The sequence below is a fragment of the Archocentrus centrarchus genome, chromosome 15 (assembly GCF_007364275.1).
Source record: "Archocentrus centrarchus isolate MPI-CPG fArcCen1 chromosome 15, fArcCen1, whole genome shotgun sequence".
Lineage (NCBI taxonomy): Eukaryota > Metazoa > Chordata > Actinopteri > Cichliformes > Cichlidae > Archocentrus > Archocentrus centrarchus.
Window position 1 is genome coordinate 25,888,587 of NC_044360.1, and position 549,416 is coordinate 26,438,002.

At 40.8% G+C, this 549,416-nt stretch overlaps 8 protein-coding genes across 13 annotated transcripts; 3 read left to right on the forward strand and 5 right to left on the reverse strand.

The window, feature by feature from the left end:
* Positions 1 to 3,933: 3,933 nt before the first annotated feature.
* Positions 3,934 to 8,411, forward strand: znf518a (zinc finger protein 518A). The gene is made up of 3 exons (XM_030747502.1): positions 3,934 to 4,021; positions 4,834 to 7,020; positions 7,114 to 8,411. The coding sequence occupies exons 2-3, from the start codon at positions 4,848 to 4,850 to the stop codon at positions 7,794 to 7,796; spliced, it is 2,856 nt and encodes a 951-aa protein (XP_030603362.1). The 5' UTR covers positions 3,934 to 4,021; positions 4,834 to 4,847; the 3' UTR covers positions 7,797 to 8,411.
* A 767-nt stretch (positions 8,412 to 9,178) lies between these two features.
* On the reverse strand, positions 9,179 to 18,852 carry blnk (B cell linker). Of its 2 annotated transcripts, XM_030747374.1 has the most exons (22): positions 18,716 to 18,852; positions 18,242 to 18,307; positions 17,664 to 17,710; positions 16,813 to 16,856; positions 16,626 to 16,737; positions 16,243 to 16,334; positions 16,083 to 16,146; positions 15,860 to 15,922; positions 14,488 to 14,513; positions 14,364 to 14,392; positions 13,825 to 13,881; positions 13,665 to 13,692; positions 13,529 to 13,580; positions 13,315 to 13,363; positions 13,194 to 13,221; positions 13,002 to 13,032; positions 12,491 to 12,566; positions 12,372 to 12,400; positions 12,208 to 12,263; positions 12,042 to 12,125; positions 11,798 to 11,953; positions 9,179 to 10,338 (listed from the first exon to the last, which is right to left on the reverse strand). In XM_030747374.1, exons 1-22 carry the CDS (start codon positions 18,766 to 18,768, stop codon positions 10,222 to 10,224), a joined length of 1,359 nt encoding a protein of 452 aa, XP_030603234.1. In that variant the 5' UTR covers positions 18,769 to 18,852; the 3' UTR covers positions 9,179 to 10,221. The 2 variants fall into 2 exon arrangements, with proteins under 2 accessions (XP_030603234.1, XP_030603236.1); XM_030747376.1 differs by lacking the exon at positions 9,179 to 10,338 and having other exon boundaries at positions 11,804 to 11,953; positions 12,022 to 12,125.
* A 15,717-nt stretch (positions 18,853 to 34,569) lies between these two features.
* On the forward strand, positions 34,570 to 127,937 carry dntt (deoxynucleotidyltransferase, terminal). 2 transcript variants are annotated; one of them, XM_030748538.1, is made up of 11 exons: positions 34,570 to 34,763; positions 41,976 to 42,150; positions 44,690 to 44,800; positions 61,943 to 62,113; positions 66,749 to 66,820; positions 67,021 to 67,144; positions 69,819 to 69,951; positions 78,822 to 78,924; positions 91,722 to 91,970; positions 92,713 to 92,796; positions 127,633 to 127,937. In XM_030748538.1, the coding sequence occupies exons 1-11, from the start codon at positions 34,570 to 34,572 to the stop codon at positions 127,717 to 127,719; spliced, it is 1,503 nt and encodes a 500-aa protein (XP_030604398.1). In that variant the 3' UTR covers positions 127,720 to 127,937. The 2 variants fall into 2 exon arrangements, with proteins under 2 accessions (XP_030604398.1, XP_030604399.1); XM_030748539.1 differs by having other exon boundaries at positions 92,716 to 92,796.
* A 56,340-nt stretch (positions 127,938 to 184,277) lies between these two features.
* hs3st1l1 (heparan sulfate (glucosamine) 3-O-sulfotransferase 1-like1) lies at positions 184,278 to 209,762 on the forward strand. 4 transcript variants are annotated; one of them, XM_030748243.1, is made up of 3 exons: positions 184,278 to 184,590; positions 191,674 to 191,845; positions 208,341 to 209,762. In XM_030748243.1, the coding sequence occupies exon 3, from the start codon at positions 208,519 to 208,521 to the stop codon at positions 209,458 to 209,460; it is 942 nt and encodes a 313-aa protein (XP_030604103.1). In that variant the 5' UTR covers positions 184,278 to 184,590; positions 191,674 to 191,845; positions 208,341 to 208,518; the 3' UTR covers positions 209,461 to 209,762. The 4 variants fall into 4 exon arrangements, with proteins under 4 accessions (XP_030604103.1, XP_030604102.1, XP_030604104.1 ...); XM_030748242.1 differs by lacking the exon at positions 191,674 to 191,845 and adding an exon at positions 201,048 to 201,117; XM_030748244.1 differs by lacking the exon at positions 191,674 to 191,845.
* Positions 209,763 to 240,290: 30,528 nt separating this feature from the next.
* vent (ventral expressed homeobox) lies at positions 240,291 to 241,230 on the reverse strand. Its single transcript, XM_030748653.1, has 3 exons — positions 241,077 to 241,230; positions 240,767 to 240,966; positions 240,291 to 240,542 (listed from the first exon to the last, which is right to left on the reverse strand). The coding sequence occupies exons 1-3, from the start codon at positions 241,228 to 241,230 to the stop codon at positions 240,291 to 240,293; spliced, it is 606 nt and encodes a 201-aa protein (XP_030604513.1).
* Positions 241,231 to 242,686: 1,456 nt separating this feature from the next.
* vox (ventral homeobox) lies at positions 242,687 to 243,844 on the reverse strand. Its single transcript, XM_030748833.1, has 3 exons — positions 243,384 to 243,844; positions 243,060 to 243,295; positions 242,687 to 242,938 (listed from the first exon to the last, which is right to left on the reverse strand). Exons 1-3 carry the CDS (start codon positions 243,670 to 243,672, stop codon positions 242,687 to 242,689), a joined length of 777 nt encoding a protein of 258 aa, XP_030604693.1. The 5' UTR covers positions 243,673 to 243,844.
* A 2,690-nt stretch (positions 243,845 to 246,534) lies between these two features.
* kndc1 (kinase non-catalytic C-lobe domain containing 1) lies at positions 246,535 to 285,565 on the reverse strand. The gene is made up of 31 exons (XM_030748834.1): positions 285,352 to 285,565; positions 280,766 to 280,964; positions 277,549 to 277,607; positions 274,561 to 274,707; positions 273,297 to 273,414; positions 273,066 to 273,202; positions 270,689 to 271,288; positions 269,574 to 269,688; positions 269,295 to 269,366; positions 269,125 to 269,186; positions 268,852 to 269,010; positions 266,620 to 266,697; positions 266,378 to 266,465; positions 265,925 to 266,117; positions 264,240 to 264,943; positions 262,947 to 263,085; positions 260,950 to 261,209; positions 259,531 to 259,892; positions 258,546 to 258,639; positions 258,356 to 258,453; positions 258,077 to 258,261; positions 255,611 to 255,721; positions 255,310 to 255,457; positions 254,956 to 255,114; positions 254,615 to 254,821; positions 254,406 to 254,488; positions 252,670 to 252,823; positions 251,709 to 251,831; positions 251,292 to 251,351; positions 250,687 to 250,844; positions 246,535 to 249,292 (listed from the first exon to the last, which is right to left on the reverse strand). Exons 1-31 carry the CDS (start codon positions 285,448 to 285,450, stop codon positions 249,064 to 249,066), a joined length of 5,400 nt encoding a protein of 1,799 aa, XP_030604694.1. The 5' UTR covers positions 285,451 to 285,565; the 3' UTR covers positions 246,535 to 249,063.
* Positions 285,566 to 310,346: 24,781 nt separating this feature from the next.
* On the reverse strand, positions 310,347 to 476,151 carry adgra1b (adhesion G protein-coupled receptor A1b). The gene is made up of 19 exons (XM_030748152.1): positions 475,750 to 476,151; positions 457,861 to 457,932; positions 443,095 to 443,166; positions 440,462 to 440,533; positions 440,209 to 440,280; positions 439,665 to 439,828; positions 431,160 to 431,373; positions 420,517 to 420,681; positions 417,003 to 417,222; positions 416,396 to 416,545; positions 414,462 to 414,623; positions 413,894 to 414,127; positions 361,690 to 361,900; positions 361,016 to 361,224; positions 335,766 to 335,893; positions 329,523 to 329,646; positions 321,512 to 321,657; positions 312,590 to 312,685; positions 310,347 to 312,216 (listed from the first exon to the last, which is right to left on the reverse strand). The coding sequence occupies exons 1-19, from the start codon at positions 475,965 to 475,967 to the stop codon at positions 310,803 to 310,805; spliced, it is 4,143 nt and encodes a 1,380-aa protein (XP_030604012.1). The 5' UTR covers positions 475,968 to 476,151; the 3' UTR covers positions 310,347 to 310,802.
* Positions 476,152 to 549,416: the final 73,265 nt, after the last annotated feature.

The following is a 549,416-nucleotide window of genomic DNA, read 5'->3' on the forward strand; positions in this document are numbered from 1 at the left end:
CTGTGGATGTCGGGCCCTCATACCATCCTCATGGAGTGGGTTTCTAACCGTTTGTGCAGACACATGCACTTTTGCACACAGAAGTTTGATTTACTTGGAGTTATATTGTGTTGTTTAAGTGTTCCCTTTATTTTTTTGAGCAGTGTATTTGCAGGTTTTTCATAATCTTTTCATACTGTTGCAAACATCTCACTCTCTATAATTTGTGAATCTCTGCGCTTCTGCACTGATATGTCATTAAAATGGCAGTAAAACCCGTCACGATCGCACACTCGTGTCTCCAACCCGGCGTCTTCGGCCAAAATGACACCAAAGCAGAGCTTGCTTCAGCAGATGTGTATGATGTCACTATTGGCATGTGGGTGCTGTTCGTGAGGGTGAGAACGGAGAGTACAATGGGTCCATATGGGGGCCCTGCATGATTCTGTTTAAACAAACTTAATAAAAGCAACAGAAGCCACTCAACAAATGAAGGGACAAAAAAAAGAAAAAAAAGGGAGGCAGAGAAAAAAAGCAAGACAGTTGTGAGTGGAGGAGATAGCCTAATAGTGATTAAATATAATGTGAAATAACTAAATGCTGCTAATGTATCCTGAACTGTGAGGAGAGACACTTGAATAACGTAACTTCCACTAATAGTAGTCCAGTGCATCCAGCTCTGTGGGCTGTGGAGTGACTGAATCGAGCACGTGCAGCAGAGAGTCAGAGTGGTGATGAACGCCGGTTGGGGGGGGCCTCCTGTAACTTTTTGCCTAGGGCACCAACAGACTCTAAAATTACGACTGCTTAATACCAGGCCATATGTCAATCAACAGTATCCCATGCTGTCACCTCAATTGCTTGCCTCTAAGTTGAGAGAGCCCACTCACTTTATGTCACCAGCATCTTTTTTTGCTCACAGTGGCTTGAATCTGCCGAATGCCCTTTGCTTTCTGAGGTCTCGAACTGCCTGCAGTGTGGATGCAAATTAAAAATAATATATATGATTAACTGCTTAATCTTTTCTATTTAACTGATTTCAAGATATAATTTCACTAATGACAGACAATAGGAGTAAAAGAATAAGAGTACCCCTGCGTTGCTTTATTCTTGCATCTTATATTAGTTTTAGCGTACCCCTGTCTGTTGTGTTTACCCTGTTTCCTCGCAGTAGCGCTGACCCAACTTCACCAGGGTGTTAGTTTTTAGACCAGATGATGCCGGTTTGTTCCTTTCTCTCATGAAAGTGAAAATGTCAAATGAAAGTAAAAACTTAAATAGTGAGCAAATCCACCGATGCAGCACCTTCAATGAATGAAACATGGTGCAAATCTGGAAAAAGCAACAACTGAATCCCTGTGTGTCTGCGTACACACCTGTGGTAACACATCTGAATCTGAACCTTTTCTTTGTTGCTACATTTACCCAACTCAGTTTGACCTACGCCCAGGTGACTCTGATCACCTCCTAACATTTACAGTAGAGGGACAGGATCGATATTTTTTTTGTATTTTTTTTAAATAAGCATTGTGTGCAGGCAACGTAATTCAGTCATTTTTGTAATGCAACTCCAAAATGGGTCAGTTTGTCCCTGAGGCACAGCACCATTTAATTTAACCCAAATAGGTTAAAGTGACATCAGCTCCCAGATCTCTTCAAGAGCAAAGGGACTTGTATATAATGCACTTTTCCAGGTTTTCCAGGCTAGCGGGAGAACCCATTTTAGCGATGATGCCGAGGGGAAATTGATTTTATATATGTAGATGAGTGCATTTGGGCAGCAATGCAGATTTTAGCTGGGGCCACAGAGCAATGTTGACTATTTTGAGCCACCAATGCCGGGAGCAAGATTTATCAGGTGACTCGGGAAGATCAAAGTAGTGTCGACCCCCCTGTGGCTCCCCAGGGGCTGTGATAATGATGCCGGTATGACTGACTGTGCCACACCCAGGCAATCAGTCTCAAATCTTCTCCTGTAAAAAACTGGAATAGTAACTTATAGACAGCCTTTTAAAGGTTAGCACTAACATCACGTAACATGAGCTTTTTTTTGTACTCTCTGGAGCACACCAAGTACAAATTCTACTATAAATATATCACGCTGCTTCCATGTTGCGCTTAAATAATGAAAAGAGCACTCAGGGTGCGTGGCTGCATGCAGGGGGTGAGTCTCACAAAGAGGATTGGTAATGTGAGCCACTCTGTGGTAGATGCTGCTGAGATGGTGGGAAGTCTTCTTTATAATGGATTGAAACTGTTTGTCAGGGGGAACAAATGGTGTCCTGGGAAGAGGGGTGCCTGTAGCCATTTTTTCAGGTTTTCTTCTTCTCTGTTGTGTCATGCAGCTCCTGGTTGGAGTGCAGCTGACAGCTATTGTCCTGCTCAGTAGTGTGACCGAGCCACTGCCGACGCTTTCAAAAAGCACATGGAGAGAAATGGCAGAGGAATGTAAACAATCTTTAAGTTATTGATCCTGTTCCCAGGTCTTCCCGGCATTGGTGGCTCAAAATAGCCAACGCTCCTCTGTAGCCCCAGCTAAACTCCACATTGCTGCCCAAATGCACTTTTACATTCTGTTAAGGGGGGGCATCATTCTGATGCTAAACATCTCGGCAGTCTTTTTAATCTGAAAGTGATTTCTGTCTAAGTAAAAGCTGAGCTTATCTTAGTTTTGTTGTTTTTTTTTTTTAGATCTTTCAATCCACACGATCTACGACACGCCACCTAATTCCAAAGGAAGAACGACACAGTTCACAAAGTTCCATGGATCGAGTCATGTAGGCAGTTTATAAAGTGTGAGTAGGTTCAACTCCTGAAGAGTCAGCACACTGTCCTGCACTCTCTGACTTAAAAGGTCAGCCAGTAAAAGATGGCACACTAATTTGTACCTACATTATATCACATATTAAATCCCCATTGTGATTACATGCTGTTAAAGAGTCTTATTAAAGATCACTGAAAGGTCACAAGTGTGAATGAATCTACAGCCTATCAAGCAGATACAATAAAGTCACGTTTGCCCCACTCAGGCCCAGCGGCCACATTTTATAGCTGTTATTGAACTATGAGGAGCCATTCACTGTGGATTAAATTTGTGAAGCTCTGCAGACTCTGAGGGCATAGCAGGCATAGTAGATGCAACCTGAACTTTCACTTCGTCAGTGTTTTCCAACATAATGGACTTTACATTGCGTGCTGTACTTGCCCAGAATAACATCAAGAAACATCTCCTACCTGCTTTAGTCGGAGAAAGGTCATCTCCAGTTCACAAGGGTCTGCTGATTAAATACCACAGGGTTTTATTTTGTATACAAAATCAATTCTCGAGATTATACTTACATTTTATAATATACTCTTTTTCTTTCAGTCACTGTTATTATGTATAAAACATAAATTTTAGGATCAAGACACATGGGTAATAGGAGCCTGTAACCACCAGCATGATTTAATAGGAATAATCAAAAAATTAAAAAACAGTTCTGATACCTGGAACAGAGACTGTGTAAGGTTGGGGGCGTGTCCAGAGGGAGACACGGGGTGGGATCAGAAACAGTTGCAACATGATTGGCCATCCATGTTGCCATTGGATTGCATGTTGCAAAGCTTATATTTACATATAAACATATTGTATGAGCGCTGATAATAACATTTATGACTATTTCAGTGAAACAGCTTACCGTCATACAATATGGGAACTGTGGGCTTAGTTTTCTGACTGAAGCAGCGGCCATGAGTTAATGTTATTATTTATTTTTTGCTGATAAAACAAATAGGTGTTTTCATATGCGCCTTCTTATATTTACACTATTTTGGGGGGTTGATAGTTTTCTGCTAGCAGAAGTAAATTATTAAAATAACGCTACATGGCCGCACTGAGAGCTGTTTTCCCATTAATGAGCTCGGTGTCTGTGCACAGCTGCAGGCCTGGGACAGCACGGAGGCACCCGGCTAAAGGCTAAAAGGAGCTCAGGGGCTGTAATCCCCGGATGAAACCATCATGGCTGCCACTCGCTGAGCTGTCAAGCTCTCCACAAAAGAAAAGGTAAAAAAAAAAAAAAAAAAAAAAAAGAAAGAAAAATCCCGAGACAACTACTTAACCAGCTACAGCTTTATTAATGATTTATTTCTCCGGGCGGGTCTTTGTGCAGTAAGAAGTCGATGCAAGATTTAAAAAAAAAAAACGGGTGCGGGTGTAACTTTGTTGGCACGCTTTGTATCCCTGAAGTTATTCCGTCTTTGTAAGCCCTTGTGCGTCACGTTAATTCAAATCAGTTAAACGCTGGCTCGGTTTTAACAGTTAGCTTAGGCACCGAGTAAAAACACGCGTGTTTATGCGAAAGCAAAGGCGCTCAGATGCTACGGTTTGATCGTAACTTTATTCCCGAGGCGGTCGTTGGCTCGCTACAAAGCGAGTCTTATCACTTTGTTGTGGTCAAGTCAAACTGCACAATGGCCGCGCAGTACCCCCCCCCCCCCCGTTTAATCTGCTGAAAAGTGCTTGCTCAGTCTGTTCTTGTTTATGTGCATTACTTATTATTTCGGAGGGGAGAATGTTTTTAGTTGCATAGCTTAGCATAGCACACATATGCAGGATTAATGCAGCGCATGAAAGTTCAAAAATGGAGCAGGTGGGTTTAAGTGTGTTTCCAGCAGCTGGCGGTCGTTAAGAGTTTATTATTATTATTTTTTGTGCCGCATATGTGATAAATTTCCATCCACGCATACGCAATTTGAAGCATGCCCAGCAACAGGTGGACTTGTATCAAATCAGGATGCAGAGCAGGACCGTGAATGCAGCCTGAACGCCTAATGTGAAACAAAAAGCAAATGCCTTGTGTTTTTCTGCACTTTCAGAAATCTGGAAAACAATGGATTCGGTGGGCATCTGCGCAGCCACATGCACGGGAGATAATAAACAATGTACCAGCATTAAGAACAGAGACCGCCGTAAACAGCTCCACCTCAGGAAGAATGCCGTTCAGCCCCTAGCTATGCAAAGTGAAGATAAGCGTGGTCCAACAAAGATAGCAGAGGAGTGGGAGCAGAGCACAGTGTGGCCTTCATCAAAGAAGCCCTCACAGGAACCACCACAAAGTCAGCACGGGACAAATGACAGTGGAAATGCGCTCAGGTTTACATGCTCTCAATGCAGTGACAATTTGGAATATGTTCCCAAAGACTTAATGAGACACTTTGAGGAAAAACACGGAGGGATCGCCCCAGTTTTTTCCTGTCATGAATGCAATTTTAGTACACACGAGTTCTCCTACCTTCAGGTCCATCTGTTAAGCCACAAGGACACTTTTTCTAGTTGCAGCATGTGTAATGACAACGTTAAACGCACATGGCCTGAATTATGTGCACACCTGACTGCGTATCACTGCCCAGATGGCAAATACTCATGTGAAATGTGCCAGAAATTCTCCACAGGTGATGTTAGAGTATTTTTAGAACACATGTACATACATAATTTGGACCCGGAAGGAGCTGATAATCTTTCGCTGCACACAAAGGACACGAATCAGTTGTTAACCACTCAAAGTTTACATTGTCATCACAGTGGCTTTGAGGCATCTCAGAAGTGGTTGATAGCTAAGCGCATTAAAACTGCCCACGTGTGCCAGAATGGTAACCAGAAGAAAAAAAGGAAGGACGTTGACACAATCCCCAATATGAAGCCCAGAACAAGAAGTGCAGTTAGGGAAATGTGCTGGCTGACACAGGACTGTCTTTCTCTGCCAGGGAAAGAATTCTTGGATAAATACTGCCATCTGTCAGATCCACAAACAACACTAGAGGAGACTCAACAGTTTCTGATGAAATCTGTCGCAGGAGAAACCGGTGACCAGAAATGGACCAAAGCTCTTAAAACTGTTCTGTCGAGCATCCCGCAGGATATGAACCTTCTCCCCAAGCCAGAGGACAGCATCGTGTCGTCTGATCTTACTGTCCTGACACTGAAGAACAAGATAACAGTAGCTCAGAATGGGGCCGCCTATGGCAAAAGGTTGAAAATGGTGGCAGCATCGGATAAGGAAGACGTTTGTTCTGAAAGTGCTGGTGTTGATGCTCAGAGTGTTGTCGACCAAAATGGATGTCAGTCGATGTCGAATGAGTGTGCACCTTGTCCACAGGCTGAGAACAATCTACGCAATGACATCTCAGCGTCAGCCCAGAGCGAGCTGTCAGAGCGCGCTCACATGCAGGAAAACAGAGAAAATCAGGAACTAAAGGCTGTTCAGGAACCCGAGGAACATATGAAAAAGCTGCAGGGGCCTGTTTATGGTGATGGCATTCATGCTTCCAGTGATCTGAAGTTGACAAAGGAGATTGAAGAGCAAACGCCTGTGTATAAAGCCATGCCAAAGAACAAGAGGAAATGTCGACGCCGTAAAAGAAAGACCAGGTTTAAAAAAGCAGATGAAAGATCACCGGAACTGTCCTTAAAGATAGTGTTGAAGAAGAATCCTGTGAAGGACAAGCAGTGGGTGTCACAAACTTCTTTGTCTCCATCAGACGGCAGTGTGATACATGACCATCATGGACTGCAATATCCAGCAATGGAGGAGACGGTACAGATTCTCCAAAATGTGTGCCCAGTGGAAGCACACCAGATGAAATTGACAAAAGGTTCTGAGGCTGACCTCCACGACCAGTTTGAAGCCACTGATTCAATTCTGCAGTCAAAGCCAAGAGAAGACTTCACCCCAGGTTGCACTGCAAAGCCAACAAGGTCTAAAAATATGACTGCAAACATGCCAGATGTACACGAAGGCTTGCTTCCGGGACATCAAGAACTGCAGGATGGCACAGAGAAATCCCAGCACTTCATGGAAGTTGATAAGAGCAGTTCAGCCTGCCAGATGAGTCCGTCAGTGACTGAAGTAAAGATTCACCCCGAGAATGTACGGCGCGAAACGTCACAGAGTGGCAGTCTCTGCCCTGTGTCGGGTGATGAGATGAGTTCGGTTGGTGATGGAGTAACTCCTCAAAGCGGCAGCCAGTCTTCCTCTATTTCCCAACCGGTTATTCCAACACAAAGTAAGATTAGAAGTTATAGTTTAAATACATACATAGTGTTTGAAGTTTTAATTTGAACTATTTTAAGTGTTTTTTTACTTTTTTATTTTACAGATGAGAGAGAAGAAGTTTCCAGCTGTGGCCCCTCTGCAGAGCAGAGTGACCGGAATGTTGAAGGAATGAAATTCGGAGAAGTTCCTGTAGACTTCTGCCCAGATATCCTTGGTAGCAGCCATTTACCTGCTGGAAAAGCCATCGAAGAAGAGCCCTCATCACCCTCCGGCTGTCGGTGGCGGCCTGTCCCAAAAAACCTGGAGAGGACCCTGAAGTTGATAGCCTTAAATCCCTCTCAACTGGTAAAGCGTCCTGCGGGAGAACAGCCTGTTGTGGTGCTAAATCATCCTGATGCTGACATCCCCGAGGTGGCCAGGATCATGGAGGTTGTGAATAGGTACAGAGGAGATGTGAGGAAGGTCATACTGTCACGCAGGACTCTGAACGCGCTCTCAGCTTTGAGCGGCGAGCTTCCCAGGACCAACGACCCAACAGATGGCCGAGCGGAACCTGCGCGGAACAGTAAAAACTCAGTACAGGAGAGATTCTCTTTGAAGTTCAGACTTCGTAGGCTGAGCAGGAAAAAGTACGAAATGGTGGGCGCAGTCTCTCCCAGCAGAGATGTTGTGACGAAGTTTCGCTGCTGGTTTTGCGGCAGGGTCTTCACCAGCCAGGAAATGTGGATGGCCCACCGGCAGCGGCACCTGATAGAGTGGAATAGGCCAAACTGTGAAAACTCTTAAATGTCGTGCACACTGGATTAAAAAAAAAAAAAAAGTAACTAAAATATTCTGGAAAAAGGAGAATTTGCAATATGAGAAAGCAATAATGGAAACTGTTTTAATTTTCAAGTCTTAAATGTTGTTTTTGTTAAGAATCAAGTCGCGCTTCCTGGAGGGTTCACATTCTCAGGGTATTTTTTACCTATCGTTTCTCTCCCAGTCTGAGTAGCTTGATGCACCTCTTTGTAGAATAGTGATTATTTGTAAAGCCACGAGGATGCGGCGTAGATAAATTTTGTTTTGTTTTTGTTTGTCTACACAATAGCTTTATTTAAGGTGACTTTGTACACTGTCGTATGGAATCTTTATAGAACACTGTAATATGTATATTTGCCATACCATCTGTTTTATGGATCAGTTTATGTACGGGTAGGCTATACAGTGTGGTAGCTGTAATATTTATGTTTTTGGAATGGGTCACAGAGACCCACAAGTTACTCAGATAAACCAAAACTGTGTGTTTAAACAGAAAAAAAAAACCCAATAAGCTGTTTTATTCAACATTTATTTATGATACTTAGTTTAGCCTTTATGAGCTTCCTAAATGCTTTTTGTTTTTTCAGGCCATTAGTAAAATCAGTGTATTTGCATGCATATATATATATATATATATATATATATATATATATATATATATATATATATATATATATATATATATATATATATATAAACTCCAAATTATGTTCAAATATAATAACTGTAAGAGAATATTTTGATGTGTTCGTTCATGCAGTGGGAGCTGATACTCTGAGGATTCATTTAAAAACATCCCTGTGTTGTGTCATGTCAGTGACAAAGTAAGTGCTTAAGAAATCTGGATTTTGAAACTTTGAGAGGTGTTTGATGATCTGATCATGATTATATGTATATTTTTTGGGTCCTCAGTGGTTTTCCTCTGTTTTGACTTGAAATAATGATAACCTTATCTTTTGATTGCACTATGAAAGCAGGATTTATATTTCCCGTTACCTCACCTTATCAGGCCGAAGCCTATGACAATCTCAACCGGTGTCCTACTGCGGCTCAACATTTCCTCGTGCAGCCGGAATCCCTCAGTATTCACAGAGAGAAGTGTGGCTGCTGTCTGTGTGTGTGTGCGTGATGGTCGCGGACCATTGGACGGATGTATATAAATTGTGCATGAATCTCTTGTTTCTTAAGTGTGAAAAATTCTTCAGTTTAGCTTGGAAGATTTATAATTGTACATAGTCCTGCTAGAGGTACAGTATGCAATATAACCTGAGAATTTTCACCAAGTGCCTGGGAATTATTTTTATGCAACAAATGTACATGAGTGTGATAGCATTACATGCTGAAGAGAGAATAAATGGGACACTTAGTTAGTTCCTGGTGGCATTTTGTTGTGACTGAAGGTATGAGTTGAGATATACCACACGAGAAAAGTTTTATTAAACCAAACACACATCAATGTATAAATTGCTCCCTGAAGTATTGCTGTCATAAACCAACTGTCCGCCTGCTTCCTTCTGCTTACAGCAAAGCTGTCTCATTCCTTGATTCATTTTACTACACTGTTTACTGAGCATTAAAATAAAATAAAAAAAACATAATATAACACGAGTTTCAAAGTCTTCAGAGTCTGTGCTACTTCAGCCCTGCATGGCGAGCAGTCCTGCTGACAGTCAACCATTGACGGAGGAGAAAAAGCATCAGATAATGGGGCTGTTGCTCCTGCACAATATCCTACCCCCAGATTAAAAGTTAGGATGTGTTTGAACTTATGCTGTGTGGCTCACATGGTTACAGAAATCCCACTGTGTGCTCCTATGGCTTATTGTGAACCTGATTGGTTCGTCCTGTAGAACAGACTCCAGCTGTAGACACTGTTTAAAGTAAGGACACATCACTGATGATTTTAGCAGCTCATAAAATCTCATCTTTGTTGTGGACAACAGAAGCAGGAATGCTGATCAGATACTTTGTAGTCAGTTTGCCCAAACTGTATACATAAAATTATATGTGGTGTACATTGTCAGACCACTTCCCACCACAGTTTGTAAGCTAAGCTTATTTGTATTGATACTGCATTAGGCCGAAAGGCAAAAAAAAACTGGAATATGGTGGAAGTCAGTCCATTACCAATGTAGCATTGTGTTGTCATATCACTCCCCAGGGTAGCAACTGAAATAGTCCTTTGTCTAACACGATGGAAGCTCCCATGTTGGCGAGGTTCTCTTACACACCTCCATCCAGCGACTCCCATTCTTTTTTTTTGAAACAATCTGGACTCAGGCGTGTTTCCCACCTGCGTTTTAAGTGACAGAGCAACAACCCCAGTGACCTCTGCAAGTCTGACAGTAAACACAGTGGATCGAGGTGCTCATCTCCAGTCACACCGATGTTTTGAATCCCTGAGGGTCATCTAGGGCTTCACAGGGTAGCACAGCTTGGCGGCGTCCTTGGCATTGCTCTGACTGTCAATCAGCACCAGGGGGTTTCTCTGGTGGTTCTCAATGATGTGGGAGACGCTGCTGAAGTGCTGCATGAAAAAAAAAAAAAAAAAAAAAGGATGATGGTGAGTTAGACTAAAGAAAAATGTTTGCAGAATTATGATGGTGCAATTTTATGCCTGTCCACCACTCTGGAGGCCCATGTATCAGGACCGGGTCATGTCTTTACTGAAATGCACGTCAACAATATTTTTTGAAGGCTGTGTTTGAGTGTGGCATATTTTACAGAGAGACCGCTTGGAGTTAGTTGTGGTTCATTCCAGTATTACTGTGTCACTGTTAGAAGTCTGTTTCTCTTTAACAGTTTTGATCAAGTGGAAGTAAAAAGGTAAGTTTTTGCTGGAGGTTTTTCAAATCTCATGCTGGCCTGGTGATGAGCACCGGGAGACCTTTTGGATTTCTAATAATCTTAGAGCCCAAGATTATTCGTTTTGGCCTTAGTCTTGCGGCACTATTACTTAACGAGTCACAGGGTGACTTTTTAGGTGAAGAAAAAAAGCACATGGGTTGAAGTTTTCTTTTTAAAACATAATAAAGTATCTCTAGTGTGTCTATAGAACCATAAAATATGAGTAAAGACCACAGCCCACATTTCATTACTCTCCTCATAGACTTGAATTATAAACTACAGTCTTTGCAGTCTGCCATTTTAATGATTTTATTTAATGCTACTTATATTCTGGGGCCATATATTTATATATTTTTTGTTGTTTCTTTACTGAGTGAGTAATAATTATCAATAAAACCAACTACCTCATTTCATAATACTACCCATTAAACTGGAAAACCATATTGGTATATTTAGGTCAAAAATGGAATAATTTCCCCCAGTATTCACACAAAAGGCCATGAGGGATCACGAGCCAGCGCACGTCCAGTGCCGGTCCTGAGACCAGTGGAAATTGGAGAGTTTGATCAGGAAGGATATCCAGCTCTAAATTGTGCCACATCAACTATGCACATCCATCCACATGGGAAAAGGGAACAGCTGAAAGTACCTAATGACTAACTTCCCCTTTCTTTCTCTCAGTGATTCTATACTCACAATAGTCCAACTGTTTCACTCCTAAAATATGGACTAAGGATGAAAAAACTTCCCAATTTATTTCTTTAAAAACATGAAATTGGAATTAAACAACACATTTCCACATGTGACATTATAAAAAGTACAAGTTTAAATAAAAATATTATTCTTATTCTTACTGTATTGGTACTGTGCATGCTTTGCCATCTATGCCGGAAATTCCATCCTATTTAGAATTTCTAAAATTTGGGATAAATAAAGCATAAAGTATATCTTATCTTTATTTGCTGTACCAAGCAGGGTAGTAAATAATATTTATTGTAGTATTTTCTGCACTATAGTGCTACCGATTCAGAGTTGGCCACTTTGAGTGTCAAAATTCTGACAAACTGCAGCCTAGGCAGGCATAAAAGGGCTCTTATTACAGTATATATACACTTCCTCTCTCAAAGACACGTATTTACCTCTTCCCCTTTCTTCTCTCTTCCCAGAGCATACTGCTGGATGCTTGGTATATAGCGGATTGGGATGTTGTACACTCTGCCATTGTAAAACACCACTAATGTATACGGCTGCTGTGCGTCATGACCGGAGCTCTTTCTCACCATAAATGCTCCGTCCTGAAGCAGAGAAAGCTCACAGTTACACCCGGATCACAAAAACAACAGTCCCCCCCCCCATCTCTTACCTCAGCAATGGAAGCCTTACTTTATTCAAGCGAAACAAGGCATCATCAGCAGTTTTTCGGTCGCACGAGCTGGCATACCAGGGTTTCCTATAGATGTCTGAATCCTGAAATAAAGTTAGTGGAGATCAGAAACACTTTTAAATATGAATATTTTCTTTTGCTCTTGTTACCAATGTATTTTTGTACCTTATCTTGATCTGTTGAGTCATTTTCAGTGGAAAAACTTGCTCTCTCATGAGGCTCTGAGAAAACAAGCATTAAGAAGTTGTGTCACTTCACGTTTAAGTACAACATTCCTGCGCACATGGCTGCCGGACTTGCTGCGAGGCACAAGAGGGAGCCGTACTTACTCTGGGAGGTAAACTGTGGAAGGGGAATTCTGCAAGAGACAGCCCACAGACAGAGCAGACGTCAGTAAATGCACAGTACAGAGCTGTGATTAAAGACAGAGTAAAGCTGCATTTCTTACTTTGGTCGCTGAAAGTCGAGTGTAAAAGATTTTGGAGGAGGTTTCTGTTCAGTGTGAGCCAAAGGCAGCGTCTTGCCTTGAAAAATATAGACATGCTGAAATTAGCCTGTTTACTATTTAGGTATAATTATAAGATACAGACAACTTCCAGCAATCAGCAGCCCATATAAATAGGTCTATAAGCAGTGTCAGATCTTAAACTGTATATCTTTAACCTCTGCTGTATCTGCTTGTCTCCATTCCCTTATAACTGGAATAGATTTAATGTAAAAATAAATAAATCTGTGAAATCGACTGCAACTCATCTCCTCTCTCACTCTTGTGTACTGTATGTGCTGCTTGTGTACTTCTGCAATTAAGTGATAATAGGAACACGAGTGGAATCCACAGAGGAAATGAGATGTGTGCACACAATTATAGAAGCAGATTGCACTAATTGGCTGATTGTCCAGTGTTTATTAAAGGCTCAGTCAGGTGTGCCTAATAACGCACGTTAATTAAAAACACTTACTGTCAAAGTCCCTTGGTTTTAAATCTGGCCTCTGGAACACAAGTCACAGTTAGTCTTTTTCTTTAAGTGTGTAATGTTGACAGACATCAGTGCATCATGTGAAAAAGTGGACATTTAGTCAGGAAAAATAAATGAGATACTTAGAATATTTTGGCATTGTGTGCATTATTTTCATTTAAAACAAACTCCTACCGGTCCTACAGGTGGTTTCGGTGACCTCCTGTGGAAAACAATGAAAGGATCCCTCATCCTTGTTCTTAGAGGTCATAGCTTTATGTTTCACTGAAATACTGTTAATGTAAGTGATGCTTACTCTCTGGGTAAAGGTTTAGGTAGACGTGGAGCACGACTCAGCCCAGGACCTAGAACAACATACACAAAGCAGTCATGTGACTGTATTACTGATACGCTATACGGAAGGCTTTGATGAGTAGTCACATATTGCCAAGCTGTTTCACGTGAACCCTACCACAGCAATACACAGTAATGGCCTTTTTGAACAAACTGTAGTTTGAATTAATACTCACTATCATCTGGATCGCAAACTTCATATTCATCTCCATCTGTGGGCTCCTGGACCTGCAAAGTCACAATACCAATTCACCTGTATCCTTCTAAATGTGCAGTATCTTGAACTTGTCTGACAAATTTGTGATCACTTACAGGAGTGGGAGATTTCCTCATGTTCACCCTAAAAACAAAACAAAACAAAACAAAATAAAACAAAACAAAAAAACCCAACAACAAAATGTCATGATACATGAAGCATTTGAAAAAAATCTAAGTAATTGTCAGGCCCTGATGTGAGTCTTGTCAGTCCTACCTGGGGCTGGGCTTTGGTGGTAAAGATGATGACTGTTTTGCTGGCGTTGGACAGAGTCTACAAGAGAATGCTGGGAAATTAATAATAGTTGCAGTCTGCAGTCAAAATCATTTCTAAATGCTGCTATTTATTTTACAGTAGTGATTGAGGAAGTACTCAGATACTTTACTCAAGTAAAAGTATCAATATAAATGGAAAAATGGAAATTAATGCTCTGTAAGAAAAAGTACAAATGTATGTATAGAGTTAAATTCAGTATGAACAAATAATTGCAGAGGATAGAAGAAAAAAGCATTACTGATGTTTAATCACTTGTTGCAACATTAAATGTTAAAGGCTATTAAATGTATCAATTCAATATCAAGTACTGAATAAGTCAAACTGTTAAATAAATGCAACAATATAAAAACTACCATCTAAGTACCTCAGTACTGCACTTATGTACAATACTTGAGTAAATTTACTAAGTTACATTCCAGCACTGATATTGTAAATCTATCCACACGAATGAATGTAACTCTGGAAAGTATCAAACTGACCTGCTCGCTGGATGAGCTGGAGAGTTGTCCTGTAAGGATGGCATAAAAATGCAACCAATGTTAAGTTCCAAGGATACATGTATCGCGTAAAATACACACAACTGGTTTTACACAAGCAGCCTACCTCTTTGTCAGGAACTTCATAAAAATCTGAAAAATAACCAGAGCTTGAATTAGACATGCAGCAGAACCACAAAAGCCTCCTAATGGTGCTGGACTGCATCTGCCCCTCCGGGGCACTTCTTGTATATTTTCACTAACTGGTTTTGACTACCCCTCATTTTGCATGGATGATAACCTGTTAATACAAGACAGACAACAGAATCTCTGTTTCCATCCTTATTTTATTTAAATATGGCTGTTTTGCTGAGGCTGGCAAAGGTTGAGTGTGACACAAACCAGAAACTGAGGCTGTTAGTAAGTGAGTGTTTACAGACAAATCGTCTTCTTACGTGCAAACCACGAGTTACTGCAGCAATCTGCCGGCAACCAAATTATAATAGCTTACCATCTCATAGCCCAATAAAGGAGATGTGGAAATCGCTTTAGTTTGTCAGCAAGCAAAATGAAGTCATTGAATATGTAGCATTAATATGTTGTTTGTATTCTAGCAGTTGCAATTCCAGTAGTGTAAAAGAGATTTAGCAGCAGATTGTAATCAAATATAAAAGCACCAAATGAATACATTCCAGTGACAATGCAACACACGGTTTGCACTGCTGCAACTTCACAGCTGGGCTTCATTTATTATGTTAGTCAGGTGCAGCTTAAAAGCTCGCGCATGTAAAATGTATTGCTGAGGATATACGTTGCACTTAAAATATGCTGGAAAATGTGGCACTTCCAGGGGATTTTAAACTGAAAATCCAGAATGACCATGCACTGTAAACCCAGATAAGTTGAATCCACTTAAAAAAAACAAGATAACTCCTTGCCTTAAATTTTTTTAAGTAATGAAGCTGAATAAGTGCAGTGGACTATGTTCAATGTACTTGAGGCCCTTTTGGAATGGAGTGAGAGGGGGGCTGGATCTCCTAGGTGTCATTCTAGCTGTGAGGCAGCACTGTTAGCCACCACACCACCGTGCTGCTGCTCATTAAGCTAGTCTTTTAAAACCAGTATAAACTAGATTTTTAGCGGGTGCAAAACCTGATGATATTAAGTTGTTTGAACTCAAACACATAATTACAAGAAGATAGACCATCAAAAAGTACAGTCTACTTAGAATTAATAAGTAATGTTGCCAAATGACAGATGTTTAAGTAATACAAGCTCAGCTTACTCAGCATTAACAAGTAATGTTCAATACTATGCAATTTTAAGTAATATGAACTCAATATTTTTAAGTCAAATCAAAATCTGGGTTTACAGTGTGGTGATTTAGCCAGGTAAAAAACAGATCCACCTTTGTGACATAGAAAACTCTGACTTTAAGCTCAACATAACTCGCTAACCCAGTGATCTTACTTCATAATGCACTCATGTGTTTTACACACCTGGACTGGGGGTCCGCTCTGGCAACTTGGGAAGGTTCCTTCCAGCTTTGTTCCTGCTGTGCACTGGTTATGAAGACAGGCACAGAAAGGATTATCCTTTTAGTTTTGTTCTTCACTAATTGTATGTTTTTTTTTTCTCCCTGGCTTAATCCAAACTGGTGTTTTGACTCAACACGTTACAATGGCCAGATCTTTCTTCTCTATATTCAGACTTGTAGCTTACTGGCAGGAGGATTCTCTGAAGGCTCTACATAGTTGTCATCACCATCTGGATTTATGTAGTCTTCCTAAAAAGCAACAAAGGCAACATCCCCAAATTCATTGAAAGATATTTCAAAATATGTGATGAAACGTAAATGTGTAACAAATCAAAGTGGCTTTACTTCATCACTTCCTGCATTTGTGGGTTCAGGGGGCAGCTCTTTAAACTTGGCTGGTCTGAAGGGCTTCTTGGGCGGTCGGCTGGGCGGGCTGTCTAAAAAGGAGAAACAGAACCAGAAAAAGGGGACATCATTTGCATGAAGCACAGCTCTGAGGTCTTTTGTGTATTGTGGCTTGACAGTGTGTTCATAACAGTTGTGCAGGAAGGGAGGGATGACTGCAAAGGAGTGACTTTCAAGGCTATAGAAACTGTGTGAAAAGGACTCAACATTGCATAAATATTCAGAAGCCTTATTAGGAGAATTAACAAAAAAGAGGATGCATACTTATAGTGACAAAAAAAAGTAAGCTTAATTAAAACTAACAAGGTCAGATGACTACTGACCAATATACTCCCCCCTTGGGAAGGAAGCAGCGGGTGTTTTGGTGAAGACTCTGTGGCTTGGAGGAGGCTCGTAGCTGTCATTATCACGCGGGTCCTCATATGTGTCATTGTCCTGAGAAAAACATGCTTTTAATGTTTCACATGAATACAAAAGATTGGTTTAAAAAGAACATTTTTCCCAACTTACATAATCACTGTCTGACAACTGGTCATCGCTTTCCCTGTGCTCATCTGTAAACACAGAAGTTTGAAGGCATTTTTAGAACAAAGAGGGAAAAAGGAGAACTAAATGTGTAACGGCGAGCTTCGCAATGGTTGCTTTTTAATAAAAACGGTGAAAGCCGGCAATAATTGAAACTGAGCGGGTGTCGGAGCACATTCTCTAATTTTAGAATTTTTCAGTTGTGGAGCCGCTGAAGCATGTCTCCTCACCTCTTGAACTGTTGACTAATTTTTCCACCATGCAACGATTACTATGTTTCATTTAATTAAACGTAGAGTTCCTCAAGATGACATGTGGAAACAATCTGAGGTGTTTCAGTTGTAGTTTCTTTAAATGTAATGTGGGAAAATGAACTTAAAGAGAGCAAAATGGTGAGCTTTTGTCTCAATAATTCAAATTTTATCTTTAGGTATGCCCTTTTTTGGTAAAAGAGCTGATGAGATTATTTCATATAAAGCTAGCAGGTATCAGCAAAGTGGAACTTCTCTGGAATTTAAAAATGCCAGATTTGTGTGTCCACAGTTAAAAATAACCATCACTGTATGTGTGCAAATTGAGCCCTTTAAAAGTTTCCATTTCTATAGTAGAATGCGGCCCCCACGCTGTGCAAAAAACAAAAAACTGTGTTTCAAGATCAGCAGAAGTCAATATGAAGGTTTCACTCTCAATGTGATGAGACAGGAAGGTATCTTTCAAAGATCTGTCTCTTCAATGTCACTTAGGAATGTCTTCATGCTCAGCAGAAACTGCAGTGACCACTAACTCTTTCAGTGTCCTGCTTCATGTGGAACCGCTACCAATGACTCAGCCCTTACCTCTGTAGTCTCTCGCAGGTACGGTGGGCACTGGTTTGTTTGTCAGCCTGTCGTACACAGACAAACACTGACATTAGCAGCAGTCATACAACAGCTCAGCAGTCAAATTAAGAGGAATCTCAAATATTAAAGCAGAATTGTTTGACCACTTAAACTTGAGTTAATGTGTGTGCGGAACAACGACATGCACAGGTGCAGTTAGCAGGCTTCTGTAGACATGTGGCTCGAGTTGAATAAATGGCCTTCATGTGTCGGTTTCTATCCTTGTACGTCTTCAGGGGACTCATTTCAGGAAAGGAAAGTGAGAGAGCTGCCATCTGTTTTAGCTATTTTTGTTTTATGTCTCTTTTTCCAACGGTTGTGAAAGAGGAATCGGCATTCTGCACTGATGCATGTACACAAACCACATGAGTTTTTTTTTTTTTTTTTGGCTTTTAAAATCACCAGACTTTGTTTTTTTTAATTCTCCCCAAACGTAACAGGACAGATAAATTGAAAGTGGTATATTTGAATGGTGTGATTTTTCCCATGCAGAGAATCAACGTGTATTTCAAAACTTTAAATTTTAGGAGACCGACCTTTTTAGTTTATTCAGGAAGCTGCCGTCATTTTTCTTGATATCCTGAACAATCTTCTGAAGCTGCCTGGAAAACACACGATTTGCCAAAACAGAAACAAGTCATAAATGAATGCAGTTGCACACGTACATGTAATCTGTGCTATTTTTCAGCTTAGAAAGGTACTTTCTAATGAAGTATAAGTTCCTCTTTATGGTTTTTTGAATTTTCTGTAACACTTTCCAAATAAGGTTTAGATGCATTTTACATACATTTTAATATTTCTAGTCTTACAAAAATCTGCAGTGGATTTTAGAGCATATTGCCAAGCCAAAAACATGAAACAAAACAAAACAAAATCAAAAATGAAAGAAATCATAGCTTTGTTTACCTTTTCAAAGTGCCAAATATACTTATTGCTCAGTGGATAAAAGAGAAAAAAACTAAACAAATCAAATGTTCACAGAAAAGTTACAACAAAACCCAACTTCTTACCGGATCTTTGCTGTGGCAGGAGCAGCAAGTTTACCTAATGTATCCATGTTCATGTTTGAGCCAAAAGTTTACATTTTCAGGCCACATTCCTGTCATGAAGTGAGTGTTGGTGCCGGATTGCGTGCAGAATTGTAAATGACCCCTGCCTTTGTTTAGTCACAGCCTTATCATACAGGGGAGGGAATTTGTTCTAGCCGCCTCTGTCAGACAAATAACTTCTCTTTTCCACTCCCCTCACACACATGCACACACGCGCGCACGCACAAACACACACACACACACTCAAAAATAGGTTTCAGTGACTGCACTTTCAGCAGCCCTCTTACATCACATTTGCCCTGACCCTCTTCAATTTTGCCATTCAAGACGATGCCATTTTAGCAATTTCAGATAACACAAAACATGTCAAATTTCTAGAAAAGGACTTCAAGTTATGAGTATATTACATGACAACTTGAACAAGGTTACTCAGAACATGCCACAATTTCTGCAGTAATGAGGTCATTAGTAGTTTTATTATTGGATGCTCAGTTTCACCAAAAACAAAAAAATGTATTTTTAAGTAATGAATCTTTGTTGATGTACATTTAACTTCAGCTTTTAGCTTTGAAACTGGTCTCTGTGTAAAGCCATGCCTGTTGTGTCACAGAAAGTACCGTGTTGTAATCCTGCTCTACAAAGAAGGGGAAAAAAAATAAAAAATCAAGTGTGCAGCTTCTCCTGTTGCGGGGGAGGAAAGTTGATTTGCTACAACATGTGTGTGATCACCATGGGGATTTTTTTTTTTTTCTAAAGAAATGTCTGCTCTGAGTAATCACACTCAAAGGAAGAGTTAATGTAAGGAATCTGTGCATGAAGCAAATCTCCTGTTCCACCACATCTGAAAGCTGATCTATTGGATTCAGAACTGGCGACTGTGGAGCAAGGTTATAATAGTTTGGGATTTTACATTATATGTATGCAACCTGCATTATGTACAGTACCAGTCAAAAGTTTGGACACACTCTTCTATTCAAATGAATGGTTACAACCTTGTGGTTGTGTGTCGGTGTTTTATCCCCTCCTTCCTTTGCTCTTTGTCGTCAGTTTTTTTCTGTTTTGCTTCACTTTCTTCATTCCCTCAGGTCCATTCCGATAATTCCAGCAGTCTCCCTCCAGGAATTTGCTGACATTTGTGAGTCCTTATATTGATGCTATTATTATTATTCCTGATTGTTATTCTCTCACTGATAAATTCAAAAACTGTGGCGAAAAGTAGCCAGAAATACACGGGAGGACTCGACTGTGCTGAACAGGTTAATCACAATTGTTGCGGGCTGCGTGGGCCCGACGTGTAGTTACATTTCTTGAGAAGTCCATGTCAGGTTACATCATAGGTTACTGTGTAAGTTCAGAAGGGTTTTCTGTAGCCTCCTTGTGCACTCTCCTCAGGTGGACTTTGAGGTTGATGCGATTTTTTCCACTTGGGTGTTTCACACATTTTGTCATCATCCACAACAAGACACTCGCGTCTATCTGTCTCGCTGTCGTACTCAGAGAAACCCAAAATGGCACTCTGCCACTTTCTCCCAACACACACACACACGCACAGTAAGGTGCCGTATGGCGCTCTCAGCTAAAACTGCTAGATTGGAAAAAAAATGATTCCATATTAATCCACAAGGCTTTTAAATAAACTGACAAACATGGAAATGAAGGGCATTTTATCTATAATTTAAGTTCATTTTAGTTAGTTTTGCAAACACAATACAGTTTCAGTGTAGCCCCAAAGTGTGCCATGAAAATATCATATCACCATTACACCACCAGCAGCCTAAACCCTTGATACAACAAAAATTCCTTCACACTAAATTCTGACCCTACCATCTGAATGTCAAAAGTGAAACTGAGACTCATCAGACCAGGTGATATTTTTGCAATCTTCTACTGTCTGAGCCTCAGTTTCCTGTTCTTACTGATAGGAGGGACAACCGGTGTGGTCTTCTGCTACTCTAGCCCATCTGCTTCAAGGTTCAACAGCTGTGCATCATCCAGAGATGCTGTTCTGCACAACTTGCTTGTAGCGACTGGATAACTGAGTTACTGTTGCCTTCCTGTCAGCTCAAAGCAGTGTGGCGTCTGTGACCTCTGGCATCAAGAAGGCATTTTCACCAAGAGAACTCTGGATATTTTCTCTTTTTTCAAACCATTCTCTGTAAACCCTAGAGATAATCATATGGAAAAATCCTAACAGACCAGCAGTTTGTGAAATAAAACCAAAGTCACTTAAAGCACCTTTCTTCCCCATTCATGCTTGGTTTGAACGGTTTCTAGGAAATTGGGAAAAAGTTATAAAAATATGTGCAAACATAGATGGAAATACAGTACATAAGGCAAAAACAGAGGTTGCACAATTCTAATGAGCTTGAAAGTCAGAATTTTGAATCAGCACCTTCATTCTTCAGCCTGAACTCTCTGAGGCAGCTTTCTTGTATTTTCATTAAGCAGTCTTCAGGAATAGTTCTCCAGGCTTCTTGAAGGACATTCAAAGCTCTTCTTTGGATGCTGGCTGCCTTTTGTTCTCTGTCAGGATGATCCCAAACTGCTTCAATAATGTTGAGGTCTGGTCTCTGGGGAGGCCAGTCCATGACTGGTAGTGCTGCATTGTGTGTTTTTCTATCCAGGTATGCAGTGTGACTGGGATCATTACCAGACACATTTCAGAATGTTCTGTACGGTGAATCAAAATCTGACCGTACTTTTCTGTGTTCATAATTCCATGAATTTTGACAAGATCTCCAACAACCATGACAGAGCCTCCACCATGTTTTACAGGTGGCTTTAGACACTCACTGTTGTGCCTCTCTACTGGCCTCCTCCTTAGATATTAATGACACTTTGAACCTAGAATTAAAAATTTGGATTCATCACTTCATAAGCCTTCTAAAGCCCCTGAATTCGGGTCCAGTTCTTGTGTAATTTGGCTTATCTCAGCCTGTTTCCCTTCCTTAAGAATGGGTTGTTGACAGTCACCCTTCCACTGAGAGCATTTCTGATGAGGCTTTGGTGGACAGACTGCACACCATGTTGACATATGCCAAGTATTTTGGCTAATAGCTCTTTGGGAATCACCTTGTTGGTGCAAAAATGCTATTTTATGTCTGACAAACTGTGTTTTCTTTGTCGTTTTTTATATATTCAACTAAAGAAAGAGAGCAAATTATATATTTTTGTGACAGGCTGCTAGTAACAAAGTTCCTAAAGATACAATTTAAAATAGGTTCTTTGCTAAGTTGTGTGTTTTGTGTAGACGCAACACTGGTTCACCTCTTGAGTTAGGTTAGTTAGTTAATGGTGTCTATTTATATGACACACAGAAGAACATACCATACAAACAAGAATATGCACATGCAGAATATACACATGCAGCCACATGTGCAGGTGCAGTCAGGCACACAAACTTCCCTAAACACATCTGTGCACATACACAAATCCAACGCAAATCAGCCGTATGCAAGCACAGACACCTGTAAACACACACATACATAATGTAATTTCATTTCTGCCCCTTCTTTTGTTTTCACTTGAAGATTTTATTATAATCAGCAGGTCTTGTGCAGTCACCCTCGCTTGGAATTGATTCTACTGGTCAGTTCTGATGAATTGTAGCCTCGGTTTCCTGTACTCACTGGCAGGAGTGGCAACTTCTGGTCTTCTGCAAGTGTAGCCCATCTGCTTCAAGGTTCAGTGTCTTATGCATTCATGACACTCTCCTACATACCTTGGTTGTAATGACCTCTGACATTATGAATTTATTTACACCCAGAAAACTGCTGCTCACTGGATAGTTTATCTTTTTCAGACCATTCTCTGTAAACCCTAGAGATGTTTAGTGTGGGAAAATCCCAATAAATCATCAGTTTGTGAAATACTCAGGACCGCCCATCTGGCACCAACAACCATGCCACATTCAAAGTCACTGAAGTCACCTTTCCTCCTCATTCTCTGTTTGGATGCCAGCAGGTCATCGTGCCAACATTTACATACCTAAATGCATTGAGCTGCTGCCGTGTGATTGGCTGATTAGACATTTGGGTTAATGAGCAAGTGAACAGGTCTACCTAATGAAATGGCCAGCGAGTGTATAAGAAGATCAGGAATAATAATATTAAAAAAAATGATTATAACACTTTGTTATGTACTTTTATTCTGAAATGTTTTGTATCTTTGGACATTAGGATCAGTCAGTCTGTGGTTTGGTTTGTCAAACTGCAGCAACAACAAAAGAAATAAATGAAAGCAAGATCTGAGGGATGGAGACAGGGCGAGAAGAAAGGAGGATATGATTGAGGGGTATGATGACAGAGGGATGAGGGTGTTACTTACGGCTGGTGGATGAGACTAAACTTGCTCATGTCACTTTCGCTCAGGTTCTGAAAGAACACGAGATAAACCAACTGTTAAAAAAAAAAGTGACAGGATGGGAGGAAAATAAGAGAGCACAGAGATCACAGATCACTGTGATTCCTCGCAGCACAGATGATACTGCGAGGACCTCGCCTTTACTGGAGCAGAAGAGATGGGAATGCATTACCTCATTGGTAACAAAAGATGGCAGCATCTCACTTAGAGCCTTTTCAGAAGCACATGTGCTCAAAACTAAAGCTCTGGTTCAGTCACAGTCAGATACATTAACACCTTAAAATGATTCTATCTGAGCATTGTTGGTAAGATACTGTAGCAATTCCACGGGGAGGCTGTGGGCTGAGTGTCTTGCTTAGGGCCTCACTTATCTAGTAACACAACAAAAACATATTTTTTATTAGAGGAGTGTTTTTCTAGTAATTAATACTAAACTAAAGGTGGTTTACAAAAACAATGATAGCAAATCATTTTTAAACCAACATCAAATGAATGTTGCCCGTGTTCCTTTTAGCAAACAAAACTTGTTAACGTTCAGGTTTGGCTTGCTCGCCTCACTACAAGCAAACCACAACCATATTATCATATTACCCAATTTTCTAAATTATCCAACATAAAAAAAAAAAGGAGAAAAAATAGCCAACTGCCAAAAAAAAAAGCGTTACAATTTTCTGTTGTATTCTAGTGTCTGTGTTGCAGTAAGGCATTTGTGATTTGTAAATGAAAGGAAAATGATTACCATAAAATATGCAACAAATCCCGCTAAATTATGTATTCCCCTCTTCATTCATAATTCATTGCTCCAGGTCATTACTTGCTCTGTCTCCCTTCTGTTTTAAATTTGCTGTAATGCAGCGAAGATCCATGACAACAAATGTTTGGGAAAGTTGTAAATTTAAGTTTGTGAGATGTCACGTGAAGAAACAGACGGAGGCTTGCCATAACAGGTTGTAATATGAAGTGTGACGTAATTTAAGATAAGAATAATGTATGGATGGTCACTGTGGAATCTGTGTAATGATGTGCTGTTAAGATGATTTAACAGTAACTGTTTATATGAGAAATTTCCACAGGGAGGGGCGGGGAGTTAGTAATGCAGCTCACACTACCTTGATGTGTGTGTTTTGGTTCAACAAAAAGATGCATTACCTCTAGGAATAAGCCCACAGCATGGCGGAAGCCCTTTAAGACAGCTTGGGATTTAATCATTTGTAAATTTGAGAGTTAGATCACTTAATATGAAAGACTTCACCTCCTTCAAAGTACTGAACCTTGCCCTCACAGATACACACTTGATCATCACACCGACTTACAAGAAGAAGAAGAAAACCATCTGTATAAAATCGGACTTAGCCTTTTGACACTGAATGAAATATCAAATAGAACCCCCCCCCTTCCCCCCCGGTGGATACTCATACACTGCTCACACAGTGAATTATTTATGGGAGTGTCTGTGCTTGTTCAAATGAGACACAACAGCTCTACAAGCTGCAGCCATTCCTTATTTTTTTTCCCCAATGGACCTGGACCTGAAACCACCTTCAGTCACACTGAGATGCTTTACATTACACAATTAGCAAAAGTGATTTTTAACTTTGACGATGCTAGTAGTAGCATTAGCGAGATCTGAAATTGCTTCCCTGATCAGTCATTCATGTCTTTTCATACAATAAACCATAAATAGTGAGTAGGAAATGTCAAACGTCCGATTGTCAGCGAATCAGAAGAAAGATGGCTCAAAGGGAGGTGAAAGGGTGCTAAAACTGGCAAAAAGGGGGAGGAGGGACTGAGAGACTGCACCAGGTGTCGTGGTCCCGGTCCTTAAATTCTTTAATTAATTAGTTCGATTCTTAATTCACTTATTATTTTTTTTATTCATCTTCACAAATTTCCTTATTATTTTGAGTCTTTAGTTCCAGCTTCTAAGCACCAGGACCAACTTCTAAAGGTGTTTCAGCCGCGGGATCGGGGGCACCACCAGTGCAGAGCTTGCTCAGGAATGACGGCAGGCAGGTGTGAATGCATCTGCATGCGCAGTGAGGCAAAGACTTTTGGAAGATGGCCTGGTGTCAAGAAGGGCAGCAAAGAAGCGACGTCTCCCCAGGAAAAACATCAAGGAGAGAATGATAACCTGTAAAAACTAGAGGGATTGGATTGCTGAGGACTGGGGTAAAGTCATTTTCTCTGATGAAGCCCCTTTCCAATTGTTTGGGATGTCTGGAAAAATGATTATCTGGAGAAGAAAAGGTGAGTGTCACCATCAGTCCTGTGTCATGCCAACAGTAAAGCATCCTGAGACCATTCATGTGTGGGGTTGTTTCTCATTCAAGGGAGTGGGCTTACTCACAGTTTTGCCTAAGAACACAGCCTGAATAAAGACTGGCTCCAAAACATCCTCCAAGAGCAACTTCTCAAAAGTTTGGTGAAGAACAGCATGATGGAGCATAAGCATAAGGCAAAAGTGAATTTGGGTTCATGGCCAGGATCCCCAAACTCCCCATCGAGAACTTGTAATCAATCCTCAAGAGGCAGATTGATAAACAAACCCCACAAATTCCAAGCATTGATTATGCAAGAATGGTTCACTATCACTCAGGATTTGGCCCAGAAGTTGATCGACAGCATGCCAAGGCGAATCGCAGAGGTCTCAAAAAGGAAGAGCCAACACTGCAAATACTGACTCTTTGCATAAACTTAATGTAACTGTCAATAAGAGCCTTTGAAGTGTATGAAATGCTTGTCATTATATTTCAGTACACCATAGAAACATCTGACAAAAAGATCTGAAGCAGCAAACTTGGTGAAAACTAATACTTGTGTCATTCTTAAACCTTTTGGCCTTTTGGTTATTTAAATCAAAACTACTTTAGCAGAGTCCAGGAATAAGAATGTGGAGGTGGAAATAAGCACATTAAACAAACAAAATATTGCAGTGGAAAGTATTCACTGCGTCAGTGTGAAATCTCAGTTTCACCCCAAACCAGGTGCATTGATGGCCACTATTCTTGTTTCTCTTCATGAGTGGTTTGCTGTTGGAGTGGCAAACAGCAAGGGCAGGGTTTGACGCACCGAACATTTGTTAATACTTCTTGTTGAAATGAGTTTCATTTCACGATAGAGAGAACAGCTTCGCAGTTACATGGCCACAAAATTACCCTAGGTTCTTTCACAGCAGCTGCACAAGGTCTCATGACTGTCATTAGGTGAGAGACTTTCCACATGTTCACAAATCTACACTGAATGTAGACAAGCTAATTCTGGTTTAAGGTGTTTTTCCTCTGACTTTCCTCTGTTATCCATTACAAGGCAGCTGTGTCAAAATTTAAATTAGATCCAGTGAGGCTAAAGCATTATTGCATACTACTCTGAGATATATTATTGCAGACTGCCACCATAGATTTTTTTTTAACACCAACAGCAAAGCAAATATATACATAGGCTGCACACATACAGTCACTGGCCACTTCATTAGGTACACCCAGTGAAAAACACCTGTTGAATCTGTGCCATTAGGAATTAGGAATTTCTTCCATTAGGAAGTTCTGGATGAAAAACGGAGTCTAACCCTTTACTAGCAAGGTGTACCTAATAAAGTGGTTAGTAAATGTATATGTGCTGTGTGTTCTATAGGAAGCACCCACATGGGGAAGCATATGCTGTTCTTTTCCAGGGGGCCTTTTGTTTGTAATGTCAACGTGATACACAGAAACTGAAAGTGGCTTCCCCGCATAGCCACCACACACAGGCAGCGTTACAGAGATGGAAGCTGACAGTTCTTTTGATCTTCTGCTTCTACGTATCGCTTTTAACCTGTCTACCTGTGTGAGCGAACGTGGCATCAAAAAGACAGACATTACCTTTATCTACGCTGTGCCGACTGTCTGTCATTCCTATCCATACTGTATTATACAGCCATCCGGCGCTCAGACAGAATAAGACTGTGCTTTTTTTCCCCCTGCCTTTCATTCTTACCACTAAATTGTGAAGACACACTGTGGGTGCGATGTGAATAAGATGCATTCGAGCCGCTGGTGGTGATGTTGTCATATGAGAGCAGTTTAGATCTGTGTTGCCTGCTTGCTTTTTTTTTTTTTTTATGGATTTTATGACCTTTGCTCCATCCACTGTACATCACATGAATATGTAAAGTAAGCTAAAGGCAAATGCTCAGCAGAAGCATGCTTGCTGGATGACATTCAGATACCAAAGTACAGACCCTCTCTGCCCTTGGACACATGCTGAGCTCCTGATGAGTCAAAAATAACTTATTACAAATGTTTCTTCCTCCTTCTCTGCTGCATTTCTAGCTCAATATAAAGAACTGTAGCAGAGGCAAATGATACCTTTAAAGATCCAGAGTGGTTTAACTCATACAGAAACATTTTCCTTTTATTAATAATTTGTTTCTCAGTGACATATGTGGAGTTTTTTATTTTAAGACTACAGTTGTTTCAGTTGCATACTGTGATGTCATAAACTCCTGCTTGTACATACATGCCATCAAATGTGATTTTAGGTGAACACAGGCAAACTGAGCCCCTTCAGATAATACAGACCAACTACAGACGAGCTGGTTTTGTTTCACTGTGCAGAAGCACACTGATGATTCAGCCGCTAAATCATTAAAGCAGTTGCTCTTGTAAAGTAAAGGAACTGACATTACGCTGCCAGAGGCAATTTCAAGATGTTTGTCAAAAATAGAAGAGGAACTGGATAGTTACAATGAGCAGCAACAGTCATAGCAGAAAAAAGTAAAGAGCACCATCTGCTGGATTTCATCAATCGAAAATCTAAATAGAACTTTATGCACTCTATGGTTCATGAACACCAAAAATACGATGTCATAACTCTTCCATAAGCTTCCAGATCAGAAAGGTGAAGCCTTTGCTGAAATCCCTTAAACCTGGTTTCTTTCTAATGGCCAGCGGGGGTGGGGGACTCTGGTTGCATAAAGCAGACTTGCACAGACGTCTCTGGGAAAATAATTCCACTGTTGACTTAAACTGTGGCTTCAGAAAACAGCTTCCTGGCTGGACTGTAGCCTCATTTATGAGTTTAAAATCTCCTTGAATACAGTATGATTATTTTGTAATTTATGGCTCCCATTAGAGTCAAAAAGGACAATAATGAAAGATATGCTTTAGGATGGACCTACCCTGGCCTGTGATTATCAAGTGTATAAGAGTGCCCAGATTTCTCACTCAAGGTCAAGATCCTTGCTCATCACATCCCATTTCACTGTGACAGCCAGTGTGTTCAAAGACTTCATGGACCAGTGGGTGACAGCACAGTAGCCCATCATTTATATACAATCTAATGGTCTGGCACAGAAGTACATTGAGTGAAATGCTAACATCAGCTTGCTAATGTATCAACAGTAACATTGCTAACAAGCAAATATTATTGGGAGCATTTGGTTGGAGGAAGAGCACAGGAAAAGCACAAATATCTGTACTATAAAGTGGCAGAACATATAACATAAATTATACATACAGTCTATGGTCTGTACAAATTGCTTACATATAACACTTAATAGCTAAAAATGCAAACCTGTTGGTGCAGCAAAATATAAAGTCAGGAGATCAACAAAGTTCTCTATCGACAATGAATACTCGCTGCAAATTTCATGGCGGTGCATCCAGTAGTTCCTGAGCTATTCTGCTCTGAACCGCAAATGTCAACGTTCTCCTGCGGCACTGAGAAAAAGTTAGAGGATCACAAAAGTCGGTATGATTCAGCCTCCGAGGACACTGAATAGCGACGGTAAATTTCACTCAAAAGGCAATCCATCGAGAAGTTGGTTAAGGATTTTAGTTTATAGATCAAAATCCGTTGCCTTCCCTTGAGCCGCACTAAAAATACTGGCTAAAAAAAAATCAAATAGAGCAAACAAAAGGCCACACAGCTTGAAGTTTGACTGGGAGAATGTCTGTCAAACTCTGCAACCTTGAAGCTAGTTAAACTAAAAAGCTGTGCAGCCATTCAATAAAAGCACGAGTTTACTTAAGCGTAATAGAGCTCTCGGTGCACTGGCTGGATCCGTAGCCAGGAGATCTATCAATCAATACACATACTGTATGTATATGTATATTTCAGATCTGTGCTGTTAACTTGCACATCAAAGCCTCTGCTTTGAAATATTAATCAATATGACTGATAAAAATCCACATTGAGCATCTTTTGGGGGGAGAGATGACATGCAGGCCGAGTATTTCAGTGATGCAATATCCCGCCTACAGTGGAATTGGCTCAGGGTCATTGAATAATGAATAGGGAAAATAGGCCGTTGCTCTAATTTAAAGAGTGACAAGAAGTGTGTAAGCGTCCACTTAAAAGATGCATATGAATGAAAGCTTCTCCGGGCTTGCCAGTGTGTGGGAGGTTTTACTGAAGTATTATAAAGATCCACTAAAAACACTAAATATTAGGGAGTTATAAACCCTCACTTCAGTTATTTGCTGCATAAAATCCTCTTTAAACAGCGTTCCCTCTCATGACTGAAGCAGATTTAGAGATACTTACTTAAGTAAGTGGGGATTACAGCTTTATTAGCCATGAGACTCATTTCACACTTCTTACTCTCTCTCGAACAGGGCGCTCAGCAGCGCTCATTTTGGCAGCCCGCTCCTCAGAAACAGGAGAAGAGCCTCAGATTGTGTGCACACAGTGTGGATACTGGAGACAATGAGAGTGATACCAAAGCAGAAGTTACAACAGATACGCTGACTTCCATATTTGGAGGGTCACAGTTTACACAATGAGCCACCATGGGAAGTAATGCAAGCAAGTTTAGTCATGTTTCATATCCTGTAATTGCTCCTGTTTTTCAGTTTGAAACGTGTGCCTTCAAATTCATAGTAATGTGTGTTCTCCAGTCAAGTCAAAGAGCAGTGGTTTAACAGAAAAAAAAGATGTCTGCAATCACATCGGACTTTAAAAGTAACCAAAAGAGTCAAAGAGTTGCAAATAAACCTAACTCAGCTGTGTTTTTTTTTTTTTCTGGCAAAATGGCATAAATAGCTCAGGGAAATGTAATTATTCTGCTGCTATTAACACCACAATCACAATTACAGCAATTGCTCGTGAGGATTTATCCATTTGAGTTGGAATAACAAACTCACAACCCTGATTTGATCCTGAATGGATTCATGGATTATGTAACTGTGTGTGTGTGTGTTTGTGTGTGTGAGAACAATTTCTGGATTATTCAGGTACAAATGAGAAAAACTCACCAGAAGTCTCTGCCCATTAATTTTCAGTCTGTTTACGGTGGCAGCACATTCTTGCATATTATGCTGAGGACAGTAAACATATTGATTTGTTTTTGTTGCTATTTAAGCACACTTATTAAAACTCCAAAAATATTTAGCTTCCAGTCATCCAGTGGGCTGATCTTACTTTAACACTTGAGCTGTATATGTGCATTATACAGAGACAACATTAACATTACACATGACCCACAGAATGAACTATCGAATTTTTAAATGGCGACAAAACACGAGCAGCTCTCCCATTTGTGGTGCACTCACCTTGCACAGTAAGAAGGCTACTTTAGCCTGGTCCCACCCCTCGCACTCCTCTCTGGACGGCAGGTTCATTTCTGTCTCAACAGGAAACCTCTGAGTGTGAGTGTGCTTTTGGAAGTACAGTAATAGACTGACCTGTCACGCACCGCAGCTCCAGCACAGCATCAGCAGGGAGAAGTACACACAGGGAGGTCACCTCATTAAAACCAATGCACGTTTCCCGTTTCTCTCTCTCCCTTCTTCACCCATAAGTGGTGGTGCGATTCATGTTTTCTTACATTTTTTAAATTGTCCCATATAATGCAACGAGCCATCAACAAAGGGGAAGCAGGGACTTCCTCAAAGTCATTCTATATAAATACTAAGGAAACAAAAATTTCATAATGGTGGATCTTGATTTTTCACCCTCGCACAGACCTGCTTCATTTACTGTCAAGCAAAGCATGTAATCTACTCTGCATTTATTTTTATTTCAGGGTGCGATCTTATTTCACTCACAGATCGCCAAACTTCAGATATAGCAACACTCAGCTTGAACTTCAGCTCCCCACAGGGATGAGTCCCCTACTGTACACGCTCTACACACACGACCGCAGCCCCACCCACCCAAACAACTCCATCGTGAAGTTTGTGGATGACACAACAGAGGTTGGGATCATCGCTGGGGGAGATGAGTGTGCATACAGGAAAGAGGTGAAAAAAGTGACATCATAATGTAGCACTAACAACCTGGTCGGTCCTCAACGCCACAGAAACTAAAGGGATAACAGCGGACTTCAGGAGAAGCAGATCTGACCCTCAGCCCATTTACATCAACAGGGGCTGTGTGGAGAGGGTCTCTGACTGACAAATTTCTGGGCCTGCACCTGGAGGATGACCTAATCTGGAAAACCAACACCACTGCGCTGATCAAGAAGGCACAGCAGCGGCTCCGTTTCCTGAGGATCCTAAAAAACAACAACCTAGCCAAGGAGCTGCAGGTGTCTTTCTACAGATGCTCTGTTGGGAGCGTTCTGGCGTACTGCAGCCCAGTGTGGTTTGCCAGCTGCACTGCTCAGGAAAAGAAAGCGCTCCAGAAGGGTCATCAACACAGCACAGAAGATCGTCGGTTGTGCTCTCCTCTCCTTAGAGGACCTGTACAGATCCCGCTGCCACAGTAGAGCCCGGAGCATCCTGAGGGACACATCTCACCTAACGCATCACCTGTTCTGACTGCTAACTGCAGAGGACAATAAAAGCTAAAACAAACAGACTGAAAAACAGCACATATCCCAGGGCTGTTGCAATAATAAATAATAAACAATAAATGGAGGGTATATGCCTCTCTTTACTAATCTGTGCAATAACTCAAGCAAGCCTTATATATATATATAGCTTACTTTACATATATGGCTTGGAGCTTGGAGATAATAATTTTCTCCTTTGCTGTCAGGGCTGCAACAAAACAGATATGGACAGGGAGAGCTGTGTATGACTGTGAAACTGCATGCTGATTGGCTAATGCCTTGTGGTTGACATCTTGTTACCCAATAAACATGCGGTCTAGCAGAGATAATCCTCCATTTTGAAACATGCTTTGACCAAGATGTACAAAATAGACAGAGAACAGCATTCACAGAGGTCAGGGCAGAAAGGTGTTTCTCACCAGAAGTGTTTTTGCAGCAACAGCCCATCTGGCGACCTTCAGATAAAACGCCGCTTTAAGGCACTTCTGCTTTGACTTTATTTTTCTGACCCAGAAGCTACATCCAACACGAACCTTCAGGCTGGACCTGGCAGTTTTTCACACATTATGGAAACCGAGACAGAAAAACTATGTTGTCAAGGTTTTCATTTTTGCAGGTGTTTCATCTAAAAGAAAAAAAAGCAAACTATGTGGATATAATTTCACACTTTTAACCCCTCATCGCACATTCATAAGAATGGGTGAGTGTGTCCAAACTTTGGACTGGTACTGATGTAGCTGACAAATCTTCAGCGACTTGTGTGATGCTGTCACGTCAACATGGTCCAAAATCTCTGAGGAATGTTTCCAGCACCTCGTTGAAACTCTGCCATAAAGAATGAAGGCAATTCTGAAGGCGGACGGAGGTTCAACTCAGTTCAAGCAAGGTGTAACTAGCAAAGCGGCCAGTGAGTGTGTTATCAGCAAATGCAATTAAAGTATAAAGCAGAAGTTGCCCACCTTTGCCCACCGATTCAAATGGTCAATTCATATACACGGGCTACTTTTTTTCTTACAACTTGTATCTCTTTTGATTTCAGTATTCTTCAAGCAAGTAAGTGAAATTCTTTTCACTTACTTCCAGGGCTGTTTGACTATTTTTTTGCTCTTGTAGTGGTCTATTATAGTTTAACAAGTTAAAAACCAAAACACAACTCTTAAAATGTTATTACTTTTAAATTACACACGACATAGATGTCTTTTTAAAATCTTCTAGCCCCACGCATCAAGGAACAAAAAATATCAAGATTTAACTGTCACTTTGTTCTTTCTAAACTGAACTGAATATGTACGATAATTGTAATTATCAGACAATTTTCTCATTCCCCCCACGGAGTTACTGAAGTCAGGTGGAGGGAACTTAGATTCATTGCTCTTGCAATGATTGCTGCTGGCAGTGTGAGAGCCATTTGTCTTAGTGATGTTAGAATTTCATTGGTCTCACTTTGGATGGGGGCCAGCACCCTCATATACAACTGACTGATTGGGATAGTGAAAAATAGGCAAACAATTAGTCACGTCTGCACCGTGACACCCGTTAACCCCCAGAACTCCGTGGTAATGAGATCTGTGTAATAATTTCTGTCCAGCAGACAGAAACAAGGTGTGCTTATTAAAGTGACGAAATGAACAGAGGCTATGGTAATTAGATGTAGAATAAAGGCCTGTAATGATTTCATCACCTTTGCCTAAATCAACAAATCATTCCTGTTTGGTCTACTGAAGCAGATCCATTATTGCAGATAATTACAGCAAAGACCCGAAGAAACCTCCTCTTTTACATTCCTGACCGCAGTAGCACAGGAATCATAGCAACAGGAGACAATGGCTCATGCTGTAATTATCTCTTTGGAAACAAAAGGAATAGATGAGTTCAGCTGATTAAATCTATTTTCAGTTTGCATTCCTGTCCCATCCATATGCAGTGATATTCCCCGGATAAATGCTCCTAATCATCTTACTTTGCGTATAAAGTACCTGTATGTGTGCAAAGGCCGTGCATGAGCTTGTGGGCCCTCTGGGGAAATGCCCACAAAGGCTTTCATTTTTAGGCAGTAAGCTAATTAAAGCGGCAGAGCAGATGGTGCAGACTTGGTCCGGACATAATGAGACGGTGAGTGGCGAGACGAACTGGACATGGCAGGACAGCTGTGAGGGGTTTGTGAGGTGACCAGAATTCGGGCATCTCCCAGGAGTGAAGCTTCGTTCCAGCCAAGAGGAGCAGAATTTCAAGTCCATGAAAACTTTCTGAGCAGCTTTTTGAGAAGCCACTGGATCAGTAATTGTTTGCTTCCTCCAAACGTGTGTTTGCTGTAGAAATTTTACTGGAAGTGAGTAAATACTATGCCAGCACAGTATTTTTTTTTTTTAATATCTTTTGTGTCTCCTCTCACATCCTCAATCATTCGATCTTGGCAGGTGGTTTTTGGTAAACACCAAATCCTCAGCACCTGTTGCCAGAGGCTTTTCCTGTCTGCCAACTCTTACCAACTCTGCTCCCACTGTTTGGGTAATTGAAGCAAAAAAAAAAAAAAAGAGAGAGAGAGAGAGAGAAAACAACAAAACAACTGTGCCATTACCAAAGTAGGTGTTTTTTTTTTTCTTTTGGAAGTTAAGCGGCACACAACAACACTAACACAAGCTCACAAAAGCAGCAATTCCTAGAGGTCCAGAAATACTTTGGAAAGCTCATCTCAAAGGAGATGTTCCACAGTCCTATTGTGCCGCATGCGAGGAAGAGGTCAAGGCCAGCCGAAGCAAGCGCTCCCAAGCGGGAAGAGGTGAAGTTTGAGGATGTCAGACTGTACCTGGTGGAGAGGAAAATGGGCCGCAGCAGGAGAAGCTTTCTGACCGAGCTGGCCAGGTCAAAGGGCTTTATTGTGGAAGACGTCCTCAGGTTGGGAAAAAAAAAAAAAAAAAAGCTTGCCATTTTTGTCATTCTCAGACTTGGCGGGGCTCGCCACCTAAAAGCTTTTCTCAATGTGAAGCTCTAAAGAGCTATAATGTAAAGGGGTACAGTATTATTTTCTGGGTTTGTATTTCCTGGAACCGGGCAGAATGGTTTGGTTGACTTTTAAGGCCTCTAGTGTAACCCTAGTAAGGCTCAGGACTAAAGAATTAAGTCATGTCCATGCCTAAAAAAAATGATTGTAGTCTGAAAAAACTAAAAAAACAAAGAAGCAATGATTGTCTGCACACAAAATCTTTGTGGACTGACATTGAGGTGCAGAAAAGACTGATCTGGTTGGAAAAAACATGCCAGGACATTACTGAAAAGACCATTTTTTATGTTACTTTTTGGCACTTTCCTACAAACCTCTTCCCTTTTTCTAGAAGCTATGCCCAATTAGCTAAATAGAGAGCCACTATTGTCTCATGAATAGTTAATTAAAAAGGGTTAGGGCATCCATCCTGCCTCCTCTTCACCTTAGTGGATTTTCCCCCAGAGCCATTACTCACAGCTCCACACATAAACACGTTAAAAGAAAGGGAAGAAATTGGCTAAACCAGCTGCAGCTTGTTGGCAGCAAGAGAACTACAAACAATAGAAGAAAGGTAACAGAGCACACACAAAACTTTTTAATGAGTTTGGTGAAAGTTTTTTTTTTTTTTTTGCTAAGTCGCACTTAAGAAGAGATGTTTTGTGAGCTTGTTCTTTGGGATGATGATTCATCTACTGCACGGTAATTACGGAAGCAGCATGCCTCCATCGTTTTTTCTGTCTCTAATTGAAAGTATCTTTTTAAAGTCCCAAACTATGAGCACAGCAGAAGTCCTCTGCTTGACACCAGAGATGCTTTAGAGTCAGGTTTCTTTGTTATTATTTTAAAAGTCGACTTTGCTATCAGGGCTGGGCGTTAAAGCTCAGATTTTGAGCATTTCTGGTGAGCTGGTGTTTTTGTTTTGCTTTGTTTTCATGTAAAGTGAAGACAGCTTTTTTTTTTTTTTCTTTTCTAAGTTAACATTAGATCAAGGTTGAAAAATGGTTGGAGTTGAGCCTATGATTTAGGTTATATGTGCTGGGTTTAGGCAAAGTGTCCCCATGAGTACACTATAACCAGTGTAAGAGTCTGTGTGCGTTTGTGTGTGAGACACAGAGAGAGAGAGAGTGTTTAAATGCGTGTCTAAGTGGGCCTGCCAGCCGCACACCAGCTTGGCCATGGCAGCATTCCCAGAAACACAGCTTGAGCGCTCCTACGGTTACACTTGGCTTGATACAATTGTTTGAAACCAACGACAGGAAGTAGAGCGTGCCCGCCTCAAACTGACATTAATTCTGCAGGCTGACAAAACTGCTATCAGCTGCAGTTTGATAGCAACACCTCACGTGTCTACTGTTACACACGTTATAGGCAGACTGCTTTTGAGCATATGGTCAGATGCGCTGTGTGCTTTCCTCCGGGCATAAAGGAACATGCTTGTATGCACCCACCCACCCACCCACCCACACACACACACACACACACACACACACACACAAAATCACATGACACACAAACACACAAGTCTCCCTTTTTATGAATTTCAAGTCTCATGCGCGTGAACATGGATCCAAATATCGACATGTTTGTCCTGGGTGACTGATGAGCTGCATTACATGCTGTTTCACAAATGGTAGTAACACACACACACACACACACACACACACACACACACACACACACACACACACACACACACACACACACACACACACAGTTAGGTCTGGATATAACTGTACTCACATCAGTGGCAGAGAATTAAAAATACTTTATTCATTATGCCATCAAAGAGGTTGCTCATGTAAAATTTTCAAGATCTTTTTGAACCCTTGTAAGGTGTGTGAAATGTACCTTGGAAGTCATCAGCTACAGCTTTGCACATTTGTTTCCAGTTTTGCCCTCCCCCAATATTTTTTTTAAAAAGTTGTTGATCATTTGGAGTGATGATTGCACTCTGAGCTAAATCAGTTGCAGGGATGCCCTGCTGTGATTGGTTGTTACATTACTGGCCACTCTGCTGTGGATGGTTATCATATTGTTAGCCGTATCTGACAAACCAGCAGAGGTAGACAAGGCAAAGAGCCTCAAACAACTGTCACTGCTTGAAAAGTATTATAAAAAAATATCTTCCTCTTATAGCTTCCCCTCAACATGTGCATTTCCTACATTTAAAGGTTGATACCATTCTCAAGGGGTCAGGGCCCCACATGGAATACACTGATCTAATCTATAATACTTACAACATTTCATAGCTCCAACTTTTTAAATGGGGATTTTATAAAAGTGATGCTTTTCCTTTTAGTAATGGTGACAGTTTAGATGTTTGGACTTTTGGTTGAACAAATAAAACACTGTAATGGTGTCATGATGAGCTCAGAGACTATTTTTTGATTTTATTACAGATGGGTCCTTTTAGGTGTTTATAGAGTCCTGCACTGTAACCATACCTCTGTGCATTCAGCTGTGGTTGAAAAATCACAGTTTTTTAAAAAACTTATACGGGCTACTTATCAACAAAAGACTTTGATAAAACTCTCAATGAGCAAATGAACCAAGTCCACAACTACTCTTTTTATCACATGTATTTTGTCATTATGATAAACTACACTGTACTATTTGCAGTGATCATGTATCTCTGTTAAGATGGTAGAGCAGTCGTAAAAGGGAAACAAAACCTCACCATGGTGTAAAAATCTATTCTGGACATTCACAGTCTTTGATTAGCTTGTTGGTTTTCACTTTTAGAAAGGACAGAAGGAAGTTGCTGACAGGAACTGGGCAGAGCGATGACTCAAGAGACTTCTCTGTATCAAAGCCCATTGACTTTAGCCTGTCCTTGTGTCTGGGCTCAGAGTCCCACTGATTCAGGGAAGTACAATCTGGTTCTGGGCTTGCTTTCTTGCTCATTTGCATGTCAGTCTGTCATTTTACATTCTGCTCAGCTACATATCAAGATAAGGATCCAAATTTTAGGTCTATGTAAACATAGTTTGAAGAAAAGAGTTTATTTTTCCCCAAAAATGTTCAATCTAGGTCCAAACAGGCAACTCAAATCCCTGTGATTTTGGAGAGAAAGCAACCCAAGAGCCAAATCTCGATTACTATGGTTAGACAGCAATTCATGTTAAGCTTTTGGAGATCATAGTTTCGCCCCTCAAAAGTGTCTGTTTGAGAAGCTCTTTCATCACATTTGTGCTGAGGATAAGGAGGATTTTTCTTCTAAAACGCTGACAGTCAGTGGCCAGAAAGTTGAGCAGATAGAGAATTAGTTTTGCCAGTGATTTAGCCAATTAGGCCCCAGCCTGAGCTCTGCTGGGACCTCCCATGAGGAGTCTTTCCACTGATTTACCCATGCTAAGAGAGAGGAAAAGGAGGAGCATGCTGAATGTGATTATGCACAGCTGGGCAGCCTGATTGGGTCTGGTTGTTAGATTCTGAGGAAGGAAGCACAGGGGAGGAGGCCACAGTAAAAAGCCTGTTGAGATGGTCTCAGCGGAGAAGCACTGGTTGAACGAGTTCAGCTATCAAACGATCGAAGGAGGCGCTGGGGGTCCTTGGTGATTGTTGTTTACCCAGTGTCGATCCCCCAACTGCACAAGTTAGACTGCAATGCTGACATCTGAGCTGCATTTCAAAAGCTTCCCTTGCACCCTTTGCTCTTTGTAAAAGCTGCTGAGACCAAGACAGGAACATTTTTAAAAAAAAAGTCAAGCAGTGAAGGAAAACCTTCGATCAAACAAGATGAAGGCATCCTGTGAAAAAAATCCTCCTAATCCATAAATACTCTCAGAAAGGTCCCGAGTCAATCAGGTTTGAGATTTGCTTTTGTGATTTTTTTTTTTGTCTTTGGTTAGAAAAAGGTTGGGAAATGTTTTCTTGCACTTCTCAGAAATTAACTTGATGACAGATGGAAGTTGTGGGACTGGTTAATTGTCAAATTTGATAAAACTACACCCACACTCTCTTGATGTAGCAAATTAGCACAGCTGATTGCTCGCTCACACTATCACCAGATTTGGCAATAAGTTCCTTAGAACATATAACATGATTTAAGAAGTGGACACACGTGAAACTAGAAATGTAACTAAAGATGGCTGCCACAGTACTGTTTTGTCTGTTACTCGTATTTGAATTTTGGTCAACATGGTAAAAAAAACCCAAAAAAAACCCTCAATAATAATCAACTGAATGTTAATATCTACCAGCTGTATATACATTTGACTAACTTTATGCAAATTATCTAATTTGCATATGTGCATAATCAAGCTTGTGGGACACAATGGTTCAGCTGTAGGGTATTCTGATTTGTTCCATGTGAACACTAAATATCATTATGAGCATTAGGTCATAATTTTTTTTTCATGTAGATATTTCTGACAACAAATAAATAAACAAATAGACACACACAGCGAGGACACATGCATTTGTGTTATGGTGGCCTTCCAGTGGCTCGATCGTGTTTATGGCTGAAGGTCACAGGGCAGCTTTCATTGTGTTTTTCTTTCAGGTACCAAACATCAACATAACACAAATAATAGGGTTAAATTTTAGGATATGTCATGTGTTTTAGTGACTTTTGTTGGAAGATTATTAGTTTGTGGAAACGGTGGACAATTTTACCCACAATGTAGAGGGCCGGATGGATACTTATTAAATGTTGTTTGTCCTGGTAGATGGGCATGTTCTTTCTAGCCATTAAGTTTTGGATTTAAAACAGGATAAATAAGATGATTGTACTAATTCATGTTTACCCAGCGGCATGGATCAATATAAAAAATGACTCATAGATTTTCTATTCTGCTTTAGAATAAAACTACTGTGTAATAGACCTTTTTTCTTTGTCTTTGTCTTCACTCTAACCTGTTTTCCTGCAGTGTCATCAAAATGTATATGCAGCCAGCTGCAAATGAGCTTTGGAATTATCTGTTGTTGAAATTTTTTTCTTGCTGTATTCACACTGACTTGAATTTTTTCAATTAAGATAAAGAATATTGTTCGCTGAATATAGAACCTTTACATCATCATCCACATTTTGATGTATGCAAATGAGCTCATTAAATATTCATTTGCATGGAATGTACAGAAATGTAATAAATATGTAATCAAAGGGGTTTGTGTTAAAATAAAGAGTTTCAGAAGTTTCAAGGCAGAAGTGTTGATGGTTCAGGATTTTCCTGTTTTTTCCCTACATTTCCGCACCTTATGGCAGCCAATTTGAACATGAGGTGTCATGCCCACTCATTATGCATATTTCATGTGTGTTCACCCCTAAATTTATTAAGCTTTACCTAAAGTTTTTCCATGCCAACTTTCATGCTTTCTTCACAATCTGAGCAATCGGTCCATTTTTTGGACCTGCACTATAGAGTAAAACTAGAACATAGGAATGAACCTTCTTGTGACCAGGGAATATTGGTAGTTGCCTGGTGATGGCTTTGAATGTTTTCAGTTTCCGTGACAATTAGTTGCAGTGACCAGTTTGACTGCAAGGAAATTGGACAGGTCACCTGGTGGGAGGCAACCCGTCTCCAGACAATCATGGTTTAACTTGGACACACTGCAATCAGTCTCAGACAGATTGGAAAAGTTTGTGAATAATTGCCATCTAATTTATTGCCAACATATTGCAATCAATCTGAGTCACTCTGCACTGATGAGTGCAACTCGTGTGTGTCTCTTTGCAATAGGGTACTTGATCCACTGGCTGACAGCTGGTTGCATTTTGGTTATATTCCTATATAAAAGCAAAAGTATTTAATGTAAATTCCTATTTAAAGGGAATTTCTGTGTATGTAGATGGCAACAGATTTGTGATTTTTGCCAATTTATCACTTATTCACAAACAGATTGGATGCAATTACCAACTTGACCCCATTCAGTTGCAGAGTGATAGCAGAAGGACTCCATCTTGTTGTTTTATCAGCAAACTGACTTTGAAGATAGAAGCTGACTGCGAGTGGTTGCAGACCCGGTCCCCATAAGTCATATTATATTTGACTTATCAGAGCCATCACTTCATTAATCTGCGGAGGTGGAGCTTAGCAAATGAGTGAGGGTAAAGTGATGATACACTAACAACTTTTAGGGAAGGAGAAGAAACTCACCGCAACAAAATGGCAGACAACAAGAGGAAGGTAAACACCAAACTCACTCATCCATGTCTTTATGGACCTGCTTTGTGCACTGGTGTGCAGTCATGTTGGAACAGGAAGGGACCATCCCCAAACTGTTCCCACAAAGTTGGGAGCATGAAATTGTCCAAAATGTCTTGGCTTTACATTGTGCTTGATGATGCAAGGCTTGGATGCAGCTGCACAGCCATGGAAACCCATTCCATGAAGCTCTCTACACACTGTTCTTGAGCTAATCTGAAGCCCACATGAAGTTTGAAGGTCTGTAGTGATTGAATCTGCAGAAAGTTGGAGACCTCTGCGCACTATATGCCTCAGCATCCACTGACCCGACTCTGTGATTTCATGTGGCCTACCACTTCATGACTGAGTTGCTGTTGTTCCCATTCATTTCCACTTTGTTATGATCCCACTAACAGCTGACTGTGGAATATTTAGTAACAAGAATATTTCACGACTGGACTTGTTGCACAGGTGGCATCCTATCACGGTACCACGCTGGAATTCATTGAGCTCCTGTGAGCGACTCATTGTTTCACTAATGTTTGTAGCAGCAGTCTGCATGTCTTTGCATGCTTTTGTGACTGTCACACAGTCATAAAAGCATCCTCCTGAGGAAAAAAATGGATAACGACTGTTAATTTACAGTCAACAATCAGCAGTTAATTATTTGTACACTTAGTTTTTGGTTGAGTTTTACTTCACTGTGACCTTTGGTTGCTTAGTTTTGACACTGGTTCTCCTCAGCTCTGTTTCAAATGTTAGTTTTGGTTTCATGGTGCTTCACGCTCACAGCTGTCACTGCGCCATTCTGTGCCACTCTTGGCAAAGTTGGAAACTCACTGTATATTTTAGATTTACGCTCACACTTCAAATTTGTGAAATGAGAATATGTCTGTTCTCTGTGCAAGAATTTTATTGTATAGATTCCTTTGTTTGCTATCAAGAATTTGCTAAACTTGCGCTGAAACTGCTCTTTTTTCACTTCCTCCACAGCGATGCGGTCACTCACGTGGTGTCGGAGGATAGCCCGGCATCATCTGTTTGGGCGTGGCTGAAAGGACGGCATCTGAAGAATCTACCTGTCATGCACGTGTTGGACATCAGCTGGTTCACTGACAGCATGAGAGAGGGGAAACCTGTTGCTGTGGAGACTAGACACCTTATTCAGGTTTGTGTGTCACAAATCAGAGAGAACAGATACATAAATGGTTAGCACTGGATAGCACTAGATGGCACTACAAACAAAACAGGAAATGATCATTTGGGGAAAAACAACCATGTAACACTTTTTTTTTTTTCTAAAATGAAAGACATCTATATTGTAAGGGTATACATTGTATGTATTGCATCTAGGTTTTCCTGCCACTGCAAATCTATAATGTCAACCCCCTCACAGGGAGCTCTTATAAAAAGGACACATCTAACTCTCCCTCTGTCTCTGCTCATATTACTGCACTTCACCTCACTGATAGCGAGAGAAACATCCTCCATATTGCGTGGGAGTGTCAAATGAACCCATCAGCTGGATGTCAGGGCTCAGAGCAGCCCACTAACAGAGACACATACACATGTTCACAGACACACATATTTTCCCCTGTGAATGGCACTATGAGAGCTTGGCAGCATATGGATCCAAAATAAAGAAATATGCTGTCTTCTTTTCCTTCCACCCTGCAGAAAAAAACCCCCAAAAAACAGTCAGGTTCTGCCGGTATGCCAGGCCCCATCTATGCTTCCTCCTAACAGCCTGCAATGGCCTTAATGGTCACGATGAAATCTGCTGTGTTTGTGCCTCCACGTGAGATACTGCAGTTGCGATGTCTCCTCAGGGGCCACGTAAGTGTGGCACATCAATGGCATGATTCTTGTCGGCTGCGTCATTAGGAGACGAGGCTAATGATGCCATGCTGACATTTATTGACCCATCTCCCCAGGTAACCACAAGGCCCGTTCCTCTGCTTGTTTTGCGATGCAGCTCGTCTCTGAAGCAAACGAGTTAACGCACGGTGGCATTTATGTGCACGGTGCTTCCAGTAGATTGTTTTTTATGAGTGATAAATCCATTTAAGGAGCTACCATGAGGAGATAAAATATTCCCCAAACAGGCTACTTCTTGGGCACATTTGCCTGCGGCTCCTCATGATAGTCTGGAGATGCAATGTGTTTTGCTATCATAAATATTCCACAGCAAGTCAGGGAGGAATTTTAAGTATTAAACCCATTGAAATGTAATATTTTCTATTACTTCCTGGCTTGCAGAGAAGCTGTTTAGTGTGTTTGAGTGGAGATGTGATAAGATGTAAGAATATCTTGCTTCAAAGGAACAAAAATGGAAGGGAGTTTGCATCTGGCTTGTGAACGTGTGGGCTGAGGATGATGTTTGTGGATTCGTGAATAAGCAAAGGGGCAAGCGGTTTTCCCTTAACAGGTAGAACCTCAGTAACCTTTGCCCTGCTCGTCGGATCAAGAGGATTTTATTAACTCACCTGAGTGCCATCCTCTGACTGTGCGACAGGCATTAACGTGGAGGGAGGAGCAGGCCTAGAAGTGTCTCTGTGCTTTAGAGCATAGAGGTTCTGCAATTCTTGCTGTACCTTTTCATCTCAGCAGATGGTGTGTGAAGAAATGAGACCCCAGTGTGTAGACTGCACACATTAGTTTAGTTACTTCTAAGCCATACAGCAAAGGTGGAGAGGACACTGGAGAGAAAGCCAGGAGGGGATACGCTGCCTCTGAGATCAGTGTATGAGCTTTAGCTTCCGCACAGTTATAGGCCTGTATAATAACCGAGCCCAGATGGGGAAAACCAACCTCTGCATGCTGATGCATAGATGCGTTTTTGTCTCCACGGACCCACAATCCCATATTGGATTAAGCAAACTGCAGCTGAGGTGGAAAAATGATGAAGAACACCCGTGTTGTATTTAGAAGGAAAACAGTTAGAGAGTTTTACTTTTGATTGGCAGAAAATTTGCGCCGTGAAATATATTCAAAGTTATTCAATTTTTTCTTTTTTTTTGTGAAGAACAGGAAAGGCTCCTGGCAGAGAATAAATGATGAACATTTTTTGAATCCCTTAGTGGTTGATTCAGCCCAGCAGTGTGAGAGGTACTACCTCTTTTCATTATCTATTTGAGACACCACTGTTCCTCCTGCAGCATCGGTCCCAGTCAACACCGTGTGGTGACGATCTCTCCATCTTTCTCTTCCTCCTCTTCCTCCCCTCTCTGTGTCACTCTCCTGCCAAATCCACGGGGAATTTTATGGACACAATGTTCCCTTTTTGTGATGTCTAATTGTCTGCGAGAATATTAATATTACATTGGTAATCCTTTTGACACATATATTACAAATGGGAAACCATTTCTTATAGAATGAAAAGGCAATTTACAGGAGGCAAATTGGATGATGGCAAGCAGATTTGTAATGCCACGGGTTAGGTAGCGTAATGGATTTGGATGCCACCAGACTGTGAGATGAGTGTCATTAGCCTGTTGCCCTGGAGACACACAGTCATAAAAATAACTTCTCCAAGGCAAATGGCTACGTTTTTATGTAATTCAATTTGAACTCTTGGCTCTGTACTCGTCGGGAATAGCCTTACACACATTTACACATTTAGCCTGTCAACAATTTGGGCTCAGAAATTAACGCAATTTATGACTGTATGTTTATGGTCATGATTCTCTGGTTATTTTTGCACACAGGACACCTTGCCTGCATTGCCGGAAGGCACAACACCCACACCCGTGTCCACAGTGTCTCAATATGCCTGCCAGAGACGGACCACCACACAGAACAATAACCAGATTTTCACGGTAAGAAAATGCTCCAGCCTCACTCTGAACCACATTTTCACATGTTTAGCCACCAGAGGCTGTCGCCCTTACTTTGCAATGTAAAAAGCTCCCTAATCTGTTCTGCTTTAATTGGATGGCTGGCTTGCTTCACTCACGGGCGCTCTGACACAACTCTTCCCAAAATACATTAACCTGCAAATGAGTAGCATCTGCAGCTGCGGCACGTTTGAGGTGCAACAGCTGACATGCCTACGATCCCTGGCACGGAGGCTGGCACGGACACGCCCTGAGGCGCTGCGCTACGCTGAAACGGGCAGCGGACGTGACACTCCTCACAAGCAATGATGGATCTGTCCCTTCGCCATCTGGCGGGGCGGGTGAGGAGGGAGGGATGGAGGGGTGGGTAAAGCGGGCTGCTGAAGAAGGGTTCGCTCAGGTTCCCCCCACAGAATGGCAAAGTAGTTAATTGGCTTAAGCGTTGATTAGTGTGAAAGAATGGAGGGGAAATGATGTTGCAGCAATAACAGCAATTTACACTAAATTGCCAAAAGGCAATGCCAACAAATGGTCAATGGATTTACCAACCCAGGAATAAACCATTGCATTGTGAGTCCTGCTGTGTCCAGTTCCAAAAATGTGAAGCTTTGATGCTCTACTCTATTCTCTACTTTTTTTTTTTTATCATTGTGGAACACATTTGGGTTTCTGACGCTTACATAGAGAAAACAAACAATGAAAGGAGCTCACGTTGGGGTCTTGTAACTTTTGATTGACATTTTTCAGCATTTCCTGACATTTTGTACATGTGGGCTAAACAAGTAATCTAAAAATAATTTACCATGGACTAAATGTTAATTGCTTCTAAATTTAATAGCGCCGCTGTGACCTGAAGGAACTTAAAAGAAGAAATGGAGGATGTATGGAGAAACACATCATTAGTTGTTTCCCCTTTTCTTTTTGTGCACTGCCACAGAAGCATGTTCTTGTAACTAAATCTGTCTCTGATGGTGAGTTTGGAGGTTTCAGATGTGCAACTTTACTGTAAACCGAGTGGCTATGTGTGTGTGTGAGTGTGTGTGTTTATGCAGGACTGTGGAGACCTACTGATGAGTTTCCATAAGACCTATTAAGCACAGCTTACAGAGGGCCTGTGGGGCATTTGTTCCATAATGACTCTTCACTTCCCACTGATGGCAAATGTACATAATAGATGCACACACATGTACGAAACCCACACTCACACACACACACACACACCCACACACACACACACACACACACACACACACACACACACACACACACACACACACACACACACACACACACACACGTGTTTGTCCACATGGACAAGCAGGTACAGATGTGCACACCCACCTGGGTCTCACCTCAGGAGAGCTGCTGTTCAAATTCCTATCCCCCCATTTCTTTCCACAGCATTAACTTCATAATTGGCAATCCCACTCAATTTCCCCATCCCAGTGATTAACTCATTATCTCTGCATAAGGCCACATCAAAGCAGAATTTCTGATTAGAGGGAAAGGTTCTAGCTGTGGCCCTGAGAGAACCACAGGTAAAACTCTTCACAGTTTTACAGAATTGTTTTAATTGTCAGACAGAAATAAAAACTATGTTGCCCTGTGACTAGAAAACAAGTCCCTGTTTAGAAATAAGAAAGAGCCAATCACCTGTAGTGCAGCAGTGCTATTGAGCCACGTTGCTGGCTGCCTGATTTCAAGGGACGGTAATGATGTGAATACACATCTAATGAAAAAGCTTTAGAGTATGTGAATTAATACTAATACTGTCTGTGGTAACAACTATATTTACACAGTTTAGGCTTAAAGTTAAGCCAAAGAAAGGTGACACCCCCTAACAGCATTTGCTACAGTTAACATGGTGAGTTATACAAAGTTAGGAAAAAGGCCAGCCTTTGAGGACTTACTTTAATAACTGATTTGTTGCCTGCTTTTTGAGCAGCTTTTCCAATTCTCAGTGAGCAATCCAAGCTAATACTGGCTCATCTTACTGTGGCTTGCGCCTCGACTCTGCAGCCTTCATGATATTTTCTGTATAAGTAATAATAATATATCAAGGACATTTGTTCAAATTGGTCTAGCTGACTCGTTTGGAAACATTGTCATAGCAGGGATATCATGAATAAATAAATAATGTTGCAAACACATCTAATGAAAGAGTATGTGAATTAATACTACTTAATACTAATACTGTCTGTGGTAACAACAGTATGAGTATTAGTAGTAGTAGCAGTAGTAAGAGAAGTAGTAGTATAGTAGTAGTAGTATTAGTAAGTCACCATCAAGTGGTAGTGAAACTTGAAAAAGTCCGATGTGAAACGGAGCACAGTTGCCTTCAAAGTAAAAGTTCTGCCTTGTTGCTGAAACCAACACATTTGAAAAGGTGCACCTTCTATTTTGATGACGAATGGTCTCTATTTCCACTTAATGCTGCACTCTTCACAGTTTTCCTATCACTTAGTGAGTAGTTGCCGAGTGTTTTCAGGCAAGTTGGGTGTCTTCCATACAAACTACAGGTGACTGTGTCAATCTACTAGCAACCAAAGCAATTATGAGGAAGTTTCCGGTGCAGCACTGTATGCATCTTTGTTACCAATTTCAACTAGCAACCTTAGGGGTTGTTGAGGGAATACTAATACTTTTCTAGTGATCAGCTGTTACCAGGGAGTTGCAAACTGGTCTCCATGCCTATGTGACTGGTGCCTAAGGAAAATTATGAAACTGTTATGAAGAAAAATTAATCAGTTAATATAACTCTGCCAGTTCTGAGAATCAGAGGTATTAGTAACTTAAGATGTACAGATCTGCACAGTGGCATTTGCTGTTTGTCAGTCTTGGCATTAAATCTTCTATGTTGCATTGATGGAAAGTGGCCAAATATAGATCAGTGCTCCTCCTCCACGAATGTTTTCAATAACAAGTGCTTGAAAAGTTCATTCTTACTCTTTAGCGAGTTAGATGTCAGCTGGCAGCACTGTGTTGTCAAATAGTCTCAGAGGAGAAGCTTGTGCAAAGGCAGGGAGAATTTGTAACACTAAAGCTTTTGTAATGTTTCTTACAAAAGTTCATATGCAGCAAAGCTACAGAATAAAATCAGATAATCAAATGCTATATTTTTATATATCTGTTTATATAAAGTGGCCGGCAAGGTGATGCAGCAGTTAGCATTGCAAGAAGCCAAGAAGGTCACAGCGAGAAGGTCCTGGGTTTGACTCCAGCCTGGGGCTTTCCTGTGTAGAGTTTGCATGGGGTTAGGGGATTCTAAATTGATGTAGGTGTGAATTTGAGCCTGAATGGTTGTCTGTCTCTGTGTATGTTGGCCCTGCGGCAGATTGGTGACCTGTACCCCATCTCTTGCCCTGTGACAGCTGGGAATGGCTCCTGTGACCTTGAACTGGATTTATATAAAGCTGACAGTTATTGTACATTTTTGTCTTACTCCTTTCAGGCTGCTCATCTGGCTCGGGAATACAGTGGCAGTCCAGTATGTGTTTGGTACTTACACTGCTGTGTGCCACAACTAGCCGATGCTACTGTCACCTAGCAACCACAACCATGATTCCTTGTAACCAAAAATAAAAGTGAAAGAAAGCCTCTACCAGTCAAGCATTTGCATGACTCTCAAAATCTGATCTTCACTATGGCACTTTGTCAATTATCCAGAAGCTTTGCATATTACATAAAATATCTAAACATACCCAGACTTAATTCTTTTTTACTGCTGTTCCCTCTCAAGGATGTCTCCTTGTACAAGTCTCCACCACTTCCAGTGCTGGTGTTATTTTCACATTGTTCCTGGAGGTCATGCACTGAAGACTGTTACATACCTTAGACTTGTGCAAACATCAACTTTTCAAACTGAGCCGAACTTTGTGAGGATCCTAACTGGTTATAGGAGCTGGGCGGGATTGACCTATTAATAGGATGAGGGGAGTGAAGAAGGTGGAGTGCTGCCCAGTGAGAAGACCTTGAAGTGGAGACTGACCAAATTTAAATCAGTTATTGCTGTTATCTTTATCGCTAGATTTGATGATGTTGATGATAACACCTAGTAGTTTTTTAGGTTATGGAATGCAGTATGAATATCTGATTATACTAGAATATCTGTGCCCATTTATATGAAACTCGCTTGATTTACGTGTCACCAGAACTTTTACAAACCAGATTATATATCTTTTTTAGAAAAAAATAATTCATATAAAAGACAGCTATAAATTATTGCTGTTTATTTAACAAATATATTTATTTGTAGTTGCCTGTATCTGACACCATCTCCAACAAGCTCTGGTCTCTAATTTTACCAGCTCCAAAAAATAAAGCTAACAATGAGTGGATTGATTGCAGAATATCTGCGTGGTTGTTTCTACAATGTTTCTAAGACTTCTACATTCCTCTCCTGATGCATGCTTCCCTAAGAAGGATTTTTCCTTTACACAGTCACTGAAAAGCAGTGAGTACATTTTTCTCCACAAAGCAGCCAAAATAAATCCTTTGATGGATTTGGTTCATTAAGGACGGAAAGACATATCATTATTTAACCTCCATAATGAAAACCAATTATAAAGTCAATTATTCACTGGATATGCAAAATGTTCCAAAAGCCCAGAAGTGTAATTTTGTGACATCATCCCACTGTAAAGTAGAGACATACAGAGTATAATGACCCAAACAGGACCGGACACCAACTCACATCTTCAGTAGGCCGCACTGTCATACACTTGTGAAGACCTGGACACAATCACAAAACGCATGAATAAAAGTTCAGGATGTTTATTGTTGTATTAACAAAGAAAGCAGTTATTATGAGTGGGTCTCCCACGTGTGGCATGGCGGGGGTGGGGGTGGGGCAGGTAATTGGCCTCTCTTGGTGGGTCTGGCTCCTCTAAAACTCAGTTTCCAGCCTCTCTTTCTCTCTGAAACAGCTGCTTTTCTTCCCAGCAGTGGGCATCTAAACGCAGAGAGTGCAGGTAGGTCCAAAGTCACAATTTCCACAGTAGTATTCATGATAGCAAGGAGCTGAATTACCGCATACAGTGCAATGATCCAGCATTGAATGGGGAAAAGCCTCCATCTAAAGTAGGTCAGTTGTAATGAGCCCAACTGCAATCAGGTGCATAATCAGCAATGCTTTGCAGGTGTGATGCCAAAGGGAAGCCAGGTGAACTCTGTCCCTTAAATCCACAAGCAGGCTCACACACGCACACACACTCTCTCTCCCTCTTTTGTCTAAAGAAGGAGAGAGAGATAGCAAAAAGAAGAGCGATAGACAGAAATGGGCAAATCAGCCAGGAAGAGCAGAGAACCATGTGGCTGGCAACCGCACCTTCTCACCTGGACAGTAGTTGGGACCAGGGACCCAGTGGATAGGCTTGGGTGTATGGCTTCATGTTTTGGGCCCCTTTTGGGCTCGTAAGTGATATTGAAATTGAAATGAGCAACGAACATGGCCCACCTGGCTTGGCGTGTGTTGAGACATTTAGCAGACTCTTAAGCCAAGTTCTTGTGATTGGTCCACATCACAAACGGTTGCTGTGAATCAGTGCCTCCACTCCTCAAGTGTTATTTTCATGCCCATAGCTCCCGGTCACCCACAGCATATTTCTGTTCAGCAATTGAAAGATGGCACGAGAAAAGGGCACGAGGATGCTTCGTGTCATTATATCTCTGAGAGAGTATGGCCCCTTTACCAGTGTCTGAAGCATCGACCTCAATGATGAATTGTTTGGAGGTGTCGGGCTGGACCAGGACTGGGGCAGAGACAAACATGCACTTGAGTTCATCAAAGGCCTGTTGAGCCACAGGGGCCCAGTGGAAGACAACCTTGGGAGAGGTAAGACTGGTTAAATCGCATGATCAGGTATTCAAAATGGCCAGCTGTGTGTTGAATGCTGCCTTTGACTCATCTCAGAGGTCCAGTTTGTGAAGATGTTGGTGCCCTGGAGTAACTCAAAAAAGGAGGGTATTTATTCTTAACAGTAATTTGATTCAAATCCTGGATAATCTATGCAGGGGCGCAGTGTCTTGTTCTTCTCAATGAAGAAAAATTCTGCTCCCACTGGCGAAGAAGAAGGGTGGATGATCTCTGCGGCCAGAGAGTCCTGAACATACTTCTCCATGGCTTTTGCGTTCTGGCTTGGAGTGGCTGTAAAGATGGCTGGTTGACAGAGGGTGCCTGGAAGGTGGTCAATGGTGTAGTCGTGGGGCTAAAGAATAAAGAAAGTGCCCGATCCTTGCGGCACATTTCTTCCAAATCATGGTATTCACGTCGTACCATAGACAAGTCCGAAGCCAATATGCTCTCCTGTGGTGAGGATTCACCGGGCAGATGAGCAGACTGCAAACAAACTTCATGAGAAAGGGAAGTCCACCCTGTGATTCTTTTCTTGGCCCAGTCAGTTGAGGGATTATGTTGCTGAACTCAGGGATAGCCGAGCACAAGTGGAGTCTCTGGAGCATAATAGATATAGAAACATAATGTACTCACAGTGGTTTCCTGAAAGGATCAGGTGAACATGGGTTGTCTGGTGAGTGATCTAGGTGAAAATTCAGCATCTATTCAGCGCAGTTACATGGAGGACCTTTGGGAGAGTTTCCAGGGTGAGGTTTAGCTGTTCAGCAAATCCCTGGTTCCCAGCGCACTGCCCCTCAAACGGTTGACCAACAGTCCAGTCTTTATCCCATCCAATGAGTATGAGAGAGATTTTTGTGGGAACACTAATGAACATTGTGTGAGAAGCCCTCAACATTTCTCCCACTCACTGGAAAAAAATCTTGGGTGCCAGCAGGTGAGTCTCCATCCTTTCCCGGGGTGGTGATGGAAGCGCAGTGGCTGGGGGCTGTGGGAGATTGGCTGGCGCTGGACCAGGCATTGGCTTTGGGCAGAATTGCTTCAGCATACCTTTTGTGTCAGTGATTTCTAGGAGGAGGTGAAGCGCTTTGTTGTGCTCCCCCAGGAGTGCTTCCTGACTGGATAACACTTTCCAAACAGGATCTGATGTGACCGTTGCTGGCCAGATTGTTCTATCATGCACTTGTGAAAACCTGGACACCATCGCAGAATGCAGGACTAAATGTTCAGGACTAGGGGACCATGACACAACACAAAAGCAAAACTAGATGTTTTGTCATTGGGAAGCAGTTTCCCCTTGACTATATGCTTACTATCCTTATGTCTGGTATCCAGTTCTATATAATAAATTAATTATCGTAATGAAGCAGTAACCTCAAGGGATCAAAAAACCAAGCACAGCGCTGAAAACAGCAGGTGCTTGGAGGGAGTGATTATTTCAGTCTGGCTCCAATAGAAAGCCGGTCCCCATAGACTAGATGTTAAAATGCCCAATTTTACAGTGGAAACAAACATTTTCACCACAAACGTGGTTTTAGTCTCAAAAGCTACCTCAAAATTTTATTACAACTGTAGGGGTTATTTTTTTAAAGCCTTTTTTTTTTTTTTTTTTTTTTTAAATCAGTTACAGTTAAACTAATAAAGTTATACATTATTGGGTTTGTGGGCACCTTGACTGATTAGTGTAGGCAAGTGTAGCCAGCAAGTGTTCGGTGACAGCTCAGCTAATTGTAGTCACTGAACTGGACCTCTAAACTTTATGTGTTGTGTTGGTGCGTTTTATCTGATAAAAAAATATAGATTGCTAAATAGATAAATATATAAATATCCAGCAATCTATATTTATCTATCAGATATCTGATAGATAAATATAGATTACTGGAGAATTAATTGCACTAGCAGACCATTAAAGAAGTCTTTGCTCTGGTTTTGTGAATGGAAGCTTAGTATTTTGTTTGTATTTATTACTTAGCACAAATTAGCAGTTATCTGGGGCTGTGACATGCACCTATACAGTTTGCTAACCAAGCTTTCTGGGATTGATAACACTATGTTCTTTCAGTCATTGTGTCAATTGCCATCTTTTATGTACAGTCTATGGCTGTAATGAGCTTCTTTGGCTTCTCGAAACATGGCTGCAACAATAAGATTGCTGAATTGTTGAACATTTTTAGATTGCATGACTACTGTGCAGATGTGTCAGAGCCACTACATGATTGGCTGATATGTTTCTACTGTTGACTGGCAATTTTGGGTGGGGTCAACCAGCATTTTGGCGTTATGGAATAGGTCATCCAATTCAGGAATCTTGGAGTGTCATATCACCTCCTTATATATATATCAGTAGTAAAATATGGATAGAAAACCACAAGAACATGTTGCACTTTTAGATTAGTTAAAGAAACTGACAATTTTAATCCTAGCTTCTGTGAGAGGGTGGGATTGATTTTTTTTTTTTTTATCTAGTTGTCTACAAAAAAAGCATTTGCTAAAATGTCAAGCTATTCCTTATGACTACTGCAGCACATGATGGGGCATGCTAAGGGTACAAAATCTGGATTTGTCTAAACAACTCCCTTTTCCAATAAAAACCCTTGCTTTTAGTAATAATCCTCAAACAATAAAACAGAAGAAAGTTGATTATATTTCACTGTTACACATACACTTTTTTTTTCCTAATTTGACCAAACCATTTTCTTTTGTTTTGCAAGAATACAATGTGGTAAAGCAAATAATCAACACCCAGGGACTTTAAATGATGTGCTTTGTGCTTACAACTCTATATATAGAGGTATCCATTAGACAAACAAAGGAAGTGTGGAAAAACCTGCAGTGATTTCAGGAAGGAGGGATGGAGAGGAATATCCGGAAGAGCAGGATGTGGTGTGAAGGAGGAGGAAGCAGTAGTTCAGAGTGGTGTAACAATCACGAAGAGAGGATGAGCATCGTCCCAGCAACAGCACCCCAGTGAGGTGTCAATCACATGCTGGCAGCAAGCAGCCCTTCATTCCACAGTCATGCACTATTGATTTATTCATCCTTACTCTCTTTTTATCTCTCACCATCACACTTCTTTTTACTCCTGCATTACTTCTGCATGCCCTTTTCTTATGTCTAACACCACCCTAGCCACCTACCCATTCTTGTTGTGCTTTCTCCCACTCCTGTTGTCTTACTGTGACTGGGAAATTCACGCCTTATTTATGCACATAAGTCAAGTTTACAGCCTCTCTTTTTTCTGTCTGCTCAGCTTCCAGTTTTCTGCTGTCATATGTTAACGATAAGCCGGATGTAGACTTGTGTTTTGTGTGATTGATGTGCAGCTTTAGATGTTTTTTATATGATGGCAACACACATGCATGCGCATATACTGTATACGCCAATCAGCCAGTTCTGTGCAGGTCCCCCTTGTGCCATCTGTTGCTGCATGGACATGGGACCTCTGGGATCGCCTGTGGTGTCTAGCACTGGGAATTTGACAACAGATTTTTTGGGTTATGTGTGTAGTAGGGTCTGCCCTGTGTTGATCACATCCCTCGGATACTTGATTGAATCGGGATATAGGGAATTTGGAGGCCGTATCAACACCTTGGGCTCTTTTTCGTGTTCCGGCTGCTGTTCCTGAGCAGTTTTTGTGATGTATGGGGTGCATTTGGTCGCTGTTGTTAAAGAGTAAAGTTGCCATTTAATGCTGTGGTTGACTGGTGTATAACCTCAAGCAGATATATACTGGCAAACACAGGGGAAGAAATAGCTAATAAGAGAAAGAGAGAAAGCTAAACATCTTGACTTCTTTCCCTTGCAGTAAAAGACCTCAAGTGTGTTGTTAACATTGACATGTCACAGATGAGGAGACGATTGGAGGGGATACTGGAGCACTGAACCTTAAATGCATCACATTGAATACATCCTTTACCCAACTTACAGAGGAAACAAAAGGCTCAGAAAGGAACAGAACTGAAGCAAACAATGGGGCCATGTCTGTGTTTGGTTTAATCAAATGCCTTAAACATCTCTTTCATGCCATCCTTAAAAAGTAAATTCTTTTTTATTCATTGTAAGAACCGTAAAACTTTAAAGTCGCATAAGAAAAAAAAAAAAAAAGAGATCCAGGCATGTGCCCACTACTTATTCATTAGATATGGGACAGATAAAAATCCATCTCTTAGATGCTAATCGTGTTAAAACTCTACTCAGTGGGTTCTCTGACCTCCTTTCATGGTGCCTTTTTGAGCATGCAGTGAGGCGGGCTGCTGTGCGAACATGACTTGCAGGCATGTCCATGATATCCAGTGGTGGGGGGTAAATCGGCGTGCTATATCAACGTCCCTGCACACCAAGTCCCCCTACCAGTCTTAACTCCTCATTAATTAGATGAACGCATATGCAGGATGGATTTTTGAGCCTGCAGCGCCGATTCCACACAGCTGCTTCGACAACATGACAGTTGACAGACCGGAGGCGAGGCCACGCGTACGTGTTTATATGTGTGTGTGTTTTTGTGTGCGCTTGTGTGTATAGCAGATTAAAATTATATTTTTCCACAGGTGAGACAATTGTATGAGCTATCTGAATATTGTATTTGTTTTCATTTTTTCAGTCAGTACAGAAACTTTCTTCAAATCTAATAATACATTTTCTTTGGGTATGAAGAAATATAACAACATTTTTAGGAGTTTGTGAGGAACTTGCAGCAATTAATACACTTGGTCTCGTAAGTATTTGGACAGTGGTGTAGTTTTTTTAAATTTCCCTCTACACAACATCACTATCTTTGTGATCATTCACTTTATTTCTCTTTTGTGGTCTTTCAGGCCATTTTTCTGTTGCTGAGCTGGATATTACATTCCTTCTTTTTAAGAAAATACCACATTGTCGAGTTGGCCACTGCTAAAGTTTTTGCTATCTCTTTAGTTTTTATGAGGGCCTCGTTTGCTTACATCAACATCACTTTGGACCTCATATTGAGAATTCTAGTGAATAGTTACCAAATGCAAGTTCAACACTTTTTATCAGCTTAATTTGTCTTGAAACAACAAAGGAACCGGACTGTGGTTCTGTTAAAGCCCTTAAGCTGATATGATGGTGTACAGAGGCAAAATGACCAAAAAAAAAAAAAACTCCTTGAGGGAAATATTTGGCTCTTTTTTGTTTAATGCTGCCACGTCTCAATCGCTAATGAAAATATCTATAGATGCAATATTTTTCTCTAAGAAAAGTACACCCTTGGCCTCACAAGGTAACATTTCCTGCTTTTCATCCACAGTTTTTCTGATAGCCTTGAGAAATCTTTAATGTAAAATTCCTGCAGTTGCAAGGTGTTTGAGTGCATTCTTTCAAACCTGCCTACATTTCAATCACAAAAAAATCTTTGATTCATCTCTGCCTTGGACAATCTGAAGTTTACCCAGTGGTTTTTATATTGAGTCAGGTTCTGGGAGCCTCAGACCACTGGTCCAAGCACATCTACGCAGACTGCTTGCAACACGTCCTGCTCACTAAACACTTGCACAACACCAGTGTGCCCTTTCACCTATCCAATAACAAGCTTGCTTTTCCAATTTGTCACATGCTGTGAGGAGAACCCAGCTGTGTGTGTGTGTTTGTGTGCTGTAAATGGTCATTCCCTTTCCATGTGCTGCAGTAAACGGGTCAGTGCGTCTCCTGGGTGAGCTGGGCTAAACTCTGTTGCTCACTGACCTGGTGCTGCATGTCTGCACAGAACTGCGGGTGATGCATTGACCTCAGAAAGCGGCTCGACTAGAGGACAGGAAATGAACGTCTACCCAGAGCTCTGATAACACTGAACTGCATTAAAGTTCAGGTCTAGAATTTAAAATTCCTCACTTTTCAATCTGTCCTTGGGGGAGGACTGGTAGGCTATATGGTATTAAAGTGGCATCAGCTTTTATTATTATCCTTAAACATTATTGATTCATGCACCACATAAATGGCACTGTCACAACACATTAGAGTTAAAGTAATATGAAACACTAACCTAAAGTAACCTAGTTAATAGCTTCTCATTAATGCTGAATTGAATAATGTGATATGAAAAGATTATTTCAAGTGCATACAATCAGAACAACATCTTTCATTAGTGTCTGCACTACACAGTTCTTCACAGCACTCTGAAGCATTGTTGGCAGTGCTCAGGCCAGTACAAATGAAGACTCCAAAGCAGGCAGATGCATTGTTTTGATTACCTAAGATGCACATCAGATGGATGGGTGAGAAATTATAAAAAAGCAGGCGTAAAGAATGGCTTAAAAAACAAAAAAGCAAATTTAGTGAGTAAAATGCGCTCCTGCTCTCCTGCTGTTGCCAAGTGAACGGCATCATAAGAATCTTTGGTGTAAACCAGTATGTTACTAATATAACAAATCCAAATGGCTGCTTTGAACAAGGCTTGCCACATTATAAATATTGGGCCAAAGTCTAGTAAAAAGGAAAACAAAGAAAGTTTTTGGAACTTCGTTGACCAATCCAGGAATATACATCAGCAAAGGTCTCTCACACACAAGGTCTTGAATAATCAGACCCCATCTTATCTTAATGACCTCATAGTACTGTATCACCCCAATAGAGCAGTGTGCTCTCAGACTGCTGGCTTACTTGTGGTTCCTAGGATACTTAAGAGCATTATGGGAGGCAGAGCCTTCAGCTTTCAGGCTCCTCTTCTGTGGAACCAGCTCCCAGCTTGGATTCAGGAGACAGACACCCTCTCTATTTTTAAGATTAGGCTTAAAACTTTCCTTTTTGACAAAGCTTATAGTTCGGGCTTTTGTTACACTGCAATAGGCCTAGGTTGCAGTGAGTGTTTCTTCTTCACTCATCTCTTTTTACTCTCTGTGTTTATACCCCACTCTGCATTTAATCATTAGATATTATTAATCTCTGGCTCTATTCCACAGTGTGTCCTTTGTCCTGTCTTCCTCCCCTCACGCCAAACCAGTCGCGGCAGATGGCTGCCCCTCCCTGAGCCTGGTTCTGCTGGAGGCTTCTTCCTGTTAAAAGGGAGTTTTTCCTTCCCACTGTTGCCAAGTGCTTGCTCACACGGGCTTGTGTGATTGTTGGGTTTTCTCTGTATTATTGTAGGGTCTTTACCTTACAATATAAAGCTCCTTGAGGCGACTGCTTGTTGTGATTTGGCGCTATATAAATAAAATTGAAATGAATTAAATCGAAAGGTCTTGTTGAATAATTTGAACAATGTTATCTTCCCCAAGCACTTTCAAACATTTGACTTGATGCCGGCTGAATGCGATTATTTCTCAATCTCGCTCGTTTTGTACAGTAATTGGTGTTAACAATGATTGCTGGATTTAAACTTCCTTCTGAAGCTTCAGTCTTCACACGAATGTGTGAGGCACTTGGAGATAAATTAATTCAAAGCTATCTGTCCAAAAGTGTGCTGCTTTAATTACGTATAACTAGTCCTTTTCAAGCAAAACTATTTCATAACAAATTTAATAGAGCACTTCAAATTCACGCAGTGTGCATCAGTTCATTCAAGTCGTTCTGTTTTGCCCTTTGTACAGGTCGTTAGAAATGCATGCTTTTTTATGCAGGAAGCATATTTAAGTTTTGCATTGCTGTCGATAAATAGAAATTGACTTCACAGACACAATACTCAACATCAAGCCACAGCATTTGAATTAACAAGATAGATTGACTGAGCAAAGAATTGTTTTTGGAGGTATAAACAGTGAAAATGGAGTGACAAAGTACAGGGCTGAGTTAAAATAAACAAAAAACAAAACAAAACAAAAAACAAGGCAATTATCACATTTCCGTCATTTAGGCGCACATGCTTTGGGGTTTTGGCAAGAAGAATACTCAAAGGGTTTCCATGCAGCAACACATTTCTATTTTGTATCTTCTGCTTCTATAAATTAGTTAACAGTGATAATTGTATGAAATAATGTTTCCATGGCATTTTAGGCGTACTACATGCTGCCTTTTTCGGCAGCTTGAGATGTATTGTTAAGATTTATACCTGACACCAGATTTTCCTTGTTCCTTTAATAAACCTGGCTTATTTTTTGGAAAAGGGTTGCATATTTGAGAATTAAAAAAAAAAGGTAATTCACATGCAGAATTCTGTGAGTCACAAACCCAACCCTGCTGCTCTTTACTTCTCACTGCACCAACCTGCTCTGTCTGAGTCATTTGACATGTTTTGTCATAACCCACACAACAACATGACTTGTTTAGTTAATGAACGACTGCAATAATGATGACGATCCAACTTTCCCGTGGTGACATGTTTTCCTCCACTTGGTTCCGCTACAGTAGCTCACCACTTCAAACTGTGAAGCGGTCCAGCTGAACATGGTGCCAAATGTTCTGCTGCGTGCCAATATTCTCCAATATTAGAAAGTGTGACACTGAAGTTCTTTTTTTTTTTTCTGTCCCCCATTCTCTTAAAGTTAATTAAAGGCTTAAATCTTAAGTGTGAAGGATGTAGGAAAATCAACAGTATATTTTTCCTTTTCTTACCAGGGGAGAGTTTCTGAGAGATTGGATAAAGAGAAATAAGAATGGCTACTTGGGATTTAGCAATGATCGTACCACCATGTGGCCATTTATTAATCACTTTCTAAACTCTTGAGCTAAGGCGTCTTGGAAAGAGTTTGACCAACTTGAGCATGTTGAAAAATGTAGATGGGCAATTTGGATGGTAAGTAGCTCAGAGTTTGAAGAAGCAGAGAAATCTCTCAAAGGTCACCTTTTAGGGCTGTGTGTTTGAGTAAGGGGTGTTTGCATGAGTTAAATGCAAAAGCATAATTTCTCCACTTTTTATAAATTTGATTTATAAAGAGTTTGGTGCACCAGACCCTTCAACACTAAAGAGAAAACCCCAACAATCCGATCATCCCCTATGAGCAGCACTTGGTGACAGTGTGAATCAAAAACTCCCTTTTTAACAGGAAGAGACCAGCAGAACCAGGCTCAACGAGTGTGAGCCATCTGAAGGGTTGGGGGGGTGAGGGGAAAGCAAAGAGAGACTATGGGGGAGACTTGCAGGAGTGGCATATAAACACACGAGGATTTGAAAGAGGGGAGTGGAGGGGAAGTGCTCGGTTCATGATGGGGAGTCCCAAAAGCATAATTAAGGGAGCGTTGAGGGTCATCTCATCCAGCCCTAACTGTCAGATTTATCAAAAAGGGACGTTTTAAGCCTAATCTTAGAGAGGGTGTAGGGCTGGTTCCACAGGAGAGGGGCCTGATGCTGTAACCAAAGGCTGCTCCTCCCATTCTACTTTTAAAAACTGTAGGAACCCCAACTGCAGTCTGTTGGGATAATATGATGATCTGAGGTCTTCCTGATAGGATGGGGAATGATCATTTGTATGTGCGGAGAAAGATTTCACATTTAATTATGGGTTTTACTTTATTCAAAGTAGAATGGAATATCAGTCAAACCTTTTCTTGCTCTCCGAGGTCTAAGTCATCATCAGTGAGGATCTCATCCTAAGAACCCTAGCTCTGTCTTGGAGACCAGCAAAAAGGACTTTACTAAAAAAGTAGCTTGAAATCATAGGCTTAGTGTGATGTGTTACTGGTGATGACCAGGCTCGCATGACATCATTCACACACAGGAATTCTGGAAAAGAGACACTTTGGGCAGCAGACAGATGAACTGGTTCATGGCGCTTTGTGTTCGTGCTGGAATAAGATGAGAGTGGATGGTCTTTGGATAGCTTTGGAGGTGGGCTCTAGGCTGCTCATCTGATCAGAAATCACAAAAAGAACAAGTGTTCACTTCTATTCATTCACTGACACAGTTGATTTAGATTTTGAAACCAGCCCCAGATTTCAGACTCATGCAAATATTAAATCCAGTCTTTATTAAGCCGTGTTACTGATTATGCCTTAATATTTAACAATAATGTTTGCAAATATCTGGTAGTCACCTAAAATATTCTTAAAAACTGAATTCTTGACTGTACTGTGCAATTATAACACACATCAATATTCCATATCATCTATCATCAATGTGACCAGCTTAAGTTCTGCTTTGAAAAACATTTTAATATTTTTTTTTGTATTTAAATACTTACTTCTGAACAAATGTAGCCTCTGCAATGATACGCTTTGATTAATATCTTTATGACTGTAGCAAAATGACAAAGACATTCCTAATGAAGTGGCCACTGAGGGTATTTTACTTTTATAAAATCACGTAGGGCAGTAAATAACTACTTTTGTCATAAGGTAATTTGGCATTTTGCTTGATAAAGCAATAAATTGTTGATAAAATGTTGATTAAAAAGTCACAAATGCTTGACATGGAGCGGTTTTGGTTCTGTATAATTAAGGGTCCAAAACTGAACCGTGCTGAGTTTCTGCAGTACAGAAAAAAGCAAAGTGGCAAATTATCGCATTTGAGTGTTGTTGTTCTTAAACAGTCACCTGATTTTTTAAAAATAGCTTTTAATAGTCTGTAAAGTGGATATTGCAACCTTTAGCATTTACAGTATATTTACCCATCATTTACACACATGCCTGTATTCTTTTTCTTCAGAGCTTTTTGAGAAAATTCATCAGCATTGTTCCTTATGTCTGGGAACAATGCTGATGAGTAACAGGGGCAAAAAAACAGCACAATCAGCTGAAAAACTAACACTCAAATACTCATACTCATAGTCCTTTGATGAGCTCAGTTTTTAAAAATAAAACAATTAATGCAGATTCAAACCAGCAGCTTTTGAATTCAAATTTAGAGGTTTGGAATGGGGGAAGATTCATTCTGACTTTCATTCCAGGGTCCAAAAATCCTGCCTTTGTAAAGAGAAAGTCCATGTCTAGCCCCATGGGAGCCTGTTGTAAACAAGTGGAAAATAACAGGCTCCTGTCTGGTGTTTGCCAGCCTCTAATGTCTCTGTCCAGTCATCCAGAAGAAAAACAACATGCAGCAGGTCCTACTGTACAGGGACAGTGACAGGGACAGGAGCAGAGACACAGAGTACTGATGGAGGATGGAGGGAGGAAACCTCTCTCTGTCTGGTTTCCTTCTACAGGTCAATGCATCTCACATGCGATTGCATGCCTGACATATTTTTACTCGGCCTCTCTTTTTCTTCTCAGTTTTCTCTTACTTTATTGAAACTGGCAAACCATGCAACAAGTACACAATTTTCGTTCTAAACTGCGTACTGTGTTATGCTTATTGATCTACGTCCTTCCGGTGTAAATAAGATTTTTTTTCCCCATATTATCTACTCTTAATTATTCCTTCTCCTGCCTTTGCCTACTTCTCTCTGTAGGATGCATTTGAAGTGCTGGCAGAGAGCCATGAATTCAATGAGATGGAAGGTCCATGCCTGGCCTTCAGGAGGGCTGCCTCTGTGCTGAAGAGTCTGCCTTGGCCAGTGCAGTGTTTGCGGGCCACCGACGACCTGCCCTGCCTGGGGGAACACTCTAACTTTGTCATAGAGGTAAGGCCCGGGCCCAGGTTTGGCCCAGAAAATGCTTAATCCACAGTGCTGTGGATGTCTTTTTACTGTATTTTGGGTCTGGTACCATTAAATAGCATTTAAATACTAAATACAAAGGAATGTCTAATGCAGTGAAAAACGAAATTCTTGCCACCATTTTATCATTTTCTGAAGCTGGCCCTCAAACTCTAAAATCAGTAAAGCGTTCAGTTTAGATTTGCAAACCATAAATGATGCAACAAGTGACAGAATTAACTGACTTCAGCATAAAATACTGACACTAACTGATCCTTTGCTAATGTGCAGCCCCAATTCCAGTGAAGTTGGGACATTGTGTAAAACATAAATTAAAACAGAATACGGTGATTTGCAAATCCTTTTCAACCTATATTCAATTGAATATACTACAAAGACAAGATATTTGATGCTCAAATGGATAAACTAAAGGACACAATCTCCATAATTTCCAAACACAATTTGAAATGTGGACTCATCAGACTGCAGGACACTTTTCCACTTTGCGTCAGTCCATCTCAGATGAGCTTGGGCTCAGAGAAGCTGGCGGCGTTTCTGGGTGTCGTTGATACATGACTTTCGCTTTGCATGGTTGAGTTTTAACTTGCGCTTGTAGATGGAGCGACAAACCGTGTTCACTGACAGTGGTTTTCTGAAGTGTTCCTGAGCCCATGTGATAATAGCCGTTACAGAATGATGTTGGTTTTTAATGCAGTGCTGCCTGAGGGATCGAAGGTCACAGGCATTCAGTGTTGGTTTCCGGCCTTGCTGTTTACATGCAGAGATTTCTCCAGATTCTCTGAATCTTTTGATGATATTATGGACTGTAGATGATGAAATCCCTAAATTCCTTGCAATTGTACATTGAGAAACATTGTTCTTAAACTGTTGGACGACAAAGTGGTGAACCTCGCCCCATCCTTGCACGTGAACGACCAAGCCCTTTGGGGATGCTCCCTTTATGCCCATGACAGTCACCTGTTTCCAATTAACCTGTTCACCTGTAGAATGTTCCAAACAGGTGTTTTTTGAGCATTCCTCAACTGTCCCAGTCTTTTGTTGCCCCTGTCCCAACTCTTTTGGAATGTGTTGCAGGCCTCAAATTCAAAATGAGTGAATATTTGCAAAAAACAAAGTTTATCGTTTGAACATTAAATATCTTTGTACTGTATTCAATTGAAAATAGGTTGAAAAGGATTTGCAAATCATCATATTCTGTTTTTATTTGTGTTTTACACAATGTCCCAGCTTCATTGGAATTAGGGTTGTATCAATAAAAACCATTTTATACACATGATTTTTAGTGTACCACCACAGAACAGCTAAACCTTCTCAGTAAATGACAGCACCTAACTGAGTAGCACACAGGCAATGATGTTAGTGCCTTGAATTAATTTGCTTCATGTAGGATCTGTTATCAGGTTTTCATCAAGAAATATCCTAAATGGCAAGAAAAAAACACCAGTTTACTGTGGTGAACAAGACCGTGACCAACCCTTTATTTGCCCAATGGACTGTTTACATATTGGCAACATCCCCACAGACCTGCAGGTCGGGGCTGATCATAGTTAGGCTCTAGCATTTGAATTGTATAACACACATGCGATCACTAAGTCCTTGCATGGTGGCTGTAAAATTAGGAACATAACACACTGAGAGTGAAGCAATATGGGACTTACTAATGATCAGTGATCAGGACCCATATAATAAATCATCATCTTTATTGATGTGCACTTAGAAATTGTTTCAGAAAAATTTTCTTTCTCCAGTCTGAGTAGATAAAATATCACATTCAGCCTTTTGTAGGAAGATACTTTTTGTTAAGAAAAGGCTTTAAAAAAAAAAAAGTCTTGAGCCACCAAGATGTCATTTCTTTGTATTTTGCTAGAACAATGGGAAACAGGTGCAGACATTTACTGAAATGTGCAAGCATTCATGGAAAAACAGTACATAAGGCCAAAAACAGAGCTTGTACAATCCTAATGAGCTTGGCAGTGATTCGATGTGAACACCTTTATTCTTAACCACAGCCTGAACTCTCTGAGGCAGCTTTCTTGTCATTTCTTTCAGCAGTCTTCATGGTTCTCCAGGCTTCTTGAAGGACATTTAAAGCTCTTCTTTGGATGTTGCTGCCTTTTGTTCTTTTCTCTGTCAAGATGATCCCACACTGCTTCAGTAATGTTGCTCTGGGGAAGCCAGTCCATGACTGATAGCGTTCCATCTACTGTTCTTCTGTTCAGGTACTGTATGCTGAAAACAGTCAATTGATCAGCTGAAGGGCCAGATGCATCTCTGTGGTGCTGTATCAGGTCTTTGCTGGATTTTTTCCCCCTCTATTTCTTAAGGATATGACTTTCAGATACTGTTCATCTGCTTTATGTATTTTTCAGGCATACAGTACCACTTCTTCTTTTGGCCTCCACTTGTTCGGTCTCTTCAGTCTTTTTTCTTTTTTGAGGACACACCATGCCAAGTTTTCAGCTCTTTGGGAATCACTTCAAAAACAAGGCGATTTCATGCCTGTCAAACTGTCTTGTATTTGGCATTTTTTTGTAGATCTAAAGAAATGAGGGGAAATGAGGGCTCAAGACTTTTGCACAGTACTGTATATTATTACAGTTTTATTCTTTTGTCGGTATAATGTCAGTGAGATCAGATTTCATTATTGTGGACATTGCAGGAACACTGTTCTGGCTGTGAACAAAGAATCCCCGCCCACCACCTGTCCAAACCTTGTGCTCGTGAGGGGCAGCCAATGAGAAAAAAAGGAACTTAAAGGATGATGAAAGGGAGTTAAAATGGCTTGTTGAAAGGCTGTACCAAAACTCAGTGAGGATTAATAAGGAGTGTGAATCACACAAAGCATCTTCAGTGGAGTTCAAGAATAAAAATATGGATTTGGGAATGAATATAATAGGCCCGCTTTAAATAGGGTTCTGTCAGGAGGCACTGATGTAACAGATGTAGTTTAAATAGACCAGCTCAACTGTATATGAGGTATTTCATTACTTAGAACTGTTTTATTCTGTGTTAGCAAGAAGAATGTGGCTGAATCATCTGCACACATAAGCCTTCTGGAGGAGATGGAATTTCATCTTGCAGAACACATTTGCCGTAAAGTACTGGAGGTTAAAAAAAAATTCAATGCTGAGTTCAATCTTCCAGAAATGTATTAAAGAAAGAGTAGACTGACATATGAACAAAACTTGCCACACACTTGCAGCACACGCTGATAGGTATCAGACAAATATATTTTGTCTCTGAGAGAAAAAAAAAAAAAAGTCTTATTGGCTCACTTCATCTCCTCATCTAGAGTCGAACTCAGGGCAGAAATCATGGCAGGTTGTCAGGAAAAGTGCAGATGTTTGCTTGGAGAGAAAGCCAGGTCCCTGTAGGATAACAAGGTGAGCTCAGCAATCCGACTCTCTCTGACACGCTAAACCCAACATACACGCTGCGTGTCTCAGAGCACGTTTCCAAATCTGTCAAATCTGTCAGCACGAGGCACATTCATTAAACAAAATAACATAAATGTCCCGAGGAGACCAAATTAGACTGCCTGTAAATGACCTCTCCCTCTTGTTGTTCTTGCACAATTCAGACGCGCGCCCGGCACTTGGTTTTTCTCTCTCTGGGCTGTCTCTTTGAACAGTTTTGCCGCTCAAAACAAGAAAATGACATGACACAAAAAACAAAGTGAAACCAAACAGAGTAAAAACCAAACGCTTGATGTGCCTGTGAACATCGGAGCGACACTCTGTCAGCAACGACTGAACTGCTCACTGTTGACTGAACATCCAAAGTGGGGGAAAAGATATAAACCTACTGACATGAAAGTCTGGGAGCACTGAGGCAGAGTTAGGGATGAATAGTCAGTATATGTGTTTGCTCTATATGTGTGTGTGTGTGTGTGTGAGAGAGAGAGAGGAGCTGTGCATGTGAAGAAGTGTGTCTTTCCTGGAGCAGGGAGTGTGTTGAAGCATTATCCTTGCGTTTGAGGTTGGCCTTAGCTGGAGGCTTGAAAAGCAGAGGTGGACGGGTGGATGCATCACTGAGCAGTGAAGGCTGCTTAAAACTGCATTGTACTCACAGTGTGGATGTTAGGTTCACTGGTTCACTGATACAGGCTGTCATCCATTCATGCACAAGCTTAAAATGCACACAGATACTTATCCCAAAACAGAAACATACAGGCTCATTTCCCCGTGGAAGATGGTCGGTATTAACCAGATAGCTGCTGCCTGATTTTTTTATGCCTTCGCATAATGAAGACAGTTAAAATGTGACCAGCAAATTAGTGGCACACTGCTGAGAGAGGCAGACAATTAAATGGAGAACAAAAGCTGTTTCAGAACAAACAATAACATCACCTTGGGGTTTTTATGATTGCCATAAAACTGATATTAATCCCAGGTTTCGCAACAACAAAGCTGCTATTTCTTCAAAAGAAAAGAAATGGAAATAAGGACACCTGATTTAAGTGGATACTTTTTCAAATGAGCTGCAATTTGGGGCCTATTTGTTAAGAGCCGCGGGAAGAGAACCCAGGGGAAAACATGCCGACGCTGACACAGGCATCGCTTTCCCCCCAATAATATCATCTGCTTTTATGTTTTGCAGGAGATCCTTCAATATGGCCGTTCGTTTGAAGTCGAGAAAATACTCTCTGATGAAAGGTATCAAACGCTAAAGGTCAGTGGATGAATAACAACTCAGTCGGTGGTTTGCTTTCTCCATTCTGGAGCTTTTAACTGGCTGTGAAAATGATTCGCATTTGCTCTCTCTTAAGGACACGCAGCTCTTCAAAACTTTGAATGCTTACCTCTTCTGAGGAGAGCCTGTCATTTCAGAGCATGTCTTCTTGATTACATACTTACCTCGTTTCCTGCCAGCTGTTCACAAGTGTGTTTGGGGTTGGACCTAAGACAGCCGAGAAGTGGTACCGCAGAGGGCTGCGCTCATTCAGCGACGTTCTGGCGGAGCCCGACATTCATCTAAACCGGATGCAACAAAGTGGTACATCAACATCTCACCATCTTCGCTCTGCCACTTCACAAATTATAGAGGGAAAAATTCAACTCGAGCTTGCTTCCAAAAGAGACTCAAAGACTTAATTGTAAAATCCCTTTGGGCAGGGGTGGGGGGTGTTTTTTTTTTTTTAAACTCCCAAAGGATGTGAGCCTCTAGTGGTAATGTGTTTTCTCTACAGTGAGATATGACCAGCAGGGAGCTTACTGTAAAAAAACACAATGTTAGAGGCTGCAGAGGATTTTTTTTTTTTTAAAACAAAATCAATGAGTAGTGACTGTGAAGGGAGGGCATGCTGCAGAATTCTCATCAGTCAGCGCAGCAGAGCGGGCCATCAAAGCAAAGGCCACAAAAGGTTGCTAACTCACAGCGGGAGAGTTATGATTAGTTTGAAATATAAAGGATGCATTCTGGGTCGTTGTTTTTTTTTTTTTGTGGACTCATCCTTTATTACTTTGTGATATTACTGAGATTAATGCACTGGAATGAAGCTTCTGGGATGGTGCCCAAACAACAGTTAATTTGCTGCTAAAAGGCTAAAACAAAACTTTATTTTTAGCCATTCTAGAAAGATGCTGTGGTTAAAGGGTGATAGACTTCATGATTATCCACTCGCACTTTGTTAGAGGATGAATCTGAATGTTTCACAGCTCCTGTGAAATACTTCATGGATAGGCACAGCAGTTCTGTCCTGATATTCATAAAACCCAGATGATGTGTTCAAATAAGTTTAATGAACATCTGGCATTTTTGGTCTTCAGTGAAATATCTTGACAACTACTTCACGTGTCACCATAAAATTTAGCACACACCGTATCCTCCCAGCATTTATCCTGTCCACTAGTTTGGCTTTGGAGGGAAATTATAGCCAACAGGAAATCATGTATTACTGAGATGAACGACTCTTTTACACCACTTAAAAATCAGCAAGCATGCAGCTGGGAGACACTGCTCCATCGCGCCGCTCACTTGCAATTTACAACAATGCATTTATGGCGCACAGGCGTGTGATGTTGTGAGGCTTTGCTGTGCTCTTCAAATGATGAGCCATCTCATTTATGACAACAAAAATGATTGGGTGGAAGGGCTGAAACAGATGCAGCATCCAGGTTTTCCCAAAAGGCGATAACATGTACTTATTCAACTGCTGCTGCTACTAAGTGCTATGAAATGTGCAAATTATCAGATACTTTTGGTAGCAGTGATCACACAGGTCCCCTGGTAATCTAATCTCTTGTGAATAATAGCCCTTTTTAAAGATCTCATCAGTGTTTACCACTATGACCATTTTTGTGGTATCATGCTTGCATTTGCCAATTAACATATAAAGTACAGGTTTGTGGCCTTATGTGGATTTCACTTTATCCCGATGTCGTTCCCCTGATATTTACTTTTATGATGTGCCATAACCTGCCATTAATCTTAAACTCATTGTTTATTTTGTCAGAGGACTTTCCGACTATGAAATACAGATTTGATTGATGTTTCCCTCACGAGTGGGAGTTGAGGTCGCCGGAGGCTGATGAGCATGTCATTAATTTTCACGGTCATAAACCACTCAGTGCTCAGTGTAAAGTTTAAAACGATGACTTGATGAAAAGTAAGGACATCGCTGAGGTTCAAATACCTGCATCAAATGTAACAATCCAGAGAGGCGTGCCTAAAATCCTCAAATGTCAACCTGTTGGTGGTGCTAAATGGAAAGTTTGTTTAGGCTTCATGCTTAAGAAATCATAAACAGGCAAAATCAAATGTGCTGGCATATTTCAAACCATGCCTCTTGCATGGTTTTGCTTTAAAAATGGGAAAGAAACAGAAGGAAGTTTAGAATAAACATTTGTGAGAAAGCTGAGTGAGAAATATGAAGAAATATACAGAGACAGACGCACCCAGGCATGCAGATAGCATCAGCTTTAGACAGTGACATATATCTCTCAGTGCTCACATGGTTATAGAAAATACTGATATGCAGCTTTTCATTTGTCTGCATCATTTGTCTGCTTCTTCTGCTGCTCGGGGTGCAGCTGGATGCACATACTGCAGCACTACATGAGGTGGTAATTCAAAACACTGTATTGCACCGCTCGCAGGTTTCCATTCACTTTGAAACGCCGTCCTATAATGCATTATTCTGACAGACACCTTCATCAAACTGGTCATAATCGATCACTTGGAACACTGTGGTGTCGACTGCGTGCAGAGAAATGCTGTGAGTCTTTGACGTGGAAAATTTGTCTGAACCCTGAACCCTCCACTGTATTTGGTAAATCTTAAAAGAGCAGAAACATGAATAATCCCATTTAATTTACCTCATCATAGACAGAAATAGCATTAGAGAATTTTCTGATTAATTGTCAGGAAAGCTGTTCTTCACTGAAATAAAAAGATAATCAATGCTTTTTAACGCAGCACAAAGAAACAGGAGAACACAAATCAATGAGATACCCATCAAACCACGAATTATAATTTTGCACCATTTCTACATTTTGCTGTTTTGTGTCTGCAGCAGGCGGACACCAGCAGTCATCTTCTATCAGCCAGCAGAACGTATCCCATTTTTGCCTTACCTTTAATTCACTCTGACTCACCACTTCCCCAGAGCAAATGGCTATGATTGATGGCTGGCTTCCAGACTAATAACCACGTGGTCTTTTCCCTGCAGGTTTTCTGCATTATGGAGACATCTCCAGGGCTGTCAGTAAAGCAGAGGCCCGGGCCCTGGGGAACATTATTGACGAAGCTGTCCATGCGATCACACCGGACGCCATACTCGCACTGACAGGTGGCTTTCGCAGGTACAAGACTTGTCTCCTCCTTTCAGTGTTGATATTTGTAGATGAAATAGAACAGCACTTTCTATCTTTTCTTTTCCCCTCATTATTGTTCTATCCATATTACACACAGGGAGACATTAGGAAAGTCTCAAGAGGTCTGCTTGATTCCCAGGTGGATATTATTACTAATATTATTATTGTATGATATCAGATTAAAGAAGTCACAGAGTGAATGTCTGGGTAGAAGCATTAGAGCCGTTGGTGTCTAATTGCATCTCACAGTTTTCAAGAGTTCTTTGATAAAATAGATTAATTTGACATTTACTGCTGCAGAATATTTCCCATCTCGTGCTTTCGTTTTTCGCAGCAAAATAAAAAAGTAGGTAACGGCGGGCTGATAACAATTTTGCCTTTACATTAAGATGCTAAAGTGCATTACATTTGTCTGTCTCAATGTGCATAGTGAGTGCTCTTGGAAAGCTACCTGCTGAGTGCAACTATTTGCTCACAGCCGGCGCCTCCCTCTGTCGGCACCTCTTTGTGGTGCTATTTTTTTTTATGTGCAGTGCTTTGTGGCTTGGTAAGTGTGGAGCACTCCGCTCTGTGGTGTTGTAAAAATCCAGCCATAACCAGTGGCGTGTGAGGTAAATAATTCAAAAGCAGTCTGGCAGTAAGGACAGGCGCTTGCCTCTCAACAGGGGTGACAGAGCTGCTGCAGCTTAGCTGATGGTCTTTAATAGTGTCTGGGCTGCAAACATTACATGTTACCAGAGTTATTACCTTTCCCTAAAAACCGTATTAAAGTTTCCCTTTTCTCTATTTGCTGTTTTCTGCTTGTCAAAGTTTGGTACAAAATTACTATACACTAACTTTTATAATAGGAAAAAGTCACTTTAACTAATGGACCAGTATTGTGGCATCATCTCATATTTGTCACTTGTAGCCAAAACAGTGAGCCATTACGGCTTTGTTCTCGCTCCAAACTCAATACAGTTTGTAATATACAGCACTGGTTTACATACTCATCTTTAAAGCATACCGGTTTTGCAGCAAATGCACAAGAAATCAACATATTTGCAGCACCTGATGCCGACTCCAGAATGACGCCGTTGTTCAGACAAAAAGAGAGTGTAGTGTTTTTGCCTGAAATTTGTTTTTTTTTTTTTTTACCTGAAGCTGTTTGATTTCCCTCGCTGTGAGCATTTTCTTTGAGCATTGCATTGTGGAAAAATCAACAGCAAACTCAAAAATCTTTTAGTAGGCTATAAAGACATCCCTGCATAGGCTTTAAGATGAGTGTTGAGGCTCTGTGCACAAAATATAGTTTATTTGCAGTTCTTGTAGATTAATCGCTGGTGCAACAAGAAAACAGGTAACACTCAACCAAAGTTCAGTTCAGTTCATTTCAATCTTATTTAAATCACAAAAAGGCGCTTTATATTGTAAGGTAAAGACCCTACAACAATAATAATAACACACACAAAGGAGCCTTTATCAAATAAATAATTTGATAAAAACAAAGCAGTGGCCAAACTTTGCAGCCACTCATGGTGGGCATGAATGCCATGGTAATTTGGTAATTAGATTTTTTTTTTCCAACTGTTCTTTTTGCAGGGTGGAATGATTGTACAGCATACATCTCTAATTACTTTAAAAAACAAGAATTGGGTGCACAAGTTTGAATTTATTTTGAATTTTCTCTGATCCACACACGTGGTCAAAATTATACACAAATTATGCAGGCTGAAATATACACATACACCCCAATTAATGTTTGGTTAAATGTCCGTTAGCAAGTTGCACCAAGACCAGCTACTCTGTCTGGATATTTGACCACTCTTCTTGGCAGAATTGGTGGAGTTAATTTAAAAAAGTTGGTTTCCTTGCATAGATCCAGTTTTTAAGCATAGTCCACAAATTTTCTATAGGGTTGAGGTCAGGGCTTTGGGAAGGCCATTCCAGAAGCTTAATGTTAGCCCGCTTTATCCATTCCAAAACCAGATTTGAGGTGTGTGAGCTGACGAATTTGGGGCTATTGTTTCCTCTTCATTATTCTAAACACTTCTAACCACTACCAGCATCACTTACAGCAAACCAGCCGAGAGCATGATGCCATCATCGCCATGCTTGACAGTTGAAGCAGCGTTCTTAGGTTTGAAAGTCTCACCTTTACTCCTCCAAACATACCTCTTGTAATTGTGGCCAAAATGAAATGGCTCCATTATGCATCTGGAATGGTCTTCCTAAAGCCATTATGCTGTACATTTCTGCTTACATAAATCATAGTACTCATAACACCAATGGTCAGACTCATTATATTTCTATCACCTGTGGAAAAATAATAGAAATATGACTATATACATTCACTGGACACTTTATTAGGTATACCTTGTTAGTTGTGGGTTTGAACCCTCTTTTGCCTTCAAAATTGCCTTAATTCTTCAACAGTGCATCACCAATAATGATCTAAACCTCAGAGGGTTAAAGTTAGCTTGTGAATCTGACTTCATCTTATGTTTTTTTTATTTTTATAGGAAAATGGCATCATTTCTCTCCTCAAAAGTTGCATGTTCTTGCTTTAACGCCTCTGCAGTGGTATAGATGTGTAAATGGGATCGATTCCCAGATGTCCTTTGTAAAGTCGGTGTGAAACAGCACAAGAAAAAAAAAAACTCTAATCTTCAAATGGATAAATGACAGCTGGAATGATGTCTGATTATGTAAATAACTGCTCAAGGGGGAAATGCGGTAAGAGAGCCGAGGAAGGTGATTAGAGCATCATGGATAGTTAACATCAAGAATGAAGGGGAGGAACAGCTCAAGATTTATGGGCCAGAAGTCTGCTGCAAAGTGTAAAGGGGCCTGCAAGAGAGCCTTTATAGCTTCAAACTCTGGGAGATGAAACACACATTTACTTCACCACGTATGTGGTGCAGAATTTGGAGAGAGAGACCTAATTGGAATCATGCGGTGCTATAATTGAAGAATGTTAACTTGTGCATTATCAGTAAGCAAGTAAGTAATTTACCTTTATCTTGCTGAAAGGATGATTCTCCAGACATGGTTTAAACCCGGTAGGAGGCAATATAAGGCCTATTACACCAAAATAGTTCATATGCTTTCTAAGATGCCAGCAGTACCACTAATAATCCACTTACTCTCTCCACAGTGACATATTTGAAAATGTTCCCTTCTAAAGTCCTGTCAAAGCTCGATTTAATTACGTATAATTTTGATCCTGGTGTAGAGTCTCTTATTAGCTTCATCTTTCTAACTGATACCCCTTGTCAAAAATGGAAATATCCATAGCCTATATACCTCCTTAAACAGATATACCCAGCTCTGGGAAATCTTTCATCTCAGGATAAGATACACAAAAAGATACCACGACTCGCAAAAGTTTCACAGAATAACTCGAATAAACTCGAGCTGTCATCCACTTCAGAGGGAAACAGCGTGGCGAGGATTTGTTGATGCCACTGACACTAGCCTCATTGAAAGGACAGCTGTGGAAGGCGGGTGACAAGTCTTAAAGCGGTTTTGTTGGGGGGGAGGATTAAAAATAGATTACACTTGAAAATACAGCTTCTACCACAACTGTGTGTGAAGGCTCACGCAGTGTCAGCGGAACACTGTATTTATTTCAGTATGAGGCTGGCAAGTCCCTACCGAGGGCCTTATTTAACATCAAATTGTCTGGAATATGACTCAAAGTGACACTGATGAGGGGGCCAGTGGTGTCTTCTCTCAAATCCTCAAACAGGCGTTGAGTCCCACTGCACAGTTTGCCTTGAACAACAGCTGAGATAAGTATTCCTTATCAGCTCGGTTCAGGGTGTCATGATTTTAAAACAAAACTCATTATCAGCTCGCGGGAGGAAAGAGCAAAACAAGCCATCTGGTCACGAAGTACAGGCCACACCTAACTGCTTTTTCTTGTTCTTATTTTGTATCTTCCTGATTATCGCTTCGCTTTGCTGTGTTAGCAAGAAATTCAGATAGGAAAGGTGATAGGAGGGGAAAATGATGCATAGTCACAAACAAAGCTCTTACTTTTTGGTGACCTAAGTGCTGCTGAACTTTCCCTGCAGACGCCTGTATTCTGTAAAAAATTTCCTGCAGCAGCCTAACACTTTATAGATCTGCATTATTCATGCGTGTCGCCTTGTCGTTCATAGTCTTTGTGCAGAAACGGTTAATAATTTAGCATTTTCCCTCACGCAATAAAAGACTAGATGGCCTAAATTCAACCCAGGTGTTTGCAGATGTACAGCTCTGCTCTGTGTCGCATGCAATTAAAAAAAACAAAACAAAACAAAAACATCAAGTCTGCGACTCTGCATATTTATCTGCCTATCAGAGCTTGTGTTTTCACCCAAATCCTCACATCCATATATCCCACTGAGCAGGAGTGGATGCCTAATGCTAAATAGAAGCAGTGTTCTGAAGTTGCACCATTAAAGGCGGAGATGAAGACAAACCCCTGGTATACTGGAAGAATGTGCCTGACATGCTGTCGTCTGCCTTTCCGCTGACTGCCGTTGAATTATCTGCACTGACCTGACACATACTGATGCTCAAATGGGAAGGAACTGAAAAGCGTAAATGCCACTTCCCCTCAAATAACCACCAATACCCGTGTTATCCCCTTGCACACACGCAGACAACCACTCTTTGACAAGATTTTAAGCTCTGATAGGAGGTAAACCCAATTTATGCTGATGATCTCTGTCTCTTTCCCGCTTTGGTTTCTTTGCTATTCACGGCACACTCTTATGCAGTGAGGCAAGTGAGTTTTGCCTGCACAGCAGAGACTAACAGTGAGATTCTCTTAACAACTTAACGCACTGTACAAGCTGGAAGTGTTGTGGAATCTCAGCTTTGCCAATTAAAGCTGAGTGTTGGGAGGTTTCGAAGGAAAGTTGCTCATTCAGCAGATGGAAATCTGTGATGCATTCTCAAGTAGCAGTGTCCTAACATTCAACTCATTAAAGAAGTGCCAACTCTTCACATCAAGGCCTACATATATACTGCTGAGTACAAAAACAAGTGTTAAAGTGAGTTCCCGCACAGCTTAAAATATTTTAGAGGAATGAAAAATAATAAAACACCCGCAATGCAAATGAAAAAAGTGTCACTAAAGACACATCTGCAGAGCGAACCTGTAAACCAGGTACTCATTCTGTTAATGCCACAGGGGAACATGCTGCCTACCACTAATGCTAACCATTAACATTATCATGCCTTCTGGAGCTCTAATGGCTGTTTTCTATTGCTTCCTTGCTCCCTGAATTAGCCACAGTGACCTTTGAAGCGTTCCCACAAGCCATTCACAGCCTCTGTCCTTTTCTTCACTCTCGCTGCTGTCGAGCAGCGGCACAGAGAGATCAAACACAGAGCCTCGCGGCTGCAGAGGCTTCAGTGGAGCCATATCGCCTCCAACATTCATTGTCACTTTGCTTTGTTGTTTGCGGTGACACTGGTGCTGACGTGTGTAGGATTTTGCCTGTTGGTTTTTTCAAAGGGTCTTGTGTGTGTCTGTGTGTGTGTGTGTGTGGGTAATGATCAGTTTGAAATAATGCCTGGCCTTCTGACAGGCATTGGTCCAAGCTGAGGTGGCAATGAACTTGAGCATGGCAGGGAGTGTTATCTGAGGGGCAACTTCAGCACTGGTGATTTGTGTTTTCTGTGTCTTTGTGTCTGCACTGCTTTCATGACTGATGGAAAAACCTGTCATATGTGGCAAGCTACTATAATCACAAGACATCCACAGTTTCTTTTCATCATTCCATCTGCTGTTTCGAGTCATCCTGCAACCTGTGTCAGCATGCTGTACGCGAAAGGCAGGAAAACTTCTAGGACAGGTGGGCCAGTCCTTCACAGGCTTTCCATGCAAACCCATCTGCAGTCATATGTACACTCCTGAGCAGGTCATCATTTTTCTTGAAGCCATAATTTTATTATTATTTGCCTTGAATGCCAATGAGCACACCAAACTATTCTCAGAGCATCATTACTAGCCAATGCATATAAGTCATTGAGAATTTTATAGGAAATCTTGAAGTAGTGAATATGTTTCTATGAATATGACTGTAAGCACAGATACTGCTCGTGGTGTAAGGCACACGTGGGTGTGTCCAACTGCCTTTGTGATTGTGTTGACTGGAAATGCATAAGAAACCCTGGCACAGCACGGGCTGATCGTAACTGGCTGGAGGATGATGAATATCTTGCTCGTAGGAGGAATACATTATCAGCAGGTGGAACTGGAGAGGACCTCAGTCACAGCCACTAAATTGATCTCCTCTCATGATCTTCAAAGCACAGATATACAAATATAAAGCTCCTTTCTAGGACAGTCAGTGTTTGCTGATTCATTTCAGGAAACACTGGAATTCCCATCATTATTTTTGTTTTGTTTTGAAAGTTAAATAATAATGAATAGATATTATTAAATGTAAATATTAGTGAACTGTTACAATAAATCCCAGTGTCAGTGGGTCAGAAGCTAGTGTGGATTACTTGTGCTGGTCCCATGCCCCGGGTAAATGGGTGGGTTACATCAGGAAGGGCATCTGGTGTAAAATCTCTGCCAAATCAAATATCATCACCCTCTTAAAATAATGGCCTAAGTCATTTTTTAAATCATATATTCATCATTATTTTAATCATCATACTTTCTATATTTGGTTCGGTTTTTTGTCTTTTCTGAAAAACCTGAAAAAAATGACTCAGGCGGTTATTTTAAAAGGGTGACGATATACAGAGCTGTTCGCTGTTGATGATTCATATGTTGGATATTGTGTTTTGTTGAATGTACATATATGTCAGTTGTACTTTATTTTTTTTTTTTCTTTTAAATGTTTGAAATAAACTTATCTTTCTATCTATCCATATTCTGTGCAGAAATATAGTACAAACACCATCCTGCCACATTATAAAAACCACTTACAGATGAATAACATTGATCATCCAGTTATAATGCAAGGTTCTGCTGGGAAGCTCTGGCTCTGGGCGTTCATTCTGAGATTGATGCCTATCACCAACATAAATACTGTTGCAGACCAACACATTCCCCCCAAATCCATTGTAAAAATGCTTAAAGTTTATTGCATTATTAGGGGCCGTGGCTGCTGTGAGTAGGTAATTTTTCTTTTTTTTTTGCTCATGAAAATTTGATTGGAATTTAATATTACAGAGAGTTATTGCTGCACCTTTCTGACCAAAACAAACAAATAAATAATAATAATATAGGGATGACCAAAATGCTAAAACTCAAGGCTTGAAAACAGTAGTCAACAGACCAGTGGGTTGTGTGATAGTGACTTTGTCCATGCTTGCTGTCAAACACTAACTAGCTCGTTAACCGCTGCTGGCCGCACAGACTGTAGATGGTGGATGTAGCCACTGTGACATCACCCTTTGGTTAGTGAAGACCTGATGTGAAACCTCAAGATCAGTGTGTTTGTGGTTGATGTGTAGTGATGCACACTTGTAGTCTAAGGACCTGTCAGCCACGTGGTGAAGCATGCCCTACTTTAGTCTCCTTTTTAACTCTGTCATGTTGTATTCAGTAAGACTTAAGCCATAAATAAGCGATTGAGACTATAAACTCAGAGCACGAGGGAGCCGGTTTCCAATAGACCTCTACACAACCAGCAGTGGTTTTTAGCAATCACAGGAGACACCCCCTGCTGTTTAGGACATTTTCACATTAGATTTTCACACACAGGAGCTACATCCAGTATATAGCTAGCAGTCGGTAATTGGGACTGTAATTTCCAAAAAATATCCACAGGTCCCATTTGCACTATCAAGCTCTGTGCTAGAACTATCTAAAAACCATGTGTATTCTGAGGAAGCCATCAATGAAATCTGAATAAAAGCAGTATGTTCAAAGTGTACACAAGGTGAGTAGTGATGCCACCATCCCAGCGCTTCCCTGGGTCCACACGTTTAAATCTGGTCACTCAGTCAGTCTGACAGCTCTTACTGTTTGATCAGGCTGCCTCAGTATGGTTGGGTGTGACAAATTTACACAGAGTGAAACATACTTATTTGACATTCAAAATAAGGTTTTGATAAACAAATGATTTGACGCTGTTCTACAGAAGAGGCACTCCTGTAGCAAGATGATTTACTGTGAGTGGAGTGCATGGGGATAAATTACAGAAAGTCTACAATAGATTTCTGGATATTTCTTTCTTTTCCTCTAATTAGTTTGAATAATTTGCCGCTGTGCCGGATAGGCTTCTAATATAATCACTGCAGAGAAGAGTATAATAATTTATTTTTTAAAAGAGAAAAGTTGGGTAGAGGGAGGAAAAAAAAACTACATTTACTCCTCTAATTAAATAATGGGGATGCTTTTGCTTTTCTCGCTCCTCTGCTGAGGTGCCTATGGATTCAGTGAGCTGATGCCAGACAGAAGCTTTGATATGCCCTTTGTGTACATATCTCCTCTGCCCGTACAGCGGTTCTGTGCAGAGCTTTTTTTCTTCTGCCAGATAATCACTTGATAATCACTCAGTACTGCAACAACTCTTATGTGCAATTGTGCTGACAGAGTAAATGCATTGTGTAAGCCTATTCAGGGCCCATATGGGTCTGCTTTATGACACTGATCCAAGTAGAAAATGATGATTCTCATAAAAGTTAAGGCTCTGACAGCTGAGGCAACAAAAAGGGTTTTACACTTAACTGCTGAAGAGAAAAAAAATGACTTGTTTGAATAATGAAAAAAGCCAGTGCCATTAGCTTGGCCTGTGCTTTTAATAGCACCGTCTGCCACCTTCCCTCTTCATCAGTTAAACGCTGTGACTAAAAGATAATTCATTTCATTATTTCCAGGACACAGTGAGTGGGTAACTGTGCTATGCCTTTATCTCCAGGGGGAAAGAGTTCGGCCATGATGTAGACTTTATCGTGACCACGCCACAGCTGGGGAAGGAGGAGTGTCTTCTCACCGGCACTATTGATAGACTGAAACAGCAAGTAAGTATGTTGTTTGTTTCTTTCTTAACGCATAGTATTATAGTGAGTTATATTAAATGTATTTTGGAACAGCTGCTGAATCCTGGATGAACATATTATAAAGTAAAAAAAAAATACAAAAGCACAATTTTGTGAACTATATAGTAGACAAAACAAAGCAATGCATAATATCTTTCTTGAAACCTGTGCTTTTGGAGTGCCTGTGTGTTCAATTTTAACAAGTGGGAGTTCAGAGCAATGCTTGAACACTGCTTTGCATTTGATGTTAAATCTCTGAAGCTAGTTTAGCTGTCCATCTGTGTTTCTATATCCTGCATTCACGTCTAATGTGTCTCATGGCTTATTGCATGTGTAAACAAACCAAACTTACATCCTGGCCCACGGCGACCCAGCAAGCTCAAACCACTGCAACATGACGAAGGACATGCAAATACACTGATTGCACAGTGCAGGCACAGCTCTGAGGAAAGAAAATCAGCCGAAACAGAAATTCCTGAGGAAATACAGTAAGGTGCTAGCAATTGTACAAACAACAAGGTAAATGTTTCCAGAGCAGCACCAAAACAGTCATAGACACAGCTCAGATGAATGCTTGTTGTTGCTGCATGCTGGGTAATAGTGCCAGTTATCTGTCAGAGGTGTGGAAAATGGGAGAATGTGAAAGCATTTTGTTTGTTTTCTTATTCTGGTGGCGTGAGTCATATGTCATTGCAGATTTCTGCAGCTATGCCTATATTAGGTCTAAACCTAGACTTCCCAGATGATTCATAGCTCAATCGAAGTTTTACATTCACATGACTGCTAACTTGTTCTTCATTGCGGACGAGTCACGCTATAGGGTCAAGAGAATAAGGATCTAGCCAGGCCTAGAGACTGGTCCGCAACCATCAGGCAACCACTGGTCACAAGGGAAAATGTGTATTCCCTGAATCGTTGGTGAGCTGTTGCTAGAGGTTGATGGCAGTTGCTGTGAAATCAGTTGCTTAGGGCCTAATCACACAGGCCTAAAGACTGGTCAGTGATCTCCTGGCAACCATCATCCGCCAGGCAAAAATGTGCATTCCCCGACCAACTGGTAAAAACCTCCTTTGCTATGGCTGCTAGCAGCTTTCTGCAGGTGACCGTAGTAGCTTGGAGGATGCTGACTTGTCCGCAAACGCTCGTAAACTACTCCAATAGTGAAACTGTAAAAAGTTTGACACTAACCAGAAGCAGAGACTAACGCTTTTACTTAGAAGATGAATGTTTCCTGTTTTCGTGGCTGTATCACGTCCAGTATGTGCAGGTGACATCATGCGAAAAACCTCTATAGGCAAAGTGATCAGTAATAACTAGCATTTGTATCTATTGCACGTGTATCCTTGGTCAGGACTGATTGATGTCATATGTTGATGCATACAGTATGTGCACTGTACATTACCCACATATTTTCCTCACCATAACCAATTAGCTTTAATGATGAAATCTAACCACATAATTACCAGAATATTTAGCCAAAAAGCAACAAAGCAACTGTTCTGAAAGCAACTACATAACAGCTAATCCCATCAGACTATTTGAATTGGCAGGTTAATAATAAGCAAAATTCTAAAAAGATCAACATGTTAGCTCATTCTCCAGCACCATGCAAACACATCCAGGATTTTTAGTGCCACTTGATGATGGATTTGACTGTAATCTGTGCTTTTTGCAGCTGGTTTTATTATTTGTGTTTTGCCTATAGCATGGGCTTTCTCCAACCTGCAGTGTGATTAGCCCTCAAGGCTATAACAGTGCTGTCTGTTCTCCTTTAAAAAACGAAGAGGTGTGCTGAGAGTACACCTAAACATAAATGTACCAAATAATGCAGCCATGTTCAACTTGACAGCACATCGCTAAATTAAAAAGAGATGTACCACAAAATCTAGGTCTTATGTTGAGAATAAAATATGTTTCTCACCCAACAATTTGCACACTCCTAAAGCTTTGTTAAAAAGGAAGTTTATTAAATTTTAATTGTGCAAGTTATTAAAACTTCTTTTAATTTCCTCATCAGGCCTTGAAGGCTACCCAACAGGGTGTAGTATTTCCCTTTGCTATATTATTGCTCAAAGGTTTGGGGCTCCTTATTAACGCTGTTGTTCTTGAAAGGAAAGTACATTTGTTTTCATCTAAATTAATATGAAACTGAGCCAGAATTCTGTAAATAACAACAAATCATTACTGGAATCACTAATCATTTCAGAATAATTTAATAGGATATTTACAAAAGTGAAAAAAAAGCCAGTTCTTAGCATCCTTTGTTCCTACATTGCATTGTGTTACCTACTGCTACAGCACCTCTATTTGATAATGTTGATAAAGCATATGCAAATTAGCTAGTCATTTAAGAAGGCCATCAGCCTTTGAGGTGTTGACTATTATCTGAACTTGTCAGAGTATTCTTCTTCTTCTAAAACAAAAAAGTCTTTCCATGGAGAAATTCATGTTTGCATACAATGATGTGTACCCCATACACAGACTTGCAGTGTAGCTATCATGAAACTGCCCAAACTAGAGACTAATATACTTCTCTTACTCAGCTGCGCACAACATTCTTCCCATTCCTCTCTCTGTTGTGGTTAGGGAGGGTTTGTGTTGTTCTGTAGAGACAGAAACACAACACTGTAGTGCTTTAGTCTTTTAGAATTTTAATAGAAGCACCAATAAAAATAACTGAATCATTTGCAACATTTTTGATCAGCTTCATACATTACATATGCTCACTGTCCACTTGGCTAGTACCAGGTAGTACCTTTAGCCTTCAGAATTGCTTTCATTCTTCATGACACAGATTTTGGTCATTTTGGTCCAGGTTGATGTGATGCTATCACGTCAACCTGGACCATGGATGTTCGGCAGAACAGCAGCAGTTTCTGAAATACTCAGACCAGCCCGGATGGCGCCAGCAGCCATTTCACATTCAAAGTCACTTCAGTCACCTTTTCTCCTCATTCTGATGCTCAGTTTGTACTTCAGAACTTCATCTTGCCTAAGAGCACTGAATTGCTACCATGTGATTGGCTGATTAGATATTTCCATTAATGAGCATTTGAACAGGTTTACCAAACAAAACTGTAGGTGAGTGTGTCACATGTCATAAGCAGAAAACACCAAAATACACAGAAGCTTACCATGTGCTGACATAGGAGTTTGATCTGTGTCTTTTCCAGGTTTCTAATCCAGTTTTCAGAGGTAATAAACTTGAACAGTAGAGAAAATGTGCATACATGCATATGCATATTATGGGATAACATATGTAACTAATTGCACTCTTTTTGTATTGAAAAACCTCCTGAATTCATAAGCCACTCTTCCATTCATTGCCACTGTAAGCTATTGTAAGGTTTTCAGCATGTTTTAATAATAAATTACTGAAAGGAGTTGGCCAATTTCCCATGATTCAGAGCTGTGTCCTTGGAAATACAGCTCTTTTTTTTTGTGAAAATTTGAGAGAAAGGAGTTCTTTAGTTGCCTGCAGTGGAACGAGATTTGGAAAAGGTGAGTGATTGTAGGTAAAAAAAAAAAAAAATAGAGTACAATTTAGCAGTTACATTAAGAACTACTTTTAGGACTTTCAAGGACCACGGGCAGCATTGGACACCCCGTTGTGGAAAATGGGTCTTTTAATGGAAAGTGGGCAGAAAATGAGAAGTGGGTGAGAGGGGAGGAGAAGGAGTGACAAAGAAACAGATGGTGACTGATTCATGAGTGAGAACGTGAGTGTGAGGAGCGTGAAAAAAATGTGCGAGAAAGAGATAAAACCCAGAGAGAGACAATATTAATGGCAGACTATGTTTACATAAACATAATAATTTAATTATTGGCTGTACTCAAATGGTGACAATTATTTGCTGCTAACATCATGATAATGTGACAAATATCAATGGGTTCCAGAAGTGTTCTACTTAAACGTGGTGCATAAAAGACATTTGCAATTATATTAAACTGAGGTGTTAAGCACAACTGTTGAAATAAATATCCAGGGTGTTTAAATTATAGATAGTCGTGTGCAGGATTATACCGACCTCCTCCAGCTTTCAACTTTTTATTGCGTGCATCCATAGGAGCGTTCTCTGGGAGGAGGAAATGAATAAAGCAGCCCAAGTAATTCACTGTCTACTAGTTCAGTTAGGCACTTGCTGAATAGATTGGATGCATAGTTAGATAACTCTGGCAAGGAGGAATAGAATTCAAATATGACTGGAAACTATTGCTTTTCATCCATGAATAATGGCCTCGTGATTTGTGATCATTGAAGAGCAGCAGGCTTTAAAGCCGTAGTTCCTAACTTTCTCTTGTGGTCTAGTTTGAAAACCCGAAAAATGTCACAATGCCAAGTCACACATAAGATTTTCACCAACTTAACAGTCTTGAAGAAACTATCAACAAAAGAAGACTTTTTTAAATATATGATTAACATTAACAACTTCTCCCACATCGCTCCTCACGGTGCCAATGTGACCAGATTATTTTAAAACACCTGACTGGATGAGGCCGGTATGAGCAGGTGTTATTCCTCACTGATCTAGCAGATGTAACACATACTGTATGTCCCTGTAAAGCATGTGGGATCCTGAAGCTCTCGTGAATGTAAGCTTATCTGTGGCTCCCTCTTGTTTTAATGTTGGTTTCCATCACTCTTTTTCTTTTGTTGGGTAGAGTTTCCATATTTACTGTCCACTGTTTGACTTAGATGGGGGAAAGTTACCGATTAAACCAAAGCCCTGTTCTCTTGCTGCTGCAAAGTTCTTCTTTTGGAGCCAGAAGTTATCTTCCTTGGGGAAGAGGGTGAAATTGTAAGTAATCAGTAAAGGCCAGGGAACTTGGTTTGCAAGCTGTATTTATAAACTGATACACTGATGCAATTTTTTTTTTAAGTAGTCTTGAGCGATAGTTTTACTTTGGACACTGGTGGCTTTTTCACTCGCTTTCAGTCCAGTCCCTTAGCAGACCGTGTTCATTTTTTTTCTTCATTAAGCCACTGCACACTGACCTATGAATCATTCAAGGATTAAAAGGGCATCGAACTCAAGGGATGAACTACTGTTGTGTCTTCAGATAACTTAGCAACAAACCAGTTTTAAATTGTGTCTTTAGGTACTTTGTCATTTGCAACCTGTTGCAAAAACACATCATTTGTTCCCATTTCTTTAATTGAATGCCAAAGATAACACAGTTTGACAGGCAGAAAATAGTTTTTCTGCACCAACAAGGTTATTCACAAAGAGCTATTAGTCAAAAACTTGGCATATCTCAGCATTGTGTGCAGTGTGTGCTCAAAAAAATGAGGAAACTGGACAAGTGGAGGACAAAAAAAGAAGTGGCAGGGCTAAGAAAAACTACCTACGGCAGATGAACAGTAGTATCTACAGCCATCTGTGAGGGCTGGATTGGTGTTGGCGATGTTGTCAAAACTGATGGAACTATGAACGCAGAAAAATATCAGATATTGACCCACCGTGTAATACCATCTGCAAAGCATCTCACTGGCAACAGCTTCATTTTTCAGCATGACAATGGCCCCAAACACACTTCCAATGCAGTAAAAGTATACACAGTGGAAACACTATCATAGATTGGCCTCCCCAGAGCTCAGCATTACTGAAGCAGTGTGGGATCATCTTGACAGAGAACAGAGCAAAAGGCAGCCAACATCCAAAGAAGAGCTTTAAATGTCCTTCAAGAAGCCTGGAGAACTGTTCCTGAAGACTACTGAAAGAAATGACAAGAAAGCTGCCTCAGAGAGTTAGAATTGCACAAACTCTATTTTTGCCTTATATACCGGTATATATGCCTTATTATCCTTGCACATGTTCCAATAAGTCACTGCACCTGTTTCCTATTTTCCAAGCAAAACATAAAGAAATAAGGGCTGGCTCAAGACTTTTGCACAGCACTGCATGTGCTAAAATGCTCTAAAAGGTACCAAACCCGGTGAAAAGATCCAGTTCAGTGGCTTGAATTAGTGGAAGTAAACTCCAGCAGATTGCCCATGAAAGCACCAAGAAAATATTCCCTACTAGTGGGACTAAATGGCATTCCAGTCATTACGCCTGCCTTCAGAGCAGCTTGGTAAAAAGTTCCTATATAATTGCCAGCAGATACCTCACCACTGAGCAGGATGACACATGCAACAGAACAACCTGGTCTGTAAAAGGCCATTAAAGACAGTATCTGTTATATAAAAATGTACAGTACAAAAAGATGTGGATGTGGAAGGACTTTTCTTTGTCAACACTGTCTTGGACTTTATGTAAATGCATAGTTGAAGAGGGTCATAAAAGGAGGAAAGTATTTGATAAAGAGCAGAATCACACTGTCTAGTCTAGCTACCGGCTTCTTTTTGACATCACTGGATTTAAAAATAAACCCTTCCATCCCTCCAACCCTCCTCCATCCCCACCTCCGCATCCCTGCGCTCCTTCAGAGGTCCATCCTGGCGATAATTACCTCCTACTTATTGCATGTTATCGCAGGGAGCTCTCACCACTTGCAGCCACTTACTGTAAATCCACTATAGGTAGAGGGAGTGAGGTGAAGGCGTGAAAGGATGTGTGAATGTACAGGGATAGGGAGGCAGAATGGATGTGAGACAGTGAATTAGGCAGGTAGGGCAGGTGTTAAAAAAGGCTTTAGAAAGCTAAGAAGGGACAGCGTGATAAGACCGGAAGCTTTCTTCACAGCAGGGTGGGCAGAATAGGGATGGAAAGGGGGCCGTCTGGAGGGATGAGGACACAAGAGACAGTGATTAAGTGGAGGTAGCAGAGGTTGACTCTAAGTCGTGTAACCTTGTCATCTGCAATCGAGCCCCTGGGGGCCGACATGTCTTCACTCAGGCCTAATATCATAGGCAGCCCCTGGAACTCACCCCGTCCCCCCTTCATCCAGCACCCCTCTATAGCCTGAAGGGAGTTAAAAATACATCTATCTCCAAATGTCCTTGTAAAAAGGGGTTCATCATTTTTTCCTCTCCCCCCTCTTTTACTGCTGAAATTCTGAAAGCATAACTTGGGGGCAGAAGCAAGGTCAGCCACCAGCTTCTGTGGCAGACAGATGAGATTCAGCTTGGCCCCGGCAACAGCAGCGAAGAGACGGAGAGGACCGTGCTTCATCCTCCGTCCATCTATCATCTGTCTCTAAATACTGTTCAAGCATTGCTTTCTAAAGGCTGAGGTCTGTATGCATTGCAATCATTATGATGCCATTCATCTTAGGCTTTATTGTTCTGCGTTTGGTCAGCATGGCTGGTAATTGGAGAGTTTTCCCTGTGGCTGAATACGGGATTCAGACAGAGATGCCCATATGGCTGAGGTTATTCAGCAGTCACAGAGGCTTAGTCACTTTGAGATCTAAATAAAATCTGAGCAGTAATGACTACTCTGACTGGCACTGAGAGGACACACAGGCAGGCAGACGCATAAACTGCTGTACTTTAATTTCATGAATCAGTTTCTTTCATTCTGCTGAGGCTCTGTATCAAAGTCAAAGTGCAGTTCAGATGGTGCTGGCTAGCACGCTAATCTGCAACTTGAAGGCTCGTTTTGATGTCTCTTTTTGTGAGTCAGAAAGAATGCGAGATGAGATCAGGGTGTCCCTGATAACGATGCACCCATCCTCTGGATGCAGGTGGCTTTTCTGTGTCCACTCATCATAATCCAAAGAAAGTACCTTGAGTAAATCATCAAATAGGGATTAAAAAAGAAAGAAAGAAACCACTCAACCTTCTGATCACACGTTCAAAAGTCATGTTCACATGACTCTTTTTTCCCCCGAATGCTCAGAGGCAAAAGCTTTGGGGGGAAAGATTATCTCCTTGCTGTCCTCCTCTGTAATTCCCTCTGTAAACAGTTCTGGTGGAATAAGCTTACTCTCAGATGCTCGCTGACACTACCTGCTGTGTAGGAGATGATTACAGAGCGCTATTGGGCTAAACAGCCCCCGGCGATGCTGAGACGGGGAACTTCATGACATCCTGTTTTTATGTTGGATTTGTGAGTGTCTGTGTCAGGCTGAAAGGGAGAGACGGGGAAATCAGCGCTGCTGTACTATACTGTACTGTATGTGTGTAGGCAGGAGGGCCGCACATTCATCCAGTGAAGGGCATCTGCATTCAGGTACTTAATGGTCTGTGCAACTGTCACCGTAGCTAATTAATACTTTTCTCTGAAGGCATCAATGTGATTCAAGACCGAAAGAAATCCTTTTTCAGGAGGGGTCGGAACAAGTGACCTACATTTGCAGCCTCCTGTATCAGATGTGCAGCAGACGTTCTCCCACAGCTCGTCTCAAGTGTGGCTCAGGGGGATTTTAATTTCAGATTAGTCAGTATTTAAGTGCTTTTATGCTGTCATTCTGCCCTCATTATCCAAGTGAGAACTGTCACTGCCTGTAGCTAAGCTATTACTGAATGCAAAGGGAACTTTCCTCTCCGTCCCTTTTATCAGAAGGTGAATGGTTATCTGTAATTGCAGAGGGAGAGCGGTCCAGGGGTGCCGCAGCAGGTGAAATCCCAAATTTTTGCCCGTAGTTGCACAGCAAATGAGCCCACTCCTGAAGATAATTAGAGGGAAAGTGTGAAGGAGCCTGGCTATTTCTTTGAGATCTGCTACCCGGTGTGTCATCACCTTAGATTTCTTACCACCCTCTATCTCGGCGCCCCGTGGGAAGCGCTGTCCTCCTCTGATAACTTGTGCCGTTCCGAGGCCAGGCAGGACTGTTTAGTAATGGCTATTCAGGGTATGCTGACAAGGTGTTTAATGTTTCGTGATTAACCTCAGTCATCAGCTGGACAGGCAGAGTGGCTGCTCACTGCACTCTCTTCCCCAATTATTGCTCTTTAAGGGGAGTGAAGCAAATTTATGGCCAGTGAGAGGAGAGTAGTATCCCAACAATTACTCTGGGCGCTGGAATTAAATTGACAATTTGTAATCTTAATCGCCTTAATGCTGCTACACCCAGGGAGAAGCAAAATCAGCCAGGGCAAGGCCCCGGGAAATCAATTCATGGACTATCTGTCTTTTGCTTCACTTTCTTCCTACTATCTACTCGTTTTTCTCTAACTCTCTCGCACTCCCTCCATTTCACTCTTTTCGACTCTTATGGCTTTGTTTCTCATCAGTGACCCTCTCTCCTCTCTCTTCAACACACTGACATCTTACTTGGCAGAGATTTTCATTATCTAAAGAGTGGAACCATTTACCAGGGAATGGGCTTCAACCATCTACTATGGCTGACTGAAAGCTTGTTTCTCTGTTGGGTCGTACACTCATCCATTCCCTCTTTTTTTTTAGCACTCCAGACTCAAATCAGATCCATGACAAGGCTGAAGACAGGCTCACACACTGGTCCATGTTCTTTTACTGGTATCCAAAGCCCTGCTGATGAAGCCTGTGTTCACATTTATGACTTACTTTTTAAAGCTTTACTTTAGTCTCAGTTTAACCACTGGACATGTTTCATTTCTGTAATTATTTTATACAGTGTAAGTTCTAATTAATCCATGTGAATATTTAAAAACCCTTAAAAGGGATTTTCCTGTAAAGCAGGAAGACTTCTGATAGACAGATTAAACACAGAACTAAAAAAATGCACAGGTTTGGTGGTGATGCAGTGTTTCATTTAAGAATATTTTGTTTCTTTTAACAATGACAGGGTTCCAAGGTTTTGTCTTATGGCAGGTTATACAGGTTTAGAGCAGACATGCACAGGAACAGACTAAATAAGTTCTGCTTCTGCTCAACATCTGATGGTGACACTCCATCAATAATGTGACGAGGATTTACTCTTTCATCAGTAGGAGACTTAGATGTTACCTAGAGAACTGATGGACAAGAACATGTGACCTGGTGCAGGTGTTCAGGATTCATGGGGTTTTCTTTAAGGGTGCCACTATATAAAGTTTCCATTGCAAATTAGAAATTTATTATTAAATGTTCCAGTGTAATGTTCATGAGGATTTGCATTATCTTGAAGTCCATAGATGTATAAAAAGGGTAATCCATTAAATTCTAACCATGGGACTGAAGAACTTTGTTTTGGAAAGTCCAATTTGGCCCTTGGTTGCTATTTGATCAGGTCTAAAAACATGCTGTTGGCTCTGTGAGACGGGGCCTCAGCACAAATTTTGAAACTAGATGGTAATCTTGCTACTTTAACATGCTCACAGTAAAAAAAAAAAAAAAAAAAAATGTTAGCACGGGGCTGTTTATTTAGTGGGTGTAAAGATCACACTCTTCGTTAAGCTTGCTAATTAGCACCAAACACAGTAAGACTAAGGCTGATGCCAGTGTCACTGGTTTTACAGTTTCTGAAGAGAAATTACAATTAACTCCTAACTTATGTTGACATCAGAAAATCCCCGAGGCATTTATATTTAATTTGGGTGAGTCGTGAATGACTGTATCAGTTTTCATGGCAATCATCCAGTAAATCTCAACACCGTTTGCTCAAAACCATAAATGCCAACTATGGGTGCACTAGAGACAAGGGCACTTTCTATTAGATTATATAAAGCAGACATACTTAAATCATAGATAATAATTGAATGTTAAGCTATAAGTTTCAGGTAATGAACTCTTTTCTCTTGTTCACTGCTGTCTTGATGTCAGAGTAAAACTAATGTGCCATGGCAGTTTTAAATCTTTGCATTGCTGGCTATAAACTGTGTTTTTATAACCTTAAACCAACATGAAACACAAAGGCATACCACTTTTAATGGCATTTTCTGTGTCATCTCAACACATTTTCAGCATTTTGCACGTCATTTCAGGTGGTTTTGTGCTTTGCTCCCCATTCCTCATCTTGGTTAAAGAAAGAAAACAATATTAATGGACTTTGAACTACAGATATTAGTTGGATAAGTAAAGACTTTATTCGGTGATGGTGCAGGAGAGATTACTTATAATTCCTCCTATGAGGATCTTGTATGTTTCAGCCAAATGTTTTGGTGACTCGGACAATAGTTGTTGATAATTCTTTCTGCACAGAAATTTTAGACTGCTCAGTTGACACACTGCCATTAACAAAGCAATTCATCGTCAATTCATGATCCATCACAGCTCACAGGTTATTTCCCATAAAATGACAAACAGACCTTGATTGCAGCTTGGGTGAAGACCCAATAGGTGATCATTGTGTGTGAGTTTCACTAAAATCTAACCAATATTGTGGGAGAACTAGTAATTCCTGTGAATAGTGGATGGATGGAGGCCTTGCCATGCCGTAAGCTCATCAGTTTTTTTTTGTCCGGATGAGCTAAAAACATCAGTCGTTATGAATACAAACCTTTGTTTACTGGCCATCAGCTTATCACATGGTATCATCTCTATTCTTTGCCACTTGCACATGAAATTTACCTCAAGCATGAGAATACAGCAATTTGTCATCCAAAGAAAAATGAACTCGTTCCTCAGCTATTACCTTGACTCAGTCTTTTTCAATACCCCCAGGCCTGTATCTAAGCAGCCTTTTATGAAGAATCTGGCTTTAAAATAAGTTGCAGCGTTCATGGAAAGCAATACCTTTGTGTTAGAATTTCATTCAGGTTTCAGAGAGAACTACTTCACTCAGCCTACATGTGCTGAGATTTTAAGTGATCTTTTGATAATGTCAGAGGCACACTGGTGCTCTATGGTGCAGGTAATGCGTCAAAATCAAGTGTTTGGTCACAAATGAACCAAAAGTTTTCATTAGTTTGCATACGCAGGGCTATTTGTGGAGGAATGTATTGAAACCTTTAAGCTAAAGGCTCAAAGACAGGGACACAGTTATTGTCCTTGTCTGCCTTGATGTCAATGCTGCACTGATAATATTCAGCTAAATCTTCCAATTAAATATTTTAACAAAATGTATTAACAAATACTGAAACATTTTTAGACAAAAATGTGAAAGCCTGGATATTATAAAACTCTTCAGCTTATCTACATTAACAGAGAAGTTTGCCTAAGAAAAAAAAAATATGTTGGTTATTAAGAAAAAAAAAAACATTTCACCATGAATTGAAGCATTTCACTTTAATTGAGCTTTTTGATCCAGGTTTAAACACCGTGCAGGATTCCAGTAATTGAGTCTTTTTAAAATACAAATTATAAAATTTGATAGCTCCTGCCAGTCAGTGGAACACATAATAATGGAGGCTTTTATGTCAATGTGTCTTAATTACTGCAATGCTGACAAGATATTACTCTGGTCTGCAAGAAAATGGCTTTGGATTAGGACTAAAGAGGCACAATAGCACGAATGTTAAACTCTTCTGTCACTCTCAGAGTGTTAAATGGTTACATGTGAAGGACAATTTAGATTTATTTCAGCCTGGGGTGGCCAAATGTGGCCATTGTGGTTCTATAGGTCATACTAATTTTGCTTTTTGCAAAACATTTGAGATTTCTGGATGAAATGAACCAGAATTATCCTGACCAGCACCTTACTCGGGATAATACTTTAGTATTTTTAACCTCCAGCGAGCCTGCACTGTGTGCAAGCTATCCAGGTCCTCTTTTTGGTTGCTCTGAAGTCTGGGCCAGAGATGAAAGGGGGCTGGATATTTACTGTGAGGGCCCCGGGGTGTTCACTTGAGAAAGATAAACTGGCTGTCCTCTTTCCAGCATCTGCTCAAAACCAGTGTTGCATGCTTTTTTACATAATCTCTACATTTAATTCCTGGTGTTATAGCTATTATAGATAACATTTTATAGACTGTTGTGTATCTTGGACAAGCAGATTAAAAACATAACCATGCATAAAGACCAGTGCACGCATTCTACTTTTATTTTCATCAGGGCATTCTTCTCTACTGCGATTACCAGGCCTCTACTTTTGATGAGTTGAAGCTTCCCAGCCACAGGTTTGAGGCCATGGACCACTTTGCAAAGTGCTTCCTGATCCTGCGGCTGGAGGACAGCCAAGTAGAGGAAGGTCTCCAAAGTGCCAAGGAAGACAGCAGGGGCTGGAGGGCTGTACGTGTGGACTTAGTATCGCCACCTGTGGATCGTTACGCCTTTGCTCTCCTTGGCTGGACCGGCTCCAGGGTAAGAAGGATTATAGGAAATGAATGAAAGTGAGGGAGCTGCAGGAAGAATTTGTGAGCAGAAGAAATTTACCAGTAGTTATTCAGTGTCACGGTCAATTCTTACTTGTGCCAAGGCCATGTAGTAAAATATTTCTTGGACAAAAGAGCAGCACCAAGTCAAAGGAAGACCTTGATTGACAAACAGGGAGTTCATTTTGAAACTGGTTCTAAGGAGAAATAATGTACTTTTAAGACCCAGAGTTCTCAAACTTTTGGGGTCAAGGATCCCTCACAGGATTGCCTCATAATCATGGTGGACTAACTGAAATATTTCTCCATGCTCACCAGCATGCTGGCTGCCTAGTTAGTGTAGCTGAGAGAACTGATTTCATGATAGATTGATGTAATGTGCAATAAATGATATAAGTTTCTTTTGGCCTTCTTTATATGCATGTTTTAATCAAGTTTATACATAAAGGTTTTTGAGAACCCTTTGGGCTATGGGACACCCAGGAGTACCAGAACCCCACTTTGGAACCACTGTTTTGGCATTCAAAGCCAAGTGTACATAATGAAAATAAGATTTCATATCAGCAAAGTCTCATATCCTGAAACCATCTTGCTAATAACAATAATAAAAAGGGATAGAAGTCCTCTAGGAATACAAAATGCATTTAGACATCACTGTTTCCTTTTAAAGTCATACAGCTGACAAGGAAAATAGGTATTTAATTTCAGACTATTGATTCTTCCTTCCGCAGCAGTTCGAGAGAGACCTGAGGAGGTTTGCTCGAATGGAGCGGCGAATGCTGCTGGACAATCATTCCTTGTATGACAAAACAAAGGTACTGTGCTTTAATGAATCATTTCAGCTGCATCATCAATAGTTTCTCATGAACTGTTTTATATTAATCAGTCTGAAAAATAATCACTTGACAAATAACTTTAGAAGTTCAAAAATTTCTAATTGCTCTTTTAAAATCTAGTTAATGTTGTAAAAGGGTCTTTTTAAAAAAATTCATATTAACTCAAATTGTTTCTTAAAATCTAATTATGTAGTTTTGTTGTGTAGACATAACCAAATATCTACTGAAAGTAAAAGTAATAATCCATATACAGCATGTTGTTGCATGAGTCACCGGCTCATTCTGTTTAGGTTGTCCATCAATCCATCGTTTACTTGCAATACTACAGACTTTGTTGTGTTTTCACAGAAGAGTTCTCAAATAAGGGGGATATTCTCTGATTTGCCTTTTGCAGATTTAGTTTAACAATTTCTTTAAAGTTTATAAAGTTTTCCTGTTAGTGTGGATTTTCAAATTATTGCCATTTCAGTTTGTGGGGATGGCAACAGTACTTTGGGATTTAGGAAGCTTATACAAATTTAATTTTGCACTAAGTTTTTGCTCAAGCCATTTTGAAGTGGTCAACTGGATAATCCAACACCCAGCGTTTGCCTTTTGGTGTCCTGTGCGGGCGAGTGGCTGTTTATCATAAGAAAGTGTCTGTAAACGCATCCGTGGGTCACTGAAAAGTCTTAAATTCATTTCTGGGAAAAATTAAGACGTTAACACTCCCAAAAAGAATAACCACTAAATCTTGAATCCAGATATCAGGTCAAGAGATCCGTGTTTCCTTCCCTCTGCATTTAAAAGTCTTTGTAAAGAATAGTTAGAGTGGGGGACATATTGGCACACAAGACTGTGCTTTTCACAGTCATCGTGCAACGTTGGTGACTCCAGTGGATCAGTGGGAGAAAAGAAGATAAATCACTAAGCTATTTTTTCTGATTATTTATTTTGTTCCTTAGTTTGACAGCTAAATCCTGTATAACAATAATTATTATTGCTAAAATTAAAATTCTACACAAATATTTCTTATAATTAAGATAGCCAATAATGAGGAGTCCAGTCTTCTCCCAGACAAAAACTGAAATCATGGAAACCACAATGAAAATGAGTATTTATTTCAGTAAAGTCCTGATGTGCTGTGGGGCTTATGAACAATAGCTGCGTACTATTAAAAGTTGTTGTCCAAACAGGATGAAACGTAAAATTAAAGCTAAAATAAAATTACAAGTTCTTTTTTTTTAAATAAAATAAATAAATAAATAAAATTACAAGTTCAAACACAAATGCTAAATCTAAGCCAATGCAACGTATTACATCACTGTGGTGTAGCAAAGTCTTAGTTGGTTAAACCCATTTTTCACTGAAATATTATCCTTGAACTCTTGATATCCTTTGTTGCCCCATTTTTAATTGTGCTCACAAGGCTTTCTACAATAGATCCATTTAAATCAGATAACTGGGCTCGTTCAGACTATGCTGATGGCACACGCACCCGCAACATCCATGAACTGCAAATTTAACGAGACGACAACCACAAACTGCTTGTCTGTAAGCTGTTTGCAAATTAATGCTACAGTGACTTATTTACTAAACACAAAGCCAGTGTTATATTATTTTTTTTTTCTCTGTATTCTTTATTTTCTTTGCTTTTCCCACATCTCAGCTGTTTGACACAGATGGCTATCCTCCCTGAGTCAGGTTCCCCCGGTGCCCTGTTTTTGTGAACTGGTGCTTTATAGGAAAAACTGTCATTGAAAAATATCACATTACTGTATAATATTATGTATTGTCTTTGAAGATACAAACAAGGCTAACAATGTGATAATTTATAAATACAGACCAAGCCAGAATGAGAATCATATGTTTTCATTCGGGTAAGCGTTTTCATTAGAAATGTGCAGAGCTTTGTTCTAAACATTCAGGCTGAGGACTCCTTGAAGAAGTACAGGACAGAGGCAAAGCTTTGGTGCTGCACCCACAGCTTTGAGCCAACCACCTGTGCTAGTTGTGCCTTTGTTCTGCAAACGTCTCCCCTTGGCATTCCAAAGAAATTAACACGTCTAGCAACAACTATCACAGCCACATCAGTTGTGAAGTAAGACATGATTTTTTTTTTCATTTTTTTTTTGGTGGTGGTGGTGGGGGGGTGTTAATTGTCTACTGTAAACCTTAGAAAATCAGTTTAGATGATTTATTTATATAAACCTACACATACGCTCACTGGACACTTCACTGGGTACACGTTGCTAGCACAGTGTCGGGCCCTCTTTTGCCTTCACAACTGCCTTAATTCTTCATGGCGCAGATTTAGCAAGATGCTGTAAAGTTCATAGTTCCTGCAGATGTTTTGGCGGCACATCAATGATGTGAATGTCCCGTTCCACCACATCCCAAAGGTGCTCTGTTGGATTGAGATCTGGTGACTGTGGAGGCCATTTGAGTACAGAGAACTCACTGTCATGTTCAGCAAACCAGTTTGACAGGCTTTGAGCTTTGTGACATGGCACGTTATCCTGCTGGAAGCAGCCATCAAAAGATGGGTGCACTGTGGCAATTAAGGGATGGACATGGTCAGCAACAATACTCAGATAGGCTGTGGCATTTAAATGATGCTCAGCTGGTGCTAAGGGGAACAAAATGTGCCAAGAAAATATCCCCCACACCACCACCACCACCAGCTGCCTGAACTGCAGCTTTCTTGTTCTTTACACCAAATTCTGACCCTACCATCTGGATGCCACAGCAGAAATCGTGACTCATCAGGCAATGTTTTTCCAGTCTTCTGTTGTCCAGTTTTGGTGAGCCTGTGCAAACTGCAGGCTCAGTTTCCTGTTTGAAACGGATAGGAGTTTCACTTGGTATGAAACTTCTACTTCAGTGCTCAGACTGAACTTTAACAGGTTTTTTGGACCATGTCTAACTAGGCTACGCTACCACATTTAGGCTGATTAGATAAATTTTGTAAAAAAAATAAAACTGAAATTCCAAAAATGCTGTGAAAAATATAAAAACAAAAGATCTAATAACACCATACTTCATTCCCAATAGAACATAGAAAACATATAAAATGTTTAAATCGAGAAAATGTACGATTTTAAGAAACAAAAAGGGTCAGTTTTTGAATTTGATGGCAGCAACAAAAGTTGGGACAGGGCAATGTTTACTACTGTGTAGCATCTCCTCTTATTGTAACAATAGTCTATAAACCTCGGTGAACTGAGGAGAGCAGCTGCTGGACTTTTGGGAGAGGAATGGTGGCCCATTCATGTCTGAGAGAGGATTCTAGCTCTTCAGCAGTTGCAGCTCTTTGTCGTATTTATCGTTTCATGATGCGCCAAATATTTTGAAGTGGCGAAAGGTCTGTACTGCCAGCAGGCCAGTTCAACACTTCGACTCTTGTACTATGAAGGCATACTGCAGTATGTAGTTTAACATTGTCTTGCTGAAATATGCAAGACCTTTCCTGAAAAAGACATTGTCTTTTTCAACTGTGTTCAGAGACAGTGATTTCTGGAAGTGTTGCTGAGCCCATGCACCGATTTCCATGACAGAATCATTATGGTTTCTAATGCATTAATGCTTTAAGTCCTGAGGGTTGGAAGATTGCGGGCAACCAATATTGATTTTCAACCTTGTCCCTTGTACACAGAGATTTCTCCAGATTCTTTGACTCTTTTGATGATATTATGTGCTGTAGATGAAGTGATATTCACAGCTTTTTTATGCTTAGAAACATTATTCTGTAGCTGCTCCCTAATTTGTAGAAGCAGCTTTTTGCAGATTGGTGAGCTTCTGTCCACCTTTACTTCTGAGAAAGGCTGCCTGTCGAAGATGCTCTTTATACACCCAATCGTGTAACTGACCTGCTGCTAATTAGTCTAATTAGCTGCTCTTCCAGCTGTTTACATTTTCAGCCTTTTGTTGTCCCCATCGCACCTTCTTTGAGACATGCTGCTGCCATCAAATCCAAAAGGAACTAATGCTTTTCTTAAAATGGTTCATTTTCTCAGTTCAACCATTTAATGTTTTTTCTATGCTCTATTGTGAATAAAAATACGTGTTTACAAATCTCTGCATTGGCATTGCACATTTACTATTTAATATTGACATGTTAATTGCAATTGTCAAAAAATACAATTGGAAAGAACGGGGAAATCTCTATAGCTCCAGCATTGTTTCTACCATGAGCCATAATTGGTGTGGCTGCCTGTAATGGATCTTTGTTGTGTTGAACCCACTTTATTATTTCAAGAGTCGGCTGCTCTGCCAGTGTAATGAACACTTCTTCATCCTGTTTGCTAACATCAGCAAAGATGTGCTGTGCCTGAAGCCTGGATGTGCTTTGGTGGAAAAAGAGTTCATCGCGGCAGTTTGTGTACACAGCCTTTGTTTAATCTAAACTTCCATTTGGAAGCACTTTAAAATAAAAAATCAAAGTGATCAAAAGTCTGATCTACATGAACATCAACACCCGAGCTTTCCGAGCAGAACGCTGCACTGTAATGAGGTGATGTTACAACGTTATTCACCTCACTGATCAATGATTTATTTACTTTTTTTTTTTTTATGCTGATCAGTGTAGATTACGGCTGTTGTGTTGAACTGCCACAGCAAAGGAAGCTCAAAGTTATTTTGTGTAATAAGTGTTTTTCTCTCTGAGCGAGAAGAAAGTTGAAACAAGACGGAGAACAACATTTTTAATTATAGCGCAGTGCTTCGTGGGAGGTGGGCAGAGTTTGGCAGAGCTTGATGCAGCGCTGTGCTCCATCTCCATCACACACACATGAACAAATGAGTGCACTGTATATATGAGTTCATCAACGCAAGTTGAGCGAGCAAAATATATCTTAATGTTTCAGTGTACGAAAGCAAAACCTTGTTAAAGTAAAGGTAATTGCATTTGGGAGCACAGGGTTCATTTACACATTTCCAAATTAAATAAACAACATTTTACCTTGCACAGTCGTATGTAGGTGCACAATAAAGAGGGGAAGCTTATTCACAGCATAACCTATGCATTTTAATAACCAATTAACTCTTTTCTTGCCTACAGTTGTGTATCTAATTAGAATTTGCTTAGTAACAACTTTTCTTTATTGTAACTTTGTACCTAATTGGCTTTAGAAAGGATAGAAGAGGGCAGTAGGTGTATTTCATCTTGTAGCTGAATGTCTCATGTGGTGGTAGTAATAGTGATGATAAGATAGGCTGTCATAATTAGTAACCTGTGAAAAAATTAGACCTTCCATCCTGGCATGCGAGATTTATTTAATCCATGCAGAGATGTCATTTTCCACATGTGAAAATTGGCTTTGACAACTAGCTTGATGAGATGTGAGGCAGGGAGTGGTGACATACAGCTCAGCTGTATTAGTATTTTCCAGGCAAAGAGTAACAAGTGAGGGTGTCTGAATATAATCAGGATATATGCTAAGTGAAGACCAACCTAAAATGACTTTCTGCCTTTAACCCTGTTAACCCAAATCATATGCATGCTGTATACCAGCAGGAAATGCCCAACTTCAGCTTTATTTATTCACACAAAACTGCTGATTTACAGCTACAGCTCAGCCTGAGTTGCACTCCTAAAAAGTACAAGTGCCTCAGTGTAATCTTAAAAAAGATTGACACGACTCTTCAGCTGAAGGACTCAATTATTCAGCAGGGAAAAGTTTATGGTACTGACAAGACGACAACAAAAATTCCAGGGAACCATCAATCTTCATGACAGGCATCTTCGAAGCTCATGTTTATCCTATCCTTGCTACTATTCATTGCATCCTGTAAGGCACCCGCGGCTCATTTCCAATGCATAGGGGAGACAGGCAAGCCGTTTGAGTTGTGAGTCGAGCGGGACAAGGGTGTAAGGCGTATCAGCGGGCAGATCGACAGGGAAGACACCCTGTCACCGCAATGTCCCGTCAGCTGCTCCCTGGGGACAGAGGTCAAAGTCCCCAAGATCACTGGGTGGCAGCTTCCTGACAGATAATATACGCATCCAGCCAACTCAGATGGTGTTTATTTAAATGCAAGGGCAGAACCAGGCTTGCTGACAGTGCAGCCATCCGTGCGCTGGGGTGGACAGGGGGAAATCACACACACACACACGCGTGCGCACACACACACGCACACACACACACACACACACACACACACACACACACACACACACACACACACACACACACACACACACACACACACACACACACACACCACAGATATTCTTGGAAAAACTTGCATGTGTCTTTTGGGGTTTGATTTGCTAAGAAGGTGTGTTACACACAATACAGAGAAGGAGAGAGGTGACAAAATGCATCCACAAGCCAACAGAAGACCATCAACCTGTTGAGGCTTTAAAAGTGCAGTGAAAACAGGCCAAACACATACTCCATCACTAAAGGAGACCGTAGTTTCAAGGTCAGCAGAAAGCTTAACAGGGTACATTTGGACAGAACTGTACAACAGCGTAACACATTTTTCATTCCGCGCTCCACATCACGGCTGTAATTAACATAATGAAGATCAATTAACTGTCTCGTGTCTTTCCTGTCACTGCCTTCACACAATGCTGACTGTTCCCTGTGTTCACTCTTGCTTCGCCTTAACCAGGAGAGGAAGAGTGTCCCCGTTTTTTGTCCACGCTTTTATTGTTAATTGGTTCGACGTATGGCTGAGGACAGAGCGGTAATAACACTTTCATCTTTTTCTTGTCCCTCCTAATTGGCCAGCAGATTTGGAGAGTTTCTGCACTGCCGGTGTGACTGGTGTCAAAGAAACAGGGGAGCAATGAGGACTGATGTCTGATTAAAAGGGGAGACATCCACGCTAAGGACCAAAGGCGGTCATTTAGAGGACTTTAATCTTGTGGGCTTCAGAGTGGCTCTCAATAGAGGCAAGCTGGTCTCTGTCTTATTATAAAATGCTTAAAAAAAAGATTAGAGGGTGATGCTCAAACTAATGATCTCTTCCCAATTAAGACCAAGCTCAAGGGGAATCCTTGCAACTGTCTCAGTCACTTAGGGTTCTTGTACACTGCATATGTTTCCAGCTTCAAACATTTACCATAATACAGTTTTATTACACAGGTAAAAATGATGCCATTTTAATACAGGCGACACCCAAGCAATCTCAGCACAATGGCTAAAAGTGAATGCCGTGATCCAGAGTAGGAACATTATCCAAACCAATAACAAGAAATAACAGAACAGCACAAGGCTTTATTGGTTTAAGGAGATGGATGTTGACAGCTGGAGCTCCTCACGGTCATAAAGGCCTCACATATAACACAAGAGACCAAGCTACGGGCTGCATTGTAAAGAAGGGCCGAGTAGCACCTTTCACTGCTTCTTTAAAGAAACATAGCCTCTACTGAGATGTTAAGCTACATTTTCCCTTTTTAAAAAAAATCTTCTGAACTGGCAGCTTGACAGTTTTCCAAACATTTGGACCCTTCTTTTCCAGACAGTCCAAGGAAATAAAGAGCCCTAAGACAGAACTAATCAGTGTTTCCATCACACAATATCTGAGGAACTGTCGAGATTGTGCAGCTCGAGAGAGGGAGAGGCCATTTTCACACACAGTGACAGAGTTGTCATGTTGTTGTTGTTTTTTTGTGGTTTTCTGTAACTCGTTGTGACATAACAGTACAGAAGTGGAGAGAGCCTCAAAACGCGCTGGTCTCCTAAATAACAAGGCATGTGTGTTGTGAGTGGTTTATGGTTATTTTGGCTTAAATAATTATATATTTTTTTAAAAATCAGGGTGTTTCTGTTGATTTTGAGCCAGTCAGAATATGACAAACATTACTTGGATCCAGTTTGTTTTACTAGGCAGAAAAAGCACTTTAAAGACGTCTTCATGGGTTTTGGGAAGGAGTGCTGGTAATTTTTCACTCAGCAAATTTTGAATGCACTGACATAATGCAGCCTTTTAAGCGGATATTGTGATCTAACCTGTAAGCAAACAGTTGCTTATTTCCTTATCTAGCAAACACTGAACAATATTATCATTTATTTAGAGTTTTGTGTCATGTTACCCTTATTTGGCACTGCTTATATGTTTTACCTTTACCTTCCCCTGATGGAAAAGCTATCTTTCAATGCTTTGTTCCTTTTTACCAGTTTGGTACTAACTTCTGATTTGCTTCTGTAGTGTGTTTGTAGAGCATTTTTGTCAAAGAGAGATTTGTAGAAATATGCTGAAGTTGTGTTGCCTACTGGTTAAAAAGACACTATAAAGCTTGGCAGGGGTGAATGAGACCTGCAGGTTGCAGCCCCGTTTCAGTCCCTCAAACAAACTGGGTGCTCGCACTTGCTTATTGTGTTAATGAATACTGCATGAATATAGACCAGAAGGTCTTTACCTCCACAGACGTTGTGACACAGTGTGTCTGTGAACTTGCATGAGCAATTCGAGGACGTGCAAATTGAAACTCCTGAATGAAATTCAGCTATCATTACAATACGCACAAGTGCGGCTTGTAATGTGGGCGTGTGTCATCATGGCTGTTGTATACCTACTGTACCAAAATGAATTCACTGGCAGGTGTCTATATGTCTGTCTGCCTGTGGACAGATTAGTGTCGCAACAAGACACGATACAGTCATGAAACTTTAAGATTCCACATTTTTGTTATGTTTGTTATCTATTTGTATTTCACCATGTGGTGTTCCATATGATGCATCTTTGTTTTCTTATTCAAATATAACATTTTCATATAACAAGGTGATTTTTTTCTTTCTGGGAACTCATTGGTGCTGCTGCTGCTGCTGTGATTCCACTGCGAAATGATCTTTAGTTTATGTCATATTTCACATCTTTGCTGTTCCTACTGTAAGCTGTCAACAGTGATCTCAGATCTTTGGCTGTCTGGTTTCCTTAGAAATGTCCCTAACGTGGAAAAGGCCCATTTTTCCAATAAAGAAGCAGCCAAGTCAGTTGAGTTTTCTAGTAATTGGTCAGTGTGAAGGGAAATGGACAAAACACAGGAAATCTTTGGCACCCCGATGTGATCGATATGACTGCACCGCCACTGTCAAGTTTGGGTTGCGACACCCTGCTAGCAACAACTGACATCTAGTCGTCCTCTGAAAATACTCTGCTGACTTGTACTGCCACAGGCACTTACACCCAGCATCAGTTCCTCACCACCACAGTTGAATTTTAACCGAGGTGCAAGTCTGAGGTTTGGGGAGGGAAGTGTGTGTGTGTGTTTGTGTGTGTGTGTGTGTGTGTGTGTGTCCTCTGCTGTAAGTCTGAAGGTTTGTGATAATTAATATGTGTAGTGGGTTTGATGAATGAGGACAGGTGGAGGATTTCATCATGCCTAGACAGACTGACTCCCTCCCTGGGCAGGAGGGATCTATGACCCTGCCCAACACCTCAAAAAAAACCCTCGCCCCTCTGTGTGTAGCAGGATCTACCCTTGAAATTCACTGAGTGAGCATGCGTGTGTGTTGCAAATGTTCAGCGGTGCGGCTCAGGTGTTCCCAGTCTCCAAACCAAAGCACACCTGTTAAAAATATGCTCATGTAACTCAAACTCATTGTCATTCGTCCTGCCTTTTTGTGCATACTTTCGCATGTGCTCTCGAAGTGTGGTATATACTGCGAGTGCGTGTGTGTGTCTGTATGCGTCTTTCTCAGAGGGTAATTACTCTATGTCATGTGTGGAGTGTGATTAATGAGGTTCTGGTCAAAAGGCTGTGAGCATAGATGTCCTGGCTTTGGTCCTGAAGCACAGATACTGATATGAGAGGGCCATTCATATTCTCTTTCTACCTGACATCCAGCGGCTCTATAACACACTCCAGCGTACAGTAGGCCCAGACTAACCCAGTGTGAAGCAAAAAGAAAAGACTGTGCCTAGTAGACATATTTCCTCCTACAATGGGATCATTTTACTCCAATATCAGAATTAAACATTTAAGAAAGCCCCATGCCTGCAAGTGCATAATTAAAGGAGCACATTTAAGTTTCATTTTTTGGGTGTATTTAAGTGGTATTACATGCAAAAATGAAAATTTAAGCTATAGCTCCACAAACTCAATTGTATGTTTTCTATTTTTTTTTCAGCCTGCGCTGAGAGCTGCACAGAGACATACATGCTATGCAAATTCCCAGATTAGCAAAGGCCATTCTATTAAAGGAATGAAAGAAATGCTCTAATTACAAAAACAATCCACCTGCACTGACTTTAAAAGGACTCCACGAACAACTTCTTTGCAGCTGTAATGTAATTGCAAATATAGCATTAACTTTGACCTCCAGGAGAGCCTTCATTCTTCAAAAGACCTGAAGGAAACATAAAACATTCAAATGGATTTATTTTGGTTGTACCATTATTGGATTCCTGAAGGTCCATAAGAAAGTGCTTTTTAAAAATGGTTTGTATGCATAAATGAAAATATTTCAGCAGGTAGCTCTCCTGATTCTTCTTGACAAATACAAAATGTTTAAAAGTGATGATAAATTCTACATGGTTCTGTTTTCCGCTGCATGCTTTCTTTTGCCACCGGGGTGAGGGCAGAATTTAATATGAAGCTCACTGTCAAATTACAATATCTTGGATGTAGAGTGCTCCCAGCTCTTTCAACTGCCCCTCCCAACCTCCTCCACCCTGTGAGCAGTAGATGAGTGGACAATAACAGGGCAATTGCACTGGGCTTTGGGGAGCTGTGGTTTTGAAAGCTCCCCTGGCCGGATGGCTGACGCTCACAGGCGATGTTTGCAGTGAGAACGGGGAGCTGCCTGGAAGGAGGCCCCTTTTCATGAGCAGAGAAAGGGGGAGTAGAGGTTTAATTTAGCGATGGTGAACTCTCAGGGCAGCACACGGTGTAATACACACACACTTACTTGAACGTGCTTTGTGACAGACAATTGAGCCGAGGAGCGGGGAGGTCTTTGTCCTCTAAAAATCCCGCTGGCAGGTGAACAGAGTTGGGAAACTTGGCGTTTATAAAGGGAGTCGTTTGTGGAGTGAGTGGCGGGAGGTGGGGGTTGGCGGGATGAGCTGTTCTCTTACTCTACACATTTGCAAATGTTTCTTCTCGACCTTGGTGGCACTTCTGTTTTTATGAATTTTAATTAACAGAGGTAGATGAATAGACCTGATAGCTGCTGTTGAAAGATGAGAAATACATTGTGATGTTTTTTTTTTTTAATCAAGGTCAGATGTTCATCAAGTTCATCCACTACCTCATGTTCAGCTATTAGCTTTAAACCCTGGTTTGCATAGATATATTGGTGTAAAGCACAATTCTCTTACTCTTGACGACAGACAAAATAGGTTCACGATGTAGACAAAGAAGATACTTCGGAGAGGGCAGTAAACCTGGGGTTCAGAACCAAACATTCACATACTAATTTGCACATATACAGGCCTCTTTCTCAGGTTATAGGAGAGTATAATGTGGCACCATTCACAGGACTCCTTGCACTTACAGACTCATGCTGACCTAGCCACCGACTCATCTTGCTTGCATTTTCACTTCAAACCTTTAGTTTACAATCTAATCCAATGCAGTTTATAACAGCTCAAAAAATCTTTAATTATTCATCTTCACTGTCCACATTTTAAAGGACTGTAGCAAAAGAAAACGTGTCCTTATAGTATTCATACCATACAGTAGTACACAGGTGAGGAGGCAGAGTGCAGGTAAGGGAGTGAGAAGAGAAGGATTTTTTTTTTTTCCGTTTGTCTTGGTATTAACAATATGTAACATTTCATGAAGCACACAAAGAGGATTACAGGTTGCATTATAGTCACTGTTTATTATTGCTGTGGAAGTACAGTATACCAGAAACATTATTCTAGTAATTGCTACACTGGGTGCTCTATTTTCAGATACAGAAATTGATTTAATTTTATTTTCTTCTTCCCTTTATTTTACTTCGGGGTTTGGGGATGGTCTGTTTTGTTATAAGCTGTGTGCGGTTTGCTTGTGGTTTATTTTGCAGTCACGATTGGATTTTGCTTTCATTTACTTTTAACCCTTATTCAGCCACACAAAGTGACAAAGAACTCAGAGCTACAGATTATCAGAGTCAGACATAAAGGGCAGATAAAAGTGTGAGCATTTATATCTTGTAAGAATCTTTTAAGAAAACCTGGACAAGGCTAAACAATTATTTCTAAAGATCTAATTAGGGAGTTTACCAAGAACCCAACAATCACTATAACGGAACCTCAGAAGTCCTGTATGGACTCTGAGAGCACCCAAAAACTGAACCATTTTGGCAGAACTCTAAATACTAAGTCCACTGAACAGAAAAAAAAACAACTGCTCTTCTTACTGTATGTCTAAATACTTGTTTACTGAAACATAGCGATTTTCATGTTATGCGGGTGCTTCTCAGTGGTTTGGACAGGCAGGCTGGTCAAAACTGAAGCAGAGTTGAAAGCAGCCAAATATAAAGAGGACCTTGAAGAAAACCTGCCCCAGAGTTTCGGGAGCAGAGAATAGTGTAAGAATTTACCTTCAAATTAGTCAAAAATGACCCTGGAGTGGATTCCAATCTCTCTTGACTGTCCTTTAGTTCACAGATGATTCCCATCTAATTAGAAAGAGGTGGAGAGAATATGCCTGGAAGAAAAAAACTATTTCCAAAGAGGCTTTTACAAAGGAGAATGTAAAGTGTCAGGACCAGACGCACTTCCAGCAGAAAAAAAGGAGACAATCCTGCATCAGAGACGTTCTTCTGGAAGTACTCCCATTCAGTTTTGAGCAAAGGGTTCTGCCTGGGTAGAGTGTGCTGGAGGCAGACAATCCACTTACACATTGTGAACTGACTCGACTATTATCTGTGACAAGTTTTATACCAGCCTTGATTTCAAAAATATCAGTAAAAATCTTTGTCACGGGAATAATGCCAAAATGACCAGAAGCATCTTCATCATGGGTGGAGTAGTCATCACTGTAGGTACAACCACTGCAGAATGTCATCGCTGTGAGAATCAATGTCATCGCTGCACGGAGAAACATATTTTGGAAAAATGTACCAAGTCACTTTTCTTAAAATGGCTGATTGTCATCTGTGGAACCAACGAGAAATACTCTTTGTTGTGACAGCTCTGCCCACAAAAAAAAAAAAAATTGGGCAGTTCTAAAAAAAAAAAAGCCGGCATACAGCATGAAGACATCTTGCAGCTGAGGAGAGCTGGATGAGGAATAGCTTCTTAAGCAGGGATCAGACTTCAGGATTTAAAAAGTTTCAACATATCTCGTATTTACAGGCCGTCTGCTGCAGATTTCTCTCATAAAACCTTGTCTTACGCTCCAAGAGAAGCTCCCACCTATACTGGGGAGATAAGAGCAGGAAATGACAGATTACAAGATGCATTCGGATTTGTAAATAGGATTTGGAAAATTGGACCATCCCAAATATTGCACACATGTGCAACTTTGCAGTGTGTGGTGACAAACTGAAAACAAGCATGGAGCTCCTGTGGAAACATTTCTTTGGTCATAAATTTTTATTAAGAAAGTGAGTCAAGAACTTACATACATATATAGCTTTTCTTTCCATAGCTGTCTTTTCTTTTTAATATTACTCTTAACATTTGTTGTTTTTGATACTAGGGTCACTGATATATATATTTATGTATATAGTGCTTATGTATATGTGTATAGTTTTTTGCTATTTTATTTTATTCTATTGAATTTTAGTTTTTAGTTTTTAGTTTAGTTATTTGTTCTTACTCATCCTTTTCATTTTTTCTCTGTATTGAGCTGCTGTAATGCACAAATTTCCCCGTCGTGGGATCATTAAAGTTTTATCTTATCTTATCTTATCTTAAAATGTTGTTTTACTATGTCTTAAGGCAAAATGTTGAATTATTCCCAATGGCCACAAAAAACCTGCGGTTATTGGTAAGATGTTATGAAATGTAAAAACAGTTAAAGATTTGTGCTCTTAAAAGAGACCCACAGGCCAGTCACTGCATGGAGATAAAATTGATTTGTTTTGTAAAGTATTTCACAAGAAAGTTAGCAAGTTACCATAAGACACCAATTGACCTCTACTAGCTGTGATCCATACTGCCCTGCATGTACTGCAGAAGGTGCAGAGAGCCTTGTAAATTCTGAACAGTTGCTCTGCTGAACATCCTGTGTGATCACACAATTGTTTTTCATTTTTTTCTGCAACATATTCTGTAAAACAACAAGAAAAATCATTATAGCTGATGTGGGACAATATCAGCTGATTGGTTGACCAATTTATACATTAAGCTCTAACCAAAAGAGTGGGAAGCAGGTTTCACTGGATACATTTTCATGTATGCAGATGATACCCTAACTTTTCCACTAGCATAACCACAGGGTTTGTATTTATGGATTATTCATGTCCACCTCTTTTTTAATGTTACTAACTTTGATACAAGGCCATCTTTAGGTAAAAATGTTATAGTAGTTTGATTTATGAACAAATACCTACAAAACTGACATTCCCATCAGCCACACAACAATATAGTGCTAATGTTCATATGGTAAAATGTTTACATGCTAAGATGAGAAAGTGATAGATGCATGCATCAGCATTCACAGATTCTACCTACTACTAAAGAAAGGATGACTGCAACTGGATTGTATGTACCCGGGAGGTCTGAGTGTCACAAAACTGTAGAGTTGCTTGGGTTCCTCGTGGTGGTATTTGCAAAATCCTGCTTTTGTGGCTGGCTGCCCTTGGAAGATGGATGTGGTAGATGAATCCAGTGGCTTAGGTTATAAGAAGTAAGATAACATCACAGTGCAGTTGTAGGATGTAATAGTCAGTTTGACCTGGCCACCATACTCCTCTGATGTTAGTGCTAGTGCACAACCGAAAATGAAATTAAAGGAAGCAAGTGGAAAATAGCATATACCCATCAAATGTGATGTTGGCATCATCATTTTTTTTAAAACTAGGTCCTTTTATGAGAGAGATCAGGTAGTGGTATATTTAAGGTATATTTCAGTATGGAGCAGGTTTCTTCTTCGCTGGATGTTGAGTGCTTACATCCTTACATTTCACACCTGTCAGAATGGTAGGACTTGCTTACATGTTCACTGTTATGGTACCTCTCATAGCTACATCTGTCAGATTTTCTGTTTCAAAAAGAAAATTAACAGTCATCAAGGGCAAATTTGACTGTTAAACAAAGTGCTCCTTTCTTTGTGTTTTTATGGTGCAGCTTTTAATTTTCAAATGCCACTTTCTTGTTGTCACCACCCAGCCTTTTCACCTGCCATGCACTGTGCGCAAAATACAATGGAGATGGAATAAAGACAACAGCAAATACCATCAGATTGTTCGTGTTTAACTATGTCCAGATCCATGTAGTATTTCCATGTAGTAAACAGCATATTTGTGTAATTGTCTTTTGTCTACTTTAGCTGTAGTTGGTAAAAGAGAGAGGAGGCAACTCTTTTTACTTTTGCCTTCATTTTCATACAATCCTTAAACACATCAGAAAGCTCTTGGTTTGATCATTTATTGCTGCACTTTGCCTGGCTTCTTATCTTTGATTGATATTCGTTTGCTTCCAGTCTGTGTCCAGGCATTGTAATTAGGATTTCCACTAAAAGGCTCGAATGTCTCTGTCGATCCTCTGACCATGTTAATGCCTTACTCGCACAACAGGTCTGAGTGTCTCCTTGCATTTATTCTGATTAATAACACTGCTCTTCTCTAAGGGAACTGCCACTCAGCATTACAAAGACTGGGGTTTGCTGGTTTGCTATAAAAGCCCAGCACATATTTCCAATTTTTTTTTCTCTGACAGTCAAAAAGGGTTCAAGGAATTTTTCATTTCAGGGATTTACTTTGATCACGCCAGTTTGGATGTTTTCTCTGGCAAGTCCCTGAGTTGGTCTTGAAAGGTTTTGACTGTAGTGGAATGATTGCAGACACTTAAATCAGGGTGGATTCAGGATGGATTATACAGCGGCAGCATTCAGTTAGTGTAATGTGAAGGTGTTACATTGATGTCTAATTTCATTCCAAATATTTTCTGACCAATCCATAGACATACACATTTGAGGTTTTCTGAGAAATATAACACAAAACCTAAAGCAAGTTTGTCCTGTGATGTTTATTATATTTGAAGCACATGCAGTGTGCATATATGTAGAGTTGAATTTGGATTTCTTAGCCAATCTTAACTAGTATTTCCGCTTGCCCACCTCAGGAGCTGTGAAATAAAAATCAGTTTTGTCTACATTCTCATTGCGAAAGGTCTTCTTTTGACCTCCTTCCCCTTGAACAAGATGCCTGTTTTCTCCAGCCACTAAATTAATGACACCCTAATGAAAAGTGAACAATGCAAATATGGACATTCATTTCAGGATACATTGGCCATTTGATTGGGTCGTTCCACACAGAGGTCAGGGAAACAATTAAGGGACTTTAATGGGATGGACTGGGGAGTGTGAAGTGGGATGGCTGCAGTAATAATGGTGCACACTGATGGAGTAAGCCTGGTGGTGCAGAGCCAGTTAAAAAGTAGTCCACAAGTATTTAGTTTTATCTGTTTTTATACTCACATTACTGATGATAGTTTTAAATATTTAGATATTTTTGCACATTTTGTTTCATATGTATTTTGGCATTTTGTTAAAGCAGATGAGCAAAGAAAAAAAAAGACCTGAAACAGTGATCCTGTGGTGCCTTGGGCACAGCAGAGCTCTGAACTAAATTCTAACAGGTTGACAATATTAATACACTGATATAGAGCAGGAAAAAAATGTTACAGTGTTCTTCAGCTTAAGTTAGCAATCTAACACTAAATAATGAGTATATGATACAAAGCATAGCTGATGCTGAAGTGAATATAATAAGTTTTGATCCTAAATGGGTCAAAGAAATGTTGTGACATTTCCTTCCAAATAAGTGTTGAACCCAAGTTGAGCACCAGATGAAAAATGAACTGTGGATCCCAGAGAATGAAAAGTAGTTAGTGTTTGCACATCAGAAATAAGGAATAAGGCCTTTGGTTAACAAAAGTTACAAACATTTTCACATTGTTAAACAATATATAATATGTAAGTAAATACCCCACTGATGACTGTCTCAGAGAAACAGCTTAACTAAATGAGAAGTGACAAAAGTTGTCAGGGATGTTCAACATCATCACACTGAAGCTCTTGAGCCTACTGATGGAAACACTGCAGTCATGCTGTGCACGGCGGGAAGAACAAAACTGGCCAGCCTGCATGTGTCATGAATCTGAAGGTGATTTGGGGTGCAAACTCATTTTTTGTGTAGATTAGGAAGGTTTCTGCACAAAATTTAGTGAATGAGGCCTAAAGTCCTTTGCACAGACGAGACCAAACAGAGCCATGTTTGGTGAAAACTAACCGCGGCTATTCGGCACAATCGCCTCATACCAACTTTCAAGCACGGCGATGGAGGGGTGATGATTTGAGCTCCTTTTGCAGCCACAGGATCTGGGCACCATACAGTCAGCTGTGTGGCATATATGGGGAAACCCGTCAAAAAATTATTACAGTGTGGCAAAAAGTCATGGAGAAACATATTACCGAACATAATGACGCAAGCCACTATGAGTTTCATGTTAGCAGTGAATTTGTAGCAGTACAGCACTTGTTATAAAGGGTAAAACAATGCTGAATCCCACTTTCTGCTGATGGAGTGCTTCTAACTGCTTCTTGACAAACAGTTCATGCTTTGGTCCTCTGCTCCACTTCATCATTTTCTGTAGATGGAGGAGAATTTGTTTATGTCTAACACCTGCAGTTTTTCTGGGGCATATAGGGCAAATCTACAGCACTGTGAGGAAGGGGAACATTCTTCAAAAAACACATAGAAAAAAAAAAAAGCTGTAATTTTGGATTCATGTGGACAGCTTTCAGAGGCTGGCATTTGATGTTATAACAGTTAATATTAAAAATTGCTACAGGAAAGGCAAACAGCAATGACAATAAAACAAGGGGCGAAAAAGGGAAGAGTGACACATGAGAAGAAGGACAGAGACAGGGCAGTGCTGTTGCCATTCCCACAGACTGTAGTCCCTAACAAGGCTGTATCAGCAGGATGGTCATCTAATCAGCCTTCACAGTAGGACAACTACATCAGTTAGCATCACTGATAAATCATATTGACAGCTACTGCCTGACAGAAGGGGGTAATGATAGAGGAGGGAATGTGGAACTGTTGAAAAATAGACTGAAATTAAGGGGAATTAGGGGTGAAAAGAGTGATGGACACATTTAGAGGAAAGAACATTTCTAAAAGAAGAGAAGTACATTCAGGATAATTGCATGAATATTATCTGTTCACTTAGTGTACTTTAATTTTACTACCTCTCTCCCCCCTGTCACCACACCAGTGTACATCTGCCTCCACTTCTCCAGCCTCCAATCCACCCACACAGTGCCTGTTACCAGCACTTAATTGGTGGAAAAAAGGATGGGAAGTATTTATAGATTCTATTGAGGCTGTGTTTTGCATCACTAAAAAAAAAAAAAAAAAAAAAGAAGGAAAAAAAAGAAAAAAAAGAAATTCAATAGAAGGCTATTATCCCTGAATCCTGTAACCTGTAATCTATTTTGCTGGAATTACACAAAGAGAAGAAATGAGTCGGTCTGTGAACTTGGAAGATGGAACAAGGGGCCAAAAAAGAGAAAATAATGAGAGATACGGCCGATCCAGGATGTGCTGGCTCACTCAAGAGACAGATCCTTGTTCATTATTGATGAAAGTGAATGGCAGAAGGTTTCAGAAAGGCCTGGTGTTGGGCCTTGTCTGCTTGTCATCTAACATTAATTGACACAGCCCTTGCGGTGGTGCAGGCACCCGTCCATCCGGGCTCTCGTTTCAGTTTACCCAATGATTTATTTACAGGGACACTTGAGTGAATTGTCATTGGGATGCTCCAGCCTTATCTTGCGGTTTTTGTGTAGCCATGGTCTCTAAAAAACATGAGCATTCGCCTCAGAATATCATCATCTGAACATGTACAGTACCAACATATTTTTATTTTTACAGAAAACTTTTTAATGAATTGCAATTATCACTAAATGAGCGGAGCAGTGGAGCTCCCTGCTAGTGGCTGAGTTACTGTCAGCGCCAGTCCCTTCTTGAAACGCACTCCGACAGCATCTAATCGTGTCAGCTTCAGTCCAAATGAGCACCACAGTTGTAACCTTGTAACATATATGCATTACGTCCAGTCTGGATGCATAACTCAAATTAATAGGCAGGCTCTCACGTGTGTCTCCCCAGCATCTGGACTTGCTCAGCTCACTAAAAGGTGCAATTCTGCTTTATGCAGCAAGAAAATGAGAAAAAAAGAGAAAAATTATAACTCTGAGACACCTGCTGCCAGTCTCTCTCTCTCTCTCATGGTCCCACTTGTAGTTTATCGCATAACTGCAGTATCACATGCAGTATCATTTTAAGTATAGCATGAATGTTTCCAAATAAGAGAATTGCGCACATTCACTTATGTGTCACAACAGTGGTAACACAACATATGATAGAAGTAAAAATTTACTCATTACATATAGGATGAATTCTTTAAAGATTAAAGGAATTATCAGTATATTGCCATGTAAGCAAACTCTGATCGTGTTCTGATTTACTGTTGAATATTGCATATAGTACAATATTACTCAGGTACCAAAGGTAAATCTAAATTGTGAATGTTAATATAAAAGTGATCTATATCTGAATAACAGCATGTTATGTATTCCATGTCTGAAAAGGGCTTTACTTTCAGCAGACCATCAAAGAAGCAATAGCACCAGGTGACTGTGGAGCTATTTAGTGTTTGTGGGGGACCTAGTTAGTTAATTGTATATGTTATGTGCTGTAATTGTCCTGGAGTCAGGTCTACTGTAAGGAGTGAAGCCAAAAAATTCAAATGAGTTGAACTTTGACCCTGTTGCTGTTGTTGTAATTAGCAGGACAAATTTAAAGAGACTTAATCGTTGCTGTGTGAAATATCATCTGCTGAGCCTGTCTTGTGTTCTAGTTAGTTGTTGTTGTAGCCTGGATCTTCACAAAAACACTTTTCCCTGTTAGTGCAAACTGTTATTTGTCAATAAGGTTTCTTCTACAGATCTCACACTTCACTACAAAGTGGGTCTACAGATTTTTGATTATAACCTAGTGCAGGGGTGGGCAAACTATGGATCGTGAGCCATACCCGGCTCATTGGTCTTTTTAATCTGGCCCGCTGAAGATTGGTACAGACTTGCCCAAATCAAATCATATCATAATTATGACTGATGTTGAGGATTCTGAGAATTGCTACAACAAAACTAACTCCAGATTTTGATGCATCTGCAAAAACAACACTGTTCCCACTAAAAGTAAATATAAGTATTAACACTGTAATGCCTTTTTTAAAATGTTTGATATGTATGCATCTGATGCTGGCCCGGCTTGTCTGTCAAATTTCAAAAAGTCAGTGTGGTCCCAGCCCATCCCTGGGCTAGTGTCAACAGGTCATTAGAGTTTAGTTCAGATTAACTTAGCCTGTTTGATTTCGGTTGTAGTATTCATTATTTTCCCCATTGAGGCAGAAATTAGCCCCATTTAAGACTTGCAAACAAACTTGGATGAGACATATATAAGATGATATTTATGCTTATACATGTTTTCAAACAGTATGCCTGTTTTACAAGAAACAAAGGTTTCAAGGGTGACTGAATGGTTTTGCACATCTGGTTAACGTTTCCTGTCTGATAAAGCAGCACATTGCTTAAGCTTTCCTGTGGAAATCATTTGGAACTGTCACCTGCTCTGAGATGTTACTTCCTGATGGGTCTAGTTTTGTAAAGAAAAAAAATGCAACAGGTTAAATGTTCTGGCATTATAGGTTGGGACATGTTTGGGTGCCAGTGCATGGAGTAAAGTGCACTGAATGGTAAAATTGCTAAGCTTTAAAGAACGAGACCAAACGACATAGAAAAAAAAAAAGGAAACATTTCATGTAAAAAAAACTGTTGCCAGTTGATGTCGTACTGTGATGATTCAGCCTGTACCAAGTTCATAATAGGTTATTTAGGAGCTATTCTGGGCACTGTTTGTTGATCAGAGTCCTCCTGCTCAGAGGTGATACATTTTCCATGTTCAGAACCAACAGTTGGCTTGTTTAGACAAAATAAGGGAGGGCAAAGCAGAATGAGAAGCTCCAGTTCCTCCAGGGCTCTATTTTCGTAATGTTGCAGGCACATAGGCTGTTGCAACAGATTTTTTTTTGTCACCTTTTGGCCACAGTGACACTGTATTGGAAGCAGGGTGTGATGAGGAGGAATACATTAATACAGCTTTGACGTGACAAATAAGATCCTTTACTTTCATTCCCTTTAAAAAGAAGTCTGCTTTGATCAGTCGCACAGTGGCAATTTTGTGATGGCGCAAAACTCCACCACAAAAGATTCACTGCCATAAACGACTCTCCCAATGGGACTCTGAAGTACATATATGGTACTTTAAATCAAACCGCTGTCAGAGGAGATAACATATTTGGCTACGTGTTCTTAGATCCCAAGAGAAGAGCAGGAAACTGTTCAGTGATGTGGATGAAGAAGAATGGGTTGAAAGTCTATTAACTTTGGATGATGAAGCACTGTAGAATTAAACATGCTGTTTATTAGAATAACTTGATATGCAGACTGCTCAGTAAAGCCATGCAAATAATACAGAATGGCTGCATTCTCTTTCATAAAACTCTGATTCTCTGTAAGTGCACAATCCAAGGTCCTGACACCAAAATTACCCTACACTACGTGATTATCACTGACACACAATATTGCACACCTTTGACTCTCCAATGGCACATTCACCATCACAGTGATTTTCCAAAATGCAAAATGAGTTCTATTAACAAAAATACAGCTATGGGCATCTGGGAAAACATAGCAGTTCATTGTTACACAAACACAACACTGTGTGTGCTCATGTTTGATTCATTTGGGCTCACCGCATCCAGAATCAGGCTCTTGGGTTAATCATAGTGAATAACTGCCCAATATCCAACAGCTGAATTTTGTAGTTTTTAACTCTCAAAATTCACATATACAGTGATAAAACATTTATGTTTTTGTCTGACCTTCAGAGGCTAGATGTAAAAAGGCTGTTTATTAAACCATGCTGATGATACTGGCATCCTCGCAGTCGATGATTTCTTGCACCGCAGCTAGAATGAGGTTTTGTTTCAGTATAAGGGTGCAAGTTTGGAGTGTGTTAATAGTAGTATATTAGTAGCATATGCAGTACTGTGCAAAATTCTTAACCCACCTCTCATTTCTTTTTATTTTACTAGTAAAATGGGAAATATTTGATTTATTTGAAACATGTCCAAACATATATAAGGTACATAAAGCAAAAGCAGAGTTTGTACAATTCTAATGAGCTTTATTCCTCAGCACAGCCTGAACGCTCTGAGGCAGCTTTCTTCTCATTTCTTTAAGCAGTCTTCAGGAATAGTTCTCAAAGCTTCTTGAAGGACATTTAAAGCTCTTCTTTGGATATTGGCTGCCTTTTGTTCTGTTCACTGTCAGGAATGATGAGGTCCGAGCTCTGGGGAGGCCAATGTGTATGTTTTTCCATCCAGGTATGCTTTTACTGCATTGGCAGTGTGTTTGGGATCATGGTCATTCTGAAAAATGAAACTGTTGCTAACTTTTTCCAGATGGCATTGCATGGTGGATCAAAATCTGATGGTACATTTGTGCGTTCATAATTCCATCAATTTTGACATGTTCCCCAACACCACTGGCTGACATGCAGCCCCAAACCATGACAGAGCCTCCACCAAGTTTTACAGATGACACTCACTGTTGTACCTCTCTCCTGACCTCCTTTACACATACTGACATGCTGACCATGTCCATCCTTTTGTCACCATGGTGTACCCTGCTTCCAGCAGGATAACACACCATATCACAAAGCTCAAATCATCTCAAACTGGTTTCGTGAACATGACAGTGGGTTTCCTGCACGCAAATGGCCTCCACAGTCAATAACTCTCTATGCTAGCTTCTAGTACTAGCAAGGTGTACCCAATAAAGTGGCCAGTGAGTGTATATCAATAATACATACTATAAGCAAAGAGAGCTGATTTTATTATAAAGTGCATCTGCAAAACTGGGATTGGGTATCGAGTAGTTTCCATGGCTAACCTAACCTTCCGTGTTTATACACCATTCCATATTTTTTGCCTTTTTCAATGTTGTGCCCCATGAAATGACTCATAAGCTCTCAACTCACATCAGTGAGAAAACGTGTCATAAAAACATTCCAAAGGAAGCTCATATTTTGCTAATGTGCTGTTTCTAATTGACCAGAATGAGAGGGGTGCTGACTCAGCAGCATCAGATCACACTGTCTGTAGCAGGAAGAAAATTGATCACGCTAAACCTGCCCCTCTTCAACAAACCAATTAATTATTTATGGGCTTCAGTGGAGCAGAGAAAGTTAATTTATTGTTATCATTAGAAGAGGTTTCTGTTTGGGTCCACATGAGGATGAGTCGAGCTACAGTTACAGGCTCCGCAATTTAGAGAGAAGTTTGTACACTTGTGGCAGAAAGCTCCTGCACTCCACCAGATAACTGCAAAGAGATGGACTTCAGATAAATGGTTATCGAGCAAATGGAAATTAAATGCATGGCAGTAAATATCCATCAACATTCAAGTGCATAAATTGTATTAAAGTACTATTACATGGCCTGTGTCTTTTTTTTTTTTGTGGTTTTTTTTTTGAGAAAAAAAATATTTGAAATGTGTTTTATACACTATTTAAAAATGTGGTTTGGCTTTGTTGGGTTTAGCTGTGCATTTTCAATGCCTATCAACCTGCAACTGGTTAAATACTGGTTCAGAAGAGAAGAAAGACATACTAAAATAGAAAAACAAGGTACTGCATATTCTGAACATAGGAGTCAAGCTTATCGCTCAGCTAGTCAGCCCAGTCTCCCTCCCCAGGGATGCTTGAGTAAGACCCCCTTGGCACCCCTGGCAGCTTTTGTGAACTGGCCTCTTTAATGCTAAAGCTTTTCCCTGACCTAACTAGATAGTTATGCCATCTATACTCAAGATCTCAGTCACACAGGCCTAAATGCCAGTCGGTGACCCCCCGGCAACCGCTGGTCACCTGGGAAAAAAAGTGTTTTTCCTGACTGGTTGATGAGGTTTCTGGCTGCTGCTAGCAGATTGCCACAGTCGCCCACAGTTTTTATGGAACTACTCGCAGAGCAGTAGTGAAACTTGAAAAAGTGCTATGCAAACTGGAAATCAAGAATGTTCATCTTCCAAGTGAAAGTTGTGGCTTACCATTGTGACAAACATATTTCACAAGGTGCAACTTTTACTTTGAAGGTGAAGGTTTCTGTTTCCAGCTCACAATTTCACTACCACACAGTGGTGACTGTGGCAGTCTTCTAGGGCCCAAAGCAATTGTAAGGAGGTTTTTGGGCTCAGGCCCATATACCACCCAGCGACTTCCAGCAACCTCCTCCAGTCAGGAGAAACACATTTTTCACTGGTTGTCAGGCTTAGCCAGTCTCTAGACCAGCCAAACACAACACTGACATAATGGAATATGTGTTATGGATTTAACACGTTATGGATTTAACATGTTAAATCCATAACACATAATCCATTATGTTAGCATATTAATTTATAATTAATATGCTAACTGTTGCTTGGAAAAACAAATGAATCTCTGTGACCACATATGCTCCCTCTCTGCAGCTAAGCAAATCTGACTGTGGTTGTCAAGGTTCAAATTTTTGTTGTTGTTTTTTGTCGTTATCTTACTCTCCTTTTTATTCCCATTAGTTCTGCTTCCAGCTTCTGTTCTGATTCCCGAGGTTTCTACCTCTCAGTTAGTCAAATCCCTCACCCCAGTATATACACACCCCTGCTTCCCGTGTCACTTGCCAGATTGTCTTTGAACAGTCCGGTGTTTACTTGTGTTCCCAGTCATTTTTTTGTTTGTACTATGTTCATAGCTTTTGTATGTTTTTGGATTTTTGCCTTCTTGCCTGCCCTTTGCCGGTACTAGTCTGAATTTGTTTTTACTTTTTCCTGTTTCTGGTGTCCATTGCATATTATATTTTTACATAGTACACCTGTGATCACATTACATAAATATTCAGTCATTTTTCCTACAAGCTAAAGACAAATATTTGCAAAACTGTTATGACATTTGCTGAAGTACTGAAGTATCTGCAGTATATTAAATGCCTGGTTGTAAGTAGGAGGATAAATATGCAGGTTTTATAACTCACTGATGTTATAGAAATAATGCCAGCTGAATGCTGGTTGTGAATCCTGTCAAGTCCTGGAGAACCTTCATAATTTTATGCTGTAATTGTTTCTCGCTCACCACAAATCTTCACGCTTGTTTTGCTTTAGGTTATTATCAGTCTCCCTCTCAGCTTTCTTTGCCTCCTCCAACAGCAGGGATCGTTTTCTTTCAATAGTTACTCCAGTTCCTCATACAGCCTCCATACAGCGACCTGTGCACAGCTACCAAGGAAATCAAAAGACATTGTCCTCTTCCTGTTTTTGGCTATGCAATTAAGTTTTCCAGGGGGTTTTGTTTCTGCTGGCAGACAGAACTGTGTAATGAAAGCAAGGCTTATAGAGAACCTGTCTAGAGGCAGACGGTGTTATTTCATAGCCATGCAATCAACATTTACTTTATGATAGGTTAAAGCAAAAAAAAAAAAAAATTGCCACTTCAAACTGTTAAAGCTCCAAATGACCACTTAGTTTTCTCAGTTAGAGTGAAAAAGCTTCCAGTCATCTTAAAATGTGAGGACTGACGTTACACCGCTTCATACATACAATATATCAGCTCATGTGGAGCTTCCTGCATGCAGGCACTCAAGAACTTTTGAAGGATGTTTTAAACCACAAATAAAAATGGGCAGACATTAAATGTGCCAAGGCTAACGTTGTGCAAAAAAATTGTTATAAATTGTCATTGCTACATCCTTTAATCAGTGGCAACATGGGCAAATGGAAATATAATTTTTGAGGTGTCAGACTGCTGCTGCTTTGGAAACAGTATCAGTACACAGGGAAAAAAAAAAGGAAGATATTTCTAACACTTCTCTCAGACTCTTTGTTGTGTCTTTTCATTGCCTTTGGGCAGCCTAATCAACTAAATAACTTTGATTTGCAAATGTTTACTCCTCCACGGGAGCAGAGAGCCATAACACCAGGGATGTCGAGTGAGAGTCCCATTGTTTCTGATTAGGAATTTATTATTTTCTACCCGTCTGCTTCTCTGCCCAGTGCACGAGCTGATTAGCAAGCCGGGGAAGGATGGGCAATGATGATAACACTAAACTCAATAGCTGTTTTATAGGCAGCGGTGCTTTATGACGCTTGCACTAATTGCTGGTGTGATTAGTGAGGTGTCTGTGCCCTCTTTGGTTGCTCAGGCTGTCCTGTGCACCGAGCTCTTGCAGACCGGAGCACAGGGGAAGTGTGGGTGTGCGAATCGTTGCGGGAGGAAGACACAGGAGCATAATCGACTTCCCTCTTTTTCTGCCCCTGTCAGCCCTTTCCCTTGCGCTGCAATAAAGACAAATTAACTTAGAGGCAATCAGAGGATTTTTTTTTTTTTCTTGATCTCTTGGCAATAAAGTAATCTATTTCTAACTGTCAGAGAGAAAACGAAGGCTTAAGTAATAAAAAAAAAAAAAAAGAGTGAAAACATTAGTTGATCTGATAATTTTAAATCTATGTGGGGGTAAAACCCTTCTCCTTCCTTTCTGCCTCTGAGTGTGCTTTCTCTGATAAAAGTGTACTTTGTATGCTTTATATAAAGGCTGATGTCCTCACACATAAAATACTTCACTCTGGTCCTTTCACCATTAAAGCCATGAAACTTCAACATGGTGAAACTGATGCTTTTGAAAGCTTTGTCCAGGTCTGCTATTCAGTCTGACCTCCACAGTTGTGTTCTTGATACGTGGCCATCGCTCCTGTGGCTGAGCAGTCAGTACAGCACTCTTCGAGTTTTGTTCAGATACATTTCCCCTACTAAAGGGCTCATACAATGTAGGTGAATTTGCATAGATTTCAGGTCGTGTTTGCATACTTATCTGCATGACCTTTAGCACGATTCTCCTCTTTTTTTCAAAGGTATCTCTCTGCCTATGAAAGGAGTGTTATGTAAGATCATTTTCCACATATTATATTGTTATTTATGGCTTACATTTTTAATCCTAATAGTTGACATTGCCAGACTGAACACTGGGTGCAATCATCAACACCTTCACTATAAAACATTTTATGTCTGCATTGAATGAAACTGTAAAACACTGACATGATAAGTGTTTGGTTTGAAAGCCACTGTTTGTTTACACCCTATTTACACATTTAGCTATCATATGATCAAATTTATTTGGATGCATCTCTCTGGGACTCTGGGACTAATACATGCCCAACATCTGTTTTTTCTCCCAGAACTTGTTGGATTTTTTTTCTTTGTATTTCTTTAGTGCTGTGAATACAGCAAATGCTGCTTCCTGCAGATCAAACTGAGCTTAAATAAATGAAGAAACTAAAATATGTTGGTAAGTTTTCTGTGAGCTCAAATAAGCTAAAGCTGAAAAGAAACTGGAAGTTAAGTAATCAAAGCTTTAGTTTTACAGGCAGCAACTGTAGTACTGTGTGACAGCTCTTGCAGGACCTACTATATGTTGAGCTGCAACATGTTTTATTTCTGTATCCCAAGAAATTTGTTGCCACACAGGACACAATAACACGGGTTCTTGCAGCACTTTAATGGTACACAAAGATAAAAAGAGTAAAACACACAAAAAAGGAAATGCACAAAAAACAGAAAAAAAAAAAAAAAAAAAAAAAAACTACAGCAGTGGGTCTGGCTACACACAGAAACAAACAAAGGAACAAATTAATGGCAAATTAAAACCACCAAATAAGAAAATGCCTATAGGTACTTAGATTTCACAGCCGATTGCTAAATTCACATTTGGACACTCTGGAGACTGCTCACTTAGCGTCTTGCTACACATCTGAGGACACGGTGGTCTTTAGCCTGTTTGGGATCATTGTCACACTGAAAAACGAAGGCGTTGCCAATCAGATGCTCTCCAGATGGTGTCGGGTGGTAGATCAAAATCTAAAAGGTATTCTTCAGCATTTGTAATTCCATAAACTTTAACAAGATCACCAACACCACTGGCTGAAATGGGAGATCATGAAAGAGCCTCCACCATGTTTTACAGATGGCTATAAATGCTCACTGTTGCAGCTGTCTCCTGACCTCCTCCAAAAGTTTCTAATTTGGATTCATCACAGTGTCATACACTCTACTGTGGCAGGCAGGTTTAGGACCTCAGTGCAGGACTTGAGACAGGACTGAACATAAAGCAGGACTTACAGAGATGGACAGGAGCCAGGAGAACAAACCAGGAATTTTACTTGAACAGTGACAAATACAAACAGGGGCATGCACACAGTGAACGAGAAACCAGTGACTACAAACAGCACAACAGAAGTAGGGGAAACACAGGCGCAATCAGGGAAATAGAACACACCAGGGAGCACAGCTGAACATAATCTAACAAGACAAAGGAAGCAAAACTGAAAACAAGGCAGATGAGACTAAAGCTAACAAAGCAAAACAGGAAGTGACAAATGGAAACCCAGACTAAGACACATGAACTTGATTCGGAGGAACAAGACAGACCTGGGGACACAAAGAAGCAGGCAAACAAGACAGAAGCACCAGGGAGTCAGGAAATATAACCAGTCACCATGAAGGTAACTAAACCCGAAGATTATAACAACCTGGGAACCACCGTAAAGAAACATTACAAAAACCCTGAGTCCTAGACCCAGGGACCATGACAATAAGACCTGTTTTCGGTCCACAAAAGTACAGATATTTGTCACTTAAGTTGAAGTACAGATACTCGTGTTAACAAATACTCTGGTAGAAGTAGTGATTCAGCGTCAACTACTCAAGTAGAAGTGTAATTCTAATGAGTATACTCAACATGAAGAAATAAAAAAATTCCTATTTACCTTTGCCTACACTGTATATAGGTGGCTTTGTCTCCACACATAAACAGAAAAATTAATATAGTCAAGGGTTAAAGTGGGATGTGGCAGGTTATTAGACTGGTTGTAGTGGTGCATTGTGGGAAAAGGAATGTGTGTGTGTTTACAGGTTGTGATCAGCTGAGCTGTGCTGCTGCTCTACGTTTTATTGCTCTTTGCAGATTTAACCAAATTCAGCACAATATAAGCAGATACTACACAAGCTAGGCTAATTTCCCATACCAGATAGTTTAAAGGTGGAATAAAGTGAGTGAGTCTAATCATCACCTTAAATTCAAATTCATGTTTGCTGTCCTTGATGTAACTGAACATTGATCATAAACACGACAGCTTCTCTGCACCAGTCCACCATAGTGTATTACTGTAAACTTCACCACAGTATAGCAAACTTACCAGTGTAGCCTGCACTAAACTACCCTGTATTTTGACCCAACCTTTCATACTTCAAAATTTTTTTTTTTCAGGATGCTTCACAATATGAAAAACACCCATAACTTCTGCAACACATCAAATACAGGTCCATTAGCATATAATAAAAAATATCTCTCATAATCCTCCCCTGTCCTTTTTCTTCCATTTTTCTCTATCGCTCATTCTTTTCGCTCCTTTGGAAATACAGCAGCTGTACCTTTAGCTAGCAGGCACACTGTATAACAACTGCACACACACACACACACACACACACACACACACACACACACACACACACACACACACACACACACACACACACACAGTTTGAGTGTTTGCAGATATTTTTTGAGTTGCTTGGAAAATTTGATTTGAAATTATCTGTCATTTTAAAAAACATTGCTCTCCTCCTCTTCTGTAGGGCTAGCTAAAGCTAGAGGCTGAAGTACTGTAACCACAACATATTAACATTTGCACCTTGATGGCCATCCCGATCATTCTGGCCCACTTTTACTCCTGAGCTTCGTACAATAAATGATGCATAAATGATATATTCTCTGCCTCTTTCATCTCTGCACCTTTTATGTCAGTCATGTGCAATAAGCCCTAGTAATGGATACACCACTATGATTGTATTTTATGTGTTATTATTTCCCTCCATTTAGGTTCATATCAGTTTGATATTGATAATGACTTTCCCGAAATGTCTTAAACCTAAAGCATCAAGTCTGTTGTGAAAATAAAGCTGCAAAGTTGTCAGAAAATTGAATAAATACTCAATTCAATTCAATTCAATTCAATTCAATTCAATTCAATTCAATTCAATTTTTAAAGCACCAAATCACAACAAACAGTTGCCTCAAGGTGCTTTGTATTGTAAAGTAAAAACCATACAATTATTATAGACAAAACTCCACAGTCAGAACGACCCCTCCTATGAAGAAACACTTGGTGACAGTGGGAAGGTAGACCTCCCTTTTAACAGGAAGAAACCCCAGGCAGAACCAGGCTCAGGGAGCATCTGCCACAACTGTTTGGGAGTGAGAGGAGGAAGACGGGACAAAATGCATGCTGTGGAAGAGAGTCAGAGATTAATAATAACTAATGACTAAATGATGAGTGCTGTATAAAAACATAGAGCGTGAAAAGAGGTGAGTGTCGATGAAACACTAGGTGCATCATACTAAAGAACAGAAACCTGAAAATTCTACTTAAGCACAGTAACCATGCATTTTTTACTTTTTTACTTCCCACCTCTGTTTCAAAGCAAACAAAGAGCATATGCAATTGCATTGACTTCATGAGATAAAGTTAGTGGCTATTCCTAAATTTGAGTATTTTACTGTTGGTATGTTGTGGATGTGGAGATTATTAATTTTTCTGTGCTGAAACTATTGTGCCAGTTTGGGGTGATATTGAGCTTCCTCCATGTTTTTGTCCTTTGGATGGTGCTTTGCTGGCGGGGTAGGTGTGAACAGCTATCCAAGTTTTCCCTCTCTTCTCTTTTCCCCCCCCCCCCCCCCCCCCCCCCCTTGATGTGTCAGTCGAGTCAGGCTGGAGTAGGGCAGGCAGCCATATCCATCAGCTCCATCCATCAAGCAGTGGGACGGGTGGCAGAGAAGGGGCAGATGTTTTGCAGGAACCGATATGCTCTCACATCCACTAGGGATGTCATTACGTGGCGGACAGAGAAACATGTAGCTGATTAGCGCCTTATTAAGTCAAGGACACTGGCTCACTGTAACATACACCGGTGCCATTTTGGCTTGTGGAGCTGATGGTTTGCCAGTCACTGACAACATGAGTGCCTCAGACAGATAACCTCTCTTTTTAATTAACTGTTTCTCTGTTCTTTAACTCTAAGCTCCTTTTTATCCATCAAAAAGCTCTGGAATAAAGCTTGCCATTTCAAGTATAGTTTCCCTTTTCTTGCTTAAATGGAAGAACTCAGAGGTACATAAGGTTTGTGGATTTATCTCTCAGAGAACCACACTGTGTTGTGGTAAGTAAATAAAGCAACATCTCCCTGAGGGAATGTAAGGATTGTAGGAACTGAGAAAAGTGGACAGTGCAGCGGACAGAGGGATTTAGCCCTGATCCAGGACAATGGCTAAATTGGTGATGCTGAGAATCTCATCTGTGCCCAGTGTTTTCTCCTTTAGTTGGATCTCTTGAGTTGTCCTGTGGTTCCTTTGAACAATAAACCCTGCCATGTGTTGTTAGAAATATGTATTTACTTCAAATCACTTTGGCTTGGCTCAGCATTCTCCTTTGTTCTTTCTTTTTCTTCCTCCTGCCTGTGCTTTTTATCAGCTGTATGTTTAATACACTATAGCTTTCCACATCATAAACTGCAGCATGGGTGTCTGCATTTCATGTGTTTTGAGTGGTTAGAGCAATAAATGGGCTCAGGGTTATGAGAACAGTGAAAAATACAGGCAGTGGTGGACCAGTTAATGGGCCTCAGGATGGTTTTACTCAAATGTAATACTGTTTCACCAACAGCACACTTTTATTTGTGAAAGGGAGATAATATTTCTTTGGACATTGCTGTTTAAATGTACTGTGCAAGAGAAAAATTGAGTGTTACAGAAAGAACTAACCTCAGATATTCATCAGATTTTAGAAAGCACAATAGATTATTGAATGTGGACTTGTTTTGCCCATTATTTCTACCATCCCCACGGTACTGCAACATCAAGACCAGCAAGACAGGGAACTAAAGATGTCAGAGCATGATAGATGATCCAACTTGACCAACATGCAACTGGCAAACAATTACTGTTGGGTGTAGCGCATTCCAAACTAGCACGTTACAGTAATCATGTTGCATTTTTAGTAACGTAGTAACTTAACGAATTACTGTGCTACATTTACATAGTAATCACCTTACAGTTACACTTTATGTCATTCCTTGTATTACAAAGGTTCTTCAGTTATCTGCAAGCCAGGTAGATAGAAAGCTGAGTGTACGCCAACTATGGGGATCACTTTGGAGTCTCTTTGTGTTTGGCTTTGTGTTCCTACACTAAAAGACACTAAAAGAAAGCTTGTATGTGTCATCGTTAGGAAAGAGATTTATGTTGGTATGTTGGACTGTAGCTTAAGGTTTATATTGTTGACTGGTAATTATGTGACAATGTATTTCACGTGAAAGTAGAATACCGAGTGGTGTAACAAATTACCCTCTCCAGGCTGTAATGAAGTAATGCACTGCTTTACTTTTTTTTTTTTTTTTTTTTTTTAGAAAAGTAACAAGTAATAATGCAATACTTTACTTCTTTCCATAACCTGACCCCAACACTATTCATAACACATTTGGGCTTTTCAAACATTCTCATAGCTACAATGTCCTCCACAATGAAAATTCAATTAAAAAACACTCCTTGTAAGACCAGATCTTCTCTTGCACATGTATCAAGGGTTCAAGGAACAACTGGAGCAGTGACAATAGGTGCATTTGAAGCTCTAAGCCCCACACAGAAAGAGTGAATCAGCAGATTCCAGGCAAAACATTAGAAATCTCGTTCTATTAAAAAAAAAAAAAAAAAAAAAAGACAAGTGCACACAAGTGCAGTCCTAAGAACAGCTGAGATACTGCACAGAATCGTCAAAGTCCCAGGCCTCCTAGGAGGAAAGCCTGAGGAATACAAACATACCACCATAAACCTACATTCATGCACTCATTCTGATGAAGAGAGTCTGGTTGTGTAGAAGCCTATGACACAGCTCCCTTGTCTGTGACCTCAGTGAACACTTTCCTGATGAGTTGATGGTCTTGTTATTAATTTCAAGTGTTGTTGAATACATGGCTAATTTTGTAAATTATGGTCCCAGTTAGAGTCAAAAAGGCAGATAAACCTATCAATGTGAAGTTCCCCATGGTGTCTTAGTTACACAGGCTCAGCACCATGTAGCAACCACATGTCATGAGAGAAAAATGTGTATACCCAGACTGGGAAAAAAGCCCCATTTATGCAGGCATAGAGACTTGTCAGTGATCTCCTGCTAACGACTGGTTGTTAGGGAAAAATATGTATTCCTCAAGTGGTTGGAGAGGGGTTGCTGGAAGTTGCTGGCAGTCGCTGGCATGAAATTGGTCGCAAAGAAGGTGTTGCACTGAAAACTTTGTTGCAATTACTTTGGTCACTAGCAGGTTGCTGCGGTCGCCAGTAGTTTGCATGTAACACCCCACCTTCAAAGGAAAACGTGTACCTTTTAAAATATGTTGTTTAGTAAGGCACGTTTATTTCCTCCATTTCTGTTTTCCATCACAGTGTAGTTTCACTACAGCTCACAGAGTAAATGGCAAGTATTCATATACAAGTTGGCATCCATGGAAACTACATGTGACTGCGACTGAAGCTACCACTTCCCGAAATTTATTCTGTAGATCAGTGCAAAGTGAAAACACATTATGCATTTTGTTTTAGTGCATTATTCGACAGTCTGGTGAAAATGAATAAAGGGATCACAGTTTTCAAGAGTTTTCCAATGTGCTCGCCTTCACTTTTACTTGCTAATAGAGTGAGTAAGGTGATCTGCTTAAACTGCTTGTTTCATTTCTTGTTGGACTTTGCTGCATAGCACAGCATTCTCATTTACTTTGTACAATTTAACCATGCCTGATAGAGATAATGGCCAAACTGCAAGCTGAAAAAGTACACCCAAACATGTCATTTGCATTTTAAATAACAAGCCATTATATAGAAAGATGTGCCTTGAAGTGTTTTTTTCTTCTCCTGGCTTCCTGCTTGCTGCTCTCAGTTATCTCTGCCTTTGGCTGGCTGTGGGAGCTGACATGCTCTTGATTTTTCCACCATCTTTCAGCAACGTGTCAGGTCCAGTTTAGTACTTGAGGGCAGGATGTGTCAGAATCACAGCCCCCTCTCTCTCCAGGCTGTCTCGCTCCCAAGGTGAGTCAGGCCTCGTCACCACTCCTATAAAGACATAACCCATCACATGGTGCTGGTAGACAGCCAGTAGTTAATAGCCCTGTTGTGATATGCCAGGGAAAATACCCATCTGCTAAAGAGAGCAATCACTTAGAGCAAGGTTAGAGTTTTTATGGGTTTAGGAGGGAGGTGGATGCTCAAATGTAAATCTGCACAATCACAGCATGTCTGAGCCTCGGCACAAAGTAGGCAAATAAAACCTTAAATCGAAAGACAGCTTGCGGTGGAGATATGATTTGAAATACAAGCACGGTCGAGGCTGCAAGTGCATAACATGAACATTTTGTGGAATAGTGAAACCTCAAGTTGAGAATCCATGGATCTGCACTGGTGACTTAGAGACAAATTCCTGCATATTTCTGCACAAGTCACTGACTTTGTGTTTGCTTGTCCTCTCTCTAGAAAGAGTTCCTGGCAGCTACAACTGAAAAGGACATCTTTGCCCATCTGGGTCTCGAGTACATCGAGCCTTGGCAGAGAAATGCGTAGGCCTCAGCTCCTCCCTGGCTGGATGATACCCTATGCATACATCAGTGTTTATCCCATCTGCTTGCCGTTATGTGGCTCTCCTGTGATTCACTTTCCAACAGCTTTTGATTTCCATACACTTTTGTGTTGTTGTTGCCAATATTGTTATTGTCTAGATTACATGCCGATGTGTGATTCATAATTCTGCTTATTCACTATTGTCTGTCAGCAAATAAATATTCTCCCATACCATTCACAGTCTCTATGTCTCCAAGTGTTGTAATCATAGGCAGGACAAAAAGACTAATCAGTCAGCATGAATCGCCTGGGGTGCCTGTGAGGTGCAGGAGAAAGGGAGTCTAAAAGGAACACAGCAGTAAGGGGGTGACCACTGAGAGAAAGGGAGGGTGAAGGAGATGACAGGAAACGATGAGAAAAGTGAGGGGGAAGGCAGCTCTTTGTCGAGCAAAATGTTGTAATCACCCTCCTCCTGGCAGGAAAGTGCGCAATGTGAAGCTGAGCCAGGTCTTTAGGGAATTGAGAGGCGGGTAATGAGCTTCAGATAGAAGAGCGTTCCGAGTCGCCATTTAGCCTCCATTTAAGCCTGTGTCCACTGGAGATCATTTAGCTGGCATTCCCCTATCCAAAGACCAGTAGTCTCTGCTCTTTGTTCCTAAATGAATCCACTTCCCCAGATGCTTGGCTGAAATTAGAGGCAATCAGCTATACCGGGAAATCAGGAAGAATTCAGGTGGAAGGTAAACGAGTCCGCTAAACACATGGATGGAGCTTGGCTGCCAAGGCGACTGTCTCCACTGCATCCATTATCTTATTGCTTTGACTGTGCTTATGTTTTATGTATGGTGGTTGTTTATCAGGATTTGTGTCCTCTTTTCAGGACAGTGATCCACTAATGAAGAAACTTTATTGATCCCTGTGGGCTATCTGATTTGCTCTTCTAGTGATGGTACGACCTGCCCTGCTGTTCACACCCCAACCCACTTTCCTCTTGATGCTCAGCCCCTGGTTTAGATGAGACAGATGAGAGCAAAGCATTCTAGTGAATCACCCTATTTAAAGATTTTAAGTAGAACAGTCCGGTACTTTGAGGACTCGACCCAGGCTTCCCCCTCCCCTTTTACTTTCTCCCTCTTGGTCTCTGTCTTTCTCTCCCGCTGTGCTGCTCTTTCAACCTTGCTGACACTAAACAAACTTTAAAGCTTCTCAATTGCAGTGTTAGCCAGATAGAACAAGCTCCAGTACCTGGATCTCCAGGTTATCTAATGTTTTCTTTTTTAAAATGAAGGAGAATTTTTTTTTCCCCACCAAAATTGTCTCTAAATTTCTCTAGAGTAAAATAAAATCAAGCTGACCCCAATAAATGTACATTTATTCAGCTCTCTTTTTCCTAATTGTTTTCCAAGTGCAAATTGGATGTTCTTCTAGTTTCACATTAAAAATTCAGAAGTGTAAAGGGATTAAAAGGCTGTGGTTCTCCATTTAAAATTTCACACATTGTTGTTGTGGTTTTAGAAGACCTTAAACTGTTTGCAAAACTGAAAAGCAAAGATTTGAGTACAGCATAGTAATGCTGCGTGCTCTTAAGTCCTCAAATTAATTTCCCATGGAGCAATATGAGTTTTGATCAAAAGTTTCTCAACTCCTCATAAACAATCAAGAGCTATACACAATCCACCCTTCATTTCTTTTTGTGCATATGGACCACTACCTGTGCTTCTACTACATTCGTATTGCTCACTGCTTGAAACTTTAGTGGTCCTAAGATTTCTGTCAAACTACACTAACTTTATGTTCAAGATTATCTCTGATAATGAGAGCTCAATATCCAGCTATGGCTTAAAGACCAAACAGCCGTTGTAAGAGAAAGAGCCAACAATGTCCAAGCCCAGAGGCTGCACATCATGTGATAAGAGCAACCGTGAGGAAGTTGTTTCTTATTGAGATGTGCATAATTTTACACAGTAAATTTGTCCCCAGAAATGATTGCAAAGTTCTACCTGAGGGAGAACTTTGCAATCAATGGTACACTGGCGTGCAACATTGTGCAACCTCTCACATTATTTTGACCACTCAAACACAAACAGTGTTCACCACCCAACCGAAAAGCCTGATTTGGTCCTCTGCATTTTCCTATTCCTCCAAAATGAAAATTACATAGCAGCTTCTTTGAAAGAAGCATGTGAAGAGACTATGTTAAGGGGTAGCTCAGCCAGTTAACCAATTTAAATTAGGTATGATCTTTGTTAGTTTTTTGATTAGGCACTTGATCAGGCAATACTGCAGGTAGTTGTGAGTGCCTAAGAATACACTAATTATGCTCAAGCCAGCCAGCCATCTACCTAGGTACTGCAGCCTCCCAGCTTTCATATGGTGAGAGGCTGGGTACACACTGGACAGGTCACCAATCTGTCGTAGGGCTAACACAGAATGATGGATAGCCATTAATGCTCACCTTCACCTAACCCCATGCATTTCTTAGGACTGTGGGAAGAAGCCAGAGTACCCCGATAAAACGAATCTCCATAAAGGCAAATTGGGTTTGGAATGAAGAGGCTCCTGAATTGTCCATAATAATATTAGCAATCACAGCTTTGCTAAGAGAATGTTTTGTAATCAAATATTTATCATCTTTGTCATCAGTATACAGTATTGTGTAGCAAAAAAAAATCTTTTAAACCTCTCATGAGCACATCATCGGTTGAGATTTTGTTGTATGGGATTTTATTTTGTGGACGTTATTTATATGATAAACTAGTAACAACTTGTTTGAAAAATGTAAATTATCATTTTAACAGGAAAATCCTGGCATCTGTAGCTGGACCAACACTGAACAAGCACAGCCAGGTGACTGACAGGTTTTTCATGAACTCTGATATCAGGGACATTTCTGACCATAAGTCTTTGAGTTGATTATGCAAGTGGAAGTTTTAGGATGGCTAACAGATTAGCTACAAGGAATTATTAAACTGCGTTCCTCAAATTAGCAAACAAACAAACAAATTCACAAAGTAACAGAGGAGTGTTCTGACATCTTGTATTAACTCATTACTGTCCAAATTTCAGTATTACCCAGAAAGATTGATTTTGCAAAGGTCCAACCCTAAAACTTCAGATCTAACTAATTTGTTTATTCATCACTTTCAGCCAATCACATGGGGCCATTTTCTATGCAAATTGTCGCCTTTGGCTCCTCGCTGTCTGGCAAACACTGACTTTTTTTTTTTTTTTTTTTTTGCATGCTTGATGTCTGAGGTCTGACTGGGATGACAGATGTGTGAATAAATGAAAAATTGCTTGCTGGAATTTGCATAAAAGTGCTTGATTTGCTGACAAAAATGTATTTTGCCATCCAATCGGTTTTCATTTCCACCTATGCAATCATTTCCATTCCCCAGTTTTCTCTCAGTGACATTCCAGCTCCAAACACCTTCAATCATTTCCATCTGACACCCATTCTTTTAAGACGAGCAGATCCATCAGGGCATAGGAGCTTTGTATTGACGTTTTGATGGTATATGCCAGCCAGGTCTCATTCATTTGCTGCATTGCAGCCTAACTTCTAACTTTTTTAACTAGCATGTGCCCTGTGATACATTCATGGATGGATTACTGAATGGGCAGACTCTTTGAGAGAGACAAAGAATGAATTACAACAGTCCAAAAAACATCAGCAAAGAGACTCAATGTTTGAAAGAAAAGTAAGAAATAAATACATAAGAACTACAAAGAGCTGCAGAATGACCAAAAAAAAAAAAAAAAAGGCTAAAACTGCAAGTTTGTTTTTAAGTCCTATTCTCATATGTAAGTTATCATGTTGGTAATTTTTTTTTTTTTGTAGCAAGTTTTTTTTGTTCTGGTTTATTCCTGCTTTCAGCGTGTTTTAGGATCTCGCCTTTGTGCTTCCTCCTTGCAATTATTGTTTGGTTCAGCAGCTGCCTTCAAGTGCTTGAATTAAAAATTTGGATTTTAGATCGTACGCTACCTCTGCTGTCCTGCGTTTGGGTCCCACTCACTGAAATAGTCGCAATTATTTTACTGCCACATGCAGAGGCAGCCAGCAGTGCTGTAGTGACACCTGTAGTGACAGTGATGATCACAGGGATGCAAGATGACTCAGGACAAAATTACCTCAAAGACCAAAAACAATTCTAAATATGAATTTTGCGACTTTCAGTCTGGGTGTCTTCCTCCTTTGGAGGAGGGGTAGTGGGCCTTCTGCTTATTCATGTCTCATAATTCATCTATGGATACATTACAATGTAAATTGACATAGGGTCATTCTACAGCTCTACCAATTTGTCACTGCATATATGATGAGATTGGCTGTGAGAGCTGATGATATTGGAGCACCTTGCATGGATGGGGAGTCCTCAAAGATTAATGGGTGACTCTTTGAAGAGGACACATGTACCCAGGGGAACATACATCAGCCATAAAGCTTCCCTGGAGACGGTCTTGAGATAGAATATGAAGTGCCACTCTTGTCTCAGTTACATTACAAAAGGTCACCATGTGTAAGTGTGTGCGTCTTGTGCGAATAATCGTGTGGACGCATTCCTTGAGGTGAGAGCAAGCATCTGTGGATGAAATGCCAAAAACAAAGAGAACGAGCTGTTTGATTATTGTCCAAAGCCTTAATGCAGCAAAGAATATCAGTTTTCATCACAGTTTGAGCGACTGGCACAGCTATCCTTTCATGTCGGGCATCCAGCAACTGGAAAGGAGAGGAACAAAATAGATCAGGACCAGACACTGATAATGTCTGAGCTGAGCTCCTTCAGCCAACTTTCTTTTGTATTGTATCAGAAGACAGTGATTTATTGGCTGTGCTGTAGGGGCTTGAATGCAAGTGTTGGGGCCAGTCAAAACCAATGGGGGAAGGTGACAGAATAAGGACACTGTGCATCCTTGCCTCGCAAGGCCTGTCACAACGTCAAATTAGCCGATGCACTGCTGTGGCTGGCTCTGAAAAACCCACAAAACAAAGCAAAGCAAAACAAAGCAAAACAAAACAAAAAAAAGCAAAACAAAGCAAAACAAAGAGCACCGATACATCTGCATTTAATAGGTATTAGAAAGGCTTAAAGTCTTCCTGTCATTGTAATAAACATTTCTATATTAAGCTAATACCTTGGCGTGAAGACAGAATCAAACTGTATTTGAATTTCTACCAAGTTTCTGTAAAAAATGAACAATTTTAATTTGCCTTAGAAAACCAGAACTGAAATTGAAGACGTGGGTGATCAGCAGAGATGCTTACATTGGATTCTTTGGGATAATTTCCTTGCAAAGGCAAACCTTCCATTGGTGTCACAGTGACTTTCCGACTCCTCCAGGCTGAAAAATCACAGAGAGCATGAGAGAAATCAGGCACTCACTCACAAGAAACTTTAATTTGAGGTGACCCGCTCCCTTCATGATAAATGACCTAGATCCTTGATTTCTGGGAGGGCGGATGGATTCAGAGAGTGTGTGTCCTCCTCCACAGGTGGTAGAGGAATGGGAGGAGAAGAGGAGGAGATTAGCCATCTGCTGCAACATGTCACCACACTCCACTCTTTCCTGTGCTTTCTGCTTTGTGGCAAACAGGCGTGGGAGAGAATCTCATCTGCTTGTCTTCCTATGCATATGCATAAGTGTGTGTGCATGTGCAGGCAGCTCGCCTTACAGTGAATGAAAGTCTATCTTAATGTTTGTCTACATCTGCATGTGTTTATTCATGCGAATATAAATCTGTCCACGTGTCAGCCTGTCTCTCTGTATAACACATGCTCGTTGCTTTTGTCTGTGTTGTAAGGATCGTTGATGTATAATCTCTGCAAGGTTGCATCTGTCACTGACTGAGAGCAACTTTTTGCTAAAATAATTTAATAATTCTCTTTGCAATTCCACAAAATGGAACTATAATTATCTATATCATATGTACAAATGGAGTAGAATTATCCTGTGTTAGAAACTGATGACATGAAGTTTAATTATAGCCTTATTTAAAGATGCAAATACATTATATACACATTAAAGTCCAAATAAAGAAGTGATAAATGCACGTTTGAAACTGAATCATACTGGTTTTGCTTGGGCCCAGAAGTCCACTGAATTGAGTGGACTGATTGGTTTGGCATTGCGGTGTGAATCAGCGATACCTCAGTTAAAGAATTAATTGTCAAGTAACTGCTGTGGGAAGACTAATGATCAGTCGATGAGCACCACTGATGGGACTAACACTGTCAACCTGTTTTTAAATTACTGCCAAAAGGAAATGTCCAGAGCTGAAAAATGAAGCCACTGCAGAAGTGCCAAAAACCGCAGTTCCTCTAATGGCCACGTGGAGTTGGCTCCACAAGTGAATCAATCCCCACGTCGTGGGTGACTCATGATAAAATGTCCAAGTTTACAGAATTCAAAAGCATCCATACAGTCTGATACAGAAAATGGTTTTGGCTTCTGGATACCGGAGTAAGGAGCACGACTGCTTGACTGAAGCAATGTGGCTTAAAGTGTGGGTGGGACACACATGTCCAAAAAGTTTGTGCTCCAGTTTTGGTGAGCGGAATTCTATTATTTTTGGAGTTCGTCTGTGCATTGCACTCATAGTTTGTGGAGAAGGCATGTTAGCCAGGCTTGCCAGCATTTGCTGATAACTCATCATTTCATCCTCCAAATATGGTCAATTCAGGCTCTAACTGAATGACTAACAAGGTGGTGGCCATTGATTGACATTCCAAAATGTTTGACCCAAAACAGGTGGGTGACATTGGAACAGTTACATCATGATAGGCATGTTCATTTTTTACATACAGTCTATAAACATACTCAGTTACTGCCACTGTGACATTTTAAATGGGCTCAGCTCATTTATTTCCAGCTCCCCTGAGCTATGGCTGCTGCACAACAAAAGGAAAACCATGCTGGACTGTTTTCACTTGACTCTGCTACACTTTTGCACCCGATATACTGGCATTTTTACAGTGTCAACATAAGATGACATCAGATTCATGAGGATATATTGGCTTATTTATTGGTTTGGGTAAATCAAATCTTCCCTCATGCAAATCAGCCAGCGTTTCAGACTGAAGATCGAAATGGAGTGTTAAAAACAAATACTCTTTCTATACACAGCATATGGTGTGAAATCACAATGTGCCCTGCACATACTGGAATTCTTTGCCTTGCAGCGTTTGCTCCACTGCTGTCAGCCCTATTAAAGGCTACCTGCCAATGTGATTGAAAGGTTTGGAAGGAAAAAAAAAATCACCCCCATTTTGGTGGGTGGTGGATGCCGAGCTTACAAGCTTACAGGAAGCTGAGGTGAAGTGTGTGTGTGTGTGTGTGTGTGTAGATAATTTGATCTACTGTACCTGTAATAGAAGCACACAAGGCTGCTTACAGTAAACTTTTAGGTGTGCCTGTACCACTGATGATGGCACCAAATGTTAGTGGAATGGAGAGATGGTTGAAACTGTTCACCAGTAGTACTGGATCATCTCAGCTGATCCTCAGCTCTGCAACTGCCTCATCTTCATCTTATTATTCTTAGAAAGTTAAATTTAGAACATGTAAATTCTGGGACTGGGGGAAGATGCATTTTCAGCTGCTTCTTCAGGTGTGTTTAGCACTTTTTAAAGCCTGTCTCTTTTGAAACTGAAGTGCAACAATTAACTGCTGGTGCGACCCTATATAAGCATGACAACTCAGAGAGAGAAATTAATATATACATATGTTTGTGATAACTGCATCATCCTGTGTGGATTTAAAACATTCATGAAACTTAAAAATGTCAATGTAAATAATGTAACAGCACATGATATGTAGGTACACTACACAGTCTGCTAGACTTCATCTTTACAACAAACTGGGCACCAATTTAAAAAATGAGTGAAAATAATAAGGCTCATTTAAAATATGAAACAAGGTCCACTCGCTAAACTCAAACCTGGCATAACTGTGCTGCACTTTCTGCAAGTCAGACATTTTGCATGTTGCTGCTGATTGAACAAAAGTAATCATATTTTTAATATTCTGGACTGGAATAATGTGGGTGGAGGTGAATATAGTAAATTTCTATATATGTCTCTGTGTGCAAGCACGCTGTATGTGCATGTGTATGTAATATTTAATGGGTGTGAGCTTCTTATCACTTTCTTTGTCTTTGTTCTTTCTGTGTGTGTGTGTGTGTGTGTGTGTGCACGTTCTGCGGTCAGTCTGTTCATCTTTCAGCTATTTCTGACCCCTCTCCCTCTGTGCTGAGTCCCAGTCTCTCCCGTTGCTCTTCCTGCTATTCCAGATGGACCTGCTTCCATATCAGGCTGCTAATGAGGCGGCGCTCTTCATTCTGCAGCTCTTTGAATGGAGGGCCAACCATTTAACCCCGCCCAGCTGCCCTCATGACCCCCATGTATTTTTAGGCTTCACCTCATTTCATGCTGAATAAACACCTATGTCTGGCCACCCTCGAGGGCCACGCCACATGCCTTTGTGTCGGATTGAGCAAAGAATGAAATCATAAAGCTTTGCGCAACAGCCGGTCTTGTGACGCAGCCCGACAAAAGTCTGGTAAATATGATCTTTGGCCCTCTTGGATACGAAAACACTTTTCTCCAATGTAAAAATATGCAACGTCTAGAGTTTTGTTTTCTCCCTCTTGCATTTCAGCTTTGTAAATGTTAAAGTTTCATACTGAGCAGTTGAAGAACTCTTTCTTTTCTCCATCGAGCCAATAAAAGGCGGACACCATCCTCACAAAAAAAGAAGTGGTTGGTCTAAGGCTTAAAAGAATACTTCACCAATTTTACACAGCAGAGCTGTAACACTGATGTAACACTGTAACACCGCCGGCGTTACACTTTCTTCTTCTGCCATTACACACATGAACTCAGACAGTTTGATCAGACTTTTAAGTGTGTAATCTAGTAGTGGCTAACATAGCCTCAGGCCTCTTGCCTTTAGCAGAGATAAGGCGCAGGCTACGATGATCTGGAAAGCTCTCTTCTGTTTAATTCCACACACTCAGATCTTTTCCATTTTAAAACTTGTCTTCAGACCCAACAAATGCTAAGTGACATTGCTTGAGGATATAGCAGACTCCATGAAGCTCCCTCTGGATGCACAAAAGACTTTTTAGAACTTTTTTCTTTCATATGAAGTAGAAAACATACTTCTGTGTGTAAAACTGGTTGAGTACCCCTTTAAATATGCTAGACTGAAACAGGACCTATTATGCTTTTCTTTATTTTGTGTCATATATACTGTTACAATGGTGGATGCTCATATTAAACATTTTCAAAGTTTCTGATGAGGTCATAGTTTGCACAGGTAATCCCTCTGAGCCAAAAGCTCAGGCTCCAGACTGCTCTAAATGCTCCCTTTCATAAATTTTTTTTTTTTTTTTTTCTATTTTGGGCTCTATATGATGTCTTTGAGAGCAGAAATCCATAAGCCCCATGATCATCTGAGGCACACAGCTCTGGCTGTGAGCGCAGAAGCCCCACCTACCCGCTGTTCAAATCTTCAGTTGGCAAGAGGCTGTCAGTCATCAGAAAGCTGGCCTAAAGGGAGATAGAAGGGTTCTGAAACAGCTTTTTTCAGACAGTGGATGAATTGAGGGTCTGCCGAAAGGCCCGGTAAAAGATAAATAAGCATTATTTTAATCTGAATCATTCAACGCCACCAGTAGTGTCCAAGAAAATATAAATATGGATTTGAAAATGGGGCAGCAAGGTGGTGCACTGTTGCCTCAGAGCAAGAAGGTCCTGGGTTCGAACCCACCATCTGTCCGGGGGGCAACCCAAATCCAGTTAGCTTAGCTTTGCAAAAACAGACTGGGAACAGGAGAAAACAGCTGGCCTGGGTCCTGTTTCAAGACATATGCATTGTGCAAGATGTGACCTTCAACCTTATTTCATTTTAATTTCAACAGACTATGTTTGAGCATGGAAAAGGACTGCAGAACTCACTAATTGCAAGCAGCAGCCATTAATCAGGCATGTGCTGGCATCATTTGCAATCTTGCAAATGGTTTTTATGAAAGATGCCCCTGGTTCAAGATGGTGTGTCCTTAACCACCTCAGGAAGACTCCAAAATTTCTGCTCTCTGCCCAAAAATGGTCCCATAAACCTCAGATTCAACTATATCTTCATCTGCTCACACTTCAAGTTTAGTATGGACAAAAATACACAAAACAAAACTAACAAAAGAAAAAAAAAATTACATAATTTGTTAATGAGATTTTAAGTGCGCTGCAAGGCAAAGGATGGCTCAGTGAAATTTAAGAGTGGTATCAATCTTACCATATAAGTCATCTGTAAACCCAAACTTCCAAAGAATTCCTCCACAGTAGACGGAGGAAACCAGATAATTGAACATTAGTTCAAGTAGACATGTGATGTGATCTTTTTTCATAAGCACTCATTGTGTCAATCTCGTTGATTGCTGCCTGTTTAATGGAGTATAAGAGAAGATGGATGCTATCAGTGGGTGAATCCCAAGGCATCTTTAATTGTCAGTCTGGCACAAAATGAGTCCCCGTCCTAATTTATCTGGCTTAATTTATCAACACACTGCCTTTGCATTCACATGGGAGCCGTTGCAACCATTGAATCTGTTTCAGCCTCCACACTACTTTTAATGCAAACCTTTCCTGAGCTTTGTTGAGACCTTTTTACATCTGCCACGTCCTACACTCAGTGCTGATCACAAAGTAAACTATTATATTGTCCATTGACTTCAAAAACGCAGATCTGAGGCATGCTGACGAGGTGCAATCAAACGGGAAGACCGACAGGGATCAGACAGCCACCTCCAATCAGTCTCCTACTCACAATTTACTTCATTCCTTCTTTCTATCTCATTTTCTTCCTTAGCTGAGTCTCCCTCTCATCTTACACCTGCTACCGATTAACACAGCAGCCAGAGCAGATGAAATTTTGCCTGATGGTGAGCTGTAATGGTATCTTTGAAGGATTGCTGAATCTCTGACTTTTCAAGAGGACGCAGTGAACATTTTTCTAATCAGTGTTTATCTTTTCAGCCCACCCCCATAAAAAACAATCTGAGTGAGATTAACAAAGTAAATGGTATGTTCTGAATGACTAAATATTTCTTCTTGCACTGTCGCCTTTTTAAAATCAGCATGGCATTCAGGGGGTCAACACACCCCAAGACTGTGAAATAGGAATAACCATTTACACTTTTGTGCACGACTTGATCTTATAGTCTCATCCAGGGTGATAATGAACACTCAGAGAAAACCACTAATACCGCTCTTGTCCAACTGCTTTAGAATAAGACAAGAGTATGAAAAAGTATGAAAGGAATTGAATCTGGAGTAACTTTTATTTGTCTTTATTTTGAGTAAAGATGATCATTTGCATTATAATTGTTAAAACTTTGGTTTTACACATGTAAATAAAGGTGAATAAAGTTAAATCAAAGTTTAATCCATAATGGTAAAATATGTTATTTGTACATTGATATTAAATATGAATAAATAAAACTAACTGTTGGAAGTTGGAAAAAGTGATAGTAATATAATAATGTGATATCAATTCTATTAACATGGTAATCATAAAATAGATCTATTCTGACCTATATATTTAATTAATGTTTACAAAAATTACACTGATCAGGCATAACATTATGACCACCTGCCTAATATTGTGTTGGTTCCCCTTTTGCTGCCAAACCATCCCTGACCCGTTGAGGCATGCACCTTAAGGTGTGCTGTGGTATCTGCACCAAGATATTAGCAACAGGTCCTTTAAGTTCTGTAAGTTGTGTCGTGGGGCCTCCATTGATCGGTCCAGGACATCCCACAGATGCTCGATTGGATTGAGATCTGGGGAATTTGGAGGCCAAGTCAACACCTCAATCTCATTGTTGTGCTTCTCAAACTATTCCTGAACCACTTTTGCATTGTGGCAGGGAGCATTATCCTTAGGTAGGTGTCAAAGTAACATCCACATTGATAGGAGGACCCAAGGTTTCCCAGCAGAATATTGCCCAAAGCATCAAACTGGCTCCAAAAAACGTAATTCATCAGACCAGACCACCTTCTTCCATTGCTCTGTGGTCCAGTTCTGATAACTGGTGCCTATTGTTGGAACCTTTGACAGGTGACAGGGGTCAGTTTAGGCACCCTGACTGGTCTTCAGCTATGCAGCTCCATACACAACAAAATGTGATGCATAATGTATTCTGACACCTTTCTTTCAGAACCAGCATTAGCGACAGCAGCTCGTCTGTTGGACTGGACCACATGGCCAGCCTTTGCTCCCCATGTGCATCAGTGAGCTTTGGCCACCCATGGCATTGTTGCTGGTTCACTATTGTTCCTTCCTTGGACCATTTTTGATGGATACGGACCACTGCAGACCGGGAGCACCCCACAAGAGCTGCAGATTTGGAGATGCTCTCACCCAGTCATCGAGCCATCACAATTTGGCCCAAATCAAACTCATTCAAATCCTTATGGTTGCCCATTTTTCCTGCTTCTAACACATGAACTTTGAGGACAAAGTGTTCACTTGCTCCCTGATATATCCCACCCACTAACAGGTGCAATGATGAAGAGATAATCAGTGTTATTCACTTCACCAGTCAGTGGTCATAATGCTATGCTTGATTAGTGTATGAAATAAGCAAAAGATCATTCCCATAATAAGAAATGGAGACAAACACTACATGTCCTGTATTTTTGCTACTGAAACAGTTGGAAATCTTCAATATTTTAAATAATTTAAGTGCACTGTTGCAATTGTTTGTCAGTTATATAGAAAACAACATTTATTTATTTTGGGGAACTCTAGATGAAAGTGAAAGAGTTTTTAAAGTTCATCAAAAATTAACAAAGAAGCAAAAATAAATGCAATAATTTTACTGCAAAAAAAAAAAAAAAATCATGCATATTATTAAGCTGCTGGAAATTAAGGATGGGTACTAGGCACACAATTTGCTGTTTTTTTTTTTTTTTTTATCCAAAGGTATGAAAGTCCATGATTTGTTTTATTACACAATATTGCAAAAAATAATGTTAAGACCAAAATCAAAGTGATTTTCTTTTTCCCCCCAACACATTTAATAAGATTGGAAATGTTCGCATAAAAAAAATTGGAATGGATTTAAATTAGATCTATTTTAATTGTTAGGGTTAAATTATGGAAAACTAGTAAACTGAAAAAAAAAAAATTAATTTGCTTTTTGGCTTTCAAAAGAAGCTTCATGAGGGTTAGTTGTAATACAGATAAGCATTCAGCTTTTCCTAAGCCTATTCAGTCTCTACGTAATGCATAGATGGTAGGATGTGTTTACTATTTATGCTATCATACTTATCATATTATATGTAATGACTGAAGAAACTAAGCATTCTAACTCAAAGATTTCTGAGAGGCAGAATTCACACTGTAGCTGAATAAATGAGACTGATCCATGTCCTCCCTCATGATGCCTGCCAGTTGGTGTGAGGCTCTTCTGAAATACCATCCTTGGTCTGTGCCAAACATGTCACTGTGGCCAAACAACTCTAACCTTTATTCATCTGTCCAAAGCACATTATTCCAGATGGCCAGTTCTTTGCCTATATGCTTGCTGAAAAACTGTGATGTGCTGCTCTAATGTTCTTTTTGATCAGCAAAGGCTTTTCTCTGCCAAGAATCTCAGGCAGGTCATTTCTGATGTGTGTACAGGGGTGGGGTGGGGGGTGCGCATTTGTTTTAGTAATTTAAGTGAAGTTACCCTTTAACTTTACCATTTAAGGACAGGGCAGCTACAGTCGTTTTATTCTATCCATTATATTCACTTTCTGATAACCTCTGTGTTTAGATGAAAGCAGGATTTATAAAAATGGAAATAAAATAAGCACAAAGTGTAACAATAGAGTCGACCTGAAAATAAGAACATAGCAGAAAATAATTGTCCCAGGATCAAAGTAGCCAAAAATACCACCAACAGATTTGGATCTTATTTTAGGCATTTTAGAAAACCATCATCTGCTGACCACAGACCTCTGAGTGGTTTGTTGCCTGTGAATTAGGTAGTAATATAATTTTTTTCATTTGATTTGGTATTGAAATAGAAGGAGTAAAGTACCACAGTGCTACATCTGATTAAGATGAATGCATGACATACTTTTCAAAAAATCTGCCTGAGATAAAGTGTAAATTTTTTGATACACTGTATTTAAGTGACTCAGTATTAAGGGCCAGCAGGATTACCATAGCAACATAATTAAAGGCATACAGTCAATGCATGGTAAATATTTTATGATGAATCCTTGATTTTGTTTGGAATTTCTTGACAGAGCTGCTAAAAGATTTCTGAACAGAAAGTCAGATTATTAAAATATTATTGTAAAGAAGATCCTGAGTTCAGTCTAACAGTACAATGAAACTGATGCATATGCATACACTCAAAAGCTGATATTCAAGTAAAAGCTGAACAAAGTGAATGAATAAACAAAGTCTGTTTGCTATCAAACGTTGAGGGGAGGTATGATTAAAATTCTCCATTTTTACACCACAAATTCCATCAGCATGGGGCTTCTTTTAAAAAAAATATGTTTTTAAAATTAAAAATATGTTTTATGGCAGATGTTTTAAATTAAGAGCTTACCAATGAGAGTTTATATATATATATATATATATATATATATATATATATATATATATATATATATATATATATATATATATATATATATATATATATATATATATATATATATATATATATATATATACTTTTCATTTGAAAATGGTAGAGGTAGAGGAAACACATTATTTAGTAATTTGTGCATGAAGAGTATACAGTTTTTCAACACTCAATGTAAAGATTCAGTCACTGTGGGAGACTTATTTATTTATTTATTTTTTGTATTTTGTCTTTAACTATGAGTGAAAGCAATAAAAATATTGTCAAAATTTTTCCCAGTGGCATTGGTTTCTTTTACAAAGGGCCACTATGGTTTTCCTGACTCCTATCAATCATTGTAAGTGTCAACTATGCTTTCAACATTATATGGGCCCTTGACTGTAGGTCTGCAGGCTACACGCGACAGCTGGAGGTAATTCACTTTGCTTCGTTTTGCTTGCTGTTAACAGCTCATGGGATGATAACGGAAGCGCAAAGAGCTTTAATCATATTCTCTGCCTTCAAGAGAAATATTGCTTTTTCTCACAGTTTATTGAGTGAATAGGGGAGGGGTGTGTGTGTATGTGTGTGTGTGTGTGTATATGAGACCGAGCAAAAGGGATCGGCGGGGTGGAGGGCTGTGTGTGTCTGTGGCTGGTAGGTGTCATGGGTGGCTGGGGGACATGTATCATCGATCTGCTACTCTGGGCTTCCTGTACACTGGATGGCATTAAAATGATCCATGGCCTCTTTCCCAGGCTAATACCAGTGATATTGAGATATCAGACCTCTGTTTCCTGTCCCTGGGAATGGGGGTACACACCCACACCAGCAGAGCTCACACAGAAAAAAACACACAAGACAAGAAAGGAGAGTTCTTCCTCTGGAGCTGAGGTGATAATCTAATAGGGACATTTGTTTTTGTCCCCTGCTTGCTCCTCGCCTCTTTGCCTCCTCTCTTCCTTTCAAGCTCTGAAAACAAAAGCTTTCGTCGAGGGGGCCCGCTGCTGCTACTGCCTATGTGGTGAATAAATAACAGCGGCACAACAGAAAAACAAGTGTAACACGCACCATCTGGCCCGCCACCGGTGTCTGCCTCAGTCACAGAGATAGACTGGAGTGGCGAATGGAGGGGGAGGAGGTGGGGATTAGATGATCAGAATGGCATCTCCTCCTCACCTCGAGAGGGATGTCACATGGATTCCAGAAAGGAATGTTCTGTTTTAACCTCCTTAAAAATAACACAAAAGCCCGATTTTCTTTTTCCAGCTGCAAAATGTGCCTCATATAGCTGAATTTAACATATAGTAGAGGGTTTATCTGAAGGTGCAGTGTGCATTATCTACCATATGTATAATCACTTCTGGCTACAAATCAAATGACTCATTATAAATCTGTCCACAAGCAGGATGTGGGCTGGAAGCGAGCTGCCCACATACAGTAGAATTTTGCTCATCAAGCTCTATGAAAGAATTAGCTGTGTAGATTTCCAACATTTTGGGCAGAAAATAGCAGCTGTTGTTGTGTGTGTGTGTGTGTGTGTGTGTGTGTGCATGTGTTTTTCTTGCTATATCTGTTTCTACTCCATCAAGTTAAAACGTCTACAAAAGGTAGTGGCTCGCTGGCCCCCCTGTGATTGTCCTCTAATTCATTTCTCTCATATGAGCATGATACTTTTTCATCACTTCCATGAATCCCGATCGATTCTTCGAGCATGTTCCATTACCAAGAATTACTCATCCATTGATGGGCGAGAAGGGATATTAATCAATGTAACCTTTGAAACTAACAACCTTGTTATTCTTTGAAAGCCAAACAAAATGAGAATTTGGCTGTGGTTGGGGCTCATTATTAAGAGCGGAGGAGAGCAGGCGTTATACATTGCTATTGATCATGTGTGAAGACAAGCCTACACAGTCAATACCCTCAGGCAATGAAATACGGTCTTTTTTTTTTATGACTGCATCCTGCAGAGAAAGGCAGTCTTTCTTTGTAATATGTGCTGTGTGAGAGCTGCAGCATCAGTGTGCCCCTTTATCAGATGTACACAGTTGTGGGAACATTTGATCAGCGCTTCAGAGGTACGTTTTCTTTGAGTTTGAGGTGTTGCTGCTTTTCTGTGCATTCTATTTTCCGGCTTCGTTCTTTTTTTCCAACCTGAAAGTCAGATCTCAAGTCTCTAAATGGACTGTATTCATCACACACTATAGGGTTTTTATTCAATACAAGCTCTCTCTTCCACTTATTCACTCACTCTCGCACAGCAATGCCACTGACCAGTGCTGGCCTCCAGTGTTGGGTGTAACGCGTTACTGTAATCACGTTCAGTCCCGTCGCCAGATCTCACTCTTAAGGGGGGGCTTATGAAATCCAACAGGGGGGGCACCACTATTATTAGCTTGATTAGTGATCTGGCTTGGGTGGGCGGGCCAGGGCGGGCCCAAGCGTATCAGTGGGCGGGCACGGCCCCCCAGGGCCCGCCCATAGCGACGGGTCTGATCACGTTACATTTTTTAATGTAAAAGGTTCTTCAGATATCTGCACGGTGAGCAGATAGAACATTTTTTTCTTTTTGCACACCAGCGCCACAGTCAGCTGATTTTGGTTCATGTGCAAGGAGGAAAACAATTGTGGAGCGTTCCACAACGTTTAAGAAGTGGCAATATGGACATTACTTTTATTTTTTATTGCACAAAAACACAAGAGCATGATGGGTAACTGCAAACTGCATCCAGGATAGAAGGAAGCTGAGTGAATGCCAACCCCAATCTTTTCTTTTTCTGGGGTGGAATTAAGTAACATAATGCATTACTTTTAAGAAAAGTAACATATAATCTACAGTACATTACTTTTTTTTTTTTAGTAACAACCCCAACACTGCTGGCCTCACTATTAGAAGCTCAATGCCAATTCAGTGTTAATATTACAATAAAATATTGATTTTATTCTCTCTAAAGAGATCATTTATGACAGCACTTATTTTTGTACCGGGGTCTTGATAATAATGATAGTTACTTCAGAATGAAAACCCACCAGAAGAGCTATATTGTTAAAGCTACAACCTGCAGTGCTACTCCTTTTGCCACTTGGAGCACTGCTACACCTCCATCAGTTATTTGGTCGGCTACACGTTGAATTTTTCAGTACGTACAGTCACAGCAGCACAGCGCTCAGCGAGAAATGTTCTGGTTCTTTTTTCACTGACCTCCTTTGTGCACTTCTCCAGCCAGCGGCTGAAACTCTGTCAGGTACATTAACAGCAGGTAAGCCTTCAGTTGGTTGAAGCTTTGTCAAGCCAACCTGTGACAGCTGAAGGGTCATCATCATTATGTTCCTCTTCATCAGTGTAGATGGAGGTGAAAGAGATGTTTCCTTCCTGCTGATGCCACCTTTGGTGAGATGAGTGTCTCACCAAAGGTGGCATCAGAGAGTGAGGAATGACAAGAAATGACTGAGTGAAAGAATAAGCACAAAAATCAATAATCAGTCAGCACCTGAACATTTTATCTAATAACTCGCTCTCCTTTCTATTCAAGTAAAAATGTCTGCAAGCACAAAAAACCCCACAGAGCTGTCCTCTTTATGTCCTCTTTGGTGTGTCAGAAATACTTCACTGTTCATACACACATCAGCGATTCCTCACACTGTAAGGACTCTTCCAGAATGGCAGATTTCAGTGAAATACAAGTGTGTGCATGTGGATGAAAGATCAACATACACAGAAAAAATGTCTTTTTTTACAACAAAGTCTTAGAGCGTTACTTTTTCATTAAGAAGCTGATAAACTTTATCTCCTCCTTATGTGTTTGCACATATGGGTACAGCTGCATTTCATGTATATTTAAAACACCCACTTCCTGACTTACAGATGTATTAAATTCAATTTCGCGTCCGCAGTATGACCACCTACCACCACCAGGTCATACAGACCGCTGAACTTGGTTGATTGCCTCTCTGAGGCAGGAATCCAGTCCCAGCCTGGTACTCTTCAGGCATCTAAAGAAAAGCAGAGAATATTTGAGATGCTTTCCCCATTTAAAAAAAAAATGGCAGGAATTGTGGCCAAGTGGTGATTTGTTTTGCTTAATTTAGCGCAGGACAAATTTGTGTGCCTTAAGTGTCTGTGTGTATGATCAGGGTGGAAATTTGAACTGAATTTGAACCATCAGTGATGCTAAATTAAATCCAAGGATATCAGAAGATCACTGCTGTGAACTAAACTCACCAGAGTTTATTCTGCCTCTTGTCCCAGTATGAGCTGGGATACTCATAAATGGTCTGCACTTAGATAGTGCCTTTTAACCAAAGCTTTACACACCTAACACTGAGAGCAACTTGGGCTATTTTTCCCAAATATTGATGTACATCCAGCAGGTTAGGATGGACAACAGTAGTTCTAGGTAATACTGGCACCACTGAGGGAATAGTAGACTGCTGAGGTACATAGTGACCAGAATAGCATACATAGACTACATACCTATTGCCTCTAAGATAGGAAGACCCAGAATAACATCAGGAAGAATCAGTACTTACAGTAGAATTAATTTCTGCAAAGTTTTACATATTAATGATTGTTGTTGGCATCATATCAGATCATCCACAGAAGACAAAGAGTAGCTGAAGCAAGAATATAAATCCACAAACAAATCGGGATCCAACAGGCTGGAGCTTTGATGGTTGAGCCACGTTTGACTCTTAAACGCTGGACTGTCTGGTTTACCAACATGATACGGTTGGTGTAGGAGCAGAATACGAATGAATTTATTTGTGTATTAGGTATCACGCATCACAGGGTAATTGGTGGTCATGACTATATATGGTTGGAGCTTTCTTTGTTTGGTCAGGTGTTCCAGCTATGAGAGTTACAGGTGTGGATGCTTCAAGTGTTTTTGGAAGCATGTACAAGTTTAATGGACACTGATGAGTTTGGATGAGTGTTCAACCGGCAAGGATGACTCAGTCTCTGATTCATCAGACACCGGTCATCCTGGTGCAGCACCTCAGTGGCTTGAAGCATTGGCTTAGCCTCTATAGTTGGGTTTAATATTTGTGTGAATGATGCCAGCAGTCTTCAGAGTAGCTGCAGGGACAGGAAGAAATAGAGACTGACTTTTATTGTCCATGTACTGGTGGACCACTCCCATCTATGTACACTGCTCGAAACATTAAAGGAACACTTTAAAATCAGAGAATCGCATCAAGTCAATTAAACTTCTGGGATATTGATCTGGTCAGTTTGTTATGATGCTGTTCCTGTTTCATTTAGTCTTTGTCGCTTGTGTTTTGTGTTCAATTTTCCTCTGTCTTCTTTTCCCTGACTGGTTTCAGCCATGTACCCTGGTGTTTGTCATTTCCCTAACTATCCTAGTGTGTATTTAAACCCTGAGCTTTCCCTGTGTTCTCTGTCATGCTGTCCCTCATCCCCTCATAAGTAGTGTGCCAGAAGGTTTGCTGTGTCTCCCAGCACAGTCTCAAGCACATGGAGGAGATTCCAGGAGACAGGCAGTTATTCTGTGAGAGCTGGACAGGGCCATAGAAGGTCCTTAACTCATCAGCAGGACTGGTATCTGCTCCTTTGTGCAAGGAGGAGCCGGATGAGCACTGCCAGAGCTACAAAATGACCTTCAGCAGGCCACTGGTGTGGATGTGTCTGACCAAACAATCAGAAACAGACTTCATGAGGGAGCCTGACTGCCCAATGCCTTCTAGTGGACCCTGTGCTCACTGTCCAGCATCCGTGTATCCTGACTGGAATTTGCCATAGAATACCATGACTGGCAGGTCCACCAGTGGCACCCTGTGTTTCTCACAGATGAGAACAGGTTCACCCTGATGTGAAAGGGTCTGAAGAACGTTATAGTCCCTCATTTAGCATGACTGGTTTGGTGGTGGGTCACTGATAGTCTGGGGAGGCATTTCAAGGATGAAATCCTTGCATCCATTATCAGACCCTATGCTGGTGCAGTGGGTCCTGGGTTACTCTTGGTGCAGGACAATGCCCGGCCTCATGTGGCCAGAGTATGCAGACATTATCATTGACTGGCCCCCATGCTAGCCTGACCTAAACCCAATAGAACACCTCCGGGACATTATGTTTCGGTCCGGGTTGCACCTCAGACTGTCCAGGAGCTCAGTGATACCCTGGTTCAAATCTGAGAGGAGATCCCTCAGGACACTATTCATTGTCTCATGAGGAGCCCCGACATTGTCAGGCACGCATGCATACAAACACATGGGGGCCACACAAACTATTGAGTACCATTTGGAGTTGTGGACTAGCCTGCTGCATCATTTTTTTCACTTTGATTTTCAGGGTGTTTCTAAATTCAGCCTCTGTAGGCTGATAATTTTCATTTGCATCAAACGATGTGGCATCCTTTCATTGCTAACTCATTGCATAGTCCATATCAGTGTAGATATCCAGCACGATTTTTTTCCCATTGGATCTGATGTGTTTTCAAGATGTTCTTTTAATTTTTTTTGAGTAGACATTGTTTGGTGTTCAAATCCACATACCTGCTCGGTCAAGGGTTTTATCTCTTGAAGAGAGAATGGTTAGCAACATTATTTCTTTAGCAGTGTGTATAAATTCATGTCTAGCATTTCAGTTGCTCTTTGTGTTGGAAGTCCTCAAAGAACCAAACATCTTGACAGGATCAAGGACATGGGTCTTTTCCAGCACAACCAGCTGGAGTGAGAATGACAGCGTTTTCCTTTTTTTAAAAAAAAAACAACAACAAAAAACCAAAACTTTAGCTTTATTGACTTTGTTAAACACGAATCTACATGCTATTTATTATCTCCTGGGCAGCACATCCCAGAGTTGGATCTCTGTATCATGAAAAGAAAACATGTTAAATCAAAAGTGGTATCATGTAACATAACATGGAATATGAATAGTATGATTAGCACGCTGCGTCTGGCACATTTCTGGCACTTTTCACCTTTTAAAGTGTTACATGAAGGAACATAGGGTAAGAAACGGAGTGCAGGGTGTAATTATTCACAAATACATGGTGTGAAATAACGCAGCAAGAGCTAAAACCACATAATAATAAAATAAGTTAATTGATGTGTTATTTCACGCTGTGTATTTGTGAATAATTAAACCCTAGATTCTGTCCTTCTACACTATTGCATGATGTCATCCACATAACAGAGCTCACATCAAGTGAAACACAGATGACCACAGGGCCCTTAAATGAGCCGTATTCAGAAGTGCTTACCAGATTACTCACACGCATAAATATGAATGCAAAACCCATCTCAAAATACATTATTAATACTTTATGTAGTTTTAATCATACAAAGTCTCAGAGTGGTTAAATGGTTAAACATTTATCTTGAGCCTAGAAGTTGTTGTTGCCTGATCAGCAGCTTGAGTCAGTTTCTGTTTCTGCCTGTTTGTTTTTTTTCTTCATTTCTGTGTATTTTTTTTCAAATAAGTTTGAGCAATTATTACCTGCTTTAAACTATAAGAAGGGTAATATGAGAAGCAGAGTGCACTGATAGCTCCTGTAAAGGTTACAGTTTACTGTGCAGAAGCTTGGTGTCTAACTTTTCACATTTAAATTTAAACCAAATAAAGCTATGCTTTAGCAAATTTAATAATACATTATAGAAATAAAATATATTAGTATAATTTAAAAATATGCATCATTTCTTGTAAAGGATGTACTATTGACTCGTACAAGAAGGTGCAGGTTTATAAACCCTTTATTCCTGCATTTATCACCCTAAATATCACACATATGCCACCTAAATATTAAAGGGAGTCTAATTGGTCGTGTGCTGCTGACTCTAATGTTATAAAAGTCAGTTATGGTGTCAATCAGACACATTTTCAGTTCTAGTTCCCATCAAGTCTGTAAGATCAAGCCAGCACACAAACATAATGAGACTTTCTTGACAGTTAGTATTTGCTATAATAGAACAGTACAGAATAAAAGGAAATGATTTTGCAGCTTTAAATTGCCCTAGCAATAGAAAGCCACATACAATTATACAAAACAATTGGATCTTCTTTATGCTTAGCTTTTTCGCTCCCCTTGTAAATATCCTCCTCATTCCTGTTCATCTCCTCCAAATTCTACAGCTAATGATGCATTTGTAGAGCAGCAGCATCAAAGGCTCATCTCCTCCGTATATCTGCTAATCAGCGTCTTTACGAGGTAAAATCAGGAGATGCTGAAACCAGCAGGACTTCTTCATTTTTCTGCCTCTGATATCTGGCAGGATTTGACACGGTACTTAGATTCTAGCTAACATAAATATTAATGAGTTCACAGGCATGTTGGGAAGAGTAGTAGTTGTATGTAATGATAATGTTGATCTGAGGGGATATAATCACTATGCACTGTATACAGTGGGTTGACAATAAATAAAGATGGAATGGGTTTATGGTGAGGGGGACGGGTCTCATGTTGCAGAATATAAATAAACACCATTCAAGCAAAACATTATGACCACTGACTGGTGAAGTGAATAACACTGATTATGTCTTCATCATGGCACCTGTTAGTGGGTGGGATATGTTATGGAGCAAGTGGGCATTTTGTCCTCAAAGTTGATGTGTTAGAAGCAGGAAAAATGGGCAAGCATTATTGGAAGAAGGCAACCCGGCGGAGGCAGCGTGATGCTTTGGGCAATGTTCTTCCTGCCATCCATGTAGCATTGTATAAGCTTTTTAATATCATTCTTCAATGTAGCAGACAGACAGCAATTATCTTTTTTTTTTATTATTATTTCCTAATGAACTTACTAATGATAAAACTTTAGATAAGATGATCTAACTCTTTTAAAGGTCATTCAGCTGGTTGGTTGATTGTTGTTTTTTTAAATCTTGGAAAATAAAATGATATTTCATGACCGGTGACCGAGGTCAGAAGTTAATGGGCAGTGAGGGCAGGCTCAAAAAAATGCCCATAAAATTAAAACAAGGCAAGAAATGCTTCAGTAATTAGGAGTAACTATTTCTGCATGGCATCCCTGCTGAGGTTCTCTTTTTAAATGGAGTTGTTAAATATTCACAAATGAGCGTGACCTCTGACCTCGCTGGGCCACTTAGGTGAATTGTGGAAATTTATGACTGATAGAGCTTTTAGACTGCTCTGTGGCTGCAAATGGGGCAGAAATAACTGTAGGACTGTAGAAATCATCTATCTGAGTAACATATTTGAAACTTCTAGAACATCACATTTGTTTGCCAACATAAACAGCAAAGATATTAATAAAATACTCTCAAAATGAAAAGGTAAAAAATTACTTTCTTACCTAGACGCCTGTAATAGATTAGCACCCTCATCACATCATGACTCAATCACTGGCTGTGAGAGACCTTTCACAGATAATGCTGGCAATCTGAGCAGCAGAGATAATCACGCCAGTTATTTAGCGGGAATATAAGATGACACAGATGAATCGTGCCTGTTACTTATGGGGTTAAAACAACCTAAGATTTATTTTCCACAGAGTGGAAAAATCAATTTACATCATCTGAGTTGCTGCCGTCTGATTCCTTTGAGGATGCATGTATCCAATTAATACTGCTGTAGCGTTTGTGCTAATGAATGACAGATTTATGATTCGCATGCATTAATCAAATACCACAGGAATATCTGCACACATACACCGCTGGTGCAATGCATTAAAAAAAAAGAAAAAAAAGACAAAACAGAGCAATTATGACATCTCAGGAATTCACGCGTGTACGGTTGAGGCCAATGAGAGGTAGATCGGTGGGAAAAATGATGACTAGTTGCATCAGGGGGACGGCGTAAGACATAACCTTACACATGGAGTGTTTGCTCTCTCAAACTCATAATCTTCAGTAAACAGTGTAAAGTCAGAAAGCCAAATATTTATCACTTCTACCCCTCTGTCTCTGGTCCTCCTCGACTGCACACCGCTGTGTATAAACAAGCTCTCATATTACCAGGGAAAACTGTCGATAAAGTTTGATAACGTGTCGCTTCATAATCTGGATCTAATAATCTACCACCCCCGTAGCACAGAATAGAATAAAAGTATGGAATTGCCTTTTTCCTCCCAGTGTCTCAGGATTACTCTAATTGTCCTGCAGTGCAGAGCTGTAATGCTCAGTGGGGATGGGACTCCAATTTAGCATCTGCTGTTCTGATCATGTTTTGTCTTGTCCAGCGATTCAGGCAACAAGGCGTCCTGTCCTGCCCACATCTCATCTTGTACTTGCATTTGCATCCTAAAGCTCTACTCCGCTCTTGCATTTTATTTTTCATATGCAAATGGCTGTAGCCCACTGTGTTTGCCAATCTGCTGATATGGTGCCTAATATAAGTATATATATGCATATATAAAAAACAAACAAACAATGCTGCTTCTGTGCCAATTAACAGCTGATAAAACAAGACGCCCGACTCACTTTGAATCAGCTCTGACTGCAGCACTCAGCATGCATAAACTCAGGGGCGATTCTGGGTTGACTTTGTCGTATTAGGTGGAGGTGAAAATACATCAATCATGATCTGTTTGTCAGTTACATAACCGGATAGCTGCTGAGAATGTATTAGGCTCAGAGATAACTAGCAGTAAAACAGGGAGTTTCAGGTTTTCTTCTACACATGCGGCATGACAGCTCTTGTAAACGGCCACAGGAAAGGACAGCGTGGGGTTAGAAATCAACCTTTGCCTATTATTTATTTATTTATTTAATTTTGCCTGGGAAGTTTTGAGTGAAGTGTAATTGCTGCATGAGCCAAGAATAACAGCCTTCAGTTCTGTCGCACTGCATAGAGCTAAAAACTGTAATCAGATCAAATTATTTAGAATTTCAGTGCACCACTATCTTTCATGGTCAGCATATTGAAAGTACAGGTGTTGCCTGAATATGTAAGACCACCAGATTAGGCCCGCACCATAGCACAAATACTAAAAAGCACAACTGACTGTTGAACAGACATGCAACTAATCAGAGCAACAGAACAGGTGACACAGTACTCGGGGACAGAGAAACCTAAAAAACTTTCAGCACTACAACCTGAAAAACACTGAAAGGGGACCTGTATGCAAAGACCAGGTAAAAGTTCTCTGTTTTTCCTCAAGGACAAAAACACACACACAAAGTCAATCCAGCTAGGCAGATACAACCAGATGGAACAGGCTGAGACAAAAACTATTAAAGGCATTACGGTCGGGCACACGGGACGTCTAACACGAGGAAACCAATACTGGAAAGCTAAGTTCATGACAAAGATAATCTGGCAGAGGACAAGGGGAACACACACACACAGGGCTTATATACACAGAGGAGGGGAGCCACTTAGACACAGGTGCAGCACATTAGGGCAGGTAATCACACAGGCAGGGAGCGCAGGAGGGCAGGAAGTGGAGGACCTGAAATGAGAAACAAGGGTGAGTACAAATACAAAACAGCAAATAACAGAAATAATACAGAAGAATACAAAACATTATGGGTCCTGACAGGTTTACACATTCAGTTCAGTAGTGTTAGTCATCAACCAAACCTGCCCCGTGTTAGATAAATGGGTGTAACTGGTTTGGCACACAGAAGGCTGAGTAGAAGTGTGTTTAAACAGGAGAGGAGCTAATGACGCATGAGCTCTCAGATTGTCAGGTACATCCCATTCATCCCATCCCATTCTCTGACCGACTGCAATATCCACATGAAATGCATAAATATCCCCTGTGCTTCTCAAGCCTCTGCAGTTCACTGAATTCTGGTCCAAAAATGTATTTTCAGCATCATTGGAAAAAGAAAAAAATGTGATACGATTAGAGGATTAACCACCATCCTCACCATTAATACCATTAGTGCTAATACATAAAAATACATTTTATGTATGACTGAACAAGTTTCAGAGATCCCTAACACAACAAACTCATCTTTGTGCAGTTCATGTACAGTAAAAGCCGTGTTTTTGTAAAGGTGCAAAGCACTTTCTTTTTTCCCCTTCAATATGTTCAAATATGCTCATTTTGTGTGACTTTACATTTCCCAAAATCTCAGCAACAGAGGAAGAGACGCCAGAGAGGATATTGTCACCAGCTCAGTTTCCTCTGTGGAGTTTTTAAAGAAATATGTATTCTTTAGAAAATAGGGTCAGATAAAGAAAATACATAAGGTACAAATAAAGTAAGATTTCCAACCACTACATGAAACTCTGACAATTTTACACATTTTTGCGATGGCAGAAAAACTTAATTTCCTGTTTTCTGTTATGCTGTTCATGCACAACTCGAACAGTGGAAAACAAACAGACTTATGCAACTGTTAATGTAGCCAAGATTGTTTATTGGAATTTTGTTATATGGCTCTATGCGTCATCAGTACATTACCGTGCGAAACAAAATATCCCATTGCAGATACAAGATAAAGAGAACTGAGACCACAGAGGAAGAGATCCATGCAAAAGATACAAGCCCATAAACATGCCTGTGTGATGGCATTTTATTACATTTTTATAAACCTGATCACCAAGTGAATCTGTTTTATTGACTGAAATAAGAAGAATGACTATAATTCTATTGCAGCAGACACACTGCCTCCCAGAAGAGATACCAATAAACAACGCCAGCCTCTTCAGAACCGCTTCACACGGTTTATCTGATATAAATGCGTGACAGGAAGGCCTTTCCAACAGCCATTGCCTATTATGACTTTAATTCAACAGCAGTTTGCAATTTAAGTGGGGGTAATTACATCTTTGTCTCTCAATTTGACCGGCATTAAGCTGTCCACACTATTTGTTGGGCCTCTTCTGGGCCTCTTAGTGACACATAAAATTAAGGTGAGAAAATGGAAAGTAATGGAATTTTCACTAACAAGAATATCTGTTTACTGCAGTACATTCTGTGGCAAGCATTGTGAGATTAAATAGCTTCAAACCTCTTAAAAGTCCCCTGCCTGCTTTGACTTCATCTTGATCAAACTGCTGTCCAGAGTCATTAAAATTTCTCAAGTAGCTCTTTTCCTTCAGAGAATAATAAAAATAAAGTGAAAAAATAATAGGCCTAAGGAATATTAAGTTCCATTTTAATATGCTTTACCACACAGACTCATTCAGTACTATGTACATTTGGGTTCTGATGTGCAACTTTGTCAGATGTTTAAAGATATTAAAGATTTCAAATCTGTTCGCAGTTTGCAGGGCGATAGCTACTGCGCCATCAAATGTGCAATTTGATGAGGATGACAAGCAGAAAAAGGCACAGACTAGATTTGAGACACTGGGTCAACGTTCTTTTTAGGAAAAACCCTGCTGCCAATTGCAGTTTGAGCAGATGGTCCACTACCATACAGAAGGAGTGACTTCCCAAAGGAAATGACCCAATATTTGGCAACAATCTCAGATGTCACGTTGAACTGGACTGTATTTCCTCAGGTAATTTTCACTGGATATCATATAGCAGGTTGAGTGGACAGAATTTTTACTGGTGAGGGCATTAGCAGTCCATAAAAATTACTGTCATGGCAGATTCAGACGGGACTCAAATTGCCGACATGCTCTGGTAATGATTACATCACCTCTACCTCTACTTGCTAAAATGAATGCTGTCCAAATAGACCTGCATCAAATGAAGACTTTCTGGGAATCACTGGGTGGATAGTGATAGAGGAAGGATTTCAACTTAGATTTAAAAAAAAAAAACCTCTATTGATTTCCATTAGCTGTAACAGATGGTATGTAATGATGCTATTATTAAACATTAGCTTAACGTTGCACACAGTGAATAAAGATAAGTATGTCTCTGGATCTCATTACTTCCCACCACATTCAAACAGCTTCTGGGATACATTTAATCTGCTGATTTCATGATGTGCACATTCTGTTAAAGCACCACTTCCATTAATCAAGAGGTAATTTTGGTTCTTTTCATTCAACTTTATTTCCATGATGCCTTTTTTTTAAAAGAGTGGAGACCAGTAAAATCTTTAAAAACAAAATGCAAAAACTGTGACCCTATGATTGTAGAAACAATGCAGTGGACTGGTAAACGATGATGTCACACATGTGTCATGGTGCTGACTCATAATAACTCTCCAAACTTCTGATCTAAATCTAATATCACCTAGGATGTTCATTTTCAGGCTGCTTGGTCCTATGAGAGTGTTGATATAGAAGTATAGAGAAGATCAGAAAGAGCTTCACTGTGTCTTTGAAGAGCTGGATAAAGCACATGATAGGGTGCCAAGAAAGGTACTGTGGAACCACATGAGGAAGTCAGGAGTGGCAATGTAGGATGTGAGGGTGGTGCCGGACATGTATGAGGACAGCGAGACAGTGGTGAGGTGTCCTGCAAGAGTGACAGATGGGTTCAAGGTGGAAGTCGGATTACATCAGTGATCGGCTCTGAGCCCCTTCTTGTTTGCAATGGTGATGGACAGACTGACAGATGAGGTCAGGCAGGAGCCTCCGTGGACAATGATGTCTGCAGATGACAGTGTGATCTGTAGTGAAAGGAGGGAGCAGGTGGAAGAGAGCCTGAAGAAGTGGAGGTATGCTCTGGAGAGAAGAGGAATGAAAGTCATTAGAAGCAAGTGCGTGCATGTGTGTAAATGAAAGGAAGGTAGGTGTAACCATGGAGAGGCTAGGAGACAGATAGTGAAGGTAGATGAGTTTAAATACCTGGGGTCACGGACAGTGCACAGGAGAGGTGACGAAGAGAGTACAGGCAGGGCAGAATGGGTGGAGACAAGTGTCAGGGCTGATTTGTGACACAAATATAGCAGTGAGAGTGAAAGGGAAAGTTTACAAGATGGTAGAGATACCTGCTATCATGTACTGTGTAGTTTGGAGTTGATGGCACTAACAAAACAACAAGAGGCCGAGCTGGAGCTGGCAGAGCTGAAGATGCTAAGATTTTCACCAGGATGGACAAGATTAGAAAAGAGTACATCAGAGGGACAGCTCAGGATGAGCAGTTTGGAGACAAAGTTAGAGAGGCAGGCTGAGATGGTTTGGACATGTGGAGAGGAGGGACAGTGGCTATATCTTCCTGAATATTGGATGGAGCTGTCAGGCAGAAGGAAAAGAGGAAGACCACAGATATGATTCATAGTTATAATGAAGGAGGACATGCAGAGGGCTGCTGTGACAGGAGGATGCAAGGAATAGGACAGATGATATGGCGACCGCTAAAAGGATCAGATGAAAGAAAGAAAACTTAAAGTCCAGTTATGGCAATAACAAAATCTACTCTTATATTCAGAATATAGAAATCATTTTGTTATAATTTGTCATTTAAATTTTAGATTACAGGGTTGTTGTTTTTTTTTTTCATGCTTTTTCATGTAGAAAAGTAGCCAATATGTGGCTTATAAAAGATGCCCTTTTACAATAAACATGCCTTTAATAAATCAATAAAGATGGTTATAAGGTCTCCTTACATTTTTGTATGCTTTAAAATAAAGACTCAATCTATTAAATCTAACAAATAACACTACAATTTTTTTTGAAAAACAATTCTAGTGTATTATAAATTTAGCTCTGCATTTAACACCAAACATCAATGATATAAAATATTATTTTAAAATGCTAGGAAAGAACTCAGTCTTCTATTAGAGACCACATTGTGCTTTCACTGGTTAGTTGCCAAGAGTCAAAGTGTTTGAATCCTGTAGCAGAACGCTGAACGTGAAAAAGAGCATGCAAACTCAGCAAACTCTCCCTAAAGGTAATAAAAAAAGATTTCTCAAGGGTAATGGCTGAAATTAGCTCATCACTGTAGTAAAAGAAGGGGCTCACATTATTGGGCCTATCTCCACTTTCTGCCTAATGTAGTGTGGAAAAGGCTCATGCAAATGCAGAGTAAATCCAGTTACAGGCACAGAGGCTTCATCCCTCGGATTCCCTACTTACTGCTGCCTGTATAGAATGAGAAGAAGGATTGTTGTGTTTATTCTGCTGCTGCATTGAATGCGTGTTTCCCAGCACGGGGTAAATAGATTACAAAATTGCTTAATATCTAAAACACTTGGGCATGGTTTGCTTCTCTGTGTGATTTACCCTTGTGCCATCTTTACAGAGCTTGTCAGGGACAAACACAAGCTTAACCTGTAGGAAATTAGTCTCAGTGAGGATTTATTGATACCGCTTTGATGGAAATATTCTTCTCTGAGGGTATCAAAGATTGTTTTCAGGATTTACTGAAAGCCTTTTCCACTGTGTATCAACAGAAACTGAGCAAAATTATTCCTGAATCTTTTTACATTCTTCAGATTTTTACACTTCTTAAAGGAGGAAAGATAAACAGTGTTGGAATTAAAGATGTGTTTTGCTCGCATCCTCCGGCTTGTGATCCTAGGACCACTCCCTATCACCACACACTCACACTCATGCACTGATCATAACACTAGTATCTTCAGTCTGCCTGTCTTGTTTGGCATTCTGCTTTAGTCCTTTTGCAGGCAAGGATTTGGACCTTGATTGACTAGGAATCCTCCATCGTCTCCAATCATTAAATACATCAATAAATCTTCAAAATGACTTCAAATTAATTTATTACTTGCTCACACCTATAAATATGCTTTAACCACATCCCTGTCATTATGTAGGTGCCCATATGTTCTGTGAATGCATACAGTAGGAAGAGCGTCGTATGCATTGATAATCCTACTGAGGAAGTCGTGTTCATGTAGTGTTTCTATTTTTTCTCTGCAGGGACATCATAGATTTGAGTGCATGCAGTTGCAAGACTGTCAGAGTCAGACTACTCACAGCAGGAAAAAAAACACCATCAATATATTCACCTGCTAAATAATCAGCACAGACATAGTTTTGAAGAAAAAAAAAACATGTGTGGTGTCATTACATGTGACTGACAGCGGTCTAGTGCATCATCAGATTCTGATTTCGATGAAGGTAAATGTTGATTGATGTAAATCAATGAGAAGAGCACAGAGATGAACACCAACAAGTATAAAAATTTCTCTTGAAATAACTTGTGCTAGCCTGGCAGCTTAATGAAGAGAAGCTGGTAGGCAAAATAAAATAGAAAAATGATAAAGTATGGATGTAATTTTCTATCAGATGTGGTCAAGTAAAATTTTCAATATTTCTTTAAATTAAAGATAGACACTGATTAGATAGACACACAAACACTGATTATGTTTAATTTTTTCTTTCTTTCTTTCTTTCTTTCTTTCTTTCTTTCTTTCTTTCTTTCTTTCTTTCTTTCTTTCTTTCTTTCTTTCTTTCTTTCTTTCTCTTTCTTTCAATAGTTATTGTTGGTTTCTTCATTTCAAGGTTGTAGAAAATTCTTGTTTTGTCAATGTGCAATAATATGGTCTGAAAGTGATAGCTGGAAATCATTAATTTCTTAAATGCAGGAGTCTGAACCAGAACAAGCAGAGTATGAAACTAGATCATGTGCAATAAAATTTAAATGAGCAGTTATTAAGCAAATATAAAAACTAATAGCACAAGGAGGGATCTGTGTGGCACACCATTATTGGTGCAAAGACACTGAATTCCTCTAAAAAAGGGACACAAAGAACCAATAAAATGCAGGATCATCATCGAGATCTAGACTGTTTTTTATAATTAAGCTTAAAGGTCTCAAACACTTTTGAGAATTTGTGGCTTACAGTAGAAAAATATGAAAATATGTCATCATGACCATTCTTATTTTAATACCAAACAGCTGGAAACCAAAACTATACAGGTGGCAGATCCCAAAATACAACAGGACCACCTTTGACCACAACATACATTTCTCTAATTGTCATTTTCACCAAAGAACATAGTTCATCCTTGTACTTTTTTTTTTTTTGGGTTGCACCTGAAAAAAGATGGAGGAAAAGAAAACTGGCTGCTTGAAAGTCTGCTTGAAGCAAGTTAGTCATTACCTGCAGCACCTCTTGCTGCACAGGAACTTTAATATTGCACTCTGTCAACACAGTGTTGATCTTCAGGTGACACATTGCCAAAGTTCCACAGGCAAGTTGAAATGCTGCACAAATAAAACTTACTAGAGTTGGATTTTATTGTGTGATTATTCTTTTGGCCACATTCAAGCCCCCCCCCCCCCCCCCCCCCCCCCCCCCCCCCCCCACCATGAGATAAAACTGTGTTTGGGACGAGTGTAAACTTTTTTTTATGTGACTCTTTGAAAAAAGCAGAATTAATCAAAGCACAATGTTGTGACAGTTCTAACTCTGATCTACTGGCTTGTCACACAGCACAGAAATGAAGAATTGTTAGAGATTTTAATCTGACTGACATTAACTCGATCACGGGACATTTTTTTAAGCACTGGAAGGGGCACAAAAATAAGCTGCTGTAGTCTTCTCTATTACATCCACAGTTGAAGCAACCACATTTTAAAACCGTTAACCACTGAGGCTTTGCCAACCATATATTTTCTTTTCAAGAAATGCCTAAAATAGAAAACAGGGAGAGTAGTAGATTTTTAACTTGGTCCCATCATGGATTCACTCTGCCCATCTGTGTCTGGGAGACGATCCCAATCCCAGCCTTCTTTTCACCAAATAAGAGGACCATTCATTTTTAATGGAAGCTTTTCAAAGAGCAGAAGAGGGCTGTTCTGTCATCACCCCCTTCTCCGTTTTCAAAGCCAGGCCAGGGAGAAATGAAGAATATGAATAAATTAACTGCAGGATTTTTTATTTTCCAGGGTAGAGCAAAATTGTGGAGTTGAATGCATTGCATTGACCTCTTCTGTGTTTTGGAGCAAGCCAGGCTTGCACAGAGCTATAGATGGCCAGGTGGTGGGTACAAAAGAAGATGTGAGGAAATATGCCTATCAGAATGAGCTGTATTATGTTGTACAATAACAGTAATTAATCCACAAGATTGAACAGCTCAGAGACTTTAACAGCATCCGTGCTTCAGTGAAGGTGTCTCACAGACTGTAATTCACCCTGCAGGTATGTTGGCGATCATAGATAATGCTGACTCCCACCAAACAAAACCAAGCCTTCTCTAAATTTGTTGTTTTGAATTGAAACATAAAATTTTGGTTTATAATTTCATTTGAATTCAATATATTATGACAGAGTATTTTTGTGTTATTTTTAGTATATATATATGTTTAATATGTGTGATATTTGCACATATTGTAGGCAACAGTGACCCACAACCTCAGGTAGAGCAGAGATCTGGGAAATAACTTGTTTTACCAGCTAGCACATATTCTAATTCACCCCCTCCATTAGCTATATCTAGATGCATGCAAAATATTTCAGGTACTCAGTAGTCATCAAAAATGAGGAAATCGAAGTATTTACAACCAACATACTTTGCTTCAAAATGCAAAGTATGTTGGTTGAGACAACCCAGTCGTGTTACATCAAAGTGCAGTCAAAGTGAATCACAGAGGAGCTACAGTTAAAATAAATACAAAAACATGTTTTTTTTAAAAAGTCAAACTTACTCAGCCAAAGCACTAACACTGAAATCTAATTGAGTCAATCAATCAGTATGCTTTCCCACTCAGAAGCTATTTCCACATGTACATTTCCTCCAGTTCAACATCTCCACTGCATGCACTACATGTCCAAAAGTACTGGGCCACCTACACATTATACCTACAGGAGCTGCTTGGCCATAGAAAACCCATGCCATGAATCTACCAGTGCACATTTTTTGTCCTGATGTTAATTCCAGAGGAGGTTTGGAACTCTTGGGAATTACTGAGTTGGTGACTTTTACGGACTATGAGCTTTAGCATTTGGCGACGTGATCTGCCACTCTGTGGTTGTGGTTCCTAAGCACTTCCACTTTGCAATAAGACCACTTACATTGATTGATACGTTAATTGTAGAATATCTAGGAAGGAAGAAATTTCACAAATGGTGCGGTGCTATTACAATACCACATTCAGTGACCTCTTTAGAACAAATGTTTGTAAAGGCAGACTGTACACCTGTGTCAATGAGACTGAAAACACAAAATTCAAGAGATGTGGCCCAATACTTCTGTTCATAGTATTTTTAAGGGTCATGGGCCATTAGGTGCATACCAGGGTATGCACTTTGTTGGCTCACAAGTCCATTGTATCACCTATTATGCTAGCATTAAATTGTGCAAATTGTCCTGTCAGGACTAAGGCCCCCCCCCATGACCTTGGATGAATCAGTAAGAAGATGGACGGACAGACGGATGGATGGATGGATGATGCCAGGAATGCTGACATGGTTTTTATTAAATGTAAACTAGCCATACACATGTGGAAATTAATTTTTATTCCAAGGCATGCAAACAGTAAATTTCTGTATTTCTATATTTTCACTCTGATACAGATCAGATCAGACCTCATGACACAAATGTTCATGATTCAAACACAAATCATGTTTGTCATTCCAGAAGAAAGGACAAGCCCTTCCTGTAGCTGTCACACCCGTGACTCAGGCTGCCCAGTGGCTTCAAAAACATAGTTTGTCCTTGGTTATTCTTGCTTCATGGAAAGACAATATATGCACACAAGCTTTTAGGGAATCTATTGTCATTTAGAATGTCTCAGACATGAATTATTCAGCACTTCACTCACATAAGTGAAAAAATCATTTCACTTATCTGGGTGAAGTTATGTAAAATTCTGAGTGATGTAAAAGTTTATATCTAGAAAAACAAGAAGGATAATATGGGATTATACCATTTATCTGACTTGCAGGCACTGTGAGACTCCTAATTGGAAAGAAACACATTTCACAGACAACTTTTATTTTTTTAAAGCATTAAATCCAAGTTTGTTAAGGTAAAGTTTGTTAATATTACAGTATGTGCTGAGCATGATGGTCATTTGTACACATAATATCTGGTTACACTATGTGGAGTAAATACACAGAATATGCCTGGAATCTGGACCATCTATCTGTAACATTCCTGGAGGTCAAACTGTCAGATTTGGTGTACTGGGTGCCTCTATGATGTTGGCAAGAGAGGCTTGTTTTTCTAAATAAAAGATGAGTTTTTGTTTTTTTTTTTTTCCCCCAAATGCATTCACAGTGAATGCTGATTTTAATGTTCAGGGCAATTAAACTGGTCTCTGATGCTTTAGTTACAAGTGTGTGTATTCTGTTAAGTGACATGAGCCCGAGTGGAAGAAACTACTATTTTAGCTCTTATAATAGTTTAAACCTCAAAGAAGTGAACCAATTGATTCTACTGGATATTATGTTCTAAGTAAAAGTTGTGTAAACACTTTAGCCCTGGGATCCAAAAAAATAAATAAAAATAAAAAAGTTTCCTTATAATTACAAGAAAGCATCAATAATGAAAAAATGAAAAACCATATGGAAGCAGCAAAGTGGGAAACCACAGACTGGTAAACTCCATTGCAGTTCTGGCTAGCAGAGGTGTTTATCCCACAGTGATTTATGTTAATATTGGGCTAAATGGCCTGTGAATCCAACATTAAGTTTTGGTTCACTGGAAGATCTATGTGTAACACTGCTTAAGCCTGCAGATGGCCCAAGCTGATCAGACACCCAGACAGGTGGGTGAGACCCTCTTTAATTGATAATTCCATTGTTCCTACTTAGTCAGGCATGGATCCGTAATATCACTGGAGAAAGCATTGGCAACGGATATGCTACAATTCACAAAGCATAAAAGAAACAACACTTTACATCATTGTGATGTATAGGTCTACATGGTGGAGATGAACTCAGCTCTGATTATACTTCACTATGGAGTAATATCTCATTAGGCACCTTAATCTTTTCATAATGGTTCATTTTGCGGTGCTATAAGAAATGAAAGCTATTCCATGTGAGAAGTTGCCCAAGTACTAAAGATTTGATCCAGCAGTGTGTACTACTTTCTCTGCAGAAAGACACAAAGCTCCAAGCAGGACAGAAAGAGGACTGGGATGCTCTAGTGCACAACTTAGCAAGGTAACAGGTAGAGAAACAGACAACTCACAAGACAATGACAACAGCAGATAACTGATAGTACACATTTATCTTCACTGAACGTACACTATGTAGACAAAACCAGTGGGGCACCTACACACTGCACCTACAGGAGCTGCTCAGTCATGGAAACACACGCCCTGAAGCTCCTGGTGCAGTTTTTGTGCTGATGTTAATGCCAGAGGAGGTTTGGAGCGCTGCAGCTACTGACTGGCAACAATAAAACCACTTACAGTTGATTGTGGAACAGCTAGTAGGGAAGAGATTTTCCTAAACTGGCTTGTTGCAACAGTGGCATCCTGTTACAGTACCACACCCAAATTCAGTGATCTTTTTGGATTGACCCATTCTTTCACAAATGTTTGTAAAGGGAAATGGGAGGTGTGCACATAACTGCATAAAGGCTTCAGTGGTTTTGACATTTTCTTGTATGGAATTTCTTTCATTTCTTAAGACAAAAATACTTTGATGAGTTTTTGAGAAAGTTCTTATTTGTGTGTGTGTGCGTGTGTGTGTGTGTGGAGGGGGGGGGGGGGGGGGGGGGGGGGGGTGATGGCTTTCAACAAATAAAGCTTGTATGCAATGCAATGGGACACTGGAACACAGGAATGATTGCTTAAAATTGGCCTTTTTATGACTGTGTTGACATTCCATTAAAAATCCTAAGCAACTTATGATTGAATGGTTTGATTAATCGTTAACTGTTATTGAAATTTCTGATTGTTCTCATGATGTATTCAATAAAAAGATGTTTTCTTTCAAAACCAAAGGCACTTCTTAGCAAGCCCAATCTTTAGAGCAGCAGTGTATATCTGAGTTATTTTGCACTGTCTATTAGTGTATATGTCAAAATATTAGTTTTTTTATATGGCATATATTATTAGTCTATATCACAAAATACATTATCCAAAGACTAATATTTACAAAGGCATATCATTTATACAATTCAGAGTAGTCTTCCTACATTTTTCTTCAGGGGCAGCATAAACAGATGATATTCCTGCTGGTGATGATACGTGCAATATTTACAGTGGCCAATATTTGAATAAGGACAGCATATGTGTATATATCAGTCAAACCAAATGGTTTGGAAAACATCCGAGGAGCGGCACATAATTTATTAAACACACGCAATGTCTTTTTTTTTCTTTCATCATAGCAGCCCCAGATGCATGAAATGTGGACCAGCTGAGATTGCAGAGCAAAGTGGCTCTCTGAAGGGCTAGGAGACTATTTAGCCCAGTTGAGCTGGCAGCCCACAAATTATTCAGGGATGAATGCCGAGGCGCATTCACACGTTGGTGTCACGTAGAGTTCACAACCTAGCTGCTCTGCACAGGTGGACTCTGAAACCCCCACAGATAGCCTGAGGGGCTATTGGCACCTGTTAATTTGAATTTGACTGTGTGGGTGTTTGCATGAGTAGCATCACATCGTTTGCGGTCAGTGTGTACAGGCTTTCGAATCTTTGCTGTTTGAATAAGCCTTTTGTTCAAGAGTGCATCAGAAGGTATGCGGTGTACAACGCATTTGCTTACATTTCTTTCACACATTGACCGTAGTCAGATTTTGGTTAAAGGACACATAGATAAGTTTTTAATCAAATAAACATGTCAGTCTTACATTTTGTCCTTAATGTTTTCATGACATCAAGCCCCAGTTTTGAACCAACAGCAAAGGGCTGTCTGACAATAGCCAATTCATATACAGCATTTACATTCAACAAATTGCTAAATTATTGCACATTACTATTTGTGTACAATACATTGTTTTAACAAACACCTAAAAAATTTCAACAGTGGCTTTTATTATTAACCAGGCACAGGAAATGGAATGTACTGGGTTTCTATTAAAGGCTGAACTTGTAAGTATTATAAAAAAAACAAACAACAACAACAAAAAAACGCCTTTCAACAGCTTACAGGTGAAGCATTGTAACACCTTGTTATTACAGTGTTTTATTTTAGGCCTTAAGGGAGAAAAAGATTATTCTCATGCTATTCAGTGCGCTAACCTCCAATTTATAGTGTGGGTAAAATTCAATGTGCCCTGAAAACATGCACTGTTGAATATTAAAGTAGTAATAATACTACCCTTGTGAATCACTTCCCAGGACACTTACCTGTGGTTGCAGGATTAAAATTCCTCTCCACAAACCCCTACAACCATGATCTGCTGTAGGGCACGAGCTGAATGGTTTTTTGATGTTAGGCACCAAAATGCCAGATACACCGAATGAGGAACTTGATCTTTTTTTTTTTTTTTTTTTTTCTTTTTTGCATATGTCATCCACATTTTTCTTCTGTTATTACTATTAGCCACTTTCCCCTAGAGTCTCACAAGCATTGTGTTAGAAAATAAGTAATATCGCAGAATCATATGAATGTACATAAATTATATTTTCATGTGATCTGTTCCTGGTCAGCTTACGTCACATTCTCCCATTTTCTTCTTCTTTACATATTCATTGCGTCCTTTTTCATCGCCCCTGGTGTCTGAAGAAGCGCACTGAGCTTGAAACATGTTTCTATCCTATCTGCATGATTGCTACATCCTCTTTGATGTCCTTCCTCATGCTTAAGGCGAGCATTTCTGTGGCTGTATTAGAAGCATTCTTTGAAAAGGAAACTGCAACAACAACAATAGTATTAATATTAATATTGTTTGACACAGGCACCATAATGACTGTGTTTTTGACATTAGAAAAAAATTAATTGCCCAACTTCTTTGCGCAGTGAATGACAAGTCACACCACTTTTTAATCAAAGAATCCCAATTGCTAAAAATGAATGAAGGCTTAAGCATGCACTAATTATTTTCTGTAACTTCATTACAGTGTTTCTTTGTTAAGTTCCCCGTTAATTAATGACGTGATAAGCTTGGGGAAGTTATATTAAACATGATTTCTTTTTTTTTTTCATTGATTCAAAGTTTTATCTGTGTGGAACTTGGCTTCAGCCAAACATGGGAAGAGCCGTGTATGGAAGTATTTTTAATGCATGGATTGGAGGGAAGTGAAGAAACTGCTGCATGCTGTGTTTTTGCTAATGTGAAAAATTGCATGATTACAAGAGGAATAAGTTGAAGGAAAGAGAAAAGCAGTTGACTGATGAAGGGTTTTGAGTCTAATTTTAGTAATAAACACACTGCTGATTTAGCTGAGTCAAGAGCACTTACAGTTACACAACAGGGCGGAAACGGATTTATTTCTTTTTCGGAGTTGAGGGAACAATCGCTTTCTAATCAAGTGGATTATAAAGTGTGGGAGTCGGTTTTGTGGGAAATGAGACTCACATGACAATCAGTTTTTCAGCAGCCACAAAACAACTGGAAAATTCCAGCTGTCCTCTCAACTTGATTTACTACAGTCCATGCACATTTTCTCCAATCACATAACTTTGTGACACACTTGCTGGGGTGCTGTGAATATGTAAGAACAGAACATCATGGCACATCATGCCATCATTGGTGCAAATGATTTACATCTTATATTTAAATGAACATAGTGCAAAACAACACATTAAATGATGAAATTGAGACATTTTGAAATTTGATTAAAGTCATGGTGGGGCCATGTTTACCCCTGTGTTGCATCACCTCGACTTTTTGCAACACACTGAGTAGCTGGGAACTGAGGAGAACAATTGCTGTGGTTTTAAAATGCCTCCCATTCTTTCTTCATACAGAATTATTATTAGTTTTTTGGGGGTTTTTTTGTATTTCATTTTGGTCATTTGTGCCGCTTTGTAGTCAGTAGTTGCTGTGCAGCTTTGAAATTAAAGAAAGTGGCAGATTCTCATCATAAAATACTGATAAATATCAAGAATGAAATAAACACATTCAGGATGCCTCTCGTTTTATCTGCTCTTTTAATTGAGCTGCGGTGACTTTTCAATTACAAATGCCAACCCGGGTGTTAGTTCCTGTGTTTGCAAGTTCATCAGGGTCTGCTTGGGTCTGACTTTTGTCTTCAGACACTGAACACATCTGTGACTTTACATTATAATGTTCCATCTATACATGCACCCCTCAAGTGTACTTCAAAGAAGTGTAAGAGGAATGAATACTTCACTGTGGTATCGTCAGCTGTCTGTGCCTATGACCACAACAGAGTACAATCCCCACCTAACTGTCACTTTTAGCATGCAGGCCTTTTCAGTAAAGAAGGGTTGTGTTGTGCAGAGAGGCAAGCCAATCAACACCCAAAAAAGAGGCCCCTGCTGGTCATTCTCAGTGCTACAATAACGCCTGCAAAACCCTTTAAACTTCCAGTAAAGGTACTTTAAAGTGCAACAGCACTGACCTGCTTAGGGAGCTATGTAAAGTGCACCCCTTCTTACAATTCAACAAGGGTAAAGCTTCAATAATCATCATTACCAATATTATAGACTGGCATATTTAACACACAGTCATTTCTTCTCTGTACCCAGTCTGTGCTGATCAGAACTACACTCAACCTTGATGAAGATGGAGTTTACACTGGTAGGTTCAATAAACGCTTTTGAACTCTGAGTGCCAAATAACCCACAGAGACACATAACAGCCAAAGTCTCAACAGGCTTTAAAGAAAGCTGTGCAGGGATTTTTATTTTTCAGACTGGGGAAATAGCTGATCAAACTACTGTAAACAACAAAGATTGGAAGGTTTGCAGGGTATGAAGTGCTTTCTTAAGCTGTTAGCACAGGATGGGTTCGATCGTAACAGATCAGCTGACTGAAGCTGTATTTGTTTCGAGTTCCCCTGCCGAGATGATATGTAACCAAAACTGTTTACAAGCTAATTACGAGACATTTTATCTTAAATCACTGCTATTTCAGTCACGATCATGCACAACACAAAAATGTCACCGTTTATTGTTTCAGATTCACAGACATGTATTAGACTGTGTATTTTTTTTTTTATTGACAGTAGATGTACTGTTTGCATATCACTGCTGGACAAAGAAAAAAAAAGGGGAATTAACTGTTTGTAGTTAATACAAAATTATTAAAGAAGAAAGAATTATCCTAGACGTTGTTGATTTCTTGATTTTTTTTTTATAGCTTCACAACAATTTTTGTTTTTTATGAAAGGTCTTAACAACCATTGAATCAAATTAATAGCTATCCATGGTATCTAAAGAGTGGATCCCAGTGTAACATTAGAAACCCCTTGAATTGTTATTAAATGATTGGTCTGATGGTAAACATGCTACCACAACCCGCTTGTCATATTGAAAAAGTCAGCGTGCTGATGTTGCTTGATTTTTACATTATCCTGCACTATCATGTGTTTCTAGTCTTAAAGCACTTCTGTGGCTAGTTCTCAAAGAAAAAGTTGTGGGATGCAGGGAAGAGAAGCAGCTCAGAGCTTCCAGTACAAAGCTCTAAGATATTAGTCAAGTCTAACAAAAGTTTTGGAGGTTAGTCAAGAAACTTAAGTCAAAAGTTGATAGACTTTATAGGGAAAAGAAGTCTTCAAAGAATAAATAAATACATCCTGTGAGCAGGCCAGTCAAGAAGCTTTCCCACATTCCTTCATGCCTTCACTGACTTTCTGTTCAGTGTTATTTTGATCTTCACTAGTATAACCTATAGACCCTAAAGGATGCACTTGGCACACAGACAAGCTCTAACTCCCTGAGGCTCAGCTGCCATCAGTGTATCTGAAATATGCTACGCTGCATAAAAAAGTTGAGAAAAGAAACAAAACAAAAACCAAATCTTACAGCGAATAAAAAGCTATCACACTCAGTACTTTTGCTTTGCCTGAGGATACAAATAACTTCAAAGATCTGTCAAAAAAAAAAAAAAAGAAGCAAAGACGTGATCCCCCCGCCCCCCCCTTCCCTCCTAAATGTACTACCCTACCTCTTTTTTGAGCCTCTTTTATTTCCAGGGATGAGGGCAGAGCTGAATGCAGGACAAAGCTATCATGTTTGATGATTATAGAAGCAATCAAAGTTAGTGTCGATAGCTCCCAGCTCCCAAATTGAGAACAATTTGACTGCAAAAGACAAGAAAAGAAAAGTTAACTTGGGGCAAAGCTATACTATCAATATGACTTAACTTTGCATTTCTCTGGCAATCCTGGCCTTCCAGCAGCCAGAATAATTAGGATATTGTATGCATAGGACAAATCCATCAAAGGCTTCTGCACTGTATGTGTGCATTTGCATTATGTGTTGTGCATTGTGTTGTCAAATTACGGGCCAGAGAGTGAATTATAGACCCAATGAAATGAGTGATGAATGTACAACCGGTCCATCTGCACAAGTCAATACTTTCCCATAATCACAACTTTACTGAATCTACTGTGAGCCATCAACACAGTTGTTTGCTGAGCCTTAAAAGCAAATAAATATGCAAACACATCATATCCAGAAAGAAGCCTTTACATAGCATTAAATATTTAGACGCTCTGCATAAAATAGTTATACACTATGTAAATAAAAGACAGACGCGCACACATGCATACACATGCAATGGGCTACACTCTCATTTCCAACTTCTCTGCACTAGATTTCTCCACCAGGTCTTTTATTTGTGCATTTGGGCCTTTTTATCCGCTCACCCACTTTAGTTTCCTTCATCTGTGCCATTTGTGATCTGCGGCAGCTGACATCATGTTTATCATTATTAATGCAGAAAACTTTTATGGGCGTCAAACTTCAAACCGGCTTCTAATCAAATGAAAACGACAGTGCTGTCATTGTTATCAAAATGTCACAATGTACAGCATTAGCTCTCTTTAATGATGATCTTTCCTTTTAAATAGCACACTTGATTCCTTATTCTTTTCTTACGCTGTAAACATATGACATCTTTCAGGGCTGACTCATTTATTATTAATTTGCTTTCCTTAACATTGAATTTTCTCTGCAAATTTACACTTTTTCCTCCTGATTGCAAAAATAGCTGTTTAAATGTCATCATGTAATGAAATAATGAAACAAATCTAAGCAATGAAGCCTGGCTGGCTTTAAGGAGGATGTACTCTGCCCTACTGAGTGCTTGGCAACAACAGTGGAAAACCCAAAAAAAGGTATTATAGACTCGGTAGGGAATGAGTCTTCTGGAAGGCTCTTACATCAATTAATTGCCAATTAGCTTGTAATAAACCTTAGTGAGTTGAAAGCAGAGAAGATATTGTGCTAAGGATAATATGTCTCTGACAGGTCCCTGCAACCTGTCAATCAAACTGATCCACAAAATCAACCTTTCTGTTAATTTGGAATTTTGTTATCATGATGAAAGTGCTTCTGAAATGCAAATGTTTTGTTGTTTTGTTTTGTTTTGCAATTCCACTATTACTTTGGCAGTAAGCATTTCCAGCACTACTATGTGCTTTTCTTAACATGCTTCTCCCCTCCTCCTTTGATTGACCTACTTTTCAGGATGCTAATAAGTCAGGAGGGAAATGTTTGGTGTAGCCCTGTCGAATTTGCTCTCAGTGGGCCTGCATCACACTCCTGTCAGCCTCTTTATTGTTGATGAAGTGGCTTTTTTTTTCAAGGTGTGAAGGTGTGAAACAGAAATATGCTGAAGGATGTATGTTTTTAAGACGAGAAACAAAATGCCTTTTGGCACTGCCGCTTTCGTCAAGTTGCTGTACAGGCGATGAGTTCAGGAGCACGCGGCACTGTTTCATTCAAGTTGTAGGCCTAATCAATTTCAATCAATGAAGACATCTCATGGTTATATCAAAAACAAAAGCTTGATTGACAGGGAAGCTGTTAACTTTAGTCACTTTCAAATAGCATGTCTAAAAATAGCTATTTCACAAACTGGAGCTTACGGAGAGTTTTCATGTGCTACTCCAAATAAGTTGAATTTGGAGATGTGTGGTCATCTGACTGTGCTTCCAGCCACTGTGTGGAAAGTTCATGCTCATCTGAATGGAGTCTGAAAGCTTCCCAGAGGTTGGGAAGGGCACCAGGCCAAGAGCAGGATAATGAACTAGCCAGACTACATTTCATATTATACTGAAATGGTACGCTTCAATTTCAGATTTCAAATATCTTGATAGCTTGAATTTACAGTATGGTATTTCAATGTATGTGAAATAATGCATCAATATCCTTACTTTCAACACTTTTAATGTGCCACTATTAGCAAAAATCAAGTAAATATCTAATGAGTCCACTTGCAAAGTCTCTTTGAATTATTACAGTAGTACTGTATAAGTAATATGTAACTAGTTCTAGGTCAAAACTATGTGCCAAGTACAGACAGCATATTAACAGCATGCGATTCACACAGTGGCAGGTGGTACATTGTCAGCTGTGAATGTGTGAACAAAAGCACAATTATAACTTTCCCACATCACCTGCTCCAAATTAGCTTGGCTGATCCTCGGATTTATCCTTGCTGCTGGACACAAAGAGAAAATGACAGCTTGGAAATTGTTTCTGTCATACAAAAAGTGAATCATTTAAAGCCAGACCCCTCTTCTTTTTCCAAAAAAAGAATCCTTGTTTCTAATGTTATTTGTCTTTAAGTGGCAAAAATATGTGCACAGTCTGAGCACATGTTCATCGGTAGTATATAAAAATGTCAACTTTGACCTTTCAGTTACTTATTTACAAAGCCAGAACAATAAAAACAAACCCTTGAATTTGCATTTGTTGGGAATTATTTGACATTTTAGAAAATATGCACATTTGACTGCTTGCTGAGAGATATCACCGTTACGTCTGTAGAGCAAATATGAAGCTACAGGAGGAACTGGGTAGCAACTAGAGCAGGGGTGGGCAATTCCAGGCCTCGAGGGCCCCTGTCCTGTAGGTTTTAGATGTGTCCCTGATCCAACACACCTGAATCAAATGGCTGAATTACCTCCTCAGTATGCAGTCAAGTTCTCCAGAGCCCTGCTAATAGCTTCTATATGTGATTCAGGTGTGTTGGCTCAGGAACACATCTAAAACATGCAGGACACCGGCCCTCGAGGCCTGGAGTTGCCTACCCCTGAACTACAGAGTTAGCCTGGCTCTATTCGTGCAACAGAACATCACCCCAAAGCTCCCTATTTAATTTTTCAATCCTATTTGATTCATTAATTCAGATGGAAAACAGTAAAAAATAAAATAAACACAAAGTATTTACTTATGCTGGGGTACTGTGTAAATTATTTACAGTATTTTGTCAGGCTAAAGCCTCAGTCACACAGGCCAAAGACCGGTCGGCAATCCCTAGTCACTATGTTAAAATGTGTATTCCCTGATTGGTTGGCGAGTAGTTTGCTGGAGGCTCCTATTTGTCTCTGGATGACATCAGTTGCAAAGAGGGTGCTACTCCAAAGGCCTAATTGTGATTGATTTGGTTGCTTGTAGATTGCTGCAAATGCTTGTAATCTTTTAGCGATCTAAGTAATCACAAGGAGGTGCTCAGTGCTGCAGCGTATACCTCTTTGTGACCAAGCAACTTCCTGCAACCACTTGCCCACCAATCTGGGAATATACTTTTTCCTTAGCAACTGGTGGTTGTCACACGGCCACGAATTGTTCTGTAGACCTGTGTGACTGGGCCTTAAGCTAACCACCCTGAGGTTGGAACTTTCTTTTTAGGGTTTGCATATAAAAGTCAAATACATAATCTTTTCATGCAGGTAAATAGTTAAGAAAATCGATGTCCATCCATTGATGTTTCTGAAAGTAGGTTGTACATGCTTGCTTTTGCATGCTTGCCAAGGGCAAAACGAGAGGACTAATAGCATTATTATGTCTGTATGGTAAATATGAAGCTATAGCAAGCAGCCGGTTAATTTAGCATCAAGACAGTAAAACGGGGAGAATACTGGCAAGGCTACATCCAAACTAACATAATCTGCAAGTAACTCTGAAGTGCTCTGGTTAAGATTTTAGACAAAAAAGCAAAAATTATTCGCGGTATTTTTTACATTTTTGGTTTTTACCAATTATATCCAGTTTTTATGCTAGGCTAAGCCAGGCTAAGCTATTTCTTCATCTTCACTGATGTGAAAGTGGCATCTTCTCATCAAGCTGTGTGTGTGTGTGTGTGTGTGTGTTTATATATCTCTCAAGAGGTTCTAAGCAGTTCAGACTCAGTGCCCACTTATTTTGAAGCTATATTCACAGCTCTTTAATCTATTTTGATGCCTCTTCAGCTCCTCGGATGAAACATGCAGCTTCAAATATACATCATGCATAGGTCAACACTTGACTCTCTTACATGATTTGGCTTTGTTCACAGGACAATCAGGGCTCTGTGCATTTTGAATCATCAGTGGTGGGTGAATGAGAAGCTAGGTGGGAGGTCAAAGCTCTCCATCCCATTCTTTGCCAGGCAAATAAAACATTTCAGCACCAAGCAAGGGACTGATGGTTTGGCCTTCCCTGTCACCATGGTGATTGAGTCACCTCACGCTAGGAGGTAGTTCCTGCTTACAGAGTTGTTCCCTTCATACTCAGTGTGTAGCAGTGAGCAATCACAATGACTGACCTGGAGAGTTGGCTTTTTCTCTTGTAGAAAATCATAGTAAGATCCAAGCCATGAGCTAGACTCACAATGGAGGTATGAGTTATCTCAAAAAGGTATGTCCGAGCTTTTATTAAATTCAGGCTAAGCATTAACAAAGGTTTAGCACTAATTCATTTCCATAAAAAAGCAATAAGCACTGACAGATGCAAATTAATCCCAGGAGTCACAGATTAATAAAGCTGTACTAATGGAATTTTGGTTTGGTTTTTTTTTTTTTTTTTTCAACTTCACTCTTAAAATCAGAAAAACAACAACTCACTATGATAATCCAAAGCCTGCTCAGCACCCAAGACAGTCAAAACTACCTGGATGCATCCATCACTCAGCAGGAGGGCAGAGGCGATTACAGGGGACAGAATTAAATACTTCATTTGTGTTGATTTCTTGTGAACACATTTGCCACATGATCTTAATTCAATTCCGTTCAATTCATTTTTATTTATGTCACCTCAAGGCATTTTATATCATAAGGTAAAGACCCTAATAAACAGATTCAAATAAATATCTGCATAAAACATATTAATAAACATATAATAAAACAGATTTGACTATTCCCATTAAGAGAACATTTATGAAATCAGTTTGTCTGCTGTCACTAATATGGACAGGGCTGGAGTGAACATTTGTTTGATTCATCTATTTGCTTGGTTCCTATTTAGTAACCAGTGTAGTTGATGCCAATCTTTTTGAGGTTCACAACCTCACAACATGTCATAATAACATACATGAGTACACATAGCAAAGTTAGTGCTAATGCTATTTTTTATTTCCTGAAAAATATTACTGTTTTTGTCAGGTATTACCGACTCACAGTTACTCATGCTAACTCACCAACATTTGACAGCAGAAGACTGGAATAACGTTGCCTGGTGTGATGAGTCTCAATTTCTGCTGTGACATTCAGCTCTTTGGCCAGAGTTTGGCATAAACAACATGAAAGCATGGATCCATCCTGCCTTCTTAACAGTTCGGGCTGCTGGTTCAGGCATCTTCTGATGGCTGCTTCCAGAAGGATAATGTGCCATGTCACACAGCTCAAATCATTTCAAACTCATTTCTTGAACATGACAAAGAGTTCACTGTACTCAAATGGCCTCCACAGCCACCAGCTCTCAATCCAATAAAGCACCTTTTGAATGTGATGGAACGGCAGATTTGCATCATGGATGTGTGGTCGACAAATCTGCAGCAACTGTGTGATGCTATCGTGTCAGTATGGACCAAAATCTCTAAGGAATGTTTCCAGCACCTTGTTGCCATGAAGAGGTGGCTGTGGCTCAGGAGGTAAAGCAGGTCATCATCTAATTGGAAGGTTGGTGGTTTGATCCTTGGCTGCTCCAGTCTGCATGCCAAAGTATCCTTGGGCAAGATACTGAATCCCAAGTTGCTCAAATGTGCTCATTAGTGTGTGTGACTGTTAGATAGAGAGCACTTAGATGTGTAAATGGTTATAAAGCACTTTGAGTGCTCAAGTCGAGTAGAAAAAAGCGCTATATAAGAAGTAGGCCATTTACCAAGAATTAAGACAGTACTGAAGGCAAAATGGGGTCCAACAAGGTGTATCTAACACAGTGGCTGGTGAGTGTGTATTTTTCAGAAACATAGGTAAACCATAGTGTTTAACTTTCTCACTAAGCCATCTCAGTCTTTCGTGCACGTCAGCAATGCCAATCTCGTACGGACATACAAAGCTTGCAGTCGACCATATGACACTGCAGTACATCCTCCAAATGAGATAACACTAAATAAATTTTTCATAACTAGTGGAGTACCAAAAAAGAAGACATTTTTCTGGAAACAGCTCTGTTTTTGCCCCTTTGTTGATATCTCAGCATACTGTCAATATGCTGAGACATCTTTGCCAGTGACAGCTATCTTGTGTGCAGTTGGGCCATGGGTTGTTCGGAGTAAATAAACACAGCAAATTGTAATTCCATGAATTTTACTGTTGGTTTTTAAACAGGGATACAACATTTTAATATTATTATTATAATTGTTATCTTTTTTTTTTTCCTTTCCTTTTTTAATCCCAACTGTAAAGAAAATGTGAAAAAAAAAAAAATCTTGTAAACTCTGTTTACTGATTGTTTACTTACTATGAAGGTAAAAAAGGTCTGGAGCATCCAAAAAAAAAATGCTGCTCCAGCTTTTATAACACCATGAAATGCAAAGAGAAATAAGATTGGCTCATTGTCAGCCAAATGCCTCCGCTCACTTCCAGATTTTTAAATAAACACTGGCAACAGTTTGGAAAGGCGCACAATGCCAAAAGCACTAAAATCACTGCATTGTTTTTACTCCACTGTTCAAATTGCTGAACATGTTTGAGGTGTTGTAAAAGATGCTCTAATTTAGAAAAATAGTAAAAAGGAAATATGGCAAAATGACTCATTGGCATCTCTATTGCATCCCTGAACAAACTAACATCTTGATGCCTGCTCGAGCCAAATATAAATCTCAAGCATCTCTGCAGGTTTGAATCAGCACTAAATTTTAAACAGACTTCTGGAGGATTTTACAAGTAAATACTATACATAAAGGAGGAGTGTGGGATTAAGGACCCTGAGGTGGATCCCACTCCTATGCTCTTTTAAAAGATACAATTGCTGTTAAAATATGTGCATGTTCTTGAGAGATACCAGCCAAGCTGCTGTTGCATCTTTAAAGTTGATCATCAGTTAGTCACATCAACCAGAAAGTGTTGTCATATTGACAGTTGAGGGACAATAAAATGATGTGAACATGAAAATGTCACTTCTAACCAAAACAACATCTCAATCATGTGGTATGTGTAGTCCAAATCCCCGGCATATGAAGGATCCTGCTCAAACAGAATAAGTTCCCTTGGCTATCAAGATATCAGATCTGCTTTTAGTGGGTCTTGATAGAACGATATCAGTACGAGCTGATGCAACTCGCTGGGGAATTATGAAACTACGCTCACGCTTCATCTGCTCAATGAAAATTTCATCAGCGGGAGCCTTTTCCAGGCCACGATGGGACAAGTCTTAACAGCACCAATGCAGCTCTCTGACTGTGAAATGGAAAAAGAGATTACACAACAGGCAGTTACAAATACAGCACATTCAAATGACATAAAAACATAGTTGCAGAGGAGCTGCTAGTGGACAATTTAATGCATGTAGGCATCAGGAGCCATCCTACAATGATCTTGGGTGGGGAAACAGCTAAAATACCAATGAAATTACAAATAATAGCTTGCTCTGCAGATTTAATGTGCGATTATCCTCTACAAATTTAAAGTTAAATATGACTTTGAAATATTGCCTTTATCTACCAAAATATTATTGAGTCAGCATGAAAAGTTCATTCTGAGCTTGAGACCTTGTGACTTCAGGTGTCTTGCTGGCTGTGGGCTGTAGGTAATCACTGCAGCTCTGCTCAGGCGCCTGATAAATTATCAAATACATCGGCACTCCACAAAGTACAGCCTGTAACTATTCCCATCTTTTACACTCCAGTACTCCTCAAAGTAGGGTCAGAAACCCTCTGAGTCCTAGATTTCCCATTTCACAACATTTTTTTTTATCTAGCACAGCACTATATTTTATTAAGAAGGACAGAATTTTAGTTTCCACTCCCCAAACTGTTACCCCATCACTTGAAAGTTCTCTTTTGTGCTCAATTAGAGCTAAAACTGACTTTTTTTTCAGAGTCAGACTCCCATGTCAGCTTCATTGGTGCTGACTAGGCAGTGACTTGTTCAGTGTCCTCATTTCTCTGTATTAAAATCTACATACAGCTGCCATCCTTTGTCCTACAAACACTATACATTTTTAAGCACTCAAATATGATCTCTGTCTTTCCTTCTCTCTCTCCCCTGCTCTCTCTAAAGGTTGACTGAGCTATTGAAATATAAATGCGCCCTTCACTTGCCCTGGCATTGGCTCTCATTTTAGGAATCCAGCTACAACAGCCAGGATTCTGAGACAGCCTCCTGTAGGAAGTGCAGTCAATGGGGATGTTAGACACACACATACACTTCAATTATGGATGGGGATTTTGGATTCTCATGATGCTCCCAGGCATATCTGACCCTTTCTCTGTAAAAAGAGCTTTGTCTTTTTCAGACATTATGTCCCACCTGTGAAATGGTGAGCCTGTTTTTAGATTTCCATGTTCATGCAGATGTTAACAAGGGGATGAAAGAATGACTAAAGTTTGGCAATGTTCTTATGTAAATGAGGTTAGAAGGTTATAGGTTAAAATCAGATGCTTTAAAACACGGGGGATTAAATATTTCCTGTTCACTGGCTGCAGGGAAATACCAGTAAATTACAGTAGAATTACTTATTTTTATTTTTATTCTTCTTATTTATTTGTGTGTGTATATATGGTTGCAGGTACAAAATACATTTCACTGTGCATTGTACTGTGTATAATGTGACAAATAAACACTATCTTATCTTATCGTAATATAAGACATCCATAACATGTGGGAAAAGAACAGCACTAACCACTGCATTAGCACAAACCTATGCAACAGCACAGATTTGATGCTTGTGAGTACAACATGTTACATAAAAAAAAAAACCCTGGCTGAATTAGTGGGGAAAAAAAGAGATGGAAGCATTTTCTGTGTTGCAACTTGTGTTGCTCATGGTGTCTAATAATAATAATAATAACAATATAGAAAAGCAACGATTGAACACATTTGCTTCCCAGTAAGTGCTTTGCTTTCCACATTTCTTCTGTACTCTCAGGTGTCTATAATGAAACGTTCAAGATTTACTGATGCGAGTGGTTTCTACATGACAGTATGCCCATCCAAAGGAGCACGTGGGGTCACTGAACAGTTTGATGAGTGTGAAAAGACTTGAGTCTCAATACATTTGATCAGTCATGAAAGTTTTTGGAGTGACGTGTTAGGTGAGGCTTTCTCAAATCAGAAAAATACCAAATAAGACACTCTGGTGACCCATGTTCTTATTATTAGACATTGTTTGTTTATTTTTCGTCTTATTCAAAAGGTTGGAATTATACTTTTGCATGCTACACATGCGTTTGTACCCAGAGAAGTCACCCCCTGCTGACCATTAAAAATAATATATATGGTATTAGCGCATAACACAAGGTATGGCAGGAACTTAATTGACCAATCAGCTTTCTTGATGTGCAAGTCCAGCGTGAAAAACTGTTACCAATAATACCCTTTTCCACATGAGTCTACAGAAGTCTTTATGCACATCTCTGTAGAAGTATTCAGTGTTGTGCAAAAGTCTCGAGCCACCCCTCATTTCTTTCTAGAGTACTCAAAAAATTAAAGGAACCCTGACAACATATTAGATCTCAATGGAAAAAAAAAAAATCATGCTGGATATCTATACCAATATTGACTAGGGAATGTGTTAGGAATGAAAGGCTGTCACATTGTTTGATGGAAATGAAAATGATTAGCCTACAGAGGACTGAATTTAAAGACACCCCAAAATCAAAGAGAAAAAAATTACGTGGCAGACTAGTCCATTTTGCCAGAATTTCACTGCAGCTACTCAACATGGTACTCAGTAGTTTGTATCACCCCCATGTGCTTGTATGCATGAATGGCAATGTCGGAGAATGCTCCCAATGAGACGGCAGATGGTGTCCTTTGGGATCCTCCCAGATCTGGACCAGGACAGCTCCTGGACAGTCTGAGGTGCAACCTGGTGATGTCAGATGGACCAGAACATAATGTCCCAGAGGTGTCCTGTTGGATTTAGGTCAGACGAGCTTGGGGGCCAGTCAGTGGTATCAGCCCAACCGGTCGCGGCAGATGACTCCCTGAGCCTGGTTCTGCTGGAGGTTTCTTCCTGTTAAAAGGGAGTTTTTCCTTCCCACTGTCGCCAAGTGCTGCTCATAGGGGGTCGTTTTGACTGTTGGGTTTTCTCTGTATTATTGTAGGGTCTTTATCCACAATACAAAGCACCTTGAGGCGACTGTTTGTTGTGATTTGGCGCTATATAAATAAAATTGAATTGAATTCCTTCATCCTCCAGGAATTGCCTGCATACTCTCACCACCTGAGGCCAAACATTATTGTGTATCAGGAGGAACCCAGGACCCACTGCACCAGCATAGGGTCTGACAATGCATCCAAGGAATTCATCCTGATACCTAACAGCAGTGGGGGTGTCGTTGCCTAGACTGTAGAAGTCTGTGCATCCCTCTATGGATATGCCTCCCCAGGCCATCCCTGATCCACCACCAAACTGGACATGATGAACAATGCTGCAGGCAGCATAATGTTCTCCATGGCTTCTTCAAACCCTTTCACATCTGTCACATGTGCTCAGGGTGAACCTGCTCTCATCTATGAAAAGCACAGGGGGCCAGTGGTGGACCTGCCAATTCTGGTTGCTACAGAGGAGCAGATACCGGTCCTGCTGATGGGTTAAGGATGTTCTACTGCTCTGTCCAGCTTTCCTACAAAAACTGTCTCCTGGAATCTCCTCCATGCTCTGTTTGCTGTGAGACACAGCAAACCTTCTGGCAATGGCATGTATTGATCTACCATTTTGGGGGAGTTGGACTCCCTGGGCAACCTCTGTATGGTCCATGTATCTACCAGTACTGACACTGACCCTAGCCAAATGTAAAACTGAAGACTTTTTTTTTTTTTTCCATTTTTGGTCAGAGCAGCTTTTTGTGACAGTGGAGAGAGAAAGGAAATGGGGGAAAGATACGCAGGCAAATCGGCGACCAGGCCGGGACGCGAACCTGGGCTGCCTGCACCGCAATGCGGCGTGTGTATGTGGTTGCCGGCTTCACCACTAAGCCACCCAGGCGCCTGTAAAACTGAAGACTTAAATATACATGAGATCTGGGAGAAACAAGACATTGGGGAACAGAATCTAACTAATGAGACAAGGGCACCCAAAATTGAACAAAATTCACTAGACAAGTAAAATAAAACAGGAAGTATGTAAACACCAAACAGAAATGGAGACTTGACAACAAGACAGGGGAGACAGGATAACTAGAACTCAAGGACCAAAATGCCATATCAAGAAACTATGGAGTCTAGCACATAATCCAAAACCTACTCACAATAACAGAGGAAATCATAAAGAAAATAAACTCCTACCTAAGGACCAAGAATATACTCAGAACAATCAGTCAAAGACCCAGGACTGTGACCCAATATCCCAGAAGTTTGACTGATGCTGTACTCTGATTAAAAAAATGTTTCTTTCATTTTTTAAGTAGTGTATTTTGGTTCCAAGGAGCCAAACTTTGTTGTAATATTTTCAAGTGGTTTTGAGCAGCACTTCTCCTGGTTTTCAAAGTCTTTCAAAGTGTTTTTTTTAGACATTGGCTGAACATTTGTTTGTTGAACCACTTAACACTGACCTATGAATCATTCAAGGATGAAAAGGTTACCTAACTCTAGTAAAGGACAAAAGAAGAAGTGACATGCCCAAAAACAATCTACAGCAGATGAAGAGGCTCTGAAAGTCATGTCCTTAAGAAACAGGAACAAATCTAGCAAAGACCTGGCACAGGATCTGAGAGATGATTCAATTCAATTCAATTCAATTCAATTCAATAAATCACAAAAACAGTTGCCTCGAGGTGCTTTTTTTTGCTTTTCAGGGAGCTTTTAGAACAACCTGAGAATAACTAAATACAATAGTCCAGTCTAGAAGAAATAAATGTATGAACTAGCTTTTCAGCATCACTCTGAGACAGGATGTTTCTAATTGTAGAAATATTGCACAACTGTAGGAAAGCAGTCCTACATATTTATTTAATATGTGCATAGAAATACACATCGTGTTTAAATATGACTCCTCACAGTGTTGCTGGAGGCCAAGGTAATGCCCTCAAGAGTAAGTATCTGGTTAGACTCCATGTTTGCTAACTTCAGTTTTATTGAATTTAGAAGCAGGAAATTAGAGGTCATCCAGGTCTTTGTCTTTAAGACATTCCTGCAGTTTAACTAATTGATGTGTGTCATCTGGCATTACGGATAGATAAAGCTGGGTATCATCTGCATAGCAATAAAAATGTATACAGTGCCTTCTAATAACACTGCCTAAGGGAAGCATGTATAATGTAAATAGAATTGGTCCTGGCACAGATCCCTGGAAGTCTATAATTAACCCATTCTATTAGTTATGATTCAAACAACTGCAGCACAGTACCTTTAATACCTACAGCATGTGCTAATCTTAACCTTCAGTTGATCAAAGGTACTGTTTGCAGAAAGCCTCATCAGAAATGGTCCCAGTGGAAGGGTTGCGGTCAGGAAGACATTCTTAAGGAAGTGAAATGAAGACAAAAGGTTGTGGTATGCCAAATTACTCAAGAACTGAACTGGAAATCTGCTGCAACAGGGCTTATGGAGCAGTGAATCCAAATTTGATATTTTTTGGTTCAAACTGCCATCAATATGTATGGAGTCAGGAGAGAGGTACAACAGTGAGTGTCTACAGCCATATGTAAAACATGGTGGAGACTGTCATAGTTTGGGCTGCATTTCAGCCTATGGTGTTGGTAGTCTTGCCATGACTGATTGAATTATGCACTCAGCAAAGTACTGACCAAATTTGATCCACCATGCAATACCATCTGGAAAATGTCTGATTGGCAACAGCTTTATTTTTCTGCATGACAATGATCCCAAACACACTGCCAATACGGTAAAAGCATAGATAAAGAAACACACAGTGGAACACTATCAGTCATGGATTAGACTCCTCAGACCCTGGACCTCAGCATTATTGAAGCAGCGTGGGATCATCTTGACTATGGCTCATTTTTGTATATACGAGTGTATAAAAATCACTACTATTTGGAGCAGTTTTCATTTGAACAATAAAATCCAGTTCTTTCAGTGTCTTCCAAGAGAGACTGTCTGAAAATGTGTGCCTTCATCTCCATATTTAAATGATCACCCATGAAATCTGGCTTCTCCCTCTGCCAGAGTGGCCATTTGGAGCAGCTATAAACATGCCTTATTTCCAGTGTGACTGGACAGCACATCACCCTTCTTTTCTAGTAAAACCAAGACTTTAATCAGTAGAAGGAAAAGGTAGAAAGAAGCCTCATATATAGATTTCAAATCAGTCTTACTGTTAGGTCTCATGCCCAAGCCTGTAAGAAATGCTTACATTTCTAATAGCACTGTTAAGAGTGTGATACTTAGGGCTGATTGTGTGATGGCATTGGTGGGATTTTTCTGTTCAAAGTACAATATGTCTGACTGAAACTGAAGCTATGCAGTTTACAATATATCAGCTTTTCTTCAGGGTAATATAGAATCATTAAACTATATAATATTACTGCTGATTGGATGGGGACTTTAGTCATTAGGTGTGTAGTTATATTGATAGTATCTATTGTGCATTCGGCATAAAAAATTATATATATAGCCACAGATAGGCAGAAGTCTGTGTTGCACGAAGACAATACTGCATAACCAAGAGTAAAAGATAAATAGCATATCCGATAAGATCGAGGTTATTGTGTTCAGGTCTGAGCTGGAGCTCTGCTTAAGCTCAGGATTGCAGAACATCAGTGAGGAGAGCACCTTTCCCTGATCATCTGACGGCAGACGGCTCCTCCCCGCACCCTCCTGTCTGCTACGCAAAGCAGTGGCTCGGGAACAACTCTGCCCGCGTTTCCATACACGGGTTCGTCTACGTGAGCAGGAGACGGAGTCGAGTTCTCCACTTTGAATAAACAAGGACTGCGTTCCTCCACTGGTGTCTGCTTTCAAATGAATCAGTGATGAGAGTGGCCGAGAGGAGAGACGGACGCTTTTCTCCTGTGTGGACCTGCCGAGCGCAAAAGTGCGCTCCGTGGTTCGGCATCATCTTCATCCTCCGCTCCTGAGATCAACCCAAATCCAAAGACGCGCGCCGAGATCCACACGAGCCCCCCGTGCGAGGTAACCGGATTTTCTCTCAAGATTTCCCCTCACTTTGAGACACACTGCTTCTGAGCGACACAGCAGCTCACACACACGCTTTCACGCAACACTTGCATCTACCAGCGTCTGACAAAAGGAGGTTTTTTTTTTTGTTTTTTTTTTTAAATTCTTTTGAATTCACGGGTGATTAATTTCTCAGTTGTCAATCTAGAAGAAATCCAGTTATCGCCTTGCAGCAAGCTGATTCTCTGACATTTTGAAATATGATTAGTCACTCACATGAAATAGGCGCCTCGTCATTTCCCTGCGGTTCACATTTAAATTCTTTTTAATAGAGTATTGATCAAACTAATTAAAACGCTACATCCAATAAATTCACTTTGGCTCGCTAGACCACCGTCTTTTATAAATCCTTTGGGCTGTGACATTTAAAATAAGCTCCCCAGTAACACTTTTACCACATTAAAAGTTTGGGGTTAAATTCATGAAGTTTTTTTTTTTTTTAAGAGATTAAAATGCAAATTAAAACAGACGTTTGCAGAACTTTTTTTTTCTCTGCTCCAGCTTGGTGGGTGTAAACCGAAAGCTCTTATATTCAATTTTAAAGAGTCACAGTGTAAACTCAATCAGACAAGAGCAGCTAATGATAATTACCCCTCTCCTGTTCTTCCTGAAATGTAGCCTTGATGTGGCATTGTTTTCTTCCTCAGCATCATTTTATCTCCTGTATCTGCTATCAGACCTAAGCAAGTGAAATTCCAGCAGCCACGGGATGCCAATTGCCATAGGCTGTGCAATTCACCTTTGATTATGAGCATGTGGGTGTTGGCTTATGTGAGCTGGTGCTACTAGCAGCAGGATTTCTTCAAGGCATAAACCATTGTTTGAGTGGAATAAGTTCTCTGATGAAAGTCAAATGAAATAATATTTTTTTTTTCTCCGGCTGAAACCCTGTCCTATCTCCTTTGCTTCAAGTGGGCTTTAATTGCTCTGTATTTTAAATAGGTTCAATCTTTAGGCTACATAACCATGCTCCTGAAAGTAATGTGGTGGTGTTAATGCTCTGACAATTACTTTTTGGGTGTAGACTGCTTATTATATTGAGATATGAAGTACTGAATTTAGGCTTTTTGTTCTTTTTTTAATTTGTACTGGACACATTTCAACAAATCCCTTTTTCAAAATTTATTTTAAATACATAAAATTAATGATCTAAAGTATTTGAACAAAACATATTCTTAAATTCACAAGCCTTTTCATTAAAGGGTGACTGAAAATTGGAATCAAAGGGCAAAAGGTTAACATGAAAAACGGCTCACCCTAATTATTTTCATACTTGACTAATCATCACGCATGCAGTGACTGTATATATGTTTCTAAACCAGACCTTCATCTTGTGCTTGAACCAAATGTGGACAGTCTATGAGATCATCCTGACAAGTGTTTACGAGTCTGGTTGTAAAAAACAGTAGTGTGATAGGGAGGTGCTATGATTTCTAAATCAGCAGAGAAAACTAAAGGTATCTCTGTGGTGTAGGAGTGGACGAGCACGCGCACAGGGTCGGTTGCTTTTACGCCACAGTATGAGAGTTTCACGTGAAAGCGTAGAAAAAAAAGGAGGAGGTGGGAAAGAAACAGTTTCAACTGCCTGTTATTGCATTTTTGTTGTTTGTTTGTTTGATGGAGTTTATCCAGTTGGCTCCACTTGAGCAAAGGAGTGGAGAGGGGGGTTTGGGGGTAGGGAGTGGGGTGGGTTGGGGTGGAGAACAATAAAACAAAAGTGAATTTTCTCCTCCTCAAATTTTTCTAATCAAGAGCAATAAAAAATAACACAAGAATAGAGTTAATATTTGATGAGGTTATGTTTGCTGAATTAAAGGATGAAAACTATTAGCTGAGGCATATGAGAAATTTGTTCAAAATGCAAATGGATGCCAGACTTTGTCTTTTTTTTTGTGTGGTTGTGGGGGTTGGTAGATTTTCACTCAGGAGATAACAAAAAACTTTCATGAAACACATTTTTTTCCTGCTTTTAAATAGGCACAACTCAGCCTCAAGGCCTTGAATTCGGCATCAATATCAAACATAAATGAAACCATAGAACTATATATCCATGTTTATTTTCATTTGTGGACATATGTGATTTAACATTGTACCTGTGATGAAAAGAGGACATCCTTTTTTATGTACATTTTTTTTACAGTATGGTAGCACCCTACATATTTAAGGCATGGAATTATTTTCATTGGTGCTAGGTCTATGCTGGCAAGCACTAATGTACTTTATATCATCACTGTAGCCTAATTCCAGTGATCACACTGTCCACCCCAGTTACATGAAATATAATAGAACAACATGGCAAGTTATTCTGCATGTTATCACTACACGTTTTTTTTTTGTCCATTTCTTTTTGCACCACTTCATGACATCCTAACCTTGACAGTGAACCAAAGTCAGCGTAATTTAATGATATCAAATGGCATGCAAAAAAGGCTAAAATGTCTCTATGTCAGAAATATGCCTGAATTGGTGTGCTAATTATACTGCAGTGACCATTAGGGGAGAGTTGTGAAACTGTAACAGCAACATTATTTAGCCAAAATAGGAACTGTCTATCCTTTTAACTTCAGATTGACAGTGCGCGTCCTTGAGTCCCCAGCAGTGCACCCATTCAGTGTGAAGCAGATCTCATATGTAGTTGTCGACACAGGCAAAGAACAGATACAGACTGGCATAGATGTCTCTGTATCCACCATGAGAGGTGATAGCCTATCACATTGCGCAGGCAGGTAACCAGATTATAGCTATTGTTGGCCGTTGCTTTGTAGCACCTGTGATTTGAACACGCTCAGCACTACTGAATAAATTTACATATTAGCTACTACCTGTGATTACAGGCTGAGTTAGGAGGTTGCGGAACTCCCCGCTGCAGATTTATGGCAGGTGCTAACTAGCCTCCTTAGCACAATGTGAGAAAAACATCACAGTGTTAAGGAGCTGCTAGAAACTCAATGTGTTAACATAACATGAATGAAAGGAAATTTCTAGAAAGAATTACTGCTATTTTTAGCAACCTGAGCTAGCGATAGCAAGCTAGCCATTGAGGCTTGATGGTTTCCATTGAAATATACACTCCTCAGCACAATGAATCTTCTAAAGTTCATATTGTGAAAGGAGTAAAAAACAATCTTGTATCTATGTAGAGCACCTAATAGTTAATAAGGCTATCTCCTATCAGTCATGGCTCTCAATCATCAGTTAGCCTGCCTCCCAACTACCCAGGGGCCTGAAGAGCTTTGTCTGCAATTAGGCCAAAAAAGTTGGTTTATTTTGAAAAAATACAACATAAGATAAATTAATTAAACTGAAGTATCACTTTGCTTTTAATAAATATTAAAATCTGTTTGGCTTGCTGAAATGAGGCAGTGTGAAGGAGTGGCTTGCTCTTGTTACCATAGTGAAAGAAATGGCTTAGTAGTGGCAAGATTTACAAGGCCCAGGCATCATTATTTCCCGTGCACCCAGTTAAATAGAAGTTGTCAGCTGTCATGTGCGTTGTGATTGACTTTGATCCCAGCTAATGATCACTGTGCTCATCTCAGAGCCGTAGGACGTTGCTCGTCACGCTCTCAGCCTGATATAATAAGTGTATGATTTCAAAACTGAGCTGCTTGACCTAGTGGATTCTCAGTTCTGCTGGCTTCTTGATTTTGGATATTTATGCTGCTGTGATTAGGTCACCCAAGTACAATCACCCATCCAGCATTGTGATGGTAATGTCATACAGAGGCTGATTTATGTCTGTAGAGTTGGCTGGATCCCCTGTCTGGCTCCCCTGTGGACTGATTACTGATCAGACTAGCATTTCATATCAGCCTTGTGGGGGGAAATTAGAGGATTAGCAACAACTTCATGCTTATTCCCTACATATCTTCCAGGCTTCCAAATCCTGTGGAAGCCATTGTTATTTTAAGTAGCTTGGCAATTGAGCATAGAAGCAAGCTCTAATTCTCCCAAGTCTTTGGAGATGCTGAGCTGCAGAAAGCTAACATTTTGGAGCTACTTCCCCTGCTATTCATGTTCTTTCATGATGTGAAAATGAGTAACTGAGAGAGGGCCGTGAAGCTGGCTGCCAGGACCTCTTCACTCCAATCCTTGGTTCATACATAATAGATAAGTCACTGTAACTTACAGTACAGGGCCATAAGTAGGCTAATGCTTAGATTTGCATATTTGTGCCGAATTCCATAATTCATAAGTGTGCAGCAGGCTGCGAACCTTGGTTCACATGATGAACACCATATATCAATCTACCATAGCCACCATGTGTACCAACAACATTAAAAGGGAGCACAGAAGTTGTCTGTTCCAGGCATATGGGAGCTTTGTCTTCATCATCAAAAGGTTCAGAGCCTGAACTCTGCCTTTGGGGAAGCCTTATTAAAGGCACGCAGATGAGAGAATCAGACAACAGGCTTTTTCCCCGCTTAATTTACTGCAATTCTGAAATAATAGGACAGGGTGAGAGTGGATGAAAGAAGAGACAGCACAGGGCAGCGACACCTTGTAGTGAACAGATTTCATGAGCCACTTTTTCATCAAGAGGTTCAAGAAAGCCCGACGTCACCATCATTGGCAAGTGTTATGAAGCAGATTTATCATTCCTCTTGATGATGGGTTAAGTTATTTATTCATTACATTTGTTCTCTGTTTCACACACATATCCCCCATATAAATATATATATATACATATGCTCACTATCTTCTATATCTTGTCATATTTGTCAGATTAATGCTGCTTTGGAGAGAGCACAACCCTGCATGTAGACCGAGATTTGCTTTGATTCAGATGCCTTTGCCATATGTATCAATTTATTTTGTGTGGACGTGTGGATGTGTGGGTGTATGCAGCTGTGAATGTGTAGTGGTATGAGATTTTCTGTTTGTGAAATGGTTTCACCGTGTTTCTGGGGACCTGAGTGCAGATTATTTAACATTTTAATGAAGCGAATCCTCTGCACCACAGCATTTTGCCATTAATTTAGAGATTTTAAGGTAATCTAGGGAGCTAAAGAAGGACTTTATGCAAAGGCGGGCTTATAGTTTACATTTCAAAGAGGTCTGCTCAACTGTTAGTTGTTTGTCAGTTTGAAGTCATCATTGCTTCTGAGGTAGCTAAAGTCATTTTCTGCATTTGTCCACTTTTCCGCTTCTTTTTCACATCGCTGGTGGTAATTTTAAAGGAACAGATGAATACTCATGAGAACAAAATGTCAAGTATTGGTCGGTCCTACTGACTTGCGCTCTTGCCACCACCAGAAGCAACACTTGACATTTGTTCCAAAGATGAAGATCTGGGTTAGTCTAAATATGAAATTTGATCTTTAGAGACACTGATTTAGGTTTGTTGGGGGAAGGTCAAACACCTAACAAAGGCAGCTCAGAGGATGTTTTCAAAGTTAAGCAGAGAGGAGATGAAAATAATGACATACTGCTAAGTATTTAACAAAGACTTTCACGTGCATGGATATGGGCTTGGTGCAGAGTAGTCCCACAGAAAGCTATCTGACCAGTATTAATAATGTCTCTCTTGTGCTTACGAACGAAGAGTTTAGCAGCAGTCTCTCGAGGCAGTGTGGGGAGCTGTCCATGGTGCTAAATGAGACTGTTCCTCTTGTGTTCTGGAGAAAGCCCAGATGAGTACCTCTCTCTCTTCCACATCCAGAGGGAATACTGCTCATCTCAAACTTGAAATTGAACCTTGAAAGATTCTGTTTCTCTTTTTTTGGCTTAAAGGCAGAGTGGTGACACAAAGCATAGTTACTGAACTATATGTGCCTGAATCTAAAAATAGTCCAAATTATGACAGAACTCAAAAGCAAGGATTCAGTGCTTGTACATTTAGAAACAATTATTTAATGTGATGGGTAGTCTCAATTCTTGTTGGACACATTAATACTGTTACTTCCTATTACAAAGAGGACGTTGAAATGCGGGATTCAGCAGACATGCACAGCTGCACAGAGGGTGAAACACAGTACAGTGTAATACAACTTACATTTGCACTTGTATTGAAAGCCTGTTTTCTAATTTTCAGCATCATTTATATGTGAGACTTTGGAGTACCTTTTTTTAGCCAAACAAATATTACTTCCACATCTGGTTCTTTTCTCTGTCCTTTATTGGATGGCTAATTGAATATAATGGAGCTGAGGACTGTGAACCTTCCAAAACAAGCAACTCGCAGTATATTGTACAATACAAAAATGAAGGGCTAATATTAAAAACTATGTCAATGGAAAAATAATCACTTTTTTTCCTTAATTGATTATTTTACAGGCAAAAAGGTGACTGGTTCTTTTTATTTTCCTAGCCTAGAAAATTCAATATTTTGTTCCACTGTCAACATTTGTGCTGGCCATTTTTTTCACTGTTTTTTTGTTTAATTAACAATTAACAGATTATAAGTACTTATCAATAATTAATTAATACTAATCAATTGAACTGCGCTGACTAACAACTACTTATAAATAATCAATAAATACACTGACTATTCAAAATTGATTGTGATAGCAGCACATTTATTCTACTACAGTGCAACTTACTCATTGATAACTAACTCCAGTTTTATAAGACAACACAGTTAATACAACACGCTATACATTAACTGACAAAAAATAAATAAAAAATCCTCACCAGGCCAGAGGGAAATATAATAGTAAATAAATTGGAGATTTGTAGTTATTTACACCTTAGTAAATACTTTACTTTTAAGTAGTAACATTAAGGTTTAGATTTATGTGTCTCTTCATCATAATATTTAAAAAAAAATATGACTTGTGTATATTATAATTTATGGTACTATACTTAGCTGATAGGCACTGATAACTGATGACAATGGCACAAAAATACTGGTGTTGATTTGAAGCGGGTGGATTTTCAGAGATACGCTCCAGCCTCTTCAGTGTTGGTTCTGTGGCACACAGTTTGTGGCTATGGTGAGACTAAAGATATCACCAGAGCTGATACTTAATATACCATTTGATATCAAAAAAGTGAAACGGTACTCGTTTTTGTTTTTTTTGTTTTTTTGTACCATAGGCAGCATATGTACATAGGCTTCTTCCAGAACTGACGGAGGAAGCATACCGCTGCAATCTTCTTGCTGAAAAAGAAGATGAAGGATGTCTGCAAGCAGAGGAAAAACTACACATAGAAGATGGCAACTATTGTAGCTGTTGCGATAGCTCCGCCCTGATTCATTGATAAGAAAGTGAGTAAGAGTCGGTATGGAAGTGCTTTGCATTGTTATTCTGAAATAAACATTACCATTTTATTTGAGACAGCTGTCATTGCTGTTGGGAAACCAACTATGTTCCATAGGCTAAAATGTTTGTAATGGCTAACATTGTGTAGCTGTTTAAGCTGATGTAATGTAAATAATTTTATACCCCAAGGTAATGGTTGTTGGCAACTCAGCAACCATCCTAACAATTCAGTCAAAACATAATGTTAATATTTTAAATAAACAGTCTGCAACCACCATGCCAGCAATTTAAAAAGACTTTAATAAAGGAGATTCTGTTTAAGTACACGGTATAATCTTAACTAAACTATTGACTAAAATTTTATTAATTATGAACTTACCATTTATTAGTGATGTTTTTTACAGAGCGTTACCCCAAAGGTTCCTGCCTAATCAAAACTGTAAAATAGAGGGAGTATAAACTGCCTTAACAATGAGTCAGTACCAATTCACTGTAACTCAGCTAAAATAAAGCACAGCAATGCACAACATCCATTTTTATTATCGTGGCATTGCTGTGCAGCCTCATTATTGACTGTGCCATGCAACCTTAAAAAACTGGCAACTGGTTGCATTTTAAATAAACATGTGACCTGGTTTCGCTACAGGAAACTCCAGGGTGGAGAGGGTTAAGTGTCCATAACAATCCAGATAATACAGGACCATTGAACAGGATTACATTACAGCGTAAGGAAGTCTTTGTCTTTTTGTTTATTCACTGTAGAAGCTGGAAGAATCTCATGGTTTTCTAGAAGCAAAAATTCAGTTAGAAACTTGTATTGTTCCATTATTGGTTGCTGTGTATGTTTTGGCTGGCTCTGCGTTAGTTTCTGAACCCTAAGATCACATCTCAGCCCTTTTCTGTGACACTGCCACTGCCACATATCAGTTTCCACAGAGACTAGTAAATGTGCCATATCATTATCTGGGGATGTAACGATGTAATCGGTATGGATAATTCTAATTTCACTCAGATATTGGAGAGATTCAGATGAGCTTCTTCTTAATTTCTCTATATTCTTTTTCAGATTTTCCATTTCACTTCACAACACATTTGTATACTCCTTCTAATCTTGTAATTATAGCATTTGCTTCAGTCCTACAAATCTACAGTATGCGTGTAACAGATGTTCATTATGTTTTGATTGTTTGATCAGTCAGCGATAACTTAGGGCATAAGAGGATGATGATGATTATTTTTATATTTGCTTTTAGTTTTTGTCATCTAGGCAAGCGAGCCAAAATATTACATAAAAATGGGATTAAAAATAATTACAGGCAGCCTGAAATGCTTGAAGAAGCTTTATTTGTCTTTTTGTTACCAGTGTGTTTGTGTGAAGAGGATGATTTGCAATGCATGTCGTCAAAATTGTATATTTGAATCAATATTCATGCATCACTGTAAATTAGCTCACTGAAAAGGCTTCACTTTAGTGTCAGGTAAATATTTAATGGCATGTATGCTAAACATATATTCATTTTGTATGCATATTCCATTACTGGAAATAGTTTGGCTCCTGGCATTTTGCTACACAGTCACTCATTTTATTTTTTTTTTCTTAGTGGCTGCCAAACAGATTTGTCCAAATTTGTGGAGCGTTTATCATACAGTGCACATGCAGGGTATTTTTATTTATTTTTATTTCATAGCAGATCTTTTCTTTGGTTTAAAGAACATGTGTGCGATTAAAAAAAAAAACCTGTGCCATTTTAACAGGATTTAACTCGAGGCTATCTTGGCTCGATAAAAACTGGACAGAGTTTGGCTCTCACCTTGAGAATGACTTTTCATCACATGGCTTCCTCTTTACATCATATCCCTTTCAGTTAACTGCAATAGAGTCCAGAGTTGTGGAGTACTACAAGGATTAGCTCGTGCATTTGATGTCAGCATTCAAGGTTTCAAAGAATGTGCCAATTCTCATTCAACATTTGTCAGAGTACAGAGATGGTGGATTCAGTAATTATCCGAGATGAGGCTCAATGTGAGCCTTAATTCTTTTTGATCAGCTTTGAGGGACATTTGAAAATGTAACATTAAATTAATTAGTAACTATTTCCAAACTTGAACAAGTGATTTTCAAGCAAAATTGACGGAAGTTACTGGGATTCATCTTTTGAGATTTGAGTAATCTCTATAATTTTTTTTTTAAATGATCAAGCCAGTTTTCAGTTGTTGACATGTTATTGAATCAACAGCTCACAGCGTAGTCCGGGGGACACCAAGCGTTCATGACTCATAACTAATGGGCCCACAAAATGATTGAGTCATAAAATTGTAATTATGGACAATTAAAAAGTGCACATTAAGGTTGTCACAATACTAGAATTTTAAACTTGTTACCAATGACCAGCAAAATACTTGATACTGTTTTCAGTATCATGAGGGGAAAAAAATGAAGAGGTATATTTTTCTTTGACCAATACAATCAGTAACATTGATAACACAATTTTTAAGCTGACATAATGCAAAAAAACAAAACAAATCTGTAAGGTCTATCTCTCTATCTCTCTATCTCTCTATCTATCTGTCTCTCTCTCTCTCTATCTATCTATGACCAAACTTTAATGATTCTCTTTATCCAAAAAAAATAAAGTTGGTAAATTAGGCTGCCACAGTGTCTGTCTCATTGCTTGAATTTGGGACTTAAAGAAAAAGATAAACACCTTTTAGATGCAAATAACTCAGAATCAGAATCAACTTTATTGTCATTATATGTCAGACATATAACGAAATGGCATTCCAGAACTGTGTTATCCTGTTAAGTTAACACTGTTTATTAAAATTACAGACAGGCAGAACTGATAACGTTTGCTGCCTAGCACTAACATTAGCATTTTACTGTTAGCCATAGCTGCTAGCCAGTATTCTAACAATATCAGATGGCTATTGTGGCTAATGCTAATGTGTGCACTGGCCAGGCTTATATTTCTTATGCTAAATACTTCAGTGTTATTAAAATGGAAGCTGTCCTGACCCCCAGACATTCCTCATTAAGTGTAGCTCAGTATTGTGAACATCAACTGCCATTCTGGTGTTCAGCTGCTGGTGAGGGAAGGGGCTGTGTGTCTGCCTGTCTACAACCGTGCTGTGTGAAGCTGTATGTCAGCTGGAGGAGGTGAAGATGGTGGAGTTGGTATCGATACTGTTGCATCTTATCTGATAGTAATTCGTAGCATCTGAGTATTTTTGACAACCCTAGTGCACATACACAATCAGAGAACATTTGTACCAGCTAATAAAAAAAGCATATTGTGTTAAGTACTCCCCCTCATGCAATATACACAAATACGATTGTGACAAATCATGCCAGTCTGTCATTAAATTACCAACCTCTGTAATTGTGCAACAAAACTGCATAGCTTGGCTTATTTGCCAGCTAGCTGGCAAATGCAGAAAGATTATTTGAGTAAGTCCATATCACCAAGTGACGTTAAACCCAAATTCACTAAATTGGTATGAGGATTATGTAAGGTTTATGTCCCCTGTAAGGGGTCCCTGACCTCAAGAAAGTTTTTGAAAGCTCCTGCAGTAAACCACTGGCATGTGTTTGATTTTTGTATGTTTGGATGGGTGAAATTACTAGAGATTACATTTGTTCTGTGGCTTACAGAAGTCTGTATAGCTGCATTTGTGCAATAATAACTGCATTTGAGCAACAGATGCAGTTGTATTGGAGTGTAATTTAATGCAAGAAGTACTCCACATAGGAAAACTCATCGCCCAGCAAATTAAACCATTACCTTCCCAGTTGGAGTTAAATATGGAGAAATTACTCATTTAATGTCTGATTACTCCCTAATAGAGCCATCTAAACAATAGTATCCACACATTCCCACAAGTAAATCCTGCTTCTCTGCAGTATAAGGGTGGCAATTGCTTGTCAGGGTCACAGTGAAGTTTTATTAAAAGATGCATGCTAAGAAGTCAAAAGAATTCATCTGTTCGGATTCATTATAAGATGGCTCTCTAGTCTGAAGATTTGTCTTCATTATCCAGCCAAACACCAAGCAGATAACACTCTGCCTCATTTGCTTTCCCAGCCTCAATTTTCCCTGAACGATAATGCAGCATCGCTTTTGCGTGGCTGTGGTAAAGACAAGCAAGCCATTTTCAATATGCACACAGGATTACAAAGGTTAATCATCAATTTAAAGCTAATCTTTGTTAAATACCAATAGAAGCTTGGTCTGTGCTCGAGACAGATATAATCAGGAAAACCCCAAAACAATCCTCCATCTAAATGAAGTGAAAGATGGTTAATCTCGGCTGTACGGCAGAAGTTGATGAGCGAGTATGGGGGGGAGGATTGCACCACAACGCTCAACTAATGTTCCACTAAATTTAGTTGTCGATTCTGCAGGGCCGGGCTCAGAAACACAAATAGAAAGAGGCCCCAACAGAACACCACTACTTTCTTGCTGAGGCATTTCATTTCACCCCCATCCTGCTTAGATATGGTAATTCTCATGTATTTATCCTTGCTTCATTGTTGCCATGGAGTTGAGATAATTATGTAGTTTTAAAATTATGCAATCAAGGACAAGATCCCTCTCCCCTAGTCTGGGAAAATGAGTAATTAAATTTCTCCTTTTTTCCTCAGTTAATACGCAGACGACTGGGATCATAGGGTCCTAGTCATTATCTGGTCTGGTCTGCTCTGGTGAAACATGTCTGCCAAGTTGGCTAATTAAAATTTGAGTTTCCTTCCATTCCAGCCTGTTCATATTTGTCAAAAGTGGCACTTCATGATATTAGAATAAAATGATAAAAGATTTTTTTTTAAAGCTCATCCTCACACGCAGGTGTGTGGAAGTCAAACAGGGGGAAAAGTAGCACATCCACACACAGATTAAAGGCAGCCTTGCAGCTTAGTGGGTCCTCATTAAGCTAAAGGCCAAGGGATATGCGGAGACCATATCGATTACATCATGCTGGTGATATTACATGTACTGTTCATAACAATGTAGTTAATCAGTGCGTGAATGAATCACTGAGCTCATAACACACCCACAAAATTGCTGCATAATAAAACATATTTTATAAATGTGTATATGTTGTTGTGTAATACAATATCTGAAAAGAACAAGTGATGTCAGAACCTACAGAATTTAACAGGAATTATTGTAAAGTAAAACAAAACTCAAATATTCACAACATTCCTCTGAGACACTTATTGTTATACACATAAGAAGCAAAGTTCTATATGTTATTTATTTCCAAAATCAGTTTGGACAAAACATTGCATTTCCCATTAACCTAAGCCATTTTGAGTCTGGGCAGGAATTTACAATGATGGGAAATAGAATCAGCTCACCTTAATGGCAGAGGTATAATTCCATTGACAAGGCAGACTCCTTTAATAAAGATAAGCCCTGAAGAAAATCAATAACCTGAACTAATTTCAAATGGACTCAGACAAACATAGCATTCGCACCTAAGCAAACATTCTTAAAAGGCCTTTTTTCACTGCTATTGCTTAGAGAACAAACTGAGGGTGTTTTTCAATCTTTGCTACAAGACACAGTAACAAAGCAAGCCAACAAGTAATCTTGCAGATGCCCTTTCTCTGATTCTTTTTATTCCCCCATTAGGCCTCTGATGCTGGGTCCACAAACTTCTCTAATTAAGAATTCGTCTTCAGCAGATTCACCCATAAAACGGTCCTTGCTGCAGAACGTGGGGTGATAAAAGGAGTTATTGGGCCTGCGACCTCCTTTGCCTCTTATCTCCCATAAACACTTCAGTTGGTTTTACAGGACCATGGAGGCGGTGGAACGAGCAATAAGCCAAAGGGGAATGGTGAGGGGGACTGATGACTTATTCATGAAGAATGGTGCAACAAGAGGGCGCAGATGAAATTGACAGTGAGAAGTCATCGTGCGATAGTGTGTAATGTAGTTCTGATAAGACTCGTCTCGCAGTCGAAGTTGATTAATCTTTGCGCTGGGCTTCATTTCAGCATGCACCGTGGTGATTTTTAAAGGGGTAAAATGCAGAGTGCTTAAGCTCTTTTGGGAGGGAAATAAAAAATAATATTGCATACTCATTAGCTTTACCGGGGTTTAACATTAGCTTGTGGGTTTAGCGACACACCAGCAGAGACAAAGCTCTGCTCTGCTATGAAAGTCACCCTGCTGAAGTGACATGTTTTATTCCCTCTATCTTCTTAACCTGATTCTGTCACACACACACCCAGAACTACACATGCACAGATATTTTCATTAAGTTGCAGACAGGTTCTTACAGCTATTAAAATGAGCCTGAAGTCTTCACATGTACATCATCTACTCTGTTTTTCTTTCCACATGCATTAAATTCAGTTAAAGCAAAGAGTGTTTTTTTTTTTTTTTCATTTTGTTTTTTAACCCACACCTAATCTCAATTTGTGCATGCTCTAGTGATTCAAACTGATGGCAGATCCCACCCTGCTATGCAGGCCGAACACAAGAAGTGTGTGGTGGGGTTGCATTCAAACCGCTGCAAATGTTGTGTTCCCAAGAAAGAACAAGAGCAGAAAGAGTATAAAGTAACAGAGGCTGCCAATACTTGTGGTTAGCCTTCCTTAAAATGTCTGTAAACAGAGCCTCGCCGATGGTGGAATCACAGCTTAAAAGCACATGTGGAGCCCGACTGGCGCTCGAGTTTTCATCTGCTCTCATGCAGAGTGGAAATTTTGTACCGAGGTAAGGCTAAAAAAGCAGCTCAGTGCTTCATGGGCAATGGTGTGGAGCAGGGCGAAGGCAAATGCAGTAAACAATGTAATGATAGAGCGAACGACAGCCGCGTGCAGCTATAGTGGTTTACATCCTCCCTCATCTCTGCCCAGTCAGGCCTCTGAAGCACACCCTGCCAGAGAGGCAGGAGCTCTGCACGAGGAAATGGAGCTGGAGATTGTTATTATAGATAAACACTTCTCAAACGATCTAGTTTGCCCTGCAACCAGGAAATTACAAGGATGTTGCTCAAAGTTGAGCACAGAGGCGACTGATTTTATTTGCCTCCAAGGTGCCAGAATGCATAGTCACAAACTGCACTCAATAAATGATGCTGAGTCGCATGTGGGAAGTTGATGGCCATTTATAAATTTATATACGTGGATGATGTTTATTGATAGAAATGTGACTGCAGCTTGTTTGTATAACTGATCCTTTTCTGTTGTTCAGTTAATGAAAATTTGCAGTATAATTTGTTCAAACATGAAGATTTGCTTTCTGTTCTTTTAAATGGCAGATTCTGGGGTTGACATCAACATGATATCATTGATGATGCTTTCTCAGTACTCAAACCTTTGACATAAAATATTTAACCAATTAATTGATAGTAAAAATGATGGTTAGTCGCAACCTTGTGTCTTAATCCAAGAGGATGCATTATATGTAATTCATAAATAAAATATTGTCCAAATTTTATTCTTTTAAATGTAATATGATTTTGGAATTTCTCATTTTAAATAATACTGTCAGAAGATTAAAATAGATTTTTCCTGTTGTAATCACTGGTCCTGTTTATGCCTCCCTAATGCACTTCAAATTAGCTCAAAGTGATGAAGGATAAAAGCAAAAAAAACCAAAACAAAAATATTTAAAAGTGCTCAACTTTGAAAAATACTTGCTTATTTTGTATTTATGGAAAAACAAAAATAAGCATTGCTGATGTCTACCATTAATTTGAAAAACACATATATAGAATTTACACAGAAAAAGGATTTTTTCCCTCTTAGACTAAAAACACACCAATGGGCTTCTTAATGTCCAGTATGAACAGAAGGAATGACTACAACAAGTCAGCCTGCTTCCATATTAAAATGAATCCATAATGGCTCTCTGTTCATTAAACGTTTTCTGTCTGATGAACAGTTAAAAGGCTGACTTAGCAAGTTTTAAACTTAGCTCAGATAAATGACTAAACCACCTCAGCTCACACCGATCCGTCTGATTATGTTACGATTGAGCTGCATGGGAAGCGACAACTTGAATTACTTATGCAGATGAGGTATCTCGATACCTTGAAAGTTCAAGTTCAAGGTCCTTTGCTATGGCTAAGCAACATCTCGGAAATGTGCGGTTGTCACCGCCAATCTGATGCTCTTTGCATTTCCCATCTCCATATCTCTCAGTTATGCTTGACTGATTTGTCATTCACAGGTACTGCATAAACAAATCAAGCTAATACGATAGGCAGGTCGTGCATGCTGGTGGTCATCTGACTGCTGCTCCCTGACTTTGTTGAACTCCATCATACTTTGCTAATTGTCAGGTGTCTATTTTTGTTGCAGCTTACAGGACACAATTAATTTCTACCTGAAAATGCTTTAATTGTGCTCACTGTGTCCCCAGGGTGGCTACGTAGTGCACTTCTCCTTGTTTACTTACCGCATGTATGCCAGTGATATCCCGCTGTAACCACTACTGACACCTCTAACTGCATAATGCTTGGATGCAAGTGAATGCAGGACACCTCTGTGCTAAATGGTTTTAAGCTGAATGTGTTATTATTAGCGTGCTAACTGCTGCCTGGTGTTGAATCACTCCAGCGCTTGGCAGCCAACAGCAAATCACAGAAGGTCCAAATACTAAACCTCGAGTTCTGCGGTACTGAATACATATTTGTGATGGCGGGAAAACACTGGCAGATCCATGGCGTGTGCCTTCCAATAGGACGCTACTGTGCCAGAGCATGCAAGGTTTTCCAACTGCACACACCAGCTGTAGTGTGGGAAAATAAACACAAGATATAAGTTGACCTCTTCGAGGAAAATAACATGCCCCTAGTGTGTGTGTGTGTATATCTTAGTTAATATGTATTGCGCGCTTTGCCCTCGAGTACAGTTTACTCTGCGCATAACTCAACACTTGGCAAGGTGGGATTACGCTCAGTGTGTTCTGTAATGCTGTTTATGTGCTGTGAGATTGATGCCATTTAATAAACAACAGTACAAAATCATAAAATTCTCTAAACGTTGTGCGTTTTTCTCACTTTACTCATCAGAGCTTTGATATCTTTGTCAGCACCCAGCAGGCCTTCCCATAGTTTTTCTCATTAAACTATTCATCACGTCGGCCTCATCAAAGATTAAGAGTATCCTCACAGTTCATTACAAGATGGCCTGCTTTTTATTTGATTAAGTAATTCATCCATAATGTATGTGTATATTGCTGTTTGCAGGATGCCTGTGAGACTGGAGCAAAACACTGGCGTTCCACAGACTTGGACTCAAGAAGGGAGAACGAAGCCGGTGCGTTTGTTTTGATTAAGTCGGCATTTCACAGCGTTCCCTCTGCGATGAACCACAGAACAATTACTTTACACGGAGAAGATCAGACTCATTGTGAGAAGTAGGAAAGGTGTGATGGGAAAAGAATTACAGCAGCATTAAATTGGGCACAGCAAAATTAGCTTTATCTTCGTGAGATGAGGAGGCTATTGCAGTGCGGGGAGCTTGATTCAGTGGAAAGCATAGGTGCTTTATCAGAAGTGGCAGGCTGAATGAGGATCATCAGGCCACACTCTGATTGAATTCCTTCTCATAGTCTGTTGTTGTTTCTGACGGACCGCGGAACACTTTCTTGAATGAGTCAGTGTCCCTGGGATTGGTTGCCTCCACCCATCCAAGGGTGATGAGCAAGTCAGCCTATTTTATCTGTGAAAATGCCTTCTGGGAATCCAGACAATGTCAGTTGATGCTTGAAATAAATCTCAGCACATTGTCAAATGTCAGAGCTAAACTGGAGGAGGCCTAGGCCAAAGACTGCAGCGGGGTAACAGAGGCAGCGGGAGCAGTCCCGTGGCAGTCGAACAATGCTGCATTTAGGCCGGGTAACTGGAGGGGTGTTGCCATGGCGAAATGACAGTTCTCTGTGGGAGAAATTGCAGGGGTCAAACAATGCTGCAATCAGGAAAAATAAGAGCACTTTGCATCTTCACTATCACATGAAATTTTATGATGTGTTGTTTGTTGATGAAGATCTTTATTCAAATGTTGCCAATCTAGCGTCAACATACATTTGCTTATGTGGCGCAGGCCTTCGTCAAGTTGGATGGCTCATGTTCGTGTGTACAGATGGCAGTGGGCAGAAGGATTGGTAATTGGAAGAGCCTATGTTGCACACTGAACCACTCTGCAGGGGGAACAAGCGCTGAAAAGACTGCTTTACCAAGAAAGTTTAACTCAACTTATAGACTATTACAGTTAAAACACTGTAATTAGGGCCTGAGGCCTCATGCATTTGAGTGTAAAAGCAAATGACAGATTACATGCTCTGTTAATGAATGCCTTTGCTGACATGTGGGTGTGGATTAGGTCATTGTCTTACTCATACGCTCCAAAAATAGCCCAATACTGCTTCCCATCAGCGCTGCAGTCCATTCTCCTCTCAAAACAAGGAAATATTGTTTCTCCAGCATCACTATTACTTTGTGAAATTCTGCTGAGTTGTCTATACCAATATCTTGCTCTGTCATAATTGTGCCGTCCTCTCACACTCCCAGGGCTTGATTTAAAGATCGAAAGTCTAGCCGAGGATTCCATTAACATGTTGTTCCGGGGCTGTCGTCGATTTGGATAACAAGACTACGATGTTTCCTAAGTGAATACATCACACTTGTGAAGTTTGAAACACTTTTGAATTGGGCATTCAAGTTGTCCTCATCAACACTAAACCAGGTAGAAACCCTGTGAGCTAACTCAGAAAGCGAATTTGGTTGTTATAGAAATCAGAGAGAAAAGGGTTTAAAGGCACCTACATAGGCTGGCACAGGAAAATTAATGAGAGCACAGTGTGCTCTTTGTTCCTGAACCTGAAGAGAGACTGAAGGCAAAAATGAACCAAAGAGTACTCTTACAATCTGATTTACGGAGCTTAATTTTCCCTCTGAGAATACAGAGCTGATATGTTTTACTAAAAAAAAAAGAAAAAAAAGGCTTTCATTTAGCTTCATCTGTCCAAAGTACATCCTTTCACAAGCACTGCAACTTGTAAACATGTATTTTACCAAACCCCAGTCAGGTGTTTTTTTTTTTATGTTTGTCTTTCAAAAAGTGTAACGTTCCAGGGTCTTATTTCATCGAATGCACTTTCATTATGAATGGGATGTGTGCAGCAAGCAGGGAGTGTCATGAAGGTTAGCTTGTGTCTGGTTTGAAGTGTTGTTTCAAATTATCCTTCTGTTCAGTGTGAGGTTAGTTTTCCAGGGAAGGCTGGCCACAGCCCAAACAGACATTAGATTTTCTAATTATTTCAGCGGCTGTGGCCACAGGAGTATCAAAATGACTTCGAGATGATCTTGAAGCCTTTCCTTGACCATGATTGGCAAACTTTCCTTCCTTCCTTCTTTCCTTCCTTCTCTCCTATGTTGATCCTGTGGTAGACACAGGAAGTGCTCTATTTTTATGATATAAGTTAGAGATACTTAACCAGCAGGTGGCCCCAAAGGAGAGAATTACTGTGATGTATGTGCCACTTCCAGATGCCACTTTTTTTTAGGTACATCTAGCCTAATATATTATCAAGCAGCGCTGCAAGAAACCCTCCTTTTTGAAACCGGTACAGGGAATGTTAATGATGATGGTGATTTTGTGGTGCTTTTAAATTTTAGTCTGTACGCTGACAGGTGTTTTTATTGTTTTGTCTAATTTAAGTATAGAGCGCATCTACAAACTGTGTTTTTCAAAAAGTATTTATTAAAGTTGATTCATCACCTCTCTCTATGTTGATGATTCTAGTTATGAAATGAGCTTTGGAAAAGAGCACGTCGCACATCACAGCAATCGCCTAATACTAACAACTCCTGAGCAAGCCTCCACATTAACCTTGGTTAATGCCAACATTACCATCTCTGAGCCTATTGCTCATGTTCAGGGGAAGCTCAAACTTTCTCTCCTAGTCGGGGGTTAAATGCCTTGCGTGTGGGCAAGTCATCCAAGGTCACATCTGTTGTATTTTTCTAATGAGAAGAAAACATTGTTCTTTCTCTGATTACATTTTCTTTACACTTTCTGGAGAGTAAAAGTGTAGTTCTCAAGCTGCCCCACAGCCTCCCTTATACTCAGTATTAACAGCGGTAAGACACCATCATTGTAAATAGATGCTCATTATCTGTTCACACCATGATCAAGCCAGCTTTGAGCGGGGACTGGAATGCTTCACAGTGCTCAAGGTGTCCCTTCAAAACCCCTTTGTATGCTGATGCAGCACAAGGTTGGAAGTTAAGGATTATTCCTCATGCCCCAGAAATTAAATATGTGAGTAGTTTCTTTGAGCTCTGCTGGCTTTCATGCTGTCTGTTTGTATGAACCATATCACTGCATCTATGTAGTTAAGAAAGAAAGAAAAGCTCATCTTTGTCCTCAGTACGTAGCTGAAGACTGGAGTTGTTGTAATAGAAATTAATCAAGTGAGCCAGGAATCCCACTGTGAGCCAATCAGTCCTGCATGTGGGAGTGAAGTTTCAGAGTTACAGTTTGGATGTGGGTGGGTGGGAAAAATATATTGTACTGGTTTCTGAAGGCCTGTCGGAGAGGATGGGCGAGGAAAAGAAATGTGAACAAAGGGGAAAATGCAAAAGACAACAGAGTGAAAGTGCATGTTTCTGTGTCCCAAGTGATTGGCTGGAAGGGTCAGAGCATCTTACAGGAGATCGTCTAACAATGCTGTGCTGCAGTGAAACAGAGATACAAGAGGACGGGATGGGCACAAAGTCAAATAAAGAAGCAGTAGATTAGAGCAGCGCCAGATTCCTATGCTTAGTTCAAACAAGCAAAACAATCTTCTGTCACAGCTTGAAGTCTGTATTTATGTTTATTTATGGTGGCAAATCTTTTAAAATGTGTGACCACACAAGAAAAATGAATATTAGTATGGATTAAATTTTTTTAACTTCCTCACTTGAATCCATTTAATAGCAAAGGAGCGCCCTTTGTAATCAAGCTTTATTACGGTAATAATTATTTTGTACTAACGTCTCTAATGAGCACCCATTAAAAAAAACAAAGCACCCTGTGCAATACCTGCTGCCCACCACAGTTAATAGCAGGGGGGCCTGGTGAATATGAATGAAGGTTTTTTTCAGTAGATGTATAGAGGCGGCTGTTTGGGTTAATTAGCGAGAACCTGGCTTCCTGTGGTGCCGGGAACCTGTGGAGCCCTCCTCTTAGCCTGGTGGGATATAATGAATAGTGCAGAACTGTTGGCGTAGCTCTCTGCTCAGGTGGTAGGCTGCACTTTTGCTCTGGTGCCAGAATAGTTTTAAAGTCTGGATAATGGTCAGCAAAGGGCAGCTCTCGTATGTGTGTGTATGTGTGTGTGTCTGTGTGTGCGTGGAGGCTAAGAATGATGGGTTCAAGTGGGAACGTGGTATAGACTTGATTTTGTTATCTCAGCAACTGCGCCTCTGACTTTACTGAGTTCAATTTCCATCCCCACTTATACATAATCAGGGTCAAAGAGAGGATGGAGAATATTCCAGCGTGTGAGGCTGGGAGACATCTTCAGCATGAGTGGACACTCACAGAGCTAATACATGTAAAATTAATTCAGGCAAAGTGTGGTCTTTGCTTCCTGTCCAAAGCTGCTCCCCCCTCGCCCCCCAGTCTAATTAAAAACATCTCACCATTTTAAAGAGGGAGGGATTGACTGTAATTCAAGAGGTATTAATGGTTCATATTAGCAAAGCACTGATAGTGTGATATCTCAATTCTGTGTATCTGGGAATACTAGGTATCAGATATGAATGTTCTCTTTTCTGGAAATTTAAAATACTTTGTTGCCACTGGGATGATTTTTATGTGCGGTCACGTCATGGCCTTAGGTCAGAATGGTGCCTGTGTCTATTTTGCATACCAAATCATGGTATCTTTGCAGCAATGCAGGGAGTGTTTGAAAAAATGTGTATCTCTTATTCACAGTATTTCCACCACCTTGACACATCTGGCCCGACCGCACCGTTGCACTCACGCTCACGTACAAGACGGTGCACCTTTAAAGTGCCTGAAGAAAATAAGCCAGAGGAAAACATGAAAACTCCACAAGCAAAAATCTGCCTAGCACTAAGATCTGAATCTAGCTTCTGTTGCTGTGAAGCAGCAGTGAGACACCACACAGATGTTCTAACCTACTCACAAACCTCATTGAGGCCACAGTTATCCCCTGCCAGCCTGTGCTGTGTAACCTTCCACTGGCCCCGCAGTCTTCAGTGGACGTATTCTTAGTTAAGTGTTCTGCCAGATATTGTGGCTGCCATGTGCCGATTGAAAGGCTGGAAAGATACACATCAAGTTCAAAATAAAGCAATAAGGCCCAGTGGAATGTGAAACAATGGCTCCTTCCAGGTGGTGCTGTACTGTGAGAGGAGTGGGGGGAATTGGATGAGACAGAAAGCTCGTCTGGCTGCCTGGCTGTTAGCATTGGACTTGGCAGCTCTCTGCAAGGGAAACGCTGACAGGCAGGCGAGGCTGTCACAGCACATAAGTGCCTCCTCGCACCACCCCGGCTCCTGTAGGGCAGGTCGGCTCTGCCGCATTCAGCACACAGGCCCAGTCCCACACTCAGACCACAGATCACAATGTGGAGCAGGGGGGCATGTGTCACAGCCTTTATATGGTTGAAAGACTCTGTAAGGTGAGAGAAAGCCGCTGGTGACACCACAGAAATGTGCTCTGCACGTTGGTAGTTGGACTCTTCACTTAATTAAGAGACAGCTTCTGTGATTAAATTGTACTGAAGGCAGAGTATTTCTGCAAGCAGAGGATTAATGATAACAGTTGGCTCGCTAAAAACAACTCAAGTGCGCCGATTTAGATCATTTATGCATGCTTCACAGATCTATGATCCCCCTCACAATATGTTGACAGTTTCTATACAAAGATTACACTTCACCAGATTTTAATGAACATGTCCCACTAACTTATCTTAAATTATTATAAGGGCTGAACATTCTTGAGTCAAACAGATTTTTATTTTACACTGCTGCCTTGGTGTATAAATAAGGCAGGAAAAAAGACATTTCCTTAGCTTTTCTTTATAAATAAAATACAGAACTGAGTGTGTGATTTTCTCTAAAAAAAAAAAAAAATTTGTGGGAAAATTGGAGAGAAAAGATTGCTGAGAAAAAGAACTTCTGAAATGGGCAACTTCCCTGCTGTTATCAAAGAAATGAAAGATCAAATGTATTTAAAAATATATCCTTTCCTCCTCTAAACCCCAATAGATGTAATTACAGTAAATGCCATCTACAGACTGAGAGACAGGAATTTAACATCTTAGCTGGTAGGGAAATTATCCCCAGTGTGCTAGAACCTTCAAAAAGGTGTTGAAGTTTTTAAATTGTATTTGAAGAAACCCATTTGTAGTCTACATCATGTGGGACAAGGTAGTGAACAATTTGTGTGTCTACTGTATGTATCTGTAATAATACCTGTGTGTGTGTGTGTGTGTGTGTGTGTGTGTAGGAATGTGTTCCCAGGCTGGGAATATCTGCGCTTGTTTAGATGACCTTACCGTGACCTTTGCTGTTGAATCTGGATGTTTGCATAGCCCGGCCCTGTTGTTTTGCCTAGCACAGCGTAACCATCAGCTCTCTCAGCTGGTTTTCCTCCTGAAAATATCTGAAGACTTTTTTGCTTTTTAAATTAATTCCACAGCATTTAAAAACATGTTGCTTGCTGCAGAGCAAGGGAACATTTTTTCTTCCAGATGTTTTTTTTTTCTTCACACCATTTGACAAGTGCCTGTTGAAGGCAAGAAAACAAGGCAAATATTAAAATATTTAAAAGGCTTTCCAGAAATGTATCAAGAGTTAAAAAGACGAGGCAGCAAAATTGAATTTTCCCATGGTTTTGAAGGGCTCCTCAGCAATATTATAAGTCAAACCTAACACCCTAAATCCTTCTCCTTGTTGTTTGCTGAATTTCACTGCTCTGGTATTGATCCTTCTTGGCTCGTATAGAAAATCAAAGCCACCTAGAGTGGGAACTCATTTGATTTCCAGCAATAAATTTGTCTTTATCATCTCCAGATGCTCTCGGTCTCAGTGCTGTGGGTAGGTGTGTGGATTGATAAAGGTGTGGATTTTGACCTTCTGAAGGAAGACAAAGAACTGTGGCCTCATCTTTGGCCTTCAGACTCAATTGCATATTTCAGACACATTTTCTGATGAGCTGTCTGGCTAAATGTTTTTCACACCGAGAAATTACAGTATCAATTGAAAGTGACTTTATAGAGTGAGAAGAGAAAGCAGATGGGAAGAGGGAGGATGAAAAGAGACTCAAAGAAAGATGAATTGAGATTATCCTTTTGAGGTGATACACTTATAACAGACATGGATTGTATTTATGGCTGGATTGCTTTTTCAGGGGAATGAGGAAGGTGCCATTTCAGTATAATACAGACATTCATTCTCCATTATATGCCTGAAATTTAAAAGCCTTTTCTTCTTTTTTTTTGTCTTTGTTCTTCCTTGCAGATGTGCCGCAGACTGATTCGCCCTCCTTCTCCAGTTCATATTCAATGGCAGACAAAGACTGCATTTCTTACTGCTCCTGGTACCACTCAGTTCAAAAAGTCAGCTCTGGTCCGTAACTAAGCCACAGTCTTCTCTCTGACTACTGACTCTTTGCAAGTCTCCACTTCAGTTTGTCACCATGGCCTGTTTTCTGGCATCAGCCTTTCTCCTGGTTCTTCAGACATATGCTGCCCCACCTGAGCTTGTCCAGGCAGGATTTGATATCACACTGGACCCCATGGACCTTGATACCGGCCCACTAGCCAACATCTCTGGAGACGTAACCACATCTCCACCCCCGGGAACAAGCAAACGAGCCCCACATACTATCATTATTGGGGTACGCAAAGGTGGCACAAGAGCGCTGTTGGAGATGCTGGACATACACCCTGAGGTTGCTGCTGCTGCCACCGAGGTGCACTTCTTTGACTGGGATGAGAACTATGCCAAGGGCTTTGAGTGGTACCGTGACTTAATGCCCTACTCTTACCCACACCAGATCACAATAGAGAAAACTCCAGGCTACTTTACGTCAGCCCTTGCACCAGAACGTATCTGTGCCATGAACTCGTCCATTAAGCTGCTGCTGATCTTGCGAGACCCAGCTGAACGGGTCATCTCCGACTACACCCAGGTTTATTTTAACCGGCTTGAGAACCACAAACCAGTTCAAGCCATCGAAAACCTGCTAGTCCGCAATGGAGCCCTGAATATGAGGTACAAGGCCATTCAGAGAAGCCTGTATGACGTCCACATGCGCAACTGGCTGCGCCACTTTCCCTTGGAACAGATACACATAGTAGATGGGGATGCTCTGATCCGTGACCCCCTTCCAGAGCTTCAGAAGGTGGAGCGCTTCCTCAATTTGCCTCCTAGGATAGTATCCTCCAACTTCTACTTCAATCAGACCAAGGGGTTTTATTGCATCCGCAGTGATGGTCGAGAGCGCTGTCTGCATGAGTCTAAGGGACGGCCTCATCCAGCTGTTAACAGCACTGTGCTCCAGCAGCTCCGCTCCTACCTGCAAGAACACAACCGCACCTTCTTCAGGCTGGTGAAGCGCACCTTCGACTGGCAATAAAAAACACAGCTCGCGTTCTTAACAGAGCCACTATCTTGTCTGTGACGAGGACAAAAAAAAAAGAAGGGGGGGCTGTGAAGCACTTTACGGACATTTAAAAACTTTCGAATAGCCTCTTAATAACTACAGTTGTAATCTCTGGTTTCAGCAGAGAGGAGTTCTATATTTACACAATATGGCAAAAAATGTGAAAAACTGTAACTAGAGGTGTAAGATTAAAAAGAAGAACCTTCAAGCTTAATAAGTCATTCTCTCTGTGCTGGAAGTGTTAAGTGGTGAAATTGAAAACAAGTTTATGGAACTGATGAACTGTTTTTTTTTTTTCCCTCTCCTTTGATATTCTTGTTCTTGATAATAAATTGTTCTGCTTTGAAATGTACAAAAAAAAATGGCAAGTTTCTATCTTTCTTCATTTCATTCTGACCATCAAAAGCCCCGCAGCCTTCTAACCTGTGTTATTTAGGGAGTGTACTCAGATAGGCAAAAAGCATTAGATAAGCCTTTGATTTGCTGTGGTGGAAGGTAGACATTAATGCAAGGAAATGGGCACCCTGGAGCAGCGCTTTAGTAGTACAGGAATCACTAATAGCTCTGGACATTGAATGTAGCCTATGCCTGCAGCTAAATAAGTCAAATCTTCATAGTCAGCAAGCTAAAATCCACAGAGCTTCTGTTGCATTTTGCCGCTGTTCGACAATTTGCTCAGGTGTAAAGTGTAGCCATTAAATTATATGCCTAACAGTGCTGTAAATCTTTTACGAATGATACTGTATCCACGCAGATCCTTTTCCTATATTATCCCTTTCCTGAATCATGCATGTCATGCAGGCTTCCAAGAAAGAGCTTGTCGTCCTATACACAACAGATAGACGTGGGTCATGTTTCTTTCATTGATTAGGCTTTAAACAGCAGCCAAAGTTACGGCTCCACCGGGAGCTGATATTCATGTGATCTCCTTGCTCTGTCTGCTGGAATAAGCACTACAGCTCTCCTGAGGCAAACAAGTCATTGATGCTACGCTGGATCTATAACCAGAACAGAGCATGGGAGCGGGGTATAAAGCTGTGGGCTATATAGAAATATGCTGAATATTTATATTAGTAGTGTAGTTCATGGGCCATCTGGGGTTTTAAATTATAGTTAGGCTGGAAAATTCTGCATATAGCGAAGTTTTGTTTGATGATAAAAAAAGTGCTAAATAAAATCAGCCTTAGCTCATCTCGCTCAGGGACTTTTCACCCTTCTGTTCACCAGGGGGCACTTGGACCCCAGAGTAACTCATGGGAGACTGGTGGAAGGAAATGTGTCTGGACATGATCTCTTTAGGATCCCCTTTCACGGCACACACACACACACACAGGTGAGAGTCACCCTGTGACCCTGGCCAAAGCCCGTCTGCTTGGGTATGCATCACCCAGCCGCTCATCTGAGAGATAACAAACTGTCCTACGCCACAGGCAGCCTTGCACACACAAACACAAGCACACACATAGCCAATCATTCCCAAGGTGTTACACTGGTGCAGCACAGTGTTTCCATTAGACAGGTGGGTAAGGGACAAAAGGGCATGCTTTGCTCGCAATGTGAGTACATACTGAACAAAGTCCTTTTATACCCTTTATTTGTTTGAGGCAAAGTTTACTTAGTGTGCTTGCTGGGAGCTGCATAGTGCATCTGTAGCTGTCAAATCTTGGACTCTGAAGTAGAAGAGTTGAGCAAAGGTTGTTTAAGGATAAGTAAATCCCCTGAAGTTCATGTTTTTGTAACAAATGCAAAAATGTGACTCTTTTATAGAGTCCTGTAGGAAGTATTTCAAGCTGTGACTACACATTTGTTTTGCAGGATAATCCAGTATTCATGTTGGTTTTGTCATGGGGTATGTAGCCAAATTTATTTACTGTAGAAGTGGTAAAAGCACGCTGGAACTGCTAGTGTTTACAGTGTTATCCTTAAACAAGAGCATATTATGCTTTACCAATTTACCACTGGACAGAGTATAATAGTTACCTGGTGCCCATCTTTGTTTAGCATATTAACCACATAAAAAATGATCATAACCACCATTACATCCACATTGGGGTGGCTGTGGCTCAGGAGGTAGAGCAGGTTACCTACCAATCGGAAGGTTAGCGGTTTGATTCCTGGCTGCATGCCAAAGTATCCTTGGGCAAAATACTGAACCCCAAGTTGCTCTCTGACGCAAGTGTATGAATGTGTGTGAATTACCTTTTCTGTTATACAGAAACACTTTTTGGGTCCCGACACAGTGTTAGTCATTTAAAACTCTGACACTAACAAGTTTCTTTAAGTAATGGCTACTATTGAGTGAGTCACTTATCACTGCATGGCTTTGATATCTGCCAACTTCGGCCGTAATTAAAGGTTTGAGGGGTGGTCCGGAGCAATCTGCTGTAGATGTTTTGGCTGGTCTTGTCATCCTAGAAGCCTCTAATGATCTGTCTGGGATTGTGATTGATGAAGCACTTAGCATCAAATCAAAGCACAAGGAACGCTTGAAGCTTGCTAAGCTGTTTACAGAGTAACAGCCGCTGTATTTGCGTGATAAAAGTCTATTACAGAGGTGTCCTTGATGTGAATTAATGACCTCCATGTTTACATTAGAAACTGAACCTAATGCACATTAGGAGTTGATTGACATGGCTCAGCAGATATGCATAAGCTACAAACAGCATGGGTCAGTGGATCGGGCTGCGGCTCAATAACAAGCAGGAGTCCGTTTCTTCTTTTTTTACTTGTGAACACTGGAATCTGCAGTATCTCTAGACATAATTAAACGCACGCTGAATGCTTTACAGTCTTAATGATATTACAGCGTTTTTATAGGATTTCTAAAATAACCTCATTGCCAGTTGAATGAGCACTGTTGCACTTATTTCTCTATTAAATTTACAGCTCTTTCACACAGCTGTGCACATAGGTGTGACCATCTGGTTGATCTCTTATCGCTGTGAAGCTATTTCTAAAACATGAAGGTGTGTAGCACCTTTGCAGGATGAAAGAAAACCACCACCATATTCAATTCTTCATGCAAAGACGTAACCCGGCAGCAAAAAGGTGTTTTTTTCACTTCTATATCGCTGGCTCAAATGCAAAAAGCCTGCGGGGAACGATGCACACTATAGAGCCAACAATGCTGTACATAAAAATCAACCCACTAAAGCCTTTTTACATCTTCCTAGATCAGAAAAAGAACAATGAACATAAATCTAATGAGATCAGGGAGCCAGCATGTTTCCCAAAATACACGCTGGATTATCACAAACACAAAAGACTCAGAAACATAAGAACTGTGCAGATAAATGCGTTTCTCGCACATATTTTAAAGCCCCCCCCCCCCCCCCCCCCCCCCCCCCCGCCCCTCCCCTTTTATGATTACTTATTCATTTGTTTGTTGATTTATTTTTCATTGCCTCGGGTGCAGAGGGCACGTGTTTGATGTGCTCCCACGGCAGTCTTTACTAAAGGGGAAGGAAGGTTTCTGCTGCATTCAGGTCAAAGGGAGGAGAAGGAGGCATGTCTGCTTATTTGCAGCTGCATTTTAAAAGCCTCTGATTAATCCTTTGAGGCAATGAAATGAAAAGGATATTTAAAAACAAGCAAACAAACAAAAACACTTAGGTGTGTTCAGGTCTATGTATGCAGAGCTCATTGTAAAAACTGACAGTGCGGAAGAGCCACACACCAGTGTTCCTTCCAGTGTTGTGATAGCTGACTTCTTGCTGCTTTGGAGGAGATGGGCGTGTCACTGGTGCAATGTTTCATTGTTACTCTTAGCTAACATCTCTTTCCACCAGCTTTTAATCGCAAACACTCAACATAGTTACACTCATTCAGGTAGCTTAGCAGCTAGTTAGTTAAGCCAATTATTTTTTATGTCATCAGTGTGCAAAGCCAAATAGCTATTGGGTTACAGAGTCAGGGCTGAAGCCCATACAGATGCTGCACTGGAACACCGACAGATGTCTCCCCTCTTTCTGTGTTGTTGCCTGGAGATGGGATAAACCAGCAACTGGTAAAACCAGCCCACTCTGCCAATATTTGCATGTAGAAAATGAAATTTCTGTTCTGTGTGTGGGTTGTATTATATTTATTACTGGCATATAAGCACAGGAACACTGCGTCACTATATCTCTGCAAGAAAATAAAGAGTTCTCGTGCAAGCACTGCTAACCTGCCAGAATAATGTCTTATTAATGTTAGCTGAACACTTCATTTAACATTCAATTTCTAAGAACGCCTCTACCTTCTTCCATATATTATTGCTGGAGGACCCGTTAACACTTGTTGCTGCAGCTGATAGGGAAACATTTGTGGCGTGGAGGAAGAATCAGTTTGAAGTTTTATGCTTTTATGTTTGTGTCCATTTGCATGGGTATTTGCCTATACAGAGCCAACACAAAGGGGTATGCAACAATGCAAACACGCTTGCCTGTAGTCCTCCAAGGACTCAGCCGCACATATCTTGATGTGCACGATCATGCACAGTTTGAATGCTGACTGGTTGAAAAGCGGCCTGGAACAGGGAAGGGGGCACCAGCAGAGATCACCACTAACGGGAGAAGCCCAAATGACACCTTTTACTGTTTTTAGCACTCCCTTCTCTTCTAACCTCACTCTTCTCCACCGGCTGGAGCACAAGTTAGCGTAGCCCACAGACTAGCTGTTTGTGACACTGCCCCCTAGTGATAGTTTACGGCTACAACATTTGGACAATGGTCTGCAAAGCTGTCCGTATAGGACTGTAGTGGAACCACGTTTGAGCCATTACGCTCTTTCTTAAGCTTCACAGCCTCATCCGTGTTGGATGGCTCATGTTTATCAACAGGATTAATCCCAAACAGGCAGGTGGCAGAAGCATTTTTCTTTCTTTTTTTTTTTTCTTTCTAGTTAGTCTTTAATTTATTTATTTTGTTACTCACTGAGCTCTGCTCCATCAGTTGAGACGGCCATGCTCTGCAGTTCACTGCATCACCTCACTGTAACTTCATATCAGTTTAAAACCAGAGCATCTGTATCTTTGACACACCTGAAAAAGCACACCATTGGGATTTTTAAATACTGTGGTTTGCTATAATTCCCAAGTCTAATTTAAGCAGAGTTAGAATATATTGTGGGAATGTTGTATCAACTATATTTTTGTCTAGGTATGTCTACCTGATAAACCACTTGCATGTTTTACTTCCATTTTATTTTATTTTTTTACTGTTTGCTATGACTTTTAATCTTAGTGGAATGGCATAATACAGGTAATGGCAGGTTAGGTAGCTAGCACTGCTAAGGTAAATTTAAGCTTATATTCTCAAAATATAGGTTTATTTGAATTTGCTAATGCCAGTAAAGGCAACTGAGATACAAAATAGGAAATGGAACAAACAAAAAGGGTTGGTCTGCTGTGTGATGAGCCGATTTGGTGATGATGGTTGAGATTCAACTTCCAGTCATTTTCTCCACATAGAGGGTAGGTGACCCCCATTAGGAGCACTTTTTTGGACTAATGTGAACCTTTCCCAGCTGCATCTATGATAACAAGATTGAATAAATTGTGCCACATATCCAGGATTTAGCATCTTAACAACTAATTTATTCTAAATTCACTCTCATTCAAATTTACACCTCTAAGTGGCTTCTTTAGTCAAGGCCCAAAAGATAAAGCTGGTGGCCATAATAATATAAACTTACAGTGTTGTTTCATTTTCCAGGAAAAGTATTATATGCAGAGTAAGAAAAATTACATAAAGCTGTAAACAAACTCCACTAACATTGTATTTTCAGTTTTCCAGCTAACTTAACAAAACATGGATTCTCTTTTAGTGCCACTTCACGCACACTGCTCCATTTCTCCATATGTCTGACTGCTGATGCAGCGTATAGACTGTGTGTCTGTTCTTGAGGCTCCGGTTACTTTCCTCCCTCAGTCTCTTTTATCCCTCAATCCTCCCCAGTAGCTCTTGTCTATTCAAATCAAGGGCTGGCGGAACAGTGCCAGAAGGCATTTCACTCTGGAATATGAAATCTACTCTCCTTTGGGTGTACAGTAGAACCCCGAGTCCCCGCTCTGATTCCTCCACAGCCAAACAACAACAACAGTTGGAGTGCAAAGCCACGGCAGCAAGCATCACATTTCACTGCTGGCTCACAGCACCCGGAGCCCGCAGGAGCCAAGTGTCACACAACTGCTATTTCTAGCCAGAGCAGAAACGGGCAAGAGGGACCCACCAAAACAGGAAGGTCTCCCGAGTTCCCTTGAAGTCTGTCAGTCTTTTTTTTTTTCTTGACTCGCTCTTTCGGTCAGCTGGGATTCCAGCTAACGTTAGATGCTCTGCTCCTCTCTCTCGTTAATTCATCTTCTTTTTCTGCTCTTTTGGTTGCTGGGCTGTGGCACTTCAGAGGGGAAGGTGACATTTTGACTCTGTTAATTTTTCAGTGTCGCACCTCATCACCGTCTGACGCTTATTGTTTCAAGCTCTCCTTGAGCCCACTGAAAGGGTGCATGAGAGTATTATTTTTAGAACATTAATTTGTGTTGTACAAATTAAGTATGCTTCACAAGTGACTCGGGCACCTTCCTATTGCTAATTCATTTCAAAGAAGCCCCTGTGTGGTGCTCCATTTGCAGGCGAGCACAGAGATGTGAAGATAAAGTGTGTTCAAAGGCAGAGCACAGACTTGAGAGGAAACGATATAAAGTGAACAGCCTACCCCTTGGGGTGGTTGCTAATCCAGCAGCCTTGTGGCAGCTCAAACAGGTAAATAAGCCAAAGGGAAGGAAAAGAACACTAAAAGGATATAAACAACCTCTCATTTTCACTTCTTGAAAAGGTTTTCTCAAATTACTTTTATTTATAAAGCTGGCATCAAACCTATCAGTGCTTGCTAAACATTTGAGGGACACAGAGGTGCGAAGCTTTCAGCAAATTTTGCATTACTGTGTTTCAGATGGGCTACTTTTGTTCTATTGGTTAATCAGAATGCATTAAAAAAAAATCCAAAATGACATGCAAGTTTAGCATAATAAAAGCTATAAGCAGTTATTCAAATGTAGTTTGAAGTTTCTACTTAATGGAACCTGCAGTAGGCATAATACTCAACCTCCTCTTATCAGACAACGCCACAAAGCGGAGCTACAGCAGGGAAGAAACTTCCATCACTCCTCTGTGGCGAGGGCACATTTATGATATCCAAAACTGCTGTTAATTTTGGTGACTGGTGTGAAATCTTCTCGAGCCTGCTGTGCAATATAAAACTGTCTCCTTGAAAGCAGCGAGTGAGTGATCTACAGACAGACGTTTGCCTCTCGGGTGCCTTTGGCGTCATTTGGTATCAGAGCAGCTGTGTGCTGTGCCCGGTCAGCTTGTGCTGGTTGGATTTTGGCACATTAGAATTTAAACTTTATTTCGTTTTTTTTTTTTTATTTGGTGATAGTAAACTAACGCTGGCGCTTCTGTTGTATTTTTTCTTTATTGCAAGCCTTTTAAAAACTGGCTTAAATTAAATTAAAGTTCATCAGGAGGGGCTGTACAGTAGAACTCTGAGTCCAATGTTCTGTAATACATGAAGAAGTATTTTGCTTCAGTCTAGCATTGTTTGGTATGACCAAGAGATTAGAGGGGCAAATGAAGGCCATTGGGGCTGCTCAGTTTGTTCACTTTGTGCCTAATTTTCTTGTGTAGTTTGACATTTTGACATGTACCATTATGAGATCAGCAGCAGGCAGGTCATTTAGGCAGAGCATAATTGGTCAATTTAGATTAAGAGAAAAACCTCAGGTTGAGGGCGAAGTTAAACTTTTGTAATCAAATCCACTTTTTATCTATGTTTCTAATACGTAATTTTATTCTAAAACTTTACTGGGAAATATGTATCTCTGTGTTAAGTTTTATTATCGACCATTTGCCATTAGGAATTGTTGGTTTGTTGAAATTGCTGTTCCAAGGTCAGCAATTGATTTGCCTCACAGATAGACCTATGAGGAAAAAGAAAAGCCACATGTAGCCACAAAATGACCTGATATGAGATGTTTGCAGTGTTTTTTTTAATGTGTCTGCCATAATAATTCATAAGATAAACATATATAAATATTTAGATACATTTCCAACCAGTAATCTGTGCCATATACAGTCATGTGAAAAAGTTTTCATGAGACTTTATGCAGATTATGTGAAAAACTAAGTACACTCTTAGACTTTCCATGCATATCAAGAGTGTAAGTAGCATCCAGGTGATGCTAATCAAATGCACTTGATCAGCTGATCATCAGCAGGTGTGACCACCTCCATAACTGCAGAAGCTTTGGCAGTTTGCTGGTCTGGAGCGTTCAGGAGTGTGTTACACAATGCAGTAATCTTCCCAGGAGTGGATTTCCCAGCAAACTCACCCCTAAGGTTAGACTGTGCAATGCTCAGAGAAACTGCAAGAAAACCACATCTCAGACTCTATAGGCCTCAGTTAGCATGTTAAATGTTAAAGTTCTTGACAGTACAATTAGAAAAAGACTGAATGAGTATGGCTTGTTTGTAAGGGCTGCCAACAGAAAGTCTCTTCTCTGAACAAACCACAAGACCTTTGGGACAAGACCAAAGTGGAGATGTTTTGACATCATGCACAGCATCACGTCTGGTGAAAGCCAAATGCAGCATATCAACACAAACATCTCATACCAACTGTCAAACAGTGGTGGAGGGGAGATGATTTGGGCTTGTTTTGCAGAGAACCTGGGCACCTTGCAGATGTATACCTCTGTATACTAAAGTACTCAGGAGTCAAATGTGAGGCCATCAAGCCAAAGCTTGCTGACAACAGGACAATGATCCAAAGTACATCAACAAATCTACAACAGAGAAATGTTGTGGTGGGATCTTAAGAGAGCTGTGTAAATGTCCACAAATATCAATGAACTGAAGCAATGTTCTAAAGAGGAGTGGGCCAAAAATCCTCCGCAGCAATGTGAGACAGAAGTTATTGCAAGGATGGCATAGAGTCCTGTGAAAACTTCCTTTTCCACATGATTTTACTTCTGTTTACTTTGTATTTTTGTTGTTGTTCTTGCGGGATAATAAAGTAGTGATTTAGCCTGGACCCAGTAAGTGAAAGTCTTCACTTGTAGGTGTGCAAACCATTCAGTGATTGGTTGATTACGTTCCAAATGATGCCCTCGTACAGGTTCTCTCTGGGACTTAATGACAATAGCTTGAAATAATTTACTCCACATATACTCAAAAGGGTATTTTCATTTCAGTCAGATGCATTATTCAGTTTGACCTCCCCTGACAGAAACCGAGGGGTTGGCATTATCATGCATATAACCATGTTGTTCATTTATGCTCCTCTGCACATAGCTCATTGATTCAGAAATTGGGAGCATTTTGCACACACATACACAAAGGATTTTTAATGAGTTTCCCACCACAGCCAATAAGAGAAGTGTATTTGTGTGTGTGTGGTAGTTTGGAATAGAGGCGTGTAGCTGGTCAACTTGAACACAGCCTTGTTAAAAAGTCAATTAAAAAGAAACAAAGAGGAAGCGAAGAGAAAGAATTGTTTCTCCTCGCAGCTGTTTTCACTTGCAAGGCAGCGAGCAGTCTTAGCGAATGAGTGCAAGGATTATTTATAGGCAAAGCTTGGCTCTCTGAAGGGAAAGAGGTCTGAATCCAAGATTATGGCCTTCTTTTCTGTGGAATTCAACATAAAACCCAATTGTTGCAATATACAGTTTCACACATACTCCCCAATCTTCTCCACTCCTCATAAGGAAAAAAAGAAAGGTTTCCAAGTGTCTTGAGATTGCTAACCTGTGACAGGTTTTTACAATGTATGGCTGTGGAGATAATCTAAAACAAACATACACTTTAGATGATAAAGCTGTGTATGCTGCACTTTAAATTCAATCGACCAGAAGCATCCACAGACACTTTCAGGGACGGAGCTGCTAGTAAAAAGGGCAACTTGGACAAAGCGCTCATGAATCTGTCAAGTGCTCACCTCAGTGGGAAGATACAACTGATCTGTGAAGGAAAAAGGATTTTTTTTTGCCCAATGTGTATTCTTTTAAACGTATAAGTAACTATGTAGCAATAATTTATAATTAGTTGTCAATACGTTGGATAGGAAAGCCATATTTGTCTCTGTGAACATCTAATGCGATAAATAATAAATAGTGCAAAATATCCACAGCTCGTCCCTTGTGACTGCACCAAAAGTGAATTCATCCCAACTCTGCTACTATTTCCTGCTGCTGTCTCCACTGCCTCTTCTTTCATCCTCAGTCCTCCCAGAGTTCAGCGCTGACATGTCAATAGAGCAGAAAAAGAGGAGCAGCTAACAGTCAGCTGTAATTGCTGGCCTGTGGATGTGCACAGGGAGACTGCTTCTCTTTAAGGGCACCAGCAAGACACTTTTCTTTATCACACCGCTGCTCAGTGCCCAGTCCTCAGTGACCACTGCTAAATCATTCTGCGTTGAAGTTGTGATTAGATGAGACAGACTCAGGCTTCTAATCCAGTGTTAACCCAGTTTTAATTGAATAGGCCACAAACAATTGTCATTAAAAACAAAATCCAACCTTAAAAGCTGAGGTCACGTCTGGATCGGATATGAGGAAGATGAAGGTAATCTCTGGACAAGAATGCAACACTGAAATCCTTTTAATGGAAAATAGCCAAAGCTTACTTAAAATTCACTAAATATTGTAAGATGATGTCATGCTCTAATTAGCATATTCATACAATTTGTTTGTTACTGTAGTAGTAATAGTAGCAGTAATAGTAGTAGTAGTGAATGAATTGTTGCCTATTAAGACTAAATGTTAGCTAGTAGTCGCTAATGCTTCACTACTACTCTGGATTCACGATGCTTCATTTGTCTCATGCTCATTCTTAACAACAACAACAACAACAATAATAATAGTAATTAACAGTGCTCTGCATAAATAAAATCCATATTTCATAACCAGGACTTAATCTGGCAGCATTTCTGGATGCTCTTTCATGTCTATGTCAGCTGCCACGCATTCAGCTACACGTTACTCACCTTTAGAAGAGTAGACAATAAAAGATGATTTTCAGTTGTAAGTATTATATTGTAAATGGACCGGTTCTTACATAAAACTTTTCTACTTGAGCACTCAAAGCCCTTTATACAACCTGCCTCATTCACCCATTCATACAAACACTTTTTTTCCTACACCTAAGTGCTTTTTTTCCTAACATTCACAGTCTGATGAACACATCAGACTGGGGTTCACTATTGCTGCTTTTCTACTAGTACCTTCTCAGCGTGGCTCAACTTGACTCTGCACCGTTTATAGGTCCCTTATTGCAGCGTTTCCATATGGAACGACTCAGCGCAGGTTGACTCGACTTGCCGCGATTTGACGACATTTCCATTAGAATCAGGTACACTTTGCTGGTCCTTTTTCCGTACTGACTCACCCGAGGTTCTAAGCGATCCGAGGCAATCTGAAAACGTGAGGCGGAGGACAGCATGCCACTGATTGGCCAGGGAATGCCGTCACTAGTGCAGTCATGAGAGCGACTCCTTCACCAGAATCAACCGTGCCATTTTTAAAACCTGACAGCAAGAAACTGGAGGCACACAAAGCACTGGTTGAATGCCCAGACCGACAGTTTGCAGCAGTAGTTTTGCAACATGAGAGCCATCTGAAAGGCACACACAGCATGCCGTAAGTCTGCGAACAGCGTCACTTTTGAAGTACAGTGAGCCAATTATGACATGTTCGGGGGTATAGGTTATACTTAACCTTCATCCATTAAAATATTGTACGGGGGACATATGCATGATGATGATATTAAACTGGCATTAGCTGTTAGCTTGCCTCTATCTCATCTATTGTTGTGTTGTGTTTTGAGTCGCATACAAGTTACGTCATGAGACTACTGCCCTTGCCGCTGTATCGACTCCACCCACACTGTGGTGGTCCTCAATTGCAATGGAAACACAACATGACCGTGGCGAGTTGTGTTGAATGAGTCGACCCGCGCCGAGTAATTCTGTATGGAAATGCGGCTAAGGTCCTGATACTAGGTACTTTTGTAGTACCCATTCAGCCGGGGTTCCAAGTGACCCGAGGCGATTCGAAAATGTGACATCAAAGAACAGCATGCCACTGATTGGCCAGGGAGTGTCGTCACTAGCTGAGTCATGAGAGCGACTCCTTCACCAGAATCAACCGTGCCATTTTTAAAACCCGACAGCAACCAACCAACACCGTGGTCGAATGAGGAGGTGCAGATATTTCTGTGCTTGGTGGCAGATGAGAGAATCCAGAGGGACCTAGACGGAGCGACAAGAAATGAGAAAGTTTATCATGAGGTCTCTGAGCTAATGGCTGCTCACAGGTACAATTGCACATTACAACAGTGTTGTGTTGTGTTTGAGTCGCATACAAATTACGTCCAGAGACTACTGCTCATGTTGCTATATCCACTCCACCCACATTGAGGTGGCCCTCATTTGTAATGGAAACAAAACAAGACCGTGTCAAGTCGGGCTGCACTGAATAGGTACTAGTGGAAAAGAGGCATTTCTTGCCCAAGGATACTTTGGCATGCAAACTGGAGCAGCCAGGGATCAAACTACCAACCTTCTGATTAGTGGGTGACCTGCTTTACCTCCTGAGCTACAGACATATGGATGCATATATGGATAACTATGCTCAAGAAAACAAGCTGTAAAAACTGTTGTGCCTTTTCCTTATCAAAGTTAATCAGCTGATTTGGTCCAGCTTATTGAAACAGAGCACAGGTGGTCAGACTTTGTAGGAGTCACTTGTATAGCCTGTGTGGGCATCTGTCTACCCACTCAGGTGTTTTGCAAGTGCTTGACATTAAAAAAAGGTTTGTTACTTGTACAAGGTGGTTCATTTTGCTTGTTTGTGTCTGCCATGCAGTGTGTCCAGACTGCTTGTCACATTTGCATGACTTTAAAAAAATCAATCACATAAAAAAAAAGGAAAAACACATTTTTTAAAAGAGAATTTCTCATTTTGCCTAACTGAATGTTCCCTCCAAAGATCACCTTGGCTCACAATAATTCAGATCTTTTGCCTTTTCCAATTAGAGGAGCGGATTTTCTCAAAAAAATTTATAATTAGAAAGGCTTTTTGGCATTGGGGAGCTGTGCAGTTCAATCTATTAATGAATATGAGATAATTAATGAACTATAATTACAATCTCAGATTTTGGCCCACAGTTTGAATTAATTGAATAGGATAAGAATGAACCCTAACCTTGGTGGAAAATAACTTGGGGAAAAAAAAAAAGGTTAATGGAAAAGGCTTGAGAATCAGTCTTGAAAATGAGATGTGCCCATTTGAAATGCTGAAAAAAAAAGTGCTGAAAAAAGTCATAGAGAGCCACTTTAATGAAATTAGTAGCTTATAGAACTTCTAAGTGCATCCTTTTCCACTGGAGATGTTTTAACTCAGTCCATGGATGGGTTTGGCTAAATGCTGGAATAGCACACAAACCTGGGGGGTTTTTTTTGTTTTTTTTTGTTACTGTGATCCTGTGGTGTTACACTGTTTATAAAGTTCATACACAAAGTTTCCACACCAAAGAGCATCTCACAGGGTCATGGTTATGCAACACACTGCACATTTTTTCCTGAGTTTTACTGAATTATGTTCTAACTGCACAAACTGTACATAAATCTAATTGGTCCATGTCAAAGAGAACAGCAAAAACCTACAACAGCTCAGTCCAGTGATTTCTTTTGAAAGCTAGCCTGCAAGGTACATAAATGAAACACTACTTAGGAAATACATAAACTCAATTGTGTAAAAGCTGCAGTCAATATTACTAATGCAGCTAATGAGTACCAGAGGAAAGAGTGAACAAGAATGAAAGATAACAGCAGTTGTTAGATTGCAGCACTTAGTTTGTAACTAAGTGAAAAAGCATTGAGGTCTGGCTGTAATGTAAGAGCAGAACATTAAGAACTCCTACATCTTCAAAATTATCAATATTAAATCTCTGTTCTTTTATTAACCAATACTAAAATTACAGAAAACTATAACTGCTCAAAAAATAAGCCATAACTCTGATCCCCCCCCCCCCCCCCCCCGGTTTTCCTTTGTTGTATACAGTAAACAGCCAGTGTCAGCTCCAGCTTTGCTGAGCAACACACTTTGATTATTCTACTAATAAAATCTCTTTGTCGTTTTTATTATTTTCTGTTTTGCAAGTCAGTAATGATGAATTCAGAGGAGTTAGAGTCATGCTTCCACAGGGTAGAGTAACAGAAGTGGTACAGTATCAAATATTTATGATTACAGATAACAACAGGGCCTTGAATATGTTATGCAACAAGAAGCTCTCTTTTATATTGACGCTGTGGGCAGGTGACAGATTATTACTTCTGAATATCATCAGATTTTTTTTATTTACAGAAATAAAAATGTACAGTCTTATATTTTTCTCATATTTTTCTTTTGAAAGCTAAAATAATTTGAATGTAATTGAATTTGAGTTTTCACTTAAACCTTTTTTTTTTAGTCCTGTGGAAAAGAACCCTCTTTTTTCTTAAAGGCAAGAGTATTAGATGACACTGCAGAGGGATTTTCTCCATGTTCTGCACTCCTTTTTGTGCTGGTCCAGGTGACGGGAACAGCCACTTTGCACCTGTCGTCACCATCTTGATATTTCACACAGACTGGACGGCTATTAGCTGAAAAGGGGAACCTGAAGTTTGAGTCCCTCCTCTCCAGACCACAATCTAAAACCTCCTCTGTGTAGCAGTGAGGAGCTGATAAATATATTACATCTGTCTGCTCCTAAAAATGCATGTGTGTGTGCGTGGGTGTGCACCGTGAGAACATGTGCACGAGGCACCTTGACTGGAGGTTTACGTATGACAGCCCCAGCAACACCTGGCCTCCCCAGCAGGAAGCGGTGTATCTAATAATGAGAGAAAGTGTCAGGGACACATAAGGTGCATCCAGCTGAGCGTATCGTATAAAGACTCCTTGCGTGAGCCGCCACCTAACCACACACGCACAGCTCGTCTCCCTTCGCCTACAGTAAACCACACGAGAGGTAGAGATAATCACATTTTCTGTCAAACTGAATAGGTGATGGCAGCTCAGAAGAAAAAAAAATGCAATGATGCAAATGTGCCTGTTTGTTTCCTTTTTCTGCAAGCATCAGCTGTCAGCGCAGCTCAGGTTTCACAGGAGAAATAACTCTGTCCTCCATGGAAGCTACCCATGAATCAAACCCTGGTCATGTGATTGACAGCTCATTACCCTCCCCTTAACACGGTCAACAACCTTGGAAAATAGAGGTAAAGCTGGCAGAATCACGTTCAGTTTGGGATTCAAGCCGGGCTGAGACAAGCAGGGATGTGAGCACAGAGGTGGAAAATATGTGCATTCTCTCCCTTCTTGAGTTCTCGTGCCAACTCTTATGTTCTGTAACTTTAATTTTCTCAAGATAAGAGATCAGATAAATAAGTGGCCTCCCATGACATGGTCTATGTTTTTGTTAATAAGACTATAAAAGGAATCGATGCCAACTTTTCAGCTCCCAAAGCCACACGGTTATTCAAGGGCAAATCTTTGAGGCAGAATATTTCTTAAAGTGATTTATCATTCACTCTGACTTGAGTAATTACTTTGACTGTTCTTATGACTTGAGAAAAATCTGAGCATCTGAGTTAACTGTTTTTCCTTCACAGTACATTTTGGCCTTCTTCCTAGAATGACTGAGAGCGACAGCAAGTCAAGGTCGAGGCAAGAAGGGCCATCCTGACCTGTGTTTTGGTTAACCTTCATCAGATGCGCCACTGCAAGATACTCAAGGATGCAGCACAGAGTTTGAGGTTAATGTATTTTGGGAGCTAGCATTTGTTTGAGTAAAACTTGAAGGAAGGTTTTCTTTTTTTCTGACAAGCTGTGACAATGTTGCGTGAGAAAAATGTCGCATTCTTTCAGGGTTTCAAACCAACACGCACACACAAATGCTCAGTGAACACACGCAAATGTATACCCAGCAACCTTCATTCCCTCTGTACAACAGTATCAGAGGAGTCTGAGAACTCCCTGTTCCCTGGAGAAGGCCCAGCAGCTGCCACATCGCCCACCTTATCATCAGAGTTCCCACCACCGGAGGAACGGAAGGTCTTTCATATGACTCTTATCAGTCGACTAGAGGGTAGAGAAGGAGGTGGAAGGAAGAGGAGGGGAGAGCTGGGAGGTGAGAGCCCCCATCGTGCAAGGCCACAACCCCGCTTTTCCGTGCCCACGTCTGATCATCAGTCCCGCCAGGGTGCACTGTACAAACCGAGAGAGAAAGAGAGGGAGGGAGATCACACCTCACTTGGAGTGAGACATTCACATAGAGCGGGAAAGAGAGAGGAAACAGAAGACATGTCTAAAACTAGAAACAACCCAGCGACCCTCACATCTCCCCTTTGCAGCCTCTGCACAGCACGGGCACCGCATATAGTTGGATATAGAAAGGCAAAGCCCCGAGCAGAGCTGCGTATTTCCATTTCCATCACAGCTCTGGGCTGGTTCCTACTTTTATACATACCAAAAGTAAGCACACTTAGATGTTGTTGATTTTACAACACTAGCTGGAATTCTGTCGCTGTGGGGACATAAATTGATGTCTTTGTGAGTCTAGACTGCTTTTTGAAAATTAGGTCAGGGTGGTGGTTAGGGTTAGGGTTCAAGCTGTGATGGTACTGGTAAAGGAATACATTATGTCAACGCATGACCCCATAGGGATATAGAAACAGGTTTGTGTGCGAATATGGTGCATGTTGGCTTGTGAGGGAGTTGACTGAAGAGGAGTTCAGGGAGATGTAATGTTGAACTTTTGACATTCAGTGGTGCACACGTAAAGAAAATGAGAATGCTCTGACTTACATTAAGTAACAACTTTAACTTGAACTTTCTGTCCCATAGAATGTTTCTACTTCCTGAATTACTTGCTTTTAGTTTCCATAACACACATGCACACATTAAAAGAATATACAACAAACATCATGTGATGTACAGCTACGCAAGTCATTAATGATACTTTGATCTTAGTGTGCATCAACATACCATGCCTGATATAGGATGAAAACTGTCAATATGTCAGATACATGACAAATAAGACTGTCAGTCCCATTCATTGCATTATAGTTGAAGAAAAGGTAAATTTTTGGGGGGTGGGGAAACACATTTCCTTGAAGCATTGCTGGGCTACCACCTGGGCAAAGCTCACAGCTGCCCACAGGCCACACATTTATGGGAGCAGCAAATGCTCCACCTTCCAGAAATTACTTGTGAGAATTGCATTATTTGCACATTTGTCGCAAAGGCCATATTCTTACTGAATATGGTCACACAGCACAGTTTTACCTGGAGGCCTTCTATAGCAGGATATAAATGTGCTTTCAACAATATTGGCTGAAATCCCATTTTAATCCATTTATTTTTTGAGCATGTTTTTTTTATACAAATAAGCTAAATAATAACAACTAATGTAAATTTCCAGACTTTCTGAACAGCGTTCTGCTATATGTCATTTCACATGCCTATACCTGGAGGAAAAAGACCTCAGACGCAATTCACGCACTGATTTAAAAAACCTGTATCCCCCCCAGCAGAGAAGTCAAAAGCCTGGAGGGGCATGGTTAAAGGATGTGTGAACACTAACTATTTCATTCAACAGCGTCTGATCTTTCATTGCCATATTAACGCACCATTAGCCCTGATCAAACCCTACAGAACCATTCGACAGCAGCACGCAACATTAAAGTGGTGGTGATGCATGGCAACTCCGAGAGTGTCAGTCGGCTCAGACAATAGTGTCGTTTCACTCACTGTCAACTCCCTGCCAAGCTCTGTAATGTCTGATTTACTCACTGCGAGGCTTTATTACACTCACTGCGACGTTACAAGAGGAGCTGCACATGCTCATTTAAACAGCAAAACAAAAACTTAGCGGGTGGAACAATGGAAGCATTACTCAAATCTATGTTAACACAAATCAATCTTCTCACTGCGTTAAGGGAGCTCCTTCTTCACTTCATGTCTTTGTGCTACAGTTAATACCTCCAGACATTTTTTTTTTTTATCTTACATCACTTTTTAGGGTCTTAGCTGATGTCTTCAGTTTCAGTAGGGGGAGTGTTATGACCTGCAGGCTCACCTTTGAGGGACACAACTCAAGTGAAGCCTCAAGCACACAAATGTCTGGCTGTGACTGCTAATGACTCAGATTAACCCTGACGGTATGTTGGGAAAGGCATAAAGGAAAATGGTGAAATAGAGTTCTTATCTCCAAAACAACAAGACCATTACATAAGAGAGACTCTTAGCAGTGTGTCAGATGTGTCTGTGCCACTAAATGGGCCTCGCTAAATAAACAACTCATCAAAAAAGAATCTCACTTCGCCGTGTAAATGGAGAGCCGCATATGATAACTAACAAACATGAACTTGATCCATTACGGAAGCTATTAGACTGAATGCCAGTTAATGGCTGTTGTTAGCTGTTAAACAGATTTTGTTTGTGAGTTCATTAAGAAGCACGAGACAAAGAGAAAAATCACTGTATGGTTAAAAGAAAATATAAAGTGATAACAACAGATGATGCAACCTGCGCTGACAAAGAGACAAAGATCTGTGTCTCAAATTTTAATTAAAACAAGGTGACAGATGGATAGAGAACATCAAAGGTGCAAAAAAAAGCTTTGCAATTAATCTGCAAGATTATTCAGATGACTGTAGCTGTTTTTTTTTTTTAATTACCCCAACACCTCAGTTTCCCAGTATACTTTGTTTTATGAAAGCATTCACTTTTTCAAACAATAATAAAGTATTCATACAAAGGAATCATTTCACCTTTTAGGAAATGTTTCCACACAAATGTTTTTCCTTTCCACTGTCGCACTTGGCGACAGTGGGAAGGAAAAACTCCCTTTTAACAGAAAGAAACCTCCAGCTGAACCAGGCTCAGGGAGGGGCAGCCATCTGCCACGACCGGCTGGGGGAGAGGGGAGGGAGACAGGACAAAAGGCACACTGTGGAAGAGAGCCAGAGATTAATAATAACTAATGATTGAAAAAGAGGTGAATGAAGACAAAACACTCAGTGCATCATGGGAAAACCACAAAATTCTTTTGTATATGTGTCACCATAATCAGGACAAAATAAAAGTATCTTGAATCTTTAAATGCACTTTTAAAATAAAAATGTAATCAGTGACTTTTAGGATGTATAGACAGGATGTAGAAATATATAACTTTTGTGATTCCTGTAGGGCAGTAACAGAAAATGCCTGTAATATAACAAAATAATATCCGCAATTGTTTTATTCTTTGTTTGACTGTTTTTTGTGCAAGCTGAAGCAATTATTGGATTTTCACCACATTGTTTTATTCAGTTTATTTGACAGTCATCTGTAGGTTGAAGGTTGGATATTTTGTTCTGTTTTTATTTGTGGACACCAGGAAGAACAGTTCTTGCTGCAGTAACAACAAGTGGGGCTCTGCCTGTATTAGAATAATAAGTTGTTGTGGTTATTGTGGGTCATGTTAACTGCACGTCTAACCTCTGTGTATAGATCCAGGGAAACAAGCAGCTACACAATATGTTGGGCACACATGTCATCAGGGCACAGAGTGCAACGCTTAATTTTCAATAAATAAATAAATAAATGGCTTTTCATCGGTTTTAATTTGAACTTTTGTTTTTGACAAAAATGAACCATAAAAACAAAGTTGCCATTTTGCTGGCTGTGCCAGGGATCTCCTTCCGGGGACGGTTGTCAGTGACTGTGGCTGACACACAAAAACAAAACCATCCTGAAAGACAGGCTGATCTCCTGTGATCACTCCTCTGCTGACCTGGGGGAGCTGGTTTCACAGGTTGACCAGCTCATTAGGAATAGCCCCAAAATGAGAGCCTGGTTTTAATTTGCAAAATCACAAATAATTTCCTGGTTCACTTTTAGACAGACTCAAAAAGAAACTGCTAGCAAAAAATTAATTTTGCCTGCACTGCTCACCAGATTTACCTTTTTATTGTGAGTTCTCCCTCCCCTCCCTCCTTTTAACATCTATAACTCAGACTCAAGAAGTTCAAAGATTGTATGACATATAGACCCACAATAACACAATAAAGGGAAATACTATTTAATGTGGATTATATGTGGTTGTGAATTAAAACAGCTTTTAAAGCCTTATTTTGTCCATTTTTTAATTGGCATAATTAATGAATGAAGTGCTATATGAGTTAAGTTAACAGATTTGATAGATTTGTTTGAAACAAAACCCCTGAAGTTCGGCCTAAAAGTTAATGTGTCCTCTGCTGAAATGTCTAATGAGCACATTTCCAGCAGTTAAAGCTGAATAAAGAGATTGTGCTATTCTGAGCAATAATAAAGCATCCTCCTTCTTCTCCTGCAGAAAGTTTTGTTTAGATTGGAGAGACAAGCATGCTCACTGGGGCGTGGGCCCTCATCAGCATTGCTGAACAGCAGGTTGGAGTGGGGTGGTGGTGGTTGGGGTGCGTACTAGGCCAGCCTCACTGGAAGCGACCTGGGGACTCGCAGCCTTTTGAAGTGGTAATTTGCCTGGACTCGTGGGAGGGCCACCAAATTGAAATGTCTTTTGACGACGACAGACAGCCACTGTTGTCATCTGATTGAGCCACCTTCAGGGAGAGAGAGGGAGAGGGAGACAGGCAGGAAGAGACCGGGTTGCTGTCAGATAACGTGTGAGTCACAAGGACACAAAGAGGACATCATTTCAATTGATAGTTTAATTTAATTTCATTGGAATCACTGTTATTGGTGGCAGCGTGCCCGAAGGTATCACAGCGGTGACATGAAGCATTATCACTTTCCCATTTTAGCCCTTATCAAACCTTTTAAATGTATCATTTCAACTTTATAAATGTCCAGCTTTTTATAGTGATGTTTCCAGGATAAACGAATAGCTGAGCTATTGTTATTCAAAACAGAGAGTGAAAATAAAAGGAAGGAGAAGCCTTCACCAGGCAGAGCTCATAGAGAGCTGCTTTCTCTCTCTCTCAGCAACTGTGTGAGAAGCAGTGAGCACTCAGAGTAAGAGAGAAAAAGAGGAGATGGTTTGAAGTAGGCAGTTGTCTGCAACCTTGAACAACATTAGCTTATGAGTTAGGAGCTATGAAAAAAGCTTGTGGTCAGTGTCTGGTTTCCATAAACCTACTGCAAGCAGACTGCTGCAGAGACCGTTTGCAAAACATAGAAGCAGTAAAATTAAGCTGGAGACACTTATTTAAATATCAAATTAGGTTTTGCACTGAAAATATTCACAACTATGGTTCAGAAGTGCATTTTACCTACTGCTCTTTCTTATCCTTGACCGTTCCTTCCCTCCCCTCTTCATCATCATACTCCTCCTCTCAGACACAGAAACACCTATGCAGAACAGATGAAAGAGCTGGCATAGAGAACTTTTAGCTCATGGATGCTTGAACTCACAAGCCCCCCTATTGGGAACCAGGTGGCTTCGTGGTGGCCCGACTCCCTGGAGGATCTGGCTGCGGTGCTTGTATTTCCACCCTGTGGCCTTATTCTGTCAGCCCCTGCTCCTGATACAGATTGGGCCCCTGTGAGAGGGGGCCCACTACGTCCCCCCCCCCCCCCCCCCCCCCTTCCCCGTCCCCATCTGTTTTACTGTCTCCGGCATCCTGCACTGAAGCATAGCACAATACAGGGAAATGGTGGGAGGAGAAGTTAAAATTCACCAAGTGTTGAGAGATGCAAAGGAAGAGGGAGGCATGAAGAGATTCAGACTCACAAAAATCACACATTTTCACACTGAAACAGATTTTTATAGTAGCAACAGTGTTAGCATGGGCTTTGCTGCTAAAATCATTGAACAACTGCGCTTCACGTAGGCAACACTGTGAATTAATATGGTGCTGCTCAATTATAACAAAGCTTCTGAGCTTTAACCAAAAACAAGGCCAAGTGTATGTCCAGGAGAGTGTATGAGGCTCTTAAACTCCTTGTAAAGTTGATAGTTAACAGCTGAGGCCCAGTAAGTATCTGTACCCCAGCTGAAAAAAACACCCCCCCCCCACCCCCACCAAAAAAAGAAGAAAAGTCTCAGTACTGAAATTTTTAATGATGGCAAATGTTCTGCTGCTAGTAGAACTAGCCCTCCTGTATAAATTTGTCACAATCAGAGTTATAATAGGTTTGAACTGATGTTAATTTTGCTCATTTCAGTGAGTTTCCACAGTGACTTTTTTTGTTTCAGTTTAGTTTTATTTAAAAAACATTATTAGTTATTATATGAGGTGGTGTTTGCCAAAATTTAGTCTGAAAAACAAACAACACCAAAAGCATTTTCACCGCTGCTTCCTCATCCTTGCTGTACCAACAAAGGTGACCAAACTGTCACTAACAAAGACTAAAAACATTCATTTTCATTGAATTCTTTTGCAGGAAACTCACACACCTTCAGCTATTAAAGAGGAGAACAGTTTTCTGAATGGCTGCTGTTTAGAATCATATTCAGTAGAAATGTTCAAGTTTAGTAAAATGGGTTTGAAGTAGAACTTGGTGTATGGCAGAGGATGTTTTGAATGTTGCTGCTTACAGATATTCACTCATTGAACAGAAATGTATTAGACTGGTCTGTTAGTGGTGCAGTGGTTAACACATTCATCGCTGGTTTGATTCTGGGAGGAGACACATACCCAGCTAAAGGAGTATAGCTGAAATATTGGCCCACTGTCTGTTTGAAGATAATTTTTTCTTTTTTATATTTAGACATGAATTGATCCTCTAGTTAAACTGTATTCTGACCTTTTCCACTTCAAAAATATTTAAAAATCTTTAAATACTCCACAACCTTTTCAGTTTTATTCATCTTAATTTTTTATATTTTTTTTCTTTTTCCATTGGTATATAGTATTTGATGCATTGTACATTATTTTTTTTATCTGTTTTGTGTGAGTATCCTTGACTACAGAGCCAAATTACAGACAACATTTTCCAAAAACTAAAAATGATGTATTAAACAAAAGCAAACAAAAAAATTTTTTAAAGTAGCATAGCCCAAGGCTAACTTTGAACTAATTTGACAAATGACATCACAACACAAAAAGAAGGAAAGCATGGCTCTAAAATTGCAGTTTTAGAACAGTGTTGTGAAGTGAGTCATGAGATGGTAATGAGTTTTCATGGAGTGCAGTAACCTGAAAATAAACAGAAATGACCACTCTGTCGATTTTATTTGTCCAAAGAAAATATCCTGAGTGTGACTGACGAGCTCGCAGAATTACTGCGCTGCTCAGAGAAGCATCTCTGCTCTGATACTGATGTGTGCTGCACTAAGATTTTATACTAATGGACTTTATATACATAAATATATACTGTAACACTCTCTCACTGTTGCATTCTCTCACTAAAATGTCCTTGTAACTTTTGAATTCTTCCAGCAGGCAAACATTTGCTGGAGTTTCCAGTCAGCCATGCTTTCTTGATTGGAAAAGGAGCCCTGATGTACCCAGAGTTGATAGGAAATTGTAGCTACTTAAGATAGTTGAAATATATGCAATTGCTTTTCTTTCAGTAAAGCTATAGTCAAAGTCTAACTTTGTCAAATGAATCACTCACCATGATGCTTATTTTGGACCTACTGGTGGTGCAAATTTAAAGCTCAGGGATTCCCCACTCCCCAGTCAGCTGAGTTCAGCTCTTTGGGGATCAGGGCAGGTTTAATGGCAGCTCTGTAAATAGTTGAGGTATTTTCCTAAAAGCCAAAAAGTGACACTGTGCCACTGAGATCACTGAGGGTCATAGTCTGCATCTTCTGGGGAATGTTAATATTTGTACAATAAATGTTTGTAATCTCTTGAATCTTGGTTAAAGATAATTATAACCTCTGACTGGAGACATCTGTCTAAAGCATGGGTAACAGTGATTATGGTGCACATGCTTGCACTAGTGTATATCAAGAAGTAATTTGCATTTTCCCATACACAAACCTGCACAGCAGGTAGTATTTGTGAGTCAAACACAGTGTTTACAGAGTGCACCTAGCCTCTGTTTTCTCCTAATGAACACAAGGGATCCCCCAAATTACCAATTTAAGCTTGAAGACAACTACAGGTGTTCGTTATGTTGTGATTTTGGAAATATCATACTCCCACCCTGTCAAAGTGTCAAATCCTAAAACCGCGTTTTGCCTTCTGAGAGAACTCGTTCCGGCTCCGTGGCAGATGTGTTTAGATGAACAAGCAGCTTTTGTTGCCTTTTTTCTGCAGAGTGAGACATTTCTGCTTAACTCTGCAAATTCACTCCGTTCAAATGGAACACTCTGCAAGAAAAAAAAAAAAAAAAAACAAGAGTGGATTTTAAAAGCTGCATGTTAAAGTACACCCAATTAAAAGCACGCAGGCCCTCGTGAGACATGGTGGAAATGAGTTTGACATGTTGACGTAGGGGGAAAGTGCTGAAATACAGATTACACGTGTTTGTCTTATTTGAAATTTGGTTCACAGATATGTGTCTGAAGGAGTAAAGAGGGGAGGATCCTGTACCTCACATTCACTGTAAACGAAGCACAGATTGATAAGAGAAGCTGATAACTGCATATTTGACAATCAGTGCACAAATATGCCACAGCCCATCCGACCTTGATCAAATACTTTTATGATTATCTCACAAAAAAAACAAAACAAAACCCAGCATCACTCAGGTCACCTCAGTGCAGTAGCACTACATGCTCTGTATGTACAGTAAACCTTACCTATAAGTGATTTAATTCCAAACAAATGAACATTATTACATTATATACAATAACCTCAGACTGCTGCCAGTCAGGGTTTGAGACTGCTGCCACCAAGTGGTGGTTTGGGGGATTAATATGTCTGACCAGTTGGAAAATGTAAATAAAATTAAACTAAACTTCTTTCTTTCTTTCTTTCTTTCTTTCTTTCTTTCTTTCTTTCTTTCTTTCTTTCTTTCTTTCTTTCTTTCTTTCTTTCTTTCTTTCTTTCTTTCTTTCTTTCTTTCTTTCTTTCTTTCTTTCTTTCTTTCTTTCTTTCTTTCTTTCTTCCTTCCTTCCTTCCTTCCTTCCTTCCATGAACATGAGTTTTCAGACACCATATATCATGGATCTGTTTTCTTCGCTGCTTATCCTACTTGGGCCTATCTGTGGAGGGGCAGGGTACAGCCTGAATAGGTTATCAGTCCATCATGAAGTCAACACGGAGAAACAGACAATCATTCAAACTCACATCCAAACTTATGGCGAGTTTAGAACCAACCTCCATATCTTTGGACTGTGGAAGAAGTCCAAAGATGTAAGGAACAAAGCCCACACAAGCCCAAGGAGAACAATGAAAGCTTCACTTCGAGGTCTGTGATGCAACAATGCTAACCAATGCTTCACCATGCAGCCCCATTCATCAATAAATGCCAAATCTAGATTGCTGAATATAGAAAACAAAAAGGAAAGTATGGAGGAAAGTGTGGATAAATCCCCAGCAGCACAGGGGAATCATTAACTTCTCCTGACATCGTTTAAAAGCTTTTGGATACATTTCAACAACTTAAATACATAAAAATCCAAAAATCCAACTGATGATTTGTACATGTGATTCAGAGCCTGTACAGCACATCAACTTTCTCAAAGACTGAGACATTTATGCTCTATTAAAAATGTCATACACACCTAAAAAGGCTGAGACTCGACACCAAGACGTATGATGCTTCTAAGTAACTTGCACTGCTCATTAGCAGCATTTTTTCCAGCTACATTGGGGTGTGAGGTGACCTCAACTGGGCCAGGGTGCTCATTTAAGATAGATCTTCCTTTAACAAACCGTGTGATATACGACTGCTGCTCACAAACGGCACAAACACAGTGGCTCAGAGAAAAGAGAGCAGTTTCATCTTCAGCCGGGTGCACTGGCCTTGACATGCCATAACACTCCCTCAGCTACACACCACACAACCTGTTCAGATATATGTGTGTGTGCATCAGTGTCTCACTTCAGCACACCCTGAGAGTCCTTGTCTGGAGACCTTGAGTTCTAAAAAGTACGGGGGCCTCTCTTCTGGGAGAGAGAAAGGGAGGGAAAAAAAAGAAAAAAAAAAAACCCTGAACAGATAAGAAACTTTTCCACCATCAGGAACAGAGTGTCCTGAATATTTTCTTTCTTCCGGGAGCTCCACCACTTGTTTCAGATAACAGATAATAACTGTAACAAGTTCACTACTAGATGGAGGATTTGGAGCAAAGGAAAACAATGTATTTTACTGAATAATCCAAGCTTTGTATATCTCTACTGTAGAAATTTTTTTTTTTGTTCAGTTTCTGCAGGCATCTTCACAGGTGTGTCGCTGTAGCTTGAAACCAAGGAGGGGAGGAGACGTGCTGAGGGAGCACAGACAACAGCTACTCTGTCTTTGTTAAACATCTTCAAGGTCCCTGTGGAGGGATAAATGGTCAACAGGAGGTGCTCTCCCGGGAGACACTCATGGGGAACTTTACGAGGTAAGTCCTCTTCACGGCTTCTATGCGCTTTATAAACTTAATCCTTTAATTAAAACTATATTTTGGTAACTATAAAGCTTTGAAATGAGCACTATTTATGCATTTTATTTCACTTTTATATATTTAATACCTAGAAGTCACCCACTCAGACAGGAGAAGAATATGGGAGTTATTTCTTCTGTTGTACATAAAGTCATGCATCTTCATGCTTTTTGTCATCCCTGCTCTCCAGGTTCCAGTGTCCAGAATCAGGGCACCGGGGCTTGTTGCACTCGCTGTTCCTTTTTCCTATGCATATACTTCTTTGAGATTTAACTTTAAAGAGGCATAAGGCATGGGAAAATGGGGCTGCAGAGGTATTCCACCCGGCAGACAACCATTTCATCATCTTCTCCGCATGACAGCTGACCTCAAAGTGTGCATTCTCACACACACACACACACACACACACACACACACACACACACACACACACACACACACACACACACACACACACACACACACACACACACACACACAGGGATTCCAGCCTGCTTTGAAATCACAGAGAAAAACTGCAGGGCATAGATTGCTCACACTGGCTGCCGGTAATTTTCTTTTTTTTTTTTTTACTGTATTGTCATAGCTTTAATTTGATCATATTCATTTGTGAAGGGACTGTGTGTTTGGGGTGATGTGATATTGCATTTATGTGGCAATATTGTTCATGTCTGCTTGAATCTGAGAATTTGTTGAATAAAGAAAGTTAAAAACTGGAGTTGAATCAAATGAATTTTTTCTTTTTATGCTTTAAGTTTTGGGGTATTGGAGCTGAAGAGATTTAATCATACAGTACATACTTTTACATAATAATAACTGAGGTTGGTCATACATTATTTTTTGGAGGGCAACTGTGATGGACAACAGTGCTCACAAAATCCCCCCAGTGTTGTTGCTTTAACCCAGTAAAACAGGAGATTTTCACAAATCTTCCTTTCATTTTCTTTGCTATATAAAAGTAACATGTTCTCTCATAATAAGTCATTTTAAAAGGTGGCCAGAAAAAAAGTAAAATGGCATTTCTCTGGTTGAGGTGGAACTTGTTTTGACAATAAATACAATTAGGTGGTTTAGTGCAGTGGTTTGGAGGCCTGCTAAAGCGTCATAAAAAATCAAAGGGGTTATAAAATAATTAACAGTCTGGTTCTTAACAATATACCTGCCAAGTTTGACACAGATCAAATAAGCATGAAGAAATAAAAGACACACATACAAGGATTTCCTCAGAGATATGAAATATGTCCCTTCCTGCTTCTAAGGTGGATATTTTAATAAAATCTTCTGAAGGATTTTCATGGAGGAGGATTTCTCTTTTGTGGGAAAAATGTAATGCATAGCATCTAAAACATGAATTCACTGAAACATCGTGCTTTTTTTTGTAAGAGGTCACAAGTCAATAAAGGTTGAGATAAACTATATTTTTTTAGCTATGCAATATATTAATGTACAAAACTGCAAATTTTAGAATTGTAACACATCAATGGAAAGTCTCCCATAGGTGCTCACCACAGTGGAGGTCTGCAGACTGTGAAGGCCGTAACATTTAGCTCATACTGATCAAACTGCTGAAAGGCCCTTCTTACTCAATGAATGAAAGCATCTCAGATGGAAGCGAGCTCTTCCATCTGAGAGAAATATTTTGTCCTAGCATAACAGCATTGAATTGATTCGCAGTAACCCTGCCCCTCTCAAGGGGTGGAGGTTGCGGATCCAAACCATGCCATCCTAAATGCCACTCACAGCACAGCAGATCGACTTAATCCTTTCACTGTAAGGGTCAGTCCAAGCTGTCCTTTACCTGTGTCTTAATCTGTAAATGTAGTGAAGTTTTGTAAGGGTTGAGGTTTGTGTCCCTTTATAAGAGCCAGAATCTGGGATTGTGATATAATTAACAGAATAAGAGGGGTACAGTGCTTGGATGAATGTAATTTGTTACTTTTAACCACTGAGACTGACTCCTATCAGTCTATGTGCAGCCATCCAGCTGCAGCATTATGTGACTGTTGGCACCTCTTCACCTACTCATTCACCTTGTCCAAAAAGCATCAGTGAAACACTCATTGTCATTTAATTCACCACATCTTTGCCCTCTCACAATGGATCATTGATTGATGTTGATATCTCCACTAGGAACTATCCCAGTTAATGCTGCAGACTGAGGCTTTTCACTATTTGGAGGACTGAGCAGAGGTGCAGCATAAATAGATACGTGGTCCAGTAAGCCTTTAAATTAATATGTTCTTCTCATTATAGTAGTTAGTGATGCTTGCAAGTCTAATCATCTCTTTTAGATAATTGTGCCTCCTGGTGGGAAATGACAGCCTTTATTTTCTTTTGAAATTATTTGTATGCACTGGCTTTAGGCCCTACCAAATAACTCCAAACATTCAGTGTGCTGTTGAAAATGGAGTCAGCCAAAGGATCCACATACATCACATGTCTCCTCATCTGGAGAAAATTCTTTGGAGACATGAAACCAACACTAACTTTCCATCATTAGAAAAGTATGGAGAACCAAAATGGGCATGGCTAATGATCTGATGCACACCACAGTGGACACAGTGTTATGGCATTGACATGTACAGCTGCCATTGGAACTGGCTCACTAGTGTTTATTGATGATGAGACAGCTGATAGAAGTAGCAGGATGAATTTTGAAGTACAGGGCTCTGCTTAGATTCAAACAAATGCTGCAAAACTAATCGGACAGCACTTCACAGTACAAATGGTTAATGACTCAAAGCATACTGCAAAAGTAAACCAAGAGTTTCTTAAGGCAACTGAGAATAACTGGGTTATTCTTCAATGGACAGGTCAGTCAGCTCATCTCAACCCACTAGAGCATGCTTTCAGTCACTGAAGACAAATATGAAGGCAGAGAGACGCACAAATTAGCAACAACCGACGGTGGCTGCAGTAAAGGCCTATCAGAGCATCTCAAGGGAGGAAACAGTATTTAGTGATCTCAAAGGATTTTCATCCAAGTGTGAAGCAGTCCTTGCATATTTAAAATGATACTCGTTTGTCCTGTTCTTTTTGGGTCTCTGAATGTATAAAAATATATATAATTCCTGAATGTATAAAATTATATAATTCCTGAACAGTCAATGCAATACTTTTGTTAAAATCCTTAAATAAAAGCTGAAAGTCTGCACTTCACTCACATTTTGATTGTTTGATTTAATGTCCGCAGTGGTGGTGTACAGAGGCTGAATTACGAAAAATGTGTTGTCTAAATACGTACTGATACGTACGTATTGTATTTAACTGGTGCCAACTAATGACTTTAAGGTGAGCCAATATACACCTTGGGCAGACTTGATGGCGCCTTCCCTCTGTCTTTCAAGTAAGTGCGAACAGTTCAGTGGTCACACAATAGATCTCAATGAAGTTCAATGATCTCGCAGTTAAATCCGCTCTCATATCCCTTTGAACACGCAAATCTATAAGCAGCGGAGGGCAGACTCAGCGTGGAGCACTGCCAGCGGACCCCAGGAGCGGGAACAACAACTTCATCTTGGTGTCTTCGCAGGACAGAGAGACAGGCGGGCCTGTCTGCCCAAACCCAGTCTGCTGTTTTGTTTGTTGTTATATGAATCATGCTACTACATGCTCTGAATCTACGTGGATATTAGAAAACTAGCCAGGTGCCTATCTGTACAAGGCTGGGAAACCAACAGGAACGGGCAAAGAATGAGAAAGGGACAGAAACAGAGAGAATGAAACGTTGCAATATAGTGAGGAGTGGCAAACCGAACCGCACCATTTGTTCCTTTTGTTACAGTTAACGTCGATGTTGCAACAGATGGCAACACACAGGATCCGATTCTGCAATTATGAGACCTTGCTGTCAGTTCATTCTCACGGATATTGTCATACAACATCTTGTGCGTGACGCTCTGTCCACCAATATTTATTCGCCAAACTTTTAACCTCTGTCTTTTCACATATATGTTCGTAAGTTCACATTCTCTTAAAGTGTTAAGAAAATGCCAATCTAATCCACTTCCTTAGAAAGACAAACACGTGAAAATGCAGCGTAAACACACCGTTTTATTTTTGACATAAACCATGGAAAACTTCCAGCACATTCATTTACATTATTAAACTGAGACATACAACATCAAAACATGCCTAGTGCAGCGCTTCAGGCATAATAAAAGCAATTGTATTCACAACTTTTTAAACCTCTCTTTTAGAGAGAGCAGTGGTAAAAAAATATCTAGATTCTAGACAGGAATTTTAGGGCATAAAAGTTCAGAAGAAGTTTGTCGGTGGTAGGATAACAGGGTGGGAGCGGTGCTGGTGCAGAGGACCGGGGAGCGCCGTCCTGTGGAGCGGCTGCAACTGCGGGTAGAAGCCGCAGCTGCCGGGGAGCTGTCCACTCAAGAAGGGGTGCTGAAACAGCATCGGGGACAGGAGAGCGGTCTGCACTGTCAGAAACTCCGTACGCCTGTCCTGAACCTCCCGTTTCAGTTTCATCCTCCTGTTCTGGAACCACGTTTTCACCTATGAGAAGCAAAGCAGCCCATAAGTACAGTTCATTTAAGCACAAATGCAAAGTACAGTGATTCTTTATATAATACGAGCCACACACTAAACACATTTCCATCAAATTGGATGGGGTAACACATGGCGACACTGTAATGAAAATTAACTTTATTTGTTAAGCGCTCTTGCAGAGCTTCACAGTGCCACTGAGGAGGCCTTGGGAAAGCATGCACGTAACCTACTTGAGTTTCAGAAAGGTTCAGCTCCTCCGCAATTTTCCTCCTCTGTGTAGCGCCCAGGTATTTTTGCTTGCTGAAAGTATTCTCCAGTTTGCTAATTTGCTCTGAAGTAAACTTGGTCCTCAACCTCCTCTGCTGGGTCGCTTCCCCTTCGCTGTCATCTCCCACTTCGCTCTCAGACCCAGAAGAGTTGCCACAACTGTCTGGAGAAAAAAAAGAAAAGAAATTTCATTAATTTAATCTAACTCAAATCGCAAAGACACATAGACTCGACTATGGCAACCCTTAAAACAAAGTTTATCAGTGAACTTACTGTTTGGCGACGTTGAAGAATACTGACTTCTTGATTCTTTTGTGAATTCTTCCATTTCTCCAAGATCTTTTGAATGAAGCGCAGCATCCTTTGTCTGAGGAGTCATCTCTTCATAATAACTCTTGGCAAGGCACTCCACAGAAAAGTTTGCCATTGTGGACAGAAGCAGTAGTTGTGAGGTGTATGTGTGTTTGCATGGATGACTCTTGGCCACTATATAGGAGGGGCACACTTCTGTGTTTGCATATGCAAAGGGCCCTCACCGGAACAATAGGGGCTTGATGGTGGTTGTAATAGAGGTTAATAGAGGCAGGATTCCACTTTTTCTCAGGTCGTGCTTAGATGCCCTGGCGCCGCTGAGTCTGAGTATCATTTACCTGCCATTTCAAACTAAATGATGTCTGCATAAAGCGAATCATGGCTATATCCGCCATGATTATAAATGTCGGATATAGCATTTGTGTTTAGCAGCATTTGTGATTTACCAATGTTTTAGAATATATATATATATATATATATATATATATATATATATATATATATATATATATATATATATATATATATATATAGTAATTGCAATGATGGCTTTGTCTCACGGTAGGACCGGGTGGGTGTGTGACCGCAGTGCAAGGACATCGACAGAAAGTGAGAAAGTTCCTTTGATCTTTGTTGAATATGTTTGCCTCGGGCCAGCTGAAACGGCACACAGTAGGGATCCTGCAGGTTGCTGTTTGGTTTCCCAAACTTAATTCCAAACATTTGAACATTTGTTTATATCATCCAGTTAATTCCAGTGTTCCTACATAAGCTTTATTTTGAATAGAAAATTTAAGATTTTAAGCAGGAGCCCTTGGACGCCTCATTTATGACCTTTAATTAGTTTCGAATCAAGCTCGGTATCTCCAGATCTCATCACATAATCAGGTTTTAACCTCAGGCTTCAGACTTCACGTCAGTGATCAGATCCCTTAACAATACAAAACTCCAGACACTCTGGAGCCAGGTCAGGGCCCCTGTGATCAGTGTAAACTCTTCAGTGAGAGGCCTAATTAGGACTAATTGTTAACCATGATCTCCCCGTTAGCTGGCGTTTGAAGTGCAGTAGTGAGGACAAACATGGTCAGCCTTTACTAACACACACCGGAGTACCAGAAGCATGAATGGTATCTTTATTATAAATTTGATCGTTGTAGCAAATAAAAGTTGTTGCTATTTTTTTTCAGGACTTGCTTAAGAATCGTCATTGATTTAATCTATTAGGATTTGTGTATATAGTCAAATGAGGAGATCCACATTGTGTTCTGTGACCTTTAGCCACCTTTATCATTGCTTTCTTCCAGACCCACCCTCCTTTATGATGAAAGAGAGGATGAGCTATTTATGTGAAACTAATCCTGCAGTAAAGATCATATCAGCTTAATGCTTATAACGGATAACGATGGAAAAAAGTCAGCTGCTCCAGTTTAAAGGATAAAATTTATTAAATAATAAATAAAGTTTATTTGAATTACACATAAAAATGTTTCATTTTATACAAAATCACGCAAATAACTCTTGATTGCACATTCTCGGATCATGTCGGCCAGAAGTCTTCAAGTGACAGCTCATCAGTAAAACTGTGGGTGATGCATCATTGTTCGATGAGGGTAGTGGTGATGAGGCATATGCTGATGGGGGAGCAGATGCGGGACCGGTAAAGGGTAAAAGGGATGGCCCGTGTAATGGGGTAGATGTCCGGCCATGCTGTGGTATTGAACCGGAGGCAGAGGCTGAAAAATAACCGGCGGGACAGGAGGAGTGAGATAGTCCTGGACTTCCCGTTTCAGCTTCATCCTTCTGTTCTGAAACCAGGTCCTCACCTGAGACACGAAAACAATTACGTTAGCATCCACAGTTCTGCGCAACTGGGGTGGGGTGTCTGCTTCTTTAGAAACCCAAATACTGATAAAGAATTTATTTGCGCTGACAGACGCTTCTCACCTGAGTTTCTGTGAGGTTCAGCTTCTCTGCGGTCTTCTCTCTCTCTCCGGAGTCCAAGTATTTCTGCTTGATGAATATTCTTTCTAGTTTCTTGATCTGCTCAGGCGAAAACTTTGTGCGCACCCGGCGCTGTGGTCCGCCGTCTTTCCTCACCTCGTTCCCCTCGCCCACAGAGAGGCTCTCCGGGGAAACTGAATCGCTCTCATAGCCGGAGAGGTACTCGCTGACGTCAGAAACTGAAAAAAGGAAAAGTCTAGTCACAAACTCTGCGTCTGAGTAAAGCTCGACTCGTTGGCGTAAAGCGAGGAGTTGTAGGCTACTTACTCAGTGAGGTGCAGTTTGACGAATCAAGCGGTGAGCACAGAGCAGAGTCTTGGGGTCCGAAGCTCTCCGCTGGCCCCAAGTATTCGAAGCCTTTTACTATTTTTGTTTTTGTCTCTAGGTAACTTTTGCCAAAGGGTGGCGGGTTTGGCTGTACCATACAGGGAATATGTGGTTTGCAGGTAAGGGTAGTATCCATGTCAGCACAATGCTCCTTAATGCTATCGTCATGGTTCTGGGCCAGCCAGTCCACAGAAAAGTATTTCACCATGTTTGCAGTGCAAAGTGACATGTAAATCCACCAAGTGTCAGAGGATCTCTCCTGGCCACGGTCAGCTTTTATAGGGGCCTGGCCCTCGCTGCAATTTGCATATGTAGAGACCCTTGTTAATGCCTGATTGATTCCAATGATTAGGGGATAATGAGACTTTACATATCCTGTGAGTGTGTCAAGACTTGGCGCCGGCGGGTCTGTGGAACCTTCGAGTTCATAATTTCTCCCGAATTGAAACTGAAATTAGTTAAAACTGAAAACTATTTGCATGAATATAATTGCTAATACATTTTGCATGGATGATATATTTTTTAATAAAACCTGAAAATAAATATTAAAAGACCCAATGACCTGGATCTGCCGCAGCTGTGGGAAAAACATGATTTCATGTTGCTGCTGCATGCATACAGTGGCGCGGGAGGAAGAAATGGGCCTTGCTTCAGGTCACTTGCGGTTTCGGTTTAGACGATAGAATTTGATTCAGTTTGTTTGGCTGGCTTATGTCAGGACTAACAGAGTGTAGACTTTAGTAGCCTGAAACTGTTTGACTGAGGTCTGTGATATGATCCTACATTTGTTCACCAGGAAACCTCAGAAGCAGCAGGAGCTGCTGGCACATTGGTGAGATAGCGGCATTACTCATATGATTGCTCTGCAACGTTTCTGAAAAAACAAACAAACAAACAAAAACAAAACAAAACAGGGATGTAGAGAACAAAATAAATGACACGTGGTGGGAAAGTAAATTGGGTAAATTTTCCGTCATTTTTCAGATGGTTTTAGGTAACAATTATGTTACGCAACAGTTATGTTACTTTACGGTAAACATTTGCGGCGCTATGCTGAAAAAAGTATATTTGCTTAATCAGGACAGTTCCATCTGAAATCACAGGCTGGGTCTCTGAGGTCCATGCTTATCAAGCTGTCTAACACGAAAGACACAATAATTCCCCAAGAGACATGTAACAGTAACCGGTCAGAAATAAACACTTAACAAATAAGGTGGTACGGTAACACCTAACTCTGGAGCCATTTCTAAGGCTATTATCACATTTATACCTGTAGCCCTGGAGCTCGCACTGCAATCAGATGGAGAGCACAATGGTCTCCAGTGGTTTCATATCGACATGTGTTTGATACCCCGCTCAGCGCTGGCGCCAGTTACCCAAGAACCAGCATTTGGCACAGGCACTTCAAACATTACAGATCAAAGGCATTACAGTAGCAACACAATTAAGGCCGATTGTCGCCTCGTTTACATGCAAATATGCCAAAACAAGCTGCGAGGAAGCTGTGGAGAGGGCAAACAGGCCTGGAGAAAAGATTTGAGTAATCCTTATTGAGTACTTCACGTCCTAAAGGCGACACATAAATATAACACAAGAAAAAGTACATATAAGGCATGGGTCACTAGACTTTCACTATCCAAAGTAAAAGCCCTATAAATTAGGGTAAGCTTTCACTTGTTGGTAGTCTCCACTATAGCTGAGGAATGGGGAATATCAGTTAGGTGCCAAATAACCAGACAGACGGCTTTCCAAGAGAAAGCGCCTAACCTGTGGGACTGGCCCTCTGCTGAGATATCTCCGCAGGCAGCGGCTCAGTGACAATGCCGCTAAACTGATCGTTTAGTTATATAACAAAGCAGATAAGAGGCTGGCCCTAGTTGTCTCCTTTATCGGCAGTCTGTCGTTGTGAAGGCAGGAGACCATTCAGTCCTTGGGGTCTCTTTATCTCTTAAGCTTTGAAGATGCACCCCGATCGCGTCAGATAACAATGAAAAAGGCCCAGGACGTCGCCTGCACACTGAGCCTATTTCCTCAGCTCTGTCTCTCTCTGAGAGCTCTGCCTCTATGTATGTCTCAGAGGAAGAGCTGCACTGATTGTATTAATTTTTTTCTTAGTGGGACACTAGCCTGGATAACTGCACTCAGCCAGCGGGTTCATTCTTGTACAGCTGGAGCATCAATTTCTGTTTTTTTTTTTGTTAAACTCATCGTAGGAAATAAAGGCAACGCATTTAGGACCTTCTGGTTTTAATGAAGCCTTTAGTCATGAATGCCTGGGTCACTGGTAGAATAACTGTTTAACTACCCGTGACACACTGTGAAAGAACTATTGCCCAATTAGTGGGCAACAGGTAGACTCCTGTCTGCAGTGTACTGAACCATATACATCCCATTACTGGATCTTCACTAAATTGTACTATGTAAAGTAACTGTAGATAACAAATGGAGTAAAAAGTTATTTTTTTCTGTTAAATCTAAAACATGTACCACTAAAATGATACTTAAATATTTGGGTACTCCACCTCCTTTCCTTACATGTTTCAAATCCCACTGATACTCCATGACTTCATTTAACAGTCATACAAGAGTTGCTTTTAAGCTTGATTGTGAACAAATGACACCTTTCAGATATCCTCTAAAAAAAAAACGATGCAAAACTTCTAAATGAGAGCTCAGAGACCACAGCTGTAGGACGCAGTTTATCACAGAGGATCTTTATGTATAAATGAGTTTTTGTGTTGTTTGGAACATTTACCATATTTCATTCATGTCCAGCCCATTTAACAAATAAGACTTGAGATATTGACTTTTTTGGTATTTCAGTGCTGTTTACAGTCATTTCATATTTATATGAAACCCAATTTGAAGGAAAACTGGGCTTTACTTCTACAGTAGTCTGATTTCTATCACTCTTCCCACATATGAGCTTCTACTAAGAAGAATATAATACACATTTTAAACCTCTAAACTGCAGGAAAAGGGAAACCCGAGCATCACCAACAATCTCACATGATATATCAGGACTCTAACCTGCCATACGGCCACTCTATCACGGATATTGTCTGACAATAATACGCTTTGGCAAGAGAAGGATTATAAAATCTCATTTATTTGGCTAAATTAAGCAAATCTTCATAGCATGTCATATTCCATCTCCACAGAGGCGAGAGCGCGGGCAGGAAAACAGACAGCAGACACAGACTGAACATCGTTCCTCCAATAACATTTTGCACGCTGACATCTCATTACGGTCCATCATTTGCTCGGTAATGGTAAGTTTTTGTCATAACTGCAAGCGTGTCTCTTGCTTTTCACACACTATTCTTAATGAATGCAATTATTACACATTGCATTGTTTAAATATAAATATAAATTATATTTCATCAATCTAGTCATGTAATTCTTATTTCAGATCCTAATTGGTAAACAAATAGAAGCTATAGACTTGTGACCAATGAAAGGAAGAACAACATGAAGCCGTCTGCCCACCATGTGACACAGGAATATCTTCAGTGCTCCTTGGCACTGATTTTCAAATGTCTGGAAAGCTACCGGAGGGATGGAAAGCCATTCTTCCAAAAAACATCCCTGATTTGGTGTTTTTATGATGGCAGTGGTGGTGGAGAGCGCCGTGTAACACATCAGACCAGTGGACAGGGCCACTGTCATCCTGGAGAAAAGCACTCTCATGATAGATGGAAATGTTTTATTATAAAAAATAAGGCGATCATTCAGAAAAAAACCCTTTCCTCTTTGGGGACAAGTGGCACCAAACTGTGCCACTGGATCCCTTCACTGCAGGGATCGAACATTGAGAGTTCTCCTTTAATTGATCTGCTCCCATTTCTGTGTTGAAATTTGAAAAAGACAAAAAGAAATGACCCTGCTTCGTATTTGCTCAGTTTTCTACAAGTGAAACACAATTCAGCAACAGTAAACTGATTTTATTTGTATGATTGAGATGGCTGGATTAAAAATTTGCAACCTGTTTGCCTCCACTACTTCCTGTGCATTATGCACCATATTTCTCTGCTGCAGTTACACAGGTTTCATAAGTTTGCTGTGTGGCCTGGAATAATTGAGGAATATGCACCTTGTGAGCACAATATGAGCTGAAATAATGGAGTGTCCAATAATCTCTCAGTCACATTCACTTTACTCGGTGACTGCTGTTTGTGCAGAATCACAGTATTTATCTCTCTCTTTAACTGTGTTTTGACACAATTACTTCATTCATGTTTGTGTATAAAATAGAACAGAACCTGCATCTTTCACAGGTTGGAGACCATCTTTGAGATCAACAATAGTCACAATGAAACCAAAGAAGACGATTTATGACAAAGTCCAGGCGGTGTGATTATGTTCCTAGCCTAGGATAAAAATCCCAAAGAACTGACACAACAGCGTCATTTACTTGAAAATGATGTCTCTAGAAGCTAGGAGACCTTTTTGGCTTATGGGCTGGCGAGCAATATTAAGTGCAGTTGAGCAGGCACTGTTTTTGAAACTGATATCCAGCTCTTATGGCAAGCGCAACGATCATCAGCTCTGAGAGGCTATCCTTAGACACACCAGTGCTTTGTGCTAAATGCTAACGTCAGCATTCTAACATGCTCACAATGACAGTGCAAACATGCTGAAGTTTGTGAGCCACGTTGACGCTCAAAGTTTAACGTGTTCCTAAATTTTGAGTTACATCACAAACTTTTATTAGTGTGCTACCAACTAAAGCAGAAATGTCAAACATGCAACCAGAACCCGCCTGCCAGAGGGTCCCGTTCAGCCCTGTGGATGCCTTTGAAAAGTATAGAAACTGCTGTGAAGGAAAATTATTTGAATTGCAAAGAAGTTACAAAAACTCTTAATGTGAAGCTTCTTAGACTTTATAGATCTGCTGTGATCTGTAAATTGTAATGTGAATATATTGATAGCCTTATTGAATGTGGAAAAGCTTTTTCATATAGATTATGAGGTGACAGTTTTAGTCACTGAAGTCCCCCTTAAGGTTCATTACATATCAGTTGATATTTTGGTTAAGTGGTGCATATTCTAAACATCCTATAATTGATCATATTACCACACTGCTATATAAAGAATTTTTGGCTTTTAGGGGTCTCACGCCCTCCCACAATAACCCACTTTGCCACGCTTTTTTTATCAGGCCTTGTTGTTGGACATACAGCGCCACCGCATTTAGTCCAGATATGACTATTTACAGGCTTAAACAGCTAAATTTCAGGGTCATTTGAAAAATATTGAGAAAGAATGTCAGTATCAGCTGAGGAAGAATCATTGCAAATACAAACATTACCCTCTACTCCTGTTGGTATATAGGAACAATGCTAACATAAAAATCAAGCATGTGAGAAAAACAGCAGAACCTGTTCATAAAAAAGTGAGCTGTGAACCAAGTTCACCTCAGATTCTATTTTACTCACTTAAGTTAAGGAGTGTTTGACAAACAGTGAATAACATCAGAAAATATTTCCCAGTCCAGGACCGGGGAGCATCTGCTCACTGCGGTTTGGGCATGGCGCCTTAGTTTGGGCTTGGATATGTCCAGGTGTGGACCTGTAGGTGACCTCGAAGTCCAGGCTGAGAAGTGTGATTAAGGCACGTCTCACTGGAAGGTGGCCTTCACTCTCCTCAGTGTGTCCTGTATCCTCCGAGTCTGGCGCTCGCTCGACTGCTGGAAGTTGGCATCGCTGTTGGCGGCCAAGAGGTGGATGTCAGAGGTGGCGAACCGGGCGATGCGGCGGCGAAGGTAGGCTTGCAGGTCCCGGTCTGGGCTGTAAGGGTACACAGCCTCCTGGAAGGCATGGACCTGACTCACAACCTTTGCTATGCTCCTACAACCAATTACAGAAGGACAAAGATGAGCAGAACATGAAATACTGTAGGGACACATAAGAAGCAACAGTGACATCATAATAAGAATATCTAGGTGGTGCTGTTTTCTTGTTAGCAGCATTCTTAGCTTTGTCTGTGACCTGGTTTAGAGAGAGCAGGGATAACCCAGGGCCCACGGTAACCAGCTGTCTCTGCTTCCTCTGCTAGATCTCCTGACCCCAGCATCTGGCTACACTGCGTCACCTCTCAGCATCTGGCCTGAAAAACCTTTTCTTCCAATCAAACCCCATCCCACAGGCACCATCTGGTGCTACTGCTACCCTCATCGACACCCCAAATTCAACAGCTGTGTCATTACCATCCAGCCGCCACTTGTTGTGACCTCAGCATCTGGTCAGCCATAATGGAGTGAGAGAGAAGGGCACAGGAAAAATGCATCCTGTTGACTGACTTTGTTGCAGTTGAATTCACAGAATATGAGGCGTGAGCTAATTTTAAGTTAATGACACTAACTGTTCACATTTTGTGTCACTGTAGAACACTGCATGTTTTATCATTTGTTATTGGCAGTCTTAACGTCTAATCTAGTGAGTCACACCTGATATCATCGGAATTAGCCAGTCATTAGTTAGCAGTCCTCTTGATGACTGCTCAGAATGTGCTGGCATTTGTGTTTGTCTAATGTGTGTACATAGTTCATATAAAAATAATACACATAATATAGGCTAAGATATTCAATTTTATGAGAATTATCCATACTTATCCAACAAGTCTGTATAAGCTTCTATGAAATGAGACAGAAGCAAATCCAGTTGAGTCTAACATGACACGAATTAAGTTAATTAATGCAGTGTTTTATCATCAATGTGTTTTTGCCAAGTGTTGCACATATATTATTTTGACACTGTAAGGTCTTTTCCATATTGAGAAAGGAGCTAGTGACATCACAGCTCAAAAAACAAATGGTGGTTCAGTGTACAACTTGGACACTTGAAATAGAAGAAAGGAAATCTGGGTGAAGTTGGGGGTCATTGTGTGTCCAGCAATTAACATTTTTCAGTGAAAAATAATGATGGCATTTCTATTTTGTCTTGAGGGGTCTTTACAAATTAAGTGAAATAAATGGAAATAGTCCAATTACTATATTATTAATGCGCTACACACCAGGTGTATTATTAGTACAGTAGTTCTCATCTGACATGCCCACCTAAAGAAGCAGAGTGTGGGGTGGGAACCATCCAACAGTCATGCCTCATATCCCACACTCTTTTCATTATTAAGGATATAAAGGGATCCACATAGATATTAATGAAATAAAGATGGCGTCATCCATCCATCCATCCATCCATCCGTGTCTGGCTGATCACTGATTGGGATTTAGACCACAGTGTACCTCAGTTTGGTCCATTTGTAAGCCCCGGTAGTGAGAGTGAAAGCTCCGATCTCCAGCTGCTGCACGTGCATGGCAAGGATGTGGGCTGAAGGCAGTGTGGGCTTCTTTGCTGTATGTTCACCTCCCATGAGACAAAGATCATCACTCTTCAGAAAAACCTGATTAGGAAGTAACACGTTCACACAGTGAGCAAATAAGTTCTTACTGGAAGAGAAAATTAAGTTGAAGATACTTTGATGGAGTCCAGCACAGAGCCGAGAGTGGGAATGAGATGAGACTGAAAGCCTCAGACGATTTTCAAAAAAGTCAACTTTCACATTTCAAAGTCAATAGAGCAGAAAGTTTTTCTTACAGCTATTACAGCTAAATAGAGAAGTCGCCAAGTGCTTCATGCTGTTTAATGAATCAGTTTTTTTAAGGGAAACTTTGGGAAGGAGAACCAGCTGTAAGCACGCAGCACCCGGGAAAGTAGCTTGAAGCTGTTTTTCTATTGATTTGTTTGCCCTGCAGCCCAGTTTCACAATATGTGGCCATCCTAGCCTTCAGTTACAAACACCATGCCTGTGTGCTCATGCTGACACACACACACACACAAGCACACACACCTGCACGGCTCGTAGCTCCTCCAGGATCTCGCACACCTTGGATGACAGATGTTTCCAAGCCTGTTGGCAAAGGCAACAGTAGTTTTATTAATCCCTACCAAAATGAAGGGGAACGTACAGCAGCTTCCATACATCAACAGTCAATGAATGTAACCTCCCTTCAGATGAATATATGGAAATTTCTTCTCTTTTCTCAACTCTGTTTTTTTAATCGCTTCTTTTCAGGGGGCCACATTCCTCCTCCCTGTGTTTGTTCTTTCTACATCTTATTTGAATTCATTAATTTTAATTTTTCATTTGTGAAACTAATTAAACGCCATCCAAGCGCTCTCACAGAAGAGCAAAACATTTAGCTTGAGGGGCACTGACTTATTACACAAACTTGTGTGAGGAGGAATTTATGCTGCGGAGCTTTACCGGTAATTGCCTGACAATCACGTTCTCCAGACCACCGAGGACCTGCATGGCCGTGGCAAAGTTCCTCGACTCGTAGCAGTGTTTTCCTATCCAGAGATACTTGGTCAGCAAAGCAACTTGTTTCTGCAAGAGAGGAGAGATTGCAAGAGAAAAGAAAAATGCCAGACAAAGCAAAATGCAAAAATCAAGCCGTGCAGACTGCATAATTAAACATGCACGCTCGCAAAATATGAAAAATATATGTAGCCAAAGTGCATTGTGGACACTGTGTTTTATGCTTGCATTACTCATCTACTTTCTTAAAAAAAAAAATCATACTTGTAAATATTGTGAAAATGATTTCACTTGTTTGCAATTTCATCTGAGATGTTGCACAGGAGCTGCAGTTTAAACTGAAGCTCCTTTAGAGGGACAGCTGAGATCGTTAAAAGTGTTCAAATCTTAAAACTTTTAAAATTATAATTTCCACGAATTGCTTGGTAGGGAAGGACTGAAAGCTGTCGTACTGTCACAGACAGAGTAAGCAGTAAAAGGAAGTGAAAGCACGAGGTAAATAATGAAGGAAACTGAGGTGAGGTTAGAGTGCAAAGACAGCTTTAATGCTCTTTGAATAATGAGTATTTGTCACGTCAGTATGAAAAATGTTCTGAATGTGCAGATGCGTCCTAAATAAGCTGAATATTTTCTCCAGTGTGTTTACTAAAGCCGCTGAAGGACAACTACATTACCAGTAATAATAATAATAGTAAAAACTTATTCTTATTGATTTTCTCAGCTTTCTGTCAGACACCAAAGAAAACTTATGGAAAAATTTTAAAAAAGAAGTTATTCAGGTTTCAAACCTGAAACACGGCGCACAGCCTGTGACTGACATGAGAGTCCGTGTCCATGCTGTGACAGTAATGACTGCGCTTTATTCCCACCTGACCCTGCTACCGTCATGAGTTATGGGTTCACTCACCTTGACAGAGTCGCAGATGACTATTTCAGCAGAGATCCAGTTAGTGACGCTATCAGCATACATGAGCAGCCGCTGAAGGCAGCTGTCTGAAGGTGGCCCCTCGTGTGCAAGCCCACTGCTTCCCTCTGCTGGTGGAATGTGCTGTGCCACATTCCTGTTAGGAGAAACTGAGAAGTAGGAACACCTCCACTGGAAACCACCACTAAAAAAATTCGGCTGTCTACCATCTTTTATTTTTCTATCAGCAGAAAATTGCTCAGCAGGATAAAAATGAATCCATGGCTTAAATTAGGTTGAAATCTTTGTAACAGCATGTCAAATCAACTTTTGATCGTTCGCTTTTCAGCGTAAGTGATCATCTTTTTAAAACGCTACAAATGTTCAAGCAGAGTCATCCCAGAAGACAACATAAAATAATATAAAACATGATGGTTGTAGTTGATATGCTGATACCAAAAGGCGGGTTTTGAGCTGTGACTGAAACTGTGTCACAGAGTCTAGCTGATGGAGGTGAAGTGACAGTGAGTTCCAAAGAGGTGCAGCACAGCTAACGGCCATGTTATCCATGGCGTTAAGTCTGAAATGACCAACAGAGGGGAGAGAGTAGCTCAGGCTGAGTGTAACACACAGGAAGGGGTGTGAGAATGAAGGAGGTCTGAGAGATCTGGGGGTGCCAAGTCAAGGAGACCAAGGAGGAAGAGAATCTTGTATTTTATGCATTGGGGAATAGAGATCCAATGAACCTGGATGAGAATAGGTGTAATATGACAGGTGAGCTTGGTGTTGGTGATGTTTCTTGCTGCAGTGCTGTACCATTTGGAGCCTAGTAAGGTTTTTTTTGGGTGGGGAGACCAGGGAGAATGTCACTGCAATAATCCAAACGAGACCAGGGCGTGAGCCAGAATTTGTGTGCTGTGTAGAAACGTTATGTAGGTGGCAGTAGGCTGTATGGGAGGCGTTCTTGTGGGTGCTAAAGGAGAGAGTATTGTCCAAGACCACGCCAAGATTTTTGGCACTGGCAGAAGTGTGGACTTGACAGCCGTCTACAGAGAGTGGCTGTCCAGTGCTCTGCCCCTGCATGCTCGAGTATTCCCAGTTCCACACCTGAAAGAGACCATCTCCTGCTATGTGCTACATGTGTAAAATTCCCAGCTTGATGGATTTCCCAGAGTTCATGTGTTTTAACCTGCAGAATGAAGACCAACATATCTTCATGCTGGAATTTTAAATATCATAAAATATTCAAACTAATGGCATTCATGCCAAATCATGTAGGTGTTGGTGGAAACTATATAAATAAAAAATATATAGTTGTATAGATATGTAATAATCTTAGCATCAAGTCATCTGGACCTCATATACTGTGTAGAAAAGGAGCACAAACAGGGCTGCGATACGGAACGCACACTCTGCATAAAGAGTGGATGGAAAAGCAGAGAAAACTGAATCGGTGAGTGGGGAAGCTTAACGGTTTTTCTATACAGGTCACTGAATGTTTGATGAGGTATGAAAATGATGTTAATCATATACAATGACCTTCACAGTCAACACTTCTCAACATAATTGAACTGCTGTGGGTGATTTTGAATAAACATTCAAATGCCCTCCGCCAAAAATCCTTTCATAATAGAGGGCCAGAGACCTGTGATCATTTGCCAAGGTGCACTGAAGCTATTTCAGAGGCTCACAGTGGGATCAAATCAGATTAATGCAGGCTTTATAGCTTTTGTACTCACTTGTTCGGGTTCAAGACTTTGTCCCTGACTCCTTGTATTCTGGAGTTGAGGAAATGAACTGGATGGCATCCTTGGAACATTTCCTGCATTACAAGAGTTATAAATACAAGTCACAACATGAAAAGCTGGTGCATTTATAGAGACATGTCTCCCTCTAGTGGTTAGAAAGGATAACGACATTAGGTGGTGGACCATAAAGGGCGTGCTACCTGCTGCAGGAGGGTGAGCTGTTGGGCTATGTGCTGTGCGCTGTACTCATTCTGGCTGAAGGGGAGTCGCTCCTCATTGTGCAAGCAAGCGCTGGAGAGCTCATCCATCAGGGAGCGGTGACAGGGCATAGGCAGAGCCGCAGCAATAGAGAAGGCCTTCTCTTTAGACATGGATGCAGAGGGCTCCACCACCCGCGAGATCCTCCACTGAAAAGTTCAGACAGAGACATCTAAGGAGCCACATTTATTTAGGACAATACAGACTTTTGGTAGTTAGTAATATAGGAAAATAAAAGCTAAATCAAGACAAAATTTCATCAACAAGAATCTAAAATACTGACCTTTTTACCAAGATCCTCAGTAGATGAATGCAAACACACAGCGTCATCAACTTCATCAAAGCTGACTAGGCTCACTGTCAGATGACTTGTAGCACTCATACTTGGAGGGCTGTGAAGACCAAGAAGAAGAGCTTCCCCTTGGTTGTCTACAGGAATCACCTGAGGAAGCACAAAATGTAGAATATTTGAATGTTTTTTTTCAAAGGCAGGGATCTGTAAAATGCTGAAAGTCACAGATGGTAAAGTACAAACAAACATCTCAATGATCTTCCTGCTCTAATAAAATGTTTTGGGGACTTAGTTCAGGGAAAAAAAACAAAACATGCAGGACAAAATGTGTACATATTTGGCTACCTCAGTATTAAGGAACTTTTCTAACATATCCACGAGGTCGGAGTTGGGTGCAAAGTCCACTGTTTTACAGTCTGTTATCCAGAAGTGGAGCAGGTGCAAACTCCGATGGAAGACCTTTTCGCTGTCTCCTGACAAATCTGGACCCTCCCTTACACAGGAAACAAATAAAATCAACATAAAATTTGTGTAACGTGCTTAATACTGTGTGCAATTGTGCATAAGTCATTTATTGGAGAATTTGGACTGCACACTGCTCAAAGCTGCTTCTCTGTGTGGCCTTGAGCTACTGGTTGTACATTACCTTACAGCACTGATGAATTTATTCATTATGAACTGCAGTAACTGCTCAGGAGTGCAGAAGAAACGATACGTGTACAGGAACCGCTGGATGTAGCCCTCCACAGCAGCATTTCTATGATGAAAATGATCACAGGGACACTGAATAGAAATCGGCATGAGAGGAATTAAGGGATACAAACATGATATATAATATATACACAAAATACATGAAGGAATATAAAAGCATGTGGAAAAAGTGTCCTATCCTGGCCAATTACAATGCAGGAGAACTTCCAACTATATGTGAGACATAGTTACCCCATCTGGATCTTTTCCCACATATATGTGCAAATTTCACAAAGCATTTCTAGGGAGGGATCCTTCCAAGGCGCCCTGAACTACTTTAACAGCTCCCTTCCACGTGAGGGAGCAGTGACGTCATTCAGGAGTTCTCTAATATCACAACATCGTCAGTGCTGGTGGGTCTCATGTGAGCTGCCAGACAAATGGGAATTCATAAAGATCCCCTGTGTTTAGCTGAATCTGCACTTTGACTTAAAGGCAAACTAAAACATACTCATTTGTGAGCCATTTATTGAGGACATAAAATGAAAAAGCCATATTAATGCCTTTAAAGGTAAAACAAAAGCTTTGGCTTGAGGCAGGGAAGCTGAAAAACATATAGATCGTGACCTTTTTTCTAACTGTTGGTGCCTCAGAACCACTCTGAGCACAGAAATGACACAGAGCTTTAGATTAATCAGGTTTTGTTGACCCTGTATGATGCATTATTTTAAAAGTTTTGATATTAGGGAAACCTACCTTAGTGAATCTGGACATAAAATGGAAACTGCAAGTGACAGGCCTAATTGTAGGTCTTAGTCACGATCAAGAGAGTTAATTAGGATTAATATTTCATGTAATAAATCCCTATTAAATAAATTGAAAGCCTTACCTTGGCCTAAAAAATGTTTCTAAAACAGATGCACCAGTGCAGCCTATTCACACGCTGTGTTTATATTTATTTACTTTTGTTTATTTGTCACGCCAGTCATGGCTTCATCTATTTGTGCCACTATTGCATTTTTTTTAATTACCAAATTTGTCAGCGTTCTGATCACTTCCATTCTTGCTGTTTGAGCAGCGTTGCAGTGGGTGGGAGATGCGAGTGGGTCTGTGAGCTCGATCCAAAACATCCCTGCAGTCTAACCTGCTGTGTTTCAGTAAATTATTGTCATTCAGTGTTTGAAACATTTTCTCCAAAGTTTGTTTGAAAAAAAGAATATATGATAAAGAATAACTGTGAATAAAAAGTCATCATAGAAAATGTTATTTCAGTCAGGGCCACTTCAGTCAGGGAAGAATGATATTTCCATTTCCAGCAACTCAGCACATGGGGGGGGGGCGGACAGCACAGCTCCCTGCACTTCCAGGTGGATGCATAGAAAGCAGACCCAAAGTTCATAACACAGCAGCCGTCTAAGTCAGAGCATTAAAAGGGTGGAAGTAGGTTGCAAAACAGCTTGCTTAAATAGCACGCCCTATGCGAGATTTACCAGTTGGATGCACTGAATACAGAAATTAATTAATAAATGTTAATTATATAGCACCATTCAAAAGCAAAGTTACAAAGTGCTTTCCAAGACAAGATAGAAAATAAAAAGCAATAAAACATTTAAGATAAGATAAAAGTGAACCAACATTACGCAGAGGAAGACTGACGGGACAAGGAGATTAAAAGCGAGGAAGAAAAATCAAAACTCGAAAAACAGGTAGATTAGGAGCAAATGTAAAATAAATAAAAATGTTTGCTAGAAAGAGACGATACAACAATTAGAAAGGGAAAAGTGGAAATAACTCAGTGTTTATTAAAAAAAATGACTGTAAGAGGAATTTTAAAGATGAGAAGGAGCTCATCAATCTGATCTCCTCAGGGAGATTGTTCCAAAGAATGTGTGCCCTGACAGCAAAAAAGCAAAAACACTCGGACCTCAGCTGAGATTGTGCGATGGACCAGAAGAGGCTTGGCTGAGGACCTCAGGTTACAGCCGGGCACGCGTGGTGTCAGGAGATCTGAAATATAGCTCGGTGTGAGGCCCAGCGAGGGCTTTCAAAGCCAACAATAAAATCTTAAAATCAATCATTTCTAAAATGAATAGGTACCCAGTGAAGAGAAGCTAAAATTGGGGTGATATGTTCTCTTTTTTTGGTGTTAGTACGAAGTCTGGCTCCTGCTATAGTTTGTGTAGACTTTGTTGGCTCAAACAAATATTTTCTTTAGCTTCCTGTTGTAACCTTCTGACACGAGCACTTGTAAAATTGCTTTATTGGACACATCAAAAGCAGATGGGAGGTTAAATAACTGAGCCAATGACCTGAATCACAGCGCTTTGAAACATTATCAAAATTTATACACCCTCGTGACTTGGCTAGGAACAGATGAATAAATTAAAAAAACCTACTGTGTTTCGACCCTCATCAATTATACCTGGCGTAGAGGTAAGCCATGAGGCCCGAAGGAGATCCAGCCTGCAGAGCGCTCTTCCCTTTGCTGGTATTGAAACTCAGGACAGAAGGGTCCTCAGAGGATTCAAGGTCCAAAGACTCGAGTCCACAGACAGCCAAAGAGGGCAGCAACGAAAGCTCCAAACCCCACTGGTCCACACTGAGAATCTGTGGAAATGAAAGGAATTCTCTCCATCAAGCTTAGAAGAACTGGATTGTTAGGTGTGAGGTATACAGTAGGAGATTTGGGAAGTTTCAGTACCTCGAGGTATTTCTTCACACAATCCAAGAAGGCTACTTTGGATCTGAGTTCTTCAAGCTGTGACTTGAGTTTAGAGAGCATCGGCTTGCTCTCAGCACCTTTCGAGATACATACACAGTTTTTACAGGCCACATCAGAAACAAAGCATGCCATTTTCATACTGCTGTGCTGTTTTAAATGAGCACCCAACCTTTGTTCTTCCTCTCTTGTTGAATCAACTTCTGGTAGAAATTTCTTGTTTTCTTTAGATTCCTTGTTTCAATCACCAGCTGCTGCTGCAGTTCCTGTTCAAAGGAAATCACACAGAATCATACAAAGGCCCTAAAACGGCACCACATGCCTTTCGCTGAAAGAAGCCGTCGGCTGTTTTAAGTGTGTATGTGGCGGCGTGTTTTTTTCCCCTCCCCTCTTCACCGTGGCAACAGCAGCAGCTCTTTTGAAGTGAACTGAGCGAGAAGTCGCAGCAGCACAGCTCTTAAGGTACGCTTTATTAGCGCTTACGCAGATCTTCCGAAGGAGCAGTGGTGCCATCAAAGCGTTCAAACACAAGGACTATTCATTAATATTCTTTCGCAAATGATAATAACTTCCTCTGCCAAGGGCTAAGTTCAACATATTAATATTCAGATCCAGTTTGGAGAGAATAATATGCCAATTATCCAAAAGTCCCCCACATGTTTTTGTCCTATTTACCCCAAAGCCCGACCGTGCCCCACTTCATTACAGATAGGAAAATAACTCCTGCACTTAATCAAAAAACTTGACCAGGTGAAGAGCTGAATGAAACTAAGCAGCTCTTGATTTAAAGCTGCAGATCATTTTTAATCTGCAGTTTAGAAACACTGAGCAAAACAACTCAAATGATTTAAATTTTAACGTCAGAGAATATTTGGATGGGAATATCTCTGCTGAGGGCACATGGAACTGTTTTTATTTTTTACATGCTTTAAGTAAGTGCTAAAACATTTGCTTTTGCCATTTCTTTATCATTTATTTATTTTACCATCATTTATTTTTCCAATAATTGTAGTAACATAACATTTATAACATACACATTTAATCTAGTAAGAGGTGTGAAAACTGATAAATAAATCATGGCATCTCCTGTTTGTTCAGACACGCAGGGTTAAGGTCAGAGATGATTCAGAGGCTGGAGCCACCATACGTTTACCCACCTGTGCTTTCACATCCAGACACGGCGATCCGGTGTGCTGTCCCAGATTTCCTGCATACTGGATTACATCTGGACTAAAGCAATCCTCGCCAAAGAAGGCTAAGGCCCAGTCCGGGCTCGAGCTGAGGCCCAGACCCTCTGCTCTGAATCCAGGGGGGAGAAGCCGCTCTGATGCCACAGAGTCGCTGTCCTCCATGTCCTCAGAGTAGTCTGGGCTCATCTGCTCATCGTGGGCTCCTGTGAGCCTTTCCTCTCTCTCTGATAGAACCTCAGCTTCAGAGGGGCTTTCATCGCTGCCCCCCACTGAATGACCTCTTCCTTCCATGACCCCCGAGTCTGAACTGTCAACGCTCACGCCTGGAACTGTAAATAAAGACAGCAGAGAGAGAGAGAGAGCGAGAGAGAGAGGTGGCAGAGAAGGGAAAGAGAGAGAGATTGGATCACATGGAGAGCAAAAAAAGACAAACTGGATTTGTGAAGAAAACAGAGAGAGAGAGAGAGATCGATCCAAGAGTGTTGCGGGGGGTGTTTGTTGCTAACCCTCTCGTGGCCACACAATGCACTTACTGTTTAACAGATGCGCTTAAAGGCAATTCACGCTAAGTTCAGTCACTATCTTTTATATTTCAAGTATCTGTTCAGAGCTTGTCTATAATCAAGACCTCATGTCTAATATATTTTAATAACTACAAAGCCAGACGAAAGTGTGTGTTTGTGTGAAAGTCACTGGCCAGGAATGAGTTTTGGAGAAAAGGGAGAAAAAAGTCTTTGCAAGTTTGCTAGCGCGCCTTGGACGCTTATGAATGTGCTGCAAACTTAAGAACAGCATCCAACAGCCAGACATGGCCCTCATGACTGCAGTCAGCAGCCAAGGGGACAGAAACATACCAAAATATCACAGAGAGGGTGGAGTTTCATATCTAAAAACAGGACAGAATCTGCATGAATGTCAAATCCCTTCATCTACTTAGTTTACTTAGTTACACGTTTGTTTTACTTGTACTTCACTTTAGCATTCTCATTCCACAGTCCAGAAAAATATAATGAACATTTCAGTCTCTCCTATTCCCTGATGTAGGAATGCTTTTGGGAGCAGGTTTGTAATATAATTTCAAAAATCCCATGTTCGGCACATGTAATTTTAATTAAATTATTTGTTGAATTTAAATATATCTCAAAGGAAATTATGGCTAGCCAGATCCACTGTATCAAAGTCATTCGGAGCAACAAGATGGAAACGTCAACATTTACTATCTGCTGAATAAGAACTGTGGGTTCAAACAGGTGATGCTCAGAGCCTGAACTTGACTCTTTCATGATATTTAGACTATGCGTCTCAGAAATGGATGCAAAATATGACTGACTATAAGAACTCCCCAACAAAAGAAGATAGAGGTGAGTGTGCAAATCCTTCTCCTACCTTCACTGATGCAGCGCTGATTTTGCTCTGAACTCAATCTGACATCCTCGAGTACAGTCCTATTTTCTCCATGACAGGACAAGGCCTCGGTCCTTTCCCAAAACTCCCCAGCAACAGCACTGGCTGGGTGAATGTTTCCATTCAGATCAAGACAGCTGTTCAGGCAAACTTCTCTCTTCCCTCTCCTGACAGCAGCTATCAAGGGTGGGGTAAGGGCTGCCCTTTCCACAGCCGCTGACGGAGGCTGCTCATTAGAGCTGCTGCATGGGGCACAGAAAACACACAGCATGTTCAAAGCAAGTAACAATTAGCGCTAATTACAAGAATATTGCCAATGATATTCATTTAAGTAAGTAGGAAATAAGCAATAGTCAGCAATGCGAAACATATGCATAAGGATCAGCCTTCAGCACTCAACTTTTACAAGGGAACTGGTACTTTAATCAATAATGCACTGGAATATTGGATCCCATTGATAAATCACAAAGAACGAAACAGCCACCAAAACTATTCAAACATCTTGGAGCTTATCAGTAACAGCATGCACTTGGAAATCACACCAATTGAGCCACACAATTACTGTTGTGAAAACACAATCCACTCCCATCCTTGTCAGGGTTATAATGGACCATGTCATCATCCAGTCCCTCGATCCCTTCAGAGAAATTGGAACAGTGGAGGAAAAGTAGAGAAACCCTCCCCAGCTGAGCCCTGTGAACGAGCCCACAACCAGAGGAAAAACATGTCTGTCTCCCTACAAGCTGTGTCATCTCCCTACCAGAGCAGATTAAAGGGTCTGTCATATTGCCCAGAGTACAAGAGTGGGAGCAACGCCTGGATGAAAAGATGTCTGAGAGAAATGACAGGCTTGCCTCTCTTCTCATCTCTGTCTTACATTTAAATATACACATGCATTCATCCATACACTTAAGTCTCCCCAGTGCCCATGGCTAACTGTCAGTATATCAGTAACAATGCAGAGGGGGCTTTAATGTGTTGCCATACCACTCTGCACTAAAAAACTCAAAAAGCTGTTACCATAGGGGCCGTTTAATGTGTTTGGTAAAGTTTGCAGAAGACGTGCATATTGTTTCTTTTTAATGATGGCTATGGATGTGGACTTGAACTTGTAAGCGTGCAGAGGAGGAGATGTCATCTTTAATTAGCGCCGCATCATTCCGTGCATCTCCTATTTAAAGCCAGGATTTCCAAATTGGAATAAATTTGAAAAAATCAGGATATAAGCAGTCAGAACTGGACAACTGGCTGCTTTCTATTAGCAAGAGTAGTAAGCATGCTGCATATACCCTTTGTTTGCTGCTACTTGCCTCCTCCTGACAGATGTCTTCATCTTAAATTAGGAATGTAACTGTTCATTATAAATCAGTTAAGATGTTATTTCCATAATGTTCCAAATTTTAAAATGGCATAAAGTGCCCATTGGAGTTTACCAGAGGCCAAAGTGATGTCCTCAAATTGCCAAATTGAAATCCATTCAATAAAAATATTTATGATGTAGAATATATTTGTATTCCAGCTAGCTGGTAGCATATACGAGTGGATCCATGAATAATCTGCGAGTTAACACTCAAAAACCAATTATCCATTCATTATAAAATACTCACATGATCTCAATGTGATTTTATCATTTCTAAATAACATCAGTCCATAATACAACTACATTAGTGGATGAAATAAGTCCCTGTATGTTCATAAGTTATGTATTACTTAAGTATTCGTAGCTTTTTTAACGTGTTAATTGAATCATATTAGTTGATTTATGTCTCACTTCACCAGCTTGCACAGCTGGTGGCGCCTTTACAGGGTGCCACTTGCTATCTTCACTGTATAAACAGAACTGATTAATGCAAACAAGCTGTGCTGCTGGCTACAGTGACTTAGTTTTCATTTATGCATTTCAAATTTTTGACAAAAACAGACAAAAAAAAAAACAAACTCTGTTTAAAAATAGAGACAGATGTGAGAAAAATGCTCACAATGTAGAAGTGCTGCAGTTTACCAAGCAATGCAATACACCCAGTAAGTCATCTTCCCAGTACAGATCACTGAATCTCTCCTTCACAGCGCTGGCGAACGCACGGTATTGGAGGTCCCTCAAAGAGAAGATGAACTCCCCTCGGAAAATGAAAAGCAGATTTTCAAATGAATATGTCTGAAAAAAAAAATCAATGCAATAAATATGCAAACTGTCATTTTTAATGAACCTAGAATTACAGGTGTTTGCTCTCTAACACTGCAGCTACCCTATATGGACCTACAGGAGTTGCTCGGCCATGGAAACCTACGCCAAGAAGCTCCTAGTGCACAGTTTTTGTGTTGATGTTAATGCCAGAGGAGATTTGCTGAAGTTATTGATTTAGTATAGTGTTTTATGCCCCTCAGGAACTGGTGACCCCCGCATTTACTTGTTGCAATAGTGGCATCCTATTATAGCTGTTCAGTGAGCTCTTTATAAAGACCCTTTTGTTTGTAAAGGCAGACTGCATGGCTAGATGCTTGATTTCCCACACCAATGGCAAAAAGCCCTGAATTCAAAGATATTTCCCAATACTTTTGTCCAGATAGTGTATCTAGTATTCCCAGAATACAGGCAACTAAAGGAAGCAGTAAGGTTACATGTTTGCAGTGTAAATATAGGAAAATTGTGCAATGTGTGATCACCAAGTTTATGGTGCACAATGTCATGAATGTCAAAAAAACAAAACAAAACATGCTTCTGTTTGCACTCCTGACTCGATGAAGCAGCCTTTGGGACTGGAGTGCTGTGTTGTCCACTTCCAAGAGTGCAAGTGGTCAGAAGGGGACTTCCACAGAGTGTAGAAATAACAGGAGTGGACACAGACAAAACTTTCAAGGGGAGATTTGCCATATTTCAATAAGCTGAGTTTTTTTTTCATGGGTGGACTACCAGAAAATGCATTATACATGGATGTTAACTGTTAATTGTGTCAAATTACTGTACATATTCTTCTTTTATTTCTTGGTGTAATTCACCTGCCAGTGTTCTGATAATGACTGCATTCATCCTACAAATGCTGGAGAAGCTGGAGCCTCGACTATTTTATTTCGCCTTTTATCATTTTAGTCAACTATTCAAACTGCTCATCCATAACTTATTTTTCAAAACAGCTACTTGAGTCTTTCTCCCTGGTGTATGATCCTTAGCTGTACAATATGTTTGGGATTGACTGTATAATCTACAGATACAAATACAGCACTATTTATTTCTGTGTAAAACAAATAACATCATGCTATCTATAGATACATACCCATGGCAATGTCCCCATGTCCATTGTCCAAATATCCATCAAGGGAAAACTCCCCCTTCAGCAGATCAATCACCTCCTGTAAGGCTGGGTGGACCTTTAGGGAGCTGCACTTTAGAGAAGACTGGTTCTCACCTTGTGTTCTTGGATTGGTTTGGCCACTGTGTGCTCCAAGCACAGTGTGCTCCAGGCAACGGTCGGAAATGACTGAGCTCCCACTAAAATAAGATGATGGTGGTTCATACTCCTGATGTCCAGGCCTGACAGGTACATTCAGGCAGTCAATAAAGGAACCATCAGTGCTCTCTGGAACTGTGATTAGCCCCTGCAAAGGCCGAGGGACCAAAGAGAGATTTATATCCAACCCGAGAACAGACTCGGGAGCCTTGACCTGCACAGGCACTAGAGAAAGATGACCTGTTGAGGGGTCCTGCCGAAAGAGGTAATTATTGAAAACACCACAGCTGCCGAGGTTAGTGGATAATGGCAGAGAAACAGAGACTTCAAGATAAGAAACATCGGGGAGAGCAGAAGGGGAGTCGACCAGCATCTTGTTGCTGGGAGTTGTAGAAGGCGTAGTTTTGACTGTCTCTTGAGTACGGAGATTGGGTTCAGTGTGTGGAGGAAATGGGTCCTCAGAGGGTGGCGTGAAATCAAGGCTGCTTTTCACAATTTGATCACTGCCTTTCGTAAATCCATCCACAGCCCTGTAAAATAAAAAGTCACTCAAATCTGTGAAGCATTTTTTATAGGTATTAGCTATTTTTTACATGTATTTGTTACATTTTTGAAAATTCTGCTGGATTATAGCCACTATAATCTTTTACAGAACCTTTAGAGCATTTATAGAAATGTTTTCATTCACTTTCTTATCAAGATTCAGAGAAGTGGATTGTCACTATTTTTTTATATGTGCCTGAAAGATGCTAATATGCTTTAGCTTAAAGGTTGAAAGGAGGTATAACAGGTAGTCAAGCTTTGTCTAAAAGCTCTCTATATAACACATCCCAATATTTAAATAGACTATTTCTTGGCATTGACTGATAGCAGACTGACTCCACTTTAAAGACGGCAGCTGCCTGCAAGTGGTCGCAGACCCGGTCCCTGTCTTTGAAACAGCAATTGCAAATTTATTCCACACGGTCACAATAATTTTGGGCGTGCCACGGTCTCCAGGGCCTGTTATCCCTACTGTGACTGTGGCATAAGGTACCGTAGACAATCAGAGAAGCCTTCAAGAAGAAAGACACACGGCCCAAGTTTGCAGCACAAGAGCTAGTGTGTCAGGTGAGCATCAAGCAACCACTCATGGTACTGTATGCTCATTTACATACATTTTTGTGAACATCACAATGACAATAAGTAACTATACATAATGAGGATTTTAAACATGCAAAAGGTCAATGTGAAACTACAGACTCTGGTTTTGACATTTTTATTTATTAAAAAAAATGTAACAAATTATCCAATTAAAGCCAACTTTTGTACCTTTACCTTTGAACAGACCAGGCTAGCTGTTTTGTTCTGATTCTAGTCTTTGTGCTAAGATAAGCTAACCAGCCTACCATCTCTCAGGAAAAAAAAATTAGTGTATTTCCCAAAATGGTTATGAAACAGTTTTTAAAAACAGATTGATCGCTGTTGTTTAGAAAATATATACAGCAATAATGCCACTTTTTTATTCCTACCCTTCAGTTCCATCTCCAAAATGTTGGTCACCCCCCTCTAAGTCTCCATCAGTGGTCAGGATGATGGGGGTGAAGTGTGTGGCGGTGGAAGTGAATGCTTCTGGGAGCTGGAGTTCCTGATTGACTGGATAGCTGTGGGGAACAGGGCCAGGCACAGGAGCCAGTCGGCTCTCAGTGGCCATGGGGACAAAGCCTACATACAGTTACCACAGTGCCATGTACAATATCAGTGATATTGTCTCATGCAGTGCATACCACTAAGTGACACCAAATCTGCACAAAAAGATGACATAATCTCGATTAAAATTATCGAATATTAAATATTATTTTTATTTATTTGTTTCAGAGGGGGCTTCTTAATATTTTATACATTCAGTATATGTAAAATATTCTACATTTCCAAGCAAAATATAGTGCATGAGGGTCATCCATACTTAGGTAAAGCTGCCCTACCACTGCTGTTTTTAACAGACTCTTCATACGAGTTTTGATGAGTTTCAGTTGCCTCCAAATCTTCTGAGTCCGTGGACTTTGAGGCCGGCTAAAAAGAAAATATAATATGTGCATTACAACAAGGATCTATTATCCAGTGAGAGAAAACAGAACCAACAAAAAACAAACAAAAAAAACATGACCACACAGCAACAAGCTGACACCGAGACTTAAATAATACACGAAAAACAAAAAAGGTGTACCGGGTGAACTCTGCTGATGAGGTTGTTCCACACAGTCTCAGCATTTGTCCCCTGTTGTGATAGGTAATCACGACAACTCTGGAACGGATCCACACCAAAGTAAGTGTGATAATCATACAAGGCACTTCATACACAGATATAATGTCAGAATTAATTCTCTCCTTAAATAAGTGTTAAAAAAAATGATTGACAGGGTCACAGTAACAGTAAATTATAGTTTTTTTCACTAATCACTGTGAAAGCCTGAATGATTACTGGATCATATACTGCTTTGATGCTAATGTTAGCATATGTTTAGGTTTATGTTTATTTAAAAGGGACAACGAATTAACATAAGCACTCAAATTCATCATGTAAATATGTCAGATTTGGCCATGCAGACTAATTTTCATCTACAGTCCCTGGCAGGTTGTATATAATTAATCAACAAAACCAAACGTACGGAGGCATGTAGAAACCCATGTAACATAAAATCACTTATATAAATTTCCAAGGACATTATCAATTACTAAAACAATTATTAGCACCAAGGACTTTCAGTGACCTCAAATCATGACAAGATGTCCAGTAATCTTAAATGTTAAAGTTCATGACACTACAAATCAGAAAAAAGACTTAACAAGTGTGGCTTGTTTAGAAGGGTTGCCGAGACAAAGCCTCTTCTCTTTAAGAAGAACATGGCAGCATCTGAACAAACCGCAAGACTTCTGGAACAATGTCCTTTGGACAGACGAGACCAAAGTGGAGATGTTTGGCCATAATGCACAGCACCACATTTGGCAAAAAGCAAACAGAGTCTATCAGCATAAACGTCTGATATCAAATGTCAAGCACATTGATGGAAGGGGGATGATTTGGGCAGCTTGTATTCATTGAACTCTCTGTATATCAAAGTATTCTAGAGTCAAATGTGAGGCCCTCTGTTCAGACCGCACCCTGATTGAAATGCTGTGGCAGAACCTTAAGTGAGCTGCGCATAAATGAACGCCCGCAAACCTCAATGAACTGAAGCAACATTGTAAAGAAGAGTGAACCGAAATTCCTCCACAATGACGTGAGAGACTGATAAAGTCATACAGGAAACAAAGACTTCAAGTTATTGCTGCTAAAGGTGCTTCTACAGGCTACTGAATCATGGGGTGTACTCAGTGTTTCACACACACTGCTTCTGCACTTTGATTTGGTTTTTGTTAAATAAATAATGACACGGTGTGATACGTCATGTGTTGTTGTTCATCTGTGGCTGTATTTTCCTAATTTTAAGACCTGGTACAGAACAGATGACTTTTTATTATGTCCTGATATGTGAAACATTAGAATTGAAAGATGTTTGCATTCCAGGCTTCATACTCAGCACCTTTTTTTTTTTTCTTAGCATTTTAGCATGATAACGTGCTAATTAGTACTGAACACATATTTGCTTAGACGGATAGTTTTGTATTTGCTCATAAGAGGGAATATTGGCTGCACTAACCTTCATAAAAGATTCTTTTAGAGGGGCGTCAAAATACTGTATCTAATAAAATTTGTGCTACAGCAAAAGTCACGAGGATACTACGATATCATTGGAACCATGTTTCTACTGTGGATGTCTGCTATCAAAAGTCACTACAAAGTCTGTATTATTGTCCAGAAATGTTCAATAGCGGCCTTGAACTCAGAACAGTGGAGAACTGCAGTGCTTGGGGGTCTGTGAAATGGCGCTGTAACAAGTGGAAAATCTGCACCGCATTTTAAACAGCTAAGAAAAAAAGTCAATAACCCTCTGACTTCTGTCTATAAATCCCTCCTACACGGGAAAGATAACTAGAGGCTTAGTTCTCAACTAAGTTTTACAACCCAGTTTGTATTTGTTAAAAAAAAAAAAACACAATAAAGAAAGTGAAGATACTGAAATCAAATTGTCATATTGTGTTTTCACAGGAACCCTCTGAAGACAGAAATGTCACTAGATGGAGAAGTTTTTGTCAGAGATTTCTGTGGAAACACAGGAAGCAAAAAAAGTGCTGAAACCCTGTGATGGCAAATTTAAGGCTAATGTAGCAGAGGACTGTGGTGCTTTTGTGCCTGCTCAAAGCAGAAAACAGAGTAACAGGCAGCCGCAGATAATTTGCTTTGACAACCACATAAAGATTTTGAGAAGAGAGAAACTAGCAGCTTAAAGTGTTGGATTAAAGTAACAATTGATGCTTTTTTCTAATGAGTTCTTAAAATAAGAATGGGTTATGATACTTTTTTAGCCATGTCGATGGTAGGTCTCTCAATAGGCGTCCTCTTAGCCATCTCCAGGAGCAGTCTCTTTAGTTTGCGAGGCATCGCCAGTTTTTGATTAGGCGATAAAGTGAACTTGGCTGTGGCCCAGAGTATGGCAGCAACCCCATACACACAAACCTGAGCAAAGACAGAAGAAAACAAAAGTAAAAAAAAAACAAGACTCAAATTGAAATAAATTATCATTTTTAAGTCCACTTTAAAAGTGAGTAAAAGCAGTTCTGACAGACCAACCTTCTCAGTTACTATTCCATGCTCTTGATATTCAGGAGCAAGATAAAATTCATCTCTAGATCCTGCAAAGAACACTTACAGTTAGTTACTAAAGTCAACACAGGCTCATACACTTGCGTTAAGAGTGAATTTTCAATGAACAGCACAACAGAAGACTAAAGAAAACCTACCTATGTTTTTAGGTTTCAAAAAAAGCACTTCCCCCTCGCAGCCCACATGCATCGTGTCCAGGCATAAATAGGCTAACAAAGAAGAGAAAATCAGCCATACAGAAGAATTATGAGCTAAAACATTATGCCATTTGCGTATTTTTAGTTCCTTTTTTCTCTTTGCTTTAAAACTTTCTACCAGTCTGCCACTATTGTGAGAGCCAGCTCTGAAGTGAGGAGAAAACTGCTCTCGTGGGGAGAGTTACTTTGTGGTTTTGTGACCACAGTGGGTAAAATCACCTGGAAAGTCAATGTAGGTCTGCAGTGAGGTTAGACAGGTGTAACACAGAGCCCACAGCTCATTAACTGTCAGCCTCCGTCCGCAACGAGTAAGCAGCTCTCTTAGAGAGATCCACTGGAAAGAAAATAAGAACAAACCAAGTTTTAAAAATGGAATGTGTTGCACATTAAAGAGTTTCAGCTGTTCCCTCAGAAGGCTTAATTAACTCTAACTAAAGCAAATCTAATCTATTTTTAATGCTCCTATCACTGCTGAGTATCTGTGATTAGTCTGTCACTTGACTCTAATTTTATGGTTTTGCAGGTGTGAGAAATGTGCGGGTGAGCGTTTCATCTGACTACGCTGTTTCAAAGATGATTAATTATTATTGGAAAAAATCTGAAAAGGGATAATTTTACATTACTGTGCCTCTTTTTTTAGAAGGAGTGAAGTATTTAGAACAAAACTGATTCCCTTACAATATTAACAATCTTGACTAGCTACTTGGTGAAAGCTCAACAATCTTAAATCATCATCCACTTTCAAGCTTTTTAGTCATCTCAGCATGATACAGCCACCTCAAAACCGATGCAGTTAGGATCTGTGTTGTTTTTCTTTCATTAGCTGAGACGGCAAGTTCAATAAGGAAAGATCATTAGGAGGAATTGAACATGGTTTAATGATATACAGAATTCAATTAAGCTATTGGGCGATTAGACTCCGATGACCCATCATGGCAGAATGGAATCACATAGGAGTGATAGGAATTAGAGTAGGAGCCCCCAGAGTCTAGATGCTGGAGGTGGTGAAGATAAAGATGGAGGCTTGGATGGAGCTCTGAGAGACTTGGGTAAAGTGGAGATGGGGAGGAGGTGGGTGACACGTAAAGTACAAAAAGTGGAGGCTGATTGGCTTGAAGAAAGTGGGCAGAAAGATGATTGGCCTAGCGCGATAATGACAGCTTTGAGTTTGACAGAGTGTGAAAATGGAAGTGATGTGAAGAATAAACTTGCAGCCGAACACCCGGGAAAGCAGATGAGTGATTACAGATCTTCCTTATTGAACTTACACATAAGCTTCACAAAATATGTAAATACAGAGCCATAAATCTGAAGGCTGTTTGGCAATGGCTAACCTCATCCTGAGATTCTTCATTCAGGCACAGCATGCTTTTGGTCATGTAGTTATTAGGAATGTATAGACTGTGGTTCAATGAAGTCTGGTCTTCAGAAGAGTCCTGATCCATATTCAGGGAAGTACAGGATGATGCTAAGTCCTGGGTGTACTCCTTAGACTGACTTTCATGGCACTCCTGAATATCGGTTTGTCCAGTCTCTGTGGCATCCTCATTTTCTTGGGACATTTCCCCACAGTCCTCAGAGTTACAGTGTGGGTACGACTCACAGGACATCCCCCGGCTGAGTCTCTGAAGTTGTTTACTCCACGCAGACTTGCAGCTCAAGTGCTCGTCCGCTCCTATCTCAGTGAGGTCTGAAACTGGTATACTGATATCTCCATGACTTGGAGGGGAGAAGCAGGGGGGGTTGTTGGAGTCCGGGACAGAACAGGAGCGGTTAAGGGCCCCCCTCACTCTGTTCAGCCTCTGCTGCGCTCTCCTCCTCACTGGGGAGCTGTTGTGAGAACGGCAATCCATCTCATCTGTCAGGATCAAGCTGTCTCTTTCACTCCCCTCCATGTCCTCAGCCCAGAGAGAGGAATCCCAGCCCCCACACAGCTGCAGATTGAGAACGTTATCATTTGTTTCAGCTGTTCTGAAGGCAAAAATATACTTAATTATGTAGATGGTAAAACAGAAACCAGAGTTTAGATAACTGAGTGAACTGAAGAAGAAAGGATAAAAATCTTAATCCTATTATTTCCAGCTTCATTGTTTTATTCTTTATTTTATACTATTCTGTATTATCCCATTTTATATTTGATTCTGGAGTTTTGTGACTGAGATATCGAAACATCGTCTCTCTTTGACATCACACAGATCCAAGGATAGAAAAAAAGGGCAAGAGTGAGAGATCTGAAGCGTGAGCATTTGGTTCACAGCGATTACAGGTACATATTTTGTCCTTATCGTTTGAAAATTTTCTCATGTTTAACATGAATCAATCACTACAACTGTGCAGTACTGCGTAAAGGTCTTGAGCCACCCCTCATTTCTTTATAATTTGCTTGCAGGGAGCCGGACTTTGTTGCAGTTTGTTTAAAGTGGTGCTGAGCAGTAGTTCTCCAGGCTTTCTGAAGGTCTTTCAAAGTTTTGCTGTGGACATTGGCTGCTTTTTCACTCACTTTGAGTTCAGCCCTAATAGCTGACCATTTTCAGAAGAATGTTTTTGCTTGTTTGTTTTGGGTTTTTTTTTTTTTTTTTTGTTAACACTGACGTATGAATTATTCAAGCTTAAAAAGCATCTAACTCAAGGAATGAACCAGTGTTGTGTCTACACATAACAGACAACTTAGCAAAGAGCCAATTGGTGATTCCCAAAGAGCTATTAGCCAAAAACTCGGCATATTTCGGCATGATGTGCAGTGTGTCCTGAAAGAATCTGAGGAAACCTGACAAGTGAAGGACCAAAGAAGAAGTGGCAGGCCTAGCGGGTGCCAATGCTCGATTATTTTGGATTCGTAACAGGGAATAAGGGTGTGCGGTGTGTCAAAGTGCTCTTATAGTGAAGTCAGTGAATAAGTATGTGAAATTTGCTGGGTCTAGCTTAAACAGTATGCATATACAGTGTGCATTTGAACATCTTAGGTGAGATCATTCTGCAGTTATCATGTACATAGGCTTTTCAGAAACCTTGACCTCTGACCTTTACCCTTAGATCAAGGTTGTCGAGATTTGAACTCGTCTGAGATTTTTAGCTGATGCATCTATGGTGTGAATTTGAATTGAATTCTAGGTCACATTGGTTTCAAGTTATGGCCAACGTTAAAGGCTGATTCCTAATACTTTGTGTGTGTGTGTGTCATATATATATATATATATATATATATATATATATATATATATATATATATATATATATATATATATATATATTGAGAGAGAGAGAGAGAGAGAGAGAGAGAGAGAGAGAGAGAGAGAGAGGGAGACACACACACACACACACACACACGCACTGATATTACTAATATTGAAGGCCACTGAAATTGCAAAAACACAACACTGTAAAAATTCAGCAAATTGCACAGTAATGTTATTTTTTTTTTGTAAATACAGCTGAATACTATAAATGTTGCCTTTTAGGTTCGTGGTAACATGTTGCTTGAGTCTGCCCACAGCGTTTTCTGAAATCATGTTTCATCAGGTCTCCCTAGTTCATTCAGCACACAGTCAACAAATTCAATAAAAAGTATGTTTTAACTATTGAAACAACTCTAAATCAGTGCCAATAACATTCTGGGTCAAACAAAGAAAAACTGTTTGCTGGCAGTGCAGTTTAATTAAAATATTTATTCTTCCAGCTGCTTCTTATAGTTTCTGAAAGCATGTCCCATACCTGCTGCCTGGACAGACCATTCGTCTTAACAGAACTATCACGCAGGTCTTTGGTGCCGTCATCTGAGCTCAGTCTTTTAAGAAGACATTTAGGTTTGGAATGCTGCCATCTCGCCTCCCAGGAGCCTTCCTGCCCATCTGTGGATGCACAAAGAAAGAAAATAACAGCAGGAGAAATCACGGAAGAGGCTAAACGCTGATCTGTTTGAATACACATGATGAACATGATAACCTTGAAAGTTTGAAACGGATTCAATGGAGAGCACGCGGCGTCCGATTGAGGAGAGTTTCCGGCACACAGCTGCAGAGGAGGTGTGGGACAGCCGTGCTTCAGCCAGAGACAGGATGTCCTGTGGGAGTGTTACACTTGCAGGTTTGCAACACATACACAAACAGACAAAGCATATGTGCATATGTGCTACTTCTTCAAATTTATTCCTACTACATTAACATTGGTTTGATTGTATTTCAAAACACTTTGGATCAGGTGTTTCACTGTGTCGTGTATTATACTGAAAATATTCACTGGATTATTGACCTTTATGTTTGAACTCTAGGGCATTACTTCACTTTTTTATATGTTTATGCAGTTTAGTCTTGATTCTTCCCACAGAACAAAGCATGTTTTGCTGATTTTGAATGCTTCTCTATGTACTTCAGATTTTTGAGAGGGTTCTTGTAAATTTGTAGCACATTTACAAGTGACATAACTCACAATCATATCACAATCATATAATACCTTTTTTCATTTTAGACAGTACTTTGTATAATATGTGCTTTTTAAAAACATTCTTCAGGTTAGCAATATAATTATTATTATAATTAACATTTTTCCTTGTATTTTTCCTTTGTGTTTATTTTGTAATAGACTGATAGTGAAGGGGCCTCCGACTGTGTGAGTCTGAAATTTGCAGTGACACAGAATTTCCACTTGATGCTGCTCAAGAGCACAGACTGACTGGAGGAACACACACTGTCAATTAGTTTGTCCAATAGTTGATGAAAGGCAGACATTATTGAATACTACAGTAATTATACCTAGAGCATCTATACATTTGTACTGACTGTAAAGAAATTACGCCATGCTGGGCTGGGATGAATTGTTTGGCTTGATGTGCGAGGACAGCATCAGCACTGATTATACATTGCTACTGACCAATCATCATCCATCTCATTAGACCACTATGACAGTAATATTACATTTAACTTTTCCTATATGTTCATCACAACACATTTTATAATAGGCTTTCTCATAAACAATGTATAATTTTATTTCAGTATTTTCTTCTGTCTCACGAAATGTCAAAAAAGCAATACCAGCCAGTTTTTACATTTGTAAAAATGAAGTTGTAATAACTTTTTTATGGATCCCAAAACAAAACAACTGCTGAAGTGGGACTTCTAATTATTCCACAGCTGTCTCACACTGTTTAAAGCACACGGCTTTCTATAAATCATTCTTGCAGTAATAAAGAGTCAGCAGGATTTTTTTGTACCTGCAGGAGCGGGCGGTCCTCAGGCTTCTCCTCCTGCATCTGCTCCAACAGCCTCTGGATTTCTTCTCCCAGATTTGCCTCCAGCTCTGGCTCGATGACAAAGTTCAGTGCGGCAGAAAGTGTCGACCCCAGAGAATAAACATGGCCCTGTAGCCAGGGGCAGACAAGGAGAAAACACTATCATTATCATGAAGCAGCTGCAACTGTGAATTTACATTACATACAGAGATCTGAATCTGTGAATGACTTTAGAAAAGCTTAAAATACAGCATCCCTTTCTGACTTTATAGGCCATAATTGCTACGCATCACTGTCATGTATGCATATTTATGACGGAGCTTTTGTTTTGCTTTGCTTCACTGACAGTGGATATTATGGTCAGCCCTGAGACAGCAGCGGATATGAACCAGGTGCTTTAGAGTTCACAACCCACGCATAACAATCGTCCCCAACAGCTGAAGCGGGCTGGACCCATACTTAAGTGGTAAACAAATGCGAAAGAAGAAGAAGTTCTTTAGAAAGACTGCAAAGTTAGAAAGTGTTTCAAAGATTGCTTTGAAATCCAGTTACATAAGTCCGCTGTAAATGTATTCATGTGGTGGTGAGAAAAGTTGCACCACTCAGTGGCCGAGTGTGACTTTCACATTTTAATTCCCACAGAAGAAACTGAATGTTTTAGAATTCACTCACATAAAGGGCATTTTTCTGTTTCACGACAATAAAGTCTTTTTCAGTGCCGTCCCTATAATCCGGCAGACACAGACGTACAGAGAAGTCTATAAAGATGAATAGAATGGTTACACAGTTGCACTCAGCCATACTGAAAAAGCATAAATAATGGATATGAACATTTATTAAGCCCAGTGAGAAAAATGCAGACTTATTATTTTTTTAAAGAATTGCAGCAGGAGCAAAGATAAATGTACAGAGGAGAGGACTCAGATGTGTTTATACCCGGAGCTGCAAGCATCTTACAGTGTAAAGCATGTAAATTCAGAGATAAAGAGGTTCATGCTTAAACGCCTCAGTCAGAAGAACAACGAGATCGAGTCTTTCATTAGATTCAGGCTGGTGAATGTTAAATAGAAATTTGGACTGATTTAAACTGCAAGCTCATTTTCAGAGCTGTGGTCACAGTTTCTGTTGATCGTGACGAGACGATGTGCTGGCCAAGTGAATCACTGAGTTCTGGAAATATAGTCAGTTGCTTAAAAGAGGTCAGACAGTGCAACAAATGTGAGCTGTGAGGTTAAACTCCTGCACTTCACTCTGACTCCCGCTGAAGATGAGAGCAAAAAAGCATCTGCTAAATCCACCCATCCAGAATCAATATAATGGAATCCAATACAGCTGTTCTGCCATAATATAAATAATATGCTGCAATGTTTTAGTGCTGAGGTCACGGTTAGTGGTGTTGTAGCACTGAAGCGCTTTATATTCTGGTGTTTTTAACATTTCATACTGCTCGTGAATATAAATGGGGAGGAAATTAAATTATAATGCAGCCAAGTTTAATGCAAGGTAGAATTCATAGAAGATCTCCTTGCCTGAAGTGAAATGGACTGTGCACGCATGAGTAATCAAAGTGGCAACGCAGTGTGTAGCCTGCTATTTGTTTCCAAATCGCTGATAGCACACATATTTAAAATATTAAAAAACCGGCATTTCTCACAGTGCGCCTGCATAAAACATAACCGTGATGAAATATCAACATACACAGTGATTAATAATAAATAATGTTCATCTGTAAAATTTGCCCAGTGGCATGTTGTTTATGAAAAAAGGTTCAACTAGATTATTTAATCTGCACAGCGGCTCAGAGGTGCAAGAAAACAAGTACTCTACACAAAACAACATAAAAACACAATCACAAGATGGGAAATAACACTGACCTGCTGTGAGGCCCCTGACAAAGCAAGATTAAAGAGTTCCTGAGGTATGCTGGGAAGTTTTACATCACAAAAGTGGGTCTCCTTACACCTGTATAGGTCACTTATAACTTACGCTGAGCAATAAGTTGTGCCGGAGCAGGTTACAGAAAAACTGCCTGTAAGTGACACTCTAATTCTTTTGATGGCAATATGCTCCAGAGCAATACAGATCCACAGCTGAAAGCATGTCAGATATGCAAACCTGCGTTTCCCAGAATGCATCCACACAGTAAAGTATCACAATTGCATCACATTGCCACAGAAATAAACATGCAATCAGCTAGCAATGCAGGACATGTAAAAATACGCATTTAGTTCAGATGCGCTGGTAAGTATTTTTTTTACGCTGCAGAAATTTCAGCAAATCTAATACAGATTAAAATACAGATTAGTTTGAGTGAATATTTACAAATAATATACAACTGATACAATTAATGTCACTGATTTGGCCCAAGACTGAAGTGTTTTCCACATCTCAGTCACTCTGTGATGGTGTTAAACCTGAATGCTTGAATGGGTTGATTTTAAAGTTTCAGAGATTTCATGTGCAGCTGTCACTTCAGAAATAAACGATTTAATATATCAAATTGTTTGTTTAAAATAATAACAGCTGTCTGCAGCATTCCTGTCATCTTATTTGTGACACCTGAGCAGCATTTTGCCAGGATGTTGTGATACTTCTGAAGAGGGTTCAGCGCCACCATAAATCTGCCCATATTTGTGGGGAAAAAATGGAAAAGGCCTTATTATTTGATTGTGTTTGGTATTCATTACAGAGAGAAATCAATGTGAAAAGTATGAAAATATGAACTAGTTTGCAATAAGGATATATTGTATATATTGTTTCAACCCTGTTTGACAGTTTCAGGTAGAGGTGAATGATTGCAGGCTTGCATGGGGAATTTAAGGTGAGGAAGGAGAACAAACAACACTCTCCTCTCTTTCAGCAAACATCACCAAGGTGCCCCTGACTGCGCGCTGTACTGAGAAACCCCCAGGGGTGAATGACTGTGTGCACCTTTGACCAAATTCAGTAAGAAAACTCAACATTTCTCACCTCAAACGTGCTGCCTGTGTTGTCAAACTCCGGAGGCACGAAGGAGCCTTCTGGATCATCTGCAGGTTGAAAGCATACAGATTAACTGCACCATTAAGCATGTCTTTAAAGTATACAGCACATCATAGCTTCATCAAAGTGGGAACAAACAGGGTATTTGATGTAAACACTCAGATGTACGGTCATTTCAGTTCTGTACTGTAACCTACTTGCTAAGAATCTCCCCCATAATGAGATGCAAATCAGAGAAATATGTATCCGGCACGCTAAACCATAACGGTCCAGTGGACTAGCGCAGACGCTTCCCTTCATTTGCCTAATGCACGTGTCAGAGATAATCCTAGGCAAACAAGACATGAGCAATCTGCTCATGCAATCAGAGCAGGAAGCAGTCACAGAGGAGCATTCTTCACTTTCTCCCCCTGAAATAGGCCAGTGCTTAGACTGGACATCCAGATGTATGAAAGCATCACCATAAATGTAACATACACTCCCTCAAGTGGACTTAGGAAAAGATGGAAAAGGAAGAATGGGAAGAAAGTGGGTCATGACAATTTTGGGTTTGGGTATCAGTTGCTAGAGTTATGCTATCACTCCTGGTGTAGAGAGGTCACTGTCAGTTTCTGTACTTTTTCTTTAAACATCCTCTTTCTTTTGCTTTTTTTTTCCATCACCTCTTTAAATTCATCTTGTTCTTAGTTATATGTAATTTTACCTAATGTTGCCTATTGCCTTGACACACCTGTATGCTTTCCTCCCTCAGATTCCTTCCTTTATTCATTTCTCTTCCTCTCCTTTTGTCTTCCCCTCTCTTTTCCTCACCTCTTTTCTTTCTCTTTGTTTGTTTCTGATCTTCTCCTCTCCGTACCTCTTAAACTTTTTGTCTCCTCTCCTTTGTTCCTTCACTTACCTAGCCTTTTCCTTCTCTTTCCTGCCATCTTCCAACCTTTTGTTTTCATCAAGATTCCACTCTTTGCCTTTTCTTCTCTCTGCTCTCTCCATGCTTTACTCCTTCCATTTCATTTGGATTGCTCTTTCCTTTCATTCCTCTCCTCACCTCTCTTTTTTGTCATCCTTTTTCTCATGCCCTGGTTTTTCATCTCCCCTTGTCTTTCATCTCCTCTTTCCTTCCTCCTCAATTGTCCTCTCCCCTCCCCTCCTCGCATGTTTTATTTCATTTCTTCATTCTTTTTCCTTTCTCTACTAATTATTTTTGGAATTTCCTGGTGTCAACAAAATCAGTCCTTTCCTTACTTTCTTAACTGTCTCTCTTCCTTAGCCCTCTTGATCTAATCTCTACTACCTTTCCTTTCCATTCCTGGTCTTACCTTACCGTATTCTCCTCTTCTTTTAATGGTTTGCCTTCCTTCTCTCTTTCTTTCTCGTTTCCTTTATTTTATTCACCCTTTTCTTTGTTTTTTTTTAATATTCTCACATCTTGTCAAAAAGCTCAATGTTCAAACAGACATGAAAGATAAAAGGACAGACAGGAGCAAAAAAAAAAAAAAAAAAAAAAAAAAGGAAAAGTCATTTAAGCTCTTTGTAGTAGGGACATATTGTAACACAGTGAAATGGGCAGTGAAGGGGAGGAAAAAAAGACAGCCGTTGTCAGTGACGCAGTTGCCTCCAGGGTGATAGTTGGAGCTCGGTGAGTCATGTATGCCTACAGCATTTGAGCACAACAGGTAGCACGAGCTGAGCAATATCAGAGATTCAACACGCTCTCCAAATGTGCTGATCGTATTTCCCACAGCGCACAGCCGGCGCTGTTTCATCAGAAACTGAACAGCTTGTGATGTGAAACCTTGTGGGGAAAAATTGCAGCTTTTCTTGGTCATCGCCGTATACAAACCATTAGAGCACATTTTGTTAGTGCGGCTCTGCTTTGACGATGCAAATGCTGCCAAAACACCCACAATGATATCCAATTTACATTCTTGATATTACTGCAACAGTAAATAACCTAAAATGAACAGCACTAAAGTGTCATGGCAACTGCTGTTCCCACTGAGAGCCCCTCAAGGTCACTGTGATACCGAGTTGGAGCCTGTTTGTGTGTGGGCATGGGACTGACCACTACAGCATGTGTCCGCCTGAAATCGCATTGCAATCTGACAAACAGTTAAATTAAAAGGAATCAATAGGGAGCTGTGCAGCAAAGAAAGCTGGGAGTGTAGTGCTGTGATGAATGATACAGATGAACTGTATTCAGTAGAACTAACACAAGAAGGGTAATGTGGGCACTGCAGTTTCTTTCTCTGCTCACAGTATGAATCATAGCCAACGGCCTGAATACAATCCAATAAAGCATGGCAACAAATGAGACTGTGAAGAATTTTAGCTGACAGAGTAATCAAGACATCACTTCAAAGTGTCTCTATTGCTGACTGAAGAGATGTGCGGAAATTAAAAATGGATGCAACACTTTAACGGATGCCACGGCGGCTGTGAAGTGTTTGTGAGTATGTGTGTGAGCAGGGCGACTGCTGTAAGGCTATCCAAGCTGTTACCACAACAACAATCCCCCCAGCAACTCTGCTGATCTAATCGATGCTTATCAATTTCTGATGGAATAAGTGCATGCTGCAGTGTATATAACAGTGCACAAGTGCTCATATATGTGATTAGATGCAAAGGAAACAAGGAGAATAGAAGAGGTGAGGCATAATAGTTCCCCACAGAGGGTTTTTCATTTAATGTCACTGGGCCTCGCAGCACTGTGAGTGGGTAAAAGATGTTGCATGCGCAAATCGAGGCAGACCTGCGGACCTTGGCAAAGCACGACACATCCAGGGAGACACTGACAGAGCATTTTCAGGCAGGAATTTGCACATTGAAGCTGATACAGATCGGGGCAACAAATCACTGAAGGGAAAAGGGCATCTTCTCTCTGTGTGTCAAACAAAAAGCTCAAGCTACAGTTCAGGGACAACCTCACTTTTAAACTCTGTAATGCAGTTCTGATCTAATCTGCTATATTTAAAGTATGAAACTGATTTCTCCCTGTTACCTACATAAGCTTCAGCACTCAGCCTGATTGACACTAACTGCATGATCAGTGGAAGTCAAATCCAGTGTCAGAATATAATATGTAAAACGCCCTGCAAATAGTCAGAAAAAAATAACAAGTGTTTGTAATTAGGTACATAAAATAAAGGGGTATAAATGTCCAAAAATTAATACAGGAAACCACAGTGTGTCCGAGCTATAGACTCACCACTGAGCTGCTCCATGAAGCAAACATTCCCATGGGCGTTGAAGGCCAAAGTGTCTGGTGTTATGCACAGTGTGTGGAAGAGGTGGGAGGGTCTGATGCTTTGCAGGGACAGAACACACTCTGCACACACTGCCCACACCTCCTCCTCAGACAGACAGCTGTCCCGCAAAGAAAGGATGTCTGCCAGAGACACGTTTTCCTGTGGACAGAACACACACACACACAACTGTGTAAACATGTTTGGGTAAGTACACTAAATAATTATGGCTACCTGATCCACGGTGGGAGCCTGATTTGTTTTTGTGTGGTTAAGGTTAGGATAAAGGGTATTAAAGGCAAAGTGTATTCAACCTTTGGTCACATTTTTGATTAGCTTGTAGCTTGTTAGTAAAACAATGAGGGACACAGTGAGGCAAAATGTAATAATGCGTGCTTAATAATGCGTGCTGAACTTGCATGTACACAAAAAAACTGAACTTCCAAGTGAGTCCTGGAAATCCACATTAACATACATTCATGCACTTATAATTGAATGATTCAACTAGTTTAAGAAGGGCTTTCAGATTTTCCCTCTTCCTTCATGAGCACCTAAATGCACCATCAAACAGCCTCTTGCTCTCAACTGCATTTCAGTCAGCCAACTCATGCGAAACAGGTTTATTAAAATGTAAATAGAGAGTAGAAGTTAAAAGCTCTGACCTTATTACTTCCTGCTGAACAAAAGGAGACGGCAGAGAGTGAAGTTCTACCTAAACCCTGGAGGAACTTGATCCAACAGGTTGACACTAGAGTGAAAGTGACTCATGTGCATCATAGCACAACAACCATGTGCAGGCAACAGCACAAGAGGCAGCATTACAGTTCAAATAGAAAACCTTATTGCAAAAGGTACAATGTGATGGACAACATGGATAAAATTTACATTCTTAGTACAGACAAATTTAGCTGTGTCTGATGGTCTCTGCTAAATGCAAATCGATGCAATTCATCATGCCAGTGTGACAATTATACAAACACATCACTGTTTGGTAATAAATTTGAACTTTATACACTGAGTGATAGTGCCTTCCTAGAGAAGGGCACCTTTGTGTTTGCAGCTATGAATGACAGCTGCTGCAGTCTGGTTTGAAAATGTCTGTCGTCTTAATGTCAAATATTCTTTAAAAAAAAAAAAAGAAAAAGGCAGATTTTTTGCTCTGGTGCTGCTCGAAAAAAAAAAAATCTGAAAAATAAAACCACTGACATAAAAACAGTAAACAATAAATTAATCCCAAACATTTAACAACAACAAAAAAAATCAGTTTTCAATAATATCTTATCTTTATAGTGGCAACTCACTCAAGGGTCAAGATCCTACAGTATCAGAGAAAACCCCCCAACAGTCAGACAGTTCCCTGTGAGAAAGTATTTGGCGACAGCGGGAAGGAAAAACTCTCTTTGAACAGGAAGAAACCGCTGAACCAGGATCAGGGAGGGCAGCCATCTGCTGCAGCCAGATGGGGGTGAGGAGCAAGAGGAGAGAGCAGAGGGAGACAGGACAAAAGACACACAATGCCTGACATTTTGATAATGTCTGAAATTTATTTATTTAAATGTAAGGTCATCTGGAAATCAGTGCATTAAAAACAAGGTTCTGGATTAGTATTTAGTTTCTAAATGGGTGGGCACAACCATTCCTAAGGGTTTTTGGGTGTGCTAAAGACTATCCATCAATGTAAGTAATACACTGGGCATAATCAGAATTCAAGATGAAATTGGGACCATGAGGGACAACACAAATGACTCTATTACAGTTTCAAAAATAGGTGTAAAAACCATTTTATTTAAAGACATAGAAAGAAAGGAGACCGATAAAGTAGCCATTTAACATTTTATCTGCACATCACAATGTTTGGCTTTGTGTAGCAGAGACATGGCAGGTTATGAAATTCAGCTCCCTGTCATTCTTTTATGGTCTCTATTGTACTTCCTGTGCATATCATTCTTTTCTTTTCAACATACCTTAACTTGTGTGCTATATGAAAGTTATGTAGGAACCAACAATAACTAAAAATCGTAAACATATTGGGAGCCAAGTGCATTTGTTTTTTTCATACTGAATCATGGTTGACTTGCAAACTACTTTTGATGTTACCAGTCCTGCTCTTGTGCATCTAAAACTCAGATTAAAGGGGAGCTTTCCCACCTCAACAGGTTCTGCATGTTCATGACAGCAAGCCATTAAACTTAAGGAGCAATAACCAAAACACATCATTATATTAAGAAGTGGACAGAATTACCTAACACATTTTCTGTCATCAGCACACGTTGTGCTTGGAAACTGTAGCTGCCAATGCACTTCTAGAAGCAGCTCTCACAATTCAGCTGCCATCTTGCAAAGCAGTTATTTTGAAGCATTTACAGGATTGCTGGTAAGCTTGCCCAAAAATAAGGTTTTTAAAAAGGGTTTCCCGCTCCAGATATCTCCAGTAGATCCAGGATTCTTTGAGTGCCATATCTCTGTATCACAGTATATCTGTATGAGTTTGGTGCAGCTCAGTGGCCACAAAAAATGCTTGCGGGCTTGACTTCACTATCGCAGATGTTGACTACATCTGACTTTGAGTGTAATAAAAACTGACATTTTGACACTCTGGCTCTCATTGTAATAATTACACAGAGTGATTTTCATGAAGAACTAAATCTTTGCCAAGTAAACAGGAAACACACTTAAAAGTCATGTTTGGTGTTATGTCCCCGCAGGTCTTTGGAAATTGTTAATCACAACTCATGTTGTAAGTGACACTGAAGAAGTTGATTCAAACTTACACGTGATTGTAACTTAGAGGCTGCATAATCTAAAGTATTTCTTTGAAGGTATCAGAAGATATATTTGATTTCATTAACTTCATCAGGAGTCATTAGGAGTGATGCTAACAGCAGAAAACATTTGGCATCATACAGCATCCTGTACACAGACGCACACTTATTCCATGAAGTTAATCTACAAACCCACAGGAACACACTGCACTGTCTGTGTTCCACTGGCCCCATTTACCCACAGTGATCTCACAGATTCCATGCAGCATCAAGCATAATGCTGTGGTCTGACTATTACAGGAACTTCTATCCAGTTTGCAAGTGGATACAAATGCTGGCTTTAACTCAGGCAGAAGGATGGAAGTGGAGAATGAGTGTGTGTGTGTGTGTGGGGGGGGGGGGTTCACAAAGAAGTGACTGTCACACTATATCTAGCACTTTAACAACCATTATTTATATCACAGCAGTTCTCAATGGAAGCTTCATTTTTCTCTGACTCTGAAAGTCTTAATGCTTCTGTTCTCTGATAATCAACAGCTCTGCTCTCACTGACAATCGCTGCTTTATCTTTGATTGCACGAGAAGGACCTATCTGTTTTGATTTACGACTATCTTGTAGGTGTAGGAGAGTTGCAACAGATTGTGAACAAAGCCTACTGATGTGATCAAGTGGGCTAGAGCCAAATTACAGGGCAGAAAAGTACCACTTCAAGCAGCAGCAGCAGCAGCAGCAGCAGCAGCCCCATAAATAGACAGTTTCCCTTGAGAACAGTGCAGGGGAACGTTAGTCTCTCTCGCCCCCCTCAAGTTAAATGTGCTGTCCTATATAAGTTTGCCTCTGAGTTTCAAGGTTCTGGCGAGGCTTTTGGTGTGGTGCGTGGCTTTGCACTGCAGCAATAAGAAGAAAGGCAAAGAGAGGGCCTGTATTCCTGTATTAGGGGTTAAGATGCATATTGAGACAATGGGGTTGTCACAAAACAGGGTATTCCTTTATCATCCATAAACTTTAGAAAATTTTAGAAAATTATGTTACTTCATTGTGCCGCCTCAACAAGGAAACACTGTCTACTGCTGATGGTTCACGATTTTTTTTTTTTTTTACACAGGAGGACATCCCCGATCCCTCACACTGGGAGCTCTTTGGAAGGGCTCTTTAGAAGGGCTCTCTTGATGACCCGTATATGAAGTATGGAGAGGACTGTTGAAGTAAACAGAACTGGTTTGTGGCTCCTGTCAGCAGTTCCACTAAAGAGCAACACACCCCTTAAACTTGTCAGACAGGCAACATAACTCACTGTTTCCCAAAAAAAATAACAAGTACATTAAATTATGTCCCAAACCCCAAACCCTCCTCCACCCAACGTCTTCCAGATTTATCCCTGGAATGGAATGGGTTACTCTAAATATAGGCTGTTTTGCAGCTAGAACTTCTGGACCTTTTGTCATTTTAAATGCAGGGCTTCAAATTATTTTTGGAGCACATTGTGAGTTTTCCTCACCTTTGAACAGTGAATAGGCAAATTCTGATTTCTTGTTTGTCTTAAATACAAATAAATCATCTGAAAATTTTAAGAATCTAAGAAAACCTTTCTAACTGACTTTAACGCCTAAGCAACTTAAGAATAATAAACTCTCTGTCTCTGAATTTCCTCTGACATCTTTTCAGGAAACATAAAAAGACTGTATCATACAATTTGGATGCCCTAAACAATCGAGATTCGTATTACTTTAAAACAAATGACAGTGCTCGGATAGAACTTCTTGCTCTGAAACCCGCTGTTTCTCACCTCATCTTCCAGCAGTGGAGGCAGATGTTCAAGATCATAATCTCTTTCTTCGGGTTTCCTTAAGTATGCGTCCGCTGCATCACCCCCGGAAGTCTCCATTGCAGCAACTTTGATCCTCTCAAGTAGTAAAGCGAATTTCAGACCAGACGGCAACGTTTCCAGTCGAGACAGATGGCATGCCTGAGCTCTCGGGGTACAATGGGCACAACTGAGGGGGTTCGATTCCTTGCTGCAGTCCAGCAGTCAGTCGGTGGTCACTGCAGGACTATCCGGGTCTAGAAACGACGCCGAGTAAACAATACGTCCTAAGCGACCGTCCGCAGCAGCGTGCTACTGGTGGTGTTTAAGGCTATCGTGACTGCAGTAACTCCACAAAAACAGGCTATACACACCGAAGGCGATCATGAGCTGCAGATCTCTGAATCCTCCCCTCTCCCGTGCAGGAGCCAGAGCTCTCCAGCTCGGCTCCCTGCATGCTACAGTTGGCTTCACGCCTCCGTTCACAGTGCAGCTTGAGTGACTCATATTCATCACTTAGTCCTTATTATCTCTTCTCATTCCAGTGATCTGGCTTTGTACAAACAAAGACTTATCTATTCCACTATAGTGGCCATATACTGTCTCTCATTTCTTCGTTAAATCTAATATTATGCCTTCAACAATTTGTCAAAATTCGTGTCAGGCTGTAAAACTGTGACATTTATCATTATACTACTAGAGTCTGTTTAGAAAGTTAGGAAGATTGAAATTAATTAATTAATTTGTGTAATTAAGTGTAATATTCTTCACATTGTTCTGGATTTTCCTTAATCTACTGTGCATTTTTAAGGGCTTCTTCAGCCAATTAGAACAAGACAAACAGGCTACAGTCAAGCTTGATGCAGGGAGGACTGTACAAAGTATTGAATTACAAAAGGTGATCTGACAAAGGGATACATAGAAAGGCAGGGAATCAATTCAGTCTATCCTCCAAGGACAACAAATGTCTGTAAATATGTGCCAGTGCAGAGATATCTGAGTATCTCTCAGTTTTGCTCATAAGTAAGGAGAAAACATTCTCACTAGAGATGGTCAGAATAAAATGTTCTGTTCTCCATACAATATTTGCCAGAGTAGCCCTCAAAATCTACTGTCCTCTTAGTAAACACTAAAGCAGCAAATTCGAGGGCTTGGAGCCACGGGGGCGTAAGTGACATTTTTAAGCATGTTTCTTTTTACAAATTGATGACACAATGTTTAATGAACAATATTGTCTTTGTCATAAATGCACTTATGCCCTTTTGGCACCAACTTCTTCTGTGCATTCAGATTTAAGCCTTTTGGTTTTTGTTGAATAACTCTATTGACAGTAGATAGAGCCCATCAAGAGCTTTCATTTGATATATATATATATCTCAATTTTGACCAAAATGTCACTTATGCCCCCTTTGGCTCCAAGCCCTCAAAATGCAGTAGTTATCAAAAGAACTGACAGTCCAGCCAAAGCAGTACCCAAGATTGCACTGGGATGAAAGTGGACGCCTCAAAATGTGGACAAAAATGCCAATTCAACCGTATTCGGATGACTGTATACCAATAGAGGTCATGTGTGCTGCACGGTGACATTTATTTTATACTCGGGTAACTATAGGCCTAAGTTTTCATCAAACAGCAACCTCTGGGGCTGACAATGAAATGAAATGAAAATAGAAGTGCCAAAAAACTGCAGTTCCTGGAGCAGAAACTGGAGGCTATCTCCAAACATGACTCTCCATGGACTCTCAAATTTAGCAGTATTAAAAATATGTTTACAGCCTGGCACAAAAAAAGGCTTGGCTCTCTCTCCCTGTCACTGGAGGGGTAGGTAATTATTATTATTATGATTAATTTATTTTTTATAACTCCCCCATTTGGATTTTGTTAAGGTGTAAAGAGGTGTGACTGCTCTGATTGATGGGTGTGCTCACAGATGCAGCTTTAGCCAGTAGCTCTGTGCTTGGCCTCACCTTGAGTCATTTGAGTCACTGAACTGGGCCTCTCCATTGTGTTTGTGGTGTTGGTGTCTTCTGTAGAATCTTTTAACAGTTTATTTGACAAATAACATGGCTTGCTGTGAGATTAAGACCATCCAGAAAGTTTTTGTAAGTGGAATATTAGTACGATTTAATCTGTTGTGTAGCACTAAGTAGCAAGTTTGTATGTCTGTTTCTCGCACCCTGGCAAACTATATATGCAGCTGATTAGGTTTGTTAGGTTTTAGAACTCCTCGCTCATCCAGATAGGGTCACGTCTTTCACCAAAACACATGTTGTGGCTTAAAAATGCTGGTGTATTCTGTGGTGACCGGCTTTAGAGCAAAAGTTTGCGTTTTGAAAAAAAAAATAAATAAATTGTATTTATCACTACCCTGACTGTGGTAGCATTTCAGTCACAGGTCCACAAAGTCATTTTTGTGTTAGATATAATAAATTATTGTTGAAGAATGTTAAAAAGCTACAGTATATACTATCTAAATATCATGTTCCATTTTTTTCTTTTTTGTTAATCATCAAAGCACATCAGCAATGCAACCCCTCCTTCACTGATATTACAAATGCACCCTCTTACATATTTGTTTTAGCTTAATACTTTTTTGCACACACCCTGATCCATCTTAATTGCCCACTCCATTTAAATATCATCTTGTGCTGTGTCCTAGTCATGATGGAAAGCCTGTTTGGATTGCCAGCTGAGCTCAGGGTGGCGGTGAATGCGATTGCTATTATGCTGGCGGTGCCTCGTGACTGCTGAGCAGTGATAGGCAGAGGAGAACCACTATTAGAAACGTTGACTGCTCAGTACTCTGGCATGTTGTGATAATAGAGGGGAAATATTTTTACTTTAGCAGCCAGGCAATTAATGTGATCATACATATTCTGGCATATCCCCTCAATGACTTATTACTTGAGAACAAAGCAGTCTATTTGATCCTTGTTGGCACTGTGCTGTAGCCAAGTGAGAGATACATTCAGAAGGTATTTCATCTTCAAAAGGATTAGCTCCTAATGTGGAAATACTGCAGCGCTCCTTGCTGCTGGGAACAACTGAATCATTTAAAGCGAGGCAGCGCTTGGCAGAGATGAGCCCGACGTTGTAATCTGAAGTCATCTCAGAGAATTATGACTGCTCAGTTTTGTCTAGTTTCATATTTGAGGCTCAAATGTACCTCTGTTCCTCCTTCCTTATTTGGGTATATCTGTCAGAATGGGCGACAGTGAGGAACTACTTTTAGCCTGTTTGCGCTTTTGAGACAGAACCTAACTGATGAAACGTGATGGGATGTAATGGGATGTAGTGTTACCTAACATGTTGGGAGCCAGCAAATACTACAAACCATACTAGGAACAGTTCAGTCAATGTAAATATATTTGAGTTTCTGGGGTTTACAATTTGATAATAAGAATTTTCATAGTGCTTAATCCAAAGTAAAGCCAGGAGACCTGACACAAACCCTGGAGTGCAGATACTGGCAGTTCTTAGCAGTGAGTAATAGTTTCTACCATATAGACAATGAAAACCTTGGTAGACACATACAAAGTAGGGAAGGTAAGCAAGAGATTGCACATTATAAACCAGAAAGGCATAATGACAGAAGGACAACTTATAGAAATGAGACTAAGGATTGATTAGCTTGAGGAATGACAGCTCTTAGCTAAATGCTAAAATGTTAAAGCTAACATGTTCTTAATTGGAAAGCTAATATACTGATGTTAGAAGAGCTAACAGTGTTGGCAATCGTTATATTTGTTCATATGCTGGTCACAAGCAGTGTTTGGGTTGTTACATAAATGTATTAAATATTACTCGTTAAAAAAAGTAACAAATGACTTAACCTTTAATTGTCCTCATGTCTGAGGAAGAAGTGTGAATGAGGCATGACATACTTTAGCAGAAATTTCCCCATAGTCAAAGTGGCCAAGCAGCCTGATTGAAAAAGCCAAGAATGTTGATTCAGTTTTGGCCTAAAGGTGGTGTGCAAGCTACAAACCAGAGCTGCTTCTCAGCTCAAATCTGTCCAAATCCTCAAATGCATGAACTCAGGAAAGATTACAAGAAAACTTTAGTCTTTTTTTTATATATCTTCTGTTGCCAAAAATGCAGGCTTTATTTTATTAACCTTAATTTTTTTTAAAAATTGATTTGGGCGCCTTGCAAACTTTTGTTAATTCACTAAAGTCAGTCTAGATACTTGGAAGATTGCAGTTCCAATTTGAAAACCTCATGCATGAATACATTTACAACAAAGAATAATAAAACAGGAGAACTGTGACCCAATAATTGGGATCCTGTGTTTATCCAAGGCTGGTAGTTGACCAATGGAGTCTGGGAAGCATCATTAGAGAGCAAAACCATGATGGACCTAGAAGGTCAAGCATGTGGACACTTGCCAGCCATTCTGGAAATGATGAATATTCACAGATGTGTCACAGAGATGTCAAAAGTTCCTATAGTCTTCAGTTCAGGTATGATGCTTTACAGTGTAGCTCAGGCCTGTGTCTCAGTGGGGAAGCTCCTCTGAGAATATCTGACTGAAAGCAGCCAGAAAGCCTTTTGGGTGTTGAGGTATGCAGGGAGTGTACTAAAGTGTTGCATTTAAATGAGCAAGAGCAATATGTGGAACCAGGTGTAATACTGATTTTCATCCATATGCAAATGTTGAATATAGAAGTCAAGATCTGTACTGGCTTAGCTGAAATGCAGAGAGAAGCTCAGCTTATTGGGATTTCCTGTAACCAGGAACTTGGATGGTTGGTTCAACCAGATGGTACTTTGGTTCTCGTTTATAAGATCTCTCAGAGTTCATCACTATTTAACCCTAACTGTAAACTAAAGCATAACAGGGTTATTTTTTGATGCAGTTTGAGCTTGCATCTTTTCTTATAAGAGTTGGACTTAGGAGCTCTTCAGAGCAAGAATAAATCTGTTTCATTATTCATCCTCATGGATCATCAGCTGAGGATTGTGGCATGCAGCTTTCGTCTCAGCATTTTAGCATGGTGTAATTATGTAGCCAACCATGCATATTAAGGACCCCATTTACCAGAACCTTATCTTAAAATTAGTCAGATGGAAATGTTGAAAAGTAGGCCAAAGACAGTATGTTCCTGAAGTTAAAGTTAGATTAATCACTTAATAAAATCTTAATTTTTTTCTTTTCTTTTCTTTAAAAGTTGACTGACAAGCAGAATCATGGAGTGGCATTGTCCCTGATGCATACCATGCTCAAATCAGAAACAGCTATGGTATCCATGGCCGAACATGATGAGGGATGTGATCCTAAACAAAATTAGTTTGCAAAATAATGCCACAAAGGTTGAATTCTTTGACACACAGCACTACATATGGTGTTCAACTCTCTCTGCATCCCAGCATAAAAACATCATCCAAGAGGTGAATTACAGTGGAACTAACATTATAACTTTGGACTTGGAGAGCTAGCCAGCCAGCCATTTTCTTTGGCTTATCCACTTCAGGGTCACAGTTGGGATTAGCCTATCCCAGCTGCCATAACGCAATACACAGGATACACCCTGGACAGGTCACCAATCTATCGCAAATCTAACTTAGAGAGACAGACAACCATTCACACTCACATTCACACCTACAACCAATGTATAATCACCTTACAAGCATGTCTGTTGGCTGCTGAAAGAGCTGGAGTACCCAAATGGACATGTGGAGAACATTCAAACTCAGGACTTTCTCGCTATGAAGCCTTGGTGTGGTGGAAAGTTCACCAAGCTCAACATCACGTACGGTGCATCAGGTACAGTGCTTCTCCAACAATAAACCGTGGGTGACCCCAGAGCTGAAGGCCCTGCTGAACGAGAAGAAGAGGGCCTTCAGATCTGGAGACAAGGAGGAACTGAGGAGAGTTCAAAAGGATGTGAAATACAAGATCTGGAGAGGCAAAGAGAGCTTCAGGAGGAAGATAGAGGAACAGCTCCAACATAACAAAGTTTGAGAAGTCTGGAGAAACATGAAAAAAATCTCTGGCCATGGTGAGGACAATGGAGGAGCCACAGTGTCTGCTGACCGGGGGTGGGCTAACGACCTGAATCTGTTTTTCAATAGATTTGACTCCTCCCGCCTCCCCCACCCCTCAACTCCCATCTACCCCCCTCCGTATGCTGACCCCCTCTCTCCTGGTGTAGTGCTATCATTGCCTGCACTCTCCTCACCCTCACCCACAGTGGAGCCAGCCCCATCACCCACCCCAACCCAGCCTCACATCCATCTCACAGCTGATCAGGTGAGAAGTCAGCTCAGGAAGGCGAAGATCAGGAAAGCAGCGGGTCCTGATGGAATCAGCTCCAGACTGCTCAGGGACTGTGCAGACCAGCTCTGTCAGGTGGTCCTGCACATCTTCAACCTGAGCCTGAATCTGGAGAGGGTTCCTGAACTGTGGAAGACTTCCTGCATAGTTCCAGTGCCAAAGATCGCACATCCCAGGGAGTCTTCTTCACCTGATGAAGACCATGGAGAGGCTCATCCTGCACCACCTCCGCCCACTGGTGAACTTAGCGCTGGATCCCCTGCAGTTCGCCTACCAGCCCGGCATTGGGGTGGACGGTGGATGCACCAAAAGGGACAGGAGCAGGACTGACAAACTGGTGCTGAGGTCAAGCTCTGTGCTGGGATGTCCTCTGGAGTCTGTGGTGGTGGTGGGTGAGAGGAGGATGCTAGCAAAGCTGACATCCATCATGGACAACCCCCATCACCCTCTACATGAGACCGTGGGTGAGCTGAGCAGCTCCTTCAGTCAGAGACTGAAACATCTTCGCTGCAGGAAGGAGCGCTTTTGCAGGTCATTCATCCCAACAGCAGTTAGACTGTATAACACATCATAATGTCTTGAGTCACTTGGATACTTTACCTCCTCTGCCATCACTTTATCCTTACAGTCCATATACATTTTATTTATTACACTCACCCATATAATGCATACCGTGTATGCTGTGTACCTTACCGGCTACAAATGTATATAATGTTTTGATATCTGTATATAGTGTTTTGATGTGTGTGTATATGTATGTGTGTGTATTGACATTGATATATATATTTTATGTATATAGTGCTTATGTATATGTGTATAGTTTTTTCTATTTTATTTTATTTTATTCTATTCTATTTTAGTTCATTTGTTTTTTACTCATCCTTTTCATTTTTTTTCTGTACTGAGCTGCTGTAATGCGCAAATTCCCCCGTCCCCCGTGGGATCATTAAAGTTTTATCTTATCTTATCTTATCTTATCTTATCTTATCTTATCTTATCTTATCTTATCTTATCTTATCTTATCTTATCTTATAACCATCATCAAGGGGAAAATTAATTCCCCAGGGTGCTTGGGAGAAGCCAACACCAACTGGTTCATCACTTCTGTACGACTTGCAACTGACTTGCAACTGAGGTTATAGGTGTACTGGTGAAGCAACTTGAATTCCTAGAGATTATTGCTGTAACATTCCTGAGGGAAAATGGGGTGCTGCCCTCAGAGGACTCCAAAAAGGAGGAAGGCAATGTATATGCTAAATTGTTGGACTAGTGTTGTGCAATGGAATCCAGATGGGTTGTGGAGGATTTCCTGCTCAGTCCCTCTGCAAGTTTTAGACTATACTAGGCACCAAAAAGGCCAGCTAGTGAAGAGCTGTCAAGTTGGTTGCTGATACCACACTGGGTTTCAGCTTCAGGTAAACGTATCCAAGACACTTGATGACCCAAGCAATCACGATTGATAATGTGTCCAGATACATATCAAGATGTATTTTAGAAAGCTTACAGCGTCAGACTCACTAGAAGTTGTGTGATGCTGCAGGAAAACCCTAAGCTACCTTTTGATAGCGCTCAAGCAGAGTCCAAGACCTTTAGGTAGCAGAGATAACCTCAAGATATTCCAAATCCTAAGAATATGGCAGAGCAGAAGCAGTTCTATAAAGAATAATATTCCAAATTTATTCTGAACATTTGGCTAAAGGCATAGGCATAACATCCGGTAGCTGGTGTAGTGCCCCTGAGGGTAGGAGGGGCCCAGTCAAAATGACTATCAAATAGGCCCCTCCTATATATTGGATGATTATACTCTCAGTATTACAGTAACATGAAAATATCATAAGGGTTCCACTATATTTAAGTCATGGGTCCATGTTGTGAACCAAAGCCTAACTTTGGTTTTGTTGCATACATTTTCCATATGGACTGTCATTTTATACTAAAATAGGCACCTTTTCTGAAAAGTTGTGATGGTGGAGGAGCATGCTTGGAAATATATTACTTGTACTTCCTGATCTTGCTCCTTGTTCTTAGTGCAAAATGCTCACAAACATATGCCCACTAAGGGAGTGCCTTGTAGAGTAGTCAGGCAGCACGGTGGCATTTTAAAGGTACAGTGTGTAAAATCTCACCGCTAGGTGTCAGTAAATTGCAGATTGCAGCCAACAGAATTCTTTCTTATTCCTCACAATTCAACTGCATAATCCAGACTAAGTTGGCCGCTGTAGGACAAACATGTTTTAGTCAGCCAAGAGAGATCAAAAACATTAAATTTAGACTGATAATATCAGACTGATAATATCAACACTTAAAAAAGGATATGTGTAAATTAAATATTTTGTTATACTGGAGGAGGCTTTAAAATCAAACTGTTTGTCAGAGGTAAAGTAGGATTTTTAGGACACTGGAGCCTAAACATTCACTGGCTAATGTTAGGTCATATCCAGCTGCTCTTTTTGTTGTTGTTTTGGTGTTGTTTAGCCGGCTCTTGTCAGCTGTCCAGAGACGGGAGGGGGCATGTCTAATCTGCTGACAGTAAGTAATTGCAACAATATCTGGAATAAATAAATAATCATGTTTATGCACGTTTTTGTGTGATACTACAGATCAGGAGACGAGGCTTGAGGTGAGGAGGAAGAGGAGGAGGTTGAAATGAGGCAGGAGAGAGAGAGCAGTGGTGGAGGAGGCAGATGAAGAGGAGGAGGAGAAAGACATAACAAGAAAGAAATAATGTAAATGTACATGTACAAATTTAAATGGTCATATATAGTTTGAAAGAGCCATTTGTGAGCTTTACAAGTAATTTATAAGGTGTATTACGTATGTGGCCGGCCTCTAGCCACATACTCAAAATACAATTAGCTAGAATGGTGATGTTCATCTTGACCACTGTATTCAAGACGTCGGGGCAACATGGTGGGTTTGTGAAAGCATTAATTTACTGGAAGACGTATTTACACACTAATCAACGTATATTTATGAGTACATCATTCTTTTTTCTATTAAACAACCTCCAAAAATTGCTGACTTTACCTTTAAATTATGTTTAGTAAACAAAGCAAAAAAAAGTGGTGCTCAAGAGAGAAAGGAGAGAAGAGAGCAGAATGAGCATACTGCCAGGAGTTTGGATTTGATGAGGGCTGCCAATGACTTTGCACTTACAGTGTGTGTGTGTGTGTGTGTGCGTGTGTGTGTGTGTGTGTGTGTGTGTGTGTGTGTGTGTGTGTGTGTGTGTGTGTGTGACTGCCAGGGGCTTGTAATGGAGATGTTACACCTGTGGCTGCAGCTACCAGAAATACTTGTTGGATAATGCTGCCAAAAGAGGTTGAGTTACTGAATATTTATTGGGCACATTCAATAAAGAGATGAACATTTAGAACTGTCTGTGTGCCATAAGCACACCTTGTCTGTATACTTGTGAGTTAGATAAACATCAGATCACATTTTATCAGTAAACATCAGTAAAAATAAAAATATAAAACATAAGCAAGTGTGCAAAAATATGAAAGTCAGTAGAAGCAAGACAAAATACATGTGTGAAGGGTGGAGTGGGTGGAGACAAGTATCGGGGGTATTTGTGACAAAAGGATAGCAGCAAGAGCAAAAGGGAAGATTTACTAGATGGCAGTGAGACCTGCTATGATGTATGGTTTGGAGATGGTGGCACTGACATAAAAAAAACAAAAAAAAAAAAACAGGAGGCAGAGCTGAAGATGTGTTCATTGTGAGTGGCCAGGATGGATAAGATTTGCAATGAGTACATCAGATAGACAGCTCAATCTGAGCAGTTTAGAGACAAAGTTAGAAATGGAAGGTTGAGCTGTTTTGGACATGTGCAGAGGAGGAATAGTGTATATATTGGACAAAGAATGCTGAAGATGGAACTGCCAGGCAGGAGGAGGAGAAGAGAAAGCCCTCAGAGAAGATTCGTGGATGTAGTGAAGGAGGATACACAGGGTTGGTGTGAAAGAGGAGGATGCTAGGAATAAGGTGAGATGGAGAAAGATGATCCACACGGTGGTGATCCCTAAAGGGAGCAGCTGAAACAAGGAGTGTGCAAAAATGTTTTATGTTTGACAGATAAAGAATAATATCAATATCTCATAAAAATTAACAATATGCATTTTCTCGCAGTGCAGATCTAGAGCAAAAACAAACAATAGTTGCAGCTTGTTGTTGTGTTATAGTTTCCTGGCAGTATTTGTTGTAGTGAGCAGTGTCTTTAAGCTGACGCTTTACCGCGAGGTTTCTTCAGCACTCCCAAAGGTCTGTTCTGCTCTCACCTTTACTCTCATCCCCCTGAAAAAAAAAACAAACGCTGACATCTGTTACTCCACTGAATTGTTAAAAAATGAAAAAGGAGCGTGTTTGGTCCCTTTGGCCAGTGTTTTGGGAACCACACAAACACTTTGAACACACACAGCACACAATAAAACACTTGCTACTAGGCAACTGTGTTCTCCTTGTACCTCTTTCAATTTTATTTAGCATGACAAGTGTTGTGTGGGCAGACCCAGAGTAATATATCAGGAGAATTAAAAATCACAAGAAAATAAATGGAAACAGTCTTCGTTGCACGAGGATGAGAGTTACTGCCGTGGATGGGACGCAGACCTGTGGAGGAGACTCTCTCTGCCTCACCTCTGAAACAGATGGTGGAGCTGAGGGCAGTGCAATTAACCAGATGGACTCAACATTTGATCCAAAATAAAATAAGACTGCAATCGCTCAGTTAAAATTCTGACCGTTAAACGTGTGTGTGTGCGTTGTCAGGGTCCTTTAACCCCAGTAGCACAGATTAAGCCCCAGATTAAAACAAAAACAGTTCTTCCAATCATGGAAACATTAAAAAACAAACAAACATAATATATTAGTATAACCCCCCCCCCCCCCCCCCCCCCCCCCCCCCCCCCCCCCCACACACACACACACACACACACACACACACAAACAAGCCAATTTTAATGTCAATTCAGTTCTTCTTCTCAACTATCTGATCCATCACTTGTCTTGGATACAGTGGGGAAATAATTACTTGATCCCCTGCTGAATTTGTAAGTTTGCTCACTTACAAAGAAACAGTTTCTAATTTTTTTTTCATGGTACTGTAGTTTTGTTTTAGTGGAGAGAGAGACAGAATATCAACCAAAAAAAAAAAAAAGCTCACATAAAAGTTATAAATTGATTTGCATGTAATTTGAGTGAAATAAGTATTTGATCACCTACAACCCAGCTGGAACGCTGGCTCCCACAGACTGGCCGTGTTCTCATGTGGCACACAGATTGTAATCAATCATTTAGTCAGTCAATTACAGACATTCTTGATCGCAGCTTGTTATGGGTATGAAGCACACCTGTCCACAGAATGAATTTGAATGACATTTTATTAAGATGTCGGTGGTGTTGTCTCTTTCCATTGCATTTTTGCTTCTTTGGTGAAGGGTACTCCTCAGATAATAAAACATAGGTATGATTCTTCATATCTTGACCACAAAAAATCAGAGCTGGCCCGAGGCATGGGTGACATATGGCGGTCAGGGGTGGTCAGGGGGCACATCGGTAATCAACTCCAAATGTAGTTCGCTATCGCTAGCTGGCTAGGTATGGTATTTATCATGTCGCTATATCTCTATGAAAAAAATACAACTTGTCAGCCTGTGTCACCATCTTCAGTGTGTTTCTTATTTCACACATTTCCTAAAAAGCCTATGCCCTCTAGATTGGATATGGCATGCATTGATACTTGTCCCACGCTCCTCAATATCATGGACATGACATAGTTTTACAATGTGTATCATACTGAAATACAGCTTTATCTGTCCATGAAGCCAGATGACACACGTCAATTAGTTAAGCTGCAAGAATGTCTTAAAGACATTAAGGCCTGGATGACCTCTAATTTCTTGCTTCTGAATTCAGATAAAACTGAAATTCTTGTACTCGGCCCCACAAATCTTAGAAACATGGTGTCTAATCAGATGCTAACTCTGGATGGCATTGCTTTGGCCTCCAGTAACACTGTGAGGAATCTTGGAGTCATTTTTGACCAGGATATGTCCTTCAATGCACATATTAAGCAAATATGTAGGACCGCTTTTTTACATTTGCGCAATATTTCTAAAATAAGAAACATCCTTTCTCAGAGTGATGTTGAAAAGCTAATTCATGCATTTATTACTTCTAGACTGGACTATTGTAATTCATTATTAGAGAGAATATTTCTCTCATATTGGCTTCTCTTCATTGGCTCCCTGTTAAATCCAGAATAGAATTTAAAATACTTCTCCTCACATACAAGGTCTTGAATAATTAGGCCGCATCTTATCTCAAAGACCTCATAGTACCATATCACCCCAATAGAGCACTTTGCTGGTTCCCTCTTCTGTGGAACCAGCTCCCAGTTTGGATTCAGGAGACAGACACCCTCTCTATTTTTAAGATTAGGCTGACTATTGGGTTTTCTGTGTAATTATTGTAGGGTCTTTACCTTACAATATTAAGTGTCTTGATGCAACTACATGTTGTGATTTGGTGCTGTATAAATAAAGCGGAATTGAATTGAAAATACATTGTTTTTTTTAGGGGGTTTGTGTACATGAGGCTGAAACAGCAATGCATCCTAAAAAATTACTAATCAACTTTAACCCTCCAGCATTAATATCAGTTAGGTTCAGGGGACAATGAAGTGGTATGAAGGGGCCCCAAATAAAATTTTGCTTATGGCCCCTTCAAGGCTTGGGCCAGCTCTGGCTGTACCTGTAAGGTCATGGAGTGGCCTAGCAATTCTCCAGACCTCAGTCCTATAACATCTGTGGAGGGAGCTGAAGCTTCGGGTTCCCAAGTGGCAGCCAGGAAACCTAAAGGATTTAGAGAGTTTCTGTAAAGAGGAGTGGGGCAAAATCCCTCCTGAGATGTGTGCAAACTTGCTGACCAACTACAGGAAACTTCTTAAAGCTGTGCTTGCCCACAAGGGTTTTTCCACCAAGTACTAAGTCAGGATTTTCTTGGGGATCAAATACTTATTTCACTCAGTGACAAGCAAATCAGTCACTGTGTATTTTCTGGATTTTTTGATATTCTGTCTCTCTCCATTAAAATGAGACTACCATAAAAATTAGAAACTGTTTGTAAGTGATTAAACTGTGTGTAGTCTTCATCACCAGTTGTTTCAGTGACATCTTTTTTTTTTAACTGTCAGTGATCAACAACAAAAATATGCTTGTAGTGCAACGTCAGGAAAACACAGCAAGACCCTGTGAACCTTTAAACAACCTTTAAACAGTAGTCATAGTCACATTCCTTTCTACTTAGGCCAACCTTCTAGTCACAGCTTACTCAAATCTAAACACACAAGTGTGTTACACACCACTGACATTAGTTGTCACAAACAGACATCCATAAATTTGTCTTAGAAATACTAGGAATAAAACTCCAGAGCTTGAATAAGAATCATCATGTTTTTAGATCATCTTCAATGTAACACTGGAATCAGGAGTTGCTCGTAGCTAATCTGGTACATCTTTAGTGGTGCCAGTTGGCCAGTATGTAAATGCTTTAAAAAAGCCCATAGCTGACTGTGTCCTCCATTTCAACTTATAATTCCACCCAGTTAATTAGATAATACCCACTTTTCTTTTATATTCCTGTTAAAAACCATAATTCTGCAGTTAATGACGCATTCATGTGTTATGCTCTCTTGGTGATCTTCTTGGCATATCCGACTATTTGCTTTCCATGCTCAAGCATGCAATGCTAAAGCTGTAAGATACACTCTACATACATACATACAGTGTTTTAATTACAGTATTTTCATCAAGAAAATTCTTACATAATCTCACAAAAAAAACTTGCGAGGGAGCCAAAATAATTAGTAACACAGCCACATATATTAATGTGATATGTAACAATAGGTCATGAAAAATGTATCTCCAGGAAGGTGGATTACTGAATTCTTCATAATTCTGCGTCTGAGCTGTAATAAGTATTTAACAATGTTATCTATATGTCAACAGCACTGATTTTTAATGTGCACAAATCTGTCACTGTGTGCGTGTATGTGTGTGTGTGTGTGTGTGTGTGTGTGAGGCTGAGGAAGCACTCAGGCATTAAAGACAGGGAGAGAAAAAATGCATATTCATCAGGCCTCGCAGACAAAACAGTGTGCTGGCACAATCTCTGCAACGAGTGCAGGTTAAATAATTGCAGCTAACTTGATATGTTACAGCGGGACAAAAATGTATGAACTTCGCCCATAGACCTGCCTCATGGTAACGCATCACAGGAAGAGAGAACGGAAGCAGTGATTCCTGCATACATTTGCATTTGGTTGGGGGGCTGCTGTTCAAGGCCACCCTGCCACTTTTTTTTTTTTTTTTTTTACCTCCATCTTGAACACTTAATTACTTCAGCTGGCTAATCTTTCACTTAATAAAAATCTGTTAAATAGGTCCTGTCCAAGCAGGGCACAATTTAGAGAGCCTGGATCAGCGCCTCACGGTTTTTGGCGCACTTTGCCAAGTTAATACTGTGTGACTGGCAGTGCAGTGTTGCATTTATGCTATGTTATGGTGCAGCTGTGTTGCAACAGATGCAGAAGACTTTAAAGGAATTGTTAACATAAGGCTCATGCGCTATTCTGCCTTTTAACCTGTTGTACATAAGGGCTATTTATTAAATCAGTAAATCAGTAAGTTCACGCTTCTACACGCCAACTTACTGATTTTAGCCACTAGATGGCATTCCTGTATTGAGAGCAGAAAACAGCCTCAATCTGAAACCAGAGGCAGGACTGCATGAAATCAGATGTCTCGGTTTGTGCTGTTGACACTTGAAGCCACAACCGGCTATGTTACATCACACATTAAGATCAGTCTCTGTTTTCATATCATAGGTGAACAGGAGTAGCTGTTTCCGTTGCTCTTCCCAACTCCCAACATTTATTTTAGCCAGGTTTTCGATTTTTGTCGTACCGAAAGGAAACCCAGAGGAGCTCTCTGAATGCTTCTCCATTTTAGAAGTCACATTTGCAGATTTGGACCATATGCTTAGAGCCTTTCCGAGTCAAGTGCACATTTGCAGACTGAGATTCCCAGAGCTCATCTGGTGAAAACAAATGAAACTGGTGACAGATTGATTTTCTGGAGTATACAGTCAGTGCTCTGAATTCCTACTGAGGGAATGTAGAGTTTAAAATGAGAAATTGTACTCAGACACAGCCAGGATTTGAATCCCCTGCCACTCAAGGAAAATTAAGACCATAAACCATACTTCGTAGATAAATACGCATATATTGTAGACTGCAGGAAAGATGAAATAGCATAGGGTTGGGACATGAAATGAAAAGACTTTGTGTTGGCTAAAATACTTAAGATGTGGGTTAAGCTAGAGCAGTGTGCAACACACGGGTGATGAACAATCCCAGAGCAGTTTGGTGTAGAGTGGTTGGGGGCCGGTGGTTACTGAAAAGAGAAATTCTTGCTCAGGGAAAGCAGGAGGAACAAAGTAATTAAAGAAAGAAAGTGTTGGATAAAAGTAGTGAGCAAAAGACACAAATGTTCATTTATTTGGAAAAGTTTAGATTTGGATTAGAAGTAAGGGAAAAAGTGAATCACCAGCTGATTTGACTTTAAAGAAAATATAATTGATGTAGTTTTAAAAAGTACATCATCACAACTAACAGCTTTACTCATCTGAGCTCCATGGCTCGTTCCCATTTTCGATTATATATATTTTTTATTGCTTTTGTTGGTTTAAGTCTTGTTTGAACTTGTAGTTTTAAAAACAGGGATCATCCAATTACAAGTGTTTGTTTTGTTTTGTTTTATCTAACTACAAAGTCCCATAAGGTCTGCTAAAACCTCCAAATTTAAACAATTAATAGTATTCATACAAATAAAAAAATAAGATAAAGAAAAAAAAAATACCCAAAGAGATAAAAAGGAAAAACAACAGAAAATAAAATCACTATTCATTTCTTATCTGATTAGCATAATTAAGTATAAATTGTTGTATATAATATAATTATTTATGGAACAAAAACAGAAATCCACAGTAATAACCTATTGCCCAACATTATATTAAGATGGCACTAATTTGTACTTATTTGTTACTTTATGGCCTAAAAGCAGTCAAATTTAATCATGTGACAAGCACCAAAAATACAACATATATGTTTTGGGTTTTTTTTTTTAATTTAAATGTGTGCTTACAATGAAATAAAAGAAAACTAACTCAACAAAGTTTATCAAGTGAATCTGCTGTTTACTGGATCAACCATCATTTCTGGCCTACAGTGGCAGTGAACACTGGTTATTGGCAGCTGTGTGGGATTTAACAGACCCATTACAAACAGCTACTATAGCAGTAATCTACTGGTTGCACTCCTCCCTCTCCATCCTCTCAGTTTGCCTCTCTGCTCCCCAGTCCTTGGCCCACCATGCCATCCCCAGCTGTCCCGTGCTTTCTCCACTAAAGGAGGGAGGAAGAGGGGGCAGGAGGGGAGGGCAGGGAGCTGGCTGGCTTTAGCTCTGCCTCCCTGCTTGTCTGCCTGGCTGGCTGCTGTGCGAGCCTTGATGTTACATACTGCAGCGGCAGCCTCTTAGGCCCTCATAATCCACTGGATTGTTGCATTAAAACCATCACATGATTCTTTGCTCCCTTGCAGTTGTACCGAGTTGCGTCATCATTAGAGGAAGCTATAAATAACAAAGCGGGACTGCGGGGGAGGGAGGGGAGATACGGGGGAGGCCTGTCAAATACATAGAATAACACAGATTGGCAGCTTTTGGCTCCTTCCGAAGCCATCCGCAGCTTTGAGTTAGAGAGCACAGTAATATTCACACTTACCTGACTTAGGCATTGTGATGGCACACATCACAATTTCCACAAAGGATTTGATGCATAAAGAAATTCAGCAGCGCAGCAGGGGCCAATAGTTGTGTCGAGAAAACAAGTTAAAGGGAATATTCAGACGTGTCACTCACCGAGATGTCAAAGTCCTTTTTTCTTTCTTTTCTTTTTTTTCAGAACAAGAAGCTACCTCAGATTGTCACATCACAGACTGAATTTCAGGTGTGGATGTGTTGACAGTAAGCCACTGTGAAATAGCAGAATGGGGTTGAGCTCAGTAAAATAGGTTGGGGTTTTTGTTCATTACTTTTATGTGCTTAGAGGGGGGATGTAAGTCTTCAGAGGTCTTTTTGGGGAAACTGAGAGATAGCTATTGGCTGGAAGGCATCCTCTGTATAGGGAGACATATACTCAGGCAAAACACAGCTTTGACAAGCAAGTAAACCAATAGAGCTGTTTTTGTTTTCCCATGTTTGGAGGACTTGTGCACTGCATTATCACACATCATATCCTGTGCCCGCCAGGCAAACAACTCCAGTACAAGTCTGTGTAAGTGTAGCAGGCTGGTTCTTCCAAGGGAACAACGTAGGATGACACAGCCCAGCATGCTTCACATGCGTATATGTCACTATATGCATACTATGCATACTTGGAACACCAACATTAACCTTTATGTATTATATAAACTATGGATTAAGTAACAAATAGTCTAATAAGTACTCAGTTCAGCAATATTGCTTTTTTTTAGCCTTTTATATTGTTTTGGTTTTCTGTTGAAGAGAAGAAGGGGGGACAGAAACGGGGGGTACAAGAAGGTAGGTAGGTCTCCCCCTGCTGATAAAACATGTAAGAACTACTACATCTGAGAAGTAGCAAATCCACACATTAGTGATGGCTCATTTCTTTAAGTGTCCCAGTAAGAGTGCGTGACATTTAACAGCATGCACAATAAAAGATGTAAATGTGACTGAGTGATCACTCATCTTATTAAGACCTGTGATTTCTGTGCTGTTTTATCACCTGTGTGAAAAAGCCCAGTGTAAAAATTTTCTACAAAATGCATTAAAAATATTGTAAAACAGAATGACTACAGTAAGTGGAATTATCATAGAATAAGCAGCAATTTAATGGAATTAAACTCTAACTAAATTATACAAACACCCTGTTAGGTGCACCTGTTCAACTGCTTGTTAAGGCATATATCTAATCAGCCAATCACATGACAGCAAATGGTTGCATTTAAGCATGCAGCCACGGTCAAGACAACTTGCAGAAGTTCAGGTTTTGCATCAGAACGGGGAAGGAAGGTGATTTAAGTGACTTTGAATGTGGCGTGTTTGTATTTCACAAACTGCGGATCTACTGGGATTTTCCCCACACAGATCTCTAGGGTTTACAGAGAATGGTCCAAAATAGGGAAAATATCCAGTGAGCGGAGGTCAGAAGAAAATAGCCAAACTGCCTTGATCTGACAGGAAGACAACTCAAATAACCACTCGTTACAGCCAAGGTATGCATTAGAAACATCTCTGAACACAATACGCAGGACGTTGGAGCAGATATGCTATAGCTGCAGAAGACCACAGGTGCCACTCCTGTCAGCTAAGACTTGGAAAATAAGGCTACAATTCACAGAGTCTCTCATCCATGACTGGACAACAGAAGACTGGAAAAACCTCAAATGGTCTGATGAATCTAAATTTCTACTGCATCATTTGGATGGTTGGTTCAGAATTTGGCATAAACAACATGAAAGCATGGTTCCATTCTGCCTTGTATCAACAGCTCAGACTGTTGCTAGTGGAGTAATTGTGTGGGGGGATATTTTATTAGCACACTTGGACCGCCCCTTAGTACCAATTGAGAATCATTTAAATTGTACCTGACTATTGTTGCTGACCATATCCATCCCTTTATGAGCACTGTGTACCCATCTTCTGGTGGCTGCTTCCATCAGGATAATGTGCCATGTCATAAAAGCTCAAATCATCTCAAATTGGTTCCATAAACATGACAGTGATGTCACTGTACTTAAATAACTGCCACTGCCACACCAGATCTAAATCCAATAGAGCACCTTTGGGACATGGAGAAACAAGAGATTTGCATCATGGATGTGCAGCTGACAAATCTACAGCAGCTGTGTGATGCTATCATGCTAACATGGACCAAAAGCTCAGAGGAATGTGTCCAGCACCTTGTTTAATCTGTTTCATGAAGAATTAGGCCAGCTCTGAAAGCAAAAGAGGCTCTAACCCAGCTAACAGCTATAGCTAATGCTGCTATAGCTCTTAGCTGTTAGTCTGGTGTCTGGCACAAAGTAAAGGCCTCAATCAGCTTAAAAGGAAAACAGTATATAAATCTAAAACTTGTCCATGGAGTTGACTTTAAGATAAGTTCAAAGTTTGTGCTTGTACAAAGCCCTTCAGTGTTACTGGGGAAAATGCTATTGTATGAGCACAGTTTAGCAACACAAAACTAAATGTTCTACAATTGTGATCACAAAACTAATAACGCACAAAAAAAGAGAAAATTCAGAAGGAGCTACAAGACTTTCAATATGGCACCAAAGAGTATGAGGAAACGGCAATGTTTCATTGTAAAGTTACTTAATAATGTGATGTAAGTTTATTAGGTTAAATAAGTTTACAGAAGAGACACTGAAGAGACTCTTTATCTATACTAATTATGTAAGAAATAGGTTTTTCTAACAGTTCACCTCATCTGTGTTTTGTCACTGCTCTCATCAATGTTACGGCATAACAGTCTTTAATTTTCTTTGCTTCTTGTAAAACAGCAGCATAATGGCAAATAAAATGTTCATGTGCAATGACACCCATTTTGGTCATCATCTAAAACTTCACCTGCACATTAATAAGTTTCAACATACCCAGTACCATCAGCTACAGATTCACTATCTTCCTGCCACACAATATTTTTTACCACTAATGTCACCTGGAGGCTCTATGTTAATCAGTCTAGTATAGGTAAGATTCATCATGCATATTCACTTCCTCAGTTTGTAATCCAGACTTTTCATTAATAAGTCAATATATTCACTAGTGACATCACTGTGACATCATCAAGTCTCATTGTATTCTGAGCCTTTCCACATTTATAGGCTACATTACAGTGTTTATTGGTGGAGTTTTATTCGCTAAGATGGCTGAATTGATTTGCATGTTTAAAACCAGTGGTCGTGACTTTGGCACTCGAGTACATTTATGTGGTTACCTTCCACTGCGGCAAGCCTGAGTCCCCCCCCCCCCCCCCCCCCCCCACACACACACACACGCACACACAAAGAAATTTCATGGACAGCCATTAGAAATGTAGCTTCCAAGAAACCAAGTGATGATATCTAATAAGAAGTTTTGCCCACCTCTTTCTGTCTTTTCTTCCTCTTTGATCTCACCTCCCTCTCTGTTTCTTTTTTCCCCATAAGCCTCAAACTATCCATCCTGCTTCTCCTCAATCCACCCCCACCCCGTCTTCTCTCTGCTGCTTGCCCTCACTCTCCCACCCTGTGAATCTCTAGCATGTTATTTAAGCCAAGGACAACATTAGCATGACGATCACAGCCTTCTATCACAAGTCTTGTCTGACAAGACAAGAGCTAGAGGAGAAGGAGGGGTGGCTGCTAAACGTGTGGGGAGTAAGGGAGGAAGCCAAACGCATATAAACGGTATAACATGGTCTGAGAGAAATCAAAGACAATCTTGATTAAGTAAGACAAAGTAATACAAGTCTCTATACACTAGAGGAACATTGTTTACATGCCATACGTTGTTAGATCTACATGAGAGATATCAAAAGATAACATCAATTTTGACAAGTGTTAAAGAGATCGGCCTACAAAGAGACTTACAAATCACGCCCCTGATCATATGAGCAGCTCTTGCATCATGATTTGAGCCCCTCAGTAAAATCAGATTAAACTGTATGCATGGTTTCCTTACCATATATGAGTCACATAAGCAATTCTCATCACATCTCCCCCACTTCTTCTTTGGCTAATGCTCCTATTTACAGGCCTATTTATTACAACAGGAAATTAAAACACTGTTAATTGTATCATAAACACACATCTGTGTTGCTAAAATCAGATTAATTTTTAATGAAACAGCTGCCTCACAGGGCCAATTTCTCCCTTTGCCAAACCACTGTGGCCTCACCTAGCACAGCCTTCAGTCTTACAACCTCATAGTGAAGCATCCATGTGCTTTATGGACTCTGCAGTGAGCACTTTTTCCAAAAACACACTTATTTGTTCACAGGCAGAGCTCAGTGACTAATGGCATCATATATAAGGACCACAGCTACTCATTTGGCATCACACAAAATAATTTGGTTTCCTTGAAAGATGGAGGTTTGAGGCATCCATGACTCACCTTTCATACACCCTGCAGTGCTCATGTTAAGCCTGGGTCTTCACAGCAGACAGAGAAGGAGATGGGGGGGTTGATATTTCACATGGCTTTCAGTCACACGAATAATCTGATAGTTGTGAGGTTGAGGAGAAAGCTGTGTGGCCTTGGAAAAAAAAAAGGGGGGGTGTGTCTAGCTGCATATTAAATGTGTTCAGGCGTTTCACAGCCTGTCAAATCAGGGTGCGATTTGTGATGCAAGAAAGACACAGTGTCTAATTTCCTGCAAGATTTGTGCACATGTGGATGCCTGTGCATGTATGTGGACAAGGACTGGGCATCCACAGATACACATACACATACACACACAGCAGTAGCAGCAGCAGTAGCAGTCAAGCCTGTTATCACTTGAATTCCTCCCCTGTGGATAGTCCAAAAGACATCTCAATTGTCATCACGCTGGCAGAAGTTATAAAAGAGAATTAAGAAGAAAAAAAAACAGGCTTTTTGCCATCACTTGCATTCATCATCACATATGTTAAATGCACATTCATACACACAGGTGGCAGACGCACAAACACGAAGCCAAAGATGCACTCATCCGTTGCATGGTGAAAAAATACATTTATTGGAATCTGTGTCAATGTAGAAAAAATTGAAAACTGGCTTTAGGTTTTGTCACAGTACCACAGGTGAATATTCCAGCAGGCGCCTGGTGAGCCGAAACGAAGCCAGCTAGCTCGTTTAGGGCAGTACATCTGCTACTGATGGCGACAGAGAAGGTGGCCTATGGCGGCCTGTGATACCAAACACACCGTCTCACTGACACTGAAAAGCTCGGTCTGCTCCTAAGACACACCACCAGCAAATGCACATGTTGTACAGCAATTAACCTAGCCCAATGTTCTCTCAGTTTAATGCGGGATGATTTTGTTGTGATACTGTTACAAATCCCTTTCCAATAACTATAAAGCCAGGGCCACTGGCTGCTAGCATCCAAGGTGGCTCAAAGGAGCTTGTATTGTATGATCAATTGTGGGCCACTGTTTTATAACTCATAAGCTGAACCTATAATATCCCATTTTGTCCCAGACCCTGGCAATAACTCCAATGGCCCTGTGCAAAGCTATGAGGTTCATGCATCATCTTTGATGTCTACCATTGCCTTCTTTTACTATTCAAAGCCTGCCATTCAACCAGAAGGCGTATCACATTAATATTTTTCTTTGTTTCTGTGAGGAAGTCACTTTTTAAATTCAGGTTATTTTCTGTCTGAACAAGCACTTCTATTATAATGACACTCTAAGTGACAAATTCTATTCTGGCAGGCCAAACGTTACAATGGGTAGTGCATTTCTATTTCTGATATGACAGGATAAGTCTCACAACACACGGCGAGTCTGCATACTTTATGAAGTCGACAGTAAAAGGCATTTGAAAACAAAAAAAGGACATTTCTAACTCAGATACTGAGTATTAACATTGAGAGGTCAGTTTTTCCCATACAACTTTCTTTTACATAGACTTAGTTTATTCTTAAATATCTTAAATCTCATAGAAAATAATTCATCAGAAACCAATTCTATATACACGGACAAAAGTGCACGAGATGGATATAGAGATGGTGCGCATGCTGAGGTGGTTTCACAGGATTTGCTGTGAGATTATGCTTGGGTTTCCTTTTTTATTTATTTTTTTAAAGTATTGGCTTTTCTGATGAAATGTATGACTAGTTTTGTCTGGAGCATTGTTTTATATATTATTGTTCATAAAACAAACAAGTGCTTTTAAATCAATACAGAGACACTTTTGCCTCCTCTTTTGAGTGGCAATTCTTCAAAGAGAATGTGACCTTCATGGTTTTAAAAAAAAGAACAATCCATACATCATCTGCAGCCTCTCCTGACACAGGCTGTCACCAAAGCAGAACATATGATTTTCTAGACTGGACTCCTGAAAAATGTAGGGATAAAGGGATGTGTTATGCTTTTGCTTATTTTCTGTAATATATATATATATATATATATATATATATATATATATATATATATATGCTGTAACAATGTTGGATACTCATATTCAACATGGCCACATTTTTAAATAATAATGTCATATCTAAAACGAATCTTGTAAAACTCCCTTAACACTTTTTTCAATTGTTTGGTCTCTACGAGCTTTGGCTATGAGCACAGAAGCCCCCTCCCACACACACATGCTGATCAAACCTTCTGTTTCCGAAGGGCAACCAATCAGAAGAAAACTGGCCTAAAGGAGGGGGAAGCTAAAACAGTTTGTTAAAGACATGGAATGAAGTGAGAGATTGCATCACGGCCTGGTATAAGTTACATAAGGATTCATTTAAAACTGTGAATCGTGCAAATTGACTCTAGTAGAGTCCAAGAATAAAAAATGTGAAGCTGTAAATGAGCATAATAGGTCCCTCATAAAGTGAATCAGAATGGAGGTCACGAGAGGCAAATAATACTGTATTTGTTTGAGAAGGGGAATAATCCACGAGTATGACAAAAAGGACACATGGCAAATGGCAAATAATATGTCTGTGGATACGCGTTCATTTACACTGTTAAAATATATGTAGCTACATACAAGCATGCATGTGTTGGTGCTTTTGCAGGACAAATTAAAAATATATTTTTAAAAAAAGTAAACGGGACTGAATTTGCTGTGGTTTCTGCCATGTGTCATTTTTTGGCTTTGGCCAGTGCTGGGTGAGGCTGAGATATTTAATTAGCTTTTAACAGGAGGGAAAACTGCGCTGGCTTTCCAATGTTATGTTGATGTAGCTTACTGTTGTTGTTTGTTTCCTAGATTGATCTCACAAAGAAACATATGCTGATGTTATACTGTCCCATGAAGCATGTGCAAACTGAGCTGAACAGAACAAAAACCAGCACACCCGTTTGGCAATGAACTTTGCTGTGAGGACCTGGATCTTTATGGCACAACGGATCCAATGACTCATTGACAGTAACTCTCTATACACAATGCTGTTGCTGCTGATGTGCCATTATTCTCTCCAGAAAAAAAGGAACAGAAACACAACAGTGAAGACATCATATAGACAGCACGATCAATACCAACCTGGATAAGAGGATGCTTAATTTCACTTCTCTTTTTCTGTTGCTTTGAATTTTCAAAACGTAACTGGCATCCACAGATCTCTTGTAAGCAACATTATCTTTTTGTGTGTGTGAGTGTGTGTGTGTGTATATATATATATATATATAAATATATATATACATACATACATATACATAGACACACACACACACACACACACACACACACACACATATATATATATATATATATATATATATATATATATATATATATATATATATATATATATATATATATATGTATATATAGATATTTTTTTTTAGAAAACTCTAGTAGATATTCACAGTTGCTTGACTGAATGGCAAAAATACCCATGAAGTCTAAAACTGCTGGTTTAGTTGTCTAAAACATGGATGCCAAGAGTTCTTTTAAGTACTGGAGGTTCACTGTCATCATAGACTATTTGATGTATTTTGTTTCAAAGTGTAAAAAATATCTTGCAGCGTGTTGTCTTTGAGCATTAACACACAAATTCATACGTACAACCATTCATTTTCTTGTATATATAGAGAGATAGATCTGGAGTAATATGGAACAGTGGAAATACCTTCAATTACATTTGAAGGTATGATGCGACACATTTTCACAAATTCTGAAATTCTGTTCTGTCAATGGATGCTCCGTGGAGAGCATTTAAATGAAATTCTGTACAGTAAAACAGCACACATAAAATCGAGAGGACATTAAAATAAAAATATCCCACGCTGATTGTGATGTTTAAAATGTTATACAATTCATTTTTTTAATTCTAGAAAGGGAAGCAGGAGTGCTGCCTGCATCCGCTCTTTCTTAGTCTTCCCACACTACACAGTAGTTTCATTCTTCCAAGGTCCAGTGCGTATATTTCCTGTGCTGTCTGACGTGTACAGGAGACCTTCATGCAAGTTCCCCTTTAGAATCCCATTCTGATTGGGTGGGTTCTGAGGGTAGGATTGTCTGCGCGGGGCGTGCATCTCCAAATGGTGATGTGTTGCCACAGGGTCCTCCTCAGCCACTTTGCCACAGCCACACAAGAAGACGCCCGTGTCTCCTGCTTCTGCCGGGCACAGAGAAGGGAAAAGGTCTGCCTTGGCACAGCAGATATGCCTGTGGCAGGGATTATGGCATGCCAGGGACTCTGCAGCAGCGTGGCATGTGTGATGCACATCATGGTGGCCTTCGTGGGCCAGATGTGGACAGATGTGGGCGTGGCGCTCATGTGTGCTGTGGGGGCTGTCAGTGTGTAAGCTGTGCACGCTGCCTCCATCCACACTAGAGGGGATGTGATAGGCGTACTCCCTCTCACTCCCCACTCCACAAGCACCGGCCCCATCCCTGCGGCTGAGATGACGGCCTTTAGTCCTGGTGCTGCTCTTTAGGCAGGGGTGCAACTGGATCCCTGGGCGGTAACCCTCTGGGTCAGCATGTAGCAGCACATGCGTAGCCGCAGGCTCTTCTTCCATCAGTTGCTGGCTATGCAGCGCAGCACAGCATGGCGTCACTGGCGCTAGACACGTCACATGATTTTGTGAGGAAGGAAGGGCAGCATGTTTACAGTGACCTAAACTGGCATGGCCACAGCTTAGAGCTTTTGCCCGACAAGGTGAATCATGGTGGCAGTGGCTGTGGCCGTGGCCATGCCCAGGGGTATCTCCATTCACGTTGACTTTTGGCCGTGTTTGAGCAGGCCCAGGGGCACCAGAGGAGGCGTCGTTGCTTCGTCCAGGACAGCAGGAACACCAGCAATGCCAGACATCATCACGCTTGGCACAGTGATGGATGAGGATGAAGAGGCCGAGGGTGACGGAGAAGGCACCATAAAGGCAGCTGAAGATCATGTCCAGGAAGTGGCCCTGTGACACAGCTAGCGCCCCAAAAGTCCAGGTTGCCAGGAAGAGGAAAAGGGTAAAGGCTGCTGTTCGCAACTGAGCCTTAAAAGAGTGCTCATTGGCCAGCAGCGCGGGGTTGATGGGAATGCCAGGGCAGCCAGCAGGGCAGTGGCTCCCAGTGGGTGGTGCAGCCAGGGCTCCGGGCTCAGCTCCCTGATGGCAGTGTGTCGGCACATCGACAGCGGCCAGCCTCTGCTGCTCCTCTGTCAGTCGCTTGAGCTCGTACTTCTTTTCAGGGTGTCGTCGCAGCTGGATGAACGTGCAGAGGAAGTAGATGCACGTGACCAGGACAATGAAAGCCACAGGGCCAAAGAATGCTCCCAGACTGGGCTCCCATGCCATCCAACAGCTGCAACACAAATACATACCACTGCACTTTAATACTTTTACAAATATAGAACAATACAAGCTTTACTTTCTGTTTCTAATGAAATGTTTATCTTCAGCATGTGTGCCCATATGAAGCCACATCATCTTTACTCAGTTTACTGAACAGAGAATAACTAAATCAAATAGACATCCACCAAAGGGAGCTTAAAGTGCTTAAAGGGAGGATGGTGGGTGTATACTTGTGTCTAAGTATACACACGTCTAACATTGTTTAAAGAAGCTTAATTTCTGGGAGTAATACATTTTAGGAAAAAAGCAAAAACTTCTCATTTGCATAACAGTGTGAAACACCATCATACGCTGACTTAAGAAGAAGCAAATCTAGGACTTACTACGGCGCTTGCTCCCCGCTGCCATAGTTGTCTATATTGACAGCTGCCGTGACCCCGCAGATGATGAGGGGCACTCCACCACTGACTAGATAAAATCTGTGAGGTTATGAGGGGAAAAGGGAAAGAGAGAGTGAGAGAAAGAGAGTCAGTTATGCAAGAATACCAAAGTCTGAAGTGAAAAAGAGATTTGCAAAGCCTGTGTCTCACATGTGGATTATAAAAACTCACTGTCAAAAAGTAAGATGGGAAAAAAAGCATTTGATACGCTTGAGAAAGATTAAAAAAAATCTGACAAAGATGGTGACAGATGAAAGATGTTGACTTGTGCAGTGAATGAAGCTCTTGGAAGCTTCTTTCAGCTGCTCCCTTATTCACAAGTGGTTATCACAGCAGATAGATGCACATGTTTGATTTGGCAGATTTTCTTGTTCCTTTTAAACACCAAGTGGCCTTCCTCACACACCCACCCCCTGAGAATTTGTGTCTCCTCCCAGTCTTGAACTGGGGAACTTTTTGTGTTTTGGGGCAAATGTGTTAACTACTACAGTATGGAGCCACTAGTGAATGAAGCTCTTAGCTGAGTGGGGGAATAAAAATACCAAGCCCCAACACCAGGGAACAGATATAAGAAGTATCTTAAAAGAAATGAATAGATAAATAAATAAATATGGATCAGTAATGTGTAACTGGAGCCCGTCAGTGTGTCTGTGACCACACTCTACAGGAGCAATCACACCTACAATTTGTTTTCTGTGCCACAAATCAAAGTGTAAATTTTCTTATATAAACAAATCTGTTTTCCCGGCGATAAACTTGTCAGCACTCATTTACGACATCTGCTGTTCATCAAAGCACTGAATATGGAAAGAGAAGCGTGGATTTGATAAGAAAGGGATGGCGGCTTTAAAACTGGCTTTTGAAACATACAGAAAACAGACATTTATAATGTGGGATTGTATCCTCAGCTTCATCTGAAATATTTCTTTATTATACTAGGAAAAATGATCATAGTGACAATTATTTCAGGTTTTGTAGCAACAGCTGGCCGAAATACAGCATTCATATTATAATGTAATCCACCAAGAAATTTACCAGCATTACCTCCAATTTTAACATGTGTTTTTAAGTAAATTTGCACTGACCTGGCTTTCCAACATACTGTGGATTGTATGCACTCTATGCCAGCCACACAATGCAGTGAGCTGATGTCATGGCAGCGTAACCGGAATGTGCAGTCAGGTCTTAAAAGAAATTAAATTTTATCCAATTAAATCAAGACTATATAAGGTTAGCTGGAGAAAAACCAATATCAATGGGAGAAAGCTGTGAAGTGGAACTAATAAAGTATGATCTTAACAACACTACACAGCCCCTAGGTATTGCCATGTTTAGTTCTGTTTACATTGTGTCAGATTAAATGTTCTCAAGGATGATATTCTGATGTGAACTGCAAATTGTTCTGTGCTTATTCTGCCCTGATCCTTTAAACATCAGCTACATTTAAGAGTATGCACGCAGGTATGCGAACCATGAAACCTGCATTACAACAGTATACTGTATTATGATCGGCCAAGAGTTCAGTGCAGAAACAAAGCTAATCGCCAGCAGCTTCCACTTGGCACTGCCCTTGTCTTTCTCTCCACTGGCATCCACTTTCCTATATAACACTATTCTATTTCCTCTTCCTTCCTGTTCAATCTTAGCCTCTGTCACTACCCTAACCTTTCCACCACTCCATCTTCCTCCATCTTCATCCTCAGTTTCCCCCTTTCCATCCCTTCTCGCTCTCACTCTCTCTCTCTCTCTCTCTCCCCCAATCGTTACTCCGTCACACAGCAGCCGTCCTGAAAATTCAATTACAATCAAGATGTTTGTCTGGGCTGGTTGGTGAGGGGTGGTTGGAGGTGAGGCAAAGACAGGAGGGGAGTAGCGGCGTGGGGGAGTGGGGGAGGGGGAGGAGGGGCAGTGGCAGCATTACTGGCCTGTCACTGTCTCTGTGAGTGGAACGGTTCCCCCGGGGGACCCTGCTCCAGCAGAAAGCCATTTACACACCCGTCAGCCAGATAAGCATAAATGAGAAGAGCTAGTGGATGTTAAAGCACCCAGCGCTTTATAACCCTCATTCCCCTTTATCCCTTCTAGGAAAGCCAGCATGTGTTTCCTTAAGACCCGGTCCCAAGCGAAGCACATGTACAGTACATGTAAAAAGTGTATCGAGAATGTGTGATATATTTCAGTCTACTTGCTGCCCTGTTTTTACTCAAAAAGGTCCATCACATTAAAATTCTAGCTAATGCACTCATTCTTGCATGAACAGGCACACAAAATCCTGTCTCCTCGAACATACTCATCCTCTTTGTTAGCCAATATATTTAAAAAAGCCTTCAAACTCAAACAAAATGGCTGTGTGTGCAGTGTTGTGCTTTTGAGTGAGTTTAGGAACAGCAATCATCTGATATAAATAGACCCTGAAGTGCCTTTTAGTCAGCAGCTACAGTGACTCCCCTTCTCGTTCCTCTGCTTATGCACTGTCTTCAGTTTTATGACTGTGCACTGTCCTTTTCCTGGACCCTGTCCAGGATATACATAGCTCAGCTGGGGACAACTGATGGTCATATTCAGCTCCAGCGGAGGGCAAAGGCTTTGGGGTAAAGCTGGAGGATGTAACATTAATGCATATACTTGCCACTAAATACAATCCTGCAGATCTGAATTCCCTTTAATGAGCAAAGCAAGCTAACTAAAGTGACAGTTCAACACTTTGGGAAATATACTCATTAGCTTACTTGCCAAGAGTTAAATGCAAAGATTTACGTGAAGATTGATAACACAGCCAAAAGAAAGCCACACCAGCTGCCAGCTGCCACAGCTTAGCATAAAAACTGGAAAGAGGATGATAACAACTCACAAAATAACACTCAAGCAACAACTCCACACAGCAGTCTACATTAATTTCAAGTTGTGTGTGTTTCAGTGGTGATATTATAATTTTTGAGAGATACTCTCAGGTGGCACGGTGATTAGAACTGCTGCATCTCAGCAAGAAGGTTCCTGGGTTTCAATCCTCTGTCTGGCCAGGGCCTTTCTGTGTGGAGTTTGTATACGTGTATCCATGGGTTCTCTCCCACAGTCCAAAGCCATGTAATTAGTGGGGTTAGGTTAAGTGGTCATTCTAAATTGCCCACAGGTGTGAATGGTTGTCTGTCTCTCTGTCTTAGCCCTGCAACAGGCTGGTGACGTGTCCAGTGTGTACCCTGTCTCTTGCCCTATGGCAGCTAGGATAGGCTCCACTCCCCACCCTGGATCCCGAATTTGATAAGCAGAGGAAAATGGGTGGAAGTTTTTCTTTTTTTGCCAACTTTTACACTTGTGGCATGAGACAATGGCTTTTAGGCACTGTCACACAATCGATAAACAAAGTGCACATCAAATAAGAGGAAGCCCCAACCCCCCACCCCATCAACAAACTAACAGAGGACAGGACAAAGTCTGCAAATTATTTTTTCCTCATATTTCAAGCTAAAAGAAGCACACACAGAGACTTCTCCAAAAATCACAACTCAACCTTTCTGTAGGTTGAGTTTTGTCCAACTCGCCTTGCTCTGAAATTTCACATAGTCTACTCTTTAGTTTATTAAACATCTACATGTACAGCATCATACAGCAGCAGGATCCATATGTACAGATATTTGTAACAGTTTTGTGCATTTGCTTTACAAGGCTGTTTGCAGCAAAGATATTTTTAGGCCTATGGATGTTTCCCAAGTACATATAAAACATAACCTTTAAAATATGACACTAAATATGGCAGGGAGCAAAGTAACAATTAAAAAACATTTTGGTACCATGAGTTGCATCAGTTGATAATTACACATGAATTTTCAATATTTAGACAATCATAAAAAAGTAAAATAGCCTGTGAGCAGCACAGACAACAGATTCAGTTTGTTGGTATTTGGGATATTAAGGGCCTATATCCTTTTAAATGTATAGCAAGTAATTTCTTTAGGTTATTTAATAACAAATAGCTCTTTTGAACTATATATGACCATTTAACATTTGTACATGACATTTTTATTATGTCTTTCCACCACTGCTCTCTCCTCCCTCATTTCAACCTCCTCCTCCTCCTCCTCACCTCAAGCCTCATCTTCTGATCTGAAATCAGGGCTCTAACACACAAAATCGTGAATAAGCATGCTTATTTATTTCCAATATTGCAGAACTTTTTGTCAGCAGATTAGGCATGCAATTCTCCCTTTTCCAGTCAGCTGACAATGAGCTAACATTATGCCTGCAAATGTTAGGCTTGAGTGTCCTAAAAATCACAGGTTTTCTCTGATAAACAGTTTGATTACACTCTCACATTGTTTGAGAGTTTATTTGCAAAGCATCTGAGTCCAGAAACATTAGATCCATAAAAGAAAGTTTCACTAATGCCAGCTAACAGCAGCTAACAGTGGCAAAAACACCAGCGCTTACTGACAGAAAAGTTCAGGATATCCTCAACAGCTCACCTCAGTATAACTGTCAATCGCACAGTAATGAGTGTCACTGACTCAACTCAGACTCCTTTTACAAAGTTTTACCGCCTCCTTCAGAGTAAACAGACGTAGACCAACTGAGGTAAACAGTCGACTGACAGCCTACACCACATGTGTCAAACTCAAGGCCCGCGAGATAATTTCATATGGCTATGATTAATGGCCGGCCGGTAAATAGCACTCCCACCACATACTACAAATCCCACTATGCACTGCAACAGCTGCCGCCAGGTCAAGACCTGTGCACTAACTCGTTTCTGGCGTAGCAAATGACACATTGATCAGTGGTCAGCAGATAAAAACATTGGTCAGCACTTTTTACAGTGACATTTAAGCCAGCCTGAGCCCCAAAAATTGCCAAATGAAAAGTGTACTTTGAAAACATGTGGGAGGCAAAGGACCTGTTCGCTGACATCGAAGGTAATCCCTGTCTCTTTCCCCCGCACAACTTGTGGGACAATTGCGGGAGAAGATGCAGACGGAGACCTGCACAGGTGAGCTGACAGTGCATCACTGTGTCACACACCAGGAAACGCTGCGCAGCAAAGTCCTGAAGACAAAACGCATCATAAACGCCGTAACACAGATGGTGAACTTTATAAGGTGCAAAGGTTTAAATCACCGGGAGTTCTTCAGGGAAATAGCTACTGAATTTGGTGTCATGCCTTATCACACAGCTGTGATGAGCTGCCTGAGAAAATCTCTCAGTTCATGGAAAGTAAGAAAGAAATGGAATAAGAGAGAAAACTAAATAGCTTGTTGTTTTATTGTTTCTGGACTTTTTTTTTTCCCGAAATCCCATCAGTAAAGAAATTTTCATCAGCTTGAAATGTTCTCATTTTCCCTTATGTTATTTTTGAAGAAAAATATATATTTTTTTAATGCACTGAGGAAAAATTTGCTGTATTATGGCCATAAAATTCATGTTGCTGATTAAAATATTTTCAGTTTTAGACTGTTCAATAAAGATTAATTCTGTTTGGCCCATGATTTATACTGTGTTTTCAATTTTGGCCCATTCTGTGATTGAGTTTGACACACCTGGCCTACACTCACTACAGATGAATGGCGGCCAGAGTTTGTTTGACAGCAGCCACCGTAGATAGGATTATGCACTTGAACTGAGAGAGCTAAGAAAACAGAATTCATGCAATCTGCTGACAGCTAGTGGTGATATTTTACACACGCACCTTTAAACACACTGCAGTATCGCATATGCTGCTTAGGCCTATCTTATATGTCCATTTAAATTACTCTAAAGAGATTGAAATGAGTTTAATAATGCATTAAAAATATATAATTTCATATTTCTCCCTTCTTTCCTTTAAAATGTATTATTTTATATTTGCATGACTGTACTTGTGATGTGAATTTTTGGAGGTATTAATAAAAAAGAGAAATGCGATTGATGACAGTTATCAGATGTTGGAGATTCTATACTGGAAGGGATCTTCTGTTAAACTGAAACGCCGCTTTAGAGAAAAGATCAGCAGTCATCACCCCAGATCACGGTCAATTAATAGCATAAATAGAGGCGTTTAAGGTGTGTGGTCCAACATGGTGTGGCAGCTTTTTGACAGGGGTCAGTGTAATGGTCGGCTGGATATGCCATCAGATGCTGTCAAGAGTGGAAGGATGGGAAAAGAGGTAGATGAGGAGGAATAGGTGGGTTGTTGGTAGGGGAGAGAAATTGATTTGTCTCCAGCTGCTAAGTCTCATTGCATGAGCCTGTCTGACGGGGAGCATTACAGTCAATCACTGTGGATCAACTTGACTGCTGTGCCGCACAATCCCTCCGCCTGCCCCCAGACAAATTATCTCATTCACAAGCAGTGCATGATGGGAGAGCCTCGAGAACATTCCATATTAAACCCCCCCATTCACGCAGGTGTCTGAGGATTTGCTTTTCAAGGAAAGTGCTGCTTATAGGTTGAGGGGATCCTTATCTAGTGGCATCTGTATCCCCAGACTTTCAGTTACTCTTCAGGAATATATTATTGAGAGATTCAAATTTTAATAATGTCAGACATATGAATCTGCCCCTTTCTAAATTAGTTTCAGGTGGTATGGGCAATAAATGCCCATGTGAGTGCTGTATTTTTCACAATAATCCTTTTAAACCACCCCACAGACAGCAATTCTAAAAGCAGGCAAGGTGTTCCAGTAGAGTTCATATCCAGTGCAGCTCCACATGTTCAAATCATTTTCCACTTTGGGGTCATCTGCTGTATCTTCTTTAAATATTCCAAAAAGTTCAAGAAAATTCACTCAACTTAAATTTCCCCACAGGCTTTAAAAAAATGACAGATTAAATGACAAACATACATTTGTTATGGTCTGCCCTCTGTTTGCCTCTCTGTTGCTGCTCTGAAAACTTCCTCTAACAGGATTTCTCATTGAAGCTTCAGCAGCTCTGCTGCACATTTGCAACGTGCTGAAGAGCTCACACAGCACCTTCTCACCGCAGAGGAAGAGTGCCGCATGGGTCCAAAAGCTGATCCTCTTAAATGTGCCAAATGTTAGGCGTAAGCAATAAAGTAATAAAATAGAGAATGATCTGATGTGTGTGTGTGTCTAAGTGACTAGGAATTAAATAGGTTAAAAGGCTAAATACATTTAGATTCTTGATAAAGCTCCTGGCTCAGCAGCCTCCTGGGTGACTGTGGTAATTAGTAACAGCACTGGGGGTGATGCTGTGGTAAAGGGCTTTAGTCAATTACTTCTCGGTCCATCCTTCTCCTCCTTACGCTCATCTTCGCTCCCTACTACTTACTAAACCTTTTAGTGTAGAAGGAAGTCTGAAACAGAATAACCAAAAGTTTTACCACTTGCACAGTTCAATTATATGATACACTTTGTTCTTCCTAATCAATGCATAGCTATATGGAAAAAGGAAAAAATATGATGCTTCAGGTTGTTTTGACATTCTTATTGATGAACACCTAATGCAAGTTTGTAAAGATGTTGATTTAATTAGATTTTAAATAAAATCTTAACACTATTTTAACAAGAGGTTCTCTGATGCTATCAAATTGTCAGTGTTGTCAGATCTCAGTCCTTCTTATGCCTACCATTTGAAGCTTTAAGGTAATTTTTGTATTACCTTAAAGCTGCAGGCAGAAATTAAGAAAAAAAAAGGTTTTCATACTCAGTCCCCCAAACTAAGCATGAGGCATATGGTCTATATGAAAGTGAAGTGCACATACCTTACACATATATGCGCAAGAGAATGGCTAAGTAATCTGACACACTCATATTTCTAAAATGTGTAATATTTTGAAAATGTAAGAAAATGTGAAGTCACTTACTGCTACTGTTCCTCTAACACTACCACAAAAAAGATAAGCTCCACTGAGAAAATTAATATCCATTCCATAATATCCATTTAATATCCAAACTTAAACTTCTGACTGTCAGGCAGTCCTTTCTAACAGCAAACTGAAGCCAAGTCTGAAGTCACATCCATCTATGTTCTCTTTAAACCACCAGACTTCTCACTCAAAAGGGAAAGTGCCGGTCTACCACTGCCTCCATCTGTTAGTCCGTTTATGTTACGGTGCGACTTTGTTGTTCTAACAACTGTGAAAAAGAATGTGCTAAATCCTCAAAGTCACACAATAATGGAACCGAATGGGCTGTGCTTTTCTAGTCTTACTGAGCAGTCAGAGAGCTTTAGACTACAAAGCCACATTTAACCACACATTCATACAGCGCTTTACTCTATATACTTTAAGCCCTTTATCAAACTTACATCCAAGGCCAGTTTAGAATCACCATTTAACCTAAAAGGCATGTCCTTGGCCTGAGCGAGGAAACTGGAGCACCTGGAGGAACCCCAAATAGGCACAGGGAAAAACATGCAACCTCCACACAGTAAGACGAGTAGATTCAAACCAGAAATGTTCTTGCTATGAAGTGACAGTGCCAACCACTGTATGATGTGCAACACCCAAACTGACAAATAGATGACACAGTATGAGTCCTAGGGGTCTAGGGCGGGACCCTTACTTACAGCAAAGTACATTAATCATTGTTGTATTTGTACTTTTACTAATCTGAATGCTTCTTTCATCACTGCTTACAGGAAAAAAAAAGAAACCTTGGAATAAAAGTGTGAATGTATAAAGCTACAATATAAAGCATATCTCAGTCTCAGTCAAGTTGTGTACATATAAAAAAAAAATGAAATAAGAAAGCAAATAACTGTGCAGTGAACCAGTCCTTGGCCTCTAAACAGACGTGCAGCAGCAATCAAAAAAAGAGCGTGGAAAAATACCATTCACACACATACAAACACATATGCGCACACAAGTGTTCATGAACTTTTTGTTGAGCAGCAGTCTGGGTTGGGAAGGGTTGTGAGGACATCTGTGCTTACCTCAACAGGGGCTGTTTAGGGCGCGGAGGCGGGTTGCTGTCTTGACTCTGCGGAGGCTTCTTGGTCACCTGTTTATAAATGTTCCTCGCTGTCACCCCGAGCCACAGCATGGTCGACAAAGACGAGTAGTGCAGCACGACCCCGACCTGAGATGGGGTGACGGAGGGTGCATCAAGTTACTTCTTTGACTTTGCTGAACTTTTGCTTATACATAATACTGTAGAGCGTCTCTATGAAAAATGTCAGACTTCATTATATTCCTGTAACTCAAAGAAGAAAAGTGTTCAGAATGAGCTGCCACTCCTCTTGAAAAAAAATATATCATCAATGTCACTCCAAGGGTGTCTCCATAGATGTTTTCCTTAAAGACCTGGCTGCTTTGTGTTATCCTTTGCTAAAAGACAATAGTACAAGAATGGAAAGACAGGTTCAAAAAGTGCTATTGAATCATCAAGGTTGTCTAGGATGAGAGCAGTATAGTGAGGTTATACTGGTGGATACTGAGCAGCTCCTTATCAGTTGAGTTAGAGGACACGAGGTGTGCACTGTGAATAACAAACCTGAATATAAATGATAGTCACGTTGACAACTATCAGCATGTGATTGTTTTTTCTAAATGCACTGTACACATATCTCCGTTCCTCTTCGTTTTAATATTCATGAATTATGTTTGAATGGGGGAACTAATCTAACTTTGTTTAAAGGCTCTGCCGGCTTACAGACAGAGAGATGACGGATGGAAAAAAAAGAGAGTGAAAGGAAAATGGACAGAGAAAATTAAAATGCACTGAGTCTTTTCTCCACCCAGTCATGATATACTGGCAACCTGAGATACCCAATCAAATGGCTTCTCTCCAGCACCAAAGGCCTAGGGACTCGAGCTACCACAGTCCAGACGCTAATTGGAAGTGTCCTTGTGCTGGTTATAGAGAGCAGAGAGTGGGTGGTAAGTCAATCACAGCTTCAGAGTCCACACACTTCAGAGCTTCATTAGTGCCAAGAAGAGACAGAAGAGAAGTGTGTTTTTAAATATGGTTTCAATGGGGGAGGAGGGGGTTCTCACATTAACAGTACGGTAAAGATCGGAGCACGACCTGCGATTGTAATTGGCTGATTAACGTCCTGAATATTGGTTTCCTGTTTCAGCTGCCTGATCAATCAAACAGCAACAAAGCTTTAATGCAGAATGCCACATCAGCTGAGACAAGTCAGCAACAATACAGCAACATAGCTGTTGTTGCTCATTTGGCAGTTTTTTCCAATAAATCTCACACAAGCTGCAGTGGACCCGTACTGTGTGTGCTACAAAACCCTACGCTAACATTTTCTTGATACTAATGGACAAAAATCATAGTTGTAAAAAAAAGTAGGCATAACTGTTAGTAGCTGTTTCTATTTGTGACAGCACATATTTGTTATTGAGACTGTGAAAGGTGCATAATTTATATCGGTACATACTTGAATGACCTGACACCTAAACACAGCAATATTTCGATATTTGATGTTTCACTATTCAGTGCTGGTGTGTGCTTTCACCTGATGTGCCATTGTTAGCACAGAATCTGGGTAAATACAAAATTTCAGTCAATAATCGGATCAGTGAGCAGCAGCACAATGATCACACAGTTAACAAAACAGAAGCTGGAAGCAGCCCAGGATGCCTGATCAATGTGTCCCCATTAAAACAGTCACAGCTTCTGTCTCAGCAAAGTCCCTCTTTTATCTCTTATGGAGATGTCAGTGAGACACACATGAAACAAGCACACCAGAAAAAAGTGGCTTGGTTTTTGATTTGATTTCTCTATACATGTGAGGTCAGAAAAAAAAAAGAATGGAGGGGAGCATCTTGGCAAGACACTAGCATTTTTTCCCCTCCAGTATCAGTGCAACAGTGCAAGCCAGGATTCTACGTGCTCCTAAACATGCACTGTCATGTTAGATGGGTAGCTGGCTAGCTTCAATAGGCTTTCAGGTAAATGGCCCTTCATGATCGCTTGTGTAAAATAACAGCAGATGGACAAGAAACAGATGAAGAAAAGACAGAGGTGTCAGACAAGGATTCAGCAGGAACAGAAACACAATGTGAATTTCATGTGAAATGAATGAGGAATTAGTACAAAAAGCTTGCTGCGCCCTTCTAACTAAATGTAACTTAAGTTATGGAAGAAATTATTTTATAATTGTTGTTGTTTTAATTCCTATTCTTATTCCCACTATTAGTGTCTCATTTAAAAAAAGCAAGTTTTCTTTTTTAATCTCATAAAACATGAAATTGATCAGAGGTATTTTAAACCACATTAATGGTTAATAGAATCATTTATCATAAATCATTTCAGATTTGTACTGCAAGTTTATCACTTATTTCCAAGCGATCTCAAACTTATGAGCAGAACTGTATGTAATCCATATCGCATTTACATTTCTTACACCCACTTTTGTATTAGATGATTGTAAATGCAACAACCCCCCCCCCCCCCCCCCCCCCATCGTTTTAAAGCCACTGTTGTAAAATATATGAATGAAAATAAGGAAAAACACAATAATTAGGATACTGTAAGTGCAGAAAAGCACGAGTGCTCTTTATACATTCTGACTGGAAGCACAATAATCAGCATCATAATATTTTCTGTGAACCTAGCTCTTGACATTTAAAGTCAGAATAAACACTATCATAGTTTTGGAGGGAAAAGAAATGTGAAAAGTAAGTAATTGAGAATTTTCAATTAACTCTATCCTACACCTGCTTGTATTTCAGCTAACACTGTCAGATGAACTGTTTTAAAACATTTCACATATACTAACAGTCCCATTTTCAAAACTCCCTTTAAGGTGTTTTTTTTTTCTCTTTTATCTCATATTCATTATATTGTTCCCAAACTGTTTTTGGTGCATAGGTCCACTCTAAGCCGTTTCCATATGGAGAAATGAACTCAGGAAAACTTAAACTGCACCCAATGGAAGTACAAAGCAAAATCACTGTAATACTGTAATGCCTTCTCTCTCTCTTTTACCAGCTTTTGCCATCACAACTAATTTCACAGTGCAGCGCTAATTAGGGAAATCCTCTGTATGGCATCTTTAAGCTGACAGTTGGATGTAACCTCAGATCTAGGTCATCCTTAGCCAAGTTCTTTTCTAAATTAATAGGTTATTTAACGCTGGTCACACTTACTGAACAATCATCTGCAAAGTGTAATCCAAATTTTGATGGTCTGAGGTGAGATGAGGTAAGTCGAGTGGGAACAGCGATATACTGTATGTTGTTCTCCTGCTTAGCCCGGGCAAGCAGAAAATGTAGCGTGACAGCTGGGGTGTTGCTCAAATCAATGATAAAGCGAGCCTTGTTTGAAGAAAAGATAGAAATTGAGATTACAGATGACTTTGACTTTGAGGCTGTAAAGACACTGGATGCTGCATAGCGACAGTGCCACAGTGGGTGGAGTAGTGGTGCACGACTGAAGACCGGCATGCAGATAGAGAACAGGCGGATGAGTATGGGATGCAGGTGTAGAAGGAAAAGGAGGAGGGGTGAGGGCTGGGTGGGGAGTGCATGCTTGAAGTCTTGTGAGAGCTGCCAAATCTAGATTCAGAGCTCCTTGAAGTTGCTTCTTTTGGAGGGAGAGCATGTACTTATTTGTCCCCCTGGGAGGGGAAAGGGGGGTAAGTGTGTGCGTAGAGAAGGCTGGTGGGGTGATTGGGGGAGTGTAGAGAATTTAGCAGGCAATGCATGTATCTGTGTGTGAGTCTGACTGTGTGTATGCATCATAAAATCACACATCTCCTCAAGCATTCCTGTAATTATCCCAAGTTGTGTCTGGTGGGGCCTGCCTCAATCCCATTGGGAATGAAGACAATCTGGGCTCCTTCCCAAATCTGCCAAGAGTGATTTTGCTAGCAGTGATTTGGTAAAGGAGGAGCATCAAAAAGTATTCAAAGGCCCCAGGACAAAGTTGAATAAATGAATGAAAGGTAAGTAAGTTTAAAAACCAGTGGCAAGGTCAGTTAAATTACACAGCTGCACCAGAAAACCCTGCAGGGATATTGCTGGACACATTTCATAATGTTTAGGTATCTATCTGCTTGTTTACAATGTTAAAAGCATATAGAAAATAGTTCATACTCATTTTAGATGATGTTTTATGGAGGTGGCACAGAATTACATGCATCTGCCTCTTCTTAACTTAAGACAGATCAGTTTGGTTTGAACATCATTCATTCCTCTCTGCTCTCAAGCTTGTTGTGAATGCTGACAGGACACCTATATACTCAATGATGCTCAGACTGAAAGTCTTCCAATCCAGAGAGCTGCAGCTTTTAAACAGCATGCGGTGCGAATGGCGCAAAAACTAAAGCTAACAATCGTGTTTCTGTGAGGACCACTGTGTTCTTCGGTTAAGAGTCGCCGTTATTCTTACATTGCCACAAAGATCTCCTGCAAAAGCTATGTTGGTTCATCCCTCAAATTTAAAACCACTGTTAATCAGAGTGGTGCATTTCTCAAGACTCTATTTACCCCTTCAGGTAAACTCTGAACTTGATCTAAATTGCACCTTATTCATAAAATAAATGAAAGCGGATTTAAATTTTTCATCCCACTGGCTGTTTAAATTTTTAATATCAAGATTTTCAAATGAAAATGCTGCTAATGTGCTGTCCGGCGTCTAAGACTGAATATCCACTTTATCTAATCAAATATGATCTGATATGCTTAACTAGACAAAAGCACTCTTAAAGTGAGTATAGCAAAGTCATTAATGTGATATTAAAAGGCGGGGAGCAGGTGAGCAGAGGTAAGTTGCCATTTCTGACAAATACCAGCCATTTCATGTCAGTTACCATCGTAGGGGAAGACTTGACGGCTGTGACACAAGTGGTGGCTTTTTTAAGACATGCCTGTCACCGAGCCTCCTGCTAGACAACTCGAGAAAAGCTGGCTATATTTCAGCAGAGGTGGAGTTGTTACACTATGGAATAGGGGGCCACCTAAAGTGCTTGTGACAGCAGAAGAAGGAGTTGGGTCCCAAATGTGGGATAGCATACAAAAGAATGGAGCAAAGGAGGCCAACTGATCCAAACAAGCAGTGACTGAAGACAGTATAAACTGTGAGTGAGAAGTAGGAAAGAGGTGTACATCAATCTCTCTGTGGCTACATACAGTAAATGCCCCCTGCTGAGGTGAGCTGACAGTAGAGGATGCTCTGCTCCAGCTGATGTTTCATGCTCACTACCGAGGTAGGTCAAGCTATCAATCAAATTGATAGGAAATCCACGGGGGCCATATGGTATTCTAACTATGTGAAACGGTTAAAGAAGAGACCTGTTGTTTTTCATCCTTTCATTCTTTCTGACAGTGTCAACTATCACAAACATCAGAGACACAGTTCAATAACAATACAGCAATTATGCCAAGAACCTCTTTGATTTTTCCAGCTTCTTTACCAAGTGACACATGTAGACGTTTTAATTTAATATGGGAGTCTTTAAAAGTTAGAGAGGCAAGGTTGAGACATGAGTAGAGGCGGGATAATGGATATTTTGGACATAAGATGTTGAATAAGGAACTGGAAGGAAGGGGGAAAAGCAGAAGACCACAGAGAAGGTTCATGGATGTAGTGAAGGAGGATGTGCAGAGGGTTGTTGTGACAGAAGAGGATGCTAGGACAGGGTGAGATGGGAGCAGATGATCCACTGTGTGGACCCCTAAAGGGACCGGCTGAAAGAAGAGGATGATGTAAAGAGGAGATCAGGAGAGAGGTACAACAGTGAGAGTCTACAGCCACCTGTAAAACATGGTGGAAGCTCTGTCATGGTTTCAGGTTGCATTTCTGCTAGTGGTGTTGGAGATCTTGTTAAAACTGATGGACTCATGAACACAGAAAAGCACAGCCAGATTTTGATCCACTATGTAATACCATTTAGAAAGTGTCTGATTTTATTTTTCAGCATGACAATGATCCCAAACACACTACCAATGCAGTAAAAGCATACCTGGATAGAAAAGCACACAGTGGAACACTATCAGTCACTGATTGGCCTCCCCAGAGTCCAGACTGCAACATTACTGAAGCAGTGTGAGATCATCCTGAGAACAGAACAAAAGGTAGCAACATCCAAAGAAGAGCTTTGAATGTCCTTCAAGAAGCCTGGAGAACTATTCCTGAAGACTACTTAAAGAAATTACAAGAAAGCTGCCTCACAGAGTTCAGACTGTGTTGAAGAATAAAGGTGGTCACACCAAATATGGATTTTCAAGCTTGTTAGAATTTCACAAATGCTGTTTTTGTCTCATATACTGTATTTCCATTTATGTTTGCATGTTTCAAAAAATCACTGCACCTATTTCCCTTTTTTTCTAGCAAAATATAAAGAAATGAGGGGTGGCTCAATTGTATTAACTTTATATTTACAGCATATAATAAGTATTTATGTGCTGATTATTTCCTGATAAGAAAGTTATACTGCCTAATTATTTCAAATTAAGTTAATCACTGTAGTCTTTAGGTCACATCCTCTTGGAACCATGAAAATCTGTTATTTAGATGTTGAGACATTTCACAGGACAAGTTAGGTGTCTTAATTTATTATGTTATCAAATAATTAATTGTACATGTGGTTGCTTGGGTACAAAGCCCATCACATCATCTCAAGGCTTAAGACCCAAATCACAAACTGCTTCGTTTTTGCTGTGATTTTATTCTGAAAGTTCTACTGGTAATGTTTTTTTTTTGTTTGTTTGTTTGTTTGTTTTGGGTTTTTTTTTTTTTTTCATTCTGTCTTCCATTTACAAACTGTGTCATAACCAGAGCACACTCTTACTAAGTTCAAGTGGAATACCAAAGTTTAGAAAGAGTGTTATTTAAAACTGTATGCAAGTACTTCAATATAAAAACGCAGTCACTGCGAACCAGCTCCTGTTTCCCTAACAGCAGCTTGACTCAGGGATTGTTGTGATGGTCTTCAGAGTCATTCAACTGCCTCACCACTGAGTCTATGGTCTAACTAACCATACTGGAGTGCAGAATGATTTATCTAAAACTATGCAAACCTCATCAAGGGTGCAGAGCATAAAAAGAGCTGCCATCATCAGCTGCAGTCCAAGACGAGAGACTCGCAGAAGACACAGCTGAATGACATTGAGGACCTCCAAAACAGTAACCTTGCCAGCCTGTAGGAAGGGACATGCAAGAGCCTAGCTCATAAGCAGTGAGTCAGCGCTAAAGAACGAGTTAGCAGAATTTATCCAGGGACCATAAACATCATAGTCACTCATTCAATACTTCTTGATACACAGTAACCCACAAGCTTGGCTGAAAAAATTAGATACACCCACATTTGTGCACATGGTATAAAACAAACGGAGAAAAACAAACTGAACAATAAACTATCATCCAAAATTACTGTCTTGTCAAAGACAGGAGCACAACATAACACATAACTTTTTCATCAAGGAAAGACTATTAAAAATGTAAAGGTCCTGACGCTTATCTCATGTGTACAAGCATGCACATGCAGTCATTTAAAAACACTTTAAAGCTGGTTTTGCAGATGTTTACGAAGACAGAGATGCAATCAACAGTCATGTCGTATCTCAAGTATACAGACAGGGCATCATTAATGAAAAGGGGGTATGGTAAATGCAACATTCAAATTTTCAAAGAAAAACACGTTTGTGCAAAATTCTATTGACCAGAAAATCTTTTATCTGCTAACACATCCACAGTATTTGTACCACCATGCCCACCACTAAGCCTAAGTAAAAAAAAGAAGACACAGACAGACAATAGAGAGACTTTTATGATGGGAAAGCCTGAATCATCAGAGCTCACTGGGCCACCACTTTACTAAGAGTGACCAGACCATACATGCAGCTGAAGCATGAAAGGCGCACAAAGCGGGGTTATTGTACATCCACATACTGCACAAGCCTGGTTGCTGACACCTGAATAGACATTCACAATCAATTTTTGGAAAAGCTTTGAGAGTGGGATGAATAAAAATGCAATGCACTTACTGCTTGACAGATGATGGGGTATTTGATTCGATTGATGCCACCAGCAAACACAGCGAAGGTCAGCGCTGTGTGGAAACAGAAGTTGAGGAGCATATGCCATCCTTTCCGACTGATGCGGATTGCGCTGTTAAAGAAAGAAAAAAAAAAAAAAATTCAAGAAATAAAAAATTAGTTGGTAAATGCCACACTGTTTTGGTGCATATTTCCCATGAGTTACTTTCAGTATTATTTAAAAATGTCTGAATCGGCTATCGTTATCATTTGCCTTGCATCTACCATATAGATATATATGATATATATAGATATATATAGTTGCAGAAGAACCCAGTAATGCTGCCCACAGAGACCGAGTAGCGTAAACAAGCTTTATATACTTCGCCGGCAATACACCTGGTGAGTAATAGATATTTACATTTTTCCTAAAAGTGATGTCTTTTTAATCAACATAAACCTATTACCTGGAACACTGCGAGCTATTTGTATTTCTGTGCCTGACTGAAGACAGGTCCACATTTGGACAGGTGAGCCCATTTTTTCCAGCGACTCAAAGAACTTAAACTGGGAAGCACCAGCACAGGCAGATTAACTGTGGCTTAACTTCATTCATTCTGAAAGAGTAATGGTAATGCAATAAAAGACTGCATAACATCACAGGAGATTTGCCTAAAAACCTACCTTGGGACACTAAACATCAATCTGGGAACACATTAGCTAGTGTGCTGACTTAGCCTGCAACAGTCTATATTACGGGGCCTTGCAGTATCAAGGAAGTCACTGTTTACAAATGCAAATATATTTTAAAAAGCTAATAAAAAAATGTGCTTGCAAGAGATTCATTGCAAGACTGTTTAACTACAGTACATGTAGCCAAAGCCTCCTGAAACACGCTGAGCATGACTGATTGAACATGGACTACAAGCGGATTACAAATGAAATCCAGAAATCTTCAAGTAGCAAAAATCTTGCCACTTGCCTATATATTCTGCATATTCATATGCAGATATGTTGATAAAGATCACCACAACACAACCCCCAAAATAATATCGTTTTAGTCAAACATTTGTATTATGAAAAACAAGAACATTACTGTCTTATTATATATTTTTTTGTTTGTTTGTATTTACTATATAACACTGTTTTTAAAAGCAAGAAGAACTGAAAAAAAAAATTCTAAATACTTTTTTAGTCTATTTAGTATTCGATGTTTTCACTGGAGGCTGAAACACAGAAAAGCCATTCAACTAACTTTTAAGTTAATTCCGACTGAACTTTGAGAAGAATGCTATTTACAGGAATGCTGTTTGAAGTCTTGTGACAATAAAAAGAAAGTGAATAAAAAATGGCCCCTTCAAAAAAAGAAAGAGATCCCTACATGTACAAAGTGAAAGACACAATACTGTGTCATCAAAAGAAGATACGACTTTAATTTAATTCCCTGCTACAAAATGCATAATGCTTATTTTAGAATGATGGACCTCAGGCAGAGGGCTATTTGCAGATTCTTTTTGCAAGAACTCAATGTACGTCCTTCCCACACAGCTTTTTCCACCACCTTCACACATACAGTAGATGCAGCATATGCACACAAATAGGAATCACTGAGCTGGTGTGATGATTAAATAAAAAAGAGGTTGCTTCCAGTTGGTTTGGCCAATTGAAGTTCTTACACTTTACATCTATGCACTCTATCCACTTTGTGAAATATAGTAGCAGCCCCAAGCATGGCAGTTATGGTAACCCAAACCATTGGTTTTCACCCATCTGTTAGAAAATAAGCTGAATAGGTCAGAAAATACCAACATATTTGTTGGACTGTGTTAATTACCAGGCCATCTATTCTTTTAATTACTTTCCTGCATCAGCTCCAACCTCTTCATCCTTACAGCCACTGTCACCGTGTAAAATTATATAACCCCGTGCTAGAAATCTCCACTCCCCAAAATGGAGGTGCGGAGTGCCAGCTGCACGTGAGCCAACTGTAGATGAAGCAGTGGCTCAGCAGTGAGCCGTGAGGTGTTTCTGGGGCTGGGCTTCACTGCTCTGCGCGAGGGGAGGAAGAATTAAAGCTACTGTTGTCGACGCCTCTCCTGCGGTCCAGGTACTGAACTCCTTCCAGCAAAGAGGCCATAAATCAGGCCGGCTTCAGGCCTCCCTTGAAGGAGGTTTTCATAGGCTCTGCTCTGGGCTTTCACTGGGTCAAGTACATTAACCTGGCAACCCTCCACATCCCCATCTCCCAGAGTGTAGGGGGAATAAAACTGTCCTTACTTTGCATCTGCTCTCTCACCCTCTATCCACTCCTTAGCCAAATGTAAGGGACAATAAAGCTCCGGACAGTGTAATATGACACATTACACAATGAGTAGTTTCAGCCAAGTCCTTTCACTGGTGGCAGACACATTCCAAATATGCTGCTGAAGCCTCATAAACTATAGGCTGTAGCACTGTTACACAGTTAGATGGAATTGGTCTCATGAAAATGCATGTTAATTATGATGGAGAAAAAGGGGGCAACAAGGCAAAAGCATTGGAATATATGGCTGAAATAAATGTAACATAAGAAAATAATAAAATTTGTGTTGACTGCAATGAACTGTGGTCCACCATATTAACCATCCATCCATCCATCCATCCATTTTCAGGGGCTGGAGCCTATCCACCATATTATAACAGACAAATCATACAAATAACATAAAATATAACATGGGTGTGAGTAAACGGGTGTCCATTTACACATCAAGCACACTTGGAGTAACAATGGCATTCATTTGAACTAATGCCCCTGACAAATGTGAGTCCAGCATTTGTGGTCCTAACTTGGTGTCCAATGACTTCAGAAAATGTGCAGATTTGTATTTGCTAAGTGCTCTGCTATATTCACTAGTGAGTTTCATCACTGTGCTGCAGTCGGTTTGGAGCTTTCTCACTGCTGGCTCCAGCTGAAAACAACACTAATGAGATCCATGAGGCTTGAGCTGCAAGTTTGAGGTCTGCGGTGAAATCGCAGCGTGCACATGCGAGCATTCTGAGAAAAAGCACAGCATTCACGCTGGAATCAGTTGAGACGCACAAGGACCGATCTTGAAAGGAAGATTAGCCAAATTCAAATCAGGTATGGCTCCTGATTATGCTCAATGGAGACCCATCATCTATCCTCCTAAACGATGCTTTCGAGATTGCATTTGCAAATGAAATCTCTTTTTGAAATCCACACAGACTCTTTACCAAAGCCTGCTCAAATATGATAAGACTACAAGCAGACTAGCGGAACTGAAAGCAGAAAGCTTTTGGGTCAAAAAAGTCTCAATACAAATGCACATTATGCAAATTCATATGCAGATATCTGTTTATAGAGATAAAATGGGTGGTTACTGTATAAACTGGAAATTACTGAAGTGTTCCTCTGACTCTAACAGCATGATATCAGTGTTTTCTCATTTTCACTGAGTCATGACTGTAAACACTTTTGACACAAATTTTATCAATTGGGCTCAAAGGATTTCGGGTTCAAAGACACGATACCCACCACTATGTTCTTCCTTGGCTCATACATCATACATCACATGCACCCTTAATCACAGATTCTGTCTAACTATCTTACTGGCAGAGAAAGAACCAAAAGCACACAGTGTATTCATATATTTATGCATGTGTGTACGTGTTAGCAAGCTGAAGTGAGAATGTGACAGATTCAACATGCACGCTGCACACGGTGCCTTTGGACAGCCTCTATTCTATTCTGCCCATTTAACACAGTCCCAACGCTTCACAGCTTGGATACTGTCAGTCAGCTGGAGTGATACTACACAACTAAAGTGTTACTAAACAGAGATGTGTTTTAGTACTAGGGAGAGCCTAGAGGGAGGTGTGGAGGAGGAGGAGGTGTTGGAGTTTGTTAATGTGAGCGCTGTTGAAAGAAAAGCCCTCTAACCCTCCCCTGTGTGTGACAGACACCACAAAAGCTCTGGCGTCATATCTTAAATATGGGCTTGTTCTCACTCTAGTTTGAACTGGAATTTATGTATTCTTTCTCCTAAAAGCACTTTGTGATGAATGAGTGTGTCTCCCTGGTTCTGTTCAGGTTTTTGGAGTGTCATAGTCATGTGTTACCCACGTAAACACAAGCTCTTTAAACTAAAACTTGCATGAATTTACTTGTATGCACCTACTGCTCGATTCTAATCATTCGCTGTCATTCTTATAGGTAGTTTGTATCAATTAATCAATTTTCTGCTGCGTGTCCATGTTATGAAGGGAGCAAAGTAAGCAGAGAGGCACATCTCACTGACTACCATCTCCAGCACTTCTGGGGGAATACCATGGCGTTCCCTGGCCAGCTGCAATGCATAATCTCTCCAGGGTTTCCTGGGTCTTCCCTGGAGTCTCCTCTTAGTTGGATATGCCTCTCGGGCACCTACTAGGTGTGGTGCCCAAGAGGCATCCCAGCAAGGTACCTGAACCACCTCAGCTCCTTTCGATGCAAAGGAAAAGCAGCTTCTCTCTGACCTTCTCCTGAAAGACTCGGTTTCTTGAGCTATCGCCAAGGGTGAGCCCAGGAATTGGTTCATCAAGGTTTCTGCCTTTGACTGTTAGTCTGTCTCAGACTGCTGCGACCCCTCCTGTGGGTGGTGGTCCTACAGCTGGTTGGACCTATGCAGCCTAATCTGGCTGAGCTCAGCTGGGCCCTATGGGCCAAGTCCTCTCCCAGGCCTGGCTCCAGGGTGGGGCCACAGCATCCATTCTCCAGATGATGTTGATGTGTGCCAAGATGTTGTCTTCATGGGACTATTTTGAATTCCACTTAGTCTGAGCCATCAGCCAGGACCAAATTCTTTTGGGAAACCCTACGCTGGGCAAGCTGACCCTGACAACATAGTTACCAGGATTACTCGGACACACAGACCCATCCACTCTGGTAAAGTAAGTTAAATAAAAATGTTAATGATTAGGCGATGCCTCTCATAAATTCTTATGCTCATTTTTGATCACTGGTGAAGTGATGGAGAACCTAAACTCAGCCCAGTGGTGTATCACCAGCAGTATATCGGTAGATAAATATGCAGCTGAAATGTTTAAAATCAAGACACAGATTTAAAAATCCACTGCTAATGCAGTGATATGAATATACCATAAATCACACAAGGTGGCATATTTAAATTTAATTCTTTTTTTTTTTTTTTTTTTTTTTTTAAAAACACCTGTCTCTAATTTTTAGGTACTTTATTTTGTGGAAAAACTACAAAATGCACACTGGTGTTTGGGAATCTTTTTCATTTCACTTGAATCTACAACATCTCAGTCTCCTGCCTCTATGGCAATTTTCAATTTTTCCTTCAAACATCAATACTGCAGTGCTAGACGACAGAAAGTGATGCTGCTGTTTGGAGCCCCAGATGCTGTCATCACTGTCTGACTGCAGAAGGACCCACCCTGTCTCCATCCCAGGTGTCACAGATGGATGTAAACTGCAAGAGCCGAACAGTTTAATAAATTCTGCAATTCAGTCAGAGTAAGGACAGACACCTCCTCCCAAAAAAAAAATCTGCGTGAAAATATATCAGCTAACTGTGTTATAAAACAATATTTCTTGAAAATGTGACATTTGAGAGATTTCTTAGTTCCTTTATATGGAAATAGATGGAAAGCTATTACAATAATACCACATTAATGCCAAGGATGTGATAAAATGAGTGATGCTCTACAAGAACAACAGATGATGAATTGCTGTGCTGAAACAATATGCCAGTCAGGCTCCCTCGTGCTTTAATAACAGCATTCACAGCGGATGAACCTAAGAAGAGCAGACAGATGCCACCGTACGTCTGTAGATTGTCCATTTTTTGCCCTCATCTCCATATGGAATAAAAAGACCAGGGGTGGCAAAAGTACTCCTTAGAAATCCATTAGATGCATCTATCTCTGCTGTGGTTCTCTAAAACACACACACATACACACATTTGTGTATGTTTTATATCCTCTTAGTCAGACATGCTGCAGTGCTTTATGCCAGCCTAAAGCATGTGACTCACACCGCAGTCAGCCCAGGATCTGTGACAGAAGAGTCAAAAACAACCATGAAGGTAAAAGGGTGGGAAATAAAGAGATTACATAAGCGTCTGCCTGAATGTCCAGATGCAGAAGTGAAATTAATGGCTGCAATTTTAAATTAAAGCAAGACACGCAGAAGAGGATTAAAGCCCAAATGCATGCATAAATAAAATCAAGGTGGAGATTTCTTCATACCTGTGGTGCACTATGTACGTGATGATGGAGGCGAAGAGGCAGAGCAACATGACCGCCGTGCAGGCATACACGACCGGGTGCAAAAACTCCCCAGGGTATGGGGGGAAAGACAGCACCTTCTTCAGATCCTGAGGCAGGAAAAAAAAAAAAAAAGAGAGAGAAAAAATGGGGATCAGACAGAAGTCATCATAAATACAGTATCAAAAAAAAAATATCAAGAACAAGAGCTAGGCCTGCACAGTCACATCATGATGAGCTCTCTATATGCATAAGCATAGTATGCTGTGCTGACGAGATATGCAGCTAAAATATAAATGAACGTCAAGGAAATGTCTCTGAGTTAGAACGCGGTCCAAATCAGCATAAAAGAGTAACAACCCTGTCGAGGGAACATTCTTCTTCCTGCATTTACATTTTGCATTTCAGGCATTTAGCTGTCACTTAGCAGGAGCAACTGAATGCAACAATAGCATAAGCTTCCCAGTCTACCAACACAAAGACCCAAACAAAAATGGATAGGAGCCAGGCAAACAGAAAAAAACAAAACAAAGTTGAGTCATTTTTTGTGTCTCTAAAAGACATAATGCCATCAAACATTCATTAAGCCCTTATCAACATCACAGTCGATTTGCTTGAAAATTTATTTACATACGTTTACAATCTGCAAGACAAACTCCTTCAGCTCCTGCAGCACACTTGGTGACAGCCTCAGTTTAAAATTCACAGACTTCAGACAAATTTTTTAATGCTTCAGTTTATCACTGTATCTGAACGGTTTGGATGTGTTGCGTGCAGATAAAAGAGGCTGCTTTAAAGTCGGTACATTCGACTCTCGTGTGCCGGACTGCCCTCGCTCTGTGCCACAGGCAGGTGTGGAGCCAGTGGTGGCGTCATGATTTAGGCTCCATCATGTTGACGTTGCTAAATAAAGCACACCTTATCTCCATAACCCCCGCCAGCTCAATGTGAGGTTGTGTCTGCGAGAGTGATCCGCAGTCCACGCTGTCTGACTGCATCATTGTCTCCATGAGTAGCCAAGTGGGATATTTTCTCTCTCTCTCTCTGTGTTTATCTAAACGCTGATGAGCCTGTTGGGGCCTCTGTGGGGTCTTGACCTGAAACTAAGCAGTTTTTAAACACAGTTGTAATGTAGTGGCCTCAGCTAAAATGGAGCTTTTTTTGGGACAGGACATTGGAGAAATGTAAAACAGGAGAATGTGTGGTAGACACAGCTCAGTCGACAGCTAATAAAACTTTTCGTGCATGTTTAAGGAGGGAAAAAAGAAATGGGGAGAGAATGACTTTAAATCATCTGTTCAAGCTGACTGTAAATTACAATGCAACCTTTAAATGTGTGGGGTTTTTTTTTGTAGATACATAAAAAATAAAGATGTGCCTATAAAAAACAACAACAAAATAAAATCTCTTTAAGGCAGTCACTGATCTGCAAACAGTGCTTCCAGCATTTCTGCTATGTTGGATCTCTCTTGGTCCTCTCCAAAACAGCAACCCTTTACCCTGAATTTTATTTTATGAAGGATGATGAAGTAGCAGCTATCTGGCAGATATGGTGAGCAGTGATGTGTGTGATGGCATGTTGGTATGGAAAGATTAAATAAAAAAGTGAGTTGGCATGCACCAGAGTTCAGGTCAGTTGTTCTGTATGATCTCTGTAATAGGACTGTGTTACACCAGAACTCAGCAGACTCCTGGTGACATGGTGCACTTTCTTCAGGTTTGGATAGGCTTGAAGGCTTTGCCACTGACAGTTTCGATGTGGTCTCTGGTCCAAGCAACGAGTGACCATAGTCAGCATGAAACTTTGGTCAGGCTGCCACAGAATTTGATGTTTGAGGTCCATGGTGAAACCATCAAATGTGCCCCTGCGAGTGATCAGTGACAGCCAGGGAAGAAGTGATGCATCACAGCATGATGCGACAACTTTGACACACCAGACGGTTTGTTACACGTAACAATCGGAGAATTCATCCTTGCAAACTGTTTGGAAAAGGCCAAGCACTTTCAAAACATAGCTGGCAGGTGGCTGTGTGAGCCATCACTCTATTATCATCTACCATCATATTAGAGAGCTGCAGTGTGCAGAACTTTGGAAGTTATTACATAATGATTGTAGCAGCCATTTAGATGTTGTTAGATAATTCTTGACGTCTTTGCAAAGAAGACTGTGCACAAAATTGAAAATAAAAAAGCCCTTAAAAAAAATAAAATAAATAAAATCAGTGGGTGGTCATTTTAATCTGCTAAACAGACTTCATCTCTCTGTAATCAAGGACTGTACTATTTTGAAAATCATACAGAATATCATTGTGGTGAATCTGCCACAATTATGCCAGAAAACATGTTTAGCAATGCCCTTGGACTCGGGGAGACACCTGAGTTAAGTAAGTCATAAATGGAAATCTCCTCAGCTGACAGATGCCTCACTATGTTGACTAGCTAGGAGCTAACTTGTTCCATCTGGTGTTGTGCATGCAGTGGGTTCATCAGAGGTTTTTGCTAAAAGCAGTTGCCTGCCTCTTCTGGCTGATGGGAGTGATGACACGAAAAGAAAAGACACAAAAGTCATAAAAATACATTAAGCTGAGAAATGCTCTGTGGGCTAATGTGAGAGTCACGTGATAATTCTCTGCACAAACAGTCATGATATTTTTTAAAGAACTCTTTGTTCCCAACTTTGAAAAGTGTTGGGAGATAAAACGGCACGATCACTGATATTTAAAAGAGACATATATGACTTTGGAGCCTGTAGCTTGGACAGAAATGACAAGATGCAGAAATGGAAGAAGAAATGGAAGAAAGTCTGCAATTAGACCTGAGCACAGAAATGTATCATCACTGTGAGCTCAGCAGCACGCAGACAGACAAAGAAAAAAAGCAGACAGAAGGAAAGAAGGAACAGAGAGGAAGTGGCCTTTATGGGTGAAAATACAACACAAGGAACACTTTCCAATTTATTCACATAATATGGTAGTTACAGATTTTCAGGGAATTATTAAGTTTGAATGACATCTTTAAGCGATGTCATGGAAGGACAAAACTGGTGTTAATTACAGCTCAATGAATCGGTGGTGCTGAAAAGAATCGTGGCCTGAAGCATCAGAAATCCTGCTGAAATGAAGCTGCTAATTCAGTAAGCTGATTTATGTACTTAAAAAGCAAACAGCACTCCACACGAGTTTAGATCATGAAAATGAACCCCATGCAAACCGCGTTTTAATTTAAAAGAAATCAGTCTGCATTGGGAAAAAATAAAAACCTGCTCTTACATATTGAGGAGTTAAATGTGATGCTTGTCGTCACGTGGTTAAAGGCTTTAGGTAGAAGGGGAGGAAGTCAAACAGTCTCATGGGACACGTTATCATCATCATCATTTGGCTTATACTATTCAGTCTCCTGCCTCCTGAGTCTTTACCCCATTCTCAAACAGCAAGTAAACAGCTGCGTACGGAGCCGTTTAACTCGAAATTCACAAGACGTCATGCATCATTTGTTTGTTGCCATTAAGTATATGAGTAACACACCAATCAGACAGTACCTTAAAACTCCTAACCAGTGAAGTGTATAACAAGGACTGTGTCTTACAGTGTAATGTTCTGCAGGAAAACCTTGGGTTAAGGCATTCGTGTGGATGTTACGTTGACATATGTGACCCGCCTAAACTCCCCCAGGCTCCAATGGCAATGACACTTACTAAAGAAGCATCACCTCCACCTTCCTCAAAAGATATCCAGAAACAGCGAAAAGGACACAACAATAAGCTCAAGGTGTTGAGATTCTGAATGCAACTGAGCATCTGCTGATGTACTGGAACAAGCTCGATACGCCAAGGCTCCATCATGCAACCTGGAGGATCCAGGACCCAATAATATACTGTATGTACTGAAGCTGCACTGAAAAACACCACCTGATTTGCAACTTATTACAAACACCCTTCAGTGTATTTAAAAAAAATGTACAGTGTGCCATTATGAAGATTTTTATTCAAAGCGCTGTCTAGCTTCTTTTCATTGTGACACATTTGTCCATTAACACCAAATCGATAATCAAGCAGTTTTAGAACGTGCTTAATTTGCTCATTTTTCCACAGTGTATGCTTCAGATCAGGGTTATTATAGTTAACGAAAACGAACGAAATAACGAAAACTGAAATTGAAAAAACATTGTCGTTAACTGAAATAAATAAAAACTATAATTAAAAGGAAAAAACGATAACTAATTAAAACTGAATTGTGAGTTTACAAAACTAACTAAAACTAACTGAAATAATCGATAAACTTACTTTCATTTACTTGTTTTTTTGGGGGGTTTTTTAAGCCTTGTGGATTGATATGAAATCATTGTTTCCGCTCTCCGAGTTTAAGCTGGGAGCGCCACAGGACAACTGTGTGAGTGCGCATGTGCGTGCGCTCACCGCGCTGGTCCGCAAAGTAATGGCTGCGGTCTGCCGAGTCCCGTATGGAGGTTCTTTGAGTACAAACACCTGCACACGACCACAAGGTAATTAACACACACAATCCAGCTACACAAGCATAAATGCGGACATGAGGTCGGCAACTTCTGTAGGTTGTGTACAGAGGCCGCAAAGACCCTGCAGGTTTAATTAGCGAGCATCTAACCAAGCTAGCTCCAAAACAGAAGCAGCTTCAGGTGGTGAGAACATCAGGATGCAGCTGGATTTGAGCTTTGACTCCTTCAAAGAGTTTGTTTTTGTTTAACACCACATGTAGGCGTTATTAATCTGCTGCACTGATGCTGAAGTTTATTGTGGAGTTTATTGTAGAATTTATTGAGTTTGGGAGTTCATGTTTTTCTTTGTTTCTCCCTGATTATGCTCATGTGTGTCCTTAATATTACACAAATTTAGCATGTCTTGTGAACAGTTGGTTGTTGACTATATTTCTTTAAACTGTATCTTTTGTCAAGTTTTCATTACACAATAGTCACTTTTGCGCCTTGAATCTTGCACCTGATTAGGTATGAAAATACTAAAACTAATACTGAAACTAACTGAAACTAACTAAAACTAAGCATGAAACCAAAAATAAAAACTAATAAAAACGAGCAAAACCACTCTGAAAACTAATTAAAACTAACTGAATTAGAGAAAAAAAAGTAAAAACTAACTAAAACTAAACTATAATGTAAAATCCAAAACTATTATAACCCTGCTTCAGATACTTGAACCACATTAAGAAATAGTATTAGTTATGCAAATTGGATATTGATTATAAACCTAAAAGCACTGACAGCAAAATGTACTTTTCCCAGCAGCCAGCTAAACTAAGACAGCTAGACTAACATCACCCAGCTGCACTGTTGACTCTAAAGCTGCACAACCAGAAAAAAAAAAGTCCAGGACATCTCAACCAGCAGACGCAGCATTTGCACACAGGCCACGTTAAGTCAGAACATGTTCAGTTTTGGTGATGACTGCCAAGAGAATACTCATATTGTTAATGAATGAATGAGAGCAGAAACAATAAGTTGGTTAGATGATATGCAGCAAATTAATCAGCAGCAGTTTTGATAATTCATTAATCACAATCAAAAGCACCAAAAGAAATTGTTTGTTATACTGCCAAAGTAAGCAGACTTACTGTGTCATGTGGAAAATGGGTCTTTGGATTAAAAAAGAAAAAAAAAAAAAAAAGCTTCTTTCCTATTTTCTGATATTTTATAGATCAAATGCTTAAACAAGTTATTTGAAGAATACTGAAATATTATGATGAAAATGTTCAATAATTGCAGCCCTACGTTAAGCTAAGACACTAGAGCACAAGGTTTTTCTAGTGGTTCTGCATTTCAAAAACCCCTAAATTAGCAACAGCATAATTTCTCAGCGCCTTCCAAAATTAATTACAAATCAATCACTGTTACAAATATCTGTCCTATGATGTGACAGCATGAGAGTTAATGTTTGGATGCAGTCGGGAATAGAAAAAGCAAACAAATATTATGCAGAAGAGCTGGCGGTTCACAGTCAAGCTAAAGAAGGACAGCAGTAGCCTAAAGGGCAAGAAGGCGGCTGGCAGAGAGAACTAGACTGACTGAAAGTGAAGTAACAGCCCTTCTTCAACAACTACAACAGAGGTACCCTTGAGCAAGGTGCCAACAGTAGAGCAACTGCCATTTTATGGGGCAGCACAGACAGCATATACAGCAGCAGAGTATGAATGTGAAGAAGGGCAAAGCTGCAATGGAACATGCATGCTCAGCAGAAACCGTCACTGGACAAATAAAGGTTAAAAAAAAGACCTTATAGCACAGAGAGCTGGGGGAGATATAAAATAGAGGGGAAGAAAGGAAGAAGGATGAAGGGAGACTCTCCCTTTAGCAGATGGATCAGCCCAGAGAAAAATGGTGAGGTAGGCTACAGGCTGCCCAGAACAAATTGTTCATATGGCTTCTAGAAGCAGTGTTTATGCTCCTGGGGTGATGTGGGGCAAACTGCAGAAGCAATTCAAAAGAGATGACTTCAGTGGGGTGAATGCACAATATGCGGTACTGCACACTGAGTGCTATAAAGTCTTTCATCTCTCTTTTTTTTTTATTTTCACTTGGTATTTTCTCATTTATTAATAACACCATAAAAAAGGATTTTCTATCATTTTTTCCCTCCCAAAGTCTACGACTCTTGAGTTTTACATGCACTATATTTACGTTACGTATAGATCTTCCTGTCCTGTGCAACAGATGCAGACTGTGAAGTTGCAATTCCCTTGTTGACCCACCTGTCATGATGACTGATAGGCTATTGGTGTAGCTCGCAGCATGCTCTGAACAACTCTTCCCTATTGTACCATTGCTTGCAGAAGCCAATAGCAGGATGTCATCTAGGGACAGCAGCAGCCAGCTTCAAATGTGATTCTTCAACTCCACTTATTATCATTATTGCTATCATATTACATCACAGCACCGTGGCCACTTTATTACTGTGTCTGCACAGCAGGGCAATGTGGCCAGCCCCCTGGCAGTGCAATTCATTACAGCCAGGCAACTACATTACCATACAGGGCAGCTTAGCTTAGCCTATTCTGGATTAGCACTGGCATGTTACATCTAAACATGCCTCCATTGTCCCTTAGCCTCTGCAGCTAAACAGGCCCCTGATCCCCTGTTTGTGTTGTAGTTACAACTTTAATCCAGGCTCCTCCATCCCCGTGCCAAAATCAGATTACCAGACTCAATTAAACTCGATCCATAATCTCGATCCAGCGCATTGGATACGAGGTTATCAGGCCTGCAAAATAAACTAGGACAAGCACACACTGCTGATCTGTGAGACCTTATAAGCTCAGTGTCATATTTCATCCTGGGGATTGGGAATGATGCTGAACAACGCAACTTGTATTATTATTATTTATTATATCCTCCATTTAACAGCTAAATGCTGCTGGAAGATTTATAATTTTTTTTTTTTTTTAAACTGGCCAAGGGCAGCAAACATTGTCAAAAACATAAGCGCAAAAAACACAAATGGACAAATGCAGCTTCAAAGCACAACATCCAGTTCACATGCAGTAAAATATCAAGTCAAAACCGATACATTTCCAATGACTTCACTGCACATTTAGGAGCAGTTACATAACCAAGAGCACTATTTTCCTCATCCTTTAAAAGTGACTTTAATTACGCCACAGTAACCAGCTCCTTCTGTAGATGATGCCAGGAGGATGGGGAGGTGTATTTAAAGGCTTTTTTTTGGTCACTTCCATTCTAACTCTGGGGACAAACAGTTGTAAAATATTTTAAGAGCACAGGCCATATTGATTTTGGTTTTTAAGCATGTATGTACAAGGAACCAGCCCAAGGATAGATTTACAATAAAAGCCAAACAATGTGAAAATCTGCAGACACAAAGAAAAGGCCATTTACAGAGAACAGCCAGTAATAAAGAATAAAACAGCATTGACAGCTTCTTTAGGTAAAATGCATTCATAAAGAGTGCAGAACTGTTCATTCATTAAATGGTATAAAATATGCAAAAATCAACTTTCCTTGCCACCCGGGAGGAACGGGGTTTACTCCTAAAAAAGAAACTCAATTTAAGTTTCAGCTTGGTACAAGGGGTGCATTTCATTAAGCTTTGCTTCCTCGCCTCCCCTCTACCCGTGTGACCCAGAAACCCCCCCACCTTCATGAAGGCTCTTCCAATTTCTTAAGTGCACCTCAAGGAGAAAAGGAACGATCAGCGAGGTTTCTGAGGGTGAGGAAAACAGATGTATTGTATGCCGAAGTCTTTTACTGAGTGATGTGATTTAGAAATGCCAAACCTCTGTACGTGCCACAGTTTATTGTCACAGCGATCGCTGTGTAGTTTTATATGTAAAGATAATAATAGTGTCATGGTGAGATACAATATGTGTCTGCACATCTGTTTCTTTGTTAACTTTATGCCTTTTGGAGATCACACAAGTAACTAATTGCACTAACAGAAATCTGGACCAGTGGTGCACAGACGTTTACATGTCACCGTATAGCCTTGCCCGTTCCCGACTGTAATCACACTGGTGAATGCAAGAATGCACAAACAATTTGGGAAAGAGGCAAGAGGAAAGAGCTGAGAGAAAAACAAAATTAAAATCCTCTAGTGAACAGCCCGCAGGCTCGCGGCTCACGGCTCCCATCCAGCACTGTATTTTATCATCCTTGAGTGGCCGCACCAACACTGGAACAGAACCTCAGTGAGTGTGCAAATCAAACCTCTTCTGGCTTCCCCGTACATACTGAATAACAGAGACACACAGGACAGCAGCAGGACAGAATAACCTCCGGACTTGTCAGAAAAATGGTCATGCACCATTAACGCGGGTCATCAGTGTTTCAGCGGTACCTTGTGGCTGTCACTCAGCACACAGTTTTGAGATACGGTCAAGCTCGTAATCGGCACCTCACCCGGTGAATGTTCAACAGTTTTTAACAAGGCCCACTGCGAAACCAGTAATCAAATCACGTGGAATCAAGTATGCATCCATCAAATCAACAAGCATTACGAGCTGATGAGGAAGCTTGTTCAGAATAAAAGATGAAGCCCACCATTGTTTGGTGCACAGACATATCAGTGGTGCTGTATTTATCTGCTCGAACATCAAGGGGGCATTGTTTCATTAGCATTAATTTCTCTAGAGTCTCGGATTAGACGTGTTGTATTTAGCTTTAGGCTATTCAAATTCCTATACAGAACTTATTGTAATCGCTGTTCTGCGGAGATATTCAAAGCATGACTATTGAATAAATGAGCCTTGTGCACTGTTCAACCTTGCAAACAGAGAACAAGCTCATAATTCACTGAAGAACCAAGTAGAACAAAGAAATGCGAATACTCAAGCCTGCTACAAACAGAATGAATCAATACGGACAAATGTGAAAGCGGGGAGAAGACTGCTTTTTAATATAGAGCAGTTGCACTAATCCTTCTCTCTCTGCAGCTTTTATTTATTCAGAGAAGATTTCCTGAGCATGATGCCTCATTTTGCTCCCACACTGTTAGCTTGGCTGCTGGGAGCAACCCAATCTGACCACAAGCTGACTGGTGTTTACTGAGCAGCAGTTGGGGATTTAAGTGTTTTTCTTAAAGGCTTGTATGCTAAAAGAACACAGTCTAGAATGCACATGCACAAGACATTACATTTAAAAAAGAAAAAGAGGCATGAAAATTTGCATTTCATCAACCTCTTCACTCACACACACACACACACACACACACACACATACACACTCACTCCACTGCCATGCAAGGCACGGAGCTGACAACTGGGGGCAGTGGACAGGACAATTTGATATGTGGACAGCAGGAGACAGGAATTAAACCACCCACCCTGTGATTAATCAACGACCTCTTTTACCTCCTGTGCCACAGCCACAAGAAAGTATGTAACGCATTTTAAGTCTATCAGACCTTTGTGCAAAGTATTTAGTTTTCTACAGTTTACACGGTGGTGACTGTGGAGGGTTGTATGATTATTACAAAAGCAATTTACTGTGACAATTAGCACATATTGCACACAGCAAGTCTATTTGCAATCACAGTGGTGTCACAAGCTCGCACAAGGCAGTTTAACTTAAAATAAGACCACCAAAGATAAATGCACGCAGAAATATTTGGAGCCGCTGGGGGGAAAAAAAAAAGGTTTTAGCCAGAGCCAAAAGAAAATCACCATTGTAATAATTATTCTTTCAGTTTTGTTTATTAAGGTTTCATTTTCTCGAACATAATAAATCTCTTTGTTCATGAAATTGTTGCAATTAGCTGGAAAAAGCATAGATTTCTGCCAAGAAAGGCACCATCAATGCTTGGGAGCAAAGAGGGATAAAGGTTCCCTTACATACTGGACCTCACATAATCCACATATTTTGCCAATCTGGGCCTGAAACTTAAATAGCAAAAGCCAGTGATGTCCAACCCTTAGCATTAGCCACAACCCTGCTCCTGCACGTATGTGAGACAATCTGTTCTTTCTGTAAACCTTAATCAATAAAAATAAATATGAAAAGAATTGCTATAAAATGTGGAGCAAAGAGGGTCTTTTTTTTGTTGTTTTTTAACTGAATGTGAATGTATGAGCAAGCCTGAAACTCTGCTCCCCATGTCTCTCATCATTTTTAGATGTGTGTGTGTGTAAGAGGCAGAGAGATGGTTGGTAGGTGTTGTCTTAGAGGGGTGACTCATCTCTTACAATTGCTACACACTACAGAATGCTCAATGGATGCCTGCTCACATGTGCGCACACACGCACACACACACACACATGCTTATAGTCACAGGCAGGGACATGAAAGCCCATGTCAAGCACACACACATGCCAAAAACACGTCGGCCCTCGTGCACGCACTGCTCACGCTCTGATCTCAGCTCTCTCAGATGGCATGCTGTTCGGCACACAGAGTGGGAGCATACATTACACCAGTCCACACCTCGTTCCTTTGCAGGTTGATACGTTGAACCAAAACATGCCGTTTTTTTCCCCCTTTTTTTTTTCTCCTGTAACAATAGATGAGAAGAGGGCAGGACTCCACAGGTTCTGCTCTGTTAACACTTAAAGACGGCGCAACAGAGGGGATGCACACCCAGTCTCTGCAAGCAACACAATACAAACAGCCTCTCTCTAACTGAATGCATCTCTCTCTGGCAATGGAGGTCTCAGTGAGTAAATAGGCTTAGGTTTGCCTGTGTGGTTCTTATCACTGCAGAGGTGGTGCATTTACAGAGGTCTCTCTCACACACAAGCATCTGTTGCTGGCCACCATTTTCATGTGCGCTTTCGCTGTCTCCACTGCAAACTTCTACCATCTCTTTTTAGCGGTGGCTGACTACATAAAAAGCAACCGTGTAATGTTGGGCTTTTGATTACTCTATTTTCACCCCCATAGAAACCACATTAATACCTCAGCTTCTTGGAATGAAATGCATGTTTGCAGGTAAGGGGTCATCCCCCTGCCAAGAAGAGAAAATGAAGGCTTAAAAAAAATGAATGGCCCTTCCGTGGTTTTGTTGTGATGCTGCTGTCAGCGTGGTCAGAAAGTGAAACCGACTATTGCTGGTATGTGTTCTAACTGTGGTGTCATTTAGCCCCCTGAGACAGGGATGCTGAGAGAGAGAAGGGATGTGGGATGCTCTTGAGTGAATGCAGTCAGTTGTGCAATGAATAAATGCGTGAAGAATATGTTATGTGATGCATCTAACAGAAAACAGCTTGTAGCAGGGACAACAATGAAGAGCTGCGATATGGGGGGATAAGGAGATGAAGAATGATGGCATTACATAGACAGAAACCACAGAGACAGATGGAGAGAGAAGGGCAGCTAGGTAAATCATTACCCCTTCAGCGTAGGAAGGTACTGTATGTCTGACTGGCTCTTTCCTTTTAGTTTCATACCCATTCCTCCCACAGCAAAGCAATTTTCTTCCATTTCTGATTACAGAGAGCTCACAGTGATCGCAACCCGGTTCTATTTTACTATCTGACAGTTGTGCTATCGGTGCCATTTAGGCCTAAGTTGACACTCCATCTCCTTCGATGGCAATTTACATGTTTGCATCTTGTTTGGGCCATTTGTAAGGCAACGGCAAAGTGTCAGGACAGTGAATGAAGAGGGAATTTCAGCTCTTAGATTAGTTTTCACTTTTGATACCAAAGCGCATCACTCACCAACTGGAAGGGGATTTTGGAAAAGAGATTTCTGAGCAAGCTTTAAGGTTGAAACACAGCTATACAAAGGTCCAGCTATAGATATGCATATACTCTCACACATACTGTATACTTAACCCATTGTGACATATGCAAACATGTGGCAACAGTGCACTGAAGATATACCCTATGGGCAATTTTTCCTTTTTAGAGAATTAGAGCATATTCATGCAAACATTTTTGTTTTGCTGCAACACAGAAATACTATACGAGTCCTACTATTCTGGTAATGCCCCTGGGTAGTTTTTTTTTTACAAGCAAAGAGCACCAAGCCTTTATCTGAATGAATGTGGACAGAGACATAACTCAGTGGGACATGAAAATTACATGCCAGTAATCACCAATCACATCTGCTAAAAACACCATAATTTTTTTTTTTTTTTAATTTGGGTTGAGAGATTCTGGGGTTTCTTGCTTTTTTTTTTCATATGTGTTGAAGTTGATCGAAAAGTCATACCTCCTTGCTGTTTTAGACCTACAAAGCCCTATACTACTCCTGTCATAATAATAATAATAATAATATACTACTCCTGTCATAATAATAATAATAATACTATTTTGCTGATGCGCATACATTGCTTTGAGTATCAGCATCATCATTCCTACCACCAAAGAGGCTATCAGCGATGCAGTGAGAAGATATCAATGAAAAGCAATGACATTTGGTGACTTGGAGGCAGGCAAAATAAGGGGGTGGTTACCAACTTACACTGATTTCAACTATATATATATATATATATATATATATCAATCACTCTCCAGCCTGCAGGTGTGTTTATTTAAATAATCTTTCAAAATTGTGTTTAAAGCAGGATGTTTGGAACTTTGCGTGCACTGATAAGTATATATGTGATTCTGCAGGTATTTGTTGTCCACTGTGCAAAAAACTCCACCCTCAGTTCATTAAATCCCTGCAGCCATCTGAGAGCACATATGCTGGTAAATCTGAACCCTCTGATTTGAGAAGTGTCACGCCAGAGCACAGTGCCATTACACACGACTGTCTACTGTTTACCTTTATTAAATCATGTGTAAATGACACCAGGCTGCTACGCAATAATCCTACTGAATACTGCACACAGCTGACTAGTCTGTTATGATTTGCTGTTCTGTTGTTTCGGAAGAAGACACCAGATTAGAGCAGCTCACAAACCCGACACCGCAGCGCTGTGTCGTTTTTCCCCCAACATCCTCTTTAGTAAAAGTAGCTGTTCATATTTTACTCTTGAAATGCAATATGGTGCATTGTTGTGTCGTATTCTAGGTATAATGTGATCATTTATAACACTAAGATATTTAGCCTCTCATATCATTACTGTTCAGGGTAAGTAAAAAGCCACATCAACTCCCTCTGGCTGCAGATTTGAGGTGCTGTGTGTTCAGGTCGTGCTGCTCTGCACCATCCAGACAACAATATAATTTCCTGTAGAGGCCTTTTTCCATTTCTTGAGCTCTTGTCATCATGTGTCACTGAGACTGGCACAGCTGGTTCAGAGTGAGGAGATCAGGGATGTGACCAGATAAAGGTAAATTTATTAACCACCACATATATTCAGTTTTAACCAACCCTTTAGGCGCATTCTGCTGCTGCACTTACACTGTAAACCCAGATAAGTTGAATCTACGTAAAAAAAACCAAGGTAACTTTTGTACGATGTCCAAGACAAATTTCCCTGTGGGGACAATAAAGTATATTTGATTTGATTTGATTTAACTCGTTGCCTTATATTTTTTACGTGAAGAAGCATCAGTTGAATAAGTGCAGTGGACAATGTTCAATGTACTTGAGGCCCTTTTGGAATGGAATGAAAGATTTAAGTTGAATGTACTAATAACAGAGTTTCAGTAACTGAAGATACTTAGTTTAAGAAATCATTCACCACCCATTTATTTAACTCAGCTTGTTAAGTCAGCACTAATCTGTTACCAAATTGTATGTTCTAATTGACCAAACTTATCTTTTATAGTTCTTAAAAATCAAAATAGGTCTTTTAATCAATAGAGCTGAGTAAATTAAACATATACAGAAATTTCTATTAAACTTATTTTTTTCCATCCATGGGGAGGGGCTGGAGCCTACCCCAGCTGACATAGGGCGAGAGGCAGGGTACACCCTGTACAGGTTGCTGGCCTGTCACAGGGCTAACACAGACAACCATTCATACCTATGGGTAATTTAGAGCGACCAATTAACCTAACCCCAGTAACTCCATGTCTTCGGAAACCCACACAGAGAGGGAGAACATGCAAACTCCACACAGAGAGGCCTGGGCCAAGGTGGAATCGAACCCAGACCTTCTAGATGTTATTCCAGCTGTGAGGCAGGAGTGCTAACCACCGCGCCACCATGCTGCCCAACATATCATATTTTTCACCCACAAAGATAACAAAAATATTTTTTACAATGTTGAACTGTGTCTTCAAATTTGGTAAATAAACAAACATGATAAAACTTTTTCACCCTGAATTCTGGTCATTCAACCAAGGCTTCAGATGCGGGTTGGACAACTTGCGTGCGTCTTCGTTCTCTACCATCTCTGCTCTGTCTCTCAACATTCAGAGCTCATCAGTCCAGTCTGTTAAAACTGGTATAAACTAAATTTTTGGTGGGTGCAAAACCTGATGATATTAAGTTGTTTGAATTCAAACACATAATTACAGTAAGAGAGACCATTAAAAAAGTACAGTCTACTCAGAATTGATAATTAATGTAGCAAAATGACAGCTGTTTAAGTGATATAAACTCAGTTTATTTCAGTAGAAGCTGTTGATTGGACTTAAAAACACAATTACAATAAAAAAGAACATGAAACAGCTCAGCTTACTCAGAATTAACAAGTAATGTTCACATATTAGGCAATTTTAAGTAATGTGAACTCAATATTTTTAAGTTGAATCAAAATCTGGGTTTACAGTGTACATGAACAGAGACTGGAACAGGTGCGCTTTACACCTGTCACATTTGCAAGGCCTAAGCGAATCCATTTGATTTCAGCTGACTATTGATACCAAACATCACAACAGTTTCTCTTTCTATGATGCCATCTTCTTGTGACCAAAGATCTGCTGTATGTAGCCAAGGACACGGCTGACATTATTCTCTGTTTTTTTCTTTTTCACCAAATCCCGGGAGAGCTAGGCACTAAGCAAATGTCACACAAACAGGAGTAAATAGTGCATGGGCTACTGAGTATTTCTTCCAGGACCAGTATAATGAAAAGACTGTTATTTCCATGTCTAGGCATTTATATGCATGCAGGAAAAGCTGGAGGCAGTAGCAACACCCCAGCATACGAACAGAAAAAAAAAAAAAACAGGCATCAGTGACTACGGATATGACACTGAATCGGGCAAGAAGGAAATAAGGAGTGGGTAGAGGTTGCAAAGCAGATTGCAGATGTGCAGCAGCTGGAGGCAGGCTGATCGCTAAGTCACAGTACAGTAAAAATATGATGGCAACCTCCTTGCAACTAGTGGAGGTTGCCCAGTGATTGCATTGAATTTTTTTTTTTGGTGTTGGAGATTGATTGCGAGTACTTGTGGTGTCAAGAGGTTGAGCATGCAACACCTTGCGATCACAAAGGGATTTGCCTGGTGGGAGGCAACCTGTCACCAAATAACTACAGTCTGACTCACACTGACCGCAATCACTTGGCAAAGGTTTACAAATATCATTATCTCTAAGTTATAAAAGCAAACACTGCCGAAATTGCTGCAGTTAACCTGAGTCAGTCTGCGCTGATTAACACAGCTCGTCTATGACATGTCTCTTTACAACAGGGGACTTGACTCAACTAGCTGCTAGCTGACTGCATTCTCATATATTCTTTTATAAAAACGAGGCTGCTGGGCACCTGTTTGAACTTGCAGTTAAATTATTCAAAGCAACCGTTTCATTCATTGCACACGGTCCCTCGTTTGACTGTAGCATAATGTAAATTATAAAGCAAATGACACTGGATGCATTTAGTAGTATAAGCTGTGCCATCAGTGCTGTGGCTAGAATTGAGATCAGCTGATCATCACCTGAGCTTGACTTTGTGGTCATCAAGTGCAGTGGTATAAATTACTGATATTTTGATTTGGCAAAATTGGTAATACTTGCTTGCAGAATGAAATTGCAAACTAAAGGAAATCATGTATATCACAAGCCTGCTCCTGTAATGCTGCTCTGTGCTTTAAGCACACCATCCTTACTATTTCTTGGTGTGTGCCATCAGTGAATTGCATGTTAACTGCTCTTGTTGTGGAATTTTCTGTCTCAGAAAAAAAAAATAATAAAGCAACTGAACAGCTGGAAATCTGCATAAATATCTGTCACATGCATGAAATCAGAAGGGCCATTAATAGGGGTATATTAATAATAATATACCCCTTCATCTGTCGTGTTATCACTACTCATTCAAATTACATAAGTCTCATTTTCTGCTGTGCTTATCTTCCTCATAAAAGTTCACAGGGGGCCATATTGGATCAATATATTCTCCCTAATTGCACCAGAGGAGAAACCAACAAACCCTTACAGTACACACACACACACACACACACACACACACACACACACACACACACACACACACACACACACACACACACACACACACACACACAGTACTGTTCTTGCATGCTGATGAGCAGAATGCACTTTTACAAAATGATAAAGACTTAAGGTCAAATGGCACAGATCACTGGTTGAGGCGGAAAAGGCCATGATGTAAAATAACTTGCAAGAGTTTCATTTTTCACGTCTGTTATGAAAATGTCTGTCACCTTTAACCCTTTGGCTTTTCTGTTTCTGTGGTGATATACCTCTGCTAATCAGCCAGGCGGCAGCAGCAGCGGCATTCTGGGAGCTGCTGCTGTCTTGGCTGACAACAGAAGTGGACATGCAGATAGTCAGACAGCCAAACATCTAGCAAGCCACAGGGCAGGATAGCTGTCCACACTGCCCTAATAAAGAGGGGAAAAAAAGGTCTTAATGTGTTTGTCTAGACTGTCCAGCATTGTGCAAATGAGGTGCTGTCCAGTTTAGTTAAATGCAGTTCACAAATACAGCAGCCGAATTGAAAGCCAGTGACAGAAACTCAAACAGAGGCAGAGAGAGACAGAAAGAGGCTGTTTACACGGCATGCCCTCATTTCTACCAAGCTGTCTCTGGGGTTCAGAGAGGGTCATACTGATGACTAGGGAACAGCTGGTGAAAAGGGATGGGGAGGGGGGGGGGACATTTGACCAGGACAGTTTCAGATCAGATGCCATGTTATGATGTGTACAGCTCAGTTTTCTTTTTTTTTTTTCAAGCTCAAGTACTGTTTGGATGAGATTATGCGTACCATAGCACACATAGTCTGATCCAAACAGTGTGTCCTGGTACATGAATCATTTATGTCAGATGGCCCCTATCACATGCAAAAGGACAAGCGAGACCTGTTTCATTTTAATCAGTTGTGACTAATCATAGACTGTGCAGCAGATATATGCGAGTCCGCACAGTCCTTCTACAAAAAAAAATCCTCATTTTTATCCCGTTTGAGTGCTCATATCCCCACTCATTGTTTGGGAAAATGTGTGCCAAAATTATCAACTTGAAAATAAAATCAAAATGCGACTGCATCATTATCTTTCATAAAGAGTGCTTGTCAGCAAGGACAGTTTCATATTTCAAGCGAGTGGTTTGTCTGCGTGTAAAAATCTTAGCGCTGTTTTGGCTGCCAGTTAATCAGTAACTGCATATAAACAGCATCTAAACTGTGAGACCACCGAATAGCCCATTAACTTTCTTAACACACATACACGGACGCACACACACACATTAAGTGCTACAATCCTTTCTGCTGCCAGAAGCGCTATTATAATCTTTCATACACTCTGGCTGAGGAGCATACATAATTTGAATAACAATAGGTTAAAGCAATGCAATTTGTACACAGGCTAAAAGAGGGGCTACACACTGCACTGAAAATAGAGCGTCCGATACGGAGCGTCAAGGGGGAAAAAGGCCAAGTATTGGCTCACTCCAGCAATGCCAGAGCAAAACTGTTGATGTCTGAGATAAATGGTGGTCTGTGAGCTCTGAACTCATTAGTCAGGAAGAAAACAATCTGCATTACATGTCAGGTTATTGGCAAGCAGCAATCTATTCTGGGATTGGAGGTGGGACTGCGAGATGAGCCAGTGCCTTTTTCCCTTTCACACCAAAGCAAGTCAGCAAACACAGAGAGTTTAAATCAGAACAGTAGCAACGAAAAGAAAGCCTGCAGTGACACACACACACACACACACACACACGCGCACACACGCAGAGAGGAAACCTCATGTGTTAAAAGTAACCATGCCTGACATCAAATTTAAGTTAATGCCTTCAAATGGAACATGAGTGCATTTATTAAATATTAACTTAAGCCAAACCTCGACTGATGTGCAGTAAGTTCACACAGCGTAGCACTAACCCCAAGCCTCAGCGTAACTGGTTAAGCCAGCCGCTGCTGAGGAGACTGCATGGTCGTCTCTTCCCAGATTGAGGTGGATTAGAGTTGGTCTACCAGCTGCCATGTTGGGAACAAGCATGAGTGAGGTGGAGGGTGAAAGGTAGCTGATGCTTAGTGAGCTGCAAATAATTAGGATTTACTCTAAGAATCAGCTTAAGCTGTATAATTATGGTGAAGCACAAGCATTCATTATGCAGGTTGCACGTGGCCTATTACATACTCATAGAATCATATTTTATATTCTCAAGCACGCAGAGGCCTTTTTTGTCATCTGTGGAATCTAAATTCATATTAACAGAAAACGTTTTGGGAAAAAGGCTTATTGGCTTTCATGGTGCGAGTTAGATGCAAAGCTGTAGCTAGTTTACAGTTAGCTTTGTCTGCCCTGGAGACAGGAAAGAGTCTGGAAACTGCAGGGAAGCAGTTGGCTGCATCTGTCCAAATCTAACAAAATCACCTACCAGCCCCTCTAACGCCCAGTTCATGCATGTACCTTTGGTGATCTCACCACAAGTGGACAGGCAGTATGTCGGTCCCCACTTCTCTTTCAAGTGACCATTTGTGATGGGATCTGATCCCACTACATAGGTTATTTTTATTTGTCGAGAGAAAATTCCAGAGTCTCAGCAAACAAAACTAATGTGTTAGGTCAATAGAGCTAATGAGTTATGCAGATGCAGTTTTACAAATCTGCATCTACATAGCTCAGTGGACCTACTGGAGCTTTCACGACACAAACCTTGATTACACCAAAGCTACACTTTCACTCACTTAACAGGGCTTTCTCTTTACTTGTGCATTTGGCCAAAACAAATGACTAATAATAGCTGTTTGCACTGAACCTGGTGCAGCAATCAGCTAAATGTGTTGCTGTTTTTCCACAGCAAGAGGCACATCAGTTGAGTGGGTGATCCTTTTGTGTGGTCGAGGACACGTTCGCACACAAACTGCTAGAAGAATTGGCCATATGCTGGCCAAACTTAATCTGAATGCGGTCGGAGCTCAGCATGTCTTCAGCGTGTCATTGGTGTATTGGTATTTGGAGCTGTCTGCTTGTGATCAGACTGGCAAAGACACATATTAATGCTAAGTATGAAAAGGGCCTAAAGCACATTAATTAACACATTATTTCTCATTTTAAGCTTAATTTCTTTAACATGTAAAGCTATTTGTTGTCACTGGATGAATACATTTTAGCTGCTTCTTATTAGACCTGAAAAGTATTCTTCTCATTTAACTCTCAATAAGAATGTAAATGAGCATTTCACAAAATCTGCAACAAAATCTATTATTTATAAAATGATCTTGATCACTGCAAATATTACCCAATATTATTTTTAACAGTAGTAACAGTAGTGGTGATGTAACCTAATTTAAAACCACTGCATGTAAGATATTTGGTTCATGGGTTTTGCATGTATTAAAAAGTCCATATTGTCAGGTACCCTGTTTTCCTAACACAAACCTCTGTTTTTTAATCCATTGTCATCTAACACACCATCACAAGGCATCACCACCCCTTCTCCTCTGTTGATATCACAGGCTGTCATCCCTCTTCCCCTCCCACAACAACGCCTATCAACAGGAAATACCAACATAGTGCTGTGAGACATGGTCGCATATCTAAACAGGTCATCATCGTTACCACTGTAAATCCCTTCATCTCCTAAAACACACAAAACAAAGCTCCTTTAGCATGAAAATGTCTCAGAGATAGAAAAGTCCAGGGTGTGAGGATAAAGTTAAAGCAAGCCAGAGCCGGGGCTCGCTTGTGGGTGAACAATGAAAGCTGGTTTGTCGTCTCATTATGTCTGCCTTGAGCACAGATGTGGACAAAGGACTAATGAGGACACATAACTTTGAGAATGCTGCTAGAAAACAGACTGAGAAAATGAGACCCAAAACAAGAAAACACTGTTTCTGAGCTACAGAGGATCTGAAAGTTGCCGAGAGGTTATTTTCAATTAACAGCACGTATCCAGCACAACTTACAGTCTGTGTGCATTAGCTATTATTGCTAAAGAAGAAAACACCAAATGTGGATTGAATTTGAATAAACAACTCCCTTTTGATGATGTTTTCTCGAATGTAATCACAGCCAATTGGCGTCTCTAAGATGAAACAGAAGCACAGAAGGCTTTCTAACTTGATTGCTCTTATTCCTTCCTTTAAACTTCATCCTTTATTTCCTTTAAGTGACAATGATAGTGATTTAGGTGGCAGTACACATTTTGGAATGAATCTTTGACCAAAGTAAAGCTGATGTAATGATCTGATCTAATATTTGAGAAATGCAGCCAGATTACTCTGGCTAGGAAAAGAGAATGAACGGATGGATTCTCACAGACATTCTGCCCTGCAGATATTTTCTTCCTCTCTATGGGAGACAGGACCTGGTGGTCAGCACCAGATGTCAGCAGTAATGTCACAGTGGTATCGAGCCTGTAGAAGGCTCAGCCAATGAGAGCTAATTTATCTAGATGGGATCCTGTCTTGGTTGGTTTGGTTCAAGATGGAGCAGCAGCAGCCAAGTGAATTGTGGTTTGTTTGACCATTTTGAAAATAGAGCCAAAACTTAAGAACTGACAAATTTTATTATGCCAAAACTTTATTCGTTTTTTTCTGTTCGTTTTATTCATACGAGTGTTCTAAAATGAAAAGTGTGTTGGATCAGGGACACGTCTGAAACCTGCAGGACACCTGCCCTCGAGGCCTGGAGTTGCCCACCCCTGTACTAGAGGCTGACATGGGCTGATATTAAGATCAGCTGATCTACCAATCACTGACTGAGAACTTATTAAAATATTTCACTACACTTTGTCACAGTATTTGTACTTCACATCTCACTCTGGTGCCACAATTTGATTCAACTTTAAACAACTACCGCCACAACATTTTAGAGAACAAATACTTTACACTTTACTGCATGACATTTAGTTATATATAAATGAGCTTATAAAAGAACATACTGGTTCCAGGTTTTTTTTTTGTTTACTTGTCACTTCTTGTATAAAAGCAGTTTATAGTTTCCTTCTACTCAGACAACTCACGGCCCTTTGTGACTCTCACATGAGGCCCAGCCTCCATGCTGGGAAACACTGATCTAAAATACGAAATTCTACCAAAAGTAGTAAAAACTTGTTTTCCCCCAGTCAGCTACAACAGCAGCTACTGTCATAATGATGGCATCTTTTAACAAAATAAGCTCTTTTGCTCCTCATACTTAAGAAAAGTAGCTAATAACTCCTGTCAAAACTGTCTTTTCTTTTACTAAAGTGGGGTTTTATTGTAAATCGTGCAAATGTATTGTACTGTATTTTAACTGAAGGATCTGACCTACTCTGACTCTTTCATCTGTCATCATCTTCTCATTGAAACCATCATCAGCAAACACTAAACATTACTACAAACTCAAATGTAAATGCCTTCATCCATAATCATGTGCAAAATGTATGTGACTCTACTGTTAAACCAACAGGTTTCCTATTTGACTTGTGATTTAGACCTTTCACTAGAGGATCCCCCAGTCTACAGGAATCCACTTCCCTTCACATATTTGGTATATTCTGTACAGTGCATGGGGATATGTCTCTGAACAGCTCTTCCCTTATTGGACCACGGCCTTAGGCCCTTTGTTATGATTGGATACTTACAAAAGCCAGCCACCCACACCGTGTCTGTCTTTCGTTCTAAAGGTCTGCTCCTGCATATTAAACAGTCTGGAGCGCTGCAGCAGTAAAATGCATGAACTCCTTCATCGACATTATCTCCTCAGTACATACATAAATAAATAATCCCACTACCTCTGAGACGGTGCACGGTACTCAGTGTGGTTGCAGAATAGGGGTGTGTCTTATGGAGGGGGTTAAAAGGTTGTTGGGATGTGGGGTTGAGGCTTGTCAGTGTGATGAAGAGTGATGATGAGGCTGCATTGCTGTAAACGAGTGAGTCAGCCCTCCCTTCAGACAGACACAGACTTGCAAGAGGCAGATGGGGGGAGGAGGAGGCGGGACAGAAGGAGGGAGGCAGGGAAATGCATGGGAACTGTCCCCGGTGCTGAAATCTGGAACGGCTGTATTGTAACAGCTTCAAGTTCAGCTCAGTGCAAGTGAGAGAGAGAAAAAAAGAAGAAAAAAATCCAAAATAGAGGGAGACTGTCTTTCAATACCTGACCCATATCTGAAACAACCTGTATCACTAGCTGTAGCGTAACAGGTCAATGCTGCCTGCTTTTCAATATATAAAAAAAGAAAAAAGACAATGTATTGGTTACACCACCAAATTTTCAAAACCCATAGCAGCAGGAGCATAATATTTGTCCAAACAAAAGCTTAGAGTCTCTTGCTGTTGAGTTTTTCCACACAGATCCTTTCCAAAGTCAGATCTTTGGCATTCTGATCACAAAGCCAGAGGAGGGATATTTTCTACCATGTAATTCCTTCTGAGCCAAGTCAAAAAGATTCCCATTAGAGTGCTTTTTATATCCCAAACATCAGTCCCCAGGGACAATTGTATTGGGCTGTCATGCTATTTGTAGACTAATCATCTACACACACACACACACACACACACACACACACACACACACACATACACACACACACAGAATGTAAATGAATGTAAAAAAAAAGTCTAGATCAACAGGAATGTGATATTTCAATGCCCAACATCCACCCACCATGCATACTCTTTGAAAGGATTTTTTTGTTGTTGCATTAGTCATCTTTCTGTTGTGGCTAACCCTCAGACCATTTGCTTAACATCACAAACACACCACAGGACAGACACTTAAACTGTATAAATTGCAGACAGTTGATGTAAGAGCAAGTCAGGATCATATTTAAGAAGTAGGGGAGGTGACACAGCTATGTGAGATAGCAAAATAACAGCTAAGACATTACTTGGCACTCAGAGAATGAAAATACATCACTGTCACCTTGTTTAACTTAATCACAGCAGCTGAAACGTGTAACTTTGGTCATATAGATTCTGCAAGTTGGTACCCTGATTTTGCCTTAGAACACCAAATCAGGAGCTTTAGTGTTGTTTCTGTGCTTTCACTGCATTAGTTACAAATGATGGCTTCACTGATGGAGGCCCCTTACTTGTGAATACTGTAAATTAAAAATGGTCAACTTGTAGTCAGGCTGTAATTGGCAATTCCCCTCAGATTGACATGAAAAGATTATGCAACAGGTTTAGTACTTGCAGAAGCGTCTGGGCTATAAATATCTCTGTTGTAATATACAGTATTTTAGATGAGACCATCAGGAGAATGATGTCACAAGTCCATAAATAAAGGTCCTTTTCTTGGGCACTGCAGAGACCAGGCGGGTGTGGTGACTGCATTATTAGACGCGCAATCCCCGGCGCAAAAGCTCACAGTAGACCATGATGTGGGCATTCCCGTCACGGCTTTCTACCATCGCTATGACTACCTGCTACTTGTCGGACGTGTCTCGAAGTTCAAATCATTCATCTGCAGCCAGGAAATTTGACAAAAATGCCGATCTAGCTTTATTGTGAGTCACAAGGTGCCCATTGACGGCGCGCCTGCCCAAGCCCGCGTTTGATAGAGAATACATGTGCAACGACAATCTGACATCTGCTCTCTATCTGACAGCAGCTTAGTATTCTCCACAGACACCCCACTCTCTCCCCCTGAGCACCCCCATGCCGTTTTTATGTGCAGCTTTTCTTATACCCCACTCTTTTCTATTCCTATGCGGCTTTTTCCTCCTCGATCCAGCTTATTTCCACACTCGAACAACAATGAAATTGAACAGCGGCTTCATAAAATATGCAGGTAAAAAGGCAACTCGGAAAGCACCGACATCTCAAGCACAACACTTTTCATGCTCTACTGAGGACTGACCTCCCAGTCTAACGAATCCCACTCTTCGGTAAACATCCGGAGGATTTCTTTTCATCCAAAAAAGCGGACCAGGCGCAGCGGCTCTATGGAACGACTGGGCGATGCGATGCCATTGCGCTTTTGGTATTATCCTCATGAAATCAATTTGAACAGAGGGACATCGTCAGAAGAAGGCATCTCGGCGGCGTCTAGACCAACTTGAGCGATACAGATGAACGATGCTATGCTTTACAGTCCAACATTTTTTGCTCGGCGATGGTTGCAACCAATTAGCACACCACTTGCGCTCGGAGGCGAATAGCTCCTGACAAGGCGCTCCTTCTCTTGAGCATCGCTTCTATTTCAGCTGCTGTGCTGCTTTTTGGAAAAAGGTGGCAGACTATACAACACCCGCAACTTCTCATTTCCAGGATACAGGGGGAATTTAGCGTAGCGCATACTCCAAAGCCAATAAATCCCGGTAGCGCATTTGACAAATCCTTTCCCTCTGCTGAAGAGCAACAATAAAGGAAGCGTTTAAAGGTCCCTGCACGAAGTGCTTCTTAAAACACGTGACTCCAGCTATTCCATGGTGAAAACAGATGTATTTGATCCATAATAGGCCCTAAGCAGTGGAAGAAGCATTATGTGGGGTCATGGTAAAATGAATGACACTGTACCACACAGGAGACTACTCACCATTAGCACAGCAAAGTTATTATGATGGGTGCAATGAATAGTGGTCGTGTTGCCCCCGGAGCCTGTTATGTGGCAGCCCTCTGCCCTCCAGCCACCGTGTCCATCCAGCAGGTCAAAATCCCAATAGGCTGCGGTGGGGTCTACACCCAGTGCGAAGTGCCTGAGAGCAATAGTAACGGAGTGCACGGCGCTCCCGAGGCTGCACCCATCTGCAAGGAAAGCAACACATTCAGTAAAGGAAATCAAGTGGAAAGTCTGTAAGTGCTATGGCACAAAAAGCCTGGGCATGAGCGCACAAAGCCCCCTGTATGCACAACACACATGCACACAGGCTAGACAAGTGTCAGACAGCTGACTGCAGGTGATAGACTGCTGTGTGAAGTATTGCAGTTAACTTTCATTTCAAAAAGGCTCTTTTCAGACATAATGCAGCAGTGAAGTGCAGTGGGGTCTGATGCACGCTCTGCTTTCGTTAATCAGAGTAAATAAACCGCAACGGAGTTTTGATTTATTTTGGAAACATGCAAAAGAGCGGTGTGTCAACATGTTGCGCAGAACAAACTGATGGACTATGACTGTGTGTGTGTGTCTTTGTGTAAGCATGTAGTCCGTGTCGGCAATACAGCACAGCGTTGACATCACAGGCATGATGAAAAAAATGGATTTCCTCTTACCTAATTTGGTGAAAGCAACTGGTGTTGAAACGCTCCTACGCTTCCCATCATCTGCGAGATTTGACGAATTGCCGGTGCAAGGGAAGAGTTTCCCATTGCGAAACACAATAAACTGCAGCTTGCAAGTGGAGTTATCAACAGATTGCAACGCTGAGGAGGAGATAGGCGTACCAGCCAGCGGTAAATGGATTGAGGCGACTGCCACTGAGTTCTGCGGATGGAACAAAAAAAAAAGAGAAGAAAATAAAAATTAAATAATGTGTCGGTGATGCGCTAGGGGAAAAAAAACTCCCCTAAAAAAAAGAAAAGAAAGAAAAAAAAACAACACCAAAAAAATGCTTTCCTCTCCAGGAGTGGAGGCGACCATAGACCAAAAGTGACCAAGGGAATGAGAATTACGTTTGAAGCGCTCTAGTGCGCCTATTTGGTCAAGCTCCCTGCCGCAGAGGTGGAAATGGTTCTTACCATTTCAGCTTGAGGGCACATCAACACTGCAGCTTGATTTAAAGAGACAACCGGTCTGACTTTATCTTCTTTTTTAGCAACTGTAAACACTAAAGAACATAAATAACATCCTTGGCAAGATTTTCTTTTTTTTTTATTATTATGTTATTTTATTTATTTATTTATTTTTTTTTTTGGGGGGGGGGGGGGGGGGGGGGTCTAATAGAAAAGCACAGCTTGTTAATGTCAAAGTGAAGACTCTCGCCATCTTTCAGCACAAGTAAATACAAACTGATTCTGTTCTGTAAACTTGCCTGTTATTGCCGTAACTACAAGCAAGAGAAAAAAAAAATCCAACCAGAGCTGCATTCAATATCCACATTCCCTCTGATTTGTTATGACCTGAAGCTGGTAATTTAATAATCTAACCAAATAACAAATTAGCTCATCCTGTCCAAGAAAGTCTGAGCTCTAATCAAGGTCCAGCCCTTCAGAGCTCTATGATTACAGCCTCGGAAACTTTGGCACAGCTCAGGATTTAGTGACTTGACATCACGGTGGACAGAAAATGCTGCTCAAGGGTGTGTGGACCGGTGACTGACTGCATTTAGGGCAGAACAGGCAGTACTTATCCTGCCAAAGAGTGTGTTGAATCATAAAAAAACAAACAAACAAAAAAAAAAAAATTAAAAAAAGGCTTCCAAAGTGGTGCTGTCAGCATGTAAAGGCCCGCAGTGGCTACATGTGTGGCCGCACACTTAACTGATTTATCTACATCAGCTCATGAATTCTACATACCACGCACAAATACAGAAGAGGCACTGTGGCGTGCTCGGAAACTTAAACAAATAATGTTCAAACGAAAAGGCTTTCTGCTGGCATTATCTCAGCTGTTATTTATTCAGAAAAAAATTCTCTGGTCAGGGACCTTCATCAGAGTGTGAAGCAGCGATTAAACAAGCTGACATCTTTGTTGTTGATTTATTGAGAAGTGATTACACAGAAAATGTTCTTTCAAATGAACCCAGCACCTTCGGTTATTAACAAATTTGCGCGCCGTGAACAGAGTTCCAGGAAGAGGCGAAATGACTGACCCTGCACATTTATTCATCAAATGACCCTAATGGAGAATGATGCTAATGACAAGGCTGTTGATGATACGTGTCCATAATAAAGATAATGATGGTGTCACGCCGCGGCTCGCTTTCCAAACGCAGTCTGTTTTGATCAGCCTTCAATCACGTCACCCTCCAGCGTGAGAGGATCAGCACTTTGAACCTAAAGGGGGAGGGAAGCTTCCTGCCAAAGATGAATGTGGATGCACATAAAGTGCCCTTACAGTTAATGGGTTGCTGCTTAGTCAGACATTGAGTCCAATCAATGCTGAGGGGGAAGATCGCCAAATTTCTTAATCAAGTTAATCAAGAGCTTCCTTGTCCAGTATGATGTTGGATACAGGACTGTGGCGCTTGTCTGGCCAGAAGTCTGCATTGTTCTGACCCTCTTGGTTCCTTCTATGTCCTAGAAAATAAATGCACAGAGGTGACAAAGAGCAGCTGTTTGTTTAAGGCCAGTTCTTTCACGTTCGAGGCACCGCGAGCCAGTGGTGATTGTACAGCATCAGCTTTGTTATCTATTTGTTTCTGCATTGAGTCACTCTTGAAAGGGTATCGATTTTCCCCCTACAGTGTGTGTGTGTGTGTGTGTGTGTGTGTATTTTTGTGTGTGTGTGTGTGTATGTGTGTGGGGAGAGAGGAAGAAAGACAGAGGATCTTTGCCTTGAAATTTATGTTGCATCATTTCCTTTCTGTGAACAGCTTAAGCTTGGCAGTCTGTTTCCAAGACAGGATACAGACATCAGGGATACAGTCGGGGAGGATTTCAGCCTAGGTGACAATCTAGGCAGAGTTAAACACGGGCCCTGGCATGCTATTCGAAGATGCTCCTCTCATGCGGTGAGCACAGATGCCAAGTGACCTCCTCATCCCCAGGGGAAATGTTTTCAAATCGCACAACTTAGGAAAAAGAAACCTTATCTCGTATACTTGTCTCCGCATCTCACCCTACATCTTTTATCCCCTTTTATGTGGTGTATCAAAGGGATTTACAGCCCAGGGGTGTGTGCCATAAGCCGTGGCATGCGCAAGGTCCCATTCTCAGCAACAATCTATGTTCCTCCTGAGCAACCTAAACAGCTACATTTCCTCAACCCCAGTGCCACCGGGGGCCTCACACTTCAGAGTTGATTTAACTGGTTGTACCTCAGTTGCATGACCTTCCTCCAAGCCCCTCCCTTTCCAAAAGGGTGGCATGCTGTAGTCTTAGTAACCATAATCACACACTCCCCTCCATCTCTCATTCTAGCCTTTTCCTTTCCCTTTTTCCCCCTGCTTATTTTTTTTCCTTATAGAGGGCAGTCAGGTGAATGTCAGCAGTCACCTCCTATTTCAAGCTGTTCCTTGTTCGTCCACCTCCCTCCATCCTCCTCCGGCTGCTCCTTGATGCACAGCCCTGCTTGATAGAACCACCTAGCTGCAAAACAGCCTGCAGGGCAAAACACAACAGCGGCGTTTGACCCGGGGCAGCCACCAAATCACAGTATAAACATCATGCTTAAACATGGCTTCTTGACTTTACAGGGGGATTACTACTGAATGTGTTTAGACAAAGAGGTGGAAAATTAGGAGAGCCAGTATGTGCTTTATTGTACAACCCAAAATTAGAAAGAGCTACAGCTCTGCGCCTTTGTAGATATATCTGTGGGAGTGATACAGTTATTTATTTGCACAGGCGGAAACTTCAAAATTAACTATGAATGGAATGAATTTAGCTCAAAGGGCAGCGTGCTGAGCTCGCCTTCAGCCAAGAAGAACTGCTGACAAGAACGATGGGAGATTTGCATAATTTCTTTCTTTCTTTCGTTCTTTGGTAATCATTGGCAGTCCAGTCAGCACAGACGTGGTCAAAGGCACAGTGACCATGACAAATAGGTAGACATCAGGAGACTTCAGGGGGTTGTTTCTCCCCATGATGTTTCAGAGTGATTCTGAAAATAAATCACAGTTTGCTCAGAAACAATTTTTAGCAAAAAAGCTTGTACGCAGGATTCTGCCACAGCTTATTCAATATTTGAACACAACTTGTTCCTCCTGACACTGAAAATATAAACAAAGGAAACACAATTCTACACACACACACACACACACACACACACACACACACACACACACACACACACACACACACACACACACACACACACACACACAAAAGATTGCTGTGTGCAGATTCAAACTTGTTTTCCTCTTGAGCACTTCTATGTCGTAGCATCGTTAGCATTACCTATCACGACAAATTAAACACAATCCCACACGGTTGCCATGCCAACGGGAATCTGTTTCCTCTACGTGAGCTGTGTCGGTTGGGTGGGGGCATTTGAGCAGATTTGAAGCAGGAAATCAGCCTCTTTGGAGAGGCTGAGTTGTGCTTCAGCTGTCAGCTACGCTCCCCTCAGTCAGCTCTGACTCAAACTGTCACATCACTGTGTAGTGGCTTAGCAAAAAAGATTCAAGAGGCTGCAACAGATGGACAACATTGTCTGATTGAAAGGCCATTGTGGAGGACAAATTAATGAATTCATTGTGTATAAAAGCGGAACTCCTAAATTAGAGCAAAGCGATTGATAAAGAGCCAAAAAAAAAAAAAGGGTACGCCTTTGAGACAGGACAGACCTGAGAGGGAAAATTCACATTTCCAGCATTGCTTAATGCGAATATATGACTCTCTCAGCAGAGCTTCATTGGTCAGTTAGAGTTTGTTGCATTGGTCTGTTATTGCCATGTCAGTGTGGCCTACATGCCCATTATTAGTGAAGGCAAAGATATCTGTGACTCACTACAGAGCGTCTTCTGAAAGGATGTATTTTTATCCAGTACCACAACGATAAGAAACAATTTGGGCACACTAAGAAAAAAAATTATTCAATGCTCTGAGTCATCTCCCATCTACAGTCAGACCCATAAATATTTGGACGGTGACACTTTTCATAATTTTGCCTCTGCTCAGCACAAGAGATTTGAAATGAAGCAATTAGGATGCGACTGAAGCTAGACTTTCAACTGTAATTTAAGGGCTGTAACCAAAATATGCATTTACTTTTAAGAAATGATAGACACTGACAATGATACCATTTTCACATGGTAAAAAGTGATGGGTCGACAATTTGACAGCCAGGTGCTGCTGTCTCCTCATTGTTTCATGAAGAACTAAGGAGATAAAAGCCTGGAGTTCATTCCAAGTACTGAATTTGTATTGGTAGTATTTCTCGGGAATCCTTTGCATGTGAGCCGAAGTGGTGTGGATGCAGGTGAAACCTAACAGCGAGACAGCAGAAACTTTAGGAGTGGCCAAAACTGCAATATGTTTACTCTTAAAGATAAAAGATGCACCGATAACCTCTGCAACAACAGGAGACCACAGGAGACAACTAAAGTGGATAATTGCAGAATTCTTTCCTTGGTTAGAAAAAAAAACAATCAGTCAAGCCAAGAGCTGCCTTTATGTATCCTTTTAAAGAGGATTTATACCCCTGTTAACGCTGGTGAACTGAACGGCCACATTAGACTGAAAAAACTGTCCAGCTCTAGAAAAAGAAGTGTTTACTGATGATGTGAAAACAGTATTAAAACAACAGGATATTAAACAGTATTAAAAAAAAACAAGTTCTCAGTGGTTAAGTCTTCAATTGACTTCAATTGAGAATGCGTTTCACTCACTGAGGACAAAACTGAATGCATAAAGACCCACAAACAAGCAGCAACTGAAGGTGGCTGCAGTAAAGGCCGGGCAGAGCATCTCAAGGGAGGAAACAGTATTTGGTGATGCCCATGGGTTCCAGACTTCATGCAGTCACTGACTTCAAAGGATTTTCATCCAACTATTCCAAGTAATCGTTATAACTATGTTGTTTTCTCCACTTACTTTAAGGACTGTAAAAAAAAAAAAAAAAAAGGAGTGACTATCACTCCAAATCTTTAAGGAGTCTATGGCACAGCTATTGCAGCTGTGTGCTATAAACTGTGGAGTAACCCCTTAACAATGAACTATAAATCCCCTTTAACTGCTCACAGCAAACTGCTGCAAGCTACCACTGTATTACAGAGGGAGTCATATTCCATATGACTATGTCTTAGAACCCAGAGAAATAAAACCCTAAGTATATGTATGACAGGATATCTGTAGAAGTAGGAAACAAAATATACTGTTTTGCCATTATGGAGTGGGATGTTAAAGTAATCAAATCTTTATTTGCCTTGACAGTAATTCTGACTTTAAAATCAATCTTAAATTTATATTATGCTTCAGCTCCAGTTTGGTTCACACTGACTTCAAAGAATTGTCTCCCGATGACAAGTTTGCCGTCTTGTTTTATGCTCACCATTTAGAGGTCTGATCATCTCACACTACATTTCAATAAAAGAAGGCATAGGTGATGTATTGAATAAACTTGAATTTCAGATTTTGTACAAAATGCATAATTAGTGAAATTAAAACCAGTGTTAGCAATGAGAAGTAATTCTCTGGATGGTTCAGCTTTGCAAAGATCAGCAGTGAACGAACCACCGTGCTGCGTGAAGTTTAGAAAAACTCTTTCTGAAAGGGAAGAAGTGGAAGTATGAAAGCACTACTCTGCAGCCTTGAACTTTTCTTGACATTATCTGAAATTAGCACCTAATGGCGCTTACTTGAGGTTGTAAGAAGCCCTTGCTGGCAGCAGATTACAGCTTCCTTATGTTTCATAGAGATTCAAATTCTAAAAAGCAGCTAATGCTAGCTACCTCACGTTCATGTGTTACCATGTTTGACAAGACACCAGCAGAAAGAGTTTTTTTTTTTTTAATTTGGGATTTCATTTTACGAAAGACCTGGTACCATTTAGTCAATGTGAAAACGTGTTTAGACAGATCTGTGCTGTTCCTAGTATTTTCTTTACAATGTGTTAAAGGATAATGTCATTGCAGCAGTGCTCTTCTTTTACTTGTCTTGTGAACACAGTTCTAGTTACCAGTGAAAGGTGTACAGTCTAAGGAAAAAGACCATTGATACCTCCACTAGAGTGCCACCACACACACACACACACACACACACACACACACACACACACACACACACACACACACACACACACACACACACACACACAAAGTCCTTTTGAAGTCCTTTTGAAGGGTCATGCTTTACTATCACCACTTTCTGTATCTCATGCTCTTGCTTCTCAAGTTTGATTCACCTGCTGGGTACAGAGACAGGATTAATGGTCAGTCACTTGGTGTAGCAACAGCAGTTGGTGGGTGTGCTAGCAACTGGCTGAGAGGTGAAACAGACTCATAACTTTGGATTATGCCACAGGGTCCTGTCCTCTCTGTTCGGACTGCCCTGGTGGATAAATGTCTGAGTTCCCCTTAATTCAGTACATCTACAACCGCTAATTTTTACTTTTTCCAGATTTATTTTCACTGACTCTGGGTCAGTGGTCTAGTGGCGAAAAAGGACATGACAGCTATACAATTAGAGTCATGTTTAGGCTCGAAGACATTAATAGATTTCTCACTTTTGTTCCACTTGTCGGATGGTTTTATTTCAAGCATGCTGTATCTGAAGCCTGAAACAGCAGCGCAGCAGTGATATCAAACGCCACAGCTCGTCCATCTGGCTGCTGCTGTAAAAACAGATTTACCCAGAAAGGATGCATTTTACTTGAACAATATGATTAAAGCAGATCTCCATTTGAAGAGAGATGGGGGTAGAACAGTTGCAGCCTCTTTGGGACTTCTCCGATTGTAATTTAAGATTCAGCTCGCAGGTGAAATGAATGTGAACCGGTGTGTATGCCTCAAAGATTGAATCATTCAATTGCTTTCCATCTGGAATCTGTTTTTTTTATTATTATTTCTTCTTTTTGAAAATGTGGTGTGTGTGACAGTCTCAGGTTTGGCAAGCCTGAGCCAATTATCGATCTCATAAATGCACGTCATCAAAGCCATTTGCAGTTTGAGGGACTAAGATGAACTCCCCAGATCAATTGGACGGAAATAATTACACTGCATCGTGTAAACCTCATGACTGGCACTGCAACACAAACACACAGCCGTGTAGACACATGAATTTGACATATGTATTATGTTCCCTTTCCATGATCTATAGTGTATATTAGTTGATAGTAATAACCAGTAAGGTATGCTGGCACACACAGCCTCCTCCCATTTATAATTCTGTCTCCATGGAAACCTGCTTATTAATCTGCGTGACTTAACAACTTTCCTCCACAGAGTAGAGGGCTAGCTAGTGCTTCATGTGTTAAGTGCCTTTACATCAACATGGGTGTGTATGAATATGCATGACGGTGGGGAACTGGGGGCCATTCATCAGCAAAAACCAGAGTACAACATGGTAGAGAGGGATTTCTGGCTGCAGACCTCCACTCGGGAACATGATTAACCATCCTCTGAACGGCGGCGGCAGACGTGAACCGCTAGGATTTTCAAAGATTTGTTTTAAAAAAAGAAGATGTAATTAATTTTTGATTTGATCAACCCAAGGAAAGTCTAAATATTAAATTTTCTTGTGAGCATGATGCAACACGGAGTGGTCTGCGAGCTCATTAATGATAATTTAACACTGGCACTTTTTTTCGGACTTCTCTCACACTGATATTAAGTGCCGGGCCTCATAGTTCTCTGCATCACACCTACACACACCAGCTGCTGCAGGATTCTACAAAAGCCATCACCATCTGCATATAGCAATCACAAATCATGCTGAAGAGAACGAATAAAGCTTTGGAAAGGATTCACATCCATGCACGCGCAACTAAAACGCATAATGAGGCTCCTATGGTCCTGTTGCTGTGGTAGGTGATGCAACCATCGGACTGCTTCCAGCTGAATGGTGAAGCATAGAGGCAGCCAACCGATGGAGATCCCCTCAAATGTACACACGTTCTGTCAGGCAGAACACACAATATAAATATGTGCCCAATATAAATTTGCTCAATGCGTAAAGATGAAGAATCCATAATGGAAAATCCTCATAAAAGCGTTTATCCCATAATAACATTAGGAACAATCAGGTGTTGCTGCATGGTTAAAAAAGGTATTAATTGTTTGTTTGCTGAGCCATTTTGTTAATCAACACAGCATTTTAGGATCTGAATATATAAAAATGCAAAAGAAGGTTTCACTTAGCCATGAATGTATCTAAGCTACAGCTGGAATTGTCCTGAGATGTGATTGTCTTTAATGACCTACTCTCTCACTCTGCATTTAAGCTCCTCTCCTGGAAAATGCTCCTGGGCATCACCAGGGCAAATCTAACAGATCTGGGAGAGAAATGAAAGCAGAGGAAGAGGAAAAGAAAGTGCTGTATATTTATGTCCTCTTGTACCATATTAATCCCTTCCCACTAATCCTTCAGCTGCACCAAATAAAACTGTAATGGCTTTGATGGCCATTTTTGGCTCACCGGGGTGTTGATGAACTCACTGACCAAAATCACCAACTCATTCCCAGGCCAGTGGTTTGTTTATTATGCCCCGTTTGCCTCTTTGTGTCTGATAGACCTTTTACAAACTACACAAAGATATATCTGTGATTGCTTGACCACAAAGCAAGCACAGACCTTCACGCTCCAAACATGAAAAGACAAAGGAGAAGTCTAACAGAAATATCTTTAGAATCAACAGATCAACAAGAGCCAAAAAAAAAAAAAGTATACTCACAAAACCCGCTGAGCTTCTGCCCACTGACTTTATTAAAAATCTAGCCTCTGCATTTTAAAGTCAGTAAAGGGGGAGTCTCTTCAAACAATAGTCTGAAATAAAATGTCAACAACTTAAGGCAGATTCCTTTGAAAAGATGGGGCTTTGAAATGTTTGAAGCTTGCTTCTTTGCAGAGGCTTCTAACAGTAGCCAACATGGGTTAGTGGATTTCACTTGCTACTTAGAGAACCACAAGATCACACCTCAACAGAAACACTTGGAATCCATCCAGCAGCTGCAATCACTTTGCGTGAACAGATGGGAAACGTGTTTGAGCTGCGGAGACGAGCACAGAGACCAAAAAATGGCTTGTTTAGAACTTGGACTTAACCTTATTTGGATTAAATTAGAGTTGGAATGGGACTTGATGCGTCTCAGCTGAGATGTGAGACAGATGTGTGAGCTGCACATCGATCCCAACAAAGTGAACACGGAGCAAACCGAATGTTAGTGTGAGACAATGCAGGATATGTTACTAATGCTGAGGTCCGGTGTAAAGTTATATCAAACTTAAAATCAAAATATGACTATTATTTAAGCTGCTGTGGATCAGCACATTTCGTTTTGAGTCACGCGCTTCTTGTGACAGCTTTTGTAAACCAGAGTCAATCAGAATGTGGGACATTTTCCCAATATGCAGGATGAGAGGCAAATTACAAAGCAAAACTGTGCAGTCCCAAATAAAGAGGAACACCCGGTCAGCCTACCTCAGTAGCAATGACAGCGCTCAGCTTCTGTATCATGTTTTTTGATTTGGTTTAGAGAACTGAAAAATACAACCCAAAAAGCAAGTTCTGTTCACAGAACAGAGATACTGAATGAGGTCTAAGCCAGGCAGGCAGTCAAACAAAGGCAGTTCAAAAAAACAGGCAAAGCCAAAACTCTTGATGTGATACAGAGTTTCTTGTCTAACTCTCGCCTAAAAAAAGCAAATAAGTGTATTTTCAAAATTGCTGTGGTTTCCCAATAAATTTGTCAAGTTTTGATTTAAATATACTTGTTCATTTTTGTTGGATTTGTTTTTGCTATTTTCATGGTAAGTCATGGTAAAACGCAGACTTTTGATATTTGTTCACAGCTGTTGTTTGGTATTCTGTATGAGTCTCTCAGTCTTGGTCATGCTGAAGAATCCAAAACACGACACTCTAAGCAAAGGTAGGCTGGAGGATTTATTGAAGCGCTCTTTTGCCTCAGATGCACATCACTTTAATCGATCTGTTGAAGCATTACCATAGTCAGTTCACTTTGGCTGTTCAGATTCCCCCATCCCCCTCCATGTTGTAATCAATGACAGTCCATCCATCGTTGCGCCACCTCCTCCCCCCAAGCTGCAGTGGAACCAAAGCAAAGTGACTCATATACATCGCGGGAAGCGGAGAAAGAAGCTTCTGTTTCTCAATCAGGTCCATCGTTTCGATCGAAAGACAGGCAGCAATTTCTCCAGCACCGTCTCTTAGTAAGATGAGAAAAAAAAAAAGAGGATGATTAGAGCTTAATTTGAGCAAATGAAATCCCCAGGGATCTGCACTCAAATCATCAGCCTTTTAATGTGTTAAATAAGGCTAATAAGCTGGTGTCAGTAAGCTGCCTCTTTGGCGCAAGTGCAGTAAAATACGCTCCGATCCATGTTGTCATGGAGGTGGTCTGAACTCGTTCTATGCAACTTAGAAACAATCAAACAGAGAATTGCCTCTGCCTACACAGTGCATTTCCATCTATTTAAAATCACATCTGGATCTTAGGACTTCATGAGACAGCACACGGCAAACAGGAAATGATAAGACAGAGAAAAATGTGGAACCTGTGGTTGAACTTAAGAAGTATTGGGACACAATCGGCATCTTAAACCCTACCCCTGATTTGATTCCAAAAATGACTATTTGCTGGTTTTATTAGTGTAAACTTCTCTGGGTTTTAGTCCGGTGACTTGAGAAAAAAAAAAGGGAAACTATGGACAGTGATTGTCATTTTTTAAACTAGATACATTTTTTTTACAGCACATCTCGTGAGGCACAACATGCTTGTTTTTATTAAAGCTTACTGAATAAAAACTGGCAAACTGAACAGTTTATTCTTCTCTCCTTCAAAGGTTAACAGATCATATAGTAAAATACTGCAAAGTGTAGAAGACCAAGAGTCAGTTATTTTGTTCTTGTTAGTGGGACTCTACTGGGAATCTCGGTATGCCTAACACAGACCGAGAGCTATTCCATCATTAGTCTTGTAATTCATTAACAAATAAATGACACATTTTCCATATGTTCTCGTCACATTTAAAAATAAATGCAACATTTTACTTGTCATTGACCCAAGTCCGCCATCACTATCTATAATTAATGGCTCCACATAATAATGTCAGTGTTAGATCTTAGGTTTTTACATTGTCACCCACAGCACATTATTCAAATGGGCAGACAGATGATTTGGATGGGGTAGAGCTTACTTGAGCCAATCTAGCCACTGCCCATACCCATCAATCTACAGAGCCTCCACTTGGCCCAGATTAACATCAGACAAGAGGGCACACTTTGAAGATTCTGTTTAAAAAAGTGATTAGCTGGGAGCCAGCCATGTAGCCCAATGGAGACTTATTAGCTATCCCACTTAGTGTACACAGTGACCACAGAGAGACAGGGAATGAGGAAGGGAGGGGAAGGGAAGTCATTCATCACAGATATTTGTTTTCACCCTTATTAGGAAACAAGCAATGTAATGGCGTTAACGACCGGCGGACCTTTGTCTCATCGCCCTCTTTAACATACTGTATGTTTGAGAATGCAGCCCTTTGTCCAAGCGCTAGAGCCTCTAAAAAAGTCAAAGAAAGAGATTTGAAACAGTTGCTTATGATTGATTTTTGTAGTTGATCCACATTGGACAGCACACTTAATGGCTTACCTCCTCAGATCAGTCTGGGATCACATTGCTCAGGTCTTTTTCACAGAGGAAGAGGCTTTTTGTTCTCTGTCAGGATGACCCCACATTACTTTAATAATGTTGAGGGCCAGGCTCAGGGGAGGCCAATCCATGACTGATGGTGTTCCACTGTGTGTTTTTCTATCCAGGTATGCTTTTAGTGCATTGGCAGCGTGTTTGGTATCATCATCATGCTGAAAAATAATCCGTTGCCAATCACTCTCTTTCTGGATGGTATTGCATGGTGGATCAAAATCCGGTGGTATTTTTCTGCATTCATAATTCCATAAATCTTGGCAAGATCTCCATTACCACTGGCTGAAACGGAGCTTTTAGGGAATCAACGTGTTGGTGCAAAGATACCATTTTATGCCTGTCAAACTGTGTTATCTTCGGCATTTTGTAGATTCCACTAAAGAAATGGGAACAAGTGATGTGTTTCTGCAACAGGCTGGAAGTAAGAAAATGTCTAAAGACACAATCTAAAATTATTTCTTTGCTAAGTTGTCTGTTATGTATAGATGAGGGATGGCTCAAGATTTTTGCACAATTCTCCATATTCTTAGGAGAAGGTGAAATTGACACTTTTTAGATTACTCACAGGAAAAGGCGGTCAGAACTTTCTGTTTAAGAGACACTTTTTTTTACATCCACATACCCATTTAATAATGGAGGAGCACTTTGATATTACGCCATGGTAACAGAAGAGAAAAACATGGGATTAAATTAGTTATAATGTAATTTATGATCAAATTCTGACATATGAATAAAAAATGTATATCTGAACACTCTAACATGGAACTTATATCGTAGGACTGCTTACAAGATTAAAGTATCCATCTTACTAAGGTCAAGATGGATGTTTTTGAGCTCCTTGAACCCAACAGGACCAAGACTAAACACCATAATGTATGCATGGATGTACAGTGTGGCATTTCTGTGAAGAGGTACGACTTAGCCTTGCCTCTCCAGTGCAAGACTGAAGGGGTGTTCAGCTGTGGTAATGGTGGAGGGAGAGGAGGGGGACCAACAAGCTCATTGGTGCTGTTCCATCTGTCATGACAGAGACACTAGCCGCCTATTTGTCTGTGATCCTCTGACCTCAGGGCTGCCGCCACTGGCCATCTTTAGCTCCGTCAGACTAAAGAGTTAGCCACATGACCCCAGCTACCATCGCCATGCCACAGCATCTAAGCTACGTGGATCTCAGGGGTTGGAGCTAATTGGTCACTTTTCAACAAGTCTGTCTCAGTTGGTCTCTTCGGGAGAGGTTAGTGCTATCATCAAGGTGTCATTACAGAGAGAGAATTGACCAGTGTGGCAGTGTTGAAGGGGAAGCAAAGATCAACTCCTTGTTTTGGCCTGAAATTCATTTAAAAAGCAGTTTGACTGGCTACTTAATGCTCCTCTCTTCAAGCAGCATTACTTTAGGAACTCATTTTCATGTCCTTGAAGAGTGGAAAAAACAATTCATACATTTCAGCAATAACTTACAAAATGGGCAGGACTTTATATTTTTCTTTATAGAGAATGTTTGCAAAAATCACTATATATATATATATATATATATATATATATATATATATATATATATATATATATATATATATATAAACATATATATATATATTTATTTTATATATTTAAAAATATATATGTATATATATATTTTTTTTATTTTAATTGCTTTTCAAATAGTTCAGCTGTTACTCAAATTAGGGAGTAACCATTCATAGCTCTTCATCACTTTTATCTTTTTCCTTTTTTTTTAGATTACTCAATAACCTGCTCAGTGATGCTTTTTGTTCAATGTCAGCTAAGCAATTAGATCATTTGGATCCAAATTAGGCTAAAATTTAAATCTTTGTAAAACTGTTGAGGTGCGTAAAAATTCTCTATGGGTTCAAAACTATGAGTAACCAGTAACACAATATCCAGTCATCTAATTCATTTTATTTCTCTAAAATATATATTTAGTGCAAGTTTAAATTGTATCTATAACTATATCTAGAACTCCCAAATTGTTGATAGCTTTTTGAAAATAATGTGGTTTCTGTTTGTTTTCCTTAAGTTATTCTTGGATTTTTTTAGTTACTGCACAGTTTCACTGTGTGGGTCATTCGGTCCTTTCATTTTTGCCATTGTCTAACACTTCTGTATTTAAGTAAAGTCCAAATCAATACAATGCAAGATGGAAAGAATCCTAATCCTTACACACCTAAAGTGGAATCCAACCGAGTCAAGAAGCAATGTCGTTTCATCAGACACAAATCAGACGAGGAGCAAAAACGTGCAGATGCTGCACCGGTTCTGTCTCGTCCACTTAGGCATAAACAGCTTTCAGTAAGTGTGGGAAAGCTGCTTGTGAAACAAAGAAAAAAACAGCTGAGTGAGACAATGGTGGTGACTGTGAGAGCCCCCTACACCAAGCTCCTGAAAAGTGAGCTGCAAACCTGCAGCCTCCAGGGAGGTTTGTATGAGAATGAATGCTCGACGGTGGCTGGCACCAGCCACATGTTAGTTCCACTCCAGGGATGGACCTGCCTTTCCATGTCAGTGTAAATGTAATTTTCACTCAGCTAAAGCACCTCAGGTACCCTCTCGCCTCAGATCCAGGATTAAGTTGTGAGAGTAGAGTCAGGAAGAGAAAGACAGGCAGCAACATGTGATGTGAGAAATGAAATCAATGTGAGGCAATCTGTGCAATATTCTTTCATGCACACAGCGTGTGCAGTCATGCATGTGTGCATACTGTCAGGTGCTGTGGCACCTGCAGTTTGTCCCATTTTTACTCCATTACACTGCCATTCATCCGCACAATGCATAAAGCACTGGGCGATCAAATCTAATTCCACACAGCCAATATTTTGAGGTTAAGATCTCAAAATCCATTTAACCACAGAACCAATATGAAAGTTCAGAGGAGACTTACATATTTGTGAGTATGTATTTTACTGTGTAAAATATACATTAAACCACTGTTAGTCATTTAAACGACTAAAATATATATTTAAGAATGACATGTTTAGAAACACATGCAGTGTCAAGAGATATAGGCTGTCTGGTTTAGCGTGATATGTAGAGCCCAGTTTTTTATCAGAACCAGCATACAGCAGCTCAGCTAAGATTCTGGAGAGCTGAGTGATAGACAATGGACAGTTCTATCAGCTATCAGCTCAGGTAATGTTAGTGACAAGCAGTACTCCTCATCTACATAAATGTTTACTCCTCACATACTTAATTTACATAGTGAACAAACTTAATGGACACAATTATTTATTGTTACAGTAAAATTGACATGATTCAACAATAATTGCAACCATTCCATATCTCCCACCCAAAACAACTAAATAAGATTCACTTTATATCAATAACCTTCCGTGCAGCCCTCAGTCTCCGGTCCCAAGGTAGGGGAGCGAAAGAGAGGTGTACAGGATTACACACAACTGACTTGTCATGTCATTCCAAACACCATCGACCTTTGCTGGCTCCCCGTGGGAGGCTCCAGCCTAGGTTTGTATCTGCAAGACTTAACCTAACACACACTGCCATCCATCTCTTTCCTCAAGGCCACAATGTATCACATCTGCCTTCTCATTTACAACTAAAGCTCCTTCCAAAGCTGCCAATCCAGGCCAAAGAACACTCCTGGGGCTGCGGGATCCAGATAAATGCCCCAAACAGTTCAGTACACACAGGCACTGTCAATCAATGAGATTCTTGTCAGTGCAAAACTAGGTAAGGTGATTCGCCGTGCATAAAAGCCAGAGACTCCTAAACAGGCTCAGAAAGTCACTTGACAACAGCTGGCATTTTTCCAGTGATATAATGATTTAATAATTGCAGCTTTTAATGCTTTTAAAAATTAGAAGTTTTCAAGCAATAGCCATTCAATACTTGATGGTAGTTTATGGTAGGGAACTATTCCCAGAATAAATTTAAAGTGTCTTCTGCCTGTCAGTTACTTCTGCTAACACCTTAACAGAAAAGTATTAACTTGCTGTACAGAAAACTTTCCGGAGCTCCACAGCTTACTGGCTTCTTATGTCAAAATGGCAGCATTCTGTCAGACATAGATCAATTTTACTTGAATTTTCCTGACACTACATCTTGCATACGCATAACATTCACAGAATGAGCCACAGTATTTGCACAATATCATGTACTGTGCTGGAGATGTGACTCTGCATCAAATGACCTATTACATACAGCACAAGGTCAGAATTTTCTCACCAAAGGTTTTTTTTTTTTTTTTTTTTTTCCTGATTTTAATTTTGAACATTAGAGAAGCCACTTCCTACCTGTAGTGAGGCATCCAAACAATCACTTTACTAAATTTCAATTAGTGAATAATGAAGAACACACCAGGAGCGGCCGAGTTGCATTGCTGCTGCCTGATGCTGTAATGTACACTGAGAAGAAAGACTTCTACAAACAGCTGGAAGCAACAAACTCACTTTCGCTATGGTTAACTTTTTGTCAAAGATTGTAATCATTACTGGTGAATCTTGTTAGTCTGACATGTCACAGACTCAGATTACTGTAAAGTAGTATTATAAAGTTGTGTTTTATAAGCACCTTAATCCATAAAAGAGATGCATTATAACGTAAATGAGAAAAAGAATTAGCATACATGAAAATAAGAGGTGTGTGACTCTGGAAGCCGAAGGGAGGCAAACTGTGCTTGTCTCTCTGTGATGTTTATGGGCCAATTTTAATGCTGAAATATGCATGTATCAAGAAAACCTCTTGCATGAAACAAGAAGCTCTAGGATGTTGTTAGATAAAGAGAAGTGTTTAATGGGAAACTCCTTCTGCTATAAAATAAGTGACAGTTCTCTTCATTATCTTTGTTTGGAGTTTTAGGTTCTTTTTATTTGCCTGACAATGTGATTTTGTTATGTTGCACTATAAACAGACATGCCTGTTTTTTTCCCAGTAGATGCTCACAGGTTGTTTGCTGTAAATTTCCCACCTCTCAAGATTGTGTTTTGGATATTGACTGAAATTCATCTCCTGCAGCTAGAAGAGCTTTGCTTTCACCTGAAGTCTGCAGGTATATTTTGACAAATTACAAATAGAACAAAAGTCCAGTGGAAATATGAAGCTGCAGTACTGCAAAATCTTGCAGTCTTGCATGATGTTAACAAACTCTGACATTAAAACCATTTACTTATCAAGAGATTCACCCACCTAATCTGGGAATATGCCTGTAACAGATCTTCAAGTTTTATGTATCTCCACGGTGACCATGACCATTATGAAAACAACCAGAAGTGACATCTTACAGTTTTAAAGACAGGCTGTGTGTGTGTGTTTGCAGGTCATCTAAAATGCTTTAAACCTTCTGTTACAAGGAAACCAGAACTCATCTCAGTTTTAGGATCCAGGAATTGTTTTGTGAAGCTTTTTAAATTAATACTTAAAGTTTGGATTGACTTCATTCACTGCACATGGTTCATGTTAAAAAAAAAAAGCACATTTTAAAACGTGTGCAACATTTATCAAGCATTTAAGTAAAATTTGGTACTTCTAAATCTAAACACATACAGTGCATATGGACCCCTGACAGAGAATTCAGTCCTGCTCCAAATACGACCCCATTTAATGAGCTTTAGCCCATTAAATGGGGTCTGCCCATTAATTGAGCCAAATAATTTAGGGGGAATTCAGGGATGCCGCACCACCGCCTAGTGATGATAACCAAACTAACTCCTGCAGTTGGAGTGTGAGAAGAGCTGCCTTGAAAATCCCATTCAAATAAGTACTGAATAAGGAAATCTATGAGAAGGCCTGGACTGAATAAAAATGAGGGCATTAGGATAAAAATAGAACAAAGATACTTTTTGGAGGACAGATTTTCAAAGCAGAGTAAACTGAAAGTCTGTAAAGAAGGCCAACAAAGAGAAAAAGAAATAAACCTCTTTTTCATATTGTATATAAAGGTTCGCTTTTGCCTGTGTGGAAACCAGTTCACTTGCAAAGCAGTGTCACAGTTATTACTACCACTAAGGACACAGCTTCCACTCTGGGCTTTGTATAGGATATATTATAGGATAGTTTGTGAGTTATTATGTTAATCGTGTGTTTACTGCTGTGGTGCGACAGCAGAATTAAGTGTTTTCCTCTGCTACATTATTCATGGGCTCAAGGAGAGCCTTGGCTCCATGTTTGGCACTGGCTTGGGTTGTTTTGTTTAGCGTCCCCTGTTACACAGGCCCTATCCACCCTACTTCTCACATTATGAATTCTTAATCGATGGCCACACTCACTCACAGCCCAAATCTTGCTGGCTCCTCTCCCGCGCCGCAGGCCCGAGGAGCTGGAAACAAGTTCAGGTGCATCTCGTCTTTGTCCTCATGCTCTGTTTACAAGAACGCAACGCCGATTAATGGAGATAATCAGATAACAGCTTTTAATGAATAAATTATGATTGGCTGGATCAGGAAGCATTAGATTTTTGCCCAGGAGGCAAAAAAAGATTTTAAATGAATGCTTAAACAATAAGTTGAAAGGGGGCCCACATGATATATCTGAGATACAGTCTGAGTACCTTTGTCCTCCAAATCTGTGGGCCAGTTTTTTTTTTCTTTAAATGTGATTCATATTCCTGCTGTGCACTGACATATATCAAATCACCATAAATTGGGATTGACCTTTTTTTTTTAATCAAGGTCACTCAGGTACAGTAAAACAGTGAGAAAGTGAAGTGACTTACTTAATATAAAATCATTCATCAGAGTAATATTGATTAAAGCTCCAGCATGGGGAGGGGGGGTCACATTGGGATTTGACATGAAACTCACCAATATCAATAAGTTCACAGTGAAAGATTGATAGGAACTAAGTTGAAAATCAATGCCCCAACAAGTTAAAGTCGCATCATTTGAAGCCATTTCTCTTAATTGAAAACCTATATAGAGTGCGGATAGCAGCACTGCCATAAAAAAAAGCAAGAATCCATACCAACAGTGTTATTGGTGTGCATTTTTAAAAACGAGGTGCGGACAGAGACCACCGGAGTGGCGAAAGAGAGATGGTAGTTGGTGGGATGGCTGGGTGGGTGGTTAGGTAGGCAGTGGTGGGTAAAACAGATTTTTATTGACCCATTAAATCCCCGGTGCCAAATGTAATTTGAGGTTTTTGTTGCTTTGCCACCATTAGCTGCTAACAGCCCAGTCGCTCCAGGCGATGTCCTGATAAAAATAGAGTGGAGAGACAAGGGCAAATCAGAACAACAGCATATTCAATCTAGGCAGTTACGGTGTCGTTAACATCAGCCCGTCCGATTCCTCAGCGTCAAGGCAAACAGACGCGTCACTCAGGAAGCTTCCAAATCTCATCAGAGAGGAGGCACAGGTGGAGAGCAAAAGCCAAACACTGCAGCGATGGAGCGGCGAGTGAGAGAGACAGAGTAATCGACAGTGAGGGAGCGATAGGCACAGATAGAGTCTTGATGAGAGTGGGCAGGTGCGTGTTTGTTTGGGATTGTGGGTTTGTGTATGTGTGTGACCATGCATGTGTAAAGCTCAGAGGATAAGTGCACATTGCACGACAAGGGACAGGCCACATCACCATAAAATGTAATCTATTAAAGCTTATCCCAGACAAGATCGCTACATCTAAATTCATCTCAGTCTGTCAGGCCCTCTTCTATTCCCAGTGCTGCTGCATCATAATGGGATGTGACAGGGCATGTCCTAAGGAATGAGGAAATAAGAGATCTCTATGTCACATAGCTGTGTCATTTTCATACAGCGTGTTGCCCCGTAAGGGCACAGAACAGCTGGGCAAACCTGCAAACAACATATAGAGAATTAAAATACTCCATTATGGACTTTTATGATCCAGTACATAAAGCTTTGCATCTCTATCTATCTGCTAATCCAAGCTACATAACTTAATCCTAGTCTCAGTGGAGCGTGGCATTAAGCCCATGCACCAGAGTATACAGTGGCTTGCAAAAGTATTCATACCCCTTGAACTTTTCCATATTTTGTCACATTTCAACCACAAACATAAATATATTTCACTGGAATTTAATGTGAAAGACCAACACAAAGTGGTACGTATACAATTGTGAAGTGGAAAGAAAATTATACATGATTCAAAACATTTTTTACAAACAAAAAACTGAAAAGTGCGGTGTGCAAAAGTATTCAGCCCCCTTTTCTCTGAGTGCAACCAATTGCATTCAGAAGTTGCCTGATGACTGCTAATGATTAAAAAGGGTCCACCTGTGTGTAATCTAATCTCAGTACAAATACAGCTGCTCTGTGACGGCCTCAGAGGTTGGTTAAGAGAATATTGGGGAGTAAACAGCATCATGAAGTCCAAAGAACACAGCAGACAGGTCAGGAATAAGGTTGTGGAGAAGTTTAAAGCAGGCTTAGGCTATAAAAAAATTTCCCAAGCTTTGAACATCTCACGGAGCACTGTTCAATCCATTATCCGGAAATGGAAAGAGTATGGCACAACTGTAAACCTACCAAGACAAGGCCGTCCACCTAAACTTACAGGCCAAACAAGGAGAGCACTGATCAGAGATGCAGTCAAGAGGCCCACGGTGACTCTGGACCAAATGCAGAGATCCACAGCTCAGGTGGGGGAATCTGTCCACAGGACAACTATTAGTCGTGCACTGCTCAAATGTGGTCTTTATGGAAGATTGGCAAAAAGAAAGCCATTGTTAAAAGAAAACCATAAAAAGTCCTGTTTGCAGTTTGCCAGAAGCCATGTTGGGGACACAGCAAACAGGTGGAACAAGGTGCTTTGGTCAGATGAGACCAAAATTGAACTTTTTGGCCAAAATGCAAAACACTCTGTGGCGGAGAATTAACACTGCACATCACTCTGAACACACCATCCCCACTGTCAAATATGGTGGTGGCAGCATCATGCTCTGGGGCTGCTTCTCTTCAGCAGGGACAGGGAAGTTGGTCAGAGTTGATGGAAGATGGATGGAGCCAAATACAGGGCAATCTTGGAAGAAAACCTGTTGGAGTCTGCAAAAGACTTGAGACTGGGGCGGAGGTTCACCTTCCAGCAGGACAACGGCCCTAAACATAAAGCCAGGGCTACAATGGAATGGTTTAAAACAAAACATATTCATGTGTTAGAATGGCCCAGTCAAAGTCCAGACCTAAACCCAATCGAGAATTTGTGGTAAGATCTGAAAACTGCTGTTCACAAACGCTCTCCATCTAATCTGACTGAGCTTGAGCTGTTTTGCAAAGAAGAATGGGCAAAAATTTCAGTCACTAGATGTGCAAAGCTGGTGGAGACATACCCTAAAACAGTGGTCCCCAACCTTTTTTGAGCCGCGGACCGGTTTAGTGTTAGAAAATATTTCCACGGACCGGCTTTTAAGGTGTGGCAAATAAATACGTCAAAATAAATGATATGACCATAACCAAGTGTGATATTTTCTACGTATAATAATAAAAAACGTGAATCCACTTTGTATTCGTATGCAACTCTATCAGCAGCGTTCTCGTAACATCCCGCCTCAACATGAATAACAGGCTCTCTGCCCACAGCGCTCCCTGGTCAGCTGTTAGAGCCATGGTAAAACATGCCTTCAAAATAAGATACACCGCAAAAACAAATACAGTAGAAATCACCTCAGTCGGATTCAAATGGCCCAGTTTGGGGTCTATTATCGAATTTCGCTGCAATGGCTTCTGCTTCATCTATGAATTTGCTTCTGCAAATTTTATAATCTGAAATTTTACTCGTAAGTGCAAGTTTGTAGCTTACACTTGCCACGATTGTCCCCGGTGAAATGAACTGATATAAACACTAAAACAATTTCCAGGCGTTGTTAGTGTGTGTGTAGTTGTGCATGAACGAGCCGATGCATGGAAGTGGGCGGACAGGAGCTGAGGAGGGTTTTAGCGCTAAACTCATCCAGTTTATGCGATCACATTTAACTGGAAATTTATTACAATGGGACCAGATTTTTCATCCGAGGTAGGTGAATATCCGACGGATTTATGTGATGATTTTATTGGAATTAATGTTAGGAAAAATCAGGACCTGCAGATGCCATCCAACTAGAGCGAAAACCCGATTTGTGCGACTTCGACTTAGGTGATTTTTACTGTATAAAGCGCATGAAAAATACAACTCACCATAACACTGAATCAGTGTAAGCCCCCTGAGCTTGTTTCTCTGATACTCATTTTTGCTGGCTTCTGGTTTGACTGGGTTCGGCCGATTTCACATGGAGCGTGGCTGCAGAGCCGCGGTGTCAAGCGCTGGAGAGTCAGTTTGATGGCTGGGTCTACCTCACTGCTATCCCCGGTGTTGATAAATAAAAATGGTAAATGGACTAGTTCTTACATAGCGCTTTTCTACTCTTGTTGAGCACTCAAAAATTTAAAGAAGCGTTATGTAGGTCAACCAACCGATTTCGTTAGACAGGCCTGAAGCTTCTGGGTTTAATTTTAGCGGTGACGTATCATGTGAGCAGAAACGTCTTGACACGTCAAGAGGAAGTCATGGAGGGAAGTAACGGAGCGAATCCGCCCATTTTTCAAAATAAAATATAGTTTAGGCGCAGATAATAAGTAAAACGGAAATAATTTAAGTTATTTATTCTTTATGTGCGGCCCGGTACCAAATGTCCCACGGCCCGGTACCGGTCCACGGCCCGGGGGTTGGGGACCTCTGCCCTAAAAGACTTGCAGCTGTAACTGCAGCAACAGGTGGTTCCACAAAGTATTGACTCAGGGGGACTGAATACTTTTGCACACCACACTTTTCAGTTTTTTATTTGTAAAAAATGTTTTGGATCATGTATAATTTTCTTTCCACTTCACAATTGTATACCACTTTGTGTTGGTCTTTCAAATTAAATTCCAGTTATGTTTGTGGTTGTAATGTGACAAAATATGGAAACGTTCAAGGGGTATGAATACTTTTGCAAGCCACTGTATATGGTTACGTCACTTGCCATAATTATCGTAATTTGGTATCTATGTAACTGCGGCTTCTCTTAAGCCTCAGTCACACAGGCCTAGAGACTTGGCTGTGGTTGCTAGAGGTTGCTTGCTGTCGCTAGGTGAAATTGGTAACGACACAGGGTGCTGGCTATGTTATGTGTCCACCATATGAATGCTGTGATGTATGCAAATGGTAATTACAAGAGCGAGAGATATTTTGCTGTGCTTTTTAAGTGCTAAAATATTTACATTACAGCATAATGGACCCTTTAAACTAGCTAGGTAACCTCTAGAATAATAATTCACTGCTGGGCTTTTTTATGCTTTATTCAAGGTGCTTGCAGTGAGCCAGCAGGATGACCAGTACATATTCACAGCATTATTTTAGGTAGGTTATTTGGTCGTGTTGAAATATTGACAGTTAATGAGAGATTCACCTGAGTGTGCCGTGTTTGAGCGTCAAGTAGTAAGACATGACAGTGCACACTTTTCAGGGAAAACAGTAAATAAGCGTCGCTCATCGTGTTCCACACGACGCAAAGTGGAGGCATTATTTCAACCATCCAGTTATGTTAACATTTTATTGAGCACAGTTACAGCTGCTGGTCTTATAAAGGTGAAGCCCTCCGCTTATTTCAAAAGTAACCAAACTTTCTGAGAGTAAACAGTCCTCATATCTTATTACTGACTTGCAGACCACACCAAAGAAAGGGAGATGCACTGCAGGCTCATGAAGAATTAAGAAATGTTTACTGAAGTATATGATAAAAATAGGCTACAGTGTAAAGATTGGTATAAGCAGTGTAAAGAAATGTATGGATGTGTGGGCATATATGAGCTGTGTGTAGTAAGTGTAAACCAAAGCAAATAAAAGGAAGAATTGACGTGGACCTGCAGTATTAGAATAACCTTGCAAAACACTGACCTGGTGTTCTGCATTATGGCTAATCCAACTCCACACACACAGCACATCGTGGGGAGGGCCTGCGACTATCACAACCCCCTTTCAACAAGTCAAAAAGTCCAAACACTGCAGCCACCCAGCCAATAATGGGCCAGGCCTCCCTTTGCTCTTAGAGCAGCCTGATTACCTCATTCCATGAATTCCACAAGCTGTTGCAAAAATTCCTTCAAAGCTCTGCTCCATAGTATGTTGACTGCATTACATCATTCATGTCATTCTACCTCTTCTCAAAGATTCTCTCTCAAATTCAGATCTGGCCCATTAAAACAGATTGAAACTGGTTCCATCAACTTTTTCTCTCATTTGCTGAATGTAGCCATTAGAAGATGGTGAACTGGTGCCATAAAGGTTTGCACATGGTCAGTAACAAGGCTCACATAGGCTGTGCCATTAAAAGTACGATTGACCTGTATTAAGTGGCCCAAAATGTGCCAAGAAAACATTAAACACAAAATCACTCCCTCACAAGCCAGACTGGATCCATTGAGTCAGTGCTGCTCATGCCAAATCTGCAGCATGAGTAAAGATCGATATTCATCTGAGCAGGATACATTTTCCAGCCTTCAGCTCTTGGTAAGTGCACACTCTTTGAACCCTATTTTCCTTCCTAACAGTGAAACCTAAAATGTTTGCAGATGAGAGCTGGACTCTGGTCTCCTGGTTGAAATTTGAGTGTTTTTGCTTCCTAACATGGACTTTTTTTCCTTTTGCTGTTTTAAGTCAACTCTACTAGATGTGATTTTAGTCATGCTTACATGGGTTGCATCATACTGTGTGGTAGAAACAAAGTTAGGTTAGTTAATTAGGTTCCAATTAGGTTCCCTAGGTTCCAAGCTCCAGCCAGCCCTCTTTCACCTAGAAATTGTCAGCAGAACTGCTACTAGCTGCAAGTTTTTGTTTATTTTTTTTAATATTGTTTTAAGTAAACCATAAAGAGTGCAATGGTGAAGGCAATCAGCAGTTTCAGAAATCCTCAGACGAGCCTGTCTTACAGTCATGCTATAGGCATTCTGATGCGTAATGTGAAAATTAACTTCATATTGTGACCTGTTTCTGCATTACTATGTGAATGTTTGGCTATTTGGTTAACTGCATGGATAAGAAGGTGTTAATGCTCTGCTAAGAAGGTTCTTGATAAGTACATGATTTCCTCAAGAAAGGCTTTACATATGGTAAATTACCTCTCCTGGATATTCACCCAGATCTCATCAAATGTCCTCTAAAACTCAAAGTACAACTGCAGAGAAATTTCTTATCTAAAAGTGCAGTAGGCAGCAGCCGCTTGCTTTTTTTCTGCCTGTTTTTCGTATCCTCAATCCCTCACTGCTCACCTTCTACCCTTCCTATCACCCTCTTTCAATGCAACCCACTCAGTCAATCTGCCAGGCAGCTAGCACCTTGAAACAATGCACCAATCATTGCACAAGGAGCGTGGCTCACACCTCCTCTCCCCCTGTAGTCCGGTGGGATTGGCTGCTGCTTCGTTCTCCAGGGGTTTTCAGACAACAGCCAGATCCTCGGACCACTGTGTGGCTGCCAGGAGCAAAGAGCTCTAATGATCGCACACTGCCACTGAAGCAGAGCCAAGGACACAGAGGCCCAGAAAGAACTGCAAAAACCAGAGTGCTGAGGGGGATGGAGGAGGCATCACAATTTCTGTATTATTCAGAAGTGTGTTGAGGGCTATCTATCTACCTGTCATCCACAGTAATCATCCTATTTAAATTCAGTTGGAGAAGATCTTTTCAGAATGGATATGTCCTTCTGAAATGCTTGTAGAAAATGTATTTCTTCTTAAGTCATTACTGGTCAAAGGTTTATGCAGGTTATTGTGCAGGATGACTCAGTGGTGGACTATTTTTCTCCTTATATTCTCTTGTGGCACGACACAGCATCTCAGGATGTGTGGTGAGAATGGCAACCTGAGCATTGTCAATGAAAAAAAAAGAACTTTAAATTCACTCGCTCCCCCGCTTTGATTCATGCTTTATTTATGCCTACCTCTGTCTCTATTTCTTACCCCCATCTCCTCCTCTCAGTCCTCCACATTTATAATTACCCTCACCTTTCCGTTGCCTTTCAGTGTCTTCACTCTATACACCTTAATCTCTCCACCTGATGGACTCTTTTTTTCCTCTCAGCCATCTGGCCCCTTTTCTCTTTGCCTTTCTGTCACCTGCTTTTTGTCTAAGTAAGGGAAAGCTTTTAGTTCCTTATCAAACTCTCATGAATTATGAAGGGCCACTGTCCAGTGGCCTGGACAGAAACACATCTCACTGTCTGCCTGCCTTTCTGTTGATGCAGCTCAGAAAGGAGAGGTACTGCATTCCAGTCAGAAACTCCTTGTTCTGTAGGTCTGTGAGGTGAATTATTTAGAGTGTTGTGACCAACACCCACCCGTAAAACCTGTGTGTGTGTGACGCGCACAGATCACCTATGTATCTGCCAAACCTCAGCTCAAACAGACCACGAGAAACTGTCACACAAGAAATCTCCTCAATGGTGAACCAAAGCCTGCAGACTGACTCCAGGTCAAACTTTGAACCTAATGATGATTCAGCTGGGAACAAAACTGTGATGCCCCTTTACAAGATGCTCAGCTGGATTTCTGAAATAGACTCTTTGTCATGTATCTGCCCACCTAAGACTAGAATTAGGACAACTTAGCACTGGGAAGACTCCAAGCTTAGCATAATACTCCCACCTGAATCCATGCTACATACTAAAAAAAATGCAGCATGTTCTTCATAATGATTTGTACTGTAGTCAAATATTTAATCCACTTGCAAATGTTAGCTTGCTTTGTGTGCTAACCATTCAAACAAATAAAACAGACAAGAAAAACATTTAATAAATATGAATTTATATACACAAACACTAACTAGTCAATTTTGGCTGAAGCTCTAGACAGGTTTTTATAAAAGATTATAAACATTAAAATTCCAGAGGGTTGTGCATCTAGAATGCCAGAACAGCCCCAGAGACCGCCACTATCACCTAGTACTCTTAGGGTCCTTTACAGTACTGCAGTTCGGTTCCTCGTATGTACCTCAAGAAAAAAAGGAGCAAGGAGAGAACAGGCTTCTGAAGGAGCTAAGGAACACAAGTGCATCCTGAATGGTTTTCCTCAACAGATATTAGAATATTCAGTTCTACACAACATAGAACAGGATATGGTGTTACATGGTGTGATTCACTTCCATCATGTGTTTGATAAATGTAACATATTGCAATATGTGTTGTAATTTATCACAAACTGTCAAGTGCAAAGCAACAGTTTATTTAAATTTATATCATCCATCCATCCATCCATCTTCTCAACCGCTTATCTAAGCAGAGAGGGTCACAGGAAGGCTGTAGCCTTTCCCAGCTGTCATAAGGCGAGAGGTGGAGTGCACCCTAGACAGGTTGCCATGCAATGTCAAAATCCCACAGAGGCTAAGCTAGGGAGTATAGCACTGCTGACTCACTGAGACTAACACCACATCCAGCTTCAAGGCATAGCTGAGTTTTGATCCTTTATTTCCACATTTCAAGTCCAATCCATTTAAATAGCAGTCAAGCTCGAGCACAAGCAAAGAACTCAAAGCAGTCAACACAGGGCAAGTCAGTTAACGCGGTCATAGATGAAAGTAGTCAAAATACTCAATTTCACCCTCCATACTGCCATACCAATGAAACGATTAATATGTTTACTTATTTATTCACTCAGACAGCTCCTTGACCAACACGATATTACAATGAACATAAACCCTGGAACTGCCTGGAACACTAGGCTTTATCTCAGTTCACACGGGTCTTACAAATCAGTTAGGTTAATCAATTAGCATATTTATTGAATGAAACTCTTATTGTTATTGTTTCAGGTATTATCATGGCTATTATTGAAGTCCTAACCACACTTTTTTCACTGTGCTGCTAAAAGCTACCAAAAAGTGTCTGGGGAAAATATATTTATATATAATTATTTAGTCATTTTTGTTCTTAGGCTGCTATTAGGCTGCTATTTACCATGGACTCCATTTACAACATTACCAGGCATACATGTGCTGTGCATAAGTACCAGTTTGCCAGAGTGTGAACCAAACCTATGGATAATCAGTCAATACTTGCAGTTAAGTGAAGCAGTACTAAAATATAACTCGTAATACCTATAACCAGTAAAAGACATACCTAAAAACCTTACAAAAGACAAGGTGTAGGCCTTAGTGAGACCCACAAATGATCACTGTTTCTTCTTTTGCTGATTACAGCTGTGTGTTGGAGTCTTCTCTCTTCTTCGTCTTTTTTCAGTGGCTCCGTTTAGGGGTCACCTCAGTGGATCATCTGCCTCCATCTCACCTTATCCCTAGCATCCTCCTGTCACACCAACCCTCTGCATGTCCTCCTTCACTACATCCATGAATCTTCTCAGTGGTCTTTCTCTTTTCTTCCTGCCTGGCACTGTCCCTCCTCTGCATGTAAATGGATTGATACTTATGTAGCACTTTTCTACTCTGAGCGCTCAAAATGCTTTTTACTGCAAGCCTCATGCAAACAATCACATTTTTCTATATCTATCTAACATTTGCACACACACTCACATGCATCAAGGGCAGCTCAGGGTTCAGTGTCTTACCCAAGGATACTTCAACATGCAGACTGGAGCAACTGGGGAATCCATCCACCGACGTTCCGGCTTGGTAGATGACCCGCTCAACATCCCGAACTGCCCCAATGTTCAAACCATCTCACCCGTGCCTCTCTAACTTTGTCTCCAAACTGCTCAGCTTGAGTTAACCCTCCCATTTCTAATCTTGTCCATTCTGGTCGCTCTGAATGAAAACCTCAACATCTTCAACTGTGCTACCTCCAGCCCACTATCTCTAAACCATACATCATAGCAAGTCTCACTGCCATCTTGTAAACCTTTCACTCGTGCTGCACTCCTTTTGTCACAAATCAGCCCTGACACTTGTCTCCACCCACTCTACAGTGCCTGCACTCTCTTCTTTGGCTGATCCCAGGCATTTAACCTCGTCTGGCCTCACTGCAAGAACACACACATGGTCACACACATGTATTCTGTCTTGCTTCTGCTGACTTTCACACCTCCACCTCACCAGTCTTCTCTATACGTCTCCATCAGCAGTCTGGCTAACTTCCATAACTCTCCAATAGCTTCATAGTATGGCTCATCAGCTTTATGTTTGGGGTCTTCTCTCTGCATTTATTAAATACCTGGAACTCCACCTAAAAGCAGAATCTGTGACCATCTCCCAAACAAGAGAAGCTGTGCACATTTAGGTAGATGGTACAACAGCAACAGCTTTATAAATAACTCATAACTATTAATTATTCCCCACACAGTAAATCACACTGTTTACTTTTGTCCACCTCAGACAGGTGCACTGCCAGAGTTTTACATTTGAAAGATTTGAACTTCACGGGACATTTTAGTTGTACCGTCCATCATGGTGATCTGCCAGTGGACTGCACACAGATATCTCGCGGTGACCTAAAGGTTGCTTTAGCCTGCTGTGAACAGTCAACTTAAAGCAACAAGGGGTGAGTTGATGGACCTCTCGGGTCCACACATCAGACACGACTCCCTCACTCTGGTGCCTATGTGCATCTCCTGGCAAGGCACAAGGTGTGCGCCTGCTTCTCTACAGATAAAATTGAGTTGCCTGGTTATAACGGACAGTCAGAAGAAAAAGAAAGGTTGAGGCATGTCAAGTTTATTACTTATTCAGTTTTTTCTGCCTTGAATTGAAATCCAGTATTTACAGTTAATGATTATTTTATCAAATGCAGAACCTGAAGGTGTAGTAATGTTGAAACATATTTTATTAAATCATAAGTTACAGGCAGTAAATAACTTATCACACAGGAACAGAATTTTCTGATATCACAAAATAAAGTAATAAAATAATTTGCTGAACATTACAGTCAATGGATTTCTGCTCATCATTACTAATTAATCATTTGGGATATTCTCTCACAGTCGCTTCACAGAAGTGACTGTTTTCACCTCAAATACACTGTCGCAGCTCTGCTTCTGGACTATTTCAAAGACAATTGGGTAATTGTTCTAAAAAAAAAAGAGGTAGGAGAGAATAAGAAAAATGGGTTTGTCTAATTGTTGAGTGGAAGGGGTTCAAAATAATAATGTTTTTAACACTAAAGTATATGTCTCACACTTCACAGTGGGCCACAAGCAACCTTACATATATGTCATCATACAGAGGTAGAACAATATGGCTGGAGGCAGCATGAATGCAAAGTGAGTCAGCTAACAAGATGAGCCGAGCTTCTGGCAAATACATACAGATGATCCTTCGTCTTAGGATTCGAGTCGGGCATAGAAAGAGCTGAGAGCTCCAGTATGGATTAGTGGGGCTGGGAGTTGCTTATGCTCTTCAGGAGAACACAGAGTAGCGCCACACTGGATTACAGTTGGGGAAAAGGTTACACACTTCAATGCATGTGAGAGAGGGATGAACAGAAAGAACAAGCTCACAGCAGCAAGGATAATTAGAGAAGTCTCCTCTTCCTCTTTCTAACAGTACAGTCAGACAGGTGTGCCTGTGAAGAATAGATGAGAATATTTTTTTTTTTTGAAGTTCTGTTTACTTGAATGAAAGAACCATTCCCTGGTAACTGCTTTGCACGTTTGATATTCCTGTGCTAGTGTCACCCATGCAAGTTGCTGTGTATTCACTGTAATTTGGTAATTACGGTGCCTTGATGGTTTTAATTAGCATGAGAAAGAAGTTAGTCACAGTATGCCGTAGCTTGACACTGATTGCGATCTGGCTTGTTAGCAGATATTGTGCACTCAATTCAATTATTCTCCTTAATGAACTTGTATAATGCAATAATGTCCTACCTTATGCTACAGTAGGTGTAGTCAAGAGTATATACATGGAGTCAAGAAACAGAGCAAGAAAATTGCAAACTTTGAACAGACATGCGGTTAGTAGGGTGAAATGCTAGAAATAGCCACATACATATTTTGTCTGTGTAGCTAAACTTTAATTTAATTTATTCCCATACTACAGGTCTTGACTGTGGTAAACGTCCCATAAAACACTGGGGAGCAAACTACAACTACACACTGGGTTTAGTTAGAAATCTGAGGAATATCATCATCTCCATCTTCTGAATTTTGATCCAGTCACATGCATAGTACCAGCTGTGTCTCATAATATAATTTTCTTAAATGTAATGTAATATTTGCGAGAATCATAACTACCCACCAACAAGGCAAAAGAACAAAATCTCCTTTCATATCAAACAATTCCAGTCCAATGTGACACAAAAGACGTAACCAGGTGCTAAAATCAGCTGCGACCTCCGACTTCAGGCTGATTCTAAACTCACTATAAAATGCATTCACACGCACACTCTCACAAAACAGCCTTGAACAGCTCCTCAGGTATTTCCTTGTCTGCCCTCTGCAGCTGCAGTCACATGCACTGGGCCTGATAAGGCATTAGCATTCCAGCCCTGTGGAGCAAGATCAGCCTTCTCTGTTGTAATTAATGCAGTTCCCTCCTGCTCCGCATATACAGCAGGTAGCTATTAGACTAAACAGAGTTAGCACGCTAGCCATTTCAATGCAGGTATCACTGGGAACTGGATCAGAATACACAATGGCTAACAGAGACAAGAGAAACAAGGTTTTACTTTAATGGTTTACACCCTAGAGAAAACAATTAGTTACATTACTTTTAACCATACCTCTGCATCACACCACATTATCTAAAATGCAGGTGACAGTATAACATGAAACTTTTCTGGCAATTCAATATTGCAAAAAGACACAAGAAGCCCCTGTGACATCGCTAACTGGTTTATGAACCGTTCTAAACTTCCAAACAGTAGATGTGAGAGGACACTGCATGCACATGGTAGAAACTTGTCCATGTGAAGGTAGAAATTCCCCACAGCATGTTTGCTAAAGTTGTACATAACTGTGCATTACAGTTCATTTGCTCTACATGAGGTGGATGCTGCGCTGGTGGATGGGTTGAAATAACAGGCAGCAGTGTACTGACATGTCAGAGGGAGACACAGGAAATTGTAGTCTTAATAGACTACAAAAGTGTGAGGCAGTGTTTTATAATTGTGTGAGAAGAGCAAGGAACTGTATGACACCAAAAGGTTAAGATGCCTGACTGCAGGTTTTGCACCGTTAACTGCATTGATTTGTGCAAATGTAGACTTTAGGAACAGTAATGTGATTACAGTCTTTCAAAGGGATGGCCAATCAACTGCAGCAGATGAACAGTTTGCTGCAGCAACATGCAGCAACTGCCCCAAATGCACCTTTATGTGAGTACGCTACCCACAGACTATACACATTATGTTGCACTTCCTCCTATCTACAATCTGATTGTATTACCCTGACATACTGTAGCCCAAAGTATAAATTTATAGACAGCCCCTTAAACTGGACTATAAAACTACAGCAAATAGTTTGTATTTATACAACGGAGGAGAGCTAATGTGCATTCAGAGTCTGACTCCAAAGTGATAGCAGGGTGTTTGGGAAGGAGTATGTGGGAGAAGTAGACTGCAGGAGGAGTAGGTGGGCAGACGCAGCAATGAACTCGAGAGGTGAGTATGAATGAGCGCTGAGGATTCCAGCTTTCTGTAGTGATGGCACAGAATAATACATGTATTGTGGATATGCAGCATCACCCTCTGTATAATGTATGGTGGTACAGGGGTGAAATGTGTCCTACGAAGAAAACAAGGTGGGGGTTTGTTATACAGCTGTAAACTACTGCACCACAGCTGGCTGCACCTTTCGAAAAGCTTCATTCAAGCCTTTAAAAATGATGTTGGTGTCATTCCTGCCTGCATCAGACTTGACATATAAATGACTGGGATGCAGAAGTGTTTATTGTGAGATTTTTTTGCTGTTTCTTAATGCTCTTCTTTTCTCTCTCCCTAACCGGTCTAGGCAGATTGCTGTCCTTCCCGAGCTCGGTCCTGTCTATGATGCTTTTCCTCCCCAGTGCTTGCTCAAAGGGTTTATTTTTATATAAATTTTATGAGCTTGAATTTATGTTTTATTACAACTATATAAGACCTTTATTTTAAGTGCCCTGCGATTACTTATACACTGATTTGGCACTAAATTTTGTGCCAGATTGAACTATATTAAATTGATGATCACAGTTTATTTAACAGACATGATATTTGGTTGTATTTGCAATGCTTGTCCAGCAATAATCTACACCTTCACTTGTACCTACAACTTGTTTGCTTTGCCCTGAAGCAGAGAGGTTTTTCATGCTTAGTCCATTTACGATCACAATTAGACTCACAGCAGTGCGTGTAAATAAAAGTCAGCAGGCCCCGAAGTAGCTCATTAAATGGACAGAGTATGCTGGAGCTGTCATTGTACCAGAAAGGGAACCAGAACCAATTTGATTCTAGCTTCTGAAACTGTAATCTTAGCATGAGTTTAGACTGTGGTTTACTCTCAGTTCATTTTTCATGCAGCCAAACTCTTGGAAATTTAACAGATCTCAGACAAAAATTAAAATGGCAATGTCCAGTCAGCAAAACTAAAGATAGGCTGCCAGCAGTCTCCTTGTTGTAGCATCAAAAAGGACGCTGTGATTTCTAGTTACAATTCTGCCTTTTAGCTTTGATTGTGACCTGATACAAATGAAGACAAATCATATGGATTGATCAGCAAATCTGACTGTTTTTGTTTTGTTTTTTTTCAGATTGTCATACAGCATTATCAAAGCTAAGCTGAGAACTGTAACAATGTTATCACTGGATGTGAATATCACTGTCAGTGAACACAAGCTGGGGTTTTTCAGATTGTCCATGATCACCCTATGCCAGCCCCCCAACCCTGAATGGGATAAGCGGAAGAGGATGGACAAATTTTTCACTTTTTAAGGAGCCAAAGGATTGTAGAGGGCAGCACACATGCACAAAATTAATATTTTAATGGTCTTTTTAATGTTGTGGCATTGTGCACAGCTGATGCAGGTCTGTAGATAAACATGATAGTTTTTTAAACTTTTGCAATCATGCTAAAATAACAAATATTCTCTAGCAAAGACTGATTACTCCGCTTTCCCTTCATATAAACAAATTCACATCAGTCATTACTAGGACAACAACCAAATGCTAGTATAACTGTTTAGTCTGCCTCACACTGTGGCTGACAGTTTTCACCACAACCAAACCAAAACCAAATGGCCGAGTGTACACTTTGTTTAAGCGGTACCAAACAGCTTTTGGTGATGAGCACCTTTAAGGACCCATGGATAACGTCTAAACATAGCATTCCACATGTCTTCAATCCCGCATACGTGTGCGTTTCTGCGTCTGTGTGTGCATCATCCAAAATAAGCAGCTTATATTGTTTCAGTAAATCCAAAATTATGGACACTGTGGGAGGACTTGTAACTGCTATGCCAAATTTACAGCTTTGCACAGTGCAGTAACAGATACAGTAGGGGGTGAAAAACTACTATTTCCACATGAGGAATAACAATAATTAGAGAGAAATATACAGAGAGAGAGTGATATCCCACTGTTGAGAGAGAAGCATAGTTTTACTGTAATTATAAGCTGTGAAAGCCGGTGCTTTTGCAGCAGACTCCATCTGAGCAAACACTGGCGGTGCAGTAAAACTCCAATCTCGTTGATCTAAGAATTCTAATTGAGGGAACAGCAGAAGCTCCACAGATGGTGTAACATGCAAACACACTGCAGAGTAATTAGAAAAAGCTCCCCCCCCAACACACACACACACACACACACACACACACACACACACACACACACACACACACACCGCGTCTTTTCACGGGTATCACAGAAAACATGATGTGGATGGAGCTGACATAAGTGAGGGGAAGTCAGAGAAAAGATGCCAAAGGAGGGATCATTTCCAAATGACAGTGACAGTGCAGCGTACAGTATGCTGTCTCGAACACATGTAGCACGCATGTCTAAAACATCTGTTCACATATTTCAGCACTTCTTAACCAGCATTTTGCACCAACAAATGGCAAGCATCTGTGTTCGAGTACCTGAATGTGAGAAAGAGTGCAGATAGAAGCTTTTGATGGCCAAAAAAAGATTCCCTTATTTTTTGATGTGCTGCAAGATTTTTGTGGGTTTCGCATGCTGCAGAATCCTACCAAAGTCTACAGTCAGTTGTTTACTCTTGATATTATCTGCACAGCTGTCAAACACTAAGAGCCCTGACCTTGGACATTCAGCTTTAAAAGCAACCTAATGCTCTATCAACATACATTTAATTACACCCACAAAGTGCACGATGTAGAATGAAAGCAGCTTGGAACAGGCTGAGAGAAACACAAGTGTTGTGGTGGGGTGATGAGACAAGAAACAGAGGAGAATTGCGAAGGACTCCCTGCTGCTGCACCCTACTTTTAGAGAAGGAGGCGCCTACTGCGGGACATGAGGGAGGGCAGAGGGAGAGAAAGGAGAGGAACAACAGGAGTCTATTGAGCTTTGATTTGTGGACCAGAAGCAAAGGTGGAAGATAAAGCTGGACAGACCAGATTAACTAGCGCACGGGAGGCAAACTTAGTTGGATGACTGTTTACTGCTTTTAGCCTCATGAAAAGAGCCAAAGAAGAAAGATGAAGGGAGGAGGGGGGGGGGAGAGAGCAGCAGGGAGTGAGAGGAACAGTTAAAATATGCGTGTCAGGATTTGTGTGCTTTTTGCTATTGTGACAGCAGTTCGTGAGATAGTTAATATTAATGGCATAACAGCATGTGCCGAGAGCCGAGCAACAGTTCTGTAATGTTCTGCACGGCACCGAACGCACAAGATGTTTAACATTATTAATAAAATGATGTATTATTTAACCTCTGCAAAATTTAAATCTCATGAAAAATCAGCTCGTCTTATATTTGGCAGTGTGCACGTGTGTGTTCTAGAGATTAAGAGACAAAGTTCAAAAGATCAGACAACCATGTGAATATGAAATGCGAGTGGGTTATTGGTGTCTAGATTGTAAAATGCCAGTGCTAAAGCATGCTTCTTTATTACTGCCAGGGGTGCCAGTGAGAGGGCACTGGATGATGAATGCCATCTGACTGCAGTAGGGGAGGTAGTCCAACTCATGAGTTCACCATAATAACCTGATGTCATGTCAAACTGGAGACACGGTTAACTGGCTTCAGAGATGAAATGTCAGCGGGCGTTACAAATTTGACAAAGCCATTTTAAACTCTTCAGGTGATCAGGTGATGCAATACTCCGGTTTGCTCGGCACACACTGGATTGTTTTTTTGTTTTTTAAACAAAGTCTTGCCTCAGATTTATAGTGACAGCTGGCAGCTGCCCAGTACAATAGGCTTCCAACGCTGGCCGGTCTTCTACCACTGGCTTGAGTTGTGTATTTGAGGAGGAAATATATGACTCATTCACTTTCAGAGTTACACTGGGATAAAAACCATATTGCTATTGTTGGCTGAAAACCTGCATGTCAACAGTGTCAGCTTTTAAGAACTATTCAATTTTCAGTCTGCCTGAGATTTTTTTAAGAAGGAATTTATCTGCTCGAGATGACAATGTAATCCTGTAGGAAGGTTCAAGTTTTTAAAAAAAGAAAGCAGCAGAGTTCACTGTCATAGTAGTTGTAATTTTATATCATGATTAGAAACAGATTGGTATGTAGGTTTTACTACAGAATACTGTGAATTGTTCTTTTGTGATGATTATTGACTTTTTCAGAAGTCACTGAACACAACACAGTTCACTTGCCTTCATAAGCGGTTTGATTTTGACTGGAAACAGTTAACATATCTTTATCGGTGGAACACAGAGTCACAGGAGTCCCGAAAGGACCAGAGCACTGGGATCCTTGTCTGTCCAGCTCCAGCCACTCTGGCAATTACAATTAACTAATCACATACTTAGTTAATGGCTGCTGAGTTGCAATGTTCAGTCTTAGAGAGCATGACTTTTAAATGACTGACAGGCACTAACATGCTTCCACTTGTTAGAGGGAAGTGTGTGCAAGCAGCTTCTAGGACTCCCACTGCAACAAATTCAACATTTACACTCTATAAAGCAAATCTATAGTCTGCCTCATAATTAAGAGATGGAGGTTCTAAGTGCTTTCTCAGCTTGAATTATTATGTGTCCCCTTATAGACTACAGACAGCAAACTAAAGATCCATCCTTCTTCTTTTGGTTGCTCCCTTTAGGGGTCACCACAGCTGATCATCTGCCTCCATCTCACCCTTTGCCTAGCATCTTCCTCTGTCACACCGACCCTCCTTCCTCCTTCACTACATCCATGAATCTTCCCTGTGGTATTCCTCTTTTTCTCCTGTCTGGCAGCTTCATATTCAACATTCTTTGACCAATGTATCCACTATCCCTCCTCTGCATGTGTCCAAACCATCTCACCTTTCTCTCTCTAACTTTGTCTCCAAACTGCTCAACCTGAGCTGTCCTTCTGATGTACTCATTTCTAATCTTGTCCAGACTGATTACTCCAAATGAAAATCTTAACATTTTCAACTCTGCCTCCTCCTGTTTTTCAGTGCCACCTCCATCTCCAAACTTGTAAACCTTCCTTTTCAGTCTTGCTCCTATCCTTCTGTTGCAAATCACCGCTGACACTCATCTCCACCTTCTCCACCCTGCCTACACTCTCTTCTTCACCTCTCTGCTGCACTGTCTGTTGCTTCAGATGGTGGAACACAGGTATTTAAATTCATCCACCTTCACTACCTCTGCTCCTTGCATGTTCACTATTTTACATACCTCTCTTTCATTCACACACATGCATTCTATCTTGCTTCTGCTGACTTTCATTCCTCTTCTCTCCAGTGGATGCCTCCACCTCTCCAGGCTCTTTTACACCTGCTCTTGACTCTCAGATAACAATGTCGTCTGCAAACATCATAGTCCACAGAGACTCCTGCCTGACCTAATCTGTCACCTTATCCATCACCATCGCAAACAAGAAGGAGCTCAGAGCAAATCCCTGATGTAAACAGATCTCTAAGCAAACTAAGCTCCATCCATCCATCCATCCATCCATCCATCCATCTGCTTATCCAATTCAGGCTTGTGGGAGCCTATCTGAGCTGACACTGTGTGAGCAGTGGGCTACACCCTGGACAGGTTGGCAGTCTATCACAGAGCTAAAACTGAAACTCTGCTGTTAACCTTCTGCATATCCTATTGGCAAATCTCGCATCGGGCATCCTGACTAAGATGTGTCACCCTGCTGACTCTGCCAGCTGCTTTGCAACCCACCTCCATCCCAGCTCTGTTTAGTCAGGTGGTCTTGCAGCAGCATGCTCTGCCTTTTGACTTTCCATATATGCACATGGAAGGTCAAGGATGCTTCCTTTCTCCGCCATGCAGGCTTTTCACATATGCAATTACCAACAACACAAGGGTGTTTGCAAATTTTACTAATGACCTGTGTTACTCTACCACAGCAAAAAGATCTGAGGACCTACCTGTTTGAAGCCACAGATTTACTTTGAACTTGTCTTTCTGAAAAAGTAAAGTTGTTGAAACTAACATTTCAATACCAGTAATGCCAAAATTCTAAAAACTTTATGATACTTGATTTAACAACTGCAACATTGCAGGTGCAGCAACAAATTTATGCTACGCAAGGGAAGGAAAAACATTTCACATTTGACTTAGATAATTCAAGACAATATATTGATACTCAAACGATATAACACAACTAAATTTAAATTAGGAAATGCCACAAAATAATCTAAGCAGCTCAAAGAAAGCCTTCCACGCCTTCACACAGAATTCATGGTGGCAAAGTTTGAGTCATGTTATCTGAACAATATCTTACAATCCAAAATGAAATGCAGTGTTTGTGAATTGTGATAGCAGCAGCTCTAGCAGAAAAGCTACAACAGAATGTCAATAAATCTAATGTTAGCTTACTGTGAATCACAAGATGGTCAAGTAGGTGTGGGAGCTCTGTTTTTGCACTTTTGCCTTCAGTGTTTAGCAAGGTGTAGGTACACCATGCCCTACTACTAACTTTATATATAAGACCAACATGCATTAACAAAGATCTCATTGTTTGGGTTCTTTTTCCAAGTTCAAGAGTTCCCACAAAAGTGAACATATGTTAAAAACATAGTCATCATTTGCTTTTGTAATCTCCTCAATGAAACATGAGTTACTGGAATAAATCTCATATAAATCCTTGTGTCTCTATACCAATCTGATCTGCTATAGCTCACTACAGCAGACAGATGGTGAGCCTTGTCCTCCACATATCTAATCCTGAAAACTTGTTGAAACTTAATTTGACCATTACAGCATGTGGAATAGAGCTGGCAAATTCAAGTGCAGCAACAGGTTCATGCTGTGGAGGGGAAGAAACATGTTAATAACCTAAATATCAACACAAACTGGACAGGAGGTGTTTCATATTTGTTCCCGACATTTTTACTTCGATACCACGTTTAATGGACCGACTCAAGCTTCTGAATTGTAATAAATGGTGCATTTCCACTGATTGCATTGCAAGAAATGAACTTCACTTGGACTCTTGAAAACAAACCACCAAGTAATTTCTGCTTGTGTTTAATAGTCTAACTAAAGGTTATTCCACATACTTGGACCAAACAGTGGCTGGTCAGACACACTATGCTTTAGCACTTTAGTTAATGGTCTATGCCTAAGTGAAGTAATCCTTGGCATAGCATACAAGCTATTAGCTACAAAAAAATTGTCTGCACTCTCATGACCAATGTTTTCCTCAGACTATTTCCAGAGTTTTGCAAGGTCTGGTTACACAAACTCATTCTAAACATGAATTTAATATAACTTCAAAGTATGTTTGCAATGGGCCTTTTTTTTCAGGTCATGCCACACAGTGAAACATCTCTATTCATGTGAGGTACCCCTGAGCTGAGTGATGCAGGTTTACTGTATGGCTACAGGCAGAAATTTTTAAACATAGTCTACTATGACAGTAAGCAATGTTATGATGCAGACACAGTATATAATTGAAAATGACCTATTTTTCCTAAAGCTTTGGGTTGTCATTTTTTCTACAGTAGCTGTCGGGACAAAGCTGGCTGTATTTGGTACAGCTTGCCTGATGAGAGTGTGTCACACCACAGAGAAAATGAGATATTGGCTAAATGTATGAAAAAAGGGACAGTCAGAGATGAGCAAATGCCTCCATTCATCTCTACACAATGGTGCAGAGTGAGATGAAAAAAAAAAAAAAAACATTGTTATGCAGCAGTAAAACACTGCATTGGACAACACAGCCAACAGAGAGGCTTGGTAAGCAGTGCACAAAATACAAGAGTATCCTGGAAGATTCAGCAAAATGTTTAATAGTGTTGGAACAAACTGGGTGGGGCAGTAAGGAAAGTGAAAGTGCTTTGTGGAGTCTGATTTAAAAAAAAAAAAAAAGTTAGAAATGACCTTTATGTTCCTAGTGTAGACTTTAAGAAAAGATGGGATGGCCAGATTGATTCAGCTGGGGACAACTTGTCCAGCACAGAGTCTACACAGGAAGTAGAGGATCAGCTCCTCTGCTCTTCTACAAAGGGAAATAAATCACTGTCTCTCATTCAGTGGAAATGGATAGAAGTCCCCAGGGTGTGCTGATCTCCAGTCATTGATGGAACAATTTTTCTCTCTCCTTCTCCTGTTCTTAGCATCACCCTCTCTTGTTCCCTGCTAAGTCTCTCCTTCTCACTTCTTACTCTCTATTTCCTGGATGTGTCCACCTGTCTGTGTCTAGTCCTTCATTTGTCACTTTTGGCTGTATTGCATTCGGTCTTGTTCTTTTTTTCAATTTCAGTTCTCTGTTTGCCTCCCGCCCTCCTCCTCCTCTCTCTGCCTTCCTCTCTTATGATGTGTTTAGCATTCAAGGCCTCTCACTGCTGCATCACAGGCCTGTTTGTTTCACCGAGCTGCAAAGAGAGAAAAAGATGTGATTCCTCGGGGAGGGGAGTAAAAATTCTATATGCCTTCACACTGAAGAATAATGCATCTGCATGGACATTCGACCACACACGTGCTGTGTGAGCTTTAAATAGTTTGCATGGAAACAAAAAAGATCACGAAAAAAGATGCAGATATGCATATATAAAAACATTCATCTATACACACACAAGCACGCATGTAGTCCTTTAAAAGGCATCCAAACAAGCCGTCCCACATGCACCACACACCCACGTTCCATCATGAAGTGCAACATGAACTAATAAAACCTTAATACTCATTCACTGTTAATGCCTGCTGCCATTTGACTTTGGTGCTTAACAGAGTTCAGCATCCATACAATTAACCTCCAGCCGTTTGCATGTCAAATATGGAGGGAGGATTTCCTCAATCTGTGCCCCCTGTACAAAGAGACACAGGTCAACGAGCTAATGAAGAGTCCTTGCACTGTTCATGCTGGAGTTAAGTACTTGAAATCCTCTATTGCTTATTAGAGAACTGTACACAACACATCCCTAACATATTCCAATTAGAAGGAAATTATCAAGACATTAGGCATCCGCATTTATAAAGCTCCGTGTTTACTGAATCAGGACAAACTGGGTCGTATTTGGTGGTCTTGGATGCCAGCGCTGACACAGAGGATTTGTTTTCTGCGTGGCAGCACCCCCCGGCTCTATTCTCTTGCAACAATGTCCCCAGATAGAGTCTTCACCTGGAGGGTAACTCGTGCACACAGATCCAAACACACCCTCACAACAAAACTGCACAAACACACACAGACACAGAAACAGACTAAAAAAAAACACACCCACCCACGCAAAACAGGGTGGGTGTAATTAAAAAACTCTGGAGCTCTGTGGAGCGAAGAGAGGCTGTATGAGGAGAGCGGGAGGTGCAAATACTCCACCCATTCCGCCCAAAGGCCTCCACTAATTACCTGTCAATGACAAGGAAGAAGGAGATCTAAAGTGGTAAATATTGTCCCAAACTGTCATCCTCAATGAACCATACACTCTGCAATTCAGTTCAAGGATAATGCCCACTGACTTGGGAAATAGGATAAGATGCCATATGTTTGTGTAATTTAGGGATAATTAGTTTGGAGTCTGTTCTAAACAAAGTGGAACTGCATGATACCAACCAAAGGTCAACTGGCAAGCATCCTGTAATCAGGCGAGATGCTGAAAAAATCTTGAAAATAAAGTTTTTAAAAAATTCTGAAGCTTATGATTAATGTATGTCACAGTTCAAAGCCAGCTGATCAATAACACATAAAACAAGTGATTGCACCACAAAAATATTTACACAACTTTTTTTTCTATTTTTTTTTTTTAATAAATCACATTATATTTGAAAGGAATAGCATCTTTATGTTCCAGAGTTGTCACAGATGACACTTGTAAATATAGTTTTTAGGGCATTATTCTGTTTAACCATGGCCCCTCGACAAGAAAAAGAAGGAGTAGTACATTTCACTAACTTTGAATAGAAGATTTAAAACCCTGAGCAAATTACAGTCTGATTTTCCCTTTTAATCTTTTCCCACACACTTTGCCAGTTTTGGTCAGATGTTCTTTGGGCACAGCTAATTTCAAAAGCTCATCTCTTTCACCTCCAACCATTAGTTGATTTGGGCATTCACACTCCTCAAAAACATGAAATATAAAACATAAATGAGGGTAATTTTGCTTGGTTCTCACTGAATAGCTGTTTATTTATTCAGTTCTTTGGCACACAGAAGTTTCACTATTGCTATCTTCTCTGGTAGCAGCCCATTAAACATAGCCTTATTTTAAGATACCACAAAAATGACATAGAAACCAGAGCTTTTGACTTTTTTGAATAGCCTAACATCATTTTTGTAGTTCATGTAAACTACAGTGTGGGTATATTATCTGATCTAATCTGCAAGAATTTGTTAGCTAATATTTGAAGTGTAGAGAAGCCACTGCCTGTAGAATAATGCGTGCATATGTGCATTCAAATGCAGACCTACTTTACACACATTGAATTAAATTCTAGAGGGGGAAAAAATTAGCTTAAGGGGTTATAAAACATATAAAAGGAGTGGCTGTGGCTCAGGAGGTAGAGCAGGTCATCTGCTAACAGGAAGGTTGGTGGTTCAAACCCTGGCTCCTCCAGTCTGCATGCCAAAGTATCCTTGGGCAAGATACTGAACCTCGAGTTGCTCCCGATGCGTTCATTGGAGTGTGATTGTGTGTGTGAACGCTAGATAGAAAGATGCTTGTATGAATGTGTGTATGAATGAGACATGCAGCATAAAGACTTTGCGTGCTCATGCAGAGTAGAAAAGAACCAACTTACCATATAAATGTCAAGTATGGCAGCAATTCTCCCACTTAATTCTCCAAACCCCATTAAATGGATAATGAGGTCAGCATTAAAATGTGGTGCTTAATATTCAGGCATGATTCAAGGGTGCAGACTCATCTTCTTCTGATAAACGCACAGTAAGTGACCTGACACAGATTGTTTTCTTTGTCCACCCATGGATGATTTGTTCAATAAGCAACACTCAATATGTGAATCTCAACATCATATCAATAAAAATCAGTGGCATGGTGAAAATAATGTTTAGAGCCGTGTTAGTAAAATCAGTAACTATCAATAACTATTAGGATGAAATGCCAATAAAATGACACCCGGATTTCCTCCAGGATAAAAAGCAGTAATTCCGTTGAGCCTTGAGCTCTTTTATCGAGCACCATCATTGGCCCAAACAGCTTGCCGACTCCTATTCTTTTTGACCAAATACCTGCAGTGAGCCTTAGCTCACTTGGACACTTTGATACTGTGTTAGTTTTGTTTTTAGGTAACCAATAATCTGCTTAAGTTCCTCCGCACAGCCAGTGTTGGATCCGCTTCTTTTCTCACATAAATCTGACTAAATTTGACCTGCCACTGAGCGAGCATCAGGGTGCTTCATTAAATCACAGCATGCTTTCAGGGAAGAACTTCTAAGCTGCTTCAGAGGTGTAATATGAAATACATGGAATAGCTTATTCTGTCACATGGTCTTGTTTCTGACAGAAAATGACATAAAACATGACAAATATATAATACATATTTCTATTTAATGCACAATAATATTTCCCCTTTTTTCTGCATGCAAGCAGTTATATTTGTAAATTAAAAAAAGAAAAAATTAAGAGGTGGACACTTTTCTGCAGAGTTAAGTAAGGCTATCAAGGCTGCTTTATTATGCCACTTTTCAGCAAGGTGTTGGCACAGCAGGGCCATATGCTGTGTGTCTAACTCCAGTTGGACTCAAAATGGCTCTAAACGGTGCTGAGCTTCTAGAGCTTCAGAGTGAGACAGAAAGCAGATCATTTAGTCAGTCAGTGAGTCAGTCAGTGAGTCAGGCACATGATGGTGAAGGAAACAGTCTGGAAAAGGAAGAGTGGACATTTTCAGGTGTTAGCTTGTTCATCACTTTTATAGCCCCTTCAAGAGAAAGTTGTCTGTCACTATTCTTGTAAGAACTGATACCAGACGCCCTTTAGAAAAGCAGCTTTGTTACATAGGTACACTTGTTCAACTCAATGCACTTAGGCATGTAGACACCATCAGGATGACCTGCTGAAGTTCAAACTGAGCATCAGAATGGGGAGGAAAGGTGACAAAACTAACTTTGAACGTGGCATAGTTGTTGGTGCCAGAAGAGCTGGTCTGAGTGCTTCAGGAGCTGCTAATCTGCTGGGATTTCCCCACACAACCATCTCTATGGTTTACAGAGAATGATCTGAAGAAAAGAAAATATCCAGTTCTTTGGGTGGAAACGCCTTGTTGATGCCAGAGGTCAGAGGAGAATGGCCAAACTACCTCAAGATGATAGCAAAGCAACACTGACTCAAATAACCACTCATTACAACAAAGGTATGCAGAATGTTGCCAGATCCAAACCAGATGCAAGGTATGCATCTCTGAATGCACAACATGTCGAACCCCTTGAAGCAGATGGGCCATAGCAGGTGCTAATTCTTTCAACTAAGAGCAGGAAACTGAGCCTACAGTTTGCAAGGGCTCAATACTGGACAACAGAAGACTAGAAACATGTTCCCTGGTCCAGTGAGTCTCGATTTCTGCTGGATGGTAATGCCAGAGTTTGGGAAAAACAGCATGAAAAAACGGACCCATCCCGCTTTGTATCAACAGTTCAGACTGGTGTGGGGGATATTTTCTTGGCTCTCAGACTAATACTTGGTGACAATTTATTTTTAATATTAAAATGTTTTTATTCCATTTAAGTTAATTTATATATAAATATCTGCATGTAAATTATGTTTCTCGTGGGGTTACATCTCATCATAGGGTTCCACAGTTCTGCAGTGGTTAGCACTGTCGCTTCATTGCCATGAGGGTGTAGGTTTGAACCTACCGGTTGTCTGATGGGGGTCTTGAGGAGGAAGAATCTGTGCCACAAAGAATTTAGGCAGTTCTGAAGGCATTAATGAGACGTAGGACAAAGTCATATTTTCATATCGCTTCGGCATTCTTTTCAGTCAAGTCAAGCCACTGCATACCTACACTATAATAAACTATAGCATTTTTACAGAATTTTCAGTTAATGCAATTTAGAAATTTTAATACAGGGTATGGACTGTCTTATTAAGACAGCAACGCCCCTAATAGATTGCTCTTCTTTGTCTTGCTTTACATTTCTGCATCCAGATGTTTTTTGTTTGTTTGTTTGTTCCCTCAAAACGTTTCCATAATTTCCCATTCCCAGCTCAAATCAAGAGTGAGTGCATATTTCAAAAAGCAAAACAACATCTCAGCTTTGTCTTTTTACCACTTTTCAATCAAATATATCATTTCAATGATTTTCTAATTTTTACATTTATTTAATTAACATTTTAGACTTTGTCCCAACTAGCTTGAAAACAGGTTAGTAGAAGAAAATCAGTGTCTAGGAAGTGGCTGTGAATCCAGCTAGGATCTTTTCCAGCGTGCATTAATCTCTGTGGTATCTGCTTTGTTCAATAACAAGCTGTGGTGCTACATGTAGGTGTCTATTGTAGCCTTCACAGTGTGTTGTTTAAGTGATCTGTGTTAGGCAGGCTGACTGGTGACTCATAGGGGAGTGTGTGTTTGTGAGTGTGCATTATGTGCATTTATATCTCTGCTCTGGATACACCAAATGTATTTAGCCCACACTAAGTTCACACTCTGAGCCACTATGTCACATTCCCGTTACTTTCACACAACAGGCCTTCACTCTCACTCGGGAATGGCAATTGACATGTCATATCTGATAACTGCTACTATGTCTGCTACTGTGGTTTTGGTTTTAATCACAGGCATCTGTTAAGCATTAGTTGGTGTACATCGCTTTTCCCTCTACTTTCTCATCCATCAACTTAACAGGGATTTAGGCAGCTTGCTGCAAGACTCAAAATTAGCAGCTTTACCTCAGCTGGATGATGCTGAGTTTACTTATTGTCATAGCAACATTTACACATTATGCGCTGATCATTTAAATGTAGAATCACATAAGGCTTCAAGTTTAAGAATCTAATTTAACACCAGGTTTATGTGATGAAGGCTATAAAATGACTCCATGCAGTTCTAAGGAGCTTTGTGATGTTCATACTGTACATTTCATGAAGGATCTACTCTGGCCGGAAGATACCAAAATATACCTCTAGATGTCTTTTGGAGTTCTTGTCTCTAAGAATCAGTAGGAGGTGTGTTCTTGACCAACAGCATATTGGTCATAATGACTTTGCTAATCAGTTTCAATTTTAGGAAATTACCAGAAAAGCTGACCTCACAGCAGCATGAGTTCATTAAAGTTTGACAGTGATCATCCATTTCTTATTCAAATACATAGTGTTAAGTGAAGGATCAACTCTTAATAAGCACAATTAAAATTCAGATATAGATTACACCCTAAAATAAAATGCAGGCAGTTATTATTGATAATGTAATTGGCTGTAGCCAGTAAATTAGGGGTACTCTTGGCCTTTCCTAATGAGGCTATATCTATCTGTGTCACGATTTAAAAATCTCAATTAATTATCAATTTCATTTCTATTAAAGAGACCTTGTGCCTTGTGTAGGAGCTTAGCAGAAGTTAAATCAGCAAGACTCTACTCTCTTAGCCAACTGACTGCTTCACTGAGCTCCACCAAAACAGATGTTACGGTTTTCCAGTCAGTGCCACCCTGCTCCACCCCATTCTCTTCTTATTTTAATCAGAACAGGTTCTTATAGTAAGCCTATCAGGAATTCAGCTGTCATGACCAGATCCAGAGTGGCAGACCGCATAAAGTCACAGATCAGGGATTGTCGAGTGCTTGAGGTGTATGTTGTGGAAAAGTCACCAACACTCTGCTGACTCAGTAGCTGCAGAGTTCCAAAACTCCTCTGGCATTAACATCAGCACAAAAATTGTGTGTCGGGAGCTTCGTGGCAGGCCGAGCAGCTCGTGTACAGTAGGTGTAATGGCCCATTACTTTTGATCATATAGTGGCGCTTACTAGTGTCAATCAAAACAAACTCTCTGCAGAGGACCAGTTTAGCTTGGAAGTTGTCATTTGTGGAAAGGGAAGACACCCCCATGCACAACACGCAGGAAGAAGGCAGACACAAGTTAAATTGCTGGGATGATGGTACAATTTTTCTTCTGACTGATTTATTAAAAGGTTTATTCCACAGCACTGAAACCCTGTTCAAACCAACTGAGCTCTTTATATGGATAATCTTTTATTGTGTTTGGGCTTTTAAACTGATTAGAATTGGAATATTGGCTTCCATGTGCATGAAGCCTTTATGAGTGAATACTGCATTCATCTGTGACACCGCTTCTCTGAGCATACGCTTAAGTAGTGGGGATATCATATTTTCCATATCATCGGTAATTGGTCAAGTCTTTCTCACATTACTTATGAAAGCTATAGAGAGGAGAAATAAAAAGATCCTGTTGCAGGCTGATTGCAGGGTGCTGATAGTTTTATAGGCAAATGATGTCACTCTGTACCTCCACCCCCCACCCCCACCCTACAATTAACATTGAAGTGATCCATAGCAGGGCGCTGCTTCTCACCCCAGATCCGTTCAAAATAACAAGAGCCCTGAAAACCCGGCATATCACAGGTTTGTGAGTGTAAATCGCCCTGAGAGTACAAGCTTTTTTTCATTCTGCACATTCAGTGAGGTGGAAATAGTATTGCATTCTTCATCTCATCCAAAACTTGATCTTTGGAGAGATTTTTTTCTTCCAAAATGACCCAAATATATTAAGTACTTAAAGGCAATTCTGACACCAGAACCTGTGCAAAGCTCCTAAATAAAAATGCAAAACATGAGCAACACACCTGCTGAAAATCTGCACCAGTGGGTCTTAATGACTAATTCCACCTTTTTTTAAAATTATTATTATTTTGGAGTGTACAGAATTAGAATTTTACATCAATTTTTCCTATTATAGGCCAATATGTGCATAAAAAACATACTCTTGCACGGCTCAAGGAATGAACCTTTGGACTAAAATATGCACAAATGTCTCTCCACACATCGGCACTCTTCTTCTTGCTTCTATAAACTGAGTATTTCATTTATGTGGGTCTGTTCAGTGGGCCTTGTTAAATCAAGATTAACTGAGTTGCAGAGTGCCTCACGTGCTTGGCTGCCCTATTAGTACTATGATTTCTTCATGCCAGCTTTCTGGTGATTATAATCCCCAAATGGTAATACAGTATGGATATGAAATACCATTTTGTGTTATACAATGAAGCACCTTTATTAGACTGTATTAGCTATTTGGCCAAACATACAGGCAGTATCATGGCAATCTAAGCTGAAACTAAGTAAATACTTTTAAGTAAAAATATGTCAACTTGGGTGAGAAATTTAATTGGCACAGTAAAGAAAAAAGCCGTTTTACAAAAAACGCTACGCAGATGACAAGTTGGATTTAGCAGTATGATGTTCTTCAACACACACGTGCAAAATCTTATTTATCCAATGAAAGAGCATGAAAAGTATGCAACCTTTATTGCATGCAACTTCCCATCATGCTCTTCCCTTTATTTCCTGTGATCTAGCGTCATACTTCTTTCTGTAAAAAAAACAAAAAAACATTGATTTCCACCAGAAAATGTAGCAACACAGGAAAAGTTTAAATTGAAATCACCTTTCAAAACGGTGGACTTTAGCTTGGCATAAACGGAAGTTTAAAATCCTAATCCACTATCACTATCACTGAAATCCCTACTAATTCCTCATTGCAATGATTTAGTTATAATTTATTTTGTCATTGATCCATAACTGAGAACTAGTCCTCCACTTACCAAAAACCACATTATATTTGATGCATATCAGACCCCAGTAACACAGGCCTAAAGATGGGTTGGCAACAGCTTGACAGTCACTGGGAAAAATCCGTATTCCCCAACTGGAGTGGTTGATGGAGGTTGCTCTCAGTCGCTGTGAAGTCAGTTTCAGGAGGTTGCTTGCTGTCGCTTGGATGAAATTGGTAGTAAAAGGTTGTATAGTGCTGCACTGAAAAGCTTTGGGTGTTGCTTTGGTCACTGGCAGACTGCCATAGTCGCCCATAGTTTGTATGGAAGACGCCAACTTCTCTGCAAACATTCGGCGGCTACTCGTTTAGCGGTTGTGAAACTGTGAAAAGTGCGACACAAACCGGAGTAAAAGTTGCACCCGTTGAACTGTGTTGCTTGCAGCAGTAAGGCACAAATTTTACTTTGCAGGCAAACATTTTCCATTTCCAGTCTGCACTCCACTTTTTCAAGTTTCACTATCGATTTGTTACATTACTGATTATCGATTAGATACCAGGTCTTTACAGACAAATTGGCATCTTCCATGCAAAGTACGGGTGACTGGAGTAATCTGCTAGTGACCAAAGCAATCACAAGGACATTTTTGGTGCAACACCCTCTTTGTGACCAATTTTACCTAGCAACAGCCAGCAACCACTCGCCAACAGGTCAGGGAATACTCATTATTTCCTGGTGACCAGAGGTTGGCAGAGGGTCTGTGTGACTGAGGCCTTCAATGTTTAAGTCACATATTAGTATTCCTGTCCATTACTCTTTTTTAAATTGCAAAACAAAGATACTATTTGGCTAAATGGCAACCTATGTGATTTGTACAGTGGACAATATTAATAACAACTGCAGAAGAGCAGTAAGACTCAGTAAGAGGCCCAGGGCTTAATATTTCTGGTGTTGGAAAAACCACCGTCCAATAATAACACTGACGTTTTTACCCTTTTTTGTAATAAGTTACAAAAAACAGCTTTTTCCTGTCTCAGGAACATGTTGAGGTCATTAAAATTACTACAATTTACAACTGAATTTCAGCTAACAGCAGCAGCACTGAGCACTCGATTGCTTGCAAGCAATACTTGATTTTATATGGTTGTGCAGTGACTGTAATAGAGTTTTTTTTTTTTCTTAGTAGCTTGATACCTTCATAGCTGTAAGGTCACTAATATTTCATGCTTCTCATTTTTATTTTTAACATTCATGTCATAAAAATTTTTCTATGTGAATCTGTAATTGAAATATTGATATAATGCATGGTATCAGACATAAAACACTTCGCCAAACACAGTACTGGACTTGATTGTCTTAATAATGAACCTTTTCTAGGCTACTGTTGGAGAAACACTTGGCTGAGCTGAGCCGATGATAAGAATTCTTGAAGTTTACACATCACATATGAGGCAAAGCTAAAGCATTTTTCTCAAGGTCACGCAGTGCTGGAACTGTTTAGTAGGAAGACAAAATATGCTTTTTGTTTGGACTCCAGTGTAAAAAAACCCGTCAAAACTCAGAAGCACTGGCAGTGAGATGACTTGCCAATAATGAAAATAAATATTAATTCCACATTTGTCGACCTCTACCTGAGCAGCATTGTCCTTTTCGTGACACTCCAAATTTAGCTCAGTTTCCAGAAACACAAACTGTACTGAGCAAATGTTTGAAACACTTTATGTGTTGAGATTGGAGGAATCTCAAATTTGCAGCAGCGCGCCCAGAGTCATAATCAGAGTCTTCAATCAAAAGAAGAACAAGGAGTTCTGCAGCAGTTGATATGATCCCTACACATCCCTGAGCTCAGCATTATGCTTGCTACACTTGAGGATATGAGGATAGGTGATTAAAAAAAAAGAAAACTATTCATCATTTTTGAAACCAACTTTACTTTCGGTGCTTAAAACCTTTGCATGGCGCTGTACATTTATATACATGCATGCGAGCTACACAGACAGCCTGGAGCCACAAACAAAAGTGCTGTAATTGCTGACAAAACCAGAGAGACTTGACAAAGAAGAAAGGGGAAAATTTAAAAAGCGTGCAGATTTAAAGACAAACACACACTCGTGCTCTTTCCTGCTCATAAACACTAACATGCACAGACAGTGTGTTCACGCACATGTACACTGTTGAATTCATCTGTGGACTGAATAGCTAGAGGGTGCAAACTGTACAAATGTTGCACAAATATGACACTATAATGCCAGGGGAGTTAAGTGTTTTGCCTGCTGTCTGCAGATGCCGAGTGCCCCACATTTATTTGTCATCTGGGACAGCCACAACTGGAGACACAGAAGGGCTTGAGCTGATTTAAAGCGACAGGTACACAAGGCCACCTTATCCATCATTGGGGAGTGGTCCACATTCACCAACTTCAAAATTGCTGTCCTATTTGCAGGCCCTGCCCCCACCACAACCCCACCTATAACGAGCTGATCTACAGCATGCCAACAAACCCCAACAAGGTGTCAGATTGCCAGGACAAATAGGTAACAACAGACTTAAGGGCAGGTGGTAATCCTTCTCACATGCTTCAACAGTGTGGTGTCAGGGAATTCATTTTATTGTGCCCATGAGCTAGTGTACAAACTGCACTCCTGTTTTCATATTTTATTTCTATCCTCTCTCAGAGCATCTTCTCTCCTTCTTCTCTCATGCCTGCATTTGAGAATAAGAGTCAAAAATTACAAAAGTGAATGGCCTCTTAAAAAAAAGCCCCTGCTGGGAGTGAGAAAGAGAAAGCCTCAAAGAACATTGTTTCCACACCTCTAGCTAATAGATCCAAGCAGGAGAAGATAATGGCATCTTTCAGAAAGCTTCACACCGCTTATTAACGTGCATCTTACCTTGCTTAGCTGACTGACCGGTGAGCCACTGTTGTTGACAGTGTGGCATTTGAAGCTGAGTAACGATTCCCCCATGGCATCACGCTCTCTGCTCATGTCCTTATCAGAGTGGGAGTGGCTGTCAGGGAGGGGTGAGGTGGCGGTTGAGGGGGGCTGTCGAAGGGCTGTGCAGCACAAGCCGTGGAAGTTTGACGGACGGATCAGAAAGGCCTCCAGAGCTATGTTAGCAGATACCTAAAACGAGTATCCCAAGATTTAGGAGTGGGAGAGAGAGGTGGGAGGGAGCAGAGAGGGGAGGGCAGACAATTTTGTATTTTTAATTTAGCCACTGCTTTTATCCCCAGTGACAATAGGGAGGGAAAAATAGAAGTAAGAAGAACCCAAGAAAGGAAGCAAATTATCTTTTGCTTGCTTTGTCTTCACTATCTTCTTAAGCCAAATTGACTTCTCATTATTCTAAACCACGAGAAAACGTGAAAGCTGTGGGACACTTAGAGTGATAATCAACCCTTTCCCTGTCGCAGTGTGGCCTTGAGTGTGAGTATTTTGTCTGGTCATCCAGCTGTACCTTAGAAATGGCCCGATTGTCTCCAGTCAGTGCAAGGTCAGCAATACGCTCCACACACTGGACGATTCGAGTGCACGCCCTGGCCTCATTCTGTGCCATCCACAAGATGTGCTCTTCCACCAACATCATGTTGCTGGCGATGTCTGATATATAGTCCCCGAGCTGAGGAAACACAAGCAGACATGTATGCAAATGATTGCTTGCACACTCTTACACAAACTGTACGTATAAAGCACACACACACACACACACACACACGAAGAAGCAGACTCATCCTGCATATCAATCACAGAACAACAGGCACATTTGTAATCTGCAGTCAGAATTGTGAGGGAGGCAATGGTGGCTTCATTCATTATAGGAAGATTTAATTTAGATTAGGAGCTCCAATGGGGCATAATTGCTTCCTTAGGATGGCAGTTTGTTATTTACTTACTGTACTTTTTATTGTTGCTTCATTGGACTGTTCTTTATTCAGTGAATGGGGGTGGGCTCATCACCATTGTCTTAGGAATGATAAAACTAAGTATCTCCAAATAATATCTCCTCCCGAGTGACCTATGATGAATAATTGCACAAGTGAGAGCTAATATTGATTCTTTTCACTGACTAAGCCCAGCACTGTTCCCCTCGCATAACCTGACCTTCAGTGTGATGCCAGTGTAACAGCCCCATTGCCTCTAGCCGAAGAAGTTCACTCAGGGTAAAAGCATGATTTGCCCAAACACAAGAATCATCTGCTTAACAATGGTTGCCATTCAGGTGCAGTGCTAGAATGGACCACGGGGTGTCATATGAGGTGAGAAACATGTTACCATGTCTTATAAGACAGCTTTGTGTAGCAAGTTCCAGGTATCAGATGTTTATCAGGGTTTCCTCTTTGACAGGAGTAGGACTAGTTGAGTTAAGCTAAATAACAGCTACTAAGGCTGCAGTCACAACAGCCTAGAGACTGGTTGGCAACAGTCTAGCAACCGCTTTTGGCCAGAGAAAAATATGTATTCCCCAACTAGTTGGTGAGTGGTTGCAGGAAGTTGCTTGCTGTCACTTACATTGGTTGCAAAGAGGTATATGTTGCTGTACTGAAAACCTCCTTGTGATTGCGTTGGTCAGTAGCAGATTGCCACAGTTGCCCATAGTTTGTATGAACGGCAACAATCTTGTCTGCAGCGAATGTCTGCAAACAAATGTCTTCCATGCAACTTAAAAGCAACCATGGCAGTCTGCTAGCAACCAAAGCAATCACAAGGAGTTTTTTGGTAGAACACCATCTTTGCAACCGATTTCACCCAGTGACAGCCAACAACCTCCAGCAACCCCTCACCAATACACATTTTTCCCCAGCTACTGCAGGTTGCTGTCCAGTTGCCAACTGGTCTCTAGGCCTATGTGACTGGGGCCTAAAGTATGACATCATGAACAAAGTTGTCTACATATTAATACTTAGAATGCAAAGAACCACTTTTTGGATTCAATAAAATGACCAGACCATGCATATTAATTCAGTCATATTAATATTCTCCATTTTTTTTGCACCCCGATTTCTAAATGCAATACTGTTACATAGTTTTAATCATCAGCTGGTTGTTTTGCACACTCCCATTCAGAGATTCATTTAATTCAGAATTGAAGTATCTGTCATATCATATCATATCACAAGTCCACTCTTTAATTCCTGAAAATTATTCTGTTAATAAAAAGTAGGCCTTTGTATGTAGAAACATTTTGCATATCAATGTCGGTGATACACGAGTTCATGCGCATTCTCTGAAACCCTGAAATCGAACACACACACACACACACACACACACACACACACACACACACACACACACACACACACATTAAAAATCCCAGCATGGGAGCAGAAAAAAATTTGGGATGATACCACTATAAATACATTGGGTGTATTACAGCTCTGTGTTTCCTCTTACATCTTTATGTTTCTCCACCAGCCTTGTTAGTCTCTCCACCAGGTGGGTGACAAAGATGACATCCATGACATCGGTGAAGTGTGCTGCCCTGCTGGTGAAAGCCACCAGCTGCTGTCCAAAAGGCTGAGCGTTTGTGGAATTAATAGGTATCTGGAAGAGAAATCAATATATGAGTAATATGCAGCAATTTTCAGAGAGGATGATCATTCAGTCTATTATTATAATTCCACAGAAACATCACACAGTTAATGAGATGATTAATGAATCAAAACTTCATGTAATTCATGCAGTTTTGCAAACTTTGTCACTTTATTGTAGAACTCCCTTGAGCAGAAGGTAGACTAAAACAACCTGTTGTCAGTCAATTTGTATTACGCATATAAATGTTTCATATACAGATCTGGAAATACCTGCAGGCTACAGGTGAATCAATGCAGTTAGTAGTACGTTTTCTGGGAATATGAAGTTGAAAACTTGCTGTTAAGACTAACCTGGAAATGTTTTAAATTAGGATTGATTTACTGTGGTTAAAAAAAATCAAAATAATCCATGAATGAATCCTGTTTCCCAGCAGCTTTCAGGACTAGGTCTTCAAACGTACTGATACCTGGGTGAGCTCATGCAGCACACGGGTCAGTTCACTGGCATAAGGGCACTGAGTGTAGTCCTCTTCAGCCCACCGCCCAGCACGGTCACAACGTCGCCACGCCTTCTTCTCCCTCCGGCTCGAGGGGTGAGGAGCACTGCCAGAGGGGTGAGGGGCAGAGCCAAAGGTGGCAGGAGCACAGGGTAGGAAGGCCAGGATGCCAGCCAGTGTCTTTGGCCACCTGCCAAAAAATATCAGAATTATCAGGATCCACACAAACTGCACCAGATGGCAATTTCATACTCCCTGTACTTAGGAAAGTATTAATTTGCATAAATGATTTACAGCTAGGCATAATTATTTTGCAGATGACTCCCAGATTCTTGATTGTGAAACATGTGCTGTCTTATTAATGACTTCGAATTCATTTTATTTACTAACTTTATTAATGAAGTTTATTGCCGTTCCCCTTGGTACACAGGGGTTTTTTTTTTCTTTAATGACAGAATACACTTAAAGGTGTAGTCAGCCTTTTCTGTTTGCATGTTCTCCCTGTGCCCTTGCTGGCTTCTTGTTGCTCCAGCATGACCCCCAAATGTAAGTGAATAGAGACATCCACGTAACTTTAACTGATGATTCTTAATTAGCCATAGATGTGGATGTGAGAGTGTGTGGTTGTCTGTCACCCTGCATTTTGCCCTATAACAGCTGAGATAGACCCCACCCCCAGTAACCCTAAGTTGGCTAAGCGGTTAAAAAATGGATGGGTGGATGTTTTTTTTTAACCTCATGTATTACACAACTTCGTGGCAGTGGGTAGGTGCTGGCCTTGCAGGCGGAAGGTTGCAGGTTCGAGCCCCTGTCCCTGTGCTGCGTTGTGTCCTTGGGCAAGACACTTAAACCACATTGCCTAACGGTAACGCCGGTCTCTGGCTGCATGACTGCAGATGCTCATCTTTGGATGAGTGATCTGGAACGATCATTTCATTGTGTGCCTTGTACACACAATGACAATGAGTTGAATTTAACTTGTGATAACAGTTGCAACAAATGTCTCCTGTGGGCCCAGAAGAGTGAGAAAAAAACTCACGTCATCACGTATTTTGGATATTTTCAACATCTCGCAGACATCTCGCAGACAAGACAATATAAATACTGTCAAGTTGATCTTTGGAAAAGTAGGCTTTCTGGTTTTGTGGAGTGGTACAGCTTGACCCATAAAAAGGCCTTAAAGTCGGGATACCTCATCCTCCACTCCTCTAATCTGTTTATGTCAACTTCCACAACATTTTGAAAGAGCAATACAAAATTGCCTGCATACCCCTTTAACATGCACTACATGTGGCAGATGGAGAATGTCAGTGAAAGATTTATATTTCAAGCTTAAACCTGCTCTTGCCTGTGACTCCTAAAGGGAAATTCAAATTAAGTGTTGTTCTTACGGTAATACAAAGTTCACTGAAGTCTCCTCTGAAGCAAGAAATGAGACTTTCTCAATAACGTCATCAAGAACCGAGTCCTGGAGCTGCTCTACTGACCAACCTATGATAGGGGCTAGTGTGATTTTACAGTCAAATGGATAATTTCCATTTTCTGGGTAATGCTTGTTAGTGTTTCAATACAATAAAGCTCATTTGGGTGGAAAAAGGCAGCCAAACACTCATAGTCCAGGACACTAGCCTGTATTTCCGAGATACCTAAAGAACTCCAGGTTTTGTTCCTTGACACCAGCGCATGCGTAAGGTCTGTGCTTTTGTAGCCTTAGGAAAGAGCTGTTTGTGCGCTCACATACTGATCAACATGTCAACAATCACAGGAGGAGGATATGGCTCATGTTTGTGTTTTTTTCTTACAGTCAACATCAAAATCCCACTTCAGAAATAAGCTGAAGAACGTCTTACTGTGGAAACACCTTTGAGTCCATCAAAATTAAATAAAGGAGCGCTGCATTCAGGAGGCTAGTAATCTGTTTTGAGGGTAGAGACCTGCCATCACACTGCTCTCCACCCATTCTCCTTACCCCCACCTCTCTCCATCCACATTGCTGCTGCTGCAGCAGCTACTTAGTAATAAATGGCGTTAATTTCGCCCCCAAGAAAAAAGGGGTCTCATTTTCCAGCCCATTACTCCAATGCTCCAGCAGAAACAAAGACTGTGCTTTCTGCACTAGAAGTGGGCTGTAAAGTACAGCAGTTACAAAAGAGCGTACACGACAACAGCACGCCCACAAGGGAGGAGAGGTGGAGGGTGTGTGTGTATGTATGTGAGCAAATACAGCTTCAAGGTGGACACTTGGAGTTGAAGCCAGAGAAAAGAAGCATAAATGGAGGGCACGTAGATGTGTGGTGTTTTTCTTCTTTCTATATGAGACTTTAGTTATTCATCGCGAGCGCTTGTTTTCATAGTCATGATATAAACCTGGACTACCCTGAGCCATAATGTGCGTAGGAGTTTTTATATCGCACAAAACAATTATTATTAAAAAATACATGAACTGCCCAGACACTGCTGTACTACACAAACCAGCCAAACTTAGAGCAAGGCAGACCAGGTGTCAGGTGGAGCAAAAAAGTAGCACAACACTGCCTAAAACCAGACTTAAGTACCTCAACTGCACTCTCTGTGGAGGGATAACAATAGCGTAACTGAGTGCTCTGATTACAGTATTAATTTTATGACATGCGACTCTATAATTGGAAATATTTCTGGTGAAATAAATAATAGTTAGGTTAAACTATTGCCTTATGCAGCAGGAGGCCTCCTGGTATCAGCTTAGAAAACCAGTTATTATTGTCCATTAACACCAAATACAAACAAAGCACATGTAGTACAAGTAGCTTGAAGGACACGGTCTATTTAGACATGCTTCAGAAAAACGTAATATTTGTCTTCTTTATTACTTGAAAAGGTTGTTACTGATTCCATTGTCATGCAGACATGAAGCTACCACAGACATTTAGCTTAACCTATCTTAGCTTAGGTTAACAAAAATGTAAAAATTGGTTTTCTGGGGATGTGTTTAAACTGGTTAAACTACGACTTGGTGGGAAACAATCAGTCATGCTCTTTCCAAAGATAACAAAATTCAGGCAGAAGGTAGTGAAGGGTGTATTTTAACACAAGCCAAAATTCTTTACCTAAACTTAACCAGTTTTGGCCCCCAAACATAACAGTAACCAAGATATGTGAGTAAAATAAAGGTGTAAAAATGGGAACCTTGTGATTGGAGGTAAGTGCGTCTTGATGAATTTCGTTGAGTTTCTTTTCCCTACTCACATTAGAAATATATAGTGAAGGGGTATCTGTGGGTGTGATAGCAGGGTGTGGTAGCAGGGTATAAAGTGGTTCCTGACCAAGCTTTAGTAGGCGATGGGTTGTTCCGTTGATTCCAGTCTTTGTGCCAAGTTAGGATGCTGTTTCTAACTCTCAAAAAGAAAGTCCCTATCACATTTAGACTCCTTTTTTTCCCCAAGTCGCCAATATACTAAAGCTGAAAAATGAATCTGCCATAGTGTGTGGCTGCAAGGTCACTCACCTGAAGTCCCCCTTGTTGTTGGTGACTCTGTCAGCGGGGCAGTACGATGCTGACGTTTCCAGAACTACTATTTCCATTTGCTGAGAAGTGTTGCCACGGGAACTGGTCACCAGGCACTCCCAGATTCCAGCAACGGGCACATCGATGCTGGAGAGGATGACCTCGCTGGAGGAAGAGAAAAGAGACTAAAACTACGATAATTTTAAATTACATATCTATGTGGTGCGTGTGTGTTGGCGAACCTCTTCCTACGAGCTTTAACTGTCTTGGTTCAAAATGCTGAATCAGGGCATGGTCTTACATTTGGGGTTAAATGTATTTTTAGGATTAGTTTTCTGTTAGGACTTGATTTTTGGGTGCTTTGACTTATTTTTGGATTAGACTAAGGATTAAAGTCAGTCAAAAGGCATAAAGGGTAAAGGTCATCTTAAGAATTCTGTAGTCTGTAGAGTGCAAAGATGTGTGTGCACTCGCTTGGTTCACAGGATCGAATTCATTTAAGAGACCCTTGTCCGTGTACGAGTATGCAGTAGCTTATAATGTTGGCTGTGACTTAAGATGATCATTACTCATGCTTATCTTTCCTACTTTGTCACAGCGATTCCTATCTCAATGGAAAAATGCCTGATGAAACAAAGGATGGTAAAACAGTGACAAAGAGCCAATGCAGGCCATTTGCCAAGGCGACTAATCTTGAGGATTTTACTTCTTATAAAAAAAAACGCTGAAATGCCGGTGGAGATGGCTAAGCAACGGGAATAATCACCATGGAAATTCTACCTCCTTGAGAAATGCCAGCTGTTTTATTTCCAAACACAATCCAGCTGTAGTCAAATACACACTTTCCTTTGTGTGTATGTAAAAAGCTAATGCCTTTTTTGTGAGTTAATTAAGCTGCATGTGTCCATAATACACAGTATCTCACTGTATACCCCCACTGTACTGTATAAAGTTTTTAAATGCGACTTAAGGAACAATGCTGCACAAACGGGAAAGCGTTACAGCTGACATGGAAAATCTGAAGTGACAGAGTGGACAAGAAGCGAAAATCTTTCAGCGTAAAGATGATTAGTGGCTGAGTGGCTCTGATGTGCAAAAGCTGTAATCCCAGAAAACATTTATCAGACGGTGTGAGGAAGGCATTTATTCAGAAAAATTAAATGCCTTCATTTTTTTCTGCTTCTCTCGCTCCTTCTCCCCGTCTCCCCTCTTTTGTCTCAATATGCTTACTAGTAAAATCATTTTAGGCTTCCATGCATGTATGCCAAGAAAGGCAAAACAACCAACCCAACAACCAAAAAATAGAGACATATTCATAAACAGCCTAATAGCACAAATAAAAATAGGACAAGAATATCTTGTACACAATATCAAAAACACATGCAAATTGTATGTGTATGAGTATGTGAAATAAGTGAAAATAAAATAGTGTAATATACTTTATTTATATAACCATGGTTATTCTTTTACTGACAGCCTGCATTACTAATGTAGATAGATAGACTGTTATTGATGCGGACATAGGAGTAAAGAGAAAAGATCATCAAGAAGTTACGTGTCAGCCACTTCTGCGTAGGCTACAGCCATATGGATTAATGCAGACGTGTAAATTAAGCAATTACCTTAATAATTAGTAAATATAAGAAGTGCAGGTCCAATCATTTCTGTCTCTCTTTCCAGTTAGTTGAGCTAAGTGGCTACTAGCATTATATTTAACAATTCGTGTGTCACAAATAGAAATGAAATCATTACTGAATTAATAGATTAGCTGTGTTTTATTATTATTATTTACATTTTATATTTTGGACCTAGTTACTGATAGAAATCTGCAGGTACAAACATAAAGTGGATGTTATGGCTGTGGTACAAATCCCCAGGGGTACACATACAGTACCAGTTGGTGTGGTTTTCAAAAAGAAAATTGAACAAAAACATGCCACACATCCCGCTTGCACGCATTCCTTTGTTAGATTGGTTACTTGACAGCTGACAAGCTGCAGACGGGTCTAAATGCTGCTTTCACACTACAAACAAACTGCATAAACATTTGCACAGAACTGTGATTTTTCAGCTAGTCTCTGTGCAGATGTTCTGCACCAGAGTTTGAACACAAATAAGCAGGTGTGAATATGCACCATAAAACACATTTAAGCTAATAAGAGTCTGACTGATGTTTAATATATGACACAAACTGCTAATGCAAATAAATGGAAATGAAGCATTAAGATGCAAAATCAGTTCATTAGTGAAATTAGCTATTACTAAAACTAGATCTGCTACAAAAGTAACTTGATCACAGTAACATTTCCAAATGAAAACACATTGTGCTTTCATGTGAACTCATCTCCGCTGCTACTTGTTTAGAAAGAGGAGGAAATCAGTGGGTGCCTTTAACATTCCCAACATATGACTTTGCTCCAATGACTTTCTGTGGGCAAGTTATGAAAATGAATAAAATGAGTCCTGATTTCATCTTCTGTGTTCCACTGAAGCTCTCTTTTCTGATTGCTTTTCTAAGACACCCTAAATCAGATTTGAACGCTTGACTGAAATGACGACATTCTGGGCTACAAAACAGGCCCACGACTGGGTCTGTGTTTTTGTGCACATATGAATGTGTGTTCTGGTATATTTGTGAGCAAAAAGGACATTTTCAGTTAAATGTCTGAGCTTCCAGCTTTGCACTCTCTGTAAGTTTGGACAGGGCAGGTTTTTCTCCACGTACCGTCATTACGACGGTTGCTGTGAACCTTACTCTATGACTAAAATACTCCCCAGCATGACTGTGATGACTTTACATGCTTGTTCTGTCTGACACACAAAAATCACACACTTTCAATCACCCTCTCTCCCTCTGTCTCTGTCTCTTCCTCCACCCCCACTTAAACTAAAATGAATCCCTGTGGAGCAGGAAGGATGTTGTGTTAAAGTGTGGATGGGCTCTACACTGAACTCTTCTGGGCTCAGTCAAGCCCGTCTTCACGGTGCAACACTCACACAGCGGACCACAATGAGGACATATGCTGGCTGAAAACCCAATATAAACAGATAATAAAACATTGGGAGGTACAGTATGGTGAAAGACCAAATCTATAGACAAGCCACGCTTATCAGAGTATTTACACAGGACTTGTATCGCATGGAGGCCGCAGTAATTCATAAATTACTCCTCAAACTCTGAGGTGGTTACATTTTTTTTTTTTACACAGGATAATGAAATTGGCACACACCTACTTTCTATACAGCCAAAGTTTAGAAAATTGTTTATCGATTTACCAATAGAGAAGCTGAGATATCTGAGCATTTCAGACCTTCTTTTGTGGACTATTAGACTGAAGAAAAATAATGTATAATTTGCACAGGAAAACTTCCTGTTTTCACCCTAAGATGTGAGGGCCATGCTTGTACGGGTCTCTGTGTAGCTCTAACTTCAGAATTGCCACATATTTGGCATACAGGATCATTTATCTGGCTGCTATTTCTCTTCTCCCATCCTCCCCTTCATCTTGTCCAACATCACCTCCAGTTTCCATAGGAACCTTTTAATGAGCTCGTGTTGCTCATGCCATTGTATTTACTCAACGAGGACATTTTATGTTTATTTCAAGCTTCACATTTTCTTTTTTTCTTTTTTTTATTTGAGTGTGTTTGAGTTGATTTACAGTTCAACACAATTCCTGTTTAGCGTTTACCCCCTGTGCAGCCCTTTAATCATCCACTACCACAGCTACTTTTAATGAAATGCAGGAAGGTGAGACAACTTCTGAACCAACTGAGTTTATACATGGAGATGAAAAAATGAAATATGATCTGGCTTGTATTCTGTCACAGTAGACGTCTTACTGTAATACACCAAATCTCCACAAACTCCTCCTACATGATCAGAGTTGAGCAACCAGACTTGGCGCAGACATGCATCTTAGGCCCCTGAAGGTTCCTGTCAATATCAGAGATTATGACATCATCATGTTTCCTAGCAACCACTTACCAGTGGACTAAAATTACCCATTTGTAGCATTTATGCACAAATGGGTAATTTATAAAAGTGTTGTGTTATTTTAATTTCATGACAAGAACATCTAATTTAGCAAATATTGATTATAGTCATATAGTCAGATTGTGATATTTACAGTATAATGTTACATTACATAATTCATATATTAATTTATGGAGCCAGGTTTACTGTATTTAAGGACTACATCAAAAATTTAATGTTGGATAAATAACTCTATAAACGTATGTAAGGCAAAGAGAATTAAAGCCAAGTCCAGCCTACAAAATCCATCACATCATTTTATGCATTTTTGTTATTGACACGTAAACCATCAAGTAACATATAAACATAATGAAAGTTAAGCTATGAAATCCTCTTTTACTGAATGGGTGTATATTTGATTGAACAAAATGAGGGAGGACAGTGTCTGATTGATGACTGTAGTGGTACATTTATTTTTTTACACAATGTACAGTTGACATTGTCCATAATGATAAATAAATATAAATAAATAAATGGTGTGTTTTTATGTATTTTGCTATAATAAAAACACACCAGCTGTTGATTTCTGCCTTGTTCTGAAATGCAGTTACATTTCTGAGAACGTGGACCAAGCTACGCCATAGACTGCAATGTAGATGTAATGCAATAACATAAATCGAGCATTCGACTTAGCATAACGTTGTTTAACAATGAAATTGTCACACTTGATTATCTGATAATCAAAGTGGCAAGAAGGTTTGGGATTCTTAGCAATTTTTGATTAAAATGCTTGGCTATTAACAGAAAAAAAAAATTAAAAACCTGCTGGTGTGGCGTCAATTATAACCTTATCAGGGATGTTTACACAGTAGGTGTCCCTGCAGCACACAAACCAAAACGGATCAATGCGATAGGAGTTTTTGTAAATTAGAGCGTCTCTCTCTAAACATGAATAGTCTGCAGAGGGAACAGTTACATCACTGCTGAACAAACGCCAGCTCTCTGAATGCTGGGAAATACAGAGGGAAACACCCCCCACCCCCATACACACAACCTCCCACCCTCACATCCCCTTTTCCTCTCCTTCTCCTTCCCTGTCTCCCACTGACAACTTCGCTGCTGAATATTCTGCTGCAGGATGATCACAAACATCCCTGGTGAGCTGCTGCACCCAGAAAAAAAAAAAAAAAAAATCCAAAATAAACCACAAAGAGCAGGGGAACCATCAAATACCCTGTTTAGTTTTCAGGGGGGGAAAAGGGTCATTTTCACATAATGAACATATGAAGAAATCACTCCACTTAGTGAAAATCAATAGGGCAGAGACACACACACAAGCCACACAAAGCACTGACCTACATCCCCAGTAACACTGCACTATTGTGGAGCAGCTCCCCAAGGACTCATTAGGAACATTTATGCTCATGCGCTGATATTTAACAATTTGTTTACTTAATGTTGCTTAAGAGACTGTAAAGTTTCAATCTGTCCCCCCACTACCCAGCTAAAGCGGCATCATTTTCATCCAAGCTTGCTGATCATAGTTTGCGAATTTGCCTCATCTGTTTTTGTCCCTTTTTAAATGAGTGCACACATACAGGCATGTGTGCAAGCTCAGTATACACACACACACACACACACACACACACACACACACACACACACACACACACACACACGGTGGCATAATTGACGGATACTGCTCCCACTGTAGCAGCTTCCATCAAATTAGCTCCATGTCTTAACCCACTCTATGCACTGCGCTATATTATGTGGACTGTAAATAATTCACACCTCATGTTATCTTTGTTTAACTCCATCCAGTGTAACTAAGAGCTTTTATTGTTTTTTTACTGAGTGAAACTGGCAAGCAGTAAAGTGATGAACCCAGAGGTAGAACTCTACAGTATGTGTGGACATAATCAAATTTGGTCTCCTTATCAACTGATGCTGCATAAAAGCTTGTAAACAAACTGCTAAATCCAAGGCAGAAACAGAGGAAAAACAGCCAGAAGAGAAAGCGAGATTTAAGGAGAGGAAGGAGATGCTGGCAGAATTTAAAGAAATTAAAGTTTAAATGCAACAGCGGGTAATTATTAAGACAAAAAAAAACAGCTTCAGAGATCACCAGAAACATGAAGGAGAAGGAAGAGGCACATTTCCTTTTTTTCTTTGCCTTCAGTAATGCATCCAAACCAGGTTCTTCATTTTGTGCGAGATTAGCCTGATTAAAAATGGAGAGGATTAAGGAAGATACATCCAAAGTGTCTGCTGTAGCTAGCTACAGGGCTCTAAAATGTTTGATTAATGAAACATGAATCACAGGCTGGTCCCACCGCTGCTGCTAGCATAGCTAACACTGGGAGTTTGGCCTGACATCATTACTCAGCAGGAGTTTGGCCCACGAATGACCGGGCCTCACGGGGCCCGTTTCTTTGCTGCTGCTACTCACTGTGGGCAATGTAAAAGGCTTCACTTATCGGCCCACCTGCTCTAGTGAATACAGAGGCTGTGATGACATGGCGCAGTGTGAAATGAGAGGGAGCTGATAGATACAATAAAAAAAAAAAAAAAGACAAAACAAAAACCACTTTTCATAATGTTATGCCTGTTTCAATAAGCAAAACATCCTGTCAGGTTTTGAATGTCTGCACTGGCTGCCTGCCTGATACAGCCTAAAGCAGGATAAAGCAGAATTTAGATGAGAAAATAGCCGCAAAACATTTTGGGTTCACCTTCAAAGAGGTCACTTCGCTGAGGCTTTGGCATCTCTGCTCACACTGCTGCAACGCTGTGCAGCAAATCCAGATGAGGGCTTAAAGCTATGCGCTAAATCCTGTGTATTCAGTCTTTCCCCTCTGATGGGGCATGCAGGGCGAGGCTCACTGACTCAGAAGACATTTATCCAAGGTGAACGACACCAACACGGCCTGCAATGACTAATAAATTGTCCACTGTGCTCAAATAAGGATTGACTGCATCTGGCATGTCAAAGGCCAAAGCATCAGTTAACTTTTTTTTTTCTTTTACAAAATGTTTGCAGGGCTGATGAAGTCAAAGCACTAATTTTCCCCACACAGTTCTGTCAACACTGCACTTTAAGATACAGCAAAGGGCGAAGTGTGAAGTCCAGCCCATGCACAGCAGATTGTTTTTGTTGGACCAGGCTCTGTTATTCACTCATCAGCTGTGGAACTAATGTCTGCGTTTTGTAGGTTTTCTACATGAGGGAGACATTCTCAGGTGCCAAGAGAAACATGACCTAAATAGGTTCCACTTGGAGTAGAAAATTACATTATTTGTGTATACAAGGATAAGAGTGGTGGGTAATTGCAAATGGGGCCCTAATCAGAATGGGAGTGTTGAGAAATTCATCGGGATGCAGAGCCAGAAAACAAAGACAAAGTTTTGGGGGAGTCATATTGAATGGGGACAGAGATGGGGGTCATTTAGGCTACGGTGATACTGGCTGATGAAGCAGAAGGCTGGAACAGAAGCTGACAAACGTCTGTACAACAACCATAATAGAGTGCTGATTACACGAGGCATTTTCCCTACAGTGACCCCCAAATATGCATAGTGAGGACCCCTCTGCTGGGCTTGACTTCAGTGCAGCTGCATGTCAGTGAGTTTTCTTTCTCATGATATTGATTGATGAACGTTCAGACTCTTTATTTTAAGCTGCTGTTTGCAAAATGTGTTTTGGATTATGTAATCACTTAAATAACATAACAACAGCAGCAATAATACTACTAATAATAATGCAGTTCAATCAGCTGTAAAGAAAAGATTCAACTATTTTTAGCTTAAAGAAACATTGCAAAATCATTAACAAGCTGATATATTTACAAATCCATAAGACAGAGTGCTTTAGTTTGTGTCATGTTTCCCACTGTGTAGCATCCCCTTTTCTTTTAACAACAGTCCATAAATGACTGTCAAATTCTTGTCTGATTTACAGTTCATGCTGCTCAACAGTCTCGTGTCTTTAATGTCATATTTTCTGTGTCATGATGCATGAAACGTCATTGGTCTGGACTGCAGGAAGGCCAGTTCAGCAGCTGGACTCTTCTACTATGAAGCCGTTGTAATAGGTGCAGTATTCGGTTTTGCATTGTCTTACTGGCGCCTGTATAAACCTTTCAGTAGTGATGGTGACTTTTCTAGATGTGCAAGCTGCCAATTCTACAGGCACTAATGCACCCTCATACCATCAGAGATGCTGGCTTTTTAAGTGAGCGCTGACAACAAACCAGACGGTCCCTCTCCTCTTTTCTCCATGTTTTCTAAAAAGAATTTCAAATTTCGATTTGTCTGACCACAGATCAGTTTTGCCTCTGTCCATTTCAAATGAGCTTTGGCCCCGAGAAGATGGTGGTGTCACTGGATCATGTTCACATGTGGCTTCTTCTTTGCATGATAGAGCTTTAACCTGCACAGACAGTGATTTCTAGAAGTGTTGCTGAGCCCAGAATCATTCCTGTTTTTAATGTAGTGCCGCCTGAGGGCTGGAATATCACTTGTTCGCAGAGATTTCTTCAGTTTTCCAGAATCTTTTGATAAAATTATGTACTGTAGATGAGATATGCAAAGACTTTACCATTTTATATTGAGGAAGATTATTCTGAAACTACAGTGGCGTGGTGGTTAGCACTGTTACCTTAAAGCACAAAAGGTCAGGGTTCAAATCCACCTTAGCCAGGCCTTTTTGTGTGGAGTTTGGATGTTCTCCCTGTGTCTGCATGGGTTTCCTCCCATAGACATGCAGTTAGTGAACCTCTTCCCAGCTTTACTTCTAAGAAAGTCTGCCTCTCTAAGATGCTTTTTTTTTTATACCCAACAGTATTCCTGACTTGTTGCCAATTAACCTAATTAGTTGCAAAATGTTCCTCCAGCTGATTCTTTTTGGTAAGATGCACTTTTCCAGCCTCTTGCAATTGGGTTTGTACTTCCATACCTGATTCGTACTGCTTTTCTTATCAACTAGTCGGGACAGAGCTATTGCAGCAGCTGCACTAGTCACCATCTTCAACATGTGTGTACACGAGCAGCAGAGTTGGAGACACAAGTGTATAAGAGGACTGATCTTTATCGCAGTTTTCAGACTTACAGCATTTTAGGAGCAGAACGACAACTGGAAAAGGAAAAGAGGAGACATTGTGGAGAAAACTGATGCTGAGGTTTTTTTTTCCTGAGCTGCTACAGCTATCATTTAGGAAATCCAGAGTGCCTCATGCAGCAGCATAGATGAATAAGGTGATGATGTCACAGCTGACACAAGTGACCATAAATGAGGCTTAAGGAGCATTTTATGACTGGATATTAATTTCACTAGTTAATATGCTAGTAGGTAGTTAAATCCATGCAGCATAATGCATTATAATATTAAGCTGATTATACAGTATTTGGCATTTAGAAATCTTAATCTGCAAAACAAGCTGTACAAGGCACCAAAGAATGTCTAGTGGATAAAGAAAAGTGCAATATTTCTCATTAAAATGTAATTAAGAGCGTATAAAGCTGGATGATGTCAAACTATTCAAGCACAAGGACCTCAGCATTGTGCCAGCATGCTGCAGCAGAGAGCTGAGAGAGACAAAGTATTGCATTGATCCCGAATGATGAATACCTTGATTGAAATGAACCTAAAACATTCGTTACCACTGAGACACAAAGACACCGATACATCACTAAAAGCGCCCACGCTACCTTTAATCTAATTAGTGCATTCACCACAGGGATCACCGAGAATGACTATTTACCAATGAGTTTGCACATAATAAAAGAAAAAAAATACTGACTATCAGTGGCATTTGCAGCAGAGGAAATGGTAAACCGTCCCAGTAATGGAACGGAAAAGCTGGTGCTGCTGTTGCCAAATAAGCCACACAACAAGAGGCGTTCTGGCCCTGTTGACACAGGGAAACATATTTCTGTCAGCACTCCATCAATATTTATGTTAGAGAGGCCAAGTAAGAAAAGGCAGCAGTTAAAGCAATCACCAGCAATGTGTTCTTGTGTCTGAGCCCTGTTGCCACAGCATTACGTCAAAAACATTAACTCAAAGACACAAATAGAGAAGTACATGCTCACACCCATACACGGTGCAGACAACTAAAACAACAAAGACAGGAAGGGGATGGAGGTTTGAGGCAATGTCTTATATAAATAAATTTTTAAAAATGCACAAAAGCCAGTTTTGCTGGCTTAATTTATCACCGCAATTATGATTCAGCATCTGTTCCTCTTAACGTGTGATCAGTGAGTGCTCGGGGAGCGGCTGGACGGCCAACCTCTAGAGACGGGCCGCCGATTGCTCTGAGGTGTTGGCACTGTACCAAGCCAATTTTGCCCTGTCCTTTCAGATCCTTATCAAGGGCGGCAATAACAAAAGGTAAATCACAGCGTCTATGAGTGAGTGAGAGATCGAGAGGAAGGGTTTCTCTGTGTGTGCACATATTTTGCATCTGCACGTGTTTCTCCTGTGAAAGTGGATGTCGAATAAGTAAACACACGCATAATATTTGGACGAAATATGCATCAGCATATTTGTATGTGGATTATGACTGCATGTGCATAGTTGGAGGGTCAGTCAGCAGCTAATCAGCTCTCACATCATATTCCCAATCCATTCCTCTCTCCCTACTCCCCTCTCCGCTGTGCGCACCTTGTGAGCAGGCAGCAGTCGTGAAGGAGGGTTTCTTCCACGTAGATGCCCCCATCCTCCTGCGTGGTCACGATGTGGCCATTATGACGCCACAGCAGCTCCACTGATGGGTCTAAGTAGGAAGCGGTGCACTGCAGGGGGAGGCGGTCACCACGAAAAACAAGCTGCCTCCGGGAGGGAATGAGCTGAAAGAGGGGCATTTCCAAAGGTCCATCTGAAACATGAAGGAGATTTAAAAGAGAATGGTGAGCTTGCAAAACTTCCCTTTTTCTCCATCTCTTGGGGGGTGGGGGGGGGGGAGCGAAGAGTTCACTCTTCTATCTTTGAGACAAAAAGACAAAAATTTAGGGAATTCTACAAACTCAACATCACAAAATCTGATTAAAATCTGGCTTATATCAGGTCTTCACATTCCACCACAAACACATGATTTCCTCTCAGGCCAATCGCGCACACAAACACACGCATGCCCCCAAAATATTATCAACACACAGAAATTGAGCACCCACATTTTGTCAAGGTCACACCCCTCCCCCATCCTTCACACACGGTGTTGCTGTTGCTGAGCGAGACGAGCAGCAGCTGATAAAGGAGAACGGCCTAGGGCGCTCCCCTGGACTCTCCTTGACTCCTAAAATGTTCACATAGGAAGCCGACCGCAACGCCAGCAACAGGCTTACCTACCCTGCAGCTGGCCAGGTCATCAGGCCTTTTTGCCAAAGAAAAAAGGCTACAACTGGGAGGAGATTAGAAGCCATGGGAGTGTTTAGTCTAGTGCCAGAATATGGTGCTGTTCTTTTTTTGTTTTGTTTTTTTTGGAAAGTGACTGATCTAACCATACTATTGAAATACGATATACAACACACTGTAATGTCTCTAATCATGCTGAACCCATGGAGAGCAGTGCTGCCTATTTTGGCAGTCATAGAATGGTGCCGTGACAGCTCAGTGTTCTACATTGGAAATTTGCTCATAGTTTGAACCTGTTTGGAAAAAAGAGACCTTGTAAATATAAGCACAACATAATGATCAGGAAATCACTGCATTCCATTTTAATTCAGATTCCTTGGACATGCTCCAAAGAGCAATGTAAGCAGGCACTTTGCCTCTGTTTGTGTTGCAGTCAGGCAATTCAGTATCTGGCTCATAAACTCTTTTACTGTTCGATGTATCCGTTTGAAAGACGAAAACACTGAAAGATCCATGCCAGGTGGTAGCAGAATGACTAAGTTCACAAGCTGACATTTCCCTTGAGTAGCACTGAGTAGCTAGCAATATTACTTATTGTAACAAAGAACCCACAGGGCAATCACAGCTATTAACACAAGCAGAGCTCTGACCTCAGCTTTCTACATAAGTAGTTGATAATCATAGGTGTATAATTAAAAGTGACATGCTTTTGAGAGCGACTTTAAAAACTGGTCACTAATATTGGCTCCTCCGTGATGACATCTCAGTGTAATTGCTTGATGACCCTGTTAGATTGTTGAGACTCTATGACAGTAGCAGCAGATGAGGCTTTGCTATCTCCTCTGCATGATACACAGCAGAAACAGCACGGGGCCATTGACTGTTGACTTGCCTGATGCTGACACTGTTGAAACAACACTTTGAGCCAAGGATCAGAGTGTGGCTGCTTGCCTTTGCCCATTGAACACTGTCAGAGCAAAATGTAATTGTTGGCTATGGGTTTGAGTGTGTGTGTAGGACACAAAAAGGAACTCAGAGACAGGGACAGAGACATAATGATATGTGCAAGATTTAGAGTACATAAGCAATGTACTGTAGCAGGGTCAAAATCACATATAGGCACCAATATATACATACAATTACTTAAATCTTTTAATAAATGGTGCTGAAGGTTCTACAATATCTTTTAACTTGACAAGGCCATAGCTTGATAACTTCTTGGTAGTGATCATAATTGACTAGTTCTGGTAGTTTCTCTTTGCCAGCCAAAAGGATTTGCTTGTTAGCACAGACTGTATTGACAGCACTCTGAACAATTGGAAAGTCCAAGGAACTCAGCGAAGACCTAAGAACTGTAGATTTACATACATTGGCAAGGTCTCTTGGAGCCATTTCTAAACAACTGCAGATTCCAGGATCATCAGTTTAAACAACATTTTTAAACTTATTTGCATCTGTCATCACTTTGCCAAAATCTGGAAGGAGACCCAAACTGTTACCCTCAGATTGGTGTGAAATTGGCTGTGATGTTCAAGAACAACCCCCAGGAACCACCAGGGCTCCAGCCTGCCACAAAGTGGAAGCTGCCAGCATCACTGTCCACGATTAAGGGTAACAACCGAGGAAAAAGAAAAGCTCCTGCTCTAAAATCAACACCTTTAACTCAACTGAAACAGCTCAGTCTGTCATAGATGTACTGCAGCGATTTACCGAAACATTTGCAAATTAAAAGGAACAAAAGACAAAAACAGAGTTTGCACAATTCTAATGAGCTTGAAAAATTCAATTTATTGTTCAACACAGGCCAAGCTATGACTGATTGTGCTCCACTGTGTGTTTTTCTATCCAGGTATACTTTTACTGCATTGGCAATGTGTTTGGCATCATTGTCATGCTGAAAATTAAAGCTGTTGCCAGTCAAACACTTTCCAAATGGTGTTGCATGATGGATCAAAATCTGATGGTACTCTTCTCCATTCATAATTCCATCAGTTTGTCCAGATCTCCAACACCACTGGCTGAAATGCAGCCAATGACAGAGCGTCCACTGTGTTTTACAGATGACTGTAGACACTCACTGTTGTACCTCTCTCCTGACTTCGTCTCTAAAAAAAAAAAAAAAAAGAACATGGCAGCACGGCTTATGTCTGTTTGCAAAGTTGCACTGAAACAAGAGTTCTGAAATAAGGCCCTTTTGTTAAGCTGGGACCAAAGTGGAAATGTTTGGTCAGAATGCACAGTGCCACAGGTGCTGAAAACAGTAAAAGTCTTTGAGTTGACATGAACTTCTCTGTATATCAAAGTATTCTAGAGTCAAATGTGAGGCCATCTGTCCAACAGTTAATGCTTGGCTGAAACTGGATTTGCAACAGAACAATGATTTCAAGCACACCAGCAAATCTACAACAGAATGGCTGAAAAAGAAAAGAGTTGCAATGGCCCATTAAAGTCCAGACCTCAGACTGACCTCGACTGAAATGCTGTGGTGGGACTTTACATCCATATAAACTGCAACTTGACTGCTTGCCAAAGGCATAACACCACAAGATGGTGATTCCTCTTAACTTTATTTTAATTAGCAGTTTTACATTTATATTAAAACGTTCTAGCTTTTAGGCTGTTAATGTAGACATCACTACATTAACTGTCCAAGTCAGACAGAAAGAGAGCGACAACAGGAGCGTCAGACATTCAGAAGGAACTGTGTGTGTTGGTTCAAGTCATTCAGAGCTCTTGCTGCTGCATCATTCAAATGCAAATTCAATTCATCAATTTGAGAAATCATCCATCCATCCATTTTCTTAACCACTTATCCAATTCATAGTCGCGGGGGGCCTGGAACCTATCTCAACTGTCAGCGCACAAGAGGCAGGGTACACCCTGGACGGGTCACCAGTCCATCACATGGTTATTTGAGCAATTACTTTTATTTTATTTTTTTTAAAGATATTAATCAAAAGCAATTTTTAAACTCTAGGCCAACTTCTGTATCCTACACTTGGTATGGATCAGTGCCCCTCTAGAGGATTTATTTTCTTTATTGCTACATTTACTTTATTCACACACACTTGGATTGGATTTGGATCCATACCAAAGCTGTTTTGAAAATAAAACATATAAAACATATTCTCAAACTGACACATGAATTCTATGTCTATTTGTATAGTCACTTCATTATCCCTTTTCAAAGCAACTTTTAAAAGAGGTGCGTGACTGAACATCAAAGACTTATATGACAGACCATCTTGAGGTATATTTCATGATATTTTTGCATCACTGAATTATTGGAGTCACACCACAGGCTAAGAGACATAATGCTGCACATGAAATTCAATTTAATGACATGATACCCATAAAGTGCAGTTGCACTACTGTGTCATCATGCAATAAAAACTGCTATAGAAAGCAGGGTCTTGTTAGGCAGAGTATAACATGCCATGTTAGTCCTGCACTTTATGTCTGGGCTGTTGCTCTCTTCCCAGCAGTGTTAAAGAACCAGGAGTCCATCAAAAAGACATCCCTGACCCCAACACAGGAAGCACCTGATCTCCTAAGGAAGCTGCATGCACTCTTCCGTTCTCCCTCATTTGCAGGCAGAACCCAGCCTATTTCGCTGGAGGGATGGGGGCTCGTTGCTGGAATGCATGGTGCAAACATCTGCAATCCATCATGCAGGAGCAACTGGAGAGAGAAACAAATTCATGTTCAGTGACAAATTTTCATAAAAATAATGAGGGGAAAATCTCACTTGAGAAATAGTTTTTGATTGGATCTTTGAATTTTATTCTATTTCAGCCCATCATTTTTCTTGATAAGAAGAATGTGGCACCAGGTGCAGAGTGATGTTCACATTGCTGTAAAAATTTCCCTCACAAACTGTAGCCATATATGCAAATAACAACCATCAAATAACATTTAAAATATGGTTGTTAGAGCGCTACACAAGTGAATGAATAAGGTACTGTACGATGGAGTTGTACTGTACTGTGGAGAAGGGTATGAAGCCAAGCATGGTTGAGACTGGGACTTTATCATTGTAATCCTATAATGGATGCTTTATGGGCTAAAAGCAGTGCTTCTTGTCCTGCCACTGGATTCCACTCATGGCTCTTTGTCCATTGACTAAGCAGAATTACCCTGTAATTGGTTTGGCTTGTTCTTTGTAAATGAAAAACACATACAGTTAGGATTTCATAGAATTACTTCAGAATGTCTGCATTGCAGTGTCTGGATGGCACTGCAAAAATGCTAACTGTAGGGGAGAGATATGTATGCTGCACATGGATACATTAGTTTTCGGCAAACTATTTCACATTGTGCGTACAGTGCATCTAAATGCAACGTCCCTTCACATCACACATACACACACAGACATACACCAGCACTAAACAATGATTTTCTCATTCCAGTGCAATATCCCCTGCGTGAGGCAGATGTAAGGAGAAGAGGAGGATGATTCTATCACATATGAGATACAATTCCCCTGTGGACAGCAGCACGGAGCAGGGAGATAGAGGAACGGAGGGAAGATGGAGGGAGGCAGGGGGAGGCTGCCTGCCTGTAACCAGTCTTTCAGAAAAAAAAGAAAGTAAAGACTCTTGGATTTCTCTCACTGTTGCTAACAGCTTCCAGTCCAGCAAAGAGAACATTTTATCTGCTTAAAGAACTCGGTTTAATACACCCAAAGCTGATAGACAACACATCTGTCTTAATCTTTCACCCCTTAGACTCATATTTGGTCTTAAAAGTCCAATGTGCATGTCAAAATGACTTTTCCACAAATTTAGCAGGCTCTTGAGACAAAATCTTTAACTCCAGCAGCATGCAATGCAATCTTTTTTCTCTATTTAGACATTTTCACACTTCGCAACTCCTGTTACACTTGTGGTGTAACAGTCTTCAACCACTGGCTTCAACAGAATGACTAGCAGCTTTATGCTTTACTGAAGGCGCTTTGGCATCGACGTATGAGTCAGGCAGGAGAATAGCACATTTATTACTAACTGAGGAATAGAGAAACCAGCAAATCTTGTAGCTCCTTCCTCCTTTTAAGGATACTGATGCCAGATGAACAGGTGGTGCCTAACAGGCCATAGACCACACAAGAACACTTTTATGAGGCAATCTTTGCCTGCAATTTTCTGTCTAGCAAATCTGCAGTAATCATTGGCTCATGTTAAGCTTGTCAAACAGTTCACAGTAGGTGGAGAGATAACAGTGAAGGGGGAAACCCATCATCCAAATAGCTCTACTTAATTGTGTTTTCATGGCCTTCTTGATAATGTAATGTTGGTGATATTAAAGTTTCTTATGTCACCAAAACAAACAAACAAAAAACAAAACACAAACAAAGTGTAAAGTTGTCAGAAAGCTAAATAAATAAATAAAAACACAATAAGGTTGACATTTCATAATACAGCCTATGACTAAGGCAGTAAGTGCACGTATTTTACAGGGATGAACCCCGTTAAGTAAATTTAAGTTCTGCTGTAAGTTCCCTGGTATGGGGTACTTATGGCCTCAGTTGGCTTTAATTTACTTACTGGTTGCATCTTTGTAATTACAGGGTACTTAAAGTCTTAGTTGTGGGCCGTATTATGAAGTGTTACCTAAAATAAAAAAGTAATATTACAAACTTTTAAAAATAGGTTTAGATGTTAGTCTGTAAGATTACTCTTATGGTCTGAAAATCATGCAAGTAATTCTCTGTATGTAGTTATTTTTTTTTAAGTTATCAATTTAATTTGTAAGAGTTACAATAGAAAAATGGCATCGTTAGGAGAGAATAAAGTCACAGGGATGTGACTGACACCGATCCCCCCTCCCAGCATTTAGAACAACGAGACTATGAGAGTGAACCTGAAATCAAATCAGTCTGGAGTGTCGCTGGCACAAAAAATCAAATACTTCATTAAAAAACTGCATTTTATTAATGTTACCCTTATTTGAGTTGCATAATTTAAGTGAACTTCACTTCAAATCTGTCTTCTGTCCATCTGCTTTGCTGACTGCTTTGACTCTTATTTGCAGGACCTTTCTGGCTGTAAATTTGTTTTGGATTTGGAGATTATGATGCTCCAGTGCCACATCCAAGCGCTCTTTGTAATGTTGTGTATAGCACCTTTAATTACAGTGTTAGCAAGCAGGCAAAGATCATTCTTGTGCATAAGAAACTAAGCTAAATATTGTCACTGTATTTCTTTATAATAATCAACAATGAGATTATGCCCTGCTGACAAAAATAATACTTTTCGCATATTTTCTCCCCGTAAACATCTGTCAGACAGTCAATTACTAAACTCAGGGACCTGCTGGCTTTCATTCAGGCCTTTTACTGAAGGACTAATTTACACCTGGGATGACAGGTGGACTCAATTAATTAACAAATTTAAAAAAGTGCTAATTAAATGGGGCATTATTTGGGGACTGTGGGATATCATCTTTGGTGACAAATTCAGTGCTACAATGAATGACTCACAGTTTTATTTAGGTTAAATGAAACACTGCAGTGTTCTCCGGTTACTGAGAACAGGCATAATGTGTGTTGTTATGTCACTGCTACCAAAAAAGAAAACCTCATTACAGATTCTTTGTTCAGTGACCACCTGTGTGCAAGCTAGTGAACTACATTCAACACTACTGATAAAATAAATGTAAGCTTAAAATAGTGTTTAAATATCTATTCCTTATTATCACTTTAAAGTGGTCCTATTATATTAATTTCCAGTTTTGTAATTTTATTCTTTGACTCCTGTGAGCGCCTGCAGGCAAATTGGCACCTTCCATGCAAACTACAGGCAACTGAAGCAATCTGGGAGCAACCAAAGCAATCACAAGAAGGATTTTGGTGTGGCACCCTCTTTGTGACTGATTTCATCTCGTTACCAGGAACCACTGCATCCAGTCAGGGAATACAGAGTTGTCCCTTGGTTGTATCATGTCCAGTGTGTAGCCTAAGCTTTTGGCTCACAGGGATTACTTGTACATACACTATATTTCTAAAAGTATTCACTCGTCTGCCTTCACAGACATATGAACCTGAGTGACATCCCATTCTTAATCCATAGGGTTTATTATGATGTCGGCCCACCCTTTGCTTTGACTCTAATGGGAAGGCTTTCCATAATGTTTAGGAGTGTTTATGGGAATTTTTGGCCATTCTTCCAGAAGCACATTTGTGAGGTCAGACACTGATGTTAGATGAGAAGGCCTGGCTCACAGTCTCTGCTCTAATTCATTCCAAAAGTGTTCTATCAGGTTGAGGTCAGGACTATGTGTAAACCAGTCAATTTCGTCCACACCAAACTCACTCATCCATGTCTTTATGGACCTGCTTTGTGCACTGGTGTGCAGTCATGTTGGAACAGGAAGGGGCCATCCCCAAACTGTCCAAAATGTCTCAGTGTGCTGAAGCATTAAGAGTTCCTTTCACTGGAACTAAGGGGCCGAGCCCAACTCCTGAAAACAACCCCCCCTCCACCAAACTTTACACTTGGCACAATGCAGTCAGACAAGTACCGTTCATCAGATTGCCAGATGGAGAAGCGCGATTCATCACTCCAGAGAGCACATCTCCACTGCTCTAGAGCCCAGTGGCGGCGTGCTTTACAACACTGCATTTGACACTTTGCATTGTGTTGATGATGTAAGGCTTGGATGCAGCTGCTTGGCCATAGAAACTCATTCCATGAAGCTCTCTACACACTGGTCTTGAGCTAATCTGAAGGCCACATGAAGTTTGGAGGTCTGTAGTGATTTTTTCTTTTATTCTAAGTATTTCTTACATTGACACCATTATGGCTGCTGAATCCTTACCACATTTGAGCTGCTGTTTATGTAGGTTGCGAAACTCCAGGCCGTGAAGGTGGGTCGGGAAAACGCAGACTGTGTCATTGCCAATCTTTACGGAGTTGCGTTTAGCCCAGGCGAGCAGCCACACCAGCTGACAGTCACAGAACAAAGTCTCAGTGCTGAAGTGTCTGGTGAGAATAGAGCATACAGTTACAACCTGTGTGCTCGTGTTCAGGACTTTATTCATCCAGCAGGTCTTTGATGCCAGAACAGGAAAAACAGGTCTAGCTCATAAAACTGATGGTAGGTTCACCCCATTTCTGGATGGCAGTTGCAGGTATTATGGTTACTCACTGGCAAGACTTCCCACCTACTGTGTGCGCTGCATTGCTGTTGCTAATGTCATTAGTGACACTTGTGCTTTTCCTTCTATAACAAGCCAAACTAACTGCAGTGAAAACAGCCTGTAGCTCACTGCAACTATGTCCTGAACTACAACAAACAAGTAAATGTTTTTGTAACCCAGACATAGATAACCAAAATCGATCGCGTCATGTGTTTTTCTTACAGCACTCTGAGAGAAACTAGGGGTGTGAAGAGTCCCGTGGTCAGAGTGGAGAAGATGTTCCCGGATAAATTCCTGTTTTGGGGATAAAACACACACAGAGAAACAGGTCACTCCTCACATCCAGAAAGTCCTTGCTACTGTATTTTTTCATATATCACTGAAACCACATCAAACATCACATCAAACTCTGCAGATTCGGTGTATTAAGGATAAAGAGGTGCAAGGCATGTTTCCAATTTAGGGGATTACTCACAATTTTGAGAGGTTAGCCAGATCAAGAAACATTTCAGAGGAGAGGCAGCCAATCCTGTTGTTGGACAGGTCCCTATATGAACAAAAAGGCAAAGAAGAACACACTTTACTGATATTATTGTGTTGAACAATTGGAAATATGAGCCGACCAGAAAGCAATATATCCGTGTTTTCATGCCTGCTTGCACAGAGAACTTAAACAGCTGTAAAGCCTATTCAACTTCCTGGAATATCTGTCCTGACCTTTTACTCGTCACATAACCATTGCTGGCACACAGAACCCGAAATGCACAAACGCGTGCAAATGCACTGGGCTTCCATGTGCGAGGGGCTGAGCGCTGTCGCGTCCGTGGCTCCATGCCCTCACACTCTGTAATTAAAGAGCTGCTTTGCTGGAGCAGCTGTGGGAAAATAAGCAGAGCACTCGAATAATCACCAGTTGGGGAGCACTTAAATTAGCACTCCGCTGCTCTCCAAGCCTTGCGCACACGCGCCCCGAATCAGCGCAGCTAACTCACTGTTTACATCCCTGCCAAACCAGATCCCACTAACTATCAGGCTGCAATCATGTCACTCATTCCCTAAGCCTATATGTAGAAAGGACAAGGGTAACTATCAAGAGAATTACCCAAAGAGAAGAAATCAGCAAAAAACAAAAATCGAACTTTAATACTTTGATTGCTTTTTTGAGTATTTACATTTCAATTAAGTCTGTAAAACATTTAAAGTTTTGCTGTAATTTTAAAAGATGCATAACTTAAAAATAGGAAATGGTACGAATCCATTTCTATAAGCATACTGTCATGTTTTAACACCAGTAAGGCAGCAACATTCAAAGTTTTCAAAAATAAAATCTAATTTTCATGCATAGAAAGTTTACATATGGGCAATAAAACACAGCCTCGTCACTACAGCCTTACTTACAGTCATGGCAAAAAGAAAGCACACCTTCTGACAGTTCTGAGGTCTCATGTAGCAGGACATAATCCTTACCAGCTCTTAAACTTACAGTATTTAAATACAAGAACACATGGCATATTACCCATATCATTATGTAAACTCAGTGATTCAGTAGCTTGTAGAACCCGCTTTAGCAGCAATAATGTGAAGTAATCACTCTCCATATGACTTTATCAGTCTCTCACATCATTGTTGAGGAATTTGGGCCCACACGTCTTTACAACATTGTTTCAGTTTACAGGCATTCATTTATGCACAGCTGATATGCTGCGTTTGGTTTTCAGCAAACGTGGTGCTGTGCTTTATAGCCAAAAAGCTCCACTTTGGTCTCATCTGTCCAAAGGACATCATTCCACAAGTCTTGTGGGTTTTTTTTAAATGCAACTTTGCAAACCTAAACCACGCTGTTCTCTCTAGAGAGAAGAAGCTTTCTCCTGGAAACCCTTCCAAACAAGCCATACTTGATCAGTTTTTTTTTCTGACTGTACCGTCAGTAACATATTAATTGAGGTATATACAGTAAAGAGTAATGTTTTTTTTTTTAATTTATTTCCAATTTCTGCACTGCACAGTGTGAATTTGCTGGGGCATTCACTCCTGTCTTGAATGTTTTGTACTTGTGAATAATTTTCCCACTGCGGAACGATGGACATCAAAGTGTTTGGAACACTTTCCACACTGATGGGCAGTAACAACTGCTCTGCTTCTTTAAGATCATTGCTGATGTGTGTCCTCACTGGGACATTGGCACTGTGTTAACACACCTGGACGCGCCAGACCAGCAAACTCCCAAAACCTCTGTATTTCTAGAGGTGATCAGTTAATCAGAGCATTTGACTTTTATTATGTCATGTGTTGTTGGTTATCTGACTTTGTGATTTTTAGGTAAATTTAATTTTTACATTTAAAGATGGTGTACCTTCTTTTTACCACGACTGTAGTTTAGTATGACCAGCAGTTTATGGTGGCCGAAAGGATTCCAGTGGACTGCAGGGCGAGAGTTGCATGACAATATCAGTATAGGATTTTTATTTTGAAAAACAAATATAACTTCCTGTCTTGTAGCTATGCCATTGTTACATTTTTCTCTTGGATTTTAAAAATACTTCCCCCAGCTCTGTTCAGAAGGTCCACTGAAGAACAAAACAGTTGGCAAAGAGGGTAAAGCTTAATACCATCATAACAACTAGACAATGAAAACCCTTCACTGTCAGTAGATTTAATTCATACATTTAAAAAACAAACAAACTGATAAACCTCACAGTCACCCAACAGTAATCAGCCGGTGGCAGTTAGCACGCCAGCAGAGTGCTGGGGCTCACAGGCTCAGTCAGTAATCCTCATCCTCATCTCCAGGGGTTGCAGCAGTCCGATTGTGAGTGTTCCAGCGGTGGATCGTGTTAGCAAACTGCAGCTGCATTCAATTGTGACGCTGACTGCTTTCTGAGTCAGTTTGCTAACTAACTGCTACTCCGTGTCCTGAGTTAGCTTTGCTCAGGAAAAGAAAGTTTGTGAATGTCTGAAAGAGTACTTGCAGCTCTTTTGCCCCAGTTAAACACTTCAGTCCACTCTTCAGCTCTGTACTTTACAACGCTCTTTCTCATTGTCTCTAAAGCCAAAGGACTTTCCCCGCATCCCCTGGAGAAGGCTATTACAAGGCTTCATCATACTTACAGTCTCCTCAGAGCTAGCAGACCACGGAAGGCCCCAGGCTCCACTGTACTTATCAAATTATTCTTCAGGTCCCTGGAGGAGAAAGACACAGAAAGAGTCAGATAGCAGTCTATCTATGAATGATTACGAATTATTTCTGAGATTAAATTCACTTGGCTCACACTTTCTGACCATATAATCCAACAAAACATGTTTCTTATGCTATGCGCACACAGCAGAGTCCAGCTCACTGTACAACAGCCTGCTTGCAGTTGGGACTGAAGCAAAGAACAGTGTTTTTCAAGCTTTCAGGAGGAACTGAACAGCCAAGGAATTCAGAATGGAAAAACCTTTAATGCCAGCTTAAATATTTGAGATATTTGTAAATTTATATTACATTTACAATTTTACATTTATATCTAATTGAGACAGGCTAAGAGAGTTAACTAGCACCTGTTAGCTGGACCACACAGACAATTTCCTGCATGCTGGAGACCCAGACCGCATCCAGCCAAGAGACAAAAACACACACGTTGCGGTTACAGCCAGGGACTCCTAATCCACCCCCACTGCCTACTCCAAAACCTCGGATGATGCTAAAATTGGATCGCAGAAAAATCTCCTCTCCGGTTTTCTCAGAGGCCAAAGAAAACTTCCTGAAATTGTGTCCCTGGTTTCCTTCAACTCTGAACTGTATGTCCACTGTGATGAGAATGAGAAGAAGGGTAGTGCGATTTCTTTTTTTTCCAAATGTGAGCAACAACATACTGTAGCTCAACCAAAACTTAAATTATGAGCTGGGTCAAATCAGGGTCAGCCAGAAGAAACTAAACAAAACCAAAAGGACAATTAAGGCCACAGCCATCAAAGTGAAAATAGAAGTGACGCTTGAGCTCTTTCTATTTGACACATGGGACAGCTTTGCAGCAAAAAGCTCAGAATGAATTTGTAAGATTTATAGGAGCATTCAATAAATGCCAATTTTCCCTGGAGGTTGTAGGTACAGTATTGATGTCTATATCACTACCGTTAGCGGACTTTATAAAAAGCCTTGGCCGAGGCCGTTTTACAGTAACTGATGTTAATTTGGTTGATTTAAAGCATTAGTTACTCATACAGAAGGCAAGCCATCATTAGCAGCAGAAAAATGAGTCTCATCTAAGGTTAATGATCTGTGTCTTGTTGTTTGGGCCATGCTAAAAACACTCAACACACATTTGGTCTGCACTGTTAGGACTTTGTAACAGGCTTTCATCTAAAAGTATGTGTGATATGTAAAAAAAAACGACTGCACACAGATCCTGTAATTCTTTTAAACTCTAAGGAGGTATCACATTATTTTAATGTACCCTATGTTCTTCATCATATATGAGTGAACCTGTGTGCTTCACACCTCTCACAACCTGAGCATGCTAGCTTTTCATGTCGTCTGACTCTTCACGATCAGACTCACTAATGAGACTTTCTGTGGGCATCCTCCGGGATTTGTTATTCACACAGGAAAGGGCTAGCACACTCAAGGAAGAATACTGAAGTTCCTTTCCTGACTGACTAACCTCCCGGTCCAACAGGGTCAGCCAACAGCTAGCTCTCATCTCCGCTCTCATCCTAAGTTGTCTTTGATCATGTATGATAGTCTGCAAAAGAGCCGGTGGATGCTGGAGGTCAAAAGGTCACTCACTGTGCCTGCAGCACCTCCTTTTATCCTGAACAGTCTTGTAGCTCACGGCTCTGCCGCCTCTGAATTTGCTGAACGTTCAAAACGTTCCACCTTATCGACTGAGTGCCTTACCAAAGGGCAGAGATCACCGTTGTGTCTGTGAGTCTACACACAGCAAATGTGTTACTTTACAAATGTTACTGGGAAATGTGAAATCCCACAAAGCAAAGCAGGTTCTTTTCAGGGCCAGTGAACTCTTACAGTGAAGGAGGAGTTCCTCCTAATCCCAACACTGAATAAGCATACTCACATCATATATACTCTGTTCCTATTGTAAACATTTGCAGTCTTTACACATCAGAACTGATTCACAGTGTTAAACACAAAAATGTATTTTAAATTATGTTTACGTGAATGATATATTCTAACTAGAGGGCAGTCTTATTGCATTTGGATTCAGCTTGACAGCATTATGACCTTTCGAGTGACTTCTTTACTAGCACCTGAAGACAAATACTGCATTTTGGTCTCACTGTGCTGTTGTCACTAAAACCAAAAATGATATTACCATCTGGTTTGGGCCAAGCATCACTTGGCAATGTCGACTCAGCCAAATTTGTCCCCGTTCTCACCAGCTACCTAGCTGGCCAATAAGTGCAAATCATTCCTGCTGCTGTTTAATAACTTATTAACTTACATGAGAAACTAATTTATTTGAGAAAAAACACACTTGTTGTTGTGTGTTTCTACAGCAGAGCTAATTACTGTAGGGCCATTCTGTCTGACTCACCCAAATTATTTCATTAGTTTATTTTGTGATGTGTAGTTTATGTTGAAATACGTGTACCTATACAGTAAAAGTAGCCACGCTTTCCATTGTTCTGGTTTGCCCTCTTGTGAAAGCAATGCCATGTTGGAAATGTTTGATGGCACTGTTAAAGTGACTGTGAGCTCTGGACAAAAAAAATTTCATTGGCACAAATGGTCCCTGTCTGCTGTAGATGTGCATTTTTGTCAGCGTATAAAAACATTTTTATGACTTAGAGAAAATTATGTTGCAGACCCCGCTGTCTTGGACCCCACTTTGAGAGCCTATACCATAAAGTACAGAAAACAACCAACCTGCCAATTAGCAATTATGAGTTTCCTTCAATAGGTACTCATGTGTCTCAACTTCCTTTGGATATTGCTATCACAATATTAACAGAGAGTAATTGTTCTGTCATTGCGTTGTAGCCCTGGTTTCACAGACTGTGCCAGCTGAAGCCCTGTTTGTTTTAGTGGTTTCCTGTATGAGGTCACTTTTAAAGCCACATAAAACAAGCCGTGGCATCATAGGCACAACCTTTTATAGTCACCAGGCCCGAGCCAACAAATATCTGCAAATAAATGTTATAAATTATGGTTGTGTGACATTAACTGGCTCAGGACGGGTGGAGTCTGCTACATAATGCAACAGAATGGACGCCAAAAGTTAGAACAATTGGAGGAAGCTATTTGAAATTGAGTTTTGCATCCTTTTCTGTGATTAACAGCCTGACACAATGTCCTCTGTCTGTGAGCTCTGCTGCTCAAAAATATATCAAACTCAAAAATATCATACTGTGAAGCCTGTAGGTTGTTTGGACTCTGGAAAAAAAATCTTCTGTTGTTTTTAACCTTTCTAATTTTACCAAGATAATTTTACCTATCATCACTACTACAGTACAAGCTCTAAGACCCCTGCTGAGTTTACTGTCACATCACTGGCTCCGAACCGCTTAATTTACATTTGCTCTCATTCATCATAGTAAAGTCGACACATAGAAGAGCTTAAGTTTCATTCAGGGTTATTTTTCATCCATCTATTCTCTTAGCTTCTTATCCTGTTTAGGGCTTAGGGCTTAGGAGCTGGGGAAAAAACAGCTTCACTGAGTGAAGGTACTCCAGATCTATCAGCAACGTAGCACTTCTGTTTCTACCTAGGGCCCCAGTCACATAGGCCGAGACTCTGGTTGGAGAACTGGTTGAAGACCAGTAACTAGGGGTAAATGAGCATTCCACAGCTGGTTATAAGTGGTTGCTGGCTGTCACTATGAAAGTGCTAAAGCCCCAGTCACGCAGGCCGACAGACCTATCAGTGACTGTCTTGGCAACGGTTTTGCAAAGCAAACCGAAAATGAAGAGCATCCACATTCAAAGTACACACCCAATTCTGTAAATGTTGGGATGCTGTGCAAAATGTAAATAAATACAGAATGCATTGATTTGCAAAACTCATAAACCCACGTGTTTAAACTGAGAAAATGTACCATTTTAGGAAAAGCAGCTCATTTTGAATTTGATGGCAACAACAGGGATGGGGCCGTGTTTACCACGGTGTAGCATCCCCTCTTCTTTAACAACAGTCTGTAAACATCTGGGAACTGAGGAGAACAGCTATTTGACTTTTAGGAGACAAATGAGCCCCATTCTTGCCTGATAAAGGATTCTAGTTGCTCAACAGTCCTGGGTCTTCTTTGTTGTACTTTTTGTTTCATGTTGTGCAGTTCAGCAGCCGGACTCTTCTGCTGTGAAGCCATGCTGTTATAACAGATGCAGTATGTGGTTTAGCATTGTCTTGTCGAAATATGCAAGGCCTTTCCTGAAAAAGATGTCATCTGGGCGGGACCTGTGTCGCTCTGAAACCTGTTCCAGATGTGCAAGCTGCCAATTCCATAGGCACTGATGCAGAGGGGCAGGTTTTTTAACTGATGTTTCTGAGTCATGTTCACATATAGCTTCGTCTTTCTATCATAGAGCGTAAACCTTCATCTGTGGATGGCACAGTGATCTGTGCTGCTGAGCATATGCAGTGATTTCCATGATAGAATTATGTTTTTCATACACGCTGATCACAGCATCCAATACTGAGTTTCAGCCTTGACCCTTGTGGCAGTTCTCTGAATCCTTTGATGATATTATGTTCTGTTGACTGTGAAATATTCACAGTCTTTGCAATTTTATGATTTTGTAGACAGTTTTTTACAGATTGGTGAACCTCTGCCCAGCATTACGTCTAAGAAACTCTGCCTCTCTAAGATGCTCTTTCTGTACCCAATCATGTGACCTGTTGCCAGTTAGTCTAATTAGTTGTAAAATGTTCCTATAGCTTTTTCCTTATACTGCCACTTACATTTCCAGCCTTTTGTTGCCCCCATCCAAACTTTTTGGAAACATGTTGTTGCCATCAAATTTTAAATGAGATAATAATCTTCTTAAAATGGTACATTTTCTATGTTTCCTATATTCTGTTGTGAATAAAATATGGTTTTATGAGATTGGCAAGTCCATTCTGTTTTTATTTACCTTTTACACAACATCCCAACTTTTTCAGAACTGGGAATGCACTTTGAACTTTCTTGTTTGCATTGCATTATTTCAAGTTTTAGCTCAGTGGTTAGTCAGCGAGTGTTTGCAAGTCAGCGTCTTCAAGGAATCGCAAGGAGGGTTTTGGTGCAGCACCGTGTACCTCTGTTTAACAGATTTCATCTATTTTTCTATGATAGATGTCACCCAGCGGCAGCCAGCAACCACGCACCAACCGGCTGGGGAATACACATTTTTCCCTGGTGACTAGTGCTTTCCTGTCAGTTGCCAACCAGTCTCTAGTCCTACGTGATGGAGGCCTTACAGAAACCAACCCTGAATCCCTGATCTTTGGACTGTGGGAGAAAACTGGAGCATCTAAGGAAAAAAAAAGGGAAAAGAAAGCAAAAAACATGAGGCATAAGGAGAACAAAGACCAAAGATTTAAACCTAGAACATCAGTGCTACGTGGCATCATCGGTGCTATGTAGTTATGTGGCAACCACTGCCAGAATGTATTAAATGCTTTCCATTTAACTTGAATGAATAAGGAAAGAGTAATACCTTAAAATCATTCATCAGGGTAAAATGAATGTATTATCTCATTTTCTTTAGTACTGGGCTGAAAACAAACTGTTTCTTGATATACGTTTTAGCTGCCTTGAGTTCTAATATTTCATGTTTACTTTACTAGATTTTACTTACGGGGACAAAAATTGACTGCTATTTCTGATTGTGTGCACACCTAGAGGTAGTTTTATGCTTTTAATTTACAAAATGTGTAAAAGCTTGAGCTGTTTAAGAAACTGCAGCTCCACATGGAATATTTGGGTCAATCCAACTCCGGATCTCTCTGCAGAATTCTGACATTTTTATAAACAACTGTAAATAAGCCGGGTAATTAAAAAAAAAAAAAACACACACACATGATTGAAAAGAATAGTCAAAGTAGGTGTTTTTTTTTTCTTTGCCTTAGTAAAATATTCCATATAATTTTGGACTTTAGCTATGTTAAGGCGTGAACTTGTTTCTTTTCTGTCTCTGCTCCTGGAAGAACCATATGACCAACTTTTTTTTTTTTTTTTTGGACAAAGTGGAGCCATATGCTTGTAACCCATCCAAGATCCACTCAGAGTGGAGCAACATATTTGGGCTACAGCCCACCAGTTAGGAAACTGCCATTAGCTTCCATAAATCTGTACAACTTCTGCTGTCAGGCAGGTGAACAGCAGCAGGCCCCAGTTCAAAAGCTCACTATGAACATTAAGAAGATGCACGGATGCTTGCAAGCATAATGACAAAACTGCCAGAAAAAAATCCAGTATTCAACGGACACACAAAATACAGTTAACACAACTGTAATAACTGACATTGTAAATTATTGCCGTAAAGTAGAAAAGAAAACACCCCCCTCACACTGCTTTAATCTATTTCAGTGTATATTGACAAAGTGCTGTAAGTAAAGCTCCACACAGTTGCTGTTTCACAACAAATGCTTTCTAAGGAAGGAATGAGATTATGCCACCTCAGGCTTTAAGCCCTGAATCTGAAGTAACAGGATACAGTGGCAGCATACAGCAGCAAAGTGGAGAAAATCTGAAAAGAGGAGTCTTCTAGCTCCGGCACTTATAGAATATATTTAAGGGGAAATCGAATGTAAGTGGTGACTCTGATAATAGTCAGACTCAAATAAAAGCCCACTTCTCTCTTAGGCTGAGGTAAACAAAAGCTCTGGTCAGTATTGAGTATGATGCGCACACACACACACACACACACACACACACACACACACACACACACACACACACACACACGTACAAACAAATGATAACTACCTTGGGGAGACTTGCCCCACATATCCGCTGTAGATACAGCTGGAGCAGCTCAAATGAGACCAATGTTTAAACAATAACCATTTTCTCCTCCCCCGGTCCTGCCTGTTTGAGCAGCAGTAGCGACCCTAAGCTTAAACTCCACCATTTGTGGTTAATGTTTCAAAAGCTACTGAAGTGCTTCCCAAGTAATTTAACTTGGACTGTGTATCTTAGCCAGCTCAGGTTGTCCTCATGCACGTGATTCTGAGGACAGCAGCCTGTTCACAATGTGACACTAATGGGTGGATCTCTCCCTGAATCTAAATGATTACCACACCGCACAGTTACACTAATGCACAGAGGTGTGCACAGACATTCAGCCACTGTGATAAAATCCACACGCAGTCACCCTGAACAGACCACACACATGCTCTAGACACAGCACCGCCTTCTCTTTGAAAGCAAACTATATTCAATCATGCATAGTCTCAATAAATAAATCTCAGTGTTGATTTAATTATCAGAACACCATCGGTTTCACTAAAAGTCAAGTTCTACTTGAAGTACATAAGCAGATAAAACTGCAGCCTCCTACGGCTGCACAGGCACTCATCCAAATGGAAAGTGATGCCGCATGACGTATTCAATTGTGTGCGCAGTTAATGAAATGAGACCGCAACATGCATTCATTAACAGGACTTGCATCGTATTTCTCAGTGGCATGATGCTGTCTCAGCATTTGTGGATGCAAAGCCATCAAACCAAAAAGATTCCACTTCTGTCAGAAGGCTAATAATCAGGTCAGAACAGTGAGGATACAAAGATACTGTCCTCCCACACATACTGTAAGGCAACGGAGTAGAGTTAAACGGTTTAATGATAGTGCAACAACTGTTTCATTGATTTTACCCAGAAAAAAATGGATTTGCACAAAATGTTGCACACGCTGTATTTTAGTGATTCTCAAAATTTCTACCACCTCTTTAAGGTTGTCAGATTTTTTTTCTGTAACTTATATTTATGAAGTAAGTATCAGCTGTACAGTTTAGGGGTTATAGGACAATTAAAACACCTGCATCTAGACTAGTTCCCTATAAAACGCACTTTCACTGTTCAGCTCATTCTGCCATCACCTACAAAATCTTCCAGGAACATGAAGGCTTAACTAGTTAATTGCATAACAGTGTTGTTGATCACTCTCCCTGTGTAGCTAAAATGGTGACCAGTTCAACAAGTAGAGTAATCCTATAGTCTCACTAGGGAAAACACTGGTTGGGGACGGCAGCATGACCAAAATTATTGAAACCGTGTGCAATTAATTGAAGTTTTTTTTTCCCTTTGAAATGGTTGCTTGGACGAGTTTCTGTCTTTAAAGCAACTTTGGTGTGCTGAGTGTGCCAAGCAATAAAACGGTAATAAGACGGAGTCAGTCTGCTATCAGTTTGTGACTGAGTGGAGTCAAATTAACAATTACATGCAATCTGTTCGTGAATAATTGTGATCCATCAGTGAAAATCATAAATCTATTCCCATCTGTTGCAAATCTGGTGTCTGCATACATGAAACTTCACATTAAACCCAGAATTCACCTTAAGTGCTTACATTCAGAGTCCAGCCAGAACCTCTGTGAGTGAAAGTGACTGCAGTCAGTTTGAGTTGGACTGCAATTACTTGGAGACAGGTTGCCTCCCACCAGGTGACCAGGTGAAACTGGTCACGTGGAAGTTAAGGGTGCTGCACGCACAACCTCTGGGCGATAAGTTGATTGCCGCAACTTCTTGCAGTAATTCACCAAATGTGAAAACATCCAGAACAATCACCAGGCAATCAGTGATTTTTCCTAGTCGCAAGGAGGTTGCCATCCTATTTTCATCCTAGTGTGACTGAACTATAACTGTGGGAAACTCCCCACTGCCAGAGTAGGTAACCAAAGTGATGATGGAGGCTGATAGATAACAGAAGGAAAGTAAGATGAACCTCAGACTTACAGTCACTCAATAAAGAGAGCTCTGGGATGTTAGAGGGTATAAAAGGTTAGGTATTCAGTTGGTATTATTTCTACTACTAAACCTGGCTACTCATTAGGGTGACTAATAATAATATTATTGGTGGAGCAGTGGTTGGCACTGTTGCCTCACAACAAGAAGATTCCGGGCTCGAATCTGCTGGCTAGACTGGCGGGGTGTTTCTGTGTGAATTTTGCATCTTCTCCCTGTGCCTGGACAGGTTCTTTCCAAGTATTCTGGCTTCCTTCTACAGTCCAAACATATGTTAGGTTAATTGATGATTCAAAATTGTAGGTGTGAATGATTGTGTGTCTCTTTGAGCAGAGTGTACCTCGCCTTTCACCCTGTGACAGCTGGGATAGCCTCCAGCCTCCCTGCAATCCTGAATTGAATAAATGGAAGAAAATGGATGGATGGACAAGCTGGAGTGTATTAAAACTTGAAAATATCTCAGCAACTGTTGGATGAATTGCCGTGGAATTTGATCCAGACATTCATGGTTCCCAGAGGATAAAAGCCAGTTATCTGTTCAGCAAATTAAAACAATAGCACAGAAAATATGAATAGCATTTCTCACTTCTTATTATTAAATCAGTAAAACACACAGGGCTCTGAAACAGGCAGACCCCACTGTTTCACACACACGCAAACGCACAACCAGCTCTAACTTGTGCACAGAACGTAACAAATTAGTGTTCCAAATTTACATTACACTTTTGTGGATTACGCTTAATTTTGTCAGTAATTGTAATCTCAAAGAGTGGAAAAAGCTAGCAGCATCTAGCATCAGATCAGCCAAGTCTGATTTTCTAAGAACTTGTGTCCACATGTCATTTCAGCCCACCCTAATCTACATGGATTAAACCAATCCTGTTGACCTTCAGGAAACCTTGACTTTTTTTTTTCTTCCCATTCTCAGGATGCCTGCTAAACATGAGCATGTCAGCACTACAGCAGCTAGGATAGGCTCCAGCCTTCCCTAAACCCTAACTTGGAACCGGCTCTGTGATTACCTTGACTAAATGTAACCTACAGTATATTGGCACCAGACCTGATTGTAATGTGGATGGTGTTTATTAAAACCATTTATTCACGTTTTAAATATTCATGGGTGAGTTCGCAGATGCTTTGAGGGAAGGCCTGGTCACATCCACTGAATTATAACACTCACTGAGACAGATAACCACCTATTGAATTGTAAATAAATATGTGTTGAAAGCTTAGCGAGAAGGGGGAAAAAGGCAGACAGTCAGACGGTTCAGTCCAATTAAACAGAGTGAGCGTGTACGCATTGTGACAGGCTTCTAGCTACTGTTGCCAGAGCTTAAAATGGCAATGGACTTCCTTGTGTGTGTGTTTGTATTATAAAATATTACATACAGTAAGCACCACAGCACCTGTGGGCACAAATACATGTAAATGATTCCACCTTCTTGGCAAACAGTCACCATTCAGCCATGTAAATCTAGAAACGATTTGTATGAATTGTGAAGGTATTTGTTTAGGGGGGGAATATGAAAATTGCGCATGTTTAAACCTCTGCAGTTTAAACCCATTTGAACCTTGACTTAACATTTCTCAAGCACCGCTAGCATGCAGGTTCGCTCCTCGTGGGTAGATCAGCAGCGCAAATGAGATATTTGTTGGGATTTTCTCAGATTTCGCTTCTGTCTCAGAAGAAAAGTAGAGGTAGATTTAAAAAAAAAAAAAAATAGTAATGATAAGCCAGTCACATATGCAAAGACACCTTTATTTCAACCAACGCTCAAAATTAAAACAATCTCACAAATGCAACAAAGGCAGTTTTACAGCAGATGGGGGGAAAGCTTCTGAGGATCCCTGAAATGTGAAGATAATTCTTTTTTTTTAACAGCTCTGCATCGGTATAATAAAATCCTCTCATCAGTGTGAGATATTCCTATTAGAACAAAGCAAGAAGTCAAAGAGAGTGTGAAGCCAATTCTTTTAAGAGATGCTTCTGATGCAAGCCCTCTTGCTCTCCTGCTATTTTTTAAATAGCATAACACAACAAAGCAAACAACAACTCCCACGTTAGAAACTGAATATTATAACCAAACTGTGCTGTGGTTTACAGTCATCGCGGCTGCTACTTGTTTTAATTGCGGGAGACAGTTTGTGATCACCAAACCTGAGGAGTGAAACAGAGGGGAGACAGAGGGCGAATCTGTCTCCCCTCCGTTTCTCCAAACTTGGTCAGGGAATCGGTCAAACCCATGGTGCTCACATGTTTCGCCTCGGCTGTGACCCAGCAATGGTCTCCTGTAAAATAACAATAAAAGCATTCATATTTCAAGCCTGTGCTTTGATCCATTTAAGGCTTCATCATACTTCACGTCCTCTCTTAGGTAAACAAAAAAGAAACTGGGGGGGGGGGGGGGGGGGGGGGGGGGGGGTGCAGCAATGCTTTTATGTGATAAGGGAAAATCTGGGAAATGTAAAGTAAGGTACTGCTGTGTGGTTTAAGTTCTAAATAAATATTATCTTACTTGAAAACTAGAGCACACGCTGAAGGAGAACAAATACAATTATGTCCTAAGTTTGTAATAATTACAGATAAATGGTTAACAAATTGAAATAGATTGAACAAGTAGCTGTGGCACTTCCTAGAAATGTACTCTGAGTCTTTCACCTGGTGATCTATTAGGTGTTTCAATGAGAAAACAAAATTAACTTATTTAATTGTCAATCAGTAATGGAAAGGTCCATGATTTGAATATTAGAGCAAAATGATTATAAATACACTGACATGTATTTATAATCTCAGGCATTTTTCCTTTAAACAGTTATTGGACTGTGAGGAGGATAATAATGCTCTCATTTTTTTCAGCCGTCCCTTCTATTAACCTTTAACCTTCAGAGGAAAACCTCAGGGTCAGTCTGGTTTATGATCGTATAATCGCCGACCTGCACTCTGCTCCCAGAGCCTGGACTTCACCCGGCCGCGCATTCTTATGCACAACCAGCCGGAGGATGTGTCCTTCGGCGATCTGCCACTCCTTCATCAATCACCTCCCAAGGAGAGGCGTTCACAAAGAAGACTGAATAAACGTCACTTCGTAAGTACGAACAACAGGGCTCGCAAAACTTTTTAAAGGACGCTGCCTCACACCTCTGACATCCACTTTTCAGGATGAGCAATTGCAGATGCTACTCTGAATTCTGATACTGTCTCTGGCCTGAGCTGAGCTGAGGTCCACTCAGTCTATTCAGCCTGCCTCTAAACACCTCAGGGCTAGACAAATAATGTTTGGTCAAATAGACAAAAGAAAAAAAAAAAAAGACCCTCTGCTCTCAGTAAAGAAAACATTTGGACAGTCTGCTAAGGATAAATCTGCTGTCACTGTCATGCTCGTAAAAATACCCACTCTCTGAAATGTATCATCAACAATATGCTTGCAGCCAACCCAAGTGCGCTTGAAAAAACCCAACCTTATCATTAAGGAATTACTTATTTTCTGTTGTATTTTCTGTAGTTATAGTGGTGGTTGGATCTGTTATTCAGGCTCTCCACATGTTACATACAGAATATAATAAATAGAGCATAATAATGTCCATAATAAAACCAAATTGAGTTCAATCTTTCTATAAAAATATTAGTTCACGAGTGTAATCGGCATGAGAATGATATGCCAGCCTTGTCTCGTTCGCGCAGACCCTTCACACAGTGAGGCCTTCTGCGGTGGGAACACATGATGAAGTGGCAAAAACCAGATTTTGTGTCCTGACCGGAGAACAGTGATGGGCTTTGTTTCTGCTTTGCTCCTGCGGGACCCAGTTTGGCTGAAGGCAGTGGGCTGGTGTCCATATGGGGGGATTCAGGTCATCACCCACAATACAGGGACCCTCCATTAAAAGGACTCTATCTGGCCTACAGAGGCAAGCAAATCACATCAAAGGGGATTTCCTTGGGGGACTAATAAAGTCGCTGATGTGCTTTTTTATGCGGTATATAAATTCCATCATAATGACCTGGACAATGATATATGAGTCCAGCCCATAGTGAGGATTAGTAACAAGGAAAAAGTATACTATTATCAGAGAAATGGACTAAGAAGACTAATAATGCTCTCCTATGATCACAGTTTCATCCTAGGGTCATGACCCCAGGATTAAACTGTTTATTTAGTCTAGAGTGAAGTTAGTATTATTATTAGCATGCTACCATGCTGGCAACATTCAGCTCAAAGCACAGCCTTGCTTGAGTATAGTTTCAGACAACTGCTAGAATATCTGTGTGACTTCTTGCTTTAAAGGTATATTTTTTTTACCACAAGCAGCCATAAATTCAGCAGTTATTCGGGCAGTTATTTTGAAGCATTTTCTAAGTTACCTTTTATTTCAGTGATTCACAGGTCATAAAAAGTGCACGTAAAGCTCATAAAGTTATGCTTCTACCATCTTCCACCTTCTGTCTGCTGCTGTGGGGTTGGATTTCAATTCGGGATTCACTGAGCGCTGTCTGTCTTTATCATGTCTCTGCCTAAACTGAATCAGAATGAAGAGAGGATAACTCTCAGAATAAGAAGGAATGAAACTAAAATGATCTGCGTATCTATATCCAGCGTTAAATAAGAAAAGATGTACAAATCAGCTTCTATTTCACAAAATAGAAAAAAAAATAGAAAAACTCCTGCTGTGGGAGCCATGTTTCCATTCCTGCCCCAAATGGTCTGTTTGCTGAAGAACACTGAGATCGCAGCTGCAGCAGGAGTGGTGCAAACATATACACATGCCTTATTAAGCTTGTCAATCAGCTGCCAATTCTCCACAACCCTCAGATCCATTCAGTCAGCCAGCCGTACAGGAAGGCAGTCAGTCGGCTGTGCCAGACGAGGGAACAGCTGGCCGCCACTTTCAACTCACTGAGGCTACCTGGTTTGGCATCAGCTTCTAGCAACAGGCATATCTCTGCCAAATGCTGCATGTGGCAGGAAGGATGGGAAGACTGAACCGAGGGAGTGAGGTGAGGGAAGGTATAGGCCACGAAAACTGCTGCTCCAAAAGGTCAGGCATGAAAAACCTTTGGCTGAATGTCCTTAAAAGCTTCACAATCATCTCCAGTGGAGCTGGAGAGTGGGTAGAAAGATTTAATGGCACTAATAAGGCCCAGAGAGACAGGTGACACCATCCTGTAGGTCACCAGGCGACACAGCCACCCAAAACAGAGTGAAAGAGGGGCAGAATTATACCACTGCTATTATTCCAATCTAAATTTAACTGTCAGTCAGCAGTCAGGGGAGACGGGGGCCAAAACTGACTGTAATAATATTCACAGCAGTCAGTGATGTAGCGTGTGTGTGTGTGTGTGTGTGTGTGTGTATGTGCATGTGTGAGCTTAATGTGGGTGCTTTCACATGCGAGTTGAAGTGCACGCACATACACTGGGGATGACTGACTGAAACAGAGTGAGTTATCAAGCCACCCAGTCTGTATGATTTCACCCCCTTTCTGATTTCCTCATCAGCCAGTGTCTGTGTCACCATCAAGTAAAATAGCAGCGATCACTGGGCTGGACGGAGGTGAAAGCAATCAATAGCTGACTTCAGGGGGCACACAGGAAGAGCTATCATAGAGCCCATCATCAGGCTGCATGAATACAGCCCTCTGGGAGATTGCATATGGTGTGAGATTCATTGACATGGACTCAGCACAGAGACACACTGTCAGAGCTCCCTGATCTCACAATGCATTAGTCTTTAATACGATGCTATATATTATCCCTTTTAGGACATTTACTGTGGCAACTGTGGTTAAGCGCAAGGGCTGCAAGGGAAAAAAAAAAAAAAAAAAAAAAGTCTGGCAAGCCTCCTACAGGTGAAAACCTGACACGGATCTCCTAATTCCGACCATGTCCCTGTTTGCCTTTTCCCAGCTATAGTGCAGTGCTGCTCCTGTGATGACAGCTATTAGGACTCTGGGGAGGACAAAACAGTAAAGAGTGCTTGATTTAAGTACTCACAGCTTTTCCAGAGCAGCCAAGCCATAGAAGGAGCCGTTCCTCAGCAGAGAGATCTTGTTGTTACTCAGGTTTCTGTTTAGGGGCAAAAGATATGAGAGAGAGGGAAGACGAGGTGAGCATACAGAGCGAGTGAGGGGAGGCGCATTTGTAAATATCACAAAAATAGAGCTGGGGGAGATTACTTATTCAAATGGCTGATAAATTGTTTATCCTCTGCCTGTCAATATGTTGGCAAGAGATAAGGATTTATGTCTGATGAGATTGCGGCTGTAACTTACTCATCCAAGCCACGTTTCTGACTTGTTTATGGCCATTTGTGGTTAAGATGTGTAATGATCCAAGACCCCCCCCACCCCCCACCCCCCACACACAAACACACTCCTCCATGTCAAAATATCGGCCTAATAGAAAAGCTTAAAGAAACGCCAGTTCAGCACAATTCCACCGTCCATTGCTCACATCACAACAGCAAACAAATCAATGAAATGCACTGCAGGGATCTTTAAGTGATGAATTAATATTCAGAGGAGATGCAGTGCCTCCAGTTTGATTATTTCTGTGACAGCCATCACTATTTTTCCTCTTTTTTTCCCCCCCTTTTTTTGGGATGAATTATGTCTGTGCTGAATGTAAAATGAGAAACTATGTTTCTCTGAGTGATGCATGTGTCTATGGGGAAATAGAATAATAGTGCCTGGACATGACTTTTCACAGAGTACTAGAAAGCACAAACACACACACAACCTTATGTCGCAAAAACACAGACAAATCCAATTTAATACATTTTTTTTTCACTAAACTTGTTATGTTATGTTGTCTATCTATAGAAATGGGTACGGCTAAAACAAATAAACACACGAAGTCCATATCAAGGTATTCAGGTGTTTTGTTACTGTATTAAAAAAAAACCCAGAGCGACTTATTAGACCACCGTGTATGGCACCTGCTATGGGTGCAAGAGACATTTCAGATAAGGGCTCAAGTCTCCTCGAAGCCCACTACAGTAATTACTTTGGCTGTGTTTGTCGAGAATAACATGACCACACAAAGTCACCTCTGAGCCAGTTATTGCTAAAGTGATACAACAGGCAAGGACGGGTAGTTCAGCGCACCACTCTGAAATGAATCTGTTTCTCACTCTGGATTTCCACGAGCATGATTTTCTCTGTCCAATAAGGACTGTTTGGGATGTTTTATGAGACAGATTTCATTGTGTGCTACTGAAATAATCCTGCTGCTTTAAAATGAGGGTGGGGCCTAGGTGGGTGCAAAGATTGCCATGTTACAGTGCACCAATTATCCCTGCATCCACTTTCTTCTGGTTAGACAATTCAGGGGCACAGGGTTCTGGAGCCTATCCCAGCTTTCAGAGAGGCAGGGTGCACCCTGGACAAATCACCAGGCTGTTGCAGGGCTAACACGTACAGGCAGGCAACCGTTCACACCTACAGCCAATTTAGAATCTCCAATTAACCTGATATGCATGCAGGCACGGGGAGAAAATGCAAACTCCACACAAAAAGGCCCCAGCTGGCCAATGGATTCAAACCCTGTCCGGGCAAGGCGGCACAGCGCTAACTACTGCAGCACCGTGCCACCTAGGGTTTGCTTCGCAGTTCAGCAGCCCTGTGTCAAACAGTCATATTCAACCATGCAGAGACACTCCTGCCAAAGGAGATTAAAGCTTTAATAAATGAGGAATTTTAAAGTTGCATTACTCAGTGTTTTTTAGATCTATGAGCAATGTGAAAAGGGTTGCTTGTAGTTACAAACCCACAGAGAATCACGATTCCATCCTGTAGTTTCAGTTCACAGAGGTTTTTGACCCACTCCTTTACTGTGGATTTTTTTCTAGCCTCAGCAGCAAAAACAGCTATAAAAAAAAGCAGAGAGGCCAATGTTTTCCTCAAGAGTGAAAGCCGAAACAGAGCTCAAAGGAGAGACACTGTTCACTGTGAAACAATTACACAGACTGTATAAAGAAGATGGATGTAGCCACTGTGTCATCATTCATTGGTTTTGCTTTTTGGACATTTTTTGGGTTCTTAGTTATCAGCTAACACTTGCAAGCTTGCTAGCCAAGCTTCAGTAAAATAAATAAATGCCTTACACAGACACAAACACCTAATAATTAATGTCAAGTGACAAACAACTGAACATTTCACTCACCAGACCTGGAGCAGCCTGCCTGAACTGTACCATCCAGCACATTTCATCAAATATGTATACCATGCAGATGTGAAATAAACTTTTCAGAAAATGCAATGCATTTGCCGAAGATGTAAATCAATACACGTAATTTCCTCCACTGCCATTTCCCAAAGCAATTAGAGGTAGTAGTATTGGTAGGCTTAGTAGTTTAGAAAAATTATATTTTCTCTGTCCTTACACACACACACACACACACACACACACACACACACACACACACAGATGCAACCATAGCTGTCGGCTGTGGTACAAGAGGCGAGAGGATGATGATATACACGCTGCTTATTCTGCAGGCCAGATTCACATAATTTTAAATACAACTCCAGTGGAGATTCTCAGTTTTATATCTGCTAAAATATTGATTTCTCCAGCCAGCTCTTAAATCATCTGCTGCAGGGCTGCTCTCTCTGGCTCTGTGATGCTGTGGATATCTACATACCTATGTGATCTGCTGCCTTGAGCACTCCTTTGCATGTTGCGTATATCAGCCAATGGCCACTCCACTCACTTACACACACACACACACACACACACACACACACACACACACACACACACACAGACAGATTTATCACCTTCCACCACCACCTTCCCGTCTTATTTTAACACGGTGGGTTGCAGGAATGATTGACTGGGTTTAAAGAGAGAAGGGTAATTAGAACGTGGTGGTTTCGTCTGTAACGACAGCGCTCTCGTTATGGCTGCAGGGAGTGTATGCTCATTTTAACCCCAGGATTAAGCAGTGGGATCCCACAATGCATTGTGCTGAACGGGCAAATTGCTGGGCAAACTGCTGGGGATGCAGAGTGTGCACAATGAAAATGTTCTTGTGAAGACACAAAGAGTATTTGGTCTATTTGGTCACACGAATGTGAGAATGTAATGCTCTATTTTTGATAGAAGTAACAGTAGAAACAATACTCACTGACTCAAAAAACGCACCTTACATTTTTTGAACTTGCGCTGGAGGATTTTCTTATGTAACTGAACGAGTCTGCTTCTGAATGATATTTGGGGAAAGCACCTCTTTCTTCTCACAGATGTCTTGGCAGGAAAAGCTGAATTGATGATAGGAAGTCCCCTCTAAGCAAAAGGCCAGGATGGACACAAACTCGTGTCAGCAAATTTGTGTCAACATCTAAGAATGTATTTATATTTGGAGCTCCCCCAAAAACAAACTTCCAAGGAGATTATATCTCTATTACTTTCAAAATGACTTTTATTTTTTTTGCAGAGAACTAGTGGGAAGATCAGGCGGGACAAAATCCACAGAGCCAATACAAGAGACAAAGAATGCACATAAAAGATAGAAATAATCGGGTGAGATAATAGACTTTTCACTAAGCCCCTCCATCCAGTTACTGCTGCTATGGCTGTCAAGCATTCCATTGTTGCACAAAGCACTTTACACACTGATACCACAGCCACATTTATCATTTGAAATTTGCAGTAATTCTTTAAACAGTGATATGACAGCTGATTTCATATGGAAGTAAACAGTGGGCTTCTCGTTTCCAGCCAAAAAGCGAAAATCAATTTTACCCGCTGGAAGGACGACTGTCACTTGACAGCCGACTGAATTGAATGTTGGAAGACGGAGGCCAAAGCTGCTTGTCAGAAGTAAAAAGTCACACTGTAAGCAGCCGGTGATCAGCGTAGATATGGAATAAGAAAGCGCACGTGCATGTTTTGCATGGTAGAGCTGGTTGCTAATGTTTGAGGGAGGGAGAGCACACCTCATCACCAGTACAGAACAGAGCAGGCATGAAAACAACATGATTATACAGCATAGGAGGAGGAGACCGATGGAGGTGGGTTGCAAAGGATGCTCAGTAATGTAAATAGCATGCCCTTTATGAGATTTGCCAATCAGCTGTCTAGAAGATTATCAGCTGAGCCATCAGCTGATGTGTGGTACCACTGAGATCATCTGCTGCCTGGGACTGAGCCTGAGTGTGACTTCATGCCCTGCCTGAGCTAATGCTATGCTTGATTATCAATAAAACTGTAAGTAAAATGTTACCCATTCTAACATAGGCCTGGAATGTTTTCAAAGCTACTTGACAAGTACAATAAAGCAGAAAACTGTGCTGTTCAGATCACTTTTTTTTTTATTATTGTTCTATTTTGCTTTTGCAGAACTGTTTTGACATCTAGTGTAGCTATTACTTAAGCCCTTTGTCTACTATTATGGCAAGTGGAGAAATCCAAAAGCTTGCTCACTCTGTGTGGGCTTGGTAAAATCAAACAATTAGAAAACGCAGGGCCGGATTTAGTCAGCAGGGGAAATCACAAAAATGCATTGATGAAGGAAGAAATTTCTGTGGGTGACCTACTAACAATTTGCTAATTTACTAACATTTTAAATTCATGATTCAAAAACAAGCAGACCAGATAAGGGACAAGCAATCTACTAATCAAAATAATGCCGTGTGACTGCAGGTTTTATGTAAGTGTTTCTCTCCAGAAACAGTATGTCAATTTAGATCACTGTTTTTTGTATAAAGGCAAACTCCTCAGTTAGAAATTGCTCGGGGGGTGTACAGTCTTGTACTGAGGCAGCCATTCACTGGATAAATCGGACAGCTCAGGAGGAGCACAGGATTCATACACTTTAAAATCCAATTAGTTATCATTACTTAAAAAAAGCATATAAACTGATTGCACTTAAAAAAAAAAAACAAGTACGTACAGAGAACTATGTATTTTAAGTTGTACTAACTAGTGCTGCCTTTGTAGAGTACACTTATACATGAGTTTATGCAACTAAAACCTATCCCAGCTGGCACAGGGCGAGAGGCAGGGTACACCCTGTACAGGTTGCCAGCCTGTCACAGGGCCAACACAGAGGGACAGACAATCATTCACAAGTAATTTAGAGTATCCAATTAACCTAACCCCAGTAACTGCATGTCTTTGGACTGTGGGAGGAACCCAGAATACCCAGAGGAAACCCACACAGATACAGGGAGAACATGCAAACTCCACAGAGAGAGAGAGAGAGAGGCCTGGGCCAAGATGGAATCAAACCCAGACCTTCTAGATGTTATTCTAACTGTGAGGCAGTAGTGCTGACCACCGCGCCACCGGTCTGGGCTGGACTGTTCAGTTGCTGAACAGGAGAGACTAAACTGCACATGTTCACTTCTTCTTTGAATGCAAAGTGGGAGTGACGCTGGCTACTTATTGTTGCTAGTGAGCTTAACTCTAAATTAAGTAATGTTCACTCTAAACACTAAGTATTTTGCACATTTCATATTGGAAGTAAATGTTACTTCATAAATACAAGTTGGGAGCGCATATTTTTGATAACCTAGTAAAGTTAACTATTATATGTAAGTCGGGATAGCAATTGGATTTTACAGTGTGGAAAAGGGCTGTATTATTACAATGTAAACCTGAAATCTGTAACAGCACAAAACATAATTTCCCACCAGATCCTGACACATCTATGCATTTATGAACTTGCTGTTATTGTGCGAAGTACACAAGTGCAAGCTTTGCTCTCATTTTCTGCACTTATTTATTAAACCCATAACTGCATATTGAAGACATCAGACTTTAATCTAACACACTTTAGATCTGACTGAGTCATTAATTGCTGCATTTTGACAGATATTTCAATAGAGCATATAACCATGACAAAAAATAAACCGTGACATTTGCTCTGTGTGTGCACTCTGCTGAGATAAAAGAAACAAACCCTGCACTCTCTGTAAATGTGACTTGGCTGCCTGAAATAACCAATGTTACATTGGGATTCTCCCGACGTCCCCCTCAACCTCCGCATTAAGATCAGGTCAGCTAAGTTCTGCTCTGTTTCAGTAAAATTCCGATTTTCTTGAAGCACAGAAATATGCAGGGCTACCTTAAATTTAGTGCAATTTGTACTGAATTGCCTGTCACAAACTTTTTTAAAAAGTTATCAGACTTCCCAGATTTTGTGCTCCAAAAGTAAAACTCCTATGGCAACATATGCAAAAAGGCCGGTCACATAAACACCTGCTCCAGTGCCTTTTAGCATTTCAAAACCAAAAAGGAGTTTTTCACTAGTGCGGACTGTTAGTAAATTTGACTCTTAAGCTGAGTCAGATCAGACATCAACATTTATAAGCAGCCAAAAGTAAGTAAGCAACAGTTCATATGGATTCCTATTGTTGTTGATCCAGACATCAGTATCCTACTGTGCTTGTGTCAGTTTGAATTCATCTTGACACAAAGCTCTGCATGCAGAAAATTGCAGCAGATACAAGCCAGCATGGAGTCAGACGGATATGGTGAGAAACTACTTGGAAAACCGAACAGGTCAATATCACAATATTTCACACAGAGAATTACTGAGAGATAACCAAAGCTGTCAAACAGTTTCAGGGGCCAGGTGGAGTTTATTCTGCTATTTTCTGGGCTTTTTGTTCTCTAAATGTTAGCCCTTCAAATTGTGGAAAAACTGCTGCACCTCTTTTCTAAAGCCACATATGAACAATGTGGTGGAGCAAAGGTGGCTGACACTGAGATGCCGCTGCTGTCGCTGTGTTTTCTCCCTTGTCTCCCTTTCTGTTCCTACACCTCCCTCTGCGGACGGACGTCCCACTCAGGGACAGGCGGCCACTGTTTGTGCAAACTCAAGCGTGTCCTGTGCTGTGCTCGGCTGCATGTGTGTGTATGCGTGAGCGGATTTGTGTGGATGTGCCTGCTTGCCGACCCCTGCATGCCTATCTCAGGCCTCTGCGTAACGTCCAGGAAATCGCAGGAAAAACAGAATTGAACATTATGTAAACAGCCCGTGACAAACTTGTGGAGGAGCCATCCAACTCTCTATTTACATTATCAATTATGTTCTCTGTGGATAAGCTGCTTTCAGTGGGGAGAAGTGATTCAGTATTGTCTCTGTGGGCTGCAGCAAATGGTCTATGTCATTGCTTACTGTGCTCCAGCGCCAACCACAGCCAGATGTGTATAGTTTATCTAGTAAATGCTGCATTTTCACAAAATTCCCACATGGCATGGAGCATTCATTTGTGTGAATGTGGAGTTTTGTGAGCGTAAAATTGAAAGATTGAAGCACTGCAGAAGGTTAAACAATTGATTAGTTAACTGACGGAAAATTGGTCTTACGGTATTTTGATAATTGATGCACACTTGAGTCAATTTTCAAGTAAAAATGCCATTTTTTAAGTAAAGGAAACAGGAGGAAAAGGATGAGGTATGCCAAATTACACAAGAATTAAAAATCAGTGGCAACAGGTCTGATGGAGTGATGAATCTAAATTTTAAATTTTAGGTTCAAATCCACATCAGTATGTACAGAGGAGGTCAGGAGACCACTGGCTGCATTTAAGCCAGTGGTGTTGGAGAGCTTGTCAAAATTGATGGAATTATGAACATAGAAAATCCACCATCTAGAAAGCATCTGATTGGCAACAGCTTCATATTTTCAGCACAAGGATCCCAAACACACTGACTATGCAGTAAAAGCATACCTGATACAACAACACACAGTGGAACATTATCAGTCATGATTGCGCTCCCCAGAGCCCGGACCTCAACATTACTGAAGCAGAGTGGGATCATCTTGACAAAGAACAGAACAAAAGGCAGCAACAACCAAAGAAGCGCTTTGAATGTCCTTCAAGAAGCCCGGAGAACTATTCCTGAAGACTACTTAAAGAAATACAAGAAAGCTGCCTGAGAGAGTTCAGACTGTGCTGAAGAATAAAGGCGATCATACCAAATACTGAATTTCAAGCTGGTTAGAATTGTACAAACTCTGCTTTTACCTTACAGTATATCTTTGTTTGGACATGTTTCAATAAAGCACTGCGCCTATTTCCCATTTTCCTAGCAAAATATAAATAAATGAGGGGTGGCTCAAGAGACGTATATTAATTCTTCCTTAAAACAGGAGCTCTTGGTCTTAATCTCCCTCCACACCACAGCGAGGATATTTCTGTGAGGCCAAACAAAAAGTCACCGCTCTAGAAACCAGCCTGGCTACACCAAAGACATTCAGCTATATCATTATAGAGGAACAGAAACAAAAATAGCTCCCACGGAAGCAATCCAGCACACCGATCATCATGAGGAGCAAGGGGAGCAAAGATCACAATCTAAACTATTGCAAACATTTAGATCTGCTGGCCTCAAGGATTCAAGCCACTTCTCTTCAAAGAGCCAAACGCAGTGTTGTTTTAGAAGATCGAGTTACTAGACAGGGCTAACCAAAATAACATATTTCACATCTACTAACATTGACCTTGGATGGAAAATTGCTTTAGGTTACCAACAGATGTTCACATGGCCTCTAGATGATAGTGAAGGTCATCTGCCTGAGACACAGTCCTTCACGTTACTGAATGGGAAGAAAGGGTCACAACTGTTCTACTGTTGCAGGTCAATCAGTGAGATTTGTTTATTTGACTTTCCAGAATGTTCTAAGATAAAGTGTTATTTTGTGTGATTTTTGTGATTTGGCTTAAATATACCTACAAAGCCACACCATCAAGGTGCTCATCATAATTTTTATTATCTATTCCATGTAGCCTTATAGTTTTCTTTCTCAGTTGACAAAATGTGTCTCATTTGCACTTAATTCCCAGCATGCATAACAATTAAAAACGGGGTTCTAGCCAGCGGTTGAGCTGCAGCAGGCTGAGGTACTGCCGCACTGGGCTGAAAATTTCACCAGTTCACTATCGGATACATATTTCAAATTTAACTTTTAGTGTGTCTTGTTGATGTTCTGTAATTATGTAATTTGATAAATTGCTATAAAAAACATAACAATAACCTCAGATTGCATCACTTTTAGTAATCAGAATCTGTATTTGAACTTCGATGCTTATCAGTGTCCTACATTGCAGCCTGTGATCTATTAAACTGGGATAAATAACATAAAAACTACGCAGCTTATTTCAGAGATATTGGTTGCCATCTGCATGCACAGAAATTCATATTAAACAGAATTTCTCAGTCCAGGCAGAAGGTCATAGATTTGAAACACAAATTCAGAAATCACTCTGAGTCAGTCTGCGCTCATCAGTGCAGACTGAGACTCAGACTGATTCCAACATGCTGCCAATCTGTGTTTATAAATTAGATGGCAGTTATTTGCAAACCTTTGAGTCTGATTGTGACTGCAGCCAGTCTGAGTCATATTATGATTGTTTGGGGACGGTTTGCCTCCCACCCCATGACCTGTGCAATCACCTTACGATCGAAAGGGGTCACCCAAAGGTTGAGGGTGTTGCACACTCAACCTCAAGGTGACCAGTTGCTCGCCACGACTGCTTGCAATCGGTCGCCAAATCCAGATTTGACATTTGCGTTCATAATATAAGTGAAATGTTCAAAAGAGCAGTTTTAGAAACCAGATTCTCTACAGGATTTTTATTCAATGAAATATTAAAAAGTTCATTTTTGTGGAAAAAAGCAGTATCCCTAAAGGCTGAAGCTATTTGACTGGAGGCCTAAGCAGTCTGTAAGTATTAGGCTCACCACAGACGCAGACACAGCATCAATGACTTGTGCTGACTGAGTCGAGAAGAATGTGAAGGAGGTGAGGTGTAATACTGAGTGACAAACACACACATGCAGGCACACGTCAAGGCTCTTACGTATGCACACAAATGGATACGCAGTGCCTCCCTGATACACACACACACACACACACACAGAGGCAGGCATTTGCACATAAACCAGCACACAGTGCTGATAAAGGCCTGCCAAGGCTCCTGTGAGACAGAGAGAACAGCTAATGCGATTCCTACTGAGATCACACACTGCAACGGGAGCAGTACACATCAGGGTTTTAATCACCTTGTTGTACAGGCAGTCAGAAAACAGGGAAAAGACAACATGCTTCTAAGCTGGCCTCCAGTGCTCTCTCAAATTTATGGCCCTTTAAGTAACTTTAGTATTTACTCAGCGGCGTACAAAGGAGGCAAGGAGAGCAGCACAAAGAAGTATCCTTGGCAGACGCTGTATTTATCTTTACTTAATATTTTTTGGTGGTGAGTCTGGCTTTTGACACATTCTTGGTTTTTCAAAGCTGCAGTAGGATTTACAGCAACTCCCCCAGCGGTCATGAACTCTCGATCAGTGAATCATTATTGTGACTGATCAGAACTGAACCACATGAATGGTGGTTAGAGAGACTTCCAGCAAGGCAATCTGAAGGCCAGCTACTAAGTGATATATCAATACAAATCCCCTGCAGCCTGAAAGAAACCTCGACAATATGATAGGCATTTGCTGCTAACTAGATTAAGTAATGGCTATTTGTTAAGAAGACTGGCAGTTTTCTTAATAAGCAGCCACCTCTAGGGCTGTAAAATGAAACCAACATGGAAGTATTAAAAGCCGCACTCAGTGGTCACTTGAGGCTGGCTCCAAAAGCAAGTCAATCCCCATAGACTCCAATGATGAAAATGCCCAGCCTAGAAATGTTAATGAATATGAACAAAAAGGTTTTGCCTTCTGTAGTTTCCCCTATGGAGAATGATTTAGCTATGGCTAATAATAAAATGATGAGGTTAATGTGGGAGCTAGGCAGCAAATGTTAGTCCTGCCATCTGTAAAGTTAATACATAGTGTTAATTTAACACGATAGCACAATTATTTGGGTCTAATCAGGGTTCTGTTTCTCTTAACCCTTTATTTACCACGGCAGCCCGTGAGTTTCAAAAGCATCAGTATTCTCGGGCTTCCTGCAACAGCCCAAGTGAAATTACCGTAATGACCCTATGCTGGCTGTGAAGCGCAACTTTTCAGCTTTCAGAAACCATTTGGATTTTTCCAAGGGGACAAATTGTCACGTAATTACAGCAATGCAAAGTGCATCTGGGAGTTAAAGGCGGTTAAAGGGCATGTCGGCCAGGACAGCTGGCTATTAAAGGGTTAAGGTTCCAAATTGAAGATGAGAAAAGTCTGTCGGCAACTCGACAGAAACAGTGGCAGGCTACCTTACCAACTTTATTCGACTGACAGTGAAATACAGTGCCAAATCTCCAGAAACACTAGAAATAAACAAGGCTGTTGCTGAATACATTTGCATGGACCAGTATTGTTCTAATCTTTATTTAAAAAGAAACAAAAAGAGTACCGAGTATCTCCCCCGGGTATTGGTATCAAGTTTGAAATTCTAGTATTGTGACAATCCTAAACTAATTAGCAGGTAAATTTACCTTTAGACTTTGCTTGCTAGCATTACCACAATTTAGCTTTTCGCCCTCCCATCCAAATATGACAAATAACTTCCAGCTCCAAGAAACCAGCATGGCCACGGTGACATCCCTGTGGCTAGGTCTTTCTTGTATATGCTGCCTGTGCTTCCAACACGCAGCAGTATTGCAGCTCAACGCTGACCTTAATGTTCTTGAGCACACGGATAACACAAGGGCAGAGGTTATTAGCAATTGCAAAGACGGAAGTGCTGGGGATCAAAAATATTACACCCTCAGGAGCTTCAATGACTGATACTGGTGAGTGCACTAAAGATGAACCTTTTGCTTTTTAAAAAAAAAAAAATCTTCCATATCACTGGAGATAAGAGTGCTTGGTAGCTACAACATGTCTTATCAGGGTCATTTTTGTCACATCTCTTTAGATTAACATCCGGCTCTCTGCGGTTCTGAATGTCATATCATTTAAGCCATTTAACACTCTCAACATCTTGATCCGGTGTGCTGTGCACTCACAAGGTTGTTCAATGAGTTAATGCACAGGAGTATATGGACAGGCTATGTGTGCAATGAAATATTCATGCTGAAGTACTCAGAACTCAGAGGAGGGTAGAGCACAAACAGCACCTCGGCAGACGAGAAAAAGCCCCCGAGGAATAGCAGCAAGGAAGAAAAGAGCTGGAGTGAATAAAGGAATATACAGAATTATATTTATAGCAATACTAAAAAATAAGATGCTCTGACATCCAGCATTTGTTCACAATGACATATGCTGATCAATAAAAACTTCTCATCCTTTGATCATGCTAATCACAAGCTGTCCACCTACAGCGATGCAGCACAGTATTTAAAATCCACCCACTATTTTACGGCCACGTTTCCTGCAGCGTCTCCCTGCCGGCACTTTGACTGACATGTTCTTGTAGTGGTTTGGAGGGAGCTACAGAGCCCATCCTGATCACTTCCCTCTTGACACCACAAACATCCCTCCTGTCTTTCAGCTGAAAGGATGATGATGATGATGGCGAAGGTCCACAGAGGAGGATACTACAGATTTGGCTCCAGCCCAAACCAGATGCCCTCATTTTTCTCTCTGGCAAACTGGAGAGCAACCAGGCTTTCAGGGAGCTTAGCGTCAGAGAGCATGCACAAATTGAGAATATCACTTTCAGCAAATGACAATTCTGTAAATCAGAAACACTGCATTGCAGCTGTGGGTTTTTTTCTTAATAAAATGAAAAGGATGTTAAGTAAAATAATGATTTACTGCAATTATGTTTTTATTAACTCTTACAACAATTTTGAGGGCTAAATGGAAACTGATAGCAACCAGGACAATACTGGGTTCAAGAAAGTAGAGAAAATAAACCATTTACTATGTGACATGAGATGCATAATTAAAAGGGATCTTTCCTCCTGAAATTTCGGCAGTTTTTGCCAGCTTCAACTCTTTATACATTTAAACTCAATGAATCAACTAAATTCTCTCTCCGTGACTTTTTAATGTAAGAGGCTCACTTCTTGTAGAAACATTAAAAAATGATTTACAATATTCTTGTAGAACTCTGTTTAAGTTCTGAATTTGTTTAGTTGAAGTTCATAATTATTCAGTGAATGTTACTGTTGTTTCTGATATTGCACAGAAATGTTTTGTGGAAACATGTAAAATCACACTTGAATTTATAGAATTTAATTTCAAAACCCTATTTGGCTGCTCATCTTACAGACCAACACATATACTATATCCATGTTAATGTTCAGAATTCCAATCAGTCTGCTTCAGGATGAAAACCAACCTGTCAGATGAATCACATGCTGATTCCACTAAAAGCATTGCAATAAAAACAAAAACAATAAAGTCTGGATTTCTCATTTTTTTTAGGAGTACTGATATCAATATATGGGCCGATATTCTGCGATACTCTGCTGCACGTGCTGCAGAGAGTACGAAGAGCATTGTAAACAATGAAATGCGCTAAAGTACACAAACTGACACAATTTCTAAAAAAAAGAAAAGTTTTAATAAGCACAAAATTTCAGCTGACATATCGGCTAAATCATATCTGTACAGAAGAAAGAAAGCATGCAAATATGCACGCAACAAAATGGTATATCCTCCAAAATAATGCTGTGGGTCTTGGAAGTAATGCAAGGTTACTACAGTAGGTAACTAACTAGTTAGTCAGGTTTAACCAAGTGATGACCCGATACCTGTTTTTCCTCACCAAAACCAACAGCACAGGCTTGAGTGTCTGATGATACAGAGCCAATAAAATCTTTCCTACTTCCTTAACATCTACATTGTTAACATGCACTTTGCTTAATTCACCATGGAGAAAACACCACGCTCTAACTGTGAAACAAATATTCTACTCCCCTAAAGGAAGAAATACATAGTCCGTAACATGACCCAGTTAAACAATACTGTTGAACAATACTGTTTAACTGGGTCGGGCTCTTTTTATTTATCCTTTGCACACAAGAAACAAAAATTGCACTTTGCTGTTTTTGTTGTTATTATTTATGATACATCTTATGATGCTGCCCAAAGTTTACAGCATGTCAGCCAAAGTTATAAATTTACACGATAGTTAAAGATAATGAATCAAATTACACTTTTTTCTCAGTCTCCAGTCCAGTGGATTTTGGCCAGTATCAAATACTGAATCAGAGCAACCCTTGACAGCCTGATCCATTCTTTACAACTTTGTTACTACATTTTTGGCTTTTTTTTTGGGGGGGGTATTTTAAACTCTTTATTTAGAGGCAACGACTCCTTCTAGAAGTAGAGCCCGACATATTCACTGGCGAGCTGATATCATTGGCCGATATTAGCTTGTTCATCTAAAGCAAACACAGATGTTTAGAACGCCACAAACACAACAATATGTGAGTTTAAGGTTTCACACATTGAGCTACACTCAGCAGGTAATACATGAGTATTCAAACAATATGCAAATACTACATGACTCAGGTCAGGCTGCAACAAAGCAGCACAGCAAGAGAGCAAAAAAAGCAGCAGTACAAACACCATAATGTTTATTAAAAGTTGTCAATTATGTAAGTGCACAGTATGTATGTTTATGAATGAAGATTCCAACAGGGCAGAGACTCACAAGCTCATTTGCAATAAGCTGTGAGTGTGGAGTGTGCTACAACCACCACATCCCAACAATCTGTTTGCAGTGATCATATTTTCTCAATATGAGACTCGTCATCAGTCTTAGCTCTCAGACGATTTTTTACCAAACACTTGACATCCTCACTTTCTCAGCATCCTCTCTGTCACTCCTTCAAGTCCTTTAATTGCTCTTTTGCCACTTTTCCATGTCAGTCTCCTATCTTCCCCCTGCCCCTGCATCTCTCCGCAATCTGTTCCTCCTCTTCCCTGGACGAGCAATGTGTCCTTCCGCCTAACACAGGTGTCTGCAACAATCTCAGTTGCTTCTGTCTGCAGTAAGACAGCGCCTGCACTTCTCTGCACCGCTGAAACGATTACACCAGATAGGTCCCAAGGTCAACAGAGCTGTCAGGACGCGCTCTAAACTCTTCAACTCCAACCCTTCCCCATGGACGATAAGGAAAACAGGCGGCGGTGTTAATCGAGGGCGCTGTGCTGTTCAGAGGCTTACTGACACACTCTTGCATACAGTTCATTTTCATCTCTCTCATTTATGCAAATGTTCTTTCATTTGCTCGTTAAGTTGTTTTTCTTTGGCAGTTGCAGGGCGCCACATTATTGCAGGGCTTGTTCCTCATAAACATTTTATAGATACAATGCTGAAACGCAAAAAGAAAACCAACAAAGTACAATCTGTGCCTTTAATCAGAGGTGGCACTTGGATCTGGGTTAGTACACTTGAATGTGACACACTGTGCTTAGGTTGTCATTGAGGAAATGACTCTACAAGGAGCTCATTGTCTATGTAGGTGGTGAAATCGGGAGAGAATAAAGACATTCGGGAAATTTGCTGACAGTCTGCGTGTGTGTGTGTGTGTGTGTGTGTGTGTGGGTGGGGGTGGGGGGTGGGGGGGCTATGTACATGCTTCCCCTGATATATGTTTATTTGTACAGCACATCTAAACAAAGGAGCAAGCAGGGAAGGCCACTTTAGCCTGACAAAGGTCACATTTCCTAACGCAGGAAAACTGCTTCCTGGCCAGTAAGAGGGCTGCTGTAGAATTTAGTTCTCCAAGGAATAGTACTGGGTGAGGTGTAGGATTACTTGTACTTGTCTGCTCATAGCACAGCTCACACACTACCTCCAATTTCTCAAGCAAACTCAGAAAAGAAAGAGATGCTTCAGGCTGCATCCCTGTAGTTTGGTACAGGTTGTGTATTGTGAAGGAAAACACCTTGTCTTAGCGCTATCTTTCTGTTTGAAAAATCAAACATTGTTAGTACCTGCGAAACCTTAAAAACGCCTCCACTTTGACTAATGTTGAGAATAAAACAAAGCCTTTAACCATTCTCCACTTAAGAGAAACAAAAGCAGCGCTGCCTACATGGAAGCAAACACCACTCCAGATAAACTGCAGTAAGCAAAGTGCTACCATTAATCAACTATTCCCGTAGTTCAGAATGAGTAGTCGCCTGTAACTTGTCAAGGGCCTTTACATTAAGTATTTGCTTTTACACTCCAAAGGCAGACCTCGAGTTTCCATGAATAAAGCAGTCTATTAATCTTGCCGTCAATCTATGCACCTGCGGAGAGAGGAGAGAGGGAACGGATGGGGGAAAGTTAGCACCTCAAGTGTTTGAAGTGCTATTTCATCTACAAAAGAGACACAGATGAATACTAAGGGAGGGTTCTCAAAGATCCTGTGGAAGAGCAAAATCTATTATTTGAATGACTTTCAATACAATGCACGTAATACCCCTAAACAGCACTGGAGGTGGGGCAAATGGTTTATGCAGCTGTGGCAAATCTAACAGACAGGTGAGGCTCGACTGTCAGTAACGCAGGCATGATGGATCTCAAAGTGGGTCCAGAAGCACAATAAGGAACAGATTTTTAAAAAATATTATTTTAATTAGTAATCCCACAATAAGAGCAGGATTTTACAAGGACTAGTTCATGCTGTTCCTTTTTAAAAAAATAGAAACAGCATGATGGCAAATCTTCATTACAGCGTACTAAATACCCCCATCACTAGCAACAGGAAGAGAAGTAAACCCCTCCTGCAAACTTTGCCAATGTATAATACTCATATGTAAAACTAGCATTCATCAGAGCAGAGTTCAGGACAGGCTAAAGCTTGGTAACCCACCAGCAAATGTTTTGAGAAGGCTGACAGACTGATTTGTACCACATAAACTGAATGAATTACAGAACTAATTTCATTTGGATATTTTTAGAGATACGTGTGATTGTCTTTGATTGCATTTATATATGTGTCTGTGCAACCCACTGCGTTTCCTTGTTTCCATGTTATCACTCTTATTTTAGCATCTGCTGATTTTTTGCAAGCAAAATTGTGAGATTACTGCAGAAAAAATGTTAAAAAGTTTGGAACAACAATCATTTCATTGGTTGCATGTATGGTTGTATTATGAAGTTAAAAAGTCCTGCTGGAATCAGCTAAAAAAGATGGTGATGAATTTCATAATTCATCCATCCAAATAATAGACTGATCATCAAAGTTGCTGATTAATTTTCCCTCATTCCGCGCATCAATCAATTTTTAACCAGTTTTTCGGTTATTGAATCTCATTTAAATAATTATTGTATCTTAATTGACTGTCTCATTGCTTTAACCATAAGTAATGAGACTCAGCACCATAAGGGTATCAGATATGATATATAATGAAAACCTGCAGTGATTTTATTTTTTAAAATGTGAAAAATGCAACAAGTAACAATGAGCTCCTTAATACTGCAAGTTGTTACCAGGTTAATTTAAGGTCTTGTTGACAATTAGTAAAAACAAATACCTGCATTACATTATAATTCATTTATTACACTCTATGTATATGACCGTGATTTCCACAGGGATTACCTCAGACTTCAATACCACTCTGACCTTAAAATGAAAGCAATCTGAGGTTCAACATTTTCAGAATTTTGTTAGAAAAGTGGATGTTGGGAAAGTTTAGTGACCTTTCAGTGAGAACCTTAATAACATCAGTAACATTTGCGTAACAATGATTCATTATTTTTTTTACGTGCGTCATACTCCTGCAGCTCATTCCTCTTGGATAAATGGCTTACTGGTAAACTGTGTCAAAGTTGTTTAACCTTGTGGAATCAATTTATAACACTTAATGTCCACGCATGCATGAGGGTCCCCTAACCGCGATTTAAGAATCTCCAGGGGTCCTTTAGAGGCTTGAAGAGCCCACAGTGAAATTTCATCCAGTGGAAAATAGCAGAAATAAAATTATCTTTGCACCTTTCCACATTATTTTCTTCTTGACAAGGTAGAGTCTCACAAACACACATCATCGTGTGTGGGCTGTACTGTAAGTGACATAAAAGTCTTGATTGCTCCTACTTACAGCGACACGGTTCTGTTGGGTAAGAAGCTGGGCTGCAGGGTGTCCATCAGGTCCACATCGTCGCACACAACTTTGATTCGGACCTGCTGCCTGCTCAGCTCCTTGGACCTCTCAGCGGAGCAGTGACAGCTGTCAACGATCAGATCCGGGCAGTTTCTATTGCTCAGGCTCGACTTCCACAGCAGGACTATTACGCACAGTAAACTCAGCTCCCTCATTGTGGACTCAGATCGCTTCAAACAAAGAAAAAGTAAAAACGTTTTTTTCAAGTTATGTCGTCCCAGCTTCTGTGACAAATAGGGACCATTTCACATTGCCTTCCGTTACAGTAAAGTTCACTCCGTGGCCGAGCCGAAGTCCAGATCTCAAACCGCGCTCGTCACCTGCTGCGCCGCTGCGAGCCGAACAGTTTCGCTGTTTTTGCTGTTGAAACCAGGAATAAAGTTAAACATCCTTAAACTTCTGAGCAACAGTCTTACAAATTGGTTTCTGTTAATGTGCTACAGAAAGAAAAAAAAAACTTCCAAAAGCGCGTTTTCAAAGTTCGCGTAAACTTTTCAGCGGCGCCTCCTTTACCCGCGGCAGCATGAATAACGCATTTAAAATCCCCATCATGATCCATTTAAAGTCCTTTTATCGGTACCGCTGCATGCTGCGTTGTCATTCACTGTCATCATGTAGTTTGTGCGTCCTTGGACTTGTTGCGCATGTAGTGTCCAAAAAGTCCCTCCCCGTCGAGTCCTGACAGGCATCGGTGTGGGTTTATAAACTTCTCAATGCTACAGGAGGCCATTAGATAAGGTCCTGAAGAAGATTTTCCTCTAATCTTTCTTTTGCATTATCCTTACTGAAAGCAACAGGGGAAAAAAAAGCACGTCCTCTGATCCAAATAATAATCAATGGGTGAAATCACAAATAGGCTAGATTAAACTATTTTCTCCTCTTTGCCACCTCCAACAGCTCCCTGGAGGTCCAGTGAAACCATGATTTCTCAAACACAAACATTTACACTGCCTGATGAAAAGTGCTGCTGTTTGTTTTAGTCTCTTTAGTTACTCGAAGGACGAAGGAACGGTTTGTATCCATTTCCTGCACACAAACTGAAAATGAGCTACAAAGTCTCGGACTGTGATCTTGGGAAGCATGATCTACTACCATCTTACACGTTCCCTGAAAAAATAAATATATATATTTTTATTGTAGAGTCTTGCATTTAATACATTAATGTCCATATTGCTTGGCTTTGACATGCTGTAGTTAGAGGCTGCTGCAGACACTGGTGTTTTATGAGTAAAGGACACACTTGTAAACCTGACATTCATTTCAATGATGGCAATAAATAAAGAATATGAGCTGGAAAGTGACCAGGTTGACACAGTAACACAATGTTGGCCTCGTGAAGATGATTAATGACTTTCTTCTTTGTAGAACTTCACAAAAAAGAGAAAGAGACGGCTGCTTCAGATATCTTGATGTATTAGGATTTTGAAGTACTTTAAAGAGAGTATGATTGAGAAAAAAAGACTGAAATAAGATTAGCGCCGATGAGCTTAGACGATCCCTATTCTGTTTTGTTTTATTCAGTCCAGGATGCCATCTGATGCCTCTTGACACAGAAAACAAACAATGTGGTCCGATATCTGTCCTGCAATCCCGGAATTTGCACTTATTCTTACCAAGCAGTAGGGAGTTTGAACAGCCCACATGATGTATCCAGTGACATCAATAAGGTCTCTTGCTGGGCCATAATCTGAACAGAGGGCTTGGCCCTGGGGAGACAGAAGCTGAGACAGCTGGCTGGTTAGGTTCCCCGGGGCCAGGGTGAGGTGCTTCCCCTGTGTGTCTGTGTGTGCATGTGCACTGCACCCTGGGCCAAAATCCTCCCTCATTATCCACATTGTCTCCAACACAGGCCTGAGAGCACAAAGGAGGATTTGAAGCCGCTCCCAGTGACCCTGCGAGCAGTCCATGTTTCCTATTCTTCTGTTTGACAGGCAAACATGGACTCCCTTCTCTCCATAAGAGTAGGCTACACAAGGCAAGACACAACCCTCCCTGCTGTGTTTATTAACATATGGAGGCCTTTTTCCCCTCCTTATTGTGCTCCCATGACGATGCCTCAGACTGTCAGTCACACTTGTTTACACAGATGTATATTTACCTCGTACCTCTAAGTGCAGAGGAGGATCTTCCCCACCAGTTGACCCCTGGGAAGCCAAAGAAAAGTCTTTTGGTGTAGCGGACATCAACATTTGAAGTGATCCATCTTTAATAGACCCCGAGGAAACCTTTCGTTGGATGCAAGCCATGACTGTTCACTGAGCTACTTGTACACTCTTAATGGGAAACAGATCCATGCACACAAGTGTGTTCTATAAAGGCAACAATATTTTCACACCAACGGCTTGTTTTGAATGGCACAAACAACCCTCATATAAACTGTGAAATACTATCAACATAGTATTGCAGCATTAACTCAAAATAAAGCCTCATTAGTGCACAATGGAGGAATGGAGTTAGCTGTACTGAAGCAATGCAAACATGTCTCTGCACAGAGCATGTTCCCATGTTTTCCCTCTCTCACATTAGTGTTCACAGCTCTCCATTACTACTCTGGAACAGAGATGCATAGACTATGGCTGCCAGCAATCACAGTCCTCACTAAATATTTACCTGCTAAACTTGAAGGGGTCAGGGTACGGCAGGATGACAGTCTCTCATTATTACTCCATGACTTTTCAGATGAAGGCTTAAGGCATTTTAACTTATTCCGTTATAAGAATTCCCCGCCGTGCTGCTGATATCGCATGAAACAAGGTAGAGAGAGCTGTTGTTTTGGCTTTTAGCAAATGTGACAGGTGGTTTCTAGTTTCATAGCGTGATCGTTAATACTGGTGTTATCTGAAGGGTATGAAATAGTAAAAAAAAAGGTACCATAATGCCCCATCTGTGTTTTGGCTGGAAGAAAGACAGCTGCAGTTGAAATGGCCCCAGAATTAAACCTACAGGTGTATTTAAAGCAGATGCTCTTGGTGCATGTGAAAAGCATTCATGTAATATTTACATTAATGGCTTAGAAAATAACCTTGTAAGGGCTGTATTGAGGGCTATGCCCAGAAAAGACATGGGATCATAAATCTATATTTGAGCTTGACTGTCAAACAAAAATTATAGGCACAAAAAATAGTTTCATGTTATATTGTCATTTTATTGATTCATTTATCTGCTCCATTTAACTCCTCAGTCACACAGGCCTTGAGACCAGTCAAAAACTGCCCAGCAACCTCCCTCACGAGGGAAAGATGTGTAACCTGCCAAACAGTTGGCAAGTGGTCACTAGCAGATTGCTGCAGTTGCCCATAGTTTGTATGAAAGACACAAACTGGTCTGCAAACACTTTCCATTTCCTCTCTGAGCAGCAGTGAAACTTGAAAGTGTGTGTTGCAGTGGAAATGGAAAAGCTTCACCTTCAAAGTAAAATGTGTGCCTTAATGCTGCAAAAGTCAAAAGGTGCAGTTTTTACATCAATGAAGAACAGTTGCCGACTGGCGTCAAATGTTTTATAGTTTCACTACAGCTTGGAAAATAGTTGTCAGCTGTTTGCAGATGAGTCAGCATCTCCCATGCAAACCGTTGGTAACCGCAGAGACTAGGTAGTGACCAAAGCAATCACAAGGAGGTTTTTGGTACACATCTTTCGAGGTGGCTGTAGCTCAGGAGGTACAGCAGGTCACCTACTGATCGGAACGGTTCAATTCCTGGCTACTCCAGGCTGCATGCCAATGTATCCTTGGGCGAGATACTTAACCCCAAGTTGCTCTCTGACGCAACCGTTGGAGTGTGAATGTTAGAGCACTTAGTTAATCATGGAAGTGCTTGTATGAATGGGTGTGAATGTGTTGTATGAGTGCTCAGACAGAGTAGAAAAGTGCTATATAAGAACTAGTCTATTTACCATCTTTGTGAACAATGTCGTGCTAGTGACTGCCAGCAACCTCCATAAACTTAGTGTCCAGGGAGGTCACTGACTGGTTTCTAGGCTTTAGCACTAGATTTTCACAGAATCCCAGGACCCTGCAGCAACCAGTCAGGTAAAAAATACATTCTTCCCTCACAACTCTGGTTGCCAGATAGTCTATGTGTGACTGGGGTATAAAAATGATCCCCCTTTCTGGACACACGCAAGCCCACAAAACCCTTTTATACTATATTTGTTATCCAAAAATATTCAAAATTAAAGCTACATAATCAATATTTGTAAAAAAGTTCAAACTAATGGATCCAATATGAAAAGAGTGGAACCCACAGAGATTTTTTACTCAATTGTATAGTCACATTTGTGTCAATGAAACCTAAAAGCCTGCAGATTTCCCACAGATTGCTTGGCTGAAAGTCTTATTAGATGATAGTGTAGCCACTCAACAGCCCTGGTGACCTGTCCAGGTTGTACAGGGTAAAGGGTGATGGGTTCCAGCACCTCCATCACCCTAAATTGGAGAAGCGGATAAAAGTGGATGGATGGATTGTGGATAGATTTCGCCAGAACTTAAAAACAAGGCTTGAAATCCTCTTTCTTTCTGGCAGGATTCATAACTTTATGCTTTTATTTAGCACTCAATCCAGAGTGATCAACAACTCTGGCCTCAGCGCTGACCAAATACAACATTATTTCACATTTTGGATACAAACAGCCACGAAAAAGAAAACTATAAACACACCTCAACCGTACACATGGGTGAGCACAATAACTGGACTGCCTCTTTGAAGGCATTAGGTGGACAACCAGCATTTTGCTGTTACATAATTCACCCATAGATTTCTATTCAGGATCTTTTAAATGTAGACAACTGCTTGCTACTATGCCTTCTTTGACAAAAAAATTAATAAATGTTAAACATTCTGGAAAAAGTTTGTGTGCAAATGTAGAATACAGCTGTGCTCTGAATGCTTCCAGAAAGGCCTCAAAACTCACAAGACACAACCTGGGTCCTCAATAATCCTGTGCATGTATTAAAAATGTGTGTCTTTTTTGTATCTAATATGTGTATCTTTTGCATATGTAATTCATCCATTTAAAAGCAAAGGTAGTGCACACTGCTGTCCATTCTTACTGATTACAAAGAAAGATTAGAAGAACTGTGGCAGGTTCATTTCCAAATCCCAAGAGGTCACGAGCCTGTGACTCAGATATGAGCTGTCCAGACATCTATTCAGCATAAACATGCTATTTTTCCTTTTTTTTCACCATATCCCCATGTGCTTGTGGGAGTCTGATAAAATGCGAGTGGGCACTAGGCACCTGTGACATGTATTGTTGTGACACAACTAACACCAACATGAGCCCATGGCTTTTAACCAGCTTAAAGCCCAGAGGATTTTGGTCAACAAAAGTCAAGTCAAATCAAGTCAGGTTTATTTATGTAAGGATTTTTTTTTTTTTTTAAACTGCTTCATCATTTCAATGAGAACAAAGGAGAAGAAAATGCAGCATTAAGAGATAGGAGACATCTCAAAGAGTGGCTAGCATCTAAGCTGTTGCTCCCACAATCAAGAAAGTGATTACCCTCATTCAAAACAGAGAGCAACAAGTACAAAACAGTAGGAAATCTAATTACACGTTATGCACCCAACAATCTGGTTTCCCTTCTTGGTTAAACAGGATCTTGGGATGAATTTACCAGCAATAAACTAAGACTCACTGTAATAAGGTGCCAAGAGGATTTGGGAAACCAGGGCTACTTTTAAACTTGAGAATGGACGACGCTGCGGTGTGAGCTGGCCTGTTGGTGCTTCTGCAGTGACTGGGTGGACCCACTGACCACCAACCACCGCAGTACGGCACAGGGACTTCAGCAAAAGCTTGGAGCGTGTATAATGATCTAAACAGAGATGTCTAGAATGAATCTTTTGAGGGCCTTTTATGAGCGTGTGGATTTGTTATTGCCTCCGCAGCTTTCTCTCGCTCTCCCTCGCCTGAGAATACAAGCACCACACCGCAAACCAGATGCCAACAATGAGTTTGAGCTCCAGTCGTTTTCACCTCATTTACAAACCGGGCGCGTGACAGCTTTTGCAACGATATTGTTTTCAAGGGAGGTTGCGGACAATAACTCGAGTATATTCATTTGTAATCACTCGTTCCCCCCTGAAGCCTCATAAAATCTCTGCACATAAACTCCTCTCTTGTTTTCACATCTCAATACGGTCATCATGAAATTTCATCAGCCTGCTCATTTGTCATCATTAGCGCTGATGGAGGTCGCACCGCTCCCGTCTGTCGATCCACAACAATAAGTCAGAGACAAATAAAAGCTATACAGGCCTGGAAGTATCGTGACTTTTATTGTGTTGCTCTGACATGTGGCATCGGCGGAGACACGGGGTCCAACTCTGTCTGTGGTGCAGCACTGAACTCGGCCTTATAAGTATTCCAGCCTCTCCCCATAATCCCAGCTGCGTGAGCAGGGACCCAATAAGAGGATGAGGTATCATGGGAACATTTCCTGTCAGAAAAAAAAAGAAGGAAAGGGCTGTGGAAAAAAACAAAACAAATATTTTTTACCATGTTTCCAGTCTTAAAATAAGTCTTTTTATATATAACAAAATATTGAAAACAATCTACCAGCAGGGTGCATAAAATTCACTTGCTCCTTTGAGCTCTTCTCTGTTCTTCCTTAAAAAGACAAGAAATATTTCAAAACATCCTGCTGATCCTTTGGTATAAAGATACTCCTTCCTGTGGCTTTTTCACTTTTTAAACATTTTAGAAAAACACATTTATTTCTATTGACATTTTTCACAGCAGTGTGAAATGAAAACATTTCCCTGTTGCCCTTTACACGTGATCTGACCTATTGGGTATTACTGTCTATTTCACAGGGCTGGGAAAGCCCAGGACACATACACGCACAACGAGAGAGAGAGAGAGAAAAAGGTATAAATAGTGTGATCCAATTATGGGTATGAGAATTAGCTGGCAATACTGGTCCCTTTTGGGGAAATCGGTGGTGGTGGTTGGGGGGTACGCTTCACCAGAATGCACTTTTGGTTAGGGTATGTTGCATAACTCCGCAGGGTTTAACACACTGGTTATCAGGTTGTCCTCTATTTAAAGTACAAACAATGAGTAGGAAAGAAAAAAGCAACAACACATTGTGAAATGAGCGTACACTGAGAGAATCTATTTCAGACTTCAGTTTCAAACAAGGATGCATTGTGTGATAGCGTGAATCTAAAAACAGCCCTGAGGGGAGTCTTGCATGTGAACTCTGACCTCGGTGGCTGTAAACTTTGAATAGCAAGGGGTAACAAGCAGGGCTCCCATATCCTGCCCTATCATGCCCCTTTCTGTAGCATAATTGCTGCTTGTTCTCCCGTGGTGAGATAGGTCATCACAGAGTCAGAACTGAAGCTCTCCCACGGCAGATATTTCACGCCTGTCGGTGGATCGCTCTTTATCTCTTTGCCTCCTCTTCTATTAAAAAGACACGCTTTGGCTCGCTCTGGAAACATCTTCTTCATCGTCGCTGTAAGGGGCTTACAGCTGGGCACTTTGGCGCAAGTGTATCGAGGCCCGACTTCCATCTCCGCTGCAAGACGGCGTGCACCCAGTAAGTGCTTCTTTTTTTAACCAGCCCTAATTCATTGCAAATCCACTCATCCTTGACATGGCCTTCATACGAAAAACATCTCTTTTCTGTTTCCCACTCGCATCAAAGAGGACGGATAGGAGGAAATCAAGACAGCATATGCTGCTAACCAAAAAAACCTCCAGTTAAGCCCTGCCTCACCAAGAGATGGTTTGCCAAGAGGGAGAGAAGATTAGCTTTTTCGTGACACATTCTTACTGACATTTCATGGTTAGGATCTGCTGGTGTCCCCTCCTCAGCCCTCCACCCTACTCACATGTGTCCAGCTTCTTCAGTGCTTTCACACTTTTGTGAACCCCTTCGTTTGCCATCCAAACCGGAACCCTGAGCTCAAAATGCTCTCTAATTGGTCAAAACCTCTTATTTGGCTCTTGTGGCTTGGCCTCCCCACAGAATGTTCCACCAGCTCTCTGCCACAGCAAAGACTGGGAGGAAGCGGCGGCCCTGCGGGCACAAGGAGGAGGGGCACGGCTGGCATCACCAAGAGAAAAGAAAAACATACATGGAGCATTCCCAGAAGAACTTAAACAGCAGATAGCCTTGAACAGCTGAGCTCATTAAATCTGAGGGCTCCCACGAGAAAAAGCGAGGTATTCTTTGCAGAGAGCGAACGTATCGACTCAGCTGAAAAGCAGGAAGCTCTCAGACCTGCATTCTCTTGGTAAGTTTGTACACAAACCCGACATAAATATCCAAACTGACAGCAACCAAAGTGGATGGGTGTACTCCGGGCTAAATCTGATCACTTTACTCAGCATATGTTGTGTATTTAGAAAGTAACTACAGGTAAAAACAGGCTTGTGTGCAGGTGTGAACAATTCATTTTGACTAGATGAGGTGCCAGATGGGTGGGATTTATCAACCTGGGAAAATCCAGACAGTGCTAAAGACGTTGCCACATGCAAAAACTGTACGAGTTTAAATGTTTTTTGTTGTTTGGGGGGGTTTGCAGTTGATACTGATCCATGTCTCAGCCACAATGCTCCATTCTTCACTTACCGTCACCTGAACGATGATATTTTTATGGTTTGGATAACAATAAGCCAAGATCCTCCAATATTTTTATCGTTCATGTCAATTAATTTCCTTCACTCTGCAAAATGTAGACATGGCTTCAGCTAAATATATCTTTCAGCATGTCCAGAACGCATGGATAAGTTTACTGTTAAAATAGCTACATAAGTGTAACGCAAGAATAAGCAGGAAATTTATTACCTTAATTGCACAACTGTCACGAGTCAGTACCCTGCTCTTGTTCTTATATTCACCTCAATGGTGGAGGTCTGACGCAAACTCTGCACAGGAAAATTGGTCCTCCTCGGAGAACATGACAACATTTGGCATTAATGAAGGAGTGAATGCAAGAGCTGCTTCAACAGATGGGTACTGAGGTCTTTGGCAAAACAAGCTCTTCAGTTTTTACAGAGGGAGAGTTCGTGCACCTGGCGGTGTCCCGCTTTGTCATTTTTGCTGTACAAAGCTGCAGATCAGTAGAGAAACAGTAATTTGTTCCCAAGTTGTACTGGTTTCATTTTATGCCCTTTCAGACTCACACTTTTACCTCCAAAATGATAGAAAACATATCTGATTTGTTCAGACTTTCCTTTAAGCTTCAGAGTTCAAAGGGAACAGACACAGTATAATACCTTTTTTGTTTTCCCACAGCACATTTCTGTAAGTTACCATTAATGCTTCTACTGTGATCAGTAAATGAGTTTATGAGTTTAAACTTCATAAAAGAGTAACACAATCATTAGCTTTAGTCTAAGCTGGTTTTGCTACTTTACATTGATATTTTTTTTTTGCTGTCTACATTGAAGAACAAAGTTACTGCAGCCTGGCCAGCAATACAATGCTAGAATTCAGTAAATACCATAGATACTGTAAAAGATGGCTGTAGCACCAATTCCCACTGTGAAGTCTGAAGGTAATCACAGATGAAGGGGCTGATGTGTAAACCAAGGGCTGCTTATTGGCAAACAGCTTGTCAATCTCACAGTAAAGCAAACCTTACTTTAATGTCCTTATAGACACTAATGAGTAATATGATTTACTTCGTGTTTTATTCAGTAACACCATAAACTCCTTAGGTTTTTGAGGCCCTAAACTCCCTAGGAAAGTGTTTACTGAGGTCATAGAACAAGGGAGCCAAAGGGCCATTTTCCAGCAGACTTCCAGACAGCCAGACATTACTTTGCAACCGCAGGATTTGCCCCCTGCTGGCCAATAGAGAGAATACCTGTTCAAGGCACTTCAGACCCAGAAGCTATGTCCATCTTTTATGTGCAGTTTATGGTACATAACCAGCTAGAGTGCAATAACTGTGGTCTGTCTTGATTTTTAACCTTGTTTTATAATACCAAAAACTCCCCTTTTTTATATATTTTTATGACAATAATTTATTATGACCAAACACATTTTGGTGTTTTGACTTTGTATACGTGCTCGTATGCAGAGAAGATTAACCCTGGTTAAAACCAACTCACCCAAAGGGTTTCTCATGTTCACACATTCTGTATTCTCCGGGGAGGTCTTGGAACATGATGTATGTAAGTTGAAGCTCGGCTGCGGAGCCCACAAACCCCCGAGGCTGGCTAACCTCTGCTCCAGTGCTCTTCACTCTGCTCGGTCCCAATGTGTGTTTCCTTTCACTCTCCCGCTCTCCCCTGATTTCCTGGGCTTATTGAGTCATGATTGCACATCGGCACCCAGTGACAGAGGATGTCAGTTGGCTGTCAGGCATTTGGGAGGCTCCAGCTGAATCAACAGGCTCTGCAGAGACAAAGTCTCACTCAAACACACATACGCACAGCATCTCGACCTCTTTTGTATATATACACAGAAGTGAAAGGCAATAAAAATATATCTACAAAAATACACATGGAGATATTTACTACCTCTTACAGACATCATGGAATCATAACCTGAGGCAAATTGTATGTTGGGAATGACATCAAATCCTGGCTGAGGAATCCTTTCGTTCTGGATGCCTTTATCTTCAGCAGATGGGCCCATATATCTGTGTGATGCATTGCAGGAGTTAAAAATATTAGCTCTTTTTTTTTTTTCCTCCCCCCTCCTCATTCCATTCCCTTCCTTTGCACTCCCTCCAGTTCATGACACTGGAAGCTCGCCAAGCAAAATGTTGACGCCAATTCCCTGGCGTCACTCACAAAGCTGGTTCTGCAGGGTCTAAAGCCTGGCCACAAACAGCACTGAGCTACGACTGGCCTTCACAAGCCAACAGGTAGCACACCTTAGAGAATTTGCTAATGCACTTGGATTGAATTTTTCAGTCGAAAAATGGACAGAGTTCGGTTTTAGGCAAGAGGAAAGCTTTTTTTCAGATTATATTTTTTGAAATAACTTCTGCACTGGCCGCCCCTGAGTCTCCTAGGAGACTGTCCAGACAGCAGGATTTATCCTCAAAGAGGCTTGACATGTCTAATGTGCCTGCTGGTCAGTCACCAAGGGGTCAAGCTATTCTCAGAACCTCCGGTGGAAAAGAAACAAATTCGACATCGATGACACAGAAGGAGGAAAACTCCTTCTCCCTTCATTCAACAAAATTCACATCAGAAAATTCTCAAGACATTCAAAAATAAACAGACCACTCAATTTTTACAGGCGCATTCACAGGATCTAAATATGGGCTGAAATAAAGTGTTTTCTCTCCATTTGGCTGTGTATGAGACTGAACTCTTTAAATTCATTTGTGGGTAACTGGTCACCACTGTACCCCAAATGCCAGCAAGCCCTGGCCCAGACTGCCTGCAGCCTGCATCCTGTCATTGTGTTGAGAACGCAGAGCTAAGCAGACCAGAGAGTGGGCTAGTAACATCCCAATCAAGTCTCTTACTGCCTTCAGTCCACAAAGAAAAACAAAACTCACAATTAGAGGAAAACACTAAAAAAAAAAAAAAAAACCTGTAGCCCAGACATATGAGTCATAGGAGATAAACAACAGCCAGTTGCTTCTGTCATGGGTTGGTGAGCACTGAGAAAAAAAAAAAAAATAGCACGTTGACTATGTACGACTAATTGCATTTGTTGAACATCATTACCAAACTAAACCACGTTTGTCCTTGAATGGCCTGAAACACTCAGTTTCACACATTAAAAACACTGTGAATGTGAACGGCAGCATTAGCTTTCTGAAATTTATTAATTAGGGTCACGATAAAGCTCATTTCTTAGATTTAGACAATGCGTACTCCTAGTTGTGTCTCACAGATGTTAAATGACGCTATCTTTCTTGATAATTGTAGAGCGATAAGGATGTCTTTTCGTGTTCTTGTTTCTAAAATGAATTGTTCATAAATTAACTGTTTGTGGAAGTGTGGAAAAGATATGACTAAAATGGATTATGTGGAAAAAATATGTGGCCCATCTGAATAACGATCGCTACCTTTACAAAGGTTTGAAGTCATAGTTGTTGGGGGTTTTTTGTGTTATCTGATCTCTTTAATATTAGGGCATTTAATAGTTATTATACTAAAATGAATGAAGTGTTACAATCTTTTGATAAAGTCTGCATTTTACCTAATGCTTATTAAGAGTTATTCAAAGGTCCAAGGTCAGACCAATCCCAGCTTCATTTATGCTCTAAGAAGGGATGCAGCAATCAAATATTTGGTCCAATCTGACCTGAAAAAACTGGCTCAGATGCTAGTGACAAGGAGCTGATCTATAGCTCATCCATTCAGTACAGTTGTTCATCAGTAGCAGTGCACTGGTAGCTAAAGAAAGCTAAAGTAGCACAGAGGAAGCCAACAACAAAGTGACAGCAGCTTGTAGGTATTTCACCATAACTACAGCAACAATTTTTTTTCTCTATGTTTACATAGAGAAATGTGCTTGTTTTTTTTTAATGTTTTTTGAATTCATCCTCGAACTGTAATAAAGTGAAGTGACACGGCTGCAAAGCTCTGACAAACACTTTCTCAAGTCAATTAAATTCAAAGGTGCATTATTGGCATGACAGATTTTTTTAAACAATATTGCAAAAGCATCAAAATACATTTTATAATGAAATAAAAGAACAAATGGAAAAAATAAAGAACAATAAAATAATAGAGATTGATCAGTCAAATCAGTTCTTTTCAGCTCTGTCTGTGTCTGTGTGTGTGTGTGTGTGTCCAGGTCATTAACTGTCGCTCAATTTGTGGCATGTCTCCTAAGAGTAATTTTAATTTTATGTTCAGTGTTGACACTTGTTTGGAATCTTTTACTGCATTTAATGGGCGTCCACCATGTGGCGACCAGAGATCATAAAAAGCGAATGATGTGCGGCAACTTGAAGGAACGATGGGAATAACTTCTGGCAACGTAAAGTGGACGGGTCCCAATTTAAATCTTATCTCAACTTTGAGGTGAGTAATTAAAGTGACTACTAGTGAGAGTGCAGGATACCTCTGATATATGACATGGTGGTAAATACATTAGAGGGTTACCTAGACAGCTGGAGCCTGGAACGCCCACTAGATACCATATCCACACAGGAAGTGATTTTCTCATCATGCATTGCTGTTTTCAAAATTTTGCTGTCATTTATTATCTTACCAATAAACACCAACTGAGTAAATGTATATTATCTGATGCATTTTATTTGTTACAGGCAGTGTTTTGCATGGGCCTGATGCTGCATTTCACTTGAAGAATGATTCCCAGTCTCTTTCTCACAGTGATGAATACAGTTTATTAGCTGAACACTGTTATCAGATGGAACTCGGTATTCCCAGATGCCCTAAACAAAGGTATCTGTGTTGAACTGGGGAAAAAAAAACACAGTACTGTGCATCCCCAGCTCCTAGAGCCTCGGTCAGGCTCAACATTACAGCACTGGGGTGCCTAATATTTGAACTGCAACTGTAATCCAGTTGCAACTGTAATTTTTCTTTATTAATGTTCATTCTCAGACAATTTTTATAATCTTTCTTTTTTTCCTTGGGGCCTACCGTATAGTTTAAGCCTCTAAAAATACTTTAGAGAAACGAGCAGTTTGCAGCCGACGACAAGAACTTCTTTACAAAGTACACAGGACACAACATTATAGAATCCACTGGACAATATTTAAATCCACTTTATTTAGTATCCTTTGATTTAAATGCTATCTATACATCCATACCACATGATTGGCATATTGAGGCCCTGGATTACCTCTTTTCAAAACCCAGTTCTATCAGAAGTCCTTCAAACAGTCTTATGGAATTGGCTAAGCTCAACTGGAGATTCGGAAACACAGCACACTGATGGAGTGTTCATGTTTTTTTTATGGTTTCAGTGATAACATATTTTCATGAAAGAGATATTTAGACGGTCTTTTTTAAGACTCTAAGATGCAGCAAGTCTTTCATGCATACCTCAAGCCTTGTTCTGAATTACAGTTATTTATCATGGCCGATGACTCCAAACATATCAGTTAGCAAAATTTATACAGATCTGCTCAGAAAACCTACAAACACACTTTACTATTGGCAGACTCTGATCATCTCTTAGATTTTGACAGGTAGATTAGTGCAAAGAAAAACACTTTCACTTAGGAAACAAAAAGTCTTTCTTAAATGATGATGCCACTCTCAGACAGTTTTAGGTCAGATCTCTTACAAAAACAAACCTGCTACAACATGAAATCACCCCACAGTTTTTACAGCATAACACTGTAAAGGGAATAATAATAAAGCACCCTTCAACTCAATTATGTATTTAAAGAAGACCCTGTTATGGTGCACTCATATTTACCTCCTCTTCAATTAGTACCAGCTCAAGCTACTTCAGCACCTATCCCCTGAGGACAACCTTGTCATTGTTGCAGTAAGAGTAATTACACTTGCAGCTGTAGCAGCTTCAAAGATCCCCACAGAGCAGAAGAAAACGAATGATCTCAAGTCACACTACCATTTACCTTATTACCGTATTTTTTTCCAATTCTGGGCAGGGGAGCAGAGGATTGGGCGACTCACACGGATAAACAGGTATGAAGTGTCTCTCAGACAAGCTGCTGATTAGTTACAAAAATGAATTATTGCAGCGGTCATCAGCCATCCAAGAAGTTTGAATAAATGAGATCTCAAGTAATTTTATAATCTGTCTTGATATGGGCCTGATGTAAATCCCACAGAGCCTCGCTCAGCTGTATTCACCCCACCGCCTTCTTGATAATATGTCTGTTCAGCTTAAATTCCAGGCGAGCTTAAATGAAGACTGATAAATATATGGAAACTGTAACTCCAGCCGATGGAAGGTACCTTTTGTGTGTGCGTGTGTGTGTGTGTGTGTGTGTGTGTGTGTGTGTGTGTGTGTGTGTGTGTGTGTGTGTGTGTGTGTGCTGCTCCTCAGATTATCTCATCTCCTGATAGAAAGCTGTTTCACTCCCTCCCATCAGGCTCCTCTTAATTTCCCCCTGGTTCTTTAAGGCAGCTGGTTCAGGACAGGGTGAGACGGTGACTTTCCATCACACTGATGTGTGTACCTCCAGACAGAACTGGCCTCCAGTTCCAGTATTTATACTTGTAGGCAGTGAATTTGTAGAAAACTGAAGTTGACCAATATCCACAGTTTAAACAGACTTGTTCCTGCTGCTGAATTATATGCTGCACACCTGTAATCTAACACTGACCTGATTAACTCAGTGTGTACGGTGTTCAGAGAATTCCTGTTTGTCACTTCCAACTAAAAATCTCATCATTTTAACACTTTCTTGCACTTGTCTACTGTTTTTTTGAGGATGCACAGCCTGTGTGACTCTTTCATCAAACCACAACAAAAAAAAACAAATTTTTTAAAAGCTTTTTTTAAATTCTCGTCCATGTAATTTGAGCTTAATTTTGTCACCAACTATTTTCCTTGTAAAAAACATTTTAGTCTTATCAACTGAATAGTTAAACCCATGCATGCACGGCTTGATGGAAATAAATATTATGGGCAAATTTGTGAATTTTTCTTTTTAAATATCAGACTTTGGAGATTCTGTGCAGTTTCTATGTGCTAGTGACCACAGAAGTTAAGTTATTTAGATAATCCTTCAAAATAAGTACTTGGAGTCTTCTCCACATGGATGCAGAGATGACTAGAACAAGGGGAGGCAACATCTTTTTGCCTCCGATTCTGGCAGACGTGACTGATTGTTAAAAAAAGAAAAATAAACCAAAAAGTTTTATGTTTTCAAAATACAATTTATTCTTTTTTGATTTGAAATTTGTACATTTGATGACATTCATTTAATGCTGTGTTGCTTGAATGTGGTGAGGAGAGGAGGATGAAGGAGAGAGAGAGATGAGAGAAGGTGTAGAGAAGGGGTGAGTGAAAGAGTGAGTAAAAGAAAGGAGAAGGAAAGGAAGAGAGGGAGGAGGAATAGAGGAGGGAAAGAGGACTTCACAGCATTTTCATTTGTTGGTTGTGGATTTCTTCTGTTATTAGAGCTCTATGTTGGACAGAAGCGGCTGCTCTTCCTCGCTGACGTTAGGTTTCAGTTTCTTTGTTGCCTCCTTCACTCTAGCCGTCATCTTCTTCTTTGCTTCCTTCATTTGAATTTGGAAATTCTTCTTAACTTCTTTTAATTGTTGTTTGAGGGCTTTTTTTGTCCCTGTGTCTCTCAGTTCCCTCTCTGGCAGGTCGTTCTGTATCGAAACTTGAATCTTCTCTTCCAGGATTTCTTGTATCTTTAATAATTCTTTGGTTACTTTGTCTATTTGCATTTTTGTTACATTTTCTTCTCCCAGATCTCTCTTTACATCAAAGAAGTCCTTTACAAAACAAAAAACAAACAGAACAGGTGAACACGTATTTAGACAAAGAAAAATAATAAAAAGGAAAATAATGAAAAAGCAATGAAACATATCGGTTGCAGGTGTCTAAAATCTAGAGGAGTCATTTGATAATGTGTTAGATTTCCTTATGTCTCTTCTTGGGTGTCGTATAGTCTCCATTACTTATTCATAAAGAATTGTTTTGTTTTATTTGTTCTATTTATGGATACTGTTGGGAGGCTTTTATACACCACAATACCTTGTATAATGTCTGAGGTATATTGTTACAGTACATGTTGGTGTCCAATGTAAATATTAATAAAAGTTAAAGTCCTTTACCTTTGTGGATGCTTTCATGTGTTCTGTTTCTTCTGGCTCCTCTGTAAATGTGGTGTCGTCAGCCTGGAGGACTCTAAACGGTGAGGCCCTCAGCAGTCCTGCAGTGAATTTTGGCTTCTTCATCGTGGAAGTGGAGCTACAGATAAGGACAGAATTATTAGCCTCCCATGAAAATATATTTATATATTTTGTTTTTTTAAAAAAGCGCTGTTACAGTTTCTTCTCAATGGATTTGGAGCAGTTCTCACAGCAGAAAAGTCATCCTCACCAGGAAGGCATTTCCTCACCCACATTAGCATTTCTCAGTGTTTTTATAAGTTCTGCTGTTGTTTATGCACATGTTTCACTACTGAAGATATTTGTTACTGTATTGATGCACTTCTCACTTCTGTCCTAAAACTGTTTGTGCTTTTGTCACTCACACCTCTCCATCTCTCATTTTCCTGAATACTATACAGCACTGCGTTAAAGTTTCAATTAAACTACCTCAAACTTTTTTTAGACCAACCAACCAAATATATATCACTCAAAGTAGTTGATGCCATGTTCTCATATTGTATAGGCTCTCCTTGTTTTCTCATGCATATATTTCACAAAATCACTTCAGAAATTAATAACGTGTCAAATAAATCCTTCACATTTCATTTTGTGTCTCAACACATTTTACTCTGCATTAGGCCCACATTTTTGCAGTACTCTTTCATAAGGTTTTGCTCTAAATACAAAAAATTCTGATGCCTTTTGCACAGGTGAGTGTGAGTTATGAAAAAAGCTTTAACCGTTTGGAGAACTGCATTAAGAGTGGTGAAAATCACTTTTCTGCTGTGAGAAATGCACCAAATCAATTGAGAAAAAGTTGAGAAATTTGTAACAGGGGAAATGAAGCTACCTTATAGACGCTGGGAGCAGCTGATGGTGTTTTCGTCACAAAGTTTGCTTTGGTTGTGCTGCTGCAAGCTGAGGTGCTGTACAGTTGTGTGCTGTCTGCCTGTTGTTTTCTTTGAAAAGTGCTGAAACTAAGCGATTTGGTGACATCAGAGTTTTACTGAATGTTCTTTGAAATTTGAAGCATGCAGAACAGCATTATCAGGTGCTCCTGTTGCCTAGCAACAACAGCTGTTACTGACCAATGGGCACTGCCAAAATAGTAATGTTATTGGGGTTTGTTTCATTCATCCATTTCCTTCTGCATATCTTTGTAAGGGTTGCAGGGGTGCTGGAGCTCATCCCAGCTGTCATAAGGTGAGAGGCAGGTTACACCCTGGTCGAGTCATCAGCCTGTCACAGGGCTAACACACAGAGACAGACAACCACTCACACTCACACCTGTGGGCAATTTAGTCCTTGGACCATGAGATAAAACCAGAATGCTCACAGGAAACCCACAAACATGGGGAGAACATTCAAACTCCACACAGAAAGGTGCCGGCCGAGGTGGACTCGAGCCCAGGACCTTCTTTTTTTTTTTCTTTTTTTTTTTAAGCCTTTCATGTCTGGCAGTTTTCACAATCGGAATATGATCCAAATGCTCTGGTGTACCAAACATATTTGCTTTTCCATGAATAGCTCTAAGTTTTCCAATAGGCTACTCTTGTTAATGTTTGTATTTTAATTTTATTTTATTTATTTACACCAGGCCTGACAGGCAGAAAGGAAAGGGTAGGAAAAGGAGTGAGAACGAGAAAAGAAAAAAAAGAAAGGAGAAAAAAACAAAACAAAACAAAACAAAAAAAACAAAGGTGAGAAAAGAATAATCAAAGAATGATATCCACACATATACATACGCATCCACATATCTACACATGCACATACATACGTATACACACATACACACACACACACACACACACACACACACACAATCCTGCTGTTGCTTGCAAATAATGTGTGTATGTGCCTCTGTCATGGAACGTACTCACCAATGGGGGCAAAAAACTGCAACCACGCCCCCCCGTGATCCAGAGGCTTCACGGGGGGGTGGGATGCGGCCTATCCACGGCCCACCAGGACTTCAGAAGACGAGAGGCCACACATCTCGATGGCAACTGCGCACACACCCCAGAGGAGGAAGGAGGGAGACCCCAGAAGGACCCCCCCACAGTCAAATGGCAAGAGTCCAGAGAGCCAGAGGCAATGACCAGCCAACCCCCACTGCAGGCTGGCACCCCCCGCACGAGCGGCGAACGTGGCCCCATGGCCCCAGGCGCCCGAGAACTCCCACCCTCTGCAACCATGTCCCACAGGTGCCAAGGCTCAGCAAGCCACAGACCCACGCCCTGCTGTCCATACACATGCACACCCACACGCACACACACACACAGACACACACACACACACACACAAATCATATACTCATACTCACACATATGACCGTTACACATTCATGCGCACACACACAGAACTTACATGGACACCAAGTGTGGGCGAGCGGGTACCAGCACAGAGCCAGCGGCACCCCGGCGATGCAGCCAACCCAGCCCCAAACCACTAGCCAGTCCCTACACCAGGCAGGGTGCATGAAACTGGGGTGTGGAAGACCCGCCCTCCCCCTCCTTCCACTCAAAGTGTTTGGAGTGATATGTTGGGTGTATGTGAGTGTATGGAGTGGGAAGAATATGTATAGGTGTGTGAAAGCCCAGGACCTTCTCGCTGTGAGGCAACAGTGCTAACCGCTGCATGAGCCATGTTTCATTATTTTTCTTAAAGAAAACATGTCCATGTATCCTTGAGCCGCCCACAAAGAAGTAAAATAATGCTGGTGAGGCTCTTTGGGTGGGCAGCTGGAAGTAACTGGTGGGCTACTTGAATGAGGACAAAACCACAAGTTAGAGCAACTAACTAGTTACCTGCAGGTTGCTGGTTTGACACTCTGGCATCTCCTCTGTCCGAGATCCTTGTAAACATTCCCTGACAGCAATAAGGATGATGAACACCTGACCAAACCAACTTTTCTGACACTAAAAGTTTCAGCGCCTGTGCAGCAGCTGTAGGACGGTTTCTGCAGGCTGAAGAACAGCAATCGCTGCAGGAATCAACATCACTGCACTTATTTTTCTTTAAGTAGGAGAGCCGGGGTCCTCCTGAGGAAGGTTGGAGGGTTTGGCATTTCAGTTTCTGCATCCTGGTCAACTTTTTCACCAAATGTAGTTTTAACATCTCAGATGTTTTTCAGCAGGATTTCTGCTCATATTAAAAACTTTATGTAATTTCATGCCACACAGCTCTTTCTTTTGGCTTCTCCATCACTCCATCACACTGTGTGTGTGTGTGTGTGTGTGTGTGTGTGTGTATTTTACACTGTTTGCTTTGGTTGAAAATGGCTCAGCTTTTTTAATTTTGATTTTTTTTTTATATATTTCACACCTGCCATGCAGCTCTGCAGCTTATGAGATTGCAAATTCTACTTGACCTTTACTGCACATCCTTCATTGAAAGGTTATTACTAAGCCTCAGTCATGCATGTGCTTTTAGACACCTGTCTGTTTCAGCCAAGGTTGTAGTTGACAGTTTTCCAGCTCAGTGGTCACTGGTCTATTTTATCATCCCATCGGGCTCTGTTGCCTCCTGGGGCAGGGAGGAGATGTACTTCACTTCTGAATGAGGCACTCTGTGGTGCCTCAGTGCAGTGATTTCAAACCGCAATCAATACACAAAAGATAGTTTTAGCTTCCAAGTTTGAAAAGTGAAGCCAATGAGGAAGCGCCTTAAGCCTGGAAACTTTCTAATGCCAGTAGTGGGCAATGCCACTGGCTGCAAAGAGAAAGTTACATAGTATCGAAGTCTATAAGACTGACTGATGGCCTCAGTAAACACTGTTTTGGGCTAGTACTAATTTTAATTGTTAATGATTAAATGCAGTTGTGATGTATAAACACACAGCGAGAGAAAAGAGATGAGTGAACTTCCAGAGGATATCACATTTAATTAATCCATCCATCCATCCATCCATCCATCCATCCATCCATCCATCCATCTATCCATTTTAAAATATTAAAAAAATAAATAAATAAAAAATAAATAAAAGCCAGTGCAACAATTATAAAAATAAGAACCTTGGGCGCAATTGTGTAATGAACATTAACTGGACACATTATTAGGTACAATTTACTTGTACTGGGTTGGACCCCTTTTGCCTTCAGAACTGCCTTAATTCTTGAGGCACAGCTTCAACAAGGAGTTCAAAGTCATTTAAATTCTTTTTCTTCCACGTTTTGATGCTCAGTTTGAATTACAGCAGTTGGTCTTTACCATGTCTACATACAGAAATGCCCTGAGTTGCTGCCATGTGGGCGGCTGATTAGATATTTGCATTAATAAGCAGTTGAATGGGTGTACCTAATGAAGTGGTCAGTGAGTGTATATGTGTAATTTCTAAAGATTCTTTCGCCCTGGTTTGTAAAATTGTGACTTTCCAATTAAAGCCGTGATACTGAATGCTGTTTTAAGGCCAAGTAGTTTTTCTGGAGTGTGTATAGCAGGAATGTGTTCTTATCCCGGTCTGACTTGCCACAGCTCCAAGTGGCAGATAAGAGCTCACTAAATAACAAGGAGCAGCTAGCAGGCCAATCTGTGCAGGGATAAGACAACCCCTGAGGACTGTAGCCCTCAACTTCAGTGACAAGTTAATCTTCAGCTGGACATCTTTATGTTTGTGTGTAAATGCATGTCTGCATCAGGTGTTTGTGCAGCAATCTGCATTTCACTGCAAGCTTTGACAGTAAAACAATAGCTCTCTCAACACTTTACCGTTCCCACTTATAAATATGAACCTATTTTTACTATCCCCAAATGCCTTCACTCTCAAGTAATGAAGTGAGGAGGCGAGCAGGTAGTTTTATCTGCGAGGTGATATTACAGGATTTATATTGATCAGCAATTTCACACTAGGTGTTTGAGTGAGAAGAGTAGCAGGGGAAACATCTGTCTCATCTAAATATGTTCCTGTTTATTCTTACAGATGGAAAACCTGATGCTCACTAAGTCTGATATCTGGCTTTTCCTTTGCCTGCAGCAATATGAGTAATATATTAAGTGAATTTGTCTTTTTCTGCATGTGTGCGTGCAGCAAAGTTTCTATTCCTGTTTGCCTGTGTGAATGCTAAGTCACGCACGTATAATATCGCATCCTTTGTGCATGTGCGTGTGAGTGTGTGTGTGTGCCTATGCTGTGTGAAGTTGTGTCTATGTTTATGTCTGCTTCCTCTTAATTAGGGGAAGCAGTGAGCATTTCACTTCTGGAGGGGATTTTATGGCTATGTAAACATCATACATCATGATTCAGCGAGGTGAGGCGAGCGTAGCCCAGCGGCTGCCAAATCTCACTTAGATTGCTATCTAGATGGCAACAGTCGAGGGTGACGCAGCCAGCACAGAAGTGATGACTGATTTGTTTCTCCGGGTCAGAACACATGGGGGTGGATTTGTCTTAAGGTGCTTAAAATGAAAGCGTATGATGCTGCCACGCATTTAATCTTGACTGCTGATTTCATTTAAAGCAACACCAAAGATAGTGTCAGTGTTGCCAGTTCAATAACATCTCAAACGACTGTTCACTAGTACAGAGCAAACTGAAATGCAGCTCATTCATTGTTGTATAAAGTAATGATGACATTATGGTTTAATTACTGCAAACATTACATCTATTTTACCTATCATTTACCTCCCATCTCAAAGCTTTTGTCCCATTTTTGCAATCCAACACACGTAGCACTGGTACAAAAAGTTTGGTGGATGCTAGAACCGATTTTTAGGCTCCACGAGCAAGAATCTGTTCAGTTTACACAAGACCTGTCGCTATGGGCGGGCCCTAGGGGGCCGTGCCCGCCCACTGATACGCTTGGGCCCGCCCTGGCCCGCCCACCCAAGCCAGATCACTAATCAAGCTAATAATAGTGGTGCCCCCCGCTGGATTTCATAAGCCCCCCTTAAGACTGAGATCTGGCGATGGGGCCGGTTTACACTGTACAGCAAAGCGCCAGTTGCTTTCCACCAGTCCTACAATAGGAGTTATTTATTCAAATCACTGCAAGCTGAGAGGTATTTAACCTTCTGGCTGTAATAGAGCCTCAGCAACACATGATGGATGTCTTGGGTATTATCAGGAGGTATTGTTGGATATGTGAAGTTTTACAGTTATGCATCTTTGTGTTCTAGAGAATGACAGCTATGGCAGAGCAAGGTTTCCACTGGTAATAGGTTTGCTATAATCACAAAACTTAGATTTGTCACATTACAGAAAAGGTAAAAATGATTCTGTCACCCATTTAGCAGCCATAAAATTGGCTGTTGTCTGCAGCACGCTGCTGCCGCAGTCTCCAGGCATACTCCTATAAATTCTAGACTCTCAAACTTTAGGACCTTTCAAGTGTGTCGCCGACACTCGAACGCTCTGATCTGGAGGATCTAAGCGCCTACTTTGGCATGTCTCATATCACCTCAGAAAGCAATGGAAAGTAACATTAAAATTCTGCACTGATTATTACAGTATATATGCCAAGCGAGAAGGCACCCCTTCTCAAATAAAAAATAAACAAAAACAAAAAAAAGCAGTAAAACTTTAATGTATCAAAATAAAAATGAAGTTACTGATGAGTAGTGGCGTATTTGAGAAGGAGCACAGGGGAGACAAAAGGACGGGGCTGTTTGTATTTCCTAGATTTTACTGCTTCATGGGAATTGTTGCTTTTTAATCCAACACTGACTGTGTCACTGTTTCTTGTCTGTGTCCTCTATGCTTACAGTTGTTTTGAATTAAAATTGATGCATGAGCTTCGGAACACTGACGGAACTCAAGTTCCAAATTTCTTCCTTTTGATCCAATGGAACCAAATGTTGTCAAAACAATTTTCTGTAGTTAGAAATTCAGTCGGAATTCGTTCTTCTTAAACAGAAACATAGTTTGCTTTTCAAGGACTTTGGAAACTACAAACCTTGACAAAAACATGTCGTTTCCAAGCATCAAAAACCAAAACCTGCAGTTGTCAGGATCTTCAAATGAAAGAAGTGAGACACTTTGCACACCAAATGTTCCTGTCCAACAGCGCATGCTGAAAAATGCAAACCTGTTCTTTAGGGACTGCTTTCTGATGAATTTTATGTAACACAGTTGTTGCAGTCTGCGAGCTCTGCTTCTTACCTTCCACTTCCCATGTTTACTTTTCACAGAAATAAGTACCAACAATTAACTCATTTGCACTGAATTCCAATAAAGCTGTGAGATTTTTAAAAACTGATAAAACACAACTGACATACTTTGACTCCATGCTTTTCCCCTCACTGATCCATGGTCATTATTAACTAAAACAAACGAAATAACAAAAACTGATTGTCTGCCATAAAGTGATTTCTGATGTTTCTATGTGCTTTTGTGTGTAATGTCGTTGCTTATATTGGTAAATAGAATGCAGTCAACATGATTTATGAAGGGCTTAAATCATTATTTCTTCATCATAAGATGAAGAAATAACCTGTTTTGCAAGAATCTTTAGGAGTCTGTGTTATTGACCCTTTTACTGTTTGTAAACAATGATGACTTAGGTAGCAATGCACACGCATTTTGGAAACGGAAATATGGAGTTCAAGAGCATTTCAATCTACGACAAGGGATTATCAACGAAAAATCGTGAAAACCACCTGCAAAAATTAATTTTGACCACCGGCAACCGACTCCAATCCCTGTGGTACGTTAGCAAGTGAATCAGTATCCGTGGACGGATATATACGTGTGTTTGGTGGAGAAACCCAGTGTATACACTCGAGAGAAGTTGTGGCACATGCAAGTCACTGGATGCTTGCAATTATGTTGATTGTGGCCGTGTACCGAACATCAAATATCATGACACAGACTCGGAGTTTTGTGTCTTGAAGGCAGCCCTCTCAGCCAGATTTCTGTTTAAAAAGACATTTTTAATGTCAATGTTTTTACCTTGATTAAAAAAAAAAGAATATCTAAACATCACTGCCAGAAACTGATTGCAGCTTCTACCTTGTGACAGAAATGTTTCTCACTCAAAATGACTTGATATCATTCATGAGAGACATATGTTTCATATAGGTCAAGAAGTCATTTATAGCCGTTTAAATACAGGTAATTGTTTTGTGGCAAATACCGGAAATCGCTTTTTGGCAGACGATCACTTTTTGGCACAACATCGATCCAGTAGTTTAAACTGGGAGTGCCGCAACTGCATGCATCTGAGTGCTCTGCGCTGGTCCGAAAAGTAATGGCAGCAGTCTGCCGATAAAGCGGCAGAGCCCCATATGGGGTTTCTTTGAGTACAATAGCACAGATAGAAGCGAGTATCTTGTTTCACACAGTTTTTCATCATCCACAGATGATGAAAGCCTCACTTCTAGATCAGATGATGAAAAACTGTGCAGAAAAAGCCACCAACATCCAAGTCTGCCTGAGAAGCGCGCACAGGGTGGCTACAGAAACCCAACAGGGGAAAAAGTCCTAGCCGATATCGCATATAAAACTCCAGCACAACACACACAATCCACCTACACAAGCATAACACGATGTTGGCCACTTATGGAGGTTGTGTACAGAGGCCGCAAAGACCCAGCTGAAGTCTGCTTAGCAAGCATCTAACAAGCTAGCATTGCAGTTCTACTTTATATAGACCACAAGTGAATAATTTATATATGAAAAGGAAGGATTTAAAAGTATGGTATGTCCCCTTTAACATTACACACATACCACATGATGCTGTTATCTTGTGAACAGTTGGTTGTTGAATACAATTTGCTAAACTGTATCTTTTGTCGAGTTTTTACTACACAATAGTCACTCTTCCAACTGACAAAGTATGAAAAAATTAAAACTACTCTGAAAACTAACTGAATTAGATTTTTAAAAAAAACTAAAACTAAACTAATGTAAAATCCAAAACTATAATAACCCTACACTGATCTTGTCCTTGTGTGTCCATCATGTGCCGACTGAGAACAGCAATTCAAGATTTGTTTTCTCCATATTTTGCGTCTCAGGACCCGACAGTTTACAGATCCAACCCTTGGATCTGCTGTCCAGCAGGAGTACTGTGTACCAGTTTTCACAGTTTTGGCTTGAGGGCTCCTTTAGCAAAATTACAAAGTGCTGAAATACAAAAACCCATGAGTTCGTGGCCATCAAGATCCTCAAGAAGAGGGCCAGTGAGTGCGAAGAACCCCAGAGAAAGGCAAGTCATCTACCAAGTCCTTGTCTACCACATTTCATATCATTAACTTAGTCTTACTCAGTTTTATCACCTGCCCGGTGTCTTGTTTTCTTTCCAGCTGGCCATGCTGAAAAAGATCGGCGGCCTCAACCCTGCCAACACTGTTCGGTTTTTTGAGAACTTTGAACACAAAGGCTACACCTGTCTAGTACTTGAAATGCTAGACATGAACTTACAAACACTGCTAAATGAGCAACAATGCAAGCCTTTCTCTCTTCAGGAGATCCGACCTGTGGCACAACAGATATGTGGATTTAATCAGTCTATCATCAAGCAGTGTCTCCTGATTTTACTGCTTGAAGCAAAATGGCAGACATGAGACAATGTATATTTTTAAAACTGATATACTTGACAATTCTTGACATACTCTTGTCATGGTCCGGGGTCCGTGGGACCCTGTGTGTTTTTGGTTTGGGTTTTGTTTGACTGTTCTGGGGTTTTTCTTTTGTTGTGGGGATGGATTGTTTGATTTTCTGGTTCCTTGTGTTTCCCAGTTTTCTGTGTTAGGTCTGCGTCTGTTATGTTTAGTATTTCCTGTTTTATTTTGACAGTCTGGTGTTCCCTGTGTTTTGTGTTTAGTTTTGCTTCCCCTTTGTCATTAGGTTCATTTGGTTCACCTGTCGTCCCCTGTTGTTTCCACTCTCCCTGATTTCCTTGTGTGTATTTAAGCCCTTAGTTTTTCCTCTGTTCTTTGTCGTGTTGTCGTCATTGTTTTCCCCAGTGTTCCCCTCTTAGCTGTGTGTTTTGTTTTTGCTTTCTCCCAGGCTTCCAGTTTGTTTTTGCCCTGGTGGAGATTTTGAGTTTTTGTGTTTTGTATTGTTCAAGTTCCTGCAAATAAACCAGTCTTAGTTTACGTCTGCGTCTGTCCTGCATTTGGGTCCTCTCCCTCCGCACACAGCCCCCCCACCCCCACCGTGACAACTCTGACTTCATAATTTTCCCCTCACTGATCTGAGTGAGGGGATATGAAATGACTCCTTCCTTTTACCCAACAGCTGCTCTCTGCTCTCAACACCCTGAAGACTGCTGGCATCATTCACACGCAAATTAAACCCAGCAATATCATGCTGTAAACCACAACATCCAACCAGTCAGAGTCAAACTCATAGATTTTGGTGCGGCCATCATGGCTGCTGACATTGAGCACAGCTCCATCACCCAGCCTTTTGGATACCGGTTTGTTTGCAGATTTATATTCTAGCTTCAGCTGCTTTTGGTCTTCTTTGGAGGATCTGATCTAATGCCAGCAATTATTATGTAAAACTTTGCGAGAAGTCATTCTAATCACTAATTCTTGCCGTCCTTGCTCAGGTGTCCTGATGTTATTCTGGGTCTTCCAATATCAGAAGCCATCGATATGTGGTCTTTGGATGCTATTCTGGCCACCATCTACCTTGCCAGACCACTATTCCCTCAGTGGTGTCAGTATTACCTGGTACGGCCTCCCATGTACTTAATTTACAGTTTTATAAAGCAACTCAAAGAGGCCAAAGTATTGTAATGATCCATGATGGACGTTATTGCTAAATGTGTGTCACAGTTATTGTTCTCTTTAAGTTAGGTTGTTTTGGGGTTGAACCGGAAGGAGATGTGGGGGGTCGCTCTTGGGAGGGAGGTCTCTTTTTTTCTTGTGTGAGTTAGAGTTGGCTGTATCCGGCGAGAGCTGTTCTGTGTGTGTCCGGCCTGATTAAATGGTGTTAGTAACGAAACCTCTGCCTGGTGCTTGGGTGACATAACGGAACGTTACACTGGTGTCAGAAGCTTAAACTACGAACTACCACGCCTGGATCTATTACCAGCGGCTCTGCTCACGGCTCAGGGACACAACTCCCGATTATGCGGAGGAACACTGTTAAGAAGGAGGAGCAGGAGATGGATATCCGACCCGCTCGCAGCGTGAGGGAAGCGGCGCTCCAGCTGGCTGCTGAGGCTGGGTTCTCCCCAGGTTTGTCTCGGCTGGAGGGCCGTTCGCGCCATGATCGCCATTTCGGCGGGACGGAGCGGAGGTCATGTGATGTAAACAAGGATGGCAGCGCCCATGCACAGCCGGCTACGGTAAACATAAAGACACCCAAGTTCAGCGGTAAGACGCAGTGGGAAGTGTTTATTGCTCAGTTTGAACTATTAGCTGCTGCAGCTGGCTGGTCTGTCGAACATAAAGCATTGCAATTAGCTCTGTGCCTGTGTGAGGATGCAGCAGCATGCCTGCTGCTGCTGAGTGAAAGAGAGAGGGGAGACTATACTGCTCTAGTTGGGGCACTCCAGAGACGGTTTGGGCAGTATAACCAGCCTGTGCTACTGAGGTCAGAGTTTCACAACAGACGGAGACTGCCTGGAGAACCGCTGCGTATCCTGGCCCATGACATTGAGTGCCTCTGCAGGCGGGCCTATGACAACATGCCCCTTGCAGTGCAGACAGAGCTCGCCCGTGATCAGTTCCTACAGGCCCTCAGTCCCAAAGAGCTCCGTATTCAGACACAGTTTGCTCGTCCAACCACACTCAGTGCAGCTCTGGAGTTGGCGTTGGAGAGGGAGATGCTGACAGGACCTCCTGGAGGGGCTGAGGATTCACCAGTGGTCAGAGCAACATCTGCACCTGCTGAGCGGACGGAGAGGCAGGGGGGACCACACAGCATGACCCAGGCGGCTGCTCTTCAGTCACCTTCTCCCCGTGCTGGCACACGCCGCCGACCACAAAGCTGCTGGGGATGTGGACAAGCTGGACATCTCATCAGGCAGTGCCCCAGGTTTGCAGCGGCGCAGGGAAACGGTCAGGGGCCCGTGTAGGTGGGAGTACACGGGCCGTCGTGACCAACACCCCCACACCACCCACATTGTCACCTGGCATGGTCATTACTGTAGGCTGGACCCAAGTTGGTGACTTTTGCCACATTCCGGTGGTGGTTGATGGGGTATCCTGCACAGCACTCCTCGACACAGGGTCCAACACAACACTGGTCCGACCTGACATCATTCCAGCTGGGACTGCCATGCAAACAACCAATGTGCAGCTTAAGACAGTGACTGGTGACCTGGCCCCCATAAAAGGGAGGGGGATGTTTCAGTTTAAGGTTGGAGACCTAACCATGCCTTTTGCTGCCTGGGTGGCTGACGTCCAGGATGCCTGCATCCTGGGGCTGGACTTTTTACGAGCCATTGATGGTGTGCTGGACCTCGGGGAAGGCTGTCTGTTACTCCCGGGAGGAGAGAGGGTGCAGCTTAAACCCCCACCTTTAAACCCATCCCCTGCTGTAATAGCGGCTTGCACCTCGGAGTCCCCTGTATTACCACTAGTTGAACAGCGAACTGATGAAGAGGAGAGGCTGTCAGCAGTGAGAAACGTCTGGTCCAGGAACTGTGAGGGCCTGACTCAGCAGCAGCAAGGAAGTCTATGGCAGGTGCTCTTGGACTTTAAAGACATTTTTGCCCTCACAGAGTGTGATGTAGGCCTGACACACTTGGTGGAACATGTTATTGACACTGGGGATGCTCGTCCTGTTAAAATGCGTCCTCGTCGCCTTCCTCTGGCTCATCAGGAGGCGGCTGACCAAGAACTGCGTGAGATGCTAAAGATGGGCATCATAGAGCCATCTGAAAGTCCCTGGGCATCTGCTGTGGTGATGGTGCCCAAGAAGAACAGTCCACGAATGCGCTTCTGCGTGGACTACAGGCCACTTAATAAAGTTACTAAAAAGGACTCTTATCCCCTTCCCAGAATCGATGAGTCTCTCGACCTGGTGGCAGGGTCTTCCTGGTTCTCCACCCTGGACCTGCGAAGTGGTTACTGGCAGGTGCCTCTGTCCCCAGATTCTAGACCAAAGACGGCCTTTTGCACGAACAGGGGACTGTGGCAGTTCAGAGTCTTGAGCTTTGGCCTGTGCAACGCCCCAGCCACCTTTGAGAGACTTATGGACGGTGTGCTGGCTGGCGTCCCAAGACAGCAGTGTCTGGTCTACCTGGACGACCTCCTGGTGCATGGGACCTCTTTTGAAACCACCATGGATACCCTGAGACAGGTAATGGAGAGAGTAAGGGCCGCAGGCCTTAAGCTGCACCCGGACAAGTGTCACTTCATGAGGAGGGAGGTGGAGTTCCTTGGTCACAAGTTGGGTCGGGAGGGCATCAGCACTTTGGAGGAAAAAGTGCAGACCATTAGGGACTGGCCCACTCCCGCAGACCAGGTGCAACTAAAAAGCTTCCTGGGACTGGCGTCATATTACAGGAGGTTTGTAAAAGGCTTCTCCTCCATAGCTGCACCACTCTTTCGCCTGCTGCAGAAGGATCACGACTTCAGCTGGACCCAAGACTGTCAGCAGGCATTCGACACCCTGCGCAGATCCCTGACGGAGTCTCCGATCCTTGCCCCACCTGACCCCGCACTACCATTTGTCCTGGACACAGATGCAAGTAGTGTGGGACTGGGAGCCGTGCTGTCGCAGGTCGGACCTGAAGGTGAGAAGGTGGTGGCATACTTCAGCCGGGTCCTGAATAAGAGTGAGCGACGCTATTGTGTCACACGGCGAGAGCTCCTGGCTGTGGTGATGGCAGTGAGACACTTTAAGTACTACCTATGTGGCACGCCTTTTATCATCAGGACTGATCATGCCGCCCTCCAGTGGCTTATGTCTTTCAGAGAACCAGAGGGGCAGGTGGCTCGTTGGCTGGAGGAGCTCCAGGCCTTTAATTTCACTGTGGAGCACAGAGCAGGGGCACACCACTCCAATGCGGATGCACTATCCCGCCGCCCATGTGCCGCGACAGGCTGCCGCTATTGTGGGAAGCGGGAGGAGAAGGAGAGGGAACTCACAGCAACAGATAATCCTGCACAGCTCTCCTGCAGGGCACTCCTAGTGGTGGACATGGCAGAATGGAGGGCCCAGCAGGAGCAAGACACCGACCTGCTACCAGTACTACGATGGCTTGAGAACGAGCAGCGACCTAACTGGGATGAGGTTACCGGGCTCTCTATCGCCACCAAAGGGCTGTGGGCCAAGTTCAATGCTCTAAGGTTGGACAAGGGAGTGCTGCAGCGCGGCTGGAAAGATCCTGCTACAGGTGAGGAAAGGTGGCAAGTTGTGGTACCCAAGTCGCTAAGGCCAGCGGTGCTGGAAGCCTGCCATGGGAGTAGAGGCGCTGGCCACTTTGGCGTGTCAAAGACCCTTCGCCGCCTGCGCCAGGGTTACTATTGGGGCCAGCAGCGTAGCGATGTGGAGGGCTTCTGCCGAAGCTGTGACTCCTGTGCCGCCCACAAAGGTCCGCTGGACCAGTCCCGTGCTCAACTTCAACAGCAACCGGCAGGTGCACCGATGGAGCGAGTGGCTGTGGACATCATGGGGCCATTTCCCCGGACTGATAGGGGAAACCGCTATGTGGTTGCTGCTATGGACTATTTTACCAAATGGCCGGAAGCATACGCCATCCCGGACCAGGAGGCGGAGACAGTGGCTGACACATTAGTGGAGGGAATGCTCAGCAGTTTGGAACGGCAGGGGTTCTTCACAGTGACCAAGGCCGTAACTTTGAGTCCAGGGTGTTTGCTGCCATGTGCGAACGCCTTGGAATTCAGAAGACCCGCACCACGCCACTCCACCCCCAGAGTGATGGCCTGGTGGAAAGGTTTAATAGGACACTGGCCCAGCAGTTAGCCATCATCACGTCAGAACACCAGCGTGACTGGGACACTCACCTCCCACTCATCCTAATGGCCTACAGGTCGGCCGTCCAGGACTCCACCCAGTGCACACCCGCCCTGCTCATGTTAGGGAGAGAACTAAGGACCCCTGCTGAACTGGCTTTTGGGAAACCTCCTGATGCTCCGGATGCGCCACCGGGTCAAAGCTATGCCAGGAAGCTGCAGGACCGACTGGAGTCGGCGCATTCCTATGCTCGGGACCAGCTGGCAAAGGCGGGACTGCGGCAAAAGAGAAACTACGACCTGACTACTAAAGGGAGGCACTTCCGTGCTGGAGAGCTGGTGTGGGTCTACAGCCCGAAGAGAAAAAAAGGACGGTGTCCTAAACTGGACAGCAACTGGGTTGGACCCTGCAGTGTCCTGGAACGAGTTGGGGAAGTGGTTTATAGAGTACAGTTACCACCTAGAGGCAGGAAAGTGGTCCTGCACAGAGACAGGATGGCCCCTTATAAGGGTCGTTCTCCTTCCCCTTTCTCTGAGGGATGCGTGCAAATCCCCCACACTCCAGCTCAGCTGGACTCCCAGCTGGACATGGCTCCCTCCCCATCCCCTTGTTCTCCCCCTCAGTTTCCTGTAGTTCATGCCACCCCTCGGAAGCCAAGGAGGCGACGTCAACTGCCTCCCCGCCTCAGAGACTGTGTTTTTCCCTCGAGGACGAGGAACTTTTTGTTGGGGGAGCAGTGTAATGATCCATGATGGACGTTATTGCTAAATGTGTGTCACAGTTATTGTTCTCTTTAAGTTAGGTTGTTTTGGGGTTGAACCGGAAGGAGATGTGGGGGGTCGCTCTTGGGAGGGAGGTCTCTTTTTTTCTTGTGTGAGTTAGAGTTGGCTGTATCCGGCGAGAGCTGTTCTGTGTGTGTCCGGCCTGATTAAATGGTGTTAGTAACGAAACCTCTGCCTGGTGCTTGGGTGACATAACGGAACATTACAGTATCATTTATTTTGATGTTGCTGATGTTCTCTATATAGATGAAGAGTATTGAGCAGATCCTGGGTTTGGTGTCGAATGATCTACTAAATAAGGGTAACTATACTTCAAATCAACCAAGGTTCAGTCTTCAAAACCCTCATGGAAACTCAGGGTATGCAACATTATTCTGAGATATACACATCAAAGCATGTATTTCTTTTCTCTTTTTTTTCTTTGTTACAGAGTATCTCAAATATATTCTCTACTTTTTGAAGCTTAAAGAGTACCGACCAGGGACTGTATTCCCACCTGAGAGATGTAACTTAACCGAGTTGAACAGTCTATATGACCTGGTGATAGTAGGTAGTGCTTCTACTGTGGATGTAAAATCAGATTTAATACATCTGTAAGTCAGGAAGTGGGTGTTTTTAAATATACAATAAATTTGTTTTCAAATACAGATTGTACCCAAATAGGGGAACATATGATGACAAGATGACGTTTGTCAGCTTCGTGCGGAGTATGCTGTATCTGAATCCTCAATACAGAACTACACCGAGTGCAGCACTGACACACCTGTTTATCACCAGCAGCAAACCGGACAGTGATGCTGCCAGCTTTAAGTGAGTGATTTTGTGTGTATGAAATTTTGGCATGTACTTTATAAGATGGATTGAAATAGGGATGTGTCACTTTTTGAAAGTTCAAGCATTCCATAAATTCATTGCACTCATTGATTTGCTGTCATTCTTCGTCCAGTGACATGGCCTCAGATAGCCTTAGTGTCTCCCCAATGATGGACTCAGCAGGAGAGGACAGCACCACCACAACTATAGATTCAGCTGCCAGTTGCTCAGGTGAGGCCCCAGACTGTGCTGCAGTTTCGGCTCACGCCGCCACAGGTGATGCCTCTGTTGCATCTGCAATGACGTGCGGCGATGACTCCCTCTCAGCTGCTGGAGACGCCTCAGACAGCACTGCCAGATTAGAGGATGACACCGCCTCTGCAGAGCAAGATTTGAGTGAGTCTCTAAAGGAAACTCCAAATGAGACTGCACTCACACCTGCTTCAAACATGCCCAAACGTCCTGTATAGCGCTGCTTCAGCTGGAGAAGAAACGATCACGTTCTCAGCTGCAAAGACTGACACCGAGTCACATGAAGCTGACAAAGCTGCGGTTGACACCGTGGGTCAACTCCCAGTTGACTCTGACATAAGTGGCGCTGTTCCAGCTGATGACCCTACCAGGACCACAAATGCTCGGACAAGACCCCTGAAAAGAATTAGAAAATGTTTTGGAAGAATGTTTAGAGCTGTGTGGCAGCTGCTGTAAATCAACATGATTGTTTAATTTTTTCTGATATTGTAAATTAATAATAAATACTGACTTATTGCATGTCTTGAGTTACATGATTGACTGAAAAACAAATCATAACAAGCTGAGCAGCTGCAGTTGTAGCAGGAGGAGCACTTGAATTAGCTTCACTATAACACTAGTGCTGTAGTTTTAGTAGCAGTAATGTGTAACAGAGGAATATATTTATTATGGCAGTAGAGCAGAATATTTTTGTCCATAGTGGCTGGTTCTGCAGCTCAGTGATTATCTTAAAAGCAGATGTTTTAAAACAGAAACAAGATTTTTATTAGTAATTTGCCTCTAATAAATTTGGATTACCTTACATTTTCACATTTACATCAGCTACTCCTGCATCTTAAAATCTAGCATATATGCAAACATTTTGGTTTAAGTTTAAATCCGAAACTCAAGATCTACAAGACCGAGATCAAGGAGCTAATCATCATCAAATATGTAACTTGTGTAATATGAAAACTTTAATTTCATCTGCAGCTAACAAATACTGAAAATATATCCTAAGATGGTAGATGTGTTGGAGAGTATGGGCCTACGCTAGTCAGAATTTGGGAAGTGCCCTACACCATCTTTATGTTTTTTTTAATCTAAAAAGGGGTCATTTCTGCCTGATATCACTCAAAAATGATAAAACTAATGGAAATATGCTGAGGAGATTCTGCGCTCATAGAGCCGTCCCAGTGTGGTCAGTTCATTAATCCACTTTTGCACCTAGAAAAAAATGTCTCCTGTTTTCTAAACTATGCAATTATTTTTGCACTTTGTAACTGTGGCTACATTTGAGTGGATGGTTATAAGTTGTCAGGGGTTCATGATGTGATTCAAAGCAAGCCCAGCGTATAGGTTTTAACTACACAGCAATGCCTCTACAGAGCAGCTTTAAATGCACTTGGTATGAACCCAACAAAGTGAGTTGAGCCAAATGTATGGTGTGGTGAACCTACCTTTATTAATGTAAATGATGTGAAAACATTTTTCCACCACTCTCCCTTCATAACAGCCAGACACACACATCAAGCAGTCCACTGTCTGTGGATAAAGCTCCATGTGTCTGATTACACACACACACACACACACACACACACACACACACACACACACACACACACACACACACACACACACCTCTGAATTTTGACTGAAAGTAAGGCCGCTGGTATTTTTACAGTAAAGTCTAATTCCTCTGCATTGAAAAAAAATTCTCACACTGAATTTCAAGTATTTGTTCAGGTTATATTAGGTGAATACATTCAGAGACTTTCATAATGTTCACTCATCTATAGTATTTAGCCTTTTGTATGTAAGACATGACCATGTCTCTTTTTTTCCCCACATGATGTCCTGTGTTGTCCTGCACTACACTGTATGAAAAGGATTTATGGTGTGCTCACAGTGGGACTAACCTATCTAACAAAAAGTCAAAATAACAAGAATAAACAGTAAAAGAGAGCGTGGGGTGAACTGACCCCAAAAGCAGACCCATCACACGTGTCACAGAGAGCCAAACATTAGCATTTACAGCTACTGTACATTGCATGCCGTCCTTATTGTGGGTGGAACATTATCCCAAATCTCAGAGGGGTACTAATATTTGATTGCTGCACGCCAGTAATGAGCACAAGGTCACGCAGAGTCCAGAGTGAAATAGGGTCCTGTCCTAATCTCCACTTTATAAGAAGTCCTCTGACACCTGCTAATTGACCTGCATGGGAGTCAAAAAACCCACAGCAACCTCCCTTTCTGGGTGACTGGGTGGTTAATCAGCCTTAGCTGCAGATGTGTTATTTCTGATAGCATTGAAACTTTCAGATTTTTTTTTTCCAAGCCTCGAGGCAGTCCCTTGACCAGCTGGCCCCTGCCCACTGGCACGCACAATACACCCCCCCCCCCCCCCCCCCCCCCCCACACACACACACACACACACACACACACTTCCTTTTTCTCTCTTAGCTGCAAGCCGTGTGCTGCTACTGACCCTAATCCCAAACCTCTGCTGTCACTTCTGCTTAGCCAGCGCTCCTGATTACACTACAGGGGTGTGCCATAAAAACCCACTTTCTCCACTTTCTTCAGGCCAACATGGACCAGCTACTTCAGATGAAATGCGATATCAGAGATTTCAAGAACATAGTTTTCTTTTTTTTTCTCTCTCTTTTGCTGCTGCTGCCATTCTTTGTCCTTACCCCCCTTTCATGTTGCGTTCGCTGGCAATTTTAAGAGCTTCTCTGCAGGAACAAAGGCAGCATATGAATTTCAGGTGGTGTAGAATTGCTTTCTCTGTTTTATTTTTTTTAACCCTTTGACATTTCACACCTTTCTATGCCTCACATAAGAAGTCATTTTTGAGACATTATATAAATTAAAAACTACACAGGCATGAAGGATACTGTTGCTCACCCTCGCTAGCCTTAAATATTTGAAGAGTATGAGTATAACATCTAGAGAATTCAAAATTCCATGAAAACTCTCTTTTATTGAGCTGAGTTACCTTGATCTTCACCTTGGCATATTTCAGTACTACACTTTCCATTTACGGGAGAATTTATTTTTTTTTTTTTTAATAAAAACCAGAAAAATGCTATCGTTGACAGGGCACTCAATTTCCCTGCTGTATTAAAAGAAACCCAAAACTAGGTTGATCAAAACCACCAAACCATCATGTGTATCTTTTGAAATTCTTCCTCAAGAAGAAGCCTCTTCTTAGTTGAACATAATCAAAAGTTTGACGATGCTAGGGGATCAAACAGATACGGTTCTGTACAGTAAACACTTGACTGCTGGATTGAAAGCTAGTCCTCTGGAGCAGCTTGACTCACTGGGTTGATTTTTTTCTCTTTGTTTACCCCTCGTGATTCATGGGAACACCACTTAAAGTCAGAAAACAGTGACTGTTTATTTTATGGGAAACAGAGTAGCTTTTTGGACCTCAGGAGGTACAAAGGCTTCTGACAGGGGCAGTTTGCTCTGGGTACAACTGTTGATCCCTTGACAGGGCGCACTACTGTAACAGAGACTATTTTTGAACTACTACTGACAGTTATGTACCTTAATGTGAAACTCTAGGACAAATGGTGTGGTTGTTTCAGAACATACTGTATATGGACCTTCTTGGCCCTCAAAAAGATCCAGATAGTGACTTTAAAGCCTGATCATTATTCCTAGGTGGTACATTCATGTCACCCATAATAGGGGCAGCAGTGGGAAGCTGAGCGCACAGGTGTCCTTGTGTGAGTGTAGAGTACAAAAAGAAAAGAGTGTATTGAGTTGGAACCAAGCAAACAAAAAAAGGGCCGATGCCCTTAATAGAAACAAGTGTTCTCATTTAATTTAAATGAATTTATAGAGAGGGAGCAGCACAGTGGTGCAGTGGGTAACACGGCCACCTCACTGGAAGCAAGTCCTGGGTTAGAATCTACTGGTGAGCTGGGACCTTCTGAGTGGAGTCTGCACGTCCTCGCCGTGTCTGTGTGAGCTCTCTCTGGGTACTGCGGCTTCTTCCCATTATCCAAAGACATCCATGCTGGCTTAATTGCTGATTCTAAATTGGCCATAGTTGTAAATGGTTGTCTGTCTCTGTGGGTTAGCCCTGTGACAGATGATGATGCCTTTCTTTAATCTTAAAAATGATAAATGAAATATTTCTCTACTTAAGCAGCATATCTTGCTCAGCCCCCCACCCCCCTCCTAAAAGGAGACATTGTAGGAGGTTTGAGTATCTGATGCCTCTTGTGGCTTTGGATGTGTTCCCCAGCAGATTAATGGCACATCCTACTGTTGATTAGGCCCTGGAATAAATCCACAACATAAAAGAATAATTTTGTAAATATGTAACAGCGCTGTGCAAAAGATTTAATTTTCTGAATCCGACAGATGTCACCAGGAGAAAGAGATGGAGGCTTCTTTGCTCAGCCTGCTGTGACCGCAACTCAGACTTTAAGAGGTGACATAATAATTGATGAATTGGAAAACTATTTGAAATGAAGTGGGAATATCGAAGGTTTCACGAGAACCTGCCCAGATGCCAGATTAACAACCTGAAAAAGTAGACACTTGTGGAGTGGTAGTTATAAATGCCGAGCACACCAGCAGTGGAATGTAACCATCTGTGTTTACTCAAGTATTTAATTTTTAATGCCATTTTATATTTCTACTCCAATATATCTGAGTGCTGAGTTATTTTACACGTTTAAGATTTTTGCTAGCAGAACATATGATACATGCTTTTGTTTCTTTATAAATGTAGCTACCCATCACTCCAGCTTCTCTTTCACTAAACATCCAACTATACTGTAGCCTGAGCTGGCAACAGGGGCGGGCTGGGGTTAAAATTCAGCCGGGGAGCTTGGTTTGGAGAGGCAAACGAACAAACCATAATTTTAAGACAAGAGAACTTTATTTGCAGGTGCGGACTGCACCTGTGGCCAGGAGAGCTGCAGCAGCCAGCGCGGCTGTGCTTTATTGGGTAAAAAAAAAAAAATTTTGATCACTGGCCGTTCAGGAAACCTCCCGAACCTCCCGAACCTCCCGATGGCCACCACGCCCCTGGCTGGCAACTATGTTGAGCTTACAAAGTTACTAACCTTTACTAAAGTAAGATGACAACAACATTCATGTTTCTGTCAGTGTGGAAGCTTCCCAGCAAATATGGTTGAAACAGTGATGCTTTTTTGCAGGTCAGGGAGTACAGCAAAAACTAAAGCAAAGACAGACAGATGTCTGTGTTTCCATGGATAATAGACATCCAGATAGACTGAACTGTCAGTATGATTACTGCAAAAAGAAGTGAAATGTATGTCTTCATTTTATTTAATCCAACTACATTTTACTGACAACTAATTTATTTTTATCTGTTTGTAAACTGTATCTCATTTGTTCCATGGTGAACTGAGCATGTCAGACTTCTCATAATCATCACCTCTCTGCCCCCACAGTTATAAAACTCTTATGTAAACACTTGAATAAATATAAGCTGGATTCTTCAGAGTGACAGGTCAGGAGTTCAAGGTTTCCTTGCCACATGCTTTTTCTTTTTTTTTCTTCTCTTGGTCAAGAATGTTCCGTCTGTTTCATTTTGTTCTACGTGATAAAAAGATACTATAGAAGGATTTTAACGGTCACGTTCACTTAACGTGCAAAAGATCCCCCGTCCGACACCAGAAGGAGACACAAATCCCTGAGAAGGTTGCATCAGGAACCTGTGCAAAATCCCATGTGCAGATCTATCTGCTGTGATGACCCTTTGCAAATAACAGGAGCAGCTGAAAGAAGCTTCTTGAACATAAACTTTCCTTTGGTAATAAATTCAGGAAAGACATCCCAGCATCATTGAACAGCGTGCACCCAGCAGCCGGTGGCATACAACTTTCAGACTGGAATTTATGCTGCTGCTGCATCACAGAGTAAAGCACTGGAGAAAGTTAAACTGCTGCATAAACCTACCTAAATCCTCACCTAGTTATTGATTTGTTGTCTGCTCTTTCAGAGGCTTTGCCTCCATCCCTCTGTCTGCGCTAACATTAGCTGCTCTGTTAAACTGCAGTCCTTTGGCTTGACTCACAGGTGTGTTTACAGTTTTAAGTTGGGTTGAGTGAGTCACTGCAGTTTGGTTCTCTACTTTGTATTTATAATAATTTGTTTACAATTTAATATTGCACATATATATATACCATTTTTGGACTGGTTTTGCCATTGTTAAGCACTTGCCTTAAGGACAATATTGAATTCATAAAATGTTGTGACTTGTGTGTGTTGTTAAGTATAATTTATTTGATTATTAATATTCACTGAATTTAACATGATTGTACATAATTACACAAGGTAAAGTGAAATGTGTTTAAGTGGCAAGTATGATTTATTTTGAAGAAGGAAGAGTCTTATTTTGAAGAGTTACTAACAGGATCGGGTGTGTCTGTGCCGTTATCTTGTCAGCTGATGTTTGTTGTTGCTAGGATACGATCATCTGTTCTGTTGTTCAACTGTTACCTTGCTCGTTAATAAAAACTGAACTTTAACCGTTCAGAAAAAGACATCGGAGCGTCCGTCATGATTGCAGAAGCCTTCACTACGTAACATAAAATGAAGTAAATTACAGTTAAATCAAGTCCCAAAACTGGCGCATGGTGTCATTCCAGAGGAGACACACAGACTAGTTCATTTTCAGGAGAAAAGACTCAGCTGGGAAAACTTGGGTGTGGAAGCAGTTCAGCAGAGGTCCAGAGTTTATAGTTGTGGTGCGATCACTCTGAATGGAGGACACAACCTGTTCTGGAGAGCTGCCAGCTGCAAACTTGTCTAATGTCCATCTGAGTCACTCTTTGCTCCATTATGCCGTTCTCGTACTGCACATTAATGAGTCATTCTGTGTTACGTAAAACAAACAGTATCACCAGTTACTCTGTTTGTGTTTGTCCTACCACGCACTAAACAGCACACAACTCTGAATCAGAATAGCACCACTCGTGCATTTTATACAGAACAAGAAACACTCGGAGAGCGCAGACCTCCGCCAAGGCAGCTCGCTCTCTGGGCAGCATTTACTTTGGAGGGAATAATATGATATTCTATAAACATTCATTTTGTTTTCTTTATTCTTTTCAAACATACAGGGTTTGTAGTTCAGTGCAAATTATGTGATGATTAAAATCCCCATATACCAGCACCATTTCCTAAATGTTGCCAATAGCAACAAAGACAGTAGAATATTAAACATATTTTTAAAGATAAAAGACATTTTATGAAAGTTTGACCTCATGTGACCTTGAAAAAGAGGTCAAAGGTCTAAAGTAATGCGATATTTATATCATTCCCTATATGCCTACATGTTGTTGATACAAACAATGGCAGCTAGAAACATAGTTTTAACTAGCTCACATTATTATTACTTTGACCTTCAGATCAATTTATTGACCTTGAAGGAGAGGTCAGAGGTCAAATGCGACATGATTTTTTTTAAAAGAAATCTTCATATGGTACTTTCTATATGTTAATAATACATACTACACTTGTAAGAATCATAGTTTCTAATTCTAAGTTTTTCTTTTTGATCAATTGTGACTAATAAATTAAGTTAACCTTGAAGGCATGCAAACACTACCAAAAACACAACCTCCTTGGTGGAAGTAACTAGTCTTAAAATTCCATCCATTCATTTTCTTCCACTTATCCAGGATCGGGTCAAGGGGGCAGCAGCCTAAGCAGAAAAGCCCAGACTTCCCTTTCCCCAGCCACCTCCACCAGCTCATGTGGAGGGACCCCAAAGCATTCCCAGGCCAGCTGATAGATATAATCTCTCCAGCGTGTCCTGGGTCTACTCCTCCTGGTAGGACATGCCCGGAACACCTCACCCAAGAGGCGCCCAGGAGGCATCCTAGTCAGATGCCTGAGCCACCTCAACTGGCTCTTCTCGATGTGGAGGAGCAGCGGCTCTACTCTGAGCCCCTCCGGAATCGCTGCACTCCTCACCCTATATAGTCTTAAAAATGGGTACTGAAAGCATTCTTTCAAAATCACTGCAAAAAATAAATAAATAAATAAATAAAAAAAAATATAGCCGTGGGGCCTGTAATACGAAGCAGGATTTTGGCTTGGAGCGATCAGAGATCAGCAGGCATGAAATCACCACCCATCAACCAATCAGTTCTCCAGAAAATAGCGTCACCATTCCTGGAAGATTCCTTCGGAACTCTGCAGGGAGAATAGGAGGGTCTAAAGTTTTTCAGGAGCATTTAAAGTCTTTGTGTTTCCCTGATGAGCATCATTAATAAATATAGATTCTTAGACCCAACTTTATTCCTTTATATGTGCAGCCTGTTAAGCCGTACTTTACTAAAACCACTGAACAGAATGCAACTGTGTGTCGTATTGTCACGAGAATTTGGTGATTTAGGAAATGTATAAGATGCTATTGTTGATTCTTATCAGCTGCCAAGTCTCTTTTACACTGCTAGAAACCCAGAACACACACCAAGAATGCCTTTTCAATCAGTCACATTTATTTCGCTTTGCTCTCCGATTTCCACGTCTTTTTTATCAGGCCGTGGGACAGGAAGCTTTACTGTTTAAAGTTTCAGAGCTCTAATGTGCAGCCCTCACCTTAGAAATAAATACCAGCACTGAGAACGCACCCAGCAATAAAATCATTAACTGTAATTAAAATGTTTTACCACTCTGTGCGCTAAATCACCAGATTAATGATTTTCTGCAGCATTCATCTGTTGGCCTTGCAATTTACTGTTATATTTTATTGTTCTTTCTAGGTTTTTAATCACATTTAATAATGTCTCCAGTGTAGGTGGCACAGGGATCATTTTCTCTGGATGAGAAGTCCTGTGAATGCTGGCAACGCCACCCTGGGTTGACTCAACGAGTTGATAACGATCTTTGTGGGACCGTTTATCCTGATCGCCAGTGTCAGGGTAAGTGAATCCAGAAAGATACCTTGGGTATGTTGAACTTCTCAGTTGTTTTAATGTTTTTGTTCGTTTTTCCTCTGCATACATTTGACCAACTTCTTTAGACTATATACAAACTTTTTTATTCCTTTTTCTTGTTTTACTGGTGGTGATGGGGTGGGGGTAGTGTGTTCACTGGCTACTGAAGTGATCTGACATCACACAAGGAAAAGAGGGGCCTTAGAATACAGGAAGTGCACATTTTAATGTGCCAAGCGTTGTCACATGATGGGTGGATGACAGGAATTGTTGATGCCTAACCAACTCAATCCCTCACACTACAATGACAATAAATGTTTCAAATTCTATTTTTACTCCTCCTTTGCATTTAAACTGGACACTTAAAAAACTGCACCATTACACACATACACGACTTTATTGAAACTTTATTGTGAAAGCCTGCATTTATCTTTTTTTTACTGATTCCATCCTTCTGGTTAGCACTACCCAAATCCTCTGGCCCGCATTAAATGTTATTAATGCTGGATCCACCAGGATCCAAATCAGCGAACTCATCCACAGCAAGTATTTACAGGTTTTTAGCGAGTCGCGTTGTGAGACGCCTGAAGTTGTGTGTCATTAAATCAATTGTTTTGGAGGATTTGATTCTTTGCCAACAGTTAGGGCTGGTAATATAGTGCATTTCTGCTCTAACTGAGCACTCAGAGTACATTTTACTACAAGCCACGGTTACAATTCACTCATCCATTCATACAACCCTTTGTGCTATGCCTTTAAAAGCTATTCCACAGCATTTTTGCTTTAACTTTTCGTTATAAAGCCTATTATGTTTGTTATTTGTAATAGCCATAGAAAAATAAGCATTTAGACTGTCTGCCTATAAATCTTTCTTATCAGTGCTGTCACCAGCCTACCACCAGGTTGTAATTTGAATCAGACAAACAAACAGCTAGTTAGCTGTTACATCATTAGTTTAATGGTGTCAAGTATTTTTAGAGGTCAGTGTCACAGCAGTTTTCTGCCAAGAATGCAGACACAGCAAACCTTTAGTTCCTAACCTTTATTATTATTCTTGTCAGATGTGGCTACTTCTAGCTGTTAGCCACTAGCAATAAAGGTTTATCTTCAGCGATACACAACACCCTTGCAAATTCAACTATCCAAAAGAAAGTGAGCAGTTTTATTAGAAGAAGCAAAAAGGCAAAGTGGGAATAACAGAAGATGGGACTGAGAAAGAGTTAGTGATAAGCATTTACACAATAAAGAGTGCTTTGAGGTTTAAGGGGTTTCAAAACAGACAGCTGGCATTATATCTACTGATCAGTAAGTAAACCTGCCTGATTGTTATCTAATTTGCTATTTTCATATAAACTTAGCATAATACTGAAATGTGTCACCGGAGCTTTACGGCTATTGTTAAAAGTCTGCCTTGCTTTGTACAGTAGCATCCTGTTAGCCTTAGCCAAGTTGCTAACTGTCAGCAGCTTTCTGGAGCATTCCAATATTTAATTCATTATATTAAAATTAACAAAAAAAAGAGCCACAAACGAACATCGACCTGTGAATTCTGTCTCTAGACAGAAAAAAAAAGACATGCAGACTGGGGCAGTCAGGAACTGCACCACCAACTTTCCAATTAAAACAGTTGCTTCCCTGGACACAGCTGCCTAGAAGAGAAGACTAATACTATTCTGATAGTTTAGGGCTGCAACAATTCCTCGAGTAACTCGAATAATTCGATTATAAAAAAAAAAGGAGAATGCTTGTGAATACAAAGCATTACAACATTATGCTCCTGCAACCCCCAGTTTTTCAGCAAAAACAGATAACAGCAGTAGGCAGCTGTTTTCTGTGCAGTCTGTCTGCGCAAGTGCAAAGAGGCGGAGCTGTTATAGAGATGGTGAGCTCTCTTGGAGCGAAAGTAAATGTTTTTCGTCCAAAAGAATCTGAAACATCTGAATGTCCTACATCAACCACTTGATCAGCAAGTGAAGAAAAGAGAACATTGTATCTGCTCCACCCACCCCTGTTTGTTTCTCACAGCGAAAAACTGCAGTACGGAAGTTAAAATATGCAGATGATGCTAATCCAAAAAAGTATTTCTTATCCGATTCCTCGAGTAATGGATGGAATAATCGATAGAATACTCGATTAATAAAATAATCGATAGTTGCAGCCCTAGTGTAGGCGGAAAGAAACAGCTAATCTGACTCTGTTCAAAGATAAAAGAACCAAACACATGCATCTCTAAGGTTAACAGATAGCACAATGTACATATGTTGTTACAATGCAAAGTGAAAAGTAGGTTGATACATTAATGGACTATATCTTGACCAGGAGCCAGACATTTATATTACAAACTTGTATCTTGGAGTTTTAAAAAAGAAGGAATCATTTCCTTTTCAGGACTGCTGCAAGATGACTTGCATGATGGGAAACAGTCTCAGGATTTGGAGCTTAACTGTTTGAATCTTTTGAATCTTTTTCAATCTTTTTAGATTTTAAAAATCTGCCCCTTGTAAGTTAAACACATTTATAAAAGTGCAATGCAAAATTTGAACCTAAAATGAGTATGTGACTTAGTCTGTTGGTGTTTATGTGCAAAAAATAAGCACACACTGAAAGCCAAAGAGGAAGTTTAAACCTACCCCCCCTCCCCTTTGCAGTCACCTTACTGTGTTGCAGTCAGTGTGTTTCATGGCAGCAACAGAGATTCAGAATGTCCAGATAATCTGTTTTGTAAATGAGAGTAGACTGCTTGGTATTACTCATGCACGACATTGTTTCTGCAGGACTTGTGGCTTTTTTCTTTAGCCAAACTATGTCTCAACCATGACTCGTCTCTGTGGCTTTACCCACTAGGGGACAAAAGCATTTAAACTCACGTGAGACTCACCTGGCTAAATTGGAGACAGATCTCCTCTGTGCACTCCTTTCTTCCCATCTGATGTGTGGTATCGCATAGCTCAAACCCAAGTCACTGATCAGGGAAATGCTAAAAACTTGCCAAAGATTAAAAAGGGGGGAAAAAAGATGCAGGAGCTCCCCAGCTAAACATTTTCAGGTGTCGATGTCATGACTGCATAACCGCCGCTGCAACACATGATGGAAGACGGAGAAAGGGGAAAAAAAAGGGGAGTTTTTCTTAAGAAAGATGCTGAAATATACATCACAGAATGCTGTTCTTATGAGATCCCACTGCAGTCTCGGGAGGTGCAGGGGTGGGAGAATGGAAAACACACTCTTTAGTCACAGAGAGATGAAACTCAAATACTGAGCGGCGAGAGATGGCAGGAATACAACAGCGGAAAGTGACTGAATGTAGCGCTGCGTTAGGTGGTAGCGTAAATTTCAATCACGGCGCAGAGTGAAATTAATCAGGGACGTGGAGGGCTCTTGACGATTCCCACAAAAGTGAAAAAGATCACAGGAACGTCACAGTGTTGCATATTACAGGATCAGGGGTAGACAATAAGATAATCTGCTGCCTGGGATGAGGTATTATTATGAATAACAATGTCTGTGTGTGAGTGAGCGTGTGCGTGTACGTGTCCGGGAATGTTTTTTGTTAATTTGAAGGCACGGATCACAAGCTTCTCAGAGGCGTTCACCTTTGGACCTCATTACTTCTCACACACACATACACAAACATTTTTTTTATATATATTCTGCATGTATATTTACACACACATAGATGTGTGGACACGTTACTTGTGCAGTACTGTTCCTTATGTTTTTGCAGCTCCCCCTGTTTGTTTGCCCACCTTTATGCATCTGCAAATGTGTGTGTCTGAGCGAGGGTGTATCTGTGTGTGAGGAAACGCTGGAGCTGCTCTGTATTCCTGACTCCCTACTGTGATGCAGAGGCTCCAGACTGAGCTATGACTCATCATGGGCTCTCAGTGAGATCTCTGAGGTCAGACACAAAAGACTACAGGCAGAACGAGCGGCACAGAGACATACCGAGAGGAATAGGCTTAACAAGCGCATGGACACTGGCTTGAAATCCACTGCCAGGTAGTAGCCATTCCACAAAAATATATACACTATGAGAAAATGTGCCTTTTAATAAGAGAACATGCAGACGGATGGGGCACAGAAGTGCGTAAAGCTTGAAAATAACCAGCTGTGGAATTAAGGGTCAAAGTTGCCTGAGCACACAAACATTCCAGTCTAACTTGCTGTGCATTTGTACTCTGATAGCGTGGCACCTCTTTTTTGGCCTCCACTGAGATTGCGTTCAGTGTGCTGCCTCCTGAGAGGCTTGGATGCAAGTCTGCAGAGAATAGAAGCCGAGAGTCAGGCAGAGCGACAGACAGCACAGTGGCGTTATCACACAAAATGCTTGTTACATAAACAAGCTCAGATCCTGTTTCCAGTTGGAGCCCAATTACATAGTGCTCGCAGGCCATAGGGAGAAGCACAGATCTCGGGGCAGAGCAGGGCTCACTCTTGCACGCTCAAGCACGGTGGTTCTCCGTAGAGGCTAAACGCTGCCATCGTAGATGGGCAAAGTGGGAGGGAACCAGAGGTAGATGTATGTGCGTATGTGTGTGAGAAGGTGGAAGAGATGGTGTTGTGTGCGTAATGCTAAGCACAGAGAACCAGAAAGTGCGCATCGGCATAGCTGTTTAATGAACGCTGCAACACGGCAAAAACCCATACAACTACGGGGCTGCAGTTTCTTAGATACTTCTTTTTCAAATACCCCCAAGCCACCACAGGGTGTCACAGTTTACCCCATAACAGATGTTGAATATGGGGGTTCATTCTTGTGTTGCAGCTGCACATGACAAGGAGCAGAAAAGCAATTTTTGATAAGATTTTGTGCTACCAGCACCATCTGATAAGACTGCTGTTGGTCATTGTGTAGAACTGAATGGGTAAACGTGGCATGACGACCACAGCAGCGGCGACGATAACCCTTCCTTAGTTTGCATGCAGTAAATTTGGATGACTGCCATATTCTGAATTACAGTTCTTGTATAGTAACAGTCTCACAAAGATCCTCATCAGCAATTTTTAAAAGGTGTGTCATGAGAAATATGAATTGTTCCACGAATCTAGTAGTGTATTGTAAAAACCAGTTCCTACTACAGAGTAACTTTATTGTACTGGAAAAAAGTTTGGAATGACTTCAGAATGAAGTGGAAAGTGGAAAAATCTGGAGTTGATTCTAAGTGTTGAACTTTTAGTTGGTAGCTTTTCACTGGAACTCTTAATATGAGGTCCAAAGAGATGTTGACACAAGTAATGGAGGCCATCATTAGGCTGATAAAGAAAACTATCAAAGACACAGGGAAAAAAACATTATGTTTTAAATTATGCTAGTCTGTCCAATTTTTTAAGCTTTGGAAATGGTAAATGGACTGATTGTTATATAATATGTTTCTACTCTACTTTGAGCACTCAAAGCACTTTATACTACCTACCTCATTCAGCCATTCATACACACACTTCTTTCTACACTTAAGTGCTTTCTATCTAACATTCACTTGCACTATCAGTGAGTTACTTGGGGTTCAGTATCCTGCCTAAAGATACTTTGTAGACTGAAGCAGCCAGGAATTGAACCACCAACCTTCTGATTAATAGGGGACCTCCTCTACCTCCTAAGCTACAGCCACCCCGTTGGGGACTACGCCGTGAGTGAACATGCTGTATATGAAAATGCTTATGAGCATATACATGTACTGTATGTTGGTATTCATTGGAATGCGAATTTAGGATTTTTAATTTTAGAATTAAGAAACAGCATCATTGTGGTATTTTTTAAAGTTTGATTTCAATGCGAATCCAATACTCTCTCCCTCACATACACACATAGAGAGTAACTTAGAGTGGGTCTGATAGTATGCTGGCTTTTCATTTGGGAATCTTAATTTTAGAATCAGAATCAGAATCTTTATTGTCATTGTACACAGAAGTTGCACAACGAAATTTAAAATGCATTCCTTTCTAGGTGCCTCAGACAATAAATAATAAAATAATAAAAATATGAGTGATAAAAATGATTACTAAAATACAGTGCACAATAGTAAATTAAGACGAATCTAGCCCCAATACACACACCAACGCACGCACACAGTCAGCACTACCACCCCACATCACTGTCCAAACCACACAGAGTTCAGTTCAATGATAGCCCTGGCATAAAAGACCCTTTCTTTAAAAGCCACAATTATAGAATCAAATCATGCAGTCATTTGAAGCATGTGAGTTACATTTAATATTTTTATGTACCTAAGCAGGCTAAGGTTAACCAGCTAGCTGTAACGTATCTAGCCATAGTTAGTCTGATATACCGGCTAGATCAACCCCAGGTGTTTGAATGAATTAGCTAACCTCATCCATTTTATGGCTTATAATAATATTAATAGTACTAATCAAGTTTGTTTTTATAAAACTTATAAAATCAGTGTTACAAAGTGTTTCACAAAAACACATAATGACATCATAAAATACAAATATAAAAAAATAAACGCAATTTATAAAGACTGTTGACTATCTATTTTAAATGGAACCATGCGAAACTGAAGGTCATCAAAAATAAAATACAATGCAACTCAATAATTAAGAATAAATTTAAATAACCTAAAAATGCTGCTCGGTGCTGGGTCTCTTTCTGCATTAGGCTTTCTGCACTCACCGGCCGTTTTATTTAACTGCTCTCTAACCCAAATATCTAATCAGCCAATCCCATGGCTGTGCATTTAGTGATGTAGACATGATGAACCGATGATGTTCAAACCGAGCATCAGAATCAGGAAGAAAGGTGATTTGAGTGATTTTGAATGTGTCATGGTTGTTAGCGCCAGATGGGCTTGTCTGAGTACTTAACTGGGATTTTCCTGCAAAACAACCTCTAAGGTTTACAGAGAATGGTCCAAAAAGAGAAAACATCCAGTGAGTGGCAATTCTCCAGGTGAAAATGCCTTGTTGATGACAGAGTACAGAGGAGATTGGCCATGTTAATATTTTTTAAATCTACCACTTCTATTTATTACAATTGGGTACACCTGCATGCATAAATTAGGAAAACAATATCCAATCTATCATTATTATTTTTGCTGTTGATGGTAAAGCCCAATATAGGCTATCCATTCACTTAAACACGGAGATCCAAAGTTTAATTAAATGAATGTTGCCTTATTTGAAGGATTACTATCATATAGATGAGAGAGAAATAAAGAGCCAGTTGTGTAAGCTATACTGATGTAGTATATCAACAGAGAGAGGGTGGTGTACTGCGCTGTAAATGCATACGTTTATATCAATATAAACCGCCTTTGCTTTCAAGGAGAAAAGTAAAACAGGTGGAAATTTTCCGCTGTAGCTCCCATATGTTCTCAAGTTTTTTTCCTGCTTTCAGTAGAAAACGTTTCATTGACTTCGTCCTCACCGTTACCCACATTCTGCACAGCCAGAAACTGAAGGAGTATTCCTACTGTGAAGGAGAACTGTGAAAGCTTAAAAAAAATGCAAGAAAAATCACACCCATTAATTACAGGTGACAGGTTAACAATTCTCATGAAAAATTAATTTTTTTTTTCTTCTTCTTTTCCCCACTGTGACTTCTGGTGTAAATATGTCATAAACACGTGGAGAAAGCCATGCAGCTTCAGTATAAGCAGACTCAGCCGGAGGAAAAAAATCATGCCCATGTCACAAGATACAGCACCCATAGCAGTATACAATGCAAATAAAATTAAGGAATGTTTCCTCTGAACTGGGATGTGTTGCTCAGATTACAGGTATTGGCCTGTTGCGATTGGTCAGAATTCACATATGATGACTTAAAAAAGGGCTAAAGAAAAGAGATAGAAAGAAGAAGACAGAGGGATGAAGAAGAGAAAGGGGGTGATTGTGAGATAGAGGTAGAGTGGAATGTGGGATGGATAAGGGTAAAAGTGGGAGAGACAGAAAAAAGAGTCAGTTTCTGTGGGACTGATACAGGGTTTTAGCCATCCTGTGCTAAACTAATAATCATAGGTTCAACAGGAGGAGCCAGAACCAGGAATCTCAGCAAAATTGGCTTCTTTTGTGGGTTTGGGATTTTTCTTGGTATTGGAAAATCTACTTTCATCCTCCCTGGCCTGAACTTCAGACATGGATGGTTCAGCAGAATGTCCCAGTGTTGCCCATGTAATATTTGTGACAGTTTCAGTGATGAGAAGAAGAATAAATATAAATATAACTAACAATAATATAAAAAAATATACATATATACACATATACATGTATTCATACATAAAAATAAATATGGACTACAGTATAAAAATGACAGCAACAGTAAGTGTGTGCAACAGCCGCATGAATGTATACATAGTCGTGCAAGAGCAGTGCAGCTACACAGCCCCACCAGAGGTCAACAGTGTTACAGCTTCAGGGAAGAGGCTGTTCCTCAGTCTGGTGGTCCTGCTCTTTATGCTCCTCAGCCTCCTGCCTGAGGGGAGTGGAACAAAGAGTGTGTGTGCTGGGTGTGTGGGGTCCTTCAGGATGCACGTGGCCCTTTTCCTGCATCTGGAGGTGTAAATGTCCGTGGTGGTCCAACAGTCCTCTGTGCAGCCTTCACCACCATCTGCAGAGCTTTCTTCTCTGCTGCAGAGCAGCTTCTGTGCCACACAGTGATGCAGGAGCCCAGGACGCTCTCCACCACATATCTTTAGAATGAGGAGGGGACTGAGCTTCTGAGTCCAGTGCGCCTCAGCTTCCTGAGGAAGTAAAGGCCCTGGTGTGCCTTCCTGACCAGAATTGAAGTGTTGTTGCCCCAGGTAAGGTCTTTATTTAGGTGTACACCAAAGTACCTGTACCTGGGGACCACATCCACCGCAGATCCTCCAATGTGCAGGAAGACAAGGGGGTGTCTGACTCTTCCGAAGTCCACGGTCATCTCCTTTGTTTTTGACACATTGATGCAGAGATTGTGAAGTTTGCGGATGACACAGCAGTGGTCGGATTCATCGCTAACAATGATGAGTCCGGCTACAGGCAGGAGGTAAAACACCTGGAGGGTTGGTGCAGAGAGAACAATTATTAAAGCTTAGTAAAACAATTAAAGTTATAAGAATTCATTTTTAAACCCATTCAAAGCCTCCTCCTTCCTACCTACCACACAGCCAATCCGTGACAGTATATGTCATAGTAACTCACTGTTCTCTGAGTGTGTAGTTGCTCTCCTCTAGCACAAGGTTGATCATATCTTCAGCAGTGATGTGAGATGGGATCAGATTTTCTTGCTGAAATCTGAGAAATTTTATTCATTTTCAGTATATGCTCCGTGTGGTCTGTGCCAGTCTAGACTGAATGTATACAGTAAATGCAGTGGAAATAATTTTCACAGAGGTTATAAAGTGAAGATATTTTGATTGATTTTTGTATCTGTAATGATGTTTGACTCTGCATCCTCTGCTTTATTTCCTAATCTCTTTCTCCTTTAACCAACGATTAAAATCATTAGAAAAGAGTCAGGCAAAATGATTAAGAAGGAAGTTTGCAACTTGTACATGTTTCTACTTTTACTGATTTCACGAGTTTTATTTAAAAAAAAAAGTTATTGACAAAAATGAATGTTTTCTTTAATTTTGCATTATGCTTTATGTGTAATATGAACAGGATTGCAGGTTGTTGGCACAGATCAAATCACTACAGGCATACTGAATCTGAATGTACAGACCAGGTGGATGAAATTAATCTTGGCCACTAGGGAGCTGTGCTGTAAAGTAAACATGACACTTGCTTTTCATCTATCCATCCATCCATCCATCCATCCATCCATCCATCCATCCATCCATCCATCCATCCATCCATCCATCCATCCATCCATCCATCCATCCATCCATCCATCGGCTTATCCAGAGAGATTAAAGCTCTGCTTAAGCAGAGAAACCCAGACCTCCCTCCCCCCAGCCACCTCTTCCAGCTTTTCTGGGAGAACACCAAAAAAAGGGCACACCACCCTTTTCCAGCTGAGGATCATGGCCTAAGACTTAGAGGTGCTAATTCTCATACTCTCTGCTTCACACTTGACTGCGAATTGCTGCAGTGTGAGCTGGAGGCCTCCATCTGATGAAGCCAACAGGACCACATCATCAGCAAAAAGCAGAGATGAGATTCTGAGGCCACAAAGGTGGAAGCCTTCTGCCACTTGGCTACACCTATAAATTCTTTCCATAAAAATTATGAACAGAATCAATGACAAAGGGCAGACTTAACCCTTACAATGCCTCCTGTACCCTTTCTCTCATAGGGGTTGTTGGAATCGTACATTGTCTGGCCCCTCACCCAGGACCAATTTACTTTGGGAGACCCTACCAAGGGACAAAAACCCCTGAATAATAGAGCCCTTGGGATCACTGGGACACAAAAACCCCTCCACCAGAAGGTGGTGATTTGTGGAGGGGTCTTACAATGTTATAAATATATATTTATATATACACTGCTCAAAAAAAAAATAAAGGGAAGACTGAAATAACACATCCTAGATCTGGATGAATGAAATATTCTCATTGAATACTTTGTTCTGTACAAAGTTGAATGTGCTGACAACAAAATCACACAAAAATCATCAATGGAAATCAAATTTATTAACCAATGGAGGCCTGGATTTGGAGTCACACACAAAATTAAAGTGGAAAAACACATTACAGGCTGATCCAACTTTGATATAATGTCCTTAAAAAAAGTCAAAATGAGGCTCAGTATTGTGTGTGGCCTCCACGTGCCTGTATGACCTCCCTACAATGCCTGGGCATGCTCCTAATGAGGTGGTGGATGGTCTCCTGTGGGATCTCCTCCCAGACCTGGACTAAAGCATCCGCCAACTCCTGGACAGTCTGTGGTTGGTGGATAGATGGTGGATTTGAGCAGGACATGATGTCCCAGATGTGCTCAATCGGATTCAGGTCTGGGGAACGGGCGGGCCAGTCCATAGCTTCAATGCCTTCATCTTGCAGGAACTGCTGACACCCTCCAGCCACATGAGGTCTAGCATTGTTCTGCATTATGTGGAACCCAGGGCCAACCGCACCAGCATATGGTCTCACAAGGGGTCTGAGGATCTCATCTCGGTACCTAATGGCAGTCATGCTACCTCTGGCGAGCACATGGAGGGCTGTGCGACCCTCTTTGCTTGCTCCAGCCTCTCACGGGGACGGTCGCATTCTATCTCTCTCGCTGCCCTCCCTATCTTTCCTGCTTGCTGCTTGCTGTGAGAGCGTCTCTTGCACACTGTTCGAATAAGAATAAGATTGAGAGCAATATGGATTTGGCAAACTGGGCCTTCACGACCATTGATCGAATTTTTTCCACTATGAGATCTGGGAAAGGGGAGCCTGCGTGTCCAAGTGGAACAGACCCGGTTGGATACGTCATCGATTCTTGGAGCTCGTGGAGACCTGTGTGCTTCTCGGCCCTCGAGGTGGAAGACGTGGAAGACGCTTACATATTTGGCTATCTGGTAGCAGTATCTTTTCTGTTTGGGCTCGGAGGATACCTGATTTACTGAGAAATCAAGAAAACCTGGACGGCAGTTTGACATCTGCAGAGGCTGCCGACCCAGGTGGATGGGCTGACCAGAACCGTACAGACTCAGACTCAAAGCCTGATGAACCTGAGCCGTAGACTTGGGGAGTAGCAGGTGAGAGGGGTTCAATCTGGAGATAAGGTACGGTTCTGCACAGTGAGGATGGTAACTAATGAATTTGGATTATTGGATTTATTGAATGGTTTCCCAGTGAGACTGAAGGCTGTTGAAAAAAAACAAGCAGCCTGTTCCAAAACAACATCTGCATTATCAGAATTCGGCTCCCTAGCCGGCCTTGGCTGGCAATCATATCTCTCCAGAGCTATGCGTGACGGCCGCCCTCCCCCTCAGCCCTCTCTGTGATTTGTGAAGCTGGATCTGGTGTACCAAGGCCGCTGATGAACTTCCATCACTATCAGCGAACTGTTTGGCTAGGAGCTGGCATCTGGGCTCCACAATGCCCCCCCACCCCCACCCCCCACCCTCTCGTCTCCGTCTGCTTCCCTTCCTGACCCTGACCCTACCCACCATACTGCTATCCCGGCTTTATATGTGCAATATGCTTTTGCTGAGGTGTTTTTTGGAACCTCGTAAGGTGTTCTTTATGAACACAGTATGAGATGATTTTTTTGAACCTAACTATCCCAGTGTATCTCTTTCTGTCTTTCTGCTAAAGGTAGCGCCGTTGAGAAACGGCTGCATGACCTCAGACATCTGTCCCCCCTGTCTGTGTTATGTTTATGCTTGTTTTGGATGTTCTGTTAACTGCAATTTCCCCATTTGTGGGACTAATAAAGGCATTCTTGATTCTTGATAAAGAAATGCCACTCCACACCATTACTGACCCACTGCCAAACCGGTCATGCTGAAGGATGTTGCAGGCAGCAGATCGCTCTCCATGGCATCTCCAGACTCTCTCACGTCTGTCACATGTGCTCAGTGTGAACCTGCTTTCATCTGTGAAGAGCACAGGGCGCCAGTGGCGAATTTGCCAATCCTGGTGTTCTCTGGCAAATGCCAAGCATCCTGCACGGTGTTGGGCTGTGAGCACAACCCCCATCTGTGGACGTCGGGCCCTCATGCCATCCTCATGGAGTCGGTTTCTAACCGTTTGTGCAGACACATGCACATTTGTGGCCTGCTGGAGGTCATTTTGCAGGGTTCTGGCAGTGCTCCTCCTGTTCCTCCTTGCACAAAGGTGGAGGTAGCGGTCCTGCTGCTGGGTTGTTGCCCTCCTACGGCCTCCTCCAAGTCTCTTGGTGTACTGGCCTGTCTTCTGTTAGCGCCTCCAGCCTCTGGACACTACACTGACAGACACAGCAAACCTTCTTGCCACAGCTCGCATTGATGTGCCATCCTGGATGAGCTGCACTACCTGAGCCACTTGTGTGGGTTGTAGAGTCTGTCTCATGCTACCACGAGTGTGAAAGCACCACCAACATTCAAAAGTGACCAAAACATCAGCCAGAAAGCATAGTGGTCTGTGGTCCCCACCTGCAGAAACACTCCTTTATTGAGTGTGTCTTGCTAATTGCCAATAATTTCCACCTATTGTCTATTCCATTTGCACAACAACTTATTTTCTTAGTTACACATTCAGTAGACACTAAAAAGCACCCTCATCCTAATGTACTGGCATTTCTTTTCACCTTATGAATGACAATGTAAAATTAGTCCACTGTTTTAGTTCAGCTTTGGACCTAACCTCCCAAAAACTGACCTAAATTTGTGGCTGAATCACCTTTTTGCTGTTTGATAATTGTCAGATAGCTTACAGTGGATGCCTCCTGGGCACCTCTTGGGTGAGGTGTTCCAGGCATCTGTTACTGAGAGGAGACCCCGGCGCAGACCCAGGACAGGCTGGAGAGATTAAATCTCTCAGCTGGCCTGGGAACACCTTGGGGTCCCCCCAGATGAGCTGGAGGAAGTGGCTGGGGAGAGGGAGGTCTGGGGTTTTCTGCTTAGGCTGCTGCCCCGCGACCCGGCCCCGGATAAGGGGAAGAAATTGGATGGATGGATGGATGGCTTAGAGTGGGTATTTAGGGCTTTTTTCTTCTGAAAACTCCTGCTTGCTTAGGCTGCAGATGAAGCAAAAGAAATGCTGACCTAAAAAAACTCTAAAGAAAAAGAATATCCTGATGAATGCTCAAATAATTAAATGATCCCAAAAAAGCTGATTCAATTCATCTTGACGAATGTTTTTTAGTGGGAGAAACGTTTCATCACCCGTACAAGAATGAGTACCTGCAAACCTCAAGGCTTGTTAAAATGCTTTCCATTAAAAAGGGTATATAGTACACATTAAGAGCAAATACTGCAGTGTAACTCTGTTATTATATTGCTTGTGTCAGTCAGTCAGTCTCCCATCCTGGCAATAACATTGTGCTGGCTACTGTTAGTTATGCACCTTTAACAAGCCCCACAAACCAACAGTTGTTTTAACCAATTAGATCTCCTGTCAGGGTTTCCTCATTATAAGTGCATATACAGTATATTGTAATTTACCCTTGCTGATTTATTAGCTTTTCATTCCAACAAGTCCATACACTTGAAATGCAATTGCAACTGGTATTATCTAGTCTCAGAAAGTAATTTTTTCCCCCTTTCCCCACATTTTTTCTTTTTCTCTTCTTACCTTTTTTTTTTTTCTTTTTTAACTTATCCTCTCAGGCAGCTTGAGCAAGCAAAATTATTGTCTGTACGATCTGTTGTGCCAAATAGCTTTGCTGTGCCATGAGGAGCTGTATTATAGGCTCCTCTTGTTGTTGTTTTTTTCTTTTCTTTTATTTATTTAGCTTTAAATGGTATGGCCCAACTACACTGGAACTGACAGGCGAACGCGCTGGGGCATGGGGGTAGGGATCACTAATTCTTGCACCTGTAATAAAGTACCAAAGCAAACAAACAAAAGAGGACAGAACAAAAAAAACACTACCAACAACAAACACCACCTGAAAGAGAAGTATAAAACAGAACAACGACCTCCAAAGCTCCAGAGCCAGAGATAGACCCAGGAAACCCAGGCCGCCAGCAGTCCCCCACGAGTAGGGAGTACCTTGATGACAACAGCACGCCCAACTCAAGAGGAGGAGGAGGGTGGCCCCAGCAGGGGGCCCCACGGCCAAAGGGCAAGAGCCCCATATAACCAGCAACGATGGTTAGCCACATCCACTAGGGGCCGGCCACCCTTGCACGAGCCAGGGGAGGGCCCCATGACCCCAGGCACCTGAGAGCCACCTGAGACTGAGTAGATCCCCCCCAACCCGAACCACAACCCCCAAGGGAGCAGGTCAACAGCCACGCCAACCCTGTGCCCTGGAACCATCGAGTTCTCCCCTCCCAGGAGGGCAGCAACTACCAGCAGGGAGCAAACATGTCCCACTGTTGGTGAGGCACAACAAGCCCCAGATCCAGAACCAGCCATACAAACACACACGAGCGCACACACACACACACACACACACACACACACACACACACACACACACACACACACAAACACACACACACACACACACACACACCACGGGACACACTCTTCCACTCATCAACCCATCTTCCGATGCGTGGGCGAATGAGTGCCCCAGATCTGGCAGTCACTCCAGAGCACAGCCAGCCCCACCCCCGGCACCCTAGCCAACCCCCTTCCTGGGTCAGGTGCAGGAAACAGGGGAATGAAAAGACCTACCTGCTCCCCTCCCAACTCCTCTGGAAGTTGAAATGTTTGGTGCATGTCTCGGAATATGTGAGTATATGAAGTGTAAAAAGTGAGTATGTCTGTATGAAAACTAGAGTGCTATTAAAATTGAGGGGACAGATACATGATGAGCACCTGACTGCCGATCAGCAGTGCTCATCCACACCTACCCCCAAAACCCTCAATGTCTAAAGTATAAATAAAACTGAGGGGCAGACAGCAGTGATGTTGCGAGGGGGGCCACTTCAGTAGTCCCACTGCGCAACTTCTGGGGAATGTATCTGCCCCCTGACGCCTTATGTGTATGGTGAAGTGTCATTAGCCATAATGTCAGGAGACATAAAACCGGGGGTAGACATAAAACCAGGGGTAGAAGAATACCCCCAGAAGGAGAGAGCCAGCTAACTGGTTCAGTGAGTACCCCCATTTCCCACACCCCACCACAGGGCGGCAGAGAGCAGGCCCGGGGCCGGTGACGACAGCACCCCAGAATAACGCCAACCCCAAGGCCAGCACCCACCGCACAAGCATGGGAGGCAGCCCCCAAAACCAGTCAACCACAGATACACACACACAAGAAAGGCGACAAGACAAACCGACCTGAGTCCGGGACAAGTTGCTCCCAATTGTACCATGCCATCCCACAACTGGGGACAGCCACTCCCTCACCAAAGGACCAGCGGGCACCCCCAAATCCCCAAAGCACAAACTGGACGTCCAACGTGGGCCAACCCACCCCACCCAAGGGTGCAGCAGAGGCGAAACAGACCACCCCCACGCAGGAAGGGACCCAGCCAACAGACGGGCGACCCCAGGCACCAGGACCCCAGACCCCACACCCGGACAGGTGCAGGAGAGGCCAGCCACCCGGCTCAGAGCCGGCACCCCAGGTCCCACACCCCAAGACCACAAAACAACACCTGGCAGACATTCTCTCCAAACTACTGTGGTCTAAAAGTAAATTTCTATATTGTGTAACACATTAATTATTTTTTGATTTCCACTTCATGAGGATGGATAATGCAGTAAGAATTATGTGTGATATATTTGATTCTCTATATAATTCCCTTACATCACCAAAAATGCAAAGTGTGGATGAGGTTGGGATATCGCAACTAAACTGCCAAAACCTCTGAACAGGCGTACAAGACCATATAGCATGCATGTAGTTCTCTGCAGAATTGCCTGCACAGTAGGTGCATATGTTTGAGTGTGTAAGACCCATTTGGAACGTCCTTTGTCCTGTATAGATAGTTTTATATCAAGGATCCTCAAATCCAGGCCTCAAGGGCCAGTGTCCTGCAGGTTTTAGATGTGTCTCTGTTTCAACACACTTGAGTCAAATATAGAAGTCATTAGCAGGACTCTGGAGAACTTGACTGCATACTGAGGAGGTAATTCAGCCATTTGATTCAGGTGTGTTGGATCAAGGATACATCTGAAACCTGCAGGACACCGGCCCTCAAGGCCTGGATTTGAGGATCCCTGTTTTATATTGTATAATTTTTAAGTTTGGACTTTTTGTCATTTTGAAAATGTTCAAACAAATTTGTGTCCAGAACTATTGCTCTGGATTGATAGATCACATTCCCATTTTACACTTGGGAGAGAAACTGAAACATCAATATTTAACAGTAACTTTAACAGTTTAACAATTTAGGGGTACAGAGATTTAGAAATTCTGCTACCCATGTAGGCTTTTCTAAATTTAGTTGAGTGGGATTAAATTTTTGCCTGTATGATTGTTGATATTCCAAAAATTTACTGTTGCTGATTCCAGCAACAGTAGGCTATTACTAGCCTACTGTGCCTTTTCATATTCTTCATTCCTTATATAGTGGTGAGTCGTACAAAATTCTGTCACAGATATAAATTTTGGTGACTGTTACGTAAGTGCAATGTACATTGAACGTGACATGAAGCACACGCAAACAGAAAATGTAACATCACAGTTACAGGGGGATGATGAAATGAACATAATATATATGAAAATCCAAAGAACTGGAATTTATAACTTTTTTTTTTTTTTTTTTAAATAAATAGAGGTTCATAATCACTGTATGTGTGACAATGTTCACCCACCCAGACTGGTCCTTCAGTTTTCCTGTGCTTCATGCTGACCTTATTCTTGCTTTCTTGGTCTCACCTACACAGGAAGCCTGGATAACTCTGAGTGGATTACTGAGAGAGAGAGTGTTCGTTTTTTTTCTGTGGAGCGTTACCTGTGGACTTGTCTTTACTGGAGCCCTGAACCTTCTCACTGGAGTTTGTTCAATTGTCACAGCCTTGCCTTTTACCCATTGTAAATAAAAACTGTTAACTTAAATTCAGAATCTCCGTCTGAGTCCCATCCGCATATACATACAAATGCTATGATCATTATAATATAATTTATCTTCCAAATCAAATGTTATGTTTTCTTTTATTTCTAGCTTTTTAATTAATTTAACTAAAGGGCTTTTTTTTAAGCAGACATTTTAATAAAGTACCTGTGTTACTAACAACATTCGTAACAGCTGTATAAATTATGCACCCTGATTCAGTGTTAAGCCTCCCTGAGTTACCTGTATATAACAAAGTGGTCATTAATTTTGTTAATTACACCTATACGTTTTGTACTATGAAAAGCCAAATGTGTTATACGGAGAGCCTTGGTGCTGGCTGCAGATATGACAAGAAATAAGGGGAGTGCAGCTGCTCTTTTTCTCACTTTGACCTGCCAGAGTAGGAAAATCACAGGTGTGAATATTACAATGAATGGCATCTGTAGTCTGTCTGTAGTCCTCCTGCAGATATTGAGCATCTTGACTCACTGTGATTGCTCATGGCACATGTCCAGATCATCCATTGGGTGGCTGTAGCTCAGGAGGCAGAGCAGGTCATCTATTAATCTGAAGGTTGGTGGTTCAATTCCTGGCTGTTCCAATCTGTATACCAAAGTATCCTTGGGCAAGCTGTTGAACCCTGATTTGCTCCTGATGTATCAATGTGTGTGAATGTTAGATAGAAAGCACTTAAATGTAAAAAAAAAAAAAAAAAAAAAAAGTGAATGGATGAACGCAAACGTGTTTTAAGTGCTTTGAGTGCTCAACTAGAGTAGAAAAAGTTTTCTCTCAAAGATTCTTGAAAGAGTAGTTGTAAAACAGCTAACTGATCATCTGCAGAGGAACGGTTTATTTGAAGAGTTTCAGTCAGGTTTCAGAATTCATCACAGTACAGAAACAGCATTAGTGAAGGTTACAAATGATCTTCTTACAGCCTCTGACAGTGGACTCATCTCTGTTCTTGTCCTGTTGGACCTCAGTGCAGCTTTTGATACTGTTGACCATAACATTTTATTACAGAGATTAGAGCTTGCTTTAGGTATTAAAGGTACTGCACTGCAGTGGTTTGAATCATATTTATCTCATAGACTCCAATTTGTTCATGTAAATGGGGAGTCTTCTTCACACACTAAGGTTAATTATGGAGTTCCACAGGGTTCTGTGCTAGGACCAATTTTATTTACATTATACATGCTTCCCTTAGGCAGTATTATTAGAAAGCACTGCATCAATTTTCATTGTTATGCAGATGATACTCAGCTTTACCTATCAATGAAGCCAGATGACACACATCAATTAATTAAACTGCAGGAATGTCTTAAAGACATTAAGGCCTGGATGACCTCTAATTTCCTGCTTCTAAATTCAGATAAAACTGAAATTCTTGTTCTTGGCCCCACAAATCTTAGAAACATGGTGTCTAACCAGATACTTACTCTGGATGGCATTACTTTGGCCTCCAGTAACACTGTGAGAAATCTTGGAGTCATTTTTGACCAGGATATGTCCTTCAATGCACATATTAAACAAATATGCAGGACCGCTTTTTTGCATTTGCGCAATATTTCTAAAATTAGAAACATCCTTTCTCAGAGTGATGCTGAAAAGCTAATTCATGCATTTATTACTTCTAGGCTGGATTATTGTAATTCATTATTATCAGGCTGTCCTAAAAGCTCCCTGAAAAGCCTTCAGCTGATCCAAAATGCTGCAGCTAGAGTACTGACAGGGACTAGAAAGAGAGAGCAGATTTCTCCCATATTGGCTTCTCTTCATTGGCTCCCTGTTAAATCTAGAATAGAATTTAAAATTCTTCTCCTCACATACAAGGTCTTGAATAATCAGGCACCATCTTATCTTAAAGACCTCATAGTACCGTATCACCCCAACAGAGCACTTTGCTCTCAGACTGCTGGCTTACTTGTGGTTCCTAGGATACTTAAGAGTAGAATGGGAGGCAGAGCCTTCAGCTTTCAGGCGCCTCTTCTGCGGAACCAGCTTCCAGCTTGGATTCAGGAGACAGACACCCTCTCTATTTTTTAAGATTAGGCTTAAAACTTTCCTTTATGATAAAGCTTATAGTTAGGGCTGGATCAGGTGACCCTGAACCATCCCTTAGTTATGCTGCTATAGGCCTAGTCTGCTGGGGGGTTCACATAATGCACTGTTTCTCATTCACCTTATTTACTTTGTTTATACTCCACTTTGCATTTAATCATTAATTGATACTAATCTCTGGCTCTCTTCCACAGCATGTCTTTCTCTCCCCTCAGCCCAACCGGTCGCGGCAGATGACTGCCCCTCCCTGAGCCTGGTTCTGCTGGAGGTTTCTTCCTGTTAAAAGGGAGTTTTTCCTTTCCACTGTCGCCAAGTGCTGCTCATAGGGGGTCGTTTTGACTGTTGGGTTTTCTCTGTATTATTGTAGGGTCTTTACCCACAATACAAAGCGCCTTGAGGCGACGGTTTGTTGTGATTTGGCGCTATATAAATAAAATTGAATTGAATTGAATTGAAAAGTGCTACATAAGAAGTCCATTTACCATTATGTCCATGCTTTCATTCAGTGTATTCAATGCAGGGAATCATTACTGGATCCTCAGTAATGTTTGGACTAAACATTTTAAAAGAGTGTTTAGTTAAAACAGTTTTGTTTCCAGATTTGTGAGCTACTCTGGATGTCTCCGATTTTCACAAACGAGGAGTGGCTAAATCGGTGTCTTCTCTCTCAAGGTAGAACTGCCTGAATATATTGCACTAACACCTACCGTGAGTCAACCAACATGCATAATACCAGGACCCTGAACCTGAACACAGTTCATTCACCATTCACATAACTGACAGCATCGTTACATTAGTGACTTTATACTGTACAGTATAGTCACAGCAGACTATATAGTAGACTCAGTTTCGCTTATAATAATATGCTAGGGTAGAGTGTCCAGGGCTTTACTGCATGAAACAGAGACATTATGAATCTGATTAGTGATACTTGCTATAAAAATATGAAAATCACAAACAAAAAAATGGCTTATTTTGATTGGTTCCTTTGGCTCAATGGTTCATTTTCATGGCATATGTGGTTCACGTGAGAAATTTTATCCAAGTGTAAAGTGTCCTGACATATACATGGATTTGGTACGCAGAGAATAAAAGATGAAGAGTCTTTCAATGCTGTGGATAAAAATGGATTTTTCAAGCTTCCTGTTTGCTATGGGAGCAAGCTTGGACATGTACAGTATATGCATCAACTCCGGCTTTACATCATGTATACCTTCCATATATATAACCAAGTACCCTGTGGAGATCCTCAGACTCCCCTGTTTGGAGAGCCTAGTCCAAGTACTTTATGAACAACAGGGGAGTGTGTTACACATAGTGAGCTAATGCTTAAAAGGTTTGATTGAAATTCAATTTGCAGGGTAATGGCCCCAATGGTCCAAATTTGCAAATAGCAAGGTAATCTGATTGACACGGAATGGACCACAAGAAAGTGGGTAAAGTTATTTTTAGTTCAAGTGCTGCAGCACAGAGCAGTTAGCAGGTACTTGTGCCTGAGCTGTTCTGCTTTGGAACTCTTTACCATTTTACAGTCTGATATAATTTATGTGTGAATAATTATATTTATATTTAAGCATGCTGTTTTCCCCCCTCTACAGGCTCTTTGACAAAATCCCTTCTATTCTTCTATAATCGCCTTATCATAATAATTCAGCTTAATTGTCAAGCACTTGGATGTATACAGTCACTCAGTAATATTTAAACTGCACTTTTCAATGATTGATTGTTCTGCAAGAATTATTTATTCTGGTTTTACATTTTTAATAATGTCAGGTAAACTGCATCTAATGAGATATTTCCTGAGGAACTGATATATGATTTCTGGGATTTTTTGTTTATTTATTTTTTTGCAATGCTGTACCAGACTTATGGTACTGACTGAGTTACAGATGCAGCGCAAGTCGATATCTACAATAGATTTCAATGCATCACAGGAAAAACAAAAAATGTATAAACATGTACATACATTTGGGGAAAGTAAAACTTTTTTACATGACTAATGAACTCTGAAAAACTGAATAGGCTGCATTTCTACTGCTTCTATATGAATTAAGATGGTAAGTACTATAGCGTCTAGGAGCTGCTAATCAAATGCACTTGATTAGTTGTTCATCAGCAAAATGTGATGGAGTATATAGTGTGTATAATATGGGTAACAAAGGTATACTGTTCACCTTGAACAACATACAAGTGTCTTAATAAGGTGTTGGGCACCCATTTGGCACTAGAAGAGTCTGTAAGTCTGCTGGTGCAATGAAGGACCATTTTTCCAACATATATCTCAAAGACCTTCTTATAATGTCTCTGAATATTCAATAATTTCTTGTTGTGAAAATGCTGGTGGAGAGACATTGGTCTAAAATGTCCAATTTATTCAGTTCCAGCTAACACAGTGCAACAGGCAGAGTACATCCTGAACATGTGGCCAATCAGTCACATATACTCACATTCACATTCACACTTAAAGCCAATGTAGAATCACCCATTAGCCTAACGTGCATGCTTTTGAAGCCAGAGGAAACCCAAGGGGAAGATGCAAAGTCCACATAGAAAGGCCCCTAGCTGTAGGATGAACGGGCAGATTGAACCCAGAACCTTCTTTTTCTGGGTATCCAACTGAGATGAGATCTGGTGATTATCGAGGCCATAAGCTATGATTTACATAATTTTCATACTTTAATAGATATTTATTGATTGCTGGTACCCGATGGAATGTGGCAGTGCCATTCTGGAACAAAACAGTCCCATCAGGATACAATTGCTTCATCGTAGGATAAAGGTGATGACTCAAAACAATTTTGTATTGATTTGCAGTGACCTTCCCCTTAGACATAAACAATGTCAGCAAAATGCTAAAACCATAGCAGATTCACCAGATCTCTTCACTGTAGGGGTCAAAGGTTCAGATTTGTCCTTTAGGTTGTCACCTAGTGCTATAAATGAAAGTGGACAGAATGAGTCTCCACAGACTTAAGTGCATTAAGTAACTAAATAAACTGTATATGTCATCAAAAAAGACTAGGTCAAGATCAGTTTGAAATACTATTAAAAGTAGGAATGTAGTACACAGTGGGGGAAGTTATTTGATTACCTGTTTGCTCATTTACAAATTTTGCTCATTTACAAAGAAATTAATAGTCTTGTTTTTATTGTACTTACATTTAATGGAGACAGAATGTTAACCAAAAATAAAAAAAATAAAAAAATTGCATAACAGTTACAAATTAATTTGCATGTCATTGAGTGAAACAAGTATTTGATCCCTACAGCCCAGCCAAAATCTATCAATCAATTACAGATACTCCTGATCTCTACTCGTTATGCACAGCTGTCCACAGAATCAGTTTCTTCCATTCCAACCTCTCCACCATCATGGGCAAGACCAAAGAGCTGTCAGATATGTCAGGGACAAGGTTGTCCCTGACATATCTGAAACTACATGGAAGGAGCCTGTTAATGATCTGAAGGCAGTTGGGACCACAGTCACCAAGAACACCATTGGTAACACATTATACCATAATGGACTGAACTCTTGCAGCGCCCGAAAGGTCCCCCTGCTCAAGAAGGCACATGTACAGGTCCATCTTAAGTTTGCCAGCGAACATCTAAATGATTCAGAGAAGCCTTGGGAGAAAGTGCTGCAGTTGACCCACCATGTTTGGAGAAAGAAAAATGCTCAGTATGACCCAAAGAACACCATCCCCACAGTCAAACACAGAGGTGGAAACATTATGCTTTGGGACAGGACAACTTCACGGCATTGAGGGGCCAATGGATGGGGCCATGTACTGTAAAATCTTGGACAAGAACCTCCTTCGCTCAGCCAGAACACTGAAGATGGATCGTGGATGGGTCTTCCAGTGTGACAATGACCCAAAATATACCACCAAGGCAACAAAGGAGAGGCTAAAGAAGAAGCCACTCTCCAGACCTGAATCCTATAGAAAATCCGAGGAGGGAGCTGAAGCTTTGTGTTGCGAAGTGGTAGCCAGAAAACCTAAAGGATTTAGAGAATTTCTGCAGTGAGGAGTGGGTCAAAATCCCTCTTGACATGTGTACAAACCTGGTGACCAACTACTAGAAACATCTTACCGCTGTGCTTGTCAGCAAGGGTTTTGTCCACCAAGTGCTAAGTCATGTTTCACTTGGGGATCCATCCATCCATCCATTTTCTTATCCGGGGCCGGGTTGCAGGGGCAGCAGCCCAAGCAGAGAAGCCCAGGCTTCCCTCTCCCCAGCCACCTCCTCCAGCTCATCCGGAGGGACCCCAAGGCATTCCCAGGCCAGCCGAGAGATATAATTTCTCCAGCATGTCCTCGGTCTAGGGCCTCCTCCCAGTAGGACATGCCCAGAAAATCTCACCCAAGAGGCGCCCAGGAAGCATCCTAGTCAGATGCCTATGCCACCTCAACTGGCTCCTCTTGATGTGGAGGAGCAACGGCTCTACTCTGAGCCCCTCCCAAATGGCCACGCTCCTCACCCTATCTCTAAGGGAGAGGTCAGCCACCCTTTGGAGGAAGCTCATTTCTGTCGCTTGTATTCACAATCTTATTCTTTCAGTCACTACCCAAAGCTCGTGACCATAGGTAAGGGTAGGAACGTAGATTGACCGGTAAATCGCTCAGCTCCCTCTTCACCACAACAGACCGGTGCAGCGCCCGCATCACTGGAGATGCAGCCCCGATCTGTCTGTCGATCTCCTGCTCCCTTCTCCCGTCACTCATGAACAAGACCCCAAGACACTTAAACTCCTCCACCTGGGGCAGGAACTTGTCCCTGAGCCGGAGAGGGCACTCCACCTTTTTCCGGCTGAGGACCATGGCCTCAGAATTAAAGGTTCTGATTCTCATGTCAGCCGCTTCACACTCGGCTGTGAACCATTCCACTGCGAGCTGGAGGCCACCACCAGATGAAGCCAACAGGACTGCACCATCTGCAAAGAGCAGAGACGAGATTCTGAGGCCACCAAGGCAGAAGCCTTCCGCCACACGGCTATGCCTAGAAATTCTGTCCATAAAAATTATGAACAGAATCGGTGACAAACAGCAGCCCTAACGGAGTCCAACACCCACAGGAAACTTGGGGATCAAATACTTATTTCACTCAATGACATGCAAATCAGCTTATAACTTTTATGCAGTGTGTTTTTTGGTTTTTGGGGGGGGGTTTCAGTTGATATTCTGTCTCTCCATTAAAATGAAAGTACCAAAAAATTAAAGACTTACAAATTCAGCAGGGGATCAAATAATTATTTCACCCACTGTACGGTGGCTAATACATGATTACAAGGAAATTTAAATTAATCATTCAAAGGACAATCAAACAAACAAAAACCCTAACTAATGGATAACAGAAACTTACAAAGGACTGTATAAAGTTTTGCATATGAATTAGTGTCTTCATGGGTTTCAGGGATATCTCATGAAAAATGAAGATTTATGCACATTTTATACATGAAAATGCAGTAAACAGCACAAAAACCCACACATATCAATAAAAACTATAATTTTTGAGCTGCAGGTTAGCAAAAAAAAGAAAAAAGACAACATAAGTGTAATTGCGGCTGCATGGCAATCAGCAATCACACCAGTGAGAATGCTTATTATGGTGATCAGTTCATTAACTAGATGCAAGCTTATTTATCTCATGAACATAGTCAGAAATTCTTAAAAATGTTAAATACTGCTGCTACTGACTTCCATAAAGTCAGCAGTATTTTAACTGTATTTTCTTTTCTATGAAGTATTTGCTTCAGTTTTATACATTAGAAAATATATAAGCACAAAGTCAAACCAATCAATCAATTCTGTCAATTCATTAAGATTGTTATTAACACTGCAGTCATATTTTGAGCTTCATAATTTGCTTAAGCCACTCCGTCACACAAGCTGAACCTCGTTTTAATGAGCATCATGTCTTCTCCTGTAACCTGCAGCTCCCTGAGGACAGAAAATCTAAAATTGAACAACAGCTAAACAAGGAAGTTCTGGTGAAGGTGTGTGTATGTGTGTGTGTGTGTGTGTGTGTGTGTGTGTGTGGGTGGGTGGGGGGGTGTCTGATAATGCATTGATTTCTCAGTGCATCAACATGTGAGCGAATCTTCTTATGGTTTGTTGCACAGTGCAGCTCTCTCCACTGCAGTGGAGCTGTCTGATGGTTAATCGTGATTCTATACCGCCATCTTGTGGTGACATTGAGCACCATGTCCTGGTGTCAGGAGAACAGAACACACCATGGCTTTACAAGGTTAAAGTGTGACTGTTTCCAGAATTAGTTAGCGATGGACATGTCACACCTTTGTCGCTCTAACGCTAAAAGCAGCCATGTGGATCTTTAAAAGGTTTCGAATGCAGACACACAAAGTAGCCAGTGTTGTAGCCCTCAAGGTAAAATGGATCTTTTTATAGATACATAGAAAACCCTCACATCACTGCATGCTTATAAAATACATGCTCAATTCTTTGTCAGTAAACCCAAACGGCTTCAGACATTTATCTGCGAGGCGAGATTGCAATTACTTGCGGCCTCTGTCTCCTGCTACCCTCCGTCTGATTGGACCACTATTGATATTCCACAGACTGTGAGGAAAAACAATTGCACACATTATTTTTGATTCCTGTGGGACTTCTCTGCCGAGACAAATGGCGTATTGCTCTCACTCAGGGTGCTACACCCTCGAATCTACCACCCTGAGATGTGTTTTGATGTTGTGATAAACTTCCACTTCTCTGCTCCATTCAGCGCAGATTCGGGCTCGAGGTCCTGCAGGGAGGGTAACAGGCTTCACACTATGACTCATCTTATCAGTTTTTACACTGATGTAAGTGATATTTCAGAGAGCCACGCTAAAAAAGATGCACTGGCTGGAAGGAAAGATGTTATTTGACTGGGATTGTTGTTGTCCCTTTTTTTTTATAAATAAATATAAATGTGGGCTTTCAAATTGCCACGTTTTCATATTTCGCAATGGGTTGACACCGAAGAGGGGGGGAAATGTCAAACGAGCAAGTCAAATGAATCATAAGCAACCAGGTTTAGTTTTTTATGATTGCATCGGCTCAGATAAGTTCCCTTATGCAAAATTCTTGCTGAAATTCTTTCTTTAAACACAAAATCTTAAATCAGGAGCTCAACCTTTAGAATGTTTTTACATAGACTGTATATAAAAGATGGATGTCACGCATTGGATAGTGACTTCCAGTGTTGAAACCTTAAGGCAAATGCCATCTTGGTGTCTTGAAATTGGAGGTGACAAGCAATGGATGGATCTCACTGTGAAACTGAGGGACACTGCACATTTATACAGCAATAACTGGTCAATTACAACATAAGCCCTAACTTTTTTTTTTTGTAACCAAATGAGAAATACAGAAAACCTTTTTGAAGTGTATGCTTTATTTCTGTGTGGGAGGGACTTTGTTTTGCTCGTAGATGTTGTAGAGAACTTCCGGCTGAAGATGTGTATTTTTTGTTGCTGTGGCAACCCACAATAAACGAGTGGTGGGGGAGGAGCCAAAGCTGAAGAAGGGCCTAACAGAGTCAAGCTGGCAGTCAGTTCTGAAGGACAGCAGAGAAGGCACGTTGGGTTTGATTGGATCATCTTCAGGGCCACAGACAGATCAAATCCAATGAGTTTTATCTCTGCAAGTGATGCTATTTATGATGAATGCTACATGAGGACATGGAGGCTGTCTTATGTCTGCATTGATCTGGGTTATTTAAGAAAACTGCATTATTTACATGGCGTAAATAATGCCAAGAATTTTGTTAGCTTAATTTATCAAGAGCGTGAGCTCTATAGGGTTCCAACACAAAATTTGTAGAGAGGGTATCATCAAGAAATTCAAGCTCCCTCTCATTTCTGATTAAAGAACACAAAACGTGTGCCATGCAGAGGCCCAAATCTGCACCTTTGATATGAGTCACATCGTGATCTCTTTTAATGGGATTTCTGGATTCCAGGGGGGATTGATTCAATACAGGATCAGGATTTACAGTATGAAGATTATGAATGCTTCTATTGAAGACATTAGGGCATTTTATATCCTGTTTTCACCTGGGAGCACAAAGATAAAGACTTAAGGTCAGACCTCACCATAAATTCTCATACTCATGCCCCGAGGAAAATGAAGCTATAATATTTAAAGCATCAAACAAATTTTTATTCTAATGTTACTGCAATGATAGATGGAAGACTTTTGTCTGGTGTAACCCTGTTTGGATCTCATTTGTATGTTTTTATTTTGTGAGTAGTTGTGTACATTTGCTGTACAATAAAGTGGCACTAACTTCTAATGGATTTGTTGTGGTACAAGCAGCACAGTATAATGCATGCAGGAAACAGTCCTTAGACTCACAAAGAACAGAAGCAAGTACACATAGTCCTCCAGAGCTGGACTCAGCTGTAAAAAGTCTTTTTTTTTTCAGCTTTTCAATACCGAAATAATTTTTTTCATAGTTTACCCAAATCCCCTACTTCTGGATAATGAAAACATTTTAAAAATTCAGTTCTCTCTTCCACTTGGAAGCACCAAAGAGCAAAGTGGCTTGGTACATTTTTAAAGGAAAGCAACTTAAGTGAATTCACCCATTAAAGTAATGTGTGTGCCTCCGTGTGTGTGTGTGTGTGTGTGTGTGTGTGTGTGTGTGTGTGTGTGTGTGTGTGTGTGTGTGTGTGTGTGTGTGTGTGTGTGTGTGTGTGTGTGAGAGAGCGAGTGCAGTGGTGTGGGGATCTCAGATGATCTTCTCACTCAGTATTCTGCTGAGTCAGAGCTACGAGAGCTGCAGGGAATTACAAACATCTGCAACACAAATGCATTTGCATGTCTGAAAGCAAGCTGCTCTATCACTCTGCACTTCTCATTTCAATTCTGGAAAATGATCTGACTTTCAAACTACTCTGTCAGTTTATGATACCATATTCATGCACTATCCTTTTGCAGCAACGTGCATAAAGAGTATCAACAATGCACACGTTAAACCTCTTTTTATTGCTATCATTCATATTCATACACCGACTGAACATGCATAGTGTTACTATTTATTTACAACAAGTTAAGGAAACTGATGCCTATATTAACATGGTAATACAGTGTATAAATAGATTATACATGAAGATGTCCCAAGAACTGTGAGGCCGTTATAATAGCCAGCGTTTCCTGGAAGATTTCATTGACAGGTCCCACAACAGGAAAAGAAAGGGCAGTCCAACTGTAGCCATTTCCCACACTTTTTTTTTTTCTGTTGCTGAAGAGTTGCTCCAAATATGTCCATACTGTCTTCTTTGCACCTTCAGCATCCACACTGCAGTCCATTTAAAGCAAACAAGCATTTACACTGTAGTTGCAATTGTGGAGCCATCCAGTGTTCTCTATGCATCCACACTGACAAGAAGCTTTAGTGGTTACACCTGTGGTTCTTTGGCTCCATATCGGCATTCATTTCTGATACTTTTCACTGAGAAGATTACTATCAAAACTATGACTGTGGTGCTATATTGTATAAAACCTGACAGTCTGTGTTTTATCACGTTAACCTTTCCAACAGATCAGTGCTCGCCGACCTCCACAGGGAGGACTGTCACGGATCATTCATTTCTTTCAAAGTTTTAAAAAAAAAAAAAAAATCTGAAAAAGAGAACGGAGGTTTGAGCATCCTTTCACTTTAAACTCAAATAAGAGCCCAAATCAAACAAAAATATACATCTTGTTGGTGAAACAGCCTCAGCTTCCCCCTTTAATGATGATTCTTGTCCGTTGTGTTGAATCGAAACAAATCAAGCAACGGAGAAACAAAACAAACAACAAAAACCCCCAAAACTAAATATACAGTTGACAATCATGCAGGAAGAACATAAACAAAAGAAAATCCTACTTTTGTATTATAATCAGGCAAAGATCAATTAAAAGTTTAACAGTTGATGGTATATTTTCAAAAATGGATAAAACATGAGAAGTAGTGAAGCTAATGAAGCTAATGAATGAAGCATAATCATATACTGACAATTCAGCTTGTCATTACACACTGAAAAGCAGTTCTTAGAAATGGAACCTCTGAGACCTGCATCATGGTGAAACTTGTGTCAGTTGTCATATTAAATGAGTGAGATTATGTCATAGCAATATTGAGTACAGCAATAAATAAACATGCACCTCTGATATTCAACTGAATCCTGTTTAATATCTGAAATATGAACTGCATGCTATTTCAGAGTTCCCCAATGAATAGCAAACATGATATAATTTGAAAATGAGCCAGGGGACTAAAGGGAAACTAAGAGGAATGGTTGAATTAAACTGGAGTCTTTGGTTCTTTGGTTCCCTTCGCTGATAGCAAATGTACTGTATCAACACAAACAGTTAATGCTCACTAAGCAGGAGGTGACAACAGCTTACAAAACTGAGGAGTTAAACAGCCGTGCTCAGGGACTTGAATGTCATGGTAATTCTGGGCTTTTAATAATGTTGTTGAACTGTTCTTTTTCCAGGGTTGAATGATTGCACAATATAGATCGAGCAAGAAAGAAGCCCCTGCTCCAAAATCGACACTTTCAAGCTCAAATAAATTTTGCAGCTGCCCACACGGATGAGCCAAATGCCTTCAGGAGAAAAGTTTTATGGTCAAACGAGATAAAGATTGAGCTATTCGGCCACAATGCCAAGAGGTATGTTTGGAGGAGTAAAGGTGAAGCTTTCAAACCAAAGAACACTGTACCAATTGCCAAGCACGGTGGTGGCACCATCGTGCTCTCTGGCTGTTTTGCTGCCAGTGGTCCTGATACATTTCATAAAATGGATGGAATAATGAAGAAGGAGAATTACTTCCAAATTCTTCAACCCTACCTCAAATCAGCAGTTAGATGGTTGAATTTGGGACACAATTGGGTGTTCCAGCAGAACAGAACGATCCCAAAGACACATCACATTTGGAATTGATAAAGCAGGCTAACTGGCTTCCTAACCACAACCCTATTGAAAATTTGTTGACTTCCCTTGTGCACCCAATTCGTGTTTTTTAAACTTATCAAAGATCTATGTTGCGCAATCGTTCCGCCCTGGAAAAAGAAAAGTTCAAAGAAATCATTAAAAAATCCAAATTAACGTGACATTCATGCCCATGATAAGTGGATGTAAACATGTGACCACAACTGTACCTCAAACATCTCTAGGTATTTTTCATTTAGATAATGCTCAGATGATCACATCCTCTTTAAATATTTTGGCCATCTCACTCAAATTCAAAACCCTCTACAATTTCAAACACGTCAACAGCTTTATGCATTAAAAAACAACACAGTAAGAAACACCACCAGCAGCCCATGAAGAGAGAAATACTGCATATATATCACTATAATATAGTACCTGTCTGTATAGGTATATGTTTGCTGTCCTGTATATTCACACCTGTGTTTTCCATTATGTCTGCCAGTTAGCATGGAGACCCAAAAGCTCCAATATAAATAAATAATACAAATAAACAGAAGTGTACAGATGAGCTAATGAGATAATTTAATACAATATTAAATTGAACAAGTTATTATACTACTGTATTTTATAAGAAATATTTTAAAATGTTCTATTCTAGGACATGATTTATGTAATGACATTTTCACTGACACTTTCATGTTATGTTTTATTATTTTCCTTACTAAAACTGCTGTGCAGGAAAACGTATTTTAACACACAATCATATGAAAGATAAAGTTTTCACAGGACTCTAT

Coding starts and splice junctions, on each gene's coding strand:
- dntt (XM_030748538.1), top strand. CDS start 34,570: ATGTTCCACAGTCCTATTGTGCCGCATGCGAGGAAGAGGTCAAGGCCA. Junction 69,952..78,821: donor CTGACAGGTGGCTTTCGCAG/GTACAAGACTTG, acceptor CTTTATCTCCAG/GGGGAAAGAGTTCGGCCATG. Junction 78,925..91,721: donor TTGATAGACTGAAACAGCAA/GTAAGTATGTTG, acceptor TATTTTCATCAG/GGCATTCTTCTCTACTGCGA.
- vox (XM_030748833.1), bottom strand. CDS start 243,672: ATGTCACTTTGCACTGCAAACATGGTGAAATACTTTTCTGTGGACTGG. Junction 243,296..243,383: donor GTCAAACTGCACCTCACTGA/GTAAGTAGCCTA, acceptor TCCTTTTTTCAG/TTTCTGACGTCAGCGAGTAC. Junction 242,939..243,059: donor TGAACCTCACAGAAACTCAG/GTGAGAAGCGTC, acceptor TTCGTGTCTCAG/GTGAGGACCTGGTTTCAGAA.
- kndc1 (XM_030748834.1), bottom strand. CDS start 285,450: ATGGAGACTTCCGGGGGTGATGCAGCGGACGCATACTTAAGGAAACCC. Junction 266,118..266,377: donor GTCTGTTAAAAACAGCAGTG/GTAGGGCAGCTT, acceptor AACTGTATGTAG/GCTTTGTCCCCATGGCCACT. Junction 254,489..254,614: donor AGCTCACCCTCCTGCAGCAG/GTAGCACGCCCT, acceptor CTTGTAATGCAG/GAAATGTTCCAAGGATGCCA.
- znf518a (XM_030747502.1), top strand. CDS start 4,848: ATGGATTCGGTGGGCATCTGCGCAGCCACATGCACGGGAGATAATAAA. Junction 7,021..7,113: donor ACCGGTTATTCCAACACAAA/GTAAGATTAGAA, acceptor TTTATTTTACAG/ATGAGAGAGAAGAAGTTTCC.
- hs3st1l1 (XM_030748243.1), top strand. CDS start 208,519: ATGGCCTGTTTTCTGGCATCAGCCTTTCTCCTGGTTCTTCAGACATAT.
- blnk (XM_030747374.1), bottom strand. CDS start 18,768: ATGAACATGGATACATTAGGTAAACTTGCTGCTCCTGCCACAGCAAAG. Junction 16,147..16,242: donor CAAATGCAGGAAGTGATGAA/GTAAAGCCACTT, acceptor GTTGCTTTTTAG/GAAGACTACATAAATCCAGA. Junction 13,364..13,528: donor AGTTTGCGATCCAGATGATA/GTGAGTATTAAT, acceptor ATGTTGTTCTAG/GTCCTGGGCTGAGTCGTGCT.
- vent (XM_030748653.1), bottom strand. CDS start 241,230: ATGGCAAACTTTTCTGTGGAGTGCCTTGCCAAGAGTTATTATGAAGAG. Junction 240,967..241,076: donor TTCTTCAACGTCGCCAAACA/GTAAGTTCACTG, acceptor TTTTTTCTCCAG/ACAGTTGTGGCAACTCTTCT. Junction 240,543..240,766: donor TGAACCTTTCTGAAACTCAA/GTAGGTTACGTG, acceptor TGCTTCTCATAG/GTGAAAACGTGGTTCCAGAA.
- adgra1b (XM_030748152.1), bottom strand. CDS start 475,967: ATGAGGGAGCTGAGTTTACTGTGCGTAATAGTCCTGCTGTGGAAGTCG. Junction 335,894..361,015: donor ATAACTTTGCTGTGCTAATG/GTGAGTAGTCTC, acceptor TTCCTGCCTCAG/GATCTGAAGAAGGTGCTGTC. Junction 312,217..312,589: donor AGCGGGGAGCAAGCGCCGTA/GTAAGTCCTAGA, acceptor TTTGTGTTGCAG/CTGTTGGATGGCATGGGAGC.